The sequence below is a fragment of the Dermacentor andersoni genome, chromosome 2 (genome assembly GCF_023375885.2).
Source record: "Dermacentor andersoni chromosome 2, qqDerAnde1_hic_scaffold, whole genome shotgun sequence".
NCBI lineage: Eukaryota > Metazoa > Arthropoda > Arachnida > Ixodida > Ixodidae > Dermacentor > Dermacentor andersoni.
Window position 1 is genome coordinate 43,803,042 of NC_092815.1, and position 576,716 is coordinate 44,379,757.

The 576,716-nt window shown below is 46.1% G+C and overlaps 1 protein-coding gene across 1 annotated transcript; it reads left to right on the plus strand.

Moving 5' to 3' along the window:
* Positions 1-196,445: 196,445 nt before the first annotated feature.
* Positions 196,446-458,007, plus strand: LOC126542374 (roundabout homolog 3-like). Its single transcript, XM_050189427.3, has 12 exons — positions 196,446-197,034; positions 351,136-351,483; positions 397,363-397,473; positions 408,131-408,337; positions 436,066-436,217; positions 436,981-437,125; positions 437,847-438,140; positions 438,629-438,916; positions 446,813-447,124; positions 451,759-451,902; positions 452,959-452,986; positions 454,639-458,007. Exons 1-12 carry the CDS (start codon positions 196,938-196,940, stop codon positions 454,817-454,819), a joined length of 2,307 nt encoding a protein of 768 aa, XP_050045384.1. The 5' UTR covers positions 196,446-196,937; the 3' UTR covers positions 454,820-458,007.
* Positions 458,008-576,716: the final 118,709 nt, after the last annotated feature.

Below are 576,716 nucleotides of genomic sequence, written 5' to 3' on the forward strand. Positions count from 1 at the left end.
AACGTACATGCGGAGAGCGCTCCAGAACCTTAAGAACCTTTATTTGTTGTTTCATTCTGACTCTCTTTTAAATTGTGATACTCGCTTCTTTCAGTCGGCAACATGCATGTCTAGGATCAAGCAGCAATACGAGGTGTGTATCCTTATTCTAGACTCTTCACGAGTCTCACGCAGGTATTTATTGGTATATAGCCTGCTGCATAAGAGCAGGGATGAGAAATAATTCGCCAAATAAGTTTTAAAAAGAAAGGAAATAAACAAACAAACAAACAAACAAACAAATAGTCTGGCATGTATATCGTACAGTCTGAGCAAGCCGGCAGCGTTGCAGTTTACCAGATGCTGTGCACGTTTCACCACGATTGCAGATCAACCGAACCAAAATAATTCAACGACCTCTTCTGGATGGTTCAGTCATTATTTGCATGATGATTCCTTCAAAGTTCTGCGGGCAGGCACGGGTAATGAGGCTCTCTGTAGTATGCGATATGCTCGCTCAAAAGACGTACTCACTCTAACTACTTGTCTCACGCGTACTTGGAGGGAAGCTTGTTTCACCCTTACTTGCTCGCTATTTCACTCCCTGTAGGTAATTTGGCTCGAAAGCTCATCTTTCGTATATTGCAGGACTTCAGAAGAAGAGAGGTCAGAGCAGTCAATGCTGTGGGAGGAAGATGAACGAAAAGGACAATGTGTGAAATCGAACAAAGTTAGCCTTATGGAATGGCTGTTGTTTTACATATCAGAAGAACTGCGTTGAAATATTGCGAGTCAGCCATTTCGCCTGATTTATTTAATTGCTCATGCTATGGCGTTGAGCTGCTCAGCACGAGGTCATGGGTGCGATTTCCAGCGGCGGTCGCTGCCTTACGATGGCACCGAATTGCAAAACCGCTCGTGTACCGTGCTCTGAGTGCACGTTAAAGAACCACATTCGGTTCTTTTTAACCTTCTTCCGGCTAACCGACAATGAACATTAAAAAAAAAACACAGCTGCGTTTTTTAGTTTAAGTAGTTAGACAGTGAGATAACGAAAAATGGGTCATGTCACACATGAAAATTGATATGGCGCGGCCATCGATGCTGGTATTGTATTGGTGCAATTTTCTACCTTTAGGTTCAACGAATACAATTCACCGGACGTCAATTTGGCATGGATTGTTCAAGAAACGCACATCAGTTAACACTGATAGATAATATTTTTATCGCTGCTTTATTATATCTGGGACTATGTCTCCTATATAGACACAGCACGCAAACCCACAGGGCTGACAAAAAGGCAGGTCTTGTTTCCATGCAATTTATGGAAACAAGGTGGTGAAATAATCTGCACAATGCCAGAACCGTTCAATCAACCAAGGATTTTACTTTGAGATTTGCAGTGCCAGGAATCGCAGTGTTCACTGAGCCTTTCAGGTTTATACAGGCACGTGCACTGTAAGTTATCTCCTCGCTATGAATATTTCGTATAGTTTATGCCTGAAGAGTCATTTCCCTGGCGGCAAATTTCGCCTCAAATCGGCATCCAAGTAAGTGATCGCGCATAAATCGGCGAAATGCTCCTCTGCTGCCATCGTTTTATCGTGCTGGCCTCCATTTATTTGTATTAACGGTAGTTGGAACTCAGTTCAGCCACCATGATGCAAAGACAGACTCGCGTGGAATAAACTCATTATATTTCGCAATGAAATGAATGGTCGTTCCTTCCAGGTTCATGGTTATACTCATGGTGCACGTGCTGAATATTTCACTAGTTTCTTTTTTATTTTTTTTTTCTCATAAAGTAGACCTGGAAGTGTACTATAGCTATGGATGCGCAAGGCACCAGTAAACTGCGATGTTATTACCATCGTGACGCAAATAGTCGCGTAACGGCAACTGCTCTTTTCTGTCCACGACTTCGCGAACGCCAGCGTGTCTGGAGTAAATGCTTTAGCCGACTGGTCACCGGTTACGGCTCGTTCGCTATTACTGGCAAGCCAGGGAACTCTTCATGTGGCTTCGCCATTCGCCATTCCAAGGATCCTTTCATGTGCGAAAAGTGGTCATCATCGAATGATTCGTGCGCTGGCAGGCGGCCTCTGAACGCAGTGATGACAACATCCGGAGGCGATGATGTGCGTTTCCTTGCCCACCGGTTTCCAAATGCCGCATGCTAAAACATTGATTAGACAGGGTAATGTATGTAAGCTAGCGCAGCTTCGTTAGGTGCTTCGACGCATTAAAATCGAAAGAAAGTTGCCATCTCTCAATCTTAACTAGGCAAAATGTGCACCCGTCCATCACGGCCATGATGCTGATCCACGCTTCAACGACAACCAGGTAAGAAAAGCAATTGCGGCCCGCTTGCCTTTTGTTCTTGCCTTTCTCTGATCCTTGCACTTCTGAGATTTACCATGACTCCATTCTGAAGTGATCCTTCAATTACCTGTTGATCTCTTAGCAGAAGTATAAAAAAAAACGAGTTTTTTTTATTAATGTTTTGTTACAGATTCAAAAGATTGACACAGTAACAAATAATTTATCCTCTGTGTAGGTACGTTTTCTTCATAATTGTGAATGTTTCTGCTAGATGGGCGTTGGAAATAAAGCGGCAACCTAAATAAATCCAGTGTGCCTGAGGCAGGATCATTCATGAATATAAACAAAGTTATAGCAGTATTTATTACGAGCAACATCATCGCGACTGTTGGGACAAAGTAGTATACTAATGTGGCTCTTATTATGCATGCAGTCGTCACCGGGCGGCGGTCATGCGCTATCTCTCATCTGAAATATAATCCAAAAAGCACATTTGTTCTTCCTTCTAGGCAGCCGCAGGGCTAAAGAATTCAGCTTGCCAGTGGACCTTTGCTGTCTAAATACGCCTCGTTATTCCTAGCTTTCCACCCGATCCTCCTTTCCACCCATTCATCCTCTTTCTTGCGCAATCCAACGCCTACACTTTTTACGCATCCCTTGTTCGCTGAGGGAGGCCTAATTACGATGACGTGTTAGTCCTGCATAAATACAATCAAGGTGCTTGGGTTTCGGTGGTGTCTGAAGGCGTTGAGGAAGAGGAACAACATATTGAAGCCTGCAGTCCAGAAAGAACAGCCGCCGAGAGAAAGTTCGGCGGAACGCGTCAGCCGGGGGCATTGTGAAAGCGACACATCAAGGGGACGACGGAGAATATGCGGTGAGGGTGTTAATTGGTTTCAGGGGACCTTTAGGTGCGCGCGCGGACTGCATAGCACGAGAGCAAACATGCTAGACGACTGACACCGCGACACTCTCATTAGCAGAGGGAGGGCCTCTCGACTAAGAAAAGACGCATTGAAAGGGTGATTACAAACTTAACAGAGACGAATGCCAGCTTCCTGGCCCTTGTGCAAGGGCATGCTGTACCTGGGTGTCCGCGTCTTACGCAGCAAGATTCTTATGACGTTTGAATGAGGACTCCGACTGCGTGGGAGGTCATACAGAGCGCAGATTGGAAAGTCGCTGGTGTATTACGGGCGTCTTGCCTCGGCATGAATGGACTGCCATATTGAAGTAGTCGCGTAGATATTCCAACTTTGGTGGTAAAGGCATTCTGCAGAAAATTTAATTATGGCTCCATTGATTTTTCTTCGTCCTCGGTCCTGTCCTCGTTCTATCTTTCACTTTACCGTAACAAGATTTGACAGAGTGAAACCTTTATCTGACTCGCGTGAGAAGAATATTGAAGAAAGGGGGAGTTGGAAGGGACATGAAAAACTCGATAAGGGATTTTCATACATTGTTTTTGAGTTCCTGGATACTGTCGAACAGAAAAGTCGTTGCACAACTGTAATTCAACGGCGAAGATTTAGATATCTGTTACAGAAAGAGCTGCGCTTCAAGACGGGACACAAAGGAGGAACCACACACACACTACGCTGTGTGTGCGTGTGTAGTTCATCCTTTGGTGTCTTGTCTTGAAGTGGCTCTCTTTCTGTGATAATGAGCCAACTAGCCCGTCAGTGAATCCTTGCAAGTTAAATATCTAATGTGATACAGAAAAAAAGGAATATCTGGATGCTACAAAGTAATAATGTACGTTGAAAACATGGCTGTGCGTAAAAACGCAAACCAAGGGTGGAACGCGCACAACAAGGACTGACGCATACTCTCCGCTATATTTCAGAAAGTCAGACAAGAGCGATAAAATTGTACTTCTATGATATAGAGGGTGTCCCAGCTAACTTTAGCCAGAGTTTAAAGATATGCGAATGCCACGTAGCTGGACAGAACCAAGGTAATGTTTTTGCCGTCGCTTGGAGATGCTCAAATTATTTTGTTTTTAATGCCGCCTAATTAACTAATTAGTCTTAATCGAATTCTTAATTATTGTGATTAGCTTAAAAGTGTCAATGATAAAATTGTAAAGCGACATAAAAACTCCCGATACAGCTTTCTCTTGCTCAATATGGGCTACATAAATGTGTTTTTCCGAGCGTGAAAGAAGCTCGCAAATACACGCAAAATTGCCGCGCGACTGGCCGATCGAGGCACTTTGCGTGTATTCGCGGGCTTCTTTCACGCTCGGAAAAACACTTTTATGTAGCCCATATTGAGCAAGAGAAAGCTGTATCGGAAGTTTTTATGTCGCCTTACAATTTTATCATTGACACTTTTCAGCTAATTATAATAATTAAGAATTTGATAAATAAGACTGATTATCTAATTAGACGGAATAAAAAAAAATAATTTGAGCACCTCCAAGCGACGGCAAACAACGTTACTTTGGTTCTGTCCAGCTACGTGGCATTCGCATATTTTTAAGCTCTGGCTAAAATTAGCTGCGACACCCTGTTTAACTAATGCACTATTGCCACATGCAAGATATTCGTATATAATGTATGCATAATTGCATCGCTTTGTTGCTTTTCCCGTAGCACCATGACAATATTACATACGCAATACGCACTTTCGTATGTTTGAAGATTGCGAAGTCAGTCCCCAAATCCTGAAACAGCCAATGACTCTCGAATATAGTTGGAATGTAAAATGACTTCCTGACATAATATAATCAACGTTGCTTTGAATGGTCATAAGACCAAGAATAATTCAGATCGATTCTAAATTCTGACAAGGGTGCCAAGGTAAAAAGTTGTTTCGGAATCGAAAGAACATCGTCGTCATTTGCCCGTCTTTCAACATACCCTCGCTAGGGAGGAAAGAAAGGAAGGGTATCCGGTTCATTTGCCCGAAAGAGCGAATAAGCGCCTGTCGCCGTCGGAAGTGTGACAAGCGACATTCGCGTCGTCATTAGTCTCGTTTCGTTTCTGAGCGTCTGCCTCCTGGGCTCCCTTGGTTTAGCAAACGCGAACGAGGGCTCGAGCACTGCCGGAACAAACGGAGGTACCGGAAGGCCTCTTCCCATTCGACCGCCCGCGGAAAACAGGCCTTGAGGAGTCCCTCTTTGTCATCAAGTTTTCTGTTTGTTTCGCCATCTCGCTCTTCTCCAGCGCCAAGGCTAAAAGGATCAGCGTCGCGTAATGACCAGCAGCAGGAGAAAGAACGCCACAACAACAGTAGCAGTGAGAGCAACGGCAGCCATGCCGCTTTAATCGGCAGTCGCACTCGGGCTGATTGGGTACGGCACGGCATCCCGCCAGTCCCACTTCGACAGCGTCCCGCCTCTGTTTATATGAACGTGCGTGCATTCAGTCGCATTCATATTGCTTCTGGCTGGGACATGGCAGAAGATAGAATCGTGGGCGCAAAATAAGGAGAGAGTGCGCTGAATAAGTCATACTGCCGCAGCGTAGCGGCTCCCACGTAGCCGAGCAGTGCGTGGCCGAGTCACACCCCGAATGAAGAGAGACAGACGCGCCTTTCCGTTCCGGGCCGCGCGTGCTGCCATTGGGACGGACGCGCCACCTCGCCGGCGCCGTGCCCCAGTTACCATGGCGTGCGCCGGAGGCAGGCCCTTCCTATACGTCTCGGAACAGCGGATGGTGTCCGCAGCGGGTCAGCGTCCCGAACCTCTCCTGGTTAATTCAGTCGCGCATGCTCTACGACAGAGCGCCCGCGCTCTTATGCCTGGTGGCTGGCTGGATAGAAGACGGAGAAAGAGGGGCCAGTCGGGCAGACTGTGCCTGCCATTATGCGGATAGCATTGTTTACGCTTATATGAACGATGCATTCGTGCCAAGACTCGTGGGTCTGCTGCTGTCTCCTCGCTCATCACCCCCTGGCCAGTCTCAAATGATGAACTGCCGCCGTCTGTCAGCAGCGTCAGTGCTGCCTGTTTCGGTCAAGTTGTGGCGTCCACGCCATTTGGGGCATCGGTATACCTCGCAACTTGTCTCCTTCGATTTATCAGAGGCCAAGATGACGAGACTCTTCAAATAAACGAAGTCTCGGCTCCTGATAATACATTCTTAGTAGAGTATTCAGCCAAACAGTGCAAGCGAAAGCTCTGACAAATGAGTTGATGTGCTTTAAGGTGTTATAAATAGAAGAATAAGTTTGTCTTTCGGAAGGAGGGTCTCACATTAGAGCATTTTCGAAGATCTGTAACTTGTTCTGATACTCCGTCGGCGATTTTTGAACCTTCGCGAACTGCAACAGATGGCATTAATGACGATATGACCATCTACTTAGTGTTCAGGTGCTTTTTAGTTATAATAGTGTATGTCTCTATCAAACATGTTTTCTATGCAGTCACGTAACTTTACGAATTTTCTTTACTACGGCTACGGAATCGATAAATAATCCTAATAACTCTCTCAGGAATGGCATGGAAATTATATCAGAAGCAAAGAACTGCACACTGGAGTGCTTCCGTATACGAATGCGGCAACGCATAGTTCCTGACGTGACTTCAAAAGAAAGGTGAGATTTTTAGTGACCTTCAAAGAATCTTCGTTAACTCTGCTTAAATGCAGTTCATGGTTGAATGCTTGGCCCTTCTAAGCAGCTTGTTTTGAGCCGTTCAATTTTAGCTTGCCACCGTGCCACCCATTACTAAGCGTCACAAGATTATTACATGGCTGTTGAGTAGATTTCGCTGCTTTATAGGAAGGTACGGCATCTGCAAGAGAGGCAGAGGGCCCAGTTTAAGCCTGTAGTCATCTATTCAATAAGGTTCCTAAGGAACTGGCAAATCACTTTATGAAGCAGAATTCTATACTTATTGCCACGCAATTTGCCTCATCGCAGACGATCGGAGCACCAACATACTCAGAGGAAAGTAATTTCTGGCCAAATAATGCCATTATAAAAGGGCATGCGAGCAACAAGAAACGAGAACACAAGGCACAGGTAACAAACAAGCGGTGACTTGCCTTATGTACTCGTTTGTTGTGTGCGCGCTGGAGTTGCACATGGTGTCGCCCATTTTTTTTTCTACAAAGCTTGGCTTGAACACATGCCTTTTAAAAGATGCATACACAGGCAAGTAACGGTTATTTGCCTTTAGACGCCTAACACCAGCAGTTGTAAACGTGGAACGCCAGAGGCTGACAAGGCAACCGTTGTCTTTGAATCACAGTGGCTTTTTCAGGGAGGCTGTTGTTGCTGATTTCGCCTGCTTTGGGACCTTGTCAGTATAACCTTGCTTGAAGCGAATACGATAACCCTGCAACACTATAGCGCATGAGTGTAGTCACGTGGATTTTTTTTATATTTCGCGGGCTTTCTTTAAACGCCCAAGAAGATCACCATGCAGTGTGTACGCCAAAAAAAATTGATCAGCCGTTTCTGGATCCCCTCTATAACGCAACGAAAGGCACTTGTCCCTGAATTGAATATTAAAAATGGTTGATAATGCATCTTGGTTAATTAAATAAATTGGCGAAATATAAAAACATACTTTAAGGAGCGCCACATGATGGCAAACCATATGCCGTTGGTTTCATTCAGCAGCGGCTAGCCACTTTTCCTTAAGATCCGTGCTTAGAGTAACGTGAAACTCCCTCTATATGCATGAATGGAGAATTCATATAGCGCACTTAATGGTTTTGGAGTCGAAACATAAGATTGACCATCTAATCTGTTCAAATAATTTAGCCCTGTAATCACCGAAATGGCCTGCAGAGACAAAAATATCATTCGTGTTAAAGACACTTCAGAATGTGCTTATCCTTTGTTTTTCACAGTTTCAGAGAAGTTCAGGCTTGAATTCCTTCTAAAAGGAAAGTTAAGGTGGTCAGAAAGAAATGAAGAAGCTAGAATTTGAAAAGCAAGACATATTATCTCAATTTGATGCCTGTAGTTAGGCGTCATCATGAAATTCTTCAAAGTCTTGGCCATCGTCCAATTGTGTACCCGTAGTAAAATTCTTGGGGGCGATGACACTTCCAGTGACCCCATAAATTATTTCTGAGATGACGCCTTTTACGAGCGTTAAAAGCGCAGTAAACATTTACGAGAGTCTCGGTGTCATGGCTTCGGCTCCCTCGAGCTAAGCGCAAAAACAGCCTCTCCTCGGGATGGGCAGGGCAGAGCTATTACACAGGAGGAGATGAGGAATAAATACTCACCAAGATTAGTGATCTGCAGTCCCAGAGTTAATTCCCCACTGATCCTTCTCTTAATGAGAAAAGGAGGCTAACCTTCTCCAAGAGCAGTACTACTGTTTGCGCAGAATAGGGCCGATTAATGAACTGTAAGCATCAGCTTGCAGTTTATTATCACAGGTTAGATAATGCTAACAGGGTTAGAATAAGCTTGCTTGATATCCTACGATCTTTGGTTGTCTTATAGCAGCTTACTGATAACTATAACAACAGTTGGGATTATTCTGGAGTGAAAGCAGTGCCGTTTTGTTCTCAGCCGTTTGTTCTTTCTGGCATAGGTGCTAAGACGGCAAAACTAGTGCCACAGAAAACTGTTAATCAATTACGTACCAGGTATTAATGAGGTCAACGTTGAAAACCATGTGTTTTAAGTTTGGTTATAACCAGAGCTTCGTAGTATCAGCTACGCGCTAGAAACACTATCAGGGCCCGGCAGCAACTCCTGAGTAGTTGCTGCCACATTTTCGACAGATTCTACCTTAAATGCAACACTCGTATTTTGATAGCCTGTGCTCAGCATGCGTTGTCATTCGTGCCGCCAACATGTTGACAGTGATGACGCATTGCTTATCACTTTTCTTAAGCTACTTCCACTAACTACACTGTAAAAAATCCCGACAGCGCTACCTGTATCTACAAAAGGCGATAATTTGTTGTGGTTCTTCAGTCACGTGAGCCCGTCATAGTTCTCTGGGTCAGCGTCACACGCTTCTCAGCGTTTGACGGCACGCAGAGCGGCATGAGATCACCAGACTCCTTTAGGCACCGCAGCGATTGTGAAATGGTCGAGCGCCCGCCTCGTATGGTGGAGGTACTGGTTTGGAATCCTGCTGTGCGCGGAAACACACCGATTTTTTTTTTCTGAAGTGCAGAGATGTACCACGACTTTGCACTCGGTTGTTTATATGTGCTCTCATATTGAAAGGAGGCCCTGCAGAGATCTTCGAAGGTCTCAAGGAGCTCCTTGACCCACCATAGATTTGACGAAATAGTAGAGCAACCGCCGCTCTTGTGGTCAGCCGACGAGGACGGCCGCCGTGTATCTACCGGTAAAACAGGTGGAAACGCGCTCCCGATCTGGTGCTTGGCAACTACGGGAGTTGCAGGCGCGTTGAAGGAGACCCACCTACCGGGCAGTTGGCGGCATATGATCGCCAGACTCCTTAGCAATGATTTTAAGACACTATAGGTACAAGCAATAGGCATGTCCTCAGCATTGTTTTTAAAACAGACCTAAAGAACATAAAGAACCACCCCTCTCAAATCTTTCATTCATGGGAATAATTTCATTCTCAGCGAAGCGCTCCCTAAAAACACGCAAAGTGTGAAACGCCCAGATGGGGGACCCAAGACTTCGTCTATAGTTTAGGGGCAAGCGATCCGTGTAGTCCACTCATGACAACTGAACTACCAAAGCACCATATAGTTCAGCAGCCGAGTACGAAAACTTCCTTTTTTTTTGCTTTTTTTGAACGCAATATTTTGTTTGCTTATCCTGGTTTCAATGCACAAGTCGAAAAATTTACTCGTAAATTAATCAAACTGTGACCAAATTACGGTCCCACTAGTTAATAATATGTACGTGTGCTGTGCATCTCCAATCGATGTAGACATTGAAGAAGAAAAGTTGGGAAGCTTAACGTCCCGAATTTCACGGTGGGTTATGAAGGATGCCTTAACGTAGGGCTCCGTAATAATTTCGATTATCCGGGATTCTATAACGTACACACAAAGCCCGCTACACGAGCATTTTTACATTCCGCCCCTTGCCGAAATGCGGCCGCTGCGTACGGGAAGCAGCACTCTATCAAAGCCATACATATACACCGCGTTTGAGAGTGGCGAGAGAACGGGGAATTAAACTGTAAGTAAAGTTCGGTACCCATCATCTCATGTGACCATGCACGTAAACGTCAGCGGTAATATTTCCTGTGTGCTAATGCTTAATTCCCCTGTACCATATCTTGTGGCCATGCAGAATGACGTCCTTTATACCGGTAACCTGCTAGCAGGAACCTGCTAGAGCAAGACGTTTGTATCTGGTATAAGCGGCAGGAAAAATGAATGAGCGCATATTACGTGCATACCTATGTGCATAACCGTGGTCTGTACTCTTTTTTTTTTTCTGTCCTGTACGTGTGAGTTATTTTCACGTATAACGGTACGTTACGATTCTATTCAACAACAAGAAAAAAGGGGCGCTATAACGTAAAACTATTCCAAACTTTTCTATTCTAATTTTGCAATCAGCCCTCTACGATTGGTCAAAAGCTTTTTTGGTCTACCCCCATTTCACCTGTCTGTCACGCGACGTCAGGAAAACCACGATAGCTTCCTATCTGATATAACGTGTACACACGGATTATGCATGATTTGACCAAACAAAAGAAAATAAGTTATTTCTGATTCGACGCCTCTTCGCCATTAGCCCTCGGCTATTGGTCAAAACATTTCGGGCTGCGCCCACTTTACCTGCCTCTCACGCGACGTCACAAAACCGCAAGAACTCACTGCGTCAAAGTGACGTGTGCGTGTTAAAGATGCATTATTAATTCTAACAAAACTGAATTTTCTTCTGAATAGCCGCAGGCTGCCTTGTTCCGAAAGCAATAAAAGATGGCTGCCGCCGATCGCTCAGGCACTGGCTACTCACACCTGTCGGAGAGCATGGGTTTATTTGCGTGTAATAAATCTTTTTGCGTGGCCGTGTAACATTTTCGAGCACTTTCGGCACCTTTACGACCTCGTTCTGCCAACTCTTCTTTACTGAGGATCCGTTTTAGCGTCATTCTTAAGCTTCCGTTGCATGCCGCCGCGATTGTCGACGAGCCACAGCAAGCTAAGTAAGGGAAAGCGGATCAATCGCTGACGCCGGCACCATCCTCTTCATCCAGTTATCGATTTTCAGTGCAGTGGCTCGGCCGCATCGAATTCCTCTCCACTTGAGCATGCTCCTCGTCTCTTGTGAACCAATTAGGTAAGACAAGCCGCTCAGTGTAGACAATGTTATTTGTTTTTCAAGCAAACGAAAGTCGCCTCCAATGTACAAGGAGAGCGCTTTATTGGTCTGTTCAGACAACCCTGCGGGGAACCACCCGATGCTTACGTCGGCGGTTACGCAAGTTTGACATCAGGAGATTGGAATAAAAACATATTGGAATACTTTTACGTTATATGGCCCAAGGTGTGCAGAAATCATCAACAAGAATTATCAATGTAAGCGAAGAGCCGAATGCTCCTACAAATATATTCGCTGATTGAAACGAATGATGCCCTTGAAGGCATTTATTTGCTGCACAGAGGATATTTAGGTAGCGTTTGGTGTTTGTGTAATTCCACAGAGAACAATTGGCAACTTGTTTTTGATCAGAAAAGCATTGTATGTGCTCCGAGTGCTGCATTTTTTTCAAGAACTAATATGCAAAAGCTACACAGGGACGTGCCGGGGAGACGAGAATGTTAAGCTGGGCAGACCCATAATGAAAGAAGAGGGCTACGCGGTGAAACGAAACACCACCAAGAACATGGTTGTAGGTGCGGATGAGATAACGCGCTAATCCGCAACCTCAGTGGTGAAATGGTTACCAAATAAACCGAATCCATCAACAAACATTGGGAAGCAGAAACGGTCCCGCAGTAGTAGAAACATGCCAAAGTGTTTTGATACCTAAGCCAGGCAAGAAACTCCAAATAGAAAACATCAGCCCAATCTCGCTTACATCAGCCATATGAGCGAGCAGTAACCCAAAGGCTACAAAACTACATGGAAGACCATGAACTAGTCCCCCACACTATGTTCGGCTTCAGACCTAAGCTATCAACACAGGACGTACTCCTACAAATATATGAATAAGTACTCCAGAACGTTCCCAGATGCGGAGAAAACGTAATAATGGCCCTAGACATCAAAGGGGCATTCGACAATGTAAGCCACGAAGCAATCCTCACTGGTTTGGACGACCTGAACTGCGGACGAAGGATTCATGGATACGTCAAGGCTTTCCTGTCAAACAGAACAGCAACCATAGGTATGGGAGAACTTCGGTCGGAGAAGTTTCAAACACCTAACAAGGTAACACCGCTGGGGTCGGTCATCTCGCCCACGCTATTCAACGTGGGAATGATCGCACTAGCATAACGACTAGCGGAAATTGATGGCATACAACACGCAACCTATGCCACTGACATTACCATATGGACCAACACGAGCTCACTCAGCGAAAAAAAAAGGGAAGCGACAGAAAGCGGCCGCCTGTTTAGAAAACTACGTTAAAGAAAAAGGACTAGCGTTCTCCACCGAAAAATGAGAGCTCCTGCGAGTATGGAGACGAAAACAAAACCGAATGGTCCCGACCAGTGAAGAGCTACTGCTTAAAGTCTACCTGGAAGAAACACCGATACCCTAAAAGGCAATCATACGAATCATAGGAATGTGGCTACAATCAAACCAGCACTGTTCCCACACCCTTACGCTACCAAAGGCATCAACACTCCAAGTCCCACGCATGATCACGCGAATCTGGAACGGACTCCATGGCTACGAGAAGAAGACACACTCAAGCTAGTTAGAAACCTAGTGGTCAGCCGAATGACATACAACCACCCTTGCCAGAGCCACATAAAAAGCGAAATCTAATCGGCGGATACGATAAAGGTGCTCCTTGCGGGGCCAGTTGGTTCATGCTGACACTTGAGAAAAACCAGCGAAAAAATTGAGACGCAAGCACGACAGAAAGAAAAGACACCACAACGCTGGACTAGCAACTGACATATATTGGAAAACACGGATCAACCCTCGAACATCAAACCGCCAACGCAATGCGCAGTGTACTTAGCAAGGTACAAAATATTTAAATCGATGAGCAGACCATCTTGATCTAGCTAACTCATCTTTAAATTCAGCCTTTTAGAAAAGCTATCTCGTTATCGCTCAGAGCTATAAACCAAACACTGACACATTTTCCTTCCTCTTGTAAACTGATATAAAACGCCTCAATTATTTCTCTTTCGCTTTTCGTCTTGCCCCTGCTTAGAATCGTCACATTTTTCAAAAGTGGTGCACAGTCACGCTGGTGACAGTGACGAAAATGAAAAACTAGGTGACCAGCTCCTTGAGAGTTTGTCAGCGCACAATGCTCGCGCATCCGGTCGTTGACGCACCAGCCTGTTTGGCCAATGTAGACCTTCCCACACTTCAACGGGATTTTGTAGATAACATGCTTTATGCACATAACGTATTTTTTCACATGCTTGGTTTTGCAGGCTTCTTCCTTCTTCCCAGCATTTTCAATGCTCGTGCACAGCCATGACAGCTTATACGGACAGCTGCTTGTAAGCTGTCAGGACTGTGCATGCGCCTGATGGTCAACAAACTGACGTAGTCCCAATCATATCACACCCAAGTGCGGAGAAATGTGAGGAACTGCTAGCGACCGCTGCGAAGGCCAGCTAGGTCTAGTGCGGCGTGCACGCTGGACAGCAGAATCCAGCGGAGCCCTGGGCTGAGGGCAGCCGCCCATTGTGAGAGAGGACGGACGAAGGAACGGGTATAGACCTCGGGGTAAGACACGAGGAGGAAGGCTCCCCTGAAGAATCCGCCCCAGCAACAGAAGGACACAATTACTAGAGCTCAATAACTCACTCACTCACTCACTCACTCACTCACTCACTCACTCACTCACTCACTCACTCACTCACTCACTCACTCACTCACTCACTCACTCACTCACTCACTCACTCACTCACTCACTCACTCACTCACTCATTCACTCACTCACTCACTCAAAACCTGCATCGCGTGTTTACGGTTTTCATCTGGAATTCTTGGTGGGAAAGGACGAGCCGGACTAACCTTTTTAAATGAGTGCGAGATGGTAGCGCTGGCTTGGCTCATTTGTTTCTAAGGCAATTAGTCAATAGATTTTTGTTCTGCCGTGACTCAGCCAACCCTCTTTTTTGCGAGCAATGATGCAAATGACGTTGATGAGGGATCTACCGGACTTTACTGTTTCTTCAAGTTATATGTCCGATTGATTGCATGGATATATGAAAGGAAAGATAGACGCATGCAATTTTATAAAAGTCAGATTTACGTATCTAGTCACTGTAAAAAGAAAATGATTGTACAATGACTTCGTTAATCTGACCTTACCTTTGTCTTGTATAGGGCTTATGTATAAGGATGGGCTAGGGAAAGATATTTTACGTTGAGCTAAAAAAAATGTTTGCTTCATCCAGCTTCCAAACCTTTTCATTTCAACTGCACTGAAGTACACCGGTGGTCAAACACAAATGCAGGAAAAGGGGCTGTAGGTACCTTGGGGAGTTAACTGCTATGCATGCCGCAAGCCGGAGATCATTGAACACGTCTTCCTAGACTACAAGGAGGACGAGTTCTTTTGGGATGTATTGCATAGAACTAATAAAAGAGACTTGCCGCTCCATGCATATGGCTTTTGCCAGTACCTTGTGAAAATGACGTACGATTTGCTGCTGTTATGTTTATTGAGAGGTATAGCATTTGGAAGAAGCAATTGGCAGTGTTTAATGCAGATAGTGCCATTAAACTGATTCGTCTGTACTTCTGAGAATTTATCGCAAGATTTCTTGAAGTAAATTAACACCGAAACCCTCTACCAGACTGTCTCCAGCAATTGGACCACTTCAATGCTTAAAAGAATTTAAGAACTCCTGAATTGGCCAGTGGTTGGCCAGAATGTGCAAATATGTCTTAATATTGTAAGTATTCTAAACAAACGCAGGTAATAAAGAAAATAAATCATGACCTAGTGGTTAGAACACAACGCCGCTGTGCTTGAGGGCAGAAATTCGATTACACAATCGCATAGACATTGCTCTCTTTTTTATGAAAGCGAGACGGGACAAGAACCTACCTACCTACCTACTGCAATATGCCAGGAACGAGGCAAAGAATGCTTCGCATTCAAAGGAATATCCATCTCTACTGAAAACATGACCGAGTATATTTGCTTTATATTCGTATGTTTAGCTCCAGCCTCTTGGTAGGAGAGAACAACCAGAGCGAAACACGATAAACAGTGCGCTGAGGGCCAGGAAAGTGCTGATGTCTTCAAACTACACTCTATATAAACGTCGTGTGGAAAGCGACAACTGGAGCACTCAGCAATGGGGACGCGAGAAGCACGGCACATAATCAGATGTGACTGCTTTATTGACACTTCACTCGGGAACTCCTATTGACGCTTGAGGTGCTTTATTTGCGTGGCAATGGGATAAGTTGGCTTCACAGGTTTCAATGGACCATGAGTTTCTCTTGAACTGCTACATAACTATGCCGTGTCAGAAGCATTTAACGCTATAAAAGATTTCACAATTGAGATTACTACATTACTACATATATACACACCACATGAGGGGTGTATATATATGCCATGTGCGTGTGTATGTGTGAATGTATGTTTGTGTATGTATATGTATATAAATGTGCGTATATATGGGCGTATGCGCGCCCCTTCTAAGTGTGTTTGCGCGTGTACGTGTGAATGTAACATGTCAGTGTACAATATGGTTTTGTATTGGTGTATGTATGTGTAAATCTTCTTTTTTCTCGTTCTTCGCAGCTTGGTGCAAGCGGGACCTTTCTTTTTTTTTTTCTTTGTTTCTCGTGTTGCCTTCTTTTTTTTCTCGTACGGGTGTACGACATACACTGCTGTTTTGCCGCTGTTGCCGCTGCCTGTAGGGCCCCAGGCTTCGTCAAGCTGCTCAATGAGCAGCTTTTTGTCTGGGGTCCATTTTTCTTTGAGGAAAATAAAAACTGTTTCTGATTCGGATTCTGAGCAGCGATGCTCTTTGGTGCCTGGTGGATAAATTCACAAAGACGTTTTGCAGAGTTATTGCCCTTACGCCTTTGTCAAAAAAGTTATCCCGGGCCTGAGGTTCTGCTATTAGCGCTGAGTTCACCACCTGACTTTCTCGTGTTAGCGCGGTACTACTTTATTATTGCTATTAGCCTTATTTGGGGACTTACCCCAGTTTTCAGTATGTGTTTCTCGCCAACTTCGGTTACTGAGCCATGTGTAGTTCATAGTCAAATCGGTACAGCACCCGCCTGCTGTGCTGAGGGAACCGGGTTCCAAACCAACCATCGGACTGTCATGGGACAGTGTGGTTGTAACTATGAGTATGTGCTGCGCTTCAATGAAACTATTTGAAGCCAACTTTGTTCGCTGGGCATATTACACTCTGCATATGCTGCGATTTATTTACCTTTTATATGCCCACGTTGGTCACTGGGTATGTGCAGATATTAATAAAAATTGTGATATGAAACATAGCAACAACAATTACGAACTAACCATAAGATCGATTGCTAATTGTATTAAAGTTATCAATCATCTCGGCTGGCAGAATGGACTCACCGGGAATTTTCTTCTTAAGTTTTATGCATTTAGATAACAGAATGAAAGCTGGTGAAGGGATTGTTTGCATCCTATCGCATACTGTATATCTAGGTCATCTAGGTCTAGGCATGCGCTGTACTGCAGGTGTAAACCTGTCTTCGATAAATGCAAGCTGGTATATAGGAGCAAATCAAGCCTTACTAGGAAAGCTATCGAGGCTGTCGCGATTTCACGTGCGGAAAAAAAAACTGTGTCAGTTTTTCATCAATAGCCTCGTGTGAAAAAGAGCTGACCTTTCTATATTGAAATGCCAGAGTGCGACTGCGTTATGAGCAGGTTCTTGGCGCATGTGTTATCTTTTGCTTGTTTTTCTGACAAGTGTTAATTATAAATCTAGTGGCGCACCGCCAAAACAAACATTTTCGTTGAAAGTCAGCACTGCGTCTGTGTTCTTTGTGCACCTTCTTTGTCTCCGCCGGTTATCGCGCTGTAGCCTTCTACTAGTAATTTGCATGCGTGCTGCCGTAATAGACAAATAAAGGCATTTGTATTGGACAAAAGCCGCCTCCTAGATGATCTTTCTCGCGCTGCTTCGCAAAGCACGTCTTTCAGAAGGTGTGCCAGCCTATAAGCACCGCTATCGCACGCCGCTTCAAGACGAGAAACGGCAGAATGGAACGTGGTAACAAGGCTTCTGCGACTTAAAAGTTGCCTGGCAGCCTCGCTCCTCTTATTCTGCGACTCTAAATAAATCTGTGGAGAGGCAGGATGGGTTCAGCATTTGCATTATAGCACTTGCTTAATCCTATGAGCCCTCGCAGCGCATTGACGCTTGGGATTTGCCCGCTAAAGGCGACAAAATATCGTCCCTATTCCTATTCCCCTCCCGCTTCTGAGGGAAACGCTAGGCCTAAGGAAAAAATGAGCGAGGGAAAGAAGGAAAGAATATGAACGGGAGTGTTGCCATTGCTATGCCAGCGAACCTCTTTTGTGGATTTCCACGTGTTGTTTGCACACGACCATTGTAATTCCCGGCGCGACCGTGCCGTCCTCATCACACAATGTGGCCCGTCTGTGCATCGCTCAAATCTCGCACTGCGTTTCGGCCTGTGGTAGCATTTGCACCCGCCCCAGCCTTGTTTTCGTTTTTTGTTTTCATTTTCCCCAGCAAAGCCGTACATCTCCAAACCTTAGCCAGGGGCTTCCTCTGAGCGTCTTCTCATCCTTCTTCGATCTACTTCTACATTACCCCAACTTATTGAGTGGTTTTTTTTTTCTTCACCCTCAGGCGCCGGGCAATTATTTTGATAATACCCTCTTTTTTTCTCCTCTCCGTGCAACTGTTGACCGTGATGTGCGAGCGGCGGAACTCGTTGTTTGCATAAACTTGAAACCAGTCTTAATATATTTGTTTCTTCGCTGCACATGCCCGATGCTTTTCCTTGATTCAGTCGAATTACAGCTCGCTATCTTATCTCGGAAGGAATTTTTTGCTCGACAATTGAAAAAGACGTTTTATGCCGATTTTCTTCGCACCGCATTCATATTCTCATTTTTTCTTTTTTTTTTTTGTGGTGATGTAAACACTGCCTGGCGGCTTATATGTCTAGGCCCAGTTTTAGCTATCTTGTTTTTTTAACTAAATATATTTGCTCTTTCGGAAAAATCATTAGGGCCCGCTTTTAGTCGGAATAAAGCAACCTTCCTCCAGAAGCTGTTGCTGGCTCGTCAATTGTAAACATTTCGATGGCGATTTGCTTCCGGCCTCCTATGTTTTTTATTAATCTTGCCGTGATACTAGGACTATCTGCGTGCTTGACATCCTTAAGGTTGGCTTTCTAAAACGCAAACTATGTTTCAGAAAGATTTAGGGTCGGCATACATGAATATTTGCAGGGTTCGCTTCGCTATAGCGTTCGAAAGTGCGGAGTTAGTCGGGGTTCTTTCTGATAGGACTTTATACCAGACAAGTACCAAATATTCAACGAAAGCAAATAACATAAGATGCCTAATACTTGAAAAAAAAGCTACTCGGTGAAATAATAAATACCAAAGCTCCTGAGTGCAGTTCAAGATATTGCAAAAAAAAAAAATCGATACTTTCATGATACTTTCAAAATACAAAGCATTACACAAACAAAACAAAGTTCTGGATCACGGAACCACTCTATATTATCAAAACACAGAGTCCAATTGCCAAAACCTTTTATTTATCCTCGGTAAGCAAGGGCTCATAAAAATTTCTCTTAGGCGTAAAATACCAGTACACATGATTAGTTTGTGCATTTATGCACCTGCGACCAGTCAAGTCCTGTTGAAGTATCTTGCAAAGTGTGTTACGAGAGAGTAGAAAATACCATCAACAGGTATTAGCCCCTAACCGCTCAAATTTTTGCTGTTCTTGTGAAAAAGCTAGAGAAGCATTTGCTTAGATCAGATATTCCCTAAACAAAGCTCATTTTTCGAAGCAAATGCTTAGTTTTCAATTTATGAACCAAAGTTCTCGCACGTCCTGTATGACGCACAATGCAGTTACAGATATACTTGGTGGCCACGCAAACGGATTTTTTTTTTTTCAGGGAATACAAGCGAGAAGTATAGAAATAATACCTGAAAATGCAAACATTGCTTTAAAAAGTGGAGTGTGTTTTTCGCAGTTCCAGCTAATGCATTTTTATGACGTCATTTTGCATCGCTAATTGATAGCTTCAATATTTTGGGTTAATCATTTATAGACCTTGGTTTTACGTGCACTTTTTTATTTGTGTAGTCTTCAGGAACTCGACGCAAGCCGAATGGAAAAAAGAATATTTCTCTTGCTTCGAGAGTTATTTGTTGCTCATATTGCCATTAGCTCTCGCAACTTCATCGTAAATAATGCTGTCATCGTTTTATGACATATTCATAGCAACTAATGTTGCTATAGCCCGTAGAAACGTTGTATTTTGCCACAAAGTCTGTTCTTTGGGGAGGAAACAAATATCTGCTCTATTCCGTGAAAGAACCAATAACTGCAGGGTATATAGATGTGATACAGCAATCAATTCTTGCCTAACCTAAACAACCGACTGTATTTCAAGTCACAATACCACAGTAGGATACTAAACAATAAGCAAACTCGCTGGTATTCTTGTGCTCTACTTTCTAGTATATGAATTGTGAAAATAACCTTAACTTTTACAGACTGTGTGATCATCTCCTTCCATATAATAAAAGAATAATAATAAAGAATGATAAAGAATAATAAAAGCGCTGTGTATGTCGCCTATCGCTGTCCTTGTCCTTCGCGCTGTACGTTATTTTTGATCATGAATTACCAACTAGCCCAAGCAACCACCCTGGTTCAACTCGGAAAGATTTTACAGTCCTGCAACCACATTGTATTTCACTGTTGCGTTGTTTAGATAAGGATAGACTAAGGCGGGTCCCGGCTATATATAGCCTTAAGCGAAATGTTTGCATAAGGTAGGAAAATGTCTGTGTCGAAAGAAATCAACCTTTGTTTGGCGAAACGTAACATGGATCTCTTCAAAAATGTCTGCATTTTACTAAAGCTGGAAAAGAACGTTTGGGCGAGTTAAATATTTTACAAATTTGGAAGATGTATCGCTTTAGAATGAACGCCTTGTACCACTCCCAGTTGTTCTTTCTGTAAATCGCCTGTATTCATGTCTGAATACATGTAAAAGGAGAATTCGTTTTTCTCGGCAACCACTGCACCAAATTTGACGAGGTTTGTTGCATTTAAAAGAAAGAAATTTAATCTGGTTACTGTTGGTTTCGAATTTTCGATTTAGATTGTGAATATTTAATTTAAAATGGGCAAAAATTGAACATCTTCAGAAAACGAAACTATAAAGATTACAACTCTCTAATTCAGCAAGGAAGAATGATATCACAATTCTTATAATTGCTACATAGATATACAGCTGACGAAATTTATATGTTACACATGAATGTAATAAAATTCAGTATTATGGAAATACAGCTTTTGCAGAGCACTTGTACAGAACGTGACAAATTCACGTAAGATATAAATTGACATATCAACTTCGTCCGCTTTGAATGATCTAATGGAAGCCGTTTACAGAACCGCGATATCTATTTTTGATGCAGAGCTATTAATTTATAATCTTCGTGCGTCAATTTTTTATTAATTTCGAATTTTCGGAAAATCTTTTCACAAAATTTAGGCCCTAAATCGAAATTCCGCTTGCAGCAGTCGCTAGAATTTTGCTTTCTGTCTCAAGTTCAACAAATGTCATTAAAATTGGTGCCGGGGTTATCTTAGAAAAGCGTGTTTGCGTTTTACACGTATTTTAATAGGCCGCGTCAGACTTGGGCCCGAGCTAAAGCTTCCTTTTAAGAGTGGAACGCGATAGCATTCAAAGATCCCTGACTGCTTCTCACGTTTCTAGGCAACTGCAGGTTATGTAACCATAATGTTTACCAGGAAACGCTGGCGGCGAACGCATGCGCGAAGGCGAGATTTCTGATAGAACCACGAAGTGGCGAAGGGGAGCGCCATCTGTAGGTGTTGCAAAGCACCGGACGCGCCGCTTTATGGCCTTTGAGATTTGCGCGTACCGGAGCGTGCAAATCTCAGAGGCCATGGCCGCTCTATGAATGGTAGAAACGCTGGAAAAGGGGTTTATGTTTTGAGTTTCCGCATATCAGAATTACATTTTCTCGTATATTAAAATTTCAATCCGGCGCTATCATGTCTGTAGGTTGTAAGTCGTACTTAACAATTTTCTGGCGTATATTACCTTGAGAAACTTAATTAATTCAGTAACTTCCATGCGCTACATGGACGGCCTGCGTGGTTGGGTACGCGTGGTTCGAAATGTTCGTGGTTCGAACACGGGGACGCCGGCGCGGGATTTTATGCGACACGCGGCCCTTAACGCTTACGCGTTAGAAACGTTCTTAATCAGGACGTTACACACCTGCACCGATACGCCGCTTTTACCGTGCGTCTCATTGCAGTTCGTGTCCTGTCATTTCGCAGAAAAGGAAATCTGCAGTAACAGGTGTTCTTTCAATTCCAACTTTCATCACTGTTTAAATATGCAGCTGAATTATTTACTATGACCAATGAGAAAAAAGGTGAGAGGAAGCACTTGACATTTATTTCCTCTTTTAGACAGTCGAAACAACTTCTTTCTATTTAATGTTCTGTTCCGCCCGGTCACGCTAGGTGGTTAGGACAGGTGAACTTTCTTTTCGTTCTGAATTGCACGACGAAGCTCTTCGCTATGTATGCTGTTCCTACGTTCGCTCTTCATAAGCAATTTGTAACCCGCTGCAGTAGCTTAGGTTCGATGGCGCTGCTCTGCTGAGCTCGAGGTAGTGAATTCGCTCCGGGCCATGGCGACCGCATTTTGATGAGACCGAAATGCAAAAATGCCCGTGTACTTAAATTTAGGTTCAGGTTAAGGAAACCCAGGTGGCGAAACTTTTTACAGCAGTCCCTCACTGTGACGTGCCTCATAATAAGATCATAGTTTTGGCACGGAAAACCCAAGAATTTATATTTTATTTTAGCAACTTGTACAACACTTGTACAACTTGTACTTCGAGGTAAAGTAAAAAAAAAAAAAAAGAAGTCTTCTCATTGCGTATCTGGTTTCAAGTTTATACTGAAGTGGAAGAAAGCTTGGCAGGTGCACGAAACTAGGAGAAATATAAACGACGTAACTAAAGAAACAGAATAAGAATGCATGAGAAGAAAGCGATTTCCAGTATATAACATAGAGGACTTTGTGCGTTATGTGTGGTAAAAGATGTGGTTAGCAGCAGCCGCACATACACAAAAGTGCGAACAGACCTACAAAGAGATACTATTGCGCACAATTCGCTACAAAATTTATCTGAAGCCTACTCTCGGGCCCCAGCAGCTGCAGCGTCTACTTTTCCCCACTACTTATCTCCGCCATCTCCCGTGCTTTTTTCCAACGTTTTTTTCTTTTTCCGTCTACCACCGGCGGGCGACCTTCACAGAATTATTTTTTTTCACCTCCTTTTTCTGTTCTCTGCCACCTGCTTCACCGAATCCCGCCTCTCCGGATGGCAAATTCTAGACAGTCTCGCCGACTATGCAAATTAAGTGGCCAGCCATCTCCACGGCGCATGCCTAGCTCTTCCCGTGCTCTCGCCGAACTCCGGAGCGCAGTACTCAGCTTACGCGCCTGCGAACGAGGCTGTGCGGGAACGCTCCAGCTCCCTGCTTCTATTATGTCCCGCGCATATGCTCTCGCAGTGCGCGAGCGGAATGCGCCGAGGTAGTGCGGGAAGAGCATTCTTCTCCTGCGCGGGCTTCTCCTGTTGCCACCCGACGCGCCGCGAAATTCTGTGCGTGGGGCTGCCGCTTTGGGCCCAAGTTTCTCATTTCCCGACTCCGGAAGCATTATGCAAACTGTTTCCGTTTCTTCTGCGCTTCGAGCCTGAAAGAAAGAAGCGCGCACCGCCGATATAGGGACCTGGGTAAAGTTCCTCTCCAGGTCGATGGTTAAGTTTGTGTTCTGACGATGAGCGAGGATTCAAGCAAAGATGGAGAAAATGTGCTTGCGATTAGCTTTTCCCACATCTTTCGCTCACTATACAGAGGCGGCACCGCATGTAGAGGCGATGCATCAGCATTCTTATTGGGCAACCTGTCTCTGTGCCGTGCTTTCTTGGTCTTAACGTATGCGGTAACAGGCTCATAACACGTATCAATGTCAATTCGACCTGCCTTTCTAGTTTGCGTGTTGTACTGAGCACTGCTTGCATTCACTGTTTATTCTAATCATCGTCGCCATTATCTTCTGCGTCAACTGTTTTACTAAACGCTTTCTTCTCCGCAGAAAAACATGGCGTTAGTGTTGTCGTTTAAAACATGTTTTCTTGGTCACCGTGAAGCAACTAGCACGTTTCTAATACCGATCGCACCAACAATGAATACTCGGGTGTAGCAATACAAGAGAATGATTTTGTAGCTGCGCTCATTCTTCGAGAAAATCTGGAGAGACCAAGAGCAGTTATAGCAGCTTTAATGACGAGTGCACATAGTTTTATGCGCACTTCACCGTTTAATTGCAGTCACATTTAAAAACGTGCACTGCAGTCCGCTTGCAGGCACAATCTGGGCATGGTCGCTAATAGTCGACAATTCCCCTGTCACAATTATTTTTTCGCGTTGCGTGCCACTGTTGTCTATATGGTGTCAAGAGTATGCATTCTTTTCGCAATCGAATGCGAATGAGTTCCCCTAACTCATTCGATGGCAAATGTCATTCCATTCGAATGACATTAAGTTTTCACGTGTAAATCCCGATTAGTAGAATTATATGCGAATACCATTCGATTTGAAGGGCAATAAATCTTCCCGTGTGACAGGGGTATTAGACCTGGAACTCGAACGGACATTCATATTTCGCCGTGAACTTGGCTAGTATGCGTCGTTGCATCTTCGACTGTTCTCTTCTCATCCTTTTCTGTTTGTTTTCCTTACTCCTTTGCCAAGCAGCAACATAAATGACTAGTTAAGCATGCCTGTTCACGCATACTTCAGTGCCATGTTTATAAATGAATAGTCTTTTTCTGCCTCCAACAAAGGAATGCAGCATCGGTCTACTAATACCAACTGAAATCTCCATTAAATCGTGTTCTCCCAAGACCTTGTCGTAGAAGAAAAAAATTCGGCAGAGACACTTAAGACTGCTTGCGTGTGGGAATGCGGAAGCATTATAGTCGCTTTGGTGAAATGTTCTATTTTTTTTTTTTTTTGTCTGCGCGTTCCTTGTCCGCGCAGACTCTTGCCTGTGTTTTAACTGCGCCTCGGTAAGACCAAATGAAAACGCGCCAAGCGCCTCAACGTGCTCGCATGCCCGCGAGGAGTTCATAACTCGAAGGACCGCTCAGCGGCATTCAAGTGGACAGTAATGCTTTTTTATTTTACAGACTCGTTTCATAAACTGATGACGTGGCGCCACTTCCTACCCACTGGCTGCACCGTGTCGTTTCCAACGGCGCACGCGCTAGGCCACACGTTTAGTGAGTGAGATGGCTGCGACGTGATGTGCGCAGTGACGCAGGCACTAGGCACACATTTAGTCAGCCAGAACCATGAAGCCGCCGTGTCATCGGGGAAGCGTGACCGGGCTTGATTCATGCCTTCTTTTCGAAGGCATGAATTTACTTTGCTTGCAGGAATCTCCGTGAGAAATTTGACGATAATTCGTGTATTTTTTATGTGGTTTTGCTCATTGCAGTTGGCCTTTCTTGGTACCATCATTCGGTCACGCCACCGACTACAACGCCAGATTTTCGGGTAACGGGGCATATAGTGCTTTCGCATTAAAATCCTCGCACTCCTCTTGAAAGCATCCTTCTTACACAGGAGGCCTTAAATTCGCTGCTTCAAATTTTGGTGCATCATGAGTATGCACATTGGCTATCGAACATTATTGGCAGCAAAAACGCTATCGCTATGAAGTTCGTAGAAGAGTATGCACGTTCTCCTAGGTATGTGTTAGGTGCATGCCCAAAGTGAACAGCTGAAAGTTGTGTTAGAAATAGAGTAACTGCTATTACCTGCATGTTAAAGGCAACGGCGTCAACCTAACGTGTGAGACAAGTAATTCCGCCGGACCACGATCAAAGACAGCCTATAAGGAAGGAACAAGAGCCAATTGTAGGATGATACATGTAAGTGGGGAAATGGTCTACACACCACGCTCACTTGAAGCTCTCTTAAGCGCAGCTTTCCTTTATACGCCCATAAGTGCTTATCGAGAAATTCAGCAAAACTGGTCGATATGGAACAAACAGGCCAGGAACTGAAGGGAGTAAAATACAAACACTTCAGTCATGCGTATGCATGAGCACGGCTATCCGGACACGACCGACAATATTGTTCGAGAACAGAATATTCAACTCGCATAGATGGTTGCACAATACCGTGGCATATCCTACGGAAGATCATTTTCCGCCATACTTTATTTGATTCGAATACGAAATACGATACTCAGGCATGGGTGCGCCACTGCGAACAAGCGCTCTTTGAAGTCGAAGGAGGTGCTTTCTTTGCAGACAGCCTCACCTATACTGTGTCTCTTTGAGGCCGTGCCGCTCTACAGGGTGTACGGGCAGGCAGCTGCTGCAGAAATGCAAAGAGGCTCAGTTTTTTTTTCCATCCCCGCTGACTTTCCCAAATTCCGCTCCCGACTAGCTCGGTCATGCTCCCGTCGGTTCGCATTTACACGAATACGTGCGTTCAATTAAAATGCATAGGGTGACGTTCGCTACCTTTTGTAACGGTGGCCGTAAGCAATCCCAATTTCACAGTTACCTGCGCCAGTAATCTTTGCGCCGCCTTTGTTCGCAGGCGTGCGCTAGCATAGATGTAAAGAGCGCCGAGAGGGCGCGAGACGAAAATGTTACTGAAGAAAAAGTTGTAACTTGAATTCCGGGATGCGGGCGATAGAGTGTAGTCTGTTGAATGATTTATTATTGCGCCGAAGTGGAGGACGTACGCAGGAGCTCCATGACTGCTTCCACCGAGTTCGTGTGCCTCGAAAACTGAGGAGCCTTGTGAAGCTTACCTTGCAGCCATGATTACGCCGTACCAACGACCTGTATATATAATCGTGTTTTTAATCGACATTCTCATTCGTACAGTGCATACGTATTACAACTTTCACGATATTCTATCGCAGGACTACATCAGAATTATTACCACGCCGAGATGACGCGCACAGGGGCTAAAAAGGACCACTAAAGAAAAAGGCTGTGTTCGGCGAGGAATTATAGGATGTTGAAGTTGTGTCAATGAAGACAGTTTGCGATATACTTAGTGGCAGCGCCGGATGTAATGTATTTCACCTGAATGACAGTTAGCTTGACATTAGGTGGTGATATTTATGAGCAAAGATGTTGAAAGAGGGGACTAGTACTGTATGCTGTAGTGACTTAATCATTCATAAGGGTCATTCTGCTTGAGATCAAGCTTAAGTACTAGAGAAGGAGCTTTTAGGGCGCTGTTTCGCAAAGGCGACGTGTTGCGATGTTGTCCAAGGTTTCTTCGCTCAGGAGCTGGTTGATGGCACTGCCCACGCAGGCAAATGGTGGACAGTTTGAAAGAATCTGGCATAATCTTCTCATGGCAACGTGGGCCCGCTTATATCAGCGCAGAGTTGCTTAACGCATATGCATCGCAAGTCATGAGGATACCAGCTCTCTTTTCACGGACGTCCATTTAAGACAGAAATCGATTGCCGAACATAAGTCAGCACGCATAGATGCAGTGGCAAACACTGCATTAGAGAAGTCGTCGCAGTTAGCAAGAACGCCATTATATATAACAGTGGAAACAAGAAACGGGATGTGTCTTTCGGCCAAGTGATCTTATTGCACTATGGAGGAATATGAGATGGAAATGTGCAATTATATTCCGTGAAGTCATAAAACAATAGAACAAAGATACGCTTGAGGAAAATTGCCTGTGTAAATTCATAGGTGAGCATTCCTCCCCCCCCCCCCCCTCCCCTCCCCGGCCCGTCCACTTTTTTTGTCTTCATTGTCTGTTGCCTTCATGTTGATATTGCCAAAACGGGAACGAACCCCTCAGTTCATTTGGCTCTTGTTGCTCAATCGAACTCAAAGTACGACAATGTTTCTTAGAGCACGCATGCATGCAGCTTAGAAAACGATACGAGGTACTGGGTAAAGAAGCCCGTAATTACCGTTTTTGTTGCTGCCATTGGGTGGACCAACTCCATAACATCTCCGGACATTGCTTCGCGTAGCCAATGCTTCCTTCTGATGTGTGATGAGGGAGTGAACACGGGGGATTCATTTTGGTAATGATATAATCGTTTCTTGCGCTCGTGCGTTGATGCAGCAAACTAAGCGACCACCTCATCTAAGCGCCATGTCGACATCTAGTGCAAAAGCTTCAAAGGCTTAGCGGGATGCACGCGCCCTCGCGCATTGGCTGACTCAGCGTAATGCCACCCAAGTCCAACACGACTTTATGTAGGTGGGTGTTGACACAAACTGGTTTTCTAGAGGGGTGCAATCGACGTATTAATGGGTCGACACACAATTGTAGTAAAACGGCAGTAACGAAGCGCATCTGCTGCTTCGTTACTGCTGCTTCTGTTCGATGAGTGCCGGGTGAACCACTCAGCCGTCGCACGAGAAGTATCACGACGTGGTAATGTAGTCAGGGAGTCTCCGCGAAATTGAAAGGTACTTTTCAAACAGTTTATGAATAAAAATATGTGTACCTTAGTAGCAAATAAATCCATAAAGAACGCCGATATCTTTCACGTGAAGTACTTTAAAAGATGGGTCGTACTGCCCAATTGGCAAAGATATTTTCTACTTTCAAAAGAACACCTGGTGCCCTGTTCCCTGAAACCCAAAGTCTGTCATAAGACGACGCAAGTGAAAAACATCTTCGTAATTGCAACTGAATGGCCAGTATTGTTTTCCGTCTGAACGCAAGCCTTAACATATGCAGTGAGAAAATGTTTCTTTGGCTACATTTTATTTCATGAAGAGTTGATTGTGATTAGATTGTCTTGTGAAGCGCTTTTTGCTCTTCTACGCATTTGTGGCCACCGTGATTAAAACATGACATGTACAATAATGTTGAGAATCTAACGCAATGCTCTGAGGTAACGTAATAACGATTTTTTTGTTTGTGTGTAGCTTTTCTCGGAGTAAAGCTATTCTGTGCAGCCTTCAAGCTGTGAGAGAAGGCGTAGGAGGAGAAGAGATGTTAGAATGACCACGATATCAGCACTTAGAACGGGGTAGGTCGCTGTAAGCGTGCCGAATACAATCCTCTAAAAACTTGCAAAAATAAACTTCATGTGCTGTGCACAGCCCTAGATTACATTTTTGTCTTTGGACCTCGCAAGCTTCTGTCATCTCTATTTTATAATGGGAATAATTTAGCTGGCCTTTCATCAAAAAACTCAGGAAACCATTATTGCGAAGAGACAGCACATTATAACTGATTTCGAAACAATTGGAGATATTTACGGGCTTTACTTTCTTTTAGGTCATTTCACTGTTTGTGTCAGAATTACCGGCGTGTTTTAGTACTTGAAATATCAAATATTTAAAGAGCTATTGGGTGAGACTCTGCTATCTACGATCAGATGTCCCTTACACATAGTCCATTGGCCGTTAGCTATCTCACCAATATTTTCGGACAAAGCTTACGTGTATTCTTGACTAGTCGCACTCTGTGTAAGACCTGTGATTTCTGCAACCAATTCAGGCACCACTCATTGCGTCAAGTTTACTGAAGCATTATTCCAGGCTCACTAGCACATGCAATTTCCCGTTCTTGGGGTATTCTTTATTTTCTATATTTATATATTAAACAACAAACCTCTTGTCACGAATCATCAAGAGACCATCAGGGTGGGAGGAAATTACATTTAAGATGGCTTCATCGTGAATAGGCTGCCGATTTTCCCGAGTGCATGACCCTGTCTCTCCAGGAGCAAGCACGTGCACAGATTTGGTGACTGCGATCAGGTTTGGTTTGGCGTTGCCCACTAGACTGGTTAACATAGAGGACATTAGGTTTACTTGACATCAACAGCTTTCGTTTTCTCGTAATGCTTCGAAATTTCTGAAGGTTCGGCCCATGGAGTATTGCTTTAGAAATAGCGGCTGTATTCTGTTTATCCCGACAAAAAGGAACACGGATCAATGCAGTAGTGTCAGGAATATATTACTGCATTCTCAGTAAAATTGCTTGGAACATCCGAGGAGAGTGTTTACCGGGAGAACGAAAGAAAACAAGGCGAATAAATACAGGGAAAGAAAAACCGGGCGGGGGGGGGGTGAGGGGGGGGGGGTCGATGGAGCGAACAATGTATGTTGTGTTAGACGATGAAAAGTAGTAGTACTGAGAGCCTTTCGGGATAAAGCCAAGAATAGTTGCCAGCACGAGCGTACACGTTTTGTGTGTTTCCTAATGCACTCGCCCAGCGGTGAAGGGCAAGACAAGGTGAGGCATAGAACTTGTGTAGAAATCGGCGTAAACAATAAAGATCGCTTGAGTGGATTGGTAAAAGTGCTGGACCCGGAGCGCGCCTTTAAGGACACGGGGCACACAAGGCCGAGCTGAGTCCCGGGGAGCAGGAGCCCGCAGAAACGAGGTTAGGAGATTGGAAGGTTCCACGTACTCCGTAATGTGCAGTGTTAGCTCCAAGGTTTGGCTGTAGCTTTTGGGCTGGAGACGCAAGAGGGACAAGAGCCGGTGAAACTAGGCAGCCAACAAGATACGTCCATCTCATATGAGCGGTGCGATAGGGAAGAAGGTAAATGGAGTATGCAGATTGATCAGCGTGGCCAGTGGAGAAAGTGATGTAAAGCCCTTATGGCTATGCTCAGCGATTTTCTCAATAGTCTGCGTGAGGGCTTGGGGAGGGCGCGAGGAGATTTTTCAGTAGATCTGAGGAGGCAGAAGGAAAAAAATATCAGTGTTTGGTAACGGTGAACACCAGGGAAGGATAGCTGTTGTCTTGAACGTGGTTCTTAGCTTTCAACTTGGATACATGTACTCGTTAAAAGAGCCCTCTTATTTTTCGAGCACTCGCTTGTTATAACTTTATGCTTTTTCATAAAAGCCCTTAGCCTAATTTTTTTTACGTTTCCGCGCCCTGCTGTGCTCCTGCCAGAAAGGCAAATTGTACCTCTATGGTTAAGAGTAGAGCGCTGTTGTTGATGGCAGTTTGAGCGCTTTTCAAGCCACCTAGTAATGAGAGCATTTCGTTCGCTGTCGTGTGTTGTCCCTGCTAATCAGGAAAGTTTCTGTTGGATAAATTGTTTTCGTTCTTGCATCAGAAACACGGGATCACTTTTTGTAAATGAGTGCGAAGCTACTTGGATTGAACAGCGCAGTGTAATCAATTTTGTTTAGTCTGAGCAGTCTTTTTTTTTATGACCAACCATATAAAGGAGGCTTTTTAGAATTGTTTTAGTGTCCAAGTGGGAATCAAGGATGAAGCGAGTCATTTAAATTTATGCTATCTGCTCCTGCTACTATGGGTCGTGTCCCAGAGTGCCGGCGATAAGAAAAATATTGGAGAAAGTGGAACAGCAAGCAACAGCGTCTGATAATATTAAAAAGGCATGTATCGCATCAGATTTGCGCAATCTGCGCGCGATCTGAAAAGAGAAAGAAAGCAAAGTGTCTTTATTAGAAAACGCATCAGCGACTTGCCAAGGGTCGATAAGGCCAACTAGAATATCCCTACAAGAGCATCTACAACACAGCTACATTACGGTGGGTTCCGCTGACTGTACGAGACCTTATTTTCTCGGGGATATCACCCATGTACGGTGTTTTTAAAAGAGCTTGCTCGGCCTTTCACGATGCGATTGCTCTAGGAAAGCTTTCCTGCAGTGTCGCTGGGCAGGGAGGTAAAATGTCTCATACTTGGGCATTTTGTGCGGTCCCTGTAGTGCGCTGGAAGACGTAAAGTGACATAAATCGGCTCGAGTATGAGACGCCCAGTCACAAATGTGCGCTCGCTATTTGCAAAACCGGATCCAGCTGGGACAGTCTGCTCGCAGGTGCAATGTCCTGCACCGGTGTAGAACGCCTCTCTCTGCGGGCAACTTTACATTGACTGGACTCAAGATCATTCACCGAGTCAAAGATACGAAAAGCGATTCGTGCACTAGTGCAATACTGGAAGTGCACCTGCTTAAGAGAACATTTATAGTGTCCCAGTGTGTAGTGTCCCTCCCACACGCACTCAGTGCTCACTCTCTCCCTTTTTTCCTCATTCTATTCCCCTTCCCCCACCCCCAGTGTAGGGTAGCGAACCGAGTGCTCTTCTGGTTGAGCTCCCTGCCTTTCCTGTCCTTGCTTTCTCTGTTCTCTCTCCAGTGTAGCAGGAACTGCAGACAGCGGGAACGACACGCTAACCCAATTTATGAAGGAGCTTGATTATTGAAAACCATAGGAGCATCAATACCATGCGCACTCTCCAGCATCAGCATTAAAGTATCAAATAATTATTATTGTTATCCTTACTGCCTCTCTTTTCCAACTGCGTTTTTTCATCAGCAAGAGGACGGACGAGTTAATAACGAATTAAACACATCTACCCTTGCTCGATAGCTTTACTCAATTTGTTGTTGTGGATTTTCGCCAGTTTTGTAGATACAGACCGGGGCCGAATTCACAAATATTTTATAAGTGTTCTTCGTCCTGGGCCGGTCGCCTTCTTTCATGATGTGTCCAGCATCGCGATTGGTTGGCATTTTTTCTTACAAACAATTCTAGTATAAGAGCTTTTTATGACTACGGGCCATTTCTTTTATGACAAGTCCACAACATACAATCATCAACATCATGAGCAGCATAATCATCACGATTTATTTTCCCTTAACTGAGGTACCTTGTTAGCGCAGTACTAAAGGGGGCCGAATAATTATAAATCCGTACACTCTCTGCATAACAGTGGGGGTACTTCAGTAAGTAAAAAAATGTTGCCGCAACCGTACAGCCAAACAACGTCGTGACAGAAGAAGAAATCTGCATATAACACATATCCCATCATAGATTTGCTTTCATTTCTCAGAGCAATTATTGTTTATGAAATAGTGTTTAAGCATAATCGAAAAGAGACCACAGGAATTCGTGCACTTCGTGAATTGAGACGTAAATTGTCATTTTTTATATTATTTATCCTGCTTCGCTTTTTTTTTCTTTATAACTTAAGGGAGCTCATGGTGGTTACCCAGATTTATTCTACTGGTTTAGAATGACGTCATTTTCTTATATTTTCTTCTTCGAAAGAAGCAAAATTGCAGTAATAAGAAATACAGGTTAGCCCCAGAATACAAACAGCAAGGGCATTGTGGAAGGAAGGAGAAAGCAGAAGTAAATACAAAGCATGTAGTGTGGGGGGAACCCACTTCTGAATGCACCCACCCGGTTTAGCGGTTTGTTCGCAATTAGACAGGGGGTGCAGCCAAGCGCTACAAGCAGCAACGTTATCACGCGCTCATCAGTGAAACGAGCACTCTCCGCGACAGTGGCACCCGTCACGAGCCACTCACAGCTCCACCGTTTTCTCCCTTGCCGCTTATCCCATTCCGGCCTTTCCTTTTCTTTTCCCACTTTCGCCTTCGCCGTTCGCTTCTCGGCACTCCCTATATCGTCCGCGTTTCCTCCTGTCAGAGCGGGGAAACACCTGATTGCCTAAACGACGAACGACCCTGTGGACGGCCTTCGACGGAGACAACACGATTGAAGTACCAACAGTATCACCCGAAGGATTGGTAACCAATTTGCTGTAATTAAGGGTTGGCGTGAGTTCCACGAGCGGCATCGCCTTGACACTGAGACATTTTTGGACGCGCACTAGTTCCGCTTGCGTCGCGAAGTTTGAACAACAGGTGCCTTTCCTCAATGCCGCTATGCATAGTTACAACGTGCACTCTTTCGTATAAGCTGTCTTTTTCATATAGCTCAAGCGTTGAATTACTGCGGGCTTTAAGGAAGCCTCGTGAGCGGGTGGTTATTCTGTGAATGCGTGTGCCTAGAGTTGCATACCTAGAGTTGCCTACCAGGTCACTAGCAAGGCAAAGAGAGCATCTCTCTGCACTTGTTCCGTTCTCCTGAGCCGCTCCTGTTCCTTCCGTACGTGATGCCCTTAGCGTTTCTCGACGTCATTTAATCCCTTGGATGTTAGAGAAGGATGTCGCTTGTGAAGTAACACCGACATGTACTTTAGAGATTTCGATAATAAGGTTCGGCAAAGAGTGTAATTGCAATCGATTCATCTTGGACCGATGATACTGCAAGATACTCCGATAGTTCTTATTCTTAATTACGCTTCTTAGCCTATGTTTTTACTGAAGACGGCCGCGTTTGCAGATCTTATGTTAGGTTATGACGTCTGCACGGATACAACACAGCTGAGTATACCGGGTGTTTCTGCAAAGTCCTCAAGGAATTCTTTTTCTTTTTTTTCATTTGCCTGTGTCATGTAGCACAGTTCCAGTGCTTGAGCTGGCCCGCTCGAAGAGGCGGAGATTGCTTGCACGATAAAAAGGAATGCATAACCAACCAATTAAAAAATATCTAATTAAGTTGTTTATATGATACGTAATGACCCGTATTCCAACTCACAAACTGCAGCGGGTGAGACTACAAGTCACCTCCGCTTAAAGATAATTGTGTGGATGACACCATTTTCGAGACATGCTTCAACTAACTCGCCGCAACAAATTCACTGTCATCCCTCTCACTTTCTGAACAAAACGACTTTTTACGAATGGAAGCCCAAAAACAACTGGACCGCCAATCTATTTCTTCTCAATGACCAGGAATTAATATATCGCAACTGGTGTCACCGTGAGAATTCGTTACAAGCGTATCGACCTCGCGAATACCTCGGCTAGAATTTGTAAATCGCAATATGAGACCTAAGATAATTTATCGAAATACGGGTCCTGACGGAATCCCGTTTGCTGGTCGGGGAGAGGCATGATGAAAACCGCCAACTAAGAAAGAAAATATTTAAATTGACGGCAGCTTCCAACACGTGTACGCGCGACTCTTGCGTACACGCCTTATTAGCCGTTACCTCTTTAGGATCACCCTCATTCTGAACAAAGCTCCTGTGTGAGAGCCCGAATATATTTTTTTTTAATCTTTGACTAAGTATTTTTTACTTGGTCGGCGTTCTCTTTTTCTTCGTCGGAATAGTTAGTTAAAATCTTCATCATTGATTTCTTGTTAATTGAACGTATGTGCGTTTCGATTTCTCATGCATATAATATCCACCTCTTAGTATAAACCAACTCAAGGCCTAGAATTGTGCTCTCTGCCACAAGTGTTTTTGTTTTTTATTATTAATATCCTTAATCTCACTGGAGGAACTCCCGGTATATCTGCTTCTAGAGCCCTTCTATAAGGCCGGTATACACGGAGGCCAATGATGTCATCTCGGTTTTGTAGCATTCCTATTAATGTGACCATGTTTCTGTTTCGTTACTTCTGTGAAATAGAGTGGAAAATACGTTGAGTACATAACTTATAAATTTCAAAATAAATGTAAAGCCACGCCGTGCACAGTAGTCGTTTTCTTTTTTAAGCAAATATCCTTTATGATACAAAGTGTCTGGCTACACTGTACAAAGAGCGCAAAGTCAGGCGTTCAAATTCACCTTACCTTAATAAAGTCTTTGGCTCAAGGAAAAGAAGAAAAAAAAATGTTTGCAATACAGGGATTGAAGGAGCACTGACCTCTCAAACAGACACACAGCAATAATCGTAATAGGTTCGAATGACGAAAATGCATTTCGGTTCTCACACAAAAGTGTTCTCTTCTCATTCTGTTTTAAACTTAAGGCACCTTCAAATCATCTAGCAAAGGCGTGTATGGGTTTTCGACCGTTCCACATTTTTCTCGATGAATCTTCTATATAATTATTTAGTATCTCGTCGTCCCTAGCTTTTTCCTAAGCACTGCTGATCGCCCAAAGCCACTGCACATTTACACCACCCACCGATGTCCGTAGCCGTGGCTCTCATTTCGCAAGTGGCATCGTGTTTCTGCAAGGGCCTCGTCTTCCTCCGGTATTTGCGTTTCTTAATGCGCACTGTCCCGGCTCTTGCCTCCGTCGTGCAGGATCAGATGCGCAACTCACCGCTGGCTGGATCGTGTTCAGTCCGATGCCCCGGCTGGTATAGCGTTCGTGGGCAGCACCGTTAATGCGCAACGGTGGCTGCTCGAAGCTCCGAGCCTTGATTTTTTTTTTTTTTTTTTTTTTGTTTTTTGCAACCACAGCAGTCTGCCCTTCTGGCTCGACATGGAAAGTTTCCCCCGTTCTCTGCACGCTCCGCGAAGATGGCGGGCACTTCAAAATGTTCGTGGAAGCTCCCGGCACTCATAATTAGCGCAGCGCGTCCGAAGCATCGGCGCGAGCCCACCCACACGCATTGCGCACGCGTGGGCGCGATCAGAATTGTCGTAAGGTCGGCGTCGTAGCGGGTGTTGCGGAGGCCTGGGATGGAGTTACATATATATATATATATATATATATATATATATATAAATAATGTGCTGAGCTCCACCAGCTTCTTTGGGGTGAATCACATCAGCGAGTTCTCGAAAGCGTCCGACTGTCTTCAGACACGTTTGATAAGACGTTGCTGAACTTCAACCAGCGTGACTTGCGCGCGGACTTCTACGCGCGCATTGCGCCTGCAGCAAACAGCCCAGTGGGCTGTTTGCTGTAGGCATTTCGAAACTTGGGCATTTCTACTTAACATGACTACACCGTCTTGTTACATGCTGCGGACTTTGAGCACTTCTGCTCCTGCTACTTCGGTTTAGTGAGCGCTCGAACATCTTCGACCGAACGCGCACTTTCTATAATGACCTAATTTTTATTTCTTAACGTAGCTCCATGATTATACACGTTGTTTCCTGTTGTATACGGCATTCGTTTAAAAGTTGTCAAATGTATACAGAGAGCACTGTACGCCTAAACCAGACCATATGAAAAAAAAGAGATAAGTTTGTCTACACCGGTTACCTTTAAACACGTGGTTGTTCATTACCAAATAATAGGGTTAGGGAAGCGCTAAATCGTTCAGCTATTTCAAAACCTTCATATGAATAATCACAGCTGGAGCTCAGGTACAAACGCACCATCTTTTCTTATTAATTCTTAATTTCAAACGTTTCAAATAAATTTCAGAAAATATAGAAAGGTACGAATTTTCTCTGAACTGTCGGTTATTCCCGCAAATATTTTGGCCGACAACTTCTATGAACCGATAGTAACAACGTACTAATTTTATAACAGCAAAAGGAAGGATGTAGCCTGTGCACAAGGACCATCACAACCATGCTGTGGTCCCCAGATTATACAAGATGGCTGCTGCTTCGTATTTATTTCTTCGCCTGCTTAAGACCTTCGTTTGCTGGTTTCAGCTTGGTTCTGTCCTTCTTATATCATCGTGCAGTAGTTCTTGGTACGCTGCCTTGGTACGATTCCTGTATGTGCTTCGGGCAAAATGAACTTGAGACAACTTGCACATTTTGCCCTTGCTGCGTACATTGCATGATCATCAATTTGATGTATAGAATTATCAGCGCTAGACTTAAGTTTGTAAATTAATGGTATTTGCCGAGCTACACCTAAGCGTGAATTTGTATTTAACCGACAGAAGTTAGGGCTGTCCTGGCAGATGCCGAGTTCAGAAATTCGTTAGGAGCTGTGGCCTTATGTAGTGCTGAAGCTAGCCATCCGTAATAAATTTGTCATAAATGCAGCCGGGCAAGCGAAACTTCTGAATAAACAAATTACAAACAAAAAGGAAGAGAGAGAAATCAAGTAGAGGAAGGGCAAGTCAACCAGACGAGCGTCCGGTTTGCTACCCTACATTGCCGGTAAGGGAAAGCGGGAATGGAAAGAGGGAGAGAGGAAGAGAGTGGGCACTGAATGTCAAATCAGCAGTAGGGAAATTACCTGGCAGTTTCAACACCGAAGTAGCCACTCTCTTGCTCAGCAGCATATTTGCGAAGAGCTCACCAGTGGATTCATTCAACGCTTATCCGTATGTGTCCTAGCGTGTCACAATACAGAATTGTCGACCAGCAGTCTAAAATCCGATGATGTTTGTGAAGACTGGGAAATGGTCCTTTCGTTGCCCATCTGTTTGGGGCCGTGGTCGATTATACCAAAATGTCTGTAGAGTGTAACACGAGGTCTGTGTAACCCGAATTTTACGCAAAGGATAATCAGAAATGTGATGCATCGGGCTTAGGTAAAACGATCTGAAGCAATTTTTTCAGTTTCTTTAAATCATCTTGCCTTTCCACTTAGAAACTCATTTAGAGTGGCAGGTAGCTACGCTGAAATATTCTCGTCGCGAATTCTGATATTCCAACGATGTTTATCAGAAATCTTTCCACACGTATCGTTCTACACCCTAGAGCTTTGCCGTCTTGATTGAGATCCTCTAAGCATTCAGCCATTCACGCCTTTCATCGGGGCCTTTTCTGTGCTGGTATAAATAAAGCTCGGAAGGTGGAAAACGAAATACCCAGACTATCATTGGAATACTTAATTATGCAAGTAGGCCGAATCGAGCAAAATGCCGATGAGAGCAGGCCAGCGGACTGTTGAGCGTGTAATGGCTGCAACTAGAATTTGCCAAAGCTAAATATCCCAGAGAAAATTTTCAAAAAGGGAGGGAAACGCGGTTTTTCTGGTCTCCATTCGAGGGGGGGGGGGGGGATCATATAGTTTTGAAACAGACAAGCCAGAGCCTGCGTCGTGAGTTCAACTCATTCGACCCCACGTTGTAATTAGCTCTGAGGACGAAAGAAGCAGTGCTCACACTTTAGTTATCGAACTCGGCCGCATAATTCGGCTTTCAGCCCTCAGCAACCAGCCTATAAACCTAACTAAGAGGGCCCGTTGTCTTAGCTGTATAGGCATGGCTCGGACTGAATTGCTTCGCCGGTCTGAGTGTGCTCGGTCTGCGTGATGCAGGTGTGCGCAATTTTAGTTGTTGCTTTGTCGCGTTTCCTAGTTAAGGTTAGAAGTGACATACCTGGCTTTCCATACCGAGTGTTTGCAGTTAAAGGAAGGCTGCCTGCAGGGCAGTGCTTTGTCAGTGGTCCTGGGTCTGCGAAAACATGATTGTTCACATCCGCTCTTCTTCGCACTGCGCTTTTGCCCTGTGCGTCACCTAGCGCCGATATTTCCCAAAATTCATGTTCACGCTGTCACAAGCTTGCCTACGTAAGATGGACGACTCGCAACGCTCATTAACTACATACTGTAAAGTTGCGTAAAGAAACTTTGCGTTCAAAACTCGTGATAACCAGCTTTGAAGTTAAAATCTACATTGCCAACGTAAATCTAGCTAAAAGCCGAAGGCCAAGCGTTTCTCGAATAGATGGGACTATGAACACATGACTTCCAGCATTTTCAATCGCTACCCACACCGCGAAACGTGCCCGAAGCATGGTAAGAACAAAGAACAGCTATGTACTGCGCTATTTCCACTATACACGTGTTTGATTCTTCGTCCTGCAGAGATGGCGGACCTTATTTAGCTTTCGCTAATAGTTGAAGCAGGACATTCGTTCTCTTATATTTGTCCGTGGTGTCTGTTCCTACTCCTCTGAACATACTAAAAAGAATGTTTTTCACAAAATGCGAAACGACTAACGTTTATGATGTAGCCCAACTCACCCTTGTCGAGAGAGAGCGAGGAAAGGCAGGGAGGTTAACCAGAGGAGAGTTTCCGGTTTGCTATTTTGCACTGCGGTGGAGTATATAGGGGTTGTGAAGTTGACAAAGAGCGAGAAAAGAAACAAAAAGGAACAAGAAAAACAAACGAAGATAAAAAAGAAAAAAGAAAAAAAATTAAACAGGGAACAAGCGTTCCAATCACAGACGTTCGCGCAGGCCAGTCGATCTCAAGAAGGGCAATAGCGTTTGCACGGCCTTCTGATGCGATGTTAAGTCACGTCGATGTTTCAAAATTCTCTCTTCCGACAGAGGCTGGTCGTCCAACTGGTTCAGCACTACGGAAATCGATTGTCTCTGCACCCTGTACTGCGGGCACTGAAAAAGAACGTGACGAATCGCTTCCGCGTCGCCGCAGTTGCCTCATGCTGCAGTGTCGGCCTTTCCTATTCGGAAGGTGTAGGCATTGGCAGGCGCGACGCCCTACCATACCCTAGTCAAAGGGGTCGCGTATCTTCGGGGAAGTCTTGGTGGAAGTCTAAGACTTAAGGTTGGATCCCGGGTGTATGAATGGGCGTGCATAAAATGTGGTTCATTCCTCTCTGATGTAGTGCATTGACATGCAAGTAGGCGGAGAATCCTCGCAGCATCTACCCTAGACAGCGGGATCGATAGGCGATTGTCTTCTGCATGAGCTGAACGAGCAGCTTGATCGGCATGTTCGTTGCCGATGATTCCACTGTGACTTGGTAACCACTGAAAAGATATTTAATGTCCTTTCTAAGTCAAGTGGTGTATGGCCTTGGCGATTTCAAATACCAACTATTCATGCGTACCGTGCCATGAAACTGACAATAAACGATGTGGTGCCGTTTTCGAGTTGCAAAAAATAGACCATTTGGGTGTTGATTCGTCATTAATAAAGTGTAGTGCGACTCGAAGCTCTGCGAACTCTGCTGCCGTAGACGTTGTCAAGTACGATGTTTTCAACTTGACAGTGGTAGCTTTTGGTGGAATGGCGGCAGCTGCGGTAGAGCTATTCCATAGGATGGAGCCGTTGCTGTACATATGGGTGGAATACTGGTACTTCTCATATAATAGGAGTAAGGTAAGCTATTTAAGAGCCGACAACGACATATCTACTTTTTTCTGGACGCCAGGTATTGTCAGGTTGATCTTTGGTTGAATGAGGCACCAAGTAGGAGTCGAAGATCTCGCAGCAGGTGTGAAGCAACATATTATAGCCTCACAATGCGCGGATACCGTTCGGCAGAACGAGGCACGTGCTCTCTGCGCAGGTAGAGAGGCTAGATCGTGGCAAGGAGTTCGGGCCAGGTGGCCTTACGTGCACTCCTAGTGCTTCATCTGTGATGTGATTATTGGTACGGTGGCACCCGCCGTTGACGCACGTCGAGGAAGGCCTAGACAAATCCTGAGCGCCTCAGCGTGAACACTTTGAATAGTACGTAAGGTTGTTTTACATGGTTTAGTCAAAACAATATGTCGTCGTCAAGAGGCGAAGCACCGGCCCCGGCAGTTCTAGGGACGTTCTGGTCAAATTTTGGGAACACCTCTTTCGTCGTTTTCTGCTGGGTTCTTGCAGTTATTAAAATGCAATTATTTGGTAGAACGCATCTTCATAAGGCGGTTGTAGGACGAACCACCCTGTGAGGCGCACCCACCCTAAAGTTCACCTTGGCGAGACCTCCCCCAAAAGTGTCACCGTACACAAGAGCATGCATGGTCACGGCTGGTAGTCCTAATAAACAATCTAGGTCAAACAAAACATAATTAAATCGACCCTATTTTCAGTTACTTTGCGACTTATTGCGCCGCGTCTGGTCCTGCTTTCCTACACTGAAAATCGGTCCCTTTACTCTAACTATTCCAATTACTACGACCGAGAAGAAAGGTTATTCTTATGGTACATTCCGACCTGAATAGCGAAATATTTTACTTCTCTATACATTTGCTGGTTCTTCACTTGGTTCCCGCGTGGCGTCAATTACTATACATAATAGAAATGGTCATGAATATCATGTTCACTTCGCACGATCCACTTGTGGAAATTCTGGGGCAAATTGTTTGCAGGAGGCACTCCAATATATTAATATTGGAGCCGCTATCTTGCATGTATATTATAGATGATGAGAAAGATTGCACTTTTCTTGTTCTGTCTCAAATAAAAATACTTAAGTAACATGTTTTCACCAGAAAAGGCGCGCGAAGAGCAAAACTGGACAGGAAAAGAAAATAATATCAAGACTGCTTCAGTAAGGCGCCCTGAAGGGTTTCCACACGTCGACAGCGTTGGACATTAGACATATATTAGCACTGCCTCTCCATGGAGGGCAGGGCTTTCCGGAGACAAATCACGCAACCCTCCAACGGCTTCGCATCGCAAGTTCGCGAAGCACTTTTGAATCTTTTGTGCAAACTTTGGCGCTCCAGCGATGGCATAACTGTGGATGTTGACAGTCAAGAAGAAACTCACACAAGCAAGCACTACCGGGATATGGTAACGCGTGATCGTGGCAGCCTCGGTTGACTCGCACGGCCTACTCCAACAGCTGTGGCACGGTTGGGACACACAGCCCTACAAGTCGCCTCTTGAGACTCTCCGATGTATCTTTACAAAATACTTGGGTGGCGTGTGCGAAATTCGCAAAAACTCGCTTTCTAGACCTCTACATCTCTTATAGAACCGCAGAAGAGCTTCGCAACCACCCAGAAGCGACACACTGGATGCACAGGCAGGCGAAACTTTCCGGCTTTCTTTCAGCCATCTCTCTTTCCCAAGCACCCGAAATCTGGTGTATGTATATATATAATTCGGTTCTAGCTGTGACATCATTTCATCGGAGAAAAAGGAATTTGGCGTAATTTTCTATGTCTCATTTTGCTCACGTGCGTTTGGGTTGTGGGATGCTACTAAGGCTCCTTTCTCTTCCGAGCACACATGGAAACCTTTCTTCCACGTTTAGGGTACCCAAGCGGAAAAGTGAGCAACAATGGGTCCAACAATGCAAATGAGGACAGAAAGAGGGCGGCGAGAAAGGAAAGTTTTGGGCACATCTAGGTCTTTGCGCAGATGGGTTTGAATTAGTCAAGCCCCGTTAAGCTTTGTCCGTGCTCACTCGGCTTCTTTGCCTATCATCCTGCTATACTCTACATGGTCCCTTCACCACCACTGATGCATCTGTCTGCTTCTTTCTTGTTTCAGTTTTTGACTGTCTCTTCTTCCAAATGCTCGCATCGTCAAAGCAACGTTCTAGTGTTGCGGTCGCTTTGTTATGGAAGTGCTTCGGAAACATATGCATAAGTGAGGGACGTAAACCACCGCAGACCGCACTGCATCTACTGAGTCGAGGAGTAATTGTCACGTACGCACGTTATACTGCAGTAGCAGATAGCTAAGTGGGGCTCAGTGATTTCACATGACCACTCATCTACCCGTACCAGTACTTTCTTATTACTTATAAGGAAGGCTGCCACAAACAAATAGAAATTAAGAAGTCTTGCTAACGAATCCACGCAAATTATTTTTGACGGCTCGGTCAGTGCACAATTCATGAATGACACAGATAAAAAAAAAAAGGACCTCGTGCCACTTCCAAACTGCCTGAATAGCTTAGCGCCCCCACCCTCCTTTACCAGTAACACATGAGCATCGATTATCCGGTCCCCTGCTGCGGTCGTCGATTGACTAAGAGAAGGATCACATTGCCATTGAGCATGCTTGCATTCATGCAAGCATGCTTGCAACAAAAAACTACCGTACTCCCTTCTTCCAGCTCTCCTTTCACACCTCCTGCTCCACCCTCTCTCCTCTTATGTTTGTTCACATTTGCAGCCGCGTCAAGGAAGCAAAAGAAGAAGAAAAAGGACATGTATGTTGAGTGTAAATTCTTAAGGCTCTGGCGAATTGTTTCTGCAGCGCACTCGCACTCGCACCATAATGTGAGAACCGGGACACCGCCTGTAGCGCGTACGTATGCCACCACTAACCGCCATAGTAAATTTCTAATTAAAGAAGCTCCTCATCTGTCCTTTGTTATAAGCGCGAATTTAAAGCACCATAACTGTTGCTATAATTCATACCGCGACGCGCGTCCTAGAGCGTTTCTCGTATTGTAGTCTATCCTAGCTCGCAACAGCGCTTAGAAACGTCACTTTCTATTCTTAACTCATTACTAAAGCTCTCTCCTTCGCTTTCTTATTGTGCATTTTTTGCTGGCATGAGGAACGGCGAATTCATACACGTGTTCTTTAACTAATTTAGTAAGGTTGCTTCGCATCTATCACGCATGCGTGTGCGTGTGTGTGTGTGTGTGTGTGTGTGGAGGGGGGGGGGGGGTGTGTCTTCAGACAGCAGACAGAGAAACTGCTAGCTACCGACAGTATACCACATCGACAATTAAAAATGGAACTGACTACGTTGCAACTTTGCTGCTGAACGCGCCAACGCTAGACACGAAAACTGTCCACTGCCTTCTGGACTGACATCATAGAGTCCACTATTCTGACGCCTTGAGAGTTTAGTGAAAAATATTTCGTTATTCGTGAACAAGGACGACACTATTGTTCTGATGGACTTCACGGAAAACTACACATATTTTGCCAAAGGTGCGTCACAGTCGTATCACTCAATGAATACGCAGGCCACTGTGCATCCACTAGTTTTGTATTGCATGTCACAAGACAGCGGTAATTCATCTGTCAAATCGCCTTCTGTAATTTCAAACAGCTTAGAACATACCAATGTTGCTGTGTCTGCTTTTCAAAGCGAAGTACACAATATTTTGAAAGCTCATCATCCGGAAATTAAAAAGAAACACGTTTTCTGACGGCGCTTCAGCTTAGCTAAAAACAAGAAAACCTTGTTACACTTTCGCACGCCACACCGCATCTCATGGGACGAGGAGTAATAGTAGCGCATGCATTTCATACCGTAGCAGCGCATTTCGAATTGGGCTCAGCGGTTCCTCAGGACAATTGACTTGCCCGTGGCAATGCTTTGTGAACACTTATAACGAAGGCCGCCACAAACAGACACAAAATAAAGGAAATGAAGTTTTGCTAGCGAGTTTTTTTAGAAATAATTATGACGATTCGGTCAGTAGACAAATAATGAATGAGAGGCAAAAACAAATTAGGCTCGCCACCTCCCACCAACACATGAGCATCGATTACCCGGTACGCTCCTGCAATTGTCGATGTACTTAGAGAAGGAACAAATTACCATTCATGGCGCTTATGTTCATTCGTACAAACAAGGCGTTACAGTACTCCCTCCTTCCAGTTTCCTCTTCGCAGCCCTGCACCAACCTCTTCCCTCTTTGTGGGCACCTGCAGGCCCTTCAAATAAATAAAAGAAAAAGAAAGCAAACAGGTATGTTGAATGTAAATTTCCAAGGCTCTGGCGAATTGTTTTTGCAGCACACTCAAGGCATAATGTGATGAACAGGGACGCCGCTTGAAGCACGTACGTATGAGGCAACCAGCCACCACCGTAAATGTTTAATGAGAGAATACACGACGCGCGGTGTAAGTCACAAGCAGCTCTTTCTTATTTTCCTTGCTACGAGCTAGAATTTAAAGCATCGTGACTGTTGCTATCATTCGTACGTCGTCGGACTTCCCCCTAGAGCGTGTCTCATGTTGTACTCAATCTAACGCGTGACCGGGCCTGGAAATGTCACTTCCTATTGTTAACATTCTCTTTACTAAGGTACTCTCTCTCGGTTTCTTCTTGTGCAAGTGCATTTTTTTTTCTGACAGGGTGGGGAACGACGAATTCGGGCACGTATTCTTTTACTCGTTTAGTAAAGTTACTTCGCATCTATAATGAGCTGACTTCGACAAATGGCAGCTGGCGTCACATAAAATGCGAAATAAAATCAAGATGATTCAGTCCTGGACTGGCGCGAAGAATAAATCTAGTAAAGTTGCCGAATATTGGATTGTCGTCGCTCAACGATTCGCTGCCTCGCACAATATTTGTCCTCGCGAAACATCTGTGGCACACGTATTATCTGTCTGGCATGTCTGCTCGGGGAGAATGGACAGTTGCGTGAGCTAGCTCGTTGTGTACTCCGTTTTACGGAAAAAACGACAATTTCTCCAGCAAGAAATGCCAGAAAACCAATTCCCTACAGGTTTTAGGTCACCATCAAGGTAGAAACTGCGCTTTCATATGACCGCAATAATAGCAAAGAATGGAGTACCAGGATATAAAATCCCACGTGAGAAAATGTACGAATAGGATAATATAGCGTTGTGTAGGCGATTCTACCTTTCCTTTATCTTCTGTTATGCTATATCTATAGCTGTTTGTTTGTTTGTTTGTTTGTTTGTTTGTTTGTTTGTTTGTTTGTTTGTTTGTTTGTTTGTTTGTTTGTTTGTTTGTTTGTTTGTTTGTTTGTTTGTTTGTTTGTTTGTTTGTTTGTTTGTTTGTTTGTTTGTTTGTTTGTTCTACATGTCAAGAAAGTATCAGAAAAAGAAAGTGCAGGTTTCGCCAACCATGCTAGACGGCCCGACGGATACCGATTCTAATTTAATGTAAAAGAAAAACACAAGTGTGACGGTTAGACTGCACAGCTCAGATCCTTTTTTCAACAAAGATATTCCTTTCGGAAAATCGAGATAGAAAGTATAGAAAATTGTTATACGACATGGGTGCATGAAATGTAACAAAAATCCTAGGCGGTATTAATAAATGAACCCACCATTAAAATACGCTTAACAGCCATCAGACAGCAATCGTACTTCACGCATGACAAAGAAAAAGGAAAAAGAAGACTAAAACCATGCCTGATTCTCAGCACCTTGCGATGCAATTTTTATGCTTTTGTCTTTACCACGGATTGAAAAAAAACTTGACCTGGTTTTTATTTTAGTCTGTGTTTCAGGTACTGACTTCGTAAGCAGGTGTCAAGGGCTTTTTTTCTTTTTTCATACGTTGAGCGAGGCCTCTGATCATTGCCATCCTATGAGTGCCCGACAACACTCGACCAAGTTTAGCGCCTGCGCATTTTTATACCAAATCTTTTCCTATAATCATGCGCAGTCCTTGGCTGCAACATCTGCAGCTTTCGCAGCTGTTCTGATACTTCAGTAGGCCATCAGTTACTTCACAAAATGGATAACTCGACTAGTTGATTTACTCGCACCTTGAAATTGTAAAATCGCACAAGGACGAGAACGAAGAGAAAAGATGGGACGAGCCGCTTACTCACAACTGAATTTTTTTTTTTTAGAAAACGTCCTGTATTCCCTTTTCATTGACGTGTTCGTGTGCTTTTACAGTTTCAAGACGCATGAGTTACTCGTTATATGCCGTGCAACTGCCTTATGTGTAACGCCCAATGCCTCGGTCTCCGGATCGCTCTGAACTAGTTGCTTTCCAGGAAGTTTTCCGGGGCCATAGCCACAACCTTCACTTGCGCAGTAGTGAGTCATTCGTGCACTACAGCGGTTCTATAAGTGCACCAGTCTAAGCTAAAGCTTGTAATCATTTTGGGTATTCTTCTCTTCTATGTAAACTGCACACCTTCTCCTTAACTTATTTTTCGATTCCTTTTACACTGTGAAAAAAGTTACAAACTTGAATCTGGGTTCGCTGTGTCTTCTTTATTAATTGCGAAATGTAGAAAGTTTTACCAATCAACATAAAGTGCTTACTATTAGAAAATTTTAACAAGAAGAAATAGCAAGAACGAAATATGCAATGAAATTACAAAACGGCGTCATGACAAGTCTATATCGAAACAAAGGAGCACTTAAAAAGTGAGTCCGTGGATCACGCAAAAATAGAAAAAGAAAAAAAGTTGTGCTAGTACAATAACATGTAGCACAAGCTTGAACACGTCGGTGGAACATATACAAAATATATTAATGCAAATATACTACAGTTCAAAGCAAATTGATGAGGAAAGTGTTCACGGGAAAATCTCGTAATGCCTTGCAAACTTATCTCCATTCACAACTCCAAAAACAGTCCAAGCACTTTATTGCACAGACAGGGGACCCTTATCTCAGTTGTTCAGATGACTACGAAGGATTTCTTGCTGATGATCATGTTGCGGGAACTTATTGAGATTATTCTCGGCAGAAGCTTCTGTTTTGCTACAGGCTGTGCACTCAGATGGTGGCCTATTGCTCACACGACGCAATCAGCAGGGCGTATGCGCTACGTCGAGGCGTAAGTGGTGTAAGAAAGTGTGTAGCGTGCAGTCGATCTCTAGATATCCGAAGAGGCGATGCAGGGGGTTGTATATTTAGAATGAGGACGACATCTCGTGAATATATTTAACTTTTCATCTGGCGTAACTCGTAATGCAGACCAGAAAGGAGACCCTGAGCACCCGACGGTGAGAAGGAAACAGGCGTCAGTGTGCCTAAAGTGTGCGCTTCTGCAGCCAATGTATTTTCTAGTTTTCTGTACCTTACCGTAGCGTACGTTCGTTCACACTTTCCGTTCTGCCGTCGTCACGATCGTCAAGTCGCCATTGCTAATGTGTTGTAATCTTCAAGTCACCTCTTCGTCATCAGCTCTACCGTTGCCATTTGAAAAAGAAAAAGTAATCAAAATACTTTTTTCATCATTAAACCCGTCCCTCGCTCAGCCCCACTTAGACTCTAGCTATTATATTACATTGATCACGTCCCCATCTGAATAATATCACTATTGTGTTTTAATAGCTGTCACAGCCGCTCTCGGAGACAGTCCTTCGTGACGGTGTTGGCACGCCTTATCAATCGGCCACTTTCTGGGCAGGCGATATTGGAGTATCGGCTGATGCGGTCTTCCCACTAGAAGGCAACAAAGGCATTACTGAAGCTGCTCCGGTGAAGCGACCTGTTTCAACAGCTGTGAAACTCCCGCGTTTCAGTGTGTGTGTGTGTTGGTTTTCCTTGTTTCTTTTTTCATCTCCCTCTCTTTCTTGTTGTGCGATTTTTTTGTTTCTGTCTACCCTTATTCCTTCCTTAGTGCAGGGTAGCAAACTGGATATCTATCTCCCGGTTAACCTCCCTTCATTTCACATCTTACTTATCTCTCTCTACAACCGGCATTCTAATGTCAAACATATTTCCCATAACACATGCTTCCTAATACTACTTACACTCGTTTTGCTACGATGACGACTTACTTTTACTTGGAATTTATAGTATTCGCGGAAGACCAAGTCTGTCTTTCTCTGCTGTTTTTTCTTTTTCTTTTGTAGTGCACTAAAACACCAGGTATTAACGCAATAGCTTCTTTGAAAATTGGAAGAATATTGACATTAATTTTTTTTAGTTAAAGAAAATCTCACTTTGGATTTCTTCTTTGTTCACTTAACCTGTTATATTGTGTTCTATTATTCGCCCTTAACGTTTTTACTTTCCCGTACATAACTTTCCCAGGAAGTTCCACCCATGACCTCAAGACTTCCTTCCGTATGTACATGTATCAGTGTTCAACATGTATATTCTCCTAACAAATTTCAATTTAAACTATGCTCACGACTAACATATGGTATCGGGCGTTTGCTCATGCGGCAGTGAGCTGTTCGCAGGCGGACAAGATACTACCCTGACGCGTTGTAGTTCTAACGTTTCATTTCAATTTCTTTGCTAGCCTGACGCTTTTTGAAACCCTTTAAGAAAGACAACTAGCGAAAAGCTGAAAATTGAGAAGGTGTCAGGATCAGAACACTGAACATATAGTATCTCAAAAAAGAAAAAGCATAAAAAAATGGCGAGACACATTACGGTGATCTCACACACATGTTGTAATGTAGGTACGTCGGGCGAAGTTCTAGTGAAGCGATTAAATCATACACACGTAAACGTGATTCGCGCATTCCATGCGACGCGTAAGGTCGCGGGACGTTTATGCTTATGTACTACAACGCACACAAGGTATGCCGAACTGCAAACACCAAATCAGGAAGTGCCGACGGCGAGACGTGTACGTAGCTAGATTGACGACCACAAAGGCGGTGTATTCTTCTTGTCGAAGGTGGACTTATGATGCGAGGTGTATGCGCGAATAAGTGTGACTGATATGTAAACACATTGAAGTCTTCGAAACTTTTTGGGTCACAGTGGCACATTCGCATTTTTGGCGATTGGCGGATAATGGGCATATGCCCATTATGCCCAGTGTCCCTTACCGGTAGCCCAAGGATGGACCAAAAATAAATAACCTTGCAAAATTGAATGAGCTGTAAAGCTGCAAAAGAAATCTTCGCTTTGAAAATGGGAGCATATAAGAAAATTCGCCCGGAACAAACTCACGCCCCGCAGTAAAATAGCGACACACGCAACAAAAGAAAGAAAAAGACGAACCAAATAATCTACTGTTCGACTATGTGAAGGCTTCTGCGGTATTCGAATGCTTCAAGTGGCTTTGTTAAAGGTATTGTTCACGTCGCGCCAGGCTGTAACAATGAGAAGCAGGACTGTTCAACGTCTGCAGTTATCGAGAGTTCTTTTTGTTGTTATGTTCCTCTTAAGGCTATTCCATACGACACAAGCAGCGCGAAAACACAATCGAAACCACAAACCATATATGTCACACGAGTTATACCGCCCTTATTCTTACGCCACATCCTTCGTAGCGTAAATTTAAAGAGTTTGTAGAAACACTGAGGCTCTCCCCTTATTCTACCCTACTATTTCTCTGTTTTCTCTTTCTGTTTCTTTTTGACTCAACCCCTATTTTACCAATTTATATTTAAGAATTTTTGCCTCTTCGCCTAGGTTTCTTTCTTCAAGGCTGCACAACACTGGCGTTAATTGAAGGAAGGAGCAATTAGGACCCCTACCCACGCAAAGGAACAGCCGACAGTGTTGCTGTGCACCATTATAATTTCTTTGTTTTGGAAAGTTGGGAGAAGTCCGCGCAGTTTGTGACATGCTCTGGTTATTTGCTGGAAAGCAATTATAGCATGTCTCGACCCGCTCTTAATGACTGCGGGCCTTGAGCCCGTGGTAATGTTGTGTAATTTTTTAATATTCAACGTTACTGAAACTTTGCATATGTGGTGCACGTGCGTGTCCCCGTCAAATCCAGTGGTATCGGGTTAGCAATCTAGTTTTTTTCATGCATGTATGTGGCTTCCAAGACAGCGCTCCGAAGACATTGGTGAGTGACGACGGTCAATTCTGCTTCATGCCACGCCACACCCATTGACATCGAGCTCGACCATCTCCAGTTTTTCTCTATAGCGGCGTCATTGATCTCGCTATATTGACATGGGCTTCCGCAGTGTACTTCCGCGGAAAAAAAAAGAATTGTAAAAAAAATAATTCGTCTTTAATTGCTGTCGATATATCTGGGAGTATGATAAATCATGGTTGGTTGAGACGACAGTTGGTGCATGTGAACCTTCTTCTTCAATTTTTCATTTGCGTACACCAGCTAGAAGAAGCGAAAAATAAAGAGTTTGAAATTTTTTACAACATTTTCTGCTGCCTAGAAAGTCGATGCCGAAAAACTTTCTGTTAGATAGAATACAAACAAGCGGTCAGAAAAGCCGCAATTTCACTAAAAAGGCGAAACATGGATTGCGATAGCAAATTACTAGACAACTATACGAAGTAAGGATATAGTCTTATCGGCCGTATAAACATGTAAACATTCACTTACTAAGGAAATTAACAAGTGTAGCGTCTCTCTCGAACAATCAAACATAAACACATCTCTGGCCATGACCACGCAGACTCGCTGTCAGAACACTGGAGGGAGGAAGTGCTGTAGCAGCAGAGAGCGAAATGGCCTCGGGGCTATCTCCCGCATCAATGTGAATTAAACAGTGAGAATAGAGCGCACAACAAGCTATCAACACTAGGCGCACTCTGTCTCCATCACAGATCGCTTTCAGGATAGGGCCCACACGGCCGCGCCATACGCACCGCCTACCCCCCCCCCCCCCCCCCTCGTGTCTTGCGCATGACAGCAGACAGCGCGCTTCCTCGCCACTTTCCTCCCTTGCACGTGCAAGATTGAGCCACCATACTCGGCTCACCCTCCAGGCTATTACTCGCACATACAACATATGGCGCGTGGCGACGATTTTATCGCATTTGGACTTTATACTCAACGTCACGGCGACGCCTACGGCAATGACGACGGCAGGAATGCGCCTGGAGGGTCCATATATGATGGCCATCGCAATAAACACATATAAATATACATTTAGAACTCGATCTAACGAAACCCGATTTTACGAAGTTCCCGTTCTAACGAAGAAGTTTAAATTCCCCGGCAGGTGCTCATAGGGTTCAATGTTATAATCAACCCGAATTAACGAAACAAACTTGGTCAAACTCAACTAAGTTTTTCAAGAAATAAATGAGTAAGAAAAGTAGTGATTTTTTTTAAATATTTTTGACACATATACAGGTTCTTCTTCGAGAGTGTGCTCTAAAGCTATCCCGTTAAGACATCTAGGAGCCACGGTCACATCCCTAGCTTTATTTTGACGAGGCTGTACGCCATGTCCATGCACGGAACAGCCGAATCAACAGCGCCTCGGTAGGGGCGGCGGTAGTTGCTTTCGTAATTTCATGGTTTACACGACAGATGGCTGGATTAGCGGCAAATACTATGCCGCGGTAGCCTGTGCGTGTCGCTACGTGACAATTTTAAATTTCGAAGGACCGAAAAAATGCTTTCTCGATTTTGCAAACTTCCTGACTTGATGAAATAATTCGAGCGTGGTCATCACTTCGTTAAATCGAGTCTCAACTATGGTTCGTAACTGGAGGGCCAATGTAAGTGAACGAAAATAGCCCTTAAAGTCGTAAAATGTGGCAGACCCTCATAGTTTCGCCCCGAATTACATAGTGAGGTGATCCAATTAAAGGAACATAAAACCCCATGCATGTGTTCGTAAAAAAAAAAGTCAACATTTATTTTTGAAAGCTTAATCAGAACCCATTTCACGTCAGAACAGGTGCATCTACCGCGTGTCTTTCCACAATTATTTGGCTGCATGACACGCAGCAAGGAGGCGGGCTATGCGAAGTTGTGCGTGCGTGCGTGCGTGCGGTGTTGGGTAATCTTAATTATTTCAATGTGAACACTTGAAAGTCTCTACGTTGGGATTGGGGTTCTGTGTGTGCACTGGGGCTTGACCCTTTGGTCTCGCAGGACTCGCTTCGGCGGTTAAAGATTCACTCCGACTCGGTCACAGGGAGTGGTGCGACGCATTTGCGTGCAGCGCCTACGCGGGTGCACTTGCTACGCGCTGCACCGACCTCACGCGCGCACAGTCCCTCTTCCCAGTAATCATTTTTTCCAGGTTTGCGGCGTAAGTGCACGCCGAGGAACAAAGAACGCCGCGGTGGAGCCCGCCAATGCGCGCCAAGTGCCTCGAGCGGCCAGTCGCGCGGCAATTTTGCTCGTATTCTTCTTTCACGCTCTCAAAAACACTTTCATGTGCAGCACTTAGTGAGCAACAGAAAGCTGTATCGGAAGTTTCTCGTGTTGGTCTACAATTTTCTCACTGACACTTTTCATCTAACTATAACATTTTAGAAGTTCATTAATTAATTAAGAGTAATCGTGTAATTCGGCGGAATTAAAAATAATAATAATCTGAATATCTCCAAGCGACGGCAAATAATATTACTTTGGCTCTGTCCAGCTACGTTCCATTTGCACATTTTAAAGGGCGGCCTAAAAGTTACGTGGGGCACCCTGTATATCGCAACATGCGTGTTGGAGCAGCATAACTATATTCTTGCATTTTTATTTTTTGTAGTTTCTTTTTGTTCGAAGAGTTATTGCACTCTGCGGCGACTCACAGTGTTTGCACAAATATAGAGAGAGCTTTTTTTCCCCATAATTTCAGACCTTAGATCGCACCTCGCATAAAATTCGGGTTCGTGACACGAATATCAAGCCTTTTAATTTTCTTTACTCTTCTGCTGACGCTTTAAGCAGCAGTGAGCTATACGACTAAACAGCACCACGAACCCAACCAGGTGCGGAACCGGGTTCGAACATACACAACCGATTTCATTGTGTCGCGGGTACTTCTGAAGTGCTGCCTGTCCAATAACCTTGGTGGCATGGAGGACGACGCCTTTCTCACCAAAAGTGACAAAGACGTCAGCAGTGATAACGAGCAAGTTGCGCATGCCCTCATCGTTTCACTGTATTTTGCTGCAGCAGTTCGCAGTAACGATGAATAAAACATCCTGTGGTCATCCGCTATTAAGCGTCGCTTCGTGTTTCATTCCGCCATCACTCCACGTTATGAACGTAATATACCTGCATATTTCTGTTTTCGTTTTCTGGGAGGCTGGAAGTCGTCCATCGTGTTATATTCGTGGTCGCGTTATTTACGTGCAAGTAGGGTAGTTTTTTTTTTCTGTTCCTACTGCAGTGCCCTATTTGTCGTTTTATTTTATTTACTTGTTCGTTCTATCTATCGAAAGATCCCACCGTGCCCCTTCCGGTGGGATCTTTCTTCTCGCCTCTTTCTCATTCCCCCAGCCTAGGGTAGCGAACCAGGCCCATATCCCACTAACATTCCTACCTTAGCCCTTTCTTTCCTCCTCCTCCTCCTTCTCCTCTGGTGGCATCTGCCAGCCTGCCTCTTCCCTCCCATTCGTTTCTGCCAGTTCATTCATTTCTGTGCTTCTAAACCATCTAAGAATAATGACCGTAATAATAACACAGACTTTAAGTAGTGGGCTTTTTGAACTTCTTAAAGAAAACACAAAGGGTTTACGGCCGAAGTAGCACTTCCTAAAGACACGCTTAGCGCCCGCGGAGATTAAAAGTGTTGAAGGGAAAAGATGTGCAACAACAAATACAGAAAGAAATAACAAATAGCTTGAAGCAGTGGGTAAGAAGCGGGGGCGGCTCTTTTATTTACTTAAGCCGCGGGGTAGGCCAGAGGGAACTAAAGCTCAACGAAGCCGTGGCTTGCGTGCAGAGCGGTACTTATTATACCGGGCGTCCGAGGAGACTCGAAGAACACTCGAGGATCCAGCATGTGCAGCAAAGTAGCGTCGACTGCGAGAGCGCTGAGAACTTAAAGCACGCCAGACGGCTCCACCGGCCGGCCTCATCTCCGTTTTAATACACGCGCCCACTATACACAAACTCCGAGCCGAGCCGAGCCAAGCAGCCCTTGCTGCGCTCTTCTTCAACTCAAGAGACGGTGCGACGCGCTGCCGCCGCCTTGCGCGTACCTCGCGCGCCTGATACGAAGCTGCGGATGAGTAGCGCTGCCACGGGAGGAGCGTCATTAATCATCCCCTTGTCCTCGGGGCCGAGAAATGCCCACTGATGAAGAGGAATCTCGGAGAAAGCAGCGTGAAAAACGACTGCCACCGCTTCCACGACTCTCTTTCTCTCTTTCTCGGCGAGCTATATACGTATGTACGTGAAGCGCGGGCGTGCGATGCCTTGACACGAATAAACAAAGCGCAGGGCTGTCACGATGCGGTGGCGCGCATAGAGTGCTATACGCGAGACTACAAACAAAGCCGGCGGCCACCCAGCAGGAACAAAGCGAGTGCGAGCCCAACACCGATGCTCCCTCTGCACTGCCGCCGAACAAACACGCTGAAGAACAACTGCGAGTCAGCAAAAGCAGATATATTTTCACCGGGCCTTTCTTTTCCGACGGTACTATTGCACCATGTTGGCTCTTCGGCCTGTCCCCACTCACCGTAACCAACCATCAGAGTACACAAAACTACTAAATATTAAGCGGACATGTTCAAATCTATGCTAAATGTAACATTCTCGAGGCAGTTAACTAGATCGTATAAAGCTTTTCAACTTCCTCGACGCTTTGTTGTGGCATAGCGATTACATACCTGCTCAGGAAGTGAACAAGGCGGGGAAACTGCGCGAGACATGTGATTCACGCGATCGTGGATTACTCCGGGATTACTCCGAGATTGGCTGCTTTTTTTTTTTTTTTTTTGTCGTGCAATCTCTGCGGTCAGACCAGATTACTATTGCACTATTTCCGGGACGTACCCACTTTATGTATGCTGTATCGCACTTCAGAAACCAACTTACTCGGCAAGAAGCCTATCCGAGCTGACGCGCCAGACAGGGGGAAAGAAAGCCAGAAAGCTTCGCATTGTATTATGCGCTCCGAAGTGTATATTTGTTGAGCCGATGGCATTGACAGACATCGTTTGCTTTTTCAGTGCGTAATTCTGTAAAGAATACAGACAGCGAGAGCTACGTATGGCTGGGGTACTACTGACGGGACTACATATGAGCCGCATGTGTTGTATGTGAGCCGTAGGAACCGCATTGTTGAATGTGCATCTCGTTGTTGCATCTTGTTGCATCTCGGAGCACAGACACGCTAGAAGAATTCTTCCAAATGATACTGTGTAGAAACACGACTGCCTCAAACTTTTCAGTACAAATAAGCCCACTCACTGCAATCAACAAAAAGTTAATTATTCAATTTTATTTAATTGGACTGCTGACAGCGATAATTATCATCTCACTTTGTTTCTTCGCGTGCCTCTCAGTGCCTAAATTTAAGAAAACAATAAAGCTTAATCTTGAGCGCCCTATATATTGAAAAGACAAGATGAATAAATGCACTAAAATAGGAAACGTGCCTTGTTGATTTCGGCCCAACACGGAAGAAAGAATCCGTAAGAACGGGCGCACCCCTTCAGCAAGAGGTACAAATAGAAGTTGTGGAAGAGGGCCCCATAAGCACAAGCCTTGCACGGTGTAGCGATGCTTGTGCCTCTGGTTTTTTGCAACCAACGTATAATCCTGTCTCTTCCTACACCCTCTTGGAGCCGTCTCCGTAGACGAAACGCCTCCGACGAGACGCAAGATACGGCTCGTTTCTGTTTCCCGAGGCGAGCGGGCTATTTGCGAATGGTCACATGGAGGGCGCCATTTCGGGCCCATATGGTCTTACGACAGCCTGCACCGCAAACGCCGCAGAAATGAAGTTTGGGAAGTGCGTCTTAATAGCCTCTCCGCCTCACACTCCGGAGACCCTGGTTCGATTCCCACGCAGCCCATGTTGCAAGTTGTTTTTATTTATGAATTGCCTGCCGGGTATTTTTCGCTCACGGCCAACGCCGCGGACGCCGACACCGACGACACCGGCTTTTCTGCGACACGAGCTCCTTAACGCTCTCGCGTTAATACCGTAACGTATCAGCACTTTGTTCTATGTGGGGCGAGTGTCGGAGACGCCAGTCGAGTAAAGAGCCCGGTGCAGGCATACTGGTTGTAAAACTTGTTGCTTTGAAGGTTCTTTCGGAAGAAAATGGAGCCCTTGGCTTGTTGGGTGGGAAGTGCGAGTTTCTTCGGCTGCGTGGAATATGAAATACAACGCGATCTTCCAGGAACAATAGCAAAACGCTGCACTTATGGGAAATATTCCCGTATGGATTAAATATTAAATTATGGGGTTTTACGTGCCAAAACCACTTTCTGATTATGAGGCACGCCGTAGTGGAAGACACTGGAAATTTCGGCCACCTGGGGATCTTTAACGTGCACCTAAATCTAAGTACATAGGTGTTTTCGCATTTCGCCCTCATCGAAATGCGGCCGCCATGGCCGGGATTCGATCCCGCGACCTCGTGCTCAGCAGCCCAACACCATAGCCACTGAGCAACCACGGCGGGTCCCGTATGAATGCTGGTAAACATTGTGCATATGTGCTTTCTTTGCAGGCACTATTACCCGATTGAATGAATGATGCAACCTAACGTTTTCTTGCTCGCACATGAAATATGTTTCAGATTCAGATTTCAGATTAAGATTTATTGGTTCCAAAATTTCTGCGATTCTACAGTAGTAATCGTTTCTTTAGAACATTCCCTTATGTTAGTGCTGGGGCTGTTCAATATTTTCTTAGCGTCCCTAGCAGGCGCTGTAACAGCAGGTTTAGCTCGGTAATTTGTATATGCAGCAGTGCAGCAGGCATAGGCTGGTAATTCACCCGCAGCGCGTCATGGTGGTACCCTTGCGTGCGGTGGCAACTCGGATTCCCCTTTTGCCGCCATGGAAGCTGGCTGCAGTAAACAGAGGGTCACAAGGCGAGCACGAAAAGTCAGCAGCCGCAGATTCTCGCGCAGCCTTCGGATATGGTACGTGATCAGTAATTAGGGCCGCCACCTCACGTGCCCACGCTCTCACGGATCCGAACTATCTGCATGCTTTACGCGGCAAGCCAAGCACTAATCATAACCGCATATAATAACAAAAAGAAGCAATAATCTCATGGAGTTCGATCGTCTCGAAGGAAAGAGAGCATGTTACGGTAGTAAAAAAAAAAAAAAAAACTTTTCCGGTGTTTCAGCAACCAGCTTGGAAGAGAGAAAGTATTGCGATGGAAAGGAGGGGAGGGTAAAATGTGGGACCTTTATTCAAATAAATAAATAAATAGGCCAAAATAAAATTTGATGACCGACCCATTCCTACTGAAACACGATGCAAAAATGGATAGATGTGTGAAAGAAAAGCGAGTGAAAAAAGGAGAAAGTTACAGTAACGCATTACTTCGTGAACACGGGTTACACGCAAGTGTATGGGTGTTATTCCCTTCTTGTGCATTGCACGTAAAATGTTTTTTGTAATTGTTTTGATTGTGTGTAAGTGTGGCGGTTTTTTCAGTGCTCAATTTTTTATTTTGTATGTTCTATGTCCGTTCTTCGATCTTTATAAAGTGTAAAGTGTCGTTAGGATAGATGGTAAGGCACTGTAAGGAAATGCATAGTCTTCATTATTTCAACCAATTTGGTAAAGTACTACTCCCGCTATTCATTTTCCCTACTTCTCCTTCTTCATCTTCTGGAGTCTTCTGGGCACGCCAAGCCCGCGCCTTTTGCCGGACTTGTTCAGTCCGTCCCCGGCGCTTGGCGACAACTTCGGGGTCGGTCGACTCACGCTCGGTCTGCTGGCACTTGCGTCGCTGCTCCGTCCTGCTCACTCGGTACTCGGACTCGATCACGAGATGAACCCGGTATGTCCATAGCGCACACAGAACCCGTAGCAACTGCCAGAGGAGGTCAACCCAGCGCGCCTCCGCGTACCCTCCTCCTCCGCGACGCTTCGCCTCCGTTTTCCTTCCCCGCTTCTCTTTACGCCACCTAGGCTTTCCTCTAGGTGACGTTGTCTTGCCGCGCGCTCAGCGCTCTCCTCCACACTTTCCCCGGTGCGCTGCTCTCTTTTCCACCTCCAGGCGCCTCTCTCCTCCGGCTCTCGCTTCCCTCGCGGCGACACACATAATCTCGCCGATTTTGCAGACGGGGCATGTACGCTTGCTCGTGTAAATGTGCACTCAAAGCGGGAGTTAGTGCTGAACAATTCGCTACTTTTCACTAACTTCGCATGTCCTCAGGAAACGGAAGATTGTTTTTCAAGCCATCTATGTCGTTGATCTCTCGAGCTCCTGAACTGAGAATAGAACCATAAACATAAGCGCAATTTTGACGCTATTCCTCCCCGTATAGTTATTTTTATGCTAACAATCAACGCAGGGATGTTAGACGTGCGGGCCCGATGCGAGTGATACGACTTGTCAAAGCTATTTGCTTCTAAATTTTTCACGGGCACTGTTAAGCATAGTTAATAAAATTTCTTGAAGACTAACAAAAATCAAATGTGCTTTACGTAAGCAGAAATTGTATTGCCAGGAAAGAAAAAAAATTCTGCAGAAACATTTTAAGCGAGATCACTGAAGGTAGATACATGAGAGCGTAATGGTTTTTTTTTTATTTTTTACTAATGCGTTCTTGTACAAAATTTTTAAAACAGTGCAATCACCCCTAACGAACAGGAACATAGAATCCTGAAGAAAAAGCAGCCTCGGCTTCAAAGCACTTGCTATGGGAAAATGCTTTCTAAATGCAAATTTCAGCTTCATTCTCGTGAGTGTTGCTTTCTTCTGTTTTACTCTCCCTTCGCCCGGCATTTCATCACTCCAATGGCTTCCGGTCACTCGCTGTACTCAAATGCCGCAAGTTTTCTCCTTATTTTGCGTATTCACAAAATGAAGGCAGTGTACGCCGCGTATGGAGCGCGTTTCGTGAATACCGTACGAAATTCGCTCGACGAATGAAACGGACTTCCATCGATCAAGTGAGCATAGTCCGCTGGAAAGCATGCAGTATTACTGCCGCTCGTCGCAGCGAGCAGAAGAATCCTTTGATGTGCTTCACTTGTAGGTTCTCTTAAATGTATCGCTACCTAATAGAGCTAAATTTGATGCATCAAGTTTACCTCTTGCCTTCAGAAATCTGCCTTAGCACAGTACTTGAGGGCACGTTGATTTCGTGCGATATTAATGTCGCACTTACAATAAACCAACAATTTTTGGCGTGTAAATGTTGACGTACTCATGAATGTTCTTTAGTATAGATTTTTCACCATCTGTATTGAAGAGTGAAACGTTTATCCAGAGAATAGTGGCACGCGAGCTTTGATGCCGCGAAGTTCAAACTCTTTTTTTTTCATCGTCAGCCTCCACACTAACTGCATTATGCTACCATCTTGGGCGTCTTTCGACATCAATGTCGCTAACAGCTACAGGAGATAAATGTACATTAAAGCGCACATCCGGCTCACTTGATTGTCAGGCTTTTCCAAAACCTTCAACTCGTATGGATGTGTAAATCAAAGTATGTACAATAATGTTTCTCCGTATTGTGTAATTTTTTGTAATGACATCCTTTTCTTATCAGAGGAAGCGTTTTTCCACCACTGAGTGCATTCTTGTGTAAAATGAATTCGTTATTTCTTTTTTTTTTTGCTCCATGCTTAAGAAGAGACTGGTCGAAATGTATTCGCACATCATTTGTTCATTGTGAGGGCTGAAGACGTCTTCTCACTAAACGGTAACAAGATGAGAGGTGCTTCTGTGTGGCCTCGGAAGTCTGGCACGCTGGTTGAGATGGTCCTAGAAAGCATTTCCCCCAGTGTGTGCCTTAACACGATCTCGTAACGGCGGAAACCATAGAACGCCTTTTTCAGAAACAAGAGGGTCCAATTATTGAAAGGATAGAGATGTTTCCCTGGCTGATGGCCTCGCATTTTACTCCCGGTGTTGGGCGAAAGATATGGTATACGCTGTGATTGCACAAGCATACGCACGGCATATGTACCCGCATACACGCACACAAACTCAAACTTCGCATAAGGTATAATTCCGACCTATGACTTTCGGAAATCAGAAGTGCCCGCAATACGCAAGTACAGCGTATATTCATTGGTCTATAAATGACGCGCAATTTCAAGCTTGAGTCGGGGCACAAATTCAGCGTACCCTGCAGGGATTATATGTTTCAATAATTTGAGGCAATGCTCATGCTGGGCGTCTTGCCGGAGCCGCACACGGCAGTTTGACGCAGACAATTTTAATATATATACCAGAAAGGAGACTGGAACACTGGTGCGTACCATCACGTGGGGTAAACGACGTTTTGTGGAGTGTTGTGCGAATCCTTCTTTTTTCATGACCGAAAGTCACAGTTTCTCTACCAGAATCGCGACAACTGGAGCTCCTTGTCCATGTTGACCAGTTGGGATTGCTTAACGAGGAGGAGGAACAGAAAGATGTTGGCTGCATCCGGTTGTTTAACATGCAGTGAAAGTTTGACGCACGAGTGTTCTAGGATACCGCCCTCGTGTGAATGCGGCCACCACAGCCGATAATTGAATCCTCCAATTCATGCTCTGGAGCAGAATGGCATAGCCACTGAGCTACCGCGATGACGTTCCGTCGACCTTTTGTCACGAAATAGAGCGTTAATTTGGAATGCCATAATTAATTGTGATCTATCATGAAGTGCTGAAGTCATTTCGAGCTTTCAGAATCTCGCACAGCAGTGTGTGCGGAGAGGAACTAGGCTAACATTTCTCTCCATAAAATAGGTATGCTGCTACTGCGCCGAAAAGGGTTTACAGAATTGTCTATTCCTAGAGCAGAATTCCTACGGAAGAGTAGGTCTTCTATACTGAAATTTCATTATTGTGGCCACAGCAGTCAAAAACACTAAATGGTCTTGAAGCGTCGCCGTGCCGACTTCGTCAGCTCATGTCCTCATAGTTTTCTTCACCTAGCAATAAGGCCAAAAGAAAAAGAAAGAAAACATTATTATGTGCACTATCCTCACTTAGGATCGAGCGCATGCTCCTACTCGAATCCATTTCTAAGCCGGGGGAGCAAAATGCCTTCCAATTCGTAAATATGGTGTAGCGCAGGCTGCCGTAATTGTGCATGTAAGGGTTATTCGAAAGGATAGAAAAATTATCGCTTCAGCGTATTTCCGCGTCTGTTTACACCATTCACAAGGTTCTGGGACAATAAAGTAACATTTATGCAACTTGATACTCATAGCCACGAAGAAATGTTGGTGGCCCATCATTTAAAACGGTCAAGTAGCATTTCTCGATGGCGTACTCAGCAACGTTCCCACATTCGAATCAAATATGCGAACATGCGAATCTTGAAGTTTTAACTGAATATTTATACAAAAAAAATCTAACATGTGCACAAAAAAAGGTTTCATTTTAGATTATGCTGTAGCTGTTGGACAGTATTAACACCTCAGAACCATCAGACGTTGGTCTGAAAGGGCGTACCAATGGAGCAAAAGTTTAGCAGCATACACAAGCGCTCGAAAAATCCGCTAAATCCCGTGCAGACGCATATAACGATTAGATAAGCGGCACTGGCGTGAATTCTGTGGCACGTTGTCTCCTAACACATCTGTCCGAAGAATTTGGCAAGCGCTTCGCGCATTAAGCGGCACTGTAACACAGAGATGGCTCTTGCAGCAGCCTGAGACACCCGGATATAGTGGTTGCAGATGAATTTTGCCAACTTATTTTTCGACCTAGATTCACGCTACAATCTGTGAAAGTTCAGTAATCAGTCGCGCTAGCTGAGCAGAAAGTTGATGCGTGCTACTATGCGCAACATTGTCAAATAGACCCTGCATTCTCCTTAAGCGAGCTGTAGTGTGCGATTGCGTCATGTCACCAGAGACGTGCTGCAGCGCCGAACGCCATTACAGGCAGTATGCTAAGGAACTTCGGGCCAACTGGTACAGCTGTTTGTCTAGACATATTTATTGAACCATGGATAGGAGAAACTTCAATCGTGGGAAATTGCTTGTATAAACCAAATACTGAAACCGGGCGAGACCCCCTTGTGCTTTGACTCTTTCCACCGTGTTAGCTTGACAAGCTGCATATGTAACATAATGCAGAAGATGATTCATACCCAACAACATGTACACGGGTGTGTTGTCTGAATACTTGGCAGGTTTTATAAAAGAGCACAACGGAATGAATATCGCAAAGTATGGTCAGCATGAGTATGCCTGCGAAAACTTGATGACAGAGATAATCTTAGACATATATAGGGCATTGCACACCATCAGCCACGCCCACGTTCTGCTTAGTCTGTTAGAGCTCGGCGTGTCGTGAAGATCTTTGCGATGAATTTATAAGTTATGAACAGAGTGCAAAACATTCATTCAAACAAGCGAAATGAAAGAATGCTGAACACAATGTGAAGCAGAAAGTACCACAGGGCAGCATACTCAGCCATTTCTTTTTTAACTGCGTCATGGCGGGTTTGGAAATAACATGGCCGTCTGGGTTACGATTTTCATTTTATGCTGATGATGCTGACATTTGGGCATCTGGGTTTGGACATTACAAGGGGGCGTAAATATTACGAAGTATCTTTTTAAGTGAAGTATAGGATAGCTCTATAACGCGCAAGAACAGTTGAGGGTATTATGACAATTTCCAGGGAAAGAAGCACTAAGGAAGGAAGCAAGTGGGCAGAAATACGTTATTTATTTACGCTGAAGCGTAACTGGCCAGGTAGCGCAATCGGCGAATGTTTGCTCGAAGCCTTGAAGGAAGCGGAAGAGGAAGCTGCCTGGGGGTGAAGTGAATCGCACGCCGACGAAAGTACGAAGGAGCGCGCTGAGCGCACGGCGAAGAAACGCCACCTACAGGAATGCCTAGGTGACGTTGAGCGAAGGGGGAAGGATAAACGAGGTGAAGCATCGCGGAGGAGGAAGGTAGGCGGAAGCGCGCTGGGTTCACCTCCTTTGACAGTTGCTACAGGTTTTGCTTGGGATACAGACGCACCGCGTTCGTCTCGTGATAACATCGTCGTCTCGCACCGTACGCTGTGTGTGCGAGTGAAACCGTGCGACGATGATGGCGACTCGCTTGCGCAAGGCAGGAAAGCGGGGGGGAAGCGCGCCTTCTTCCCTCTGGGGGGGGGGGGGGGGGAAGGGGGGTCTACTCTGGTGGTTGATGCGTATGATGCGGCCGCGCGTGCCCTGTTTTGTAGGCGTCCAGGTGCACCGAGGGCCGACCGCTTCGTGTGCGCTGTAGCACTCATATGGTCGCGTGTCACCCGCGTTCAAGTGAAACGTCACTGTAACTTTTTTTCTTGAAGATGACGGACTTGTCGCCAAAGTTATGAACGGGCAACTTTCAGAATCCTTGTGGCGTGCCACTATGATCGACGGCACGAATTGAAAAGGACCAAAATTTCGGGCAGGACGAGTCGATGGTTCAGGGCGAAAGTGTACACGCGAGCACGGCAGGTAGTCAGGGCAATGAGACTGACAAGGTTGGCCGAATAATAAAGAGAAAAAAGAATACGGTAGAAAGGGGCCCAATGTACTAGAAAGTGCTACATCTCGAGCTGAGAGTTAGGCTAGTTGGTTGTGTGTTAAGTTTATTATATGAATTTCCAGCAAATTTCCAGGTTCATGCTTTAGAGAACAGTTGAATTGCCTTGACTTCATAACCATTAAATAGTTTCCGTCTAAATCTGGAAGGATAGTATTTAATAAATATTACGCAACATCGATTTTAGGAGTATTACTCAATCTCTAGCTATCCTGGGCTCCACACAAAAGGACGCTCTAAGGGCGGGGAATGTGATAGTGAATGTACATTGCAGGATTGCTGGTACATCACGGGGTGGATCAGTCTAATTGATGTTCTGCATTCGCAATGTCTTCATTCGAAAAAAAAAATTGCGTACCCTATGCCCAACTTACACGGCAGTTCTCGCACTTCAGAAGAGCGACTCCGAAGACTCTTACCGAGAGGTACTTATATATGCATGTAACTTCCACGAGCGACTTTTAGCTGTGCTCTTATTACTGAGGCTCACCAATCACCATTTCCAGTTCTTTGAATTTCGTTAACATTTTGGAATTTCTGCCGGCTTCAAACCCAGCTTGAAAACCAGCCATTGGCTTCAGACATATCCAAAAAGGACAAAAGTCATGTCCATAAATAAATTCAAACACATCTCTACAGCCTGATAAGTCATGAGTTTTGGCTAAGTCATGAGTCATGTTAGGTATTCCGTACCTACCATGACTGCTTAGGCTCTACAAAATTGAGTTGGAAGTACAGGTTTTCATTAGAAAACAAGACATCTTCATTAAAGCTGCTCAAGAACTAGCACTATGCTAAATATATATGTGGATTATCTAGGACACATAGTAGATGTTTATAGGGAGGGCTCCAATTGACAAACTCACCAACTTCAGCCTTTGTTATATCAGATTTCAGTAAACAGGTCAAGTAATCACGTGCAACATGATCGCACAGGCTGAACTATTTGCTATCCTTTTGTGCGACAAAATCTATAACTTCCGTACAAGAGGTGCAAAACAGGGTAGTTTCCAGTGACTCCCAGGCGGCATTCGCACCGCTTTTCAGAGCAAGCATGAAAACAATAATTGCTGTTACAGTTTATGAGATCCTCAAAGAGCTCACAAAGGCAAATCAAGCGTAGCACGAAGTAGTATTTCAGTGGATACCGGGACATTGTAATATTCCTCCTGGCGACGCAGCAGTCGATGTAGCACCACGACAGCGAAGAGAGTATGATTTCCCATTCACTCTCAAGACGTTAGCTGTGCTGTATCACCACCATTAAACATATGTTAGAAGAGTTTGCTAGTTCCATCGAAATTCCAAGAGATCCAATCTATTTCACATCAGCTATTATGCCAAAAAAAAAATTAAAAAGGCAATTACGCTATCCACCAGGCTATCTTTTGCTTTTCTTTTTATTTCGTTGAACTTATTCGAGGGCATAAACTTGGTGATTTTCCGGGTAGCATAAACAGACGAACGAACCAGTGACAGTCTCTCGCGCTCGCAAGGTGACGAAAACACATACATATTTAAGAAAGTTTCAGGCGGCGTAGTTATTAAATATTCTTACATGTGAATGCACGCCAATTTGTTCAGCATTTGGTAATATTGAAAAAGAGATGCCCCAAAGGATTTTATTCAATCTTGGACATGCTCCTGCGGCAGCCGTCGAGCCTTACAGAAACATTAAAATGGCGGGACTAATAAACACTACACCAAGATATAAACAACTCATGACTCAGTTCAATTTGATCATATACATCCTTCATTCAGCTGGACACTCATTGCTGTACGACTACGGGCGCAGGGATTTTGGGCACTGCGCAGACTCTGAAAGTGGTGGCTTCTTTATGTCTATTTCGGAGGCCAGAACAGAGGCGATAATGTAGCGGATGAAGACGATCTTGTGCCCAATGCGGAGAAGTTGTTTGTTGGCATGGTGGTTGTTTGCACCCGCCATGATTGCTTAGTGGCGATGGTGTAGGGCTGGTAAGCACGAGGTGGCGGGATCGAATCACGGCCACATAAGCCGAATTTCGATGGGGGCGAAATGTGAAAACACCAGTGTACTCAGACTTAGGTAGCAGGAGCTTGATGTGGGCTAGTTGGCGTAACATACTTGAAGAAAAAAATAGCGGCTACAAGGACGCCGACTAAGAGAAGACCATGTATGACGTCTCGGTGGTACTATTCGTGTTTCCATCTATATAAACCCTGTTTCTTCAGATAAAATTTGTTTGGAAGTTAGCGCCTGTCCGTGGTACATGTTCTTCTTTTAGTCCGCGTCTTCGTAGCGCTGTGTTTTTCTTCAAGTAGACTTAGGTGCATGTTAAAGTCGCCCGCTACGGCTTGCTTCATAATCATATCGTGGTTTCGGCACGTATGACCCCATAATTTTTTATGGCTGTTTGTGAATAAAATTTAGCTTATGTTATCATTTTCCTATGTCAATGCGTTTCTCGGCCAATCCCATATGGCGCGCATGAGCGACGGAATGAAAGGACGGCGACGATGACAAGAACATGGCCGTGCCCACTGGGAGAAGCTGCTATCTCAGTAAATGACATTGGAGCCAGAGGAATCCCTGAAAGCAGCTAATTTTCTTGTCGCCATTATTTGCTGATAATGGAGTTATAGAAGTGTGGAACTAACAAACAGGCAAAATAGGAGGAAGGAAATCAGCTTGCACCTTCTGTCCGAATTTATTGCTAATTCCCATTGTGTCCTTGTTTCGCGGATGAAAGCATCTGCGCCAGTGAAACAATACTCCGAGTTGTGAAAGAGAAAGCGAGCACGTCATTCGCAGAACAAATATAAAATGGTCGGGCACAACGGATGTGTTGCTTCAAATTACACGGCTCTTTCGGCCCCTCTTTCAAACATAACGCCCGCGCTACAGACCTTGCTAACAGTAATAGCAGATAAGCTGACGGTAAACACAAAAGAACGGGAGCATGGCCGTCTCGGGAAGAGAATGGAAACATGGGCGCTCTGAAGTTGGAACCACGCGCAAGTTTCGTGTTTCTTTTTCAATGAATTTTGTTTTAGTGGGCGTGTCGCACATCCTCTTGCATTTGTTTCATTGCCGCGGTATACGTGGCCACGTTCAAAAGTAGGAAGTCCAGTTCTATGGCGCTTGCCTTTTATCATTGCAAGTATGTGACAGTAAAACTTGTCAAATTTCTTTTCTCTTACACTCGAGTCTTGTTTCTCCACAATACATACTTCATGTGCTGTGAAGTTTCCGGAACGGCTGACTTTCTTACGTTTTCCTTCCGCAGCACGGCTGTATTACTGCGAACGAAGAACAAAAAAAAAAAAAAAAGAGAGGACACGTGGCATCGCTTGCTGCACGTTTTGTTTGGTGGAACGGGGCGAATGAATGAATGGAAGATGCGTCGCCGGGAATTGTTTCTGAAAACGGCGCAAACGGCATTTCACCCGGCATTCTGCGCAACCTTTCCTGCAGCCTCGAATGCAGTCGTGTTTGTTGGTGCATGGGGAAGAAGGGAGAAACCGTTGCATTCGCGCGCCGGATCTTTTTTCTACCAAGAAACATTCATCAGCTGGGTAAGCGTCGTGCGAACCATGGAGACGTGTGAAAAAAAATGTAATTGTTTCTTCTGCAATTAATTTCTGACAGGGAACTTCCTCCGAGCCTGGTTAATTTTGTTGTGTCGTTGTTTTATAACCAATACTCTATCTGTCTGGACATTTCTATTTTCTGGTATTAAGGAGAAACACGCAGAAGGGAATATTGCGTGTAATCAGGGCACTTCTTTCTTTCTTTTCCTTATCCTAAAGGCAGCCTGCGTGGTAATAGCGGTGCCACTCGTTCATGCGATAAATGACTCGCTACTCTGCGTACCCGCCGTTTATGCGTAGACTGAGAAAAATGAATGATTCGCACATGAAAACGAGGCATACGTCTTCAGACCAGTTAAAGAGAAAATGAACCGCTCATGTTGTCACCTCTGTGTTTCCCGAGTGGAAGTTGTCCTTCATGATAAATTTGAATCGTGGCTTTCACCGATCATTAAGTCCGTGAGTACGGTCGAGGTCTAGCTTCTGTGCTTTGCTAGCCTGTTTTGTTGCTTTATAGAAGAGAAACAAAACGTTAGAACAAGTTTGTGAGTGTGGAAAACTTAACTGCGTGCTTCCCCCTTTATTGTTCCTCTCGCCGGCTAGTTTTCGCTCTCATTTGCGAGCTCGAGTGCTAGTTCTTCCTCCGCTGCTCCTCTTTGTGCTGGTGGTAGACAAGTCCGCCAAATGGGTAATTTGGTCCAGTGAATTAGGACCATATTATAATGTACGCGTGGACCACGCCTGTCCCTGAGCTCGCTGCTGAGCGTTACATGCTTTGTGTATGCATTTAAGTCTGCGATGTTGCTGCCGTTGCCGTTGCGATATATGTGCTCATTTTGTGCGTGTTATAGTGACCACTGTTGCATTGTAGTCACCGTTTTGCAGAAATTATTTAGAATGCAATCATCACAGCGAATAAGCGCAACGAGCCAGCGAAGGACTGCTGAGAAAGGTCTATATAGATGTGTTAAAAAAGAACCTGTACCCTTGAACGTAAATTAAAACACGTAGAGATGTTGTTTCAGCCGCTATTCATGGTTCCTCGATCATGCAAAAGAAATGTACAGCTATTGTGATTATACGCGCAATGATTGACATAACATCTGTAATGATATATATTGATTCTAAAAAGATGACACGCCAAACATATATATATTTTTTTTTTCGTCGGGATGGATACAGAACTCTTGATCTGTGCAGTCTCTACGTTTATACTGTTCGCTAAGCTCTTTGAAGAACAGGGTCTTTGGTCATGACATTCTAATGTTGTCGTAATCTTCTTCTAAGGACTTACGTTTTTGCCAATATAGCTTGCCTGGAAAGTATGACACCAGATACTGTTGACGCACGGCATCATCTTTAGCTCTGCTGTGGTGTATTAGCTTCACGTTGCTTGAAGAGACGTGACAGGCTTGGACAGCATAATTTTTTATGGTTCTGGATAGTAATCTACATGCGCTTGAAGCGTATTGAGAATCCAAGGGATGTTGCATTAGCAGCGGCACGAACTGCCGCACCTGTTATATGGGCGCCGAGTGCAAGTCCCAACTAACGGGCATATATAACCCTTGTACGCTGATCAAAAATGTTGTACCAGTAAGCGCACCTCGGTTCAGCGTCACAAAAAATGAATTACTTCATAAAACCTAGACATACGATTTGTGCTTACAGATACCTCTAAGACTCACCGACCTGTTAATGGAATAGTGATTTATATTCATAGGATTCCTTAATTTACTGTATCTTCCTTGACTTCGTCATTCGGTATGTGCCACTTGGTGCGTTCTCATTCTTGGTCAGTCATCCAGAATGGATAAGTGCCACTGGGACAGAAGAGACACAGAGAGGACTCTGTAACTCTTCTGTAGCTAGGTACGTGTCACACTTCCCTGTGCATGTGCCTTTCATCGACATTCTTGCGTCGACAGGCTTCATACACTGTCTTTGTCCTTGTGACATCGCTGCGTATAAGTTTCACACTGTGCATCCTCATAAATAGCCGTTTGAACTTCGGAATGTGAGCGGTGTAGCGCATAAACATAAAAATTGTATGAGAATAAAATTGTGCCTTTATGGTGGAGAAGCGCGCCCATAGAGGGAAAGAACACAACATGGTACGCACCGTCATTTGTTGTAAAGCATTTATTTGACCGCTTGACTAAAGCTTCGCGTCACATAGATGCCAACATGTGCGTTGTATTTGAATATTGTTACTGTTATTATTTTTATTTTGATATAGGAAGCAGGGGAATCTGGCCTCCTATTTCTCTTTCTTATTTTGGATTCAAAAGAAATATACAACTGAAAGAGGGAAAAGCAAGCAAGGAGCAGGCTAGCAACTGTCATAGCAAAGGGCACAGAGTCTGCCTACTCTTTAGGGTAGAGCGGACAGAAACAACGAAATGAAAGATTGAAAGAAGGAAAGAAGAAAGGAAAGGAAGAACAAGAGGACCGCGATCACAAAGACTAAAGTAAGAGACATCAAAAGAATGTAATATGGCAGCTGGAACTGGAAAAATGTCGCTGCAGGTCGAGCAAATAAAAAACATGTTAACAAATAAAATAATTAGTGTACAAGTTCTTATCATTCGCAAAAAAAACAAACAAACAGAAACAAATAAAAGACAATTCTACAGAGAGGAAGCCAAGGAATTCAGATAATTTTTGAGAAAAGTAAGGAAAGCCTGACAGCGTCAAGACACGCAGCCCCTGCTGTACAGGCATTCGATGAAAGTCGTACACCTGCAATCAAGAAGATGTTATTCCCTCAGTTGGCGAAGTGCGTTGTGCGAGAAAGCCATGGACCCTCCGAAATGAAGTCACCAAGCGTCTCGTGGGAAGCACTTAACGCACATGAGATATGAAGATATCTATCAAGAGATCTAGAGAGCACGCTTTTTCTTTGCTCCTCCGTGAGGACGTAACATAAAATTGGAGTGAATGGCAGGCGACATTTCGTGCACTTGGAACACTTTCAATGCTGACGTATAAGTCGAGGCGCTTCCAAAGGGCGTCGGAAGTCCAGTAGGCCACCGTTGCAAGCTCTTCCATTTAGAGGGAGACATGAAGGTCCTTCGTCCAATGTCCTGAGAATGCCCCAATGACATTGGATGCAGTAATGACTATGCGATACTGCACCTTTTATATGAGTACGTAGTAGCTGTAGGTTGCAGAAATTTGCCGGCATTTGTATTGCTTCTCTACGCGAGACCTCGCAAATATGCGGCCAGAAAACATGTTTCTTTACTTCAAAGGTGTATATTTATTGTCCTTAAGTATGTGTAGTTAGCTTGAATTCGTGGCTTCTAAGTGCACGGCTCCTTGCTCCTGTTTTACACACAACTTCATAAGAATTTCTGCAACCTTTAGCTGAGTGCACGACTGCAATACTTCGACTTTAGTGGAGCAGATATTCCTATGACGTCACGATTGCTTAACTTGCTGTGAAAGACCCTCATAAATATGAATTTAGGTAGCTGCGGCCACGCGTGCACGCAGTAACAGGGAAAAATTGACGTTGGATGGCGAAAGGTGAGAGGTGGTGACGAAACAGGTAATTTGAGGATCAGAGGGAAGGAATCCTTGGCACGAAATGTGGCCGTAATATTTTTTTATGTGTCACGTTCACATTAACATGATGATTTATGTATGTCAACAATAAAAAAAGGAAGAAGACATCGCTATCACGCAAAGCCAGCAAGCAGCAACGGTATGTAGACCATGTGTTCGAATATTCACCAAAGACGACTAAGTTGACAGATAAGCGGAGAGTGGCAATCCTCCTCCGAATTTTTAAACAGTCGGCAACAGATATAGCTTCGTGAAGACAGTATTGAAGTAAATAAAAACGATGCAGGCTAATTTGTTGTCTAAACATGGCGGCCGAGCAGAATGCTTCAATACCCGACGAGAAGGTCACCTGCGCGCAACAAAACGTAGTGACGCTATCTTATGCGTTCAATGTATAGGCGCACAACACAGCATACACTAAACCCTTCACTGCAACTCAGACCTCCGGCCAGACTGCACCGATGCGAAGCGTCTCTTCTGTGTCGGTTGTGGCTTGCAGTTGCCTTCACAAATGCCTACTCAGCACTAATTAGAATGGCTTATAGCCCTGCATGTGATGTTCGCGGATGCGAGGAGAACGTTGACCACTTATTGTGCCACTCTCCTCAATTTCAAGCACAAAGTAAATCTTTGCCCAACATATTGAGGAAATCAGATGATCGTCCTCTGAGTGAACAGACAGTACTAGAGCACCGTCTCCACCGATCACCGGATCAGAAGGCAGTGAAGACACTTTTATGCTTTCCCAGAATGTCTAGTTTGCGCCAGCGGCTTTAACTCAAGTACTGTCCGTGCACGTCTCTATACCTTCTCTCTCCCTTCTCTCTCTTCCCCTTTTCCCTTCCCCCAGCGTAGGGTAGCCAACCAGACTCTTGACGGATTAACATCCCGGCCTTCCTCATATTCCTCTCCCTCTCTCTGTCTCAATGCGTGCGTGTGTTGGCTGATCCACTATGCACTGCAATAACTTCGGTTTGGCTGTAATTCTGCATCGCAGACAATCTACTTAGATTGCACAGAAGGCACCTTCGAGCCGAAGCAATGGAACATGCTTGGAAGTCATCTCTGCTACTTGACGCCCCCTCACGTCAACAAGAAGACTTTAAAAAGAGCACATATTATTTCTTTATTTCAGCTCTTTGTGCTTGTTAAGCTATGTAAACACAAGAGAGCGTATACGTATTCCACTCTGCTAAGGAGATCGTGGGTGCTAGAATGCCATTGAGACAGAATCCCCAGAGTTGTCATGGGCTAGCATCTCAGAAGTAAGATCGGCTAAGAAGAAACGAAGCCGTTTTCAGAGTACCTACTTGGGTGGACTGCATTTCATAAGCAGAGGGTGTACTAACTATATCAAGAAAAGACCATTACACTTGCATTCACGGGGAATTCCTATGGCCTCATTCAACGCACTTGAAATTATTAACAGCCAACCGGCTAATCGGCGGGCAATATGCTGTGAGTCGAAGGCGGCCTTACAAAGTCTTCTGTCTGCTCTTCGTCGCGGGTCCTGTGAACAACTCGTGTCGGAGATACGAGAAATGCAACATCCTGCAACTACAACTTCGTGCGTCCGAAACCAAACTCGAGGTGTGCCACCGAGATAAAAGACTACGTTGGCGAGCATAATAGTAGGGTCCCACCGGTTATTGCGGCTGACGTGTTCGTACAGGCTGATCCAGTCATCAACGACTTCCCCATCTTTGCCCAAGAATACGCCAGGATCACGGGGAGCGGGGAGAGTGATGTAGGTAGTCGAAGTGGCAGCAGGTGTCGGAGCCGGCGGAGTCGAGTTCTCGTCGCCGGGAGCCATGAAGGAAGGCTCGACGTACCGTCCACTGCGAAGCTCTGTGACGAGGTACAGGGAACGTCCACCTCTACCAGATATGTTACGTAGGAAGACGCAGACGAAAACCTATATACAAGTATATTTACAAGAGGATACACCGCACTTGGACAAAAGGCAAGAGCCCGCGCTAGCCCCTAATCGTCGTCGTCGTCTTCACACTGCTCGCCTCTTCGTGATCGCAAATACTGTTCCGTAGCAATATGATCGCGGAAGGACACGACGTCGTGCTTCAGAGGCTGCCGGGCCATTGCGGTATCTCCGGCAACGACCTCGCTGACGAAGCGGCTAGGAAAGCACACGAAGGAGCAACTCTTGTTTCTGTACCTATACCGTGGACTGACGTAGCCCAACACTTAAGCAAGCTAGCACGCCGTATGACGTTGGAGTAGTGGCACACACTTGAATTCCCGCAACATCGATTGCATTCCCTCGACCCATCTATGCAACTGCGGCTGTTACCTGGGCTTCCGTGAAATTAGGAAACAATGCTGTGCCGCTTATGCTTGGGTGTAGCATTCACCAATGCATATACGTGTTTGGTTGGAGTGGCCGATAGCGCCGAGTGCAATGCCTGCGGTGTCGAGGCGACTATAGGACACCTATTGTGCTACTGCCCATCTTTTGAAAATGAAAGACGTGACCTCTGCACAGCTCTCAATCAGTTAGATAGAAAACCGTTCACCTTCAGCAAGATCTGGTGTCATGGCCTCAGATATCGCAGCTACAAAAGGTCACAAAAGCGCTGCTGCGATATTTGAAAGCTACTGGATTGAGTCACCGTCTGTGATCCGGACTGAGTGACCGATCGATATCCCCAGTGGACTTTCTCTTCTTCTTTTAATATTTCCCTCCTCTTTTCCCTTGCCCCAGTGTAGGATAGCCAACCGAGCTCAGTTCAAACCTCCCTGCCTTTCATTTATCATTTACTCTCTCTCTCTCTTGAAAGAATGGCTAGAGAAGTGTAACCTGAAAGATTAAAGTTACGTAAACGTCGACGGCGAGGTGCTTCCGAGCTTCTTTAACTAAACCATTACCGCTCTAGTCACCATGCAGTAATGTGAGTGCTGGTCCTAAATATTTCGCAAGCGTGTCTCGCATGCCGTCGGAACATCGCGCGCCAAGCCTCCTCGTAACCTGGCCTCTTGTAACGATTCGTCAGGGCTCGTCTCAAGACACGGCGTAAATAATTGCTGGCTTAAGAAGTACACGTGTCACTGGGATCGCAAAAAAAGGTATGTCTCAGCATCTATCATGTACAAGCGCAAGTCGTAAGAACGAATTACATGAGTGGCTGCAAGCTTGAAACAACGGCGTGCAATGTTGAGGTGTCTTCTCCAAGCTCAAAGCATCAATGTTTCAGGACGGCATTCGAGTTTGAAAGTTTTTTATACGTCAATGTTGCAATGTTCGCAAAGTTGCCGCTTAATGCTTTATTGCTCAGAAGCGTGAAGGCTTTCAAGTTGAAGATTCACGCCCTGAAGATTCAAAGTTTGGAGCCTCACGCTTCAGTTATTTGCTATCTCGATGTCGACGCCATGCAAGCACCATGTCTCTCGCTATTTCCCTTTTTATTTCAGTTTACTTGTATGACAAGGAAAATTGCCCCACCAACGAGATAAGCGCCCCTGGAAGCAAAACCGCTATTTCATCATACATTCACGCTAAGCTAAACTGAGACGTTTCTCAAGCTCGTTGTATTTCTACCATTAGTCATGACTTTGAGCGTGGTGCTATTCTCATCGATGTCTTTTCCCTGACGTGTCTAGGTTTTCTTATCTTTTAGAACTGTTTTATGTTCTTGTCGTTGGCGTTACATATAGCTTGCTTGGAACTTCCCAATAAATTAGGCTAAAATTTAAATCCTATAGCCATTACTATAAATAATGTGATGACGCATATAATATAACCTGCCCCGTAACAGTAGCTGCACTAGTGAGTTTAATTGTTCTGCCAAGAAATTTCAAGGCTTGTATTATGCCCAACGTATGGCTTAGTACTTTGACGTTGGCAGGTACAGAAGCAGTGGCGTAACTACGTAGAGAGAAGCGCGTTCCCAAATAAACAAGATCTCTTATTGGATCCAAGAGACTAATACGGCGCAACTAGATGAGTGCTCCTTTTGGGGAATGCTGTGCTGTATCTCTGAACATTCAATAAATCGTAACATAACTTTAAGCTGTGATTAAGGTTAGCAACTTAAGACGTGACAGAATCGATTAAAGTTTCGCGTTGGTGCAATCTATAACGTGTTCTGAAGTCAGAAAGCAAACAAGTGCGCTTTGTTTCTAATGAGAGTTGGTTTGCAATAACCGATGGCGCTGTAAGTATTCCGTAAAAAAAAAACATATTGCACTGTGAAGTTCATTTTAGAAGTGCTTGTAAACGCTCTCCTTTAATTAATTAATTCATTCATTCATTACTCTTTACAGAGAGTTATATCACAGTACATACAAATCAGTACGACAACAACGAAGTGTCCTTCACGCAGCGTATTATGAGCAGCAATCACACAGTTTCTTTATTCCGGATGTTAGCAGGACTCCGTTCAAAGAGGCTGGTTCACAGCTATCACAAGCATCAAGCACAAGTGTTAACAATAGCTTAAAACGACACGCAACTGTTTGGAGGATTGAGTGTTTACCCGACTTTGGTGCATTACTCACTAGGAAAGCAGCGTTGCAATTGTTATTTATTAGAGATGAGAGTCTAGGTTGTGGTGTTTAAACTCCCTAAACAACACGGTGAATTAGGAGGGATGAAGTAGTGGAGCGCCTGGAATCAATTTTGACCACTTGAGGTTCTTTAACGAGCACACAATGCACGGCACCCAAGCTTCTATGCAATCCACCTTTATCAGAACACGGTCGGCATGGCCCGGTTTGAACGCGCAACCTCGTGCTAAGCAACGCAGTGCTATAATCCTGTGAGCTACCGCAGCGGTATAATCCTCATTAAAGTGCTTGCTTTTTTTTATCTGTTCAAGCTACTGGTAAGACCGTCAGAAGCAGGCAAAACTGATGCGCCATATGGGATATAAAAGAAATACTATGTTGTAATTATGACTTACATCAAACTTGCGAAACAAGGTAAATTGCTTACATATTCAACAAATTAAGATATTGGTTATGTGGCGACTTATTTCTAATAGGAGTAAACTGCGTACCAATTTGTTCTGCTTTTTTTTTCCAAGGAGCGTTACTATAGAAATGAGCTTAAAGCATAAAATTTGACTGTATTCACTATATACGTGCGACAGATTCTTATGTAATGACATAATAGTATACTATCTTTGTGGATAGTGCCGAGTGAGGTGATGTGCACAGTCATTGCAAGACCGGCCAATTGTCAACTACAAGAACAGAAAGCTTTAGGCCAGTACGCCCAATCTAAGTACGCGCACAAAGCAATTTCTGCGCTGATAATATTCCTAAGTTCCAATGCGTGCATAATAGACTCTCAAAATGCAGCGAGCTGCCGCTGCATAGCTCATTACTTCATTCTGGCTGCTCTCTCTTTCACTTTCTATTTTCTTACTTCCTTCCGACCATGCAGAGCAGCCAACAATATCTACCGCTGGTTAATCTCCCCGACTTTCTATGCATCATTCCTTTCTCTTGAACCGTGACAGGCCGACAAGTTTAACTGCGATCAGTTTAAGACTTTGTCCGCACCTTCACGTGTACACGCAGTTAGCGGTCTTTCTCTCCCTTTTTTTCTTTTTTTTTTTCCGACCCCTTATCCCCTTCCCTCAGTGAAGGGCAGCAAAATGGACGTGCTCCTTTGCTATTCTTCAAATATCGCTCTCTCTCTCTTGCAGTCCACTTTGATTTCTGATAAATTTGACCTTCGCCCTTAAACCAAACTCTGTAGCGTACCTCTCGACAAAGATTACAAGTGTTGACACGTCTGGTTTATTGCGGTACCTCATTTCAGAATATGCTGCTTGCAGAAAGCCTGTAGAGAGCCCGCAAGGTGTGCAAAGCCACCTTGCGGGCATCTATTCACGGGCATTCCGCTGAAATTCCGTCCCACTTCAAGGAGAGACGCATAAATTTTCTAACGAGTGCCAACACAAGGATTTTGCGGACGTTATAAGTTTCCCTTGAATAGAGATTGATACAGTATAAGTTTCCTCTTAAGTAACATTCTCAGAGGCCATAGCCAGCAAGGCGATGGCGCCGCCACAGCGCTTTGTACGCCTCGAACGAACACGATTCCGCCCACTGGAACTCTCGTCGAGTCGCGAACACACGCGGCACTTGGACGCGTTGAGCGTCGGAGATAGGCTCCTGTGCGCGCGCCCGCGGAAAGCGCGTTCATTTGTCATTGAGCGCGAAGCGTGCTTGTCTCTCGCTGCTGGCTCGCTCAGATAGCCATCTCTCTAAAGCGCCGCTCCTACTCGAGGGAGGGCTCAAGCAACGAGAACCCCCGTCAGGATAGCGATCTCTGCTGTCCGGCCGAGTGCTCACGCGTGGACGTGGTCTCTGCGCATGGCCAGCGTTAGGCTAGTTGGACGCGCTTCCTTCGCCAACAGTGCGGCGTGTGAGCTGTCCTCTAGGCTTTCGAAGCGTGCTTGCGTGTGTATGTTTAGTGAGGGACTGTTTTCCCCGCCTTGGTATATATACAGGCGGAGCTGGGCGTGCCGTGGGAAATGGGTCCTTGTCACTAAATCGTAGGCCGCCTTTTAAAAGAGTCGTAGCGTTAATTTAAGAAGTGCGGTGCGTTTGCCGTTGACGTTAATGCATCGCCGCTACGTGCCTAATATTGCTCGTTTTCGCCTAACACTATAGACTTGCGGCGTTGAAGAATGTTGTAAGAGCAGCCTAAAAATGAGATGATGCATCAGAGGACTCGCGTAATTCGTACTGACGTTCAAACGGTTGAAGCTACTGATGCGTGTAGAGTCGGTTAAATTCGTTCTCAACTTCGGCATGTCGGACCAAATATGTCGAAGGTCAGTAACATTGCGACGCTAATAAAGGAGTTATGTGGGCTTACAGCACTAGACAGAGAGAGAGAAAGAGACGAAGGAAGGGAGAAAGGCAGGGGATCTAACCAGAGTTTAAATTATCGTCCTGTGTGCATTATCACGCTCTTGCTGACATCAACAATAATTTGTTGGAGTAACCTGAATGGACGGAAGCATATGATGGATGGCTCCAGGCTCAAGCGCAAGGAACAGTTGCTTCCTGCGAGAACACTGAATGTTTAGGAGAGGGGTGCTTCGGCTCCTACTAAAAGTTCGTCCGTGATACGGGGTAAAGGGTAAGTTGCGCTGCTCGACCTGGAATGGATGGCGCACAGCCCTATGCACTCCGTGTCAATCTCCTTGTGTTACCGGATGCTTTTACAGTACCAGAAGAATATTATGCTACCTAGAGCTTCCATTCATATATGCGTTGCAGGAAGGGTGAGGAGGGAGGGAGGGAGGGAGGAATACCACTAGTAGGTTTTTTTTTTTTTTTTAGAATTAATGACTTTCTGACCGTGTGATGTCTTAAGTAGAGGTCCTGCTCAGTCTATTATATTTGAACAGCATTTTTCATACAGAAACCAACAATCGCCAGGTTTTCCATTTCCATGCATGCGCAACCAACAATTGTCTGAAGGCTTCTTGCTTATTTTTTTTTTGTCCACGACAAACACAAGCTGCGTGGCAGTCATATAACTCCATCATCCATTACCAAACGTATACTGCAAATGCTTCAGTAATTGTGTACTGCAGTAATTACTGCTATGCTACAGTAAAAACTTGAAGGACGCTTAAGCCTGGCTTTTAAGAGTGAAACACCATAGCGTTATCGGGCCCCGTTCGCCATTAATTTCCAAAATTACTTCATTCATAATTATGATATTCATAATTACTAATGTACGCCATCAGCACATGTCTCTAACAAACTTCATCAAGTTAAAGACAACAACCCACTCACTAGGTCCCCTTCGTATCGACACCTTGCGTCCGCGGCCACTGATAAAGACCTCAACTGGCAGCTGGAAAAGAGATTTAGTTTTGATTTTTCACGCAAACGAATTATGTTTTATCATACATACAAATTACAATCCGACGCTATCATGTCTGTAGGTTGTGTGTAAGTTGTACGTTACGAATTTTCTCGCGTATTTTATTTTGAGAAATTCAATTAGCTCAACGACACCTATGCACTACACAGAGGTCCTCCGCGCCTTAAGTTCGGGATGATTTTTTTCTCTCACTGACAACGCCGCCGACGCCGACACCGGATTCTTTGCGACAAGGAGCTCTTAATGTTATCGCGTTAATACTTCACATCCACAAATCGATAGCCTGTGCCGTGGCTCTAGAAAGCGTGAGTTTCACAATGAAAGTTGCTCGAAATAGTGCTGTGTCGGTGCAAAAGCAGGACGCTACGCGACTTTTTCAACTTAGTTGGCTTTCTTTTAAGAGCAGGAAAGCGACAGCACCCCGCAAACAGCTGAAGCTGAGGTTTTCTAATGCGCTCTGAAAAACTATTTTATAAGCATGTTTGTGACAAATTCATCAATTAATCGCTCATTCAGTTATTCACTATAGATTGATTAATTCATAGGTAGAGTAAAACTACGGGATTATTTTTTCTTTGGCTCTAGATTAGATCAGAAAGTCAATTCTGGGATTTTACGTACCAGAACCACGATTTGATTACGAGACATGCCATAGTGGGAGGACTCCGTATTAATCGATCAGAGAGAGAGAGAGAGAGAAGAAACTTTATTAATGAATGGCCGGCAGTTTCGTTGTGGTGGCCTCAGGTGGCGGCTCCAAGTCCTTGGACTCGGGCGGCATCTTTGGCTTGCCGGACGGCCCAGAGCTGGTCTGCCAACTCTGAACTTTTCAGAGCCGCCTCCCAGCGGTGGCGACGCCGATGGAGAAGGTCCCCGGCGGGCCCCGCAGCTGGGGCGGCGTCGGGGAGAAGCGAGCTCGAGGCTTCCCGTACTGTGGTAACGGCCGCGATTACGGACGCGTCGCGAACGGATGTGGTCCCATTACCGTGGTTGCCGGCACATTCCCACAGCATATGTCGCAGCGTTGCTCGCTGTCCGCAAGCTTTACAGGCATCTGTTGGATATAAACCTGGGTAGATGTGATGTAGGACCGCGGGGCTAGGGTAGCTGCCTGTCTGGAGCAAGCGTAATGTTACGGCCTCATTCCTATTTAACCTGTCGTGTGGTGGCGGGAATGTGCGTCTTTGGAGTCTGTAGTGTTGGGTGAGATCTCTGAACGTGGTCAGGCGATCGCCCCACGCCCATTGTGATTCTTGTTAACGAATATTTTACCTCTAGTAGTGAACCAACTGAATCGAATACAAATGGTATAGCAAAGCCTTATTCAACTTTCACTCAAAATTCTCATTATTCGCACACCCCTCTAACAAAACACACTACTCTTTATCGAACTCCTGCTGAAATCAAGAAAACGTACACTGCAAAGTTTCTAGGGTTACTACGGCGGTATAGAACGCTTATCTCGCGCACTGCCACGCTATCAAAATGAAAGATGCCTCCAGTGCGAGGGAGTAAGTTCCAAACGCTACTGTTCCTACTGTCGAGCCCAGTCCCTACACGTACCGTACACGCATAATTGGATCCCAACGCCGCGTGAATCACACTTAATATTTTCAAAGATAATTCATAAAAGCATAAAGTCGTTCGATTGAATCAAGTCAGGCTATGTAAATCTCACATGGAAACACACATCCAACAGTACGCACCTATCCTTTTGAAACACGGATACATAGAGCTTATCTAAAGCCAGTGGCGCGTGCGAATTAACTTTCATTTTTATAGTCAACCTCTTCGTAAACCCGACGTGGCTAATATTTCCCGACCGGAGGAATTGTTTCCTAGCAGTATTTTATTGGAACGACTTTCATTACGTATGCCTATTCAGCTTGCATCGAATATCAACATACGAATCATTAATCAGTCACATCTATGGAAATGAAAATCAAACAAATGCATCTGGGGCGAGCTGAGAGCTCCCAACATCATTTATGTGCTTACGCAATCTTGAGCCATAAGCAACGATCCTCCGAAAGAGATGTCTCTAAAGGTCGAACTGCTGCTGTCAGAGAGAGGGAGAGAATACTGAGAAAGGCAGAGAGGTTAACTAGAGGTAGTCCCGGTTGGCTACCCTGCACGGGGGGAAGGGGTTAATGGAGATAAAAAGAGAAACAGAGTGGAAACGGGCGATAGAGAGAAAGCGAGACAACCACTAACAAAGCGCGTACACAATAGAGCGGTAGGGGGCGGCGTTCTTAAAGTCTACCGTGAAGCCCCGTAGACAGCAGGAACCTTAATAACGCGAGTAAGGCCTTCAACGCGGATGTTCTTTCAGACCACTGACCTAAAGCTTTCAGTTCTGATAGTGGACGATTGTCCAACTGGTCCAGTACCATGCACATCACTTGTCTCTGGGCGCTATCGCGGGCAGACACAAATAATATGGGTGAGCGTGTCTTCACCTTTGTATGTATCGCACGTGGGGCTGTTGGCCATTCCAATAAGGAAAGCATATGAGTTCCTAAAGGCAACGCCTAGCCACAGATGGCATACAGCATGGTTTGTTCACGTCGTGGTAACCCAGGCGGGAGGTGCATCCGTATGTCCGGAGACAACGAACGCAAACCTGAAAAAAAATATTATATGGGGTTTTACATGCCAAAACCGCGTTATAATTATGAGGCGCGCCGTAGTGAGGAACACCGGAATAATTCTTGACTACCTGGGGTTCTTCAATGTACACATAATGTATTGTACCCAGGCGTATTTGCATTTCCCCTCCACTGAAATGCGGTCGCCGCGGCCGGGATTCGAGCTCGCACCTTACGGCTTAGCAGCAGAAAGCCAAAGCTACTACACTGCCGTGGTGGGTTGTCTAACCAAAAGGGTGAACTTCTTTTGCATTTGTTGAGCGTAGAAAAGAGAAAAATCTATATGCAGTATAAGCTGTTTACTTTTGCAAACAACTGTTCACTTTTCCTAGAAAATCTGCTTGATGATATGGAATACGTAAAGGCGTTTAGAACAGGCGAGAAACCATGGTGAAACAGTGTAAAGAACGCTACCCCAAAAGCATTGACAACTGCGGCGCACTCGTAATACCACAAAATAAACATAGTTGACAAGAAATGTGAACCCCGTCAAATATATATTTAAAAAATAAGAGCGGGAAAAAACTCCCTTAGGAAGCGTAAGCACAGGCGGCGTCCGGTCAGTGAAAAAGGAACTTCTTCCTCTCACGCGGCGCATTGGGTTTGTCTGTCTGTCTGCCTGTCCTGTCTTCCAAGACAATTTCTGGTTCAGCGGAGCCAACGTAATCCTCGGTGGACTGAGAAGAAAGCTCTTTTTCTGAGAATGCCGCTGGCCGCGCCGTTCCGGCATGACAGGCCGAGTTCTACTCGCCTTCGAGCCGCCGCCTGACCGCCTTTTATTGATTCATTAGCGCCGATAATGAAATACGGACCCGGCGCCCAACCGAGGTGCGGGTGATGACGGCAGCCCGACTCTCCTGCCTCCGTACGCTGTGGTGGCGAGCCTCGGCTGCAGTCTGGATGGATTCCGGCGCCGGAGACGGTCGACCCGCACTGGGACTAGGCTCGGGGAAGATTGGAACCCGGCCTGGAACTCGCTTCCTTCTTATTCGTCTTCGCCGGCTGCCTCGAGTGTTTGTCGCGAAAGCCAGACTCTGCTGTGAGCCCAGGGGCATCGGTGGTTACCACGGGTGACTGATCTGCTTGGGCCGCCGTGATGGGCAGTGCGCACCAATGCAATTAGCCGCTCCGATTGACTGCAGTCTTGCATCGGGACTGGGCTCTATTATTATACATGATTGAGCTGGCTAGCTCTGTGTGTTATATCTCTTTCTTCATAGAGAATGAAGGACGGTTGGGAGTTTCCTACGTATTTCACCGCGTCCTATGTTATCGACGTCTGCAATGATATCGCTCGGCTCTGCAACGACTGGCGCTCATTCCGGTTACGCTAACATGATACAGATGAGAGGCCAAATTCCTTTGCACCAAACGTGACGCTTCCGGTATTGAGTTCTTGTCACCATGCGATCATGAAGCAGCGGTATTTGAAGGAGCGATGTTTATTCTGCGGCAAGTTGATCGGATAGCCCTTCTATTAAGGCATTTTCTGTACCTATATTTTTGACAATACCTGGTCATAAAGGACGCTAAAGTCGTGAACAAAATTATTAACGCGAAAGCCTCTTTACTCAGCGGACCTTGAGCGAAAACGCGTCGAGGGCACAAAATGTACTAAAAGGCTACGCACCCTCAAAATTTCGTAGCAGTCGAACCCACGACCTCTGGTGTTAAGGCGACGAGCTCTTGGCTTCTGATGGAAGTCAAACCCACCACCTTTGGTGGTAATTAAAGCGATGTTAATTAAGGCACATCTAATTAAGATATACTTAAGTAAAGCACTCGGACCCACGACCTTTGGCGGGAGTTGAATCCACGACATTTGGTGTTAATGAAAGCAAAGTTAATTAAGGCACTGGATCCTGCGACTTTGGGTGGGAGTCGAATCCTCAGGCTTTGGAATGAAGAGGAATGCCTAAGCGAAGTACACTAAGCCAATTAAGGGAGATGACAAAGGGAATTAAGAGGATGAGTAACGCATTAAGAGGGATGTCTAAGCGAAGTAGACTAACCGAATTAAGGGGGATGTGCACGTCATGCGTTCGTTTCTAATGCATTGGCACTTGAGATTTCGCCTTCAAGTCGTCTTAGGGATAACATAAGAGATCCTGTGAATTTTCATGCCGTAAATAATGTGCGGAGCAATCATTCAGATTACTAACTTTAATGGTACATGATGTGTAAATAAGATGCCGAAGTGAGACCATTCTTGCTGCTCGAGGCAACAAAGAGAAATCTCTGTCGTTGCATAGATGTCTCCGTTTTAGAGCGTCAGTTCTGTATTCTGTATGCAGTGCTTTTACTGCTATGTACTCTAGGCAACCAACCGGTTATTCCTTGGAGTACTGGTTGCACCGGTTGCGTGGATTTATGTGGGACAAACGCTTTGAAATGCATTCGTAAAGCTATGACAACGCTTAAAAGAGTGAATTTTGTGATTGCAAAGTGCACTATCAGATCTGTGATACCATATGAACTCATACTTCGTGGGTTTAACTAGAAATTTGCCACAACTCTTTTATACAAAAGCACAATAACCGGCGAGGTTTAGTACTATCTTTTATTGCTTTAGCGACCAGCGGTGCCAAACGCTACGCATTTACATTATCACATGTGCGCTAATGCTTGGACTATAGGTGGCACTTTCCTGCTCACATAGGTGGGTGTCACACCCGCTATAATTTCTTTCACGCAAAAAAGAGTTTGCAAAGAATCCTTGTGCACCTCTGTTTCATAGTGAATGCAGTTCTAAAGATTTCTGCCCAGAGTATACTAAAAAGATTTCCAGGACATCGACCTTCCCTTTTACTTTAGGCAGGGGTCGTCATTGTTTGCAATCCAAAGCATGGCGCGCGCTGCACCACGTCTCGTCTGAGTCAAGTCTCGGGTACAGATAAATTACCTCAGTATCTTTGCGCAACCACTCGCTTAGCACCATGTATTGTGAACGCTGGAGGAGGCGCACCGACACGGTTTCTCGTTTTATCCTTCTCACACATATGCGATGCATCATTGCCTTGCCGCGCTATTGCTTTGTTTTCTGGCCAAGCAAGCTCATTACGCTTTAAGCGAGCCCTTCGACTCCGCGACGGTCTCGAGGAAGTGTTCAGGACAAAGAGAGAGAGAGAGCGTCACGCGCATGCAAAGCAAGAATGCCTCGGAGCGGCAAGAGAGAGACGCCCCGCGCTACCGGACAATGTCCCCTTTGTTGGGCAGCTACCGACCCTGCGCTGGCGCTAGGAAAGGCTGTACGAAGCACGCGCGACGCTTCATTAATTGAGGCACGAGTTGCGAATGCATGCCGTACAGTAACAATCGAAGCAGGGGAACGCCCAGACGATACTGCAAGAGGCGAAGTTGGCCGCGGGCAGTAGCGAGAACAAGAAAACACGTGCCGAGAAATAAGGAAGAAAGCGGAAAGGATTCACTGTATACGTTTTCAAAGGTATTTCTTTCTTTTTTTTTTCGAGGAAGGGGGGTGTGAGGAGGACACACGAAGGGGAGACACGTAAGAATCGCGAGAGCCAGGGAGCGCTTTAGAAATCTGCTTAATTAGTAAATTCAGCCTGCTGAACAAATCGGATTATGTGGACACAGGAAGAAAGAGAGGCCGCGAGTCCATAGAAGCGGCGCTGTAAATATTTGAGTAGGGCACGCATATTTAAGCACGGTGCAACTAGCCGACGGGATTTTTCCCGCCACGGACGAACGCTCTCTCGATGCTAGCCCTCGCTACAATCTTTAAAAAAAAAAAAGGAAAGGATCATACTTCTTAGATGCCTACTACGACCCTTGCCCTCGTGGCATTTAGCCCCTTTGTCCAGCCTCTTTCTCTGGCTAAATAAGAGCAGGCCAACATTGATTAGAAACTAGAAACGTCGAAGCTCCGTTAAGTTTGCTCTGATTGGCTGGTCAACACGTGTTGTCCTTTGGTATAGACTGGCCGCGTGGGCGCTTAGATCCTGGTTTCCTGGAGTTTTACATGTATTATATCCTTGTCTTCAGTGGCTAGTTTACGGCGATTTCACATCGTTATGTAGCATGTTCCAAGCGAATAAATCTGTAGGGAAAAGGAAATAAAAGGAAGACATAGGTTATACGACCGTTACTACTAACGGTCCTAACTCTGCACTCACTGAAGTTCAATCAGGTGTACCACAAGGGTCTGCGCTGGGACCACTCTTATTTCTTATCTATATTAATGATCTGAGTTTTACAGTATCCTCTAACATATATTTGTTCGCATATGTTATCGTCCGGGAAGTATAACAACACTGATGACAGTGTAAGACTCCGACCTGATCTGGATAATATTGTTGACTGGTGCGGGAAGGGGCTAATGTAATTTAACATTGACAAATGTAAAATATTACGCTTATCCAGATCTAATTCTACTTCAACCACCTACAATCTTAACAACGTTCCGTTAGGTTTCATCGTGTCAGAGAGAGACAAACCTGACAAAGAAAGGTTATTATTACATAAATATCTTGGTGTACACATTAAAATTAACTTGAATTTGACCCTTCATATAGAGTACGTCATCAACAACTCTGGATAGAACATGGTTATAACAGCACGTTTTGAGGACAGGACAGAGAAAGAATGCGCACAGTAGAGTCGCCGAACAGGACAGTCGCACACAGGACAGTCGACTTTGGCGACTGTCCAGTGTACATTCTTTGTCCTGTTCTCAAAACGTGCCTTTATAATCATGTTCTATCAAGCCAGCAACCACCTAGCTTCTCTAAGTCTGTAAATCAACAAAACTGGTCTCATGCTCGGGTATACGGTGCAACTTTTCTAACGAACAGCCTACTTTAAACCTACAGCTTTAAGCGGCTATAATACGCTCACAACTTGAATACGCACCTGTAATATGGGATCCAAGTCACGTTAATCTCATTACTTCATTTGAACTAGTACAAAATTACTCTACCCATTTCATTCTTTATAGTTATAACCGTACCACGACTACAACCTCGATGAAAACTAACCTAGCACCTATTCCACTATGTAACCACTGCAAATTAGCCCGTCCCCCCCTTTCGCTATTTCATAAAGCTTCCATCACACAATACTTCCCGACGACTTCATACTGCGGCCTCAGTTCATTTAAAACAGCGTCGATCATCGCAGTAAGGTAGGCATTGATTTATGTCACACGAAGTCTTTCTTTCAATCCTTCATCCCCCGTGCATCTCAGGAATGAAACCGCCTTCTCTCAAGTATCGTAGCCCTCACGTATAAGAAACTTTTTCGCGAAACATCAGCTGACATCGTATAATCATGGGAATCATTGCATTGCCAGAACTCACTGCATTTATTTGTTTCTTTGCTCTACTCTGCTACTCTGTAACCGCTCCCCTCTTTAAAGCTTTATGGTCCTGAAGTCATTTTAAGTAAAAAAAATAAATAAACTAGGTGTCCTGGGATTCTTCAATCTTTTCTTTTTAGTTTTCAGCACACTGTTCACATTTATTCCTTGAAATATTCGCGTGTGCTTAAAATGTACGCAACTAATCCTTCTATGAAGCGGTCATTCAGTCGGCATCGTGCGGAGGGAGATTAGAAGTGTACAGAGGAGCAGCCTTTTCCTATTGTGTTCATGCGGCCCGTTGTTTTCACATTGTACTGCATAGAACAGGTGGGAGTACGCGGCGAGGCGTAGAGAGCTTCTGTGGAGAGGGTATAGTAGAGGCGAGCCAGAAAGCGCGACAGTCGCGCTGTCGTTCATCAAACGTCTGTATTTTCCTATGACGGCTTCACTTCAAAAAGTATTTGCGGCTGTATTTTCTTTGTACATTGGCACATAGCTGCCTCTATATATAAGTACACATGTCGAGCTTAGAGTGTTTTGGAGGCTCTCTAAGCAAATTGTCAAGCAAATCAGCGTACTTCTTGAAATGATCCGCGGAGCGCTAAACGTTCCCTTATACCAAATAAAACTTGCACAGAAGAGCCCTATATATATATACATCCATATATATATATATATATATATATATATATATATATATATATATATAACTTGGGGCACTAGGTATGTGTCGGCAGCTGTCTTACTGAGTAGGCAATTTGGCCCATACAAGTATGTGTGACTGGGTAAGTACCACAGGTTATGAGCCCGTTCTTGGCTAAGCAACCAGGGGCGCTATAACGTACAATTATTCCAAAATTTTCTATTCCAATTCTGCTATCAGCCCTCCGCGATTGGTCAGAAACTTATTTGGATCACCCCCACTTCACCTGTCTGTCACGCGACGTCACGAAAACCGCGATACCTCCCCATTTGATAAGGCGTGTACAGATTGATTATGCATGATTTGACCGAAAAAAGAAAAAAAATTGTTTTTGATTCGACGCCTTTTCGGCATTAGCCCCCGGCTATCGCTCAAAAGGTTTCGGGCTGCACTCATTTTACCTGTCTCTCACGCGACGTCACAAAACTGCGAAAACTCACCACGTCAAAGTGACGTGTACGCATTAAAGATGCAATAATATGCCGAACAAAACTGAATTTTCCTATGAATAGCCACAGGCTGCCCCGTTCCGAAAGCAATAAAAGATGGCTGCCGCCGATTGTTCAGGCGCTGGCTACTCGCACCTGCTGGAGAGAATGGGTTTATTTACGTATAAAACTTCTTGCGCAGCCGTGCAACGATTTCGAGCACTTTCGGCACGTTTACGACCTCACTCTGCCAACTCTTCTTTGCTGTGGATCCGTTTTAGCGTCATTCTTAAGCTTCCGTTGCATGCCGCCGCGATTGTCAACGTGCCACCGCAAGCTATGTAGAGGAAAGCGGACCAATCGTAGACGCCGGCACCACCCTCTTCATCCGGTTATCGATATTCAGTGCAGTGGCTCGGCCCCATCGAATCCCTCTCCACTTGAGCGCGCTCCTCGCTTCTTGTCAGCCAATTATATAAGACGAGCCACTCACTGTAGGCAATGTTATTCGCCTTTAAAGCAAGCAAAAGTGACCTCCTATAAACGAGGAGAGCGTTTGATTGGTCTGCTCAGACAACCCTGCGGGTGATAGCCCGGTGCTTGCGTCTGCGGTTACGCAAATTTGACGTCAGGAGATTGGAATAAAAGCATATTGGAATAGTTTTACGTTATAGGGCCCTAGAATATATGTGTAACAGCAGCACAAGAGAGAGAGAGGGAAGGACAAACAAGCTGGGGAGGTGGTGAGTTGCCATGGGCCGATAGTGTGCTGCATAGTGACAAGCTAAAGTTCCGTTGAAGGTGCAGTGACGCCTTCAGAGACCACCTCTCTCCCTCTCTGACGCGTAACGATATTAGTCACACAGAAAATGTCGCAAGTGTTCAGGAACGTTACATTCAGAGCACATTGGGGAGTTCGTGAGTTGAATCTTGCACCTGAAATAGTCTGTGGAGGCAACGTTGAGTCTGATGCGGTGAAGACATGTCTGGTAGTGTCTGTTGAAGCCTCGCGACACGTGAAAGTCGCAAGATGGATCTATTTTGCATAGGGGTCCATACTGGTAGCTGGGATCTGTCCAGAAGGACCGCTGGAGACGCCAAGCCTGAACAGATACCAGCGTCACCGCGCCTTTTCTCGAGAAAGGTATCTCGATCATTTCTTTCGAAGCGTCGTATCCAGATTAGACAGCATGGTCAGCCTGGCCGTTGCCTTGTATTCCGCAGTGGGCTGGTAACCACTGCAGCACAAAGCGGTGATGCAGTTCGCAGGCTTTATTGCATAGGCGTCTGATGTCCATTACGAGTTGTTCCTGCACGCGTGGTGTCTTCAGGGACTACAGGGCCGCTCTTGAGTCGGTGAAGATGACCGAAGATTGAGCTGTCTGCTCTACGATGCAAATAAAAGCTGCGCCCAGGGCAGCTAGTTCAGCGAACTGCGGTGAGTGAAAGTGGCTAGAATGGTTACACTCGCAGACGGAATCCACACATCAATGGCAGATGATGTAGGCGTGACGTAGCCATCAGTGTAAATGTGACGGGGAGCCCTGTGGCAGTGTTCGCAGCCACAGCACAAGGAACATGAAGCTCCAACGACAACTTTGACGCTGAGTATGTGCCACTGAGTATGTGCCTATACTTGGGCAATTGATAAGAACGGATGTGACACATTAACAAATGGGGCGGGAATACTTAAATGGATTTAAGCAATCCTTTCTTTGTGTCCTGCCTGGGGTACCACACTCGTTGTCGTTTCCCCGCCTAGAAGGTATCTGCGTCGCATCGCTTTGAAGTACATACCACGCCATGCAATGTGTCATGTTTTGAAAAAAGGAAAAAAAAAAACGGCGGTGTTCACCATCAGCGCCAAGTTGTAAAACAAAGATCAATGTAATGCCTCATCAATGAGGAAGAAACAAATGGCCCAGACAACTTGTCCATTCATTTCATTATAATGTGCACCAATGTAAAATTTACTCTCGATAAACATTGTAGAAAGGTTGGTCTTGCACAGATGCCAACACTTACGCTGGATCTGCAAAGTATTATTATTATTATTATTATTATTATTATTATTATTATTATTATTATTATTAGTTCTTTGTGATTTTGCACCGGAGCGGGCACTTTATTTATTGACGTGGTAAGCGGAGATTGCACACGGAACCAATGCCAGCTACTCCTTGTTTCATGAACATTTACCGTTTTCACATGTGTTGCTATACACTCTCATATTCTTGTACATGTAACGTGTACATGAAACTCGCTGTACATATGTAACATACACGTGTAACATACGTATATTATGTATAATCTTCCTGGCGAGGCTCTTGCGCTTCACGCCGATAAGCCGAACAGCAGAAAGCTGTGGGATGCACTGTGGCATATACACAGCAAAAGAATGTCATGGACGAAATTGAATCTGCCTCCACTACGGTTCGTGGTCGCCTACGTGGCGAGAATTCTCTCGGTTCCGCTCGGGAGGCGCCGCGTTTTATCAAGGGATTACGGTTCACTCGACCAGAGGCGTTCTTGCAGCAAGGGCAGAGAACGGGAAGGCTAGGCGAAGAGTTAAAGAATGGGCCAGAAAACCGGTACGTTAGAGGATCACTTTGGATTAGAGCGTCTAAAGCGAATCGCCCCTCTGGACACAGGCGGAGAGTGCCTAGCCAACGGTAGCTATCATTCTGGTAAAAAAAAAGGCAACAAAAATTCTCTTTTCACTTAGGATGCGCTTTTTTTAAGCAAAGCCAGCGAGCTGCTGTGCCCTAAAGCATCTAAGCATTGCCTCCAGAACCTTGAAAGTGTTTATAATTTGAGCTGGATTGAAACGTGTACGATGCTGCCGATATTTAACCTTACATTCAGCGATGAGATTAGCGAGTAGCTCAGTAAACAGTTGCGCTTTAGAAGCGAATATAATTGTTGGCGTAGTTTGTTTCATCGTTTATTTGCAAGGGCTTTCGTAAGAAGTATAAACAATCCACGGTGTGTAAATTAATGGCATCCGGTCTTTTTTGTATGTTTCGTTATAAAGAAAGAAAAAGGCAGACTGTGATTTTGGCCTGTTCAATTAGCGACGAAAGCGTAATAATGAAAATTCGACGAAATTACGTGAAAATTCGTCAAAGGTAGTCGAAAAGCATAACGTAATTAGCGCCGGAGTTAATTTTACACATTCAGAAAAAAAATTTATTGCATTATAGGGTTTTACGTGCCAAAACTACGATCTGATTATGAGGCACGCCGTAGTGGGGAACTCGGGATTACTTTTTACCACCTGGGGGTCTTTAACACGCACCTAAATGTAGGCAAACGGGCGGTATGGCATTTCACCCCCATCGAAACGCGGTCGCCGTGGCCGGGATTTGATACCTCGACCTAGTGCTTAGCAGCGCAACACCGTAGTCACTAAGCAACCACGGCGGGTCCTTACACACTGAGGCGTTTCTTATAAGGGATAAACCTCTTTTTTACCTGCAGAAGTCCCAATAAAACCGCTGTCCCGTTAGCTAGGCACAGCTGATTATCCGAGCTGTACAATAATGATCGTTCACCCCAGACGTGCACATCCAAAAATAAAGCTTGATGGAATGTCTGCGTCGCATTAAGAAAGAATATGAAACTACACACAATAAAACTATACCTGCCATATGATACTATCAAAATAAAGATAAATACAAAATAAATTATAAAGTTATGAATCAAATAAATTATATACATATAATAATAAATAAAGTATGATAAATTGCATTATCAAAAGTATCAAATCAGTCCAAAAGGCGCTACCACTCAGGACTGAGAAGAACCGGGAAACCCAAGAGGTTTTTTTTTTTTTGTTACGATTAGCAATATGTATTAGAATACGTCTCACCCTTTCCGTTGTCTATGTTGGTCTGTTTGTGTGTTCTAACCATCTTCCCTCCAACTTGGGACACTGGCTATGTGCCACTCTTCAACGAGAAAAAAATGACTTGTTTAAAAATTATCTGGTGCAGGCGGTAATCAAATCCATGGCGTGATACATATTTACACAACGTTGTCCTAACTGCTCAACAGCACCGTTAGATGCCGGAGCATCTCCAGAATACCACCACCACCAGAATAATTCACGATAGAGGAACGTGGCTGCACACACTTCTCATACACGACGCGTTTTGACGGTGGCAGTATAGGGGTATGTCGTTACATTGCTCCTACTAATCGCATAAACACCGAAATTCATTGTGAGAAGGGTTATGCGAGAATTAATTTTTTTAAATATATAATAACCACTAAATGAAGCCAGTGGCCAATAATATTGATGAAAGCATAAGGGAAACTAACTGTGTTATAAGCACTCAAGACGTGACACGAATGCACCAGCTTTCAAAGCTAAGAACGGAGTTTTTAGGGAAATCAAAATTTTAACAAGGTCTTTCGAAAAAGACCCGAAATTGTTTATCTGGCTCTAGTGATCATAGCATATTGTTTCACTCAGGAGGGTGCTAACGCCACAGCGATGCGAGGGATCCATACCGCGCAGCCTTATGTGCTACTCTCATCACTAGGGTGCCTTTTGTGCCAAGAGCGTCATTCTGGCGCGTCAAGGGCATTGATGACGCACGGGGTGTGTGTGTCAGTCGAGTGTACAAGGGCGGCCCGAACTACACGGCAGCTTCGGCGTTCGGGAATTTGAAGAAAACACGGCGAGCCTGGATGGCCATTGGGAGTTGCTTGCAAGCGCTAACACAGCAAGGAACTAGTCGTCAGCTTGGTGGTATTTGAACGGACATTGTTATCCAGAGCCACTGTAGTGTTTATCTTAACTGAGTCTGTTAGATCCAGAGAGTGTTGATAGTCCTTGAGTGTGTAGGTTGGAATTTGGTGTATTAGTTCTAGAATGGTGCTCCGTGCTAAGTGATGTTTCCTTGGGAAAGTGTTTCTCGTATTATAGGCAAAAGAGTGCTTTCTAGTGAAGTGAGTGCTTTAACGACTTTATTCCGGCATTGCCGCAGTAGTTATTCGTACCTATGTTAAATGCGCAAAGCTTGTTACTGTTTGCAATCCCAGACGCCTGTCTCATTCTGTGTGCGGCGACTGCCCATCGCTGGGCATCAAGTAGCCTAAGTTTCATAGCGTGGCGTTCAGCAAAAGCTTCAGCTCGACTGCGCGCAGGGAGGTATGACGGTTCACTTCAGAAACACCAACTGCAGCAACCCCTGATAAGGCGTGCGACGCTGTTGGCAGACCCTAACTTGTCTATGTGGATATAATTACCAATGTGTTATTACTGAAGCCTGTCTGCAGTAAGTTGCACAGATCTCTCCCAGTTTTTAAAGATGTTCCCAGAAGCGGAAGAAACAAGTTTCTCGCTCTCGGCGGATCTGACGCGGAGCTCGGAGAAGCAGACATCCGTCCATGATAGAAATGCGATCGTGCGAATGGTTGCGCTCAATTCAGTGGAGTTCCTTAAAAGCTTACATCGAATTCGAAAGTATAGAAGCAATGTCACTTCAAGGAAAGTTATTTCTTATTAGGCCCCTAGTTTTGGCATTTGAACACCTAACTCTAACATACATAGTGCCTATAGAAAGCCAACAATGGCACTGAGATGACAATTCGGACTGATATGTTCATTGGTGAAGGTGCCAAAGTGAAATAAAGATTTGAGGTAGTTTTCTTTTACTTTCTTTTGCCCTTCCTCTAGAGCTTTCCTCTCCGCTCTCCTCTACCACTGAATATTTTTACGCCTGCAGACCTCTCTGATTTTAACTAAACAGCTCTCTCTCTTATGTGGTTCCCTTGAGTCCCGGCTTGGCTTGGCACGCCTAAGTGACCACAGTAAGGAAGTTATAAGCTATTTTGCCATGCACATCTCAATTCACAGAGATAGACATGTTTATGAGCTACAGCGTCAGCGTGGGTTAAGAAAGCATACATCGGGAGGTCTCATTACGTAGAAGTGGCATACGAATTTTACTGGTTGTGTTGAATTAAAAAAGCGTTTTATGCTTGTTTATAAGCAAGCGTCTTATAGGCTTTGAAAGGCAATTATTTGCTCATTTATGACATTTACAGTCGCCAACGTTATCTCGCCGGAAAGAAATTATAGAAGCGCGCTTTTACTCAAAGAATATCCATTCGTGGAATGGCCACCTTTGAGAATGTTTTTTATCGAGTGAGCAACAAGTCAATTTCCAAGACTAGCCACATGAGCAGTGCACATTATCACCGACATTTGCAACTGCCTCGAACCATTTGAATAGCGAAAAATAACTCGAATTATATATTTTTTTAAATCTTGTCGCTGATGTAACAACAGTTTCACCGCAGCTACATAAACAATGCATCCTAATGATCTGTTATGTTGCGGTGCGCTAACCACGCCTTGTCATTTTTATGGCTTCTCAAACGCCTACTTCCTTTAAGCACCTATTTGAGACACCACTGGAGCAGTAATAATGAAGTAAACGTTGGTGTTGCGAAGTATGAAGAGTCTTTATACTTTCTTCTATGTATCTTCGAATTTAAAATAATCTCTGAGCACCATGTGATAAAAAAGCAATAAAAATACCGTTCCCGCTGTTGCTCGATATTATGGTGAAAAGTGCAACAACAACGAAAGCTATATGGTACAGGAACACTCTTTTCTATGCCACATAAGAAAATAATTTGCGAGCGAATTCAAAAAGCTCCTCGATTGTAAGTGTTCTTTGCCATAGGGCAATGGCATTCGCTAATAATATGTGAAGCATCAGCAGTGGCTAGAATTTTCTGTTACGAACAATTATAACGCAAGATGTTTTTCTGAATGTGGGCTCTGGGGTCCAATTCACAAAACCTATATTTCGCAAGTGCTCCTTTCCATTGGCTGGCCGCCGAGGATTGGCTCCACTTCCCTCTTACGAACAATTCTACGATTAAGAGGCCTCATCATAAATGATTTCGCATGACGTCAGAATTCAGTATGCGTAACCCGGCACGCGAAAGAGAAACCGCAGGAGCAAGAAAAAAAGAATACGAGAAAAAAAGATATAGGGTTACCAACTGGATTCAAACTTCGCCCAAAAGTGCAACCAAAAGCCGGCACGCGGCACGAGACTAAAGCCCCGAAGCGCGTCCCTTAATTCGCGAGCCAAATATCGCCCGCCGTCGTGTGGGCGACGTGGGAAGCGTGCGGGCGTGTTTGCGTTTCCGCGCTGCTGCGCTCTCCTACACCCCCTGCTCCCTCCCCCCCCTCCCCCCCCCCTGCCCACCCCGCCGCGCGAGTGGCGGGTACGTGCTTCCCTGCGGAGCACGCAAGCGGGTGCCTTGGGGCAAAGCGGCTCAGCGAGTGCAAATCCTCCTCCGTAAGGCGGTGATCGCTCTGCAGCGTCTCCACGTGCGAGCCTGTAGCCGGACGCAATGCGACAGCGCGGCGAGGCGAGGGTGACGACAGCGGCGCAAGGAGAGCCCAGTGCGAGTGCTCGCCAACGGCCGGAAAGCGTGGCCGCGTATTCCCACAGAGACAGCTTACGGCTTTGCACCACCTCGAGCCTCATTAGCGCTACGCTGACGTTCGGCCATCGTCCGGCCAAACCCGGATGTTGACAAAAGGCGCTCATCCTGCCCCAGCCTCCCTTAACGTCTATTCGCTCTTTAGATGTGGGCATCTCGTCCCTCGGACAGGACAAATGTGAATCGTTAAATGGAGGAACTGCACGTATACGCTTCGCTCCTTCATACAGCTATGCTTTCTTAACTTCCTCCTGCACTTTGGAGGCATAATCTCACCGCTTTCGACTGCGTAGGCCTACGCTGACGTCAGGAGCCGGGCTCCACTCGTGGAAATCATTCCGCGAGGTATAGCGGGTATTTCACGAAATGTGCTCGAAATTCATTAAATATCGGGTAAATGAGTTAATTAAACGGTTAACTTTCAATTTATTTTCTCACAGGGGCATACATTTGAATATCGCTCGACCTAGTAATTGGATGAGTAATTTGAATATTATACTAATCAACTTCTTAGCCAAAAGAGCCATGCGATTGATCGCAATGGAAGACTTGGAGCGCGCAATCTGAGGAGCATATAACCATTTACAGAAATGAAAAAAAAAAAAGAACAAGAAGGTGACAGTGCAATTCTTTGCATCGTAATCAATTTCAACCAATTTCCCATAGGAAAGCGCAAGTGCACAGCCAGAGAGTGCAACTGTCACACCCTTGTGAAAGTGCTTTTAACGTCACGCTGGAATCCTCGGAAACGAAAAATGATTCTGGGGCTTCTGCAGGGCAGTACAACGATATGAATATGAGGCACGCCGTAGTTGGGGACACCGGATTAATTCTGACTACCTGTGGTTCTTTATCGTGCACCTGAATCTAAGAACACGAGCGTTATTGCATTTCTTCCCTATTGAAATGTGGCTGCCACGGCTGATATCTATCGGGCGACGTTGAACTCAGTGGCGCAACGCCATAACCACTGGGCGACCACTGTGGGTATCTCGGAAGCAAGAACAAAGTTAGAAAAAGAAAGCTCACGAATTTACGTGGGGTTTGAACCCAAATCCCAACGCTTTAGAATCTCGTCATCTCTTATTGCAGTGGAACTCGGGCTGCCGAGTCTGTGCCTTCTTTTCGATGTATTTCTCGTTCTCCACGCCGCACGCGAAATAGACATCCATGGGAGCGTCAAGTAAAATGGAACTTGTCTTTCCCAGAACTGCAAAACGCCAAATTATAGGGGTGGAATGGCGGTCGCTGGCGTTAGTCTCCAATCCATCAGGGAGGCATGTCGAGTGAATACGCAGAGAAGCGTAATTATACATTCACAGCATAACGTAACTATGTAAAACATTAACGTAACAATGCATTCTAACAATTCTAACATTCTAACAATTCATTTTGCATTCAAGAATTCCCCTTGGGGCACGTGAGATGGCATCATTTTCGCTGTTATCGTTACGAATGGCTCTAAAGTTCGATTACCAGCTCTCCAACCGGAATTCAGTTTCGAATTACAAGAGGTTAGCCGCTATTCGCTCTTAACATCGGTGGCTACTTCCTAATTGTCAATTGTGATTTCACTGATGAATGCACCTACAAGCCCGACTTGCTTGCACCATTTGAACTATAGGTATAATGTTTTTTTAGTCCATACGTGAGACTATATGAGTAGATATATGCGTTTACCTGTCTCCAAGATGATCACTCGGCTTAACTCTGCAATGGTTTTCTGACGAGATATACAAGGCATCATATTCACTATTTATGCAGTATGAATGAAGTGGCGAGTGTCCAGATAGATGCCTGAACCTCGCCGCTTGTGGCGTCCTGGCAGGATTGAGCGCGGTGTATCCTCTCATCTCTGGTACAGCGTGTTTTTACTCCAATGTGCTCAATGCTCTAGAAAATCGCACTCTGCAATATTTTTTTCCACCGGTAGCCTGCGTGCTTCTGTAGCGAAAGCAGATGGCAGTTCCTCTGCTCTGCTCATAGTTCAGCAATACGCGATCAAACGTCTCTGTGAACCGCTATAACGAGATAGATCCGCATAACTAGGGGCAGGAAATATAGTGGTAAAAGAGGGCGCTAGTCTTTCTAGTTTCAGGTATCACTCCGAGAGAGAGAGAGAGGAAAGGGGAAAGGCAGGGAGGCTAAACAGAGGGGAAGATCCGGTTTGCTATCCTACGCCGGGGAGAGAGGGGCGGGGTGTCGCAGCAGAGGGCGACGAGGGCACTGTTGCAGTTTTTAAAGGGAACAGAATTGGACAAGCGGCTGCAGCCTGAACAGATGTTTATAGTGCTGCAAGTGCTACTGCGCTGTGCGGTGAGAGTATGCGGCGACAGTGACCGACTGTGATTGTATGTCTATGCTCCTTTCTTTCTTTCTCTATCACTCTGAAATTCACGTCGCGAGTATGCACAGGCGCCAGTGTTGCAGGCGGTCGGTCGGCGACATCTGCGCAGAAACTAGGGTGGATAAGTCCTTTCGGGTCGTCTTTCTTACGCATTGATCACGTGCACAGCCTGAAAGAAACTAGAAGGGGTTGCCATGCCCAGTACAGCAGGCGGCCTCGGCCCGCTCTCCATCTCGGGCAAAGGACGGCGTAGCGAGTCGCACTGTACGGAAACATTGATGTCGAGGAGGAGGGCGAGGGGAGAAAATGAACGGCACATGCAAATAACGCCGGGCCAGCTGCCAGACCCCGAGGCTGGCATCCCCAACGTGCACACTTGCGTTCGTCCGTGCGTGCATGCGTGCGTCATTGAAGCATCGAGCCCCGCCGTCTTTATTAGCGTAGCGGCGATGGACGGCATCCTCCGATGACAGCGGTCATGCCGCCGCGTGCTCCTTGCCTCACTTCTGCCTTATTACATAACGCGCCCGCTCAGCCCCCCCCCCCCCCCCCCCTTTCCCTTTTCTTTTTATAGTGAATGTGTTTTTGCTCTCCTGCAATGTTTCTCTGCACCAGAGTTCTTCTTTCCTATCTCCTGCATCCACGTGCCCTGTTTTCCCGTTTCCGATGGGCGTGTTTCTTATGTGTACTGAGTAAATTCTGCGAGGTATGTGCGCATCGAGAATGACGTGTACATATGTGCGTGCGTATAGGCGCGCACGCTTCGCCGATTCGTTACCGGCTCCGTCCCTGCCTCCGCCGCAGGCTACAATGTCCTGATATTTATTTTTGCCAAGGGCGCCGCAAGAGACCCGGATGAATTGCCAGAGCGAAACATCTGCGCGTTTTCGCGCGCAGATTAATCGCGTTATAGACGGCGGCGCAGGCGCGACATTCGGAAAAGGTGCCGAAGCGAAAGCGATGCTGTTTGCATAGAGTCGTCGAATTTTCCCCGCTGTTTCGAGTCTCTTGCTAAAGTGTAGCCAGTGCTGCCCCAGGTGCTATCAGCGCGAAATGCTTTGCCGATCGTGCTTGCGTGTCAGGTATCTGCGACGTTTTGACAAGTTTAGGCTTTCTACCACGATATTTTTGGTCTCCGTGCCTTCTGATAGCCTACTGGCTTACACGTTTGTCTTGCGTGTAAAGCAGACACGGGTGTTCTTGCAAGGCTTTTTTTTTATTACTATTCGATGCATTTAGCGAAGAATGAGTGGAACGAATATCAGGTTGATAAATATGGAAGCCGTTGATTTATCAGAATATAATCCCTGGAAAGAACAGATGCAACAAGGCCTCTGAATCAAAGAACAAATAAAGGCAGAACATACTGCGAGTATGTTGCAGAAATGAACATTTATACCGAAGCAACTAAGCACCGTCTGTGTTACAATTGTATCGTTGGTCAGTTATATACTTCACACTTAAGTAGCGGCTATAAAAGTTAATTTGACACTGAACCAAGATAAAGGCAGCCAAAAAAAATGAACTTGTTTCCTGTGCTTTGTATTTGTCTGGGAGCATTAGAATTTCCTTTCTGTTCACAATGTTGAGATCGAGTAACGGCGCAGCATTGTTATCTAGTACTTTTACAATTTGTAGATGTCGACCCATTATTGCGGTATGGCGCTCTTATTTCCCAAGAATCCAACTAATTGTTAGTTACGTCACTTATTTTGCGCATTTGTATGCAAGTACAGACGCACGCGAAATACAGCGCGGCTCGGGCTTGAATCTTGAGTGTACAGCGGGAAGGTTAAACAGGGACGCAGTAGGACAAGGGCTCACTGCCAACAGAATTGGTATTACCAACGCGCCTTACTTATACAAGAGAGCGAAAGAACAATGGTGAAAAAAAAACATGAAATACTGATGACAGAACCAAAAAAAGAAAACAGGCCAGTGACAGGCCGAAAAATAAATGCATAAAGCAAAAAAAATTAAAACAGGCACAGAAAATGTAAAGTTGCATCACAACCACCGGCCGTGCGTGCGACTTCCCAAAAAACTTGACCTATTCATCTGATGGAGCAATGGACAGCTTGCTGACGAGTGGGCTCTCTTCCGGCGCCACCTGTGCCGCTTTGTGTGCGATGCGGGTGCGATCGCCCACGCGCTTGTAGATAACTGGCGTTCTTTCGAGCCAAGGCGTGAAGCCACACGTGCTGATATGTTGTGCCAAAAAAAAATCCTCCATTGCCATTGCGCGTATTGCAAGCAAGTTCCGGCAAACGCTGATTAAGGCATCTGCCAGTGTGCCCCACGTAACAAGCGCCACACGAAAGAGAAATTCTCCTCGCAACCTCCTGCGAGAGGTGAACATGCCGGGCCCTGTGTCTGTACTTGCAGAAGCCCTTAGGCTTTTCTTTAGAGCAGGTCTTCTTTCAAAGTGATGTGAGCTTGTGTGGGGCTGAAAAAAATTACCTGCACGTCCATACATGGGCCGACCTTCTTTAAGCAATGAGACACCTGAGGCAGATATGGGATCACTTCGACAATGTCGCACTATCAGGAGTCTGTTTCATTCGCTTCGCTGCCATCACTGCCTCAAGCATTTCTTCTCCTGCGAATAAAAATGCGTCTAGCAGTTCAACCTTCGTTTAACCTTGTACACTGAGAATAATGGATCACCAAGTCGCTCAATTTGTTACTCGGTCTTGAAGCGAGCATCGTCGTTACGTCACGTAAGTTGGCGATAATGAGTACGTGATATCAAAAAGCACTTACTTGGTGTGCCTAGTGCGGTGGTCGCAGACCAAACTGTGAACGTGTTACCGAAAAATTGAGCATCAGGTTCTCGGCGGGCTGTTTGGGAAGAGTATGTAAAGGTGTATCTGCGCATTCTCGAGGCAAGCGACCGTAGGGGATAAGGCTCATATCGAGTTGAATGTGGAAATGTGTAAAGCATTTTTGTAGACTTCAGCATCGGGCCATAGACCAGATGCGCCCCTCAGCCACTTACACCTCGAGGTACAGTTTACAAGCGCTTCTTCTTAAATCATGGGAGGAAAATGGCGTCATCTGAGTGCACGCACTATTTTACAACGGAAGGTTCTGTTGAGCATTGAGTACCCGCGACATGGCCGACCGCAGAAGATTTTTCGCAGTCGTCTGAACACTTTAGATAGGCGCCCTCTTTTATGAGCAAGTACTTGGACGCTGGTCGTACCCCAACAAACGGAAGAATAGCGCTCAAATCTCGCGGGATCTTCAAGTGGATAGTGACTTGGTACATTCCTTGTCAACAGTGGGATATAGGCATTTTTAGTTCTTTCTACGTTCCTTTGGCCTGTTCATGCTTGTCATGTCCTTATACTCTTATAACCTTCTTCTCTCTCATCTTTTTTTATTTTATTTTCTCAGTGACCCACGAATATGCTTTGTTAGTCTTTCGTTGTTGTTCTTTATAGAATTTTCACACCACTTTCGTATTTCACTACCTTTTGTTCTTCTTTTGTCTTTCATAGCTAAGACTTTGGAATGTCCGGCCCTTCCTGCGGTTAAATATTAAATTGAAATCGAAATCAAACACAAGTAAAATATAATTAAGGGGACCAAACGGATGGCGGGACGAACACGCTCTGTAGGTGTAATGGTGTTCTGGCAGCCTAGAGAACAAGGCACGGCCTTGCCAAGTTAAACGGCTTGCGGAACAGTGACGAAGCGAACGCCGCTTCGATTCAGAAGGTCCATCTTATCCGTTTATCACCATTGTACGCCTTCCCCTCCACACTGTATCTCGCGATCACATGGCATATCTTGAACTTGGAGGCTAGATATGAAAACAAAAATAAGAAGAAAGGAAAGGGAGCTACCCAGCAGGTCACGACATAGCAGAGCTCCCAAGAGAGAAGCGAAACGCCTCGGTCTCTATAGCATAGCGATCCAAGAAGCTGACTCCTTTCTGTCCACCCCATCTCTCCACAAGTTCGATGACCATTTCTGCTTCCTCTTTGTTGCCTCTCTTTTGTGTATCTGGCTTAATCCTATCCGAAGCGAAATTCCGCCCGTTTTCTCAATTTTGAAATCCCATTTCGAGCACGCCGGAAGCCTATCCTCGCAGCGGCGCGATGCCAGAAGCGCCGCCGACTCCGTTTTTCCCGTTCTTTTGTCTATTGGATAGATCGATAACGCTGGCGAGTGCGTCTTGAACTCATCTTGGTTTTTGTTTGTTTTTGTGCAGCCTTGAGTTAGAGACGTCATGGTGACTCCGCCACCGTACACGTACCCGCATCCGGTGTGTGTGTTCGTGTATGAGAACGTGCTTGTTGTTTGTTGTCCGGCCCAGCACACTACCGATGTCGTTGCGAGAGCCTTACAGGGTGTTTTCATTACGGCTCAGGTTTTCAACTGACGCGTCTCCGATGTGTAATTTTGTTTCTATCCTCGTAAATTTTATACCACGCAATTTGCTTTTGTTTTCGTGTCACTTAATTCCTGCAGCAAGCGCAATCGCATTCTTATGTGGTTGCAGTAGCGAGGGCTTAAAGAAAGAAAATAAAACGTGACACAGACGTCGATAAGCTCTTCTCGTGGAGCTGCGACGCACTTTCTTTATTTTCTGTTCTCTATTTTTTTCCTTTGAAATTCTTGCATCAAACAATGGCCAGTGTCACTGGAGAAACAGAAAATTCGTGAGTTCTGGTCGCCTTGCAGATGGGGATCGGTGGCTTCATCCTCGTTTCAAATTCAGGAGCCCATGTTTTATGCAACCTGCGGGCGGCATACGAAGAAAAGCTGTAACTACCTCAATAACGTTTCTTTATTTCAAGAGAGCATCTTGGGATGGACTGTTTTAATGTTTTAAGATGGTTTCTTTGTTTCGCTTATATTCCTAGACGAAAGACTTTAAGGCATAAAATATGGATTTACAATGGCTCTGGCTACATATGTGCAAATATATAAGAATAAAGAATGTCTGTACGAGCTGGTTATTGCTCGTAGCGTTGCGCCGCGAGGCACAAGGTAGCGTGATCAAATCTTGGCGAAGGCGGCCACATTTTGAGGATCGCTAAAACACCCCTATTACGTGCGCTGGATGCATGGTAAAGATGCCCAATTGGTCCGAATTTATCTGAAGTCCCCAGCTACGACGTGCCTGATAATCAGAGCATGGTTTTGGCACGTAAACCCGCAGAATTTAATTTTGATTTAAATATGACGTAATCTGTTCGGTGACTATCGCTATGTCTAGGTTATGGTGGTTGGTACTTTTTCAATATTTTCTTCAAACAAACTACCTGCTCATGGTGGTGTCATAATCTTAAAGAAAACCAGATATTGAGACCCTGAATAATGGTATCAATCTCAAAGCAACAGGCAAATGATTGATCAAAAGGATAACGTGCTACTGATTAAAACAAATTCAAATATCGAGTTTCGCGTCTCAGACCCACAATGTGGGTTTAAGGGAAGCCATCACCGGGTTTAATTGGACAAATATTGGCCATGGGGTATTCCCTAGCATCCAACGCACAATGCTCGGCGCACAGCGGATATTTACATTCCGCCTCCATCGCAATGCGGCCGCTGAAGCCAGAAATTGAACCTGTTACCTAGCGTTCAGAAATATGCCATAGCTTCTTAGGGTCCGCGGCCGGTGCTACCAACCTACTAACATCATATGGTACACACGCCAGGGCAAGTAAATATTATCAAGTTCAGCCCTATTTCACTTTCGAGCGTCTTGATCGACGTATTCAAATATAAAACTAAATTCAGAAACGAAGCTTCATACACCATCATCTTATTTAAGTATATGAAATGACTTAAACTTTTGTAGAGGTATGCTAAATTCTATACACTCAAATTAAGAACAACCGAGTCAGCGGCTGTCCAATGAATCGAGAAACGCGAGAAATTCAAAATATGAGTTTCACCCTTGTGTGTACCGTTATGCAGAGAAGCGCGCTCTCCGTTAGGCAAGAACTGGCCGGAACACGTTTCATACAAACGGATCAAAGCAAACAAAGAACGCTACTTGCATACTCTGATCGACGACACGCAGGTAGTCGGATCATTATGCAGGCCACCATGCATCGTTCTAGTCTTTGGGTGGTCGTGAAAAATAAGAAGAAAATGTGCGATAAATTGAGATGCAATTCCAAATCACCGAGTAGATTGGAAGTGCGCGATTGAAAATTCGCGTTGCTTCGTTGTCGCGAAAAACTTTTCTCTGTACTGCGTTTGTGGGCCTTCAACTACCTTCACTGTATAATGAACTCTTTTCCCAGATTGTAGGGCAGACAACAGCACGTTGTTTCGGTTAAGCTGAGTAAGTTATTTTGTTCATACTTTCTCTCTCTCTTTTCCCAGACTTCGGAGTGGCTGTTCTAATTTTTACTTTCTGCTCTTGGCGATACCCCCCCCCCCCCCCTCCTGCCACGCGCACAATACCTGTATGGCAGTCATGTTCCTTTAAAATTGGTTTGCCAGGAAGTGGTCGACTGAATGACTTGTGCCTCTCACGGAAGCAACACCGCCTGTGGGTTATCGCCATGCTTCTTATACGTTGGTGGGAAAACGATAACTTGCTGTTCGGCGCTGCCCCACTATATTGGATCGGTGGAAAATGATTCCACTACTACGCGCTCACATAAACGAATGCACTTCAGCGTTTCCGCAGTTAAAAAAAAAACGTATATGTTTATATTATTTGCAGCCTTCGCGACGAAACCACAACAGGAATTCAAAGAGTGAAGCAGGTAGTTTCCGCACGGTATTCGCCGACGTGGTAGAGTATGTGCTCAAAATTGAAACATGGAATGAAATTTGACGTCCAAGGACATGGAATATTAAAGAAAAATCAGGTAGCTGATTCTTTGTGAAATTATGTGCTTGTTTCTGAGTATTTTTTTTTTTTGTGCTTTATACGGTTATTTCCTTACTCGGAAGGGACCGTGGCGTTCGGGTAAAATGTTTTTCACGTGCTATGTCAAAGTCTTAACAGCCTGTCATCCTGTGTACTCTTACTTTCCTTTGTTTAACGTTAGCCAAGATTCTAGGTATTTGCTCTGAGAAAGGTAGAAAGCACTTCAATCACAGTCAATCATATTGACCCTTTTTGAGGTGATACCGTGGGGGTTGCCATTTTTCATCACGTGGTGGCGCATCCACTGATTGCCTCAACTGCCTCCGTAGCCTCCATGTTTACAAGGGATGAGTATGACTACGGTGCGGCTAAGCAAACTCTGCTTCGGGAAATATCGTAGACTGTGAAAGGGTGGAAGACACGAAGCATTGACCACAGCTTCAGAGAACATGCAAAAGCCTTTCAGAGCTGATTAAGCTATGTCCAAACGGCGCGAGCAGCATATGTGGCGCTTGTTCTAAAGCGGGGCTAAATATGTGTTCCAAGCTATATACAAACCTTCCAGTGATTAATCAGGATTAGTGTGTTTTGCTTTTCGTTCTTTATTTGGCAGTATGTTAAAGCAGCTGCATGGCACGTTTGTGGTTCAGTAAAGTTCCTCGGTGCGGTCATTATCTGATCATTTTCTGCCTAATTGCTCGCGGGTGTGCTCAGTTCCAATTTATTCTTGCTGCGCACAAAGCTTGAAACGTGGCTGTTTTGACTACTGTAATACCTTGTAGCAAAAATGTTTTGTTGATAGTAACTCGTTTACTTTTGTGGACCATCACGAAACATTCAGCTTCAACAGTTCGCGTTGTAATTATCGGTGTACTCCTTCATTCATTGTGCGTATATTGTGCGCATATATTTAACTGTGTGCGCATTCACTTATTGACACGTTGGCGAAAGAGTGGGTGTAAGTTTCCGTGCCAATTGGGGTAGACGTGTGTAGATACCGTGTGCAAAACGTACTATGACAGGAAGCGGCGCTATTCCCTTTGTCATTGTTTAACGAGCGGTACCCACTCTTGCCGACGTTCCGGGGGTGAAGCCCTTTCTTTGAAGGTTAGCGATACAACGCTGGTGGATGAGCAAATGTCTGTATCCTGTAGGAAAGCCGTACATGTCGAAGTGCGGGTAACACGTACGGACAGTTGCAGCAGCGGTCAGCGAACTTACTCACACCGACTTAAAAATTGTAACAGTGCAAACACATGCAACCACAAAGTAACAAGGACGAGACACAAACGCAATGTTGGACACACCGATTCGTTCCATTCCTTATTATGCCATTCACTATTTTTAAGCCAACTAATTAAAGCACACGTCTTCAATCCACATGATTCTGTCCAGCATGATTGAAGCAGAGTGCGTTAGTGAAAACTCGGTTGAATTTGTGGCAGCTGATCGCACAGAAGCAAGCGCTGTCGCTAAGGCCACGTATAGGGTGTGCCACCGAAAGCACCATCTCGTTTCTCTAGAACAAACTGCTCCGTGAAAACGGTCAATAAAGCCGCGCCCCTGTGTTATTTTGTTGCTTCTTTTTTTTTATTGAATTGCACCTATTCCAAGGCATCGGCGGAGAATTGTTTGGTATAATGAATCAAAGTAAATATTTTGTAAGAAATAAAATCCATGGCAGCCAGGGGGGCATAAAAAAACAAAGATTGCAGAATACACTACTCATTTCATCCACGTGAATACATGTAGGAGCCTTTCGCCAAGGTTAAATATTGTAAATCGTATTCCCCATTTGCGTAACAGTGTCGCAAACAATTTGATGTTGATGTTGACTGAATGCTTCTTCGCTGTCGTTATATGCATTATTTTCTTTATTTATTGTTTAGTTGTAGAAAAGAGGGAGATACGGAGTAGCCAATATATGTTCTACCTCAATATCAGCGTAACAATCAATTTTAACAAAACAGAAAAGAGAACACTGAATTAGACATGGTATACAGGGTTACCAAGAAGCCTCAGCGCTAACACAAAGTACAAAGTAGGGCACGACACGAGCACTGTCTCACTACTGAACTTTTTAACGAGATCTAATTGTTGAGACATTATTGTTATTATTATTATTATTATTGTTATTATTATTATTATTATTATTATTATTATTATTATTATTATTATTATTATTATTATTATTATTATTATTATTATTATTATTATTATTATTATTATTATTATTATTATTATTATTCCATGGCAACTCGCAGCATCCCTCAAGGATAAGTATTAGGAACACTCCCTTTTGAAATTTTCATTAATGATGTTCTTTCCGCTATTCTGAATTCTTCGTTCCTTCTAAATGCCGATGAAATCATGATTTTTAAGCACATTCATACTTTTGATGACTGTGACATCCTGCAGTCTGACCCGTTTTGTTGTTCTGAATGGTTCAAAGATAATAACCTCACCTTGGATGCTGCTAAAACCAAACTCATGACCTTCACACGCAAAAGTGCAAGCATTTCATTTTTTGTTCTGTAGATTCTGTACCGTTATGTAAGCTCTGTGAGATAACGATCTCGGTGTACTTTTTTATACAAACATGCACTTTTCTGCTCGCACTAAAGGCGTTCCGATGCGGCGTATGCTCTCTTTTGGCTTTTGCTTGCAGACTATATAGGATGTTTCACATGGCGCGATTTTCAGTCCGCGACACAGCGAATTCCGTCGCTCAGCGACCGCCGCGACGTCGTGGGCTCTCCGCGACTGGATTCCAACAAGTTGATCGCGCCGTCGCTGAGTCGCAGCGATCGGCGCGATGTGGGAGGGACAATGTGTGGCGAAACAAAGCACCGTCAAAATAGGCGATTTCCTGTTTTACCGCTCGTTGGTAGCTCTGTGGAGCAATGTCGCGCGCCAGTTTTAGTTATGTTTTAATAGGGCGTACCCACAAGCGCCTGCGGCTTAGGAACTTCATAAACATCTTTCTTTTCTTCCGTTTACACAATTCGTTTGAAAGGAGTAGCTGCATGCTATCCAGGTCGGGAGAATGACGCCGCTTCAACATAAGGCACGTACCCACTCGATCGCGACCGTCGTCAACCTCTTCATCACTACAAATTGCGCCAGCTGCTTATACATGCACACTCAATAGTAGCTTGTTCTTCTGCAAAAGCAAAATACTCATCCAGGAAAAAAAAATTGTGGCTTCCATAGTAACAACGAAACTAGAGTGTACTAAACGGAACCACCCCACCGACGCCGTACAAGCCGCATTTTCATACTTGTGGTGTTGTGCAGCGCCTCATTCACCGTATCTTAAAGCTGTCGTAAAGTCTCAACGCTTTCGAGCGTTAAAAATGGTGTACCTATTCTGTTATCGAATAAAAATACAAATATTACAATATTTGACTAGTTTCTGTGTTGTTATTATTTAACGATGCAGGCATGGATACTTCGTGAGCAGGAGGCAACCTTGCGTATCGCTGCGACGGATATCGCGCTGCCGCAAACGCACCTGAAAGCTGTCAGAGAAAATCGCTCTGCGACGTGCGGGGCAGAACGATTTCTTCCGCCCCAATCGTGCCATGTGAATCAGCCTTATCAAGGAAATTCAGTTCTCCTGCACCGTACTGTAAGTTTTACACAACTGTCTGTCTTCCTCAACTCGAATGCACGTCGGCGATCCGGAATACCATTTCTAGATCCAACAGTGACATTATCAATCGGGCTCAGAAGTGGTTTCTAAGCATATATTGTCAGCGCTTTGCTAACACGGACACTGGATATTGTTCTAGAAATGTTGGATTATTGTCATTGCACTTACTTTGCTGTCGACGTAATCGTACTTACCTTTTGTTTCTTTTCAAACTCTTTCATGATATACTCACTTGCCCGGAACTCCACAGTTTTCTCATGTTTCTCTAACTTTCTGTTTTACTGTTTATCTGTCCCCCTTTCACTTTCCCCAAGTGCAAGGTAGTCAACTGGCACGACTGTCGTCAAGAGCCTTGCTTTTCCTTCATCTTCGGTTGTATTTCAATATCTGAGTATGGTTCTCAAATATACTCCATCGCAGCTACAAGTTTTCCACCTGCGTATAGGAAATCGATGGGCAAACCAACAAGCCAATTAAATAATTCGCCCTTGTACACATTTATAACATCGTTCACCGTTTCTAGAGTTATCCGGTCTTTATGCAGACGAAGGTGCCGAATCACTTGTGCGTTTATACCCGTGTTTCCTTTCCCTGATGAGGCAGCCTTGCTTGAAGCTACTCTACGCATCGGGTTAATTTTAACGCTCTTCCGGACGAACGTTGATCGTACGCCTCAAAAGCGTGGAGGTGAAATTTTTGCAGTATTTCTAAGCAGCGTTTACTATCATGGTCTTCACGTACAGTCTACCCCACCGATGTAGGCAACATGGGACACCAGATGTCTTGACGACCAGCGAAACCTGCAGTGAAGAAATGTCTCAACTGCGTTCAGGCGTTCCGTTGTGTAAAGTTCTGCTCTCTAAATGATGGTGAAATACATTGCCTGCTATTATTACTTTTATTTCTCGAACTACACTAATCTAAATTTTGTTGTGAGTGCAAAGCTTCTAAGCGTTGCATTACCAACGGTTCACGTAAAGAGAAGTATTTCTCACAAAAAATTTATGACAGACAACATTTATCTGTCTTTTTTTTTCCTGAGAGCGCAACTTTTTTTGAAAAGTAGGCTCTGAAGCATAGAACACTACTAACGTCTGCTTTCGCTTTTATATTAAGAAATTTCAGCGCAAGAGCAAGTTTACCCTGAGATTTCCGTTTCACGCGAAGCATGTACCTTTCTTAGAGACATTCTACTTCGCCCCTTTGAATAATTCGCAAATGTTACTGGGAAAAGTATGCAGCAAGAGGGCAGTTGCGCAACGTCATCATGCAAGACAATCCCCGCGTCTTCAACACCTTTGACCTTGGAGACGTATGCACTCAAAAGAAAAGCATGTAGGTGAAAACCGAGGAGGAAACTGTAGAAGCTTTAGATGGCGCGATATCACCAGACCGAGAGCCCGCTCCTCCTCGTTAAAACTTCTGCTTTTATTTCTTCTCTTGCACTGTCTGCCTGCGCACGAGTATCCTTTTTTTTTTTTTTTACAATATCTCCCCCTCCCCAGTCAGTAGCGCTGATCAGTTTGACGTTGCAGCAGGCTGGTACTCCATGACTTCTTTTAGGTGGCAAATGCATCTAGAGGTACTGGACTCGTCGACTATAATCACATTTTGCACTTGTAAACTGCTGGCAACACTCGATGGAAAAAGGTGGAATAACTGCCGTACGAGGAGCTGTTCCATTTTTCAATCAAATCCACAGGTGGTTCATAAGCTTCTCTTCCTACCGCAACTTCTTACTGAGGTCACGTCGAGTATTCTGAGTACTCCGCGATTCACAGTCTTTGCCGCCTGGATCTGGTGGGTCTGCACCAGAGAAAGGGCGGATAAAACGCATACCTAAGCGCTTAATGACGGTAGCTTTAAGCAAAAGACACTCAGTGTCTTCTGAAGAAAACTCACGCTGTAAATGACGAATACCGAACGTTTCAGCCTTGTGTAGCTTCTCTAGCAAAATCATTCTTATTGAGTGACGTTTGCGTCCGACGGTATCGATCTTCAACTTATTATGCCCAGGTGGTGACGCGCAGGTGCTTCTGCAGGTTGCTGCACTTCATTCAGCCTATCGTGTCAATTTCACCTGGCACTTGAAGAAGGAGACGCGGCATGTCACACTATGACTTCTACTTATAGGCGCACAGCTGGAATAACTAAGGTTGGGATTAGTTGGTCGCCCATTCCCAGTGATTGCAGCACGCTACTGTTAGGTAAAATGCTTGGACACAAAGAAAGGACGTAGGCGACACTGGACATGTGCGAACTGTGTGAATCAATCGAGTGTGGTCAATGCCTTTAACGCGTAATGCGGAGATTGTGGGTTCAGCTCCCACAGACGACAAGTAATCTTTTCGTCCACTTTCATTTCCCTTTTCTTCATTATTTTCTACATTTCAATTTCAACTACAGCTTATTTTTCCGATGCCTTCCTTCGCTTCATTGCCTGTTGCCTTTATGTACAACCGTGAGCAAAAGTACGCGGACAAGGGATCGCGCGATAAAACTGATTTCCTCCTCTGTCTGTGAATGCAACTTGAAATTAAAGACTGCAGTCCAAATTTGACATTACGAATTTTCGAGTGGACTCGTCAGTTTCCGTTTATGCGTTTCAATTACGAAGAAATTCTGTATTTCCGGCCACCGTGTGGTCCGTATACTTTTGCTCACGAGTGTACGTCAGGATAGTAGCGTAAAGACAAAAATCTGAAACGGGATATGGCAGGATGCTATAAAATCAAGGTAACGCGTCGTCATCTGTGACGTTGGGAAATGCCCTTAACCTCCGACCTCAATGACATCAAACCCATATAATCTCAGCTCATCTCATAGCTTTAAAGTGAGGGGAAGAAGAAATAAGCAATTTTGCAATAAGAACAGCGCAGTTTTGCAATCTTTAGTTCCGATAGCCAAAAAAAATCTTTTTTCCAAAAATACGCTTTATTATTCCTGAAATTGCCACAAGAAAAAGAAAGGAGATGGACGGGCTTGTTCAAATGGGAAGCCGGAGGCAAATACAAACAAAATAAAGCATAATCCAGATGCGATATTACAAGACACATTGACCGAAACAAAGGAAAAGCAGGTGTAAACGACCTCTACCACTTTTCCCGACTCCCTCTAAATCCGATCGTGTCTAGACGAAGTCCCATTCAACCGGACACTCAACTGTCCAAGTGACCTCTTCAGTGGCAGTTCCAAATTGCTTTCACGGAACAACGATTTTGGCCTAGCAGTTTTTATCTTGCTCTAAACTTACGCAAATCGCGTATGTGATGCATGCATCAATTACGCTTTATTTACACTCTTTGCGTGGCTTGTATAGAGTCTCTACGCTTCGTGCTCTTTATTTTGTAGTAGTTAAATCACCTCGTCATTTTACTTACCTTAGCAAATGTTCAAAATAGGCGGGCAGGAGTTCACGAAAGGTTAACTACAAGAGAACAGCGAGCCTGAAATTTCACAGCTATGGCTTCACGCAGCTCGGTCAGAGGTCTGCTGTCTAATATGTTTATTTTGGGCAAATTGCATGAGCAATCGCTACTTTACTAGACATATTGCTGTAGTGCTACAACCAATGCTGGATTCACTGAGTATCACTGCGGCCGCCAATGATAGGGCAACAACGGAGGACTTTAGCAAATTCTTGAAGCCTCCTTACGATATATATATATATATATATATATATATATATATATTCTACGCAAAGCCTCGCATACTCTTCGCAGATGTTTTTCCTTGTAGTTTGCGCTGCTTTTTTAACAAAACGGAACGTTACTTTGTTCGGCAAACATTGCCGGAGCATGTTAACGTCCACATTATGCATTTTATTGATTGTTACGCAGAACAATAATTGCTTAAAATATCAAGGGTGCTTATAATTGCTGTCCGACTGTAATCAGTTTTATCCGCACACATATACTTAATTGTCATGGTTGTTTTCAGTGTCTAGAAAACCGGAGTAAAAATATGTAGCTCTAAGCATAAAATGCTCAGCTATTCTAAAACTTGTCTGGAAGCACTAAAGCAGCCCTTTTTGCGCCCAGATACGATGAATTCAAGTGCTTACGCGTAATGATGAAGAAAAAAAAAACACGATTACCACAGAATCCCTACGATGATAGTGCTGCAGTTCCTGATAGTGCTGCAGTTCCTGATAGTGCTGCAGTTCCTTTTAGTGACATACTTATGAAACTGTGAATTCACAAATAATTTGTTTTAACAGGGAGCAGCCCTCCAGCTTGGTTAGAGCATGTAGAAGCGCCTTCAACACCACGGTAAAACGTACGAGGCCAGGTTTTCTGTTATCCGCTATACCTGCTCAGGTACACTTGACCAACCTTCTCCGGATCTAATCGTTTGATAGACATCAGCGACAGCCCTGATCAAACAGCTCACAGACCGTTTATTTCTCCCTTTCTCCACATGCCTCAAAGTACCTGGTCCTTTTATACCGTCCTCAGTTTGCGTGCAAAAACTCTCAATCGCAGTTCAAAGAGATTTCGCCGCAAAACGTTCCTCCTGTAAATGCTCGTGATATGACCATGGGCGTTGACGTCACTTCCTGGGTACTGCACTGGCGCACGGCAGAAGCATAACGAAGTGACGCCCGCAGTATCTTGCGCGGGTAAACCAAGCATGCGTTCAGTGAAGTCTATTGTGTACATATAAGCATTAAAACCCAGGAAATTCATTCTTTACAAGGCTGTTCGAATTCGACGCAAACTGGCAGAGAGCACTACACAATCAATTTTCTATCTTCTTTTTTTTTTTCTAAACTCCTGCCACTTTCCTTTAGGTCCAAATTCCAACAACCCTTAGGCATTAGATGAAACTAGAGAGAGTGGACAATGAGTTCACCATACTGGTCGAAGAGCTCACCATAGTGCTCAAAAAGCGAGCGCGTATTGTCCTTCCAGGCACGCGGCACCTCGGAGCTGCTCGTGGATGAGGACTCCGTCTCCAGGAGCTCGGTTCTTTGGGCTTTTTGTTTTCGTGCCCGCTCAGAACGCAAACGTGCGAGGCGATGCTCCTTCTTTCTGGCGTTGTTTTATTGCGTCGTCGTGGAAGAGCTTCGCACGGGAGCGAGTGAGAACCACAGCGGCGCATCAGCCACGCTTAGGTATACATGAGCCGAAAAAAAAAAATATGTAGAGGCCCAGACAGGGCCACGAGGACTGGCCAGTCGCCTCCAGCAATATCAACGTTTCCGCCGCGTCTGGAGATTTTAAAAAAGAAATATTGAAAAACGAGTCTGAACAGGAATACAAACGTTGACGACGGGGGGACATACATTCTTGTAAAAACAGTTGAGAACTGCGGCTGCCAGTATGATTGGTAAAGCAGAGGGGAACGGCAAAGTGCGCCTACAGACGTACGAAAACTAAAGAATAAAAACATCTTAAGGTGATGTTGAAGAGAGAAGCGAGAGGCAAAAAAAAAAAAAGAATAGTTTACGCGATGGCGAATGAAAACAGCAAAATGGGTCTCGTACTCACTGAGTGGGCGACCCGCTGGTGTCGGTGGCAGGAACACACCGCGAATTTGCGCGGCGGCAAATTCATCTTCGTCCCTCCCGCCGTAAAGAAAGCATCAGCGTGCAGGAGACACCGTCGTCGCAGCGCGGTCGAGACCGGCGCGCGAGTCCTGGCAGCCGGAAAACGCTGTAGGCGCTCGAGGGCTTTTTTTTTTTTTTTTTTTTTTTCGCAGAGCGAAAACGAAATATACGGCGGTGGAGCCGGCTGTGAATTGCGAACCCGGGTCACGCCCCGTCAGCGCGTGCGCCGCGCGGATCTCGGAGCGCTGTTTTGCCGCTACTGCGGTGAAGCCGCGCCAGCAGCGGCGGTGCTGCGCAGTGCCCCCATGATCGGGCCCAAGGACCCGGCACCTCTTTTGCCTCGGCTTGCCAACCGTTCCTGAAGGTTCGCACGTATATACGCACGTGGATTCCAACACGAAGCTTGAGTAAGAGGCAGTCTGTGCCAAGCCCGTAAGATAGTTTCAAGCCGCACACGGCACCGACCCTTGAACACGTTCTACGAAGCCAGTTTGTGTGCACAGGACGGTTATATTCGCGGTGCTTTATTTTTTGTTTCGGGCCGGATGTAATAAAATTAAAAATATTGCCGGTGACACGTGGCCCAGATTTAGTGCTTGCGCTGTATTACTATGCATTATTACTCTATATTGTTACTCTATACTATTACTCTATATTACTGTCAATGTTAACGTGTAGCGACGGCAATGTAAAAAAGAAACAGTAAAAAACTGTAAAGAAAACATGAACAAAATAAGAAACAGTTACACACACGGAGCGCAAACGTGTGTTCTTCGCGCTCCGTGTGTGTAACCGCGTTCCTTCTTTTGTACCTGTTTTTTTACGCGTAATGCTAAACGTTCATAATGGAAAGTAGAGATACCAGCACTCATGGAGGCATTGCTAAATTAAGGAGTACAGGAGCCATATTGAATATCTTGGGAAATATCTACAAAGACTCCACAGCTTACTTGATTCTCCGCAATAAGAGGGGAAAAATACCTACCAAGAAAGAGCCCAGGCAACCAGACGCAATCTCTCCGATGTTATTGACTGTATGCTTAGAAGAAGTATTCAAGCTATTGTACTGGGAAGGATTAGGAGTGAGGATAAACGGCAAATATTTCACCAACCTTTGGTTTGCATGTGACATTGTCCTTTTCAGCAACCTTTGTGAGGAATTGCAACAAGTTACCCTAATTACCCTTCGACCCTAACCAATAAAGTATTAAGGTCGAAGATTAATATGCAGAAGATAAAGCTAAGGTTCAATAGCCTGGCAAGGGCACAGTAATTCATGATCGCCACCTAGCCGCTTCAGTCTGTGCAAGTTTACGTTTATCTAGGTCTTTTATTTAAGGGGGATCCTCATCATGTAAAGGAAATTTACAGAATAATAAAATTAGGTTGGAGTGCATACCGTAGGCATTGCCAAATCCTGTCTACGAGCTTACCATTGTCGCTTAAAGAAAAGTGTGCAATCATTGCATTCTACCAATGCTAACATATGAAGCAGAAACGTGATTGGACGATAAAGAATAAGCTCGAGACGAAGGTAAACACCGCGCAAAAATCGATGGAACAACACATTTTAGGCGCAACGTTAACAGGTAGAGACCAGTGCTGATCAGAGGGCAAACGGGGCAGCCGATTTTCTAGTTGACACTAAGAGTAAAGAAATGGAGCGGGGCAGCAGGCCATGTAATGCCTAGGGCTGGCATTATCTCCCCCTAAGCTGGGGTAGATAAAGTGATAGAAAAATATAGAGAGTGAGAGGGAAAGAGAGAGAGAGAGAAAGGGAGCACAGGTACACAATCACGGTCCGCAACTATCACCGCATACAATATTCCCACAGCACAGTAGCACTTAAAGCACTATGAACATCAGTTCAGGCTACATCCGCTAGTCTGCTGCCCTTAAAAACTGCAACAGGGCCCTCGTCGCCCCCTGCTGCGATGGCTTGTGGTTGTTAAGAAAACATCTTTGTATATGCATTGAAGCATAAAATTAAATGGGACCCCAATGTATTTCTGCGTTCACATTAGGAATGAATACATCGGAACTGGTGGGCCATGGCCATTAGTGGCGCTGGTTAAGACGGATCAGATCTTCTACACATATACTTAAAGAACAAAGAATGGGGACGTGGGAACGGCCAGTGCCGTACCTCAAAAGTAGATCTTCGCATCCGTAATGCCGAGGATGTTGGTGTGGCTCCCGCCAGCCGGAAGTTGCATTTTCGGCTACTTTCATTTCACTTTTCCTCATGATTTCTACATTGCAATTAAAACAGCCAATTATTTCCCCTAGGCTTTCCATGGCTTCGTATGGTTGCGACTAACAAAACTTGGGCCTGCCGGTTGTATACAAAAATAAACATGATGCACCAAAATAATCTTAATCAAATGTATTTAAATAGTAAAATGTTGAACCGCTGCGGACAAGAAACTCTTTGGCCAAAAAACTGCGAATGAAATTTTCTCTATCGAGTTGCATTATAGCTAAATAAGTATAGCCTACTTATAGTCATGTTCAGCCTCAGGGTGCTAATGTCTGCCCATGGGCGTAGTTTTAATTCCACTGCATCCGTTGCTATGTGATACAAAAAGAAAGTTGCATGCGTTGCTGGTAACAAAAGGTCAGAACATATAAATAATGTATTCTGTTCTTTCTGTTTTATAGCACAGTTACAGTGACCTTTCAAGAATTATGATAATTATTTGTTATTTCATCCTTTAAATACTTATGTAACTGCATCCTTCTCCCCAGTAAGACCTCCTAACCCCCCCCCCCCCCCTATAAACCCTGGGTTCTTGCCTAGCTTCACTGCAGTGGGTGATCGCAATTATTTGACAAAGGAGCGACAACCAAAACAAACAAATAAGATGCTGTTCTTGCTTGCACTGGAGCAGAATGATGTCGGCGCAGTGAATGAGATCAGATCCAGAGGAATTCAAAGCCTGCTGTCTTATTTTGAAAAACTTTTGAAACGTTCATCACATAATAATGTGCTCGTTTTCAAGCGAAAACACATGCCAGTAACACTGGTCAAACATTTTTCGTGCACCTGCGATGAGTATGATAGAAGTGCCGTTGGCGGCGTCATTGTTATGTCATGCTCTGAATCGTGTCTATTGCTCGCTATCCATGCGTTCAATGCGAACGCTGTTAATAAAATGAAAGGCCCAACTATGCTATGTCAGCATTCGGTTCTAAAGAGCACTGAGTTTGGATCGTTACGAAGCCACATGCCTGTAAGTTCTTCCAGCCTTGTGTTCATTTCTTTATTCATCATTCTCAAAAACATTGGCGCGTTAGGAAGACTAGAATTCGATGAATTTCTTACTTTTTCTTTTCAGCATGCGCAAGAGCACCGTATTAAGTAGGGAGTAAAGGCCGCCGGAAAGTATTACGGCATGTTCTAGAGAAACTGTCGTGAGGAATATATATTACATCACTAAGGTATAACATGCAGAGAAAGAAACCAAAGTAAGTCCCGAGTAAGTCGCGATCCACGCGTGGACAACGCTAGACGAGTCTTCTGCCTCGTACGGCAGACGGGAGCCATCCGATGGCTTTGCGAATCGCTGGGCACGCAAGGGCCCTAGGGATTTTGGTGGGGATTAGTTTATTTTCTTATATTATTAATATTCTTCTCCCTTTAGATAAGTTCCATCTCATGGGGGGCTCTGACCTAAATGCGAAATGAATAGGTGACTCGAGGAGAAGCTCCTTATTTTCTGATCCCGACCCGGTGTGGCTCTAAAGAAATTGCGTAGTGCGGTTCCAGACTTTGACTCCACGACATGGCTGCGCGAAAGGCTGACCGGCTGGCAAATCTGCACGGATACGCGATAATTGAATGACTTGCCGGCGCATTCACTTCCGTCTACGCTTTTCTCGAAAGGCCTACATTCCCCTTTGCGTTCCTTTGTTACTATTTTATCATTTATTCAGGCCATCTATAGTCATGAAGAGGTCTCAAGGTAGTCCTCCTGAAGAAACTATGCCAAGAGCAGCGTTCATCCAGGCAACATGCCTAGTCGGTAGCACATTCTTATTCGAAAACATTCGTGGTCACTGGGTGCGTTGTTCAATACAAAAAAGGGTACCTTTTGTAGACGGTATGGTTCACTCTTAAAGTAACGCCTAAATGCATAACTGCCAACCTGTGAACTTCAATGTTATTTTTAAGTTACTGCTAACATGACCAAATATGGGTATAGTATGCATTTCTTATTGTTTGCCCTGAGCACACATATTTTGTGCGATGCACACGCAGTTTAATAAAGATCATTTGCATTTAGACCCGCACACAAGCAGACACAAATGTAGAAAACTATATACTGGCAAGCAACGTATCTTGCCATTGCCGATTTCGCCTTAGGAAATATTTCCTCTTAAAGAACCGTGCTTGAAGCATGTACTGTCTGGTTTATGTGGCACCCTGCATTTCCACAAGAGATTGGCACAGGTATCATAACAATATATTTTTTTCTCGTGTCTATTTTTGCGACATCACGCTTTCACATCGTTCAAAAGCTTTGAAATAATTTCGCGAGCAGAATTTAATTTTCCTAAAACCTAATGCAACTGCCGTAATATCGTAGAATGAGTGCTAATTCGTAAACATTGCGAAATATTCGGGAGAGTTAGCAGGTATGCCTAAATGGCAGTACGTGTGTTATAACTGCCATATTTCAACGACCATGTCGCGAAAACGTGACTGCCGAGGCACATTGGAAAGACATCTATGCATAAAAAATTAATCTATGGGCCTTCCCCGCATACCTCAACTGTTCGAGATGGAGCAATACCCATTATGCTTCCTTCTTAAGATTGGAACATAACTACATAAAGTAGTCGGCGCTTGCGTTTGAGAGAATTCTTTTACCAACATTCGCTTCAGGAGGCTCTTTAGTAGGATTTAGTAGGCTTCCACTTGTCCAATTACAAACATTCAAACAACAAGTGAAGGAATAAATGTAGTGAGGTTCACCAGAAAGGCGTCCCAATTGATATCCCGCAAAGATGGAAAAAGCTGTATACATGTAAAGAGAAAGGACATAGGAAGAATATATGACAAGGAACGAATTATTGCTCAGAGAACTCGCCGAGTAACAATAAACAGCTCTTGACGTAGCCATTTTGATCATTTAATTAGTCCGTGCCTGCATAAATGTCATCTAATTTTGTTTAACTGTTTGTTATCGACAGCATACGCTCTTATGCTGTGAAAAGCATCTAAGGACACCGGTGCCGCTTATTCCGGTGCTTTCAGCTCTACTTGCCCCGACTGTGGGGCTGTTAGCAATCTCGCACACATGCTCTGGCGATGCCCCTCGTTACAGGGACCCAATCGCATCACAGAACAAGAATGGAGCTCTGCCATCCGGAGCTCAGAATATGCACGTCAAACTTGGGCTGTCCAGAGAGCCCACGATGCGGCGGTTAGGCTCGGCCTACCAGTCCCTACGTGGGAGCGGCCCGCAGCTCTGGTCTAGGGCAAAGCTTCTCAGGACCTTGTCATTAAAGTTCTCTGTCTGTCTGTTTGTCTGTCTGTCTGTCTGTCTGTCTGTCTGTTCCAAATTTTCTCCGTCCTTTATTATGGGTACGAAACAGACAACATATTGCTCAACGTGGCAGGTGTCTGTCTCTGCACTTCGCGCAACGTTGCTATAGCTTCCTGTGAAGTTGTTTGACAACATTATTGCTTGTGGAGTTTAAGCGTCCCTAAGCCGAACGACGGGTCACGTAATGTCAATAACCACACCATCAAGCATGGTACCTCAGAACACATGAGGTGACAGGAAATAATTGTTTTCCTATTGCAAAAGCATCGCATTTTTTTTTTTTGCTGTTATAATTCGGCACAGGCGGTACTATTCTCAAATCTGGATTTTGATTTGCTTTTTTCGTTCTCAGCACTGCGGGTACCAGTTCACATCTATTCCCCCCCCCCCCCCTCTCTTTCTTTTATGATCTCGGGCTCCTACATTAACTGCAGCGTTTTCGGCTTACATATACAAAAAGAAGTTCTCAGTTCTCAAGAACAAGCGTTCTCCCATTTAAGACCCTAATACTTTCAGACGCAGATTTCTGCTTATCATAGTGATAGGCTATAGTTTTCATGCTGCCGCATTGGCGTGAATGCCATATATTTGTGCTGTTTTAAGGCTCAGTTCGCTCCAGTCTCCTGTTTACTGACAGTCCACTATACAAGGTGCTTCAACTGTCATGCACCTATATCTAAAAATATACAAAATACAAATACCATGTAGCTGGACAGAACCAAGGTAATGCTGTTTGCCGTCGCTTGGAGATACTCAAATTAATTTTTGCATTCAGCCTAAATACATTATTATTCGCAATTTGTTATTCATCTTCTCAAACGTTATAATTAGACCAAATGTATCAATGAGAAAATTGTAGTGCAGCATGAAAAACTCCCGATACAGCTTTCTGTTGCATAATACGCGCTACAAAAAAGTGTTTTTTCCGAGCATTACAGAAGCCCGCGAGTGCTCCAAAAGTTCCGCGGGCTGCCAGTCACGCGGCAATCGTGCGTGTCTTATTTCGCGGCCTACTTTATCGTTTAAAGATACACTTTTATGTCGCATGTCTTGAGCAACAGAAAGCTGTATCGGGAGTTTTCACGTTATTCTACAATTTTCTCATTGACACTTTTCGCTGTGACACTTTTCGCTGTCATTGACACATATCGCTGTGGCGCTGCTGCACTATTTGCAACAACGAAACTCGAAATTTTCGATGACCTTCATTTCGAAGGTCGAATTGCGATGTGTCCTGCAGGTAACATAATTCTAAAGAGTCAAATTGTAATGAGTAGAACTGCATGACGTAGACAACGTACAGGAACCCATTGTGAGTTGCTTGCGCAGCGGTCGCCTTCTCGGATTTACTATGTTTTATGAACGTTTTCCCTTTCTTCTGACAGCAACCTTCTGTGAAACCTCTCTAGCACCACTGGATATTCCATCTCCGACTCGGTGTCCAGTTTACCAAGTGACATGTTTTTTCCGAGTCATCGGTCACAATTGTACATAGAGTGAACAGACTCGAGAAGCGTGGACCGACTCTACGACCGTAAATCGCGCTTGCACGTATACTTCAGACACTACAGCGTTGCTTTGCTTTTTGAGGCCAGTTTTCTCCCATAAAGTGCACTCGCAGTCACGAAGCCTCTCTATCGTAAGCGCTGTCCGCGACTGGCCATCGACATGCAACCTTATTGTCATTGTGACGACCGCTATCGTTATTGGCCGGCACCCAAACGGCAACCCAATTAGAAATCATTCGAAATACGCGTCCATATTCTGCCCGTTAAGCATTCTTCCAAGTGCTCTTGCACGTAAACCGTGCCGAGCCAGTGAAAATGTGCATTAGCTCTTCCTCGTACCAATCACAGTGCTAAATACGCCTCTCCGGCTAGTCATTTCAGCTCTGCATGGAAGTAAAAGAGAGATGCAAAGAACCAAACATAACGGAACATAATAAAGGTGGTGGAGGACCATTATCTACTGTCGCGGCACGCAGGGATGACCTGTTACTTGACGCCCAACAGACATCCCACCCCTTACCCACTTTCAACACGTTTTTTGTAGACTGACGCACGCTGCCCCATTTGTCTCGTAATGGCGACCATAATAGCTCCCACTATGGACGCTTTCCGCCATCGAAGAGAACCCGCGAGGCCCAAGCTCGACGCCCTCACCGTAAAAAGTAGGCACCTTGCGGCCACAGCCCCACCGTCTCGATTCGGTTCCCCCTCTCGAGATGGTTCTCTCGTGTTGCAGTCCCCCCTCAGAGAGGCGTAAAGACATCCTTATCGTTCTGACAGGCGTGCCTTTCTGCGCGTCCTTCAGCAGATGCCACCGTGGGTCCACCTGCTTTCAAAAGCCTGGCTCCCCTTCCCCTTCCACTGGTCGTCTTCTGCTCACGGAAGCACGCTCTGCGCAGAACGACAAACCCAGAGCAGGCGAGACGTGTGCGTGCCCATTAGAGCGCGAGAACGCACACCGCGAAGCACCGCACGCCGCTTTTGGCTGAAAGAGGAAGCCATTGTTCAACAACTTCCCCCCGATCCTCCTCTTTTCGACCATTGCGCGCGCGTCCGTCTTCTAAGCACGCAGTCTATACAGAGGGCTTCAGCCGCTTCAGCTCCCCTTTTCATGCCCTCCCGGCCCCCTATATACCGTCTGCCTCCGGGCGGATGGTAGAAAAAGGCCGGAAAAGCAAAACGCGCCATCACGGGACTGAGCTCGGGGTGCATTAAATCGCAATTGGGACCCCTCCTTCCACTCCCTCACCATCTCTCCCGTAGAGCACGTCCTTTATTCGGAAGCCCCGTCACCGACCTACGTACACTGCCAGCGCCCCCCCCCCCCCCCCCCCCTCCTCTTCAGACTCATCTCAAAGCGGCTTCTCTTCAGCTCCCAAGCTGGGTCTCAATCCTCGGCATGCCGGACTGCTTTTAACTTGCCCGTTTCAGCACTGCGCTGCGGTAGCAGCAACAGAGGGCCGCCACCCCCATCTCCCCCTTCGGCGCGGCGATCAGTTGCCAACTGGCGACGCGAGCAGTTGTGCCTGTCTGCTAAGCCGGCCATTGTCCGCCCATCCCCGGTCTCGTTTGCGAGATGGATATCCAGTCCCGGACAGAGATGCGTTGCCTCTCTTCTCATGCCCGTCCGTTCTGCCGCGTCTTCTTTCATATCCTTTTCCTTTCTAGTTCACCTTTCTTTCTTTTTTTCATTTTGATTATATCTAAGCACACGGCAGGCCCTCTTCTGCAATGGGCCTGTGTACAGAACCATCCGATTCCTGTAGTGGATAAGAGATGCAGCAATCTCACGACGAGACAACAAATTCGCTTCCTCTGCACTGCACCCCCAGCCTCTCTATTGCGCCTCCACTGCGGAAGCCACGGCAGTCTGCTGACATGTAGTTATAAATGCGAAATGAACGTCTTTCTGTGGATTTGGGTTGGTGAGTGCGCGGAGTACGTTTCAATAAAATCGATGGTCATGTTATCCGCCGTGGTTGCTTAGTGATTGTGGTGTTGCGCTGCTAGGCATGAGGTCGCGGGATCGCATCCCAGCCATGGCGGCCGCATTACCATGGGGGCCAAATGCAGCAACACCCATGTACTTAAATTAAGGGGCACGTTCAAGAACCCCAGATGGTCCAAATTTCCTGAATCCCCCACTACGGCATGCCTCATAATCATATCGTGGTTTTGGCACGTAAAACCCCGTACTTCATATTTAATAATGGTCGATGGGGGCGAAATGGGAAAACACCCGTGTACTTAGATTTGGGTGCACGTTAAAGAACCCCAAGTGGTCAAAATTTCCGGAGTCCTCCACTACGACGCGCCTCATAATCAGAAAGTGGTTTTGGCACGTAAAACCCCATAATTTAATATTAATTTAATTTAATAATGGGTCGTATTGCGGCGCTTATACAGATAGATGAAGTACTGCAGATGCACTGTACACATTCAGTTCCTAAATGAAACATGACAAAACACAGAATGGAGTGTGCCGATTGGTGAACTACTTCCAAGATGTGAGAGATTGATACTAGAACGAGTTATGAGCCCGAAAAATAAAAGAAACAGGCTATGAAAGGTACATCCTGGATTATAAATACACCGGAACTCAGGAACCAGCAACGCATTCTCTCTGGTGTTATACAGGGATACATACTCGTACACACGAGACACACGAGCTGTTTCCGTGGGCACTGTCACGCAGCCCGCAAAGGTCTTCCTAGTGTTACGCAGTGTCACCGTACAATCCTACGTCACATAGTGTACCAATTTGTCAGAAAGTCCCGTGTCTTTTAAGTACCGCAGCAGCGCCTTCAATTTTTTTCTTGTTCTTTCTCTTTTTCCATTTTTTTTCTTTTCTCTCTCTCTCACCTAAAGCATCCCTTTGCCCCTCCCCCAGTACAGGGTAGCCAACCGGAGATAATCTCTGGTTAACCTCCGTGTATTTCCTTTGCCTTTCTCTCTCTCTCTCTGTCTCTCTCTTTACACAGGGATAGAAAGACATGCTTGAGGTTCATTGCAATTAGCTCTTTTCTGTCAAGTCTAGCAGCAGTATGCCAAGACAGTTCTACATAAAACAAAATGAACATTGATAACTTTTACGAGGAGCGGATATGACTTCAGCGCTCATCACAAAATATTAACAATTAGTTCTAAACTGGTAGCGACACAGAGGTCTTTTAACGAAAGGCAGGGCGGATTAACTAAACCACATTAGCAGTCATAAGGCTACCAATGAGTTGCTCAAACAACGCACTTATTTGAGTGTGCGCGCAGCTGAACTACATACCAAAGTTTGCACTATTTGAAGTGAACACCACATTTGGCTACCCCCCTTCCTTCCCCCGGTTGCTGAGTTTGTTTGTCAATTCCTAAACTGGAATTATCACTCGGGGTCCTGAGGCGCTATTCAGCCAAGGCTGGCTATACCAGCAAAGTATTTAAATAAACAGGCACAACGCTTGATTAAATCAATGCCAGTCCGTTTTTGTTTGTTTGTTTGTTTGTTTGTTTGTTTGTTTGTTTGTTTGTTTGTTTGTTTGCTTGCTTGCTTGCTTGCTTGCTTGCTTGCTTGTTTGTTTGTTTGTTTGTTTTGTCTCTGTAAGCACGACGCAGTTTTTCTGTTTCTGTTGTTATGTTCCTCGGCAACGGACGCATGTCACTGTTTTGCACACTCCGCTTAATACTAATGTCTCGCTACCAAAGCAGCCAAAGTCCTCATCACGAAGAAAACCGCCTTGTGATGCAGCATTTTTTTTTTTCTTTTGGCTGATACAACTCAGTGGAAGCGTTCCTTTATTTTTACATTAGGAAGGTCAAAGTGAAAAATAAGAGTATGTTTGTGAAGTGGGGGAAGCCGGTGACGTGGTACATGTAGATAGGAGATGGTAGAGTTTAGAACAGCAAGTGCGCGTATATATATGTATAGATCAACTGACGTGGTCTGCCCTGGACCACAGTCGCATTTCGCTCCTTTGAAGAGGCAGGACGTGGGTCGAGTAAGCTCCTGAAAAATACTTTGCAGTGTGTTCAGCACGGTTTACATCACCGATCTGGGACCTCAAAAAGGTGCCACGTAATGCCAACACATTTCACTCGGATTTACCGCTGGATCGCCACTGTATGTTTATTTTTCTTCTATTACAGCGAAGCTGTTAGGCTCTAGTTGGTCGGGATTCTTTGTGCCCGTCCATAAAAAAAAAAAAAAAAAAAAAAAACAAGAAGGAACAGTAAAAGATAGCATCTCTCTTTTGGAATCAGGCATACAATACACAGCTCAGTATTCATTTCAATAAAGAGAAGCATAAAACAAGAGTCAAAACCGCATGATGGACGATAAGGCACCTGTGAACAATGCGAGGCACGTTCCTTCTCCCCTTGTGTGTTTCCCGGGAAAGATTACGGTTGTATAAGCTCTTCCGGTTGAAAAGGGGTAACAGCAGCATACGAATCAGTGAGTGACGTCACCAAACTTCATATAGAAAAGGGAGAGCTGCCTAGCGACACATTCACTTGATTGCAAGACGGCCATGGGGAGACCACGCAAACTTAAGACTTCCGAATAGCAGCGTGAATACGATAAGCTTCGAAGAGTGCAAAATCGTAATGCTCGACAATGGTGTCGTGCTAAGACTAGGCAGAAGAAGAAAACATTTCATATCCCCATCGACGGCATTTCAGTGGTTTTCTAACAGCTTCGCTGGCCATCACCTTTCGCGGCGTCGGGATGGCGAGACACATTTATTTATTTATTTATTTTTGCAAAGGAAAAAAGGAATACTAAAAGGGAGCGCCATGGAACAATATTGAAGCCTCTTTACAAAAAAATATAAAGGAAAAGCTCATAGGAAATAAACACTTACCACGTGATACGCAGGCGGTGATTTCTAACCACAGAGCACGCGGAGAGTATGGGATAGAGTAGAGTACAGTGCACAAGAAAGGGGTAGTGTGTTCAGGGAGGGCCCGTGGCTGAGGCTCCTTTTGTAGACGTCACCAGGTGGCGCCACTTCAGCACAGGCTGTGGAAAAGTGAACATATCCGGAATAGAGATTAGTAGCATGTGATTTGAAGATTGGTGGAAGAAAAGTAGGGAAACGACAAAAAACGGAGACGTACAAAAGCATAGTTTCCAATAGGGGATCAGAAAATTTGCTTGTGGGAGTTCGTAGTCTTTTTTTTTTTTTCTTTTTTTCTTCTTTAACTTGGGTAGGACATTAGGCAGTAAAATAGGAAGAGCTTGGTGGCGCAACCCACCGCCCCGTTCCAAAGGGGACGCTCACAACATCCATCCATCCCCCCATCCTGTATGGAACCCACCGTGTTTCCCTCGACACCTCTGCAACGACGACTCGTTGCGCCGGTTGCGCTTGTGAATGTTTGTAGCTTGCGTTTTCTTTTTTTTTTTTTATTGAAGGTCCTCAGATGCTCAGAGGGGAAAGACTGCGTGAGGGCGATATAAGAAAGGCTAAACGTATTGAAAAGGAGACGGAGCCAACTCGTTACGTAAATTTTGGCAGTATGAATTCAAGTGTTATACAATAGTTAGTAGAAGTCACAATTGTAGCTTGTATATTCTTAGGCTGCAGAAAATCAACAACTGTGGAAATGCGCGTGTAATTCTTACAATTACATGCCGCACATGAAAAAATTTATCGATGAGAACCTGCTCCTTAGTATAGATATCACTCAAGCAATATAGGGGCATGCTGTAAAGAGACTTGCTACTTAATTTCTGAAAGTCTCAGGATCAACACGCTACTGGGGATAGCAAAAGCAATTATTAACTTAATGATTATTTATCTAACTGCTCAATTATTATGTAATATGTGTAATGCGAACCAACAGCATACTTAACTTTAATTGATTAGGAAGTAATTACGTAACTACATAATTAATCGGGTGACTAATTATTCAATGAAATAATGTATCTTTATTTAAGTGAATAATAATTAATGTATAATCAATTATTTAATTACTTTTCGATTACATGAGTTATTTTAAAGTGGGGTAATTAAAAGTGATTCAGCACTTTATATTGCATTCAAATCTTTATGTTACGGCGACAACCGCTGCGTATAATTGAAAGCTTAACACCTCAGGGAAAAGCAAGCCTATTTTAAACGAATGCGTCGATTGAGCTCCATAAACTACAAAATAAGTAACTAACAACATAATGTTCGACGCACACGCTAGCGGCGCACAACGAACACAACTGACAACAGCATGAATGAGCGACGTGAAACCCTATGCGACGTATGTTGGCGGCGGCGCTGCTGTCGCATGGGCTGGCATCCATATGCTGGAACTTTCCCCAATTTGCGCCTCACGTAAATGCATGCATGGCGCGTTCCGCTCCTGAACACACTGCACCCTTCTAATAGACATAGTTGAGTGAAGAGCGGCTGGCAAGGATCGATTGTTATAAAGGCGCCCCACTAAGGACTACCGGGAACTAAGTCATGTCTTGAGAGCTCCCGCAACCGTTAAGGGCCTAGTTCCCAAAAGTCAACGCGCAAATAGGCCCTGGAGAGAAGTAATGGTGGTGTAGAGAAGGTTGGCTTGCCGGGGCTAGCTGCTTGGTGGCCTACTATAGTTTGTTTTTCACAGCGAAGCTGTTAGCTTCTATAGTTGGTAGAGATTTGTTGTCGGCTCCCGCTCACACAAAAACAGCACCATCACCTAGCGTTGGCGCTCTGCCCGTTGCATCTGTCGCATGGCGTGTGCTGCGACCGTAATCGACATTATGCCAAACATTGTCCAAAAACAGTACCACCACCTAGCGGCCGTGGCCAATCGCACAGACCTCAAACGGCTAGTCCCTCCTTGGCTGCAAACGTGTCCAAGGTGGTCGCCGAACCCACCGCCGTGTATCACAGCGACTTTAAGGCCATCGTTATAACTATAACGAAATAAAAATACTACATCAGCAGTTGGTGGTTGTATAATGCCGCTTGTGGCGATGTACATGTGGTACATGTCTAACGTGGGTTGTGCTTCTCTAACGTCGGCAACAGCTTTGCTGTGCATCCACTTTCACTGGGCGGAATGAAGGCGGATAGTTATTCCTTCCTTCTTGGTTTTGTTCCGTTTGCCAGGAATACTAGCGCAGTTTTCTCATTCCTGACGTCACCGCGTAGCACGAGTACTTGACACGCTCGAGAATGTCGCATAACCACACATAACCAGGTTTTTCCTCGTGTTCCCTGAGCTTGATGGCGAAGCTACAGTTGCAAGCGCTGTTGGGTGTTACCAGGTTCTTTGGGTACGGATGTCGCTGCTTAGGCAAAGCCTGAGTGCGACGTCAGAATATGAAGCCGTTTTGGCACGAACAAGTAAAAAAAATATATTAAACCAAAAAGCACGCAGGTAGTAGAAACAAGAATAAGTCTAGCCTGCAGGCACATGGTAATGACTCATAACAAGAAAGTGATTATGAGATCTCGCAAGGTCCCGATAAAGTATAACGCAAAGCGTGGCGGGAAAGGAATCAGGAAGATTGACCACTATTGGCACAGAAGGTGATAAGCTGACGATTAGCGATGGTTGGAATCGCAAGTAGTTTCGCGGCCCACGCAGCGGATCGTGGCGATAGAGCTCGTAGTTTTTCCTGGTCGCCCCTAGGCGAACGCCAGGAAGTCACGTCACGCGTACCACTTCTAGAAGACTGTGGTATAAAGTTTGTAAACAGGGATGAAGTGCCTCAGACAGGCTGGCCAACGTTTCGATAAGAGGACCTATCTTCGTTGAACCTAACTTCGTCGACCTATCTTTGACGAAGATAGGTCCTCCTATCGAAACGTTGGCTAGCCTGTCTGAGGCACTTCATCCCTGTTTACAAACTTTATACCACAGTGTGCTATTCCATCTGTCAGCCCCTTTCTTGTTTTTGCACTTCTAGAAGAGGAAGCGAAGGGGAGGTACGTTGCTGCTCCCACAGAGAGAATCGGCTCGGCTCGGTTGTAGACGCGAAGCTTGGGCCTGGAGCCCGGCAGATTCCTCCAGCACTTGCTGCAGCGGCAGCGTGTTCTTTCCGTCCTGGTTCGTCTCGCACTCCTCCTGTTCGAACCCTTCTTTCTTTTATTGCGATAGCAATTATGTGAGCTCTCCAGGCCCATTTCTACCGTCGCCGTCACCGTCGCAGTGAAGTTCCTTATAAAGTCCAAGGGCGATAATATCGTCGCCGCGTGCCGTATCGTGCATGCGCGAGTGAAAGCGTGCGAAGGTGATCCGGCAAACGCCGCTCAACCTCGCGCGTGCGAGTGAGGGAAGCGGTAAAGCCCCTTAGAAGGTGGGCTCTGCTGTCGCGCGCGAGGTACGAGGGTGAAAGAAGGGAGGGAGGGACGGCGTTCCCCTCCGGCGGCTGCTGCTTACAGCGCGGCCGTGCGGGCACCGTATCTTCAAAGCGATCTTGGACGTGGCCAAAGTGCGCTCCCGCGCTGGCCTCATCTTCAAACCGATCTACGATGTTTTCAGAGTTCGCGTAGTGCCGGTAGCTTAGTATGCGCTGTGCTTTCAACGTTTCGCTCGCGTTGAAGCGAGATATGCGCGAAGGTCAATTAGATAGCTGCTGCTGCCGCGATTCCTCACTCCAGCATTTTAACAGCGAGTTTCCGCACTTATCGAGCGAGATGTGTTCATGTTTACCTGTGCGCGTGTGACACCGTGTTTGTAAAGTTAGTTAAAACATGCTGGCTGGCTAATTGGTTTGAATCCATGATAGAATGTGTAAGCGCGACTGAACGAGGACGTAGAAAGAAATAGACACATAGAGACAGCGCTGTCGCTCTGTGTCTGTTTCTGTCTACGACCTCGTTCAGTCGCTCTTACACATTATATTATTGTTAGTTTAGTTAGTAAGCGAATGTTTTCAAGTGTATCTATCCTTGCTTTACTATGCTAAAATCCTATCTTTATTTCGTATAGCTATCTACTAATTTGCTATATCAATCGGTGCTTCGCCTTTCGGGCGAAGCTGCGACTTTTTCTTCCTTTGTCTAAGAGTGTGTCAATTTCTGATTGGCTGCATTGTTGTTACTTTGCGGCTCCGCTCAATCGTGCCGCATTAGAACGTCGCCATCATACTTTTCTTCAATGAGCTGATCACTCGTGCCCATAAGTTGGGGTAAATCGTCATCCTTTTCGTTTTTATATCGGCTGGCATCTCGCACAACATTCGCGCACTTCACTCGTGACATCGGCACATCGCACAGGGCACTGCTCCTACTTGGCTTGGTTGACTGAAGGGTCAATCGATCGATGAAATCAATCTATCAATGCAACAGAAGGGCTATGAGAGACAACACAGTGGCTTCTCGGGATCATTTTTTACTGTTTGAGGTCCATGGACGTGCCCCCAAATCGCAGAATACAGGCGCTTTTACAATCTAAGCTCATCGAAATGCTGTCGCACCGCCAGGGAATTCCAACCGCGGCTTTGTTGCCCGCAGCAAAACGTCAAAGCTACGGAGCCCATGCTGCGGTGCTTCCACTCGCGCTGCTTAAATTTAGAAGCGTCAAGTTAGTCGTTCTTAAACTTATGCGGTTGATTGGATGCACGCGGTGACCATCCCCATAGGACAGTAGCAGAATTTCTTCTGCGCTACGTTAGGCGTAGCGCCAGAGGAGCTGTTAAAGCCCACAAGGTGACATCCCGCGGGCGGATGGTTTGATGAAAATGACGCAACGCGTATTGAAGAAGCTACCTTAGTCGGGCAGAGTTAGTCAATGATATTCTGGAGTTGGGCGAACAGGAACAACATAACGCAAGACGGCGCGTAATCAGACAAGCCACTTCGCATGGCCAGCGATACAGATAATAACAAGCACAACCCGTGCGCGTGTAGCATGAGTACAACTCTTGGCAAGGTTTAACCAGTCCAACATGTCTGATCTGGTGCACTAGTGATCCCTATATTGTGTAAAGAATTCATACTTGTAGTACGCCACACGTTATTGTTGATTAAGTTGGAAAGCCACCACGAGTGCAAAGGCAGATAGGACTCCAACGTGGGCTGTGCAAGAATGTGCGTTGCGTTTGCGCGTGCGTGCGTGCTTGCGCATCTCCTGCATTATCTGCGAGTGAAAAGGTTGGCGTGTGTGTTTGCGAGTGACAGGCAGAGCTGCCTGCGGAACCATTCCCTGCTTGGTCCCTCCTCCCCAGTTAGCGGCGAGTGAACCAGAGACTTGCGCCATGCCAACCTTATATGTGCACCGGCTGCGCCAGATCAGCAACACTGAGCGACTGGAAGCTTGTACAACGCATTTTCATTTCTTCTCATATAGCCTTCTCGGTCCCGAAAACCAAGTTCCGCGTGTGCCGTGGCAGCCCGACATTGTACGACCTTTTCGCCGGGCTCTGTGGCGACAAAAGCTATGCGACCCCCTCGCGCAGCTGAACCGCGACAGCCATTTTTCTCGGCGTGGCAGGCGCGATCGTAGATGAAAAGCGCGAGGCCATTGTGCGAATGTTTGGCCTGCAGCAAGAATGGCTCGGTATAGAGAGAGAACACGCGCTCGGGCGCTTGTTCCACGCCGCGGGCGGGCGCAGCGCGTTATTGGAAATGGCGCGACAACTACCGGGGCCACCTTTTCGACCCGCGCTTAACGATCCTGACGTCAGCTTTATAAGGTGATCATAATTTGTCTTCATTAGCTAGGCCGCCCCACCGTGTAACTGAAATTAGTTCCGCCGCTGCCGCACCGCGCTCGCTCTTCTCGTAGGCGTGCTGCCTGTTAATACGCCGCCTTGTCGCGTTTCCTCGCCCCTAATTAAAGACGTGTTGGCCACGGGGGCCCTCGCACGCGCTTTCAATCAGCGGGAGGCTTCGCCAGCCATTTTCTAGTTTTGTTTCGTTTTCGCGCTGCCACCATTGTCACACTCCACCCTTACTCAATCGTCGCCCCCTCTGCGCGGGCTTTCACGACGTTTCCTTCGCGGCACGAAACGTGCCGGGTGAAAACAAGCGGAGGAACGAGTCGCTCCCGCACATTTTGCGGGCGCAACAAATGAAAGTGCCGCTGTGCAGACTGCTACTGTTGACATGTGCTGGCACTATGATGTCAGGGTGAGCGACGTAATTAAGTTGCGAAAGTTGTGATACGCCTTGAACGAAGAAAATGTGTACTTAATGTCAATTGCCTTTGTTAAAGCATATTGCCACGCGCGCGTTGTTTTATTTTTTTGCCATTGATCGCTTTGATAGAGTGTGAAAGTGAGAGAAAGCAAGGAGGAGAAACACATGGAGGTTGACCCAGACGGTGTCCGCTTTGATACCCTACATCAGGGGGTAAGAGAAAGTGAGAATAGAAAGAGGAAAATGGGTGTAAGTGGAATACTGAGTGCACGCGGGAGGGTGTTCAGCGGCATTATAAACGGTCACTCAAGCCAGTGAACTCCAAATATTGCAATAGTGCACGAATATCTCTAAAGCGCCACTCCTAGGCACCCGTTCTTGCGGCGAGCGTCGGCGTCCCTCGTAAACGAGCGAATGAGCACAGCGAAGGATAAAGAGCGAACGCCGAGTGCAACGGTTGATGAATGAGGACGGTAGCGAAGAGAGGATGAGGAGGAAAGTGTAGAAGGAGGGCGCAACGGCACCATGAGGCAGAAACGGATGAGGAAAGTATGGCGAAAGCGTCAGAAGAAAAGCGTAGTGCCACGCAAAACTTCTTCTGCGACGACGATGGCTACGAGATGGTGCCAGAGAAGCGCACGTCGTCTGTTCACCGATGACACCACTGATGCCATATATGGAAACAAAGCACTGCATGAACGGATGTTTGTCTGCGCTGGCTGCTGTGAATCGCGCCCACGCGTCACCCACGCGTTGCTTCTTGCGAAGTCACGATTAGCGAGGCAGTCGGGCCACACTTCGTTCCGTTTGCAACCTGCCGCACAAGATAGATTGTCCGCGCCAGCCAATATATCGCAAAGTGAAAACACGTATAGACCTGCGCTCAATTTACGTATTAGAAAGTATCGTAATCGTCAGTGAATTTTTTATGCGTCAGCGACGTATGTGGCCACGGTCCGAACACCTTTGGCTCAGAGAACTGCCTCGTGTCGAATCGGTTTGAAGTTATCATGAGAGAGAAGCGTTGTACGTCGCAGTGAGGACAGATACAGAACAGGCGCTCGATGAAGTTATCACTATTATGTCGCTCTCACGCTTAATGTGAGTCATCTATCGCGAACTTCCCGCACGTTGTCATCCAATCCACCTTTTTCATTTTCCTGTGCTGCCCTCTGCCGCGCGCCGCTAGAAACGTTTTGGAAGGGTGTCGGGGCTTGCGCCGGTTCACTTGTGTAGCGGCGCCCATGTTGTGTGCGCATTGATTGTGCGTTTCGCGGATCGCGAACAATTATTAATAGCTTCTCCGGGGCAATATGTCATTCCTGGAAGCCATGTAGCACTCACCGACTACTGGGTAAGCAGGCCTGAGTGCGCTGTTGTGCAAACTGTGTGGCCGATAAAGGCACGCTGAGTTCCGTTTGCGACGCAGCTGATTTGAAGTTTGTGGTCGCTGATTTCTGAACTCGCACATCACTTTTTGCATTCCTTTTAGGCAATCTTTAGACGTTTCGCATATTCAAAAAAGTCTTCGAGCGCAGTTTTCTACGTCCGATTTACCAAAGTGGTGCATGCTTGTTTACATCGACGTCTACAGCCACAGATCGTTGTTAGCGTCAAATACTAGGTGTAGAGATGCATCGCTGGTAAGAAATAATGACAAAACGCAGCAAAAGATACACATCTGCGCATATGAGTTGGGGTGTTCCACCCTCAGAGGTCCCAATACGAGCGGCCGAACCACTTAAACAACGGCAACTGTGATCCAGAAACATATATTATTTACTGTTAGTTTATTACAGATCCTCGCTTTTCTTTAACTTCATGATGCTTACAGTTTGCACGTGCCAAATCAAGCATTATTAGAATAAAAGCTGAAGGACTCATTCATATAGGCTGTGTTATTCCCTCGCGAGAACGCGGATTACATCGCTGACACCGTTGGTATAACTGAGCGAGACGGTTGTTAAGGCTGCTGTGCCAAATGCACTGTCATTTGTTTCCCGTTCGAAGTAAAGGTAATCAGTGCAACTCGTGAATCAAGAAATATGACAGCATAACAACATGTAACGACCCACACATCTACGTAGCGAATGGCACCGGCAGCCTACGGGAACGGTGACGTACAGATATATGTTGGCAGAACTCTATGTCGCCGCTTGCCGCTTACTGTGTGCGCACCGTGCGAAGTGAAGAGTAGTTGATTTCAAATCCCTAAGGCCAGAACTGAATTATAAAAGCAGTTTACTTCGTCTTAATTGCTTACATTTCAATTCATATCTGCCGGTAGTGGGTGCACGAATTCGACGGCGCCAGGCCTATAGCCTTCGCAGACCAGAATCAACATTGGCGCAAACTCCATGTGCATGGCCTGACAAGTTTGAAGCTTGTGCATTTCAACTTCTTAAGCACGTTTGACTAATTTTGAGAGTGATTAATTATATACGCAATCGAAGGCGCTGCTGCTATCGCGTTGTCGGTTTGACGGCCGATCGCGCAGGGTTCGGTGGAGCGATTGTCGCCACGCTGATTTTGTCGGTGCCGTCGACCAGAAAGCCCGTCACAATAGGACAACTCATGCTGGGCGGTTGCGTCGTTGTCGGCCTGGTATGATAAATTGGTCTCAGCGGCACACTATGTTGAATAGTCGGCCAGTATTTGGCGCGAGCGTCTTGTCGGTCTCGTATCGACCCAGTGCTATCACGTCTTAATCGAGTACGAGAAGTTAGGCACACGGGGGTTACAACCACCAGCAGGTGAAGGCTAATGCTGAAAGAGAACTTCGTCAGCAACGTGATGTGTTTAAATTCCGCCCAAGTGTAACCCAAGGGTTTTTCGTTATATTTGCTAGCCATCAATGAAAGGCGGCAACTATGCGTGGCTCATGGTGCAGTCTGGACCACGCCCTCGTCGCTTTCTGCTTTAAATTTGAGTTGCAGTCTTACGCTACGCACGTTTTCGGCACCACACCGACGTAGAGCTACCAGCGAAGTTTCAACGTGGGACACGGCACGAGTGTTTGCAGCAGCGCACGTCCGAGTTGCATTCTCCTTTTCTCGGGGGCTTTCCGCTAAGATCGGGCCGCGTGACCACGCGCGCACGTCTTCCAAAACGTTTCGTGAATAATCCGCCAGGGCAGGGCAGGACAGGGCCGTCACGCCGTGAAAAGGTGGATTCTATACCGAAGAAGGCGTGTTTATATCCGTATTTGAAACAGTGCAAGCAGGACCGAGAACACGGAGAAGAGTACACAGCACGGGAGCCGACTGACAACTCAGGCGTGTCTAATCAGATTGGACTCGCGAAGCGCATAGTTTGTAGCATCAATGATCTACAGGATAATCACCAGTTACGCTGGAGTGTTCAGTATCGCATATAAGGTAGCTGTAGTAGCAGTAAAAACCATCGTTATTGAAGGGATGGTCTCAAGCTCCGCGACGGGAGGGAGGAAGACATCGCCACGCTCGTCTATTCACTTCACTTAACTTTATTTCCAACGCAAAATTGGGGGTCCTCCAGGCAAAAAAGCTGACATAGACAAATTGAGGGGACCTGGGGACCATACGAATGCGACCCGCCAATACACGTACAACCTGCCAATACAACCCGAGAATATTTGTGAAGTGCCTCGAGCGGCCAGGCGCGCGGCATTTTCTGTGCATTTACGGGCTCCTTTCACGCTCGTAAAAACCCTTTCACGTAACACGTATTGAGCGACAGAAAGCTGTATCGGGAGTTTTCATGTTGGTCTACAATTTTCTCACTTTTCATCTAATTATAATATTTGAAAAGTTGGTTAAATAGTTAAGAATAATTATCTAATTATGCGAAATGAGAAAAATTGTCTAAGTATCTCTAAGCGACGGCAAGTAACATGACGTTGGTTCTGTTCCGATACGTGGCATTTTCATATTTTTAAACTCTGGCTAAAGTTAGCTGGGACACCCTGTATATATGTCTTTGTGGAGCTCATAACGACTCGGTCTTTATAAGCGCAAGTTTTGTAACTTGTGTGACCCATTTTCTTTTCTCTAACAGAGAAGAAAGAATGGTGCTACGCAGCTGGCTGTCATGAACGTAACGACATGCTTATAACAAAGCTTTCACGAAACTTTATGGATATACGAAGGCTATTAGGAGCCTCCGCTGTGGAAGCTCGAACTTCTCAGCGCCAAGTGGATTCATTGAGAGGATTAATTGTGTATATGTGTTCAAAACAAATAATAATAATAGGTCAAAGCTAAGCATAATTTATTTATCTTAAAACCACCTTTTCTCTCATCATTATGCGTAGTTCCTTGTAAGCAGATTTGAGTGCATCTTGTGAAGTGCGATGCTCATGTTAGTGTCAGCAGCAGAAAAGCACTATAAGCTTCAAATAATGAAAAACTATATATGTGAAGGAATGAGACACCGAAATTCCTTTAAGCAGCGCCAGTGTTTCGAGCTTCGTGCTATTGGATTCATGCAGCGAACCGGCAGGGAAGCGGCGCGAAGATCATTACGTGTCCGCAATTCATCAATATGGCCAAGTCAGGAAATTGACGGTGGTCGTGCAGAGCTCTTACGATAAAGTATTGAACCTATACAGATGTGACTCCCAGCGGGCAGGATGCAATTAGGAGACAGCCAATGGACACGCCAGTTTGTCCGGACACAGCCAGCAGCTTGACGAGCTAAAAAGGCGCAAAAGGCGCCGGCGGTGTCAAAAAGGCAATCATTTCTCGGGAGCCTCGACAGGACAAGTGGCTCAGAGGTGATGAGTGTAGTGGCGGAAACAGACAACACAGGTTCCTTTGCCGACAGCCGGCAGCAAATACAAAGGCGCCGCTACACCGTCACTGCCGCCGTAGCAGAAGGCATCCAACAACGCGCATTCGTGGCAGTTGTTTCGCAATCTATTTATTTGCTTTGAAATATTAAGGAAGTTGCTTTACGGCGACCCCCTTTCTTCACCCGTTGCTGATTGCCTCTATAATGATAGTTCGGTGAGGGAGGATAAAAAAAAACTGTATCAAAGTGGTTCGAGCTCGAAGAGTTCGACAAACTCGAGAAGGGCGGCGTTGTATGGTGGCGGTGATTGGCCCTGCTGCTTGTCGCCGTTCTTCTGGCGACTCTTGCAAAGGAAGTAGTTCGCCTAGCTGGGATTGTTTGAGGCGCCTCCTGCGAAACTCTCTCGGCCGCCGCCTCGGGCAATATTGGGATTGACAATGACTGTCGGAGCCGGCGGGGCTGAAGAAAAGGCGGTCGTGTGCAAACACGTAGAGTCTGTCGATAGGTCTATAGGGTGACCCCGCATATAAAAGCACCTATATATGTTTGAACCTATAGCGTGGACATTGTTATTATTGTACTAGTGTTAGCTTCTCTCCGAGCTCGTCGATATGACTGCGGGCGTAGTGGGGCTAATTAGATGTTGGTCAATAAACAGTAATTATTAACTGCTAGTTTGTCGACATAACAAGCAGAACGTTTGTTTCGATGTTTCAACGAAGCACCTCGCATTTATATCCTAGGCACAGCACGTATTTACCATTCCTCTTCCAGACTTCTGGTGACTCAAGAAAAACATCTACGTCTCAGAAGCTACTTGCCCAGAGCACCACGAGCAAACGTCAAAGTTTCACTTGAGTCTTCTTTTGTCCATATGGGAAAGCAGCTATCGGCCAGTCAGGTTTTTCTGACTCTGCAAAGCTAAAGCGCACAAAGATGCTTCAATGAATATTTGTGATATTCATTTGAGAGAGAGAGAGAGAGAGATAAAAGTTCCATGCTGTCTGCGAAGACACTTGTTCGTGCGATTGTGCACCACTACCTTGAATTTAGCATGTCCAGAGGTGGCGCGATGCTATTTAAATACTGTAATTGTGCCACTAATTGTCTCATTGAGCAGTATACACAGCAGATCCTCGTGAACGGCTCAGTCGAAGCGCGAACTTTCATCTGCGAAGTAACTATGAAGAGAGCGGTTCCCAGACGTATATTTCATCTAAATTGCAAGTGCACTAGCAACTAGTAAGACGGCACCACTTATACGACTCTTTCTCTTTCTGTTTATTTCTTATTTTCTTCATTTCCTTTTCTTTTGTGGTGGACTTGCTTCAAGGTATATGTAAAAAGATAGCAAGAGGGGCCGAATAAATGTATGCAGCCCCGTTTGCTGCAGGTACTGCAGCAATGAATTTTGCAACGAGTAAAATCTTCCTGGACATTCGACTTTAACGTGGCCTTCCTAAGGACCTTTTGCCTAATGTCCTTAGTACCAGGGCACAGCCGCACGAGATGAGGACTGTCCACTGTAGATACAAATGCCAGGTATTTAGGACACGTTGTAGTGTTGTCAACTGTAGATCCCCAGGCTCAGATAACAGCACCTGTCCGGGTCAACCGTGCTCAAAGCCTCTGAAGACAAACTTCCTCAGCCGGGAAAAGGTCCCTGGGAAGCAGGCACGAGGGGGTATTATCGCGCATGTGTCCATTAAGAGAACGGACATCTACAGGCTTGTAAGAGAGATCGGGGGGGGGGGGGGGGGGGTCAGAAGGAACCGACGATGGTGAATTGCCAGGTAAAAATATGGTGAGTGAACCATTCAGTCAGCCAGGTTGTTGAGCGGACTCTAGTTGTGTCGAAATACAGATATGAGGCTACAGTTGTAGGCCCTAAAGTCTTTGTTAAGATTCCTTGAGGGACATTAAGCCTTTTAATATTTCATTCTAGATAATTTGATGATTTAAGCTTACAACAGTTTCTTGATTCAATGACCACAATGTCTAATAGTTGACGAATTCAATTACATCGCGAAATCATTCTGAGAGATCTGTGGCGAGTTTCTTGCGCGCATCTTTCTTTTTACTTGTTTCGCTTGCTCAGTTTATCGAGTCATCATAAAATATTTCACGATATATAAGCGGTATATCTTTCAAGTAATCCGCACTGAATAATCGATGAATCATCATGTTCCAACCATGTGTTAAGGCTGTATTCTCGCAAGCAATTCTTAATGCACATAATAAATTGTTAATTTATAACTAAGCCACCTTCAGCTCCAATCAAATCTTTTAAGCGATATTAAGCGCTTAATCCGTAAACATAGGTAACAACTTATGGCTAACGATCGTCGTTTTCCGCTTGGTAACGATATTTTGAGCGTGAAGTTGGCGTGCGCCCCCAACGTAGCTATTTTCTCTTGCGCCTAGCTTATGCAGGTTGTCGTAATCCGCCCTGATCCTTTAAAATTAATCAGTGCACTTTGGTTGTTTGTTGCTCACTGCGTCATTAAATAAACAATCACGCAGAGGATAACACACAAAACGCCTTCCAAATGACACACTGAATCACAAAGGCAGAACCAAGGAATAACGGTTGCCTTTCCAAACTGACCAAAACTAGAAAACATCTTTTTTTACTTGATTATAGCTCTCATTTGACAGTTTCCTAATAACGATATTCTCCAATTCAAACAATTATCTTTTATGTCTCGTAGTCAGTCCGGAAAGCAGCTATTTGCTAGAAATCCCCAAGCATTGCGTTTTGGACGTATATTGTTTAATAAAGGTGGTGTCTTCTTTATCAAACAGAAGATGCACTAAATCGATTTATCCTTCAAGTCCCGAAGAAAAGAAAAAGAAAGATTAAAAATATATTTTATTTATTTTCACTTGCACGTATTTTTCGCGTACTTCTAAAAGCCACTCGGGAAATTATCGTAAGTTTCGCTGCACAAGTAGTTTTCTTAGTACACTCCAGGCCAGAGCCATACATTATTAGTCGCCACAACTGCAAAGAGAACTGCAAGCTTGAAATGAAGCTCATATAGCGTTTCGCGACCTTTTTATTCACAATTTGGGTGTGCGAATCTTGGCACATTGCAGGTGCACACACCAAGATAAACACCGCTTCGGTAAATTTTCCTTTATATTGTCTTTATTATCATCTATGTCGATTCTAAAGGTGTGTAATCACAGAACACGTAAATTGTGCATCTTCGTTTCTGAGTGTACCGGTAAGGCTGCCGCGATAAGTTGGAAAATCTTGTTTTGTGGACTGCGATCCTTCTCCTTCTCATGGCGAAATTCTCTATTCCGGCCCCAGTGCAAAGTGATTGAGTTGATAGGTGTACTTGTGTTGAATACTATTACTGATTATTCGTCACATTTAAAATCAATGCCTCAACCCGGACTTGAAAGTTGTTTTGCACATATGCTTGCGTTTGCAGACCAAGATCATTATAGTACTTCTTGTGTAGCGCTTGAGCACCGCTGGATTGTCACGCAGTGAAGAACAAAATCTATAGGTTGGTCCTTTTTGTCATAGCAGTGCAGTGGGCGTCACCACACGGTTATCGCTATATCTTTATTCTAAATTAGGTTTTAAAATTTCACTGCCGCAATGATAACTTCATTCCTCAGTTTCATATAAAACGAGAGATTCCTAGGGGACCAAAAGGAGGCAATACTTCAACTGCTGATTTTTTTTAAGACGCATAAAGTCTTTGAGGATATCGACGCTAAACGTAGTAATTAAAGCTAAGTTTTCTTTGCTTACCCTCAGGGTTTCGCGTGACTGCACCTGCAGCTGACTGCTGCTGGGATGGTAGGTATCTCAATAAGGATACCCACGTATACCCATTTATACCCATTTGTGGGTATACGTTGTCTTCGGGGTTAACTTATGGTTATTTTTAATATGAACGCGATGCTAGCTTTGCAAAACATGCTTGCAGAGGCGGTTTATTCACTTTGACGGACACAAATTTCTCGGACAATTAAAAAAAAGTAATCAGATTCTCTAATCCAAACAACTCTGTTTTATGTCTCACACTTTTCTTGCTATTACGCTTACGTTACAAGCTTACATTTCAATGTAATCATGTTCAAAAACAACTTCACTATGTTTCATTCTCCTGAAGCGCTTCCGTTCCGAAGTATTCATCCTCAAGTTTGACACTCGGTGAGCTAATTTCGCATTCGTGGGCGTGGATCTTCACCCAGTGGCAAGCCTGACGATTACGCTCAGCGCGTGTAAGGGAGAGGGAAAACATCAGCTGCGTGGCTTGTTTTCGCCAGCTGAAAGCAAGGGTGCAGCTGTTATCGGCTTAGCCCACCTTGCAAACGATGTGCCTCACGCATTAAGCTATGTCACAATGGGAGCTTCCCGTTGTGTCGAGATCCATACCCCTGAATGCGAAATTAGATGAATGAGTATCAAATCTGACGATGACTATCTCGGAATAGAAGCGCTCCAGGAGAATCAAATAGGTAGAATTTGCCCTGAAATATGTCTTTTCTTCACGTTTCAGATATAAACATAAACCATAATCGTAACAGCAAAAAGTTTATTAACAAGGTTTGTTTATTATTCGCTTAGTGTCTCCAAGTAGTTGCGAAACTTATGTGCACCCAAACATAGTGCTAGAAGCTTTTGCCCCGTAGAACAGCATATTTATTAAAAGTAACAATATTATAATTTCGAAGGCCCTTCAAAACCGCCGACTAATAACATTGTTATCACATTTTCAGGCGCTTTATCATAGTAGATCCCCGTTCCGCGAAACTTACATCAATGCAGCTCATAGTATTTTTCTGCGTTTTGATCACCCATTTATATAGTGCAACCCCTTTTTGCTCGCACTAATCTGTACCTTCATTCACCATTACTTCTGGCAATATATCATTGGAATAAACTACCGAGGGACATTGTATCTGCCATTAACCATGATGTTTTTGTTAACAAGTTGAAGGTTTTTCTAAATGTGTGATTATTTCTGTGTTGAGTGCTTACTTGCGTATGTTATTCTTTCTGTATATAATTATGTCACTGTATCTTACAAATGTTCTCTTTTTACACGTTTGTAATTGTAACTGCCCCCCACCCCCCTATGTAATGCCGGAATGGGCTTTTAGGGTATATGAATAAATAAATAAAATATACGAAGCTTATATGTACGCCGAATGCAAGTACCTCTACAAGAGCTTATATAACCCGTGTATATGCTGACTGATAAAGTAGTGTCGGTTGAGTTCCGTGTAATAGAAGAAAAAATGTTAACGAAGTAACATGGGGAGGAAATAGTGGAGATTACAGAGAGATAGGAGGAAGCCGTTTACACCGATGTACAATATAACGACTCTTTCAGGGTGTATACATAGCTCGCTTGTAAGGACACTTTCGTGAGAGTGTTTTTAACCTGTCGCACGCACCGGCACTGTTTAGTTCACGTAGAGCAACCGAGCTGCAAGGCCAGACTACTCAAGGAAGTCGCCGCACAGTGACTTGCTTCGCGAAAACGGGGGGCCCGGAGTGGCTGATTTCTCAGGGTAAAAAAAAAAAAAAATATGCGGCAGCCGGCAGCAAGCGCAAGCTCGCCAGAGAGGCGTACAAAAAAAAAAAAGAAAGAAAGGCGAGGAGGTTAACTATGTTGCACGTAGTTCACTACCCTACACTAGGGGGACTAAAAGCGGGAAGAAAAGAAAATCGGAAAGACATAAGATAAAGAAGTCATTCGCGCGCACGCATAACAATGCTCGCTCCATTCAAAGGTGGCCGCGGCGCACAGCGGCCGCAGCAATGCTAGGTGGTCATTCGCCATTTCTCGGGGTTCACTGCCAACTTTTCTTCTGGAAAAAGCCTACGTCCCATAAGCGTCATATTCTGCATAAAAAATGCTCACCAATAACTTCACAAACTAGCACGAATTGTAACAAGTAATCATGAGAGTTTCATAACCTAACCATGGCTGCCTCAAACGTGCCTCAAATGACGTCACGTCACTGGCTTAGAGAAAACAAGTTATGTAAAAGTCTTCCGCGCCAATAATTGATGGCTCGTAGGCCAGAACCTGCTCGCGCAGAAAACGGCCCAAAACATCAAAGAAATTGAAATATGAAGACGTAGAAGAAGGGGATGAGGAGGTTGGGCAAAGAGGACTTCCCGAAAACAGCGAGAGACCATAAGCGTGCTCCTGTGCCCCTCTTGAAAGAGCAAGTGGCAGGGGCGGGAGAGCAAGCAACCCTCGCACTTCCGCTCGAGGCATTGCTTCGGGGCAGATGTTGTCTGGCGGCAAAGAACGGAGAGGTGTCACCGCCGAGTTGGCCGATTAATTTCCATTCGCCCTCCACAGTGCAGAATCCCATTTCCCTCCCTTTGACGAAAGGAACCGAAGCAAAAAGTTAGCGCCGTCCGACACTTTCCTCTGCTCTTTTCGGGTGCTTTCGACACGCATACTGTACGTAGAGACTTTGTAAGCAACGTACCAGGGATCCCTTTGTTCTTGTCGTGGGTCCGCGGGCTCTGTACATGCCATGCTGCGTGAGAGCAGTGCATTTGTCCGCGAAGGATATGCAGTTGCTTGTTTGTATCTTTTTATGAGGGAGTAAGTGAATTAGTTAGTTAGTTAGTTAGTTAGTTAGTTAGTTAGTTAGTTAGTTAGTTAGTTAGTTAGTTAGTTAGTTAGTTAGTTAGTTAGTTAGTTAGTTAGTTAGTTAGTTAGTTAGTTAGTTAGTTAGTTAGTTAGTTAGTTAGTTAGTTAGTTAGTTAGTTAGTTAGTTAGTTAGTTCGGGGTCCTTGAATGAAATTTGCGTGGGTCTTGTTGGCTGGGTTGCAAGTAACTTGCGCAGCAAGTGAAAGGCAAGTCATCTGTGCTCCATAATGTAAATAACGAATGTCGGTTGGCGTGGCCATTCACATATATGGCTACAACTGCATATCTCCGTACTGCTTGTGCACGCTCAGACGAATATTTGTACGTGCGTATGCATGCAGGCGCCCACATCCGGACGCGCCGCTTTTAAGAAATTGACTGTTGACCGCCGTTGAGACAAGTTGAAACTAGACCACAGTGAGTTTAACAATGGGGCTGCGGAAGATCTAGGTGATGCTTTAGGTGCACTGTACTCTCTTCGATGCCAATCTTGCTCGCTTTTTTGCGGTAGGGCTTGTTTCATGCGTGAGTTTTAAACACGGTGTACAAATAACCGTTATGCTTCCATAGAATAGTGCATTCGCCAGAAAGAGCTTGAAATAGCATTGACGACTTTCGCGTTTCACGCTACGGGAATATATGAGAATATTATTTTTTTTTCATATATCACTCCATCCAAGTTGCTCGTATTTACAAAGCCATGACTTCTTTAAAGGAGTACTGGCACAAAATTCCAAGTCGAGTTAAAATGTGAGATCAATTTATGTGGGCACATACACATCGTCTGCAAAATATAAACGGCGAATATAGCTTAGAGCATAATTAAAATCAATCTTAAAGTACCCGTGCGCGCAGCCAACAGCAAAACGTAGCACCTGGAGACATCGACATCAAGGAATGAGTGTAAACAACCGAGAGAACGCTGCGTCACTAGTTTGCGCTGCCGTCGAGGCGGGCCCTGCAAGCAAGTTTCTCGCCGCTCCGATAGCCCCGGTGTTTTTTTTTTTTTTTCTTCTTTTTTTTGCCGCTGACGACAGCACGAAAAATCAGCTAAAATTTGTTTCCTACACGAAAGACGTCAGAGTAAACTGACCTCGAAAGTGCGCATGTCTTAAAACGTTGCACGGAATAATAAATCATTGGCGTGATTTCGACTCGCAAGCGGTCAGCGCAGCCGCCGCTGCAATAGTCTCTGAGAAGCGGCTCACCTGGCTAACATGTTTTGTCTTCGCTACCAACGGCGTCGGGAAAACTAATTGTACTATCATTTATAAGCGACATAAATGTGCAGACGTATATTGTGTTGACGAATATAGGTGCTTCCTATATATATATATATATATATATATATATATATATATATATAGGTGTTTCCTACACGAAAGACGTCAGAGTAAACTGACCTCGAAAGTGCGCATGTCTTAAAACGTTGCACGGAATAATAAATCATTGGCGTGATTTCGACTCGCAAGCGGTCAGCGCAGCCGCCGCTGCAATAGTCTCTGAGAAGCGGCTCACCTGGCTAACATGTTTTGTCTTCGCTACCAACGGCGTCGGGAAAACTAATTGTACTATCATTTATAAGCGACATAAATGTGCAGACGTATATTGTGTTGACGAATATAGGTGCTTCATTACGAGCTGCGGACGGGTCGAAAGGGCCGTCAGCCTCGGATCCGACGGTCTAAAGCGATTCCCAGCGATCACCAGCTCGAATGGCTTGCTCGTTCACTACCGCCGGCGTCGATGAGCGACAAGAGTGGTCCGAGTTCGTGCGTGCCACTGGACGCTTAGAATGGACCCCGTTGAAGAGCAGCCAGATTTGCTGGTTTCATTTGGAGCGTGCATGGTATGAACAAAACCCGCCGAGCTTAGAACAGTCCGATGATCTTCCACCAGGACTACGTGCCCCCAAGCCTGATGCTGTGCCGACTTTTACACCGCCTTGTGTCCTGCTCCGGAATATGCTTCATTCCCAAAGCGCCCTAGACGAATTGTTTGTACTACTTGTAGCAGTGCTTACGCATATTGATAGCTGTCGCTGGCCGCACTTCCAGAGTCGCTGCTTTGTCGTGGATCCAAGAAAAAGTGGTTGGCCACGTCTAATACGGCGGCGACTCCCGCCTGCAGGAAATAGTCGCCGCTGGAGGACGAGAACGAGGACGACGATGATGGCGAGAACATCGCAAAGCACGCGCAGGCGTAGCAGACAATTTAGCAAGACGAAGCTCGCGCGCCGGCAAGCGCGATGGATGCGTACGTCACAATTTTGTGCCATCACGTGCCCAGCTGTGTTTACATTCCTTCTTTGGCCCATGTCGTTGCTCTCTGAAACTGAAACTTGCACTGGCCGCTGCAAACAAGACTCCAAATAATTACATGCCGTGCTCTGAAGCAAATGAAGTTTCGTGCCCTGGTTACTGGGCCATTAGCTATACTTATTGGAGCGGAAAAAACAAGAACGAAAATTTTTGTGTCGGTACTCCTTTGATGTTATTTATTAATATTGGACTGAAAATTTCGGTACATGGCTGATGCTGCTATCTCATTCCTTTGTACTCCCTGCCTCAATATTCCATATACTTGTTAGCTACAATTTATTTCGTGTTACCTTTTGTTTTCTTGTTCTTTTAGCTTTTTGTGAAAGCGTCACGAGGCAGTAACGATGCGCAGTAGCGTCATTTTTTTTTTTAAGAAACCATGATTACAAAAACGTACTAATTACTTTGTATCCTAGGTTGCGCCTTTGTACGAGTCGCGTATGACACAGCGGACTTGTAAACGATGCTACGAAACTGTGTCAGTGGGCTTATAGCACAATCACCCTCTCTTTCAAAAGAACGTTACCCCAAGATGACCATAACCGAACCTAATGCAAGGCAATGTGGTACGCCTGAGGTTTGTGGCACTACCCTTGCCAGCAAGTACGAGCGCCTGTCCAATAGCATCTGGACTGACCCTCGTATTCTAGCACATTTCTCGACTCGGAAATTCACCTTCATTCAAGAAAGTGGATCGCCGTGCCTTCTCTCGACGTAACCAGTCACTGCGATTATTGAAAAAAAAAAGTTTGTCGTCAGATGCTCGTGGACAACTACAGCAATACGTCAGGCTACGTTTCTCAAGCAACTAGTGGTCGTGTAAATGACCAAGGACCATTTTTTGACGCGTCTTCTTCAATTATAGTTATACTCTGGTTTTACGCGCCCAAACTACGATCTGATATGAGGCACGCCCTAGTGGGAGACACCAGATTAAATTTGACCACATAGAGTTCTTTAGCGGGCACCTATATTTAAGTAGAGTGAGTGTTCTTTTTTTTTGCATTTTGCTCTCATCGAAATGTGGCCGCCGTTACCTGGATCAAACCCGCCACCTTGAGCTCAGCAGCGCAATGCCATAGCCACGAAGCTACCGAGGTGGTTAGGGCTTAAGCTGCCTTCAGCGAGGATGAGAAAGAGGTTTGGCTAGAGGCTTGTTAGATAACACATGGCTAATTCATTGCTCTCCCGGCAAAGGGCATTAAATCCGTTCACGATGGCAACAGATGCACACACTTCCATGAAACAACGCAAAAACTTAGGCGTTAAGAGTATAAGTAAACTTCACTACGATACAGTCGTGTACTGCAGTGGGATTATTTAGCATGCGAAAATAACATTGCTGTGTCAATCTTTCTTGATGTAAGAAAGGCGTTCAATACGATCTGTCACTCCATACTGTTAGTAAAACTGGAATCTTATGGTATGGTTGGAAACGCGCTTCAATTCATCAACAGCTACTTTAAGGCACGAAGGCAACAACTGGCAATTAACAAACATCCTTCTGCTTTCACAGATATCGTATGCGGTGTACCGCAAGGCTCGGTTTTAGGCCCTATTCTGTTTTCATTATATATGAATGATTTATCGGGCGCACTTAACCTGTCAAAATTTTTGATGTACGCTGACGATACCGCCTTAGTTTACTCAGGGGACTCCCTTTCATCATTACAAGACACTATATCTGGTGAACTGCTAAAAGTAGATAAATGGTTTTCAGAAAATAGACTAGCCCTAAATACTGATAAAACTAAGTATATCATATTTCACTCTAACAGGAAAATACTAGACTACAGTGAGTTCACTTTGACTCTAGCGAACCGAACTCTGGATTGTGTTGATTCATTTAAATATTTAGGTGTTACTTTAGACAGTCACTTGCACTGGAGAGAACAAATTAGCGTTGTCTGTAAATAACTCGCTTTCAGCTGTTACACACTGGCCCGTGCCCGGCAATATTTTCCTCGTTCTTTGCATATACTTTGCATATACTTTTCTTTGTTTCGTACCCACATGAGCTATGGTTGTGAAATATGGGGCCTAACATATAAAACTTACTTAACACCTATAGTGCAGTTGCAAAAACGCGCCCTAAGAATAATAACATTTTCCTCTGTTCATCACCCGAGTAGCGTTCTGTTTACTGACCTTCATATTCTTTCTTTCCCAGCGTTAAGAAACTATAAGATCACTTGTTTAGTTCACAAAATACTGAACACCAACATTCCCTTACCCAACACCATATTTAACTTCCCACGTGCAAACACCAGGCAAGCAACTAACTTTAACTTAAACCTTCCTTATTGCAGCAATGTATACGGTGAACGATTAATAGAGTTCTTTGGCGCTATAACTTGGAACACTGTGCCTGTGGAAATGAAAGTAACCAGAAATTTTGATCTTGTATGTAAACGCTTGTTCTTGTCTAGCCAAACGTAATAGCTCTTTCTTAAAAAAAAGGACTTGTTCATGTAAAAAATTTTCTTACTCATTGAGCAGATATGTATTTGGTTGACCTGCATATGTACTTTTGTGTATTGGACCAGCTACTAGCCACATAGGCTATTGGTCCAACTATTTTTGTACACATTACTTGACTTGCTTAAATAAAGCTCACGTTTTGATTGATTGATTGATTGATTGATTGATTGATTGATTGATTGATTGATTGATTGATTGATTGATTCATTCATTCATTCATTCATTCATTCATTCATTCATTCATTCATTCATTGGTTGATTGATTGATTGATTGAACACTAGCGAATGAAGGTCGCAGGAGGCAACTATAAAGTTATGATAAAGGTTATGATATAAAGGTATGATATAAGGTTATGATAAAGCGAGTGGTGCAGGACCTTCAGAGTGCCCAAGGGGCAGCGGGCGTGTCAAAACACCAACCAGAGCAGTCTGTGTTTCAGCCTTGGTGTCTCCCTTGCCCCATTCATGCCATGGATACGCCGCCAGGCAATACTAAACAATGACACGTTGTTTACGTATATCACTCGCGAAAAATTTCACTTCCTTTCAGCGCAATAATTTTTGTATGTTTCACCGCATAACAAAGTTGTATTGCTGTGACGACAGTATGCAGCGCATATACGAACTTTCTTAACGTACGTATACGTAACATCGAATATGTCAGTAAGCATTTCACACCAGATAAAGTGTCCACAAAGCTCCGTGGCCCGAACAAGAGGAGTTCATCTCAGTAGAATGCCTTCAGTGGGCTTTAGGAGCACTTAACTGTTCGGGGTAACCATTCTTTCCGACAGTGAAGATGCACGTATGCGATTTGCAGCAGAATTTCACGTCATTATACTCCCTATCTTCTTGAGCGGATGAGGCTACTGTATGTGGATGACACAGGTGAAACATAACATCGGGATATGGTCCATTAAAAGTAAATGTGCGTTTTAGTAACGGGTATATTAAAGCCGCTACACCCCTTCGATTTGGCATGAAGATTATGTTATCACTAGAGAAATTTGTTCACGTGCCTTATCTCTTCGACGATTTAACTAAAGAAATTATAAGTTTCATTGAAGAAATATTGATAACTTGGTTGCGTACACAAAGCCCAGGAAGTTAGCGTACACCTAACAAGACGCGCGGGTGAAATGCTTTCGTACGCTCTGTTTTATTTCGTTTTTGCTTGCTTTCCCAGCAAAAGTGATTTGACGCTGCAAGAATGGAACTTCCCTAAAGCATAACTTCGCATTTACAATTATTTTTTGCAATTTGGTGTACCGGCAATGTTTTCAAAAAGAGATACGCTACGTTGCTTCCCGTCATCAAGAGCCTCATATAAGTGGTGTAATATCACAAGGGTGGAGGTTCAGGCGAGCTTGTATTCCGTGATGTTTTCGTAAATTAACGCAGCTCAGAATAAGGGAAGGAAACAAGACAAACAAGAAAAACACAAAAGAAAAACAAACAGAACACAAGAGGGCGCTACCATTCCATTTGGTTTATTTCGTGATTACTGTGACACCCTTTACACTGAGTGAAAGAATAACAAAGTATCAAAGGTAACTTATTCTACATGTGCGGGTCGACCAAGAAACAATCGGCACGTGTATACAATCAATTGCGTCTTTGTTGATTTGCTGTTTCTTCATCTTTTTTTTTTATTTAGTATCAAAGCGGCCGCCGATTTCACGAAATAAACCAGTTGGAAGTTTAGCGCCCCGTTGTGTCCTGTTGCTTCTCATGTGTCTTTCGTGTCTTGTTTCCTTCCCTTATTCTAAGTTACGCTAAGTTACGAGATTGTCAAGGTGTAATATCCACTGCGCGTCTGAATTGTCGCGATCTTCTTTAAGTAAACAAAAACCCGGTGTTGCCTTATAGTACGTTTTTTCTTTTCTCCGTCTATCCTTTGTACACTTTAGACGCGGCCTCTCCAAGCATTCGCTCTCCGACCTTTACTTCTTTCTTTATTTTCATTTTTATACGCCCTTCAGTGTGCGTTATTGAAAATACATCGAGTCTGCAGGCTTTGCCTGTGTACGATCCTGAATGTCCTGGTGTGGCCTCAATCCATACGAAGATGAAGAGGGAAACAGGTGCAAAGTGTGCACTCAGTGCCGATATCCTACGGCAACAAAGCATTTTCATGTTGTTCACACATCCTTCTTTGCACATCCACTATCACGAAACCCCTTTTTCTCCAATAGCATATTCGTGCTGATACGTCGAATGACTACGATTGTGCACATTCCTTTCTCCGTGTTGAATGCTTCCCTCGCATGACTTGGCTTCGTCTAGGACGTAGTCGGTTCGTTCCATTCCCTGCTGCGTGTTTGTTCAACTGGTGCATTGCACTTCATTTTTATTTTCTCCAAGACCACTCACTCGCTTCCATGCCTGAATGTTCTGTCAATAACGTCGAAATCTGAGCGAAGGTGCCCCAGTTACTAGCGTAGGACATCGTACCCGCACTTTCGGTAGCTTCAACGTGTTTGCCTTCCTACAATCAGGCAAACTGCACGGAAAGAACAATTTGGAGCATGAACGAGAAGGTTTGCACAACAAAGGAAGTTTGACTCCTATCGTCAAAGTTCTGCACTTCGGTCCAGTTGCGCCTGTTTTTTTGCTGAAATCTCCACGCGCTTTTTCTCCAGTTTGCTGTCCTATTGGTGAAAGAAATAGGCTAACGTTTTCCACGTGCCAGAGGTGACACATATCGTTGACGTTTCTGCGCATCTGATGCCGACGTGAGCTATACTTACCTTTTGTTTATGAAACGAAGTTTATTCGCCCACCTTCCCAGGTTTGGCGTGACTGCTGCTGCTGTCTGCTGTTGTGTCGGGCGGTTGTGTTGTTTCGGGGGATACATTTGTGGATATATATAATGTGGTTATGCATGCGCCGAATTCATATACTGCCAGCAAGCAGGCTTATATGACTCCTGTAGGCTGTCGAATAGGAGCCAGTACCCACCCTTGTTCAGAATACTGAAAATTTCTGAAGTTTCTGAAAATTTGAATACATAATGTCAGCTCATCGGCATCTCTAAAAAACAACCTATCGCTTACTGGAATACGACTATATACTCAGCGCATTGTCTGAATTACCGGAGCTTTGATATAGCCATTCGGTATGTTTGACTGGGTGCGTAACCATACTTTGCCAGTCCTGCGTAATGGGCATATGCCATTGTGACACAGCAGGCAGAGAATGATTAAGTTTATATATCTAGACATGCTTGTCTGTGCGTTACACCTGGCATTGTCCTCTTTCCCTCGACAAGCATCGTAAGTCGCCTTCGTGACATCGCTGCGTAGAAGTTTTGCACTCTGCATCCACCTGATTCAGTGTTAGCATTACCGCTTAGCTTGTGAGTTGCATAAAGCATAACTATTGCACGAGATTGCGGCCTTTGGGTGGATAAATGAAGTGCAACGGTATCTGGGGAGGGGAGGGAGGGGGGGGACCTTTTGACATGTATGGCTTTACTGTAGGAAGATAGCACGGATATCTTAATGGACTGAGAAAGATGACACGGGAAGGCATACACATAAAATACCGCCGTGAGCCTATGTGGCTGCACGCTACACAACTCTCTAGCAAACGAATTATTTCATATCTTCAAATTAAGGTACAACTTATACACGGGCATAATGGGAACGTGAATAACGTGAAGACATCGCAATACCGTAGCTATGCATGAGCGTGGCTATTATGTAACACGAGTCCTAAGGCTACATGCTCTCCACAACACGACTTACCGGTGATCAGCTGAAAATTGGGGCCCAATTTGGCACGGTTGAACGAAACTAGAACATATTCACTCTATACCCCAAAGTGAAGTGCCTCTCACTTCACGATCTTTTCAAGAAATGTCATGGAGAGCATCTTTCTGCTCCGCTCTCTGCTTATGATACATGGGGGACGTAAATAAATTTGTATAGTCAAGATATTGCATATGACTCCCGTGTAACAGTGAAGAAACTAAGCTTTGTAACGAAACACCGAGGAAGGCTGCACAAGACAAACCATCTGGGATGTGCTCACGTCTGAAAGGACGAACCTTGTACAATAGGTACACCAACAATGGGCATCGCAACCGATATCATGTTCTAGCGAAAACAACCTGCTCAATGACGGCCGCGCTGCTTTCAGCTAGCCTATCCAGTGAGAGGCGCAGCTCTGGTGACGGTGAAAGCGGATAGCATGGCGCACACAGTCAGGAGAACGCGGGACAGCGAAAACTCGGAAACAAGAAAACATTTTCTGTGTGTATTTCTTTGATTCTCAAACCGCCCAGCTGTTGCTAAGCTTGCTTCTTCGGCTGTCGAACCCTTCACTCGTTCACTCATTTTTCTTTTGTATCCTAAATCCCTCGTCAACGCGTCGGCCGCTAACAGGAGACACCAAAATGAACAGGTTAACAAGTTTGATTCAGTTATCCTCCTTTTATGATGCGCGATTAACATGTGCGGTTTTTCACCCTCACTAAATGAAGTAGCGCTCGTACAGCCTCTGCTAGCCAATCTGCACGGGAGAGAGATGCTGCTACGACAAACTTTATTGTTTGGCATCTTCGCAATTAGTCCCAAATTTGCTCTTTATCTGCACTGTAAACTGCGCCAGCCTTGCTTGCTTCCAGTCATCATTCTCTCTTTTTTGCTGCCTATACCGTCACAGTTGGCGTTTTTCGTCCTCACCGAAGGTTTATTTATCTTGCGCGAATTTATTCTGTTTCCCGAATAACGTAACTTACCGCTCATTAAGCGGGGTTTTCTGGCAGGTATTTTGGGTTTGATGTTGCTCGGTTTATTTTGCTTCATAAACGAGAAAACGAATTTAGCCCTTCGTTGCTTCATAGCGTAACTTTCTTCACCTGTGCCCACTTTCTCTCTGTCTCTTTCTCTCGTTCTGCCTCCCGTCGCAGACAAACTGTGATACGAAAACCAGCACCAACTCTAGTTCCAGACGAGTCGATCAAACAAACATTCACTCAGTGCAGGTGGGCAAACTTCTGCCACGTGCCTATAATCAAGGAAGCCTAACGTTTGGTGGCTCTGTATGCTAGCTACGTGTTAGTTTTCTTGCATATTCGCCTCCTCTCTCGAGCATAAAATGGCAACCAGGCCTTCCCGGCCCAGCTTGTTCGGTTCATTAGGGGCAAACATGTTTCCTCCTTGCAGGCCGCTAACTGGCTGAAAGCACGTGCCGCAACGTTAGCGAACATCCTGCCATGGCCCATTCAATAAGCAGATGAAACAGCTCTTCAAATAATCAGCTTCCAAGGAAATGACCGCACATATACTCTATCTCGCCAGTCGTTTGTAGCACTGCCGAAGCCTAGGAGGCGTACACAGGTAATATCGTTGCGCAGCGTAATATAGTTGCGGAATATAGGAATATGGAATATCGAATACGGAATACAGGAATAAGGAATATAGTTGCGGGCGTAATGGTCTGATTATTGTCAAGATTGGAGTTTTACTGCTGCTTGGTACATGATAGGTTACAGCGACACGTGGCCTGTTGGGACCTTTGCCCGTCGTATAATGCGACGTACTAAAGGGGTGAGCAGACGACGCGGTGAGCATAAATATATCCTGAGGAGCCTTCGGCCTTCGTGTTGGCTAGATAATCCTGCAGGGTGCGCAGGATTTTTTAGCTAATATAAAGGTCGATGGCATATGACTTGTGAGATGTACTTTAAGTCACGTCATTTCGCACTCGTCGAGCCCGCTTGGAGCTCACAAGAAAATAATCCGAATTCAATGCGTAACGCGTTATTGATCGCCGTTCAAATTTTAAGCCTGGAAGAAACAAGTTGAGAGAGAGAGAGAGAACTTTTTAATGAATACTGAAGAGGTTTGCTTGCTGACATGCTACTTTAGCTGGGAATGATGGGAAATGAAGTGATACGCATGGCGCACATCACAGTACGCACAAAATACGCAAGACACACCCCAGCACGCAACATATACACACACATACTAATGTATCTCACTGAAGCCATGTTCTCTGAGGAATGTTAAAGGTATCTTCATTGCGTGGGACGCACTTCCATCGCTCGTCCATGAGCCAATTACGTGTCCTGACTCGAGGTGTTATATCGCGGATGCTGTTGCTATTAAGGAGTATACTAACAGTTAAATTGCAGATCACTCACTCAGTACTGTCGATATTTCCTAAATCCTACAGCTATTTGCGCGCCTGTGTCGATATTTCTTTACAACTAGGTTTTGCCTGCTTTTCTAGCTTATCAGTACGGAAACGTTCTTATATCTAGTCATGCAAGTAAATAATCGGCTTCTGTATACACCCACAGCGTCATAATTACGCATTGCTGATTGTACTGGCAATAAGCCTGTGCTCATGTTTTCTCACGGCTTTGCGTACATTTAATGCACAGGCGTCCTCCAGTACCTGTAAAAAATTTGCGTAGTTCTAGGTATGAAGAATTTGAGTTTCTTTTTTCCTCTCTCTCTCTCTTTGACTCAAATCGCAGTTACGTTGTTACCAGTGTATTTGTGAAGGCGCTAGGAATCGCCCGATACCCAACTTTAAACGTAAGGCAAGTATTTCGCCGTTTTCTGGAACTAGTTCGCCGGCGTCGGTGCGGTGGTGAGCTAAGCCTAGGATTGCTTCGTGGCCGCCGGGATTGGGCCTGACCCCGGCGTGGAACCATACGACATGGCGTCCGAGATGGAGACGGCCACGTCTCCGACGGCATCGAGCCCTGGCTCCGGCCAGATGTGCGTCGAGGTGCAAGGGGAAGAGATTTCTCCTGAGGAGTTCCACACTGGGATCGGCTGGTGGCAAGTGGGCCAGCGCATAACAGCCCCGGCGAGCGAGGGCTCCGCCGCTCGCCAGCCGAGGCCTAAAACAAGAGACCAAGTCAACAGAAAAGTGATCGCAACGACACCAAGGGCAGCGAGAATGCCAGACGTGCTGTCGAGAGAGGACACCAAAGTGATCGTGAGGCCGCGGGGAGGCCTAAACATCGCAAGAACGCAGACTGGGATCGTTGCTCGGCCAACATGGCGGCGGCGAGGTTTTCGAGAGAAGACGGTGCGGCGGATACCTTCTGCCCCAACCTACACCAGAATATCATGGTGGTGAGTACCCCCGATAAGGGGCGTGCTTTGTCCTATGCCAAGATTCAGGCCATCCGCATCGGGGACAAGATACACGAGGTAGGCGCGTACCAAACCGCACCATATGGTACGGTCAAGGGGATCATTCGAGGCATTCCCATCGAAGATACTCCGGCGGAGATTGACCGGAACGTTGTTAACTCAAGAAATCCATTAGCAAGAGGGCCGCAAAGAATTGGCAATACGGCTACCGTAATTGTAGTTTTTGAAGGCCAAAAGGTTCCAAATTATGTATGTTATGGTCCTGTGTTAACGAGGTGCAGTCTGTACCGCAAGCATTTCGATGTCTGCAAACAGTGCGGCAAAATAGGCCACAGAAGAGACGTTTGTCCTAACCCCAATATGAAAGTGTGCTTCGATTGTGGGGCCAATAACCCTGTCGATGGCCACGAGTGTAACCCTAAATGCAAGCTATGTGGGGGACAACACCTAACGGCCGATAGAGAATGCAAGAACAAATAGAAACTCCCTACGTAGTAACGAAAAGGCAGTGGGAGCGCAAGATGGCGGAACAGCGCGTACAGCAACAACTAGCATCCGGAGAGTTTCCACCGTTGATGAAGTCAGCAGGAGAGAGCGGCACAGCTGGTCGCCATGAGTCACGCTCACGCGGGAACAACAGCGAAAGTCGAAACAGAAGCATGAGCCGCCACCGCCAATCCGAATCCAAAGACAGAGTAGCCTGGGCAGACGCACTAAAGTCGGGGGTAGCCAAGGAAGAGCAGCAGCAACAGCAGCAGCAGTCACCGCCATTTCAATGTGGTGGAGGGAAATTTAAAGACGAAAGTGAGGCAATGAAGGCGCTAAGAGAAGCAAACGAGGCGTTGCGGAAGAAGAACACTGAACTTGAGGCGACAGTCAATAAGATCAGTAAGGAAATGGCAGAGATCAAGAGAATGATGACGGTCCAGCTACAGCGGCAGCAGGCACAGCATTTATCGCCACCGCCACAGCAGATGGCAATGACCGAGGATGAACCAGAAGTAGCGGTGAACCCGAGGACAGAGAACGCGGCCTCGGCAGGTCCGGCACCCAAGAGAAGAGCAATAGAAAATCTTAAAGAGCGGAGACTCAGCGATAGGGTAGACAACCTTGAAGATAGGCTCAACCACTTCCAAGAGTATATTCGCACGACATTCACCAAGACAATCACCGACCATTTCATAGCAATTGAAGAGACGTGCCAGCAATTAACTACGACAGTACAGAATTTGGCGATGCAAATGGCTAACTTTCAGCAAACATGGATAGGACATCAACCACCGCAACCACAACAGCAGTGAAAGGCCTCCTAGTCTGGCATTGGAATTGCAACGGTTTTGCTGGGAAAAAGGCTGTACTTCAGCAACACTTAGAACAAGTATCAAGAAAGCCAGATATTATCATGTTGCAAGAGACCCTCATTGAGGAAGTCAAGCTCTCAGGTTACCGGTCCCACGCCAGCCCACCAGGCCTCTGGGCCGCGGTCGGCAGTAACGGCAGGGGAGTTTGCACCTTGGTGAGAAAACGCATCACGTACGTCGAACACGAGTTGATGAGCAAAAGCCCATTGGAACACTTGGAACACACCATGGTAGAGGTGGTTACCGGTAAAAAGCAGAAGGAAAGCCCTTTTCTGGTAAACGTGTACAGTAGCCCGTCACACGGAAATCAGAAATTCAAAGCACTGTTACACAAAGCGTGCAACATCGCGGGGCCCGACAACAGGCTGGTAATCTGCGGGGACTTTAACGCGCCGAATCAAGCCTGGGGTTACCCCAAAACATTGGCAAAGGGCAGGGACTTTATGCAAGATGCTACCGACTGGGGACTAAATCTAATCACCGACCCAGCATATCCTACAAGAATCGGCAACTCGATCACCCGAGACACAACGCCCGATCTCACTTTCGTCAGGGATAACGATGGCGGTATGGCGGACTTTGAATGGCGAAACACGGGCCACGAATTGGGAAGTGACGATTACAATGTGGAAGTCGCTGTCCCGCTCGGTGGTAACGACGAAGTCGGCGGTAGCTTTCGGAAGCATAGATTAACTGACTGGGACGCGTTTCGAGGATTGTTACCCGAGGAGCAGGCCGAAATTACAGACATTGAGGATTGGTCCACCGACATTGTAAACAAGGTAGAAAAGGCCACCAAGGAAGTCGAGATGGACGAGCGTGTCCACAGGGTCGACAGCCGCCTCGCCCACCTCATCGCAGCCAAGCAGTCCATCCTGTCTTGGTGGAAGACGCAGAGGACAAACAGAAAGCTACTCAAGAAGGTCGCCGAACTCAACCGCGAGATCGAGTCCCACAGCAGAGTGCTATGCACTCAGCAATGGAATGAGGTTTGTAACGTAGTGGACGGCCAGATGCACTGCGGCAAGACCTGAAGTATGCTGAGGCATTTTTTAGATCCGACCACGACCAAGTCTCACCAGCACCACAACCTGGCCAAGATCATCCACAGGGCGCTGACCGAGCACGGGAAGATGACGTGAAGAAACGCCTCGACGACAAGTACCTCCCGGTCACTCCCACAGAAACGCACCCGAACTACCTAGGCGAAGCAAACGAGTGGCTAGATCGAGACATTGAAGTATGGGAAGTAAGGGTTGCCCTGCACGATCTCAACAGCAACTCCGCCGCTGGTCCCGACCGCGTTACGAACAGAGCGCTAAAACATCTTAACGAAGCGGCCATCGAGAACCTCAGGGCATACTTCAACACTTGCTGGCGTGCCGGTTCATTACCCCGGCAGTGGAAAGCAGCCAAGACCATCTTGATTCCCCAAGCCGGGCAAGCCACCCAACATTGAGAACCTCCGGCCGATCTCGCTTACGTCCTGTGTGGGCAAAGCGTTGGAGCATGTACTCATGAACAGTTGGCAGAGGTACCTGGAAGATTCGGGGCTCTACCCAAACACCGTCATCGGGTTTCGAAACAAGCTCGGAACTCAGGACGCCATGATACAAATGAAAAATGAAATCCTCGATGACACTACCAACACGAAAGACAAGCGAGCCATCTTGGGTTTGGACCTGCAGAGCGCTTTTGGCAAAGTGAGACACTCTGCGATTCTGGCCCATGTGTCACGGCTAAACATGGGCAAGAGAACATATGCGTACATCAAGGATTTTTTGACGGAGCGGACTACCGAAATCATCGCCGGTGACCTGCGGCTCCAAAAGAAGAAGCTCGGCAGTGTCGGGACCCCCCAGGGCTCAGTCATCTCGCCATTACTTTTCAACCTTGTAATGATAGGGGTGGCCGAGCGCCTCTCACGAGTCGCTCGGGTCCGACACACCATCTATGCCGACGACATAATGTTCTGGGTCCCAGGAGGAAGCGACGGACACATCGAAAGTACATTGCAAGAGCCGGTTGACGCTATCGAGGAGCAGCTGGACGGGTCTGGGCTCGTCTGCTCCCCAAGCAAGTCTGAGCTGTTGGTGATTCCTCCGAAAATAGCAGCTAGGAAGATGAAAGGCAACGAACCTGCGATAGAGCAAGACACAATAAAGATCAAGACAAGCAGTGGTCGCATGTTCCCGATTGTCGAGAAGATGCGAGTGCTGGGGATGCTGATTGAGCGCAAACGAGTCAACGGTGAGACGGTCAACCGTCTGACGGCCAAAGTCACCACGGCCATCCGCCTCATTAAGAGGGTGTCACACAGAACAGCAGGCATGAAGGAAGAAAGCCTCACCCGGCTGGTGGAATCCTTCGCTCTAAGCCACATTACATACGTTGCTGCTTTCCACAACTGGAGGCAGTGCGAACGAAATAAGATCAATGCGCTCATACGCAAAGCGTATAAGGCTGCACTCGGACTTCTCGACTGCACAAGCACCGACAAGTTCCTGACACTGGGAGTGCATAACACCCTGGAGGAAATCGCCGAGGCGCAGAGGACCGCTCAGTTCGCGCGGCTATCGGAAACAAGAACGGGCAGACAAGTGCTGCGTGACCTAGGCTCGGGACCAAAGGAAAGGGGACCCGAAAATACAGAAGTGCCTGTACCGGACGCAATTAGTAGACGGCTACGGGTATGTCCGGTGCCAAGAAACATAAACCCTGAGTTCCACAAAGAACAGCGGGCGGCGAGGGCCAAGGTGCTCATCGATCTCCATGCCAAAGACAGGGGTGCCGTGTTTGTGGATGCGGCAGAGTATCCACATGACAGAAAGGCATTCGCCGCTGCAGTCGTCGGGGCATCGACCGGTGCAACAAGAACAGCGGCGAGTGTGCGAACTCGAGGGGGGCATCTAGCCGAGGAGGTGGCCATTGCCCTGGCCATCGCCGACCCCGAGTGCACGACTGTGCTCTGTGATTCTAGGACGGCAGCGAAAAATTACTCCAGAGCAAGGGTGTGTGGTGAAGCCGCGCGTGTGTTGCGTGTGGTCGATCTCGCTAGTGAAAGTTGGTGTGTGGTGATAAAGTGGTTTCCGACCCACATGGGCAGTGATGTGTCGGATCGCGGCAACGCAAACCACAAAGAGACGGCGAACGCGGCGGCGCGAGGACTAACTAACCGTGCCGCTGCTACTATGGTGGACCCGTCGTGGTGGTGGGAAACCAAGGACAAAATGACTTCTTACAACGAAATTGTGAAATGGTACGGACTAGAGCGAAGGACTATGCCGCCACCTCATCCGGGCTTGACCCGTAAGGAGGCTATTTTATATCGACAACTTCAAACGGGGTCGTTATTCACCCCGGTGCTTATGAGGCACGTGTGTCCAAGTGTTTATGAAAGTGATCTGTGTTGTGTGTGCCGAAAGGAAAGAGCCACTGCAGCTCACATCCTTTGGGACTGTGCTAAGAATCCGCACGAAGTTGCAACAATAACAACGATACCGCTTCAGCTCGAGGCCGCAACGAGGTGCTATGACCAAGATGTCCAAGCCCAGGCCGTCCAGCAGATCTTGGCGGCCCTCGAAAGGCAACGACCGAGCGAAACCGGAGGGAGGCTGCCACCCCAAAAAAGGGGCAGGCGCGGTCGACCAAAAGGAGTAGTGCGGCCGCGGCCGAAGTAGAGGCGCCACACACCGCGAAGACGTCATGGCCGCGTCACGGTAACGCCTCCCTAACAGGGGAGGCCTAACCGTTCTGCAGGCATTCATAACAAAGTTTCTTCACTCACTCACTCACTCTCTGGGAAACCTGCGAAACTCGTTGTAGAGGTTTTTTTCTTTTCAGTTTCATCTTACCTGTCCAGAAAACTTACACATTTTTTTTTCTTTTTCTTTTACAATATACATTGGCGACGCTGGTTCTGCACCAAAAGAGGTGCAGCATCTTGCATCACCAAACTACACACGCACCGACCGACTCCTGCAGTTCGGTATTCATAATACCCTGGAAGAAATTGTCGAAGCACAAGAAAGGGCACAGATTCTCAGACTCTCCGCAACCAGGGCGGGCAGACGACTCCTAACAGAGATGGGCGCCGCCCCCCCCCCACTTCCGGCCACTGTCGAAGACGCGTACCAGGGCCTTCCGAAAGAGCAGGAAGACAACATCATCATATCGCCCGACCGCGCAGTATGCATCCCCAGCGCAACGTAGAAAGAAGGAAGGCCAGGTCGGTGGCGCTCCTACGCCGCGCGACAGAACTCCCTGGCCGCAGCTGCTTCATTGACACGGCCCAGTATGGTAACAGCAACAATTTCACGGTAGTGTCGATCAACCACAGGGGTTCGACCGTTGACGCCGCTTCGGTACGAAGCACGTCGTCGCGTGCGGCCGAGCAAGTGGCCATTGCCTTGGCCCTCCTGGACGACAAACATGCCAATACCTTAAGTGACTCCAGGGCAGCCATCCGTACCTTCAGCGTTGGCGCAGTGTGTAAGGAACCCTGTAGCATCCTTGATGGCAAAAGCATCGCCACCCACACTCTCACGTGGTTCCCCGCTCACATGGGATCCATCATGGGAGGCCGCACAAACCTCAACGAGCTGGCCCACTCCAAGACGCGAGCTCTCGCTTTCCGCGACCATGGAGAACTCCAATGCCGGCCCGCAGTGGTGGGGAACAGAAATCAACCGACCACATACAATGAAATTACGCAGCACTTTTATCTCGGCAGGAGAGTCTTTCCCCTTCCACACAAGAAGTCAAATAAAGCGCAGGCATTGACCCTCAGATTATTGCAAACAAGCTCGTATTCCAGCCTGGCTTTATTCCACAAGCTTTATCCCGACCCTTATGCCACTAGTTCTTGCAGGCACTGCAATGACTTCGCTAGCCTAGACCATAGGCTCTGGCGTTGCCCCTCGTTACGAGGCACAGAACAAATCAATGAGGACAAGTGGCTCTCCGCTATCAAGAGACCCGATGCCGGGGCGCAACTATGGGCTGTCCAGAGGGCCCACGATGCGGTGGTCGGGCATGGCCTGACTGTCCCAACGTGGGAGCGGCCCGCAGTGCGCTGAGTCGCGTACATCAGGACCTTCTTTAAAGTTTTGCATTCATATTGCATCAAGCTATGCTCCCAAGGGCACGTGTACAGTATTGCAAGTCTTAAAGTAACACATTGCACTGGACGAGTGATAAGAAGAGAGGTAACATCTTCATGTAAAATTACGTACGCCGCTTAGAGTTTACAGCGCTGTGCACTGGAGAAGGACAATCGTATAAGGTCGAGTTTCTTTTTCCCGCCGCGTGTACCTTGTTCACTGCGCCGATCTTCCATTATGTTGTAAAGCTGCAATAAAGATACATTAACAAGTAAAACAGTTATCCTTCGCAACTGTATTTTCGTTAATTTGACGGAAAATGGCTGACCGCTAGCGGACCAGTACTGATCAACTAGGAGGGGTGTCCATGAAGGCCAAAATAAACCGTCTTGAATTTCCCGCCAGAACGTCTGCGCTGGCACATCACTGTGAGGTCCCAACTTTCACCGCATTTTCTCTATCTGGGCCGGTGGGATCGGGAACTATTCTCAAAACTTGCCAGAATGGAGTCTATACTCAGGTTGCTTTATAATGCCGCATAGTTCAGTTTTTCTTTGATGGTAGACGGGCAAATAGACCCGCTGGCAAACTTCGTGACGTCACGGCGAGCTAGTGAGAGAACTTTAAGGTGGCGTCGCCACCCGTCTTTTGTCTTTGCGTCTCTTCTGGCTTGACAGGTGTCCTCTCGCGATAAGAGTGGCCGCTTTGCAATTACATAAGCACGGCGTAGCAATACAGCTCAACACAATACTCATAATTAGTGTCCATTTAAAGGTAATAAATTGTATATTACACAAAGCTGAGACACCTACTGAGCTCGTGTGAACGTGAACAGCAATAGCAGTTAAAGAAATTTGTGAATGAGTTAATTAATAATATTAATAATAATGTAAAACTTGTAAACACTACAAAGAGCGATCAGAACGCGGGCTCGCCATTGTCTCCTAAGAGGGACACCAGGCAGGCTGCTTGAAGAGCAGAGAAAATTAAAGCGAAGAGGAAGACGATATGGAAAGAAAAAAGAAAAAGAAAATGGCATGAGGCCACACCACAACACATGATATTCCCCGCAGACTACGAGACAAGTTCCAACAACTTCATCTTGCTCGAAATGATCTTAATGATTTCTTGTTCCCGAAAGGTCATATTTTAACTAGATATGAGGCTCACAAGGCTGTGCTGGAATTCTTGACAACCACGGGACGAGACTCTCGTCTGTAAACGTAATCAATAAATCTGAACTAAATAATTAAATCATACATACATACATACATACATACATACATACATACATGCATATCGCGTGTGCATGCATGCGTGTGTGTGTGTCAATGCACACACACACACACATACACACATACACACATACATACATACATACATACATACATACATACATACATACATACATACATACATACATACATACATACATACATACGCACGTACATACACACATACGTACGTACATACACACATACATACATACATACATACATACATACATACATACATACATACATACATACATACGTACGTACGTACGTACGTACATACATACATACATACACACATACAAACATACGTACATACAAACATACATACATACCTACATACATACATACATACATACATACATACATACATACATACATACATACACCTCTTCCTTTTTAAAGCCTGTATACTCGTCACACTATTATGCTATCCCGCGACTTCAACCAACTGGATTAGCAACATATTCTACTGAGATACATACATAGCTCGGTATTCTGAGTTTTCAAAGCAGCGCTCGAAATATGGTGATGAGCCACTGCTAAGTGTGTTGAATGGACCTGAGGTGGTACACTGTGTGCATGCCGTGTATCTTTCAGAGAACGATAATTTAAGTGTACAGTGGCACCCCCACGAATTTAGGCGCCTTACAATTGCCGAAAGGGGCCTACGCCAGAACACGCACAGTTGTCGCCTGTAACACTACGCAAGGAAGTACAAAAAGGATTTTCCTTTCTGTTTTCTTGCAGTCGGTGCGGTAGTATGCTCCAACACAATTATATCGCCGCATTTTCGTTCTTTGGGAGCGCGGGTCTCCTCCTCTATTCCGGCCGTGGCTGCGCATCGCGGCCCGCGCACTGTATCTTGGAGGTAATCTGCAGCGGCTGCAAAGTCTAAGGGCGTGCCGGGATGGCTCATGGCTTTATGCTCGGTGTGTGTTGTTTCGTGTTGTGTTAGAGGTCGCGTAATCTTAAATTTCCGATACGCGGCGAAGCGGGAGGTAGCAGGAAGCTTGCGCGCCCCGCTGCCGGCGCTCCTCACCATGCCAGCGATGCCTGTTGGAAGTGAGATGTATTCGTGTTTTTTTGTGCGTGCGTGACGCCATGCTTGTTAATTTAATTAGCAAGCGACTGTTTACTGCAGCTTATATGACCCATAAAACTGTGAACCTTACTTCGAGTAGTTGTGTGATAATTTGCTACCGCTATCAAATAATGCTTCTCCTTCTTTCGGACGAAAGTGCGATTTTTTTCTCTCAGGGCATTCATCATCATCATCATCAGCCTGATTACGCCCACTGCAGGGCAAAGGCCTCTCCCATACTTCTCCAACTACCCCGGTCATGTACTAATTGTGGCCATGTTGACCCTCCAAACTTCCTAATCTCATCTGCCCACCTAACTTTCTGTCGCCCCCTGCTACGCTTTCCTTCCCTCGGAATCCAGTCCGTAACCCTTAATGACCATCGGTTATCTTCCCTCCTCATTACATGTCCTGCCCATGCCCATTTCTTTTTCTTGATTTCAACTAAGATGTCATTAACGCGCGTTTGTTCCCTCACCCAATCTGCTCTTTTCTTATCCCTTAACGTTACACCTATCATTTTTCTTTCCATAGCTCGTTGCGTCGTCCTCAATTTAAGTAGAACCCTTTTCGTAAGCCTCCAGGTTTCTGCCCCGTACGTGAGCACTGGTAAGACACAGCTGTTATACACTTTTCTCTTGAGGGATAATGGCAACCTGCTGTTCATGATCTGCGAATGCCTGCCAAACGCACCCCAGCCCATTCTTATTCTTCTGATTATTTCACTCTCATGATCTGGATCAGCAGTCACTACCTGTCCTAAGTAGATGTATTCTCTTACCACTTCCAGTGCCTCGCTACCTATCGTAAACTGCTGTTCCCTTCCGAGACTGTTAAACATTACTTTAGTTTTCTGCAGATTCATTTTTAGTCCCACCCTTCTGCTCTGCCTCTCCAGATCAGTGAGCATGCATTGCAGTTGGTCCCCTGAGTTACTAAGCAAGGCAATATCATCAGCATTACAACCACGTTATAATCGAGTGCGAAACCAAAACTTCAGTTGGGGATACCCAAATCCTATCTCGAAGGCTGTGCTCTTTCGCAGTGCGGGCACCGGAACTTCGTCATGGCAGCAAAATATTGCTGCCATCTAATCTAATCCAAACGTCGCTGCAGCTGTAAAAGCAGATTTTTGGAGCATAAAAATTGGCGTGCGCGTTACAATCGAAGGCATTGCAATTTCCATGCTTTCCCCTAAAAATAGGCTGCGTGTTCATTGAGGGCGCGTTGGACTTGAGTAAGTAAGAGTGAGGCATATTGCAAACCACTGAACTATTCTAACGTCTCCGTTCTATATCACGCACGGCCACGATTTTGCGCGTGCAAACACATCCATGTGCTTGCAAATTGCATGTCGATGACGGGACAAGAGGCATCGGTTGTGCTCCACTCCGTGTAGCCTCTTACTTTGAGCCGAGTGCCTCTTCACTTGCGTTCTCCCATGGAAGCGCTGTCCGCATCATAGAGGCGGCGAGAGCAATCTGACTGTCGCTGATGGCCCTTTCGTTCAGGCCTGCCGCTTCCAGTGGCTTTGGTACACTTGTGTCGCCTAGAGAGGGTTGGCCGCTCATCTTTCGCTACTGGTGAGATGTGGCGAAGGCCTGGCTTAGGGCCTCCGCTCGTTGCCCATGGCAACGAATCCGACGCGCAACAACGAAGACACTGTTGTTTCATTTCCTTGCCCCTTTCCGAAATAATAACGATGCTTCGAGTTCTCCCGTTTTCCGGGTATATGGATGTCTTTCCTTCTCTCCGTATCTCGCCCTCTCCCTCTTCTTCTTAAGAAGCTTAGTTTCATAACGACAATTTCGAGTTGGTGTTAAGCCCTTCGGCGAGTAGTTTTCTGTGTACAGCGATGAGTTCATGAACTGCGTCGAAAAGGCGAATATTTTTGTCTTCTATTTATCTCTATTCGCACACGTTCAATAGATAAAAGGCGTGCGTGGCAAAACGATCACCGCTTGTTCATTTTCCATCTCCATAAACGCGCGGCTGTCGATGTTATAATATGCGTTTCTGTCACGGTTTTTATACAGCCGACAGCGAGATGCCAATGCAAAGGGCGTGTGTGCTCTCGCGCAACCGAGTTGCGGGGCCGAATGCCAACGATTGTAGCTCTTTGAGGCGCACGTGTTGTCCATCATACTGTTTCTACAGATGTGCTGGGCAACGGCTCTGTTCTCTACAGAATTACACGATGAAACAACAAACGCTACCTAAACATCCTCATTACAGCAGATATGCGCGTTCTAGGGCATCATTCTCTTAGTAAAGGAACTAGCTTTCTAGAAGGGCTCGTCTATTCGCTTAGATTGACAATAATCTTCGATGATTTCTGCACGTTCTTTTTGTTGTTGTTGTTGTTGTTGTTGTTAACCTAAGTTGGCGTCCACGTGGTTTAACAAAGAGCGGCACATATCCAGTGTCACATGCTCGGTGACCTAAGTTGGCGTGAAAGAGGCTCATTGGAGAGTGGCCCATACCTATCGTCCCGCACCCAATACATAGATAGATAGATAGATAGATAGATAGATAGATAGATAGATAGATAGATAGATAGATAGATAGATAGATAGATAGATAGATAGATAGATAGATAGATAGATAGATAGATAGATAGATAGATAGATAGATAGATAGATAGATAGATAGATAGATAGATAGATAGATAGATAGATAGATAGATAGATAGATAGATAGATAGATAGATAGATAGATAGATAGATAGATAGATAGATAGATAGATAGATAGATAGATAGATAGATAGATAGATAGATAGATAGATAGATTCATTAAACGCATAACGTACGTCGGAGTGTATTAAATAAAGTATTGAAAAAACTAAATACTTTGCAAGAAATGCAATTAGCGATTATTGCCTGCCTAAACAGGCATCACCCAACACGCCATTCCTTTTCGCAAATCGCAGATTTCGTCCCTGGGGTAGGAACGTTACCTCGCGAATTCCACGACCCTAGGAAGAAAATATATCCACGTCCAGCACTTCTATAACGAGCAGTTCCCAAATGCGCCCTGAGCACGAGCCCAGCACTTGATAGTGCAGCAATTCCTCTGACGTCTTGTTCTTTTTCTCTTCCTGTATGTATACGCTGCGTACGTTAAAGCCCAGTATCTCGCCACTTGCGGGCAAGGCAGTTCTTCGCGCTAAGCTCCGAGAAAAACGGTGTGCTAACGACGAATAAATCAAGGCCTCGCGCGCTTGTGATGACTCTTCCAACCGGCAAGCAGATCCGCGGGGATCTTCCTCATTACAGCCGTAACTCAAGAAAGAGCGGAAATCTGGCAGGGCTCACAGGAGAGCGGCATGTGTACAGAGTATTATGCCTACCACGGTACCGTGGCTTCACTGACGGTTTACTGTATTACAGTAGAGCCTGGTGCGGCGTAGCAACTTTTGCGCCACTCTAGCGCATTCGTTTCGCTCGCTCCCACAGCGTGCTGCCGCGAGCTTACTTTTTTTTTTTTTTGTCTTCACTCGGCAACACCGCCGAGTACAGGAGGCGGGTAGTTCCGTCGCTCTATATATCCAGCAACGAGTTTTCTCCGCGATGCCGGCACGCAAGGTGAGACACGGACTCGAGGTGGAGCGCTGGATTCGCACAGAACTCGGAGTGCCGTAACTGCCTCTTTCTCTCTCGTTCAAACCACTTCGTCCAACGAACCTCTCTCTCCTCGGTCCCCGCCAGACAGCCAGCCAGCCAGCCACCTGCCACGGCCGCGGAAATTTGCTACGCCATAATTCTGCAGAGGCACCACTCCCTGTACGTAACGCTGCGCTCGCGGGAGACGAGGTGCGCCGGAGGGCTCGCTGCAACAGCGCGCAACGAGAGGCATTGTATATAGCTCGCGGAGGCCACTCCCTCCAGCGTAATATAAAAGAAAGGAACGAGAGGGAACAAAATAAAATACAAACTCGGCGCGCGGTCTGTGTTTCTGCAACTATACGGCGGCCTGGTAAGGGCCAAGTGAGCTAGGGACGGCAGCGGCGGTCCCTGTAGCTCGAGACACGGGAGTGGTACTACTGCGAGCGCAGGAAGGAGATGCCGGTGGAGCCACCACATTGCAGCGAGCAGCAGCGCCCCGCGGCTCAAGAAAAAGGCGCCGGACACTCATCAAAGCGCGCCCGGCCAGCTTCCTCCCGCGTTCGTAGCCCGCTTTGCTGGGCAGCTTCGAGGCAAAGCCTTTGCTGCACGCTCTCTCTCTTTCTTTCGCTGCCTCACTCGCTCTCTAGCTGCTGTCAGCCTCGCTCTCCAGCTGCAAGTTCCTGTATTTGTTTCTTTTCGTTTCCACTTCGTTGTGTGTTTTGATTGCTTTCTGTCCCAGGTTTGGTTTGATTTTCCTCTGTGTCGGTTGCTGGCACCGTCGTTCCTCAGGCCACCCCCCCCCCCCCCCCACCTCCCTCCACAATTTTCTCGGCATGTCTCTCACTCTCCAGCCCCATCTTGGCGGCACTCTTTCGGGCGTCGCTCGTTATGGTCGTTCACAATGGCGACTTGATTCGTTCACTGTCTGTTTTCCTTTATCATTTTATGCATTGCTTTCCTTTCCTTGCTCTCCTACTGTCGTCAGTCGATTTGCTATTTTCTTCGCACGCGGATGTGTCTATCGGGGGTTCTGCGAACTATTACATTCTCCTGTCGCCATCTTTACTTTTGGCGTTGGTAAACAGGACCTCGCTTGTTTGTTTGTACTTATGTTTCTTTTTTCATTTGTTTGTTTGCCTTTAGTACCATTGTTCCCATTTTTTGTTGGAGAAAGCGAACGAGCGACAGACGAAACTGCTCGATGTACGGGCTTCCGAGAATTCGTCTCCTTGCAAAGGCAGGCCACGTTTCAGATAAATGAACGCAGTTTATGTCTTCAGAACTCAGCTACGTGTAGGAACGGAGGCGGCGGACGGTCCACGCACACTGAACACTGCAGTGGCCCTCCTCGCGCGATTACGGTACTGGCGACGCCGAGTGCAGAAGTCTGCCCTGCCCACTTCCTCCCCCCCCCCCTTCCTCTTCAACATAAATGCACTTCTTGCTCGGCTGCCTGCTCTTCCGTTTGTTTCTTTGTTCTCATTTTGCGTTTCAGCTCGTCTCTGCTCTTGTTCCATGCCGAGACTAGAAGCCCGCGGGAGTGACGACGCTCGTTTGAGTTCATTCCTCCCCCTTCCAACTCCTTACGGATGTCCTTTCTTCCTTTCTTTTTCTTTCTTTCTTTCTTGTTCCCGCTGTATTTTCTTACCGCAGTGTTCTTATACATTTCTTTTTTTTTCTTTGATGGACGGCAATAAGGCGCGAGAGCGCGTTCTTTTTGGAGATATAGACCGCCCGAAAATAGAGTCCTGGGGATTTGGGGGTGGCTTGATCTGGGAGTGGCGGAGGCTTTTTACGTGCGCGGCGGGGCCACCTAGAGGGCAGATCATATTGTGTTGCGCCACCACAGCGCGCGGAATCAACTGGTGCCAGAGTGCTTTCTATCGTTCACCGGGACAGTGGTTCCCGTCGTCGCAGCTCCTTCACTGTCGAGACCCTGCATATACAGGCTATATCGTCGCTGGGCGTGCCGCAGTAAATATGACCCTGCGTGGAGGAGAACCTCGCTGATAGAACGATTGGGCAAATGCGTTTGGGAAACGTGGGCACAGAGAAAGCACTTTCAGGAGATGATGTTGTACACGGATGTTTTCTCATTCGAGATCGTGTACAGGCCATTGGACGCGCCATACAGGTGTCGCAAAGTGTCGGCGGGACATGATGCGCTGAGCAGCAGGTCAATGAACCATTTTGTTAGGATCCGAAGCATATACTACATGCAGACGCACTGATAAAAATCTCTTATGGAGCCTGCACCTGACCTACTCGAAACATCGCCTCGCAGGAATTTCCCAGATTTTCAAGTTTCTGGGCGGAATATACATGAACAATTTCAGCCCATGCACTATTGGAATCGTACAAGGCACTCTCTCTGGGTTTCTTGAGATACGGTTTGCCCCTGCTGACAAACCCCTGCAGGACAAATATTCTTGCTTTGCAGACTATTCGAGCTCGGGATCTGAGAGTCTGTCTTGGTTTGCCAAAATGCGCGTCAACAGCGGCGACTATTGTAATCACCCTGGACTGGCCAATACAAATGTACATTGCGGTGGGGGTGCTGAGAGTGCGCATTAGGCACTTTGCCCGAGCCAGTTCCCACCGTCTTGCAATGATACGATTTCTAATTATTACACTAGCCTTCCATGACACTTCACCTCCACAACTCGGCCATCAACTCCACCTTGGAGATTGATTCGACCTTCAGTGCTCTTCACCATACCAGGAATCAGAAAAATCTGAGCTGTCATCTCCTACTCTTAAGAGGAAGCTTTAGCTCGGGCCCAACTCCGACGCGGCCTATTCAAATACATGTAAAAACGCAAAAACGTTTTTATGAGATAACCCCTGGACCGATTTTGATGAAATTTGTTGCATTTGAAAGAGAAAGTTAAATTCTAGTGACTGTTGGAAGCGGAATTTCGATTTAGGGCTTGAATTTTCTTAAAACGATTTTCAAATATTCGACCGTTTGAAAAAAAATAGAAGCACGAAGTTTACACATTCATAGCTCTGCATCAAGAACTGATATCGCGGTTCTGTAAACGGCATCCATTAGATCATTCAAAGCGGACAAATTCAATATGTCATTTTACATCTTACGTGAATTTGTTACGTTGGTTACAACGGTTTTGCAAAAGTTGTATTTCTCTATGATTAAATTTTTTTATATTCATGTGTAACAAATCAATTTTGTCCGCTTTAGATGTACTATTAGATGCAATTCACAGAATTGTATTATCATTTTTAGTGGTTGAGTTACAGAGTTGTAAACTTCATAGTTTCGTTTTCTGAAAATTTTCAATTTTTGCCAATTTTTAATAAAAAATTTACGACCTAACTCAAAAATTCGAAACCAACAGTCACTAGATTTTAAGTTTTTCTTTTAAATGCAGCAAACCCCGTCAAATTTGGTGCAGTGGTTGCCGAGAAAAACGAATTCTCCTTTTACATGTATTTAGATAGGAGCACCCGAGCTAAAGCTTCCTCTTAAGCAACTATCTCTGCTCCTTTTGCTGGAGAGATATGCCCACCAAATGCATTAACTTAAAATTAAACTATGGAGTTTGGCGTGTCATAGTGGGGAACTCCGGAAATTCGAACCACGCGGGTTTCATTAACGTGCGTCTAAATCTAAGTACACGGGTATTTTCGCATTTCACCCCCATCGAAATCCGGCCGCCGTGGCCGGGACTCGATCTCGCGATCCCGCGTTTGCAGTGCTACGGTGATGTTTTAAGCTCTGGTGATAGTGACCGGTTGTTATTGAGTGTCTGTGCTTGCTGTCTCTCTATCTCTCTACTTTCTTATCTCCTTACCTCCCTCCCTGCCTTTCCATTTTCTTCTCTATCTCATATCCCTTATATTGTCGTTGCATATAAAAGGATATTTTCTAACTCATCAGTATTACATTGTTTTCTTCGTTGTTTATTGTTCTTTTTTGCAGAAAAAGGACAAGGAGATATGACAGCAGATAGGATAAAGTAAAATAAGGAAACTATTTACATATATAGAGCGAAGCGACTAGGTATATAGAAGTTTATCCATATTTCGTTTTTGGCTAGAGACTGCTCAACTTGGAGCAGTCGGGCCTCACCTTTCGGCTGCTCAACGAGAACTAACAGTGCTGGTGCGCGGGGCGGAGTGACAAAGTCACCCGGGGAAAGTCCACTTGGCAAACGTACTAGGAACAAACTTTACCACGCCCTCCGTTGCTAATAAGTTTGATCATGCCTTCGCGTGCTAAATAGCAGCTTCGCGCGCGCAGACAAAAAGAAAAAAAGAACGAAGCGAGTCGTGGCCTGCTCATTTTACGCCGTCGGGGGCACTTAGGCGGGCTCAAACAGACGTAAACAAAGCGATCGAAGGGCCTACCTCTCGCAGCTGCTTTACGGGCGCTGTTCTCGCCCTCATTCCAATTTTCTTTCTTTATTTCTTTATTTCTTTTTTTCGGTTTCTTCTACTTTCCCTTACGGTGGCGTGCCCTCGGTGGCACTTCATTTGATTCATTCTACTACAACCTCACGCGAGGGCGCCGACCCGTCGCATGCTGCTGGAACAAGAGAAGTGAATCAGCCGCAATTTTGGGTCGCCAGTGCAAGCCGCCAGTGAAATACGCAGCACAGCCTCTGACACGAGAGGTATGGTGAGCGGCGCGACACGGATGTGAACAGCGTCAAGAGGGAGAAGCGGGGCGTGATAAAGACAGAAAAAGAGAGGAAGCCGAAACAAAAATCTTCATAATCTAGGGGCCCGGCGCCCCAGGGTGTCATGGTGGGTTGTTATTCCCGTGCTGCTTGCCCACTCGGCAAACATGCCTCTGAGAAGTGCATATAAACGGGAGTCCGCTCACTTCCCCGGTCATCGCGCGAAGGCGAGGAGGGGTCTCCGGGCGCTGTGTTTTATTAGGGACAAATTTTACGGCCGCTTACGGGCGGCGTCGTAAAAGCGGATTTGTGGCCATCCGTTACGGTATTCAATATTGGCAGAGGCACGCCACGCCGCCCTCCCCTTCCCCGCCAACAACGGTGGCCAGAAGCAGCTGCTTTATCGGTCTCGGCTGTGTTCCTTCCTCGCTTCTTTCTTCCGACATGATTTGCAGATTGGTATTTTATTCAGTTCAGTTAACTTTCTTTCTTTTTATAACTCGTTGGGGTTTCAGTATACCTTTGCGTTTGCGTGTATATACGGGAAAGATTACGCTCGCCAAATTGATCGTCGACTTGCCATGGGCGCCCCGAAACGCCGGCCAAATGTAAATTTTCCAGTGCCCCTACTTCGCTTTCGGCAAACCGAATGCAGAAGAGAACGGAAACTAAAATACAGTGTTCCGTACTTCTTTGAAAGGAATGTTGTGTTTTAAGGAGAGTTCGTTCAAGCGCGATTCATTGATGGCGCTGCGCGTTTTTTCTTCTTCGAATTCGCCCGCATTTAACGTTTACCTCTTGTGCGTTCGCAAGTGCTTCACAACTTATAGGACACGTTGTTTGTATCGCAAAATTATCTCCCCGTCGTTTTTTTCATTGTATGAAAGTTTCGCTTTGCAAGAACACGAAGCATCCCGATGCTCTTTCGGCCGATTGTTCTTGTCACCAACTGAAGTCAAGGCAAAATTAAAGCGAAAGACGCACATTTTCCTCACGTGAGTGTCATTGGGCCAAGATTGGCTGTATTATAAGGAAACTAGATTCCAACGTACGCCAAACGACCTAGAACGAAAGGATATGCCCTAATTGTCTGGGTCTATAGCCACTTGTAGGAGGAAGCGCCACCGAGGATGGAGCACATGGCTTCAAGAAGCCCACAGAGTTCATAAGTGGCAAATGCCATAAATAACAGCCGCGAAGTTTTAGACATCGTCGAAAAAATAGCTTACGAGTTCAGAGAACCACGAACGTGGGCTCACAGTGTGTGCCCCTCCTGCTTAGGATGTTCACCGAAATGTTCATACCATACGAAGATAAGTTTGAGAATGTTCAAGATACCACAGCGAAATCAGGGAAGCAAGGAGCATATAGTAATGAATGCACCCGTACCTAGCTCTCTTCGATGTTCCTGACAGATGTTATGAATCGCGCATTTGCAATACCCACATCTAATCGGCTGGGCCTAAACATTCATCGAGCTGGCGTTCATTAGAGAGAGGGGGGAAAAAAGAACGAGGTGCGGCGACCCCACCCGCTCTGTTTTTCGTTTTCCTTTTTTTCAAGCTTCCCTCCTCTGGTTCCAGCACATCATCAGGGGCTCGATGGGGGCAACAACTGCCGCTCCAGCGGCCATCGCTCTTCTTCCTCGTGTTGGCATCGGTTCTCTCTCATTCGCGCTAGTGCTGCAGGCCGCTCGGCATTTGGGCGTACGTTGTTACTGGCTTCCTCATCTTCACTCCACCTTCGCCAAGCAGCGCAGCAGCATTTAACGCGGTGCACCCGCCTCCCCCAACCCCCACCACCATCGATCTGGGCCGGCGAACACACGCGGCACGTAAACCAACCAACAAGCATGGCACCAAAAAGCCTCGAAGCAGGCCTTGCGAGAAGCACGACGCCACGCCAGGCTGGATGAGAGGAGATCAAGGGGGCGAGAAAGGCAGACATGCGACGAGAAAGCAGATATGGGGAGCAGTGAGCGGCGTATCGGGCGGCGACGCAGGAGTGCCTCTTGGGTGAAGATAAAGAAAAAAAAAGCAAAACTAATAAATCAAAGAAAGGTAAGATCACTGCGGTGTTACGCGATGTAGTGTACCCAGCGTGTTCGTTCTCATCACTGCGTACGCGCGTGTAGATATGTATAAATGCACGCGCCCAAGGCTTTCACGAGCAGGGCGGGGACGGCAGCCAGCGAGCCACTCAATACCGGACAGTTCCCGAGTAGCAGCGGTGGTACCACAGCGGTCTGACCGCGCTCGTCTTCTTAAGCGGCACAGCGCCGGCCGTCTTGGCTTACTCGCCTTCTTCGCCGAAAGAGGCACCTGATCGGAATGCCGGAGCTGCCATAACTCACGCTGTGTGTGTCTAGGCTGCGCCTTGCCTTCGCTGCCCGCCCTCGAGACGGCCGCCTCGCCTTTCCCCTGCCGCACCCAGCAATCTAGCGGGCCCGGTCCGCGATGCCACACGCACGCACACACACACACGCACACGCTCTGGACCGCTGCACGGCGATGGTAGTGAGAGGGGGGGAGAATGGGGGGTGGAAGGGAAGGGAGCGGCAGCCGGCCGACAGCAACGGTGGTCCGAAGGGCGAAACGAGAGCAAAAGACCTTCACCGCACGGGGCATCAGAGTAGAAACAGCCTCCCGCTTCACTCTCCCGCCGAAGCCACTCCTCTGTTTTGCTCTAGTTGTGCCAGCGAGCGCGGTGTGCCGAAATTGTGCCCATTTAGCCTGTTCGGCAAGCCGAAGCCAGGCTCGCGCACGCTTCCTACCATTTCGGAAACGTAAGGCATTGCGTTTTCAGATTTCAACAGCAAGGGCCTATGTCTTTTCGAGCTCAATTGCCGTCATAAAGCACAGCGTGCTCTACGGCAATAGAAATGAAGACTTGTGCGCCGCCTTCAGTTGTCTCAACAGTACCCTGCGTAACTGCGATATGGACAACGCGACGGCCGAAGACAACTTATTGTACTAGTGCCGACACGTACATTGATTCCTGTCTTATATTGAACGAAATTTGCATTCGGTCGCCCGTGGTCTGACGACGTAACACCGTAGGTTTTATCATTGTATCGCACCGTGTTTGTTTCTTTTTTTTAACCTTTTATTATTATTTTTTAGTTGAACAGCTTGGTTAAAGTTTTCTGGGACACCCTTCATGTGTGGCGCTGCGTCTTTCCTTCCGTATAAACACTTTACTGAAACGTTTGGGGTTTTATGTGCCAAAACCACTACCTGATTGCAAGGTACGCCATACTCAGGGGACTCGGGAATAATTTTCGCTACCTGCGGTTCTTTAATGTGCCCACAATGCATGGTACGCGAGTGTTTTTTACGTTCCGTTGTCCACCAGAATGAGGCGGCCGTGGTCGAAATCGAACCCGGTACCTCCCTCTCGCTCAGCAGCGCAACACCAAGCCACTTAGCTATCGGGGTGAGTTTCCACGTAATGAACCGATTAGCCTAGCAGTAAGTTTTATTCGTGTCTGTCGACGAAAGAGGCGTATATATACGAACGTGAAGTTATATGATTACGTGCGCACAGCTCCGCTGTAGGTAATAAACAGGTCGAATTCCGTATCTAGTGCAAGGCAGGAATCGTTTTGTTTGCTAGCTCTGTATTCTCGCCTTTATGAAACTTCTTTTGAAAAAATTAACTATAGTGTGAAATTAAACACTGAGCAGCATGTCTATAAAAAGACCATCTTTACTTGACTCATTGTCCAAAAACGGGATACGCGTTGTATTTCTATTCAGACAGGCTATTATTTTGTGAACATGTACAATATTTCGTGCATAACGAGGTATAATTGGAAAGAAAGCTACACAGCAATTAATAAGTGTTAATGAAGCCATTACATTGACTCTGAAAGGTGACTTATTATAATGGCAATACTGATTTGTTGCTTAACACTCGTTCTTAAACCTCTGTTGGTTACCCATATCGTAAAGTTTACGACATTCATAACTTTTCGGAGCTGAACTGGCTGAACAGTCCGTGCATGCAACGGGAAGAATCCGGTGATTTGAGGCGCGACACATTGGTCACGAAGTCCGAAGCCGGCTTGCCGCCGTTGCCGCTTCTGAACAGGTAAAGAATCAACATGTGCACACGAATAACTTCCGCGCTTTGGGTGGTAGACGTCGCAACAGGTTCAGACATCACTCAGGGCAAACTCATTACGGAGGGAATGGGACCACAGACTTGATCATGTTGATGCATTAGTCACCATGTATATTATAAACATAATATCCAAATTACAATGTCTTGATTGTCGCGTATTTATTTCTGCGTGCTCGGACGTTTTCCTAGCCCCTCTGCTCTGCAATGTTTTTGTCCTGAGAGTTGAAACCAAAAGGTTAACGTGACATTTCGTCGTCAAGAGCCTTAACAGCGAACAGCTGACGCCAGTATTCAGATCTTTGCCAGAGCAGCACAAGAACGAATCAAGAGGCCTCCTAACGAGCGCACATTACCAGAACATCGAACACCAGCTTCTATCCTGCGGCCAGCTATACGTGGGAATACGCGGTACCTCTCCAGCTGCGCGCTTCCACTCAAGGAGGGCTCGGCCCTTTCAGAGCCGCACGCGGTTTGGAACTTAGAAACGAGCACTGAACACCTGAGCACCGGATATATCCAGGTGAACGAAACGGGAACAAAATGATGGGAAAAAAAGAAATAAAGAAAATGCCGATAGAAACGAAGAAATGTAACTTTCCTGGCGTGAGGCTCACGCAACGGGATAAGCGATACCCGCCAGCGGACGCGGTGTGCCTTCGTTGTGAACACCGAACAAAGGAGAAAGCAGAGAGCAGACAAGACAAGGCTCGGTTTTCCCGAAGGCCCGCGAACACAACCGCAGCAAGCCGCGGGATACGACGAAGGAAGCAACTCCCGGTCTTAGTTGGTGCGTGCGTGTCGGCTGTGGACCGCCGAGCTCAGGAGCGGGGCAGAATTAATGGCGCCTTCATTATCACACGACGCTTCGCGATACACGCCCCTCCCGCCCACGCCGACGACGCACGTGCAAAGGCGAGCGGCGGAGCGTACGACGCGCGCAAACGCCGCTCGCTTCCGCGCCGGGAGCGTGGTCGACGCGCCCCGCATTTCTTCCGTTTCGGCGAGAGCGTGCTAAGCGAGCGTGCCGCAGAGGACACCATACCCGCCTGGGGGATGCGTGCAGATCGCGCACACCTGCAGGGCGGTCAGTAAGCAGAGGCTTCGGAGAAACCACGCCGGTTAGCCGCGCACGTAACGCTGGCGCTTGGCTACCGCTGCTACCGTTGGTTGCTCGGAAGATGCCGGTGCGTCTCCGCAGCTGAAGTTCTTTACTGTGCTGTGTTCGTACCTGAAGCTCGACATGTGCAGCTCGGGGACGGGTATCAACGCTCGTGGCTTTTGGAAGACGGTCGTAGCTTCTCTAGCCAAACTAATGCAACAAAAACAATTTAAAAGAAAAAGATGAATAAGCAGGAGAAGAACACGATGATGAAGCAGAGAAATGCATTTCTGGAAGCGATGCTCTTTCTGTAACGCGTACCATGATAGTGCACAAACACTCGTGTCCCACGTATCGCAGGCACCCAAACTTTTCAAATGTTCTGCCACCTTCTTAGAGAACCCTCTACCGTAAAGATACCGATCTTCACTGATCTTTCGTGAAATCCATTCCACCTGTGTTAGATCAAACAAACTGCCTTTTCAAGTGAGCGCTTTTTCTTTTCTGCACACGATTCAGTTCGCGTATGCTTTCTATTTGCAAGTTCTTCTCCATATCGGTCTGTGCTGGTCGTCGTACCAGCAGCATTCGATCGGTAGCCGCCGGCCTTTGCAGTCCTCCTCTTATGTTTATCGTTTACGCTTGTGTGGAGATGCGACTCTTTTTATCCGGTTCCATCACAGCTGACTTTTTTTTTCACAAGTGTCCGATTATGTGCTTCCATCACAGCTGCTTTTCTTCGCGGCAGTTCAATCTTCTCAACTATTGGTAGACTCGACAAGCTGGTGTTTACTTGATAGCAACAGGCAAATCAAGCAAGCTGAATTTATATATAAACTTTTTGCGCGCTCATGCAAACTTCCTGCGAGATAAAAGAAACAATGTCAGTTTCGTCCAAAGTGCGAAGCACTGACAGCAATGACAATGTTTATACGTTACGCTTGAACTCTTCGAACGGTGCTCTAGCTACAGGCGGGTCCAACTAACATGGAGGCGACATACGGGGGTGCGCCAAAATTCCTGGCACACTTAAAAGTTTTTACACTCCGTGTAGTACAGGTGTCACTGGCATCGTATAGGTATCAATGGCATCGGGCAGGTGTCACTGCACTGCCCATAAAGAGCCACACCAGTAGAATCAGATCACTTTACGGCTTGAGCACTGACATCGTTTTGCGCTTTTAATATTTAATAGCCTGAGGAGATTTAAGATAAATGCCATGCGATGTTGTCCTTATATTTCGCGACGTTTGTTTTGCGGGCTGCCATGTTCGAATTCTGGAGAATAACTTAGTCAAGAGCGAAAGGCCAAATTTGGGCATATATATATATATATATATATATATATATATATATATATATATATATATATATATATATATATATATATATATATATATATATACGCCGAAGCTCACAAAAACGCCGACGCGGGTGTGACCATATAATAGCTAGAGTGCCTCGATGTCCTGCTCACCTGGCGAGGAGGACATCTAGGCACCCTAATAATAGCTAATGCATGGTCGTGCAAGGTCGCGCAATATGGACGAATGAGAAAGCACTGCTACGTCTTCCTGATGACGATTCGTTTTACGAAACTTGATCTTACTGCTCTCACACGTTGCCTTCTATCATTCCTCGCATCACATACCTCGGCTTCGTTCTCATACTTGCGTGGACGTCCGAAAAGGCTGGGCGCAGCTACTGACTCAGAAGTCGAAGTCGAAGGTTCGTCTTTCGGAGCGCACGAGAAACTCGCCGAGGTCTCCGCATAGACTGGCAGCGCCGCGACGCGCGGCGATGTACAGGGTGCTTCAGCCAACACTTTCAACTTTTTTTTTTTAAAGTTGCCTGAGGCATGTGGAGCAATGCTAGCCCATGAGCTAGTGTACTCGAAGAGGCGCACATGTAGAAAATTTTTAAATGCGTAATCAACTTCTTAACACAAACTCACTTAAGATTTTTAACTAATTGCCTTATGCGCATATTGCAATTTACAAATTCTAGCAGGTGAGACTGCAAGGAATGTTCACTTGAATATAATTCCGTGAACGCGCCATTTACGAGATATGCACCGTGAGACTTGCGGTAAAAATGCACTTTCGTTGCACTTACTTTCTTAACAAAATGTCGTTTCATGCATTGAAGCACATAACTAATTGGAACGCCAATGCATTTCTCCACAAAGTTCTGGTATTAATACCTCGAAACTGGTGTCATCCTGAGAATTGAATGAATCCGACTCCGAAAAGTGAATCCGACTTGGAAACTCCACGGCTAGAATTTGTAACTTGCAATATTTGCCATAAGGTAATGAGTTAAACACTTATTAGCAAGCTTTTGTTGATTAGCCAATTACGCATGTGTGTTTTTTTTTTTTTTTGTGCTTGGGATGTCCTCCTCTCCAAGTATACCAGCTCATGGACTAGAACTGTGGTATCTGCCACAGGAATTTTTTTTTTTTTTTTTTTTTGAAGTGTTCGCTGAAACACCCGGTACAGACCGGCCACCGGCGCGGTCTGTATGCGTGACTCCGTGACTTTTTGTACCATCTCTGTCAATGGTTCGTCCATCGCAGAGCGCGACAGAACTCAACGAAATCACCGCACCGACTGGCAGCAGGCCAGTGCCGTCAGCGCCTTCGCAGAGGGAGGGCAGTATGGGAACGCTGGCACGATGAATAGCATCGGAGCCAAATGTGGAAGAAGATGACGCCGAACGCGCGAGCATTGGCATGAGCGCGTCACTGTGACCACGTAACTTTTTTGTACATTCTTCGACTACGCCACCGCATTTTCCGCTTCATGAGCCATACAATTCTTTCTCATTAAAAAAAAGCTAGATAGAGAGAGCAAGGACAGGGAAGGCAGGGAGGTCAACCAGACGAGCACCCGGTTTGCTTCCCTTAACTGGGCGTGGGGGAAAGGGGAATAGAAAGAGTAAGAGAGGTAGAGAGGGAGCACTGAGTGCGTGTGCAAGGATGCACAGGGACACTATATATATAAACGGTCCCTTACGCCGGTGCACTTCAAGTAGTGTACTAGTGCACGAATCGCTTTTCGTGCCATTGACGGGTGTGGCCACGGTGCGAGTATCTTGGAGAACGGTCTTGAGTCCAATCTGTTTAGAGTTGTCCTCTGAGAGAGGCGTTGTACGTAGTAGCGAGGGCAGGTAAATAATAGGTGCTCGATGGTTTCCTCGTACCTGCAGGAGTCACACATTGGGCTCTCGGCCATTCCGATACGATAGTATACACTGTAAATGAAAATATACCCAGCTGGGAGGTTTTGCAGATATATGTTCCCGTTAAACTCTGATGCCTAACCATATACGCCGACACATCGGAGTGCATGAGGCATTAACCTTCATTATACTCCGTACGGTGAAGGACGGAATGTAACAGCATCCATTCTCCGCTTATACTATGATAGTCGATTATACTCCGACGATAGTTTTTAACTCCGTGCTCTTGATGGAAATACTCCGCACCATGGCTGTGTTTGGCTGTCTGAGGAGTGACGTCAGCGGCCTCTCTGACACCTAAAATCCAACATGGCGCTACTGAGTTACGCTGGGATGAAGCGAGAAAAATTAGAAATAAGCAGTCAAACCCAGATGAAAAAATGTCACGGAATGTGCAGGTGTTGACTGGCGTAAACATGAGAGTCGAGCCTTTGTGGTTCGAAATGCGTGCCAGCGCACAAGATCATCACTCGTCTGTATCTTCACTCCTATATAAAATCTAGTCCTTGCTGCTAACTGCGCGGCGGGGTATAGCGGCGGCAGTGACACAGTATGTGTTCAGAATTACCAGGTATATATTGTGCTCGCAGCACAGCGGTGAGCTGCGATGCAAACAACAAACAAACAAAAGAAAAGAACACGAAATACTGGTGCATGCTACGTGAACTCTCAACCGATGAATGACGCTCTGAAACGCTCTGTGAGGCGGAACATGAATTTTGATGCTCTAGTGTGCAGAATTGACATTAAGAGTAAGACGCGATTCGTGATGACTTTATCCGACGCGAACATTTCGCTGAGAGAGAGAGGCAGAAGAGTATCGCCGGTGTGTATATGAGCGCGTTTGGTGGTAATGTAGCTAAATTTATGCAGCCTCGAACGGCGCGCTGCTCGAAATGACCGCGTATATAGCGCTCTTGCATATACGTGGACATGGCGTAGAAAGAGATAATACAAAGTAAACAGCGGTAAGTCGGGGCCGACCGAAGAACAGCGTTGTCGACAAGGCCTGTATCAGTATAATGGAGTAATCAACGTGAGGCATCCACTTTTTGTAATGGCTTATTACACGAGCGTGTGGGTTAAGCTTAGCCAGACAACTCACACTGTCACTTACAAGGCACAAAAGAAAGAATGAGAAGAAAAAAAAGAAAGAAAACCCTCGGGAAGATCCATTGAAACCCGGAAAGGCACAGAGATAACGCTTAATTAGAACCGTCCTTTCTCCCCAAACAACATCACTGGCTGCCGATAAAAAGTGAAATATGATAACAAAAGCGAAGTACAAAAGCGGCTGCGTGCACATTACGGTGTGATGCGAGAATCGAGGTCAATAAAGGCCTGAGTCTTACTCACGGCACCAGAAAAAACGTATCCAGCAAAGGAATAAAAGAAATTAACGGCGACGTCCCCTTTTATAGAAAAAAAATGAAAAGACGGAGAGAGGGGGCCAGAAAGAAATCATTAAAGAATGGTGCCGTGATTTAACTGTGTTGTGTCGATGCCAAACCCCTACGCATCGTAGTGATATTTGTTTTCATAACGTGTAGTACAATATTTAAAGAGGTCTGTAAAATTCTATACACGATCAAATAAGTGTACACTCACATGCACCCCGTTTTGAAAGACGATCAGTTCAACAAACCCACAGCTGCTATAAGATTAGAAAAGTGACGCAAATAAATATGAGAAAGTATCTTATCCGTGTCGAGTGGTATATTACTGTCATACTAGCTCCGATCTGACTCGTGTGGAACGCGCTCAGCTGGTGTTTTTGTCGTTGTGAAAGTTACGAATTACGAATTTTAAGTATTGCGGATTTCGGTGCTGTGATGGACTAGGTCAGACATTTTGTCGGCGCCTTACCATTGCATTTGCTTTCGCGTAAACTGCTTGTTATCGCGTAGCACACTCAAATAACTGTTCATTTGGCTAGAATATAACCGCGCGCCGGCACAGCTGTCTACCGAACTTGGCTAAACAATCCATAAGCTTGCATTCTGAGGTCCCTAGATGATCGGGATCCTTCGCAGGTCTGTTCAACTGACGTTGGTCTGCTCCAGAACCCCGCAAGTTGCACCTCGCTCCTCGAGGAGGCGTGACGTGTGCCGAGTGGGCTCCTAAACAACATCTTGCACTGCAATGAACCCGCTTTAAATCATATATCCGGGACCTCAAAGAGGTGCAACGTAATGCTAACCCATTTCTTTTCCAATTACCGCTAAATCGTCACTGAATTTTTATCATTATTATTCATTCCTCGTTAGTTGCCACGCAGCATAATGTGGCAACAAAATAATATGTAAGCATGGATGCCTATCTTCAGTATGTACGGCAACACTAAGCTACAAAATGCACTATCCATGGGCCATCGCTCACAGTCACGAGGGTTGTCAGTTTCTCACTTCACTTCCGTAAGTACATTTTCACAGAGAATCATGGCAGGGCGTGTGAAAAGTAGTTGACGGGTTGAATTTTAATTCTAGGGTGAAATTTTTGTTGTGAAGTTTCGTTTATTGTAGAAGATGGGCATAAGCAAAAAAAAAAGGGGGGGGGGGGAATGTTAGGTGAATGTGGCGCCATCTGGTGTCTAAACCAGCAGTTCACACCTTTCTTTTCAGTGCCAAAATTTCCCAAGCGAGTACCATCCATTGCCAGCATACGTGCCGTGTCTATGCTGAGACGTCTTTTACGATCTTCAGACGCAGAAAAATCAGCGAATGATCGCGTGTTCGTTGTTCAGTTGCCCAACGATGTGACCTGTTGATCTGTTTTTAACACTTCTGTGTTGTCTATTTCTATGCTGCCCATGTTATTTGTTTTTACTAATGTATGTGCCCACTCCTGCTATGTCTCCCCTACGAGACAGCAGTATTTGTAAATAAATAAGATTGGACGGGCTAACCATACTGCTGCCGCACAGCTTGCGCTTCCACTTAGTTGATAGGAACCCAAATTTAATAAGCAATGTAACGGCGATGAACTGCAGCGATAGAGCAGCCATCAGGACAACTGAAATCGAAGCCACAGAAGCTAACGTGTGTGGGAACGCTATTTATAGAGCGCAACCAAACGCTGCGTACGTTACACTCCGTTGTGCATGGCGCACGCCGGCCGCAGAAGCCTGATAACGCATTTGCGGTGAAGAGAACTCGATTTATTTAAGGCTTAAAACCTCAACGGTTGCTTTCAGGCATCATTTTGAAACAGCGGAGATAAATTATTTTAATAGTACTTCCGCGCAATACGTAACGGTAGCTCACGCTCTCCTCATCGCTAATCTATTAGCTTCGCAGTGGTCGAAACAGCGGGGCCACCCTTTATGCTGGCAATTTCGTGTGTGCACAAGTCATTATCCGGTAACTATTTTTTGTTGCAGTAAAAATGAACAGAGCGGTCGTTGCCGCCGTTTTCTGGCAATAGTTATCCCGCTAGACATTGGGGCTATGCGTTGAAAGTGCAATTGTTTGGAACTGCGACCGGGTACGTCGGTGGCACGTTGTTTGAAGTATTGAAAGCAGTGACCTGCACATAGCTAGTTCTGTATTCTGCGTCGCACTGCTTTCTATGTTACAATTTATTACCTTGATTGTACAGCTTTATGGCTACCGCATGTTTTCATTGTTCAGGCTTCCGAAGCAACTGGATCGTAAATTATGCCGAGAAAAACAGTAGCGCTGCATGCGCGGTGCAGTACTAAGCACATGGACTGTTATATAGCCTAAATTCCAATTAGTTGCCTTTATGAAGGGATATATGCGTGAAAAGCAGCCTTTCAACGTTTGTTTATAGCTTGTGCTTGCTGCAGGTGGCGGTAGTTCATGTCCAGAATATCCATGAGGCCTCTGCTAAATCTCTGCGAAAAGAAAAGTTTAGAAAAAAAAAGGGCAGCGACAGATGTGACGATACAACCATTCAAGCTGACGATTGATAAAATAAAGGTAGAGACAATGAAGTTCTAGGCATGGGGAAAGAATTCACAACCGTAAACAATAAATATTTAGGGTACATGACCTGAAAGCTTCCAAAAAAAAAGTTTGTCTACACCGAATGTCCTTCGTATTATGGTGGGAGTCCATGGACGCAATACATTTTCAGCGTGCGAGCAGACTGAAAGGGCAAACATTTCAGTTCAGCTCTTCACTACGGTGTCCAATATTGCAGGACAGACTCCCAACAGATACCCGCCGTGGTTGCTCAGTAGCTATGGTGTTGGGCTGCTGAGCATGGGGTAGCGGGATCGAATCCCGGCCACGGCGGCCGCATTTCGATGAGGGCGAAATGCAAAAACACCCGTGTACTTAGATTTAGGTGCCCGTTAAAGAACCCCAGGTGGTCGAAATTTCCAGAGTCCTCTACTACGGCGTGCCTCATAATCAGAAAGTGATTTTGGCACGTAAAAACCCATAATTTAATGTTACTCCCAACATATCCTCATAATTCGTGAGAATTTGCGTCTGTATCATTGAACTATTTGACCAGCGTTCAGTGGTTTGCGATATACTGTGCATAACAGGAAAGTTGGAAGTAGAGGCCTCTGCAACGACTTTGGTATACATTGTCGCCAGATATTCAAATGTGTTTCTAATTTGGCACCTGTGATGCTTCAGGGCACTTTCATCAGCGCAGAAAGCCATTCGAGCGCTTCTTCAGTACCTGAAGACAGTACTAGAGCACCGTCCCATCGATCATCGGCTCAGAAGGCAGTCAAGGCACTTTTGTCATTTCTGAGCAGGTCTAGTTTGTACAAGCAGCTTTGAATCTAGTACTATCCGTGCAGGTCTCAATACCCTCTCTCCCTTCTTTCTCCTCCCCTTCTCCCTTCTTCCGACGTTGGGCAGCCAACCGGACTCTTGACTGGTTAACATCTTTGCCTTCCTTATCTATCTCTCTCTCTTCATTACCTGAAGGCAACAGACTTCAGTGCTCCTAGACATGCTGCACTTAGCTTAGTGCATGTGAAAGTGCGATATAGACGCATGTCTTCTCGCTGTCTTTCTTTCACTCCCCCAACCCCCTCCCCACATGTAGGGAGCAAACTAGACTCAGTCCGGTTAAACTCCCGGCCTTTCCTTTCACCCTTCTCTCTCTCGCTCTTCAAGGCATTTTCAGGTTGGGCTTTCCGCGCGAGTGCAAAGACAATGGCTCGGTCATCATAAGAAAATGACCTGATAGTTATTTAAAATCAGCTGATAAAGGGGGGGGGGGGGAGATACACAAAGACATTTATATAGCAGGTGAGGCTGGCAAGCTTTAAACAGATATTAAACGGCATGGCGCGGTTTCCCATATTCTTTTCGTACCCAGCATACGTGGTAGCTGCTTGTCCTTGCGTTTCATGTACGTAGACTGAGGTATGTGTTTGGTGCTTTTTTGGAGCGCAGCTGTTAGGCGCCCGTTCCTGTGGTGAGCGTCGGCGCCGGCCTAACCGAGCGAACGAGCACAGTGAAGGATTAAAGAGTGAACACCGAGCACAGTAGGGATGAACGACGCGAGGAGGAACGCGGATGAAGAGGGTATGGCGAAAGCGTGACAAGAAAAGGGCTGCGGGCCGACGGGTGGCTCCGAGATGGCGCCAGAGTAGCGCGCGTCGTCTGCGAGGTCTGTCTGCGGCGGCTGCTGTGAATCGCCCTCACGCGCAACCCACGCGCAGCCTCTCGCCATCTCTCGATTAGCGAAACAGTCGCTCCACATTTCGCTCTGTTTGTAACGTGCCGCACGAGGCATATTCTCGCCAGCCAACATATCGGGAAATGAAAACATGTATAGAGCTACGCTCAAATTCCGTGTTAGGGAATGTCGAAACAGTCGGTGAACGTTTTAGAGAGAAGCTGTTTATGCGGACCCTGTGCAATCGTTGTCGAAGTTGGCTAAAACTATCATCATCAGCCATGGCCCAAGCGTCGTCTTCTTCTTCCACAGCTGGCTCCGTTGCCGCTCGTCATTCCAGCAAAGAGAGAGAGGGGAGGGGGGGTAGCAAGGAAAGGCAGGGAGATTAACCAGACTGAGTCGAGTTTCTACCCTACATGTGGGGAGAGGATGGGAAGTGAAAGAGGAAGAGAGAAAACGTTAGTCTCTATCGCACTTTCACATGCACTAAGGGGCAGGATGTCTACAGTCGGGCACTCAAGTCTGTTGCTTTCAGGTAGTGAAGTAAGTGCTCGAATGGCTTTCTCGGCTAATGAACTGTGAGGCCAGGCTCCCAAGATCTTTGCTTCTGTTAATGGCCTATCGTCCAGTCTATTCAAGGCACACTGCAGAGGCTGATGAGAGACTGATGGCCTCTTCACACTTGCACTTAGCACACATTGGTGAGTCCGTCATTCCAATACGATAGTTGTAGTAGTTAGTGAATGCTACTCCAACCCACAGCCGACACAGCAGTGCTGCTTCACCTCGTAAAAGGTTTGCTCGTAATTTCAGTTTCAGTGATGGGTTGAGGCTGTATAAACAACAGTCTCGCTTGTACCATGACGTTCAATTACTGGCATACACCACATTCCAGCGTAGAATTTCAGTTCTGTCATGGTAATGGGGAGGCCGCGTTTACCGGGGTATGAGCCATTCATTGTCTTTCGTGACGGACAGATTTAGTTTTGAAGCAATTTAATTTTGAAGAATCGCAAGCGCAATGCCGGGCGGATGCTGTTAACCACACCACCGAGCAAACTCGAGATATCGAACGCAAGCGACAACGGCGAACTGCGGGCATACCGTTACTGGCGTCGTTCGCAACCGAGCGTGTGCGTAACCTCACTGAGAAACGCAAATACGTCAGTCGTCAAACCAATCCAACCAATCGTCAGAACGATAGCAGCGCCCGTATCTCCAATGGTGGGCCTTGCGCCCAATATACGGAGCTTTGGATTAGTGGAGGGCGAAATGCGAACACACCCGTGTACTTAGATTTAGGTGCCCGTTAAAGAACCCCAGGTGGTCAAAATTTCCGAAGCCCTCCACTACGGCGTGCCTCATAATCAGAAAGTGGTTTTGGCGCGTAAAACCCCATAATTTAATTAATTTTTTTTGATTAGTGGATCCGCACATTCCATCCCAGCTAAAAATATGGGAACACCACGAGTAGTGCGTACTCCCGAGGAAGAAGCCGCCTGCCGCATGCTTCAGCGAGAGTTGGCTCGTGAACAGGCTCGGCGTCGTAGGGCCTGCCCTCACGCGCAAAAAGAAAAAAAGAAAGAAAAACAGGAAGAACCGCAAAAAAAGGCAGTCATAAAGCATGCTCACCACGTGAAGCACGCAAAAGCGAAAATGAGGTAAAAGAATGGTGAAACAAAAGATTTACGATATAGACTGCTTGCCAAGTTTGACTTGCACGATGTAACACTGGGTATAACTAACACAGCTTCGCTGTTCGGCCATCTTCGCGGACTGGAAGGGGCGGTGATTCTTTTTTTTTTTTTTTTCGTGCTCGTACAAAAGAAAAACACCGCCGCAGAACATGTCACTTGTACACCGAGTCTAGTGCGGAACCTGTGCACAAGTGCATCCTAATACCACCAATAAGCAATTGTTCGCCCACTGCTTCCCGACCATATTCCACCTCAGCATTCCTTGCGAAGACGTACGCTGTCATTAGACAGAACTCCTCCCTGTTTTTTTCTGTCAGGACCCACGCAAGCCGGTAAATTATATACGTAAGCAAAATTCCGGCTGCAAATTTGCCTTTTTCCAGCAAGCACAGAGTACAGGAAGAACGCGGCACGCGAGTCCATCGATTACTCGTATTATAGTCTACGCTGAGAAAACCGTGGTTGCATCAGACTTTTTCATCGCGTCTTCGAATCCAGTCGTCGTAGTTTCTGCGCGCTTCTGCCCTGCTGCAGAATGCTTCTGCCTGCGTGCGGCACTTTCCACTCGTGTATGGCAACACGCTGAGGACGCGAAACCCGTGGTCACCTTGGCGTGCCACGACGTCGTAAAGTCCAGCTAGGCCGCTGTCGGCCCCGCCACTTCAGGGGGGACGGCTAAACGAGCAATAAGAGCACGCAAGAAACACAACCTTAGACTGGTTAGAGAGAAACAGAGCAAAACATCATAAAGTGGGGTGATATTAGAAAGAGGTATAATCGAAGACACTCTATGCCCAGTGATAACGACGCACGGGCGCTGCGCTGCTGAAGTCGTGGCCGCGGGTTCGATGCCGGTCGCGGCGGCTGCAAGGCAAGAATGCTCCTGCAACGTGCGTTGGGTGCCCGATAAAAAACCCCAGGCGGGGAAACCAATTCGTAGCCCCCAACTACTGCGTGCCTCATAATCATAACGTGGTTATCACGCTTAAAATCCCAGACTTTCTTTTTCGATGCACGGTGGAGTCACCAAAGGTGCCTTGCTGGGGCTGCGCGAGATTGCTTCGAGAAACTGCCACAGGGGAACGCCAGGCTGGCGCCTGTGACGCGAGTACAAGATGCGGAAAGTGGGAAATGTTACCAACAGTTTAAATGGGCATTGCTGATGTTCCAAATAATGTAGCGCTTTTTCTTGCCCTTCAGTGTCGTCCCATGTGCTCCAAATTTGCATCTTTGAAAGGCTCGCGTGCAGGATACCCGGCCGAGATAATGATTCACGACAGTTTGCAAAAAATCGTCGGAAGCTCAGCGACTTGTCGCCTCAAGCGAAGAAGAACGTAAAGCACGAGACATAGCGTTGGCTGTCTGCTGTATTTAATTCTTGCAGGAATGTCTACACATATAAAAGTATGAGAGGTGTAGGTAGAGCTCCGTCGCTCTTGAGTATTCTACTGTTATCATAGGGAGTAATTTAGGAGGTATTTTGACACAGGAACAAATCCCCTCTCAACGGACGTAGAGGTGGGAGGGAAATACGGATTAGGAAAGAGTTATCAGTATTATCGCTAGCTTTATCCAACATATTCTGCACTATGCAGGAATTGAATACAATCGCATTCTCGGTTGGCTATAGCTATTTCATGCAGCGTGTGGTTGTTTCGATTACAGAGAAAAACTAAGGTGTTCAAGGATCAAAGATGAGTGTGTGGACCTGTCTCGTGGTCGTTATTTGCAAACCTCTTACATATAGTGCTCAGAATTTTTTTATGTATGTCTTCCCACTTCTTAGTTTCACATACTGATTGGTTCGACAATGCAACTTACAGTTGGGACATATTTGAACCTGGAGGTAGCAAATTAAGAGACGCCTATGTCTGATCGCAGTTTATGCGTATAACAATAATTAGCAATAATTTTGAAGATGGCGAGTGCAGCGCGTCCAGACCTATCATTGAACAATCGTGAATCGGTACTGCTATTCCTAATGAAATGGATATAGTAGCGCTAAATCATTCGCAATTATTATTTAATGAGCTGGAAATGCGTTGTCCGCGCAACCTTGAGCGATCGGAAAGCACGTTTCCCCCTCTTGGCCGGCGGAGAAGGGATGCTTCGTTCCGGCCGCGAAGCTCTCCACATCTCTGTAAGGTGCCTTGTGGATGTCTCGCGCTGAAGATGCCCTCTCGGTGAGCGCATATTTCACCCCTCATCTTTTAAGAGGTCCAATACATACGAGCATTTGTCTAGCAAACCAGATTTTTTTCAAGGGAATTTTCCACGTCTCAGTAATTTCTCTCGTCGTATTCGAGTGCTGATTGCCGTGTTATAGTTTGTTAACGAAGCTTTCCCTCAAGTCTAAATATTTTAAGGCAGTTTTCCTAGCCTCTAAAGCCGCTCGAGTTCGCTCTTCTCCTTGAGCGGCCATTTTTCCTAGAAAGTATGCCTTCCAACTACTCTGCCCTTAAACTGGCTCTCTCAACTACTACACGCAGAGACAAAGCAACAGCGCGCGCATTAGATCCCATAGATGAGATGAATATTTACAATTAGTATTAGGGTTAAAATTATATTCGAGTGCTGATTGCCGTGCTATCGTTTGCTAACGAAGCTTTCCCTCAAGTCTAAATATTTTAAGGCAGTTTGTCGTGTGCGTATCGTGGCTACGCACGCTTATATCGCATTCCGTTTCTCTACCACGGCTGCGCTTTAAAACCACGGCGCTGCAGTTTTTGCTTTTCTTTTCTTTCTTCTTCTCCGCCCTTAAACTGGCTCTCTCAACTACTACACGCAGAGACAAAGAAACAGCGCGCGCATTAGATCCCATAGATGAGATGAATATTTACAATTAGTATTAGGGTTATAATTATATTCGAGTGCTGATTGCCGTGCTATCGTTTGCTAACGAAGCTTTCCCTCAAGTCTAAATATTTTAAGGCAGTTTGTCGTGTGCGTATCATGGCTACGCACGCTTATATCGCATTCCGTTTCTCTACCACGGGTGCGCTTTAAAACCACGGCGCTGCAGTTTTTGCTTTTCTCTTCTTTCTTCTTCTCCGCCCTTAAACTGGCTCTCTTAACTGTACTACACGCAGAGACAAAGAAACAGCGCGCGAATGCGATCCCATAGATGAGATGAATATATATATATATATATATATATATATATAGAAAACTATCAGTCATAGCTCTCGTAGTATAGCCCTCTGGGCCGTTTCCTTTTTTTTTTTTTTTTTTTTTTTTTTTCGAAAGTAGTCCTATTAGGGTTATTATAATTACACGAAGGTACTTCGCCCTCATCAGCAGCAGTCCTTGGTATAGTTATTCTGGCGGCTAGCTTCCCACGCTATGCGTGCCGCCATCGCACCTGGTTAAGCTCTTCCTAGACGCTAGAGCTATGCGTTGTCCGCGCAACCTTGAGCGATCGGAAAGCACGTTTCCCCCTCTTGGCCGGCGGAGAAGGGATGCTTCGTTCCGGCCGCGAAGCTCTCCACATCTCTGTAAGGTGCCTTGTGGATGTCTCGCGCTGAAGATGCCCTCTCGGTGAGCGCATATTTCACCCCTCATCTTTTAAGAGGTCCAATACATACGAGCATTTGTCTAGCAAACCAGATTTTTTTCAAGGGAATTTTCCACGTCTCAGTAATTTCTCTCGTCGTATTCGAGTGCTGATTGCCGTGTTATAGTTTGTTAACGAAGCTTTCCCTCAAGTCTAAATATTTTAAGGCAGTTTTCCTAGCCTCTAAAGCCGCTCGAGTTCGCTCTTCTCCTTGAGCGGCCATTTTTCCTAGAAAGTATGCCTTCCAACTACTCCAACTAACCGACTATCGCGGACAACATGAGTCTCTTTCCACGTAAGTGTGAGGCTCAGAGGAGGAGCTGTGGCGCTTGAAAGTAGCCTGGGGCCTGACGAACCAACCGACTGAGCTATCTTTCCGGGCAACATCGAAGGGTCACGAGTTCAAATCACCTGTTATGTTCCGTTTTTTTTTTTTTCCGCCCCTTTTTCTTTCTTTTTTTTTCTTTCTTTTAATGTCTTTTCCTTTATTTTATCACTGTACGGGAACCCTCCTAAAAAAAAAAAAATAGATATATATCTTCAAATATGTAAGGCCTCACATGTGCAGGTCATAAATACGAGGTTCTCTAGCCGAGTGCCATCCATGCGGTATAACCGAGCTCAGATTGGTCCACCTTGACTGACCAAGTAGGGCACCACTGTAGGTTAAATGAGGCGTACAACTCCTGCGGGACCCGCCGTGGTTGCTCAGTGGTTATGGTGTTAGACTGCTGAGCACGAGGTCGCGGGATCGGACCCCGACCACGGCGGCCGCATTTCGATGGGGGCGAAATGCGAAAACACCCGTGTACTTAGAATTAAGTGCACGTTAAAGAACCCCAGGCGGTCGAAATTTTCGGAGTCCTCCACTACGGCGTGCATAATCAGAAAGTGGTTTTGTCACGTAAAACCCCATAAATTAATTTTTAATTTAACTCCTACGGGGACGGTAGAGTATCCGTCTCCAGTGCAAGAGGACCGTGATTCAAATCCCGGTGCCGCGCTATTCTCCACCGGAAAATACAAAAAAAAAAAAACCGTGTGTTGAGAAAATTGCACAAACAGGCCTGGAGTGCGGCCTGATCCCGGTGACCAGAACCGGTAACGCACTCTCTCACCAGAGCAGGATTGGCCACCCTGGTGCAGTACTTGGCCACAACCTCCTATATGAATACAACAATCGAACCCCGGCCCTCAGTCCCCAGCAGCCGCGAAGCAACTGACCACGGCGGCGGTCAGATCTGTGACGCTGCAGAGGGTGCTAAGAATACCTGGCTCCGGACAGGCCGCCATTGGAATCTGAACCTGGCAACGTTTAACGTTAGAACGCTATCTAGTGAGGCGAGTCTAGCAGTGTTATTGGAGGAATTAGAGGGTAGTAAATGGGATATAATAGGACTCAGTGAGGTTAGGAGGACAAAAGAAGCATATACAGTGCTAAAAAGCGGGCATGTACTGTGTTACCGGGGCTTAGCGGAGAGACGAGAACTAGGAGTCGGATTCCTGATTAATAAGGAAATAGCTGGTAACATACAGGAATTCTATAGCATTAACGAGAGGGTGGCATGTCTTGTTGTGAAACTTAATAAGAGGTGCAAAATGAAGGTTGTACAGGTCTACGCTCCTACATCTAGTCATGATGACCAGGAAGTCGAAAGCTTTTATGAAGACGTAGAATCGGCGATGGGTAAAGTCAAAACAAAATACACTATACTGATGGGCGACTTCAATGCCAGGGTAGGCAAGAAGCAGGCTGGAGACAAGTCAGTGGGGGAATATGGCATAGGCTCTAGGAATAGCAGAGGAGAATTATTAGTAGAGTTTGCAGAACAGAATAATATGCGTATAATGAATACCTTTTTCCGCAAGCGGGTTAGCCGAAAGTGGACGTGGAGGAGCCCGAATGGTGAGACTAGAAATGAAATCGACTTCATACTCTGCGCGAACCCTGGCATCATTCAAGATGTAGACGTGCTCGGCAAGGTACGCTGCAGTGACCACAGGATGGTAAGAACTCGAATTAGCCTAGACTTGAGGAGGGAACGAAAGAAACTGGTACACAAGAAGCCAATCAATGAGTTAGCGGTAAGAGGGAAACTAGAGGAATTCCGGATCAAACTACAGAACAGGTATTCGGCTTTAACTCAGGAAGAGGACCTTAGTGTTGAAGCAATGAACGACAATCTCATGGGCATCATCAAGGAGTGCGCAATAGAAGTCGGTGGTAACGCCGTTAGGCAGGAAACCAGTAAGCTATCGCAGGAGACGAAAGATCTGATCAAGAAACGCCAATGTATGAAAGCCTCTAATCCTACAGCTAGAATAGAACTGGCAGAACTTTCTAAGTTAATCAACAAGCGTAAGACAGCGGACATCAGGAACTATAATATGGATAGAATTGAACAGGCTCTCAGGAAAGGAGGAAGCCTAAAAACAGTGAAGAAGAAACTAGGAATAGGCAAGAATCAGATGTGTGCGTTAAGAGACAAAGCCGGCAATATCGTTACTAATATGGACGAGATAGTTCAAGTGGCTGAGGAGTTCTATAGAGATTTATACAGTACCAGTGGCACCCACGACGATAGTGGAAGAGAGAATAGCCTAGAGGAATTCGAAATCCCACAGGTAACGCCAGAAGAAGTAAAGAAAGCCTTAGGAGCTATGCAAAGGGGGAAGGCAGCGGGGGAGGATCAGGTAACAGCAGATTTGTTGAAGGATGGTGGTCAGATTGTTCTAGAGAAACTGGCCACCCTGTATACGCAATGCCTCATAACCTCGAGCGTACCGGAATCTTGGAAGAACGCTAACATAATCCTAATCCATAAGAAAGGGGACGCCAAAGACTTGAAAAATTATAGACCGATCAGCTTACTGTCCGTTGCCTACAAAGTATTTACTAAGGTAATCGCAAATAGAATCAGGAACACCTTAGACTTCTGTCAACCAAAGGACCAGGCAGGATTCCGTAAAGGCTACTCAACAATAGACCATATTCACACTATCAATCAAGTGATAGAGAAATGTGCAGAATATAACCAACCCTTATATATAGCTTTCATTGATTACGAGAAAGCGTTTGATTCAGTCGAAACCTCAGCAGTCATGGAGGCATTACGGAATCAGGGTGTAGATGAGCCATATGTAAAAATACTGGAAGATATCTATAGCGGCTCCACAGCCACCGTAGTCCTCCACAAAGAAAGCAACAAAATCCCTATAAGGAAAGGCGTCAGACAGGGAGATACGATATCTCCAATGCTATTCACAGCATGTTTACAGGAGGTATTCAGAGGCCTGGAGTGGGAAGAATTGGGGATAAAAGTTGATGGAGAATACCTTAGCAACTTGCGATTCGCTGATGATATTGCCTTGCTTAGTAACTCAGGAGACCAATTGCAATGCATGCTCACTGACCTGGAGAGACAAAGCAGAAGGGTGGGTCTGAAAATTAATCTGCAGAAAACTAAAGTACTGTTTAACAGTCTCGGAAGAGAACAGCAGTTTACGATAGGTAGCGAAACACTGGAAGTGGTAAGGGAATACATCTACTTAGGGCAGGTAGTGACCACGGATCCGGATCATGAGACTGAAATAACCAGAAGAATAAGAATGGGTTGGGGTGCGTTTGGCAGGCATTCTCAAATCATGAACAGTAGGTTGCCACTATCCCTCAAAAGGAAAGTGTACAACAGCTGTGTGTTACCAGTACTCACATATGGGGCAGAAACCTGGAGGCTTACGAAAAGGGTTCTGCTGAAATTGAGAACGACGCAACGAGCTATGGAAAGAAGAATGATGGGTGTAACGTTAAGGGATAAGAAAAGAGCAGATTGGGTGAGGCAACAAACGCGGGTAAACGACATCTTAGTTGAAATCAAGAAAAAGAAATGGGCATGGGCCGGACATGTAATGAGGAGGGAAGATAACCGATGGTCACTAAGAGCTACGGACTGGATTCCAAGAGAAGGGAAGCGTAGCAGGGGGCGGCAGAAAGTTAGGTGGGCAGATGACATTAAGACGTTTGCAGGGACAACATGGCCACAATTAGTACATGACCGGGGCAGTTGGAGAAGTATGGGAGAGGCCTTTGCCCTGCAGTGGGCGTAACTAGGCTGATGATGATGATGAGCTGGAATCATCCTGCTAGCGTCAAACACCTCTTAGTTCTACATCCTTAAGGTCTGTTTGGTACAGGCGGAAAACTAAAGTAAGGATGAAGGAAAGGAAGTAGAAATAGAGCGAGAGACATCGCTTTACCTAAAACTGGTGAGATTAAGTGTAGTAGCAGATTTAACATGCTACCGCAGGTTTCCAAAAACATTGACTAAAGAGCACAAGAACTCACGGAAGGCGAAAGGAGGCGTGCGTATTGAAAATTTAGCCACTAATTGGGTCCTGTTTCTTATCCCATTGAGACACAAGTGCTCACTAAATGAAGGCTCCTCGACTATTGTCAGGTAGAATTCGCTTATTTCATGCCTGAGTTTGTCGCTGAATTCAAGCAGCCCGCTGTCACCAACCCCCCTCCCCACACACACCCACGACTTCCAATAGTACTTGCATAAAAAGTACGAAATCCGCCGTTTTCCTCGTTTCAGGAGCGGCGAATCAGCAGTGCCGGCTTCGGCGAACAGCACGCGCTTGTGCGGTGGCGTCCCCTGGCGGCCGAAGTCGACCGTTCTAGCGGGCGAGAGAGAGAAAGAAGCAGAGACGCGAGGGTGAGTGCGAAGCCGGTCGAAGACGCGCTTTGCAGGGCAGGGCTTCGCTTCCACTTGTTGACGGGTGGCCGCCGGTGCGAGATGTGGCCCTTCCCGAATCTCGCCGCTTCGACCTCGCCGCCGCCGTCCCCTTCGACGACGCTCATCGGCACCGGAGCGACGCCGTCGCCTCAGCTGCTCCAAACTTCCTCGCCACTCCAAACTGCGCTCCCTTCATACTGAGAGAGAAGAAAGATAAACACAGCGCTGCGCTCCCTTCCCTTCGACTAGCTTTCCCACCGCTGTGCGCGTCCCTGGGTGCGTGTTCGTGCGGATCTCACTTTTGGGAGTTTCGCTTTCGGGTTCTCGCCCTGTCGCGAGAAACAGTGCGTGCGTGGTCGACGTTCTCAACTGTGTGTGCAACTCCCGGAGCGGACGTTTCTTTCCCATTTGCTCTTCTTTTCTTTCGGCAAAAGGGCGCTCTGTTACTGCGTGATAGGTTTTATTATTTTTTTTTATCGTGCTCCCGACCAACACACTGGATACCGCTGCAATGAGTGATACGAGAAACCGCTGGCGGGCCTGGATTCTGGGCTCCGCGCTCTGTGTCCTCCTGCTGCGCGGACCTCGGCCCGGGATAGCCTACGAAGGTGAGCGCCGTCTAATTCTTCCACTCTCTATAGTTGCGCGTCTTTTATAAGCGGCCGCTTTCGTAAGCTTCTTCGAGACCGAAACGTTCTCCAAGTTTGTTTCTTTAGGCGCGCTTAAACTCTTCGCCGAATAAGTGATGCAGAGAAGTCATCTGCAATAACAGTTGCGCTGTCACGGATCGTATAGAGTCGTACACAGAAACTCTTTTCCTTTCCTCCAAACTAGTGACATGGAGACTGCTGGGGAAAAAGGAATACATCAGCACGGCCCTTGTCTCAAATTATTCATTCTTTTTTTAAAATGAAGAATGGGGCTGACAGATCGAGTAGCACACTGTGGTACAAAGGTTATAAAGCAACGTCTGGGAAAATATAGACATAAGGTGCGTTGACTGAACTCAGGCTCGCGGGGAAAATTAAGCAGATTAGATAAACTTCCTTGGGTTGAAGTAAAAATTGGCTAATGTCATTACTAGCATATTTAACTGGCGAATTGGGAACGCTCTGGCAATGCATAGAAAGTCAGGAAACTCAGCATTAAGGCTGTATTACAAGTATAAGTGGGGTAAAACACTCATAAACTGGCTTTGCCACGGCCGCCGAAGCGGTGTTGCTACACATATTAAAAAAATGTAGTACATTTTCCTAAAAATATAGTAAAAAAATCAGTTGATTGTTTATGCTTTATAACAAATATATCAAACGAAATTTCTGCCGGCACGGGTCCGGTGCCGGTTGCAGATTTCGCAGAAGACAGTAGAAAATTATAAAGAAGTTGTAGATCTTGTTACAGTTTCCCGGTAAGACGTCGAAAAATAAGTTGAATGGGAATCTAATTATCACTTAATCCCTAAAAAAAATGAAAGAAGTCGTAGAGAGAGAAAAGAATGAGAGGTAAGGCATGGAGGCCAACCAGACGATCGTCCGATTTGCTACCCTACACTGTCGCTAAGGGAAAAGGGGAATAGAAAAAGGAAGAGAGTGAACACTCAGTGCACGTGGGAGGACGCACTGGGACACCAGCATAAGCGGTCTCTAAATCTGATACATTTCAATAGAAAAAGGACACAGCGCAAGAACGACAGCGACACGAGAGAGCGACACGCGCACGCCGCTGACTTAGAACAGTTTATTCATGAAGCCATGAAAGAATAAATATATAGGCTGCTACCATGTGCAATGTTGAATGGCCGGCAGGAAACCTCGAGCATCATTTGCAATGCTGATAATGATAGCCGCACGCCTACAGAGCACGTGGAACGCTTGCCATTCAAACCCTGTCAAGATACGCCATTTCCCGAGATAAAAGTGCAATCGAAGGAGATCTAACGCATGCTTAAATGATCTTCTCAGGGAGCACCCTAATAATATGTACAACACGGTACAGGGCCATCAGGGTATTCATTGCCGCGAACACGGGTGTAAGCCTTACTTGGAAGAAATCGAAGGGCTGGCTAAACATAGTTTGCAGCTGACACGTGAAATCATTGAGGCAGACTTCATTAGAAAGTTTGATAGCTGGTACGTCAGTTCTCCTTCGATTGCACTTTCACCTCGAGAAATGGCGTATCTTGACAGGGTTCGAATGGCAAACATTCCGTGGGTTCTGTAGGCACGTGGCTATCATTATCAGCATTGCAAATGATGCTCCAGGTTTTCCGCCGATCATTCACACATTGGACATGGTAGCAGCCTATATATTTGTGCCTTCATTGCTTCATGAATAAGCTGTTCTAAGTCAGCGCTTTACGCTTGTCGTTCTCTCGTGTCCCTGTCTTATTTGCGCTGTGTCCTTTCTCCAATGAATCGTCAACAAGCCCAAGCTTCCACGCTAAGGTACATTTCAAGTACCGCACTGGCGCACGAATCGAAAGAAATCAGTAGAAATACTGATAAATGAGTAGCTGTGGCAAGACTGAAATGCAGCTTGCACTAAAGCTTAGTCGATGTCTTACGTGTCATCAGTAGTGCTACAAATTTAATATTTCTTGATGAATAGCTGTGCCTGAAGTTGTTTAATAAGACTGCCTACGAGTTTGGGTCAGTACTTCACGCTTAATAGCTATTTCCAGCAGAACTCTCATGTAGAGTAAGTAGTTGTTACGAGAACGGTCATCGAGCCAAATATTTCTCATAGATTTCATTTTTTTTTGTAACGCTTTCTACTCAGCAGTTCTTTACATTTGCCAATTATATCAACATCTTTCTCTGTCTACTACACATCGATGTATGCAGCAGCTTAATTGATCCGCAGTTCGTATTAACAAATACTGAATATTAGAACAGCATAAGAAAAATTTGGGAGGGAGTTTCGCGCGAGTGCTAAGAATTCCGCTTGATTTAAGGAACCAGTGCGATTATAGATGCAGTTATATATTTTTGGGTTACTCTACAGGCTTCGTGTAGATTATTCAACAGAATATGAACCGAAACGAGTATCCGATGTGTTTGCTAGGTTCCGTCACGCCAAAAATCAGCACTATGGCGAAAGCAAGGCTAAATTCACCAAACTGTACGGTAATGAAAAGAAATAAATAACGGAGTCCAAGGTATTAAAGCAGCGTTGTCTTCTAACGCGTTGCTTTATCTACCTACTTCAATTCATCTATTTCGCTTTTCTTTTAACTGTTTCTGTCAGCAATGATTTCATACATCGAGTTTCACATGGGATGCTTCGCTCTAACATTGCACAGCAGTTGAGATGATGTGTACATGTATATCCGGATCTGACATTCTTGCTTTAGAATTCTCTGCAAAGAAAGAAAATGTTTTTTTTTTTTTTTTCTGTACACTTTCTGGAAGAGGAGTCAACAGAAGCAATATTCGTTTCGTAAACTTCATTTCAAGCTCTTCAAACTTAAAGTACGTTGATCCTAAATGCGCGTAGAAATTGCACGCAATGAAGTGAACTATTTCTTTCATGAATACCTCATCACCCTCTTTTGGCGCTAACGGTACTCGATCATGCCAAGACATGCCAAGTTGCAATCACTTGGATGTGGTGCCCCTAGCAAAATCGTGGGCGCAGAGCTTCGTGTTAAACGTGTTCTGAAAGAAGCGCTTTGCTGGCGATAGGCCCCGATACGTTGTTTCTTACATTTCTGTGATCCCTGTCTATCAGTCTGTATCATCGCCCACTGACAGCGACGAGCAGTGAGGCGAAGCTCAAACCCTAGCAGGGCTTTTCACATAGCATTTTGTTCAGTTTTGTTTATTGTGTGGTAAGGCACCATTCAGAGTCTTCTTTTTACATTATTGCTGTAACTTTGCCGTTCATTCTTGTGTTTTAAAGTACGACACTGCAAATTTACGTGCAAAAAAAAAAAAAGAACTGCTATACCTCACGTAACGTTAACGGCCAACGACTCCGGCCCCTTAAGATTTGTCATAGGATGTGTGCTAGCTCAGGCTAAATGAACGCTGACCACAATCTAGAGTGGCGCTCAGTTCCCCATAATTCAAATAAGGATCAATTTCCGCATAAATCGGGCATAGATTACGTACAACTCTACATTTCCCATCATTGTTTTAAGCGTATGGAATGGTTATCACCAACTTTAACCATTGTATCATATTATAAACGGATTCTTTTGAAACGAGTGAAATATAAAGTGTCTCGGCTACTTCATCTCGGTCTCTTCTAAATTGAAAAAAAAATTATCAGTGATAAACTAAATAAATAAAATTAGGCTATTAGTTAAGGTAACCATAACAAAGATGATAATGTATCCACGTAGGGTTTGATCACCATGTGGACAAACGCGAGTACTAAATTTCAACAAATGGATTTAGCGCTTCAGTATATTGGCTTGCTATTAAGGCCGAATCTCTGCGCTCATCTCGAATACTACTGCATGCGCTAGGCGAATCAAAGTTGCTAAATGGGCCACGAACGTGCTCGCTTACTTTCAACTGGTTTACGAGTGCAGCACGCCATAGCGTTTTCAAAACGCTGTACGCAGTCAGCGACGGCAGGTCGCTGCGAGGTGGTGCATTCACACATAACCATCGCGATCGGAGTTACGCACGCGGCACGAGAAGAAGCGGAAACAGACGATGAACAGAGACCGACCGACGGGCGAAGCTCGCAGAGCCATGCCCTTCCGGCACGCACGCTCGTCTTAATGCACCCTGTATACATATCTATCGCGGCCAATTGGCCAAACGACCGCCAGACAGGGCCGCAAAAGCCGCACAGGAAACCGTCTCGCGACGCGCCATACCACATAAACCGCGCCGCGTCGATCGGAGGCCTCAAACAAAGGGGGGCCTTCCTCGAGCGCTCGCCATTCGCGTTCGGGAAACGGGCTCCTTCCAGTGTCGAAGCCGCCGTCACTGCCACCAGTCACGTCAGGGGCAACCCATTACAAGGCGCGGACGTGCGTGGCGCATTTCCCACACGAGCCGCGTGTACGCTTCGCTGGGCTTCCCGAGAAGTATGGGGGGGGGGGGGGGGGGGCTCCACTGTAATGCTTGTCTCCCCGTGTTTTATTTTATTCCAATACGTATGTAGCACCTATTGCTTTTCTTTTTCTTTTTCCCTCTTCTTTTCTTTGACTTGCTTCGCCATTTGTTCTTTCGTATGCACCGCGCCGCTATATAGCTTCAAGGGCGGTGGTTTTACTACTCGTTGCAACCGGCGATGCTCGCGGACAACGCACGACCGCTCAGATTACTCGACGCGACTCCGCCGCGCGCCGATACACTGCTCGTATAAACGGGCGCGTCAGATAAGAGGATCGTCGGAATACGTTTGTTGGCACGCCCGCGAGTCATGCGCAGCGTGAAATGCATTATATAAGCTGGTGGCGGTTGAAGGATTAATTGCACTTCGCGAACGTCTTATCTGGCGGCGCGGTTCACCTGGGGAATTAAAATGTGTCGCGCGGCTGGGCCACGTAACATTCACGTTGCGTAACTTCATCAGTGGAGCTGCGACGCATGACAGATTAATAGTTCTAACAGCGAAAGAGGGTGCATCATTGTTATATTCTTTGTTTCTTTTGGCTGAGGAGGAGGGGAGAAGGAGTGGCTCGAAGTCTGCGCTCCTAAGCATGCAAAGTTCGATGTGTCTGGGATCTCCTGAACGACTTGTCTCAGGGATAAGACAGCTGTACCACACAAGAACACAACAGGGATTCGATGTACTTTATTAGAGGCTGCTGGAACACTGTGATGTCAGTGGAAGTGATCGCGCCGACGAATCCGCCTAGTCTGCGCCCGACAGTGACAGATGCGTTTAAATTCCGCGCGCAAGAACAGACGCAGCAGCTGTACTTCGCACGGGATTGCACGCCGGCCTTGAAAAACTGAAGAAGTTTGCAAGAATAGTCACTTACATTCACTAGGTCCTGTCTAATAATCCATCTACTACCGAGGCTATACCAAAGTGTGAAGAAACTGTGCTGCACAGGGCTTGGTGTCGCGTTTACGTAGTCATACTGCCTTATAACCGGATGGGCCGACAGCTCTACTCGTGATACCCGCGGCTGCGATGAGACAATCGCACATCATCTGTGTGATTGTCATGTCTGTTGCATATTTTTGTGCCCCACGTTTTAGTAGGAAGGAATATGCAACGCACCGCGTTAGAGACACTGGACAGCCGGCCCTGTCGGAGCTCAATATACCCAGTAGTAGCGGAGTGGTCGCAGAGGACGTGTGCGCTAAATGCCGCCGAATTACCAGTTCACTCCATGTTATATATATATATATATATATATATATATATATATATATATATATATATATATATATATATGTGGTGTACGGGCCTGCAGCATGGGCTGTGATAGGGAAGTGGGCCTCATGAGAATTTTGTGCACAGTTTGGCATCTCATCGTGACGGCTTCCTATCTCTTTATATGCACTTTTTCCTGTGCTGGGTGGGAAAGCGTACTTTTTTTTCTGGTTGCCCTTTCTGCCTTTGTTTCGTTTCGCATCATCTCTATTCCTTTCTTTTTCTCTTCTTTCTTTCTGTGCAATGAAAGCGCGTCGAAATACGTTAAAGCAACATATGAATTTTTACATTCGCTCCTTGTTAAGTCCCCTGCTTTACAGCCTTTTCAGGCCGGAGATAAGACGTGAAGCTCGTCACGCTTCACACACCAGATATCCGTGCGCAACTTGATTACGCCTCTACTTTCGAAACAGTCAGCTGAAAAAATGGCGCCAAGGATATTGTATTTGTTTTCGTTAAAATACGTACTGAGGTCGTCCGTCCTTACTGTAGCCCAGAAAGCTTATAGGTTTTATGCGACAGCTTGTGACGAGAGATTAGTCAGGACTTGCGCATAGTGCCACAGGGAAATCTCCGTCAGAACCGCTACGTACTTAGGCGGCTTGCGCTAATTTGGAACGTGTATTGCGAGTGGGTGTGCATTCCATTTAACTTTAATGTTACTGTTATGTAGGCGACCAGTAAGGCACCGGCATTAGCACCGGTAGTTAGGCTCACTATTTGCAACAACCCGCGCATTTCAAGTTCCGGCAAATGTTTGCCGGCCAGGTCCAGGTAGTGGATACACCCCTCAGATCTTCATGGCTTCGACCTGTTCTGCCTGCTTTGCCGAATGTTTCCATAACAACGTTGTGCACTGCAATATATTCAGGATAGCGTCAGAGACGAGACAATTCCCAGTGAACATTAATGCCGATGTCCTGCAAACGTCGATACATCATTTTCCCGCCAGCATTCGCCTTCCGCATGTGGTCAAGATTTTTGGATGAACAACAGCCTTGCAGTGCAACCGCGTGCATAATTGTTTTCTAAATCATTGACTTCCTAAGAAGCCAACTCAAGAAGCATATACTACAAGTTACAGCCAAAACTCGTATTCGTAAGGACCATTACAAGTTTCCTTCAAACAACCCACTCTGTGTGTTTAACTTGACCCAAGTTTGTTCTATTCTGTGCTTGACTCGATGTGTGTTCCTGTGAACTTATTCCGCGTTTTCTTCTGCGCTTTGATTTTAGTGATGTTACTTTGCTTTACGATTGGGTGAACTTCACTTGACTTTAGGAGTAAGTGTCTCTTTGACTGACTTCTTCCTGCCTGCGGCGGTCATTAATTCCAATTTTATTTATTGACGAGTAGCAGGTGCAAATTAAAGGTCCAGACATCTTTCAAATACCACATAATAAAAGAAAACACCTATACCTCCTCTAGCCATTGTAAGGTGCAGCCTCCGCTGAAGAAAACGGTTTCAGGGCCCATCGCGGCTGTTCTCTTGCGGGCAGCTCCCGCGGAATTCCAGATGCAGAGAGTGCGGAGAAAAAGGGAGCGCGGGGAGTGTGAGGTTCGAATTCAAGGCGAGAAGCTCGCCTGAAGGCGCTATGAATGACGCCCGAAAAGAGCGACGCTTGGCGCGCCGCTCCTTCTGTGTGGTTTGTCTGGGAGCAGTGTCACGCGCAGCTGTGTTTGGAATGCGTCGGCTCAGATGTTTGTGGATGGCAGCAGAGCAGTCTTCGCTCTCCAGTCGCGGCAGGCGTGAAGAAGAGCGCAGGATGGAAAGGTTGTGGCGTGCGGGAGAGGGCTGCCTCCAGACAGGGCTTTCGTGCGTCTCTTTTCCTTTACACGAAGCTCTTGTGGCGCCCGAGTTGCCAGGCACTCTGGAGCTCGAACTGAGGTTCGCGGTGCGACTACAGACCTTGCAAGACTAACCGGAATTCTGAGTCGCATTAAGGGGAGTCCTGAGGCGGAAACCTTTCTGCCACCTCTGATTACGTGCGTTGATAGCCCTGCAGCATCCCGAGTTGTAACGCATAACTGTGGAACAGGACTGTTGGGGGGCAGGGGGGGAGGGTGAGGGGGGTTGAGGAAAGGTAATTTGCCCTTTGGAATGCGCTTCGTTGGGGATTGTGCACTAGCTTTCTCAACACCCCTTACGTATTTTTTTGTCCCTCTCCTTCACTACACCCCCTCCTTCCTCCCCACGTGTACGCTAGCAAAGTGAACTGTCTCGTTAACCTTCTTGTCTTTCTCCTTTCCTTCTCGCTCTCTTTCTTTTTCGCTCTCGATGATGTGAGGTAGAATCAGCAGGATTAAATCACTGCATGCACAGATTTTACCGTGTTTCGTGCAGTGTTTTGTGCAGGTGCAGAACAATACGCTTTGTTTAATGCCACCCCAAAAGCCAAAAGGGCTGATAACATACGCTGACTGACGCGAGACACTAGGAGCTATATGAGCTATAGCTTCGTAATTTCTCTCCTAATACAGCGCGGACCTTAACACAATTTCACACCTATTATCGCAGCCCTTTAGAAAATCCGGGTTTCTCGGGGTGCCTGCGGATAACCTTGTCTTACATAATCTTGCATTACTGTCTACGACACTGCGCTGTTGATCATCCCGAATAGCGATGTGTTACACGATTCGATTTGCTTAGTAGTGATAACTCGTCAAGGACGTAAATATACACTGACGGAGATTAGGATACTGGGTTCATGCGCCGTTGTTCCTGCAGTGTAAATCCGCATTCAAAGTTGCTAAAGCTAAGTAATATCTACAACATCAGCTTGTTTTACCAAGACAGACCTAAAATAAACATGAGACTAACGTATTCACCTGTCCGTGTATATTGAGATGCAATGTCGCTCTTACTCAGCCAGAACTAATGGGTAACTGCTACTGCGAAACAACTGCTATGTAAACCTTAACTGCAATACATATATGTCGGACTGTTCTCAGCGTACACCTCACCACACCATTTTCCCCTTGAAATCACCTTCGTCCACCTGCCATCGCTGCGTGAACGTCTTATTGTCTGCAGTCCCATGATTTGCAGCGTGCATTTCAGCGTAGCTTGTGAACGGCGTATGTATAAACATTAAATCTGCATGAAATTAAAGTTATGACCCGTGCGGTGCATAAACGTAAACGTTGTGTGATATTACACATTGTGTTCGATTAAAGTAAGAACTATTGCGCACAATGTATTTGGAATTATAGCATTTTATTCACCGTTTCGCGAAAACTTTGTTCAGACAGATTCAAGCGTGTGCGTTGGATCCGCATAACTTATCCATCTATTTTTTATCCAAGGAGTCTGCATATATCATATTATAGTTAACCTTGATTATTCCTAACATGTAATTACATACCAGTTAAAGGAACTTCCTGTGGTGTGGAATATACAAAAAGACGGATACCGGAACATCAGGAAAGTCGAGCAGTGGTAACTGAAGTCATCTGGCATGCATGCAACTAAGCGCGTCATAGCATCCCTGCGAAGCCAAAGACTGGAAAGCATCAACCAAACCAAAACAAAACTACGGGCAACGACCTGCAAAGAATTGAAGGAGCACCGAGACGAAATAGCATTAGCTATGCAAATGAGGCTCTTGACTCGAGCTACACTACTTGGGAAAAAAAAGAAAGAAAGCAAACGTCGCACTCGAAATAAAATCCAGCGCTGCACTCTTAGTTTAGCGGATTCTTTTTTGCGTGTCATTACCCTATATTACATATTCAGCTCCTCAAATGTGTACCGGAACCTTTCTTTCTTTTTCTCTCTATCACACTAACCAAACTCTTTTGTCACTTTGAAGTTCGTGCCGCCCAGAGCACGGTAAAGGACGCGAAGAAAAGTTTACATTATCGAAAATTTTGCGCTCAACTTAATTAAAGATTAAGCCATGTTCTGCGCGAGGAACCAGGTTGTGAGCACCGCTGTGCTTTTGTTAGCGGTCCACGCACGAGCGGTTTGAATGTTGATACAAGCAGTTTTGAAAACACTCGCTAACTTTGTTTTCCGTTACTGTTTGCACGTTAAAGCACCTGGAATGAACGCATGAGTGCCTGTTAAATTTGCGATAAGCATACCATGCGTCATTCGTTAAAAAAGTAAGTGCTTTCTATATGCCACTATGTTAGGAGTTAAGAATGACAATGCAGATGAAAAGGGCCGACATTTAAAGGAAGTGTAAGGGTGTTCAGGTTGCAAAAAAATACATAGCGTGAGACAATGAACAAAAACATAGTAATGGATCACATGAACAGTCATGTCAGTTCGTTTTTGAATTGCTTTATTTTATTATACCGGGATCCTCAAGAATAAAAAAATGGGTAACCTTTAATAGCTTTTCATGCAAAATAAGCGAATATAACTTCAAAGTCATACTGTCTTTAGTGAGGTTACTAGGATTGCTTCAACACCGCTACATCGTTAAAACTGAGTTTATTCTGGTCTTATTCTTTTTTGCTACTGAGCAGTTTCTTGGCAAGGAAATTGGTTACTACTAGAGAATGCCACATCTGCGACGTTATGAGTCCACCTCAACTATCCAATAAATTAAGTGTAAGTGGTTGAACAGATCTATTCGTTTCGTCGTGACATGCTGCCGATTAAACACCTTTAGGTAAGTGTGCGTGCATTGCATTGCCGAACCACTAGGCTCTCATGCATTTTCCGGTTTATATATATATATATATATATATATATATATATATATATATATATATATATATATATATATATATATATATATATATATATATATATATGTATATATATATATATATATATATATATATATATATATATATATACATAGAAAGGGTGTTTCAGCGAACCAGTGCCCAATATTAATGACAGAAACACACGTGCAACGCCTGTCGAATTGCCGCAGTATTGTTCTGAGCTATATGGAGCACATCATGATATTTGTTTCAATCCGCCAATGTATCTAATTAACAAAGATTGCTTAAGTAACTTTTTGAATATTAACTCTGACGAAAGACCCACAAAACTTGTAGCGCTTATTCAGAGACACCGGATGATTTCATCTATGCTAAGATAACTTCCCTGTGTAATGTTCTTCCGGCGTTAATTTAAAGAGTGCAAAAATAAAATTCATGTACCTAATGACTGCCGGCTAACGCGCCGTGCTTTTAGTGCCCCCACATCTAAGCTGAACAATTTAGCAAAGGCTGCTCCTCGTACAGAGATCCATTAAACACTCGTAGCACCTATGTTGATTTTTTTAATATTTTGGCCAAGTTAGCTGAGATACCCTTTATATATATATATATATACAATTTGTCCCCGCTCTTCTTTCCGTCTTTACTTGCCCCTTCCCCTTCCCCTAATGCAGGGTAGCAAACCGGAGGCTTTAACTCTGGTTAACCTCCTCCCTTTCTCTCTCTCTTTCTCTCTCTCTCTCTCTCTCTCTCTCTCTATATATATATATATATATATATATATATATATATATATATATATATATATGCACACACGCACACAATTGATCACTGCGTCCCACCGAACAGAACGATATTAGAACACATTCTCTGCCTTTCTAGTGTCGTATATTGTAACGTACTAACAGTGTCGTTGTTGGTTTCTCTCTGTTTCTATATGTAGCTATTTGGTGCTTGTCATATTTTATGCTTATAATCTCTAGCTGTTATGAATTTACCTGCCATTTATTGTCTCTCAGTTCACTCGTAAACATTTTTCGTGTCGGGGTTTCATTTGTTTATGCATGCTGGAAGTTTATTCTTTTCGCGTCATTACCTTTTAGTTCACAACTATTGCGCCATTTCTGAGTAAATATATTATGAACCATGTCTGATTTGAGCTGATTTCAATAGCTTAGGCGCTGGCTGATAAAGTTGGCTTCGCCGCAAATAGACTTCTTTTGCGGCGAAGCCAGATGTGCGGAATAAGTGTCCAAATTGTGTTTCGTACGTGACGATTCTTTTTTCAATTTGAATAAAGATTCCCATTCACAAAGTAAAATTTTAAAAAACAGCAGAAGAAAGAATTGCGATATTCAAGTGCAAAAGAGCGACATTTCGTAGGTTCTATCAATCACTACGGATACTGTTTCATGCAGATGAATCGGAGCAACCACGTGAGCATTATTTGTGGACGAGCAGCGTCGAGTGCGATTTCATGCGTAAGGTGTGCGCAGTTTGCACTTAAACACAGTGTACAGGATGCACTTCAATCAAATTAATGATCAAGAACATGAAATTCATGAATGGCAGTTTACACATCTTCATGATGCCATCTCTCCCAGTATCTGACGAAAGGATTGCACAGAATGTAGATTTCAGCCTTTCCTGTACTGCCCGATTTAAGTGGACTTATGCACAATGCAGGTATGCGACGAAGGCTGTCCTTTTCTTTCATTCGCCTACTTATTTTACAGGTGCGCTGCCCAATTTTAGGCTTATCTAGCGAAGCACTATAACCGAGCATATTGCCCAGGTATAGTGACGTACGTCGAGGGTTTATTCTAGTGCCTCCCATACCAAGATATACAAGATGAACAGAAAAAAAACAGAAGCTTTTCGAAAACGGCGCTGACGCAGCTTATCTTTCATGACAGGAATATTGCAAAAATAGCGAGCACAACAAATAAGTTGATTCGTAAGAAATGAAATGAAATGAGGCGTAACCCGAAAGAAGTGGTAGCTAGCGCTGAAACGCGCCAACGTCGCATGCTACATCGACTATATCGACATGCATAATGTAGAAGATCGATGCCTAGGTGACAGCAAAACAATACGTAGCAATGATAGTTGATTCTGTATGTACCTGTACATGCCTTTGAGCGCAAAAGTAAAAAAAAAATGAATAAATCAAGTTCCTGAGATTTGTGATTTGTATAGGTACCAACAACCCCTGTTTTCATCGCTATAGCTTCCTTTATTTTTTGTTTACTCTTGCTGAAAACAAAAATTCTCGTTTTTGTTGTTTCTTTCTTTACGTGGAGGAATACAAAACAGGAATACGGTAGCACGAGTGCCACATTCTAGTCCTCTCAAACAGGGCTGCGTTTTCCGAGATTTGTCGCGGAGGACACCGCTGCGTGGATAAGTAGGATTCAACGAGTAAAATTGGTTGTATGAACCCTGAACACTATGTTCAGTGAAGTGTACATACACGCTTCCTCGGGTGGAAAACTTACTAGATCAGCACGTTCACTCAGCGACCCCTTATGCTTTATAGTTAACAGCCACGCTAAAATAAACAGTCGGCCTAATCTACGCTGTCGACGTTTTCCCTTATCGCAATAACTGCCAGCCGTCCTCACTTTACCTCACTTTACCCTATCCCCTATCAGAATTCGTAGGTATATGAATTCGTAAGAATTCGTTGCTTCGAATGGCTTCGTGAATATGCGCGAATGCTCGCGGACGATCAAAGTACTGCAAAGAAACCTCGAACTTGTGCATGTTACCAGAGCCAGTCACTGACCAATACTAGAATATAAATAAAAAATTCCAATAAATAAATGTATTTTCTTGATAAGCTGTTGAATATGCATGCCACGTTCCTCGCCACCAAACACAAGAGCGGTGTGTGTGCGAGAGAGGACAGGCTGCGTCTCATAATGTGCAAGTGAGTCAGCGCGCGGGCAAGAGCGAGCAAATGAGTATGGTGCTGGCGCTGCCTTGTAAAGCATCGCACCGTTGCAGCGCAGTCACCAGCTTAACTGTTGCGAAGTGCTATATAAAAAAGAAAAACGAAAGCACGTACGATTTCTTTTTCTCTCTCTTTTTTTTTTTTTTTTGCTGCAGCAAGCTTTTGAAGCTGCCACGTGTCTTCGCAGTTAGGTACGCGAAAGTACCGCACATTTTTAGCAGAGCCTCTCTGTTTACTGTACGTGTGCGGAAATTGACAAAACGGCGCAGCTCGGCTGTCAAAAACCTATCAAGTGTCCCCAGATGGCTAGTTTATTATTGGTGTTCCTGGGCCTAATGCGCGGAATTTTCCGCGCTTCGTTTTTCTATTTTTGCTTGCGGCTCGATGGAAACGCTGCGACACAATATTTCTGATATGCATATTTCATGTTGAATATTTAGAGTGCGTGCCTTTCTCTCTTTCTTCCTTTATTGCGGTAGCATTTACATGGAGACTCTAAGCGAATTTTTGCCGTCGTTGTCACCATCGCCGTCGCCGTGAGGTTGTATATATATGCTGTGCCATGCTATTTGACATGCGGTGTATGCGGGTTATTTGCCACATCATTCTATCACTAAAGTGGCAGCCCACAGACAAATGTCTTGGAACAAAACAACGACAACGCATGCCTTTTATCTTAAGACTTCTCAGTCTTAAATATTCAAATTGCGAAACAATAACAGAGCTCAAACCTGAAAAATGGTGTAATTTTATTGGCGCGGCTATGCACAACCTCCGGGGTCGGCCTAGCAATGAGGTTTGAATATCCGCGATACGAAAAAATGGTGGTAAAGTCGCCAAGAAACACGTTGGCTTTAATTAATAAACGTAAATGAAGTTGTCCGATGGCAGGATTCAAAAATAGGGCAACCCCTAACACAACAGCTCGTTTTTACTTAGCTTACCTTTACATCAAATCATACTGCCACTACAGCTACGAGTCTTATACTTCGTACAATATTATAACGTGTCGCTATCGCATACTCTCATGTTCATTAGATGACTGCAGCGAAATCGTTTTCCCTTTTTTGTGAGACAAAATATTTTCTAAAGTAATAAGATAAAGATGTCGAAGTGCATAGCTTTCTGAGCACGTTTGCCCTTTATGTGACACGTTTTTGGCCACCGCAAATGTTTGAGTCTTCCATAAATTTTCGAAATAAATCTGAGAAAGTCCCCTCAAATCGCAAACTTGTCTTCCGGAATCAAATTTATTACTCATTTCGGCGAAAGGAGTCAGGGCTGAAAGCAGTCCAAGTTTTAGTCCCTTGCAGCGCGCGCTCTGAACTTCGCTTCAGTAACAACCTACGTCCTTGTTGTAATACGGTAAGGACGTCGCGCAATTCGATGAGTTTGCCTTGGTGAATGCAGCGCAGCGCAGGCAAAGGATGCTGCAGTCCAGGCGCGGCGGTTATTCAAGCGATTATGCGCTCGCCTGCAGGAAAACTGGAGTGGTAACGAGGCGGCGAGCATAGATTACCGAATCGGGCGTCCACGGTAAGGACGAAAGAGGCCGAATTAGTCGGAAATTATTTTTTTTTTTCTCATGTTTCGGCCAGCACTCCAATTTACTCTCACGCTCGTCGCCATTACCTGTCGGCACCAGAGCAGACGCAACAGGGCAAATAACTGGAGAGGGAAAGTTAAGGGGCGGCGAAGCGACACGCTTGGCGAGCCGTGGTATGAGCTCGTAAATGGCGGCGGCGGGTACTCGAACGTGGCTGGCGGCGGCAGCTGGCGCAGCGATAAAGTGCGGGACATGAAAGAAATGCGACTCCGTGTTACCGAGAGTGGACACAACAGTGCGTTTCATAGATGTTCGCTAAACCCAAACGACACCCGGAGGTTTCACAGCAGCGAGGAGTAGCTAGTTGCAGCGCATGTGGTCAGGCTCGGTCCAATCTGTATGCGCATGCGCATACGCACCAATGCAACCCGCGAGAAAAAGTTCCCAACGTCAACTATCTTGCGTGGTCGTTAGCTGTAATAGCTGCGACGTGAGCGGGTATCACGCGCTTTCTCGAAGAAAGTTAAGGAGAACAAAAAAAAAAAAAAAGAACGGAAAGGGGGTAGGGGAAGCAAAGACAAGAATGAAGGAAATGAATTAAGTAGTACGTTTGGAGAAACTACTGTTGGCTCGCCTTCAGATGAGAGCCGCACCGGGTTTTTCGGATATATCTAATTCTGTCTTCATTTTTTTTTTCTTTTATCCGTTCGTTAACATTTTGGGAACGGTTCTTTTAATTCGTTTTCCAACCGTACCATCTCGGGCCAAACGAGATCTTCGCACTCACACGAGCTTGTAGAGCGACCGCCTACAACTATTTCAGATAGCGAAGAAAAGCAATCCGAATTTGTTAGGTTATTTTTCTGCTCTCGCTGTTTTCTCTTTTTCCCCGGGGCAGTAGTTACACAAGGGAAGAACAGCTGGGAGCACGGTTCCACCACTGTGCATAGTAGGCACTCCGGGCTCTGCGCCTGTAAATATTCACATTCCTGGGAACGAGGTATTCCTGCTCGTGCGCTCTTCAATAAAGTCTTTCACCGAACGCTTGAGGGAACAAGCTGCAAAGTGTATGGCACATGGCGGTAAAACATGCAAAGCACGAAGCCAATAATAGAAACCAATATACATCAGGCAGTAGGTCGCCTTTGGCTATACGGAGGTAATAAAGCTTTCTCGTTCCTGCCGAGAGGCTGTCTTTTAAACAGCGCGATTTTGCTCCTGTTTGCGAGTGAAAGCATATGCCAATTTAGTTTTTGTTCTTTTAATATCTCTTTCTGTGCAAGGTATTGACTAGCGAAATATGAGATATGTTTTCTGCCGCCGACACTCTCATTTTTTTTTACTTCGTTCTATTTTCAGAATTGGTGTTCTATTTCTTCACAAAAAAGTATAGCTGGTGTTTGTTTTCTTTGTTTTTTCTATTGTTATTATCACACTCGCTTAACGGATAAACACTGCGTAAATGGAACAGCTCACACATTTTCATATTGTTTATACCTTAGAAACTTCGTGATCCTTAGTACCAGTTATACAAGCTATAGTGACAGCAAGCGCACATATTAATTTTTTCACACTTCTAGGTGGTTCACATGCACAAATACAGCACTATCATCGGTGCCAGGAGACACGAAGAATGAACCTACGACAAATCTGAAAGCTGTCAAGAGAGCACACATTTTTTTTCAGTATCTAGTGCCTGGCTCTCTAAAAAATTGGTGATGAACTACACCACAGTAATCGTCAATTTCGTAGATGAAATTTGCCTTAAGAGAAAGCTTTAACTAGGGTGCTCCTATCTAAATACATGTAAAAGGAGAATTCCTTTCTCTCGGCAGCCACTGCACCAAACGTGGCGATGTGTGTTGTATTAAAAAGATAAACTTAAAATCTAGTGACTGCTGGTTCCGAATTTTTTATTTAGGTCGCCAATGTTTTATAAATAAGTGGCAAAAATACAAGTTTTTCAGAAAAGACACTATCAAGATTACAACGCTGTAACTCAGCAATGAAAAATGATATTACAATTATGTGAATTCCATCTAATAGTATATCTAAAGCGAAGGAAATTGAAATGTACACATGAACCGCCAGAAATCTAGTAATATCGTATACAGCTTTTGTGGAACCCTTGTACACAACGTAACGAATTCACGTAAGATATTAAATGACACACCAAATTTGTCCGCTTTCAATGATCTAGCGGATGCTTTTTTACAGAACTGCGATATCTGTTTTTGGTGCAGAGCTACTAATTTAAAAATTCGTGCTTCTATATTTTTCAAACTTCCGAATTGTCGAAAATCTTTTTAACAGAATTCAGGCCATAAGTCGAAATTCCACTATCAAAAGTCTCTAGAACTTAACGTTCTCTCTCAAATGCAACAAATGTCATTAGAATCGGTCCATGGGTTATCTCAGAAAAGCGTTTCTTTTTTTCGTTTTACATGTATTTGAATAGGCCGCGTCGGAGTTGGGCCCGAGGTAAAGCTTCCTCTCAAGTCCGCTTAGGCGCTGTGTGGGCATTCCCGAAAAACACTTATATCCCGGACAACGTTGCCATTACTTAACGGCAACTCAGAAAAGCACATAATCCGGACTTACTGCGTTACGTGGCCATGTTCCCCGTGAATTAAGCTAGAGCGTAGCCAGCTGACGAGTGTTTACACAGCTCAGCTTACCTCTACTGAGCGTGCAGTGGAACAAAGCGCAGTAAGGGAGCATCCAGGCAAGTGTACGCTTGAATGTAGGCTCAGTAAGCGGAGGGCACTGGTGGGAGCCTCTAGGGAGCACACAGCGAACCACTTGGTGGGTCGCGAAGGTGGCTTCCGGTGACGACGGGGGGAGTAAAACACACACACACACACACATACATACATTGTGCTCCCCGCAGATGGATTTATTTTTTCGGCGCTACGATAAGTTCAATTTGCCTCGTTAATGCTGCGTTTCGGCGCACCCACAAGGTTCCGCTCGCGCTGTGGCCCTACCTAGAGCATGGGCAGAGACCATAGCGCAATGTCCTTCATTTTGTGCAAACGATACCTTAAGCCCCAGGATCATACTAGGATGCAGTACTCATTCTGCGCCCGATAGTCCTTATGGAAGCATTCAAAACCATCAATGTTCTTTAAGACAGACAATAATTCGTAAAAGGTGCTTTTGCAAAAACATGTGGAACATCGCACGCCATTTATTGCGCAAGTTAAAGAAAAAAAAAAACTTGAGTTGTTCTTGAACCAAACAGAGCATCGCCACGTCTATTTTGTGCCTCAGAATGTTCGAGCTGTAATTTATACATGGCATGTAGGTCGGCTGCTATTGTTGTTAATAAGAAACTGCTGCTATACCACTACCCAAAAGAATTATTGGGATGAAATAAATTTCAGCTGTTATTCCGGACTTACCACCACGGAGTTGAAATAAGCACGTCGAAACATGGCAACTAAGTCGAGCGTCCATCTCATGTTGTTGCTCTTTTGAGAATAGCGCACTTGTGCGACCCCGGCTGCAAGTGTCTTAAAATCATTTTTTTGTTTCAGAAAAAATTGGCGCCTTTAAAATAATGAAAAATCTCGCTTGCTCTTGGAAGGCCAACTATTTGCCATCTTGCCATATGCTGCCTTTTATTTCTATTCTCTTAAGTAGAAATTCATATATATCATCAATAAAAAAAAACATTACCGTTCTGTTGTCTGTATGAATGACCAGAAGTGCATGTATGCGCTGCTCACGATTCTTCTTGAGGCTGCATTCTTTAATCACGTATTTCTCTCTGTTGCTCCGGAATCAATCAGATACCACCGCCAACGAGAGAGCTAGTGCATACGTATATTCGTCTCGATAAAATTTACGTTCCTCTAATGTGCCGGTGTTTTATGCGGCACATATGCTTATTAACAAGCCACGCACTGCGGTAAGTAGCCTCGTATAGCAAAGAAAACCGATATGCTCAGCCATCTGGTGCCATAAATGGGCTTCAGTTAGAGAAAAAAATTGACCGCCCTTCCACTACTCTGAAGAGGGGTGCAAGCGAAGCTCGGGATCCGCGACTCTTCGTTGTCGCAACGTCTCGGCTTCGTGCTCCTTCCCGACGAGGTCGGTGCGTCGACGACCAGCCCTTTCTCGAGCGAGTTCCCGGCGACGTTCATCAAACACCGCCTGTTCTCCGGCCGAACGCACGACGCGCAGCTAACCCATCGCAGCTTCGATAGTGTTCCGACGCGAGAAACACTCGTTACTCTCCCGTTACCTAGATGCGTGACTCCTATTGGCAGAGAGAATGACGTCAGTAGCGCGGCGGCGCAACAGGATTCTCCGTTCAAAGGATATATTGCTTTTCTTTTTTAATAGCAATCCGTGCACGTGTGCAGCTCGGAGAGCAGCTGTTTCTTTCTGTAGCGTTAAATCGCCGGCGCAGTCTAGCGTATACAACTTCGCCTGAAAAAGTTTGCGTGCAGCCGCGTCATGAAGAAATGAACACAATGTCACAGCGCTTACATCAAGCTCAGATACAACCAGTGGACGCAGTCTGTTTAACGCGGGCTGAGTTTAGACGCTGGTGCACTTGCGGATGGCGCAGGCGGTTTGCTTCTACGTTGTGCAAGAGGCCTGTGCTTTAAATGTCTAGCCATCTTGTAACAGCTGGGATAGCTAGTGTGTCGGCCGGCCGATTCGGAGAACATCGTGTAGCGTTTTACGATTAATGTTGCATCTTTCCAAGTACAACAGTTGGCTGAGTGCGCCGTCGAGGCGTAGTATTGCGCGAGTCTGCCATAAGAAGCCAACAAACAAAGACACCAAGGTCAACACAGCGGAAATTACCTTTACTTACTAATTGAAATAAATAAATTATAAATTATAAATTGAAAGTGAATCAATAAACAACTTGCCGCAGGTGGGGCACGATCCCACGTCTTCGCATTATGCGTGCGATGCTCTACCTATTGAGCGACTGTCATGTTACTATACTTCAGGAGATTTGTTTCTTGTGCTTTCTCTCAACTATGCACAAATGACGATGAAAATAAAGTTTGGTGAGCGTTGCTCGAAAGCATAGTAAAGAGAGTGGGATAACGGTCGAGTACTTCCACAGCTTGCGTATATGTGCGTCCTAGGTGAAAGCTCAACATGAGTTCAGGATGACCGTGTCTTAATACACCACTGCGGTAACATTTAAAAAAGCGAAGGCTCACCAGTAATAGCTGGCGAAGCTCTCATCCCGGATGCACTGCAAAAACAAGATAGGTTGCACATATAGGTCGACGAGAAAGTATACGTATGGAACAAATGGTGAATAATATTATTCACATAATTGCCAAGCACATTTTGAAAGCCAGCAAAGCTTTGCGACGTTGTTGCTGAAGCGGTTCCAAATTAAAAATACGTGCTTGTGAAAAGAGAAAAAAAACTTTCATATCTAATTGTGCACTCGCACAGTGTTTGATTCTTCTTTTCAAGTATAGGAAAGAACAAAATTTAATCTTCTAGATGCCCCTCCGAAAGACACATTCGAGGTAAATTGTGCGAACGTTCAATTGGAAACTGAAACTACGCTATAAACGAAACATGGCGCAGTTAGAATCCTTAGTGCTAGACAGAGGAAGCTGTCACAAAATTCGCAGACTCACATCCATGGGGTGCATACTAAACAAGGGGGGAAGACAAAAGATCATAGAGTTACGTCCCAGGATCCCGGCTTGACTTTGACGCTTTTCTTCATTAATGATTCCCCAACCGCTAGCTGCATAACAAGCTAACATGCACTGCAAGATGCCTGCGCTTCCCTCAAGCTTACCAAATTGATTTACTTACCGTGTTTTTATTGCTTGATTTTTTTATTTCGAATGAAGGCCAAGGAGACCCGCCACTCTGTCGTGTATAGTGGCATAGCGGCAAGAGTTAACTTTAAAAGAGCAAAGGAGGGCTGTAAGTTTCATAATGACGCCTGTCCCTGACGAATCATGAGGAGAAAGAGGAAGAAGGAACAATGAGCACGAGATGAGAAAGTGAAACGGGAACTACACAAGGGCCAGGTCGGTTGGAGGGGGGGCGGGTTTCGTTCGCGGTGGCTCGAATGAACGTGATTTATGCCGCAGACCAGAGAAACCCAATTAGAGAGCACCGCGTAGTAAAATGCAGAGTCATCTCCCTCACCCGCCCTCGCACCCCACCCAACGACGACGAAGGTCTTTTTCTCTTCCGACTTACCCCGGCCCCTTATATTCACGCAGTCTCGTTTGTCACCGGCGACTACATACGCGGTGTCAGGGAACGTCGCGTGATGTCGAGGCCACGGAGCAGAGGGGGCTGCGACCCCTTCCCGGTTGGGGCCCTGTAATTCGGCCCTAATTGCGTGCGCCGAGGCCTCGCCCGCCGCATGTGTGGGCAGGCGGGCGGGCGGGCGGGCGGGCGGGCGGGCGCGTAGCCGACGCAGACGTCCAATGTCCCTCGGGTCGGGAAAATTTCTTCCGTAAGGCTTCACGGCGTGCCCGCGTGACCCAGAAAGGTGGAAGTGAAAAAAGCTTGCATAAACCCCGCGCGACGGTACGCGTCGTTAAATTTTAATAAACGTGACATGCGGCGGAGTACGTGATCCGAATGGAAATGCGATTGTCTCCTAGCCTTAGCAAAGCGCGCGCTGCTACGTTGAGTCACGTAGTCGGCATGTTGCAGCGGTATAAATCTCGCTTTTAAAATGTTCGCATTGCTTTCTTTCTGGAGAACCAAGGTAAGACTAATGCGTAAATTTGGGCGATAAGATCAAGGGAAGAAATAGAGGGAAAAGAGGATAGGCGAACCTTGATAGGCGCCTTTCATTTATGGTCGGGCAAAGGACAGAACTGGAAAGGCGAAAAGCTCTGGAAGAGAACAAAAGACAGTGCGTGTGTGCACACAAACGAGATACCACTCGCGACGGAGTTCGGTGATCAAATGATGTAGTTGTTGGGAAGAACCGCAGCAGATTTGTAGTAGCTCTGATAGCTTTCCAAGCCCGAAGCCCTAAGACATGAAGTGCAGTGCGGAACTGAGCATTCGCGGTCTCGTATTCGCTATGCTGTGTGTTGTCTCGTGTGCCTTCTGGCGTCCATTCTGTTACGCCTGCGCTACAACAAACTAGACGATGTCCTACCAGCAACCACATATACACAACCTCGTCGACCTACCCACAGGTTCGCCACGATAGACCTACGCTGGAGGACAATGTCTTAACCCCCGTGGTGGCGTAGTGGCTTCGGCATTGAGCTGCAAAGCCCGAAGTCGCGGGATAAGATGCCGGCCACGTCGGCCGCATTTCGATGAAGGCGACATGCAAAAACACCCGTGTACCATGCATTGGGGCACGATAAAGATCCCAGGTGGTCAAAATTATTCCGAGTCCTCCACTACTCCGTACCTCATAATCAAATCTTGGAGTTGGCACGTAAAACCCCAGAACTAAATTTTTAATTGTCTTCCCCACTGGCCGTGCGTCTAGACCCTATCAATCTCTGAGAACCCTTTCTTCGATGTTTATGGGAAACTACTAATCTGGACTCCCTGTTTTGGTCCAAACCTTCTATCCACTGGTGTAATTTTGAGTGCAATTAGTACTATCCGCTACGCGTTGAGGGCTGCACTGTTTTTATTATCATTATTAATACTTGTATGAAAATAAAGGTAAGATATGCACTCACCCTATAGTTGTGACTGCTGGGCCTTTTCACCCATAGTAGTAGCAATAATAATAAAACATATTGTAAGAGAAAACAACGTCATATGGCCACAAACTCCAGAGCGTAGCCTTATAGACACTGAACATATAGAGATAAATGTTGAGGACAAGTTGCCCCAAAATGAGTCCCTAAATATACGCGTATGTAGAGTTCCATGCACACCCATCAGGCCTCGCTGGTATACTTCTTTGTATTTATCTCTCCCTCTTTAGCTGAACATGCGTGCCGTTCCCGTTTGCGTGCAGTGTGTAGCAGTCTGTCTATTGTGGTTCCATTTCAGTTATGTTACCCTTAATTCTTTTTCAATTTCTCTACAACTTTGTAGTTTGTATCACTCCTTCACTTGCTATCATTACTGTATTGCACTTATTACTACACTTATCATTACACTTATTGAAGAAGAGCTCGAGATCTTTTGCCCTTCCTGGTGTGAGTTGACGATCACTGATGCTCGTTTCTGTGCCCTTGCTTTTTTCTATGTTTCAGTATAGAAATAAAGAAAATGCAGACCAAACGCAATCTCGTACTTTATATAATGCGAAGCTTCTTCAAGTTAACGATGTAGCAGCAGTAGCGCATGACAGGAGCACAGCCTCGTCGCCTCTGGCTGTCGCAGGGGACGAGCTTCGTCTCCTGTGGGCGATGACGGAGGTGGTGTACTATGTTTGTTCAGGGTGAAATGTTGATGAGAGATGTAATCACAGTGAAGTACGACAGATATATAAAGATATTTAGGGCTTCATACCCTTTGTGTCACATGTCACATTCTAGTTCTTTTTCTTCTATATTAGCACGAACTAAATCCACAAGAACTGTACACGCGCGTAACCAGTGGTATAGCAAATGAGAATCGGAAAAGTCTCGCCAGAACACATCTCACGACGACTGTCCACGGTAATTGCGAATAACAATCGAGCAATGTAGTGACAGATCATACCCCTGATGTCACGTTTGTTTAACACGTGTAGTGGTGATTCTGATACTTCCGTTGCGTCGGCTATATGCCACATACTCCATATCGTCCCACATTGTTATGGAACTCATTTGACAAGGTCGCCCATCAGCATGAAGGAACGACGACTGCATGACGTCAACGCAGTGACGATAAAATGACGAGGGAATGATATCATCGATCGAACGACAAAGGCGCATAACGACGACAGCGTGGCGACAATGATATGCCGATTAAATTATGACGATGACATAACGACGATAACGTGGCGACGCCGACACGAGGACAATACGATTGCGACCGTATGGCGACGGTGGTGTGACGACGACCGTGTGACGCCAACCGGAAGAAGGTGGAATGAAGACGATGGCACGACAAAGACGGCATGACGGCGACCTTATGACAACGGATGAGTGACAGCGTTGTGTGAAGACGACGCAACGACGATGATGTTATAAAAATCGCGGCATAATCACGATTGGATGACGACATTATGATTACGATAGAATGACGAACACGGAATGACGTTGATGAATCGACGAAGGTGGTATGACGACGACGACGCGACGACAATGGGATGGCCATACTGAAGCGATGACGATGGTAAACGGACAACGTGACGACAACGATGTGACGACGGCACGACGAGATTGGGATGTCGCAGTTACAATGATGACGATGGAACGACCGAAACGGCATCGTAATGGCCGTATGACAACAAATGCTTGACCGCTGTATGACCACACTGTGGTGAAGACGATGACATGACAACGGCATGAGGACGATGGGATGACGACGAGTGTATGATGAAGATGGCGAGACGATTACTGTATAACGAAAGCTGTACAACGACAATGCCATGTCAATGACGGCATGATGAGAGTAGGATGACAATGGTGAAAATACGCCGTAGGAACGATAACGACGGCATTACGACCCCAAACACATAACTAGGGACCCAAGCTATTAGAGAACTTGAACCATTGGGTCGGAGTAGTAAAGCATGACGACGGCAGCTTGACGAAGGTCAGATCCCGAAGCTGAAATGACGACTATTGAACGGCCACGAAGGCACTATGACGGTGGAACAACGAACGCATGCTGACTGTATGACGAGGATAGCGCGACGACGAAGGAATAACGAGTGTCGGATGACAAAGCTCAAATGATGCTGATGCAAACATACGACGGCATCACAACAACGAGGCCATACCTAGTGGCCCAAGCTATTAGACAATTTGTGTCACTGGGTCAGCATAGAAAGCGTGATGACGACGGCATGACGAGAGTAAGATATCGAGAAGCTGGAATGACGACAATGGACCGACCACGACGGCATCATGACCACGAGCACAGAGCTGGTCGCGCCAGCAGGTAGGCAACTTGGGAGACTCGGTCGACGTAAGAGGTTAGTTAGTTAGATAGATAGATAGATAGATAGATAGATAGATAGATAGATAGATAGATAGATAGATAGATAGATAGATAGATAGATAGATAGATAGATAGATAGATAGATAGATAGATAGATAGATGGATAGATGGATAGATGGATAGATAGATAGATAGATAGATAGATAGATAGATAGATAGATAGATAGATAGATAGATAGATAGATAGATAGATAGATAGATAGATAGATAGATAGATAGATAGATAGGCAAGCAGGCAGGCAGGCAGGCTCAAGACGGCTGACGTAGGCAAAGAAGGCTATTCGCATTAAAAGACGAAAGACTAGTCGCATAATTTTACTTCGAAGTGTTTATGAATATGACCATGTGAATAGCACGAGTCTCCACAAATCATAAACACCATAAACATCAATAACCGATCATCGTATCAAGATAGACCATCGGTAACAGTACGTCAAGCACATCAATTCAAGCACAGATGCCCCCCATAGGGGTGCACCTTTGTCTGCACTGCAACCTTCACGGATAGCTTAATTTAGACGACAGTATGGCGCTCTTACAAAAGGTACCATACACTAGCCACGCCAATGGGCCATCCGTGCGGTACGTCACGCAGGTCGTTGAAGAACGCCTCTCACACTAGCTTGCACGGGGTGTTTGCTTTTATATAAGACGCGTGCTGCCCAAATAAATTGAGGCACCAGATAAAAAAGGAAAAAGAGCGTGATAGAGAGAGGCAGAAATACGAGCGCAGGCCATCATCATACAACGTAGGACCATTAGGTCTGCCACATCGGCAAAAACAGAAAAACAACAATGCCGCTCATTAACTGCATGCAGCATTCATGCAGAGGTGCATCTCATGGCACGATCATACGGCAGCGGTGAGTAATGGTGAAGACCATTGGAAACGCAGGCGCAAGACGGTGAGAAAAATACACAAGAGAAAGTGTATGGAACCATGGATCAAATATATGAGCGGAATCGCGTAGGTGCGAGGCCATTTCATTAGGCCTCGCTTCTTTATTTTTTTTGCTTGCGGCCTCAAACAGTGTCATTTGCCTCTGCGCGTGCCTAGGATTAAGCCGTCGTCCGCGCCATTCCGGTTGGTGCATGACAGCGGACCACAATTCTGATGCAAGCTCTGAGCGCGCACCCGAGGTCGTGTCTCTCGGGGTACATTACAACGACCATAGTCGCAACAGCTTTGTTGGCGACGAGAGTCAGCGTAGAAGAAGCGTAAAACAACAACTAAGGTTGAAGCACACATACGCACACATAGAGAAAGCGTGTCTTCTCTGCATTCAAGTGCACTGTAGAAGAACGAAATAGCTAACTGAAAAAATGAACAAAAAAAATCAAATAAAGCTAGAGTAGGCGAATCTGCGTGCCGAATAAATAATTAGCAACAGAACCGCGGCTGACGCGACAGTCTGTTTCGCTACATTAAGCGTGTAGGCTTTCTCTCCTCGCGCTGCTCCACTATGCGAGTCGACTTACGTTTGTTAGGCGCAGCTTGACGCCACTGCTCAAAACCTTTGCAGATTTGGCTGTAGTTTGGTTGAGAGCTTCGTGTACACAATCATTTGCACGAATATTTGTCGCTTGTTGTGACAAACACGTAAAGAGCCATGCAGCACCGTATACCAGAATAGACACTGGTACTTCAGGGAAGAGGAGACCCTTTATTCCCATGCCTTTCAAGTTTGTCGAGCTGCATGACAGATACGGCTTCGCGCGTGGGATAACAGCAGCGAGCGTGTCGCCCCAAGAAATTTCCGCTCGCATGTTTTATGAGACTATTACGCCGAAACAAAGAGCATGCTTTTCAGTTGTTTTGATATACGGAGCGTTTCTTATTTACATATTCAGATAAAAGAGGAGGAGGGGGAGGGAATAAAGAGAGAAGGTAAGGCTGTTAACCAGAAATGCGTCCGCTTGGCTACACTACTCTGGGCCAGGGGAAAGAAGGAATAGAAAGATACGATAGAGAGAGCGAGGGGAGGGGGAGGAAAGCCGCGGTGAGCTCGCGCGCGCACGCGGAGGGCCTGAGCGAGTCAAAGACATTCACATAGGCCAGTCGCCCTCAAGAAAGACAAAAGTACCTGCATAGCTTTGTGGGCCGACTAGCGATGGGGACGGTCTTCAAGTAGCACCGGCACAGACAACAGCCGATGGTCCATTCGTCGCAATGCGATAGATCATGTTTGTCTTTCCGAATGAAATCAATGACAATGGCACAATAAATGTTCGATGTTCTCTTCTACGCCACAGACGTCGCATGCAGCACTGTCGGTCATTCCAATCAAAGTAGTGTACGCCTTCGTGAAAGCCACTCCCAACCACAGTCGGTATAGAAGCAATGTCTCACGTTGGTGAAGCCCGAGTGGAGGTCGGAGTTGGAGCGAAGGATTCAGTTCGTACAACCTGGCGCGCCTTATATTAGGGGTGTTCCACTCTCTTAAATAAAGCTTGCACGCCAGGTGACGAAGCTGCCTTGCAGTGTCTGTCCTGGAAAAGGAAATGGCAACGCTGTGTTGTTCTTGATGTGACTCTCGGGCAGATAAAAGAATGGTACATAATGGCTTAAATCTAACATTATTACGCCCACCCGACTGATTTGGCAGGGGCGATTCAAACTGAAGAGCACCAGCGAGCCCTTCGGTGACAATCGTCTACATAACAACGCTATACATTGGCATTCAGAAATCAATTATAGACTTCTCGACGAATACGCTATGGCTCTAACGCGGCTCATATTTATCCCCTTAGCCTCCCTTTACAATAAAGGGCCGCACCTAACAAATTAGATAAATACGTCCTCGCTGCTACTCCCAAAAGCGCAAGCAATAAAAATATTGTCAATATCCCACAACGTGTGTAATTACAACGGAGACTTCTTAGGCGTGGACATCTTGCAATTTATGAGTGGACATCTTGCACTGCGTGCGTGCGGTCCCCAGAACAGCTTCGGTATTTTCTCCTCGCTATAAAAATAAACGTGCAGAAGTGAATCTACCATAGGAACAAAAGCGTGTCAACTGGCGGTCGCAGAAAAAAAGATAAAGTTCCAGCGATTCTTGTGCTTCTCAAGATAAGCCTGCGAGTGAAAGGGATCCGTATTCCGCCAGCATAAACCGACAGAATGTTCAGTTAATCAAACGACTCGCCGCTCTCACTCTTGACCATATTATCGTTCTCATTTGTTCTGCTCGTTTCCGTTTGCCTCCTCATTTTTTTTTTCGAGCAGTCTTCCGGTTCTCCCGAACAGATCTACACTTTGATGGTTTGATGCATTGTAGGAGAGAGAGAATAAAGAACAGGAAAGGGAAGGCACAGAGGTTAACCGGTTTGCAGCTTCTTTTTGATGCAACGTAAAGCGAGCACTGCGACACATCGACCCGTCTTACGGAGCTGCTTCTTCGTTACCGTAAGAGAAGGCGATCCGTGCTTTACGAGATTAAATATTCAGTCCGATTGTACGCACTGGTGTCACCACGACTACCGCGAGGCCCGAGTTTGTTTACCCGCGATAGTTCGGGCGAGAAGAAAAAAGAAGGCTTACGGAGGAATAAGGAGGAGGGGGAGGATAGAAGCCGGAAGAAACTACAAAAGAGGGCTCAGGTTACGCGCACGCACACGGTTGTGAGCGCGCTCGCTTAAAGCCGCGCGTCATAAATATTTGAAGCGCGTTCACTGGAGGCAATACGCTCGGGGGCCGACGCGCGGCCATGTATAATGCATTTCGCGCAGGTCAGGACGATGCTTAGGGGACTCGGCGGCGGGAGCGGGCCAAATAAGCCCAAGAGCTCGGATATAGCTTTCTTAGACCCGGATCCATTATGGAGACCCCGCGTGCCGACGCTCATCGGGGCGCGCCGCCGACAAAGGAAGGCATCTGCCCGAGTCTCCATTTTCTCTCTCTCGCTAAACACAAAACCCCGAAAGAAAAAGAGATAAACGAATGAACAAACAAAATAAGGAAATAGACACAGAAAATATAAAGCGAGCGTTCAGATTCGAGAAGGAAAGCATGGCAACGACTCCAAGCTGGCCGCCGCATCGTCGCCTGCGCCAAGATTGAATAAAATGTCCAGTGGCATCGCCAAGTCTACTTCCACTCTTCTCTCTGTTTCTCGTTTGCGTGTTTCTCTCGCACTTTTTCACGATGGAGCTGTCCCTTGCCGTCCCTCCCCTTGCTGGATTCTTCGTGAAACGACTTGCATTGTACTTTCTTACACGGTGCACAACGAGACGTCTAGACAACCTTTACCATAGTAGCCATGCAAGCGTTAAACCACGTTGCCTTCCTCCGGTTCAATAACCAGCTTGACCTGTCATTGTTCAGACGGAAGCGAGCAGCGGGAACACATGTACCTCGTCGCGAACGCTCTGCTTGTTTTTTCCCCTAAAATAGCGAGTTCGGAGGAGTCCTTATTTTTTTATAATTATTTGATATTTTGTTTTGTTTTGTTTTTACGGATCATGTTCAGATTCTTGCCGCATAAACCGTGCTTCAGCCACTTTTCTTAAGTGCGTTATTCCTTTTATAACCTTGTAAACGTTTCTTCTCAGCTTTTATTCGTTTGTGTTTCCCGAACTGCGCCTCGTTCGTGTGGTATCAAAGCTATATATAAGTGCTTCGTATATTCCTATGCGGGCCGCCCAGGCTCCGCTCATTTAATTTTTTTTTTTCTCCCGCGCCCCGCTCATGTTCAAAGCGTATGCACGTGAGAACCAGTCTCCTTCGTCGCTGCTGCCAATATGTTTCCTAGCTCCTTGAACTGCCTTCCTTTTCGCCATGGTTGTTTCGATAGAGAAAGAAGAGAAAGTGGATGGGTCTACATATATTGCAGCACGTTCGCCTCTCAGGCGACACTACCGTCGGTAAGCATTTCAACGTGTTCCCAATGACTGACCTGCTTGCGAAACACGCTGTAGCAGCGGCAGGCTATAGATCCATGCACATCGTCGCGCTTCTCTGCCTCTCTACGAAACACGTGGCGCATCTCGCCTTTATTGCGTGCCTCTTCGTTTCGGTTCTGTGTCTTCCTGTGGACGTGTTCACACGGATGTTGCAGTAGCGCACTGCATTAGTTAAGGCGTCACCGCAGTGCTATGCCGCCGCATGTACACGTGGTGTAACCTCCTTCGTTGGAATCAAGTCCAAGCCTGTGTCCGGCGAGTGCGTTATGCCGCTTATTGGGGGAGAGCACGAGCCGGCAGCTCTTTCACGTTTATTCTCTGACGTCTGCCGTTCGATGTACCATCTCTACCACATTACCGCCATTTAAACGGACGCGATGAGTTGTTAGCAAGGCGTTGCGACGCGCCACTGTGACATTCGTGTAAACTCGGCTTTTGAACGGGACAAGTGTGCGTCGTCTTCAAGAAGTCCTTTGCTATTATTTTTCGTAGCTTCTGCTCTGGATGACGTCACTGTCTTCTGAGCTCTTGCCTTTCCGAAAGTCGCCTCGAACTTTCCTCTTGCTTCCGCTCTCTCACCGACCAGTCCCCAGGAACGCAATTTGATTATGTTTTGCAGGAAGCGTGACCATTTCGAACGTTTGCACAGCACGTGTTTACGTTTACCGAAAATCGTACTTTCTGTGGGATACGGCGCTTTCGTTGCTTGCTTGCGCCTCCTGATACCTTGACGGCGTGCTTTGTTGCGAAGTCTGTGGGGCAACAACAAGTTTTCCTTTTCTTGCGTGTGAAAGGCTGAGGAAAGACGAGAACTCCTCGAAGTAACATCAAGGCATGCATACAAAACTTTCAAAGTTTGCCACAAGGCTGATAATCTAATTTCGGGGAACAGAACTCTTCCTTCCTAAGCTCCGTGCTACCAAATCTCAGTGAAAGTAAAACGGGAAACACACGCAAGTCGATGCATTAAGAGCTCGTTGAAGCTAACAAACCACTCACTGAAACTCTTATACGATAAAAATAATTCCACTGGCAGTACCACGTTAGTGTTCTTTCAAGTATGGGGTTCTCGTTCCTTGTTGGACGCTATAGCTTCTCATAAGATGCGTTTTTAGCTTACAAAAATGTTATTCGAGGGCACAACCTTATTTGATGCCACGCGCAAATTGTTATGAAATGTGTATTGCGCCAGTTTTCTGGAGTTCCAACCCTTTAAAGGTTCGTTTCTTCGTCCTCTAGTTTGTGCGCAAATGTCTTCCGGCATTGAATAATGCCAACTCACCCAAACGAGAACTCGACTCATGTAAAGAAAGCTAATATACTGAGCACGAGAAACTTTAACACTGCATCTCTTCTTGACAGGGAGATGGGTTCCTGGACGCAATCTTCGGGAGCTCTTAACACCTTCATTGGCATGTTCATTACCCATGATGCCGCAGGGGCCTGGAAGCCCCTAAAGAGGGGTGTTATGTACTTTCTCTGCTAGTTCTTGATATAACTGTATTATTTCTAGCATTAGCTGGTCTTGTGGTCCACGTCGCTGAGCGGATAGCGGGCATTGCAGGGCTGCCTTAGAATCGGTAAAGACGCTCCGTTTTAGTGCTGGTTCTTTATGAATCATATGCGTAATGTAACAGGATCTAAGCGCAACACGTCGGGTTTCCAGCGTACCAGCCTATGTAAACCTATCCTTCCGACACCACATTCCATCTGGGCTGTCTCAAACCTAGACAAATGTCTGCGGACTGTGGCCTGGAGTATATTTCAGGAGGAAAGCATCGAACACGTCCTAGCTGTCATTGTCCTCGCTGCCTAGCTTCCCGGGACATTTGCTCTCTACACACCTAAACGACTGGCCGCTTTCTTGATCATACGATCTTGGAGCATCGGCTTACACGTTCTTCACGCCAGAAGGTGACTAAGGCATCCCTCAAGTTCCTCCGGTCAGGTGACCTATAGTCGAATGACTCTGACACTCCCGTGTTCTTCTATGCGTATGTGTGTGTGTGTGTTTTATGCTTCTCTCTATCGCTGCCCGTGCTTTTCTTTTTCTTTTCTTTAATGTTTCTATCTCACGCACTTCTTCCCCTGTGCAGAGAAAACTGGATGCTTATGGTTCGGTTTTGCGAGATTTATAACCGCAAATTTCGTTCAAGAGCAACGCGCTGCTGTTACATTTCCACCTCTAGCATAATAGCCTCGGTGAAAGCCGCAGCCTCAGTAATAGAAGTGCCACGCGGCGATATCGGTAGAGCATCAGCGCCATATTATATTTGATTGTTGGTCTAGCACCAAGTAACAATGTCGTCTGTTCAATCTTTGTTCCTAATGGTTCCAGAAAACAGTAAAAAAGTGCAATTTTAGTACGCCTGCCTCAATAAAATGTTCGCGGATGCGCGGGGGATCGCAGTAAGCGTTTGTTGCTCGAATATCAATAAGACACTCTGAGACACAACAGGAATGATGAAGAGCTAAGGGGGATTCTGCATTTGAGGTCCGCAAATTATATAACTGCTGCTGCACCAAACAAGCGTACGAGTGCGCCACTGCTCGATACACGCTCGTTACTGGACACCCGGTGCCAGGGAGGCCGCAGAATTAACGGTCCATTCAGCAGCCACTGCTGTTACGACACTGCGCAACTAAGCAAAAATGCGACGAAGAATGAACACGAACTCTACCAGCTGGACGCGCTTAGGGACGCAGCCGAGCGTAAAGCATGACCACCGCGGCCGTCCGGCTGCTCAACATCTGGATAACGGTGGGGGCGGGGGGAAGGTCTGCCCTGTTTATGAAAACATGAGGGCCACTGCCGCCGCTTGCTACAAACGAGCTGCGGAGCAAGCAGAAGCAGCAACAGTAGACAGCAGCATGGAGTCCCGTGCCTTTCCCTCGTCCTCACGTGCCTCGCCCCACACGGCTGCCTGCTTCCCACAGCGTGAAGCGTCCGGTCGGTCCGGCCCACTCTTTTGCTCGGCGCGCGTGCCGTTCTGCTTTATTTTCCCGTCAGACTCTAGCCTCCTTTCTCTTCCCCGGGCCGCCAGCGCAGCCTCCCCGTCTACCGGCCGGTAGCTCCCCAATCTGGTTATGGACACCCGACCCGCTGTTCCCCAACAGCGGGTCTGTGTGCGCGGCTGCGTAAGCCCCCCCCCCCCCCCCCCTGTGTGCCACACGCTGACCGCCCCTTCTACCTCGCCCGTAATTGCCGAACGGTGCCTGGGAAACTCGCAGGCTTCAGGCCGGGACGCGGTCGTCGACTGCACTACAGAGAAGAGCTGCAAAGCGAAGGCGAGAAGGGTCGCTGTGGGTCGGGGAAGGAATGTTGTGCCGAGCACCGGCTAGCTGGCCCCCGAGCGACCAATTCGTTTAGCCGCTCGTCAGAAGAGAGGAAGGGATGTCGGCGATGTCTAGAAGCTGGGCCCGTGGCGGTGGCGGCGCCCCTGTCAGCTCCCTTTTTCCCGCTTGCCGCTGCAGAAACTACTCCTAGCAGTTCGCAAGTGTATGAGGGGGGGGGGGGGGGGGGGGGGCTACGAAGCCGAGTATGTGCGCTGCGGGCCGGTGGGGGATACGGGAGCTCTGATTACGTGTCTTCGGCCCAGGCGGAGCCTGGCGGCAGGAGGGAATCATCGGCCACACCGCAACCCATACACCTCCCCTGTAGGGAGGCCGAATTCCTCTGTCGATGACCGGCGAGGAGCGAGTTGCAAGGGAAGCATGCATGGCGCAGCACCGCTTGTCGTGGAGTGGCGTTGGACCGGGGCTTCGCATCAGCGCTGTCTATTTGTGCTTAAATCTGATACTTCTTCGACGGCACTAAAGCAGATGACAGTGCAGCAGCAAATTCGCATATGCAACAAATGAAAAAGAGAGTGTGCTCGGTTTTCGCATTCTTCCCATTGCATATCTCTTTTCGGTTTCGCACAGCTATACGGATTCCGGCTTTCGATCGAGGACAGGGACCGTATAACTTAAAACTATTCCGATATGTTTTTATTATAATCTCCTGACGTGAAATTTGCGTAACCGCTGACGCAAGCAACGGCGGTCACCTGCAGGGTTGTTATCAAACCAATCAAATTCTCCCCTCGTTCATAGGAGGTCACTTTTGTTTGCTTGAAAAACGAATAACATTGCCTGGACTGAGTGGCTTGTCTTATCTAATTCTCTAATTGACTAACAAGAGGCAAGGAGCATGCTCCAGTGGAGAGGGATTCGATGGCGCAGAGCCACTGCAGTGAATATCGATAAGCTAATGAAGAGAGTGGCGCCGGCGTCTGCGACTGGACCGCTTTCCCTTACTTAGCTTGCGGTGGCTGGCCGAAAATCGCGGCGGCATGCAATGGAAGCTGAGGAATGATGCTAAAACTGATCCTGAACTAGGAATGGTTGGCAGAACGAGGTCTTAAACGTTCCGGAAGTTCTCGAAAACGTTACACCGCCATGCAAAAAGTTTTATTACACGCAAATAAACCCATGCTCTCCGGCAGAGGCGAGTAGCTAGTTCCGGAGCGATCAGCGGCAGCCATCTTTTATTCCTTTCGGAACGGGGCAGCCTGCGGCTATTCAGAAGAAAATTCAGTTTTGTTCGGCATATTAATGCATCTTTAACGCGTGCGTGTCACTTTGACGCGGGGAGTTTTTGCGGTTTTGTGACGTCGCGTGAGAGGCAGGTGAAGCGGGGGCAGCCCGAAAACTTTTGACCAATAGCCGAGCGCCAATGACAAAAAGGCGTCGAATCAGAAATAACTATTTTTGTTTTGTTCGGTCTAATTATGCATGATCAGGGTGTACACGTCAATTCAGATGGGGAGCTATCGCGGTTTTCATGACGTCGCGTGACAGACAGGTGTAGTGGGGGTGGTCCAAAAAAGTTTTTGACCAATCGCGGTGGGCTGATTGCAGAATTGGAATAGAAAAGTTTGGAGTAGATTTACGTTATAGCGCCCCAAGTCTTGTTGATTTCATTTGTCTTCCAGTTCAGCGGACTTTGATTTGATATATCGGAGTCTATTTGCGCAGAGCACATACACATTGACGCGTGCTTGTATTATATAGTCTGAGCTTGAGGACTCGCAATAAACTGCCCTAAAGTAAATTTCAGCTGACTGGCAAGTACGCTAGAAAATTTCTTAAATAACAAACCGTCGCCAGATGAAGCCTTCTAATTCTTGTTTACTTGAAGTATAAGCACTCCAAAGGCTAAAGCACTCAGTGTAAATGAATGCTGTGTGAGCACACAGAAACGGTTGAAAGTGTGGATTCAACCGTGTGATCGACCAGATTGATCACTTAATAAGTTTTCACACCAAGTTAATAGCATGAGTTGGAACATGTGTTATGAGTACACAGAGCTGCTAAATACGTGTAATAGAGGGAATAAAAACAAAAAAAAACCTTTAGCACAGTTGAAAGTAATATGTTTACTGTGCTGTTGTAACATTGGAGGGTACGCATTGCTACAAGTATGTCAAACAGGAAGATACCGAGCATAAAAGCAGTCGTCCAAGAATTCAGTTCAGAAAAAGGACATTTGCCGGCGCGCTTTTTGCACAGCGTTGTTTTGATAAAGACTACAGACATCACGATACGTGTGGCAACATTTCTATAAACTCGACGAACATCGCTATAAACTGTAACCTCAGTATATGCATAGTTATTTGTATAGGGGAAACATTGATCTACACGTTTGAATATGTCTTAAGTAATGTCAGCATAGCAATTATCCGAGATCCCTGTTTGTACAAGAAATCATTTTATTGCACTTACAGCTCTATTCTTTAATTTTATGCAATCTTTGGAACAAAACGGAAAGAAATATAGCTACTCAGTTCAGGCAAATAGCTACATCTTGGCAAATTTGTACGTCTAACGCCCAGACGCTGCGTGTCACTTCACCATTTCATAAATAAGAAAGATCCTGCCAGCTTGTCGCAACGTTTCTTCAGTACCTCGCTTGGGGAATCTTGGCTCTTACGGGCAGGTGTTCGCTAAGTTCATCGAGAAAAGCAACCTTGATCTCGCTCGGCTATGGAGCACACGATGGGAACCGGTAATAGAGAGTTAGTAAAAGCCTGCTCTTAGGCTATTCTGCGCTTACGAAACAATTCTCGCGTGGGTGTTGCCATATGGATATGAATACCATTCGATTACGAACATAACCATACAGAGAACGTTTCAAGCGGTCAGCAATTAAATCGCCCCACAGGGAAAAAATTCCGAGGTGTTACAATCTAACCTTCTGGCATACTATCTTTTTCTTTTTTAATTGCAGCGTAAGCTCCTCACTAGCCTGCTTCCGCTTTAATTTCGTAACAGCATGACCGTCTGCGGCGACGTTGTTGCCCTAAAGAAGAAAGCCTCCTTTTTTAATTATTTCGTAAGTGCAGTATCAATGTTCTAATGAAGGAGTAGTTAGTTTGAAATTGCGTAAGACACGCCTTAGTTGCTTAGTGGCTATGGTGTTGCGCTGCTAAGCAGGATCGAATCCCGGCCACGGCGGCCGCATTTCGATGGAGGTGAAATGCGAAAACACTCGTGTGCTTATATTTATGTGCACATTACAGAACCCCAGGTGGCCCAGATTTCCGTTGTCCCCCACTACGGAGTGCATGATAATCAGATCATGGTTCTGGCTCGTAAAACCTCATAATTTAATTTATCATGCAAACAAGGATAACGTCCCTGCAGGATGATGTCGGCCGACATGAGCAAATCTGACATATTATAAAGGCGCACGATTTGCAATTTCAATGTTTCTGATACCACGTGATTGATTGACTGCTGAATTGTGACGTCCGAAAAAAACACATGGGCGTTGAGACACGCTGTTGTGACGGGCTGGTCGGTAATTTAGACAACTACGAATTTCTAAGCGTACGTCCAAAGCTTCGTAAACCTGCATTATTGCATTCGTCTGCATTGTAAATCCGTCGCAGTGACCGGGACTCCTAGCCACGACCTCGTGCGCATACCCGAGCCAATGAGTCACTGCGAATGCAAAGTCACAGTATAGTAAGCAATTATTTTGATGAACGTGCCGCATAACTAGCTTAACTTATAGCCCAATACCTCTAATAATGTTTATACTTAGACGTCTTTGTGTCTGAATTTTATTTACGTTTTGGTGATATATGCGAGGTGCTTTTTCCAGTCTACTAACGTTTTAAACTTTTCTATCAATCAATTGATATTCTAGAAGCGTACGGTGAGGGGCTAGTTGGTATGACATTATGAGAACAAAGAAAAACTGCGCAAAAAAGAACAAAACAGAGAAAGAACTGCGCCTGTGTCGTGTGGTTCTTTCTCTGTCTTGTTCTTTTTTGTGCCGTTTTTCTTTGTTCTCACAATTGATATTGCAGCTTTTTGTATTGGTGCTCACTATGACCCTCCTATTATTTACTGATTATATGTATGATATTTATTTACTGGCATTTTATACTCGTTCCCTTAACTGTATCTTTATCTTCTATACTATACGCTACTTTTGCGCCATAACATTGTACTAAGTTTTTGCAATAGGTGACAGGCGGTTGCCTTACAGCCTTCTTCTGTGAGACATCCTCCCATATAATCACCTAACCATACATTTGTATTGCATGAAGTGTACTGATTTGAATAGCATTAAAGTGTTCAGCCTCCTCCCCGAATTCATCCGCGATAGGGGAGAATGGAGTGGCCATTGGAGTCTGAACGGTAGGTGAGTCGTTTGCGCATGACAACGAGGGTTGAGGTGAAATGAATGGCATGCCTCCTGCTGACAACCCCATGCAAGTTTGTCCGCGACATTAATGTTCCCTATATGTGTTGTGACGCGCTTCAGATTATAACACGTTGGATAAGTTAAGCGGCACTCTAGCGGAGCAATCGCTGGCAGCTGTTGCAAGGCTAGGTCCTCCTGGAGCAAGCAACATTCCTCCCTCCCCTCCTCTTAATGACATTATTGCTTAACGGCACATATCACAATCTAGACGTGGTGTGCGCGTTGTCGTAAACTGTACTTGCAACGGTACTTTCTTCATACGCTGCACCGCTGTGATGGGCGTGTGGTCGTGCTTTAACAGAAAATAATAATAATAAAGGTCTGTAGATTTTTGCGTCGCATAACTATCATTGGTGTCCCTGGATCCTATACTGACAGATGCGCTACTGTGCGAGAGAACGTGCCCAATCACATTGAACGCTCAGGCATGTGTCAGCAATGTCGCACCTAGGCTATCTGTTGCGACACGCACGGCGCGTACAGAGCGAAGCAGCAATGTAATCCCTCGAGATGCGATGACCGTGAAATGGTCCTTACATCTTCAATCCACGAAAAAAAAAACGAGAAAAAACAGCCCCGTGTGGTCTTGGACTACGCCGACAGCGAGAGAGGCCATGCTGTCTCCTGAAGTTGCTTATACCCGGCCTCGATAAGATGTTATGCTCTGTCCTTTTTGGTCTGCAGTGAAATGTGAAATCCTTTTCTGTTGCTCATTTGTTTTGTGGCTCACCAAAAAAAAGCAAAGAGAGAAAGTTAAATATGGATAAAAAAAGAATGGACACCGATGGAGCTTGGATGTGGAGTGCACCTGCTTATACAAAGGAAGCGCTTTTTTTTTTTTTGTCTTCTCTATCGCGTTAACCCGCCTACCTTTATTACTGTCGAGCAAGAAGCGGAAGGCATTACTTCGGCTCCCGATATATCATGTCATATATCATGTCATATAACATATATCATGTCTTAACTCCGTTAAATATCCCTTTCAGCCATGAATTATAACTCGAGGCCTCAAAATTTATCTATTTTTCTGTAATTGCAGCGCAATAATTTCAAGAAAAGAAATTGTTTCTATAACAATTATATTAAGCTTACATCAGGACAGTGGCTATAATCACAATTAATTGCATATTGATATTAACCCGTTTGTATGCGTTCTGTCAATAAAAGTCAAATGTCGTTTGCAAGTACGAGGGCGAATCAGAAATTCTTTGCCCCTATTTTTTATTAGCCAAGAAAGGTACATACAGGTAATTACAAATATGCGTACTATTCTACGTACCTTACTCTATTTTTCCACATAGTCCCCACACCAGTTCAAACATTTCTCCCATCGCAGCACCAAATTTTAGAGGCCTCTGTCGTGAGTCAGCGACACGCGCGGCCTCCCTGAACTCATTAGAGAGTTTTAGAATAGGGTCCCCAATAGTTTTGGGTCCCAAAGAGCTTTGCGGGTGTTAGCGTTGGGGTGTACAGGAGTGAAGAGTTTTAGAATAGGGCTTCGCGTTTGCGAATAGCGTCTTGCGCTGACAGCGCCACTACGGCGTCAAAGAAAAACTATTAGAAATAATTAAATAAAATATACCATTTTATGATAGGAATAGTAATTTTGACTTGCGTGTATTCGCGTTTAAGTACAATTTAGAGGTTATTCTGTAAGCAGCAAACAATTCGTTGTGTTTAGTTTTGAGCAAACCAACTTTACCTGCCTTCACCAGTCAAGCTTAGCCGTAGTAGGCCTATACGAGCCATAACATCCACAATCGAATTCGGAATCAGCGGCATCTAATAAGTCAATATTCATAACACACGCTAGTTGAGAGAAAGCGATAACGGTAGTCACTTCTCATAGCTTGTGAACTTCACGCGTTAACACAATTCGAAGCCAGTTTGGTGCTAGATTAGAGCCGTCGCTTCGATGGGTGCCGCCATGTTTGCTGACGCGAAACTTTTGGGGCCGCTATTTGGGCTCCCGCGAAATCGGCGAAATAGCGTTCCCAACGCAAAACCCAAACGCAGTTTGCGTCTCGCGCATGCGCAGTGGCTTCGACGCTATTTCTTTGGTGCCCCAAAACATTTGGGGCCCCTATTCTAAAGCTCTCTATTGTCATACATGTCTCCATGGCCCCTTTTGCGAACTCACTACACCATTACTTCACACTTCTCAAAGGCAGACACCTTTCCCCATACGTGGACTGCATTTCCCTGTGGATCTTGATGGGTGTTCGTCCCTTGCTCCATAGAAAACGAATCACACTTTGGTGCTCGTACGCCGTGGACGTATATACGTCGAGCTTCCCGTCAAAGCTAGTTGCGCACGTCCTAAGATACTTTTATTTTTTTTTCATTACGATCCGCACTAGTGATTGGGAGATTGTTTTGGGGTAAACAGTGGGTTACATTTAAGTTCTGTGTTTAGTCAGAATATTCAACACTAAGTTGCGTCTTCATGTGAGGACACCGTGACTTAAAAGGGGTGTGTACAGATTTCGTAGCGCCATACCACACTTGCGGCTTTTATGTTGTTTACCAATCTCAGCCTGCATACGTATATAAGATTACTGTCGCTAGCGTGAACAGCACATTTTGACAAGATGGTGTCCTTTCTCTTGCAGCTGCACAAAGCTGCGAAGTCCTCGCCTATTTGCATTGGCTGAACAGTGTTCAGCAAGGCATCCATAGAATGGGAGCTCAATGCCTTTGAAGCAACAATAGAGACGCCGCATTGTTACGCTATTCCAGTGAGGTGAAAATCTTTGCTACAAAATAACCAACTTTGCAATAAAACAGAAGTCATAGAGATCGTTCAAATATTGCAGAAACTCGCGGTTTGAGCAGCGGACCTCGACCTGTTTATTCAATCAAACTAATTCCCCGTGTTAAATTATTTCAGGGGCTTAAACTCGGCAAAAAAGGTAGTAAGAAACAGCGCATGGTAGGCCCTATGCGCCCGTCGGCTGCCGTAGGCGCTTCTCTTGATGCCTAGGTCACGCTATCACTCACGAAACCGTGCAAGCTTAATTAAATTTAAAGCAAAACACAATCACAGATTGACTCGCAAGAGCGAGAGTGAAGTAGCACACAATGCTAGACAAAATCGAGACGTCGACTCCAAATGTGCTCTCGTCGTGAGCCTGAATGGAGTGAAGAACGGTGGAGACATGCACACTTGCAAGAACCGGTATACTCCCAATACTTCCTTCTGAACTCGACCGCCATCCGCGCACAGGGGCACGAAAGCACTGCTTCACTTTTTGAAGACGACAGGGTTCTGCTACCTCATCTGATTGCGCGTTGAACGCTGTTGTGTATGCGCGAGCATCACTTGTTATCTCTGTCATTCTCCCTTTTCCTAATGATCAGCTTCGGAGTTACGATCACTTTCGCAAGATTTCGCATGAGTCGGCACCGGACACGTCGGAGCGTACGGGAAGCGGCGTTCCTTATACAGTGCGAAATACGCTTCCTTGGCACATCGCTGAGAAGGCGGCTGACTTTACACTCCGAGGTGTTCAGCACCCAGTCACGCGAAGTCTCGTGCAAATGAACGTATCCCCGAAGATCCTCTCTCGACAATACCGCTCGCCCCAGCTACCTCAGCAGAATTTCGCTAATCAAGGTCAGCCTGGTTAACCTCCCTGACTTTCTCTTATGAATTCTCGCTCTCTCTCTCTCTCTCAATGATCAAGGTAATCGCTATCGCGTGCCTGAAATGACACCAGAAGAAGGTTGAAAATAATAACAAGTGAACTGAGTCGTAACAAATACTCACCAGAATGCTAGGCCCTGCACCCGCAATCACAAGATTTGCTTATTGGCCAGTTTTAGAGAATAACCTCTCCTGATACGAACTGGCGTGATAATCAGGTGATCGCAACAACGACAGACCACAATGGTCGGCACTTAAGAGAAATTTGTAGGATAGTGGCATATACTATAACACCCCACAGTGTTATGCGTGCGCAAGAACGCTTCTCAGCAGCACAGGGATGCATTCATATCCTTTGTAAGGTTCTGCCTGCTATGTAAAGGTTTGAACACTTCATAATAAATGTTAATTGGGAGTGGGTACTTAGCGGTGACAAGCGCGCAAGAGTCGGAAAAAGTGTTTTCTTCGTTCCAACGTTTCCTCCGTTTCGCCCATATTTGCTCTCGATAGGAGAGTTCTCAAGACGCCCGATAAGTTATTTAGGCGAAAGCCGTAAGTGGCTCGTTGCAATGGCTCATACCCCCTTAAGTCGGCGTCTAGTCGAGTGGTACAAAAATTATCATCAGCAGCAATGGCTTATACCCTCGTAAGCAAGCAAAAAAGCGAATGGTTCATGCATTCACTGAAATCCCCCATGTAACACACAGAACAGAATACGTTTCAATAAGGAACAAGCTCAAAAGGAGCATCCGAACCATCAACGATGCATTGCATAACCCCCTCGGAAGTACGCTACGGCCGAGGATGCTCGCCAAGCGGAAAACGAGTTGCGACGTGCGAAACGGCGCGAGTAAGGCGTTCGACCGCGAGTGCGGCTTTCCCATTGCTTACAGGACGCAACGTAAAGTCGAAGAGAAACGTCGTTGGCGCGAGCCTGACCCCGCTATACGCTCGCCCGAAGCAGCAGCTAAGCGTCGAAAACGAGCCGAAGAAGCCGAACTGCGAAAGCAGCAACGCGACGATGCGAGACGGCAACGTAGAGACATAGCAGCAACGTAGAGACATAACGGCAACGCTCGTTATGTCTAGCAAGAAGTCTGACTCCTCCGATCGTATAACTTAATGCATTACCAAGTACACAGCAGGCTTTCATCGCCTTCGCGTGTTACAGGAGTGTAACATGCTGCCGAAGTTATTCCTTATTCCCGCATTTACAGTTACACCATTAGCTCGCAATACGTGCCCAGTTTTGTATCTTGAGGTGATAGCTAGTCCGCAAAACTCGCCCTTGTCAATGCACGGGTAAAAGCTTGCAAGCACAAAAAGATGCCGATGCCATTGGGGTACAAAATGCACACAAACATTTTGTGCGTGGCCTGCGCTGCTTCGCTCCATTTCACGGGTGAAGTGGTTAGTGGTGAATTGACATGGAGTCAGCATAGTGGGTGAGTGGCGCAAGTGAAACCCGCTTAAAAAAAAGAAAAAAAGAAAGAAACTTAATGTCAGTAGGACAAATAGTCCCACTTTTAAAAATTAACGACTTGACATATAGAAGTGAAATTAGTTGTAAACTACTCATGCTGATACTACACAAAAGTATTTCAATAATAATGCTTCACATAGGAAGAGTAAGAAATAATTTTGAACTGAGACCCTAGAGGGTCAGTGGGGCAAATACGTCTCAATCTACAGAATGCGACTCAGTCTACAGAAGTAAAATTTGTTGTAAACTATTTCGAAGCACCTCATACCACGCAAAAAAATAAATTCAGTACCTTTGTAAGAAAAGTTTACGCCGTTAGGGTTGATACATGTTTTGCGACTGCAAGACCGTTTTTTGGTGATGATGGGCTTTGTACAGTAGACAGCCATCGGGATGTGCATATGTGCATTCCGATGATAATGGTGCAGTGCTCTTTTTCTCCCCCCCCCTTTTTTTTTTTTTTGCTGACATGTATACCTGAGCAGCCAACGAATGCGTCACCATTCCCAGAATGTTAGTCAAATATGCGTTTTACGTACACATCGATGTTCTTGAAGGAAGTACGTATTAATCCATATATCATTTTATATGAGAATCTGTATTATTTATTGCTGGGTTGCGCATTCACTCTCCGACGTCGTTTACAACGGTGTAAGAAAGCATTTCATGCTGCACGATATTTTGTTCAGTACATGCAGAGGTCGCTTTCTTTTCTCAATAGATTTCTCTCTTTCTTATATACCTAGGAATTTTGTCCGTCTATCAAGCTTCTTAGCAATGCACTAGCCCAACTCAACCGGCAGCTTTTCTTTTTTTTTTCGCTTCTTTTTTTAAAGTCATTTGAAAAGATTGGCCACATTTCAACAAATTTCAGTTACCCAAGTCGAGAGAGTACTCCATTCTAACTACATACGATTTTACGAGACATAGTCGCTACTTCCCTGCTGCGTTACATGGGAGTTTTAATCTTGACAAAAACACTGCTACAACACAACAGTGAATTAAGAGCAATGTGCCATAAGTGCGCGTGTCATTAGAAAGGAGTAACTTCTCGATGTTGATAACTGGATGTTGTTAAAATTCAACCGATGCTTTGAAATCTCATTTTATTTGTAACACTGCCTATTGAGGTACGCCAGCGCATAGCAGTGAAATTCGACAAATCGTTGAAGGGCCAATGTGCCAAAAAATTTGTAAGTGGGCATCGCACGACCTTTACTTGAACAATTAGCAAATGTTTAAGGCAAATAAGTTACCACTGAGCAGATCAACTGTGCAACTTCAGGGAAGAGCTTACGGAAAAGACAACTCCACGCCAAAGCGACACACTAATTTTTATATTTTCTGCCGAGTTTATGGTGGCGTTCCACTGAGGGAAGTTAAGCAAGTCTCTCGTGCTCGCATTTACGCATGCACACGCATTCGCACAGGCAAAACGGCGTACTCATACTGGCTCAATTAGTTACAATTCATTATCGTTAGAGCTAATAGGAGTGGGAGTACCCCAGCGTGACTTCCAATGCTGGGCTGCTCCTGTTACCAGTGTGTCGTGCACTTTACGCTGTGATTCGTGATCACTTTTTTTTAGCTTCAAAATGAATAGCATCGATAATATTGGGCTCCAAAGCGAGGCTGTGTAACTTGGTGTGGCAAGTGAGTTCCACCCTTGTAAATCACTTGTTTTCGTTTTGCAAAAAAAAAAAAAAGAAGAAAGGGATTGTTTCTACGTGTAGCAAGACTCAAATAAGCAAGCTACCTGCGGGCACGCTCTTCCTCCCCTTTCAACGTTGCCAAAAGAGGAATGTTTTACACACAGGTGTCATTTCGCTCGGGAGCATATATTGAATGCTCGCACGCACGCAGAAACGCAGCAAGTGCCGCATTATTTATGAAGTGAACGCCGCGCACGCATATATAAATATAAATATATATATATATATATATATATATAATGTGGCGGCCGTCAACACTTTCGCTTAGTTTCACCTATATACGTTGCGGCTCGCGCGTGTTTATAGAATTGGATCGATTGGTCGTAAAATGTAAACGCATGACAAATGGGGCTCTCCCCACGGTGCTCCGTACTGCAACACGCGCTCTCTCCGTATGCACAAGCTAACCGCGATCAGGACAGAGCGTGCGCCAAGAAAGTAAAATCGTTAAGCGCCGTGGCATGCAGCGGGAAGCGCGCGCGCGCGCCCGACTAGCAAGAAAGATTGTGCGTGCGCAACGAACCAGCAGACGACTGAACACCTCCGCGTAATCGGTCAATTAGGCTAGCAGCTTGCGCCGAGCAGAGATATGCATGCGTCGCTGTCGGGTCTGTTTATTTTGTTGCCGTGCATGCAAAACACGGAGACTCATGGGCATATATGTATACATAGCAACGCGTAGAGCCAAGCTTGGTCCTGCTGGCTTTGCGGTATATTAAGCGCGGTCAACCAGGACGCCGTTCTTCGGGAATTACCTTTTTTTCTTTTCCCTCCCCCTCTCTCTCTCTCTCCAGCACTTGTGTACGCGGATCAGTCGCGTAGTTGTTCTCTACGAACTAAGCGTTTCATTTTCTCCGTTCCTCTGCCTGCTGATTCCTACGGATATCCCTTTCGTCGCTTCTTATGTTTTAAGCATGAAATGCTTCTTGCTCCCGTTGTCGGCGACCTTCAAGTGACCTTGAACAAAAAAGCCAGAGCGGTTATCCGAGCACTCGAACGAGAACATCCGGGCAAGTTGCGAGAACAAAACGAGATCCCCGGCCCTTTGTACAGGATCGTATTGTACACGCTATAGCTACTCCCGACCAAGTTACAAAAAATATTGCTTCGGAGTTCTTCGTAATGTTTGTTCACAATAACACCCAAGCGGTAACTTCTAGTACGCTGAAGTTTTGTCATTTGCAATATTGACGTTCAAAACACAGATATACGACACCATACACTTCAATTCTGGGAAATGAAATTTGCGGTGGGTCTACTGTTCTCGCTGAGCTGCTGTGTGGCGTGGCGCCGGTCGCGTCTGGAAGCGCTGCTTTGCCTTCTTCCAGGAAGGAAAAAGTTAGGAGAGAGCATAACGTCACGCAGGCAGCCTTGGCAAGCGAACGCTCCGTGAAGTCAGCGTTTTGCTTAGTGGCGGCCCACCTCGTGGCCTCTTGCGTCGAGACCACGGAGCAAGAAAAAAGGTTTGCCGAGGCGTTTGGCCGCGCCTCCTTCAGGCGCTTTTCTTCTTCTAGCTGGGCAGTGCGCTCGGTCTCCCTGGCGTCTTTCGCTGCCTGTCGTGCCGCCTTCGGCCGGTTCTCTTCTTCTAGCCGGGCAGCGTTCATGTGGACCAGTACCCAGTATGGCTGGTGCAGTGTGGCGGGGTGTGCCGTTGCGAACATGCGGTACACCCATTTTAAGATGGTGGCTAGTATCATCTCCAATCAATGTCCTCTGCCGGTAGCCACTTCATGCTTATATCTACTCTCGATTACGGGAGAGCCAGTAATTTTTTTTTTCCATATAAACACGTCCTCCCTTCGTTTCATGGTTGCGCTTATCGATTTAATGCGGTGTTTTGCCACGGTACTCAGACCGTTCGCTAACTTTCGCGCGCCCAAAGCAGTAGGCGCATACATCTTTCGAGCGAGCGTCGGTGTATGATTAGTGACCTTCGTAGGCTAATACAGTGCGCGTGTCGAACAGTTTCGTCCCTCCTTGGCCCAACTACCCATACGCCATGTAGCGGCTTCGTTCCTGATCGCCAGTCAAGTTCCCAAGGCAACCCACACTCGTGCACTTCTGCAATCCTCTTTCGTGTCGGGCATAGCGCGATTGGGAGCCAATAGCACGGAACCATGCAACGTCGCAGTGGGCTGGCTTTGTCCAGTCTTCAGCAGCGACGCTTGTGGGAACGCAGAGTTATGATAAGAAGGATGACAAAGAAGAATAAAGCTTCCTTTGGAAAAGAAGCAAAGAGGGAAACGCACGTTGATTTTGTGTGCAGGGGGATAGCTTGAACATTTGTTTCTCTGCACTTGCTTTCTTATCTTCTCTTCTGTTTTTTTCTCACAAGGCTTTCGCGTTATCTTCAAGGTAAATAAACAAGTCGTTCAGTGGTCGCGCGAAAGGTAACTGAGCATTTCTTTGTAAATAGTGGAGGTGCAATTTCATTTTTCTTTCTAACCGTTAATCCGGTGCGTCAAGAAGACAGGAGCAAATCAAGGACAAGAATCACGCTTTCAGTTGTGTTTAGGTGTGGGTCAGCTACCGTGACAGCGCGCGTTTATAATCCCCGTGTACCGTGAGCATTCACAACAAGTTCAGGTATCCTTCCGCGGAATTGACGTACAATCACAAAGATGACATGGGTCTCATTAGTGACGTACGTAATTCACGAAGGCTCACGCATGTCTTCTGCAGAATCGCAGATGGCGGTTATGGCTGAAATAGGTAAAAAAAAGAAACTCGTTCGATATAATTTGAGTCGATCAGTATGCGCCCAACAGCGCACGTTCGTTGCCATACCAGCTACTGCAGGGCGCGGGTAACAGCAAGTCATTAAGGGATTCATATTGATGGATTAATATTAAGGGATTATTAAAACTTATAATGAGTACGGTATGTATAAAACCTTTCATTTAAGAGATAACAAACGCCTCTCCCCTAAAGGAAACAAAGAAAATAAAGGAAAAAGGCTATATGCGTTAGAGTATCGCAGGCTTTGTTATGTTCGCATATCTATATATGGCACATTCTAAGCGATTGCCGCGCGCAGTGCTACGAGTGGGTTTCGATATTAACTAATTGCTTATGGATCAGAACAGCAGCTTCTACAATCCGTACCCTCCGATGTCGGGCTCTGCAGCGACCCCGGGCTGCGTCAGAGACCGAAAAAAGGGATGCCTCGTGTCGGAAGTGTTGCAACATCTAGCTCTCTTCCCTTTCGTCTACACGGGCTTTTGCTGTATGGCGATAAGCCACGCTTGCTCTCCACGCAAGCGTGCTCTCGTGACAAAGCGTTCTCGTTACGCCCACGTGACACCAACATCGTTGCTCTCCCGCTTGTCCCCGCTGTTTTCACGCTGCTTTGCTTGGACTCGGCGATCATGGCCTGCACGCACGCTTACGTCTCGCTGTGGTCGATTTCTTTTTTTTTTTTTTCCTGCTCTTATTACTTTCACATGTCGGGGTGTCTGTTTGTCTGTGGTCGCGTGCACGATGACACGCCATTTCCTTTCTCTTCTTACGTGTGTTCGTAAATTAACCGGGCTTCCCGGGGAAAAAGAAAATGGAAGTGGTTCGTTTATTTATGATTTAACGTTCACTACACACACTCCAACCCTCGAATCGCCGCGTATAGAGGCGGGCCGGGCGCACTGTAACGCGGACGCTTTTTGGGGATAGGCCTCCGGGGAGCTCCTGCCTTTGATGAAAAGAACTCGCGCCACGGTTAGTTCGAGAACGCGCTTACATTTGCGAACTAGAGAAACAAAAACAAGTAAGAAGGTATCAAATTAAGAAAATACTTTTTTTTTTTCAACGGACGTGTGTTGACTGTGTGGGGCACACACGCTTTTAGCTAGCAAAAGTACACTAACCGTTGGGGTTCTGTTTAGCATCACGAGTGGTTACAGTGACTTCATGGCTACACTATCATGACCAGCGCTTAACTAGAAACGAAGCGCACAAAAAGACGAGCACAGGTGTTGAACTTCCAGCTACCCATAATAATAGTAAAACGCATGTTTTAGGCATAGTTCGTATGTTGACGTCAGGCATAAAGAACAAGTAAGCAAGCATAAGGAAGTAATAAAAGAACAAGTCAGCATAACTAACAGTCCCAGTCGAATTCTCCGCAACGTCGCCGTAGCACGAGGCTCCAGTTGTCATTGCAAGAGAACTCATCGAAGAAACGGTGGCACCTCGGCCGGTTTCAGACTACATTGACTACGACCTCGCGCTCCATGGTATTGCGCTTTCAGGCTATTGCTTATGTTAATGGACTGAAGTCATGTTAACGGCTCTACGCCGCACTTATGGGGGTGTCTACATTGCGCTGTGATAGAAATAAGTGCGTACCGAAAACGAGGCTCTCAAGCTGATGCTTGATGTCACAGTCGCGACAAGGAATAGGCACGTGATGTGGCTTTTTAGTGTGGGAACAAGCGTGCAGGATGGCTTCAGAGAAGCGTAATGACATCCCGCATGAACTTCAATTAAAGCGCCACCGCGCGGAGACCACACAGGTGAGTACGAGTACCAGACTGGTACGCGTACCGTCTGGGGATTTACACGGACAAGCACGTTACGACATAAGGAACAGTGCACCCCCCGTTAATTAGGCAGGCGTAGTGTCTCTTCTATTGTCACTTTTTGCCTACTATGCATTGATTGGGAAGTATTTCTTTATTTCCCTGCTTTGTACAACTTACATTTTATGGTATGATTGTACGGGTAAATGAATCATATACGCGCAATCAATCAACGAATTAGTCAAGCAAAGAAATGTAGGTCTTACGGGTGAGTTGAAAATAAAAACAAACAAACGAACATTATTTATCTGTCTGTCTGTCTGTCTGTCTGTCTGTGTTTGTTTGTTTGTTTGTTTGTTTGTTTGTTTGTTTGTTTGTTTGTTTGTTTGTTTGTTTATTTGTTTGTCTCAACTCACCCGCAAAGTGAGTCTGACTGCCTTTAGGGCAAAACTCTGAGTAGCAAGGTTAAACGCCTGGAAACGTTTACTCGAAGTCAGACGCGGCTTAGGACGGCTGACTTATTTGCAACTGTTATTAGGGTTAATGTCATCCACGCAAAGGACTATACGTTGTCATTGTTACACCGAAAGAGAAAGAAATAGAAAGAAAACCGCCGAGTTGAATATTTCTTTTTTTAGTTCCCTACTTGTTCGCCCAAATGACTGGTCATACCACCCGTTCCGTGGCTGCAGTAAGCATCAATAAATCAGTATCATGCTGCAGTACTGCAACGGCGCATTGCCGTGTTTTGCCAACAGCTTGCTAGTGAAACGGTAGAACAGTACGTGTAGGGGACAAAGCAATGCTTAAGGCACAGCTTGGACAAAGAAATTAACCGATTGCGGCTAACTTGTGGGCTGTTATGGCGCGCTTAATTATCTTTCCTAATTAAGAAAAAAAAAACAGCATGTTATAAGAAAGGTGTTTCTAAGTGCGGGGGCAAGATGCACTTCAATACGCACTGACGACACTGAATCAATCATGCAGTTGGTGCTGGTTTAACAGATCAAGTGTTTAAAAAAATAAAATATAATCAAATGAGAAAACGGGAATAGGTCGTGTGTAAGAGGCGCACTCAGTGTTTCCTATCGATTGCTTCTTGTCTTGCTTTCAGGTTGCCTATTTTGCGGGATATACAGAAACGTACCCGCTGATGTCGAGAGTATAGTCAGCGAGAGAAAGGACGCGCAGTGTGCTCATTATGCCAACTGGCGTCAGTGATGCAAAGCATAAGCACGTGCACACACGATATATTGTCATTTCGGTTTCATATGCACACTCACAAATTCTGCGAAAATAGGGAAAGCTTGTATGGCTACCCATCCCCCCCCCCTTTTTTTTTTGTGACAGCATTCATGGTACAATTACAACATTTAGCGCAAAACTGCGTTATTAGTACGCATCTTTTCGTACAAATGCAGTGGAAAGGCATCGTTATTTTTATTTCGAGAGCTTGATAACCGACATTCGGTAAACAAACATTTTCCTTTCCAGATCGCGCAACAACGCAGGCAATTATGCTTTTTTAGTAAGGCTCTTAGTTCATTTTGATATGGCAAATCTCATTAAGACGTGTTGTTGTTGTATTTTTGTTTCTTCCCATTCTGAAATTAACAAGTTGAACGCCTGGAGCAGGATCTGAAGATATATACGGTCACCTTAAGGTTTAAGGCTACATAGTTTATCACAACAGTGTTATAGCGTACGTCCTGCAACTTTTAAAGTATCGTAGGCTGCAGATCTTAAATGAATTGGCCCGATATAACAAAGATGGGCGCATTTTTCAATGCCTCGCGCTATTCTACGGAACAAAGAGGGATGTCATGGTCTCAGAATACTCCGGACGATCGCCAATTCGAGTCATCGATATGGCTTTCAAAAGTTCGAGTAGAGGTCAGCCTCTCGCCGAAGCTATTCCCATTGATCCTTTCGTGAGAGAAATTCGTAATTTGGAAATTCGAATCGAAGCGCGTGCTTATAGAAACGCGCACCGCACATCTGGAACCGGCATTCATTCGCAAGCTCTATTCGATGCCGGTCATCGTTAGCTCTCCGAGAGCTGCGCTTGATCCTTCGATTAGCGAGACCTACGTAGCAGACGCGGACGCTACAGTAAGTCAGAACTAAACCTCCCTAAGAAAAAAGAAAGTATAATTAGAACAGGCTTTCTGGGCGATTGTGAAAACGTAGTGAGAACGTAGTTATTCCTCAATGCAGTTCTTTTACTTGCTCTATGCAATATCTGAGTGGCTTGGGGGGGGGGGGGGGGGGGGGGGCAACGGGCGTAGAAGGCCGGGGCTGCTGAAGCTAGACGAACAAGATTTGCGCATAGGTTGTGGCCGTGGCAAAGGCGAGCTTTCATCGGTCTTGCTGAGTGAAGCAGACGTACCGAGCCCCTACGGTCTGACAGATGGGGCTCTGTGGCCGATGCCAGCCAGAAATTAGCCGCGAGGCCCGTCAGTGCATTCGTGGGCGGCATATGGCTGCCCTTTGGCGGCCACGGACGGCGCTCGGGGCTTCGCGCATGCGCACTGCGCTAACGCGGCTTCCTCCATCCATCAGAGCAGAAGGGACCGAGGAGACGGCGCTGGCAGACAATCATGATGTATATTATCGACGCTGAGCGCAGTGGAGGCTCTGCTGGCTTCCGTCAATGAAGCCCAGCCGGCGTTCCCTTCAACCCTTTGGCTTCTTCTCCGAGCTCCTGGTTAGGTTTACGTAACGTTAGCCATTATGGGGTAGAGAAAGGACGCGACGAAACTGTTGGGCTAGGTTTGTTAATGGTACATACTGTGTAAAATGAGGCGGAAGGCAAACTTTTTTATGACGCAAAGAGACGAAAAGTGCCAAAAAATTCAATGCGAAAAGACATTACGATTGCATAATAGAATCGCAAACAGCGAATTTGATTTGTTTTTGCTGTGTACCTGGTCGGAGTTCAACCAATTTTCCAAGCTAGTTCTTATGCCTTCCAGCGGGGAAAGTACCATCGTCTATTGCTTTTCTAACCTGCTGAAATCATTAAGGAGTTTTCCCTTGTACGTGTATTTCAGGAAAAGAAATTCTATAACAATCTTTTTGACTTATTGCATTCCTGTCCGCTGACCAAGGCAACAAGTTCTCCCTCAAATAATATTACGCGAGGCGCTGTTACTTGCTGAATTGCTTCACTTCGCTTTCTTTTTAGTCCACTCGACGATGACCCGCAAAAAATGCAGTGTGCTCTATGAGATTCAGTGTCGCACGCTACCATCTGTCGGCCTGGCCTTCTTATATTGGGGCATGGCAGCGGGCATGGCGTCGGGGCGTAATTGATAGAGCCTCGACGGCGGACTGGGAGATTAATAAGCGGCAGTCCCTCCATCTCGCGAGCAAGGGGCTGCCGGCGAGGGGCGGGCAGAGCTGACAGACGGGCAACAAGAAAGGGAAGATTTCAGATGGTTGTGCTCAGAAGCGCCGCACACACAAAAGCACTCAGATGAATGTATAGTACGCAGATGAATGCATATGCGCACACCCAAAGTGAGAGAAAAATGCAAAAAAAAGGGCTGTGATAAACGGTAATCACACAATCGCGCACGACCACCTCAAGGGCGCCCACATTGGTGCACGTATAAACGCACGCATCAAAAACACTCGCTGAAGGAGACGCGCGGACACACGCACGCAGAGACACGCTTATACACACGCACGCAGCAAAGAAACTCGTCGTTTCAATGGTGGGTGTTGCCGCTGTCATGGTCATATCTTTGGAAACTTGCACCGAGGATATCCGGTGACTTCGGGGCGCGGAAGAGCTGTGCCTAGAGATTCACGCGTCGAGGTTGGCGGGGAGCAGAAGGAGGAGGTGGGGAAGGGAGGAAGGGGGGGGGGGGGGGGGTGAGATGCAAGGGGCGGTGCTTTTCCAAGCGCCAATCCAAGACAGATTGCTTAACAGGTGGATGTAGAAGGAGCAGTATGGTTCGTCGGAATGCATGGCCTGTCGACTCGCATGGCTTCCCTTTCCGCGCAGCAATTGCGGGTTGCCTGCGTTGTAGCACTCAACATGGTCGATAGATATTGGCGAATGTCTCAGGCGTTCAGTAGAGCGGTGGTTACTACATAAGAACACGGTTGAGCCCAAGCGAACGTTTTTTTTTTTAATTATTTCTTTTTCTATTTCGGTTGCGCCTGAAGCTGATATTTAGGAACGCGGGCAGGCCGCGGACAAGTTAGCAATTGTGACAGCTCACAGGTTTCTGTTGCCTATCCCGCTGCTTGCTGAATATGTTCATCATATGGAATTAAAATAAGGGCCAACTGGTCACTGTCGGTGATGGCGTGCTGGGTTTTACGTTTGTGCTGCATAGTGCACTGATCTTTCAACATATACAAAAAGAAGCTTTCTTTTTTACTTTTAGAAAACTCTGAGCGTGCAAAAGGGTGATTTGACGACATTACAAGTTGAGTAGTTAAAAGAAAACAATACAAAAAGGAGGGGGGGGAGCAGCAAGTGCTGTGATGCCAATACCTTTCCATATCACCGTGAAAGAAAGTAAGAAAAATTTGTGCAGCATGACAAATATTTAGCGCCTTAAACGAAGCCTATAGGATCATCAGTACCTCTGACAACTCGCTTGTTTGTATCCATCCGTAGGGATGACAGTGATTCAACAAATCAGCAGATTGCTTCTAAGCTACCTACGTTGCCCACATGACTTTGCAAATGCCAAGCATAAGCAAAGGGTGCAAATGAAAACAAGACATGAAATTCCCCTAGCGCCGTTTACAATGCATCGTGACAGTTAGTGTTCTCTTTATTGATATTATTTTCTTCGGGTAGAACGCTCAGCAATGCTGGAAAAGGTAATCTTTGGACAGGGCAGGTAATGCCATTTGTTGATGAACACGGAAGTGTCGAAGCACTGCGATATTTCCTGCCTTCATTTAAAGAAACTAGCCTCGAGTGGAAGAGCGGCTTGCGTACCGGACGTTCACTTGATGCATTCGCAGTCGCGCGCCATTAGCGGATAGACGCGACCCAAGGCTCCGCCCAGGACCTTCCGCTCTCCGACCTGCAGGATCCTGTGTCCAGTGAAACGCCATAGCCAAGATGCATGTTTGACCTTAATTTGCGGGAGAAGCGAACATTTCGCTCTAATGAGTCGGTAATCAGCGCTCAGTACACGATGCAGGCCAGTGCCCTGCACGGGCGATAATGTGCGCGCCCTCACCTCCGTAACATCACCGGGTGAGTGCATGCGTAAACGCTGCACTGACGCCCGCTCAGAATCAGGGGTACGTCTGCGTAGTGTATACTGTGTTTTAAAGGAGAACGCGCTAAACTCTGCGGGAAAACACATGACCACCGGCTGGCTGCTAGGCATGCGTAAATTAACCCTGGAGGGTTAATTACACGCGCAGGTGCGCCTCTTCCCTGCGTCTGATGTTGTTAACCGACGATGCGCCCATAGGCAGCTTGACCTCAGCTTTTCGCGCATGTCAGCATTTTAATTCGGGGCACTCCTGTAAAATAATTTGCAAAAAAAAGGAAAACAACAGGGTGTCAGGGCAAACTTGCGCGAGGATGTTTTAAACGCATTAAAACGGGGCCCGGGAAAAGCGCCCAATACTTGGCTGTTTACCGCGCTAGCTGTTATGGGCTCCCTGCCCTGTTTTGATGTCCGCCGTTGGCGGCGCTGTCCGCCTGCGGCCGTCGCAGGAATACCAAAATGCGTTCCGAGAATTTCATGAATGAGCGAAGAAAGAAAGCGAAGAATGCTTCGCTTTCTTTCCACGCTGCTCCGCGTGGATGTTAACTCCGGTCATACAGAGTCGCCGTCGGACGTTTTATCTGTCAGCCAGTAGTAGGTATAGGAGGACTAATATGTACGCTGAACAACAATGCCATGGTGTGACCACACCGATGTTATAGCAACGAAAAATACTACACTGAGTGAGCGCAGTCGTGCCGCTGTGTAGCTGTTATGATTGACGGATGCCGCCCTCTGCAGCTTGCCTATAAACCAGCAGCTAAGTGATTTTAAAAAAATAAACGAAGCCAGCCGCAAAATGCAAAATGCAGGATAGGAGGGAGAAGGAAGAATTAGCCTTGTCTCCATACTTCATCAACAGGGTGTGCCACCTCCATAATAAGCAAGTCTTCTTCTTCTCGACAAGATATTTGTCCGCGCGCATCTGTGAACGTTTACTCCAGCCCCCCCCCCCCCCCTCCCCCCCACCTCCCTCCCCTAAATAGTGCACAACTTACTGCTTCAATATATTGCGCCTTTGATGATGCTACGCGCAGAAAACAATATGGAACACGGAGAGCTACGGTTGGCTGACGTGCTATGCGCCGAGAGAACTGAAATTGATTTAGCTCATGGTAGCAATCGAAAGGCATGATATGAAAAAGAAAGAAGACCAAGTCGTGTCCTTGCCTTGTTCTGCCATCAGGGAGCGCCACCTCCACAAAGATGGGATGGACTAGAGTCGACATTGAAAGAGTTTTTCTTTCTTGAAAGCAGATTGCTCATGTGTACCTACAGGAATGTTTACCGCAACCGATGGTTACTCCAAATTTTTTGCTCACCTTTGCATTTTCTTGCCTAAACCGGCAAACGTTCAAGACAGCGCTGCGTTTTTCGTGCCTGTTAAAAACAAAAAGAAGCTACGATGCTATTCACGCTTGGGCGTAAGCAAGGCATGCAGTGGTGACTACCTATGGTGCGTTCACGAGTTATAGAAATTCATTGCAGTAATTTCGGGAAAGAAAAAGCTCTTTAATGGATGCTGGAAATGATAAGCCGCATAGCGCGTGCAGATGCGTGAGACATGAGTTAAATCACATCGCGCATTTGCACGCATCGCGCTTTGGCAAGCGCATCGATTGCACAATCTTCTCAAGTATGTATTCACGTTGTGAGATTAATCATAGTGGCAATAAGTGTACTCGAGACTTTCTCGCACGAATGAAACGCGTTTATTCGAAGGCGACCGTGAGCATAATGCCGTAGTCAGTGACGTATAGGCTGAGCAACTTAGACAGGCGTTGCCTTCTTCTTGGTTGTACCGTTGTAGCCTTCGTCTCTTTCCTTGATAAACATGAAGCAAGCAACTTTCTGAGCAGCGAGGCACTGACGTAGCACTTGCTGCGCGACTTCAGCCTCCCATTTATCCAATGTCGGCTGCGATGAACAGTGTAGAAAATTAATTTAATGTAATTATTGGATTTGACGTGCTAAACCCACGATCTCATTATGAGGCACGCCGTAGTGGACTAAATCTAGGTACACCGGTGCTTCCACATTTCGCCCCCATCAAAATGCGGCCGCCGTGGCCGGGATTCAATCTCGCGAGTTTCGTGTTGAGCAGTCCGACACCATAGCCACTAAGCAACCACGGCGGGTAACATTGTAAGTAGAGCCACGGATCAATTTTCTCCTGCTCTGGTTATTTACCGTGCGCCTAATCTGAACGCAGGCACAGTTTTGCATTCCACGCCGGTATGGAAATGAAGCCACCCCTACATCCTTTTCGATCTCGCGAGCTCATACTCAACACATCCGTGCGATTCTGATTCAGCCCCCACGTGTATATAGTACTACCCAGTAACCTGACCCACATGCTGCGCAATATATGCAGCTGCTGGTTGTTTAGCCGCTCAACTAATAACTCGTCGAGGGCATCTAAACGCTAAGAGACCCGCGAGGCTGAGCTCGCGCAGCGTCTGCTACCTGAAGGCTGCAGGTGCATCTGCGAAGCGCTATCTCTTACTTTCCACAGGGCCACACAGACCTTCTCCGCCTCGTTTCTTCTTTAGCCCCACGGGGATCTCTGCGCCATGGATCATCTCCGCTTCCGGCACTGCGCGCATAACGGAAACGTTGGACGGGAAAGCAGTCTCGGGAGAAAGGAACACGCCGACCTTTGCGTTATGCAAATTAAGGCCTCCCTGTTTTTGTTTCAAAGATGGCTGTGCGATTGCTATGCACAAAGTGTGCCGAGGCTATATATATGTTGTTTTCTTCTCGCGTCCTTTTATTTTACCGCCTTTCTATTCACGAGACGCCGTTCTTGGCTGTTGCCTGAGATTAGGTCGAAGAGAAAGAGAAAGTTTCGTTGAGAACAGGGAAACTGTAACCGTCAGCAAATACAAAATGCATCTAGACCGACAAGCACAGCATCACGTAGGCGACGGAGAACATCCCTGTAGTACTCTTTGGTGATTGTTTGACGCTGTGGTGCATATACTCGTGGTGTACCACACCGCGGGGGTCAAAGAAAGCAGTCAGCATCGCTCTGACGTTACTGCGCACTTGGCGGGCCTTCTTTGGTCTTGGTGACGTGGAATGCCTCCACTGTGACGACTGGGATTTGGTTTCCGGGTCGTACCCGTACACCCAGGACTCGTCACCAGTGATTATGGCGTTCATGAAGTCGGGGTTACTGTTTGTGGTATCCAGCATGTCCTGTGAGACTTCAACACGAAGTTGCTTTTGCTCCACCGTGAGTAGTGTCGGCACGAATTTCGCCGCAACTCTCTTCATGGCCAAATCTTCGGTCATAATAGAATGTGCAGAAAAAGTGTTGATGCCCACCTCTTCCGCAATTTCTCGGTTAGTCACGCGACAGTCCCGCATCACCACAGCGTTCACTTCGGCAATGACCTGGTCATTTCAGCATGTTGGTGGCCGACCGGAGCGTGGCTCGCTCTCCACCAATGTGCGGCCGTCTTTAAACCGGTTGTACCACTCCTTAATCTGTGTGCTGCTCATAGCATCGTCACCGAAAGCCGTCTGAATGTTCCGAATGGTTTCCACTTGGCTGTCGCCCAGTTTCTGGCAAAATTTGATGCAGTATCGCTGCTCCAGTCGCATCGCCATTTTTCTTGAAATGAAAAACGAAAGAGAACATCTGCCACGGGCACCATCACTCTGTTTTTCAAGGCAGACATGTCAACTATTTCGTGACAGCAGATCCGTCATTACTAGGTGTTGATGGTAGGAGATCCATCAATCAGCTTATGGATGACCTCGATCCCAAGTGCTGATAAAGCGAAATGCTGCTTAGCTTCGGTTATCTGAGAAGAAATGGCATATTCAGCGTGAAATGAGTGATATACTTGAACATTCCGCTAATAACCTGGATTATATTCAATATCATCACCTTGAGCCTTCTTCTCGTTACATTATGCTTACAGTAACTAGCGGTGAGGACATAATAAGACGCCCGAATGAAATTCCAACTAAAAAGCGAAAATCCATACACGTAGCAAAGGTGCTACGCCAGCGCGACAGCTTGCTTAAGCTCCATTCCTTAACTGCTTAAAAAAAAAAGAAAATATCGAGGACACCTAAGCGCTTCTTATGAGTTGTCTGTTGGAAACTTGTAACAAAAACCGAAATCGCGGCGGTTATTTAACGTATATCGACCATCTTAAAAACGCGGTGCTGCCACAATGGTGCAACAACGCTGGAAAGACAATGAAAAAGAGAGGGGAGAGAAGAGAACGCGGAATTCTGGGAGTACAAGGTTGCTTGGCTAGAAAGAGAAACGGAAAATTGTAACAGAAGCCGAAATTGCCGCAGTTATTTAATGTATATCGACCGTCTTAAAAACGCGGTGCTGCCACAATGCTGCAACAGCGGTGGACAGACAATGAAAAAGAGAGGGGAGAGAAGAGAACGCGTAATTCTGGGAGTACAAGGTTGCCTGGCTAGAAAGAGAAACCGAAACTTGTAACAGAAAGCGAAATTGCAGCGGTTTCAATGCATGGTTCTAACACAAGTTGTGAATACGGAAGCATTAATGTTGAATTGAACGCCACTGAGTAGTCTTTCGAGTTATAAACCCCTCGCGGGAAAGCGAGCGCTTTGAAACGCTCGGCCAACGCCACCTAGAAAGCACAAGGCCGGTGCACTTCAATCCGTGCCGTCAAGCTACCTTGCCCGATTGCCTTCGCCTAGCCCGATGGGTAAGACACTCGGCTTCTCAGCGTGAGGTCGTAGGTGAAACTGACTACCGCCAACGTTTTCCTTTTCGCATTTATTATGCTTTTTATGCATTCATTTCTTTATAGCGATTACCGAGGCGAAGTTAGAACGCAGGCGAGAGCTTGCGCGGACGAGGAACGTGTGGATAACACATCCTTCCGAGAGAGGGGGTGACGTGGCGTCGCGCCGATGCCCTGTCCCCTCACGCAACACCTGGTGTGCCAGGGCCGCAGCAAGTGTCCCCTGTCGCCCGCGCTGCTCCAACGAGGCGCGCACATAACGTGGCTTCGCATCCAATGGGAATTCAGGCGCCATTTGTCTGCTATAGGCGCCGGCCCTTTTCGCCCAATGGGCCATTCGATGTTTCGCATCAAAAGAAAAACGAGAAAATGCTAGTGCATTTAGTTCCACAGCAGCGGCACGAGGAGGCACGAAAATGCGTTGCCGAAGGTTGACGAGCTTGGGGCCGGGGTTCGGGTTCTAAATGAGTGTCTCGTTCCGAGTGTGCTTCAATGGCCATTCATGCCCGTGCCTAATTTTCAGTGGACCACCGTTTCGGGCTTTGAATAGTTCAGTGAGTGTCTACACAGAAATCGCGCTGCTTTGAAGAAATTAGCCCTGCACAATGCTCCCAAATGATACGGCAGCCCCGAATTCACCCGGCAAGTTCGCTCCATGCGCTTTCAATACGCGGACCTTGAAACCTAGGCTTCGTAGGTTGACTGGTGGCCATTCGGAGCCCTGTTTTTATTTTTCAGACAACTTTTATAGGATCTGATACCAGCAACTTTCTTCGACTATATACTGGTTTTCATGGAGATAAGGCGGGAGAAGAGAGCGTGTTGAAAGAACCCCGACAGCTTCTGCCTTACTAATAAGAAAAATTGCTGGAAGATCCTCTATATTACTGGTTACAAATGGATTTATTTCCCTCGTAGGAACCAAACAAAAATTTGTATATTTGCTTTAATGTGTCAGCTTCTGTGAAGTAATTGTAAAGTAATTCACAACCCTTTGAAGTAGAAGGACAGCCAAATATTGTGGGTAATTTATAGACTCATACGTTGTGTTGGTCCAGTAAGCGAAAACAAATAAGCAAACAAAAAGAGAATAACGGGAGAAAGCTAAAGAGACAAAGATACTGTTGCACAAAAACGTGTTAAATACCCATTTTGGCTCACACATTCTTTTTTTTAAGCTTTATCATTATTTGGCATTGTTACTCGAGCTCCTTATCCTGTGATCTAGGTGAAGCGCCGAATAAGACAAACAATCGCACACGCCCATAAGAAATTTGGCAAGGCAGCACTGTGGCGTCTTCTCACTCTTCGACCAATGTAGCCTGAAGTGGGCGTTCCCCCAAGGCTGATGCAACGCTGAGTTCATATTCACAAGTAAATACTTCCGCGTTTACCACGCTGTGGCGTGCGTAACCGGCGTTGAGATGCGAACGCCGGAAACAGATGCAAATTTAGATAACATGAGATGACTGAATGATTGAGTGGGAATAAATTTGAGATTCATCGGCGAGGAAGCTTTGTACGAGCCCTCTTCTTCTGCTTGTTATTCTGAAGGTGAGAGGAATTGTGCGGGAGTGGGTAGGCAAGAAGCGATTGCACCTGTTTACCAAAGAACGCAACTATCTCTTGGGTATTAGAGAGTTGGAGAAGTGATTGTTTCCTGATCCCTTGCCGATTCTTTCATTTCAATACAATTTATGTGTGAAGGCATGCGCCCGCTTTCAATTTCTTTTTCTACACTGAAGGCATTGACAATAATTATTAAACACGTGGTGCATACGTGTCAGAGTTGTTCCGTTGAAAGATCTCACATGCGTCAGCACCGAGTGCATCTGTACGAGCTACACACGCAGCGCACAATCCAAAAGAATATAGCTATTTCGTTTTTACTGCTTCATGTTTAAGCCGATCGAGATCAGGTAGCTTTAGCACGCAGTTGCACGTGTAGACGCCACAAGATTTGCATGGAGTCCGTAAGCAGAATTTACATATGGCTGCTCAAGAAGCCTGTACTGCCAAAATATATGTCGATAGCAAAAAAAATTATATGAATCAATCATAAAAATAAGATCAGAAAAATTTGGTGGACGCTCAAGCTTCGCCTTTAAGAGTGGAATGCGATAGCATTCAAAGATCCCTGACTGCTTCTCACGCTTCCCGGCAACTGCAGCTTATGTAACGTTTACCGGGAAACGCTCGCAGCGAACTCTATGCACGAATGCGAGCTTTCTGATAGAAACGCGGCGTCTTGCTTGGGCTACGCATGCGTGAAGACGAGCGCCATCTGGATGGTGTTGCAAGGAAGTGGGCGCACCACTCTATGAATGGTGTAGAAACACCGGAAAAGGGATTTGTATTTGAGCTTCCGTGTAACAGAAGTATGTTTTCACCTATATTCAAATTGCAATGTGACGCTGTTATGTCTGTATGTTATGGAAGTCGTACTTTACGATTTTCATAGCGCATTTTACTTTGAGAAATTCAATTAGTTCAGTAATTTTCCGCTACGCTTAGGGCCTGCGTGATTGGGTATGCGTGGTTCGGTATGATTTTTCGTGAAAAGATGGTCGACGCAGGACGCGGAACTCCACTGCTGGATTTTCGGCCACACGGGGTCCTTAACGCTATCGCGTTACAACTGAATACAGTTATTGCACCAGTCTGCCCTCAAGAAACAGTGGTCTGAAAGTTAAAAACGCAGAATGAAACTTGGAGAACGCTTTAGCTTGGGGGTGGAAAGCGATAGCATTCAAAGATCCCTGACAGCTTCTCATGCTTCCCGGCAACTGAAGCTTATTTAACCGTAATGTTTGCCTAAAAAAGCTAGCGTTGAACGCTATGCGCGAAGGTAAACTTTCTGGTTGTTTTTCTTTCTTTCCCCTGCACGGCGCGCACAGCCGCTGCTGCAGATGCGCAGAGGCGAGCGCCATCTGGATGGACCGAGCGAGACGCATCGTTCCTATTAAAACAGGCCTCAAATGGCAGCTGGAAAAGGGGTTTGTGTTTGATCTTCCGCGTAACAGAAGTATGTTTTCTCGTATACTCAAATTACACTCCGACGCCATCATGCCGGTAGGTTGTGTGTAAGTCGTACTTCACGAATTATCTGACGCATTTCACCTCGAGAAATTAAATTATTTCAGTAATGCCTGTGCTCTACACCGAGGGCCTCTAGTTCTGGTTGATTTTCCTCATATGGACAACGCCGCCGACGCCGGACGCCTACACCGACACCGGATGTTTTGCGACACGGGGCCCTCAACGCTATCGCGTTAAACAGTAACCATGCTGCTAGTACAGCGGCAACGCAGGAAGGACAAAGGTTACAAGAACGTAAGATTGGTAGCGCTGGGGCGCTATAACGTAAAACATTTCTATTCCAATTCTGCTATCAGCCCTCCGTGATTGGTCAAAAACTTTTTTCGACCACCCCCCACTTCAACTGTCTGTCACGCGACGTCACGAAAACCGCAATACCTCCCCATCTGTTATGATGTGTGCACACTGATTATGTGTGATTTGACAGAAAAAAGAAAAACAGTTATTTCTGATTCGACCCCTTTTCGCCATTAGCCCTCGGCTATTGGTACAAAGTTTTCGGGCTGCACCCACTTCACCTGCCTGTCACGCGACGTCACAAAACCGCACGAACTCACCGCGTCAAAGTGACGTGTGCGAGATAAACATGCATTAATATGCATGAATTCTTTTCGGAATAGCCGCAGGCTGCCCCGTTCCGAAAGGAATGAAAGATGGCTGCCGCCGATCGCTGAGACGCTGGCTACTCGCACCTGCCGGAGAGCATGAGTCTATTTGCGTATAATAAAACTTCTTGCGTGACCGTGTAACGTTTTCAAGCACTTTGGGCGCGTTTACTACCTCATTCTGCCAACTCTTCTTTGCTGAGGGTCAGTTTTAGCGTCATTCTTAAGCTTCCGTTGCATGCCGCTGCGATTTTCGACCAGCCACCACAAGCTAAGTAAGGGAAACCGACCAATCGCAGACGCCGGCACCACCCTCTTTATCCGGTTATCGATTTTCAGTGCACTGACTCTGCCCCAGTGAATCCCTCTGCACTTGAGCGTTCTCCTCGCCTCTTGTCAGCCACTTAGATACGACAAGCCGCTCAGTGTAGGCAATGTTATTCGTTTTTCAAGCAAACAAAAGTGACCTCCTATGAACGAGGAGAGCGTTTGATTGGTCTGTTCAGACAACCCTGTGGGTGACCGCCCGGTACTTGCGTCGGTGGTTACGCAAATTTGACGTCAGGCAATTGGAATAGAAACATATTGGAATAGTTTTACGTTATAGGGCCCCTGTGCTCCTACGTTCCCACTCTGCTGCCTTGACGTCTCGAAACAGCTAGCCTAACAACTCGTGCTGATCAACGGTCCTGATTTGTTATTCTGAAAGCATTGTATGTCCTATGAAAAACGAACGTTGTAGGCAATGAGTGGTAACAAAAATCATCATCGTCAGTGACGTCATCAGCGACTCGCATGACGTCTGTAGTAATACAGAATGATAGTTAGATCAAGTTAGAGCAAGGTGATTTAATGTGGAGTAAAGGAAGTTAAGATGAAGTAAAGTGTATGAAGGTGAGATAAAGTGGATTAAGGGAGATTAGGGTAGTTCAAGAAGGATTAAAGTTTATACAAATTACAGCACGGTGGGGTAGACTGGATTAAAGCGGATTAATCTCGATTAAGGTTTGTACAAATTAGAGCATGGTAGATTAAGGTGGGTTAAGGTTGGTACAAATTACAGCAACGTGGATTAAGGTGGACTAAGGTAGAATTATGAAGTACACTGGACAATGTATGGCGTCTCGTATCACGGACATAATCATTTAATAAGAGAAGTCACAATGTTTCGGGATTGAAATCACGTAAAGATACTTAAGTGACTGTCAATTTTTCAGTACGAGACCTTAATGTTATCTTGTATTGTTGCACCTTGCTAGATAATACAATACTATTCGAAAACTGCTGCACAATAGCGTTACGCTTAGATAGAAAGCGCAACCTGTTCAAAAAAGAGAAAAGTGCTTGTAGCACGAATAAAGGCATTTCTGGATCAGTTGCTATGCAGTAATGCACCACCATGATAGAGCTACGTGCAAAAATACAGTGATGGAAAAGCGACAAGAAATACCTGTATAGGAAAAGTTCTTGCCTACGGGCACACAGATGTTCTTCAGCAGAAAAGCGAGGGTCTAGTTAGGAAAAGGAAAGCACCAAAAGTTCTGTCTATCTAGTGTCGTACACTGCTTTCGTCTACCGAAGCTTCTAACGTCGCAGCAGAAAGCAACTTTAGCGGCAAGAAAGAACCATGATCAGAGATTGGCACACTCGAGCATTTCGCTGAAAGCCAGAATGCCCGTTACAGCCTATACGGTTGAGAAAACAAAACGTGCGAGTGGAACCGGGCAACACTGCCTGAGGGTCATGCTAGGTAAATGCACCGAAGCGGGCACTGTGAAGTTCTGTAACTATGGCAGCGAGTACTCGAGAGCAGTACTAGCTAGCTGCCTGCGTCATAACTCTGGCATCACTCGGAGTTAGCGGCGCATGTCTGACGTCTTCAGATCATTGGTTTACTTTAGCTTTGATGCTTCTGTTATTTTTGCTGTCTGTATACATTTTATTACGGCTTTCCCGAGGTGGCGGCCACAGTTGTGAAGCCATAGCTTGCCTGCAGACAGCTGTGTGGGCACTGCTGTACAGGGGGTGTGGCATTTGGAAAGACTCATTTATGTTGAGTTTGTTTATTTTTTTATATTGAAGGCTTCAACTATCTACGTCACCAAACTGTTGAAGCTAAGTTGTGAGTCTTTTGCGAGAGCAGATGAAAACCTTCCGTTAATGATAGACTAAAAGGGGGGAAAAGACAGAAGAGCTCAATCGTCAAAATCGCTCCCTTGTTGGTACGTTTACTACATACAGCAAAATATTAATCGCAAACTCACATTCCGCAACTACGCTCCCCCCCCCCCCCCCCCCCCCTTCCCATCTCCGCCCTGCAATCCATCGCTCTCGCTTTTGTATCGTGGCGAGAGCCTGGGCGATTCGCAGGGACACGTTCGTCGGCACCTTCAATGAAGCAGTAGAAAGCGGCCACGCACACAAACGAAACTATTACGCTGCTAACAACGAATGCAAAGAAGTCGGTTGTGTGTCGCCGCCACTTTTACGTGATTATGCTTTTCACTAACCGCACCTTCCACACCGGCTCTTCACTGCCATTACACTAAGCTTACACTAAGCTTCCCACTACACTAGAACGTGTATTAGCCGTAACACAAAATGCACGAAGAGTACTTAGTGTTTGTTCAATTCTATTGCCTGATTTCCTCAATGTAGGTGCACTACAAGGAGGCTTTTTTTTTTTTTCAATCAGCGGTTGGTCCGATAAAGAAATGAAAACAAGAACACGCGTCGTATCCGGGCATTTAGAGGATAACGACAGAAACGCGGTCCACATATACGCCACGCTACGTAACGCCTCGGTCGCTGTCCGTGCAACGTCGCGGTCGTCTCGATGGCCTGGGGGTCGTAGCGGTGGCAGCCGGTGACAGCGCGGGGTCCAGGGGTTATTAATCGGGAGAGCGATGCACAAACTCCCCGCCACAGGGCGCGGCAGATGCAAGCGAGGCTGAATACGCGGTAAACAAAATAATAATAGTATAAAGGGGGAAAAAAAAAAGCGAGTGCAGAAGCGTCCGCCGCATACTTCTCCACTCGCGTGTTTTCCCCTCGCTCTGCGCCCTCTTTCCGGAAGGAGGGAGACTGGATGGATGGGAAGGCGGCGGAGAGGGGCGTGTTGAAGAAGCCTGCATTGTTTCCGCCATGGCGACGCCGGCATCTCCGCTCATCGCTCTCACTTTAGCGGCGCCCGTCCCCGGCCCACCGCTTATGTCCGCTGTCAGCTCATTACCATATTAAGGAGCCGCCGTGCACCGCCGACGCCTCGCCGTGGGCTTGCATGACGGCTGCCGGCGGAGTCGCCGCGCGCTGTCGCATCGGGCTGGGCGCGCGCGTTGAGGTGTGATGAACAGGAGGCGAAAATAAAGACCGGAGAAATTCCTACCTGCTGCGCGCTGTTCTCTCTGCAGCTTACTTGTCGCCACCTTCCCCGCTGCTACGAACGTTCAATTGTTGGCTAACCGCTCAGTTTGCCATTCGCAATATTAAGTTTCCTTGCACTGCGTATACAATGCTTTTGTCTACAGGGAGTATTTATAAGACGTCATGTACACCATGTTGTAGCCCCATTCAGAGCTTCCACTGCACTGCTCGTGTTGAACGGGTCTAGGTGACGCGCAAATTTTCGCAGTGTTAGCTTCTCGCGGCGACTGCGATTACGTCGGTGCATACCCCCCTACAGGTGTCGAAAAAAAATTTATAAAACTAATTTCTTCGGGGAATGGGAAAGAGACGCCGAGTCCATTTACCAGGCTGCATTGCGATAACTTATTTCGTCGTTTTCTCTACACCAACTCAAAGAGGAAAATAAACCCGGGCTGAAGTTGCAAAATAGATGAACAGAAAGGAAACGACCGCGCACATTAGGGCGCAGCACTCGTCGACGAGCTGTCTGTATACGTGGACCGGCTGCTGCGAACCTCTTACATGTCGAATGGAATTACTCTGTCAAGTTCTCCAAGATAGCGAACATCTTACACGCCGCTCTCCCGCCCTCTTCCACAGTATAACACTCGTTTAAAATCGCATTTTCCTCGAATGAAACGGAAAGTTACATTAAAAAAGTATATATATATATATATATATATATATATATATATATATATATATATATATATATATATATATATATATATATATATATATGCCGGAGGAAACGTGTTGCGAAGCAGAAGCAAACGAACAGGCAAAGGCAGTAGCAATATACATTCCTGTCTGAGACAGAGCGTTGGCGCTCCTTCGATCGGAATTTCCATCCCGACTAAGCCTCAGACGGTGACAAGGGGACAATTTCGATTCTATTTGACGGCCGCGCCGCACCGTCTCATACACTCTTCGCCTCTCTTGATTATTTCGTTATTACGCATTGCTTCTCGTCAAAATGTCTGGTCGTGAACAAAGTGGCAGAGGGATGGAAGTCTAAATTCCCGAGCTCTCTCTCACTCTCTCTTCCTTCCTGGGCGACTATCTGCGGCGACGAATATCTTCAAAAACCCTCTTCGGCGCCCTCTTTCTCTCCTTCCTTTCTTTGCTGGGCAGCTTCGGTTCCGCGGTGTTGTATCGATCTCGTTGCATTTCGCTTCCAGCCGGATGCCTTTTGATCCAGAACGTTGCCGGCACCGCCGTTCCTTTGTGCCGTGCTTTCCGCTCGAAACGCTTTTGTTGTAAAACACCGCTGACATTTTTCTTTCCTTATTCCTCTCTTTCCCTCACTTTTTGCGCACGTTTGTTCGAAGCTGAATCGTTTTTAGACCAGAAGAAAGAAAGAACATGTAGGAAAGCAAAAAAAATAATCTGTTACGATGGCAACGGGTTTCCGGTAACAGCAGCAACGGTAAATAGCGGGAGAAGAAGAAAACGTCACGCTGTATATACGAGAAACACGACAAAGATCTCTGCTTAGAATCTTGGATTGCAGCGATTCGTCCTTGGTCGTCCTGCTTAGGGAAAATTATATCGAACGCCACAGATACGCCGTCTGAGCGTCGCACTTCTTGTACGCCCTCGAACAGGCCGAACTTGCAGCGCAGTCGTCCTTTCGGAACGTTTTTGAATACGATAAGTGCTACCAACCGTAACTTTTTAAGCAGGTAAGCATCGAACATGGAAAGGAGGAGGGAGGAAATGACTTTATTGTGTGCTCTGCGAGTTGGTGGGGAGGGCCAAAGGCCCCGCCTAGGTGACGGCCAGGAGTTCTTGGGTCCTGGCGGCATCCTCGGCCCGCTGGTCGGCCCACAGTTGATTCTCGAGGGTGGGGTTGAGCAGCGCACCTCCCAGCTTGTGCGAAGGCTGTTGCTGGAGGCCGCGTTGTCGTTATTATTACTTATCCCTCGGCATTCTCATAATATATGCTCCAGAGTGGCTCTGGATTCACATTTGTTGCATTTATCCGTTTGATATATGTCCGGATATATGATATGTGAGAGCGCAGGATTATGATACGTCCTAGTTTGTAACTGCCGCCATGCGACAGACTGTCTTCTTTTTCTTTTTGTCAATTTTGGGTGACGTCGCTGGAATATTCCCCTCTGTAGCCTATAGTGTTTTGTGATGTCATTATATCTGCTCATTCTGTGCTCCCACTACCACTCCTCTACCTCGCCGTCCCGTCCGGAGGGTGCCGGGGCGTCACTTGCGACCGCGGTTCGGTCCGTGAGCCCTCGAGTCGCGTCGTGTGCCGCCTCGTTGTTGCCGTCCTCCGCGAGGGCGTGAGTGGGTGTCCATGTCACGTATGGCACGTATGGCACTCTTGATCTCGTGCAAGAAGAATGCGTAGTGCCTCCGGGAAGATTCGGCCGTTGGCAAAGTTTCTTACTGCCGTCTGAGAGTCGCTGACTATCACAGTTGCGTTGGTCTGAGCTACTGCGAGCGCTATGGCTACTTCTTCCGGTGTCTCGCTATACTTGTGGTGCGTATCGTCGCGCACGCATTACAGTGTTTCTCGCTATCATAAACCCCCGATTGTATCAAGCCGCGTCTACAAATACTGCGCCCCTTGTCGCTGCCGAATTTCTTCTGTATTTATATCGCTCTGTTCTCTCCTCTGTCCTTACTGTGTTCTCGGTGCATGTTCTTTGGTATGGGGGTATTACCATTGTTTCCCTCGTCTCTCCTGGTATGTCCACCTTGACACCGTGCTGGGTGTCACTATGTCACTATGTCACTATGCCTAGTCTCTCTAGGATTGTGTGCCTGCTCTAGTCTTAGAACGACTGAAATCTGAGCTAGTTGGTAAGGATTCATTATGCCAAAAAGAGGTGAGGCGTGCAGACAGGACACAAGAGTAGAGAAGTGGACAACACGAACGCCGACTATCAACTGAAGGTAGCACTGAGGCGAAAAAAGAAAGAAGACACAAAACCCATCTGCGCAAGCTCAGGAATGGTATCACCACGTGTCAGTCGCGTACATGTGCCGGTCTACGTGAGAGATAACTGTTAAGGCACTTAATCTTTTCCTTATGTAATGTAATCGAAGGCTGACTTACGCACGCACTTCCACCATTATAGATATGCCATGCCTCTACCATAAGACGCGTATCTTCATTCTTATGCCTGTACAATACCGCGCATTCATCTAACTGACAGCATGTAGACAGCATGAGGCATGGCGAGAATTAATAAGCTAATACAGGCCAACAAGTTTCTCTGCGAGGTCACTGATACTCCTGGCGAGACGTGTTTGAGTTCCTAAGTTTCTCAGTGACGGTGAGTTGGTTACTTCGCGACGACGCTCATAATCGTTCGATGCCATCGTGTAAAATAGTGGTTTAATTTTAATCACATGACCCAGTTTGTCCGCCCATGTGTACACTTCTAAGTACATTTTTTTTTTTAGACGAAGGAGGGCGTTCTGTCGTTTCTGGAACAGATATGAGCCTGATACCGAATGCTTAAGTTTTCTCTCAGAAAGGCTCTTTGCCATTGGTCATAATATAAGTTGAACATCAGGATTAGATAAAGTGTTCACTTCCGAACGATTCCGCAAAAAGTGGTCAAAACGCAAGCACGCACGCACGTACGCACATACATACACAAAGATGCGTACTCGCTCCCTGGACATGTCCGGAAATGTATGGGACTAGGTTTTGTTACGTACTCATGACAAGTGCTCGATAGAGCGCCGGAAAGTGAGCAGCATTAAGTTATCATTAAATGACATCGGCAAAGGTACACATCTGCAACTATTGCTCCGTTTGCTTAAACATTTGCGTGAAGCCATGTATGCAGTCGCGCTGCATTCAAAACGCAGCAAGGAAGAAAAGAAAAATGACGGAACTAGGAACAGTTACTCTCAATCCTTCTTCTTTTGTGTATCGTTGGTTGCTTCTTTACTCCTTATCCTCAGGCTTCCAGGTAGAAAGAGCACACTGCGAATAACTTCATACAGCTGGACATTCTTCCTAGCGCTTTGTCTTCGAAACAGCCAAATGTGATTGCGTAACTAAACGAATTTTTAGAAACGAACGGGCAATCTGCAGAGGCCAATCCTGGCCTCATGAGGGAGAAACGACCCGAAGATTGGATTCTTGATAAAGGTGCCGCCGGAAATAAATGACAGAATATTGTTCGATTGATTTTTTTGCTGTAAAACAACTAGCTCGAAATCGAAGGGAAAAAGAAAATTTAATGAATGCAGTTCGATGGCGTTCACTCAGGGTGGTCCCGGCGGCGTAATGCTTTTAACTTACGGAATACCTTTTATTTATTTTTTCCATATATTTTGTACACAGGAAAATAAAAGTAAGGAAACGTTTGCACGAGCACGTGGGCGCAAAAAAACTGAGACCGAAAAGGAAAGTACCTGGAATACGGACTGGATTAATAAACTGGAAAAATACCCGAGAATCAGACTTTGCCCGAAAAAGGCAGCATTTTCAATTCAGTGCGCGGCGGGGGGCACTACAGAAGACACCGGTGTGTCGCCGCCGATGGGGACTGGCTAATGACCTATCAGTCTCCCAGGGCTCCCCTGCTGAGGCCTTAGTTTTGAACGCGCGCAGTGCTCTTATCCTTCCTAATCCATCTCCATAGAGTGCGATGCTCGCCCCTTACGCTGTATTTTACGCGTTGCACATTTATCTTGCGTTGACTCAGCGCGCACCAGAACTGTAGTCTCGCCCCGTGCGCCGCACCGCTGGGCACAGCCCCCGCACGCGCACGGGAGCAATTCAATCGAGGCTTTACGGTGAACAATTCATTCTCGGGCGAATTAAAGGAAATAAATAAAGCGAGCACAAAGCGTCGCAGCTATCCCTGCGCGTTGGGGTATGCTTCCTTTGCCGTCACGAGAAAGCGGTACAATATACCGAGAAAGACGAACGTGTTGTTTTCCTTTATTTTTTGTAAGGGCTTTATTTCTTCTTCTCGCTCTTCGAGCGCCAGCCACCTGGGTGTGCTTGACTGAAAACTATCGGACTGGGATTGGGCTGCACCTCGTCAATGCCACGCCTTCCCCGTGAGCGCCGTAACGATCGCACAAACGAGGCTTCCGCTTTGTTCGAACTGCTGACACATCCCCAAAGTAGGAGGTGTCCGTGTTTCTTAGTAAGGGGCGTCGTCGGCGATGAGCTCAGGCCATATCTTGTTTTGTTAATCATGACCATGTAAAGCCAACAGAAAAGGAAGCCAAAGAAAGCATCGGGGAAATTAGCTGTAGTTGAAATTGAAATATAGAAAATAATAAAGGGAAAGGCATCTAGGGCTAGATCTAGTAAACATAAATGCCCAAGTTAGTGGACGGTTGGATACCGGTCGCCGTATAACATAATGGGAAGTGGAACGCACGCGTAAAGCGGAGATTGTGGGTTCGGCTCCTACCGGCGACATGCCATCTTTTCGTTCATTTTCATTTGCCTATCCACTCCCCCCCCCCCCCCCCCCCCTTTATTATTTTCTACATTTCAGTTTCAACTACAGCTAATTTCCCCGATGCGTACCTTGCTTGCATTGCCTGTTGGCTTATACGTTTATGATTAACAAAATCGAGCCTCCGGTACCCCTTCTTCTGTCGCTTATATATATATATATATATATATATATATATATATATATATATTGTCTACTACTGTGCTCTTTTGATACTTGTGCGCTGTAATCAACATAAATTTTAACCAACTCGCCCAGCTGTCCGCCAGCCGTTGGAGTGTATACTATAACCAGATACTGTGATTGCTTTCGACTGGACATTTTTCTGCGGTACATGAATCGTGCTACTTGCTCAGAGAATGAATGCAGCAACGCAAACAAATGTGTTCGATTGCAACGGTATACTCCAGAGGCATCACGCATGATTCTTACTTATACTGAGCAAGTGTTAATGCATTCTTTCTAAAAAACGTAGCGAACTTTCTCACAATGGTCCTCGTGTCCCCTTATACCTGTGCAGATTATAGCAGGCCAAACGAGTTTTTACCCGAGGTCCACCCTTTTTCTTTGGATAAGTTCCATACGTTGTATGTCGCTCGAAGCTGAACACTGTGTGTCCCCACTTTAATTCTCGGTGCTTAGTTATAGCTAAACGTTCAGTAATAATGACCGCAAGAAAATTGTCTTCGATTGCTACGTCTGCGGTTCCTCATCAACGACAGAGAGAGAAAGTTCAAAGCAACGTTCCGCAGCGCCCCGTAGTCACACAGCTCTAAGCTAAACAGCTTGATGGATTTTAGTGTTTCATAGGTTTTTATTGGATGACAAATCGAAAAGAGAAGAAAAAAAAAGACCACCTGCCTGTGTCTCCCTTGCTTACCTTCTCTGGCACGTTTTGCTGCGGTTCCACAAAGAAACCCTGCGACGGCGTCTTTCACAAAGGCCACTCTCTGTCGCAGTTACTTTCGCTGGTGCAGCAGGGACCATTAAAGCGCAGCGTAGCTGTTCAGCGTCTGTCGGAGCCGCCAGTTAAAATAAAATAAGATGAAGTAAACAACAAGATACAGCAGCTATCAGCTCTTTAAAAAGATCGCTCTGGAAAAAAGTGGCGTCATGTGGCCAGCCCAGATTTTTTTTTGTGCGCGTGTGTGGAGAGTCTGCTTTACCTGGGCGGCGTCTCGTTTCATTGCGCAATTCCTGAATGTATGTGTGCAGAAAGTAGTGGAGGTCCCTCGGCAGCGATGCAATCTCGGCGATCCCTGCGGGGCCAGATATTGTTGCAGACGACGCAAATACTCTTTGAAACATGAGGACCTATTTCTGGTACAGCTAGGATTGACATATTGAGGTTGAAGTTACCGCAGGCTTTCCACTTTACCCTCACGACGTAGCCGTGCAGTCATTGACCAGAATACTGACTTTTTTTCCATTCTTCTCTTTCAATAAAAGAACGAAACATCCCTGTGGTAGTGAGATGGAGGATAAGATTGTACCGTGTAGGAGGCGGTTTCTTTCAGCTATTTCTTTTTTTATTATTATTATAAACTCACTTTTAGTTGCGAAAGGCTACTCTACGCCATGCACTTTAATTTATTTAGCCAGCTATAGAAAGTGTCAAGGTGTTTTCCCGTCATCTAAAACAGCGTGTGGACATATTGTCGACCGATTATCTCCAGAATTTCTATAAACATCTCTAAGAAATAAAATTTTGATCGGAAGTCAATGCGTTATCTTTAAACCATTAAAATTGGTTTCTGTAACGAGTGTTCGATGAATGGCGAACTGAACGATGAACTCCTCATATTGCTTGTGCCATAAGCCTCATAGTGCAGGGTAGCCACAAGTGCTCAGCCTAGTTAATCTCTCTTGCATTTTCTTGATCACTTCTCTTTCTCTCTCTCTCTCTTACTCAGAATATTACAATTACGTTTTGTTTAACCCGTGTAAACCGGCTTCTTATGAAACCCTCTCATTGGAAGAACGTTCCACGGCACGTGCATGCAACAGAGTCGCCCAGTATTAACAAAAAGAACTCATCAGTGCTCAAATGCTCCTATAGCCTGATGGCAGCCACTTTCGCCCTTAAAGTATCTAGGAGAAACGCTCAAGTATTATCGGTTTGCCTACTAATACGGTGCTTTAGAGCTCACGACCCAGTACAGACGGTTCTCGACGACTACATCGCTTTTCTAATAATATAGTTGTTCTTTGTTTCCTTATTACTATCCGGCTGCGGGTTTACATATAGCGCTGATCAAGGCCGAATCGGTACCGTTCCACACGGTCCTTAAAATCATTTTCTCGAAATTGTTACAACTGTGCGCCTGATCCCATTAGAATCCGCGTCATTATACCACACGACTGCGGCAGTAAACGTCGCCCTCTCGCTTCGACCGTTTGCCTCCTTTATTTGCGTTGCTTGGTGCCTGGGAGAGCAGAAAGGGCAGCGATTAAAGCACCGACTCCAGAGCGCGCAAGCACGGCGAAAGGAGTCCCCGAAGATTGCCTCCGTCTTGCCATTCTTTTTTCGTTCTCGCTTGGTGGATCTTCTTTCTTATTTTTCGAACTGGCGCTGGAGTGCCTAGTCTTCTGCGATAACGGTATTAGTATAGCGAGGCACAGAGCGTGGCACCGAAAAAGGGCTTTTGCATAGAAAAGAAAGCCGTAGGCCACGAGGGCGGGTGAAAGGAAGGAAGAGCGATGCCGCGGTGCTTTCGGGTTCGCCGCACATTTGCGCCTCGGGTTTCAGGCCGGTCTCTGGGCTCGCTTCGACTGAATTGGCTCTCCACGCTCACCCGCCACGCTCGCATCTTCTCAAGGCAACCCCTCCTCCCTTTTTCTTTGCCCCGTACGTCGCATCGCACTTCGCGGCAGGAGACGCGCTGTGAAATTCAGAAAAGTCTCTCGATCGCACCCGGCGCGAGCGGCTGCATCTCGGACGCGCGCACGCTCCGAATGGGAGAGGATAAAAAAAAGAAAGCGAGAGAGTCCCCCGAGGAATGGGACAACAAAAGAATGCGCCAGACGCCGGCGCTAAAGGACAGAAATGGTCTGGATGGAAGCAGCAATAAATAAGCAAAATAAAATACAACCTCTGCGGTTAAGACGGCGAACGCGCCTGTGTCGAGGAGGAATAGGTTGATCGGGAAAGAAAGAGCGTTCCTTCCCTGCACGCGCATATAGCTGATGGCGGGGGTGGGTGTAGACCCCCCTGGGGAAGTTCCGCTGACGTCGCAGGCGCTCATGCAGCGTATATGTACGAAGCGGTGTACGGTGCACGGCACGCTTATGTGCGGGGCGAGTGCGCACCCGGAAATGGGCACATGTGGCTCCGGAAATCTATTCCGGGACCGCCGGGCGAACAAGACCGACGCATATTTGGTCAGATCGATTCCTGCTGTAGGTATGCGAAGATGGCGCAGGAGGAAAGGGGTGTCCGCACACCGTGCATGGAACTCGGTGCGGCGGTACACGGCTGGTCGGTCCCTCGGTGCTGCACATGCAGGGCAAGCGGAGGCGAGGGCCCGTTCATCGTGGCTGCCGGCGGGCAAACAGGGCAGGCGGGCTGTCGGCACCACCGCGAAATCAAAACAACGCGCCGAGCCGGGCACACGGGGACGCCTTGTTTGTTTTCTCGAGCCGACCGACCGACCTTCCCACGGACCGATCGACCGGCGGCGAGCAACGCGACAGGCATCCAGCACACGCTCCAGGAATGGAGATACAATGGTGGAAGGGGAGGAGAAGGTGAAAGCCTGGAAGAGGCAGGCAGACTAAAAAAAAAACAGATCAAGCCCTCGTGCGCAAACGGAGAAAATATTGAGAAAGAGACGTCGCGTGTAAGGGTGAAAGGGTCAACAAAGAGTGCAAGTGTAAAAAACAAATATGTAACGATTGAAAGAGAAAACTACGTTTAATTTGTCCCGAGAACGGGACAGCACCCTGAAATGTTGTGACGGAAAGTGTTTTACGAGGCAAAAAAAAAAAAAAAAAAATCTTCGCTCTCAGTGCAGCACGTTGTCTGGGGAGTTGAGAAAACGGCCGCGTCTTTCGGAAGCCCCTGTGACAGCGCGAGCCCTCCCGGCACGGCGCCCTCGTCGGGAACGTGCCTCCCAGTTTATGTTCCCAGCGGACTCCACTTATTCTCCGATCAGAAAGATAAAAAGCGGCTCGCATAGCGTTTCACGCGATATGGCAGCGCCCTTTCGCCGCCGTGCCCGCGTGCGTGGTCGCCGTGTTTGTTTGCGAGACGTGTGCTGCTGCGAGCGGCCTATCGGCGCGGCATGCGAACTTCGTGGCGCGCGCGTCTGTGATGAGAGTTTGGCGAGGTGCTTGGCGTACATCGTGAAAAAAAAATTGCGTGAATAAAAGAAAGCAAAATACGCACCTCGGGTCCCTCCTCCGACATTCGCCGAGGAAAAAACATTACTCAAGAACCAAGAGTATGACCTCCGTCTCATCTATATGGTCTAAAAAAGCCCGTTTATTTATTTATTTATTTATTTATTTATTTATTTATTTATTTATTTATTTATTTACGCATACTGTTGCTTTTATTTCAGGGCATAGCAGGGGCATGTAGGTACAAAAATGAAAAACGAAATATCAAGTACAAGGTTACATAACCCAAAGGAAAAGTACAACAAAGGAGCAACTCAGCAATACTCACACAGAAACGTGGCTAGCTAACTCCTTCAACGAATGTTTAATCTACCTCTTAAGACATCCTGTACATCAGGAACAGTCGCGCCCTCGCCAGGACTGGGCCGACACGATTTATGGCCCAGGCGCAGACACTAACGTCATCGGAACATTGACAGCACTCGTGAGCTTATTTTCGTCACTCATTTGCATAGCGAGAGCCTCGACTTGGGCAGCCTCGATGCTACGAGTCAGCACACGAGGGATGTAACTAGGCCAGTTGTAGTGCACGCAGCACGTGACTCCAGCGGTCGAAATGATCTCTCACATCTGCCGCCATAGCTGTGAGTGACACTGGCTAGCGCTCGCAGGGCTCGTCTTGCATGCAAGTACACAAGTACAATTCAAGTTCACGGTGAGACGGAGCGACGCGCGCATAATGTGGAAGATGTCGATTGGACTCCCGAATACGACCAGTGGTCCTTTAGTTTGCTTTCATTTCTCGTTTTGCCATCAATTATACATTTCATTTATAGATAAAAGTAAACTTCAACTATGTGTCGTCTGGCTCAGTCTTCCCGAACGTTGCGCGGGGCCTCTTCAAGTGAAACAATAGGATTTACGCAAAAAAGGTATCAAATCTTATATGACATCTCCTGTATAACTTGCTTTATTGTATGCGAGCTGACCTTCCGTTCTATTGTGTTGTGAACTGTCTCATCCACATTTACGCGAGATGTCTTTATGTTCAAATTCGTTTTTGATGCCACTTGTGAGGTGAACTGTTTCAGTGCAGTTACGTCATTCGACTGTCTGGATTTTTGTTGTTACCTACCCTTGTTAAGTGCCGGCTTTTATGTTGTATTTGGTATATATTTGTTTCTTTTATCTTTTTTTTTGGTGGGGGTGGGGGGGGGGAGAGGAGCCGGTGCCGCCTCATGGCACTATAACATCGTCTAAATAGCCAGCATTAAATAGAAGAACGGTTACATATCACGTAGTCTCGCTCGAAACGTGTTAGGATTTCCCGGAGAACCACTACTGATGATGATCATTGCACGTTTTCGTATGTCTTTGGGAGAGTCAGATAATATTGTTTTCAAATGATGGCTCGTGGCTTTTTCGGGAAGTGGGTAATGGGTAGAGAAATCAGGCTAAGCACGGCTCACCGTGAAAGCTTCACACGGAAAGCTCCTACGGCGAGTTAAGCGTCTCTCTCTAATTAGACCGTGGTGGGATCTAATCCCACCGGAGCGCCACCGGCTTGGGCCGGTGCTTCTCCCGAAATGCATTTAGTGCGGCGCATTCCCACACGAGGTGATAAACATTTGGAATTACCTTACGGGTCGTTCATATTGATTAACTCCGTGCTAATTAGAGTCTGTTTCTAGGGGTGTTTAGAAACCAACTGATACATAGGACGCCCAGACAGTTTCCCATAAGTACAGAAACAAATGTCTCGTTTTAGTCTAGTATATAGTTTCAAGACTCCTACTATAGACAAGCTTGCAAGCCAGCTTCGATTCCCGAGTTTCAACATGAGGCCGTCGTGTAAATAACAAAAGCATTTGGTAACTAATCGTTTTTATCACACATCTGCTTTCATTCGGCACCGAACCGGTTTCCGAGAAAGAATGTTATCTGCGCTTAAACCCATTTCAGTAAAATTTGTCTCTTTGTTAAACCAATCCGCGTGTCGACGCACGTACGCGTAGCGTGGCGACAGCGTGACACAGGGCCACGCACAGACGCGTCTGAGCACGTGGCACTGTAAAAATGGAAGGGGTTCGACACTGAAGTGAGAAAAAGAAAGGACTCGACGGGAGAGAAAAGGAGAACGAGAACAACGAACCCGGGCGAAGCTCGGCCACGCAGTGGAGGCAGGCGAGGCGAAGGCTCGTAATAGGGTAGCGGACGAGGACGGGGAGGAGCCGGAGCGGGAGAACCTCGGGATGGCAGATAGTTGGGGAGGAAAGGAAGAACCCGCTGGACGCCGCGCCAGTGGCAGCCAACTAATCCCGCTCGGGCAACTTGAGACTTCCTGGCAGCCCGAACCCCCGGCGGAATAATGCTGTCGGCAGCGGCGGCGGGACGGGAGGGCTTCGCACGCTGCCGCCGTTCCGGATATTACGGGGACGGACTCGCATGCCTGTGTTCACTCTCCCTCTTGCGCACTGGGGCCCCTCTTCAAGGTGGGCAAAGAGGGACCCCGAGCTGCCTCGCTATGCCGTCCACGAGCGCCCTTGATTGGGGACGGGGCGCTGCGCCGGAGAAATCCCATGCTTGGCATCGAAATGAGCTGGCTATAGAAGCAGGCAGCGGGAACGGGAAGGTTCGGCAGATGCAGCGAGGAAGGAAAGAAGAAAGGTGTCGTCGGCCGGTGAGCGTCTTCCAAAGAGATATAACTTGTACGTGTGATACGCGCGTATTTTTGATAGCCTTCTGTGAAAGGCATGTGGACACTACAACCAAACACTTGAGTTTTTTTTTTGCTTTTTAGAATGCCCAAATTTCAGCAGTTGTCGCTCTGTACTATTTATTGAGCAAGTTCCAGCATAGCTTGATCTTTCTCAAACGGTCGAAAGAGCATTTTTTATTCTTTCTTTTATTTCAGAAAGAACGAGCTTCGACTCGATACGAGGCCCACAATGCTGCGCTGTAATTTTTGCTAACTATTGGAATCGGCCCTCGTCGTTAGGGATCATACTATGTGTGAGATAGTGTGTTGTAGAGTGCATTCCTCTTCTCTTGCCTTTCCCTATTACTTTCTCTCCTTTTCAAGTGAGTGGGCGTGGTGTCTCTTTCAGAAGACAATTGGCGACATGACATGACAAGAACTTTATTTGAGTCCTGAGGGACTGAGACCTCGGGGAGCCAAAACCGAAGGCTCCCGAAGATCAAGTCGGAGGCTCCGCCCACGATGGAACCGGGAGATCAAGTCCCGACGCAATGTCGTGGGCCCTCTGGACAGCCTGAAGTTGAATGTGGAGATTGCTGCTCTTGAGAGATTCCTGCCATTGTTCTTTCGTGATGGGTGGAGAGGCGTTAAGGGCTGGGCACAGCCAGAGTATGTGGTCAAAGGAGCATGAGTCATGACCACATTTGGGGCACGACTGTGAGTGTTCAGGATCTATCTTATTAAGGGACCGAGGAGTGGGATACGAACGGGTTTGCAGGAGTCTTAGTTTGGTAGCCTGAGGTTTGTTCAATTTGAGGTTAGGGGGTGGAAATGTCCTCCTGCCTAGTCGACAATGGGAAACAATTTCGTGGAATGTACATAATGGGTATTTGTGGATGTTGACCTCGTTCCAAGCCTGGCTATCCGCGACCGCGCGGTGCGTGAAATCGCGCGCCCTCCGGAGGGCCTGCTCGTTAGGATTAAATCCAAGCGGGTTAATTGAGCTATCTAGATGGGCTGGGAACCACGAGATTTGGCATCCTCCTTCGGTACTCTCCCTAGTCCTTTGAAGTGCTTTGATCACAATACTGTACGCCTGTTCAGATATGAGGGCGGACGAAAAGGATCTAACCGCTGTGCGCGAGTCCGAGAAGACGATAGCGGGAACTTTTGAGCTGTGAAAAGCCAGAGCGATCGCCGCTTCCTCCGCCACATGGGCAAACTTAGTATACACAGAGGCTGCATTGACCAGGTTGCCCCCCGCGTCTACCACCGAGACAGCGAACTTATCCCCACTGTCATATCTAGCAGCATCGACAAAGAGGGCATCTAGTTTCTGCTGATTGATCTTTTCAAGGATGGACTTGGCTCTCGCGAATCTTCTACCCTGGTTATGCACTGGATGGATGTTTCGCGGGACGGGGTCAACCATGATGCGAGCTCTGGTTTCCCGTGTCAAGCTAACTTTGGTCGCCGGTTCATGTCTGGGTTAGATTCCTGCTTCTTCTAAAATCTTAATCCCTGGCTTAGTGGATAAAAGTCTCATTATCTGAGCCGCTGTGTGAGCTTCTATTAACTCATCGATGGTGTTATGGAATCCTAGCTCCAGCAGCTTCTCAATGCTTGTGGACAATTGGCGACGTCTATTTATTTCTACGCACGATTAACAATAAAGGCAGCTGCCGGCAGCCTGCTGGCTGACTGCTTTGCACACTCTTTGTACAGCATTACACCTTTATTTTTTAATTAGCAAATACATTCGTTAATAAATTGCACTGAATAATCTATTTCCAAAGTTTTCATTAACTTGAATTGCTTCCTTAGCAGAAAAGGCTCAACTAAACATAGTATATGAATTGAACAACCCGCTAGGTATTGTAAATATTCAAGCTTCCATTAACACTCCAAATAGAGGCTCGAGTTCTCTTTTTCTTTTCGGCAACATAATAGGAACGAAACAAAAAGAAGCTGAATTTTTAGGATATTTACAAGTAGCACACGAAATTTTTCACGAACACGAACGCAAGAGCACGTTAAAGAAAGAGAAGAAAAGTGGTGCATGGGTAACAATTGCACTGAAGCCGTAAATGATGACGATAGAGTTTTGATAAGAAAATTATTTAAGAAAGTTAGTTTTGAGAGGTGCAAACAAAAACAACAACAAAAAAAAAATACTCATTTTCTGGAACCTCAACCTGAGAGGTAGAGAGACTCGAAGAGACTCGAAGGGAGCACTGAAACTGTGTGCGCTGTTAAAACGAATGGCCTGCGGGAGCACTGACCACTTGCACGCCCTTTTGCGTCCCGGTGCACAGTCGACCAGAGCTGGCGGCCATAGGTTCGTTTTAGCGTTCCCAATTACTGGCATGAACCCACTGCACCAGCGCTCAACACTGTCTTTTCTGTAGCAGTTGCATGACCAAGTGATCGCTTTGCGATTCGGCAATACAAACAAAAAGAAAGTGTTTTGTGCACTTCTATCCCGATCGAAGCATTGCAGGCTGGTGCAAATGAGCCATAACTTTTAATATGTTGACTTTCATAGCAGCGCGATCCGTGTATATTATTCAGCGGTGCTTTACTTTTCTTCTTCTCTCTGTCGCTATATCTTTCGCTTAAGCTAAAGTGTCTGAGAGCTGCAATTTATAATGGCGTTTCTATCGCCTACTGCCTTTCGCACGTGCGACCAAGGCATAGGATGGTCCAAGACCACAGAGGAGGGGAAGACTATTCAGGCGCAGCTCTCCTGCACGTGATTGGACAGAGAAGTGGTTCTAGTGCCTGCGCGGTGCCTCCCCCAGTGTTCTGTTTCATTAAGTTGCGTTCATCTACATTATTCTTTCTTTCAGTCTTTTCCCTGGTTGCAGTGAATGGCACTGTCAAATATTAGATGAAGTGGGCGAACGCTCGTGTCACTTGATTGATTCTAACGGTCAGTATTATGCTTTTCGACTGGTCTCGTGGCAATAAACTCGCTGTTTCCGCCCTTCTATGACGAAGACTCCTTTCGTCTACATTTTTTGGTGCCGAAACGAATGCGTAGATTGCTTTAGGGTGGTTGAAAGGGTTCCCTTAGATGAGCATCCCAAGTCAGAAATCCTGTTACTTTCTAAGCAGTCCGTTAGGTTTGCTTAAATATTCAACTGTATTTACACCGTCGGTGCCACCTCAGGAGAACACGCTTGCAGCTAGAAAGGCTGTGGTGAAGAGATGGTGCGTTGCGCAATAAAAAAAGTCTGCCAGTGAAATCGAAAGTCAGACTTCGCTCTCAACCCACTAGTCTTTCGTGGTCTCCTTGACTGGGTATCTCGAGGGATGGTATAATGTCTTGCCGAATGTCTTTCTCCGTCGGCGCCAAGTGTACCGACTGCTGTTTATATTATTTCTCCTTTTATAGAGTTTTTTGCTGCTTAGACGACATGTAGACAAACACTGCTTAGATTACGGTCATTTTCGTTTCTTACATTTCCTGATTGCTTTAACTTGCAATCAGGAAATCAAGTCAAAGCAATCATGATTGCTTTGACTTGAGGAATTGCAAGATTAGTCTCACTTCCCCATTAATAATGTCTTCCTCGTATTCAAATATTCTCTCCATTTATTGTTAAAACCTTTCCAACTCAGTTTTGCTCTCAACTTCTCTTTCATAGTTCATTAAGCCGTGGGATCTGAGCAGCAAGCTTCTCTGGCATGCAATAAGCTTACCGAGTGACGGTGCTTCCTGTGACATAGGCTGCTCATAGTTCGCTTCATAGTTCGTTCGTGACATAGTTCGCTTTATTGGCAAACTATTTCAGAGCCTCATTTTCTGTCTTTCCCGTTAACTTGAGTGAGCTGGTCGAGAATACAAAACCGGAAGGCTACGGAGGCTTATAAATGTGTCAAGTTGCTGTTGGCTAGAACAGCACGGGAAACAACGGGGAACACGCAAGGGGGTGGCGACAAAAACGAGCGCAACAATCCTTACACTATGTTTCTCTAACTTGTGTAAAGTTAAGCATATGCTCACTCGGCTATCACCGCTTGCGTTTGTAAAGAGCCACAATAACTTCCGCAATCGGCAGCAATACACCCGGCGGCAGTAGAAAATTTTCTTTTCTATTTCTTTGTTGGCCTGTACTTTGCCCATTTTGTCGTAATGAAAGACGGGTTTTTATTTCTGCATTCAATGTGAGGGAATTGTGTCCTTGTTTGTTTGCTGTTATTTCATCGTTGCTTTTAAAATACAAGCACGCTTTTTTTATGCGTGATATTTGTGTACGTGCAGTTTCCTTCTATTTTATTGCAAAGTGATATTTAAGAGAGCTATAAACAACAAGTAACATGTATGTGAACCTCTCTAGAGTGGCGTGCTATTGTGGCCTATCGTTTTGTTATGATGTATTAAATTGGTGCGTATTATAGGCCCACGCGAATGGATGCATCGTTGATTGAATCCGAATTTTCAGCCAGCACAGGTCCTACATAGTAGCGAAATGACTGCGACCTCTTATCAAAAACTAAACTATGGTTTTTTGGCTGCCACAACTACGATATGATTATGACGCACGCCGCGGTGGCTCAATCCCGATTAATTTCGACCACCCAGGTTTCTTTCGTTGCATTGGGTGCGCGATAACAAGCACCAGTGGGTCTAAATTAGTCCTAAGTCCCTGACTCTGGCTTGCCTCAAAATGATATCGTGCTTCTGGCACGTAAAACACCAGAATTTTATGATTATGAATAAGAGGGTGCAGCCATTTCGATATTCAGGGATTTGAGAAGGATGGTGCATTGTTAGAGTAATCTTGAAAAAAGCAAATGTACAACTGCATACTTATTAGTTCCCACGCAAAAACTAGCTTTCGATAACTCGTAATATACCCTATAGTGTACGGTCCATTGCACCATATTGCCACGCATTTGCAGCAGAATATCATGGAATGCCAGCCTACACGGCCGTCACATCGAAAGTAGGTCAAAGCGCTATTGGACATTATACGTTTGAGTGACCTGTTTGATACTGGCAAGTCTTTGATGCTCCCAAGCGTCCGCCTTTTTTTGTTCTTTATTTTCGTGCGTTTTCTCTCTACTCTGCGATTCCTTCCATGTTCATCTCCCCCTTACTCCTCCCCCAAGGTAAAGTAACGAACCAGAAGTTCACGTTCCGCTTACCCTCCCGGCCTTTCCCATCTCCATTTCTCTCTCTCTTTCTCTCTCGGACATACTGCGGGCACACTATAGATGACCGTTCTGTGAGTTCATTTGCATGAATCACTGCCTTCAGTCCTGCGGAAATTGTGACTTGCCGAGTATTTTGTCTTGGATAGTAAAACCTTTTGCTGGCAATACTGGGCAGGAAAAGAAAAAGAAGACGCATATCGACTAGTTTCTTCCACGCGCGAGTGTGGAAACCGCCCGAACAGGACCATTGCGAGTTATTTCTTGCTGTCGCCACGAAGCGTTGTTTATCTCGCTACTCCAGGCCACCGTCGCTTAAGCTGTGCTTCGGAACTGGTGGCGCAGCTTCCATACAGAACGGACGGCATTAGGCCCAATCCCTTTCACGGAATCAAAACCCTCCTTTCGATTTATGGCTCTGCGCCCACCGACACTGTCGGCCGCCTAATTTTTTGGGCCGTCCTCCGATTCGCACAAAGCACGCTGGAATCGCGATAAGTGCTGCCATTTTAATTTACCCTGTGACACAAGACGCACATGGTAAAGCTTCCCCGTCGTGTGTTGCAAAAAAGCTATAGCGCTGTAGAAATCGGTGTCATATATTCGATGCAATTTTTTTTCATGTCTGGACAATGCGCGAAGAGCACATTAGGTGTGGTAGCCGCCGAAAAAGATAAGGATGCATGAAATGTGCACAATATGTAGCAGTATGAAAATCTTCTTTCCAGGCAAACCAATATACAGAATGTTTAACGTAACTTGAAGCGACGATCAAAAAAAGAAAACTGGTTAACCGCAGCTGGGTGAAACCAACATCTGTTGTGACATGATGTGGTGCTCCTCAAATATCTTTATATACCGCTTAATTAGTTAATTAACTGAGACCAATTATTCAAAATGTTTAATATCCACTTGCGGGCCAAGTGCGTTTCGTTACGTTCTGGACGGGGTTCAGAAACGGCCGATCCATATTTTTTTTTGGCGACGTGTGCATGCTGCGTGGCGATTTTTTCAGTGCTTACAGAAAGTCCGCGAAATATGAAATAAAACCACGTGACTACTATCATGCGCTATCGTATAGAAGCGCTCTCAACCGTGCGCCACGCTCCCCAACGTAACGTCATAAATTGATTAGCCGAAAAGTCATTCGCCAACATTATTGGTGTGCGTGTGCGTGCGTGTGTGTGTGTGTGTGTGTGTGCGTGCGTGCGTGTGTGCGTGTGTGTGCGTGTGCGTGCGTGTGCGTGCGTGTGCGTGCGTGTGCGTGCGTGTGCGTGTGTGTGCGTGTGCGTGCGTGTGCGTGCGTGTGCGTGCGTGCGCGTGTGTGCGCGTGTGTGTGTGTGTGTGTGTGTGTGTGTGTGTGCGTGTGTGTGCGTGTGTGTGTGAGAGAGAGAGAGAGAGAGAGAGAGAGAGAGAGAAGCAATAAGGGAAAAGCAGGAAAGTTAACCAGGCTGAGCCCGGTAGGCCACCTTGCACTGGGGAAGTGGGAAGGGGAACTAAAAGAGAAATGTGGGAATTTAATATAAAACCAATATCAGGAAGGGGCAGATCCTTTTTTGATTACTTCGCCATTCCCTGGAAGGTTGGTTTTTATAGCGTCACTGATATGTGGTCAATCTAAGAGCATATAGGTGGCGTATGAAATGTTTTGTTGCAGTAGTTAAGTTGCGTGTTCCTTTCTTTCTCCTTTCCAGGTAAGCCAATTTCCTGTCCTTGGATTCATTCTGACATTTCTCATTGTTTCCGAGATCAACGTCATTGGTAAGTTACCATTCATTTACCTACGCTGACAATGAGAAAGTTAAGCCGGGTGAAGGTGGCATACTTGACGACGATGTTGTAGATGTTGCCGCTCTTAAATCTGGCACAAGCATTCTCAGGACTGCTTGTGACAAGAACTATATACAGAAGGTTCAAACAACTGCTGATGTTTCGCATGAACTGCTGGAAAGCACCGCTGAATTGACAGCGCTAGTCTCTGCTTCTCCTTATTAAAGCAAATCTCATCTACTTACGGAATGCAGAACTTAAACAGGACATGTAATTTTCATCAATTTCTTTGCATCTATTGGTCTGTGTTCAGAAGCACGCGAGACGTATGGTTAACTTAACCTCTCGACAACGCGATGAGCTGCTACCTTCCTGAGCTTTGATTTTGTTGATATGCATAATCACGATCTAGCGCAGACTACAAACTTGGATCTATGGATATGCGTACGTTTAATTAAGAGTACTTGTTCATTATACGCATAAAATATAGTCTTATTTATATATGCGTAATTTTGTATGAGCGAGAATTAGTATCGATAAATGAGAGTGGCGTAATCCATGCTGTTCACTGCGTCTGCGAGCTGCAATGATTACTGCTGGTTTCCAGCAGTAATCAGGAGGCGGGAGCCAGCAGCCAGCAGTAATCGGGAGGCGGTAGTTAAAGAAACTGCTGATGTTAGCATGTAATCGTTGCGTCTAAGAAGCGAATTCTAATAGAATAACACTAGCAAGCGATAAAATGAGCCTTTCAATGGGTATTTGTGGCCACTTCCTGGCACCTTCTGTTTCAATCTCAAATAATGCGCTTTTACACGTTTAACTATAACTTAATGTTCAAGTTCTAGACACACCTTTTTTTTTGAGCTTTCCTGTTCCTTGCAAAAAATTAAAGTACAAAGTTCCAACTTATATTTTAGCTGTGATAGCTTCTTAGCTTCTGTACATGATAGCTTCGAAGCTATTTTGGAAGTGTGTGAATGTTATGAGCTCTATGGAAGGCCTTTTTGAATCTGCTTCCGTTCGTATTGGCAGCACACAATTTGGAAAAGCGCGCGCACACATAAAGACACAAAAGAGGCAGGACGAACATCGTCCTGTCTATATCATGTCTTTTTTTTGCCTGTTTATTTTCTTAAATTGTGCACTGCCAATATGAACGCAAGCTGTAGCAACCAGCATGTAAGGCACCTTTCCACCTTGATAACACCTATTCTAAATTTTGCTACTACATAGAAAGCGTACTTTTGAACAGAGGTATACTTCTTTAATACAGTCATCTTACTTGCAGGGTTGCCGACCATTCGCAATTACGCGGGGCTGTACAGGAACTCATTAAATTGTCCCGAATAGAGCGTGCCTTTGGGAACATAGTAGCACCGCGCAAGAGACGGAAGTCGGGGGAAGACACAGCGCGAGCTCTTGCACCACAAGTCGTCTCGTGTGCGCTGTTACTATGTTCCCATGCGATTTCTGTACTCGGAACAACTCAAATGAGCTCATGTACAGTCCCACATAATCAGGAATGGTTGGCAGCTCTTCTACCGTCGTTCACGTGATGTTACTAAACACCCAAAATGTGCCCACTCGCCCGTGGCTCACGATTATTCTGGAGAGATGACCTTCTCGGGGCAGTGGATTTTTTGTTCTGGATTGTGGTCTGGTAAGGTTCTTAGCCGGACGTTATTTCGCAGTGCACTCCTAGTGTGCGCAGGTCAGTCGTTATTCGGGTCGTTAGTTCCGTGTACCTTGACGTTCCATCCTCTGTACGAGCAGCTGTCCTCCGTTGTGAGAGTGCCACTTGTTTACACGACGATCAACAAGCGCTTCGAACCACCCGCAGTGTCTGTTCCAAAGTTGTCAAAAAAGAGAAGAATCGAAAGAATAAAAGAACGTAAATGCAGGCGTACGCTCTTCGACATGTTCTCACTCAATGTGGGTGATCTGCTCTTATACGGATAATTGCACGGGTAGCTTCCTGCGCCTAGGAGTCAGAATTATAATTACTGCTACCCTTCAGCCCCCCCCCCCCTTTTTCTTTTTCTACGCACCACGTTCTATACAAAAGCGGCCAGCACCGGAAATATTCGACAATCGTGCACAATGGTTTCGTGGATTCCTTATGCAGGGAGGACGCGCCACGTGCATAATTAGGTTTCAGCTACATCCGCAGGTGCACGGTACACCGCCACCGTGATTATCCTTTTAACAGCCATCATTGCCGGGGAATCTTAAAGTCGCAGAACGACAGCTCGCTTATAAGACACGCCTTGTATAGGGGAGGGCTGTCTCTAAATTTGAGTCACCGAGTGCTATTCAACTTGCGCAGGAATCTAATTACACGGGCGCTTTTAACTGACCGGCACCTCTAGCGGACGTCGGCCGCCGTTGCGGAGAACGCAAACAGTGACATCATCTTCTGCAGCAGAACACCAGTGCCTTTCAGCCACCATGGCGGTTATTTGCGCACTAGCGAGAAGTTGTTGTCTCCAAGCATGAAACCGCGCCCATTCGACATGATCGTTTCCGGCCGAGACAAACGCGAATGCGGAAAGTGTTTCGATTTGTGCGTCGAACTGCTTGCTTGCGATTGATATGTTTCGGTGGGGATACGATTTTTGATGGCAAAACAACCACAAAGATTTTTGCAGAGAACTAGTCTTTTTAGGTTACCCTGCTATGCTGGCATTTTATTTGTGTTTGTATGCGTTGCTAAATATCTTGGAGGAATAAATACAAATAAAACATTATTTTTAATGCAAAATTGCGAGCTAGAAATTGGAATGGGTCAATGCTTATGCCGAACACACGTCTGAAATGCACGCAGCGGGAAACTTTCTGAAACCTGTGAACTCTCCCCTGCATCGTGCGTTCTTCCCAGTAGTCTTAAGAACACTGCGAAAATATTCATAGCTCTAAACGAAGCGCGGGGCTGTTACAGCTTCGTTCAACAATGACTTTATACTAGTACTACATCATGATTGTCAGAATAAGGTATGTTGAAACGCCTCTGCGAGAGCTTTATTTTAAAATCCAGTTTTCCATCAAGTAACCTGCTGATAATGCTAAGAGCAGCACAGCAAAAAATAATAACGAAGAATAGAATAGGTAGGAGCGTAATTGCCGAGGTTTTCAAACTGCATGTAACTCGAAGCCTCGTACAAGCTCTCTGACGTTATGGTTATAACGTTATAAACAAGAGTTATAGGAGTTATAAACATGACTAAAAGCAGCAAAACTATGTGAATTGCATTTGAAACAAAGTGACGGCTTCCCCCCGTAATTCAATTTTTTTTGCTAGCTTTGTAACCGTCTTAGCTCACTACACAGGTCAGCGTTTCCGCTTCGATCGGCGGGCCGCCACAAGCGAGACAGAAGGAAGTGTCTTCGATTGGCTTCCACATTACGGTATCCGTGAAGCCGGAACCAAGAAGAACACCTGCAGAGAAGGGACAATTGCCTTCGATTGACCTCATCATTACGGTGTCCGATCAGGCAGAAACACGACAAAAAAAAAAAAAAGCGGGGCCAGAAGACATTGCCTTTGCTGACAGAAACCCAGTTGAGGATGTCAGTCCTGAATGCTGATTCCTTTCCGCCTGCTTCTTTCGTCCCTTGGGCGTTCCGAGCTTCGGTTCTGAATCATGCCTCCGTGGATCCCGCGAGGGATACTGCTCGCCTTCCTTTTCTTGTTTCTTTTTTTCTTGTCCGCTGCTTTTTTGCTTTTGTCCGCTGTTCTTCATCTCGTACAATTCTAAATGCCGCGCTTTTCCCGCCCATTTTCTGCTGCGATTTTCCCCGCAGCAAGTTGGGGACCAGCTGCTGCCCACAATTTATAAAGAAAGGGCGAAAAAAAAAAAGAATTTATTCCGATACACAGCGTTACGTAAATGAACACCAAAGAGCAGCAGATGAAGGGAGGAGATGGCGACAGATATGTCGAAGGGACATTGTTTTTATGTGGCAGACATTCCTTTTTTGTTTATGTTGTATCATTTATAACGACGACATGTTTTATTTATTTTAGCCTGAACCCTGAACACGAAAACGAGGTTAGCTCCATCAAGCACCCGAAGCCACATTTCCTTGCTGTCCGAATAAACCGGTTCCTTCAAATTCGGTTTTCTTCTCTCGCTTTGTTTTCTGGCACGGACATTGTGCTTTGAATCGATCTCTTCTTTCTACTCCTCCCTCCATTTCAAACTCTAAAAGAAGACCAGGTACATATAGCAGAGAACATCCTGCGTCTTCCGCTAACGCAAGACTGGTAGAAGGACCGCGGATAGGAACGTCATTGAAATACTGAAAGAACAACCTTAACATTTCCACACAACAGAGCATGAAGAAGACGTGGAATGTTACGTTTGCGAAGAGAAAAGAGAGCGAACCAAAAGGAAACTAGAAGAAAAAGAAAGAAGAAAATAGGAAAGATGTAAGCGAGTTAAGCCTTGGCCACGAACTCGCCGGCCAAGACAACCGAGCACAGTGGAGGGACGAAACTTCTGGTAATTCGGCGCCCAAGGTTTCGGGATGAAGCATCCCGGATGCCCCTCACGTCTGGCAACCGCTCTTGCGCTGCCTCCCTCCGCTTGGAGCACGCTTCATCCGCTATATTTCTGGCACAAGGGAAGAAGTTCAAAACATGGCCCCTGTCGCGCGAGACCCCTCCCTCCCCCAACCCCCCCACTTCTTTCTCTCTCGCACTGAAGAAATGCTCTTGTCTTAGAGCGTTTCTCGACGAATCGCGTTATGGCACAACTGTCGTTCGTGGTTTGCTTTGCTTTCTTGACCCGCGTCCTTAAAGAAAGTACGAGCAAACGTGGGCATAGCGAGAACGCATAACACACGCAAGTGTTCAAGCGCTAGCGATAAAAAAAAAAAAAAAAAAAAAGAGAGCGAGCTGTAAGGCGAGCAGGAAGCTTGCGCGGTTCTGAGTCAACATTTTCTTTTGCCCCCCTCTTCGCGAAGACAAAGCTCGTGTGGAAATTGCTTGTATAAATAGCGAGGATTGCACAACAAGAAAAATGAGAGCACACGCAAGTAGCGAATGTCCAGCGCGCTTTCGGTAAACCACGCGACGTTCTGGTGTAGCGGTGGTTTTAAGCGCACCCTGTTTAAACGAGAATGCAGTGTCGACAATACCTTCAACTCAGGATTCTCTCTCTAAACTGCAAGATCGATACAGTGAATCGCAGTGAAAACGTAATTCTTCTGTTGTCGAGGCAGCCATGTTAGCGGTTCTTTAGCGCTTCGCAAGATTAGAATTGGAAAAGGGAGAAAATCCAGGGGTACTTGACCTCTCCATTGAATTCAACATTGGTTTCAAATGCTTACAGTTTAAATAAGCTTGCCGACTATATTGTTCTCTAACAAAGGTCTTTTGGATTTCCAGCCCCGTCTTAATTTGAAACTCGGGTCAGCAATGAACCAAGCACAGTGAAATCGTTTCGCCTCCTATAGGATTGAATAGCTTTTGTGCACATCATCTAAAGCTGTACACGGTGATAGACAAAGAAATTGAAGTGCCTGGATTAAGGAGCATCGTTGGTATTCTTACTTTATGTGTTCATGCGTAGGAAGAAGCCCGCTAAAATAGTCGAACCGGTCATTAAGATAAATGAAGACAAAGACAAGTATAAAAGAACTCACGAAGCGCTGAATCCATGGGACAACCAATGCAAGCTAACGGTCAGAGAGAGAGAGAGAGAGAGAGAGAGAAGGGAAGACAGAAAGGCAGGGAGGTTAACTAGACTGAGTCCAGTTTGCTACCCTACACGTGGGGAGGGGAATGGGGAGTGAAAGAGGGAGAGAGAGAACTTAGGTATAGGATGTCTACAGTCTGGCACTCAAGTCTGTTTCCCTCAGGTAGCGAAAAAGCGCTCGAACTGCTTTCTGGGCCATTGAACTATGAGGCCAGGCCCCCAAGATCTTCGCTTCCGTAAATGGCCTGTCATCCAGTCTATTTAAGGCACACTGGAGAGTCTCGCGTTGATTATCGAAGCGAGAACAGTGGCACAGAAGGTGACTGATAGTCTCTTCACACTTGCACTTCGCGCACATTGGTGAATCCGCCATTCCAATACGATAGCTGTAGGAGTTGGTGAATGCTACTCCTACCCACAGCCGACACAGCAGTGTTGCGTCACGTCGTGGAAGGTTCGCTGGTAATGTAAGTTTCAGTGATGGGTCGAGGCTGTGTAAACGACACTTAGAGTTCTGAGGTGTATGCCAGCAACCTAACGTGATTGTACGAGCGAGACTGCGAAGCTCTCTTGCAGCGTCGACTCTGGATAAAGGTATAAGGAGTGTCGGTGAGCCAGCCTGGGCACGTCGGGCAGCGTCATCGGCGAGGTGATTACCAACGATGCCACAATGTCCCGGCAGCCACTGAAATATGATATTATGTCCTCTTTCAGAAGCGCAATGGCAGGTTTCGTGGATTTGTGACACCAGCTGTTCATAATTGCCACGTCGTAAACTTCTCAAGCTCTGGAGGGCTGCTTTCGAGTCACAAAATATTGCCCATTTGTTGGGCGGTTCTTTTTCAATGTATTCGACAGCAGCGCGAAGAGCGGCCAGTTCAGAGCCTGTAGATGTCGTTACGTGTGATGTCGTAAACTTGATGACGACCGATTGAGATGGTAGAACAACGGCGCCCGTAGAATTTACCGAGACGGAACCATCCGTGTAAACATGAATTCGGTTAGAGTATGAACAATGCAGAAGTTCCAGTGTGATCTGCTTGAGAGCCGCGGTGGTCAGGCTAGCTTTCTTCACTATTCCTGGAACAGCAAGGTACACAGGAGGCTTCTTCAAGCACCACATAGGGGATGGCGTTCTTGTTGCGGGTGAGTGCCTCAAAGACAAAGAGTGCCGGTTAGCCGCAATTGATCTGGAGAACGCTGCCCTGGGTCTTTTCTCAGGCAATCGAGCGAGATGGTGGTCAGGGACTCGGGATATATGGCGAACATGCACCCGGAGCGCGTCGATATCTATATAGGTCCTTATTGGGTGGTCTCTAGCGGTGGCAATTGTTGCCACGGTTGAAGCACTTCGAGGTAGCCCCAGACATGTTCGAAGGGCTTGGCCTTGAATGCTCTGTAGGACATGGATGTTAGTTTTGTTAGCATTGGACAGCACTGGTGTGCTGTATCGCAAGTATCCCAGGAAGAGCGTCCTGTATAGTTGAAGCATAGATGCCACGGATGTGCCCCACGTTTTACCGGCGAGAAACCTTAGTATGTGGGAGATAGAAGTAAGCCTCTTCTTCAAATATGTGATGTGGGGGCTCCATGAAAGGTCTCTGTCTATAATAACGCCTAGGAATCGGTGAGTTTTTGCGTAGGAAATTGGTTGGTGGTCAATAGAAATGGGGTACCAGATCATGGGCTTGTGGGTAAAGGCGACTAAGGCGCACTTCTCGGTCGAAATGCTGAGGCCCTGCGCACGCAGGTACGATGATGTTAGGGTCACTGCTTTTTGGAGCCGTGCACGCACCTGGAGACGTGTAACTGCCGAGGCCCATATGCATATGTCGTCAGCATATATAGAAAGGTTTACTGTATGTGGTAGAACGTCGGCAAGGCCAAGGATTGCAAGGTTGAACAAAGTGGGGCTAAGAACCCCACCCTGAGGGACGCCACGGTAAGTGTAATGGTCAGCAGTTCGGCCATCTGCACTGTGCACAAAGAAGGATCTTTTGAATAGATAGCTCCGAATCCACCGAAACATGAGTCCACCTATTCCATTATTTTCCAGGGCATCAAGGATGGCTTCATGCGTTACATTATCATAGGCGCTTTTCACGTCGAGGAATAGTGCAACCGATATACGCTTGTGGTGTTTTTCCTGTTGTACAGACGAGACTAGGTCGATGACGTTGTCAATAGAGGAACGGCCTCTTCTAAAACCAGCCATGGCATCGGGGTATACGTTGTGGCGCTCAAGATACCATTCTAGGCGGGTGAGAATCATTCTTTCCATGACCTTCCCAACACAGCTGGACAGCGCAATGGGTCGGTAGGACGCTAGGTCAAGTGGCGACTTTCCAGGCTTCAGGAGTGGTATCAAGCGGCTGGACTTCCACCGCTCAGGAACGACGCCATCATTCCATGACTGGTTATAACATTCCAGCAGTCTGCTTCGGCCATCTTCACCTAGGTGGCATAAAGCAGCGTAGGTGATGCCATCTGGTCCTGGCGACGATGAGCGCCTGCATGAGGCCAGAGCAGCGTCCAATTCCTCAAGTGAGAAGGAGACATTCAATTCTGGGAAGCGTGTCGCAGGAACTTCACCCAGAATTTCACTATTGATGGTGACCACACTGCCCGCAATCTTCACACAGAAATCTTCGGCTATATCGACCTGTGAGCGACCTTGATGGAGGGCTAGGGCTGAGAATGGGTGTCGTTGCTGTGGAGACGAGCCAAGGCCGCGCACCGTCCTCCATATGATAGACAGAGGCTTGCGGGGGTCAAGTGATTCGCAGAACGTCTTCCACCGTTGTTCCTCCAACCTGTCCATACGACGTTGGATTTTCTTCTGTATACGTCGAGCGACTCTAAGGTCATTAATTGACTTCGTGCGCCTGTATCGCCTCTCGGCTCTTCTGCGAATCGTTCGAAGTCGCTCAAGTTCCATGTCAAAATCCGTACGTTTTTTCGCAGATGTAAATGTGTACTTAGACGATTCCAGTACACTTGTAATAAGGTTTTCAATGGTGCCGGTAAATCCTTCTTTGCATGCCTCTTCCACCTTTGTCTTATACGTTGACCACCTTATATATGCTTGTCGGAAACCAATACGTGTGTCTCCGCATTACAAAGAATAAAGTGGCCTTCACCCTTATCGGCGCCTACATATCCCCATATAGTCGGTTCGACGGCGACCGATTGCGAGACATCCTGACGGCAACTACTGGACCCTGGATTATCACAGGAGATTTTAATGCTCATCACTTGGCTTGGGGAAGCTCCAGAATAGATTCCAGGGGCCGGAAACTTGTGGAATTTGCTTCCGACCATGAACTTTGCATTATGAACGATGGCAGTCCGACGTACTTGCGTGGTGCGAACTATAGCAGTTGCCTAGACTTGACCTTGGTGTCACGGCAACTTGGTCAAAATGTTCGATGGTTCTCTGACATCGAGACTCATGATAGTGACCATATTCCCACCTACTTAATTATCAATGGATTTGGAAGCTTCTCCTCTTGTACTTCCCGAACGGTCAGATTTATAGCAGTACGTAAGCGCTGACAAGCTTACTCGCCGTGGTTGCTCAGTGGCTATGGTGCTGGCCTGCTGAGCACGAGGTCTAAGGATCGAATCCCGGCCACGGCGGCCGCATTTCGATGGGGGCGAAATGCGACAACACCCGTGTACTTAGATTCAGGTGCACGTTAAAGAACCCAACGTGGTCGCGATTTCCGGAGTTCTCGACTACGGCGTGCCTCATGATCAGAAAGTGGTTTTGGCGCGTAAAACCCCATAATTAAAAGCGCTGACAAGCAGAGAAGATATCTGTCGCGGAGACAATACGTATTTCGCAAACACAGTACACAATAAGCAAGTAGATTTTCAATAAAAAAAAAGAGGTTAAATTATTTAAATGCTCCGAGAATAAGCTGGATGATGAATTTTCGAGTGGCCATGCCAATAGTTATGCCTTGCAGACATAAAATTCCCTGACGCTTTGCAGTGGCCGAACAGGAGTGTTCTCGGGAGGCCGCCGTTTACAGCGGCGTCACTGAGGTCGAAACGAACGTTCGCATGAGTGCGTTCGCTTCGCTGAGACACATTCTTTCTGGCCTACTGGGAAGCGCCATCGAGTCTATTTCGCGCGCATATGGGGCGAAATACGAAAATGCGAGAAAACTAGGGAAGGTCAGAGGAGCGGTCGCCAGCTGAGGCTGAAGCCTGGAACGGGTGCTCTCGCCGGTACGTTCTTTCCTCCGTGCACACACACACACACACACACACACACACACACACACACACACAAAAAAAACATATATATATATATATATATATCGCAAATTTGAGCTTGACGCCTATATGCTTGCGTCGAATAGAGAGAACCTTCACTAAAGTAACCGCACTTCAGCGTTCCATTCTATCAGTGCAGTTTCAGCGCACTCCGAGTGTTCTGTCAATGCGTGAGTCTAATTTTAGACGCCAGTCTCTCGGAAGTCTTTGTTTGTGTTTCACTTCTACAGAGCTTCATAAGGCTACGCGCTAACAACGTTAGTGTTATCAAAGTAAATAATGAAAGACGATGCTGCTATTTAAGAAGTAAGATATTGACCATTCGAAATTCAGTGGCGTACTCTAACTGCAGTAATGTCGAAAGCTGGGCGAGTCGGCATTGATGCACTCTTCGTATGAGCGCGGAAGACGATGGCAGCAATAAAGAAAAAGAAAAGCTAGGAAACGGACGAGTGCTGACTAACAACTGAACTTTATTAAGAAAAAAACGCGCGAAAAGAAGACGCCAACTGTGTGCGCACGCCATTAAGTCACACGAAACAGATCACCAAGCATTTCCGTCTCACAAGCTAACAAAGAGACAGATAGTTCCGATACGCAATCATCATGCATATTTTGTACGCTAAAGGCTTCTGCAAGTTCACGAGCATTGTTTGTCTTTGTGCTTGACGGTGATCATTGTTCAATCGAAGAAAGGCTTGCAACCACATGTTTTGCAATGCGTTGAAAGATGGAATGTATAGGCATTCCCTTTAGAGTACCATTGTGCTGACGCAGGCGGTCGTTCACGCGGTTGCCCTCTGTCCAACGCAGGCTTTTTCCGCGATGATACAAAGAATACTCCGACTGATTTGTTCGCCATTCGGCCCCTAATTTATTATATTGATGCACGGTTGGTAAACACCCATCGCGACACCTTAAGAGTACTGTTACCAGAACGCTTTCGTGTCGTCCAATCCGGTTGCTGTGAGCGGACAGTGGCCCTTACATTGAAAGCATGAAAAACTTCAGACATCCTTTGCTATTTGCACAGATATTCGCTGCGTGTTCTGCGAATGTGCTCCGCCGTTTCACGTTCCCAGGCAAACAATGTGGGAAGCGTATGAGACAACCAAAAAGAATAGCAAGCAAAGAGGGGTGTGAGTGGGACGGTGGAGGGAAGGGATAAAGGTATTAGTTTACTGAATCCAAGGAAGGCAAAGAGACAGATAATTCCGATACGCAATCATCATGCATATTTTGTACGCTAAAGGCTTCTGCAAGTTCACGAGCATTGTTTGTCTTTGTGCTTGACGGTGATCATTGTTCAATCGAAGAAAGGCTTGCAACCACATGTTTTGCAATGCGTTGAAAGATGGAATGTATAGGCATTCCCTTTAGAGTACCATTGTGCTGACGCAGGCGGTCGTTCACGCGGTTGCCCTCTGTCCAACGCAGGCTTTTTCCGCGATGATACAAAGAATACTCCGACTGATTTGTTCGCCATTCGGCCCCTAATTTATTATATTGATGCACGGTTGGTAAACACCCATCGCGACACCTTAAGAGTACTGTTACCAGAACACTTTCTTGTCGTCCAATCCGGTTGCTGTGAGCGGACAGTGGCCCTTACATTGAAAGCATGAAAAACTTCAGACATCTTTTGCTATTTGCACAGATATTCGCTGCGTGTTCTGCGAATGTGCTCGGCCGTTTCACGTTCCCAGGCAAACAATGTGGGAAGCGTATGAGACAACCAAAAAGAATAGCAAGCAAAGAGCGGTGGAGGGAAGGGATAAAGGTATCAGTTTACTGAATCCAAGGAAGGCAACCGAGAGCGTTGCACGGACATTGTAACTCAGAACAGAGTCCGCGCTCACCGAAGACAGCTACAGGACCCCGCGTGCGTTTTCTTTGTCGTTGTGCGCGTGCGCCATCACCACCACTATGTTCCGCGCAATACGATGCTTTTTTTTTTTTTTGCACTTCCGGGTTTTTCGAGCTCCTCGTTGCAAGCCTGAGTGCCGCCTGCGTGCCTGGCCACATTATCTTCGGACGGGTCGCCGAGCGCCTCGTGGCTTCTTCCTAACACTTACTTTTGTTCCGTTATTCTTCCCGTCTTGCTGCACTCTTCTTCGCTCATTTCTAGCCCGTGTACGCGTTGTTAGGAACAGTCTCGCGCTCCTGCGACTCTCTCTCTCTCTCTCTCTATGCGTCTCTTCGTATCAGGTCGCCTCGGTAAGGCTTGCTTCCATCCAGCCAGCCATTTCTGGATTCTGTTGTGAGAAAGGACGCCTGGTGGCGGCCATTTTCTTTATTCCATCTATATTCTTCTTCGTATATACAGGAACACGTGCGCTTCATTCTCAGACACGAGGCCTTTAACGCGGCAGCTCAAGTCGAAAAACAGAAAACGATAATGATAAAAAAAAAGAAACTGCTCTGCGCCGTCTTCGTCTTTTCCCAACAATAGCTTCACGCACGTATCGCGCGGCTGCGTCACGTGGGACGCCGTGCTCTCTTTTTCTCCGACGAAGTGGAAAACGCGAAGTGACGTCCCGACGAGCGCAGAGGCGGCGGCGTCGCTATTTATGAGGGCTGCAGCGCTGCGCGGAACGCCGAGCTCCCTAGTCTGCCGCTTCGACGACTGACAGTGTTGCAGCGTTTAGACTTGTACGGTTGCCCGGCTACGCATCGCGAGCTACATGAGACGGAAAGTTCGCTGGCAGCAGCTGCGGGCCCGGACTATTGTGCGGGCGAACGTGTGTCTTTGTTCTATAGCCTATCATTTCCATTCTAATATATTTGCTCTGGTGAAGTGAATGGCGCATTGCATAAGAACCAATTCTGAACCTTCCTTTCTGCTGCAAAAGCGCCAAATGGCCCATTGAGCGAAAAAGCCGGCGGCGTCTGCACGTTACGAGCGCGCGAGGCGAGCTCGTAGCGCTGGCTCGCGCTTTCTGGCTCGGACAGCACGTACCGCTATGCACGAGTCTGAAGCATCTGCATCGTCGGCGGGCACAGCCTAAACGCAGTAGCGAAAGGTGGTCGCCCGCGCCAGTACACCGCAGGCGAAAGGAGGAAATGGAAGAACGCAGCAAAAGCGAGCGAGGAGACAGGCAGCGATATCCACCATAGTCGCCAACTCTCCCAATAAGCGGTGCGGGAGCAACGAGCATTAACTCAAACATTACTCGCAGCTCGAAGGACCGCTCGGGGGCGTTTAAGTTCACATTTGCGCTTTCGCATTCGCAACTCATAAGAAGTGCTTAGGTGTCCTCGAATTTATTTTTCAAGTGAATATTTCTTTGATTACCCACCCAGGGTTCGGTGTGGCGGCTGCTGCTAGTAGGCCTGCCCTATAGTTCTATGTGATCAGACGACAAATCATGAACAAAACCTGCACGTTGAACGTCGACTCATAGATACATCTAAAAAACATAGGCCCCTTAATTAAACATAGCATGATATTAAATGGCGTCCTTGATTTTCCCAAACTTCTTACGGCCTACTCCATTATAGGACTATTGCGCACGTGGCACTTGGCGTGTGCCTTTTCTTGGCCAATCTGCCAGAACTGGCATGTACGTGCCACTGTGACACAGTGGGTATAGAATCCTCAAAGCTATTTACATATGTGTCGTACACTTCTCTGTGAATACGCATTTTGTCAACGTTCTTTCCTACAGAAACATCAACAATCACCTTCGGCCTTGTGACATCGGTGCGTCGACGTCTCACGCTGCGGGTGCGCCTGCAGCTTTCGTGTTTCCATTCCGGAATAGCTCGTGAATGGTGTAGTGCGTAAGCATAAGCATTGTGTGAGAATAAACTTGTTACTGGTGCATAAGTATAAACGTTCCGTGGCATTACACCTTGCATACCATGAAGATAAACAGGGGCCAATTGAATGCACAAAGCTTCGCGTTAGTATAAGTGCTTTTTTTGCCATTTTAAAGCGGCCATCGCTAATTATATGTCTAGTCTAGTGCGTGAGCACAAGCCCCTCGAAACTAAGCAGAAAGAAACGCTGAGACTCAGTTATAAATTTACATTGAGCTTTCTTAGAATTTTTAGATTAGGGAACGCAAGCCGCGCCTAGGCGTTGAGGGACTCGTACCGCCGGGCTTGCAATGGGACCCTAGGCAAGCACAAAAGAGCGCGAAAGGCCAACGGTGGAGTTTGCGTTCCCCAACGCTTGGGTGCGGCTTGCGTTCATTAATCTAAAGCTCTCTAATATGTCGCAGAATCGCAAGAAGTACAATGCGTCGAACATTCGCAACGGCTAACGCGTTACGAAATATACACGCAGAAACTCCTCTGGGTGGCAAACCTACAGTTTCTGCGTGCCAAATCTACAGGTTACCGCTCCTCTCCATGCAGCCTGGTGTCATTATCAATACTATGAAACTTGATTCGACCAGTACAATCCCTTATCAGCCCTTATCTGTGGTTATCAACGTAATTGGACTCTATTCGAGCCTTATAAACCCTTATCGGTTTGTATCAAGCTTATCGCAATTGATTAGATAATTATCAATCCTTATCTGTCCTTATCTACGTTATCGGACATTATCCGATCCTTAACAACTCTTATCGGTCCTCATAAACCTTATCGGATTTGATCTGACCCTTATCAACCCTTATAGGTGCTTATTAACCTTATCAGAATTGCTCCAGTCATTATAAGCTCTTATTGCTCTTTAGCACCTTATCCATCCGCGTCGAGCCATTATCAACCGCGATGCGACCCGTATAGCCTCTCATCACTCCTTATCAACTCATCGATTGCATATATGTCTGTGTTGCGTGGCGCTAAGCGCATGAGCCTTCATAGATCGGTGGCATTTCCGTCGTTCAAGGTACGCCCCAACGCAAGGCGCATCTTGCGACCAATGAAACGCTTCGGGGTGTGGCGTGTTTGGCAGCAAATTTTTCCAAGACCGCATTTTTCCTGATGTCTCCAAGGCCCTAAGTCGGCTCTGCATGTCGTCCTTCGGATGGGCTTTATTCCACCATCAGCAAATCTTTCAACAAATCATTTATAGAAACTATTCGCTTTCGGCATTTGTTTTGTACCACCGGTACAACGCATTCATGTACATATGATTCCGATATATTCACCCTTCTGCAAGCGGGGGTATTTATATTTAGACAACCGCCAATGTTTTTCCTTTCGAATTTATTTTGTTTTATACGCTACTTTCGTTACAGCGATTCGTCTTACATGACGCACGGACGGACCGGTTTCCTCGTTGGGCAGGCTTTGCATATGCCGTACTGTTGCAATTAAAGAATGCAGGAGAGAGAGAGAGAGATGAAGGAAAGAGTAAGCACGCTATCTTTAAGATAATGCAGGTGACCAGCAAAAGACAACAACACCTGGCAGGCTGATTGAGGAAGGTTTCAGTGCAGAATTATATATGTATATATATATATATATAGTAACAGTAGAGGACGAGAAAGAGAGGTAGGTATGTCAGCTTACTGGCAAGAAACGACATATAAGTATAGGGGCGCCTGCAGCCGCGACTCTGAGGCTGTAAGCCTTTCAGTAGCTCCGAAGAGCTCATATTCATTTGCGGCTCCGCAGGCTCGCAATTCGAATAAGAAGCGCAAAAAAAGCATAGATACAAAATATCGCGCAAGAAAGTACAGAGAAAACTAAATTTAAAGTAAACGAAGAAAGAAAACGTAAAAAAAAAAGAAAACTAATGAGGCGAAAAAATGAAGTAGGCTGCACCGTTTCCCAAGAGTTGTGGAAGATAAATGCGCCGCCGAAATTCCGCCCGTTTACGTGTAGAACTTTAGGAAAATGCTGCGCGCGCCATTCAACCGAATCAAAAACGAAGAAAAAGACCGCGTAAAGGAAATAAAAAAAAGAGGAAAGAGAGAATAGAGGCTGGTGCACGCTATACCAAGCCGCAGAGATAGATTGTCGTGGAACCATTTATTGCGTGTGTGCGTGGGCGTCTGTACGTGCGTGCTCCGCGCGGAGGCCGCATTGTGCATTTGATTATTTCCCGGCGACGTTATTTGCTCGGGCGACACAAAAGCGGCGTTTTCGTGGCCGAGAAGGGCTCTTCCCGAAGGCAGATTCCGCCCTCTCCTTCCCTCCAACCCGGCTTCCTGCTTTTCTGCTACGGCGAAAGCTTTTGCCCGCGCTCCCCCTTCCCCCTTTATTCTTCTCCTCTTCCTCCCTTTACGAGATTGAACCCCGGGAATAAATCTGCAGAAATGTCGCTCCGTGCGAAATGGAAAGCTTTCCCGGATTTACCCCCCGCGCCAACGCCTGAAACCTGCGCCACCGCCGTGGTTATCAAAACTGCTCGCGCCGTCTCAGGTTCGCAAGAAAGTAGAAGTGTGCATATGCAAACCGAACCAGTGAGGAAGGCAGACGGCAAATAAAAAAGATCGAAATAGGGGGGGGGGAGGGGGGGGAATAAAGCAACCCTGTTCGCAACAATGAAAATGAATGTCGAGAAATACGGCAAAAAAGACATGTTTGGTGTGTAAATGTGCTCTTATGAAGATAATTTTCTTCTTGTCATTGCGAGAAAACTAACCTCGCTCGTAAAAGCGAGAAATCTGCCTGACGGCAGTTGCGCACTGCGATTTAGAAATATATATATATATATATATATATATATATATATATATATATATATATATATATATATATATATATATATATATATATATATATATATATATATATATATATATATATGCTTTCCTAAGTTCATGTGCTACCTGACGTAATCGGGCAAAAAAAGTGTGTTCCACATCCGCCCAACATGACTGAGTGGCGCTGGCTAACACCCCTAGGGCTAGATATAGTAAACATAAACACCGAAGTTAATGGACAGATTGATAGCCTCCGCCGTAGCACAATGGGAAGTGCAACGCGCGCGTAATGCGGAGGCTGTGGGTTCGGCTCCCATCGACGACAAGCTATCTTTTCGTCCACTTTTATTACCATTTTCTTCATTATTTCCTACATCCCAATTTCAAACACAATTAGTTTCCCCGATGCTTGCTTACCTTCAGTGTCTGTTGGCTTTATGTGGTCGTCGTAATTACGAAAATCGAGTCGCTCAGTCCCTTTCACTCATGTATATATATATATATATACATACATATATATATATATATATATATATATATATATATATATATATATATATATATATATATATATATATATATATATATATATATATATATAACATCTCAATGGAACTCGTAACTTGTGCACCCTTGAGGTCGTGTAACATACGTTACACGACCTCAAGGATCCACAAATTCTATGGAAAACTTGATATGCGTGTTTCTGCTGACAGAAATGTCGACTTTCTTTGTCGTAATTCTCTGTTATGTAAGGGATCCACGTTGGGCTGTTGGTGTGTCGTTTGGAAGGGGGGCAAAGGAGCGCATGCGTTGTGGATCTTTGTTAGTCCTCGTCTTACGCGCTTTTTCGCCTTCCCTCGCAGTTATAACTTGATGAGGAGACTTTGCGTAAGGGAGGCATTGCCGAAAAAGTAATCGCTCGTGCTTGTTGGAGAAAAAAAGCATAATGAGAAAAAAAAGTGGTACACGTGCTGGGCAGGTGAAACAACCTTCTTCGCCAGCGTTGGCGAAAACATTTTATCATTATATCTGTCCGCGTTATGTAACTGGTCGTAGGTGGAATGCAGCAGGGCTTGACAAATGTAGCAGTGCAGCCTGCTTGAAAAAGCATATAAGAGGTGAGCAGTCGCTAATTTTCAATCGGCCCAAGATAATTTTGCACCATCGCAATTTGTTTTCGTTTGCATGCTCGTACACGTACGGAGGCTTACAAATAGTTTTGAAGCTCTGCGCACCAATTGGAAGACGTCAAGCAGCCAATTTAGTTCTGTCACGTACCGTGTCGGAGCGCATTACATGACACTTGGGGCTTATTTCGCCCCGTAAGAGTAATCGTCATCAATCTTGCGTGCGCTCTCTTTAACACTGCGTTCGCTGCTGTCGTATCAGAAAAGTCTTGTCATCCTGTTAAGCGCACGCATTACCTGGGAGTGCAGATAGCACTGCGTTAAATAAAGCAAATGCGTGCGGCATAGATACCAATCCTAATTTGTTTCCCAAGAAAATATATCAAAGTAAAAAAAAGAAGAAGAAAATATCACAAAGCACGATATATACGCGAACACGAGTACACAAATATTTACTTACCTACAGGCACCCACGCTGAAAGGAGTCCTGTAACAATAGGATGACCGCTTATTGCACAATAGTGTACGTGCTCATTACATAGGTGCGCGAGAAGAAGTAGGAAAGCCTAGTAGCTCGACTTTTGTGAGCTGCCCTGCAGCACACACACACACACACACACACGCACGCACGCACGCACACACACACGCCAACAGAAAATAACTCCTGCGCCTGAAACGATTTTGTACATCCTCCGCCATGGACGCGTGAGTGGCGCGGTTCTAGTACGCGTGAGGGCCAGTTCTATAACGCAGGCGTAAATGCCGAAGAAAATGTACGGTAAGATGGCCGCCGGGGCGCCTCGTTGATAAAGCGTCGCCCGCGTAATGTGGAAGATACGGGTGGCTCTCACTGGCGGCAGGTTGTCTTTTCATCCGCTTTGCCGCACGCATCCACACGCGAGCTGTGTGAGGTCGCCGTAGATAAACCTTTATGCAACGTCTTGGCAGCAGTGAGCATGCGCAGTAAACAACTTCCAGTCGCATGTCCTACGAGTCCGATGTGTGCTTTAAAAAAAAGCGATATAAATGAATGGGAAAAAAAATTCACTGTCCAAGCACTCCGTACAGATGGTTAACCAGCGAAGCTGAAATATGCGGCCCCGCTTTATATCCCTGGGTTAATCCCAACGGTTCATTAAACGACGGCTTCGTAGGCTGCCGGATCCTCGGTACGGAGTTGCTGCTTGCGCTCGGCTACACGAGCCTATTTTTCTGCCCAGTATACAGCATCCGCACGGTGTAGACGAGCTCGTTCCCGGTTCTACTCGCGGCGTTGCTGATCGAAAGCTGCCTGCTCCTAAGGAGTACGTATAAAGCATGGCATGCCCATTTTGGAGCCGGAGAGAAACTACTGCGTGCGCGCTCGACTGCGAAGGAGAGCAACGACGTCACTACTGACGCAGCTAATCCAGCGCTATCTAGCACAAGGCCTTTTGACTCCCATCGATGACGTCATGTTACCTGGCCCGACTGCATTAGGCTCTAATGGGGATGCTACCGGATAGGGAACACTGATTTTGACGTAACCGCTTTCATCATGCCAGCCTTGGCAATGGAAATTTTTGGGCCCAGTAGCATGACGTCATGGACCGGAGTAAACAGGCCTTGTGTTATCTAGGTGGTGTTGGCTAATCCCGGGCCTCTCTTTCTTTCTTTTCCTGTTTTTTTCTCGCGCATGCGCATGGGGTTGCGCCGGAGTTTTCGGCGTACAGGTGACCGACAGACTGACGGACGGATGAATCGGCCAGCCATATATAGCGTCGCTGTGAAAAGCTTGCGCAACGTAGAAATAATCCTTCCTTACGTTTTCAAATAAAACTAATAGATTAATGCTTCAAATGCAGGTATGTATAGATTTTCGTGTAGATAGCGTTAACTCACGGGTTATGTTCTGACACACTACGACAGCTCGCTATTGTATTATTTGTCAGAGTTATATTGCTTCGGACCAAGCCGGAGGCTTTCTGGGGTCTCTGTCGTACACAATACCAAACTCACATTATCGTCACCATATCACCGCGATACCAAGGGTGTGTATAGAAGCGCTGTTGACAATAACTTCAATAATGCGGAAAGTTGGGCGAGTTGCTGACTAATCACCACACCGCGTGGGTGAAGTACTGCTCTGGCCAGGACAAAGCGGAGAGAAAAAATAATACACGACACTCGCTGCACTTGTAATTACTTTGTTTCGGAAAAAGCACTTCATGTTTAAATACCTGCTCACCCTGGCACGTCAAAGATGCGCAAAACAAGATTAAACGCAGTTTTAAAGTCATGTACCGGCGCACACTCCGGCGTCAAAGATGACAACATATTTAGCACGGTGTGCTCTAACCGTTGCAAACATAACACATTTATGTTGATTATTAACAAAGTTATTCGTAGTGCCCTTCCAAAAAGCTGACCTCATGGTGGCTTAGTAGAAAAGGAGGTTGACTGATACAACCCTCTTTTCTTTTGTAAATGTGGAAGGCTTCTGCTATATCCCTTGGTCAGCTGATCTTACGGCGAGAAAGAACTGTAGTGTCACTTAAAAGCGGCAGGCACGCACACTATGAACAGTGCCCTTTAATGTTGGAATGAATGTTTCCCCCCAGTGACCTTTTTGTTCCAAAAGCCTTGTGTTCACGCACCGACCCATTCGGCCGATGTATACTTTACCGCAAGGGCAAACAGTATACAACGGGCGTTCTACAATTGATAGACGCTAGCGTATGCTTTACCGTGCTCTTATATCTATTTACTTTTATTGTTGATGAAGCTCTACGATCTAGTAAAGTAAATAGAAGGTTTGTTAAAAAGAGCGAGAGGGACTCAGTGAAGAGGGCAGTGGCCAGGAACTATACGGCGTCGATGTGACTCAGCTCATTCGGTGCCGGCTCGCGTTAGCTATTTATTGCTTCTCCCTTGATCCTTTCACTGTGCTGCAGGGGTGAACGAGAACAGGCACGCGGGGTCATTTAATTGAGGAGTGGGGTGTAGGAAACGCCCGCGCTTAACGGCTTTGCCGACGACCGCACAAACACCGGCCGCTGTTCCTGCGTAATCGTCGGCCATCGGGCCCTGGCAGCAGCCTACGCTCGCTGACGCAGCACCATCGCCCACTGCAAGCGATCGCCGTCCCGTATTAGGGTACCTCGATAATGCGCGCATCGAAACACTCTAGGCCGTATACCGCAGTAGCGCCGTCACGTGGTCGGTAGGACGCTCGCACTCACAAACATACTCCCCCGCCGAGCATTGTCCGTCTCCCTGCCAGGCGTCACTGTAGTTCGGGCACTGGACGCAATATTTCCCTCAGGAGGGCAATTATGATAGACACGGAGAGAGGAAGCTGATATAGCACTGTGAACGGCGGCATGGTTGAGTGCGGACAACTTTCGAGGGGATGTTGTTGGGGAGCTTAGCGTGAAAAAGGAAAAAATATATATATTTAGAAGATAGGCGAACTGTTCTTGCTTTTTTTTCCTTGGTTCTTTCTTTACTTTCTTTTTGAGAGCTTGTGCTTGCGTGATCGGGCCTACGGCTTGTGCGACATCTAGTTAGTGAGCATAGGAAGAACGGAATTTTCTACGCTGACGTCCACCTCCTGATAGCGTCCCCACACTGTAGATTTTAATGAAGAACTACCGGGACTCTACGCATATTTACACTGATGGATCTGTCCTTCCAAGCAGCTCCGCGGCGGCAATCGTCATACCAGCGAAAGCTACAACAATCAAATTTAAGACGACCCACGCGACAACATCGACGGCAGCAGAGCTCGCAGCGCTCTTTACTGCCCTTCATCACATTGGTGATGAACCGCCACACAAATGGACAATATTCTGCGATTCAAAGGCGGCACTGCAGTCTCTACTGTCACCTTTACGACGCGGACCGCACGAACAACTAATATTCCATATTACAGAGACGTTACACCATATAAGTCATGCAGGCCATGAAATAACCTTCCAGTGGCTTCCAAGTCACTGCGGGATTATCGGCAATGAACGGGCGGATCACGCTGCCCGCTCAGCCCATACTGAGGAGCGCCACGTCCCAATTCCTCTTTCTAGAACTGACGCGGCACGGAAGCTCCGCCTACTTGCTCGGCAGTGCACCGCGTCGCAATGGAATGAGCCACATTTAAGAAATACGTGACTGTACACACTTGATCCAACATTAAGTCTTCGAGCGCCATCACAGCTTCACCACGCTTTTATATCGACTTTGGTTGGGTGTTGCCTTTACTAAAGCCTATGCCTTCCGCATAGGGATGACCGACACCCCAACCTGCGACCACTGCGGCCATGAAGAATCAATTGGCCATATTTCGTGCGCCTGCCCGCAGTACAGTCCACAGAGGGCATGCCTTAGCCACGAACATGACCAACTGGACGACCAACCGCTATCCGAAAAAAGAATTCTACAACATCGAAAGGACCTACCGTCACAGAAGAAGGCCGTAGCAAGCGCTTTTGCGCTTCTTGCGATCTACCGGCCTGTGTGAACGACTTTAACTGGAACGCCTTTTGTGTGTGTGTCTCGATGTGTGCGCGTTCCTTTTTTTTTTGTTTGTTTTTTTTGCGTTTTCCTCTCTGTCATCTTTCTAACCCCTATCCCCCATCCCCAGTGTAGGGTAGCAAACCGGAGACTCATATCTGGTTAACCTCCCTGCCTTTCCTCTTCATTCTCTCTCTCTCTTAATGAAGCCTGTGCGTGCATTACTGTGGATGAAATCCCTCTCTGCTCACACTATTTTTTTTTTCTATGCACCTTTACTCTAAGTAGAGCCGACAAGCGTTGCCCTCCTGGTAGCATTTGCCAGTTGGCATTCTTTCTCTTCTCTGCGGTTGTTCTTATGTGTGCCGACTAAATAAAAGAAATGATACTAATAACAACCACTGAACCAGTGACGAGTGGGTCGCGTTTATGTTCGGTTTTCATGTTTCCTTTCTGACTGCCGCTAGTTTCCCTCCCTTTGTTACTCGCTGGGTAATGACGCCTTGTGAGTGCACTGGGTGTGTCGAGTCTACCTTCACCTTGCGCAATTTCATCACGTGCTCGGCCCTTGCAGATGCATGTACTGTGAATCGCGCGCGCACGCGTTCCACAGAAATGGTACACTGCGCAGCTCTCATCTTCAACTTCATCATACTAACCTCCTTTCTCTCCCCGTCCTATCTCTGTTGCTCCATCGATCCTCTTCTACGGCGTGAAATAGCAGGTCAGAGGCACTTCACTCAAGTAAACCTCTCTACCTTTCTGTCAATCTATCTATCTATCTATCTATCTATCTATCTATCTATCTATCTATCTATCTATCTATCTATCTATCTATCTATCTATCTATCTATCTATCTATCTATCTATCTATCTATCTATCTGTCTGTCTGTCTGTCTGTCTGTCTGTCTGTCTGTCTGTCTGTCTGTCTGTCTGTCTGTCTGTCTGTCTGTCTGTCTGTCTGTCTGTCTGTCTGTCTGTCTGTCTGTCTGTCTGTCTGTCTGTCTGTCTGTCTGTCTGTCTGTCTGTCTGTCTGTCTATCTATCTATCTATCTATCTATCTATCTATCTATCTATCTATCTATCTATCTATCTATCTATCTATCTATCTATCTATCTATCTATCTATCTATCTATCTATCTATCTATCTATCTATCTATCTATCTATCTATCTATCTATCTATCTATCTATCTATCTATCTATCTATCTATCTATCTATCTATCTATCTATCTATCTATCTATCTATCTATCTATCTATCTATCTATCTATCTATCTATCTATCTATCTATCTATCTATCTATCTATCTATCTATCTATCTATCTATCTATCTATCTATCTATCTATCACTAACGTGTACCACCATCGATATTGCTCTGCAGGAGTCAGCGCTAGATGCAGGCGAGTAATGAAGGGTCTGAAGATCCCGTGCTCAGGTTGGAACGAGGTTACAGAAACTGAGCTTTCAGGAAATGAACCACGAAAAAGAGCGGATAAGTTAGCGCAGCCACCAGTGCTGACGAGAGAAAAGGTTTAGCAGAGATGCCTTGCATTTGTTGTATTGTCAACGTAAGGCGATTTATTGCCCCAGGCAGCGCCATTTGTGAATCCGATAATGACAGCGCTTCTTATAACAGCCATAGCATGACGCGAACCGTATGGGAACACGAGGCGAATTACTTGAATCTCCATGCTTCAGTCAGTTGGGTTGTTTCCTGCGAAATAAAAGAAATATCCAGACACACGAAGATGACTTCTTGCGAGTCCTTCGGTTCGAAAGAATAACGTATAGACAGCATACGTACTTATAGGAAGTATTTTCTTACCAAATCTGGCTGTTGCAGACATCTCTTGTTGTGATAATAATGGCTTGAGACAGTGAACATAAGCTCTGGTTTGTCGCTCCGGTGCTGTTAATCAGGGATAGCGTTTGTACTTTCTTCGTACGTGACCGATCCCCTTTTATAATTCCACATGGTGCCATGCTTTCAGCGATGACTAAATATTAGCCAAGCACATCTTTCATAAGCAAAACTGCATTTTGCCTCTCGACGGCGTCCTTCGTTGCAAGAACAATTTCTGCAATTCAGGAAACATGCTCAGAATCGTCAAACCTCCAAGAAAGCATCATATGCGAAACATTTGCTTTTGTTAACACCAGCGTAGTTAACGAGCACACGTTGCTCGTGAAGGGCACAGAGCCATCCATACCACCAACACTGATACGAACAAAAAGCGGAAGCGAAACAGCCTCATAACACAAAGTTCACGATAAAGGATGGTAACTGAATTGCACTTCTTCATGTTAACTGCTGCCTTTTATTACAGTGTGCTTGCTTAGCAGTTTTTCTCAAGAATAAAATAAGCCGCTTTAATATTAAGGAAGGCCTTACTGCAGCGTCAGCAAAAGTAGCCGAGATCACTCGATGTCCTTCAATCAACGAAACTCGAACACGGACGTCCTCTTTCTTAAAGTCGGAGAATGTATTGTAAGACGAAATAAAGTTGATCAACTCAAGGAATGCATGCCCGAATGAAAAGGGGACAAAATACCTCTCGCAAGTACGCCCGCTTTGTGTAATATTCCGCTGCGACCCGTATGCCGCTTCGGCCGCATGTCAGACATTTAATACACTTGTTCTCCAAAGCAGGGCTCACGCAGCGTCATCAATCACATTCCAAGGCTTCGTCTCACGGTTCGACGCCCTCTTCCTTGCACTCCTTTTGTCCCAACATGCCGAAAATTTTACGCATTTATTTGCTCCACCCGCCAGTTCCTTTTCCTGCCTTCGACGCTCGCATTTTTTTTTTTTTTTTTTGCCCGTTCCCTACCGCTTGGAGAGACCGCGCTTCAATCACTTTTGAAAAGCGTTTCTGAGAGCATTCCATCCGAGCTAGCGCGTATACTGCAGTGCGAGCCGCCCCCTCGCAGTGGCGAGCAGGCCTGTCACTTTCGGGCAATGTTTCTTTTTTCGAGCATCCGAAAGGCGAGTCGCAAACGTTCGCCGGCCTCGCAAATACAAGACCATGCGCGACATGCAGCCGGCGAGAGAAGCAGGAATAAAAAGAGACCAAAAGAAAAAGAGAGAAAGAAAAGAAGGAAATGGCAAACCCAGTAGACGGGCGAATGCTGAAGACAGAGAGCAGTGAAAAACGTCGCTGTACGGTTATCGCGTATCTTGCTGCATCGTAGATGCCGCGTTGTTCTCGGCCTTGCCGCTGGTGGTGCTACACTATACTGCGCTTGTCGCATTACACGCCGTGACATCTCCTTGCGACGGCCGCGTTCCGAGCAGCGTGCTTCGCTGGAGCGGGCTGGAATGCCTTGTCGGAGTGTCTTATGCCGTTCGCTTTACAAACGAATGCCGCTCCTCCTTCTCTCGATTCCCCCCCCCCTCCCCCCTTTCTTTTTTAAAGTGATTTCGGGCATCTTGTTTCTTTGCGTGTTCCTTCGTTTGTTCGTACGAATCGACACTAAAGCATGCATTCGAGCGAAAGCATGTAGCTGACCCGGAAAATAAAAAAAAAAAAAATGTAGCGAGGGTTTTGTAGCTGACCTGTCAAAATGGATGTTTATTAAAACCTCCCGCGAAGTGTGCCTGAACATAAAGATGCTGCGGGATGCCTGACGCCGGCATGACCTCTATGCACAGCGCTGTTGAGAAAAATGAAAACAAAAGGAAAAGTAGACGCAGGAAAGTGCTTGTGTTTTGAGAGGAAGCGGACGGAAAGAAATTGTGCAGTTTGAGTAAACGTCAGTGTCAGTCGCAGGTCGGCGATACAAACAGCGTTCTTTTACGGCTTGCGCCGAGATGCAAACATTTTAATGCTCGAACTTAACTGCATTTTTCTTCTTTTTTTTTCTCTTGGCACGACCTAAGTGAAAATATTTTCCTACTGTTGTCATATTAAACAAAGAAATAACGCCGGCTACATAGTCCTCAGACTGTGCGACACGCGCTAGGATAGAATCAGTAGAGCAAACGAACGAATAGCATTGCGTTTCCATAATACTGTCGTCTTAAATAAACATTGTGTGGTCGATTTAATCGATCTTGAGCTTCATCCTGCGGCTATGTGAAAAATTTTCACGCCCTGTCACCTCTGCTTAATCATATACGGGAGCAGGTTTTTACCGTTATCTGTCAGACCATGCAGTTGTTCGAGCAAATATAAGACAGATAGCGAAATACTGGTACAAACAGAGAACAGGGACTTTATTGTCCAGCATGTATTACTTGACATCAAAGAAAAACATGTTAATCGATATTATGTCTGAATTGCTTTCTCCTTAGCGATGTCCATCGTTTGGCTACAGTCGCTTTTGCTAGCAGTAGACTGCGTTCTAATGGTACACCTGTGACGCATAATGCCAACACCAATAAGGACGTTAACACGCTAGGTTCTTTCAAGCGATTCTATAAGGAATCGTTTCGGAAAAGCGATTTGCCCTGGAGAACGAAGGATCAGAGCTATATAGCAAGAGGTTGGACTTGAGGGGGCGGAGGGTGAACAGGTAGAGAACTAACTACTAATGTCGGTGAATGGGTGACCTAAGGAATGACACAGATTGGCGTGAAACATTGTCCCTCCACGCGAATAGTTACGTTGTCTTTTCTCCTTATGAAAGCAAAGCTGTGCGTCATAACGTCTATTTAGTGCTCAGAAACACAGCTTCCTACAACCAATTCGTCTCCAACACGTAGAGAGAAGGAGACGTTTGTAAGCTGCCGTGTTATAAGACCCTCTCCATCGCTAGACACGGAGCCAGCTTACACGTACTGTCTATTAGCCATGATCGTATACTTTAGGCTGCTGCCATCTCAGGCATTCGACACTGGCGCGCATGCTCTGACTCACCAAGGCGCCGAGTTGGGCCACTTCACACATGTGTGGTCAAGTAAATAGCGCGCCAACATTGGAACCAGGGCTGCGCTGCACGCAAGCGCTAGGTGTGCGGAAGACTTAAGAGCGGTCGATGGCGACGCAGCGACATTGGCGCTGGTGCTACAGAAACGGGAAACAGTGGTATTAGGTAAGAGCGACCAGAAATAGACGCGCGGGCGTAGCGCAAGCAACAGCAGCGGCAAGAGGAGGCAACAGGCTCTAGAACTGCTTCCTGTCTTGATAAAGGAGGCGAAAGAGAAGCGGCAGTCTTCCAGTTTTTCCCGATTTCGGCGCTGCCCGATGTAATTCCCTTTTGTGCTCTCCTTCAAGATTTTGCTTTCTTCTCGCACCTCGGTTTCGCCTGCGGTCCTGCCAAATGCGTACAGCAAACATGCGCGATTGGTCGTCTGAGCCGCACGCCATTGCTCTGCGGTGCTGCTGCGACCGCCAGGGTGACCTGCGAAACGTTCGTTGCAACCAAGGAAAGGGAGGCGCTTGAAGTTATTGCCAACCTTTCTCTCTTTATCGCCAACAGGGAGGCGTGAAGTTACACTAACCAATGTAGCACTCAGCAGGAACCAGAGATGCCACGTTAAGTGTTTCGTTCTTCCCGACTGGACTGGAACCGGCTGCAGGCACTTTCCGCTCCACTGCACGGAACTGTCGACGCAATAGGTTATGTAGTCTATGGGGCTCACCTCGACCACCCTTTTGTGTATGTGTGTATCTGGGCAACCAAAACCAGGACATGCTTCGGTTCTCGCCCTTGTTTCTTTGGTGTTCCCGATTAGGCTGGATGGTGAGTATACGGCTGCTCGGGCGTTTTTGGCGGCCCGCGTGTGCTTCGCAATACGCCTCTTATATATCGAGGCCCCCCGAACAGCGGAGTCATGGCCCACTCGGCCGTTTCCTTCTACGGCACTTCTTTTCTTCCGGCAGCCGTGTGAGGGCGATGCATGATTCGTCGTCGTAATAAAGACCAGGAGTGACTGCGGCCCAACGCCGCTCGCTTCCCAGTTTTCTATTGTTCTTTCCTGCTCTCTTCCTCACTTCTTCTCTTCTCTTCTTCGCGTATGTTGCTCTCTTTTGTTTCATCACTTGCTTCTTTTTTCGTTCCCACTGCACGCTTCTCTCGTTTTTTGACTGTGCCAAAAAAGCACGAGATGGTTGTACATTAGCTCGTGAATTGTTTTTCTTTGTCTCTGAGGCTGCGAGGCTGCTAATAATTCTTTTTCTTCGTTTTTTTTTCTCCCTAGCAATGTTGAGACGTTGTGAAGCCCTTACGCGGCTTTACCGTTCAGTTTGCGAAAGAGATAAGCCAAACTGAATGGAATTCAATTCAAGTTATGCGACGTGGGAGGGTGCGCCTGTAGCCACTTTCATTTCCTTTGCTTTGCTTGCTTTGGGTTTTGCTGACTGAGCAATCACTGTTGCCATTTTTTGCGGCTTCGAGTGCAACTCCTGATAAATGAGGCACATAGCAGGAGCGTATAGATCCTTGTCGCTAGTTCTGAAGAGGTGACGTTATTTTTTCTTTCTTTCTTTCTTCTTCGTCTTTTTTTTTTATTGCAACGTGGTGTATGCTGCACGGCACGATGCAGTACGGTGTAGTGCAGTGTATCACTGCGGGGTTTGCGAAATGACGTTTCATTTCTGCTACACACCTTAAAGTATACCTCTGGATGGTTGCCTGAATATCTGAGATGATTTGAAACATGAAAGCTCTGCGCAGCATACATTTATAAAGATGTCTAAGCTCAATGAAGCACCTGGAGCAGCGTAATGTAAAGGGCACCATTTAAATTAAGCTGGGACAGATTTCTACTCACTCAAACGCTTACAATTCAATTGTCTCTACTGCTGTGTCAGCGCTCTAATTCAAGCCCACTTTACGGGGTTATTCCTAGATTGTGATTGCACGCATCAGAAGAATCACGGGGTTGGGCGTGACACGGGAATTATCGGTATTGAGTGACTTTACCGTAGGCACGTCTTGTACACACTGTACACATTTCTATACATGCCTACGTCCTTACTCCTTCTGTCTTTCTTTTTTCCATCTCTTCTCTCAATTTCTATCTCCTCCTCCTGTTGACTGGTTGGTCACTTTCAAGATTAGACAGTTATACGTTGCTGTCACGACCCCTTTCAGAAACACCCACTCGGCAGAGGGAAAACATGGACTTACCACGTTGGTTATTGTTACCATTACCATTTGATTCAATATTATGGTCCCGGTAATGGCACCGTTGCTCATATACTTGACGCCCTTTAACTAGGCGTAACCACGCTTTTTAATTAGACCAGCGTTAAACCGCACGGAAGTTGAGTGGCAATCTCCGTTGCTGCGCAAAACGTCACAACTTCGATTCCCCGTTGCAGCGCACGTATTCTAATGGAGGCGGAATGCAAGCGCGGTCCTGCTCCAAGCATTGGGGGTACGTTTAAGAAACTCAGAAACGATTGGGACGGCTACACCTCCTGGTTAGCCAAATAAAATAGACTTGTTAGAGAGAGAGATTAACTTTATCGTCCAAAACGCTCATTGCCTGAGCCATCGTCACTTGAAACATATGGGGCGTTGCCTCGAGGTGCGGGTAAACGCCGAATCTGCTGGATGTGCTGCACGACGACATTTTTTTCTTTACAGAATATAGATTTTATAACTAAAATTTTGAGGGATAGGAGGCACTTTATCTACACAAAGGCAGAGAGGTTGGCCTCAGCTATAGCTTGTTCTTGTCTGCTACTGGGCAAGGGGAGGCATGCAAGAAAAGGAGTAAGGAGCGATGATGATTAATAGGAGATACAACCGTAGCTGCTTAGTGGCTTCGGCGTTGCGCTCATAAGCACGAGGCCGTATTGGCCACAATTCGATGGGGGGCGAAATGCCAAAGAAGCCCGTGTACCGTGCCTTGGGTGCTTGTCAAACAAGGCCAGATGGTCGAAATTACTGCGGAGTGCCCTACTACGGTGTGTCTAACCATGATCGCATCATGGTTTTGGCAAGTGAAACCGCAGAATTTAATTAATTATTTTGAGGACATACATGATGAAGAGGTGCCCATATACACGGCCACCACGTTGACGCATCTCTACTGCCGTATGGATAGCCGTATGGATAGGCTTGTAAAAAAGACTCGAGCTGCCCTTACTAGTAAACTTGAAAGCGGGTGCTACGAACGCGATAGGACGCAAGAAAACAGGTACAACAAACACGGTACCGCCCTTATAATCATGTCTCTTCTGCATGTCTTAGGCCAAAGGACTCAAAACGAGCAGCTGACATGTATACACGGGCAGGTAAGGTGGTCTACAGGAAGCCCAATTCACAGTCCATTTAAATACATTCTTCTAAGGACTACAGGTCTAACCGATGTTACAACTCCACATTTCAGCTCCGTCTGCGGTCGAGCTCTTCATCTCAGCGTCGCCTCCGTGTGTCGCGGGTGTGTAGCCGCCACTCTCTCTGCGCACTCCGTCTTTCAGCCTCTATCTCCGCGTATCTCCTCAGGACAGCGTACGGCGTCTTGTTTCCCCTTGGGCTGTGCCTTCGGGGCACGCTTCCCGCGCCAGGGCGGTTCTTCTGCGATGCTCGTCCTGCCGCTAGCAAATGCCTGGCGCTCTACGAAATGGTCTCCGCACTTACGAGTCTGTATTCCCAGAGTGGCCGTGCTAGTAGCCTGTCGCTATCTGTCTCTATTCGGCCGCTTCGGAGCCGTGTCGTCCTATCCTTTGGGATTGCTTCTTTTCCCGCCTCCTGGCTCGTCGCTGTGTGTTTTCCTCGTGCGCGCTTGCGATTGAGTTGCGCTACTTGTTTAGAATGCGTCGAATGCGTTTTGTTTACTTTAATTTCCGCTATATGGTTAAAAATGACGGCCATATCTACTTTTATGGAATAGCTCCTAACGATTTTTTCAAGAATTAAAGCGCTTGTTTCGAGTACATTCATCACCGTTGTTCACGAACAATCCGTGAGCAGATTTTCCCTCTCTGCCCGCCTTTATCGTTCTGGGGGTAGAGAGAACATCAGAGCAAGTATCTCACACTACTTTGTGTTGTTATTCTTGAGCTGCGACGCGGATGATTTGGTATATGTGCACCGCTCAGGTCGTAAATGCCTATTCGCTTTACGATCGCTTGCAACTACAGCGCCGTCACGTCCTATCGTCATTTTTCTGCATTCACGATAGCGCATCGGTTAACCCTCAGGTTATATAAATGTGGGCAGCGTACAAAGACTGCGTCCCTATTTATTCGAATGAAAATGTGGACATCCAACGCAAAAGGCGCGATGTATTGGAATTTTCGCGATTGTGATTTATGAAGTTCAGTTTACTAGGCCGTCGCTCGTTTTCTTTTTCTTATTGCGTTATCTTTTTCCGTCGTCTCAGTTTTCTTCGTATCACTCGAAAGATTTTGAATAGATTGATTCTGCTGCGTAAAGGCAATGCTCAAAGCTTCCGCATGCCCCCCTTCGCCCATATTATTTACTTAAACTCCCGCAGTGCAGTGTTCTAATTAGAGAATACCCGCAGCTCATGAGCTATTTTCTATATATCCGAGAATCAATGAACCGTTAATTTTGTCCGAGAATGCAGTGGGTTCAGACGGAAAAAGTTGCTAGGGGTCCACGTCGTAATACCGGAATAGAATTCGAGGTGTCAGGTGTCACACTCACACGCGCACTTGCTTCTTTCTAAACCCAGGAAAAATGACCAATGGAAAAAAGAAGTGAGAGTGATGGGCAACCAAAACCGGAAATGAATAGGAACGTACAGATAGGCACCCAGTCCACGCGTGTGTCATGTATGTGCGTACGGTATGTGTCGCTTTTATCATGACTGGGTCTGCGACCCGCGAGTAATGCGTTCTGTGCGGACGCGGATAAGAAGGAAGCGCAGAGAAGGGCAAAAAGAGAACGGCAGCAGGTTCGGCGTGATGGAGACGGCCAGAGATATCAGAACGAGGGGGAGAGTGAACGAGAGAGGGAGAGATAAAGTTTAAGGTGACAGAAAAGAGGGATAAGTGTAAAAACATACAAACGTTCGGGTGAAAAGGAGTCGAGGTGGTCGCGAGAGTCCGTGCAAGAGCGGAAGGGCCACCGCACGGCCCCGCGCAGAGCACGGAAAAATGCCTCGACCGTGCGATGCCGCTCGTCCAGAGCGGAGCGCGCTATGCCGGCTGCGAAGATGCATCGTCACGTCGTCCATTTCGACTCGGGTCAGCGAATTCCCTTCAGATAGCCTCGCAGTTCCTTTTTCACAAAATGTTCTTTTTTCTTCTTCTTCTTCTATTTCTTCTGCGTCCTCCGCACCCGCCAGTTCAAATATGTTTTTCATTCCTTTTCTCCGGGAAGAAAGAAGGTCGAATACATTAGGGAAAAAAAAAGAAGCCTGCTCCCTCTGCTCCCGACCGCAAAATTGCTGCGACTTTGCGTGGTGGCACGTTTCTTCCTCTTCTTCTGCGTGGCATTTTCTCCCCAATTCGTCTCTCCCCCTCCCCCCTTCATCCGATCCCCGAAGCAATCTCCATTCCCCCCACCCCTTAACCCGCCTCAGATTTGATATGGGGCGGTTTTACTTTAGGGACGATGAACAAATTGGCTGCTCGCGAAACATGGAGCCCCGAAACGAAGCGAGCCGAAGGGAAGGGTGGAGAAGCGTGGTTTCGTAAAGGCAGTTACGATGCGATACCCTTCGACGTAGGTAGGACCGCAGTCGCCGCCGCCATTATGCCCACAGTAAAGTAAACTCAAACATTACAAGCGAAGGAAGCCGCACCGAGAGTCATCGACGGGCATGTCTGATGTACTTTAGCAAGAATGGCTGTCGTATGGGCACGCGTAAGAGAAACGGCGAAGAGGCGGAAGTACGAAGCGGCCATGATGTTACGGAAGCGCGGTGTTCGCGAGCAATTGATGGCTTGATCGGCAAATCGCTTCTTCCCGCGACTGCTTGCCGAGGTCAGATAGGAGCAGCTGCGGTGCCACGAGCGCGGGGGCCTACGATGAGAACTGTTTTTAATGAACCTATCTGAAATGGGTATTAAAGGAAAGGAGGGGTGAAATGTGACGTGGAGTCATCAATAGGCTTTCCTTCTTTTTCCTTTCTTTTTTTTTCTCCATTGCGTGCATGAAGGGCTGCGAAATGGGATCGGCGAGAAATCGAGGGAGGAAAAGAATTCCGGAGCCAGCGGAAAGAGCACCTGTTTCTCCGCCCAACTCAACTGCGTCGCAGAGACACAGTCAGCGTAGGAAAAAGACGACGATAAAAAGAGAAGCGGCTTACTCTTGTGTCGCGAGTTCACATAAAATGTGAAGTTGGTCGTTTAAAAAAATAAACATAAAAAAACGTGTGGCAAGCGATGGGACAAGAACAAAACGACCACACGCCGGCTTACGCCGGTCCGGAAATAGTATGCGAGGGAAATTGTTTCCGGTTGATGGAAATTGACGCGTGGGCGCGCTTTTCTGTCCTCCGTGAGACCTACTCACCCCATTTTTTTTTCTTCCTTGCACGTCCACTTATTCATTGCGACGTTCAAACCGAACGTATTAGGGTGTAAAGTAGAATGAAACATGTCACACTCAGAAGGAAACAACGTTGCTCGTTCACGTTCGTCAGGTATTTTCTGCTACAGCAAAGTCCACACGTACCAGGTTACGTGTTTAGTTTCCAGTCTTTCCAGATGGGAGTAAAAATGCAGGAAGGAGTATATGAAATTATAACTGTAGGAGCAGTGTCGTGTATACGAGGTTGTCCCCACACGCCACTCGCCAACGACGGGATATTACGGTTGCTTTCAGTATTTACGTGCAGAATTTATCCATACGTACAAATTAAACCGCATAACCTATATATAAGCGGTTCATATATATATATATATATATATATATATATATATATATATATATATATATATTTGAAAGAAAAGAGTTCCTGTCTACAATTTAGGTATTCGAAGAACTACATGTTGAAAAACGCAACAAGGTTATTTTCGATGCTTCGTCTAGGGACGGGCTTCTGTCATGTCGATAAGCATCAAAACAGGTTCCTATCGGAAACATCGAAAACAAACGTGTTGTGTTTTCAACGTAGATATCCAGCAAGATAAAAAGAATATACAGAAACGTATGTGTGCTCCTTATTCCAAATATATATAGGTCTGCCAAGGGCACAGACCCACTTCGTCGTCGTTCTCGCGGCGGCTCGTCCCTTGAGCTTCGCTCGATGATATCGTAATACTACCCCCCGGCGGCAAAAGCGCCGTCAGGGTGCTGTTAAATATCCAAGGCGCGTGGAGAGTTGTAGGGTTTCAGTCGGGCGACGTGGACAATGTCACTGGTTGTCACAGCGGAGGACGTAGTGGGCGTAGCTAGAACGATTTCGTAGGTGACATCGGTCACTTTGCGTATCACGCGATATGGGCCTGTGTAGCAGAAAAGCAGTTTTTCACAAAGGCCAACTTTACGCGATGATGACCAAAGCAACACGAGGGTGCCGGGCACAAAATGGACATCACGGTGACGGAGGTTGTAGCGTTGCTTTTGTTTGCCTTGAGAGACTTGTAGACGAGCGCGCGCAAGTTGGCGAGCATGGTCAGCATGGGCGATAGCATCACGGGCATAAGCGCTAGTTGAAGCTGTGGAGGACGGAAGCACAGTGTGCAGTGGTAGCGTCGGTTCACGGCCATACAAGAGGTAAAAAGGGGAAAACCGAGCAGTTTCGAGACGGGAAGAGCTGTACGCAATAATGTAAGGTAGAGCCTGGTCCCAGTCACGGTCGTCGTCTGAAACGTATTTGGATAGCATGTCTGTAAGGGTGCGCTTCAAAAGCTCAGTGAGGCCAGTCGTTTGAGGGTGGTAGGAGGTGGTAAATTTATGCTGTATTGAGCAGGCACGCATGATGTCGTCAATGACTTTGGCCAAAAAGGTGCGGCCGCGGTCTGTAAGCAATTGACGCGGAGCACCATGCATCAAAATGATATCATGTAGGGTGAAGTCCGCAGCATGAGTTGTACAACTGGCCGGAAGAGCATGGGTTACGGTGTAGCGGGTCGCATAGTCCGCCGCGACTGCAACCCACTTGTTTCCTGATGTAGATTCCGGAAATGGGCCGAGAAGGTCCAAGCCGACACGATGAAAAGGCTCGGTAGGGAGGTCGAGTGGCTGCAGGTAACCAGCGGGGAGCTGGGAAGGCTCCTTGCGTCGTTGGCAAAGTTCACAAGTGGCGACGTAACGTCGTACGGAACTAGCAAGGCCCGGCCAGAAAAAACGGCGACGTACACGGTCATAGGTTCGAGATACGCCGAGGTGTCCTGCCGTTGGTGCGTCGTGAAGCTCTTCTAGAACGGTGGAGCGGAGGTGTTTAGGCACTACAAGCAGAAACTCAGAGCCGTCCGGATGAAGGTTACGACGGTACAGAGTACCGTCGCTAGGACGAAGAGGCGTAGAACAGCATCGGCCGGAGAGTGTTCAAAGCGGTCGATGAGTGCTCTGATGTAGGCGTCACGGCGTTGCTCGTCGGCGAAATGAAGCAGCTGGGATACAGAGAATACGCAAGAAGCACTGGCAATATTGGAGGAGTCAGAGTCGTCAACAGGGTAACGCGACAAGCTGTCAGCGTCTTGGTGCAGGAACCCAGACTTGTAGACCACGGAATATGAAAATTCTTGTAGCGTCAAAGCCGGCCTGTAGGATCTTTTAGCGACGAGAGCCAGCAGAGAGCATGATGGTCAGTGACTACAGAAAAAAGGGCGACAGTAAAGGTAAGGACGCAACTTCGCAACCGCCCAGACTACAGCAAGGTATTCTCGTTCCGTAATGGAATAGTTGCGCTCCGGTGGTGTGAAGAGGTGGCTCGCATAAGCAATAACGCGATCCTGGCCACGCTGACGCTGGGCTAAGACGGCACTTACACCATGACCGCTGGCATCTGTACGCAATTCTGTAGGGGCATCAGGGTCGAAGTGGGCGAGGATGGGTGGTGAGGAGAGAAGAGTGACGAGACGAGAGAAGGCGGCGGCTTCTGCAGTACCCCACGAGAATTGTACTCCTTTCTTCAAAAGATTAGTGAGGGGTCTAGCAATTGTCTGGCAATACATATATATATATATATATATATATATATATATATATATATATATATATGTATGGGGGGGGGGATACGGAGCACATGCGTTTCGACGGTACCATGGCCACAACATAAGCAAATAAACATGAATTTTTTTGTATGCATGCTCCTTTTTTTCTAAACTACGTGCATACTTGATCTACGGAAGATTCTGTTTGAATATACGAGTATATGTGTTCCTCACGTGCATCCCACTGTATGTAGGTGCCGTTAACCTTTCATCCTGACGCAGGTCTCGCCCAGATATTTTAATTCTACAGGGTCTCCCAGCTAGCGTTAGCCAAGGTCTTGGAGGTGAAAAAGAAAGCATTTAAAAAAAACGCGATAAAATATACAATTTTGGGGACGACGGTATTCGTTCGTCAGACCTCTGACAACCAAAGACCGTAGGTTTTTTAATTGTGTGTTGCACCGTGTTTCCTAAATGCATTTTTTTTTTCTTTGAACAGCTCGGCTAACTTAAGCTTGGGACAGACGTTATACGAGTACGTTATGCATTTTGCGCATTCTACGTGACCGACGTACGTCTCGCGTGTATGATTTCATTTATCATCGGATTCACCTCCATGAGCATGCTATGCGTGCTGTCATACACAACTTCTCCAGTTTCCATCAAAAAGTGTCTGTATGTACAGAAAGGAACGGCCAAATGTGTTGGGAAAGGGGGATAAGGAGAGGATACTATATGGCGGCGGCTACTTGACGGGCCCGCACAAAAGCGAAAGAGTGCGGAAATGGTCCCTCGCGGCCTCTCCCCTGGCGACGGCGATTCCCGCTGGCTCCATTGCTGCGGGCTCCTCGGCTTCGCGTTTCACGCTCCACCGGCAACGTATACGACAGGCTGTTCTGGGCCGGCATAGATCGGATGATGCCCGCCGTGTTCTTGCCAGTCTCCAACTCGTCAAGAGAATCACCGAAAATACAATGTGTAGCCGTCACGCGTCGTTTTGCTGTTGCGCAGTGCGTGCGTGTGTCCGTGCGTTGCATTGTGCGCTGGCACGAGCGTGCGCGAAGGCGTTCGTATATAAAAGCGTCCGCATACGCACGCGTGCTCGTGCTGGGTCGTTTCGCATTGTGCCTCCGCAGCAGCGGACGTTGCTCCCGCGTTTTGCTTAAATATTTCAAAAATGAAGTTGATCATCTTGAAGTCCGTAAACGCGGAGACAACCGAAGGTTGACTGTGTCCACGTGCTGCTTCATGCTGACACCAGTGTACCGATAAAGCTACCTAGCAATTTATTGCGCGCGTTGTTTATTGACCCACGGTCATAATTATGGTCATCATAATAGTAATGATACTAAAGATAATATCGTCCAGTGCTGCGTAAAAAGGATACTTTCTCAACTCACGCTCTTAAAGGCCTACAGCACTATATAGATGAACCCGCCACCTCTAGAAAAATAACTTTGCCGCGCCCACAACATCCCCCTCATCAGCGCCAGTATTGCATGCTGTGTAAGGCAGAAACCAAACAATGAAGAGCCTTTTAGAAATACTGTAATGATCCCATTCCGTCCTTTCTTTCTTTTTTTTACGCTTTTGTTTTCGTCGCCGCTCTTCTTTCCGTCTTTACGTCCCCTTTCCCTTCCGCAAGTGCAGGGTAGCAAACCGGAGGTTTTAACTCTGGTTAACCTCCCTGCCTTTCTCTCATTTGCATCTCTCTCTCTCTCTCTCGCGCGCGCGCGGGCGCGCGCATGCTGTGTGCTCCGAAATAAATGTACGTACGGTGTCACAATGGGAACTCGTCGTATCGGAGAAAAACCCGCGCAAATTGCCAGGCATAAACGTTGCGCGATAGCTTAGTGATTAGCGCGTCCAGCACGCAACTACACATTGCTGCATTGGCATGCAGCAATGTGTAGTTGTTTCTTTTAGTATATATGGCGTGAACGACGCTGTGGTTAGAAGTATCCTGACTATGACGCAGCTTTGATGATATTGTAGCAGGTAGAACGCCGCAGTGAACCCATTTGCGAGCTTTTAACTGCTGTTGCACTAAAGCTTCTCCAGGAAGACAAACGAAACACACTCCGTTTATAGGAATGGCTCACGCCGCCGCATGAGTGCCGGAAAAGCCGCAATTGCTCGTCTCTTGAGGCCGCACGGACGTGACAACGCACAACAAAGGAACTTGCTCTGGCAGTGGCTTAAGGAACTCAGGCGCATCCACTAAAGAAACAAAGAAAGAAGAAAAAAACGTAAGGCGGAAGGCCAGGGAATAGGCGGGATGGGAATGGGCTGAGGAGAATCGCAATAAAGTAGCCGAAAAGGAGTTGTTGCGGACACCGGAGGACACGGCTGCGCACACACAAAAGGTTTTCGTGTGTCCTCCGGGCCGTAAACTCGCAGCTCGTGGACGTTCTCGCCATTAATCCCGGCGCGCCAAGCTCCCACGGGGCACTCAAAAAGTCTTTTCCGCAAACCTCTCTCATTACTTCAAGCCGTGTCGCCCTTCTCAACTTTCCGGCGAGGTCGGTGGCCTTGCTGTCTCGTCTCTTTTCTTCACCGGCTAATATACGTGTATGGCTGCGGCCAACTTTGCTTTTTATCTCCGACGAGCCCCCCTTTTTTTTTTCGGCCGTGCTTTTCCGAGAAAACGGAATCGTACCAACCAGGGGTGCTATGCAGGATGCGCCGAGTTTCTCGTTCACCCGTGTTTTACCCGAGTTTGCTCGACGGCAGTCAGTGAACGGAGATAGCGCGGCACGCGCAAAGGCTGCAGGCAAAAAAATACGTAGACAAAAAGCCGCGTATGACAACATGAGCGCACCCTGCGCGGGACGCTGCTTCCACGTTTCAAGCGGAGACGGCTGCACAACGAAACGCGCCAGCGCCGCGTATTGTTATCAACGGATTATCGCAACTTAGCAATACCGTGACTGTCCCGCTGTCTGTCTGCACACTTGCCGTGAGCCGCTTGCCACGCCTTTCGCGGGCGCGTCAAGGGCGTGCCTCCTCTTTCGCGGACTATCTTTCTATCCTCCATCGAATGCGAACAGGGTACATGGGGCGCATTCTTGCACCTACGCTTTCGCTCAAACGAATACGTTAAAATACAACAAATAGAGTAACGAACATTTTTGTTTCTTTAAGTGTCTGTTTTTCGTATTGAATGCTAGAAATTTCTGATGACAAACGGAGATCGAGCAAATTATTAAATTTTGCACTTCTTCCCGCGAGTGGCGACAGTGAGGCGAAAGCTTAGAAGCGGATACATTGAAGCGGGTCACACGCCCGAGGCAGTTCATACGGTGAGAAGTCACCTAGGGGCGCTAAAGTACTATTCTCAATAATGTCAGTGATCACCACTCTTTCTCTATTAGGGGAATAGAAACGCAGCGCCGCGGTACGGCTTTTCATCGCAGGCCCTTTAAGGCCCCTGCTTTACCAACTAAAAACGACACACTAGTCATAAATACGGGAACAACGGCTGTCGCTGCAGAATGGCGGTCCGTAGTGCCCGTAGTGACGCAGTTCAGTGAAAATGTACCAGTTTATCTTTGTGCGCGAAGCCTCGGCGATGCATTGCGAAGAAGTGCGTGCTTCCCAGCGACACAATTCATCGCTTGTCATCGCTTGCCCAGTGAAAGTGCCTCTGGGCGCATGTACGCAGTATTTGAGTGTTTTGTGCGCACCAAGGTGCTTGCGGATTACTTATGCTGGAGCCAGCAGCGATCGCAGAAGGATACCGTAACGACACCGCAGCAATTGCATTTTGGCAGGTGAGGGCTCTTGTGTGCGCGGTTATGAAATAAGACTTCGAACTGAGGAAGGTGTTGGAACTGCTGAGTGCGCAGTGCTTGTGATGAAGAAATGCCATTGCACTGGGTCTAGAAGAGCGAGCGATCCTCGGACGCTGATCGTGTTTACGACGTTGTGGCTCCGATACATCACCGATGACAGAGCAGCCATCTGAAACGACTGCTGCGATATGCACTCCTCAGCATCGTCGTCACCCTCGGTGCATCGACGCCTTGCAAGCAGCTACAGTGACGTGCCGATAATTATTTACTGTGCGCTAAGTCGCCACAATGCAGGCAATGAAACCGCGCTGTGGGGCCATCTCAGCCCGAGGAGATATATGCATAAGCCAGCGACAGTCAACGCTTTTTTTTTGATAGTAGTGCGCAGTACAACACCGATGACAGTGCGTTGTGCGTGTTTTATGTCGGTGGTGAATATTGTTGATGCCTGTCAGCTCGGCGCCGCGTCGCTGTTGCCGAAAGATAAGTTGGGCGTGGCCCAACCGTGGTGGGTGCGCGCACAAGAGTTACATGCCTCGCGCGGGGCGTGACCTATGGCTTTGATTGACAGGCGAACTCGTGCTAAACTCGTGCATCGCGAAACCTCTTCCGAGTTCAACTCGGGAACATGGCGGCGGCAGCAGCAGCCTGTGTTATTTCATCCAGCGGCAGCAAGCATCAGTATGACCGTCTGGACCCGTTCACGTACATGACCGCCGTGGAGTTTCAGCGTCATTTTCGCCTGTCGAAGACATCAGTGCGCTGGCTGTGTGACGAGCTAGGCGAAGGCTCTCGTATATGGAGACAGCGTGGCGGGCTTCATTCGCTCACCGTCGAAGAGCAAGTCCTCTGCGCCCTCAGTTTCTACGGGACTGGGAGTTTTCACGGAAGCGTCGGCGCCGAGCGTTACATTGGACGTCATCAAACTACTGTGAGCCTCTGTGGTAGAGATGTCTGATGCGCTTATTGATGCGGCAGTGCGGAAGCGGTGGCTGGCTTTCCCGAAGACTGCGGCTGAGCGGGAATTTATAAAAGAACGCTTCTTACTTCGCGGAAACATTACGAACGTAGTCGGGTGTGTCGACGGAACGTACGTAGGAATTAAGGCGCCTTCAAAGTCAGCGTTACTGTGATTAGCATTGAAGCAATGTCTAGAAGCACCATATTGCGAAATTTGTCACTTCTGTGTAGCCGACTTAAATTTTGTGTTACCGACATCACACATGCGAGAGCCTATGATAATGACTTTTTCGCTGGTTGCTGAATTTTTATAGATTGTTCTACTTATCTATCAGGGTGCCTTCCAAATGGCTCACTTTTTGGGGAAAGAGGTTAATGAAGTATGAATAGATAAATGGATATCACAAATTGTGTGAAGTACCCTGTGAATGCTAATCTCATAAAGAACTTGTTTTTTTTTTATGAGATTACTTAGTACTTAGTACAAGTTAGTATGCATAATGCTGAATTATGGTCATGTGTCATCTATCGGCCGCACTATGAAACAGCAAGGCATTGCAAAATTCGTTGCAGTGCGAGATGCGGATGTCGCACCAAGCCGGTTGTGCCTATGCATTTATGGTGAAATGAAAATGCATTGAGAACCTTAGTGTGCTGGCTTGCATGAAGAAAATACTTCAGAGTGTTTGCTTTGTTCACTGTTTGTGCATCTGCCAGTGGTTCAGTGTATTTATTTTTTTTGGGGGGGGGGGGCAGCGTTATTCTGTATGGACAAATCGTATATTTTCGGCTCATAATGGGGCTCTAATTCTTCAGCAGTAGAACAATGCAGATCCACTGCTCTGCAGAACTCGGTGTGCGTGAAGATGTTGTGAACCACCAAGGCAAAATTATATATAGGGAGAAATGTGGTGCAGATGCCAATGAAAAGTGGGTCTTTAACCCGCCATGATAAAAATAAAGATTGCAGAGGGAATAGACCTTTTGTACAGCTTTAGAGCAATGATTACACAAACTTTGAAATGCTCAAACGTGTAAAAGCTTGCCGCAATGCCAAAGTAGGATGAGCGATATGTAGCGTATTTTGGCATTGAACGTGTCTTGTAACTGCTTTTTTTATTATAAGCCTCGCTGTCACTCCTTTCCCCCCGGCACTCCCTTTACTGAAACGCAGCACTGTCTTTCTATTGTTGTCGTGATGATGATGGTAACGGCAGCAGTAAGGCTGGTTAATGCTTGCCCCTTCAATTCCTGCGAGTTTAGTGGTACAGAATATGGCACGTGCATACACCTGTGCAGCAAAATTTTACGCTTGTGGTGATTTGTTGGAGAGCTAATTCGTGTTGGGACATTTCAAAGATGTGCGCCATTGTGGCTTAATAACTAGAGCATTGGAGAGGTTGAAGACTGGTTGTATTGGTATAGAAGCTTGAAGTTGAATTGCACAACAATTCGACGGGACACAAAGAAGAGAAATACACACAGCAGAACGCTCTGCTGTGTGTGTTACTCTTCTTTGTGTGCCGTCGAATTGTTGCGTGATCCAACTTCAAATAGAGCATTGGGCTTCTTTGGTGCAGGACCGAGGAAGTGTGAGCTATTCGACACCATGCCAGTGCCTTGCCACACAATTATGGAAGTCTGAAGGTTTGCAAACAAAGCTTTGCTTTCAAATCCACCTGCTCATGTAATACAAGCACTGATTGAAAGAACCGTCATACAAAAATAATGGTGAAATGAATGGCCTTTGAAAATTTGTATGTTGACACTAATGACATAATAGGTGCCACACCAAACTCGACAATTGTCCTGGACAGAGCAGTTTGTTTCCTATGTGAAGCACAAGCTTCCATTACATGCTGTGCAGATAACCAAGCTCAGTTTGTTTTAACGTGGTTCACAACATTCACTGTAATCTGTTTTTGATTCTAAAGAAGTGCCAAACACCACCTCTTTTTCAAGGATGTCATGGCAATATTTGGCGAGACCTTTTTACAGCCCCTCATAATGGAAGTGTGGCCAGCCAGCTTTACTTGGGTGCCTTTATAGATTTCTGTTCCTGATCATTGTGTGCTATCAAGTTGCTAAAGTCTATGCAACCAGTGCAAGGCATTACGTGATTCTATAGTCGGATACAACTTTAGGAGGCCGCAGAATCTGCACTTCAATGGCAGGTGAACACAAGCCTGCACCGATGGGCACACACTACACTGACGTCGTGCCGCTGGACGCACTAATACCAGCTCATTGGAGAGGGACTATTTCTTTAGACGTGGAGGCAATGGGCAGCTGCGCCTTGGTCATCTGGGTGGGGCCTCTCCTGTCTTGTGAAGTTGTATCCGACTAGAGGATGCTGCTTTTCATACAACACAAAAGGATAAAGTGTACAATTATTTGGCCTATGAAATGGATACATCACAAGTGAGCTATGCATGGGCTTAAGCTGTGTGAAAATTAGTACATGCAAATATATGACATTGTTAAGGAATATGTGGTATCGAACATGCATGTAATGGCACGTTTAAATCGGGGAGTGTTGCATTCATATGCACAGTCTATACGTGATAGCATTATTAAGCTCATGCCGTTTCCTGTCATTTCATTGTGCAATACACACACCATTCATCTTGTGGCTAATCAACACCCACTGTATTCTTGCACATAGAAAGAACAAACAGCACAATGACGTATATGCTGCATTAGTGTCTTTTTCATTTACACGGTCCAAGAGTGGCACAAGTTGTCTTACGTTTTTGCCCATTTTGAAGAGACATCAAGTGCATGTTACAAGTCTCCCAATATGCACAGCACAATGTTTACTGCAATAACTTTATTCATGCTCTTGAATAATAAACAAAATAATAAACTGAAAGCTCCTTTATAAGGTGTGTTCTGGGGGCTCGACTGGAGAGCAGTGAGGGCACCGATACTACTGTTGCAGAGCAGCCCTCTGGACCTTGCCACACTCTCAAGAGCACATGCCTGGCGCTCGCCTACTGCGACCAGGCGGTTGAGTGCCTCCAGCAGCAGAATGTTTTGCTGCAAAAAAGGTGGATTGTTGGAATGAATCAACCGCATATAAACCATTATTTACAAATAAAAATGCTCATTGCACTATTGGTACTAAATGCCCTTAACTGTGGAAGCCTTTAGTGTATGCATAATAAAACAATTTGTCGGGACAATGTTGCTTTATTTTTCATAACGGGTTGTTTTTTTCAGAGCCAATTGTAATTTTTATTAGTGTGCCAACAGCTGAGGTGTCCTCGCACCTTCACGAGTCTCTACTGTCAGCACCACAAACCTATTTTTGTTCACTGCAAAACCAATGCCGCTCCCTACAATCCCGTCTTATGCGAGCTGATTGCATCCTATGCCTACAAACATCATATTTTTGTCCCATTACGCAATTTTCTACCATCCTCGGCTGCAGTTCTTGAGATCCATTCTGTCACGCTTATGTAATCACCTGTTATAAATTGGCAACAAGTGATTGAAGGCGTGCATGACCTGCCTGCCGATTGCATTTTTTTTTCTTAATCTCAGCTAGCATATCAGTTGCCACGGTTTACTACGCCACTGTCTTCCTGCCTTAATGCTATCTCCAACAATTTTTGTTACTTCGCTTTCTGCACAGTCCTCGACTTCTCAAATTTCTTTGTTAACCTCCAGGTTTATGTGCCATATTGCATAACCGGTAGAATGCAATGATTCTAAACATTTTTCAAGGATATCGGTAACGTGGCGATCACGATTCGGGAATGCCTCCCATGTGCTGTTCAAACCATGAAATTTTTGTATAAGTTTCCTGCTTTACATCAGCACCTGCTATTGATATTTCACCTGGATAAAGATACTCTTCCATGGATTCTGCGGGCTGAATGTCACTGATGAATTTCTGTTATCTCACCAAGTTAGTGAAGGTTACTTTTATCTTTTCCATATTTTCGCGGGCACATGTACATGTAAAAGCACGAACACTCATTGGTTCTCAATGCCTTTTTTAAACTGCTGGACATTCACTTCGTTACTACGAAAGTCACTTAATCCGTGCACTATTATTATGCTAAATATGAAACAGTAGAAATATACTTATCTGCAGTTTGTCGATGTCTCCTTCACTGTGTTGGTTGCGAGATCCATCATCGGCACCACCTCCTTGTCGCATCGTAGCTATATCGGCTGTCTTCCTTTAGCACACGCTATGCAATATTCGTGACGCTCGCAGTCACGCAGAGGGGAGGAACAACTCAGCGCACTCACAGAAGCAGCACCGGGTAAGTTGTTTGTTCAGGATTGTGCCGTGAACAGTAGGTGCGCGTTGCGATCTGTAAAATCGCCGAAGCTATTGGCAGTCTTTCGGGGTGCACGGAAATATTGCTCACGGAGGAAGAGAACTATCCAAGAAATAGTGGTCATCGTCGAGCCTGATCACTACGGCGCGCACTGCAAGCTCGTTGTACGAGTTTGTTTACACTGAGCTTCAATGTATAGCCGCCATGCTCGCCCGATGAATGTATGTGATGACGCCACCACAGCGTTCCCTCATGGTATAATGCGAAGCGTACTAAATAACAAATTAGTCGAATACACATTCAGTGTACATCTTGTAAGCTTTAAAATGCTTTTAAACCACGTTAAACTAACTAATAATATTGTACTAAATGCATTTGTTTTATAACTCGCTTGTGCGTGTAATGCACTCAGTGGAACGACAAACAAGTGAAAGAAGGCACGACCATGCACCGACGGTATGATCACGTGAGCCCCAGTTTGTCGAACGCCCAGAAGGCAACGCCCAAGGAATGATAGCCACCCAGAGTGAATCTAGATAAACCAATGAAACTGGAGGCTTGTGGAAAGATAAACTGTGTCTCGGTACCATTTGTGCTTTCATCTTGGGGTGTCGCCAGAGCTCGTGAAGATCCCGAGTTTCGCCAAACTCGGCGCATCCTGCATAGCACCCCAGGTACGGTGCGCGGTGGGGGCGCCTGTCGCACACGAGAGTACCCGCGGTTTCGAATTGCTCTTACTCTGCCCATTCTGTGCTCCGCAAGGCGCTTTCTTAGTAGACCCCGAACGCTAACCCGATCTCCGGAGACTCCTTCCTCGTTATTTATTTTCCTCGCTTTGCTCGCTCGCTGCACCCTTTCGGCGGCTGGCATGCTTGTCAAGAACCTTCCTCATCGCTCCTACCTAAACTTCCCGTCTTGTTTATTACTTTCCCACGTTCTCTTCCTGCTTCGCAGCCTCCCTTGCTTCCAACCATCGGATTTGTCTTCACTTCTGCGCCAGCCATTTTCTCCAGGCCGCGTTGTTCTCGTTTCCGAGTTGTGTGTGCGAAAGTACGTGTGTCTGTATGTCTATATATGTGTCTGTGTGTGCGTGCGTACACGCGCGCAGCCACGCTTATTGGTGGATGTGAAGCGGCACTAATTGGAGGTTTCCGGGCGTGATGGTTCCCGCAAGCATTGCGGCTTAGCAGGATAGAGATTACCGATGAGACAGATTATCAATGGGGTATTGCAGGCAGGCTGCAAACATGGCGAGACACTTCACAAGAAAGCGCGGTAATGACGCTTGACGTAGTTATAAGCAGATAAAAGGCCAGTCCTAGCGAAAAAACAAAACAAGAAACGCTGATTACTCTCGGCGCCACATTGTTGGCTGCGTAAAGGTGGTACCCTGATGTCCATGTAGCTGAGGGCAACACTGCGGCAGCTTCCTGAATCAGCCGTGTTCGGAAGTTTAATGCTTGTTTGCAGGTGAGACCGGTGGACCCCTTGCGCAACCACGCTATAAAATATTTCTTGGAGCCTTCGTTATTGTGGAAATTTTGAAAGTAGCTTTTGAAGGAAAAATTGAGCGTGTGAAACAAGCATACGCAAACGAGCGGCAATATTTTATTGCCTAACGTTTATTAGGTCTTGAACTTCCTTACACAAAACTGATATCTTGCTTTTACTACCAGAATAAAGTATGTCACGTGCTCTCTAGGTTATTGCAATACGTACTAATTGATTCTTTTACTAATTATCACTTTGTCGAACTACTTACAGGAATAACACTACCGATAATACCACTAAGGACACTTATACAGACTCAAATTAACGAAACCTTTATTTCCTTAAGGCATACTCAACTACAAGTACAGTGTCTCAATAACGCCACATTAACCTGTTCCACCAAGAGAGCTGAAACAAAAAAGACCACAGTTAAATACACGTAACGGAATCAAAGGTAAATTCTATGAAACACATTTAGCACGCCTCGCACATCCAGCACAAGGCTACACGCCAAACAGATCCGTCGCGGAAATTTGTGCTCGACGAGCAGAAACTTATATATTTTGCATACGCGTGCAGCGAACTGACGCCCTTTTGAACTGACGCATGCATGAACGAGTAGAAGCCCCCTATACGCGCCTCCATCCGCACTCTCCTCCAGCCTACTCGGTGACGTTTTCTTTTCACGTACCCTTCCGCGCGCCTAAGAGACCGGGAAAAATGTCGTACAAAGCGCCCCGCTCGACGTGCAGGAGAAGAATCGACATACGCTATACTCCGTCTCACCAAATTCGTGAATCCGTGCAGTGTAGCCGAAGCTACGGATCGTGTCAGTCACCGAGGAATGAAAATCAGGATGACGGCTCGTTGACTGTGCCATTGCGCGCATTCGTGCGCCGCTGATTCGTGCCTAGGCCCTTCCCTGCAACTGATTCCACGCACGGCAGCATCAACGGCGGTCATTGGACGAGCACCTTTTTATTTAGCCTATGTCCTGAATGACTGACGCGACCTGTAGCTCTGACTGCGCTGCACGCATTCATTGAGACGTAGTAAGAAGTGAGCAAGAAAAAAAAAGAAGAGGAACGTGTCCTGGAAATCGGCATTCACTGCAGCCGGTATTGAGGAGTCGGAAATATCGACCAAGACGAGGAACATAGACGAAAATATTGGCAATCTGGAAAAGGCAGAAAGGAGCGAGGAAAAAAAAAGGTGGACCATTCAGGGAAAGGCGGCTGCGTTCTTGCTGCGTACATGTGCGTATGCGAGTACCAGTCACGCTTGCTTCCCTTGACATCGACTCGAATTTCTCCCTGCGCGAGCATCGCCCCGGTAATTAGGAGAAGAATGTCTCTAGGATTTGCGCTCGCGCTGTTCCTCCTGAGAAATGTGCGGTGTACTCGCCCGCTCGGCAGCTGCGCATACATGGTGGTCGAACGTGGTTCTGCTGGGGATCCTCTGTAGCGGCGGTCGTACCTCGTTCTCTCTTCCCTGGGAGCTGTTGGTCGTGCTAACGCGGACGTAATCTATGCTGTACTACGTGATTCTTGTTGTTGTTGTTGTTGTTGTTGTTGTAGTAGTAGTAGTAGTAGTAGTAGTAGTAGTAGTAGTAGTAGTAGTAGTATAGTAGTAGTAGTAGTAGTAGTAGTAGTAGTAGTATAGTAGTAGTAGCAGTTGTTTTTGTTGTTGTTGTTTACGTGATGGCCTATGGTTCATGGCCATTCTGGATGACTGACCAAGAGAAAAGTGGTTAACCCAAAATAATTGAAATGAATTAGTGACAGAGGTGGTACTTAACTAAAGAAAAGAGGGAATGGTAACAAAATGTTTGGAATGTTGCGACCTATGAGACTCGTGTCTTCGTCCCCGGCCCCTTTTTTGTATTCTATTATTTTTTTTTCTTTATTGTTAAGTGTCGTTTGAGCAATAGAGAGTTTTAGAATAGGGGCCCCAAGCGTTTGGGGCCCCAAAGAAATGGCGTCTAAGCCGCTGCGCATGCGCGAGACCCAGACTGTGTTTGGGTTTTGCGTGGAGTACGCTATTTGCTTGCTGCTTACAGAATAAGCTCTAAATCGTAATTAAACGCGGAAACACGAATGACAATACTACTCTTCTTATCATAAAATGGTATATCTTATTTTAATATTTATAATAGCCTTACTTTCAAACCGTAGTGGCGCCGCCAAACGCAAGACGCTATCCGCAAACGCAAAGCCCTATTCTAAAGCTCTTCACTCCTGCGCGCTGCAATGCTAACACCCGCAAAGCTCTTTGAGGCCCCGCACTTCTGGAGCCCCTATTCCAAAGTTCGCTAATAACATCCCAACGTCAATACTGCATCGCACGTTTCTTTCATACGGAACACATCAACGATGTTGGTTGGTTGGCTTTCCTCTAAATACAGTTAATTCTCCTATTTGTCCACACCTTCTTTCCTTCTCGGTTACAATTTTACGTCTCATTATCATTTCTCCCCTAATCCCAGCTTTTTATTTATAGCTGTCTATAGTTACCGGCATGTTCGCGCCCCTTGGACGAGTGTGATAAAGCTGATCGTATTTCCTCGCAGAGCTTCTTTGTCTAGCACTTCCATTGATCCTGAGGTGACGGCACGGTTTTGTTTTCGTGCATAAAACATTATTTCTAAGATGAACGGTCTTTCGAAAGTAACCCGGTGGCAGAATCAAAGTGAGAATCCAGCCTGAAGGCACGGGAACGTGCGAAAATATACGAAAGGAGGACCTGGAAGTGAAAGCCACGCAAAAAAGAGAAACGGGGGGCAGGAAGTTGGCACAGAGGCCGAAGAAAAGAAACGCGACAGAAGAGCCCTAGGCCACGAATACTCTTCGTAATTAACGTGCGACGCTGAGGCATATTCTTTTAAGGACGTGCACGTACAGAACGTATGCGATGACACGACGTTGTGAGTACAGAAGGCACATGTATGCAGACCTTTAATGAGGAGTTACGTCTTCCTGATTGACTTTGTTTGAGTCACCATCGGCTGCATTTGGTTTCCTTTACTCTCGGCTTCCCTTTGAACTCATTAAATAAGCTTGGTAGCCGTTCAAACAAAGCGGGTTCATGTCATTATCAATTTATTTGCACATATACTACTGTCTCCAAAGGCAACATGGGAGTCGGGTTAGTGCATGTGATCCGGCCAGCCTGGTCAGTCTGGCCAGTCGATGCTCTTGCCGATTAGAAATCGAAGCTTAGCCAGCAGGAGGTGACAAAGGAGAGAATTCTTGCGAAGCTGGCATTTTAAGCATTAGTTGACAGGCTGCTACCTGGTATGATAATCATTACTATTAGATTCAACGCAGATAACCTATTAAGTTGTATTGAGGGAACCCATAAACAAACAAAGGAACAAATGTGTGAATACGTTTTTTTTTTTTTTTGCTGTCTCAATTGCTTCACTATTGGTGACATACAGAATAATATACTTATAACTGTGACGTTTATAATTTTCTTTGTAATTCATCACACAATCGCGAGTGCAATTGACCGAATGTGACAATGATAGCCGAAAAGCAAATTGATGAAAAAAGGAAGGCTGAATGCGGAAAGTGTAATAAATACAACAAAACCGAAAAAAATTCTACTATAGGCACGAAAGTGCAGAAGTCGTTCATTGAAACATACTTATGGGACAAGCGATTGTGATTTGGAAACAAATAGTGCTGTTACTTGATATCATTAAAGTAAAGGTTTCCATTACAGGCATAAGTTTCTGAATTATTAAGGGAAGCTTTGGTTTATTTGTTCTTCCATAAATCGTCAAAGTGGTATTCTCTGTATGCTACCTACTAAAAGGCACGAAGCACTGAACAGAGAGCTGCAACGCCATGCTTCACATTTCTACTTATTTTCCATGGTTGGACTTAATTATTAAGGCAGCTTTATACGCGCTATTTAGTTAAAGGCTTCATCGTAAACATAAAGCGCCGTTCAGCCAGCGCGTTTCTTTTTATAATATTATTTTGTCTTTATTGTGTCAATCTTGCTCTCTTCCATCACCGCTCTGGGCCTTGCCGTATATGTTGTCACTGGTTTGTTTATTTTCCTTCTTTTTTATTTAAACAGAAAAGGAGTGGGGTGGGGGAACTTATTGTACATGGCCTTGACGGCATGTTCGTCTTTTTTTAACCATCCTCAAAAAGCCAGCGAACAGTGCGGCGGCTTCCACTGCAGTCATGGCTGTGCCAACGCTAGGTATACCATCAGGCGAGCCAAACCAGAGACCACCAAAAAGAAAAGACGAAAAGGTAGCACAACAGAGAGATACGAAAAAAAATGCATAAAGCTAGTTGTGGCCGGCTTTTGCCTTTTTAACAGTGAACAAGCGTCAGCGGTCGTGACAAGAGCCTGACGACAAAGCAAGAAAAGTGAGATCCGGGGGAAAGAAGAAAGGGAGGAGGGTTTTCAGCGCAGAGAGAACACAACAGGGTAGGGTTCACTGTAGACGTGAACTTCTGGGAAAGCGGCAACTGATGAAGAGAAAAAGGAAGCCCCAGTTCCACCTCGCCATTAATCTCCATTCCTTCCGCTTCCCACGCGAGTAGCCTTTAGCGTCTTTTGTTTTCGTCTTTTTATTTTTATACAGCTATAAAGGAAGAGTTGCTCTCTCTTCCTTTTGCCCACCTCTCCTATGTGCCCCAATACCAGAAAAGCTTCAGTTCTTATGCGACATTTGCCACCCCTCTGCCTTGTATAGCTCGATCCAGTTGTCGCCGCCACTGTATGTCGACTGACAGCTTTGGTCTGGGATTTCCGGGATGGCGCGGCCTATCTAGGAGGTGCACATTGTACGACTATAACACCTTCGGTGGACGATTGTTCCACTCTGCGCGCCATTTGAAGGCATTTCTTTCGTTCGGGTACTTTCTGTCCCCCCAGCAAGTAAAGCAACCCAACTACTGTGTTTGCTTGTTTGTTTTTCTTCTCTCTCTGTCTTTTTTTTAGTTTTCATCTGCATCGTAATGTATCGGGGCCAATGCGTTAGCCACGCGCCCGCTATCGGTTCTTTCTCGAACAAACGTATATTTGCCACTGCTGCTGTTTTAACGCTTTAGAAAGGAATACATACGCTGACGGATTGAAAATGGCAGGTATTTGCGAAGGAACGGTCAAGGAAACCCGCTATGGGCTTCTCCATCCCGTGCTTGAAAACAGGGAGATTTATTGAACTCTGTAGGTTTAGGTGACCTAGTTTTCTGGACATATCTCGTTTTCATCTTTTCATCTGACAAGGCGTCGGCAGACGCCATGTCAGACGCACAGCTGGCCTACAACGCTGCCCTTACATCGCAGCAGTTCTTCTTGCCGCTGTATTCCAGTTTTTATTTTCTTTCAGTTTTCCGCAAAACTAATGGTAATGAATCATAAGTTCGACGGCGTGTGATCTATATCTTTTACCTGCCCGCTCTGCTCCTTGCTGCCGCTATTCGGCGGTTGTTGCGCTGTGGTCACATCATTACTGTTGGCGTTCGCCAGCCATCCTATGTGTCGCTTCTTTGTTTCTTTTGCAGCGCTCAGTCTTTCGATTCTTTTTCACCGATCGCTTCGTCCTTGGATCGGCCAAGGACATTCGCACGTCTACGCTGAAACAGTACCTTGTATTAGGGCCGGGCCAATATATGGTTGAGCCTATATGTTATCTCCGACCTTCCTTGTTTCCTTACTTTTATCTCTCTCTCCCTCTCTCTGTCTCTCTCTATTTGCCAGTGCTTAGAACGGCATTTTCATTCTGTGGTCCGCGACAATCGAAAGGGCCTGCAATTTGTTGCTGCAGTATTCGACGGCTGCAGTGCACGCCGTGCCTCCGAAAGAAACGCGGCCGCCACGTATCAGCGCTGGTGATTGCGAAAGATAGAGCACGTCGGCGACGTGACCCGAATAAAACAAACGGCCATAGGTCCGCTCATTACATATAGCAACATTTTCGCGGAAGTTCTGTGCTTGACCGATACCTCTCCCATTTTTCTGTTTGTCCCCCCCGAATGCCCGGAAGTTGCAGGCGCTGTCATAAAAGGACAGCGGCCATGTAATAGATGTGCATCTAATTGCTGCTTACATAAAGGACGCACATACGCTCATTCTGTCGCTTATCAGTGTTGTCCAGTGTATACGTGTCGTCCGCATAATGCCGTGACTCTTCCGACGGAAGTCGTGCATAAGCCTTCAATTGTTACCACGTTACTTAACTGCGCGAAACGTTAATATCCTAAATAATTGAGCTTCAGCGTTAGACTGTGTGCGTAACGCTGTTCACATGATCTTATTGTGTAACGCGGTACTGTATAATGTTCGAGAAATTTGCGTTACAGTACAGTCAATGACGCCTCGTCGTGATACCATTCGTCCGTCTTGGCATGCCTTTGCCATTGGACTACTGCTGCCTCCTCATCACCGTGGCAGCAGCGATGACGTCATGCTGCCGCAGTGATGTCGACGCCGTCGTCGTCATACCGCACTGAAGGGCGAAAACCATGATTCCTATGTCATTTTAGCTCTGCGAGACACGTGGTATATTAGGCCTACTGTGGATGTGTCACCTCGCCGCTCCCATACGACTGCCATGAGATAAATACTTCTGCGTGCCATCGTCGCGTACCGCACTTGAGCGGATAAGTAAATGATGATGTAGTGGAGAAAGACGCAACCTACTTTTGTGATGAAAAAAAATATACCATCAGTTTGAGTATTCGTATGTTGCTTCAAGTAACGACAAATTGATACCTGCATCCGTATTTTTACGCAACGTGTGAAGTAATGTTGTGGATTCTGTTCGCCCCCGCATATGTTTGTACTCACTAATCCAATCCAAGCTATATATCCAGCGGCCGTCGAAGTGTTCAGTCCCGCTTAACGGGTTGTGTTTTCTACTTACTTACGCATTTATTATCGCGGTGGTGTCAAATCCTCCCCCCCTCCCCGCCCAGCTGCCTATATGTTCAAATCATTTAGCCTTCTTTACAGTGAGGCCCCTATAACGTAAAACTATAGTCCTAACTCCTGACGTCAAATTTACGTAACTTCCGACGCAAGCATCGGGCTTTGACTCAGCAGTGCTGCTTGAGTCAACCGATCAAACACTCCCCTCGTTTATAGGAGGTCACTTTTGTTTGCTTTTAAAACGAATATCGTTGCCTATCTTGACAGGTTTTTCTTATCCAATTGGCTGACAAGAGGCGACGAGTACGCTGCAGCGGCGATGGTTTTGGTAGGACCGAGCTAGAGCAGGGAAAGTAGATAACCAGAAGAGGAGGGTGTTGGGCCGGTGTCTGTGACTGGCCCGCTTCCTCTTGCTTAGCTTTCGGTGACTGGTCAAAAATCACGCTGGTGTGCAACGGAAGGTCACTAAGACAGATTCTCTGCGAGGAAGAGTTGGCAGAGAAATGTTGTAAACGTGATTAAAGGGCTTTACAACGTTATGATACCATGGTAAAATGTTTGTTATACGGAAATAAATTCATGGCCCCCGGCAGCTCCGAATAGTCAGTATCCGAATAATTGGTAGGTAGGCACGTTCAATTTGGTTCGGAACGGAGCACTCTCAGGCTGTTCCTAAAAAAAAAAATCAGTTTTGGTCGGCATATTAATACACCATTAATGCGTACACGCCACTTTGACGTGGTGAGTTTTCGCAGTTTTGTCCCAGACAGGTGAAGTGGCTGCAGCCCGAAAACTTTTGAGTAATAGGGGAAGGCCAATGGCAAAAATGAAGTAGAATCGGAAATAATTATTTTTGTTTGTTTGGTCTAATCATGCATCATCAATGTGTGCAAATCATAGAAGATTGATGGTTTTCGCAGTTTTCGTGACGTCGCATGACAGACAGACGAAGTGGAGGTGGCCCGAAAGATCTTTGCCCAATCGCGGAGGGCTGATTACAGAAGCGGAATAAAAATCGTTTGGAATAGCTTTTCGTTATAGCGATCCATGTATCCATGTAAAGGCAGCTTTAGAATAATGGTCATGGCACGAATCTCACCCATCCGCGCCATCAGTGGAGGCTCAATCATGAGAAACCATACCAGAAACAACCTTGCGAAAAATCCCCTGCCACTGATACCACGAAAATGTTTGTACGGCGCCCGGAGAATAGCATACCGGAAAATACACCACGTTTAGCTATAAAACTAGAATAAGAACGTCATGGTAGAATATTATGATGCAGTTAACTTCACCTCGCAAATATAGAATCAAACTAACGCGGTGATGTCGGCTACGTACAGAGTTTACGCAAGTGCTGAGCCCAGGGTCAAGTGTCACAGTGACATTTGGTTTTTCGTTTTTCGCTTCAGCTAAGTCTGTGAAAAAATTGTTTGCGGGCCGTTAAATGTGTCAACCGGTGGACGTCAGCTACTCGTGTTACTCTCTCCAGAATTCCGTTTACACTCTCCATTTACTTCCATCTGTTGGAAATCAGACGCTGGGAAAAAAAAATGAAAAAAAATAAAAGTTGTCGTACCCCTACTTCCAGAGTTATAATTCAGCTACATTCCTCTCCGGCCCAGAAAACAACGTCAGAAGTGGACTTATTTGGAAGCAAACAAAGGGAAAAATTTTGCGGCGGGTAAACCGGACGAGTGAGGTCTGCTGGAAGGGACACTTTCCAACTTCCTCCATGCCGCCGCCAGCGAGCTTTCAACCATCCAACTACATACGCGCACCGTTATTTCCTTTCTTTTTTTCCATTTCGCTGCTTCTTCCCCGACTGCCGGCGCCTTATCCATAAGTCTCCCCTCTTAGGCCATTTTCTTGCAGTTCCTTTTCTCCCGTTTTCCCAAGTCCTCGCCTGTCCCGTTACAAGCGCTCAGCCTGGCTCAGCCCCCTGTATGACTGTGCGACGCGCGCTCGCTTGTAGAGAGGAGGCTACCGGCGAGTGAAGCGGCCGTTGAGCTGTGTTTGCGGCCCCACGATGCAGTGCGGCCATCCGTCTTCCTTCCGCGAGCCACTTCGCGGGCCGCGGTGCCGCCCGGCGAGGAGGCACCGCGGCGCTTTGCGCGTCGTTCACGTGGAACTCCTTAGGTACCTGCGTCGACAGCAGCCAACGTGAGCGATCTCATATATAAGCATAACGGCCCTTCTTTCTTTCTTTTTTCGCGGAAGTTGGGGCTCACCGGTATACGCGCGCGTCTCGGGTGATTCTTGGCAAAGGTGCCGGGGAAAGAAACTGCCGGGAGATTGCGATGTTACCGAGGAAATGGAAGATCGGCTATGTGTCTTACCCCACTATCGCAGCGGACCAAAAGTTCGACACGGGTATGTAACGTTACTTCAGTCAGCTTAGGGTGACGGAATTTCAATACTGTACATAGGAAAGACGCAACTAAAAAAACGCTTTTCGTTCCGTCGGCGTGGTGGCCCCATTCGAAAGGAGGGCGGATTGCAAAAGTGCTCGTACGCATAAATTTGAGTGCACGTTCAAAAACATCCCTGGAAGCCAAAATTAGTCGCGAGATCCCTAACTATGTGTTTCCGATATCCGCTGATCACTTGTCGTACTGCCAGTGAACGTGCTCTTTGAGTATGCTCATTACTGACGACGCTTCTTTATTTTTCATAGTCTTTCCTTTTCGTTATCTATTCTCCCTCTTTATCATTTCCCAAGTGTAGGCTGGCTAACCATGGCGCGGCCCTGGGAACTTCGCTTCCTTTCTGTTTTCTTCGTCGCTCTCTCTCTCTTTTCTCATAGCCGCGAGGGGCATAGCCGGCGGGGGGGAGGGTGCATAGGGCTTCACGCTCCCTACCCCACCCCTCGTAATTTTTTCGTGCTGTCATGCATCGCCGACCAAAACACCCCCCGGCACCGCAAATCATTCTGGCGTTTGTCTAGAATGTCTTTTTCACGCTCGGAAAGACATTTCGACGCGGACATTGCGAACTCGGGCTGAATTTTGTGGTAGCGCCCATGCACCTCGAGTCACATAATGCAAGGAGCCCCATCTGAGCACAAAGTTTCAAGGGCGTTTAGATGGCGAGCGGGCTCGTCGCGGCATCTCGCGCAGGCCGCGGAATCTACCGATCGCATGGATTTCAATTTCCGAACTTTATGGGTATAAAGATCTCAAAAACATTTGATGCTAAAGGTGCACTGACATTTCCAAAGTCGTGCTCTAGATTTTTAATTCCGCAACTTTTTGGGTTTAATGTTCTTATAAACATTTGACGCCAAAAGCGCATTAACTTTTCTAAAGTCGTACATCGGACCTTACAACTAGACAGCCAAATCAACACACTACGAGACAAGTTGACAAACCACGCAGCGAGGTCTGATGAGACGAAGCGTTGTGGTGGTTCATTTGTGCCGTCATGTCACAGAAAAAAAAAAAATATCAAAATTTTTTCACCTGCGCCAAAGCATTTATGTCAAGACACTAAAGCCAGCAAAGGTAATTACGTGCTTATTTATCTTTTTTTCTACTTTAGCTTTTATTCCCAAGGACACATTGGGCCTCTTCAATTTTCTTGATCTCGCTATCCGCGAGTCGCCAGAGCCAGCCAGAGCGCATGCGTTTTTCTCGTGTTGCTCCGACCACAAATCGGCGCACTTCGGTGTGCGTTCGTTTTTCTCTGGACGAGTGAATTTTGGCCTGGCAGAGTTTTGGACGCTTTCTGGCTAGCAAACGAGGAAAAGAAACAATGGTCGCTTGCCGCAATCACTGTGAGGACTCGATGGATTGCAACGCGTTCGCTTGAGGGCATCACTTTCATTTCGATGTTATCGCAACCTCTTCGGAGAGTCTTTTGTCTCGCCGGTGTAAGATACCGCGAGCAGTATGCATATGGTTCTCTGTCGACCAACGTCTACCGTTTTCTTCGATATTCCTTCAGTAGCCACATTAGGTGCCCAAGTAGGCATTCGACTGTGGCCAACAAACTTTCCATCGCTTTTTTTTTTTCATTTGGGTGCCCCCGCCCCACAAAAGAAAAAAATAAGACGTTGTTGCGGCGCAGCGAATTGTCGCATGGTAAAAGTTCGATTTTGTTAGTTTTTCTTTCGCGGAAAGCAATAAGCTACGGGGTTCTGCAGTTGCCGAATACTCCTATGTTACTGCGATAACAGTTATAGGGACAATACAGGCGCATTCCTGCCGTCGCCATCTCCGTCATGTTCCTATAAAGTCCAAGGGCGATAACATAGTCACCGCGCGCCGCATGCTGTATGTGCGAGTGAAAGTGTGTGTGGGGGGGGAGTATGAGCTGACGATGGTGGCTCAGTCTTGTGCGCGCATCGGAGAAAAGCGGGGAGGAAGCGCGTTGCCTCCCCGATGCATTGCACGCGATGCATCGGGGAGAGTGAAGGCAACGGAAGGGTGGGCCTTATGATTTTTTGATCTGTGAATGTGTGATTGCGCAAGATGTTTATTTGCCTTGTTTGACACATTACATACAGTGACTTTTACTTAGATACGTAGATTAATTGGAGACTTATACGTATATTTAGATATCTTGTTGCGAGGTCTTGTGTATACGTGCAGTGATCTTTGTATCCAGTGACAATTTTTTGCCCTTTATCAAGCTGTATTTGCGCATTTGTATGTTCCACTGTATCTTCGCATTTCTAATGTATATTTTCCGTGACTCCTGCTTTCTATATGTGCTCTCTGCTGCGGCTTCGGTGCAATTACTCACAATACACGGCCGGTGACAGCTACTGCTGCGCAATACATTGGAACGAAGGATCGCGTCATTGAGATTTTTCCCTGGCCATTGCATATCTACAAAAATGTAAACAAGGTTCTTGAATGACAAGAGAGAGAGAGAATGAAGAGGAAAGGCAGGGAGGTTAACCAGATATGAGTCTCCGGTTTGCTACCCTACACTGGGGATGGGGGATAGGGGTTAGAAAGATGACAGAGAGGAAAACGCAAAAAAAAAAGAAAAAAAAAACACGCACACATGGAGGCACACACACACAAAAGGCGTTCCAGTTTTGCGATCTACCGGCCTGTGTGAACGACTTGAATGACAAAGTTTCATTAAAATATTGCTCCTCAACTTATTCATTTCATGGCCTTTACGTTTTTCATTACAGCGGCATGCACTGCTTTGCTGGTTTCGAACTGATATATCGTAGTTCTAAAGTTCGCGTGATATGTTTCTTTACTTATTAAACAGGCAAAAACATGGAAGCATTCATCTCAGTTGTTTCCGGCACATTTTTTGGGGACATACCAATATATTATTTTATGAAAAAATACGTATTTTACTTGTATTGAAAGGGCGTAGCGTTCAAGAATTCGTTTGCAGCCTCTTTGCAATGGCGATGCAGTTATTATTAATGTATTTGATCCCTCGACAAATTCTGTAAGGAGGAGGCTGAGCTGCTACGTGAGCCCCCTCCACCCCCCCCCTCCCAACCCGAGCGAAATTTCTGTCTGCGCTACTTATAGCCGCTGTTTTGCTTTCGGACGTTAAACAGCGTGACGCAATAAGAAAAAATTAGAGACATCCGGGTGGCGTTATAACCACGCACAATCATTACATCGCGCTATTTTTTTTCTCGTAAGGCATTCGTATCGTCTGCTCGATTTCTTTACCCTAGGGTACTGAGTCTCCCGATGGTCGCCTGCATTCGACGAAATAAGAACAATTGCATACCATTCTATGCTATTTTAGATAGTGCCAAAGGTTAAAAACTACTCATTCTAAATGTTATTCAGAAGAGAGATGGCAAGAAAATAATGATGGCACAACGACGAAGAAAATAAGACATTTGGCTCTCTTTATGTGTCACGCACAAAAGCGTTCGGATCGTAGTTTCCTTTTTCCTTTAATATTTTTGTCCCATCGAGTACCTTACGTCTCCTCTGCCTTTGTGTCTACAGCGCGACGGCACAACGTGGCTGTACGTGTGCGTTTGTGTCTACATGGAGCACAACTGCTCTGTCTGCAATTGTTTTAAATACCGCGTTAAAAGCACGGGCGGAGTCCTCCCATTGTTAAGCGTGGTTCATTTGCATTCTAAATATATTCTACCCGGAAGCCGTCCAACTGTCCCCTGTTGTGCTGGGTTAATTAAATGTGCACTAGCGAATTTCTGGGAATAGTCACACACGCCCGCGGTGGCTGCGTGTCCCCCCCCCCCCCCCCCCCCCACCTCCCTCGGCCCGCACGCAACGCCGAGACATGAACGACGGTGACCTGCAGGGCAGCAGAAACAGCGGGACTCGTAAAAGCTGGGTGATAAATTATCTCTAATGTGGTGCATGACGGTCACTTCTTATGCGCTTCGCGTGGTACGGACGTTTTTGCGCCGCTTTTCACTCGCATGGAACGGCCGAGAGAGGCACCGCAGGACAGAATCTGGGAACGCTAGCCGCCAGGAACACAGATGGGGTCGAGCACGCTTTGCGTGATGCTGCGCGATGTTAATTCAAGGGCGGATAAAGAAAGACAGTTTGTAAGTGCTTAGCGCGCGTTACGGAAGACGTCCTCTTGCAAAGTAAGCAGGAAGTGATGTCTTATTTCTTCAGCTTAATTAAAAGACAACATCTTTCTTCATTTGTTGGTGAAAGCACTGTGCGTACCTGTGGGTTCGAATGCACAGCGACTATGTATAGACCCATGTCGGGCACACATTACGACGGTAATTATAAGGATTGAATGACTAGAAATATGAACAAAAGCTGCAGGGATTTACTTAAAGCAAAGTGTTAAATAGAAACTTAAAGCAAGAGTCAAGGTAACAACAACCTTCTTGAAGATGTCTGCAGCGATGGCCTCGTGGTAGTGCTTATGTCTCGTATATGCGAGTTTCTGGGCCCCGTTACCGGGGGAAAGCCGCTGGATTCCCTAATGGGTAGACATGTATCACGGCGCGGTTCTCAGCTGCATGTGGGCTTTGTCTTCCCGAAAGCGGGTCCTATAGATATATCTTGGTCCCTTTTCTGTCCGTGGAGGGACTTATTAGAGCATCCGCTGTGGCTCAGCGAGGCAGAACTGCACTGCTACCGGTAAGCTACTGGTAAAATAGGTACAAGGGCGCTTAGGTACTTTGCCATTACTGGGTCTGAACGCTTCGAAAAGGAAGCACATCCCCTTTCCCCCCTCTCATACCCGAGGACATCCCATATTTCGGGTGTTGTAGGAATACCTAATAACAAACTGCCGCAACTGGCCTTGCACTCCCGTTTTTATCGAGTTTTTGTTTATGCCTACAGGATTTCGACGGGATCTTTCATGGCACAGGTTCCTTCACTAGGTGGTTTAGCCGCCTCGTTGGCTCAACGCTTATGCCGATGTGCTGCGAAGGGCGAGATCGAGGGTTCCATTCCGGGCTGCCGTGGTGGCCCAACTTCAACGGGGACGAAAGCAAAACACTTAGATTTAGGTGCACTTAGATTTAGGTGCATTTTAAGACCCCAGGTGGTCAACGTTTTGTTCAGAGCACTCCACTACAGCATCCCACGAAACCCACCGTGCAATTTCGGAAATCTAAATCCCTCAACACTTATTGCCCTACAAAACGGTATGTCGGCAGCCCGGGGACGTTGACCCTATTTTTCACCTCTGGGCAACGGGTGGCCGCGCGTTTTTGACCTACGACCGTCTACGGCCGCCGTCGCTTTTTCGTTTGGCGGAATGGGGCGCAGTCGCTTTGGCGCACGCACAGGTAACGAAATGCAGCCGCCTTTAATCTCACGTGCTCGACGCAGCACACAGCGGCAGTATGACAGGGATGCCCATGCCTGAAGGAAAATTATTGTTGGCTCGGCCGACATACTTTTTTCTTGATATCCTCTCACCTACTCATTGACACCTTAATTCGCGCGCGTATTAAATTCCACAGATTTGTTACGATCATTTAGCGCTTGGCTAGTTCAAATGCGTGAGCCGTACACCGTGGCTGGTAACCGCATTTCTAAGAAATGTATATCAGGTTCTCCCTTACTGAGTTAGGGAAGAAGAAGAAGAAAAAGAAGAAGAAGGAGCACACGCTTTGGTCGGAGTGCCTGCGCATGGAGACAGGGCGTCCTGTTGAACGAACTGCACACAGAAAGACATTCATCCTTCGAAGCTTTTCACTTATGCTGAAAGTAAAGACGAGACTACTACATTTGCGGAACATAGAGGAAGAAAAGAGAGAAATTGAGACCGGCATGTCTTATGACGGCAAACCATTATTAGATTCTGGAGGCACAGAAACTTAAGAAAGCGAATAATTCATTTCTAATCATGATATGCAGCCGGTAATCAGCTATGCTGGCTGGCGCTTGCGGGTTATATATATAGGGACTGTACTTTTCCATTTCACTCTGTGGGACGTGGTCGAAAAACTTTCGATTCCTTTTTCTTATTTTGTTCTGTCTTTTTTTCCCCGAGCTTCATGCATGCTGTACTACCGCAAACAACATCAAGCATTGGTAAACCGCACGATAATGGAATATGAGAGCTTGCCGCCATAAAATTAGCTGTAATATGCCCGAAGCCCCTGACGAAAGCTATTGCGATCGACCATATTAATGTTAGCCTAATGTTAAGCGTGACACTTCATTTATAAGCGCATGATATAAGCGCATGAAACATAGCGAGCGGAGCCGCAATAAATCGGCGTTTTCTGCAAGCACTTAGCCATTGTGCTTGCCAGATACGCCATTTGCAATACTAGCGTGCATTGTATTTGCCCCGCTTCTACCAATGCCGTATCACGGCCGCCTGTAGCATGCAAGTGCATAGATGAAAGGTAAATTAAGCTGCTCTAAGGACATCACGAGGCTATGCCTACTGCTGCTAAACTCTTCCGTCCGCAGTGCAATGCGGCGGTACACACGCAAAGCGTATACTGCAAAGCGAAGGCAATTTCGCTCGCTTACGGAGACAGCCTTGCTGGAAAATGTAGTTTCGCGCATGGTTCGTGGCGCGCTCATTTCGGACGAAAGACGCAGAAGTCTGCACTGTGAGTGTAACTTGCGCCGCACGTGGACAATGCTATCAATACACGCATCGTGGAAACAGCACACTCAATTGCGCGCGTATTTGTTGTTAAGGCTCCTTGCGCATATAATTGTTGCTGTTTAACCCGTACGAATATTTCTGTGCATAATGAGTATCGCATTAATTGGGGGTGGAACTGTATTGCCTCTCAAACGCGAAAGAAAGAATATGCTGCGCAGAGTCACGGTGAAAGAAACAGGTGACACATTATAGTTAATGGCTAATGATATGCCGTCAACAAAGAAAGAACACAGCCCAAGGTATTTCTTCCTCTTTCTTTACCTTTTTATATAAAGCTGCACGTATAAACGGATATGAAAATTTTCAAAAAAGAATTTGTGCCTACTCTCATTATTAGTTCATATTTCTCTCATTGTGAGTGGCGCAAGCAACCGTAATGTCAAGCTACCTAAACATCTATGAAGTCAGTTCACATAGAGGAACATGAAGTTGTTTCACATGAAAGCATCGTACTTTTTATCACTTCAGAAGATACATTAACATAAACTGAATTTTTAAAATATTCTAGAGCATTTATAACGACCAGTTTCTCATATGCGGGATTGAACATTGATACTTTCGTGACGTCCTGCTGAGCGAGGGCAACAGACTTACAGTAAAAATGATGATCGCCGAACCATAGAGCGTCCTCAAACTCCTCATACGCATGCTCCGGCACTCACAAAGCGGGCGCGACGCGCGAAAAATTTGGGGGCCAAACAAATGGCGCGTGAATATTAAAGTAAACTCGCGACTTCGAGGCAGCAAATGCAGCAGACCCCACATCTCGACTCGCGTCGCTAGGGAAACTTAAAATTTACGAAAGCACGAGGAGACGCGTCGCTCGAAGCAAAACAGGAAATGGAACTCCGGCAGCGGCGAGGCAAAGGGGCGGTCATGTGGTATGCAAACCTCAACGCAGCTTCATGAAATTCAAATGGAAGCCATCGTGCCAGCCCGCTGCACGCGGAATACTTTTAGTGGCTGTGCGCGCGCACTGAGGAACGCGCACGAGCCAGGGAGAGCGAAGTGCATAGAGTGCAAACACGGTGTATCGCCCCCCGCATGAGCGCCCACTTCTTCGGTGCTTTTACTCTAAACAAATTCGTCGAGTAGACAGTGACAGAGTTCCAAGGCCACGCCGCGCGCCACGTAAGGCCTCTGTTTGCGCGGTGAGAAGTGGCGATGCATTCCTGCGTTGGTTCGACCCGATTGTTTGTTCCACGAAAGCGTAAACGCCGCTTCAGTGACCCTCGCAAATTATCAATTGCGACTCGTCGCATCTAAGAGAGCGGGGCAAGGGGTGGCGCGGCTATGCGTCCGCGTTTCTTTCGTCACCCGCCAGCGTGCGCATTTGCGCGTTTATTTTCTGCGGTGGTTCAATCTGTCGCTCGACGATGCCTGATGAAATAGAGTGACAAGGCTTACATTGAGCGTTACGAGAAAACCAAAAAAGTGCCGCACGAATTGTTATTCACGCGGCACTGCCGTTTTGTTTTACGTACTTCAAGGTTAGCCGCGTTTGTTGTGTTTGCGTGGAAAAACAACGACCAACATCGGAGGGCGTTCATAGCAGAAGACGGCACTGCGTCCGTATGTAGTGTGTATCGTGTATTGGCGGTCGACACAGTGCAGAGTAGAAGACTAGAGCTCGCAAGATCAGTTTGACCTCCCTGTGTTTCCTATCAATCAAATATATCTCTACACTTGTCGCGCTTTAATGAAGGTATACCCGCTGATGTGAAGTAGGTTACATCAACGCGTGAAACTGAATCAAGAGTAAAAATAATAATTACAGTCCCGAGGCATGATGAAATTGTAATTCATGATGAGAAAGTCCAGAAAATTTAAAGACGAATAGCAGTTGTTCGTAAATTCTGTCCCCGAAATTAAGTGCAGACAAGACATCTTACTTTATTTTCTTTTCATGGGCATCTGCATTAATTTTTCCCCTCGACTGTTTATACAAAATTAAAAAAACAAAGCGTTACAAGAGCATTAAGGCATGAAAAACAATTTGCAGATAATTAGCAGCCAGTAATGTATCATGAGGAGTGCATAATTTTCAATATATTGCTACATTTCTTTGTGCTCGTAAGAATTATCGCCTTTGATCTTCTTTGATCTTCTTTGATCTTCTTTGATCTTCTTTGACCTTGATCTTTTTGTCACTATAGAAATGCGCATGTTGTCATGCAAAATAAGGTCTAGATATACGAGTATATACGAGTATTATATTGAACTAGAGTGTCGCTGCTTCCTACTGTCCGATATCGTACAAGAGCAGAAACCACCGCTTTAGGCTTCAAATCGAGAATTGCGGGCCTCATAATCATATTGTGGTTCCAGTACGTAATACCCCAAATTGAAAAATAATTAATTGAAATATTACTTCTTTCCATATATGAATTCTTCTGTGCATTTGAATATATAGAATATTGCAGCAATGTTAATTTACAATGTGGCCATTGTCACCGTTTAGAATTTTACACTTTACCTAAATTTACATTGAGAAGCTAAAAAAATGATGTTTCCTTTTTTTCATGTTGATGTGCAACGAAAAATGATGTGCAACGCAGACCTCATTTGATTATATAAAGTCGTCGCTATTCAGAGCGTTAATGTCTTAAAGGTACAAATAACCCCGATTTTTTTTCTTTGAAAAGCTGCTAGTTGACAAACTCTTTTGCAGTACGCATAGATCAGTCTGTTGCCTTGTTCAGTATGGCTTGTAATAGTACTGAAAAAAAAATAAAAAGCTTCATGTCACAAAAGTAAGTGTGTATTTTAAAGCTTTTACAGGAAGAACGAACTGTAAAAAAGTACCCCTGTAGAAGAGAGTTTCTTTTATGCCAGAAAAACAATGGTGACCGATTCATACTAACAAAAACATATGATAGGTAGTTGTCGCTTGTGCGTTATTACAAGTCGTGTGTATGGTTTACGTTTTACGCAAGGACAAGCAGACCACGCCCTAGTATCTACTGACATGGCTGGCGCACGCTATTTTGGACATGCACACGTTTCCCACGTTTCTACTCGGAAGGCACGGTAATCGCGTAGTGAATGCACCACGTTCAAACTGAACACATCTCGCAAGAGCCATTGCGCAAGAACGCTGTCGAGAAACCGAAATAAACCAAACCCACTGGAAGAGAATAAAGCGATACCCGCCATGGTTGCTCAGTGGCTATGGTGTTGGGCTGCTGAGCACGAAGTTGCGGGATCGAAACCCGGCCATGGCAGCCGCATTTCGATGGAGGCGAAATGCCGAAACACCCGTGTACGTAGATTTAGGTGCACGTTAAAGATGCCCAGGTAGTCGATGTTTTCGGAGTCCTCCACTACGGCGCGCCTCATAATCAGAAAGTGGTTTTGGCACGTAAAACCCCATAATTCAAAGAATAAAGCGATGTCCGCCGTGGTAACTGAGCAGGTTTGACTCTGCTGCAGAGCATGAGGTCGCGGGTTCGTTTCAGGGACGCGGTGGCCGCATTCTCAACAAGATGGGATTGAAAAAAATTCTCGTGTACCTTATCTAGGGACCAGGCGAACGAAACCTAGGCGGTCGTGAAGGGTCTGAACCGCGAATTACGGTGGCTTTTGCAACACGATTTGAAACGTAACATCTCGACACTCGATGAGGCGATAAACCAAAAGATCAGAAAAGGACAAAAAGCTTGTCCTTGCATGCTTTTAGGCTCATATTCTCGGTCAAAAGTGTCTCTATTACATTTTGAATTGTGCAGAACAAAACTAGCTTAATCACTGTTTTCTTTTATGGCCCGCAAGTTGTTTTCGGGAGTTGAACCCCATAATTTAATTCGGCTCGAATAATGCGACTGATCAACTAGATAGAAGCCCCAACCAAGTCACCACTAGCTGACAGAAGCTCGTAACCTCGCCGCAGCTAGCAACGATGCCATCCTGCCCGGATATTGCAGCGTTCTATCGTTCCCTTTCATGGTTGGCGTCCGCCACCCCACAGTCTCCACTCCTACTCCTGTGAAGGCAGCTTCGCCTCAGCAGGCGTCAATGTGTGGAGAAGCACGTATCCGCGAATGCAGCCGTGCCATCGAGCGTCGCTGGCCGCATCGGAGCATTGGGAAATTGGACGACGGGCTGTGTGCGCTTCGTGGGTGTGTGTGTATAGGAAAGCGGGCGGACTCCCTGCCGGGCAGCTGTCACCACCTTTCGAGACGACGGCGGTCGCTGTCCGGTGCGCGATATACGTGGGTCAGAGGCTGCCATCGCGCTTCACCATCGCGGAACTCATTATCGATGATGTCTCACGCGCTTAATTAAGCCAGAGGAAACAAAACCACGTTGCCTCCACTCTACCATTGGATGCCACGTTCGTCTGATGCAATCTTGGCGGCGAATATTGGCAGCAGCGTGGCCACGGTGCAATGGCCCCGGTGCACTAGAAAGAAGCCCCGGAGATGCGACAGAAGGGCAAGAGCAATGTCGACGACATCATCTTAAATTTAGTGGCACTATCGGGTTCTACTTGGGAAAGAAAAACGTGGAAATTCGTTACGCGAAGGGAAATAAATATTCGTAAAATGTCACCGCGATAACGTAAAAATTAGAATCAATAATGAATACAAACGTTTAAGTGGAAAAAGACTGCACTCTAGTTGTTTATTCCGTCTGATAGAAAGATGGCTTGGTTAAATATTGTCAAGTTAATTTACCATTCTCCAAAAGCCGGTCGCTTGCGGGGGATACTTGGGCGTTTGTGTTACAGATGAATGAACTACAAATATCACTGCGTTGGCCACTTTTCACATCGGAGCGCGTGAAATCAGAAACATTTTTTATCTGTCTCACAAAACATCACCTTCGACTGCTAAATTATTTGGAATTGTGGGAAGATTCATGCGATAATGTACATGCAAGCACAACAGGGTGATCTACTGGACCTCCAAAGCAGCTCCGGAGACATTAAAGCGATGCTGTTCGCACAGTAAAAACTCTTAGTTTTATTGAAAAGATTCAAGAAAATATACAATAGCCCCTGCATAATATTTCGCCCATGACATACCCAGGAATTCTGAACATTGGCCCTTCGATCACCTGTCAAATTTCACCGCAATCCCCCAGAGTAACTCAATGAGCAGCGATTTTAAAGATGATACTTCAAGAGGCCACCCTAACTTCTGCAACTTTCTGTTAGCAACGTTGAGAGGGTATTCCCTTTTAATAGCACGCGTATTTACGGCACTCATTCGCAACCTTCCTGCTGCATTATAGTAGCGGTTTATTCCTAATGGAAACTTTGCTATAACACATTCAAGACCTTACGACTAAGTGCTGTAAAAACGTATGTTAATAAGAGGGCGTGCCCTCTTTACGTTGCTTACTAAAAGTTGTAGAGTTTAGGACGGCCTCTTGAAATATCACTTTTTTGAAAATGCTGCCAACTGAGTTACGCTTGTGCACTGCGGCGAAGTTCAAAAGATGGCCGAAGAGAATGTCTAAAATTCCTGGGCATGGATCCATTGGTAGTGAACCTCTGCCATCCCAGGCGCTGCAGATCAAACTGCACCAATTGAAACACTTTGCCAGTGCAACCCCAACGCGAGTAAAGATGAAGTAGCTTCGTGAGTTTGATTCTATCAAAAGCAGCCGAAACGCTTATCGACATACGAAGAGTGCACAAGGATCAGGTGGTCACAAAAGCTTGTCCGTCAGAACGGACGGACTGGCGGTCTCAAAGACCTCACATGCGCGCATAAAGGCCTACCGCGTGTAAAGCAAGAAATGTCGTGCCGATTCTCCAAGCAAATAGTTCAAATGTATGCGTTAACTCGCTAACGTCTCTGCATTTTTCTCTCCCTGCGCAGATGGTCCCGGCGTCCCGTCAGTGGTCACGAGCCGCGTGGGCGGTGACGCTGCACTGCCGTGCCACCTTCGGCACGCCACGCAGGACTCGTGGGCCGTGTCCGTATCGTGGTTCAAGCGCGGCCTCTCGGGACCCGTCTACACCGTCGACATGGGCTCGGGGAATTTCCTCCAGGCCAGGCACCGGCCAGCGCACCTATGGGCCGGACGCGCCTACTTCTCTTCGGCCGACGAACCGGCGCTACTCATGATCGGAGACGTTGCCGCGGCCGACGCCGGACTCTACGTCTGTTCGGCGTCGTTCGCCAGTGGTGCTCAGCGGAATTCCACGGTGCGATTCGTCGTAGTCGGTGAGTGTTTCCACTGAACACGCTAGCGTTTGTCCACAAAGAAGTGATTTCTTTTGGGCTGTTTCTGTTTACCTTAACGTTAACGTACGAGCATAACTCGCTGAGGACCCAACTAACTAGCCGATCGTCATCAATGCTCAATCTGCGGGGGAGGGGGAGGGGGGGACAGAACTAAAGAAAGAATCGATAGCACAGTATGAAAAAAGGAAAGGAAAAAGCAATAAAACATCACCTATAGTTCCTGCAGTAAGAGGTGACACTATGGTATCCTATAATTTCTTCTTCGAAGCGGGTATCGGTTACGTAAGTTCCCGCACCCTTTGGCCGTTTGATCGTACGGCCGAAGAGCGAGAATGCACTTTACAAGAGTGTGCAAGGCGAGCTGCACATTACTAAGTGTGCCTTGTGGACATTATAAATATCAGGACGCAGTCATTGGTTAGCACTCCGTGTTTGTGCATTGTACTTTTTTGCAAGCTTTCCTAGATAATGAGAAGAATTCTCGACCCAAAAAAAAAAAAAAAAATAATAAGCCCCCGAGAAGTCTAGCACTGACCTTATCTCCATAGCAATTAGCCATGGCAATTAGCAGTTCAGAACTATGAGCTCCGCAGTGACATTCAAATAATCTAAGAAGCAACCTGGGCGCATGTATAAGCGTACTCGAGACCGACATCTATTCGTATGCTAGCGAAAAGCGCTTTATGATTCTGTTGTTGGAATGCCCGATTATTAAACCGTTGCCTAGCTCCGGAGTTTCAAAACATTGTGCAAGAAAACGGTGCGCATCGGTCAGGTAACAATGACCAGCAACAGAAGAATGCGGAACAGCTAGTGACTGGCGCCAATGGAGGACCAACTTCTTCCCCACGCGTACACTAAAACTCTAAATATCAAACTGCTCGTGATAAAACACCAGTCATCCTTTCCTTTCCGCCCCCAACTGAAGAACCGGGCCCGCAATCACAAGAACGTTCTCACACTAAAAGCCTTCGTGCCAGCCAGTAGTGATGTGGAACATATTATTAGCGAAGGCGATCAGCCGACGATAAACAGCACTCACGAACAAAAAGGTTTTTGAATTCGGCCCCTGAACTTTAGCTAAACGAAACTTTCACCCACAGCAAGTTGGTTTGTTGGCGTGTTGGTTGAGCTTACCTACACGTATTATGGCGCAACTCACTACAGAACAGATGCCATGAATGGGACAGCAAAAAAAAAAAAAAAAAAAACATTAATATAAAGCAGAAGACGCTATAAACACCTGAATAGTGCATTGACGAAAGTTCGTTATGACAGGTCTTAATTCCCTGAACTCTAATGTTCTAAAGCCTAACGTATTGAGAACTGATGCTAATAATATTGTTAGAACTGAAACTTAGCATTGTAGCCCGTTGGCATTATTCGAAACTAAAGTTGACTCCACCGTTTCAGCGGGCTCTTCGTTCCTCGCCGTGTGCCCGCAGAGTTAGGTGTGGTGAGCGCGTAAGAAAAGACGCCTGTTATTCTCACCGGTCCGCCCCCTGGTAGTAATGCGAGGGTTTGCGCGAAACGCATCCTTATTTATTTTTTTTTCCCGGGAATATGGATGCGCCCAACTCTGGTCGTCCTTGCCTCGTCAGCCCCCCTATCAATGGCCGGACGGCTACGCCATGCAGCCGCAATGGCCTGGACAAGCGCGCCTTGCCCGAGGCAGAGCGCGAGTCCTGCGAACTAATGAAGCTTCCCCTCCTTTCCCCCGCCATTCCCGAGCTCGGAATGCGCGGCGCCTAATTAGGACCACCTTATTTCTCAGCCGGCGTGCCATTAGTCTCGTCGGCGCGGCGCGTCCCGCGGCAACGCACGTGCGTCCAGCGGGCGCGCTGTACGGTCTCGGCGCGAACGCTTTTTCGACGACCACCGGGGCGGCGCTCGGGGTCTCGCCACGGGTCTCGCCCAATTTGCAGCCTGCGAGACGCCATTTCCGGAGGCACCCGGAGAGCACCCCCCCCCCCCCCCCCCACACACACACACTCCGTCACCGTGCTCACAAAGACGCGGCTACGAATGAGAGACGCCGCAGGACTAGAGAGGGAGAGGTGTTCGACTGCCCTTCGCAGCCGTGCTATCTCTGCTAGAGCGGAGCGGACGTGCGCCGTATCCAGTCACGAGTAGCAGCGTGGTGAAAATGCGGGGCTCTGGCGCTAGTATCTATGAGAGGTGAGAACACGGTGGCTTAGTCAACATGGGAAAGTTTTGCAGTACACGGATTTGTTTAAACTGCTTCAAACGGCTTGTGTGTCTTTGCATATCGATCGTTACGAAGAAAGTATGGCGTTGTGGATGCAACAATTCGCCGTGATCATGCGTGTGCATGGAGTTACGTTTGCGTTGACAAAAATAAGAAAAACAGGACTGCTTCCAGACTCGGACCACTAAAGGCAGCTGAAGCGCTTTAAATAAAGCCACAAGATCGCCTGAAACTAGGAGCAGGAAGATTAAACATATCCCCGCACTAACCATAATTCACGTGTTGGCTGAAAGATCAAAGAGCAAGGGTTTCCTGTAGTAATTAAGTGGGAAACTGTATCATAGTCCTTAAAAAAAAGGACACGCCACTCAGATGTTTCGCCGTACAGTTAATAAATTGAAACTTTTTCCATGCTATTCTAAAAAATAATAATGCAGCATTCATTCAGAACTGATGTCAATTCAACATGCTGTGAAGGAGATAGGATGGTTGGTTAATCACGACGGTATGCGAAAAACAGCGGCACGAATGCAGACAGACGAAAAGAGAAAGAGAGCGAAAGAGAAAAAGCAAGAAATTGGCTGTGCCTTAGCTCAGCTAACCCTGGATATGCAAAGCGACAGCTTGGTTTAGCCTGATTAATAATAATAATAATAATAATAATTTGATTTATTTTTTGACGGCTAAGTCTTGGTTTCACTTGGTTAACCTTTCATTTACCTGTAATTATTATACTTAGGTATACAATTATCGTTAAGCCAGGTATGACGGCTGAGCCTAGGTCGGTGGCGAGGCATGACTGTGATTAGGCTTGGGTAGACACGCATCGTTCGACGGTGCGACGCCTGTTGCATCCCGGACCCTCTCAAGGGAAGCAGCTTGCCGGGCGATATCCGCGGGGTGGCCAGACGCCGCTTGGCGACGACGGCTCAAAGCCTCTCGCTCCCGCGCAACGCTCAGAGAAGACGACCCGCCCTCGCCCTCATCCATGGCCAAGCTCGCACTGACCGGGCGAGCGCGGCGCTCTTCTTAGCCAGGCGCGCGGCGAGTAATGTGGTCAGGCGGTGACCCAACTACGGAGAGCGCATGCGCCAAGCCCGCGGTGGTGGTGAAGCTCGGCGCGGCGAGTCACGTGATGGGCTGCCAAGGCAACGGCGCAGCTGCGGTCAAATGAAGGTCAAATTCGCGGCGACGGCGAAACTCTGCTCGACGAGGTTAGCGAAGCTTTCGTTTTAAAAGAAGAGAAAACGATACAACAAAGGCTGTTTCTGACAACTGACCGAGTCGGCTTTCATAATTTGACGCTGCTTTTAAAGCGAAGCTTTCTTTGCCTCTTCCATCGACTTTCCCACTGCTGCTGCTGTGCGGCACGTCGCTAACGCCGGCCACGTCAGGATGTAGTTGAGACGCACGCCACTAACGCCGGCCACGTATGTACGTGGCCGAGACATGGCCATGCCAAAAAAATATAAGAGGCATGCGCTGTCGGCGTTTTGTTTAATGACATTTGTTTATGAGCTGTCATTCTCAAAATTCCGAGGAATAGCTTTGCAAAGAATGCAAGACACAGTATGCGCCACGTTTGCGCGGTTGTGGTTCAGAGTGATTATTCGCCAAGCGAGGTCCGCGGTGTCGACACCGGAATATCTGTGACACGGGGCGCTTAACGCTATCCCGTTGGTACATGACAGGAGTGTGGCACAAAGACGACCAGAGAAGCCGTGTCACGATTTACGCCACGTCGCATCTGCACAATGCCCTCTGGACGACTAACTAGGCGTGACCCCTTACGAATGCTGTGCAGGAGCTGCCACGCTTGTCTCCGTGCCCACCCGCAACAGCAACGACTGTAGAGGGAGGAGGTGGGGAGAATGTTAGCGAGGGAATAGAAAGAGAGAGAGAGCAGGCAGCTTTAACGCGATAGCATCGGCGATAGGCCGTGTCGCTGAAAATCCGGCGTCGGCGCGGCATCCCAGGCTGGCGTCCAGCGCCGGACGTCGCCTCGCAAAAAGAATTTCGAACCCAATTCCGAACCAAGCATATTCAAACACTTCTCTACTACCAAAGTGGATCAGACTGTGTCTTTGATTCTTTACGAATTATTCATCGAAATTTTGAGAAAGGCTGCCCAAAAACAAATGTAATGTAAAAGAAGACACGGACAGCGCATGTCCTTTATGTTAGCTCTTCTCAGACTGAAATATTAAAAAGTGCGAAACAATAACAGGAGATCGACCCACGCAAGAGGCCGCGTTTCTACCACAAAGCTCACCTTCGTGCATTGCGTTCGCAGCCAGCGTTTCCCAGTAAACGTTACGGTTGCATAAGCTGCAGTTGCCGGGAAGCATGAAAAGTAGTAAGGGGTCTTTAAACTCTATCGCGTTCCACTCCTAAAGGCGAAGCTTAAGCGTCCTCCAAATTTTGTGAGCTACAGCGCTACCACCCAGAATGGCGCCGAAGCATGCACTTAGTGCCGAGGAGACGAAGGCTCGCATAAAGCACCGAGCGGAGCAAGAACAACAAACACAAGCGAAGCAGGCAAGGTAACATTTCACATTCCGTCACGACTGTCGTATGCCGTCAATACGTCACCACCAAATAACGTCAATGAACGCAAACAGCAAACAAAGCTTCGCTTACACTGATTCCCACAGTGCATGGGATCTGGGTATTTTTTCTTTTAGAGAACATCTCCTGCAAGGGGGCGGATGCGCGTTTCTAAGCACAGGAAAAAGGGCAGATAAATGTATCAACCGCCTTGCACGTTCCTTACCTGTGGACGCAAAAAGGCATGCACAGCCTGGTGGTCAAATCTGCGGACATTCATTGCTCGACCGAATTTGCCGCGGCCTGTGGCACGCGATTTGATATCCACCTGCGCATTCAAGTGAGCGAGAAGGAGAGATCATATTTCCTGTGTTATTCCTATACGTCTTATGTAACCAAATTTTCTCGATATAACCATTGCTTACGTCATAAAAGATGAGTATACGACCGCAATTCTATACCTTAGGACACATGTTCGTACGGTAATTAATCTATGCGCACGTACACAAATGCATGCCCTTTTCAATGTAGCCACCCCAGCCCTGGAAAATGGTTTACATCAAGGTTAGAGTTAAGGGTGATGGCTATCTCATGTGTCAGAAAAAATTCTCTGTTATCAGACCAGGCATGGCCCGGGAATAAAAAAATAAAACGTATTAATCGTCAACCGGCCGAATCCAGCCCCGTCCAGAGCTTCGATACGTGTTCCCCTATGCAGCAGATACGCTTCACGATAGAAATTGACAGGTGACTGTCTGATTATGGAATACCTTCAACCAAACAGTCAAATGTGACATTACCCCTGTGCTTAGGAAGTCAAGGAGATACGCTTGACATTCTTGCTGCACCGAAAAGGAAGGTCCTTTTTTTTTTTTTTACTCACGTAACGCGGCAAAACAGATAAACTTTCAGATCAATACATATATGTTCCAGATAGCAACCGAAGCTTAGCCACTCACAGCACACAGGGAATCAATTTCTTTTATTGCTCTGCATAATAAACGTAAAACAGCCGAGCTGATTGCATTTTCTTGTTTTTCGTTTCTCTTCGTTTGCGTAAGTTCGAGGATTACTGGTGCGATTGCCCGTACAAAATTTTATGAGGCAAAAACGCAGAGAGAAACGTGAAAGCAAAATTGAACTTTTACACGTAAGTTTCACTGAAGCATTTCATCCACTACAGCAGCATAGTCGATAGAAGACAGATTTTATTACTGCGAAGGCGTCACGAGGGTGCGAGTGTAATGATATCTAATGAGAATACCAGCAAGCCTAATTTAATACATCGTCCGTAAATCAGCGTGAAAACAAGTGGACGGCACCTCCTATACAATGGCAATCGCTCACAAAAAAGGGAATGGTGCCGCTCTTTTTCTCTTTCCTTCTGTCGCTTCATTAGTGTAGTGGCTTTGTTTCCTCGCGAGTCCGAGTCCTAGCCAAAGTCGATGCCTGTAAGGTTCCATCGCCAACCTCAGTTTGCTGTTACCTTTTTCTTCTTCCTTTCTGTCGGGACAGGATCTGTTCTTTTAGTAGATAAACAACAGTTCTCAGAGTCGTCCGTATACACTTCTGGTTCGATGCGAAACACTAATGATGAAACCAAGAAGAACGTCCATACATCACGCCTCCAGCGATTGGCCCTCCTTGTCTCGCTAGTACACAGAGACGTGACTCGGTGCGACGCCGTGCTTTCCTCTTGTTCGCACACATACGGCTTATGTTGCGTCTGTGTACGAGCAAGCCTCACTGGAGCCAGATTGCGCCAATGATTGCGTCTCCCTGAGGAAATGAACACGGGGTCGTTCTACAAGCGTGCCCGCCTGCTTACTTTCAGTGTGGGGAGAGCCATGGGATTCAAGAAAAAAAAAAGGACTGTTTGGTTGTGAACCATGACTGGGCTGTGGCATGTCACGATGAAACAGGTTGTTCAAGTTCGACTTTATTCGAGTGTTATACGTTTTTTTTCTTTTTTTTTTTGAAATTGTTGTAATGCAATAGGAGGTCCCGTAGCATACACTGTGAGGGGGACCTTTCATTAAGACACGTATAAAGTGAAGAACGTGCCGTTAACAACATTGCTTTAACACAGCGGAATAAATATACGTTAACATACTGGAAGTAAATAAACAAAAGAGCAAGTAGTTTAAAGTTACGCGAGAACGTGCAAAACTAAATTTTATCATTGATCAGACATTTAAGGTCATCAGCAACAGTAATAATTTAGTAAACGTAATAGGTCTGTGCAGTCAAGAATGGTCAATTAATGCAACGGGGTAAGAATAAATCTTAAAGGAAAATAATTATTCATGAACACTAATTGCTCAGAACAGTTAAGTAAACTTACACGTAATACGAAAAAAAAAACACTAGGTAGCCTTTAAAGGCAAGTGTTTGGCTCAGCGTTGATACACCGTTAAAAAACGTCGTAGCGTTGATTCCCCCATCAACAAAAGGTTTCCTCATTCCTTTTAACTGCTGAATGCTTACTGCTTGTATTGTTTGATTATGGTTCATGTTTTATGTTACTGACGGGTACATTATATTTCTTTTGACTCGTACTCTACCGTTACAAAAGCACCCTTCTCGCAAAGATCTCATTAAGCTTTTACTGCTCCGCCCCCTGCTTCCGGTTCCAGCTCTACTTAAAGAAGAACGATTATAAACAAAACAACGGCCCGTTCTGAGCTGATTACTCTCGTTAAAGCCGACACAGCGAGTTTGTTCGTGACACAAGCTTTCGCAACCCTTCATTCAGGAGCCTTTTTCCCGCTGTCCTGTGTAGATTGTATCACGCCCTCTTAAGAAATTACGAGCAGAAGGCTGCATAAGAGGTATTTCCTCTTTTTCGAAATCTTTTCTTTCCACCGTCGTGATGAGGCTGTCAAAGACCGAGCAATAATTAAAGCTACGGCAAGTTTGTTTTTTTCACACTGGCGTGTTTATAGCAAGAAAGGCCTCTTGGATACACTGAAAGATGGCGTGACTAGGTAAAAAAGTTGCAGTTACACTTGCTTATTTTTTTTAAACTTATGTTACACCAAATCGCTTTTCCGAAGCCTACGCATGCTTTCCGGAAACGAAGAACTAAATAGAAACGTGCAACAAAATTGAAAACAGAACAATCAATATCTATTTCGTATTCCAGTCACGTTCGTAACGATGTTTCTTTCTTTTTTTTTTACTTGAGATCGATCACTCAATCGGACCTAGTTTCGTTAGCATGTTCGCTGTCCGGTGAACGTACGTATCGTGTACCCTGTTACCACGAGCAACGCACCACAATTGCCGTGAGGCCTCAATACATGAGGTAATGTCGTCTAGTATCATATGATGCGTAATGCCTCTGTTGCTATGTTGGGGTCCACTCGTTACTCCTATGTACAGCATAGCATCTTATGTGGCACTTTCCCCCTCGAATACGTTAGACTCGCGTAAATAGCTTGCACGGCATATGCTGTGCACGAAAGCTTCTCGTTATCACCGCTCATTAATTATTTATTCAATGTTCACAGGTCGGTATTTACGGCGTACTCCATATTCTATTTATTTATTTATTTATTTATTTATTTATTCATTTATTTATGATACCCTCAATGTAGACACAGCACAATATAGAGAAGAATTGATGATGGTACGAATAGTTTGCACATAACGCCGTAACAGCGGAGTACTTTATTATCAAGTATCAACATTCATTTCTTTTTATTTAGCTTTAGCTTAGCATTCTACCGAGATTTGCAACTCACTGTGTAACTGAGAGGCTTTCATATTACAGCAAATACGTGCTAAGAGTTTCTGAGACTAAAATGAGACACTTTTACGTTACTTAGTGGACCTAACTCTATAATTTCCCTACCGACATGACTGCACAGCGCAAAAAAAGACGAGGACAGAAGAAAGGACACAACACAGGCGCTTGATCGCGTTATAATTTCCACGTTTTGTGGCCGATGTGAGCTGACTTTGTCGGGCAGTCCTCGATGCAGTAAAAAATTACGATATGTACACCTTGTGGTCGGCCAAAGAGAGAGAAATACAAGAAAGGGGAAAGGCAGGGAGGTTAACCAGATCGGAAGATCCGGTTGGCTACCCTACGCTGGGGAGAGAGGGGAGGTGAAGTGATAGCAAAGTAGAGATAAAGAAAGAAAGGAGCATAGGCATACAATCATAGTCGGTCACTGTCGTTACCGCATACCGTCACCTCACAGCACAGTAGCATTTGCAACACTATAAACGTCTGTTCAGGCTACAGCCGCTTGTCCGATTCTGTTGCCTTTAAAACCTGCAACAGTGCTCTCGTCGCCCTCTGCTGCAATGGCTTGTGATGTCCTTTACGCTCAGACGCTCTCAGAGCGGCGAGCCAACAACACATATATTGGTTCAACGTCAGATTTGCCGAAACAGCACGCGCCCCCTCACAATTCGGGAGGTGGTAAATGCCACTACGCCTAAAGTTTCACGAACCGCTAGCCGCACACACATCGAAATACATTTGCACAGGTGTTTTTCACATGCCACTGACTTTTCGCTGTAGCTTTGCCATTAAAGGCTCATTTCGGATATGGGATTGGGAATCGAACACCGGCTAGTCGGCATTTTCAAAGGAGGATGATTCTCTTACACTACGACTGGACCTTGCTGGACTAATTACAGCCGTAATTACCGCGCAGCCCGCCTTGCGATCCCAACCTTTGGGGAGATTGTTCTTCGCGGGCGAGAACAAATTGCATGCTCGATGGGCTGGTCCCCCTCGAGTCGTCCCGAGTCACCATTCTTCGACTCCACAGTGGAGTCTTGTGCGGCTGCGAAGTCATCTTGCCGCCTCCTCTTCCTGCACGTCCCCCGCCCCTTCCCTTTTCTGTTCCTGCTTAAATAATCCATTTTGACGTATTCGCCCGTCTATTTGAGCTAGGGATCTAGAGAAAACAAATGCAATGAAGCGCAGTCGTCTGACTTAACAAACCTGCTCTGCGCATCTTGAAGAGCCAACGCACTGCTTCCTCTAACCGCGTCGCTTCTTCTATGGGAGCTATTGTACACGTTGCTTATTCGACAATGTTTGACCATTCATCCAGTGTTCTTCCTGTTATATACATAATTGCGAAGGGAAAGTTCACATGCGATTCCAGGATGCCTCACGTCCTGGCTTTCACATAAATATGCATGTACTCCTTAAATATAGTGTTCTATTGTTTATTTACACATGCAAGGTACTAAGGCTAATGTGTGCTGATGAAAAAAGAAGGATACTGAAGAAAATACGTGAACTGTCATGTGAGCGATCTGCTTACCGGTGTCACCCGTGTTCGTAGTTGCATCAAACGTGGAGCTCCTCATTTGCGGAAGTCGCGTTGGAGTCATGACCTTCCGCTCGTTAGAAAGACGGTTCTTCCGGGTCGCAGTTGTGCTGCGAGATATTAGGGACCAAAAGTGGTCCCGACTACTGCTCCCATATTTCATGCTCGCGGTGTGGACGAACCCGCCAGACCCCAGCAATAAAGCGCCTGTTCGTTATTCCAGGTGCATGAAAAATGCGTCGAAAGACGCTAATGTGCGACCGACGTCAGGCTAATGAGTTCCGTGTAGCTCGTCTTTCGTTGCATCTGGAAGGTTACGGCGAGTTTATGGAGGAGAGTGAGAATCGGGGCACGCGATCGAAACCTCGAGAGAAAACGCTTCGCGTCAGGTTAAGCACCCGGGTCCGCCACGGCCTTCTGAGTTGTGGCGCTAATCAACCCGAAGTGCAGCCTGCTCTCTTCCCTGCCCGTCCTCCCTTTACCATTCACTCATCGTTGGTACTTCTTCCCACCTCCCTCAAGGCCGCTCACATACACTCTCGTTAATTGATTCGGATCACTGGAAGGAAAGCCTCCGTGCCAGAATTCTTGCACTGTCAACCCAATTCGGGGCATTCGAACCGCGGTTATGTACGACGTGGCACAAAATGCCAGAGCTTGCCGCGTACGTCTCGAGTCAACCGCAATAGTCATTATCTCTGGGTACGAGCGATTTAAGGGCGCTGAGTTTTAGCACGGGCGCATCCGATTGGTTCACTGAATAGCAATCACACCGGTGTGTCATGCAACTTTTTGCTGGCTTTCTTTTGTGGCACTAATTTTGGTTGCCGTTGTGAAAGGGCCACCGCGATCACTGAGCGTGTGCTCGGGTCGCGCTAAAATTTCACAAAAGGTAAATATTTGAGCAGCAATGAAATTGCTTCGAAACAGATTACAGCAGAAGTTGTCACGCTGCCGGTGTTGGATTATTGTCATGTCTGTTAAGCATAATTTCCCCTTGCGTCCGTGCCTCATGAATAGCAACACAGGCAAAAATAAAAATCAAGTAAGGACGAAATGTAAAAAAAAAAGTACACGACACTGTACGACCAGAAACACACACACAAAAACAAAAAGTCTCGACAAACAAAATAAGCCGGCAATGTTCTTTTTTTTTTCTAGAACTGGCAGTTGTATCGGAAAACGAGAACTCGAAAGCACATTAAATATTTAATGCTGCTGGCGAAGTATTTATTTAATTTAGTTTAGATTTGAGCGAGGTGAAATGCGGTAGAATAAATCATAGCCCGTGATGGGTTCGTGCATTGCTCTCGCGATAAGATAATCCGTTTTCTCGCCTCAAATTTTTCTCCTTACATTCTTTTTTTCTACTGACGTAATGTATATATCGTCGTTCCTCCACCCCCGCTCAATGCAAGATGAATCTTTAGGGTAGCGTTGGATCATTCACTCGTTGATAATGACGTTCACCTCGAATACGTGCGAGCCGGCCTTGATAGTACTTCGTGCAATGCTGCACAATTCGTTTCCATATTGTTCTCCTATTATAGGCTTGAGATCCAAGACCCCATTTAACCTTCGCAATTCGCATCTTTGAAGAAGATTGCCGTTGCTTGCGTTAAACGAACACAGCGTTACTTTAACAAATTCTTCTTTTTTTTTTCCTTGAGTACCAGGAGTCAAATTAATGATTGGGAGAGATGTTGCCCTTTCGGTGCCGCATAGTGCAAGAATACAGCGCAACAAAAGCCCGAACTGCGTCCTGTCTTTCCGCAGTGCGTGTTTTATTTGTGTTGTCTTCTTGCAGCAGAAATAAAAGATTAAACGAACACATGCCGCTAGATATGCGCGCTTGCATAAGTGCGGAGAGCGCGAACCCTGCCATTCGTGCGAAGATTTGGGCGTGCTATTCGGCGTCCATTCCTATATTTGGCGAGTAGACACACGCGCGCATCAATTCTTGCGTCAGCAGGTGCCTCTATTCGCAGACGAAAACAATATACACTTTGCCTGCACAATCACCATGCGGATGATGACCCCGCAAGCCAAGAATTATTGCACTCGTGTTTTACTATGTGTTTATTGGATTCTTGCATCTTGAAGCGCGAGCCCGCATCTACAAGCAGCAGCGGCCTGTCGGCTTCAGTAGACCGTCTTCGGCCGGCTTGTGGCACAACGCCAGCTTGCGACGCCGCCCGAGAGCTCCATTGCCGGCGGGCTTCTGCTGCTGTCTCGCCGGCACAACGGCAGTGACCGATGGAGGGTCCGTTGTCTCGTCCCACAAGAGGGAGCGGAAGCCAGGCGACGGAAGGGAAAACACGAGAAGCCAGTTTGGGACGCACTCCCGCGGACACAGCCTGCGAGCGGTTTCTCTCCCGGTCCCGACCACCCCAGTCGTCCCTGCGCGTATTGACGAAAGAGTCGGTCGCGACGAATGACCTGGCGGGACCGAATGTTGCCAGATAATGCGATTTAGTCGTTTCTTCCGCTCGCCGCCGTCGTCGTTGTCGCTGAATCTCTGGGCTTCCATTCCACCCCAACGGCGGCAGCAGCATCAAGAACGATGAATTAGCTACCCGTCGTGCCGTGGCCGTGTTTCCCTTTTGGGGAGCCGTGCTGTCGTCTGATACGATGTGCGCTTCCTTCAGCCGACCCCTTGCCCCGACATTGGAAGTGTTTTTCTTTCCTACTGGCGTCCCTGATGGAGTCCAGAGTGCCTCGATGCAGCTTGCGCCATGCATTCTCCATCAAGTCCGGGGGAGGAAGTTGCAGTCTTCGAGATGATAGGGCTGCGTGCACAGTAAACCGACGAATAGTTTCGTTGTCTTTGTTATTCCACATGACTTTGCAACAGCAATCACGTGAGTGCCTGGTATGGAGGGAAGGCGGTGGTGAGGGTACGTCCGTGTATATGACGCCCACACATTTTTTTCTCTTTCTTAGATACTGCGTGCACTCTTCCCATTGTCTCCGCCTCCACACCCTTCTGTGACGCTTGAAGAAATATTAGAGGGAACCAATCTGTAGAACTGAGCGAGAAAGGACGACTCGTCTGGGATATGGGCATGCCGGTTTTAGAGGGTATATTTCCTGATGGCGAATTAAGGATTGAGTTTATAAGCACTAGGCTTGATTAGCACGCCGCAAGAAGCGACAAAATACGTAGTGATCAATTTCGTACATTGAAATGTGAACCTAAATTTATGAATCCCGGGTGCCTATACAAAAAAAAAAAAAAAATCCGGAAGAAAAGCCGCTCAATTTTTGTAGTCCTGCAAGGACCACCAGCTTAATCCGAATTTCGAGGTCTGCCTAAGAACGTTGCGACCTTTCCCACTCGTGAAACAATTTGCATGATTTTATCCTTGCGGACAAGGCCATTCGTATGTTGAATTACTGCGATTCCGCCTTGTCTAACAAATGAAAAACATTCTCGGTGGAAGGCGTGCATATAAAGAAAGCCAACGTTGCGTGAAAAGCTTAATGAGAACAGTTTCCCAAAGCATATACAAAGAAACATACGAGACAATCTTTGACGCGTGTCAGTGTAGGACGAAGAAGTCCAACTTCTTTCCAGCGTAATCTAATGAGCAACATTCAAAAACACATACCTTGTATCATGTATAGCAGTTACGTATCTTCATATGACCTATAAAAAGGAAACTAAATATCAGCAGCTCTTCCCTGTATTGAATTTTCTAGTTCTCTTTCTGTGCCTCGTCACTTCTTTTGATTTGTGATCTTGTTTTCTAAAACCACTGCTGAGAAATGAGCGAATTATCAAAATTTGCTTGTTCTCTTTATTTAGTTTTTATACCGGCTGGAACATTATTTCATTCTTTTTCTGTGAGTAAGTCGAATGGAGTTATTTGCTGCGCCCCGTTCCGTCTCGAAGAGTGCTTCGCTTAAATCCGTGGGCACTATACATTCGCCTGCCCTTAGAAACCGAACGAAAGCCATCCGGTTAAGCTTCCACTCCACGAAGAATAGACATATGCAGGAAAAGCGAACCATATGCGAAAGCAGAAAAGATAGTTTAGTCGTTAACTTAGTGAAGCTCCAACGTGAAGATCGTGATGTGACCGAGCAAGTAGCGCATTAGTCTTGCGTAAGTCCATAGAAATGAAGAAGAGGTTGCTCCTCACCGGAGCCGATCTTGACAGCCACGCGGAGGAAGGACGTGAAGATACGATAATAAAGTCGAAAAGGAAGAAAGAAAAAGATCATCATCATCTGCAACAACAACAACAACAACAACAACTTCTACTACTACTACTACTACTACTACTACTACTACTTCTTCTACTACTACTGTTGCTACTACTACTACTACTACTACTACTACTACTACTACTACTACTACTACTACTACTACTACTACTACTACTACTACTACTAACTAACTAACTAACTAATGCTAAACAGAAATATTAGGAAATAATTACGTGCTACAATAACTTCGGCGACTGCTACTCCTACCGCAACAAGTAGCACGCACTAAGATTTTACCACGGTCATTTCTCCTTCTCTGCTGCCTCGACCAAGGTCCTTGGCAGGTGGATCCGCCGTGTTAGCTCATTGGCTATGGCGTTGCGCTAACGAGCACGGTGTCTCCGGTTCGATGCCGACCACCGCGGCCGCATTACGATGGTGGCGGAATGCTATAAAGCGCCTGCGTACCGTGCATTGGGTGCAAGGTAAAGAGCCCCAGGAGATCAAAATTAATCGGGACTCCCCCACTGCAACGGGCCTCATAATCTGAACCTGGCGCGTAAAATCTTCAGAGTTTAAATTAAATTAGCAGGTGGAAAGGGGAGGGGTTGCCGAAACTTCGCTCCACGTTTTCCACTATGTTCGGGTAGCAGAAAAGGACGCCTGCGAGCGCCAGTACGCGCAGGCATTTGAACGACGGAGTGTTCGGCGTGCTTCGCGCGATCGTCCGCCCGACACGCGTAGATTGAATCTTGTCGGGGACGTGCCGGCTTAGCTCGTCTCCTCCCGGCGGCGGTGGTGGCAGCAGAAATAAGCAGCGACGACGGCGCCCAATAACGTTGATCTCTTTCGCAACGGGCGCCCAGGTACACTCGGAAATCTCGTTATCGGCTGTTTGCAGACGGATAAGTTATTTCCACCACCGAGAACGACTCCACCTCGGCTGCTCTGCTCGTGACAGAGTCCTTGCACAACTTCCAACGCTTCCCTCCCCTCCCATCTCCCCCTCTTCTCCCGGCCTTCCGCTACCGGAGCTGCGACAGCCCTTCTGCCCGTGTTCTTTCCGGCTCCAATTCTTGTTTATTTTCTCTCTGGAATTCCACGTTTAGACCTGCCCCCTGAATCTCTCTAGTTTGTTGTGCTCTATGCACGTGCAATGAACGACGTATCTTTATCCGTACTGAAAGCTCAGTTTATTTCGTTTTTCTTTCCTTTTTTTTTTTTCGTTCACACCTCTCTTCATTATACTGCGTTTTGACAGATGTGTTTGCGCCGACTTCACTAGCTTTTATTTTTTTCCTATCATTTGTACGTGTACCAAAATATTACACTAGGATTAAGCTCGAGGAGCAGAAGATACCGGAAGATGAAATAAGTCCTGGCACATGGTCACTGCAACGGAACATACGTTTCGCAATCACTCTCGTAAAAAAAAAAGAACTAGATAAACGATGGTGGAGAAGCAGCCCAGGTCTCGGAATTCAGCGGTGGTTCAAATTTGAAGAGCCCGTCGCTGTTCCGCGACAGGAATTACGTTGCTCTGCGAGTCTGCATAGAAATTATACTGCGAGCCCAAATCAGGAAAGCGGGGAAGGAAATGGAGACGGAAAGTACTCCTCTAATGAAAGGCGCCACATAACCGCTGAAATCTGCTTCTTTGCTTTAGGCAACGCTCCGAGGAAAACAGCTCAAGGCCTTCGCCTACGACGCGCGCGTACCTGAAGGGCAAGCGGCAAACGACCGCAGTGGGCATAACGAGATTACCGGACCCAGTGCGGTCGGCAACGACCTTCTCTTTCGGCAGTGGTGGCAGCGAAACCAGCGTAGTGGACTAGAAGAAGAGGAAATGCGCCATTGTTTGCGGGTACGCTAAACTAAGTGTTGAATCTGTATACACTATAACGTCCTTATAGAATCCTTGCAGCACTTGTTTTTATTTCAAGAGATGACGGGCAGAAAACACTTAGGTGTGATTGTCAAAGTGAAGCGATAGCTTCCTGCTAAATATACCGATATATTAAGCTGGAGACGCTTATTGTTGTTTAGTGATATCGGTTAACGCTATACGTGCCGTCGATGCTATGGAGTTCCGCAAATGCTAAGATTTGAGAAGCATGCTGACCATTTTCGTGGGATTACTTTGAACCCTCTGCGCCAGATGACGTGATGGTCTTTGGCGGTATAGTGCTATATGCCCGTCATAATGCTCCACTCATGGTCCCTCCATGCAGATGTGGTTAGAGAGCCGGAGCAGCACTGCGTGCTGCCACGCAATGGAGCAAAGCGCTGAAAGTGCATTGGGGAAGAGGCGGAGGGAAGGCAAGCGGGGGAGGCCCATGTGACATTCACTCAAGCAGGCCCCCGCACGCCGCCTTTCAGTTTGTTGCGTCTTTACCACAGCACTTCGCACTTTACATTTACTGGCCTTTACGAGGATACCCTTATATGTATTGACCAAATGGTAATTATTCCTATTTCTTTATTAAAATTACTGTGAAATAACGAAAGAGAGAAAGAAAGAAACAACGAATGTAAGAAAGACAAAAAGAACGAAATAAACAAAGCTGTTCAAGAAAAGGATTGGGTGCACTGTTGTCACTTGTTATCGGCCAAGCTCATGAGGACCGAGAATTATCTGCGGATGTGGGAGCTTCTGGATGCCTGTGTTGAACATGAATGTTCTGCTGCGTAACACCTGAATACTTCCTTTGGAAATAAGGACAGTAACACCGCCTAAATGAGTCGTTTCACAGAATGGACGCCGCCGCACGGCAAATACAGACAGGGCGGTAGATAACAAAGGTTTCCGTTTAATATGTGCTGCTACTGTAACCATCTACAGGACGCCCCAGCTAACTTTAGCCAGAGTTTAAAAATGTGCGAATACAGCGTAGCTGGACAGTGCCAAGGTAATGTTGTTTGCTGTCGCTTAGAGATACTCAGTTTATTTTTTTTTCATTCTACCTAATTACATGATTAGTCCTAATTTATCAACTTCTCAAATATTATAAATACATGAAAAGTGTCCATGAGAGAATTGTAGGGAAACGGGAAAAACTCCAGATACAGCTTTCTGTTGCTCAATACGTGCTACATAAAAGTGTTTTTCCGAGCGTGAAATAAGCCCGCAGATACATGCAAAGTGCCTCGAGCAGCCAGTCGTGCAGCAATTTTGCGCGCATGTGCGGCTTCTTTCACGCTCCGAATAACACCTTTATGTAGCACGTATTGAGCAAAGGAAAGCTGTATCAGGAGTTCTTAATGTCGCTCTACAATTTTCTCATTGAGACTTTTAATCTAACTATAATAATTGAGGAGATAATTAGTAAATATGACTATCTAATTAGGTGGAATGAAAGAAATAGTTCGAGTATCTCCAAGCGACGGCAAACTACATTACCTTTGTTCTGTCCAGCTACATAACATCCGCAAAACTTAAAGCTCTGCCTAAAGTTGGCTGAGACACTGTATATAACCAACTAAAATTTGCGTAGATAGTGTGCGGAGATAACAGGGTGGTCCCAGAAAAAGGCAAACACCAACATATCGTTTTTTGTGAGCCTGGAAAGCCTGGAAACCCTAAATTTCGCTTCGCTATCAAGGAACGCACGACAAGAAGGGGGCCAGAACTAGGCTAACTGCTGCCTACGTATGCGATGGAATACATTGACCGTGACGGATCAACAGCTTCGCGCGCGCGTTCTCGTTAATTAAAACCAACGCACCTATACCCCGTATCTCTCAGAAACTTGTGATTCCTTGCACACTGCGACGCCAACGCTCAATACACCTGCAGTTTTCTCTTAGGTACATTCGAAGTCGGAGAAGCACGCCCACATTGCTAAAAGCAATGCGTGACCGATGGTGAGATCGAACGTGCCTTCGAACCCAGCAGTGCAATAGGCACCGTTAGGCGACGATCACACACGTGCTTCATATCGCGCCAAAGTCGCTCTTTGGAACGCCTGGCGCACGTCCGTCACGTGCCAGTGTCTCGCATTGTTGCCTTGTGGAAGCTAGGGCTTTGAGACGCTGTGTCAGACTGCACTGCCTTCGGTATTGTCCCATCTCTTGTTGGATAGCAGTTATATGGACACTCCGAGCGAAATTTTGCCGCCATCGCCGTGAGGTTCCGTATAAGTTTAGGTATATCTGTGCTATACGCCGTGGAGAGCTATATATATATATATATATATATATATGACATGCTCTATATGCGGGTTCTATTGCCACATCATTCTATCACTAAAGTTGATCATACCAGGTCTTACAATCTTGACACAATTATTCCCCAGTATTTTGAGAATTGAAGCCCACAAACAGATGTCATGAAGCAAAACGCTGATAGCGCGTGCCTTTTATCTTAAGTCATGTGACAAAATTGTCATGTCAAGTCATGTGAAACAATTGAGCTCGAACATGAAAATGATGTAAGCTTATTGTCGCGGCTGTGCACTACCTCCAGGATTGGCCGAAGAAAAAGGTTTGAAACATACCCGACACGGAAAAGTGGTGGTAAAGTCGCTAAGAAAGACGTTCGCTTTAATGAATAAACATAAATGAAATTGTCCGATGAGAGTATTCAAACAAAGGACCTCTAGCACAACAGCGCGTTTTTACTTAATCAGCTTACGTTTACTTAACTTCACACTGTCATTGCAGCTAGAACTCTTACACTTCGTGTAATATTCCAACGTGTTGCTATCGCAATTATTACTTGCGAAAATATTTTTTCGTCCGGCTAATACCTACGAAGTGGAATATTTATTCTACAAAGTGGGTGCAGCAGGCTGCCTATGAGGATATATATATATATATGTATATATATATATATATATATATATATATATATATATATATATATATATATATATATATATATATATATATATAGACGAAAAAAATATCAAATAATGACCACGCGCGTCATACCCCTTGCATTACACTCGAAGCCCTCTGTTAGGCTAAGGGGCTAGGCTGCGCGCTAGAAGGCGTTCGGTGGGCCTCGTCCCGTCGATAAACGCGTGGCACAATACGTATCGAAGCAAACAAAGAACGCGTCGGTCCCCTTTCCTAACGACGCTGGCTCGAAGCAAAGGCAGCGCTCGAAGAGCATATAATGATCTCAGCGCTTGGCGCTGGCGCGTACACGATGAACGGGACAGAACCGACTCGTCCGTAGGAGCGAAAGAAATGCGGTAAGAAAAAAAAAGCGTTGCGGGTGTCGAGGCAAAATGGGCAGAGACGAGAGAACAGATTGTGCCGGCGGAGAGCCATCAACCCGAGCTTGCCACCCCTGTTCAATAATTCATACCGAGGAGAGGAGGTAGCAGAAGCAGCTGGTTACGTCACCGTACAAGGTGTGCCCCTAGCATACCAATAAACGACGGAGTTGCAGCGCATGTAGTAAACGCGTGCGGGGCGCCGCGTCGGCTGTGCTGCTTGTACAACCAAACTGCCGCTGCCATGGCAGCCGCGCTGGGAACGGGACTCTCAACAACGCGCACGCCAGGTTCCCTGCGAACTCCGGGAGTCATATACTGCGTATACTGAGCGTTTCTCCTTCTCGTGAGACACGTGCGTGGTGCCCCCTTCCAAGCAAACCAGCAGTTAAGCAAAATAATAAAAAAGGAACAATGTAGAGCACACAAAGCGAACTAAGAAGCACCTCGCCTTTCTCTGTGCCGGGCGGTACGCGAGTTGTGTGGTGCATGACAAGGTCGTTCTATCGAAACGAGCCACTGCATAAAGGAGAAAACGGCTCGCGGCGAGATTGGTGTGTACGTTGCGTTCGTTTGAGCTCGTGCACGGGAAGCAAAAAGGTGTGCGCGGTGTTTCCATTTGTTTCCCTTGTTCCTTCGATGCGGGTTTCCGTCTTTGCCACCGCATATTGAAGAGCGGCAGAAGCAACGACTGCTCGCAGTGTCTGGGAGGTATGTGTCTCCTTCTCCCCATCTCCCGTGACAAACTGTAGAAGGAGAGGAGCAGGGCTGCTTATGACTTTCGCGGGAGGGCAGTGAGCCCTGCTTGTGATCTGGCTTTCCTCTGTTTTGTTGATGTTATCTTTTTTATTATGGCCTCCCCCTTCATTCTCCGCGATTCCCAGCAGTCTCGGTCTCGCAATTCAGACCCCCGCCTCCTCCGCCAAATGGCCCTCAGAATTCGTAAAACATGTGAGATGTTCGAGTGAGTCTGTGGTAGGGTGGGGGAAACGGTACGAGAGAGGGTAAAGCGAGAAATAACGAGGTGCTGTATAAAGACAACCTGCAAAATAATTTGCAAAGTGCCTGCACTGCATCTGTCTTGCGTCTGCTTCTTCCCTCCCCCCCCCCCCTCCCTTCCTCAAACTCCGAACTCACCATGCAGAGCCCACTGATACGGAGGCGTGTTGGCGGGAAGGAACGTTACGAAGTTGCGAGGCAGTAAACTGCTTTAAGGGAAAAAAAAAATAATCAGGTGAGAAGATGGCGGTGGCAGGGCCATGCTGAAGGAGCTACGGCAAGGGGGGGAGGGGGGTGGGGGCTCACACTCCTCCTACTCGGGTCCCCTCTACCTTTGCATCTGCTTTCGCGGGGTGTGAGTGTGCGGGACCCACGAAACGAAGAGCGCATGGTAGAGCGTAATCTTGGCCTCGCCTCCTTTACAAGCGGCGCCCCCGAACGGCAGATGTTTACGAGGTATCCTCGGAGAGAGGCTCGCTGGAAATGAGATTCCAAGTTCCTCGAGGACGAGCCCGCACGTTCGTGAGCCGCGTGCTGCCGAAAGTAAAGAGCGGGCACCTCGGCAGCGCGTGCCTCGGGAGGCGTCCCTCTTCTCGGTTCGCAGTGAACATCGCGTATTGTCCCCACCACGCGCGCCATCAAAAGAGTCTCGCGTGTCGTGTGTCTCACTCAGTTGGCGGGGGGAGGGGAGCGCATTGGGGAGCGGGGGGACAGAGAGAGGCGGGGTCCCGCTCAGGCACGTAAGCGATCCACGTTTGCCAGCGCGAGTTCTGTTGTGGAAAGAAAACGGCGCGCTGCGCTGCTCAGCAGAGCGCAGACGGTGGAGAGCACGCGGATGGAATTCGGATACGCGTTTATAAAATATACGCAAATCAAACGCAAGCAGTCCTGAAAACAAAGTTCTACGTTCTCTTATGAAATGTATGTTGACAGCTGCCGTCTCACAAACGTCGTTTCTGTTTTTCGTGTCAGCGGTTCAATTTCTTTTCCCCATCCCCGCTACTCTGTCGTCCTTTCTTGTTTTCCTCTTTTTTTTTTTTCTCCGACGCTCTCACCACCTTCCCAGAGCGCAGTTTGAAGTTCTTCCTGTATTTTTGCGAGCTTACATCAGGGCTGCCATTAGGAGCTCCCTGCACCTGTTTCGGACAGGCGTGGTGATTCGATTCCAGCCTCATCTTTTTTCTTCCTCTATTACTTTCTATCTGCCATAAACGCCCGCTTTTTTCTTGTACTTTCATCTTTCTCCCATATCTCATTTCCGCGTCCGCCTCATTTCGCTTTCTGTTTACAACCATTGTACTTAATCAGGCTTCAATACGAAAGCTGTTTTAAAGCTTTGTTGCAAATGGACTGTGATTTTTAGGTAAGCTCCTTTTCTTTCTTCTTCTTGAAAAGGTTTCTGTGATTAACCGTTATAAAATAGGTGCAAATCCTTTTGAAACAAAACCGGATATGCCATCTTGTGAAGCTTTCCTTGCACCATGTAATCACAATACTCAAACATGATGATAGTTGCTGGTGTCTTTTTACTATGCCTTGGTAGCGACGGCCGTAAAGCTTAAGTAAGAATATAATTGAACTAAACTACGAAGCGAAATAGTTACACTAGCGTAGTAGTTCTTGCTATTATGCAAATTTAATATGCACCAATCAGCGGAACGTTAACCTATACACAGCGTTCCCACTTCGTTGCGTACCCTTCCTCCTGCACACTGTTTCAAACAAACGACCCACAAAGCAAGTCTCCACATGTAGATTTGCATGAGTTCGACCCGGGTGGTGTATGCGAGATTGGTTCGAATTTTGCGATGGTAAAATAGAGCTAAAGAGCCTGTATTTCCTTTTATACTTTTCAGTAAATTCTTATACAGGGTGTTTCACGTAGCTTGAACCAAACATTTAAAAAAGTAGTTAACCACAGCGGAATAAAACCAACGACATATGGTTTGACGCCATGTGGCACTCTTTAGAGCATTTTTCATATTCCGCGTAATTAGGTAATTAACTAAGATCAATTCTGCAAAGTAGTTAATATTCACTTTAGGGTCAAGTGCGTTTTGTTGCGTTGTAGAGGGGGTTTAGAAACGACCCATCCAATTCTTTGTGGCAATTTACATGCTGCGTGGCGATTTTTTTTTCGGCGTTTCAGGAAAGCCCGTGAAATAGGAAATAAATCCTTGGCTCAAATTACGTGAAACACCCTGCATAGAGGCGAATTGCATTAGCCCATATGGTTTTAAAGGCAATCGACTGTATCAATCATAGTTAGTTCACTTAACATCCCTGTCGACTCAGCAAAGTACATTTCCTGCCTCAGTGAAAGGCAATGGAAGCCATCATTCGGCACCCAGATTTGTCGACACCGACGTGAAACATGTCCATAGAGCAATCGGAATTAAAAACCTCGGTTTACTTTGAAACGCACAATAACACCTCGGAGCACCCCTGCAATTAAGGATGACCAGAACTGCTATACCTATTTTATATTAATGCATTGGCTGCGTTATAAATATCGCTGAGTACTTACTCAGTTGAGTCACTGACTGCTATAACGTGGCGTGTGTCCTGCATGTCCCTCAGTTTTAACCGAATTCAGTTACTTGCCACGTTCATTCAATATAAGGAAGTCGCAGTTTCGCCCGAAAGGCGAAGCGTCGATTGGAATAGCAAATTAGTACGCAGCTCTACGAAGTAAGGATAGTAGTTTCATCCGCCGTATAAACTTGGAAACATTCGCTTGCTAACTGAATTAACAAACGTGGTGTCAGCGCGCAATGAACACATCACACTCGATGAGCGCGACATTCGCGGTCAGAACGCTGGTGTGAGGAAACGCGGCAGTAGCAGCGAGCGAAGTCACCATCGTGCGGTCTATCGCTTCGACGCAAGAGCGCCGAGAACACAGCGCGCGCCAAAGTTATGAGCCGTCTGCAAATCCCTTTCACGATACGGCGCGTGGTCGTGCAAAGTACGCACTTGTTGGCAGAGTCAAAGCTGCCTCCCTCCCTGCCGCGCTGCCTCCCCGCTTTCCTCCATATATGGTGCGCATGATGGAGCTGCGCTCATCAGTACCCCTTGCAGCCGGTCGCGAAATACGCTGTTGCTGCCGGGGCACAACACCGCCCCCCTCCCGCCCTCCCTCCAATCTCACCATGGCCTTTCGCGCAACAGAATACGGCGCACTTACTCACTCTCCGCTTTCTTCCTTCGCGCTCGACAGATTGAGCCGTGATCGCCGACTCACCCTTGCGCGCTTTCACTCGCAGGTAGAGCATATGGCGCGCGGCGACGATTTTATCGCCCTCGGACTTTCTGCGGAACCTCACGGCGACGGCGACGCCAATTGCAGAAATCCGATTGGAATGTCCATAATTGCTATCACAATTATAATATTAAAGAAAGAATCGCTACCACACATAAGGTCATTTGGGCTCCGCCGGAAAGATGAAAGATGTACGTTCACGGATTGACAGTCGGTGCAATTCGTTCCTTTAATCTAATATTACATCAAACATACGATTAGATATTCCCCACGGACTGTTCACTCAAGTTGCAGAAATCAGAATAAGTCGGCGGGAAAAAGAAAAAAAAAAGGAACAGAAATAACAGTCCCTGCTCTTGAAGTAACGCGCAGACGTGTGCACCTATAGTCCGTTCTTGTTGTTCCTTGTCTGTTGGCTCCAATACTTGAGCGTTGAACGAATCAGTGCTATCGTCGTCTTAATACAAAACGTCTCGCACTGGCTCTGATTTTCGTTATTTCATCGCATTCATCCTGCTATTCTCTTCTATCGGTTGTGCCGTCCTAGTGTCGTCGACGAAAGAGGGCCGTTCACTGTTATCTGGCAAGGGAGAGCCGCGACCCTGGCTCTAGCCGCGCCGTGCACAGCAACGGAAACGTTGCTGTACACGGCGCGGCTAGAGCTGGGGTCTTCGCATCCATACTTGATTTCTATTTTTTTTTTTGCGCGGCATTGTGTGATCGATGCGTCATGCCTCGTAGTAGTCCGCAGCCGCATCAAACCACACCGCTGATGTCATAGAATACAGGCAAACGACGTCCATGCGACAGAAGCGGTGAACGCCCGCGGATGGAATCCATGTGTGCGGCTCATACGTACAGACACCCGACAAAACACGTACAATGACCATTAGCGACGTCCTTTTTTCGCAGCAGGCAGATAAAACTGTCGCGGCGCCTCTGTATCGCTAAAGTCGCGCTTAAACCTGAACAAGCAGTCCTTATTCTTTTTGTGTATGTGTTTGTGCACGCGTACGTGCTTGCGTTGCGTGCGCTTTTTCCACTGCGGTGCGCACTGCCGACGCTTATCATACTTAGCTGCACGCAGTGAGGAATGGTGTGTACAGAGACACTGAAGAAACGATGTAGGGTGAAGAAAAAAAAATGAAAAGAAAAATGAAAAGGGGTAAGGGCTGAAATTTACGCAGTCGTAGAGAAGGGCCAATGGTATCCGCCATTCGTTGTCTTACGTGAAGGACAAATTTTTCGTTGGGTAGGCATAAAAATGCTTACGCATTTAATAACAGAGGTGATAGGAGAATGCGTGTGCGTACCTATTATCACGATGACCACCGATCAGGGCAATATATGTGTTCGTACCTTTGTTCAAAATTCTGTGTCACCTATGTGTCGTGTGCTAAACAGGGGCCATGTTCTGAAACGATTACTTTCGGCCATACTATCGCCTTCGCCACGCTTTTGTGATCACTCACGCTGATTGGCTCTTTTAGTGAAATCGGATGAGCTGAGTGGCTGGTTGATCCCTGCGTCATACAATTTTACTCAACCCACCAATCAGCGCCTGACGGCGATACTATCGCCTCGAAGGGAATCGTTTCAGAATACGTGACCAGCTTCGTTGGCTATCGACTTTTACAGAGTGGAATGGCTCATGGTTTTTAAATTTCTTCTTTTTTTTTTGTTTCCGGCTTTCTCAGTATTTTTTTCACTGTTTCGATGTTACTGTATCTATTTGCTACCATCTTTATATTTGTTTAGTTTTTTTTTTTTAATTCTCCCATGCGTTGTGGGCACTTAGTTTCCGGTTCTCTGCCATTTAGTTGTTTACTGAGATTCCGAATTCGCCACTTTCTCTGACCTCTGTCCTCTCGTATTTGCGCAAGTATTAGTGGCAAGCTTCGTAGAGGTAGCTGAAATTTTTGTTTACACAATGAATGAAACTCAGAACAATACATTGTCAGTGTGTGTTCTCCCCATCATGGACTGCTTGAAGATAACAACATTAATAAAAAAAAGAACGTCTCTTCGTTTAACCAAACCGTGGTTCGTGCCGCAGGAGATTTTTTGCAGCGCTTTTTTTCTTTTTTTGTGTGTGTGTCCTCTACGGGACTGCGCAGTCAGGCACACGCGAAATTTGCAGAAGAAAAAAAAGCCGAAGAAAAGGAAAGAAAATAAGAATATAAACGCGAACAAACGATGCAAACAATAAGAATGCGCGACGTTAATCTTTAACAGAATTACTCTTTCACTCTTACTCTCGCATTGCCATTTTGGCAAATACATAAAATAAAACTAACTAACTAACTAACTAACTAACTAACTAACTAACCAACTAACTAACTAACTAACTAACTAACTAACTAACTAACTAACTAACTAACTAACTAACTAACTAACTAACTAGCTAACTAACTAACTAACTAACAAAATAGGTTAGAAACAACGCAAAGACAGGGTAGCAAAGGGCAACGCAGGAAACCAGGCGGAATGATCCGGTTTGTTAAGTTACATCGCTAAACGTGAAATGCCTGCTGCAGTAGTGGTTCAGTGTCTACGGTGTTCTCATGCTGCGCACGTGGTCACAGGTTCCCGGCCTCGGCGGCCGCGTACTGTTGGGGGCGGAATGCAAAATGCTGCTTATCGCAAACTTAAGTGCAGTTTGACTAACTCTACGTGATCAAAATTAATCCCGAGCCTTCCACAACAGTGGCTCCCACGTAAACCGCTAAGCAGTTTCGCATCGTTAAATGGGCCCGCAACTGTTTGTTTAAAGGAGGCAAAAAAGGACTGATATAGATGGTACGAGCAGGGAGCTTACAACAGCATTTTGGGATGCATAAGTTAACTCATGGATCTGGTGCTCGTTAGTGAAAAAAACAAACCAACAACAGCCAAGAAGCATGCCTCTATGGCTTACGTTAATGATTATTGCTACAAGCACATATTACACGCGGAAACTTACCCGTACTACTCAGAGTGCTTGTAGCTGGCGAGGGGCTTAAATTGCCAGAAACAGGCGAACAAGAAATCGTGTTGCGCTAAATGCTCGTCGTGGCCAAGGCGGAGCATGCTTGGCGCAATAGTATCACGTGGTACGTGAGCTCATGCGGCGGTGCGCGCGCTGCGTTGATTTCATTATGCGCCGTGGTAACTGCGTTTCGGTTATCACGAACGCCGCCGTTATATGCGCACTATATAAAGTTGGACTGTACGCCTAATGCATTTAGCATTATGTAACACAAGCAATGAGCGCTGTTTCGTTCTTCTTCGTATAACCACGGAGGCAGCATAGAGCGAATTTTTTTTTTCTCTCTCGTATTTCTTACGCACATGTTTGTCTTGTTTCCGTATCTTCTTTCGGATTGTTTATGATTCATGGCTAACATTTCCGTGGCACTTTAATGGATCTTGGGGATGCCTTGTCTGGCAGTACGCCTAGCATAATGCTCGGAAGGCTTATCATGAAAAATAATCTGGCATGCACATTGTCGGCACATGACGGCAAAACAACGCCCTTTCTGCACCCTTAGTTTTCCGATAATCTGCAGAATGGATGTATTTGTTAGCAGAATAGCCTTAGTGCACCCTTTTATTATTTTCGCAGTGATAAAAAGGCATTATGTAGGAAACATACACCTTACGGTATTTAAGATGCTCTGGCACTTCAACTTTTCAGGCAAGTTAAAAAAGCTGTACACGCTTCTTTCACAGCGGTTTGAACCAAGTCGTTGTTCGAGCATGTCATATGGTCATATTAGGTTAGAGATGTCATCCTAGAGCTTCCTGTGTATGGCGTCCCCGTTAGTGAAGCAGATAAACAGGTCTTTTTATTTTGTTTCCTAACCTACCGTTCGCATTTAGCCTCTGCCTTCGTTCAAGTTATTTCAGGTCCGTGTTGAATAGTGTAGATTAGCTGCCAAGCGGCAGTGGGTCATAGCGCATCAGCTAATCACAGTTGCTCAGGCGCATGTTTTTGCTGGTGTAGCATCGGCAGCACCGCAGTATTGTGCGCAGTAAGTTTTGCACTGTTTCATGCAGTATTTATTGCGGTAAGCATTTTCAGGAGCGTTAAGAACAATTTCCTGCCAATGAAGAAATGTAAAATCAAAGGAAAGATAGGAAAGTTAACAAGGGGATATCTCCGGTTGACTTCACTGTGCCGGAGAAGGGGGGAAATGAGTGCGAAAGATAAGATATATAAAAAAAAAAACTCCTGCCGGTAAGAACGCAGCATTTACGTGGAGGTCACGCGTCCCATTCGTAAAATGAGGAGACCTATATAACAATTTTTTTCCTCCTCTCTCCTATCCTGCCTTTCAGGTATTACTGTCAGCTTCACTTGAATTGTTTCAACTTGGTGTTGGTTTATACAGAAGCTGGAGGCCGTGGTGTCAGATTAACACAGTAGCTAGAGGCGCCACTGCACTCTCAAGAAAGAGAGAGAGAGAGAGAGAGAGAGAGGAATACAGCAAGGCAGGGATGTTAACCAGTCAATAGTCTGGTTGGCTACCCTACGCTGGGGAATGGGAAAAAGGGAAGAGAGAGAAGGGAGAGAGAAGGTGTAGATACGTGTACGGACAGCACTTGAGTTAAAGCCGCTTGCGCAAAGCAGAAAAAAAAAATTAAATTATGGGGTTTTACGTGCCAAAACCACTTTCTGATTATGAGGCACGCCGTAGTGGAGGACTCCGGAAATTTCGACCACCTGGGGTTCTTTAACGTGCACCTAAATCTAAGTACACGAGTGTTTTCGTATTTCGCCCCCATCGAAATGCGGCCGCCGTGGCCGGGATTCGATCCCGCGACCTCGTGCTCAGCAGCATAACACCATAGCCACTGAGCAACCACGGCGGGTACGCAAACCAGAAGTTCTGAGAAAACACAAAGGTATCTTTACTGCCTTCTGAGCTGATGATCGGTTGGCATGGTGCTCTCAATGTGCTTTATTATTTTATGAGGTAACATCTGCGTTGTCACTGAAAGGTAATACTCCCGACTACCGAGTTCGAATCCAGGCAGGGTATGCCACACGGATCTCTTTCATTTATTTTATTTTCTTCATTTTTCTTTTCTTTTTTTTTTGTCTCGCACGAGACTTTGGGATTCCTCCGCCGGACAATGGCTCCACTTGTAGACATCAAAAGGAATATTGGAAAGAAGAAAGCATAAATTGCCGAAAAAATAAAAACCATTGTGTTCACTTACGGCAAAGCATACTTCCATGTGCGTCTATTAGTTCACTCAAGCACCCTCTGTTTTGGGTGTAATGGGTATAGCTATAAGCACAAGAAAACAACCCTAAGGGTGCATATTTCTTAGTTTGTAACGACTTTATATCGATGCAATTTCGTTTCCTGCTTCTCTGGTCATTCGAACAGCGCTACGCTTACACTGCCACTGGCACTGTACCAACGCGAATGGTGAACTTGTGAAAAGGAACAGAATCAAGTGAAAGGAATCCTTACATCACACCGGCCATGATTCCTGCTAAGCAGTGCGCGAGAATTCTTCAGTATTGCAATTCTTTCCTATCTGTGCAGCTCGAACTCCGACCACGCTGCGGCCTCACATCATCTATTAGTGCTGTTTGCTCTTACTTTTACGACCTTGTTTCTTTCTATATTATTGTTCGAATTGCCACGTGAAAAGTGGGCTCTGACAGCGCTGTATGGTCACGAAATGAACTTGGTTAAAACACGTTGGCGGGCTGGTTGGTTAGAATCCATGGTAGAGTGTATAAGCGCGACTGGACGAGGACGTAGATAGGAAAAGATACACAGAAGCGCTGTGTCTTTGTATCTGTTTCTTTCTACGTCCTCGTCCAGTCACGCTTATACACTCTATCATGGATGGTCCCGAAGTTTCCTTCCTTCAATGTAATTTCAGTAAAAAATTCTCCTATTTATTGAGCCCCCCAATTACAGCCCTTTATTTCAACTTGCGCGGTGTACCCTGTAAATTGATTAATTAGTTCTTATTTATACATACATCACAGGCTCCAATCGAAGCATTGAGTAATGGGAGAAGAAATAGAACAAAATTACATAGAGTGTATACAGGAACAAAGAAAATTCATTAATGAGTGCGACAACATTTTATACACTACTTAACACAGAACTTTACAAGAACAGAGAGTGTAAATTCTCGCCATATGTTTCACGATTAGTGATGGAAACAAGGATGCCAGGAAGATCATTCCAGAGTACAATTCCAGAGTGCAATTGAGGAATTAAAAGCTTTGGTTCTGCCGAATATTCGCATGAGACTAAGATAATCAACAAGGCGCCTATAAGTACTTGGTGGAGTTACAAGGGGCAATTTGTATTGTGTTTTGTCAAGAACGTAGTTAAGTACTAGACATAATAGAGCGATTGTTCTGCGGCTGCCTAATTCTTGAAGGGATAAGTCTATTTTAATTCGAGTTGCACTGGAATGGTGGTCGTAGTTGGATGCAATGAATCTGGCGGCTTGCTGTTGTACTGCTTCTAGCAGTGGCATTAATTAGGTAACCTTGATGTGCTGACTAGATCTTATGAAGCGAATTCAAGCCGCGGATGGACGAAAATTACATCCTCTAATTTTCGTGTACCAGCAGGTGAGTGACGTAGGTTTTGACGTAAATAACTCATTGTTTGGGATGCTCTAGCGCATATACTCGTGATATAGGTTTTCCATGAAAGATTAGACGAGAGGTTTAGGCCCAAGTATATATATGACTACGCGTGAGCCTCTTGAAAGTTGTTTATTGAGCAGGAAAATACTGTTTGCGAGAAAATGAGAAAATGAGACTATTTTGCACTTTGACAAGTTGAGGTTCATCAGCCAATTACAACACCAGGAATAGATTAGGCTAAGATTGTTTTGAAGGCAGATGTGGTCATCAGGACCTTTAAGCTCTACACACAGTGCAGTCGTCTGCATATAGTCATATGCAGGAGTAAATGTTAGAGGGCAAGCCATTATTGTAAATTAGAAAAAAAGAGATCCTTCCAATGCTCTACCATGTGGCACTCCAGAAGTGAGATCAGAAAGAAAAAAAAGAAATATTTACTTCTGTTACCTGCCTGCGAAATGTAAAACAATATACGTAGCCAAGATAGCGTTTGCGAGTCAGGTCCGAAAATTGATAATATTGAAATGAGCCGAGAGTGAGCAACACGATCGAATGCTCCAGAGTAGCCTAGAAAGTTGCAATAATGTTGAATGTAATTGTCCATGTTAAGAGGTAGGTCGTATGCGAATTTAAATTGCCAAGTTGATTAGCGAATTTCAGGTGAGAGATTAGGCAACAAGTTACTACAGTCGACTTGCAGCGTTTGCAACAACCTGTAATGTGTGACTGAAGAAACAACCCCTTTTTTGTTCCACTGCACCTCGGCTTAGATTATTTTGAAATATTCGATGAAACACCCGGTATGCAGTTTCCACAACTGTCAACCTTAACCTCGAATCTTAGCTTGATGACATCATTACTGCTGCTGGAAGTTTTGATGTTGCTTTTGTTACGGGTGTCGATATCATACATCTATTTTGCACTCATGTCTCCGCACTCGCCACAGGTGTCCGTGTTGCGGCCCGGCTGCTACGATGCAGTATTTACCTTCGTTTCGCGTGGCAAGTTTCTTGAGATGGCCAGTACTCTTTTGCCGTTTCGTAAACCTACATCTCTTCTGAAGTTGATGGTTCGGCGTCAGCACTTGACGTTCTGCACTGGATTGCTTCTTTTTTCTTGCGCCAACTCTTTCGCTGATCCGGCACTCGTTACGCGGCGCCGCGCAAATCCTACACATTAAAGGGCGCTTATCGAAAGTTTACGCAGCCAGGCTTTTAACCCGCAAGCGTGCACTCTGGCTGCGTATTTCGATTTTCTTCTTCTCTACGTTCGAGATTCCTCCGCGGTGTACTTGTCCTTCAGATCTAAAGCGCCGCGTATTGCTAACGGCACAAAGAGTATGCGAAGTTTAAGTAGATGGCGCAACAGCGCGTTTGGCGTCGCTATCGGCAAGCAAGAGTGCCGAGCTGGTGAGGAATAATTAATGAGTGTCCTCGAGCGATTGGATTAATCGGAAGAACCAGGCGCCTGCCGTCCCTTTTTCGGGCCTCCGGGTGTGTCGACGACGGGCCGTTCGAGGGCCTCTTCAACGCTCCGGATATATCCAGCCGTACTTGGAAGGTTGCTTCGAAGGGAGCACAGGCACCTGCTGGCAGTGACGTGCGGCCCAAACAATGCTCCCCCCATTAGGCTCTGCTGAGAGGCTTCTTCGATCGCAGTGCGTGGCGGTACGGCTGCGCTTGAGTGTCGCTGGGCGAGTGCTCTATCAGCGCCCACAAGCCTCGTAGAATGCATTCAGTGTTGTAGGAGTCGTATGTAGCTGCTACCGTCCACAAATTTTGGTTGTAAACTACTTTACGCCCGATAAGGTAGAATGTCGCATACAAACCAACGTTAGCTTCGCGTCTTCGCATCTCCTATTCTTCTTTGATTTTTTGTATAGGGTGTAACGGTGACGAAAACACCATGCTAAGGCCTACAAATTATTAAATTATGAAGGCTGCGCGATAGATATAGTTTTACCGGTGATGCTTTATAAGGATGTAGGGGTCTCTATTTCAGTAATGCATAAAAATTAATTGAGGCGGGGGAATCTTAATTACATTTCCTGTATCATAATATATATATATATATATATATATATATATATATATATATATATATATACCAACGCCTGCGAAGACTGCGAAGATGGCTTACATTTCCGTGCACGTCCCACCATTCGGTCGGTGCCTCTCCAAAGCACGGCTGTTAGCACCAATTGCGTAGCTTTGTCGACATGTCGCGGATGCTGCAACTTGTTCCTTTCATGCGGTCTATGTACATAACTGCATGGTGCTGTTACTGTACTTTACCGTAGTGTAACCATATTTAAACAGCTGGTAGTTCGCAATATTACTGATACATTTTATGCTGCGACGTCTACGCATGTGTCAGTTTCCTTGCTGTTGATTCTGTTCCATCAGTGACTATAGAAGTAGAAGCTTTGAAGCTATGTCATTTCTGCAAGCGTAATCAATACATACCCGAAGGCGTAACCCCATACTTGTATCCATTAATACCTGTCGTTTCCAAGGGCCTAACATCGATAACTATGTCAATAATATTGCTATTCCTTCGTTAAAAAGACACCCATTTCCAAGGTTCTAATTGTGATCGACTAATACAATAACGATCTTGTCCGTTTCTTTTGATGAAGGTAACAAGGGTTTCTTGATCCCCAGATATATTCGGCATCGAACAACTGCACAGCGGTTTTCTGCTTGGAAGTGAAGGTTTCTTGAACGGCACTTCGTTTTATTTGAACCCTCGTCCTCTCTGCCACGAATCTCACGCCACTAGCTCACGTTATATCTCAGCACGCATAATGCGAAGTCCGCGGGAGGAAACTTCGAATACCCAATTGGTAATTGTTGCGTCGAGCATTTCCAGCAGCTAGCCGATAAAGAGCAAGAAAATGAAACGGAAGAAGAAAATCATCGACGTACGCAGATGAAGGAAAGGCAAGAAGGCATAGTAACGGGTGGCGGGCGACCGAAATCGACGACCATTGCCTCGCGGGCTCGCGCGGAATGCTCTACGACTGTATTCCCTATACAGGATAAAAAAAAAAAAGCATTTCGCGTCGGCGTCTGAGCTCCCTCGCGGTCCGGTCCCTTTTGACGGTGCTTAGATAGTGCTGACGCATGTGGAATGAACGGCCGCTGGCAGACTCGGTATGATGGTGTGGAGGTAATCGGGCTAAGGTGGGAGAATCGCCTTTTTTTCGAGGGGGAGTGGAGAGTGCCCACGAAAACTGGACCAAGTGGCCAAAGCCGACAACTGCGCAGTTGCACGCGTGGCGGTTGTGATTTGTTCTCTTTTCGGCAACTCTCCCTTTATTCATTCCTTAAGGACGCACCTGTCTTAATGTCTCTTGCACTGCAGGGCAGCCATCGCTTCACGCAGGCGAAAAAGATAATTCATGGAAAATCTTCCCATTGTTGGCGTACGCTCCCAAAAGCTCGACGTGTGGCGGATGTCTATCATCGGTCCTAGCTCCGGTACCACGCACCTCTGAAGCTTTTGCTACGTCAAAAGTTCATGTATCGCAGCTCAATGTATTTACATAATGGGTGAATAAATTTTGCGCCTCTGATTTCATTACACTTAGATTGGCTACCCAAGGCATTTGTGGAAAGGCAGGCGTTTCTTTTTTGAGAGTGGTACACGTTGGGGGAGCAGCCAGTGAATTAATCTGGGGGACCCTTCGGCTCCTGTAGATCTAAGTTCCTGAGGACTCAAATAATGTTCTTGTCATGGCATGTCATGATATATGTTTTATTTGCATTTCATACAATTTCTCTTTCTTATTTCACAGATGAAAAAAAAAGAAAGGTATTTAGTATGACTATGTACGTATATCGGTTCTTTGACTTAAATAGCGCATCCCACGAGGCAGTATTAAATACACGAAAGCCATAGTTCGCGCTTCCTGCATTGGCCCATGTTTAATGTAACTGAAGAAATTTCCACGCCACGTATTATCAACCAACCTTTAACTTTCTGTCATTGGATCAGGATTGGAGAGATTGAAAGCGACCCGCCAAAGCTGCTAGTTACTCTCTTTTTTTTTACTTTTTAGAATATATAGGAAGAGGCAATCAGAGAGAAGTTCATTTTGCAAACATTAGCACTTTTTTCAGTTTGCGCAATGTAATGAGCTTCAGAGCTTCGAATACTTTTGTTATTTTCTATCTCGCATTTTTATGGTGGATTACGCCAACTGGGAAATAGGCTTCTTGTGTTTTATTTGCGAACATTACGTAGTGACAAATTAAAGTTCTTTCTAGGCGGGCCTGGGTTCAATATCGACGTGACAACATACGCAACGTCTCTACTACTTAGGAAATTCGAAGGCGCGCTTTCATAGCCTTCTTTATGCATTTGCTTATTACTAACAGGCTTTTGTCATATGAAATATTTTTGAAGGCACTTCAGGAAGTAACATACGAAAGCGTTTTATTTTTTCTTCGTCGCTTATCAAAGGCGTGTGCTTTAGATACGTTTCTATTCATGCAAAACATGACAAACATACGACAGAATAACGAACCTCCAACGTTTGTTCTTTTTTTATGTGCGCTTGGTCCGCGGAACATCCTAGCGCGTGCTTTCAAAAAAGACAAAAAAAAAAAAAAGAAGGCAGTCTATTCGGGCTACGACGGTCATGTCTGTGCTAGCTTCTTGGAATCATTTTATTTTCGCTGAAGATTATGCGCAGATCGTTAGCGTATTAGCGATAATTCGGTACCGAAGAAATAGAGACAGGGGGAAAGAAAAAAAAGACTCGAGAAAGCGCGTGAAGCATGGGAGGCAAGGAAGCTATCCTGCTCACTTGAACTTTTGCGGAAGGCGTGAAAGATCGTACTGTTACGGAGACAACATTGCAGCGCCGCGTCTTGGCGTATTAATGGAACGAGACACAATGATCACTGGGAGAGTTGTGCGACTGCTCATTTGATTGTGCTCTGACTGAATGATCGTGTTCGGTGAGAAGTTGTGCTTGGTGCATAAGCTCACTACGGTTGCGATTCTCTGGGCGCTGAATACTCCTCGATCAAGATCAAGAACAATTCTGCAGCGTTTTGAGATGTTCTCGCGTTCCCTCCCCCCCCCCCCCCGCTTTTTTTTTTTTTGCTGTTTATCTATTCTAATTAGAGCATGACCTAATTTACTGCGTGCGACCGATTGCTGACCCCAGTCAGCGACGCGACGAAAATATTCCGCAAACAATGTCGGCAGCGAACCAGCGAACGCGTTATCACAAAACTGGATCTGCTAGCGAAAAATCGTTCGGTGACCTCCTTCGTGGGTGGTTCATGAGGATGACGAGTGCGTAGCTCGCTAGCGTTGCCGACGGTTTTATATCTGTCTATAACGCTGAATAGAAAAAAAAGTAATAAATAAAATGGACAGCAGAAAACACTAAGGCTGCTTGCGTGATTTGTGGCAATGAGTGTAGCATTTCCACAACTAAATTATTCTTTATGGTCACAGTAAAGATTTATGCAAAAAAGAAGAAAAAAGAAGCAATATGGCATTTCAGAGCCTCTTCGTTCAGAGCGCGGCCGTTTGGAGCGCTGGTTGCTGATATTGGGAATTTACATCCATGGTCAGTGAAACTCTAGATCTGGGCAGTGTAATTTTATAAGCTCGCACTGCATCCCAAATTTGGTTCTTGAAGCTACTTCATGAATGTTTTTATTTAGTTCCTTTACAAAGGGCAAGGGGGAAAGCGGAGGCGTGGGTGATTGTTACTGGCATCGCGATGACCTAAAGAAATAGAGAGAGAGAGAGAGAGAGAAAGAGAGAGAGAGGTAACGGAAGGATGTATATATTCTTAATGTATATTATGTAGAACCACAGACCTCAGAAACGTCCCCATCTTCACAAATAACAGACTAACCCTATAGAGAGTAATCAGCTATATAAATAACATGCCGGTATAATGTAAACTAGCTATCTACTATAGCGTCTGAAGTTACAGAGATGCTTGTTGAAACCAAAAGACAAAGCAAACATTGTAACTATTTCTACGTTACTTGCTTTATTCTTCTTGGACTCGGAGCTAAACATTCCTTACTAAAAGCGATAGGGAAACTTACGTATAGCTTGTCTTTCTCCACGAGAACAGATGGACCTTCTGTTCAGTAAACCGAGCGATTCAAACGGCGAGGGCCAGGGCTCGCACTATTCCCCGTGATTTATATTGCGCTCCAACCTGACTGATCGCCCCCAGAGTAAATGTGCCAAGGCGTACACATAGCCCCGAGATTTGCTGATATACGCAGAATATCTTTTCGACGTCGGAGTTCGCTAGTTCCGCCCCGGAAACCTCCTGAGCCCGTGTCTCAAATTTCGGATTGCTTGGAGTGCTATACTTCCTTCGGTCACTATACCGAGCTGTGCAAAGGGAACCGTATTTCTCGATGGGCCCTCGGAGCAAACCAGATATTCCGCAGCTGCGGCACTTGCGCCTCCCGACGACCATCGGTTTTGTCGAACGGTATAGCGGAGCACCTTTCGCAGAGAGAGAGAGAGAGAAAAAAAAGAAGAAAGAAGGGAAGGACTTTCTATTTCATTTCTTTGCTTTTGTTACATGCTCCAGCCTTCGGCCACGCGTTCCTCGTTTCTAAACGAATGGTTTCGAAAGCGTGCCAAATGACGCGGATATTTTAAATGATTTTCTCCTGCGCTGTCTAAGACACCCAGAGAAGAAGAAGCAGGGAAGGAGCCGTATAGAATCCGATGGTTCGTTCTCTGGAACACTCGTATTGCACAGCTTTCTCACCTCCGATGCAGCCGAGCAAGGGGTCCCATTAGCCTGAACGAGTCCGCGCAAGGAACAGGATGGCGAGAGGAAAGAATGCATTGAGAAACCATCGCGGAATATAGGAGCAAATGACGCATGAACACCGCCTTATTTCCTTTTTTTTGCGCGTGTGTGTGTATGTTCAGAGAACCAGACACAAGATGATGACGACAAAGAATATGTTAAAAGAAAGTTTGTAGGAACTATTTCGCTTGCCTTTCTTCCCACTTGGCGCACTACGCGCGGTTTGCATGTACTTTGTATCTGTTCCTTCTTTTTTTTTTTTACATAGGTTCGCATGAGCTCATGCAGCAATTAATGTATCATTTACATGTCATTTATCTGTATTGATGCCTGCATAAGCACATATCAGTTCAAGAAGTAAAAATAAAGCATTGTCGAGAGATTAGAGGCTAATATCAGAAACGATCTAAAAAATTAATTACATCAATAATATGTTGTATCTCGATACTTTCTGTAACCCCTGCATCTTAGTGAGGTTGGAGTAAACTGCACATAATGCAAAAGGATAGAAAGTTGGGCGAGTTGGTACGATTACATGATCTTGAATTGCAGCGCGAAGTGACATAGACAGAGACTAGAAGCTCAGCAGAACGTCGGGCTCAGCAGATCACTGCGCAGAGAGCAGGACAAGCCTCAGGTCGAAGCCGGGGGCACGGTTTAGTTCGTTGTCGAGAGAAGGACACAAAAAGAACTTGGCCGCGAAAGACCCTCAAGTACGTGCTGCCGAAAATCTGGCACGACAACTGCTACGCGAGCAACATCGCCATCGGTGAGCCGAAAATGTGGCCCGGCAGCTTCACCGCGAAGACCCTCACATGTCTAGCCTCTTCACTTTATGGCATTTACAGCGACAACGCTGAAGACGACTTCACGTTTTACCACGCCACCGCAAACCCAGATCGAGCACTGCTTGGCGAATCGCATAAACTCGAATAACATCGCCTTGATACAATCAAGAAAAGTTGCTTTGCACTGCTCCACCGGCATCGCCGATTTGCCACCTGCTCTCTCAACGTACGCTCTCTGGTTGCACACAGGCTTGACGTGACGCCCAACTTCATCTTAAAGAAAAAGAAAATTAAGATGTATAAAAAATACTAGAATGGAAAACCTGTGTGGCATAGCTGATTAAATCAAGCAGGCTAATTAACTTGGCCAACAACTGGTTCGCGCAAAAGACCCATTGAAGCACACGGACTACCGGGGAGTGATCTGCAAGATACCGTGCAAGGAGTGTGACGTGTTGCGCATCGGCGAGAGCGAAAATTTTAAACGGCGCCTGAAATACCACATGAATGACGTCGCTGAGGGTCATGCAGCTTCGAACACCCTAGAGGAACATCGCCATTTAACCGGACACAGCAGTGACTGGGACTCAGCAACCAACATCGCAACCCAGAAGCACTTATTCACCCGTTTGCTTTTAGAATCCTACTACATTCAATCAACTAGACGCACGAGAAACAGCACGCGGGATAATCTTCCCGAAATATACACCCGCACGCTGCGCCACCTCACCCGTAAATAACGCGCGCCCATGCTTATATCCTCATTGTGATCAAGGGAACCGTACGGGGCCCGAAACGTCATGTTCTTTATTTTTCTTTTATTCTTCGCTTGCGCATATTTTTTTTTTTTGTTTTGGCACCAGTATGCTTGCTCGCCGGACGAGTTTTCGTCGAACGCTTGACTAATTAACTGTTTATCACTATCAAAGGGGATGCCAATAAATAATCATCATCATTATCATCTTCATCATTTGGATCGCACCGCGCCATTTGTCACGCGATGTGAGATGCGCGCCACGAATCGTCAACATGTAGCCGTTGCACGTAGCTAGACCTGGCCAACTCAAGCAGTCTGGGCGACTGTCACTGCCTCGTTTCAAAGGGGATAGAAATAAATTATAATCGTCGACAGCATCGTATCGTGCCACGGGTCAAGGGATGCGACATGTGTGCCGCGTAATCTCCCAACCTTTGTTTGCTCTTCGTTACACGGTCGGCGCCTCCTCGCAAGGCACGAAACCTCTTGTGCGTGCTGCTGATAGTGGAACTCCTATGGAGGCACTCCTCCAGCTTGCACTGCGACAGTGCTGCGTCTGCCGCACAGGCCTGCGACTTTTGTCTTTCACCCGCACGGCCGGCGCCGCGGACGCGCGGAGGAGAGCGCCATCTGGTGGTGCTATAACGTAAAACTATTCCAAACTTTTCTATTCCAATTCTGTGATCAGCCCTCGGCGATTGGGCAAAAGCTTTTTTGGACCACCCCCCCTTCACCTGTCTGTCACGCGACGGGACGAAAACCGCGATGGCTCCCCATTTGATATGACGTGTACACACTTATTATGCATGATCTGACCAAAAAAAGAAAAAAATTGTTATTTCTGATTCGACACCTTTTCGCCATTAACCCCCGGTTATTGGTCAAAATTTTTCGGGCTGCACCCACTTCACCTGCCTGTCACGCGACATCACAAAACCGCAACAACTCACCGCGTCAAAGTGACGTGTACGCATTAAATATACATTAGTATGCCGAATAAAACTGAATTTTCTTCTGAATAGACGCAGGATGCCCCGTTCCGAAAGGAATAAAAGATGGCTGTCGTCGATCGCTCAGGCGCTGGGTACTCGCATCTTCCGGAGAGCATAGGTTTATTTGCGTATAATAAAACTTTTCGCGTGGCCGTGTAACGTTTTCGAGCACTTTCGGCACGTTTACGACCTCATTCTGCTAACTCTTCTTTGCTGAGGATCCGTTTTAGCGTCATTCTTAAGCTTGCGTTGCATGCCGCCGCGATTTGCGACCAGCCACCGCAAGCTAAGTAAGGGAAAGCGGACCAATCGCAGACGCCGGCACCATCCTCTTCATCCCATTATTCACTTTCACTGCACTGGGTCAGCCCCACTGAAGCTCTCTCCACTTGAGCGTGCTCCTCGACTCTTGTCAACCAATTAGATAAGATAAGCCGCGCAGTGTAGGCAATGTTATTCGTTTTTCAAGCAAACAAAAGTGACCTCCTATGAACGAGGAGGGCGTTTGATTGGTCTGTTCAGACAACCCTGCGGGTGACCGCCCGGTGCTTCCGTCAGCGGTTACGCAAATTTGACGTCAGGAGATTGGAATAAAAACATAGTGGAATCGTTTTACATTATACGGCCCCTGGTGGTGCTGCAACGAACCCAGTGGCGCGCGCGTCGTGCGTGCTGAGCTGTGATTGGTTGGTCTCATATGGAAAGGGACAAACAGCCCGGTCGCAGCTCCCGCGGTCACGAAACAAGACGAGCTTCGCAAAGAAAAGCTTTAAAAAAAACTAAGTTGACTGGGGCATGAATGTTTCGCATTAAAACGAGGCTGCACTAATACCGCCAACACTTTGAACGCCCTGCTAAAGTGGGTAAAGCGAGAGTTTCACCGCGAGATCGAGCTGTAGGTGGCAGCACCTTCACCACGTTATTGCCGATGTGCAGTCGGCGGAGCGCATAGAAATACGCACTGCGGCGCTTCGCTGCCGGCGATTTCAGCCGATTGTGCGCTAAGAAAACACACTGGCTGCAATGACCTGGTAGTGTAATGCCCTCCAGTTCAACATTTTCTTTTCCACGAAACGCGCCGCGCAGTCTTAGTTTGCATGAAAGAAGCGCAAACTGTCATTCGACGGAGGACTGACTCTCAGACACAGTCTGCTTCGACACTTCTTTGGTGCTTTTCTCTTTGTTATGATTGCGTTCCACTCTCTTGGCGTTCCTGTTGCGCAATGGAACTAAGGCAAGATTTTCTGCTAACTTTGCATTGTTTCTTTTTAAAGAAAGCCTGATAACGTCTTAACTTTTAATGAGCACTTTACTTTTTCAATTGTACGGAATTTTTTTTTTTCTTGTGAAGTCCTACGCGACTACTATGATCAGGAAACAAGCGATGTGACGGGGTGCTGTGCGTCGCTAGCACGATTTCTGCATTGCTTCACTGCAGTTATTTCTATCGCAGTGGCGGTAGAAACATCACACTTAAGCACAATTTCTGTGTTGCCATGGTCACGAGAACGACAGTGCCACAAAAAAGTTCGAAGTTCTTTGTGTTTTTTTTTATTTGAGGGCGAAAAGGGCGAGAAATTAAGGTCGAAAAAATTATTTTCTGTCCTTTATTTAGGTAAAGGGTCGCCGCTACTTTTCATCAAGCTAAGAACGTTACACCAAATGTGTACGCTCGTAATCACCGGCAAATCAGTGTAACGGGCATATCGCACATGTGCCTAATGTAATGCTCTAATTTCACTTTGTTTCTATAACAGAAGATTAAAGTAGCAAAGTGCCGCAATTCACTTCCAAAGTAATTTTTTTTTATTCGTACTGGGTTCATCGCCAGGAAATAAAACGGAGCCTCAGACGCAGATAAGTTTGTCGGTGAAACCACTAAGCGACAGTCACGTGAATATACGCCGAAGATCAAGTGTACCCCACGGGACAATTTGAGTACTTAGATACCTTAAGATACCTTTTTTTCTACCGTTAGGTGATACTCATGTCACTTCATGTTTTGTGCTGTCACAAAGATTGCGTAATTGCCAGCACGGAACACAAAGCCGTTAAGCCGCAGCACTCACCTCTCGCTGCGACCATTTCATTTCCTTGTAATGATTTGAATTCGTTTTCTGATGAGCTCCAAACGTTAAGCGGAGACAAAATTTAAATGGCATCGCCAAACGGAGGGTGCTAAGATCACACATCGGGCGCTCAACACGCGCAATCACCTGGCACGAATTCATCACAGCCCAACAACTACAGTGGAAGGGCAAATGCGTCTGTACATCGTCAGAAAAATGCGAACCAGCACTTACGACTGCGCTGCAACCGCCGGCCAAACAGTGTTTAGGGAATATGCACTTCGTAAGCGCGCACGGAAACACGTGATAGCTGGCAGATAATGCGGCACACCATCTGCACAATGAATGGTTGAAGCAGTGTCGGCCAGGCGGCGACTCCGCTTAGTCAAGCGGCCTATATTGCGACGGCTTCTTATCGCGGAGTCTTCGCCTCGCACGCGTTCTTCAGCCCACGCCGCTCACCGTATGGTTTTCAAGTGGTCTCCACGCTAATGTTTCTTTCTGCCGCCGTTGAATCCGGGGTACGTGTTCCCTTTGGGGACTCAATCAGAAAACAAAGACATCCGAAGAAATTGCGGGTCAATCATAAAAACGTACAGGACGCTGCCATGAAAGAAAGAAAGAAAGAAAGAAAGAAAGAAAGAAAGAAAGAAAGAAAGAAAGAAAGAAAGAAAGAAAGAAACTGACGTGACTTGGCCTGGTAATAGTCTAATGTGCCGCCGTGAAGCAACCGTCAGGGCGTGCTAGTTCGGACTGCCGATAAAAGGGTCTTAATGGGCATATATAGTGCAGTGCGAGATGGAATATCTCCGCGCAGTACTGCTGCCTATACCGGCGCATCTGGACTATTGTTAGCTCGTTTCCTGCGTCTTCTTTTGGCAAGCATATTTCTTTTTTTTTTTTTGCCCACATCCGGAAGGCCCGATGTGGTTTCCATCCACATCACAAACCAGATCCACAATTCCATCCACAAACCAGATCGATGATCGATCTGGTTTCGACAGTATATGCATAGGTAGGTATCACGAGCATTCGCTGCTGTCACGACGCAGTTCGCTCTACACGCCTACCCGCCAGCTTAAGGGGAGCGTTTTGGAACGAGTGCAAACATTTGGTAATTGTCCTGCGAGACAGCATGTGGTAGATGTTAGCGATTCCCGTCTGATGGCTCCTCTATAACGGACTCGCTCAACTTAGATTACCTCCTTTAAGTGTCTGCGGGGGCGCCATTAAAAGGAAATGCGAAACAAAAAACTGTGAATATTTTCTAGATATTCTACATTTAATTGCAGCTGGGCGACACGCCATGTACAGAGAGAGAAAGAGAGGTAAAAGAAAATGAAAGACACAGTGCCAGATGATATCTCCGATTGGCTACGCTGTACTGGGAAAGGAGAAAAAGAGTACGAAAGGTGAGCGAAGACGAAGGCGAAAAAGCAACAACTTAAATGTGTCCGTGCGGGCGCTGTCATACAGTCTGTGAAGGCGCCACGTATCCATACAGCGCCAAAGTCCCACTGAGACGTACGTTACACGGTGCACCGTGTCGCACTGCCACAATTTGTCGCGCCAATCCGACATCCTTTAGGAAACGACGCAGCACCTTTATAGCGGCTTGCGGAGATGTCAGTGTAGGCCCATGGCCAAGAATTTTAATTCTTGTTTTGTGTTTTGGTAGGTTCTTTAGAACGCGAAAAAAAAAAAAACGAGAGAGGAGAGATAGTGAAGTCATAAGAAATATAATTAAAGTCCTTCTTTCACGTTCTAAACATCGCGCCAAAAGAAGAGTGTACAGCAAGCCTAAACACATTCTTGCCCAAGAAGACGTTCTTTTACAAAAATTATAAGGTTCGTGTATGAATGGCACTTTCGCAACGAAGTGACTCAACTATTTTTGTTTATTTTCACGCGAAATGCCTAATCATGTTGTCAGCTTCCTCGTATTTATTCTGTTGTCTCGGTGTCCCCACGAAGCGTAAGTAAACGTTTAACATTTTTTAAAATCTTCGGGCAATTAGTACTCTTAATCTTGTTCTAGATCGTAAATGATACAGGTACAAAAACTGGTTGCGAGAAAAAATGTTGGTGTTTATTCAACTTGAACGTACTGAAATAACACTACGGTATATATATATATATATATATGCACATATTTTAAACAAATCATTGAAAAGGTTACAGTGGACTACGCAGATTTATGACCCCTTTCTACGTTTTAGGGACATCTCTGACCAGACAGATCCAATACGATTTTTGATAAAGTTTAGAAAGCGTTTCTAAAATGCTAGCTGTATCTATTCCTTCTCGAAGCCATCTCAAGAGCATGTTCCCACAGGAAAACTTCGCTTTTCTGTCGGCTCGCTAACGGCAGTGGAGCTCAATCTTGCTCAGTTTGCTCTGCAGCTTCTACAGGGCTAACAATATAGCTTCAACTTAGCTTAGTAAACGGGACATATTTGCAAAAAATTTTCGCCTCACTAAGTTGAGCCTATGTTGAACAGATGTCCTTGGACGTCCGGTTATCATTCTGTAAGACTTATTGCCACTGCTACTGCATAAAAATTCTATCTCGTTCTAGATAGGTTGCACTAAGTCGAACACATTTGCAAAACTGTAGCGCTTATTAGGTGGAATTGGTGCGGAATGATATTAACACTGAATAGTAAGTGTGTACAGAGCGAGAAAGCGAAGACACGCGAGAATGAGACGAGACGTGGCGTTCATCCTCGCCTGTGTCCTCGTATAGTAGCATTTTATGTATTTACAATGACCCATCAACTAGCCGAACGAAATGCGCTATTATCGTGTTGGCTGCTAGTTGTGGTGAAAGAGCAGTGACGCCTAAGAACTGATGCTTCCATAGCATTAGGTCAACCGACCAAACTAAGAACAAACGGTTTACCGTGATGTCCAATCTAACCTGGACGCATTAGATATTTGCTTCGCTGGTTCAACGGAATCGAAAGTATCGACACCCGGCTTATCTATACATACGTATCTTATACGCCAGCATTAGCAATTAGGATATCTCTAACGGATGCGCAAGGCGTGGTTTAAACAGGCCGTTATGATTGCAAGACGCCTTAACACCGGCAACCAATTTCTCTGCCTTTCTATATGTCAAAGTTCTATCTCCCGCCCTTCGTAAGTAATTTAATGTTTAGTGTTACTGTAAGCACAGCCGCAGTGATAGAAATCACGTCGAGGAACACTGGGTGATACCCCGTCCGCAACGTTGGGTACTCGGGACGAACGATCAATAAATCTGCGTTTAATAATCTTGATCGATTATTCTCAGTAATGCAAGCAGTAATGAAAGTTACTACGGTATTGTCTTATGCAGTCACTCGTAGAAAATGCGGCACATGCAAGCAATGCTGACCTAACGTGCAGCATAACGCGATAAGGCCGACTTTATCTACGCGAGTGGCCAATAGCCCTCTGAGGATCATGCACTTCCCATATGCACGACGTCGATATAGCGTGAGCTTTACCTCCGCCTCCCTCGATCTCTCTCGGCGGCAAACAAGCGATGAATGCTTCGCTGTTTGTAGCACATCTATTTCACCGACAAGGATGTGCGCCGAGCCCATCGTGACCGGCTTGTGGACATAAAACGCTTGAGCAATTTCCGTTAGAATGTCCGACTATCAACAGTTCTCGCTGTGTGCTGCCGAGCAAGTTACAGCAAACTGATCTTGCTCGAACTACGTTTAATAATCTGTTGTTTGCCGAAAGTTCGTGCTTTAACGCGATGTGAAATAGCACGTTTTACAGTAGCCGTATAGCTGTGTTGGCACTATTCTTGACCGTGTCAACTAGACTATCAGCTGTAATGATCATACTCTGCGATAGTATTCCTTTCTTTATCTCCTTGTACGTCTTTTTCTCCCTGTGTGGTGTCTACATCAAGTAAAATAATAATAATGATGATAATAATAATAATAATAATAATAATAATAATAATAATAATAATAATAATAATAATAATAATAATAATAATTTGTTTCTACATATTTGATCCTTTCCTTGCCTCTTATACTTTCTAACGTGCCATCTGCTACATCTGCTTTGCAGTTCCCCCGGAGACACCTGTCATCAGAGACAAATTTGGCAACAAAGTGAACAAGGTGGCCGGTCCTTATCGAGAAGGCGAATCGCTGACGCTCACATGTGAAGTTAACGGAGGTGAGTGTTTTCACATGTGCTCATAATGGGAGGTTGAAAGGGTAGCGTTGTGCATTGCAAACGGAAACAATTTTTGAGGATTTGCGCAAATTTGTGTTGTCGTATAGTGTAATTGTATGAGATGTGGTCACCATGTTGACATAACAATGAGACTGATTTAAGTTTATTTCGGTAAGTGTAGCTGTGATCTCGACGACAAAGGAAAAAATATCGCCACGCAATTGACGAAAAAATTGTTATAGGCAATGGAGTGAAAATATTGCGTGTCCGAACAACGGCACCATAACAGTATACTCATGGTTTCAGGGCAGTTGCCGAATAATGTGGAGTCTGTTAATAAAGAAATGAGAAGAAACTGCCTTACTTTAGCGAAGATAATAAACCGAGTATTTGGTCATCATTTCCTTCTCACCATCTGCAGGGCTCATTACAGCATATTATAGCCCCGCAGTGTTAATACCGAACTGTATAAATACTAGCAAACTGGCGCGGCCACATACTGCAGAGCGATTTACAGCCAGTATTTGTACGCGCAGCGCCGCGAAAGCAACGGGCCGAAAAATATGGTGTGCATACCACTCTATATCCGTTGTTTCACTTGCGATACAAAGAAAACTGATCGTGAGCACTTTTAGGCGAAGTGCCTTCACAGCTTACTCCATCTTACCAACTATGGGCTGCGCAGCGAAGGCTATGGCTTATGCCACCCAATCGCTAACGAAAGGCGGCTGCCCCTCTCATAGAAGGGAGTGGAGCTCGTCCATTGTGAGTTACTTATCCTTCCGTGAAGCTTCCAATCAGTCGGTGTCGCGCAAAGGGTGATCAGAGGCGCACGGCAGAGGGCACCTCGTTCTGTTTTTCTTTTCTAGCAGGCTGGCGCGGCCCATGGCTTTTGCTGCACCGTGCAGAGTTTGTGAGATGGAGTAGATAGCTTTTATACGCGTAGTAGTTTGGAGAGGAGTGCTTGCGTTTCGAGTCGGACTCTCCTCCGCGCGTTAGGATCATATGCTGACAAGTGTAGTCTTGGACTGCACTTGTCAAAAATTTCACCGAAATTTCACCGCTTCGTAATCAATGACGCCGGCGCAAACTCGCCAGTAACCGCCGTCAAGCCACTATTTGGCAGCCACCGAGCGCGTTCCGCGGAACGGTTCGAGGAGGACCAGCGGAAAGGATTTGGCGCCGTTCCAGGTGGAGCGAGAGGCGGAGCGAAATAAACGCGCCTGAGCAGTTTCCACGTGGCCGGAAGCGTCAAGGAGCTTTTCACACGTTCGCGCGACGCCTTCTCCGTTCCTGCTTTTCTTTCTCTCCCTCCTTTATTGATCGATTTTGGTGCGCGACTACTTTCTCTTTGATTCTTGTAAGGAAACGGCCGAGAATCAGAGGAGCCGCAGTTGTCAAACGTTGCGGAACTACTTTCGTCGTTTCACATCGGTTATTGCTGTTTTGCAACATGTTTGGGGACGGGAGAGTCGACAAGGTATTCTCGGCGCGGAGGCAGAGAGCGCGAAGAAACCTCGTTGGTTCGAAGCTTTCAGGGGTTACGAGCATAGGTATACGGGAAATGGGCAGAGATGTAGCTGGACGCTTGTATTACATTCGGCTGATGACTAGGATGTGTCGCAACATGGATAGAGTCTAACAAACAACGACAATAACAAAAGAAGCTAGGTGTTACGCCTGAGCGATGTACGTTTAGTTTCATCGATGTTTGTATTAAGGCAGCAGCAGGTCAGTTTCGAGACGCGGGGAACACTTTAGCTGATCTACGCATATATTATTGCTAGGTGACGTTCGCGTCTATGCGCGGCCGCCGCCTTTTTCTTTCCACGTATTATGAGCACATATTAATGAAAACGAAAAACAAGCGTAAATATACAACACAATTACCAAAGTAATACAAAAAAGCAAAAAAGAAAACTCGTACAGACACCTAAATAGGTCACATAAATGAAAACACCATTAAAATTTCCTATATTCCTTGCTTGGAAAGTATTTGTCCGACAGTTCAAATCTAAATAAAGTGCACGTGATTCCATTGCAGCTTAATGCGTTTGTGCTCCGTGTGAAAGATCACCAGCTCGCATTAACGTTAGATGTTTCTTCTTCACTTACTATTCTATACTGTGCTTCCAATGAACGTTTTTAAATAAATTCTTCCATGAGAAGCGACGACCGTGCTACATAAACGTGGCTTGCAGCCAGCAGCATCATGCATTAAACGTCTGCGTCACGTCACGACGTTATACCACGGTTGCTGAAAGGTAGATGTCGTGGTCGCAAAGGAGAGGGCCTTTTGTTTTTACTTACGTCCTGCTTATACGATTTATCAGGTTGCGAGAAAGTGCATAGAGAGAAAGGATAATGACACTATTTTCTAGCCTCGTTGTGCACCTCTGTCGCGCTATACCTTAACAGAGTAAAAGGTGCTCTTGCAGGCGAAAGCAAGAGCGTCCCACTCGCCACATTACAGAGGGTAGGGAGAGGAAGCCATACAAGAATTCGAAACTTGGCTGAATTGCAGGCTGCTTTGTTCACTCAGTGTTCTCAGACTTGAAATCGCCTCTCTTCTTGAAGACGACAAGCTTCGTAAGTGCTGCTTCTCGAGCGCTGTAAGCCACGAGACAGGCATTGAGTTTGAGACTAATATGCGTGGGCTCACAGTCGAGCACGCGTATTCTACACGAAGGGATCAAATTAAGTTATGTGAATCAACGTCCCTAAACTGAGCAGCGACTTATGAAGGACGCTGTAGTGGAAGGCTCTGGATTAATTTTATTCATCCGGGGCTCCTTAACTTGCATCGAAGGCTACACCAGCATGATTGCACTCAGCCCACATCGGAATGAGGGCTGGGAATTCAGCCGGGAATCGAACTAGCGACCTCTTGCTCCACAACACCACACCATATCCGCTGAGCTACATCAGCCCTTGTATGCTCTAAGTGATACCAAAAAATAAGAAAAAGAAATGAAGACAGATAGCGAAAACAACGACGACATATATCAGTACATTTTCTCATAAGGAATCACCCTTACACAGCAGCATATAGGGGGCTATCCGGTCGGAGTGATTAAACAGAAAGTGCTCATAAAACGACCCACAGCAACTGCAGAAGGACAACAAAAAAATAACGCATAAGTAAAAGCAAAAGGCGATACTTCGACGAAAGCATCGACGCAGAGGCTCTCACGAATGGAGTGCGATAAATACCGGAGAGTTGCCCAGTTAGCTGGGCAGGAAGCAGCCGCGCGCTCTGCCGCTGCTGTAACGCCAGGGTAGAATCAGGTTCTTCGGGCAGCGGCGCAAAGGCCCGCTCGCTATAGCATGGCGTCCTCTTAGCAGCCTCTCAATCATGTCCAACGGGTGTGCGAGCCTTTGGCCGCCAGATTAGTGCCTGGCTTTTTTCCTGACGCGTGATACATCACTTCCTGTACCGTCCCCTGTCCTTTCCTCGGGCCGTATCCGTCTTTCCTCCTTTCTTCATCTCTCTCTCTCTCTCCCTCCTATATCCTCGCGATTTGCAAGGGGCTTTCACTACTCGGAGGTTCGCTTGATCTGATTAGCATTCGGCATCTCTCGCCTACAAGGCTCTAACTCAAGTTTTTCTCCCTGCTGTTACTTGCAATACTGACATTCCACTGCTATGATATCCCTGTCCTGCCATATCTTATCAGCTTCGTGTTCATGTTATGCTCTTTGTCTGCCACTTCGTCCTGTTTTCTGGTGCTCTATATGTCGTTTCAATCTGCATAAGTGTCGGCAGTCGCCTATACTCGGAAAGTAAATTCCACCGCTGCTCTGTACTGCGACAATGCAGATCGGAAAGCGCGGTCGCACTTTTGCGTTCTATATAAATTTTGAAAAAAAAAATGAAAATTGGGGGTTTCGTGTCAAAACTACGATACGATTACGAGGCACGCCGCAGTGGTAGACTCGGGAATGATTTTGACCATTTGGTGTTCTCTAACGTGCATCCGATGCGCGGTACACGGCTGCGTTTGCATTTCGCCCCCATCGAAATGCGGCTGCCGCGACCGGGATTTGATTCCCACGCCCTCGGGCTTAGCGGCGCAGCGCCAGAACCATTACTCCGCCATGCCGGGTTTGTGCAGATTTCCAGAGGAATAACATACCCAACGCTATGTCCGCAAACTAGTTGGAAAAGAGTTAACGCGCGCAAAAGGCTCACAAATAAAAAATTTCCGTTTTATTTCTTTTCTCGAAAGAGCTGCCTAGCGGTACAGACATCTATAAATTATATTTTCATTCATCATTGTGCGCTCCAGTCGAATGCCTTTCCATCCAGAAAAGACCCGCATCGATCACGCGGCGCAACTTTGTTGCTTGTGCAGCCATCATGGCAGGAAGGTCTCGGAGAACTTATGAATGGTGCATCTGTACGGGGGTACCTGGACTCTAAGTTATGTTTTTCTTATTTTCTCACACTGCCTCAGATAATTCAAATATTTTGCAAAGTGTCTCATAGATTCATGGGAAGGTAGCGCGAAACTTCCTTACGCGTGCAAAAGTTCATAACATACTGCAGTTGCAGGTGGGCCTCCTCGGTTCTGTAAATAGCAAACGCTTAATAAAAGGAAAGAAACAGTGCTAATCTCTCTGTACATTTGAGATTGAGCTATAAATTTGATTATAGAAAGGCAGGAAAGACAAACGTTTGTTTGTGATTTCGCTTTCATCTTAATTGTACTCCGAGACGCAGGATCTTTGCTAATACAGCGAGCGATTATGGCGAGGCCACCTGACAAAATATACTCGCGTACGCCAAATAATAAATCAGGGTTGGGGATGGTGCCGGGACAAATGCGTCAATGTACGGAGGTAAAGAAAAACAAACTCTGAGAACAACGTCCTCTTTTTATCCCGTCCTGCTTATTTATGAACAATACTTATCGCATGAGGCCAGTTAGCCTGTCAGTCGGCTTTCTTCGGACACTCTGAAGATCTTGCTATTCTGCACATTAGGAAGAAAAATAATGTTTCAGTTTCTCTCGTAACGCGAAGCAGTAAGACGATAGCTGGCGCAATATCGTGCCCAGTAAGTCTTGCATTCTTGCTTGCGGTGCCGGTTGGAGTAAATATATTCGCAATGGCTCTTGAGGAATTTCTTTTCTAGAAGGAGAAAGCTTAAGTCCCATATTTATTTACCTTAATATTTAGTTTCTGTGAACCTGATAACTATATCAGTTAACTTTTCATTTCGCGATTTCCAGTTACTAATTTCGCGACAGATTATTTTCCTCCAAATTATTATTACTTTCCTGTTTAGCCCTTGCACTGGCCGATTCAAGGCCGATCCCCCAGAATAGGTTGCGCCATCTTACTGAGGAACAGAAAAAAAAAATAGACGCCTCTAGTCTGAGACGTCTTTCGTGTCGCGTGAGCCAAGCCGAGTACTTGCTATTGCACTCCAATGCCTGTTCTCGGCAAGGATTCTCTATCGAGGAGGAAGGCAAAGGTTTAAACAATGTCGCAGCGACGCTCTCAACAGCCTGCCCTTGCTTTCTATGAAGAGTAAGGCAGTTAATGGTTTGAAGCTTTGCATATCGTTCCGCCAGAGTGCGCGCACGCCTTTTTCTCTCCTGAATGGGAAGCGCAGTTTTGGGAAATATGCATAATTACTCTTTCTGTTCGTGCCCTCTCGCATTTTGTGCCACCTTGCTGCTTCCCCGCTGCTGGCAAACATTTCTCCTGTTGTTGTTGAGATTCAAGTCCTTATCCATCGTCTCCTAAACAGCATCTTCTGAAGCTCAGAAAGTGCGGGAGTTTCGCGCGCTGCCATACAGACACGTAATGCAACGTCATTTTTCTCACCAATCATCATCAAGTGGCATCATGATCACCTTTAACCTCGCCGAGGTTTAAGCCGCCGAGTTCAACATGCTTACACATAGCTGCTTGCTTGAGACGCCGCCGCGTTAACTTTTCGCATTCTCCAGTAATGTCCATAACGGGCTATCATACCAGTCATACTGAATAAGGACTTTCCGCTAAAGCTTTATAAATCGGTACCTAAGGTGACGGCCATCGTATTCCATAAAAAGAGTCAGCAACAGTGCACCAATAGCACGATAGTAAGAGATCTTTGAATCAGGTGGCAACTAAGCATCGCAGCTCTGTGATAGCCAGGGTGCGGGGTTCTTGCTAACAGCGCTGTTCATACCATGGTAAACTGTTCTGTGCGTTTGTTCTGGTTGCGATGCTATCGCACTGCATTTACTTTGGGCATGCTGTCGAAGAATCCGTCGCATTTCTTTTATGACGGTAGGACATGAAAGGCACATTACCCCCCGAAATGTGTCGAGGGCAGTCAACGCCTCGTGGTTTCATCACAAGCACTGGAGATCAGCTGTCTTCCTCATTGCCATTATCGTCATCATTACAGAGCACATGACATCAGTTGTCCTGCTTCTCGTGCCTTTGATGAAACCACACTGCTTTCTGAAACACCGAGCCAAGAATCCCGCTTGTCTTACAACCGTGTAACACATCCTAAGAGCGTGAGCTGAGGCGGTTAGATAGAAATATTGCTCGCTGGTTTCGCTTAGTGCGATGCACATAATTCTTGTATGGGCATTTGTTGTCAGCGAAGTTCTTAATTATTGAAATAAAATCACGTATAGGAGTATTTGCGCAGTCGTAAATGAATCAGTGAGTCGCACCGTATATTAGTTGGGAAACGGCACTGGAACGCCGGGCCACTGAGTAAATACCAAAAAAGCTCTGCATCTTATTGAGGAAAGCTTATTTATTCACAAGTGCGCCCATTTGACCCTGGAATAAATTTAAAAATGTCTGAGGCTGTCTTTTTTCTACAGCCAACCTGGTCACGTGTCATCAAAACGACAAGGCGCGAGTGATCCCCGAGCAGCTAACCAAGGAACACGGCTGTCTGCCTGTCACACGGTGCCTACGCGCCTGTGATAGTGTATGCGTGCTCAACTTGTCCCTGAGTAACTTTGGCAAACTCGGAAGTTCAGTTACTATAAAGACAATTATTTATTATTGTTTGGTTTGTAAACATATGCGGCTTTCAAAGAGAGAGAGAGAAAGAAGGAAAAGGAAGCCCTTAAACAATAGAAAAACATAGAAAGAAGAGTGTAATAAAAACCTTACAGTGTGCAATGGCAAAGCTATATGATAAGGACGTAACACAAATATCAACTCACAATACACATGAGACGCAATGTATAGAGCCAGCGCGCGACCTGTGACAAGCATGTATAACCGTCACACATGCTATGTAAGAGTTCAGTTCTCAATAGAGTGCGTAAGAAAGTCCGTCATTCTCAAATTGTTCACTGAAGATCGCCACCTTTGCAAAAACAACAAAACGTTGCGTGAATGTCGCCGCGGCTACAACATCTCTTGTAGGTATGTCAGATGGTTATATCAATTTAGCACTAAGCTAATCACCCTTGTTCGAAACCTGTCGTTGCTGCTTGCAATTGGAGTCGTGAGCTAAAACACACCCGGAAACGCTGAATCAAGCTTATGGGAGTGTACCCTTCATAACTTCACCCGAAAAAGGGGTCACACACACGCACAAAATAATACCTGAGCGAAATAACCCCTAATTCTAAAACTACATAATTACATCCATAGCTCGGACCTGTCAGTGATCCTCAATTAAACCACCGGCATATTGCGGTGTGCCGTGTCGTTTAGCGACATTCCATAGCGACGCGTATTCTAGGCATCAAGTCCGGTCTCCCAATCGCGCCGCCTTTTTTGACAGGTCGCGCGCTGCCATAAGCAGAGCCGGAAGCCGCCGTTCTCCCCATTATCTTCATTCTCCTGACTGGTGTCACGCCGGCCGGCGGCGCTATGCGACGACGTCCCTTGTCTCCGACGCAGCAGGAACTCTCGTTAATACCAATTACCCGGCACCCCGCCAGGCACGCTTCGGAGGAAAGACGTAAGGATATAGAGGAAGACCTCCTCCCTTCTTTCGCTCCTTCTGTCGCTGTCTGGGACTCCGTCCATCCAAACAGCGTGTGCCTACGCAGCGCCGCCGGCGACGGGCCGAGCGAGACCCTGCGTCAGCGTCGCCGCCGGCCTATTGCTATCCATCAAGCTCGGCGTCAGCGGGATTAGGCCTCTAATACTAAAAGATGGCTTATTTACCCTCCTCTATAAGTATTTCGTCGCCGCGTTATACGGAAAGCAAGGAAACGGGGAGCGGAAGCTCTGTGCCCCTTCGGCGACGCTATGTGCGTCCGGGCTGACGCTTCGAATGATGATCACGCCGCGCAAGCACACAAGCAACAGCTCCCACTGCTTTCTGATATTTGCCGCGGCTCCGCACCGCGTATCGTTACCCTAGTAGCACTACTACTGTCCCGAACTTCGGCTGCACTTGTGCTCGGCTTGGCTCGTGCTTGTCTGTGCGCGTGCGTATACCGCAGCCGCCGGGACCCATTGGATGGCTGTCGGTACACTCTGTCGGGACAGGTTGCGAGCTCTTTCGCCGTCATTGTGGCGCCTCTCACGCGTACACCCGTCCCGCTGACAGCATCGCTCACAACACGTATACCCCGTACCCTGCAGTCAGCAGTCGTTCAGTTAGGGAGAGGAAGAATTGTGGCGGGGAGTTTCGCCGTCGCGCCCTGTATGTGCAGTTTAGTGCTTTTCGCACCGAATTGATCCGAAGCGTGGAGGTAGCCTCAGGGAGAACGACGGTGGAGAGGAACAAGGGAGGGAGAAGGGGCCACTTTGACGTAGTGCTTCTCCTTCGATCAGCACCGACGTATATAGTTCCCGTACATCTCGTGGGTATACAGACAGGGAGACAAAAGGCGACGGGCTAGGACAAGTGTATATGTCGTTTACTCGATCGAAGCTGATTGTTTTGTCTCGGAGTTCTCCCACTGTACGCTGCCGCCTCGTAAGCAAGTCTTCCACCCTTTGTAGCGCAGCGCGCACTGTTACCACAGCGGACACGTTGTTGATCAGATCGCTGCGCCAAGCGCTTTTTTTTTCTTGTTGTCCTGACGTGTATTTTCCGTCTCGGCCTTTGCTTTAGACTGGGCCGCTTCGTCCTTGTATACTCGCCCAAACAGATGAAGAAAAATGGATGACTGCAATAAGTGTTTAGAAGCTAGAAAAGGGTACGCCAAAAGGATGCAAGCGAATCGTTTCCAAGTGCAGCGCTATTTTTCTCTAGGTACATTCTCTTTTGTCGGAATCCTGTGACCATATCTTTGTCTCCTTCATACCATGGCGCCTGCAGATTAGGTTCCTGGTGGCTCCACAAACAGCAGTTACAAAAGGGTCATAACTACTAACAGTCGCTTTATTTCCTTATATTTTGATACACTAGCATCTGCCTTTGAGCGGGCAGGCAACGATATGGATAAAAGCGCCAATCGAATCTCGTGCGTCGATTTTCTGCGATCGCTATGCTCCATTGAGGTGACGTCGCGACATCATGGTCGGTAGAGTGACGAAAAAAAAAAAAAAAACTAGCAAATAGCAGGTGCTTTAAGAGGCTTCAGAGGAATATCCTCCCACTATATACCCAATAAGCCTGGCATGCGGCACAAATCACGTGCTCAGAAATGTGTACATTTGTTGAATGAGCGCTTCCACTTTAGAATTCAGCTGTTTTATGTGCCACCACTACGACCTGATTAGGAAGCAACCCATAGTGACAGACTCCAGTTTAACCCCCTGGGGTTCATTCACGTGCACCCAATGCACATTACACGTGCATTTGTTTACACGAGCATTTTTTGCATTCCGACCTCATCGCAACGCAGCCGTCGTGGCCAGCATGAAACCCGTGGACTTGTGCTGAGTAGTGCAAAGGGATAGCCACTGAGCCACCACTGAGGATCTTCCGCTTATGTCTTCATGTTCAATATATTGCCCCCCCCCCCCCCCCCTATTATCAACTGTTGCTCTCTGTTTAAGTTTCTCGTTATCTCTTTGTCGCTTTTTCTAACGTTACCGAAATTGCCTTCTACGCCAAAATGTGCCCAAGATGGGCACACTATTTCTTTCATTTCGTTGTCTCTAACAAAAGCTCAAGCCAGCGTGCTTAATCAGTGTTCTCGTTATCACTGCTTTGCAGCGTGAAAGTAGCCAAACAAGTTTGGGCTTATCAAAAATGCCACAATAGACAGTTCAATTGGTTCTTGATTCTTTGGTGCTTCTCTGCCATTCGATGGGCAAGCTATAACTTTCGTATCTCGATAGTTGCCGCAGGGAAGCCAGGTGTTAGCTTCATTAAATTATTTCTTTCGTCTCTTCAACAGCAGCTATCACTTAGTAATCCGGACGGCCTTGGAGCATGAGTGTGCGGTCCTAATCTTAACTAGTTTCTTTCTCTTAAATCGTGTAGTCTCGGCCTGAATTCTATATTGTAATGAATGGTCACGAAACCAAGCCCGTCAGGTCCCTTCTGAATAAACACGTTTACACCGCCACCACCACTTCCATCTCAATTCAAGGGCGTATAGGGGCACGGGACGAAAGGCGCGAAACCTGCAGCATATGTTCGCTCTCGGCACACCAGTGTTCGTACATCGCGGCCAAACGCGAATGGATAACTCTAGACGTGGTGAACAAAGTGCGTGCTGGATAGCCAGCGGCTCCTTACAACTCGGCGCCACTCTCCCGTGTCTCGTCGCAGGCGTCCCGGAGCCGACGGTGACCTGGTGGCGTAACGGCACCGAGCAGCTCCACCACACGGCCGACAGCTCGTCGCACGGCGTCTCCCGGTCCACGCTGGAGCTGCCGCAGCTGCACCGGCACGACCTGAACGCGTCGCTCGTGTGCAAGGCCTCGAACCACAACGGAACCTACGTAGTCACCAGCGCCGTCTCACTCGACCTGTATCGTAAGTATGCTCCTAGGTGGCGCGTTATCGGCATATGTGCCGTCTTGCGCACAAAAAAATAGGGGGATACACGGCCCACTGTAACCGTGACAAGAAGAAGTATTTTAATGACTGGAAAATGTAGAGAGGTCGGCCGGATAATGGAACATCTGGCCTGCTACTCTACGTAAGGGAAGGGGAAGAGGGGAAGAAAAAGGGTCACAATGGGAGATGATGGCAGGAATGAGGTGAAATACACATTACACAACTGGTATCACAGGCGTGAGTCCTGGCCCGTGTCACCAAGGAAACGTGAAATAGCACCAGCAAACCGTGACAAGACTGGGCGTAAAGCCTTCTCTCGGGGCTCCAGTCTCCGAGGCTAGACTTATCTGGGGCCATGGACATGCTGAGTGAGTTTGAGTGCCTTTATGTAAGATGAAATAAGGCCAGCTCTATAGTGAATTAGTCACTACGACTTATTCCCCGTCCGAACACCACGAATAGATAGGTAGGCTTGTAAACAAATTAAAAGAAAAAGACGCCATCTGCGCAAAATGAAGCATGAGTTATAACGAACTAGAGCGGGTTATCTCAATTCCTCGTTTGCCATTTCGGCAAAATAACCCAAGTCAAGCAAGGAATGCGATTTTATAGTGGGAATAGGGCGTAAGAGTTGCTTATGCTGTGGTACTGCAAAGCATTCTTATGTAGTCACGTGGAAGGTTCAATGTCATACATTATTCTTCATTAACTTTCCTTCTTTTTTTTTTCTGGAGCGTGTGCCCTAGTAAACGACGCCCAATTTTGGGACTCGTTTTCTACGAGCCACCTGTACTATAGGACCCACATCTGACAAACTCCTGTTATGCTTGTACTTGTGCTCCGTCGGCGAGTGGGAAGGGAAGTGCAAGCATTCGCCAGATACAGTGGCTCAATCAGCTACATTCACAGAAGGTCAGTGCAAGCATGCATGCCAATAGGCCTGCAGAAACATTGCCCCTCAAACCACTTATTTCGTCTCTCAAACGTTTCTAATCATTGTAAAGACCTATACGCTTACGGCGACTTTCGCTTCTGTGATGGTGAAACACCTAGGTGATTTAAAGAAAACGAAACAAATTGCAAAGTTCTTTTACGTACGAAAGCAGCGCAGGGGACATTCAAATATGTTATAGTGATAGGTTCCGGTGTATATTGAAGTGAGGTGTGTGTGACCGTGCTAGTTGGTAATCCATTCTAAGCAGGGGCGCGTCAATAGGTGGATAACATAAAGAAGAGACGGGCACGATTTCACTGCGTGTGGTTCTTTCTCGCTTTCCTGAGTTCAAGCGTAAACGAGTGTCTTTGCACTCCATTCTCTAAAACTTGTGCTGCCGAAACTTTAAACCTTATCTTGCGACTTCGCGCTCAGTAGAAAAACGCATAGTAGGCAGCGAGGAGCCACGGTGGCTCAACAAAAAGTATATATATATATATATATATATATATATATATATATATATATATATATATATATATATATATATATATATATAAGCCCACACACTTACGTGAAGAAGCAGGAAGAGAAAGAAGCGGGGATGTTAACCAGGTTGGTATACCCCCCGTTGAGGGCCACAGCTAGATTACAGTAGGGGGGGATATAAAGACGGGAGAGGTGAGACCAATAGGAAGGGAACATGCGGTGAACGCGGCAGCACACACGTAGCGCCACCCAACAAGATTAAAAATTATACGACAAAAATCATAGAGTAGGGAGGGTGGTGAGCGTAGAAGACCATTTGCAGCGGAAAGCTTGCTTCCTTTTTTTTTCCTATTGTAACGTATACCTTTGTGCGTTAAACTTTGGCGTCTCTATTTCGCATACACGAGTCAACTAGGGCGGGTGGATCTTGCTATAATTCTCCGCAGCGTGCATAATTTAGTCTATTTTTTCTAAACGAATCTGCACGAGCAAGGGGCGCGCAGCTCTTCAGAGGCGCTCCTTCTGCGGTATACACTGAGGCAGGGGAACTCCTGCGCCAAATAAAGCGAACGAATCTTCTCCTCGTAGGCTGAAGGCTAGGGCGTATAATCTGATCTCGTTAAAACGAACATCTGATTACGGCGGTGTGTAGTACGTGCTCAACCAAAGACATGCGGCGTCCTTCGGAGGCTTACCGAAGAAATGTTCAAACCAGCACTGCCTGCATAATGCATGGCGAATTTCGCTTGGATAGCCAGTTTTTAAGCTGGTGTTCTTAACGAGAACAGCGAAGTTGTCGTGTCGACTTATCATACAAGCTCCGAGCCCATACTGATTCAGAATGCTTATAGAGATTATGAAGTCTCGAAAAAAAATATTTGCGAGATTTGGTTCTTGATCTTGTCACCGAAAGAGAGCTTAGTTCCAATTACATTATTTATTGAACTTTAATTGAGAAAAAAGTTGTGTTTATATAGTAGCAATGAGGGCCACTGCAATAATAATCCCAGAACGGTGAAGCACGCTGGCTTTGTTGTATGTGCGAAAGGACATTCAGCATTATTTAAAACAATTGCTGCCGCTTTTATTTTAAAAAAAGGTGGCCTTTGTTTCTTGCTTCGTAACTGTAGTGGCTCTCGCTGCCTCTTGATGATGTGGCAATGATGATCGCGAGGTGTAAGTAAGCTTACCATTGTCACTCTTTGGGGGATCAATATATAGTTGGCAACGAAAGATCTGCTACATGTAGGTTCGATTTACGGTCCCGACACTCCTTAGTGACATTTAGTACCGCCCCTTCTCACGTTGCTGAGTATTATGGGTTTTCATAGCTGCCATTATACTTTGGCTTCTGCTTATTGGCCTCCAGGTGTCTTCAGAAAAGAAATCCGCGGTCTATGTCTATGTGCCTGACAATGGGGATTGTTTCAAGATTGTTCCAAAACGGACGAGTTTTGAGAAAAGAATCGTTAAAGCTAGAAATCCGCTAATTTTTGAAGCTGTTTAAGATGTCTTAAGACTGAAAGAAGCAAGCACAAGCTTTATGTAAAGCTACAGTGGGCGTAATGGGTCTCGTGCGAAGGCTTCATCAGCGCACTGGCCAAAAGATGCTGTGACACTAATATACGGGGCCAGTATCGACGACGCCATCCACTAGAGCTTCGAAGAACACGAACCGATTTTCTTAACTCCAATTAAGAGACGCTTGTCTTAGTGTGCACAGGCCCACGCTTCGCCCAGTCCAGGATCAAAGTTCGGGAATGCTCGTGTTGCGGCATTCGAGGGCGACTGTTGCCTCGCGATAACCGTTCCGAAGCGTCATTGCAAATCTGAATCGCGTCCCTCCAATTTCGCTCATTCCGCTCGCTAGGCTGTGTGTTATGGCGCTGCTGTCAGCTGTGGAACGATTTAGGGCAACCTGCATGCAGACCTTGCCTACCTCACGTGTGCAAGAAAGTACCTCTGGCGTTGTTAGCGTGAAACAATTGGCTTGATGTCTCCGAGATGGCTCGGCAGTGTTAGTCAGCTGAAGATTTTTTTTCTGTTTTTAATCGATGCTGGTAACGGTATACGTATATAGTGTGTTGAATGTGGTCAGACGGGCGTAACCCGCATAGCGAAGCAGAGCGAAAACGAAAGGCAAGTAAACGGTGCGTGCCTTCTACTCAGTGCTCTCGTGCATGGCACGGCCTCCACGTTTGCTGGTAGCAAGACTTGCGGTCTCGCCTTTGTCGGTAAATTGCGTCAGACGCGCGTCACGGAAATCGTCGTTCATCCTTACCATCGCACGTAAGTTCGCGTACGTAAGGCACAGCGTCTAGCCACCTAACGTTAAGCAGGGAGTGAGCTCGCTCTGGTGTCCATTTCTCACCCACTACAACGCAGACTTGCATTCAGTGATCTCGTAGATGTCAGTATGGCGGCGCCAATAAATAACTCACTGGAATTTCTCAGATACCAGCTGCCTCATCCAAACATTACTTATGCAGCTGTCAAATGTTCAAACCTTTGAAAAAAAGTGCGGTAACGTAGTTATGTGTAATTTTGAGACTACATAGAGTAACGTAGGATAAACAGTTTACGTTGAACTTTTACGGTTTTTCAATTGTGCGCCGCTAAGTTACACTGAACGTCAAAAAAAAAAAAATGCACTACACTTGCCTAGTTAGTCGAAATCTATTACCTCAAGGATAGAACTCGTTACCATCGTTAATTCCCTGTCGACCTTTTGCCACGTGTAAATGCGGCTCATGCACTCGCTCCCGAAAGGACAGATGTAATGTTGGCAAAAGGAGGCGAGTACACAAATACCTAATAGTTAACTGGTTGAGATTCATGTTTAGAGCGTAAACTAAATGTTCGATAGAAGGGCGAGGCGATGCAAGCAATTTCTTCGGCAATCTACATACAAACTTCCATGCAACAACGTCCAGCAAACGCGGATAGCCCTATGCCAATTTAATTAATGCCTTTGTTGATTCACTGCATTTTGACTCCCCAACACGACGAAGGTATATTTGCAGACGAATTACAAAGCTCCGTTAAATCCATTGGCTGGTTCATTGTTCATCCGCCTGCATTTTGTTTTAAATGTCTTTCAGTCTTTCATCGCCTTTGCTTTATCGAATTGTCGCCGCCGTTATCCTACCATGTAAAGTAGACCAGGAAGCGCGTCTGCGTTTGCACATTTCTTCGTGTACATGTTCGGGCTTGCGTGAGTCGAACTGTAGGAGAAGTGTTAAGGCGCGACCCACGCGCAGCTAATTTATGCGTGCAATCTCCGAGATACTTACCCGTCTAGCGCGCCACTGTACCGGTGAAGTGTCCCGGCGGCACGCATGGCAGCGCTCGAACGGGATTAATCTAGGCGGAGTGTCGCGGCGCTCACAGCTCGCAATCGTTCGTTGTGTCTCCTCTTAGTTGCGCTTGTTGTACTCGTTTTTATTTGCTTTCCTAGGTTGGCTGAATCGTGCACCTAATTTAACCCAGCGTTTTCTTCCGGATCGTTCGTGATCCGCTATCGCGTCGGGCGAGCTATCCGCGACGGAGTTAGCACAGCGCACTTCAGCTAAGTCCCGGATGTCGACGCACAAAAGCTTTGCTGGGTGCCGTGGCTTTTTGCCGGGCCATGTATTGATTCACCACAACGCGCACAAAGGGGAGCGCGGCAGCTTCCCCGAATTCCACTGCGGCTGATGACTCTGCACAGACGTCCCCACCTGCTTTCGGAAGCACTGAGCTAGCGCGTTGAGGAAAATGGCGTTTCAAAGCGCCTGCCCAGTTTCGGAGGCGGCACGCGTGCGAAAGGGCAGAATAATAGGGCGAGTAAACCAAAGAGCTTTTTTCCAGTGCATAACGGATGCTTCCTAGTATTGCACGTTTGTCGTGCACCGCAGGAGCACTGTAGACAAAACCGTAGACGCGTACTCTAGCGATGTTTATGACTGCCACTTTCAAACGCGTTTATTTCGCACATTTATTAGAAAGCGAAAGGTCAAAGAAGAAATTTCAAGCAGCACGCAAAAAAAAAAGTATAACAATGCAAGAACTACGTGTTCCTGACAGAATAGAAATAGTAAAAACGTAAAAAAAACGCAGTAAGCTATCGTTTGGTATAAACTGCGACGCGCATGTCCCCTCTTATTGTTCTGCATGTGACACAAGATTGCAGCACAATTACTGTCCTCCATTAAAACAGGAAAATGTGTATTTCGTTTATGTAACTACGTATGTATATACGTTCATATTTTTCTCCATTTGAACGCAAAGTAAATATAGGTGTGCAAACCCTGAGAAGCGCTGCCCAACGTCGTGGAAGAAGAAGGAAGAAAAGAAAGGAAAGCTGCACATGAATTCTGCAGAATACGAAGTATGAGCCAAAGCATAGAGAAAAGGAAGTGAGCTATTAGATTTGTCATCGCGAACCCACGAAAACAGAAGCGTTCTCGCTTAAAAAGGACGGATAAGCGAGGGAAGACAAGGAGTGGAAAGATAGGCAGATCAAGTAGACGATCACCCGGTTTCCTATCCTACACTGGGGGTAAAAGAAAGCGAGAAATGGAGGAATAAGGGTAACATAAAACCGCCTACCTTGATCGAGGAGTGTGGCCGTCCTTACCCCTGAGAAGCGAACCTGAAACTGAACGGTGAAAAACAACGGTCGGTCAAAATGTGCTTCTCGCCAAAATGAAACGTAAGGAGGACCACTTCAGAAATGCCAATACACTGCACTGGAGAAAGCGATTCCTGTGTAGTTGGGAATTCGAAGCGATCAAATCAAGCAACGCTGGTTTAAGAAAATAAAATAAAGAATCGGTATCGCTTTAGTGTATAGGCGTGTAGTTTTGTTGGTTAATAAATGTCAATTCACCATTTCTAAAACTCTTACTTTTCCTCTCTACTTCTGGTGTCTGTGAGGGGAGCGGGGGCTTTGCTACGTGCCGCTTAACCCCGACGAGGGCCAATATGCACCTTCCGAACAAGGGATGCGCGGACAGCAAAAATTAACTAGAGGCCCGCTTTATAACCATCATAAATAAACGGAAGCGTTGTGATCTCAGCTCATCAATCATTTATCTCAAACCCTCTCCCGCTCTTTCATTCCTCTCCCTATACAAACAAATACGTGCATGTAAAGAAAAGAAGATGAAAACAGGACATAAATCTAACAAACAAACAAAAATCTTGCTCTCCATAGAGAGGAAGAACGAGAGCGTTATCGAATCTCTCCTCCTCCTTTCCTTTCCTCGTGCTGACGCTTTTGTCTTCCAACCTAACACTTTCCACCTCTCAGTCTTTCTGTTTTTTTTTTCTTTCTCTAACGCCCCATTGGTATCGGGACGCATATTATTTATAGCACATTTTCGTTCCCGTTCCCTAGCGCTGCTATCGCTCACTCATCAGCCTACAAGCCGCACAAGCCCTCGCTCTTCTTCCGTCCATTGTATTTTTTAATGGCGGATGCATTACGTGCTCAGCGAGTGTCAGGCGCTCTCGTTCGTGCGCGCGTGCGTTCGTTCGCGATCGGCGCTTCCGCCTATCAGCGGCAGCGCTCGAGGCGGCAATGGCAGAACAGCGGAGCGCGGCGTGCTCGGCGTGGCCCCGAGAAGAGCGAGCGGAAATGAAAACCGTTAACCCGCGGCGGGATCTCTCTCGCGTCTAGCGCTGCTTCAGTTTATCGCTCCCGTAGACACCCCACTCCTTTTAACCCCCTCCTCCCCTCCCCCTTCCGTAGCACTGGCGCTCTGTCGCAGTTGATCGAGCCCAACTTTGGCCCGCCAAACCTCGCCCCTTCGTGTTTTTTCTTCTTACCGCTTTTTTTTTCTGTCCTGCGCTGCCGTTTGGTGCTCCTTTCTGAAAAAATATTAGCCTTTAAATAAGTAAGCGCCCTTGCCGTGGCCTGTGCCGCTCAGTCCTATCAACGTTCAACCGCGCCGACCGATCCCTGATGGGCAATCGATCGTCGATGCTGCTACCGCTTCTGCCATTGTTGCCGATGGGGACGCTGCTGTACAGCTTTCGCTGCTGCTTGCGCGCAATGTACGAGCAAAAACAGGAGATGGGAGATAATGGAAAAATAGGGTGAAATGAAAATGTGTGAAAAGCGCCGCTTCCTTTCGGACTATAATGGTATCTCGGACGTGTTGCGGGCTCGCCTGCATATTTGAGACAGCTTATACATAGAGGCGTAGCAAAGATTGTATACTACAGAGTGAGGTACGCAGCCTAGAAGACGTCATCTCGAAAGAGAGAAAGGGAGAGAAAGCTCATATAAGAATATATATGGACAAGGCGACGACAACGTAGCTGCCATGGCGCTCGTGGTAATATCGGAAGACACGGGCTTGAAGCATTTATTTTATTCCCTGCCTCCCATCTTCGCAATATTGAATTTGTTTGCGACAAGAACCATGCTTGTCGTGGCTGGAAGTGCTTGCATTTATTTTTTTCTTTTAATTCTTTGTTGCTTGGATCGTAGCAGTTGCGTATTGTTCGCGCGTGCTTGCACACCGGCATACACATACGTCTATGCGCACGCATGCGCTCACGGGAAGGTTTTGTTTCTGTCGAAAGAAAAGGAAGCAAGGGATGTGGACGGGCTTGAGGGAGGAGGTAGAAGCGCTGGATCGCTTGCAAAGCAGCTACAATGGTAAATTCCATTGGGCAAAGTGGAGCACCTCGAGGTTCCCCAAATGTGCTCTGCAGAGGACGCGTGATGTCCTGCCGGTCTCTCCAATGCAGGCGCGAGCGCTCGCCGCACCAGTCACAGAACTTCGATGCAATTTTATACATCTTGAATACGCGCCGTATTGCCATATAATACGATAAGATATGTTATGCAATATGACACAACAGTAGTATGTTATGATATCGTCTGTTTGAGGCGGCTAATTTGAATCAATAACCTTTGTGAAGCGACTAGGCTAAGAGGTCTCGATAGAGACTCATAAAGTACTCTGCATTGTTAGGAGCAGTCTGCGGAACGCCAAGAGCCCTCCTTAGGCCCTTTCTGTGCAAAACTTCAAGCCATTCCAGCTGTGATAGTGAGGGGGAAATTAAAGGGAGCTGGTACATTATTCGACTCGTCACTAGTGCATCGTGCAGCCTGATCATTGAAGAAGGGTGCTTTCCCCATTGCTCACTAGCAACTCTACGGATCACATTGAGACGTGGAGATAGTGATGTCACAATAGAGTCCATAGCTCGTCGCCACTGTAGACGGTAGTCAATAATGCCCTTCTACAGAGCCTTCGAAAGAGATCTGAGTCCCGAGCGTACTTGGCCCTGAATACTCTTGGTTACCTGAGTCTTGACGCTAGAGGTCGAACTAAGAGGTTGAAACCACCTTGGTCTTTCACGAGCCTCGATTGTTCGTTGACAATTCCTCACGTTCGTGCTAAGCGGAGTTCTGCTTTGGCGGCAACGCGTTCGCTCGTACTGGAACATCTTGAGACTGAATATGCACGTCATCTTCAAATTTTTACTGATGGCTCTGTGGACAAGGTCAGAGCAGCTAGTGCAGCTGCTTTTCACATTCCCTCTTTGAAGTATCATGGTCGCTTCACTTCACTGCAGTCGTGTCCTCCATAACGGCCGAAAGCATTGCCATTGAGGCAGCTCTAAAGAAGCTACGGTTTTGTACGCCTCAACCTGTTGTCATTCTTACAGATCCAAAATCCGCCCTTCAAAGGTTAGAGCACGGGTTCACTACTGGTGCCTTATGTCTAAGGTCCCTACGCTCGGTGCACAATCTCCATATCAAGGGGTTCTCCATGCGATTCCAATGGGTGCCCTCGCACATAGGTATCATAGGCAACGAGATGGCGGACAGCCTCGCCCATAGAGCGCTGTCTGGGAAGCCATTGAGAAAAGTACCTCAAGAGGACAAGATACTCTTCAGAGAAGCGGTGTCGTGCCACTTCAGTTCTTTGTAGAGCTCACCTCACAAGCCATGTGTGACCAAGGGTCTCAAAAGAAACCAAGCCACTTTACTGGTCCGCATTCGCGCGGGCTCTGCTCGTACCCCTGCGTGGATGTGTAAGACTGGCCTTGCGTTGTCTCCATTATGTTCAACGTGTGGTGTGTGTGGTGACATGGAACATTACCTTATGTGCTGTACTCTGTATAACGCGGAAAGGAGTGTGCTATTCAGGTCCCTCAAGAAGACAGGAATTCCTCACAGTTCTCTTCAGGACATTGTTCTCCCGCGCAGGAACCAGTTAGATAGGAAGGAGGTTTCTCGCCTTCTTTTAAATTACCTGAAGGACACGGATTTGGCCTCCATATGGTGACCTTAGGAGTGACTATGTGTAGTTGTGAGGTCTGTGTCGGACTTAAATAATTTATGTATTTTAAGTGTCGCTACGGTGGAGCAATTGCCGGCAGCAACTGCAAGGCTAATTCCACCAGTAGCCTACAACCACTCAACTCAACTCAACTCTATGTTATGATATAATGATAGCAACAATTGCGGATTTTTTTCAGTTCTTTCCTGTACATTATACCTGCACATTTTTCTGTACATTTCTTCACACGACCATGATGTGTCGAGAAAGAGCCAGGGACAGAACTTGGCCACTTCCAAACTCCATGAAGAATGTAACAAAGAAGTTGCCATAAGCTAATACAGTTAACCGACAATATATTTCCCGGAGTTGTTCGTGTACATTGTTCTCCATTTAATAGGGGGACCAAGAAACATAGGGCAGACTTTACCGATCCCTCAGAAACCGCCCACGGATGACAACGATGCATAGAGAAGGGGAGTTATTGCAAACCGAACCCTCTAGAACTGCTCGCCCCAAAATGTCGGGCGTGAGAAATTAACTGTTTATGCAACAGAAGTAAATGCCTACAACCTAGACACGGGCTCAGCCGACCGCACGATAACGCAGTGCTAACTTCGGCGTGCGTCTTTCATTATCTTGAAAGCGGAGGGCCGAAGTGCCGCTTCGGGTGCCGCGTCATCGCAGCGTGAAGCCCGCGTGAGTAATGGCTGGCCTACCGCGAGAGGCGCGACGGGCACGCGAGCGTCAGGGTCCCATCAATACTATGCAAATTTGAGAGCGTTCGGCCGTCGTTGAAAGGCCAGCAACCAGGCGTAAGACGAATCGTCCCGGATGGGAACAAGCTGTTTCGCGCAAGCGATGCCTCCATTTGTCTTAGGCCTCAGCGCAGTAGCCCCCCCTGACGGGCCTCTACACAACCCTACCACTCAGGGCAGGACAAAGCCCCCTTTCTCTCTTTTTTTTCCCGATTCCATGCATCCAAGCTCGCCCTTTCTGTGCATTATTTTTCGGTAATATTTTGGCACTTTCACGTTGTCAGCACATGTTGTCTTGCTGTTAAAGGAGAAAAAGAAAAGAAAGAAAGAAAGAAAGAAAGAAGGAAAGAAAGAAAGAAAGAAAGAAAGAAAGAAAGAAAGAAAGAAAGAAAGAAAGAAGGAAAGAAAGAAAGAAAGAAACGGTAAATACGAGGCAAGTTTCTATGAACTATGTCGAGGGAACTTCCAAGTCTTCGCTTATCAAGGCATACAAAGCACTTGCGCCTGCAACTCACCCTGCAAGTTCTGTGCGTTCTAAACGCCATTGATGCACACCAGTGAGGCAGAAATCCATCCGTCTTGGCACTCTTCGGCGAGCTAACAGAGAACGGCACTTGCCACTCTCTACGGAAGATGAGCGGATGTCACAGTAGCTAAATCGTTGTCGACGTCACGCCACCGCGCTTGGTTGAGCGTCCACTCACAAATTACAAGAACGAGATGAAAGTCCCGTCAGATGCTGCGACGTTTAAAAAAGAAATGCGCAGACAACGGCGGCTAGGAATATTCGGTAGCCAGTCAGTCGCTGAGGTGTGTTTCCAGCGCTTTTGAGAAGGTGTACGCAGGCAACGACGACCACGGTAAGCGAGACAAGAGTTCGTTTAAGCTTAGAGCAAGAAAAGGTTAAATAAGCGATGGAGTTGTAAATTTAAGGTTGGTATTTCTTTAAAGCAATCTTCCCTTTTGTAGGTAAAAATAAGCGCGGGTCAGCCAGGCGGATTGGCAGCGTTTATTACGGGACCATTTCGTGCGCCTTGCAGGGTTAGGCTACTACAACGCGCTCGATCACTTCTGCCTGCCCTTACGCTGCAAATAAACATCTTTACATTTGGTAACGGTCCGGCTTAAATAAACAGCTGAGCAGCTTATTTATCTACTATTTTGTTTAATATTGAGTTGTTTTTTATTAGTTTCTTTGGTTGTTACATCCTCGCATGTTCAGGGGCCTGATGAACTCTTTACTTCGTTTTGAGCCTAAGTTAATTAAAGGCGGTGAAATGAGGGACTATTTCTGTTCCGTTAAATTAAAAAGATATTCCAAAACCACAGTATTATGTAAACAGTTTGTGTGACCTTAACATCGCCCGCTGTGAAGTACGGTTCAGTTAAGTTTGAAAACATTTGCCCATGTTGATTGACTAGTGCTTCGACACGGCACACGTTGTCGTCGTAAGCATTGTGCGCGTTCTTTAGGTGGGAAGCGCACACTAATAATAAAAACCACAGGTATTTTTGTTGCTGCAAGATAAATTATTGCTACTAAAAGGTAGATACGAAAACACGGACGCAAATAAGAGTGAGCAAAACAAAACAAACGGCCGCCCTCTTTTTGTACTTCTATGCGTCCGCGTCTGGAAGCCTCCATTTCAGTACCGCAAATTTCTAGCAATTTGATCAACTCGAAGTCCTTCTGAGATAAATCCATACATGTAGCGCTTCAAGCACTTCAGAAACATTGACTTGTCTGAATATATGCAGCTCCATTATCCCGCAACTTTTCTGGACTCTCCGTTAATCTATACAGCATAGTCATGATTGTCGACAACACTTCCAGATGACATGGACGAAGTATCCTTATCTAGCTTTCATTAAAAAAAAAGGACTCTCATCAAGCCTAAAGAAATAATTAGTGCGCTAACATGAAGCCTTGCATGTGCTGTCAACACACGTTGCGTGTCCATCAGTGCTTCGGGTTTATACAAAAAAAAAACTTGATTAAACGGAATGATATAACACTACATATCAGCGCGACGTACCAAATACCAACATACCAACAGCGCCCTATGGTTTTGAATGTTTGAAAATCACGAGATAACCACTGACCCCAACCAATTTAACATTATATCCACAGCATGAATCCGTCAAATGATGTGTGTGTCAGCACGGAGGCGAAAGGCCTGCCTCCTTTGGTGAGCGAACGATCTCTAACAATCAATAGTCCCTCTTTCCATGGCACTGAGCCGTTATCCATGGTCACTGCAGCGTATGCTCTCATGCTGTTGCCGCTGTTTCTTCTGCCGCTGCGTCAACAGCTGCTCCTGCTTCTCTTGTTTCCGTTTCAACGTCGCTGTTGGGAATGTACGTCTCGAAAAAAGAAATCGTGTCTCGAGCATTGCGGCTCAGTGTTGCGTTCCGAGCAACGAGACACCTCTGTTCCCGAAGGTTGCTCATCGATTCGGCTTTAGTTCCTCGCCCGGACCCGAAGCAATGCGCACAGTACTTCTCCTTTCTTGCACACCGCCTCCCGCTATGCTTTGACCTTCGATATTGCCGTGTGCGTGCGTGCGTGTGCGCGCGCGTGTCTGGGTGTGTGTGTTTGTTGTGTGTGTTCGTTGTGTGTGTTATGCGTGTTGTGGGTGTTGTGTGCGTGTGTGTGTTGTGTGTGTGAATTCACTTTTACAATGATGCTGTTTTAGAGCTTAAACTGCCTTGTATGTAAAAACTACACCTGCGTTCTGGATATACCTTTGGTAACGTTGGCCAGCTTCAATAGTGCAAAGGAACTGCATAGCGTTTGAGCCGAATATCGGCGTGATATTCTCTGAAGCGAGAAGCACGTATGAAAGCGCGTCGTTTCTGTAAGTGTCATTTGAAAAATCGTCCTCATCGTTTTGTTGAATCTTTAGTATTGTTTGGAGAGTAGCGGACGACGTAATCATATAATATAGAGTAGTGGAATACGCCCTGCATTTGTCTGCCCTCGTCGTTGTTATTCGTTGTAACGCTTCTTCGTTCTTCGTAGTGTTTCCAAGCCTGGAAATTGTGAAGCTGGAACTTGTAAGTGGTTGTTTTCTAGCGTAGACTTTATGCACGACGTCATCGGAAACTGCATAACTAGCTCCCTCACTTAACTAAACCAACTTCAATTTTCAACAAAGGTTCGCGGCAGTTATTGAGCACGAATTCTTTACCTCAGGTTGTTCAGCCGTCGACAAATTCACGCTTTCGCCGCGAGAAACATTACCGTCGTCCATTGTGACATCCCCTGCACGACTGCCACTATTCTGAGCATTCAAGGTAGTAGGGCCACATTCCTCTCCAGTCAAAATCGTGCTGCTATAAGCAAACCTTGCTCCAATGTTTTCGTCGTATACGCTCGCAATATCATGCTCAACATACGGTTATGAAAAAGCTTCCAGCAACCCTTTGAAGAACCTATATCACTTATCCTTCAACAAGAAATGTGCTTCCATTCAACCGCAGTGCCAGGAAAGCGCTGTGAATTAATTGCCTTGACCAGTTTGCCGCACAGAAAGGACTTGGGTAGTAAAGAAAAAAAAACCGGTGGGCTCTCAGAACTGCCAATACTGTGAAGTCGCCGGCGGAAGCCGCGGATCTGCCTGGGCGCGTTTCCTCTTTTGTGAGACAGACGCGCCGTCCTTGCACCCGCATAGAGCCGGTTAGGCCTTTTGTCCGAGTCAAACCAACGTCTAAGTCGCACGCCCGACTCGCGCCAGCAAACGTCACCGCGCTTGAATAAACATAACCGATGCAAAGTTTGTGTACGCAGACCTGTGTAGACAGCGGCAGACATTGAGAATCACTATGCCGGTATTACGGCCGCCGGCACGAAAGCATCTTCGTCCGCCCTTCCTCATAAAGTTTGCGACACCGGTGAGTGCGCGTGTCGGCGTTATTGGCAGTGCGGCTAAGTCGCAGCTCAATAAGACGCAAAAGCGAAACTTTGGCGCAGCCTTTTCAAGCACGCTCCCACGGGGGCGCTCAAGAGGAGGGAGCATGCTTCAAAGCCGTGCTACCGCTGTCTGCCGCCGCTTGTCCGACGCTGGCAGCAGTGGTCGCAGAAAAAAAAAAAAAAAGAGAAAGGAGCGCGTCGCCCGTCGTGCCTAGTCCCTCTCTCACCTTGTGCCCGACCGCCAACAGCGGAACACCTCGGCGCCATGAGGCCTTTTGTCTTCCCATTGTTGACTAGAGCAGAACGGACCCGAGACGCACGTTGTTGGCGTGTGCCGGAAGCGGTCGCGTTGGCTCGTGTCTCTCGTTTTATTTATATTTTTTTCTTGCAGGGCTGCATGAAGGGGAGCTTCACGTGGACGCACATGATGGCGCTAGATAATATAACAGCCGATGAGAAATGTACAAAAGAAAAGATGACGGAGGAAATTAAAGTGCATAGTTTTTACGTTGGTTTATGCGTGTGTGCCGCAGCAGGCTGTGAGGAAAAAGTCCTAGAGGCTTACATGCCAGCTGCAGTTAAAGCTTCATCGAACTGCTCCAGTTCAAACAGTTCTTATTTAGCTTGCTGCGGGAAACAAGCTTTAAGATAGCTTTGCAGTAAAGATCATTGCGGCACTTCTACATGCTGCGGTGATGAAAAAAATGATGTTTTCAATATCGCCTGTTCTGGTGGAAAGGGTAACCGGAATTGGCTACATAGAATATAACCAAGATAATATATATACATACATATATATATATATATATATATCTTATGATCTGGCACGAAGTCCACAAGCCTCTGAATGGTGTGAGCACATTTTAGCACAATGTTAGCCTGGCTGCCTCTTCTCTAACGTAGAGAAATATAAAGATTCCTCTAAGTGAAGACAGATCTGCTTAAGACTGCAAATTGATGAATCGTTCATTCTGCTTTTTTTTGGTCTGGGAAAAATACTACAAAGAAATTCGGGTTACCCTTAAACGTTTGTCTCAAATTACAGCTACCTGATGTACTGCCCGTAATCTTGGTTTTAGAAAGCTGCAAGCAAGCGACGTTGTCCATAGGAAAGCTCACGAAGCCAGACACGAACCGAATCCCCTTATTCATATTCTAAATACCCACCCTGATACTCCAGGTACAGACGCTTCTGACGACGAAAGATGTATATCACAAGCATTTATTCCTGAGATCTGCGACTGCGTTTTGGTATATTATCGAACAACATGCAAAATTCTCCCAAGCTCCGACAATGCCTCTCCCACATCAAGGACATCTTGCCAAGAAGCATTATGATAATAACCTCGAGCAAGCTGTAGGACGCAATATACGGCAGCCAAAACACAATTACTCAAATAAGTGATTTCAGCCTACCTCGGATACAGTCCGATGTAAAAGACATGAGCTGAGCATTCTTAAGTTCAAGTTAAACCAATACGTTTTTGTAAGAGATAAGTTTATCAGTTGCGCCCGCATTAAAAGGTACAGCCTGTCTTTAAATGTCTTCCATGGTGTGTGGCACCATAAAAGGATTCAGTCAGTTGAGGTGTCAACGGCGCGGCCAACATATCTGAGCGTGACGCCGTCTTGGTCGTTGCCATATCAACACACATTACGCGCGTTACAGCCGAGCGGGATACCGTGTAACATTTGGACCAGAAAGAAGTACACTGGTAATGCCCGAAGCAAGCGTGCGTCACTGCTTCTTTCTAGCGAACGGCTTTGGTCAACGCCATCCGCGCACCGCCTCGACAACTTGCGTTGACACGTTTGCACGACACAGTGTGGTGCACCCTCCTCTAACTCCGGTGACGACAACGACAGCCGTACGCGATCGATTCCGCAATTTCTTGCCCGCGCCGCCATGCCCCGCCGGTAGGTCCGGCAGCTTCGAGCACACCCACCGAAGGAAGCGAACGTAATCACCGCTTACGCGTCAGTCCAGAAAACAAAAGTACGAAAGAAAGAAAGAAAGAAACGCTGCAGGAAGGCTGAAGAAAAGGGGGCGCGCGTGCAGGGCACTTTTTGTTGTTAATGTTCACATTCACCCGTCTCCCTCACTCCTATTTTTTTTTCTTGCTTTCGCTGTCCTTTTCGTTCGTCGTATTTGCGTTTTTCTTGAATCCTTCGCGCCACTGCCATACGAGTGTGGAGGCGGACTGCCGGGCCGGGCCACAGTTTCATTATGCGTGAAAGCGCGCATGCCGTTATGCTTCCGGCCCCTCGCAATTTCGGGGAACGCGAGACGAAAGGAAGCCCACGCTTGGGGCTGTGTAGCCGGGCTGGGCAAGTGCCCGTGCATGGACGGGGATAAAAATACCGGTGACCCGGCAGTGGCATAGAGCGTGCGTGAGCGGAGGTGTGAAAACTGCACGCAGTGTTATGTAGCGAACGACCGGAGAGTATGACCGAGGGTCAGATTCGGTGGGAGGGAGCTAGCTGGGCCGAGACCCGAAGGGAAGGGAGAATGTGTTTGGGTGCGCTGGAGGTCGAAGAAGGAGTAGTTTGGGCGCGGTGGGGAGCGTATGCGAAAATGACGACGCGGAGGGCAGGGTAACGTACTTTCTTCTGTCCACGTGCCGAAATTTATACCCTATCTCAAGGGTCGAAGTTTGGCCGAAGGAGCACCTAGAATGGTCGCCGAGATATTGGGGACCATACCGGCTTCGAGTGCGCCAGGTAAAAAATACGACAAAGGACCGTACCCCGCAAGGTGCGTCACACAAATAAAAGGTGGAAAAGGTTCACTGAATAAAGGTAAAAAAGACAAACCGAAACGAGACGAAAAACGAAAAGCTAGTAAAGAGAGCGCAACGTTCAATAGATGCAGAACGATAGGCAAAATACCATGACAGGGTAAATACAAACCAAGTAGTAAGACGATCCATAGGAGGAGGAATAAACTTTAAAAAAAGATGAATATATACAGGCTTACTTAGTACAAACGTAATTAGTCCGGTGCTGTCGAAGGGCGAATATAGCACAAGCTGTATTGTAGCATGACTCGTATATTCTGCCAAATCACACCTTACCTCTTCAGGAGAACAAAATCAATGCAGTCAATAATTCCGCCCTGGTGCGCCTTCGTGTGTGTGTGAGAGAGAGAGAGAGCAAATGATAAATGAAAGGTAGGGAGGTTAACCAAGACTTAGCCTGGTTGGCTACCCTACACTGGGGAAAGAGAAAGGGGGACGGAAAGATTAAAAGAAGGAGAGAAAGTCCACTGGGGATATCATTCGTACACTCAGTCCGGATCACAGACGCTGACTCAATTCGGTAGCTTTCAAATATCGCAACAGCGCTTTTGTGGCCTTTTGGAGCTGCGATATGCGAGGCCATAGTCCGAAGATCTTGTTCAAGGTGAACGGCTTTCTATCTAGCTGACTGGGAGCTGTGCAGAGGTCATGCCTTTCATTTTCAAAAGATGGGAAGTAGCACAGTAGATGCTCTATAGTTTCTTATGTGTGTGTGTCAAAAGTTTCCAGGGAGTACCACGCAAACGTGGTGCTTTCTGCAAACTCAACCAGGTGTCAAACCCGGTGCCATAAAGGAATGTATACGACAAACGGGCGCTTACAAACACGCACATGCTGAGTGTACTGTATAGGTGCAAGAAAAATACAGGTAAATATAGGCACGTGCAAACATTTTCTGAATTCAGATGCGTGTTACTTGCGGACGTTTACATTAACCTAGCAGCCTTGCCCTCTTCCTCTCGTATGTTTGAATGGGCAGTGAATTGGCCTCCGGCATACGTGTTCGTGTGCATTGCAACCGTCGGTAGAGTTTCAAGCGCAACATATCGCGGAAGCATGATCATAGCGCGTATCAACCTCTTCGCGCTTTGGTTGCTATGCATGCGTTGCTTAAAGACGTTGGCTTTTCAAGCAGTTTTGTATGTGCGTGTGTGTGTATGTGTGTGTGCATCTAAGTGTGTTTGAGCAAACGATAAACGTTGTTTTGTGTTCTGTGCTCGGCTCAATGCGGAAAGGTAAATTTGAGAAACTAATCTGTAAAATGAAATTCTGGTACTTCGCGGGCCAAAAACGATGATCGGATTAGAAGGCACGCCGTAGAGCGGGACTTCCAGTTTTATTTATTTTATTTATTTAACTATACTGTAGGCCTTTGCGCAGGCCCAAACAGGAAGTGGATTGTAAAAATACACATGAGCGTGGAGAAAACAGGAAAAAAAGAAAAAAATAGGAAAGAAATATAGAAAACAAAAGAAAACTGCCATACAACAACACTGCTATTCAACACAAGACACACAACACAGTTAATTCTTACCAACTAGATTCTTTAACTGGCGCCTAAATCTAAGTTCACGAACGTTTTGATTGTATTTCGCTCCGTCGAAATGAGGCCGCCGTGACCAGGATCAAACCCGCGGCTTCAAGCTCAGCAGCGCAGTGTCATATCCAATGGGCTGCCACGGCAGGTCAGGCTAATGTTCTCAACCGACTTGCAGGAAGTCAAAGGTGTGCGGTCCACCGTCATGCTATGTACTCTGTAAGGTATAACCTTGCTTTCATCAGCGTGCTTTTTTTTTCCTTTGTTCTTATTCTCCGAGCCAGCTGTCTCGCGAGAAAGTGATTGAACTTTTCTTGTGCTTCTTTATATCTTGCTGAAATTGTGTGAACTAAGTATTGAAATCTCGGCTGAGATAACGAGTGTCGCAGTCGTCTTCTAGCGCCCCTTCGCTCCACTTACTTCGCGCAAGGGCCGCTCAACGTTGGCGCCGCCTATCCGCTCCTTTCCTAGCCTGCCTTGTCTGACACGACAGTGCGAGTTCAAGGCGTGGCCTGTAGTTGTCCGTTCGAACTAGGTCGCAACAGAGGCCATCGACACCAACAGTGGTGGCCTGTCCACTTTTAAGGTACCATAATTTGCAGTGCCACGCTATAGCTTTCTCATATATCCTCGTGCGTATAAGCACATGCCCGCGCGCGCTTACGTGCCTTTTATGTCTTATTCGAAAACATCTCTGGCGATATACTTTCGAAACATCTACGATATACTCTCTCGCTTTCTCGTTTTGCCTCCCCCCCTTTTCCCTGTACTATCAAGCCGCAACATGTCCTAGTTGAAGCCTGCGCTGTAAAGCTTGTTTCACCTGCCTTACACCATTACTGCCGTGAAGCCCACTCTAAAGGTCAGAGAGAAAAAGGAGGAGAAAACCAGAGAAAACGCAGGGGGGTCAGCCAGACTAGCGTCCGGTTTGCTACCCTGCTCGGGGGGTAACAGAAAGAAAAAAACAGACAGTGGGAAAGACTGAGCACGGTGTTCACGCGGGAGGATTAACAGGAGGGCTCTAAACAGTCGCTGAGGCTGGTGCACTTCGAGAACTACACAATGCATCAATAGCGTTTCGCCCTATCAATGGATGTAGCCACGGTAGGATTATCACTGAATCGGAAAATGGGGTCTCGAGTCCAACCGGTTTTGGAGTTATCCGGAGAGAGAGGCGTTGTACGTCGTAGCGAGGACAGACTATTGTTTCCTCACACCTACAGTAGTCCCGCGTCAAGCTATTGCTCATCCCAATACAGTAAAAGTAAGTGTTAGTAAACGCCACTCTAAGCCACAAGGGGTACAGCAACGTTACTTCGCAGCGGCAATGACTAAACGGCACTTTTAGCCGTAGCGAAGGGTCCATCTTACGCAGCCGGCAATTGGAGAGACTGCGTGAGCTCCAGAAAATTGGCGTCTTTTTGCTGGCAAACAGACGAAATCTCCTGGCAGCGTCCATCGTCGCCAAAAGTATTGGAAGCGTCTCGGTGTCTTTGTGGTGCAGTCCACACAGCCTTGTCAGTAAATTCGTTTCGCCACAGAGAGCTGCAAGTCACGGAAAGATGATGTGATGCCCTGTTTCCAGCGCATCTGGTAGAAAACGTTGTCGAGCTTCTATCATATCTACCAGATCTCTATCCAACCATTTGCTGCTAAGGAGCCAACTTTAAACATACGACAGCTATACTTCATACCAGATATTAGTATAACGCAATAACGAATGTTTATAGACAATTGATAAAAATGCCGTAAAAGACAACATAAACATATGTTCTCACTTACAACCCCAATATGTCAGATTCCTTGTAAAGCTCGAACGTGGTTGCGTTCCTTGTTTGACTGTACAATTTTGCTTGCGTAGGAAACAACAAATAGGCTTTGACCGAATGCCGTAAAATGTTGCCACATTTTCTTACCACATATTGTGATAATGTAAGCACGCCGCTTTGGCAAAGCGCTAGCTACTTATTATCAGCCCCGTTTTTCCAAACCAAGAGCGACAGGGCTTCAGCAAATCGACTACGGTACCCTTCCAATTAGCTAATTACTTCAGTTTCCCTGAAACCCAAACTTCTTGAAAGCGTGCTTCGCGGTGAGAAGAATAAGCCAAAAAGGAAAAAAAGAAAGAAATGGGGAAGTTAAGGAAACGCCGGAAGAGGTGCTCGGGATCACAGTGGCCTGTCAGTAGTCCAGTTTTCCCACTAACTTTGAGCACCGTCACTAACTGTACTCGTTGAAGCTCTCCAATCAGCGTTGCCAGTCTGCTCGCCTGCCATCTTGTTGAAGCGCGAAGTTTCTGCCATAAATTAAATCAAGTATGTGACGGCGGAAACCCCGTCCTTGCCGTTTTTTCCTCTCCTCGTCTTTCCACACTCCGCGCGACTGGCGTCGCGATAATTTGTTTGCGTGCTCCTTAGTCCGTGCATGGTATGTACGCGGCAACGAGTTGGGTTTCTGCTCTTGCTCGGATTCGCTTCCGCTTCCGCTAGCGGATTTCCCCGAGCGTTTCAAAGTTTTGCCGCTCGGGCGTTGTCTGACGAGATTTAACGGTCCATGAAGAGAGCAAACTTGGCCGCTTTGGCTCCTCCACACACTTTATCTCCTGCGGTCATCCGATAGTGAAACTCGATACAACTAATGTAAGAAAACTCGCCAAGGTGTTGTAGTAGGTGTATTATCACGCCGTACATCGCTCTGCACCGTATTGTCATTGATAACAAATAGTCGCTCAATGGAAGCTTGGTTATTTTACCGTCACAACTAAGTGGAAATGTGAAATTAACTATGTGGTTGAATATTGATAAGTTAATATTAAAGCACGCACGCGCACACACAAGCACACGGCCGACTTTCGATCAAGGTGAAAACTACCTCTCAGTGGAGGATTTTAGCGGTTTACTAGTTTTTTTTTTTTATGTTCAAGTCAGCGATACCGAGTCCGGGTAAAAGAGAGCTTCATTGTAGCGTTTGTTATTGCGAGGGCATCTGCAGCGCTTACTATTAATCATGCGCATGGCTAACGGCATTCATGGATTAGTTCGAAACAGCAGAAGGTGCTTACTAAATGCGAGTATAATTATTAAATTTGATGCACGAAACATATAGCCTCATTTTCGCAACAGCAATTCGTGATTGTTGAGTAATTTGTTGCAGTAGCCTTGTTTACTGAAGCAGAACAAGATGCGTACTCTCCATTGTTCCGAAGTTCTTTGTTCTTCGCTTTGTCGATTGCTTATTCAACAAAGTGGGAGGCCATAATGATCTGATTTTATGTGAGGCCTCCTGTTGTATTCATCAAAGGCTAGCGTTTTGTAATTTGTTGTTGATAATATCAATATTACTTCCATAAATCCCCGCATCAGGCAATGTTTCTTGTAAACAATTTTTTTTCCTGCCATGGCGTCGAAAGGATGCACGCACTCCACTTGAAAATTTGGGGTTGATATTTACCTCATTGTTACGAAGCAAGCTTTTCCTGCGTGATATAGGATTTCTCCAATGACGCCCGTGAGTTGACTCCTAATTTGAAATGCTGCATTTTGTCGAATACTCCTACATAACAAACATTGTCTTTCTGGTTGACAATTTACAGTCTTTAATCGTTCCATGTTTCAATAATGTCGCTTATGTTTACTGTTTTCATTTCGTTACGTGAAATAAACCACTGACCTTACGAGCTCCTCTATTCATTCACTAACTCCCTACCAATTTGTCTCCCGAATAATGACACCTATACCTATACTCATTTAGTTTACTACGAGTAAACCTTCTGCACATTCGAACTAACAGAGAAACAGCAAGGCTAAGTACACTAAAATGAACTGCTTAATTACTTTCCTTGGAGCTAGTTTTCATTTGTTGATGGCATAAAACATTGAACTGGACTTAACGGCCTAACTCGGTGTCCCAACTTTGACCCCGATTATTTCAGACCACACGTGGTCTTTGTACTGCAGGTCGTATTAAAGAGAGTAGTGCTACGTCACAGAGACGAAGTGCTTTTAGAATAGCACTATAACCGCCCCCACCGGTAATGTTGGTCGTAAACACCATGAAGCAAAAGTGCGTTTCTTTTCCCGATTTTTTTTTTCTTGAGAAATCACACATTTTTATATCTCGAAAAGCGACATGTTCATTACAAAATATTTATTATGATGCCGTTTTAAACAATACTTCGTGAGTTACCACTGGAGGTACGGTTCTTTCTTTTCTTTTTCTATTTTGCGAAGGGAGTTGGTAATCGCAAAGAAGGCGGCGACTGTTTCGGCTGAAGCCATTAAACAGATAAAGCGGTGAAGCCTAGAACTTCTTGCATTTCATGTCATTTCGTATGTGGCACCGACGGAATTACTTAGTACGTTCCAGAAGCTGCATTCGTTAGCTCCGTGGTTTTCTCACAATTATTAATTCAGAGATACATTTTTTCCCGATAGTCATTACATAAAAGAGTTTGCTATGCATAATCTAAAGGCGTTGCTTTTCAACGGTGCTTTTTAAAACTTTTTTGTTGTTTTAATTGGATTCCCCTCATCTTCAAGAAACGCTTGGGCCATAGGATCTAAATAAATAAATAAATGAATAAATAAATAAATAAATAAATAAATAATGCTGAATCTGCCCTTTCTTACCACGCATAGCCATGGCCGCACTAAGCGCTTTTCTCTGTTCTTTCTCTGGCGCTCAACTTAAGCTTATCATAGCGTGATGAGCTCGCATAATGAACCGAACATGGGTCTAGCATGCATATAACCGGCGTATAGTGGCCACTGCAGGAAATTTCAGTTTTTAAACATGTAGAGCTTGCCTACCCCCGTACCGCTAGATTCGACGTCTCTCTCGCAGTACAGATTTGGTGTTGTCATTAAAACTGACATCTCCGTGTGGAATCGAAATACGAGTGAGCGTACATCGTACTGACGGAGTCTACTTTGAGTTTCGGGACCAGACGCTTCGTCGGAAAAGCCATCTTATTTAACCTCGGAAGAGTTCGTAACAACGCGTGCACACTGTTGACATGGCCCCAGACTCATAAAGGCAGATTTATTTCGTAAGTGCTGTTTACCACTGGTGATCCGTCATTGCTACTGTTATGTCCAGCATCGGGACTGGCTACAATTTTCTCTTAAGAAACAATTCTAGCGCAAGAGTTTTTTGCCTATACACACCCTGAGGAGCAACAACAAATGAACGTGCAGGAAAGCGCGCTGCGCCTGTAGTGTTTTCTTTGCGCATAGCCGAGGTTCTTGCGTCACTGCTGTTGATGTTGCGTAGACTTTACTTGATCATTTTCACAACGTGCCGAAATGAATGGGCGCGACAGCTGCAATCGCTGTGTGCGACTGAACGTTGTCGCCCATGGCTTTACGTATTTAAAGCGGATAGACCCCCATTCCGTTTCTGTTGTGGGCGATCCCCTTTGTTCGTTGTTTACTCTGCATGGCACTTCTTTAGTTGCATGTTCTTATTTAATTTTTTTCTTCCCGGGAGCCATCCCGCCCCCTGGGCTGCACTACTGTGGACAGTGACATATAAAAAGAAAGAAACGAAAAAAAAACAAGAAATAGTAACGCACATTGTGTGGATTCGACTCTAGAGTAGTGGAGCGATCAGCTGTTAATTCGTGCCTCTGGAACAGTCGAATATGGGCGATGTCAAAAATTACCGTCAAGGTCTCCTACATATACATACCTACATGCGTAAGCACAAGCCACTCGTCACTGAGTTTCTCAATGCGCATTAGTGGAAGAGAGGCTAGGTCAGTAACGGATGCTGGTGCATCCCGCTACACAGTTCCTCAAGCTCACAAACTCCGTTATCATCTAACGCAAATGGAGCAACAAACTCTTGTTCTTATACTATTAAACGTACAGGTTTCGCCTTATTTGCTGTTTGTTTCGCCTTGGGCCTTGTAATACACTAGAGCTTACGCGTGGAGTTCGCCCAATTCATTGTTGTTTTTATTCCATTCTCGCGGCCTTTGTGACGCCTAAACTCAAGTCCTTGTCTATGATTTGTACACCACTTCAACTATCAAGCAAACTAACTTGCGGCACGAGGTCCCTGTGGCGATACGCGAAGAGGCAGGCGAAATCATTCTTATCATCTAGTGGCTGTAGGGGTACCACACCGCATAAGGGCTTCGTGTTATGGTACCGTGGCGATTTCGGTTGGCACAGCCCATCCCCTTTCCCATCTATCAACGAGCCTTCTTCAGTTTTTATCTTTGGCTTGTCTAGATGACGGACGCTTGTGTCAGGTAGTCGCGTTGCATCAGGGGAAGATGTGGCGTGATGTCCTGGCAGCACGACCGGTGCATGTGGCCGGGCGCATGGATTCGAGTGCCTCGTGATTAAGCACGCACCCGTATGACCTCCCATGCCTGGCGCGTGCCTGCGTTCGTGACCGCACGAGATGGTGAAGTCACATGGCGTCGAATTTGCAACGCAGCCGCCGTCAGTCCCTCGACAGGAGTTTCGGATCAGGAAGGGGAGGGCTGTGTGACTTGCGTGAGGCCACTGTTGTACGGAATGACTCAGACGTTTTGGTTTGTATACTGAGGGGACAAATGCGGGGTCTCCGGGGAGGGGGGCGTTAGGAGGGGCGTGGCAGAAAGCGGGCGAATTGAATGACTCGCAGGCGATGTTGCGGCGAACAAAAGGGAGACGGCGGTCATGTGTCATTGACTCAGTGATACATTGCGCGTCGTTTGCACAGGGAGTCAATTAGATTGAAGCGCAAGGGAAAAGTTGACTGCAGGCGCGCGTGAATAATTAAAGGAAGGGAAGCGTCGTCGTGCACAGACGGTGTGCTTTCGGAGGACCAGCTGGACCTCTCATTAGCTCAGCCGTAACTGAAGCGTACAGAGAAGTTGAATGAAGTCCTGGCACAAAAGTCTCATTACCGTGGCACCCGTACCTTTCGCCCAAGCGCAGCTTCTTTAACGATGGCCGAGCCGTTTCCTTTAGATACGGGCGCTTCAGAAGCGACTGCACGCTTAAATTTTATATTCTAGGCAGAAATTTACCACGTCGCTAGTACGTTTGTCGACGATACTGGGCGCAAGCATATATGTAGTTTTCATTCTTTTGTTTTCGGCAAACATAGACTGAGGGACATCGTCGCCGTCCTCAGGAAAATCTGATTTCGGCGACGCGCCCGCAGGGCTCCTCTGTCGGGGACGGCGAGATAACATGCATCTTCCTAGTGTTAGGCATGGCCACAGCTCAGCGGGTATGAACCGTGGCCATATTGGGTCCCTTGAAACATAACAGCAGACAAATTGAAAAGTGCTGGTTACGGTATCATTTGTGCAGGGCCTCACAAGAGCAGGTAAGGTGCAGCCCCGCATGACTGGAACCTATAAGCAGAACTGACGAATTCAGCCTCCATGAACCTTTGGTATAAATACGGACTGCCTTGACGCGCGTTCTCATGCCCTCGAGAGCAGCATGAACTGAGCTCTCGCTTTCCGCAGTATCTTTTGAAATGAGCCTTCAGCGTGCGCGGCGTGGAGGTGAACAAATTGTCCCACTGATGTGAGGTGTGCGCAGACAGACGCTAGGGTGGATATTATTGCCGAGAGAATGTTCGGTAGTATTCAATGCGGTTTAGGGTAATTTACGCGCTTTCCATCCGTCCGTCGCACTGTCGGACGTCGACGGCCTCGACGTCACAAGCACAAAGGCTGTGTGTGATGCGCCGCTCCTCCGTCAAGAATGCGACCGTTATTTGCTTTCATCTTCTTCTGTTCTTTGCTTTATTATTCGCGATGTTCAAATTGCCCGATGGACAACGACATTATTGTGGTCATCTCACTCGCTTCAATTTCTACACTAAGACAGGGTCGCGCTTTCATAGCGCCAGATTTCTTAGTACTAGACACAAAAATCTGGTCCTACACCTTGTCCTAGAGGCAAACATCTAGTCGGCGCTTTGGCGAAGACAACGCGAATGAAGTACAAGTAGATTACTCGCCCGCAGTGCTAGGCCCATGTTTCGTCGAATATGAGCATCCCATGGCAATTCACGAAAGTCCACGTTGGATGAAAAGCGGAGGGAAAATTTTTTACTGCGCGTCTTCGTGGAACCTGAGGAACCATCTGTGAGTGCCTCTTTTATCACTTTATCTACCGAAGATCATACGTCAGCGAACCACCCTCGCATACGGTACAAACGCATGACAACGATTTGGACATCTCAGGAAGTCACTGCAGGCTCTGCTCTGCGTTGGGCCGTGCTTCCAGCGCTGTTTGCGCACCCACTTCTCAAAAACAGATGGTGTTTTTAAAGTCGTGTAAATTGCATTTGTCTCGTGCGGCGTCCCTCTCGAATGCTACCATTGCAATGCTGGCTAACAACACCACTAACTTAAGAACATTCATTAATGAATATTTGGTAATTAGTGAACGGACTGCGACGGCTAGTCGACCATCTAGTGTCCACCGTGTTGAAAGAACAAACAGCGAAGAAAGCATAATTACATGGCTTAAATTCTATTATAAATAACTATTTTCGTTAAAATATATCACCCGATATAGTCTGTCTTCATGCCTACGCTCTTTTATTTTTATTGTTTGCCGCATTCCCATTCATTTTTTTCATTCGCTTCGTGCAATATTCAGTCGAAATCAGTGTCTCCCCTACCCTTTTATGGATTCCACGCTGTTATGAGAGGCGAATACACTATGTTCCCAAAATCCTCGCTTCAACAGATGTCGTGAAGCATGAGAAGTTATACTGGCAAATTAAAGGAGTACGACGAGACATTTTTTGATGTTGGAAGCAAGCACCAGGTTGGAAAACGGCGTACTTCTCTTCGAAAGAATACTCTTAGCGATACGTCAAGAGCACAGGTGGCCCGATACACTTCATTCTATCTGTACTTCGCCCTACTTTTGTTCACAATATTCACCAGGCTTTATCCGCAAACTTGTGTCCCATAAGTGCGGTTCTTCACTGTGCGCTTCCTCAATACTTCCCTTTTTTGACAGTGAAACCATCCATGGTGCGCATCCGGTCCAAGCAGCGTCCACTGGCGGCAGGACTCCCGGCGGAAATTGAGTGCGAGGCGGCAGGATCCCGACCACCACCCGTGATTACCTGGTGGCGCGGGAAGGCCAAGATATCCGCCGACCACGTGAAGGTCCGTTGAGGAGTTGTTTGCTTTCTCTGTATCACGTCATTCTCTTCTTTTTGACGTTACCACTGTCTATACCTTTTCAAAGGTAAAGGTTAGCCCACAGGCTCGAATAAATTACAAGTACGCGTAGGACTTACTCAAATTTAGCCCCGCCGTTAAATTAGGCCTAATATGGAGCTCGAATTGAGCCCGGTCACGTTGGCACAGACTGACAGATTGGCCCAAACTCGAGTTCACGTCAGTATTTTTGTTGTCGCAGAATAATAGACTTACACACTCATTATCGCTGAAAGTGACCGTGCAAGGCCAATAACTCACGTGGACAGAAAGTCAATCCATTCACTCACTATCAAGGGCTGGTGAATTCCTTTGGCTACTTCCATTGTGCACTAACAGGTTTATTTAGTCCTGGAATCACCGGATCAAGGTATACTTCAGTTTTGAAACTCACTTAGGCCCACAAACTAGCATCTTTTAAAACTCCCTTGTATAAGTCATCCCGAACTCAAGTTATTCGAGCTGAGATTCTTTCAAGCTAACAAATTCACGAATTCGCAGCTCCTGAATAATATTTTGGCACAGACTTCGACTAGGTTCAATGCAAGTTTTCATAGTGTTGCAGGAGCAATAACGAAAGAAAAATGATTAGAGCGTTCCTTTTACAATGTCTGGTATGTGATGTTGAAATCATGGTCCGTACGTGTTCTACCAATTGTGCATTGTACTCAGGGTTGTAACACTTGCTTTGTTCTTATGTAACACGCAGATGATGCCCATAGGAAATCGCGTCTTCTCAGTGGTCACCTACACCCCTACTAGAGAGGATAATGGCAAGCGACTTCGGTGCGTCGCCGAAAACCCGAACATTGTAGGAAGTTTCATCGAAGCGTCTTACAGCCTTGACGTTCACTGTGAGTACAAACTGCGTTACGTTTTGTTTAATCGTTTAATATAGCCCGCATTTCGCACCACTGCGCCCGAGCATTCTGGCTGGTCTGTTAGACTTACCTGCTGACCACTTACGGTGTCATTGCGGGTAGCCCGACATCGTATAGCGGCACGCACTTAGCAATGTGTCGGCTTCCATATTGATAAATTATGTGTTGAAAACGAAACCACACGCAGTGTTTTCTTTTTTTTTTTTCGGATGAACTTGCATGCATACTGGGTGGCCGTGTAAATTACCGTAGAACCACGGCAGTCATGCCCATTTTCTTGAGAAATAACTTCAGTATGCGTGTTTTTGTCACAAGAAAGAGCAAGAGTAAAAAAAAGGAAAACGCCAGGAAAGCAAACCAAATTAGGAAATCCAGTTTACTAGGCCAAAGGATGGGCTTAGAATAGTAGAGAAATAAGGAGAAAATATAGGGAAGAGAGACTAAAAACATACACGCACGCGCAGCTGTTGATACAAGTAAACACCAGTCACTAAGGAAATAAACTTTATTTACTTGCCACTGTTTCTCTGCCTCTGTATGTTATGTGCCTGTGTACAAGTATGAATACGTTATTGCATATGCCCCTTCCGTCATCTGAAGTAAGCCACTATAGACCGCATGGCCGGGCGAATATCACTGGCCTCCATCAAACAGTGTTTCTCTCCCTCAGTCTGTTTCTGTTTGGCCGTTTCAGACAAACCACTGGTGACGCTTCAGCTGGGCAAGCGACTGAGGCTGGAGGAGATCTTCGAAGGGCAGGACGTGTATCTGGAGTGCAGCATCGATGCCAATCCGCGCGTAAGCGAAGTGGTGTGGCGCTTCGAAGGCAGCCAGGATGTTCACTCGGACCCGGCGGCCAAGGTGATCACGAGCAACCAGTCCCTCGTGTTCCAGGCCATCCAGCGTCTGAACGCTGGTCGCTACACCTGCGTCGCCATTAACACCGAGGGCGAGTCGGTCAGCAACGAGCTCCACCTAAAAGTACAGTGTAAGTGCAGTCTCCCATTACCTTACTCGCGTTTTCTTTCCTATTTAGAAAAAAGAAACACAGCCAATGACCGATGAGATCGGATTAGTGAAACTGCAAATGTAGAAAGCCTACTAGAAGATCTCTCCAAAGGAGCTTTTTGGCGAGCAGTGACCACGAAGATGATTGCGGGATACGGCTAAGAAATACTGACCTATGCGCCTCATGCAAGCTGTCATGCCGCGCTTTTATCATTTCCTTCTTTCTTATTAAGCGCGAATTCCCACCAAACCTGCAATAGGACGCAACATTGATCCAAGGCACGCAATACGCTGCGCCCGTGCCCTTACGCACAAGGCCTGCGTGCCTCTGCATCGTCCGTCATACTACTACCGTGTACTCAATACGCCATCGATCTGTGCAATCCCTTTTATCGTCCATCACCAACGAGTGCACACATTTGCATCTCCCGTCCGCTTGTTCTCAGCGACGCGTTTCTTTCATCGCAGACTCTCCGGTGTGCTCCATTCGGCAGCGGGTCGTGTACCCGGCGGCAGCGCACGAGATGCTCCAGGTGTCGTGCGAGGTGGACGCGCACCCGTCGGCCGTCAGCTTCCAGTGGGCGTTCAACGGCAGCCTGCGCAACCACGAGCTTCAGACCTTCGTGTCCGAGGGCAGCCGTAGCGTGGCGTCGTACGTTCCACGCGACAAGGCCGACTACGGCACGCTCCTCTGCTGGGCCACCAACAAGATCGGTCGACAGAAGGAGCCCTGCCGCTTCCAGATCGTACCCATAGGTGAGTGCCTGGTTCGCTCCGAATGCCGATGTGCAGAATAAGCTTTCACTGAAACCGAGGCGCCAGTTTTCGCCGCACTGTAGAAACAAAATGCTATCTCGACCGGTTTTCGTTGCGATTAAGCGAGAATGCTTCAGTTCCGGTTCAACGACGGAGTGGCAGAAAAGTGATAGTTCGAACTAGTTTGAGTCGCTTGATGTTCGTTAGCACAGCCAATAAATAATTACATGAAACAGCACACACTTCTTTTGTACCAGAACGCAACGGCGCTCTTGAGCTTCACGGAAACACTAAAGAAGAAAGATACGCGTGTCGTCCTTCAGATCACTACCAGTTTTCAATATATCCCATGGTAGAATCGCACCTCAGAGGCAATGCGCCAGTGGCCAATACACTATTTCGACATCACCTAGTTCAATTTATATACCAATGGCATCAAAAGTGGCTGTCCAACCACATGAAGCGCTTCTTCACTTGAGCGATTTCTAGGTCTCCCACCACCAGATAACCAATTCGCGATCACGAACTTCAAACGCTCGTGAATGTATTAGCAACATCCCTGCGTCCCGACGCGACACGTTGAACATGGCACTAACGGTGCGATGTTCAACGCGATTTCTGTTCTGAAGAACGCATAGGCTTTTTCAAACTCATGGTCCAAGTTAGCCCCCCCCCCTCCCCCCCCCTCCCCCACCCAGCAACCATGTATCACTGCTGGCTTCGTATTCATTACATCGCAGTGGGCGAGCGCAGTTATGTGAGGAAAAAGAGGCCAGCAAAAACAACATGGTAATGGAGAAAAGAAAGAGAGGAAGAAGAAATGGTTGGAAGGTTAACTAGACTTCGTCTAGTTTGCTGTACCCTGCACTGGTGGTCTCCATTGCGGGACAATGCTGCTGTCGCAGTAAACGAGTTCAGGGCAGAATGAATTGCTGAAGTCTGCTGCCCTTTTCTGTTCACAATTGGCGAAGTGGTTACTCTGAACCACATAACCATGACCGCCGTTCTGGTAAGTAAAAAAGCAGCGAAAAATGAAGGGACGGCTTTTTCTTCAACATGAGCAGGCTAACTTCTTGAACCAATGTGGGGCCGAGCACACAATGCTTTTCGCTCTTGACAACTGCTTGTTATTCACAGGTCGTTTCCATTAGGAATGTGTTTGCTATCAGGATCGATCCGCACAAGTTTTGTTTTTATTCAAATCTGCATTAGCGTAGGAACTTCCCGACCAAGGGTTCCGTTTAATATTTGTGCCTTATTTGCTTACTGCTTACTTTATCGACAGCGACCGCCTTCTTCTTTCGTTTTATTTGTGAGGTAATGGATGAAGCATGGTTTTCCGCCTTAGCGCTTCCATCTGTGGCCTTGTTTGCTTACATGGGCATGTACGCGCGTCTGCGTTTGGATGATGGGATACGCGCAAAATGTGGGACAGCACGTAGCGTCGTCGACGGTGACACGGCGAAGCAGCGACTAAAAGTTCGAGCTCCGCGGATTTACACAGCCGCATTGGCTTGCCAGATCAAGCAGAAGGGCCTGGCGTATGGAGATAAGAAAGAGAGAGTGACAGAGCTGGCAGCGGAAGTACATCTATCTGTGCACATATGCGTGTCCTTGTACTCGCACGTGGATCGGCCCAGCGCCGAGACAGCATATAGTCTGACCTCGAACAGCGGACTGCTTTTAGCGGATCATCGACTTTTTTCCCCTCTGCTTTAGGCTTGGCGGTTCAACGAAGCCGTGTTGCGCGCACTTCGCTAATGTTCTTAGTGAACACTTTTGCTCGTCGTATTCGTCCCGATCAGTTAGGCCGCTCTTTACGTTGTGTATGAAAGTAGCTTCGAGAACTTTTTCTCCCTAGAAGAAGTGATTATATTTGCTTTAGACCAATGGACTAATATGTATGCGTGTGCTCTCATTACTGCTTTTATGGAGTTAGACGTACAGGTCGGTCCACTGTTAGGGCAACACGCCAGCGTTTGGCTCATACTCCGTATAAGCGCCATGTACGGGAAGCGAGGAAAGCCAAGCGCATGCGCGAAACGGCGCAGGGGCGGCACTCTCGGCTCGTCGTCTGCTACCAAACAGCCCCTTCGCTTTGCTTGCGCGTGGCTGCCCTGCCGTGCAAACCCACGTGAAGACGATTCGCTTCAAGGAGAAACATATAATTCCATGCACTGCTACCTGTGAGACGTAGAAAGCCCATAAGTACACTCACTTCTACTGAAGTGGCGCAGAATGCGAATAATCAGGGACAGAACTAGGTTTCGGAGAACGGTACATTTGGACATCGCCAAATAACGTCAGTGTGCTGCGTCTTGCGCGAGCATTCAAACACATTCGCAACACTGTCGGTAACTTTAAATTCTTCTGTATATATTTACTTATACACATTGGCGTCACTCCCACACTATCGTTTTGGAAAAGCGATACTTTCGAATGACTATATGCGTGATCACGTTTCCTCATTCTCCAATGGTAGCTTTGCACGGCGTTTCGTATCTTCCAGCAACTCGACAGACTGAGCACGCCGTAGCCAGACACCTCTGAAACAGGCCACGCACAACAGCGCCGCAAAAAAAAAAAAAAAAAAACTGCGTTGTCACTCGTTTCGTTGAGTCGATTGCCATGCTGCATCCACGAAGAGAACGGGTTTCGATCTGTCGTGCGATCATATCTGAACGCGAAGCTTCCTTCAGAAGAACAACGCTTCATGTCGGCTGCTCTGTTTCTTGTTTGGATAGCTCGATCATTTCCATGCTCTTACCCCCCCCCCCCCCCCCCCCCGTATTCAGAAATGCATCTTAATTTGAAGCCCTTGCTTGACTTGATTTAAATGACGCCTGTCGTGAACGCGCCGAAAGAAACGCAGTGAGTGTCTTGAGCGCGTTCGCAGCAGGCGTCATTTGTATCAAGTCAAGCATGAGCTTCACGTTAAGTGGCATTCCTGAATACGGGGGTTAGCATCCATATGGCTGGCAAGTGAAGCCCAACTGTACTCCTTTAGATCGCGTTCATCGCAACCGTGGCTCAAGACGTGTGGTCGTCCGGCCACGCGCCGCGCGCAGGCGAAGCGATGGAGAGGCAGCAGGCGACGCGAGCTGTGCGCCGCCCCTGCGCCGCTTCGCGCATGCGCTTGGTTTTCGCCTTTTACCGTACGTGGCATTGCGCGGAGCATGAGCCGTGCGCTCGCATGTTCCCTCTATTAGTGGACCGATCTGTGCACGTAAGGATTTCTTGAGCAGGTCTGCCGAAATGTGCGGGAGCAAGCGACTCACGCAAAAGAACGTTTATTCAAAAATTGGCAATGGCTTAGCTCGGCTATGCAAGGATATACGTAGCGAAAGCTGAGACATAGCATGGTTAGCTTGGGTTAATCTTGATGGCAAGTGCAGGTTAGTCTGGTTGTCTAGCTATGTTGCGGCGTTTAGCCAGTCGTCCGGCGCGCTGTTCGTCTGTTTCCTGGGCGATTCGTTTCCTCTTCATCTCGTTCCGACGTCGATTCCAGGCCTCCTCCTGCTTATCAGAATTGTCGCCGTCCATACTGCCGCCTCAACTGTGGTTCCGGCGTACGCGAGCTCTCCTTTTCAATCCTACGACATGTTATCAGGCATGCGACGCAGCTGGCGAAGCGAGCGGAGGCGAACGCAACGACGACGAACGCGATGTGACAAGGAACGCGGTATGACGTCGTGTGCCTCCTCGGAGCATGGTCACGGCGAAATCGCAAGTTCGCGGCCAGTAAAGCTTTCGCTTTAAAAACTTCCGCAATTGTGCATGCAGCTCTACAACCGGCGTCATCAGCTAACGGCTACGCTTTGCTCATGAAGTGTGCCATGCAAAACTCATCTGATATACAATGCACACTTGGCTGAAGCAGAATTACCTACTAGGGGTTCTTCTATGGCGGCAGCGCTGCTGAGACGTAGACAGAAGGCAGAAAGAAAAAGGCGTGCGCTGTTTCCTGCTTCCTGCCTTCTCTTCGTCAGTATGATGTCAGCAGGTTAGCAACGTCGCAGGCGCTTTGGCTTCGGGAAATTGAAGCTACCAGATTGGAGGAGAGTTGTTACCGGCGGGTATTAAAGGCTCAGCTGCGGACGACGAAGTGATGCAAGAATTACATCCAGAACTATCATAATCATCGCATCTACGCGAAGAAATTAATGTCATCAATGTGTGCCTGATAAGCGAGGGTACCCAGGTGCACGCCTGTTCACCTCCGAATGAAATCACGCGCGCACGCTAAGTGCTGAGGCTAGCTGGAGCGCCGACGTAAAGTAATCGAACCAGTACGAAACATCATCATAGAAATAATGACCATGACTTGGAGAGGACGAGAGAGGGAGAGGGAGAGAGAGAGGGAGAGAGAGAGCGATAAAGCTTGTTTCTTGAAAGTCCCTGCTGGGTTCGAAAGGGGGAACTGAGGGCCCGGGCGTTTAGTCCCGTAAAGCTCCCCTTTCCGTCAGACGCTTGGAACTCCTTGAAATGCTAGAATGATTGTTACGATAATATTGTCGACTACATTTGTTTATATATCTGTGTGCATGCACACGTTTGTCCGCGTTTTTCTTTCTTCATTTGTTTGTTCGCGTTTTATGACCTGCTTTTTTTTAAATTATCTGTCGAGGACGGGAAGCTCGGTCATAAAAACGGCTGGCTATCAGAAAATATTAGCCGAAAGAACGAGAAAGAAAAAAAGGGTATGTAAGCAACGAAACACTGTCGAAACGAGCCAATAATTAAACAATAAAACACTATCGAAAGAAGGCTATAGATCACAGAAAAAGGGAAACTGAAAAAAAAAGTAAACATATGTTGTCCGTTCCACTTTCCACCCGCAACATCCGTTCGTCTCTTTGTCTACGTTATTTACCTGGGCGCCTTCTACGCGCGTCCTTGCGTCTTTTCGTCCTTAGTTCTACTACACCTCAATTCGCGCATTTATGTTTCTCTGTATGCCCATCCAACGAAATTTATATCCACCCGAGGTCTTTGATGTCTTCTGGAATATAACTGTAAACATTAGTAGTTTATAAAAAGAAGTTGTAAAGAAAACAAAGACTCGAGCTAGAGCAAGAGACCCTCTGTAGTTTCATGTTGTGTAGGCACAGCTTGTGCGGAACGCTTGTTTGAATTTAGATGGGCTCACCAATAGCGTGACCTTCGTAACTTATTTTTTACCTCTTAATTGCTTGTCAGCAAATTTTGAGTAACACTCCAGCAAGCCTTTTTCGTGTAACTCCTGATCGTTGCCATCATCCCCATTTAATGGTGGTTTGATTGGGGTTGCTACCACTACTAATACTTGCGCAATGGCGGGGTAAGGGGGGGTTGGATACCCCCTGGAGGTAAGCTAGCCCACCCTTGCTTTCTCAGTGTAAGCAAAATTCTTCAAGAATGATATGCTGTTTTTTCGGCGATGCTCTCGCTGTCTTATCCCTTAAGCAATGGAAAACGCTGAGAAAGACAAGCTTGATTGGACCGCGCGTACTTGTCATACTCACCTCGATTTAACATAAAAACGCACTAACCTCCTCACAAAAGAAGACAAATTCCGAAATATTACTTTGTGCAAGAACAGCAATTCCCGCCTTTCCCGTTGAAATGCACCGAAAGGAGGGACCAAAAGCTGTGCCAATACACTTCCCCGCATTTATAGCGGACGCAGGTTAAGTCTAATGTTTTGTTCCTTTGAATGCTCAGTTTATAAATCACGGCTTCATTTCTAGTACTTTTGTTCCTGACGCTCGCCGCTCTATTATACAACGCTACGTATCCTATCTTTGTTTTTTTTTCTTTCGTCGACCACCAGAATAAACAGCAGAGCGACCCGCAACTATAGCTCGATACTGTGGTCGGAAAGAGTTGTAAATAAACTCGCCGCACCATCGCTCAACGTCACTCGACAAAAAGAACAAAGATAAATCAACTAGATGAATGACCGTGGTTTTTATTTCTATCATTACACGCCTCAATAACTCGTTGTCCGCGCAGGGAAAGCGAAGAATACAAGAGAAAAATCAAGCATTCCACTATTTCGCGCATCGCATTCATGTTCTTTATTGACCGATCGAGGCGTTGTTGGTTTTGTTTCATTGGTGCCTTTTTACGAAGTGAGCGTCCGTTGGTAACTAATGATATTACATTATTCGTACACGTCTGTCTTTCTCATTGGTTTTCTCGCTTCTTCTTAATTTAAGCTGCGTGCATGTCTCTGTTTGTAGTTGCGCCTGTAGAGGCTTTCCGTGTCCTTGCTTTGTTTGCGTAGTGTTCGTTTGCTTCTTTCCCGGAGGGAGCGGGGAGGGGGTGGGGGGGGGGGGGGCGGGGGGCTCGTTTATTCGATTGGGGTTTCGAGACGCGCGGAAGCCGAACCGCCGTTAAACGGCGCGTCCTCGAGGAAAAACCAGCCTTCTTCATCATTTTCCTAAACCAGACTGCTGTGCGGAATGCACGGTCGCCGCCTCCTCCGCGGACGCTCCGAGCGCAGCCATCAATTACTGGCGGTCCGTGTTCGCGATGCTCAGCTGCAGATTACGAGGTACCTTATCGGAGAGTGCGCGAAATTTAAAGGATAGAGCGCTTCCGTAATCGAACGCAACAGCTTTTCTGTCCTTTCTTTCCCTTTCCTTTATTTCTATCTTTCTTTCGTTCTTTCTTTCTTCTCCACTAAAGGCGACACGTATCGCTATAGGCATTACTTTATGTCCCTGGTCTCCTTCCGAGCGGAAGTGATATTTGTGGCACGTTACGGCAAATATATGCAACGCGAGAGGCTCTGAAACAAATTATGATCACCAAGTTTTGGACTAGCGTTTCTTTAAGGCCGCTGCGCCTCGCATCTCTATTTTGTATATACTAAAGTTCTGTGTGGCATTTGCTTCAGCGCGCCAACTTTCTTTCTAAATGGAGGGGCGTTAGGCATGAGATTGAACGGGATAAAAATTAAAAGGAAAAGCTTAAAAAGCAAAGCACATAGTACACATGAACCTTCCTTCCGAGCGTTCAGACTCGGTTGTGTATTACCCCTTTGCTAACCGATCTGGTAGATAATATTTTAGGCTAACTTTTACGTGTTTCTCGTTTTCCACCGAAGTGTCAGGAATGTCATATCCCCGTGAGGTTTCCTAGAACTGCTAATGGCCCCTCAGGATTTGCGAGAAAAACAAAATGTAGTGACGTTCCTTACGCGTAAGCGACTGGGTGCTGTTTCGGAGTTTCTAAGCTATACCATCTTGCCTGACACACTCGCATTGTCGTAAGCCGAATGGCACTTTCTTCGGGAGTATCGTGGGCAAGCGTAGCACGCGCCGGTCTTGTTCAGTTCGTGGTCGGCGCCTGCCGACGACTTCGGTATCGGCCGACTCGCACTCGGCGTGCCACCGCTTGCGCCATTGCTGCGCCGTCCTCCTCGCTCGACCTCACTATCGCCAGACGAGCCCGGCACGTCCATAGCGCAGACAGAATCCGTAGCAGCTGCCAGAGGCGTCTCCGCCTCCTTATTCCCCCCGCTCCGCCGCGCGCTCCTCATATCCACGTTCAGGCGCTTTCCTCCTCCGGGTGCTCACTTCCCTCTCCCAGCTCAGCGGCCTCCGACTTAATCTCGCCGATCTCATAGACGGAGCATGTACGCTTGCGCGTAGAAAGAAGAAAAAGAAGGGGGGGAGGTCGACGATGAGGCTCACATGCATGAAGGTTTTGCTGCCCGCACACCCTGTTCTTGTAACTTACTTCAGTTAGGTTCGCATCCTCCTTTTCCCCCGGGAAGTGACCTAGGTAGAGCAATGTGCACCTCGAGGCCTGCTCGTACAGTCATATAAGTGTTCCGTCTCTGCGCTTCAGTGTAACGCACACTTTCCTTATCTGGACCCATTTGCTTTTGTGACGCTGTCGTCGCAGGTCCTCCCAAAGCCCCGTACAACTGCACGCTGAGCAACCAGACGGAAGACGCGTTCCTGGCAGAGTGCCGAGAAGACCCGAGCGGTGGCGGCGGGATGCGCCAGGTCTACAGCCTCGAAGTGCACGACATCTCATGCCACCGGCTGCTGGCCAACCTGAGCGCAGAGAGACCCGCGTTCTGGGTCCAAGGCGTGCCTGCGGGGCTCAACTATGTGCTCGTGCTCTACGCCGTCAACGAGATGGGCCGTTCGCAGCCGGTGCTGCTACGCGCAGAGGCGGCAGACCGCTACTGGGACGGCACTTCGCGGCACGGTACGTATACACGCGAACACTATCGCTGCCTTCGCTTCGCTTTCGTATGTGCGATAACCTTATGAATAATTTTGGAGGAGCCACTGGTGTGCCGCTCTCTGGCGTCGTTATTGACAAGCGCGCTTGCTAACTGAAATAAGCAACATTGATAATTACAGCAAATTTATGGCAATATAAATGGCTACACGCATGCCTACGGCGTTCCAAAGTACGTTTGTTATTCTCTAGCTTATAACATGAAAGTGTAAAAAAAAATAATGTTAAAGTGCGTTGCACAGCCCAGGAGTAGACTATATTAGCAAAAATGATACGTTAGGCAATATAGGATCAGCCCTTTATTGCCTAAGGTATCTATTTTGCTATGCTCACTTTGCCGTGGATAGTTCAGGAACCTAATTTCTAAATATTTAATTGCTCTGCTAATGAAGTTCTTATAATATTTCATTGCTCGCTATACAAACGTACCCTCCATGCCCAGCAATTAAGGAGACCAAGTTGTTTTAGCTCTCGTTGATGTGGAACTTCGAGTATTACTGATATAAGATAGCCATGGATTTCAGAAATATTTCACAGATGGTCAATCATTCTTTGCTTATCCGGCCAGTCTGTGAGACGTAGCTGAAGACGTAAGTGATAGTGGAAGAGAGTGCACAGCAAAGCTCTTCGGAAACAGGGCCAATAAGTGAAGCCACAAAAGAACAGATCGAAAAGTGGTGTCGGAGCCATGAGGTTGGATATCACTACTTGACGCCATAGCAATAGCGGGTTCTAAGAAGTTCAGAAGGCGCTCCTGCGTGACGCCTGCAGAAAGCAATTTATGCTTCACACATGCAGTGGGGGGGAGCATTAGGGGATCATAGGTGATGCTTACACGCTTCCTTACGGCTGCAAGTCTCGCTTGTGTAGGACCATAGGAAGTAGCCGTGAGATTGAACAAGCAGATCCACAGCGCTGTTTTGTGTAAGCACCCCGGAGGCGTAAGAATGCGTGCTTTTAAGTACCGCTCTGGAGAGAGAGAGAGAGAGAGAGAAGGGAAGACAGAAAGGCAGGGAGGTTAACTAGACTGAGTCCAGTTTGCTACCCTACACGTGGGGAGGGGAATGGGGAGTGAAAGAGGGAGAGAGAGAACTTAGGTATAGGATGTCTACAGTCTGGCACTCAAGTCTGTTTCCCTCAGGTAGCGAAAAAGCGCTCGAACTGCTTTCTGGGCCATTGAACTATGAGGCCAGGCCCCCAAGATCTTCGCTTCCGTAAATGGCCTGTCATCCAGTCTATTTAAGGCACACTGGAGAGTCTCGCGTTGATTATCGAAGCGAGAACAGTGGCACAGAAGGTGACTGATGGTCTCTTCACACTTGCACGTCGCGCACATTGGTGAATCCGCCATTCCAATACGATAGCTGTAGGAGTTGGTGAATGCTACTCCTACCCACAGCCGACACAGCAGTGTTGCGTCACGTCGTGGAAGGTTCGCTGGTAATGTAAGTGAATATACTCGTATGGCGTATGTTGTGGACTTCACTTGGAAACAAACGGTGCCAACTTTTATCGAAGGTTATTTTCGTTCAACAAGGGCGTCCTACGGTGGTTATAGTGAATGATTGCAAGAGTCTGTTGTTCCAAAAAAGAAGACATCAAACATGCTGTCGCTAACTGTCAGTTATATTTCGTTGAAAAATAAAAGCACTAGTCATTAGTAACGAAAACAAGAGAGACCATCTATCTTAACCGGCATGCAAACGCGTGAGACTATACAGATAGAGGTGCTAACCGAGAAATTACGTAGCTGCCTTACAAAGGCAAAGTGACACCGTGATGAAACGAAATATAGCGGGTGTAATTTCAAGCAAAGCTTGTATTGCCTCACTCGCGTCGGCGTTGGCGTACGAAAAAACCTAAGCCATGAAACAATAAAGATTTCTTCTCGGGCTGCAGATTCGAATCACCGACCTCCGGCTTGCGAGACCACCACGCTGGCCGATTGAGCCACTGTCGGTTCGTCATACGCGACCTTTAAAGCGGGGTTTTACACGCATGAAGAAGTAGACACAGCGCAATGCGCGAGCCAATCACAGGCGCTGCTTCCCTCCGGATGAGGGAAAGGGTGTGTGATCGCGTGTTCGCTCGCATCGCGCACGCCATTTCCCGTCAGCTCAGGCCCGGCAGTCAGATCGGGAGGCCGCGTTTGGTTGGTTTTGCCGAAGAGCAGGCTGCTTTGAAGGAACGGCAGCGGGAGCGGGCCTCGCGTCGTACGTTCGGCCGAAGAACAGGTTGCTTTTGATGAACGCCGCTGGTAACTCGCTCGAGAAAGGGCTCGTCGTCGACATGCTGACCTCGCCGTGAGGGAGCGTGAAACCGAGGCGTTACGACAAGAGCCGCGGATCTCGAGCTTCGCTGGAACCCCTCTTCACTGCAGTGGAAGAGCGGTCAATTTTTCTAAAATTATGTTTACTCGGCAGTCAGTGCCAGCCTTCTTTGTGTTTGTTTTGTGTCCTAGTCCTATCGTATTGTTTCAATATGCCTTCGATATGAAGCGATTGGCCCAAATCAAGTTGTTGCTTTCACGGAAGTTCGGCTCTTCGGCCTCAAGCTTCCCCGTAACGCTCTTCATTTTGTCTTATGTTGCGATCGCCGAAGCGGCTGAATTAAAATTCAGCAGCAACAACAAAGAGTCAGACACAACTCATCATCACGCCGCTGTTCCCGAATAGCGATGCGTCTACAGTGCATAGCCCGTCAGCGGGCAAACGACATGTTTTTTTCATCCATCTCCTGACACCCGGGGTTTGTACAAGAAACAAGATGTAAAAAAATAAAAAAGAAAGTGATAGAGAGGAAAGCAATCTAGAGCACCGGCTTACACCTCTTTTATCGATCGCCGTTCAGTAGTCTCCGAGGTCCGTGCAAGAGGGAAAAAAAAAAGAAAGATTAGAGGCGCGGTGAGTGGAGGGATGCCTGTACTTTGTATCGACCGCACCGAACTTAGCAGCAATCATGGATGCGAGACGTGCAGCGCTTGTGTTTTTCAACTATCATTGCGCTCTTCTCGAGATTGATCAACTTAGTGTTGTCAACAAAATATTTCGCTCTTGGTGCGGTAATTAACGATACGCTCCACCTTGGCCAAATATTTAACAGTAGCGTGTCCTTCGAAACAAAAGGCAGCAGACCGTTGGATTTATTTTTATATTAATACTTTGCCTAAAGCTTTGATGCAGTCATGAAATAACATCAAAAAGCTTCTGTTCGTGCGCTTTTGCTTGTTTATGGGAATTCCCAGCACTCAAAAGTTTTTGACAACTGATATGAAAAGAGCTGGCAATATTATCTTGGCGCTGTGTAATATTTATACCGCTGAACAGCAAACACATTTTTTTCTTGTGAGTGCTTTTCCATATACTTAACTTACATTTCAATAAAGTCTTGCCATTTTCTTCATTCGCCTTTCTTTTCACTTATTTCTATTTAGGACACATCATGCTTCTGTAGCCTGAGAGTGGGTTTAGCTTAAAAGTAGATGGAATTGTCAGCATTTACTTACATAATACTCAACAAGACACGGGGATTTGGGAAAGAAAGGTGCTAAAAGCAGGAGCAAAGAAGAAACTAAGAATCCAGACACGAACAACATAGGTAGAAAGCCTACAACGTCGTTGCCATGTTGTTGCTGCTGTTAGGTGGTGATCCTTATTTACATATTTGACACACCTTACAGTACGACGTCAGCGACATGTGGTAAAGGTGGTGTCACGCGACTCTTTGCACAATTAGTGTGATATACATGATACACACACAATAAAATATGTCAAGAATATATGCAATATTTAAGAGCGTATGTCTAAGCAAAGTGGTTACTTGCTGGGCTAGTTGGTTCATTGCAACTTATGGAACAGCGCGAAACATAAGGAAGTGACGACGATAGATACCGAGTGAAAAGAGCGCTGACTTCTAACTGTTTATTCTACTGTGTATTATGTGCACATACATACATACATACATACATACATACATACATACATACATACATACATACATACATACATACATACATACATACATACATACATACATACATACATACATACATACACACACACACATACATACATACATACATACATACATACATACATACATACATACATACATACATACATACATACATACATACATACATACATACATACATACATGTATGTAGTTATGTATACACACGGTCTTTAGCGTCGTCCCTTGCTTATGTTTCGCGCTGTTACATAAGCCGCATATCTAAGGTTACGTATACCTATACAAGGAAAGACAATAAAGGGTAATAACAATAAAACAATCTAGTACAGTGAAGGAGAAAGCACGCGAATAAAAATACACATATCAGATAACCACTACAGCATTTGCAGAATGCAGCACCTTCTTTGCATTCCCGTTTGCTGAGACCCAGTTTTACCTACGTGACAGAAACGCTCATAGCTCACGGCGCCCTTAGCTCAACTGCCACGCACTGGTACCGGCGTCATGCTACTGCCGGCGTTTTTCGGTGTGTGCCCGTGTCCCATCTACGAAGTGCGCAGCCTTGAGTAAAATTCGACAGGCGAGCTAAGCGAGGGACACTGTTGTTTTGCGCACGCATATCGCAGGGAGCGAGTGGAGCGGATGCGAGCAGAGCAACTCTCTCGTCGTCATCCTCATCGCGGTCACCTTCGCTGCCGTCTTCTTCCTCTTCCTGCTCGTCATAGTGGCACGCTGCCGGACCAAGAGGCAGCGCGTGAAAGCCAACGCTGGTAAGCCGCCCCTCCTTCGCCCCCCTCCCCCCGCCTCTTCATGTCAGAATCAGGAGCCGATTTCACTAACCTTTTCCTTCCTAAGTGATCTTTCCCATTGGCTGGCCGTTTTCGTTAATAACAAGTCCGGCATCAGAATTGGCGAAAAATTTCTCTGAAAAACAATTCTAGCCCAAGGCCCTTTTTATGAATACGGGTCCACTTTATTTGTGTTAGTAGGGAAGTATGAATTAGGAGTCCCATAGTTCGAAACTCACCATATGCCACCCTATTTGCATATAGGGTGACATATCACCACTGAAGTTTTTATGGACACGCACCGACTGGCGCTTAAATGCATTCTGCAGTCAGACGATAAAAAATGGATGCATACACTTATTACAAGAGTTCGAAATACTAACAAATGTTACTGCGGCAGGCTTATGGAAAATTAGCGTAATCAAACCATTAACAGCCTTAAGGATAATGTTCGCAAAGGTTAACCCTGGAGGCTTTCGTGTTCAGTAACGTCTTCTGAACCCCTATTCATATAATCTGATGTTATATTCAGATGTAGGCTAGACTGCCAAAACAGAAACGGTGAATATGCTGAAAAAATATCGTAAGTGGTATCATTTCGGAGAGAACGACTAATGCAATGATATCAACCCTGTTTCTTAACATAAACTTCCTTTTTTAATAAGTCAGTAGCAGAACATTGCCTTCATATATGTGCATACGTGGTGTGGGCATTGGCACAGCTGCCACTTTCGAATATGAACGAACATTATTTGGTCATGTGCCTCGCATGCTATGTTTATTTTGTTTTGTTACTTGTTCTTCCATGCTTGATGCTTCTGATTTTCATTCATTCATTCATTCATTCATTCATTCATTCATTCATTCATTCATTCATTCATTCATTCATTCATTCATTCATTCATTCATTCATTCATTCTTTCTTTCCTCCCTTCTTTCCTTCTTTCTTTAATATATAACTGCTTCCCATGCCCACAGTGTTTATACATAGCGGAGATCTTCGTGTCCATTAACGCTTCCAATTTGGTTTTCTTTCAGGCGACAAAATTGTGCAAAACGGAAAAACGTGAGTATCCGAACATTTATATTTTATTAAATGCATTCAATAACCGTAGAATACAAAGTGGAACAAACCCTTAAAATTGTGAGGAGCTAGCAATGCTTTTCCTACATTGAACATATTCGTGTCCTGCGTAATCTTTCGAAATTTGTTTGTTACAGAAGATCACCGCGACGAGCTTTTGATGTTTTAAAAGACAGTGAAGTATTCATGCGAACAAGTGGTGAAAAATTGACACGAGATACTTTCGACGGGAAGGGGGGGGGGGGGGGGGGGGTCACATAATTGAAAATAAGGTTATTTGTTTATACAAGCGAAGTTCTTATATTTAATCTTTGAGTGCATCTGCAATATAATCTTGCAGGAATGGTCAAGACATTGTTTATATAACCTTCTGGAAAAAAAAATCGTTGGTGTTGTCTTATGAAGAGGAGCTATACAACTTTCCAATCATGCGCAGCTAATAGATTTCAGGTATACGCAAACGGACCCCATTGGAAAGGGTTGTATAATGACGGTTGCTTTGTGCATTTCTATATTGTGAATTATCGTCCTCATCACAAGCGAAACACCTTGAATCTAAAGCACGTGCTAGTGATGGACATGGTGCAGATAACTGCTGGTGCAATGTTGGACAAGTAAGAATCATGCGGGCTACGTGTTTATTTGTCTTCATACAAAATACATTGTACTCTGTGGCAGTTCTTCGCAGCTTTCAATACAGCATCAATGTACTGATTGCATAGACTGAAGGAGTTGTTGTTTGGTTGTATAAGCTTTCAATTGTCCGCAACTGCTATGCTTGGAGAGCTGGTTATTACCTATATGCCGTGTCGTTTTAATCCCTATTTGCTTTTGCTACAAGTCCCCAACAACATTCTCTGTAGTGTAGAACAACTGAAAGTTTAGCAAGTTGCTAAGCATTCCTCTTACTTCAATGCCGGCGTTCAAACACACAAGGAGTAAGGAAAAGGACAACAAAAACTTGATCTTGTGTTCTCTTTTTCGTTACCGTATTTGAAATCCTGCCTTTCAGTAACTTCGTTTGTTATTCGAACGTATTTTAACGTGTTAATCAAATCTAAAAAAATAATATGACTTAATGCTCGAATGCCTGGGCAAAGCACCACCCGCACAGTCCTTAAGTTGCAGGGTGAAAAAGGAAAAGGAGCAACAATAAAACCAATGACGCAACCAAATCATATGCATGACAGTATATCCTACTACCGGCATCGTGCCACGCATGTCGCTGCCATGTGCGCGACCTGTGTTGCGTCGCGCGAGGGATAATGTGTCTGTTCCCGTCGCTTTCTGTAGTTGTTCGTCCCCTTCTTTTACGTGTACGGACAACTAAACAAAGACCAGACTGCGTAGCACCAGCTCCGCTTCACTATCGCGCTGTGCGCTGCAAAACTTTTGTGTGTCCTATAAAACTCTATGATGAGGAGGAGCTTCTAGATTTAGAACGCTGCACTGCTAACTGCCTTCTCATAAGTGAATAGTAATTTTTATTTGAAGACGTCTCATCATCTCTAATTGTTCTTGTTGTCGCCGCTCCAATCTTTTAGCAGGTTGTGGTACGCTAACTTCGAGCACTTTCTTTTAGTCATCCTAAATAAAGATGGTCCCTTTCTCTCTCTCTGTTCTTGTCTTTGCAGGTCCCCTCGACCATGCGACGGACCAGTCAACATGACAACCTTCAACTGCGTCGAGGGTGACGACCTCCGTCCGACCGTGTTGGAGACGTCGCCGACAAAGCCGCCATTCCACGCCGACTACATAACCAACGTGAACAACCACACCCCGTATTTCTGCCGCCAGAAGATCGTGGACTTCTGATATCCGGACGTGCTCTCCGCGAGCAGCGGAAATGAGGTCCCACGCATGACTACCTTCGGCGGCGGTGCTACTTCGCAGGGAAACAGCGACACTTCGTGAAGGGATGCTCCGCTAGAGGACGCAAGCTGACCAGTGGAATCAAGGACTCAGGGTGGAGAAAGTGTTAATGATACCTAGTCATTCATGAGGGGTGGTACCGTGAGTGCACGAATGGACGTTCACCGTACGAAAGTACCCCTGCGTCCGAAGATAATGGTTCCGTGGCTACATTCGGGGTCTGCAATTCCTAAGGAGACGTGGTATATTGGGCGATGTTCGAAAACTGTCGACCCTGGTGCGCCGTCATTCCTTGGATGCCACAGTTCGTCGAAAAACAATGGGCACCGACGTGGTCAGCAGGAATTTGCTTCTGGAGCGCGTGACTACGCCGGGAGACACGAAGGAGTCTCTGAAAACTTTCACGATGCGCCAGGTGTGCCATGGTCCTTCTTACACTGGTGTGACAGTGGTGTGTGAACTGCAAGTTATTCATGCGCTAGCCATAATACTCTACTAAGGTGTTTGCTCGAGCCATGTACTGGGAAAGGACTGGGAACGAAGCGTACATTGCGCTGGTGTGCGCGGTTGACTGCCATGATGCCAAAAGAAAACATGGAAGTGAACATGAACAATAGGTGCTGTGTCGCGGCCGAGACGCATACATACCGACGTAAATACGGCGCGAGTGGAGAACAAAGAATATACTCACCTTACGATATACGTCCTAAAGACACTCACGTACTTGAGCTTCGCAGAGAGACGTTCCGTCGTGCTCATTCTATAGGCATTTAATGATCTCTTGTGATGTGTGCGGGCACAAACTCCCATTCTATCCATCCCTTCGTGTCTATTGAATACTCACAGTGTGGCCATTTTTTTTCCCGTAGTCCCCGCTGGCATGATTTCATCCGGTGCGCTAAGCAATTCAACTGCAAAGTGTCAGACAGCGCTAGCAGTCTCTTCTTACATTCAACGCACTCGTAGTGACCAAACTTGCGGAATGAACAACGTTTCGCAGAATTGTAAACACTCGTTCTGAATGAATCCCGGAAAGAAATTACGCTTATGAGCTCTTCGTCAGTGAGAACTGAAGAAATGGAGATTATAAGATGTGGTATTCGCAATCTTGCGCAACTGTGGGGTTTCTGACGGCGACGTTACCTTCAAAAGGTTGTGCGTAATGCATGGCTTATCCTCCATGGCATTCGCTAGATGTGCAGATAAAGGTACTGCGGAAACAGGCCTAGTCACTGTGACACGCATAACAGGAGCTTGTGTACATGGCCGCGCGAGGATGTTTTGAATCAACATTTAGAGTACAGTTCGTAAAGTGCCGCTTGATGGCACTCGCTCGGACGCGCAGTTCGAGCCTGAAGTCCTGGACGAGACAGGACACGATGGAGAATACAGGCCATGCGAGGCTACGTAGGATGCAGCACCGTGTTGTAACATGTGCGGCAAGCAGGCTTTCCGTCCTCATGGAACGTCTTGAAAGCGGCCTCAACACCGTTCATTCCAAACCCTTCCTCGTGGACGTCGTCTTAACGAGTGACCCTCGCGCGCCGTTGTCTCCAATCGCAGGCAGGATTTCGCGAAATTTGCAGGACCTCGCTCAAATGTCGTGTTTCCCTTTGATTTCTGTGATTGACTGAGAAGGCGCTATTTTGTCAGACCACTGTGGAGCTGGCGGATAGGCTTAGCTAGAAGTCAGTATGTACAGAGAGGCCCAAAAATGTGTACGGCCTCAACATGAAATATGTCTGTTGTAGTGTTGCTTACTCTTAATCTTCATGTGTAAACTTGGCTTCGGTTGTAACACGACATTAGGTAATCACAACGGGCATGGTTCACGTGCAGAACGTTCCAATGCTGCTGGTGTATTTGAAGACGGTAACTACATCGCCCGCGCAGAGTGTTCTTCGTGGTATTCATATTACATCTGCAGTACGATCCAACGAAGTTGATTTTCGGCACCATATTTCATAGGGCCTAATCCCAGTTCGTAATGGAAAAGTTCTAAAGCCAGGAAAACGAATAAAATTTAGCAGCTTCTGTTCATTGCAGCCAGGTCCTGGGGCAGATGCAATCGCGATTACGCTTTCCTGGCGGCTTAAATGGTTGTGGCGCTCTGAGCGCAAGTCAGAAAGAAACGAAACTACTGTAAAAATTGGGTTCAAGGTTACGCGTTTTCCCAGTGTCGCAGGGCGTACACATTTTTGGGTCCTTCTGCATGTCTGTTGCTCAGTGTCTCGAGTGACCGGCATTTCGGGAGCATATAATGGGCGCTATCTTTGTGAATGGTCATTCTTGACTGTTCGAGACTAAAAAGTAAAAGAAATATTAACCGGGGGAAGTAGAAACCTGAACTGCACTGCGGCTGCTGTGGTGACCGCTGTTACGTGCGTACGAGAGTTCTTACGCGCGCACGCTGTACTTCGTGCGCCCGTCTGTACATACTACAATCTATATTTTATACCACGCGCAACGCTCATCGCGGCTTCTTCATTGAAGTTATCTCATTTCATGACAATTACAGTCTCGTATTGATGGTGAGTACGATAAATTAAAGAGAAAAAAAAGAACAACGCGTCTATACATATATAAATACATATAGATATCTATATACATATAACTGTACACATTTCAGTGTGCGTGTCTCTGTGCTTCAAACTTCGAGCTTTCTATAACGTCCTCTCGTTGCCTTTCCCCTACGTTTTCTTTTCCGCAATGTGAAGCTGTGGTATTGCTTATATGTGAGATAAATTGTTTCTTAACTATCGAGCCGCTTCACCTACGCGTTCTCATAGTTTCACAACGGTTGACAAGCTTTCCATCTCACTCTAGGTGCATTGCTCACTTCGTGATAAAGAAAAAGAAAGAAAACGTAATTGTGCTTCTGTTCTGTTTCGTGTGCGATACTTATTTCGCAACGCATTGCGAGTGAGTCCGCGCTCTCACGAACACTACATCTACCGCGTTCGCTATGACTGTCGACGGGGCTGCATGCATTTTGCTGTGCTACTCAGCAAGGAGCTTGTGCACCGCAACAGTCCAGTGCACCCTCGCGAAAAGAAGGCGTGGAAAAAAAAAAAAGATGCATCGACACAATCAGGTTGAAGTGTTAATAAACATGCCAGTTAAAAGAGAGACTCTTTTCTTGTGTTTCCATCATTTGTTACGCTGACACTGCCCAAGGAGAATTTCGTCATACGTGCGTGTGTGTAGGAAAGTAACGTTTTTGAAAACATCTGTGCTAAGTTATTTTTTCTTAGTTATACTTCTCGCGTACTATGAAAGTAGCTTAGTCACCCGTACTTAGGTTCTATTTGTGAATACTGGCCCTACTGCACTCTGAAGGACCATAGGTACGGCGAGAGGAGATTTCGCCTCTTGTGCTCACGCTCTTTTTTTTTTTTACGCAACTGCGAAGGCACAGCAACTGCCGATACTGGCGGCTTGGATAACACCATCTGCAATCCACAGTGGCTTCTTAACGATTATGGTGTTGGGCTGCCATGCACGAGGTCGCGGGATCAAATCCCGGCCACTGCGGCCGCATTTCGATGGTACGAAATGCGAAAATACCCGTGCGCATAGATTCAAGTGCACGTTAAAGAACCCCATGTGGTCGAAATTTCCGGAGTCCTCCACTATGGCTTGCGTCATAACCAGATAGTGGTTCTGTCGCGTAAAACCCCATAATTTAATTTTATCGCGATAGCCATTACATGGACACTCCAGGTGCATTCCTGCCGTCGGCATCGCCGTGAGGTTCCGTATAAGTCCAAGGGTGATAAAGTTGTCGCCGCGCGCCGTATGCTATATGTGCGAGTGAAAGCATGCGAGGGCGAGCCGGCGAACGCGGCTCAATCTCGCGTGTGCCAGCAAGGAATGCGGGTTGGAGGCACGGCCCCTTCTTTCACGCGCGAGGCGCGGGGCTGAGGCGAGGGAGGGGGCTGCAGCGGCTGCTGCTTAAGAGGAAGCTTTAGCTCGGGTGCTCCTATCTAAATACATGTAAAAAGAGAATTCGTTTTTCTCGGCAACCACAGCACCAAATTTGACGGGGTTTGTTTCATTTAAAAGAAAAACTTAAAATCTAGTGACTATTGGTTTCGCATTTTCGATTTAGGTCGTCAATTTTTTATTAAAAATTGGCGAAAATCGCAAATTTTCAGAAAACGAAACTATCAAGTTTACAACGCTGTAACTCAGCAAGAATAGGTGATATCGCAATTCTGTGAATTGTACCTAATAGCACATCTAAAGCGGACAAATTTGACATATTATACATGAATCTCAAAAAATTGGTTAATATGTAATTACAACTTTTGCAGAACCCTCGTAAACAACGTAACAAACTCACGTAAGATGTAAAATGACATATGAAATTTGTCCGCTTTGAATGATCTAATGGATGCCGTTTACAGAACCGCGATATCTGTTCTTGATGCAGAGCTATTAGTTTGTAAACTTCGTGCTTCTATTTTTTTCAAACTTCTGAAATTTTGTAAATCTCTTTAACAAAATTCAAACCCTAAATCAAAATTCCGCTTCCAACAGTCACTAGAATTTAACTTTCTCTCTCAAAAGCAACAAATTTCATTAAAATCGGCCCAGGGGTTATCTCAGAAAAACGTTTTTGCGTTTTTACATGTATTTGAATAGGCCGCGTCGGAGTTGGGCCCGAGCTAAAGCTTCCTCTTAAGGCGCGGACATGTGGGCGCCGTATCTTGAGGTCGATCTGCAGCGTGGCCAAAGTGCGCGTCCGCGCGGGCCTAGTCTTCAAAGCGATCTGCGATGTTTGCAGAGTACGCATAGTGCTGGTAGCTTCGCACGCCCTGTGCTTTCGACGTTTCGTTCACGTTGAAGCTGGAGATGCACGAAGGTCAAATCACTCGCTGCTGCTGCCGCGATTCCTCACTCCAGCGTTTTCACAGCGAGTTTCCGCGGTTATCGAGCGAGATGTGGTCATGTTTACTTGTGCGCACGTGACGCCGTGCTAGTTAACTTGGTTAGTAAGCGAATATTACAATTTTACAGGGCCGATAAAACTACCATCCTTAGTTCATGTAGCTATCTACTAATTTGCTATCACAATCGATGCTTCGCCTTTCGGACGAAACGGCGGCTGCTTTTCTTTAACACCGCCTGCAGCAACAACGCAACCACCACCATAATATATTTTGTTATGTTAGAGGCGAACAAGGAAAGCCCGATCCACATCCCTACGCTCGCCCAATGTTAATCATGTCATATCTCCATCTTCCACCAACATTTGTTTGGTCATCTTAATCTCCCGAATTCTTCAGCGGGTTACTCGTCACAAAGTAAAATTGCAATTGCTTCACGTCTGTCGGGAAACCAATTTTTCTGGAAGCGCGCACCCAACAAAAGGACGACCAGCTCTCGTCCCACGCCTCCTCGAGCACACGGGGCTGTTCTGTTAAGCTGTGCTTCTGTACAATACCGTGGCCCAGAACCAACCGGCGAGATCGATTAGTGCCTTGTCGCAAACAGGCGACTTAGGACGGTGAGTAATATCTTGGCAAATACAAAGCCTTTCTGTTGAGCACTCTTATGTAACGAGAACGTTACGTAAGAAAGATCGCTACGCTCGTCTCAAGCAATCTCCGTCTTTGCTTCCAAAGCCTCGCTGTGCAGTGCGAAACTGCGTTACGGTGCCGTCGCTCCGGCGGGCGCCGCAGTATGGTCCGGCCTGTGCCCCACGCCGCTTCTTCTGCCGGCGATGGCGCACGGTAAAGCCATCGCTCATAACGACAGGAGGGGATGCCAGCGCGCACACAGAGCCCCCTCGTCGCTAACGCTGCAATGAGGCCCCGACGTTACTCCTTGAACGCTTTCCTGCAGTGCTAGACTGAGTGAAGCATTACGCAGGCGTCCATGCATGTACTTTAGGTCGCTCACTATAGCCTTTGTCACCGCTGCAAATCGCCCCTGCTGTCTTATTTCCACTACCTCCTACAGCAATTTTCGACACCGTTCATTATTCCTCATCATTGGCCACCCGAATTCGACGATTTAATGACTTTCTCGCTCGATTTTCGTCCACCCTGCATTTCTCCCAGTGCGTTGGTTCAGCGGAAATGGGAAGAAAGAGAAAAGACACGAAAGCCGCACGGCGTAATTTACGGCGATCATAATGTAAGCTTAGACAACGAGAAATCGAAACGGTGCCGAAGAAGCGCGCGAGCTGGCGATGCCATTAAAAAAAAAAGCAGAAAAGAAGAATGAGCGTTTTTTGTGCACGTCTGCATAGGCAACGCCTGTTATCTTCCCCCAATTCTCAGTTCCTTTCGTACTCCGTCCTCCGTCCGGTCCCCATTTTTTCCAGTCTTCCGCACCTGAAACTCAACCTCCGCCATACTGGCACAGACAGACAGACAGACAGACAGACAGACAGACAGACAGACAGACAGACAGACAGACAGACAGACAGACAGACAGACGGACGGACGGACGGACGGACGGACGGACGGACGGACGGACGGACGGACGGACGGATGGACGGACGGACGGACAGACAGACAGACAGACAGACAGACAGACAGACAGACAGACAGACAGACAGACAGACAGACAGACAGACAGACAGACAGACAGACAGACAGACAGACAGACAGACAGACAGACAGACAGACAGACAGACAGACAGACAGACAGACAGACAGACAGACAGATAGACAGACAGACAGACAGACAGACAGACAGACAGACAGACAGACAGACAGACAGCGAACTTTATTTGATCCTAAGGAACTGCTGTCAGCACCCCCTAACGGGAGGCCGTTGTAACCGCTGGCCGCGTTGTAACACAACCGCGTTGTAACACAACGCCGTGATGCTCCGTCCTTTCCTTGGCCCTCTGGATAACCTGGGCTTGCTTTCGGAGTACCGTACTTCTGATGGCCTCCTTCCATTCGGCTTCGCTGGAGAGAAGGTTATTAGGCAACTCGGGATATCACCAGAGCATGTGAGCCTTAGAGCAAACGGTTTGACTACAGGTGGGACAACCAGGGTCCACATCCGAGTATATCCTACCGAGGAAGCCCCGCGATGGGAAAGATACGTGTGCAACATTCTAAGAGTAGGTGACTGACCTCTACTGAGCTTCGGGTGACTCTCCTGCCAAGTTGGTAATGTTTATTAACTTCATTAAATATAAGAAGTGGATCGTTTCCCTGAGTCCCTTCCTGGCCCTCCTGAGCTCCCAGACCGTCGCGGTGCGTGAGTTCTCGTGCATGGTCATGAGCCAGCTCGCTCAGGTTTGGGAAACCCTAGAGAACGTTCGTCCCCATATGTGCGGGGAACCACATGATATAACGAGAACCGGCGCAAGCCCTCTTCTCTAGAATAGAGGCCGCCTATCGAGTGCGGTTACTCGATTCGAAAGCTCTGATTGCGTCTTCTCGAGTCGGTGTAAACGTGGAAACGCTCTGGGTCACACAAGGCCAACGCAACCGCGATTTGCTCTGCTACACCCGAGGTGGCCGCCCTTACCGAGGCGAAGGGGAGAAGCAACCCCCGCCCGTCTATAACCAACAGCGCGAAAATTATGTTCCCGTACTGCTGCGCATACACAAAGACCGCGGAGTTTATATGATCCCTAACTTTCCTCAATATGACTCGTGCATGGGCTTTACGTCTACCTTCGTTATGCTCTGGATGTACGCTTCGCGGGAAGGGCCTCACCAGGTAGGTCGCCCTCGTTTCCCGTGTCAGCCACTGGTCCTCCATTATCCTAGGATCCATGCCAACCTCCTCAAGAAGTCACCTGTCAGCCTTGGTCGACGATAGCCTTACCACCTGGGCAGTGACCTGCGCATCTATGATCTCGTCTATGTTATTGTGCATCTCGAGTTGATCTAGCCTGTCGGAGCTCGTGGCAATGAGCAAGCCTAGCTCTTTCTTGATGCTCTTGCGCACGAGGATGTTTAACTTCGTCTTTTCCGCTTTAGTCCATACTAGAGCTGATGCCACATAGTTAACATAGCTCATGAGAAAGGCGTTGTACATCCGAAGGAGGTTGTCCTCACCTAACCGCTTGTTTCGGTTGGGCACCCCAGCGATTAACCTCAGCATATTCCCCGTCTTGGCTGTGACATGGGCAATTGTTCTGGCATTACAGCCCCTCGCGTCTATGAGCTGGCCTAGGAACTTGACTGAGCCGGCTCTAGCAATGTTCTGCCCATTATTCGCGTCTAATACCACGGGTAGCTGGTCGAGGGGTGTCATACCTCTAACACCCTGCCTTTCGGGTCTGTAATGTAACAGGTCCGACTTACTCGGAGACAGCTTGAGACCCGTGTGCGCGAGGTGAGCCTCCGTCTCGTCCAAGACCGCTTGTAGAGCGTGCTCCATTTCCGCTAGGGAGCCACCCGGGCGCCAGATCGTGATGTCATCTGCGTAGAGTGCGTGATCTACGTCGCGGAGGCCGCCCAGCTTGTCTGACCTTCCTTTCTAACACCCGCTCGTATATTCTTTTCCCCTCGGCGATGGGCTCGCGTGTTTCTCTTTGTGCGCCCTAATTATTCCCTCTCGAGGAGTCCTTTATTGAAGCACGTCGCACGCACCCTGTGCAAGTGGCTCGTTTCCCGGCAGCCATCGCATCGTGGAAGCAGGGAAGAACGAGACGTAAGGAGACCGCCAAGTCGCGGCGGCAACGCTACAAGCGAGACGTCTTCGTTTCTGCGAGCACCGAAGTGCCGCCTTACGCGCAACTTTACGCTCGACTGCGCCTCCGAGCTGTGCCATGCGCATAAGCACGTACTGCTGCTCAAGGCTGGAAACACATTGTTACTACGCGCGCAGGCCGCAGCCAAAGCCGCACACGTCCTGGCCGTCATCTTGAGTGCGGGGCGGAGTCTATGTAGAAGGCTATAAACCCGTGCCCCGACATCTTTCCTTTCGTCGCGCGCGTGGGAGAAAATTAAAATAGACGCCAGACACGCTCGTTTTGTCGTATTTTCTGTTCTCGTCAGAACCACTACTGAGTTGCTTCTCTTCCGTTTTTTCCATTTTTCGAAGGTGTTGATCTTTTAGGGGCAACATCTTTCCTGTTGTTGTCAGGTTTTTCTGCCTATCTCAATAAAGCACGTTCGATTCCAATCTTAAAATTAGGTACTAGATTTTCCTTCACGTCGTGGACTTACGTAGAAGCTATGGGGGCGAGAGGGCACCGAAATAATTACAACTGCAAGATCACCTTTAACGGACGACGACGCCAGAGTGCACGGCCGTTGTCCGGTTTTAATTCGGAGCCGATTGCGACAATTGCGTGCAGCAGACGAGCGTGGGAGCTTGGGCTCGGCAAACGAAGTTTTGTTTCGAAGCTGTTGTTTACATTAAATTCCAGGTGCTTCACACGTAAAATTACATAATTTTTTGTTTGCAGGTGGTACAGAGAGGCACGAATATCGAGCGCCTCAGACAAAGATACATCCGATGGAGCCGCATGATTTTACTGGACCCGTTCATTGGAAAAGAGTACGAGAGGAATAGACAGGGAGGTTAGCCAGTGCATGGATTAGCTGATTACCCTTTGCTGGGGTAAAGAGCAAGAGAAAGGTGATAGAAGGGCACGAGCGAGAAAATAAAAAAAAGGACAGCCAAAAAAATAAAATTAAGCAGATTCTATACAGTGTGCACTTCGCAGGGACCTGGCTATCCAGCATTGTTTGGGGTTCCGCATGGTATTACCATGTGGAGCAACATGTTTGTGTAAATCGAGCGTTTGTTAATCGAGTAGTTGTTAAGTTTCGAAATGTACCAACAAGCTCAATTAGTAGTGCTTTGACGCAAGCCTACGTGCGTGTGGCGACAGCAGCGAGACGACGACCACGCCGAAGACGATGGTATGTGGTGGCAATGGCTTGGTTTCTACAGCAGCCGTTCGACGAAAAGTTATATATGCCGATTGTTCGGTTCTGTACAAGTACTCAACGGGCGTTAACGAGAGAAACACAGATTGTAACGCGATCACCGACTGAGTATTATAAATTCGCACATACGTATTACTATGTCATCTGATCTTCGTTAAGACGAAAATGGCATTTATACTCCGATGAAGAAATGTTGAAACATGATTAATTTAGACCGATTTTGAATTAGGCATTACTTCGCACCGTTTGTATATAGCGTTAACTGCTGCGAGAAAAGTACTGCGGCATTATTATTATTATTATTATTATTATTATTATTATTATTATTATTATTATTATTTACATGAAAACACACATACAATACACCGATGGGGGCATGCAACGTCCTACTCTTTAGAAAGGAGGGAACAGAAAAGTGAAGTTTAAGTTAAGGAGAAGGAAAGTAAGGAAGAAATAAAAATCAAGAAGACAGGCCAATGGTGAAAGTAATGCAAGGCATGCATTGAGCAAATGGGAACGGAACATAAACGCGGGATCAGGAAAAGCAACAAAGCACGCAGGTCACACTAAATACAAAGGAATATAAAAGATACAAGAACAAAGTTAGAAAAACCAAAATTTTTCGCCCCTTGCAAAGTCTCTCACAAACGGCAAGTCAAGCCAGTGTCTTGTAGAAAAGTAAGTAGGGCGCCATGAGGCTGATCGTGTCGAGAAGCACAACCACCCGGATATAGGCAATCATCCAGGGTGGTACACTGCAGGCCAAGTAGGCTATAGCCTCATAGCGGCGACTTGCGCTGGGCAAGTAAAACAGTACACTCTAACATACGCTGTTCAAGTGCTTCCCCAGGAACTACAAGAAACACATGACGGACTGTCTACACTTCCTTGCCGGTATAAGCGTTTGGATACCAGGACAGAACCAACCTTTACCTTCAGCTATAGAGCTCTAGAAAAACGAGGCAAGCCTCCACCAGTAATACGAGGAGGAAAGGATCCTGTTCTAACACGCTGGTCTGGGTGCTGCTTGGAGCTATCGACGAATCAATACGAGCATCGTCAAGCCTACACAAAATTTCCGGACAGCCACATTCGATGTGAGCACACGACAAAGAGAGTCGATCAGCCTCTTCGTTTCCGGCAATGCCTACGTGCGAAGGTATCCACTGGCCAATGAGCGGAATGTGGGCTGATCCTGGAGATAACTCAGACACAATGCCCCAAAGTGCGAGCTGTCACGGGGAAAGAAGACAAAATGCATGCATTAAATGTTTTCATGAACTGGCTGGCTTTAGAATGAGGTAAATATGCATTAGATTGAAAAAGAAGAGCGATCGTGGCCTAATGGTTAAAGCGCGAGGAAGCTGCGTACCACGGCAGGGCTTTTATTCCACATAGGGCACACGTTTATTTTCAATTTATTAAACCGAGGCGAGACAGGAACCTACCTGGGACTTAACGACCTACCTACTTGCCTACTGCAAAGTGCCTAGAATGAGGCAAAGAAGGCTTTACATTAAAAAAATAGTTCATGGGTGCGATGTAGCGTGCAACACCTGTCAAAATATGTCACTGAGTCCACGTGTGCTCAAGAAGCGCAATAGCGCGTCTGACGCCCTCTGCGCTGAGGAAGGTCTCGACCAGTGTCCGAGCATCATCGCCTCCGACAAAGGGCGACTGTCCAGCCAGCGTAATGTGCTATAGAGCTCTTTGCTAGGTGCACTGAAGCAAGGTCACTTACAAAAGAAATGCGCGATCCTCTCCTCGCAGTCACCGTTGTCGCGTGTAAGACTGTCGGCCATTCCTATACGAAAGGAATAAGCGTTCGTGAAGGCCACGCCAAGCCACAGGTGGCACAGAAGCGTTCCTTCAGCTCGCGATCTCCCTGGTGTAAGGTGGACCTGTAGGTGCGGATCAAAACTAGAGAGACATATACTTGTAATATACGTAGAGTGCCGTTGTACAAGTGACACTGATACGAAACAGCCGCCACAATGTGGCTTCACTGAAGAGGAGGAAGACGACGTACTCCCGGTTTATAAGGATCGCCATCTTACGTTTAAATATATTGTAAATAGCCTTGTGCATCAGCTACACGTAGCAATATCTCGCGTGTTAGCGAGAAATATTGCCATACGATAAATACCCTCATGCTGTTGGAGTAGTCTTATGTCAGAGAATAAATGTTCATTAGGGCCATGATGAAACAGCGACTTAAGACATGCAGTATACTTTGCCAAAGAGGAATACGTCCAGTGCATCTGGAAAAATCCCGGCAGGTCATTTTCTTGTGAGATAGGCCAGACATACCACGCACATTTTTTTTTAAGCCGCATATATGGAGAATCAGTGCTTTTTTCCCCTGGAGCACGACGCAAGAGTCCCCTTCATTTCCGAAAACAAATTGGTCATACGTATTTGGCTCACATTGTTGCTCTTTATACTGAGCCCTTTCTACTACATGCGACCGAAATAACAAGGTGCAGAGAATGCTTCAATTTGTCTTGACACCCATTTCTAGAAACATGATCTAAACCTTGGTGCTTGGAGAGCTATAAGATACTTGCTATACGACGCAGCTCGGCAGCCGTACATCGTGGGAAACCAGATGTTGAGTACTATAGATATCGCGGCCAAATGTTAGAGCCCAAAAGAAGTGTGACAGTCCATCGCGAGCACAAGCCTGTAAGTATGCTCAGTTCTTCCTATTGCTTCCAGCCTCTTGAACTTCACGCCCTCTTCATCCTAACGATGGATGGAATGCGGAAGGACTCAAGCAAAATGCCACGATTATACTATATTCAATTCTTGTTATGGCACTGATAGACTAAACGCAACGTGCGTGGCTACGTGTGTACGCGACCAAGCGACGTCAGAGAGGTAGCAGACGTTCCCGCGAGGAGGAGGAATAAAATTTATTTAGCAAACGGAAAAGAACACGAGCTAGAGTCGCCTCCTCTTCTCTTCTGGCTGCGCCAGCTTCAGCAGGCGGAATCCTTAGTAAAAGAACGCTACCGACTTAGGCCCCATTTACACAGCCGTCATCATGTCACCGTCCCGTTAAAAAAAAATTACAGCAGGCGCGATGGAGCAGTGTACGAATAGGCGACCCCAGTGGTCGTCAAAAGCAGCATACTTCACTCTTACCCTGGAGGAACCTCTGAGGCCTGACTAATTCAATTAACCATTCGGCGGTGTACATTTCACGGTGTACATCCGCACCGGTGTTTAAATAAACACAGTATAGCGAGGGCTCTGAAGCGCAATATCGGAACACAGTCAACCTCGTCTTCTTCCGTTCTCGCTCTACAGGCGCATGCCATTCTGTAACACAAGTCCCCGGGGGCAAAAGCGCCGTCCTGGTGCTGGCTTAGGTATATGGTGGTAGCCCGAGTAGTAAGGCTTGAGCCTTGATATGTGTACAGGTTCTGTAGCCGGGGCCGCCGCCAAAGTGAGTCGGTTACTTGGCGCACCAAGCGACAGAGTCCAAAGTAACGAGGCAGCAGCTTTTCGCAGAGGTCCAAGCGACGAGAAGGCCGCCAGAGAAGGACCGGTGAGCCAGGATCGCAGTGGGCATCTGGGTGGTGGCAACCGTAAAGCGTTTTTTGAGCGGTCTGAGATGCTACAATTGATTGCCGGCAGCAACTGCAAGGCTAATCCCACCAGTAGCCTACAACAACTCAACTCAAATCAAGACGGTCAATTGGGGCAATACGGCAAGCAGTTCCGGCGCGGGCAATGGCATCCAAGGCGTAGGAGCAAGTCGCAGATGAATCAGTTGGAAGAAAGGAATCAAATGGCAGGAGTGCGTTGCCGCTATACAAAATATATAGAGGTGAATAACCCGAAGTGTCACAGCGCGAATAGTTATAAGCGAAGGTGACAAAGGACAATGCACAGTCCCAATCCCGATTATCTTCCGACACATACATAGCGAGCATGTCGGTAAGCGTGCATTTAAGGCGCTGAGCCATCCATTTGTTTGGGGATGGTAAGCTGTCGTGAACTGATTATGAGTGGCGCAGGATTATAGAAGATCGTCAACGACTTTGACGAGGAAGCAACGGCCGCGATCTCTTAGGAGCTGACGAGGAGCACCGTGTTGTAGAACAACACATTGAAAGAGAAAATCGGCGACATCGATGGCGCAGCTCGTGCGGAGCGCTCGAGTAATATCGAAGTGAATCGCGTAATCCGTGGCGACCGCGATCCATCAGTTGCCAAGCTCTGAAACAGGGAAAGGTCCAAATAGGTCCAAGCCAACACGAAAACACGGCTCGCCGGGAATGTCGATCGGCTCGAATAGGCCAGCTGGTTGCGAGCAAGGTGTCTTGAGGCGTTGACAGCTCTCGCAGGTTGCAACGTATCGTCGAACGAAACGGTGAAGAGTAGGTCAGAAGAAGCGCCAACGGATTCGTTCATAAGTGCGAGTGACGCTTAAGTGGCCAGCGGTGGGGGCACCTTGAAGCTGCACGAGCACGTCCGAACGTAGGCGTTCCGGAACGACAAGTAGCTGCGCCGTTGGGATCAAAGTTGCGCCTGTACAACACAGTGTCTCTTAAAGCAAGGGGTTGTAGGGGGGCTCCGAGGGTTGTGCGATGAGGCGATCGGTGATAGAATTTAAGGAGGGGTCACGACGTTGCTCGATGGCAATGCGGAGAATGTCCGTCATAGATACCACACAGGCATCAGTGTCGTCGTCGGTTAGATCTGGTGGACAAGCCGAATGTCGATATAGGCAGTCGGCGTCCTGGTGCAGTCGACCTGGTTTACATGCCACAGAAAAGGAGTGTTCCTGTAACCGTAATGCCCAGCGGCCGAGGCATCCCGTACTGTCTTTCAGCAAAGATAGCCAACAGAGGGCATGGTGATCCGTAGCAACGGAGAGGTGTCATCCATAAAGGTAGGGGTGAAACTTAGCGTTGGCCGACACGAGAGCCTGGCATTCACGGTCGGTTATGGATTAATTCTGCTCAGAAGAAGAAAGGAGTCGGCAGGCGTAGGCAACAACGCGAGACAAGCAATTCTGTCGTTGGGCTAAAATAGCGCCAATGCCATGACCACTCGCACCTGTGCAAAGTTCGGTTTCCGTGACCGGGTCAAAATGAGCCAAAATGGGCTGATTCGTGAGTCTAGTAATAAGTTCGGAAAAGGCGGCGGCCTGATCAGGTCCCCACGAAAAATAATCGCCCTTCTTGAGAAGACCAGTCAAGGAGCGGGCGTTATCCGCGAAGTTCTTGATAAAGCGTCGAAAGTTGGAACATAGTCCTGTACATCTACGGATATCGTTCGATGAGCGTGGAAGCAGCAATTCTTTTACAGCACAGGACCCTGTCGGGATCAGGGTATATGGCCGCAGCATCGATGAGGAGGCGAAGTACTTTGATGTGACGGCGCCCGAAATGGCATTTAGCAGAGTTGAGCTGTAGACCGGCTTTTCGGAAACCGTAACCACAACAAAAATACTGTTATTTTACCAACTTTTCAGCTGGTTCAGGCCACTGGCTGAGCGTTTAGGAAATAATAGTATGTTCTTGGAACGGGTGAATAAGTGTGTGTATGTGTGTGTGTAGTTTTTCCCACACCTGAAAGAAGCCCGAAAAAGCACACGGAAAGTCCCGTGCGACTGGTTTCGCGTCCCTTCCTCGCCTTTAGCACGCTATCTTTAACGCTTGGAAAAATTTTTTTGTAGCACTTATTGAGCAACAGACAGATGGAGCGGAAATTTTTCACGGTGGCCTAAAATTTTCTGATTTACATTTTACTCTGATAATAATACTTGATAAGTTATTTAATTATGAATAACTAATTATGTAAGTAGGCAAAATGCAAAAAAAAATTGACTTGCTTCAAGTGATGGCAAACAACATGCCTTGATTCACTTCAGATAATTAGTACTCGCGTATATCTAAATTTCGGCGCACGTTACCTGAGTCGCCCGGTTATAATTGTCCGATGGCCAGATTTGAGGAAAGGACCTCTGCTACAAGAGCCTGTTACTGTTACTATTACGCCACAGGCGTTTTTTTTTTTGTCTTGATTACCATGTTGTCTGTTATTGCACAGTATGTCACACAGTATGCATCGACAGGCGAAATAGAATATCCTTAAGAATTTCTCGCGTGCAAGCCAGCATATTGAGATGCCTGCAATGCTTTTGGAATATGTGCATGCCAGCTACGATTTAGTCTGCCAATATTTTTGTAGGGCTATGACGTCGGGTGTGGAAGGCCCTGCTTAACTATACCTTTAGCCACGTCGAAAACATTAACTATCACATCTCGTTATGTATTTCAGAGGCTTCATTGAGTGGAGTCATATGTCGAAAGACACCTTTCACAATTGTAGCTTTGCAGTGACACATGATTCACTCGAGCGAGGGACTTTCGGCTCTAACAAAACGTGCATTTTGACAGAGTGTTTCCAAAGCTTCCGTCAGCGTAATTCTTCCCAAGGGCGGCATGCCATCGAGCTCCTGTACTTCTGTGAAGGTGGTGCAGAACAAGCACATGTACTCTGAGTCGTTATCTGAGTTCTTCAGTTGCACTATAAATAACATTAAAAAAAACGAGTCGTTTACACAGAGAATACAAAAATGAGATTTTGACGAACGTAAGACCGCTAATGAAGTACCGTCCTCGACGCATCTTCACTCTTAGCGGCTCACACGCCGGGAAGTGACAGTGCGCTTTGCAGTACGTTTACATGAGCTTCTGGGCGCGCACTCAGGAATGCCGACCACTGCATCACTCGGACGCTCCAAAAAAAAAAAAAAAAAAGAAATCCAGCACGCCGAAACAAGTTGAGTCCTCACCAAGAGTAGAATTAAAGGTAAGAGCTCCGTTCGGCCCCACCGTTCACAACCGCAAGGCTCGCTATGCCCAGCTCTGTTGGCTAACACTGTGCTCCCGCGGCGTGCTTGCAAGTAGTTCGTCTTCGTAGGCTCGGCGCCGCGCGCTAATTACCGAGAGGTGTTGAAAAAGCTCCTGCCCCGGTATAGCGGCAACCGTTGCGTCGCCCCGTGGGGTGTGAATGGCCGTTGGAGCGTCGTTTTTCTCTGTATACTGCGATCTCATTCCTTCTTCCGTCGAGTTTCCGCCAAAGAGGCAGCACAGTCGAATGCTCACTGCCGCCCTCTCCTTTTCCCTCTCTCTCTCTCTCTCTGTCTCTCTATTTCCATCTATTCACGCCGGGCCGGCCTCGCCCTGCTTGCATATTTATTTCTAGCAGCACACTGGGTAATGGGCAATCGACCTGTCTGACCTCTGCCGGCGCAGCGACGTGCGCAGAAGGGAAGTGTGGATGGACGGGTAGTGAACATGTTCGAAGAGGAAGGGAGAGGGAGGTTGGTCTAGCGGCATTATGCGCAGCCGAGTCATTCGTAATGGAGGCTACTACGCCTTCCGTTTCGTCATCTGGTGGCCTTGTTCTTTGCGATTTACCCTCTTTTGTAACAATAACGGTATCTAAGTTACGCTACTAACGAAACCATCATAAATCTGTTCATGTGGCGTTGGAAGACGGCCAAACTGTCGTCAGCGTATATATATATATATATATATATATATACGAAATACTTGTAGTGACACTGTCGAAAAAAAAAGGGGTTGCTGTGAGCTTTCGTCACCGCTCTTATACACGGCATGTCACAGAAGCATCGCGACTTCTCGAGGCTGGCTCAGTATAGTCACAGGAGCGAATCTGTTGAACAACTCCTCAAATTTGAACGGGATCTCCGCGTCACCCGCTTGCCGCGCCGCTTTTACACATTCCCTTTGTCTATCCACACGAGAGGGCGGACTGTGCGTCGCATTAATGCTTGCGAAGAAGCACCCATGATCTCAAAAATACGCTCGACTCCCTCATATAGTTCCCGTTAACAGTAAGTAGTAGGCGTTTGGCCGGGAAAATTAAAGCACCCGGCGTTTTCGCAAAATACGTGGGAAGTCCTGGAAACGCTTTGCTTGGTCGCACTAAAGTGCGGGCAGCAGTGATTTGGGAAAATTATAGCTCTGGAAAAGTGGCAGGCTTCGCGGTGCCTTAGCGCCGTTGACCAGTGCGTTCCCGATTGTTGGAGAAAGGCCTGCTGGACAGGCCACGGACTGGTGAGCGCAGCACCACTCACGGGGAAGTCGCCGCGAACCGTGAAGCTGGAATGCGAGAAGTCGTTCTAGAGAGTAAGGGACGAAGTGAATGAAGGCGGCGTTCGCGTGCAAATGCGACGCGATTTACCTAATTAGAGCCGCCGCCATTCATAGATACGGACGATTCTCGCGTTCAACCATTCAGTATAATCAACCATAATTGCGAATGAGCGATAGGAAAGGGCGCCCAAGATAGATGCGCTGATGCCCGAGATCCGCAAAGCGTGCAAAGACAGGCACTTAAGTGTGTAATAATAACGAATTGTGTAATAATAATGTCTTGTAAGACATGTGATCTATTATGTATTTACTAGAGACGTAGATGCATATTTAAAGATAAGGAGAAAGGTTTCATAACTGCACTGTGAGACAGTAACGTTAAACACAAAAGTTGAGGAATGTACGCATGGCGACCTAGCATAGGCTATAGGTCACCATAGATTGTAGGTCACCCCATGGAAAATTTGACCTCTATGAAAAATGAAAAGTAATTCGAACCCTTGAAAACTCGAAACTGCGAGTCAGAACAGCTGATTACACCACCCATTAAGAATTATGCATGAGCACATTTTTCAATAGACCATAATTTGTGAACTTATTCTTAGCTCTTACTATTCCTTTTACGTTTACGCCTTGTTAGCGGTTTCTACACATTCGATTGCAGCTGCCTGGATTCTTTTTTCGTAGTGGTTAGCGAACGCTATTCAAATGCCTTAATTTTGGTGCGTCGGATATACACGAGGCCACATCAAGAAACATTTATAAGATCGAATGGTGGAAAGTTGGTGTCATTGATGTCGTACGCAAGTATAATGAAATATATGCGAATAAAGCACTTGTTGAGTCGTTGTTAAACAAGCTTTAGGTAAAGGATGTGTCCCGAGTACAGTAGTAACGACGGTTGCCTCGTAATGCAGTGGAAAGGCAGCAGTAGCCATCTAATCCTCCACTCTTGATTGGCCATTTTTTCAATCGGCTCCTTGCGTGTACCCCTTCTCCAATGAAACATTCTTAGTCATCCTTTTAGCTCTGCATACATAAATATTTCTCCTACCTCAGCTTTAATAACAATCATTTCTTACCGATAACCAAAAATAAGAGATTATTATTAATTGATTTTGTAATAATAAAGGTCCCTTACTGGAACCATATGCTAAGAACCTTTCGCGTATTATTTCCTCATGTGTGTCGCCACTTTTTAATGTGAAAACTGGACATTAAAGTTCGCACTAAAAGGGGGGCGGGGGGGTATGGGAGACTAAAGATTGGCAAAGTAATTTTTCAAAATTTTATTATCTTTAAGTTTGCTTTAATAGGTTTGTTATTAGAAAAAAATTAAACGTCAAATTTTTTATTTTATAATTTTTCACCGAAACCCCAAGGCCGGTACGACGCTGTGATGCCACGAAATCAAAGTGCTTTGTCGCATGCGGGTTAGTTGAGGCTGAGTGAAATGCTCGTGAATCTTGCCAAGTTCAGTATCTTGCTTTTTTTATTCTATCGAATTTTGCTCTGGCAAATACATTGCCAATATTTGGACAAGCCTCATAAGGTTTGCTGGTGATCTAGTTGGAATGTCCGCCAAATAAATAGTCCTGGATACATTAAAATGCTTGAATGGGTTCTCGCTGTTGTATACCCAACAAGCACAAGCAAAAAATGTTCCGCGCCAACGTACAACCTGAGGAGTTTCCTGCCTCGTTCAATAAATCAAATAGATTCTAGAGTGGTAGCCAATGTGAACCGAGTACAGAATAAAACACGTTGACAAACCCTTTAAATACTTAGCTAGCGTTCAACTCGCTGTACCTTAAATTTGGTGTTTGTGCAAACAACAGTGATGTACTCGGAAACCTTCAATAACGGTGCATCTACAAGATCATATCTAAGAAAGACAATAATGAAACGATTCATTTGCTTTCATAAGCTCGTACATTTAGAACATTGCTGAAGATGGTCGTTTTCTTTTTTCCTTTTTTCTTTGTCGCAACGCCGAATAAGTGTAACAACCCATAATGCAGCCATGAAAAGTTACCGGGAACAAAGCTTAGTTCCTCACACTCTCCCATTTTCTTCGAGACCTGTTTTCCAGCGCTAAATATTTTAAACAATGGCGGCGACCTCAGAAGAACATAGTTCATCCTTCCGTAACAATATACCACACTAGCTGTCCGTTTAATACCCTCTGCGGATACAGCTCTACCTCTGGCTAGCACGGTTTTATATCGCTTACAAGCCGCACCAGGGGTAATTCAACCAATCGTAATATATAGTGATGAGGACTCGATATGCGTTGAGTAATGGTTAGCGAACAGTGTTTTACGACATTGATGGCTGCCTACGGCTATCTGCTGCCCGGCTTGTCTTTCTGTACACGTTTAGAAATTTCGTCTACCTGCTTCGCTTGCTGATAGCTGAATGCTTTTTGCTTCTTCAATCCTATTTATTATTAACTGCTGGTGTTCGTTGGGCTAGCTTCATCTATGGTGTTCAAACATTCTATCATTGCACACAAGAAAAAGGAAGAAAGAAGAAAAGAATGAAAGGAACAGAAATCATCGAGCAAAAAAAGTAGAAGCAATCAAGATTTTATCCGTGCCCGTACGCAAATGCTACCGCATCCTTTCAAGTCTCCGTCATTCGAAGTTCTTCCGTCAAAAATCATTCAAGAAATCCAGCCTGTTTCTGTACGCCAAATGTAATATATTTACAATACGTTTTTTGTATTGCTTGTGTAAGCAAACCTTGTTTGTTTACACGATGTACTTTTTTTTAGTACACCCACTTCCATTTTGTGGCGGAATGCTACCTTAGTCCGAAATTTGTACTGAGACCAGGTTTCCTTACGTCTTCTCTGCTCTGTTTCGTTCTGCTGTGTTCCTCTCTTGTGGTTCCTTATTTTGAATCCTGAAAAGCACAACGTTTGTACTATATTATTTGGAAAAGTATAGGGTAATGGAGTCACGGCTTTGTCGCTTCGTATATGCGTGCCTTCAAGCCTGATTCGGTTATCAGTGGACGGTCAGACGAATACACCGGAGACATCACTTGGGGTTGAATCACTTTCCGGTGCCAGATACATGTTTCATTGCGGTTAGTAATTTGCATGGGCACCCGCCGTGGTTGCTTATATTCAAGTTTATTCCCATTTAAGTTCAAGTTCATCCACATTTTCTTGCGTACACGATAACAGCATTAGTGATGTTATTATATTCGGTGGTCACATAGTTCTGAAACTGTCGTGGTTATGGCGTTGGGCTGCTGAGCACGAGGTCGCGGGATCAAATCCCGTCCACGGAGGCGGCATTTCGATGGGGGCGAAATGCGAAAAATCCAGTGTACTTAGATTTAGGTGCAAGTTATAGTACCGCAGGTGGTCCAAATTATTTTGAAGTCCCTTACTACGGCGTGTCCCTCACTCGTTCGTGTTCTTCTTCCTGAGTCCTGGTCTTCTGCGCCTTGCCTTTACTACTTCAAGCATGAACCAACTATCCCAAGCAAGAGTTTTACTTGCTCATAATAAGATCACAATTTCGGCACGTAAAACCCTGAAAAAAAAATTGCGCAGGCGTTCTTCTGGCTGCTCCATTCAAGTACTGCGTGCGTATTCGCAACTATAGCGTTTAAGAGTAGAATCTTCCCCAAAAGATGATCCCGCAGTCAAAGGACCGGACCATAGCGATTACAGCCGTGCACCGTATGCATGCCCATAGGTTGCTGTTGTTTCCATTGCTACCTATAAAGACGGCAAAGTCCCAGGACGCTATTTACTCAAACACATATTAAATTGTAACAGTTTCATAGAGAATCAGATAAAAAAAAAGATGTTTTTAGAGTATCGTATTCAACAACGCGCAACTATTCATAAAAGAGCGAGACTACCGCTTTTTGAACTGAACTGAAAACGGTGGAAGCTTCCGAAAACCTTTTTTTTATCCGTGGAAAGCGGGAAGTGAATGAAGCCCAGCTGAGGTGATCTCTAACAGCATTTAAGTATGCGAATGAGAGGTGTGCACGTCTGTCGATTTTACTTCCGCTTGCGCAGGGAGGTTCACAGAAGGGCGACGAGTAATGAACTGCAATTCACCTTCTTTCTCCGCCTTTCTCACCAGCTCTACACCGGAGGCAACATAAACCGTCGCGAAAATGGCGTCTATGAATCGGCTATCGTGTTGGGTAGAGCACGTATTCACTGCAGATACGCACTGGCCGTGACATCATAAAAGTAAAGCGCTAGAATCCTCGCGTGTGTTGAAAGTTATTCCAGATTGCTTTGTCACGGCCATCGGACTGTATGAGTGGTGCTTGAGTGGAGCAAATGCGGACAGCTTTTTTGAAGGTCAACCTGCAGCTAGCAACTCTCCTCGTCTTCCTCTTGCGAAGCGATCGGGCCTGATTTAATTGAACTGTGCAGCTCGACACGACTATTGCCTTGCTTGCTTTTTAGAGGCATAACGCTGACGCTGCAAAACGGCGTTTGGGCCCCTATTGTGAAAAATCAGGCAGGTCGGCTGAAGGCTTCACCCAAGTAGGTCCACGCCAAAGAACGCCGCAAGCTTGGAAGAGTGGCTCGGAAACTTGAGGTTTGGAAAGCTTATCTCTGTGCAGGTTACATTTGCAAATGAACAATTTAGGTTATAAGGGGTGAGTGACGCACGGCACTGTACAGGCACAGATGCATCCACATAATGGTCTGCGCTCGTGCGCTGATTGCACGTGGAATGTACATTGCGTTGTGACGAGACATTCTAACACAGATCTAAATAAATAAATAAATAAATAAATAAATAAATATGCTGGTAAGTTATTGTTCATAATCTCCCTCTCTCACTCTTTTTGTTTGTTTCTTTCGTGGCCACAACTATTGCAATTATTTAACTTAAGCAGTGGTAAAAAAATTAAATTATGGGGTTTGACGTGCCAGAACCACTTTGATTATGAGGCACACCGTAGTGGAGGTCTCCGGAAAGTTCGACCGCCCGGGGTTCTTTAACGTGCACCTAAATCTAAGTACGCAGGTGTTTTCGCATTTCGCCTCCGAAGAAACGCGGCCGCCGTAACCGGGATTCGATCCCACGACCTCGTGCTCAGCAGCCCAAAACCATAGCCGCTCAGCAACCACGGCGGGTTTAAGCAGTGTTCTTTCTACAGCAACAATCAACCATACTGTCTGTGTCGTGTGCCCCGTGCTAAGGCTTTGTGGAATCCCAATATCCATCGTGCATTCATGGTGCCATCCTGCTATAGGCACGGCTCTTCCTTTCGAAGATGGCTTTGTTATGTCTGTCTGGCCTGTTTGCATCTCTCTCTCTCTCTCTCTCCATCCCGGTTTTCTCTTTCTTCACCTTAATTCTAACCGCCGTCGCCTTCCCGACGTCCGCGGCGGTGAACCATTAGCGCACAGACGAACACGACATTCTTTTGATTTGATCGCTTCCGACGCGCCATTTATTTTCCGCGTAGGTTGTGCCGCCATAAGGAGATTGAACATCGTTTCGCTTTTGTTCGGTTCCACCACTGTCTCTCTGGATGCAGAGAGTGAAGAGGAGGAGGAGGGGGCATAGTGCGTGGGAAGGAAAGCAGCCGTAGGTGAAGTCTCTTGCTTTATCGGGCCTACGGCGCAGACCCTCCCGGTCGATCGCGCACCTCCGTGATAGCGCGGGAGTTCCTCGTTTTCCCTTCATTTTGCTCCATCTCTGTCGCTTCTAGAAAAAAGAAAATATGTAGAGAAGGGAGCTATAAAAATGAAACGCAAGAAAAACAATACGGGCCGTTCCACTCTGCGAAGGTGGATGGCCAGCGAAGCTGTTTAGCGCACAGCTTTCTTGCCTTCCCTCGTTCAATTGGTCTAGTGCTGGCTTGCGCGAGTCTGTTTATGAAATTTACTTTCCCCGTAGACATGTTCGTCTCCTCGTGTCAGAGCCAGCTCGAAACTCTGGAAATATTTTTCATTCACCTTCGCTGAGTGAAACGACGGTACTAAATGGCACGCATCCTGGCATGATGCCTCGAAAACGAAAATAAAGTGAGGAAAACGTTCACGAACTTACGCAGGCTCCAACCAAAGGCAAACGACACCGAAGAAAAACGACTCTGAAACGGGAGCGCTACAATACACATAAATAATCATTTGTTAATTATTTAACTATTAATTAATTAATTACTTAATTACTTAATTAATTAATTAATTGAGAAGCGACGTTACGCGTTTAATTTCCAAGTTCACGAAACTATATTACTGTGACACATTAAACACATCATGTGAAAATACTGAATTGTTTGTTTCGGGATTGAAATTATGCGTCAAAATGCTCGGGCGAACCGAGAAAGCAATACAGCTCCTCGTATTCTCTGCTCTCCCAAACAAAAAAAGAAAAGTCTAGAGAGAGAGAGAGAGAGAGAGTTACTGTGCTTGCCGCACAGTAAGGCGCAGACGCATAGAAATTAATTTCTTTAATAGGAACGACCAATGATTGCAACATCATGACTTTTTCGTGTAGCTGTATATCAGAGCCTCGCCTTCTTACAAGCATATTAATTAAAGTAATAATGTCTTCATTCTTGCATAATAGTAAGTAACTAGTTCGATAAAACTTTTTTTATAGTCCGTTTTATCCCTTTGTCTCTGAAGTGTAGTTTAAATGAAATCATTCTTTTTTTGTTCAAATGATTTGATTGCTGATGCAAATATATATTACATTGCTCCTCCACTCTAAAATGCGTACGTTTGTATGCCCTGAAGGCAATATATAAATAAATAAAAGAACTTAAATAAATAAATAAATAAATAGAAAAATGAATAAATAAATAAACGAATTTGGCAGCCGTCTAACGTTGTGAGGGTGGATGACCAGCCAAGTTGTATAGATGGTATATTGTACAACACAGAGATACATAAATACTTCGGTGTTTATTATTTCACGCAAGTTACTATAACTTTGTGGTCGCTACGGTAGACGGCCAAGAGTTCGGTGACAACGATGGACAGGTTCTTGGCGAAGGTTGAGTCCAAACACGAGTGCCTCGGGGTCATTGGCACCTTGGGATCGGTGTAGCACTGTAGCCCGAACCATTCCAGCATGAACAAGGGCGGCCAATTGCCATTTGGCTGCGGCCCGTCTACGTTGAAGTCGCCAACGACGAGGAATTGAGTTTGATCGACATCGGCCGGATCGAGCAGCTATCCGAAGTGGTCGTCAATTAAGTCCTCTACACGTCACACTTGGAAGATGCAGGTCGAACGTACACGGTGGCAATCACCGTCCCGTCGGCGGTCTTCACGGCACACACGTCGGCACCAAAACGCCGCGCTTTCCAGTTATTAGGCGGTGGACGAAACGTCGTATAGGGCCCGACGGCGGCGGCTACATCGTTCCTCGCGTATACGGCAACTCCGCCAGCTCGCGAGTCGACTCGACGTCGGTGTAGCCGTCGACTTCAACGAAGCATTTGGACCACGTCTCGGAGAGACACAAATGGATACTCATCAGAGTAGGGCATCGTGGACAACGTCCGCCGCGTGTGGACGCAGCGACCTAAGGTTGAGAGCCGCCAACGAGATGGTATATTCCGGGTCGACGAATCTAGGCGCACACGCTTTGGTGACGGTGGGAACGTGATGGTTTGATGGTTATCTCGAGTCGCCGAAACTCGTCCAGCGGGTCGCTGTTCAGGTTCTCTCGGGCGTGGTAGAAGGTGCGGTCAACCTTGGCGTTTGTGAGGTATAGCCGATTGACGACAGAAGACAAATGAAATTCTACGCAGGAATAATAAGCGGCAACGAAGCCAGCTGTGAAAGACGATGGTGCTCGTGCCACTGCTGATGATGATAGTTGTTGTTGATGATGATGATAGTTTCCTCTTGCCAATGAATGGCTTATACCCCTTTAAGCAATTAGCGGCAATGGAAGCCAGCTGTGGAAGGAGACGACGACGACAAACTCGTCAGCAGTGGCATGATCGCACTAGCGCGTTCGCGCGGTTGCGCCGAGGGGTGCCAACGAGCTAGTTGGCGGGTTGTTCGCGGATGACGGAAATGCCCTAGCCATATACAGCTTGGCTGTAAAAGGTCCGTAACGCAACAATGCGAAGTGCGGTAGGATAGCCTGTCGCTCCTGCCAACGATTTTTCGTTATCTCTGTGACGCTTAATACAAAAAGAAAACTTCGAAGACGAACTTTTAATTTTCTCGCCCAAAGAATTCCGAAGAAAGACGTCAAGAAAGACCAAAGAAAGACGGTCGAGCTTCATACACTTCGATTTTTTAAATATATATTTCTACACAACAAACAAATCACATCAGAGGATCATACTTGAGTGAGTGACTCATTGTGATAATAGTAAATTTCAAGAAGTTTTGAATTTGACTGTGTTTCACCATGGGGCCAGCGTAGTTCATTTCTCGGTCTTAGCTGTTAATGGTGTCGAGGTCTCCCCTTTATTTTTGTTGTAGGAGACGACGTGCGCCCTGGCGAATAAAAGAAGCCTCGAAGCTGTAAGAGGAAAGATAACTGGCAAGTCTTGTCCAAAGGAAGCAGGCGAGTTCACAAGAGTTTTTCAGGGCACACTGCGTATGCGTGCTACCTTAATTCACCGAACTTCAGAGATTCTTTGCAGCCCTTCTCTATTGCTTGCTATTACCTGCTTTCTCAGTTGCTTTCTTGAGGTTCAAACGTACCAAGGAAACAGCGCTAGCGCAGTATCTTCGGCCGCAGTCTCCTCATTACAAGTTACAACCACGCGTGGACGGTTTTAATTAACTTAACGGTGGGCCACGGGCCACATAGATGAGGCCGTGTGCAGTTGGGCGTTGATATTACACGAACCGGGGGCTCGCCCGCGCTTCACGTGGTTCGCCATCATGTGGTGGCGGCTAGCGGCTTTCGGCGGAATTCTTCATTGAATCGCTGCTCAAACTGGGTTGACTTGAGTTACCGCTGCCAGGAAACGTAGGAATGAACTTTCACGAATCTGCGGTGTGGGCTTCATCTGAAGTTTAGTTCACCGTGTGCGCCTGGCACTTCTACAGCTGCATCGAAGGAACGTTCATTGCACAACTGCTGACACATTCATCTGGTGCATGAATGGTCAACGTATACAGGCTTTTATCAAGTGGCTGATACGAGATTGAATTTAGTACCGGCTGGTGCTTATCTGCGCAAATCACGGTTGTTGTCGTCCTATTTAAGCGGTGTAAGAACTTTAATAAAGAAATGGTCAGTTTTACCCGAAGGCGAAGCAGTGAAAGCGATAGCACAGTTTATCGTTGCACCAAAGGCGTCTCAGGAGGCTGGCGTGATGAGAGTGCCAGTATAGCGTTGCAGGAGTCGCCCCTCGATGGCGTATGAGATAGGATAAACGTAAACCTTTAGATTAACGGAAAGACGCTGCTCGGCACCGTCGGCGCTCTTATCGTTCCAATTTGACCTTGGTTGAGCTTGAAGGTCAGACTTACGGAACCAAGCGTTTTCTTGGTTTGTACCAGGAGAAGTACAGCTATCGCTCTAATAATTACGGCAGAACCCATCTCGCCATGACTGTTGACGGTAATGCGTTAGCATTGAACCAATAGAGCCACACAACGTACTGCGACCGTCAAAACAATGTATGCATGAGGCGTGCACTGCAGAGGGGCTCCTTTTTCGCGCTTCCTTTAGAACACCAAGCGCCATCTAGTGCCGCGGCCGCCAAGCCTGCACGTTGCCTCCAAAATACATGGGGCCTGCGAAAGGCGTCGTGTAGCAACAGGGATCCTCTATTGCGTTTCTTTCTGGACACGCTGCGCCCTCTAGTGGCACTACCATGCAGTCCGCGCGTGGCCTCCGAGATTATATGTGTGGCGCACCGGTGCCTACTAACGCTGATAATTTTCCCCTCACTTGCTGCACACTCGGCAACCCAATTTGGCGAGAGAATTGAAGAGGGGCACATGCCTAGTGCATTTATAACGCAGCTCACTAAATATTTGGCTTGAAAGGCGTTCATTGATAAGTGACACATACCCTGTGCATTTGTGGCGCGGCCTGATAAAGCGTCGGGTTGCTGTCGTCGAGGAACCCAGGTGATGTGGGTTTCATTCAGGCTAGCATTGGAGCAATTTTAATGATCTTTCTTTTCATGTTAGACCGGCACATTCTGAGTGGGTCATACCCAGTGGTCCAAGTCATCGTGAAATGTTTCTTACAACAGCGGTGCCTTCCTTCTCAGTGCCGTATCTACCGTAACCCATGTCGGCATGAAAGATGTTCGTTGAAGAGCGGTACGTGTGTGCACACTGGAAAATACTTAGTGACCCAGGTTGGTGCGATGGTTGGTTTGGAACTTGGCGTAGCAGCGCGATGCTCTGCCTATTTGATCACTTACTACCCAGGGACCGAGGTATAGATAGATAGATAGATAGATAGATAGATAGATAGATAGATAGATAGATAGATAGATAGATAGATAGATAGATAGATAGATAGATAGATAGATAGATAGATAGATAGATAGATAGATAGATAGATAGATAGATAGATAGATAGATAGTCCCTGGAAGTGTGTGAAGTAGCCAAAGAAGGAACAGGACGACAAATTGCGAATTTGCGAATATTTGCAGACTTGAGTTGTTAACTTGCAGAATTTGTTTTCACTAGCGGCGCTTCTCTCACTGCTTGATGACCATTGTAATGATAATCTCCTGTTCGGCATGCACATTGTCTTTGTTTGTTTAATGATTTTTTTATTTGCTTGACTTTCTACGTGGTATAGAAATTAAATGTGCACATGGAGGCCCGCTTCATGAAAATGGAACAAAAGGTGCGTTTTCCTTCGTGGAACACCCTGACTAGGTTCCGCCTGGATTGCAGCTTCTGCGCAAGTCACTTTCCTCACCCAATCTTCGATTACTTCAATATTGGCATTTAATTACTCCAAATTATACCTTTCTCAAGTTCTCAATAATTTATTCCCCATATATTCAGATACACTTAGCTATCTTTTTCTTAAAAAGTTTTCTCTGCGACTTTCAGCTTCTCCCTTAAAAACCACTTTGCTTAACTTAACCACTTAACTTAATCCATTCAGGAGCTTAGGAGTAGACGTCACCTTAAATTGTGCGTGCACATCTCCTTATGTGATATCAACATTAGAAAAAATTTGCTGAATGAACGGTACACTTAATTACACCGAATAATATTGTCTCATGTCCTTGAAAACTTACAGTTCATATCGTCAGAGTTTTTATTCTAATTCAAATCTTTGCTCCCACTCCTTGCTCCATATTTGTTCACCCATCAAAGCTGGTTGAATTCGGCGAATTGAGTGCGACATCACATTAAGTTAGATATTCAGCTTACCCACCCACCCATTCTATTAGCATTTAGCTGCCTATGACTAAAATCATTCATTAGATAGTGTTGATCAACCAGCCCCTTTCAAGAATGATTCGCATCCAGTCCCGCCATGTTAGTTAAGGATGGTGCTCCATTAGGAGTACACGTAAAGTCCTTTGCAACCACTGTGTAAGAAGCATTGCCTACGTTTAATGTCAGAAAGTGCTTGCTGAGGGAAGTTGTCTCCTCACACTTTCGTCACAACTCTTCTGTGAAACTGTTTTAGCACGATGGCTCCTTGGGAGAATAGACCCGTTGCTTCTATTTATTTAAGAGAGCCAGATGAAGAAATGCCCGCGTCAAGGTATTTAATTTCTTTAAATAATTACACCATAGAAACTAAAAAGAAGAAGCATAGAAATTGTAAAGCAAAGGTGTACAATCATTGAAATCTACTTATGCTACGTACGGGCAGAAGTGTAGAAGTTAACAAAGAAGCTTTAGAACAAGGTAAGGGTGATGCAACGAGTGCTGGAACGAGAAATAATAGGTATAACACAGGATAGGAAGATAGGTAGACATCGGTGAGGATTAGAGAGCAAATGGGGTAGCCGATATTCCCTTTACAGTTGAGACGAATAAATGTATTAGAATAGCCTATGTAATGCGTAGGATAAATAACCGATGACTTATTCGAGTTACAAAATGAATTTCAATGGAAGGAAAGCGCAGTTGAGGACAGCAGAAAACTAGGTGGTGTGATGAAATTTGGAAAGTTACAAGCTCAAAATTGGGTTAGGTGGCGCAACTAAGGGGTAATTAGAGATAGCTGACAAGTGCGCGATTGGCTAGTGGACATAAGAGGATGATGATGATGATGACGATGATGACGGTGATGATGAAGATGATGATGATGATTAATTACAGGAGAGCCCGCGAAAAAGAAAAGATATGCCACTGGCACTGCATATCTCTGATGTCAAGGCACCGAAAGAGGCGTACACTAAATATGCTGGTGAAACGGCCCTACTACGTACATAACTTCTAATCGTAGTAACTAAGGCTACTCCAAGCTGTTACTACTTCTCCTGTTTCTAATACGGTAAAAGCAAGCCCGGCTTTTGCAAGGTTACATGCAAATTAGAACAGAACATCTAAGTACCTTTGACACTGACTAGTGAAAGATGCTTAGGAACAATAAAAGAAAAAAAAAAACGCTGAAGAATAAAATCAAAAAGAGCAAGTAAAAGGCAGGAAACAAATGTCTACAGACAGTAAGAGTATCAGGTATCGCGGTACTGTGGTGGAGTCTAACAGGCCTATTTTTAACGTGCGCCCACGCAAATTTTATAACGCTCGGCTTCAAAATGCGGCCATTGATCGCGGCCGGGGACCGAACCTGCTAGCTCATGTACCTCAGGAGAACGCTTTAGCCACTGAGCAGCAACGCGTGCAATGGGAACTGCCATCTTGCTACGTCAGGTTCCTACCAATTTTTATTCAGGCATTGACAGCTGGTAGAACCGAAATGTTGTTTCGGTTGTCCTTCTCGCGCACAATTTAACGAGTAATGCTGCTGTGCTCGAAGCTGCATCTTGAATCCTGTTTGTTTATGTATACAATTTATTGAGAATCGCACATTACCTGTCAAGTGTATATCTATATATATATATATATGTATATATGTCGTTGATATCTAACTGTCGTGTATATAAAGTATCTTGAGGAGTACAAGATGCTGAAGAATAAAAAAGGACGAGCGGAGGCAAAGGGGGCTGGTCGGAAAGGCGTGGCAGGCGCGAGCAACGCAAGTTAGGCGTTCACAAGAGAGAAGGAGGCAAAGAAACCACGCTTTGTTAAGGCATGCCTCAGAATTCTAGATGTTAGCAAAGGTCTAACTAAAATATATGAAAGTAGAGTTGCCTTGCCGCTATGGCTGAGTAGCCTAAATGTCAACTAGCCGCTTCGTGGCGCCAGTCTGGAGGGAAGGAAGAAAAGTAGATTCGGCGGATGGCCAAAAGCACCGCTACTGCGGAGGTGATTAATGAGCCGATTTTTCTTTGATGATTTTTTCACCCAGTTGACCAGAACGTCATCGGTACAAGCAGGCACGTGTATAAAGCGGGTGCGGTTTGGAGAAAGAAAAACAAAAGTGCTGCGAATACACTGTCATGTGGTTCATGGGAGGCCAGTTACTACATTGCAAAAGAAGTCACAGATCTACCACTCTGCCTGCCTGGTCCTCGATATATAACCTGCAACGCATCTAAGCCAGCCGGGCTTCCTTTTTTCAGATTTTTACTTTGTCTACATACGTCACTGTGACAATCCCCCATTTTTGCCGAGGGAGGGGAGATGTACTGGGCGTATCGTCATCCCGTGCTTCAAACAGTAGAAGCGTGAGGGGAAAATAGACCCGTTGCTTCTTTTTGTTTAAGTGAGCCAAATGAAGAAGTGCACGCGCCATGGTATCTTCTTTTTAAACACTCGTTTCATAACTTACTCACCCAGAGTGTCTCTACTTTTGCATTTTTCATCGGCTTGTCACTGGCTTCCCCCTCCCGCTCCCTCCTGGTATCCTGACCGAACTCTGAATGAACCCATCTGTCTGCATACTGACGCTCCATAATGCACAGTAGGCCTCGCGCGGACTGTCCTCACGTGCATCCGTTTCAGCCAGTGTCAGCCCGCTTTGACTGAGATGTAGACCCCGGAGCAATCGATCCCGGAAGCTTTTTCTTGCTTTCTTTCTCTCCCCTACCGCCCCTTTCTTTTCTTTTTTTCTTTTCCTGGCACTTCTAGTGGTTTTCGCGCGAAGCCGAGGCAGCAGACTTTGGAAGCGAATACGCACGGCATGCACACGTCACGAAGGTGTGTGCATGTGCGCGCCTGCACGTGCGTGAAAACGCAAGGACAATGACCCAGACGAAAGTTCCGGGCGATAGGCAAGACCGCCGGAAGAATAGGGAGGATGCACGTAGAGCGACTTTGTCCCTGATAGGGAGAAAGATAGCGATGAAGCCCAGCAGGGGGCGGGTGAAAAATGGCCAGCGGTGCAGGCAAAAAAGCTGTGCCGCACGCACCGTGTGAGCTGCGGCGCAGGCCACATATTCCCCCGCCGAGGCGCACCTCACTTTTCGGACTCTATATGCGCGCCGAACGCGATGAGACTCAGCGTCGATCGAACCATACCCAGTGCCGCTGCTTGGCTCGCAGTGGGCGCCCACAAACCGCGAATTCTAGGCACCGGCGCGCAGATGGGAGGAACAGCGATTGTTCGGCAAGATTGCAGCCGTTAGTGGGAAAGAGCGAACAGAAACGTATTTTTGCCCCTTTGTGTCACACGTGGCGATATGGCCGAAGCGTATAGCGACCGTTGTTCGACATACCACCGTAAAACAAGCAATTCTCTCTCTTTTTTTTTTTAGAAATCTTGAAGGGAGAGGTGTTTTAGAAAAGGAAGCAGATAGAAACAGCTAAATTACATTGACTTTCCTAACGTGGCTTTCTGCCTTGCCAACCTTCAATATTCAACGCGAGCGCTCTGCATCTTGAGTCACCTAGAGATACGGGAGGTGCAACATTGCATACGGCATGATTTCGTATTACTTTCTATTTCTTCCTGATCAGCAGTCCTCCTTTTGATCGCTCCTCAAAAAAAATAAAGAACCCATTCCAGCTTCAGCGCTGCCTGTGTTTCCTTTTAGCCAGTTTAATTTCCCTCGCGTGCAGCCAAGTGTGAAATATGCAGCAGCGATTAGCTCATACAAATTGCCCTTCCGATAAAGGGACCAACGTCGCCACAATGAAACCTCAACTATCATATCTGGTCATCATGCCTACGACATTGCTCAAATAGGGGCGGCGGAGAGTCACAGATGTGGCGTCATACTGAGGCGAATTATATTTAATGAACAATCGTTCCATGGAACTCATTTTTTAGCCACTACAATCCAGTCCTCTAGCCTCCGCCATTTTGCCAGTACCCCTTGGCATAAGACGAGACGACATGTAAAGGGCAGGAAGCCCACTGGGCTCGCGTGAGACAGAACCATTCGTTTCTTCAACGACTGCGCGTTATTCAGAAATTCGTTGTACGCCTCTTGGCGTGCGCGCGCTAGCGCAAACATCTTTTGCGCTCGACTCATTATCTGCACTCATTGTCCTCTGACAAATCATGCGGTAACTTGCGCGCGCTACAATGGGCCGTGTGCCCGCAACAAGGAATTGTGGAACCTGTGGTCACCAACATGCACCAGTGAAGCGGCGTGTGTACCGCTTTCAGGCCGCAATTCTTCGATAAGAGAAGAAGTTTGGTGATAAGGCGCCTTGTGACGTGCCAACGGATCATTTATCATCACTGGCACGCAAACCAAGTGTTCATGGTGAAGTGGTGAACAGACGGCCACTGAATCCATGTACCGGCCTTCCAGCGAACGAGCTACACTGTAAACGGAAATGAGCCGAAAAAGGCATTTTAAGGGATGTGACCTCCCTTGAGACTACGTGCCTGAAAACCGTGCTCCCTTAGAGTGGTGTAGAAATGCTCAGCGTCCTCCATTTCTCTCCCTCGCAAAATGCGGATGAAAGAAGGAGACAGAACCTCAATTCTACATCCTTTTTAAGAGGGAGTTTAGAAGATACAGGCCTCCCTTTAGCGTAAACGGAGTTCTGTTTCTTATTTTATGCGTTATTTTCTTTTCTTTTACACATCTGTGAGAAGGAAACGAGAAAGGAGAGATATATTGTCCAAGTGGTTCTTTTTCTTTTTTTTTTTTCTTTCTGCAAATTTATACGTTTCCGGAGTGCAAGCCAACTTATTTAGGGCGATATAATAGACGCTTTGTTCGCCTCGTCGACCACAATGTCCTGTCGCGCTGCCAGAACCCCCGGTCGGCATCTGACGAGCTGTCTTCGGAAGCGAGACCATGCAAAACTTCGACGGCTTAGGCCGCAGAATGTCCTCGCTTCTGTTCGTCTTCCCATCAACTAAACGTGAAACTGAAGGCAAAGCCCGCAAAGCGCCACTGTCGTCGGCGCCGGTGACGGCACCTGTTTTGTTCATCGTAGTTCTGCGTGTGTGTCTATATGCGTGCTTACGAGGTAATTTTGGCGGCCGTCGGAGAGTGTTTCGTGTAGTGTGGAACCTCACAAGAAAGCTACCTGCCCCACTGCGCAGCACGGCGGTGATCGGCCACCGCGTAGTCATCGCTTTGACGTGATCTGTGTACTACAATACACTTTTGTGGTTCGCGCGGCCGTGCTCGGGTATTCCCTCCTGCGCCACGATATGACAGCGGCTAGTGAAACCTCACCCACAGTCCTCACAAAATCGGACCGCGTACGGTGTCGACTGCTTTGGAAACGGCGCGTTTCGGATTACCGCTTGCCCAGTTGCCTCATGTTTGACGCGGCCTTTTCAAGCTGCGGTGGTGAGTACGGCGCGGAAGCATTGCGCTATGCGCATAATGCTCACACGTTTTATGTCGCGGTGTTGAGACTTACCGGTCCTTTCAATAAAACTCAAGAAGCCAGTGCCGCGCAAAAAAGAGACGTTTCAACTTTTTTCTTTCTGTTTTTCAATTTAATTGTCGTGTTTTACGTGTCAGAACCATGATCTGTTCCTGTGACCTCGTGCTTAATACTAAGCACAACTTCAAGGACGCTTATAGCAACCACGGCGGGTCAAAGAGTATTGGAGTTTCGTCATCAGGTGTGTTTGATAACCACTTCGCCTTAAGTGTCGATATAGGTTGTGACAGCCCACTTCAAAAACACAACAGGAAATTTTAGTCTGTCGGTCTGCTGTCCGTAGTGTGACGTCCTGTAGTTCTCGATCAATATTAAATTAAAAATTGACAGAGACCTCTTTAAGGCTATATAAATTTGTTTGTAGAGAAAAAAAAAAGTGAAAAAAAAAAAAAAAAAAATCTCCCCGCAGGGGATTTGAACTCCGGATTGAGGGATCCCAAGCCCAGCATCTTACCACTACGCCACGCCGAATATGCCCTTTGCTGCATATTTCAGCTATACAAACACTTTGCGTTTATGTTTATATTTGCATTTTAAGAGTCAACATGCGCTTTCATTCCACCGCGTCAACTGCCGCATCTCTAGAAAAGTAAAAGTGTTCTTACCATCGACAGGTACATTGTGTAGTGCTAGAACATCGATTTTGCTCTAGGATATCCATATTAAATGAGAAATACAGAAATAGACAACGGTGACCGGGGACACTGTTAGGTTGTTACTGCTAATTTCGACAGTTGTCTCTCGCTCTGCACTTTTGAGCGCGCATATAATTCTGTGTTCAATGCAAGATAGCTACATAAACATTCGTGGGTGATTGTTCATTCTGACAGCATACTGGCATCTCTCGGCAGCGCTGTACCAGAATAATGAGACCCGAGCGAGACAGCTTTTCACGCAACTTTGTGGAACAACCCAAAACTTCTTTTTCGCTTTGTAAAAGCTTATGCAATATTTCTGGGAAGTTAACTGTGTCAGTGTAACGGCACATGTAAGTCCACAGGCCTGTGTGCCACATCTTACCAAATAACACAAAACGGATACGCAGCCATTCCCGCAGATGATATGATTTTCATCAGCGGCCGATTTTGAGGAGGCCGGTAGGGCATTTATGGTGCTTCGTCGTCACGGCACAATTATAACAATTGGCCACGTCGACTTTAATACCGGTGTCTGTGCTATCAGCATTGCCGGCTTCAGAGAAGCACGATTGAATACCGCGCAAGAGAAAAGTACAGGGCACACCACCGATGCGAAATTGACATACAATTTTAAAGCGTCACGACTGAAAGCGCTTCTGTCGCGGCGTCAGAAATTATGTCGCTGCGACAGAAAGTGGCACATTTCTAACGCCACGACCGAAAATGTGTAGTCCCGACAGAGAGTTCCTGTTGCGACGTCAGAATCGCTGTTGCGATAGAAAGTTGTTGTTGCGACTTCAGAACTCTTGGTCTTCACGACAGGATGATTCAGTTGGGACATCAGAATTTCTGTCGTAATGTCAGAAATGTCTGTCGCAACTACAGAAACATCAGGAACTTCTGCCGTACAACAGAAATTTCCGTAGTTGCGACAAGAATTCCTGTTGTCTTTTTCAACTGGGAGCGATTTGCGTCACAGCAACATTATTTTTAAGGCGGCAAATTACTGTTATGCAGCATGAACAATGCGAACAGCCAGCCTGTTTCTGTGTTAAATGGAGGCACGCAGTGTGTGCACACAATTATGTTCATTTTGTCAGTTTTGTGAAATAAGCTTCAAACTGCATGCATTTTCACTGGGAAATCTGTACCAGCAATTCCTTGTATCAAGTTGTCTATGCACAAAGGTTTGTGCATTAGAAATCACAGTTTCAGGCAGTTACAGCCTACAATTTCTTTTTTTTGTATACAGACACTGTGTTTTCATAGTCATGTATTGCACGTTTGACCAGTGCTGAAAAGGACAAATGGAATAAATTCAAATAGGCCTGCGAATTTGTTTGCTTGGTCAGGCTTTGATGTATTTTAGTAACGTGTTCATGTGCAGATGTCGTGTGAATGCATACGTGGACTTTAGTTACGTTTCACTGCATCAAAAGAAACCACCCAGCCAATCTCAATTTCCTTCCTTGTTTCTTGCCCTTGGTGTCCACATACCTGAATGTATTCTGAGTTTTTGTACCAAGACAACAGCAGGGCATCACACATGCTAGAAACATTAAGACAAAGAACAAGGAATGTGGCACAAATGATCCACAGAGTCACAAAACAAAAAAGAGGCTTCAAAGAAGCGGAGGCAGTCAGACTTGTGCGAGCATTAATTATTAGCAGGGTGACCTATAGCCTCCCCTTTCAAAAACTAAATAAGGCTGAAATGTCTAAAGTGAGCTCCATCATCAGGGCAGCTAGGGCTCCCAAAAACACATGTGCCAAAAAGCTGGAGGCTCTTGGTATTCACAACACATATGAAGAACATGACACGGCATGTGGTCATGCCTCAGAGAGAACATCTTAATTCTACAAAACAAGGAAAGGCTCTGTTACAAAAGGCAGGATATCCCCTGATAGCGCAGTATGGCTGAGAAAAAACAGTTTTGCTACCCAGACAAACAAGAGAGGAAATTCTAGTTTCACGAATCCCAAAGAATATGAGCACGGAACACCACCAAAGCAGAAGAAAAGCACAATCAAAGGCTTTACAAAAGAAATGTGAAAGAAATCCAGACGTATACTACACAGATGCATGTAGAGTGGCAACAGACAAATTCAAAATAGTGGCCTTCAATTGGTTCACAGGGATAACAACTTCCATTCGGAACCCTTTAACCTGCACCGTGGAGGCAGCAGCCATAGCGCTGGCCTTTCGAGATGCAGAAGCAAAAGAAACAATCTGCATTGGCCATGATGGACTCTAAGGCAGCATGCTGTTCGTGCATGACGGGTACCGTCCCATACAAAATTCACAGAATTGCACCAGGTGGTAATTTGGTGCCCGGCGCACTCTGGACTCGAGGAAAATGAGGGTGGACCGAACTGCTCGAGCAATAAGCATCCGAGCACTAGTCAGTCCTTTCAAGGAACTCCCATTGACCCACACGACACCTTCGAAAACCAGGAAAAAGAGAGACAAAAATACAGCCGCCCACACTCCAACCTTATGGAAGAACAGGCCAGGGATTCGCGCTGTGTACAGACTAACACGTATCTACACCTACAAATACTCACTAAGGTACACCCTGCATTCTATGAAAGTATGTGTTCTTGGTGCGAGGAGCTGCCAACTCTTGCCCACTGTAACATGAACGTATAAACTACAGCCTCCAAATTCCAATTCGCCCCTTACAGCGTAAGTGCCAAGTAACAGGCACTGGGATGTTTGGCTTGCTAGTGAAGATGTAGAGAGCCAGAGAGCTCTTCTCGATCAAGCCCAGCAAACCACAGAGATCAGTGGAGCCCTGGACTGAGGGACGCACCGACCGCCCAAACCACTAAGAGAAATAAACTTTATACTACTATTACTTGCCCTTAGTGCTATCAGCCATCAAGTTTACGTACAACTACAAATGAGCCACATGTCACTTGATTCACTCAGTTTCCATTTCACTCTTTGTAGGAGGGCATGCATGACTGATTGCGTACGTGCAGCATTTTGTTGCCACAGAGGGGCATGTAATATGGAAACCGACATAAACATTAATACACTCTGTAGTAACTTGTTCTGAATTGAACTTTTAAAAATAAAGAGCAATTTCAATAAATGACAACATGTGTTTGTTTTTTTAACTGGGTGAGTAGTGTGCTACCGTCTGGGATTTTTTTTATTCCACGTGGTAGAGGTGTGTGGCTGTCACTGTACTGCTTTCATGCTTCTGCATTAAGTGTGCTTGTGGCACCTGGGACTAATTCTCAAAGCAAATATGCTTCAGGTAATTGTGAATTCTCATCAAACATGACACGCATATTGCTGTATTTGTCTTGGAAAATTTATTCAGAAAAGCAGCTTTTATAGCTTCAGTAAATTATTCATTGTGGCCAATTCAGCTGACCCTTTCCGAGATTGACCATTAATTTTACAGCAGTGGCTTTCTACCATTCAAGTATTCAGTGTGTATCCTGCTTCTTTTCAGATATGTTAACATCATACAAGTCTGCATTCCTAAGAACATAAACAGCCAGAGGCCACATTGCAAAGACAGGGATCTGAGTATCAAGAAAAGAAATCAGTAATAAAGGTAGCAAGAAGTACTCACAAGCAAATGTTTGTTGTCAGAGGGATGCAAGAATAATACAGCCCATCCAGGGGGTGCGCTAAAGCCAGATAATGGCCACAAAAAACAAAGCCTACTCATATGTCACAGCCATTTTAATCAAAAATGACATTTAACTCCAGGGTATGCATATTGAAGCCTTCAGTTCAGTTCAGTTCAGTTTTATTTCCTTAAAGACCCCTGTGCTAGGGGTATTACATAAGGGGTGGGTACAGTTGATAATGCAAATATAAACACAGGTATACAGAAAAAATTGTACATGGAAGCTACATTTTCGCAAGTGCATAAAAACAAATAATAACACGTGAAAAAAGCAGGTTATTGATTAGCCAACAAGGACACATTTTCGAGAAACGATGTCGGGCAAGTGATAGCAGCTACGTGGTGGAGGCTGCAATAGGTGCAGCCTTGCTAATTATGTAAATTTACTAGCACTACTGTCCAGTACTGCTGTGCTCCTGAATGGTGGCTCACATTTGCAGGAAGCAATAGGTGCAGCGACATCCATCATTCGTGCATCACTCATTTTGGACAATACACACCTTGCTGCAAGGAAAAGTAGCCACAATATAGCTTTCTAACAATTATTGGCAATTAGTTTGAGAAAGGCGTTTCCAACCACACCAGGCTGGACCGGCTTTGCTTTGCAGCATGCTCTACACCGGGAACGTAACTCCTTGCCCCCAAACCCAACAAGTCTGTTTACCTGGCATAGGACGATGTGCAGACAATGCTCACCCCCCCCCCCCCCCCCAACACATGCACCAAAATATTCCTGGCTACTGGCACTGGTCCTTGTTACAAGAAATAGAAGTATGGATCCTTGGTCTCGATGTTCGCCAATCCGGAACAAGATCAAATTGGCTAGGCAAAATAAAGAAGACACCAATGTCAACCTTCCACCTGATATGAAGGATTGCATCTAAATGTGGAGAAGATTGTAGTGAAATAGCCAGTAATGCTGTTTGGTCTGTACTCCAGCCACATATTATTTATCAGGCTCAGTTTTACTGGCCCTCACTGAAGCAGAGGGACCAGATTGAGATCATTATTCAGAACGTGATGAGGGCAATAGCTGCTCTCCCTCTGTTCACTCAAGAACATGCCCAGGTGAACACCACGGCAGCATTGCTAATTGAATGTGAATGAGCATTTGAATTAAAGAGGTTGCATGTTGCAGTCACTTCTGATTGCTTGGGTGCAAGAACAGACTTAAGGCCATGGCACGGCTGTACACTGATGTTCCTTTGGACCAGTGTATTTTGTACAGACACTGCTATTACAAGAGATGGAAGCATAGTATCAGTCAGCCTTAAGTACTTCCCTCTTTATAAAAATAAGGAATCTACAGTGGATGTCTGCAACTCTACTTGAGCTTCATACCATACATGACAAGAGTCTGCAGAACGGGGCTGGTACACGGTAAAGTCACACATGACACCAATGAGGCAGCCTCATTTTTATCAAACTTCACCCAAATACAGACACACCAATTCCTTGAGTGCCATTTAGCAGCTGAAGCAAGACAGTAAAGCCACATAGCTTTGTCAGAAGATACACAAGCTTCACAACTACTCACTTTTAATGCTTTGCTTACACTAGGTACAGGGACACATCTCTGGCCTTTTCAATGCCATGGCAGATAACAAAGAACACAACAACATCAAGAACATGTATCTACCCGCACCTCTTGTGCCAGGCTCACTTACCGTCTTTCTACCCCGAAAAGTTTGCTCTGATGCGACACATGCTTTTACGCTCAAGTTTGACAGCCATTGCTGCATCAATTTTGCAAGCACTGTCAAGGACGCAGTATTCTTAACTGCAATTTATTATCAGGAAATACGTAATTTTAATAATGTGAGCACAGGCATCTTGACTCACTTATTATGAATGGAAAGAAATGTCACTGCTGCCTGAATGAAAAGAGTAATCTTCTGCAGTTGTAGAGAGTCAGTGTAGCTTCATGCAATACTGTTTCACAGCAAGTTTGTACAAAGTATCATTACAGGCAGGGGATTATAGGCCTAATTGTGCTTTTCACTTGCTCTGAATGTGACCTTAAACAAAGCATTGTGTGTAAAAAGGGCAAATGTTCTTTGATATGAAGCATCTATCAGCGATTAGCATTTTGCCTTTTGAGACTTTTTAGCATCCATGGGGGAGAGATTAAATTGCCAGTATATCTCTATAAGTCATGCCTCTAAAGATGCACATGGCGTTTAGGAAGGTAAATTTTTTTGAACCAGGGAGGTATGGAAATAATTTGAATGAGAAAAGGATCTGCAAGGTTTCTAGCCCAGGCTCAGGCCACCCGGGCATTATGTGCGGTGAGGCATAGCCTTTCCACTGCTGCCCGGGCCCACTGGATAGCCCATAGTTGGTCGTGTAGTTCCGAGCTAGTCAGAGCGCTTAGCTATCGCTCCTCGAGAAGGTCCTGTTCTATCTTGTCCTCTAGATATATCGATCTGATCTGTGTGCACTTCCATGAGATCTGTGCATTGTCTGCGGGTTCGTGCTTGCAGAGCTTGCAGCTCGCGTCTGGGTATTGTGTTGAATTTACTCTGTCTAAATGTACTGGGTTTCGGAATGTTCTGGTTTGCAACCTCCTCCAATCTGTTTCTTGAAACCTGTCGAGTTGTTTGCGGGGTTGTGGGTATGTTTCTCCTCGTTTTGTATAGTGTGTCAGTATGTCGTGGTACGTCACCAGTCTGTCCCTGTTGTCTCGTATCGCTACTTCGTTGTCGTTGCCTCCCCGCAGTCCTTCCCCTATCCCCAGGGGTTGCGGGGTGTTGTGCCGTCACTGTCCGAAACGCGGTGGGTTACTTCTCGCACGGCTCGGTCGGCCTTCTCATTGAGGTTGGGAGGGCCATTCATGGTTACTTCTCCCATATGTACTGGGATCCATTTGAGGTATTTGGGTCATGTCAGAGAAACACAAATGTATTGTTCCAAAATGGTACAGTGTTACTCCGCTGCTAGAAAGGTGATTTAGAAGAGCTCTCTAACTCCATTGACTAAATTTTCAGAGGTGATTGCAATGGGTGATTCCCCTGTTACTCTGGTATTGCTAGTCTGGTGCTTACTGTCAGTGATATGCACAGCATGCCAGTCTTGAAGCTCAACTTTCAAGAGCCAATTAAGAGGCATGTCATGGGTGATTTGATAAGCTTATTAGGCTTCTTTTTAAACAAACAATTAATTTATTCTTTATTTTTGCTGTCACTTTGATGGCCTGTCTATGCTTTTTGTTTTCAAAGGCCATATTATTTTCATAATTATGGCCTTCAATGTTTAATTGTAATATCCCTTATAATCCACAGTGATTACTCGTAAAAGAGAAATCAATATAGAACAAACAGTAGATGTGGGTAAATGTATGTGCATTGACTTGAACAGTCACCTGCAAAAGTTTAAAGTCAGGTTGCTCAATGGATTGAATAATCTCAGTTGGAAAGCAGCACTAAGTGTGTTCATATGCCCCTCACTCATCCAGTATATGTAAATGTAACCAAATGTAGTATATGTAACCAACACACTCTCAGACTTTAGTGCAATAAGTTAATATGTTGTGTTATGTTGTTGAGTTGAGACTGTGAATGGAACTATTATTAAAATGAGCAAGCCAGAGACAACTATTGCAGTGTTTATAATTTGTGGTAATTGCAGCATGATATTGCAAAAGAACATAAATAATGCTCCTCTCAATGTTTCTATCTATGCCTTTCGTTCATCTCTTAGTCTCCCTGAAATTAAGCAGCAGGGCATGGCACAAGCACTGCTGCTTACGTTTATAATGAAGTCGTCAGTGGGTTTCAGACAGAGGCAACTCCTGTCCCTTATGCACATATGTTTTGGTATTTTCAAGACTGTTCCTGTCATACCAAAGCCAAGGCTCACTGGCCCCTCATGGTATTGAAGCTTGCTCACCAATTACTCAGAGTGGATGATACATTTTCTGGATTTTGTCAGGTGCCATCTGTCTTGCCCTAATCATGGTATGAAAGGTAGGTCCTGCTGGTCCAATGCAGCTATCTTAATAAAAAAATATTATAATTTGCATATTTCTTCTCTTGGCCACCGAAGTGCATCATCCAAACCAAACACAAACACTTTTCTTCCTAGGCGCACTCTTGAAAACAAAGGCTTGCAGCCACATGCAGAAGAAAGTACAAAACAGATTATGCAAATTAATGCTCTGCAGTGTGCAGATTATGCAATGTGTACAGTAACTAAGGCTGCACCTCTAATGCATTAACTGTATTCAAGATTATGAAAGCTTTTTGCTAATTAAGCCATGTTCTAAAATTGGATTGCATACCCTAGCTGCATATGTGACTAAAAATGTGGTAGCTCAGTTGAAAAAGTTACAAGTGGCATTCCTGTGGGGTATGTTTGTTCACTTGAAAAGTAGATTTTACTCAGTTGGTCATATGACAAGTAATTTTGTTGTTGTGTTCTTAATACTTCATTCCTACATTGCATATTACACTACACCCTAAAGGTCCACACAGTCCACATATATCATCATTAAATTAATAAAATGTGAATACCATGTGCACATTTGTAATGTTCCTCTTCAGGCGAATATGTACGGTACTGTACCTATATGCCGCCCTCATCATTCGTCTACACGCTAATAGGAAGTTCGCTTACATAGTTGTGTGCGAGAAAAATACTAAACAGCACTTCATCGGCATGTCATAGGCGAGCATATCTCATGAGAGCCTCTCAACTGTACGTGCCAATTCGACCGAGTCATACATACATACATACGGTGCGATTCGGCAAACATGAACCTATCTTCAGGGCCAGTATGTCAATGGATTCCTTTCTCGGGGTTATCGTTATTATTACCACCTACCGTCCATATAAACGACCTATCGGTGATAGTGTACGCGCAGCACGGCAAGGAAAGGCCCTAGCGAGTACGGCACCTCGATCCGGCCTGCCTGCTCTATCATAACATAGCGTAACCGTCGGAATAATGTGATCGCAATCGCACCTATTGTGTAACACAATAAGAAAAAAAAGCTAATGCCAACAGAGCTGCGATACGGAAGCGATCGACGTTTCACGTACCGTCAACACGCTAACTTAATTGTTGACAAAACACGATTTTACTACTAGCGCTGGCCAGACAGAAAGCGTTGTCGGCCGCATATGCCAAACTCGGTCCAAGGATGCTCGGGGCGGCCAAGCAATTGCTGACTCGGGCCCGGGCCGGGCTTGGACCTAGGAGCGTCTGGCCGGGGAACATTCAGTGGCGACAGACGGGAAGTCAGCGAGTCGTGGAAAGTTCTTGCGCGAGCGAAACGCAAGCGAAATTAAAATATGTTACAATGTCCACCGTCTACAATCGGGCAGCGCGAAGCATCGGGCCGCGCAACAGCTACGCAGTTAATCTGAACCCTCGGGCTAATCACAGGTCACATACCGAACCCCGCGTCGTAAGAATGGGCTATTTTCCCGTGCCCTTCACCTGCGGGGTGCCCTCACGCAGCGAGCGTACTACCATCCAAAAGTCAATCTATTATTGCCCGGCCGGCACCGCGTACGGCGGACGTGAGGTGGCACACAACGACGGGAGCTTTGCCCAAGCCGGATTAGCAAACGTTAAGAAACTGCCGTATTGTAATAAGTCGTGGTTATCAGCGCGTGAAATGACAAGGAAGAGCTCAATCATAACCTACGCTTATCCATGCCGGCCTGGTCGCTGTGGACGCGGATATAACACATAGCGTTACAGAAAAGTGTTCACAAACCATTAACAGCCCTGCTCGTGTATTTAATAACGTTTTCTACTCATCGTACCTTTGCGCTAGCTGTTATCAAAACTAAGATAAATCCTAACCAATTTGCCCACCTTGCTGTCTTGCTGACATAATATGACTGGTGAAAGTTATTCTAGTGCATGCACATATATCGTATTCACATGTGCATGTATTGATTGTTTACTTCAGCATAAAAGAAAAAGGATGCTCCATCTGTATAATTTCACATAATTACATTTTCCTTCCTTTCTTTCCTTTTTTTTTACTGTTGCAGTGGGTTGAGTACAATATGCATGTACAAATAAAATATGTCACTTTCGCACTACTCCATCACTTAGGAACAGCAAATCAGCAATCAGGATGACAGATATATTTATTTTCTTATTAATTTTTTAAAATTTGTAGTCAGTATGAGACAGCTCACACTAAGCTTGCTTGGTTTTTAACAAGCTCTTGGTCAACAATGACCCATATGTTTGGACTCGGAAATAAACTGTGCAGTGCGTCTGTCTCAGCATGCTTTGGAATGACAAGCCAAACCTTCATCTTATGCAAGTGTGGAAACTGACAGCTTATGCAACCACACACCCATAACACGTCTACAAACCTGTCATTCTTATGCACTAGAGGTTGAAGTGTGATGTCAAAATATATGTCACTTTCATCACTCATTGATTCATGCGTGACATCTTTTCTTGTACTAATCAAGACGTGGCTAAACGATACCATCTCCTATCAAATTTTTCTTTTCACATCTGCATGCAACACTTTTTGTTGTGAATGATGCAACTGCATAGAAGGTGGCATGCTCATAGCTTTAAAAAAATTAATTCTTGCAGTTCCAACTGGCATTCGTTCATTCCTAGAGCACATTTTCATTTCACTTCAATGCTCAAGCAGAATGTTCTCATAAGTGCATACTACTGCCCTCCGTATGTAAATTGTGCATTTTCAAGCGAGTTTCAAAACATTCTAAATGAAGTGCATATGCTATTTTGGCATTCTACTGTGATCATTTATGGCAATTTTAATTTCTCCATTATTAACTGGACAACAGAATCTGTCACAGCTGCTCACGCTCAATGGCATATTTTCCTTCATTCCTGTCTACACTTCATGTTACCTCAACTCATATTACTCTGCCAACCTGTTCATCATGTACACTGGCCAATATTCTAGATCTCATCAGAGGTAGAAAAAAATTAACATTCAAATATGCAAAGCCATCAAAACTGCCCTGGGCCTACCATCTACGGCTTTGACTACGAGACTTCTCAAGACGGGCATACACAACACCTGGCAAGAATTAGCCGAAGCTCATAAAGCCAGTCAGTTGGAATGACTTAAGCTCATGCCCACCGGGAGATCAGTGCTGCAACGGCTGAGCTACAGTGAAACCTTTATAGGCCACCACAGACCGAAAAGAAAGAATTCCTCCAAACATCTGCAAATCCCTGTGCATAGCACCAATTGTACCACAAGGAAAGAAGACAAGCCCAAGTGGATGCCCTACGGCAAAGACACAGGCAACGTCCAGATGCCAGATACACCGACACAGTCAAATACCCGCCAAGAAATGCTTACGCCCTGAACGTCACAGATTCTAAGGGCAGAGAGCTAGCGTCTGCCACAGTCCGTGCACAAAACTCTGAGACTGCAGAAGAGACGGCGATCGCCCTAGCAACTACCACGTGCAGACGCAGCTGTAGTTTTTTCCGATTCTGAAGCAGCTGTCAGGAACTATGCTAAGGGTCTAGTGTCGACAGAAGCACTAAAGATATTGAAGCACGACAGCGCTTCGATCCGCTACACCTGCGTGACCTGGGTTCCAGGGCATGACGGGCTGGAGGGGAACGAATCAGCACACGTCGTGGCCCGAGGCCACACCTGCCGGGCCAACCCTTCCTACTCTCAAGATGCCGGTCTGCGTCAGCAGGGGCAGAGACCATCCCCATCACCTACTCAGCGATCCTTCAATATCACAGGCTGGAACGCAGGGTGCACCCACCACCTCACCCAAAGCTCACCGAAGAAGAAAGTACCACACTCAGAAGACTACAGAGTAACACTTACACCCACGGAATACTCATGCACAGACTATACCAAATGCTACAAGGAAATACTCATGCACAGACTATGCCCAATGCTACAAGGATACCACTGCCCAATGTGCGGCTTACCATACACCTTGGCGCACCTGATCCTCGAGTGTCCGTGGCATCTAGATACAGACGCATCGCCTTCACCGAAAGAATATAACGCCAGACAAGAAAGCGAAGACCTCATTGAAACGTGAGAGGCCAAGCTCGTCTCCGAGGGCCTGGAGCAACAATGACACCTCGTCGCCAGGGCCAAGGAGGCAGCGAAGGCCAGAGGGTTCCTGGAATGAGGAGACCTCCCACCTAGAGTGGAACTGGGGCTTAACCCGGGATACTGTTTCAAAAATAAATGTTTATTCCTCCACCTCCTCATCTCGACCAGCGATCCTCTAATCTGTTCCGGCATTACTCACCTGGACGGGCTGTCTGATCATGCAGTTATAGTAGGTCTGCTTAACTTCTCTTTAACAAAAAAGAAAACACTACTAAACACATTAGGTGCTACAATAGGGCCAACATTACTCGGCATAATCGTTAATTAGCCACCTTTGCAGACACAGTCGAGCTATTGAAGAGAACCAGGTTATGTTTAGAGCCACCTTTGCAAATCTTATCAAAATGTTCGTCCTTTTTCTCAGCATTAGATGCAACAAAACATTCAATAAACGCCTGCAGCACCTCATAAATAAAATGAAGCGCTCTATAGAATGGCAAATAAAAAAAAAAATCCAAGACATGGCAAATATACATATTATCTGACAAAGAATGCCAGATGCTACTAAAATCCACACGTCAACAGGTTTACAGCTATGATTTATTATGAATAACAGTGATTATGGCACGTAATAAACCCCTATTCACAGCCTGACATAATCCTAATTCTGGTGGTGATGTAGTTCCTGAGTTATAGTGTGTGCAGTTACTAAATGACATGTTTTGTTGAGTGTCCAAATGTGAAGACATCACTGCATGCCCTGACTTCCCCATGCAATCTGACATGTCTGAAATTCTTATTAGTGGGTCGGGCATTTTTACCTTACTAAACAGATTAAAACCTTTATCTACAACAGGTCACAGCAAATTTAATAACAAGCTACTCAAGAATGTGTCCCAGCTAGTGTCGCAACATACCCCCTGGGTTCATTCTTAAGACTGGTGAGTGGCTAAAGTCATCCCATTCTACAAATCCAGCGAGTGTTTCTCCCCCCTTAACTACCAATGAATATCATTAACCAGTACAATTCGCAAACTTATGGAACACATTATTAATTCACAAGTCATCGACTATTTCGAAGATCTCAGTTTAACATTCAACTACCAGCACAGGTTTTCATTTACATTACGACTTAGCATGAAACCACCACATTTACTCCATCTTTGCAGCAGCTCACCACTCTCTTGGCATCATCAAATTAAACCTAAAGCATGCTTTTGTCAACATACATAAACTTGCTTACACTACACTAATCCACACAAAGCTCGAATACGCATCGCTAATATAGCACTCTGGCAGGTAAACATTGTTGACGAGATTGCATTTGTTCAAAACTGGGCTGCTCACCTTCATATTTTCCGACTATTCATCTTACACTTCCATGTCATCATTAAAAGCACGTACTGATTTACAAGCACTATCCCTTCGCCACAAATCAGTGCGTCTTTGCCTGCTTGACAAACTTTATAATCGTACTTCTCTTCACGATGATTTCTTTCAATCACCACCTGTCGTATTTTCATGCCGGGATCACCACCTCATATTCAAGCGTACACCATCTCGCACGTTACAATATGCATGCTCCTTTATACCCTGCACCATAACTGAAGGGAACTGCTTTCCCTCTGATATTGCCACAGAATCTGACATTAAAATTTTACGACGTGCTACGCACTGTTAATTAGTTGCCTTTTTTATTACATTCTTGTTTAGTTGCTTTTGTGAGTTACTAATAAATACCTGTATTAATACCGTAGTTTATGTGTGCATGCATATTTTCAACATTTGATTTTGCTGTGTGCATAACTTTTGTTTTGCAATTCTTATGATTTCTTACATTCTGTTTCTTAATACCTAAACAATGTTAGCATACCTTTGTTCTGTACTTTGTCCTATTATTTGTTGTAACTATTTCTTTGTAATCTCATTTATGTTTGTACTCCCCCTGCCCCTGTTATGTGATGGGCGCAACTGATGCCTTTAAGGGCACCGTTGAGCGCTGCAACACTGCTACTTTGATGTAGCAGTGTTGTGAGGCATTTTGCCACCCTAGGTAAAGTCAAACTACTGCACTCCTCTCCACTCTAGCACCAAATTTAGGTGCACCATGTGAAGAATTTTAAGACACATTGTAAGGCATTATAGTAACTAATATGGGAAAAAAGTTGGTACACAGGTTTCCAGGCATCACTTCATTGTTCTTTCAAAAGTCAGTCATCCATAGTGCATTTGAAATTGGATATTTTACGGAATCCAACATTGTCCTTTGCCATTGGTGAAATGTAAATGTTAAAGTGGGGTGAGGAACGACTAGATGCGATGTGCCCATCTAGAGCTGCCAAATCTAAGTGGCCACTTGTTTTGCCTACAGCACAATATACCTCTGCTTGGTTGTGTTGCTGGTCAGAAATATACATACAAAATAACAGAAGGTGCTGCTGTGCCAATATATTCACAAAAGTCTTACATGATTATACAGGTGCCATCCATTAGCATCAAAACATGGCCTGCACAACAAGCACAGTATCTTCAGCGGAAATTGTAGTGTTATATCTTGCATACACAAATGCAGAAAAGTGTAAACAAGGTGCACTGTGCTAAAATTTGCCTTGTGAATTCCTACTGTGCCAACTGTGCAGATTGATGACATATAGTTTGATCTGGGAGCTAGCCCAATGCACATGTACACAAAGGAAAATGATTCACCTCTTAAATATGTGAAATGATGCCCAGGTAGGCACAGTAAATTTTCAACTTTGTATGCTTCAGTGTTATGCTAGAAGAAAACGTTTTTTTAGTGTGTTGCTGATTCACAATTATATACCAACTATGCATATAGGAGAAGAATCTGCAATCTTTTAGGCTGCGTGTTAAAATACCATGTATACAAACCCAGGGAAAACATGGGGAAGGCAGGAAATGGAAATTCAAGACGATGAGCAAACCGAGAACAAGATGAAAGCAGGAGCCAACGTTTCAACAAGTGGACTTGCCTTCTTCAAGGCGACATATGCTTTCCTCGCCACAGTTACAGATATTAAGAATCAGTTTGGTTGATGCCCAGCCTGATACTCCGTGATTATACTGATAGATATGCATACAATTGTTTATCCTTTTTCTGTGGATTGCATTTCACCTACTAACAATTGAAAGATATCAGTCAACGCGAGATGCAAATAGTGTTGTACTTTGCGAAAGGTATGTATATATATATATATATATATATATATATAGCACCAGCAATTATGTTACGACCTTTGACGAGTCATGTGACGCGCTTGACACACCATGCTCGCCGCTGGGTTGTTGTGCTTTGAGTGCCACATGTTTTTCTGAGCACAGGTTTGACCGATAAAGATTTAATGCTGTGAAGTGATGTTTCCAGTGCCTTATTCTACACTGTCACGACAACGCAACAATGCTCTGAAGTATATATTTATTGATTTGACAGCAAGAATTCCACAGACATTTTCTGTAGCATGAAGGAAGGAGATGCAGATATGGTAGCAGATCTGAATCATTATTATTATTATTATTATTATTATTATTATTATTATTATTATATACATATTATTACTGTATTAATCATTAATATACATCACTGTACTGTGTGGTAGTACAATATATAGTATACCGCTCAACACAGTCAGTGCTCAAAGTTAGCCAGGGCTCGAGAGAGTTCGGCCTCTCTTCCATTTTCTAAGCAGTGGTTCGGCCCCGTCTTTGCAGGTCAACTGTAGCACTGCGGCACCCATTCGACAAGCACTGTAGGTGATTTTATTGCCAATAGTGCCTTGTGAGGGGAAATTCCAACTCTCCAATTTTTGGAATAATGACTTAAATAAACAACAAATCGGTTTACTACCTCTGTCCAAGCGGCGTGATTATGAATGCCTTAAATTGTTGCATAATTCAAATAACACCCCACACTACTCATTAAAGAACAACTATCTGTCTGCTGATAATTTGAAACCTACTAGGAATAGCCACAAACTTAACCTTGCACCATTTCAACTGCATACTAACCTGTTTAAGTATAGCTTTCCTCATACAATTGAAAAATGGAACTTACTCCCAGGTGAAACTAGGTAAATTAGAAAGATCTTTGTATTTACTTGATTCATGCTGCGTTTATTATACTGATTGTATCTTTTATATTGAAGTTATCATGTTTTTTAAGGCATTGAAGTTGATTTGTGAAGAAAAATATTTTGTTATATGCAATGTACAAACCCACTCCTGCGATAGCCCAACTGGACTACAGTATGTGAAAATAAAAATAAATAAATAAAGAAGTGATTAATCAGTTGATAGGGCATGAGCAAAGACAGAGCAACAGCTATTGTCCTACTTCTGCATGCATTTCCCCAAGGCATTGCACATGACAGTCACCACCCTTAATTGCTCGACTAATTAAGATTCTTGGCACAGCTAGCATACTGTTTCATGAGTCAGTTGAGTGTGAACCTACCTGTTCGTGAATTATTGAAGGTTCACCTTGGTTTCTTAGTTTACAAATTAATTTTAATTCGCTTAATTATTTTTGCATTACGAGTACGTACAGTGCTATACCATGCATGTACTTTGTACACTTTTTTGCAGTAAGCAGGTGTGAAACCATGAAATATATTCTTGTATTGCCCTGAGGTTCTAGGTCCTTTCGGCTCCCCTTATTACCACCGGTACCACTATAGCCGTTATCACCAGTGGTGCGGCCGGTATGTCGATCGATACCGCCGGAATGCTTTATTGAGCGATATATGTGTGAACGTGACACGCGCGGCTTGCTCGTAAATCCGTTTCACTTGCGCGTGCCGCGTCAACAGAAACACGCCGCTTTTCTTTCTTTCTTTTTCTGGTGGATATGGGGCACAACATCGAATAAACGAAGCTGTGCACAACACGTTTACAAACGGACAAACACGAAATAACAACCACTCTGACTCATCATTAACATGTCTAATTGACCAACGATTTGGCGGCTGTCCATTGTATTTGTTAGGTTGTTAATTAAGCTGTTTCTCACTGGTCAACCAAGCGAGACTGTACTAGTAATCATGCAAGCCGTTCGTTTTCTTGCATTTCGTGACTTGCTCGACCGGCTCCTTTTGCCGACGAGAAGCAGCCTATTTCTCGCTTTATCCCCAGCAGCAATACTCTACAAAACGAAATATTGTCCCTCCATTTAAACCCCATTCAACCAGGTTTAATGTCCTCGACATTGAGCCACAATATGTAAGGAATATCGTTTAAAGGCCGCAGGCCAGCTGACAATGGACATAAATCGGAGGGGCCGAGGGGCCAAAGAAACTAAACTAAAACATTGTTTGCCGTGAGTATTTTCTAAACAGCATGTGCCTTATATCTTAAATAAATAAATATAAAATAATCTAGACGGACATATGTTAGAACTTTGTTTCGTTTTGTCCATATTCAAACTCTTCTAGGTGGCGCCCCAACAGCTCATCGAAATGCACGCAGCGCGAATTCGAATCCACAGCGAGATTTGAGAGCGGGAAGCATGGAGAAGCTGTTATGTGCCAGTATGCTGGGGTAGGCTTGACAACTCAAAATTTTCTATTTGTACTTACGAAGCAGCAGTATTTGACAGAAAAGAATAATACTTTGATGCTCTTCTCACGCCTACAAGCGAGGGCGGCGTGATTAACAACACAGCGTAATGCGCAACGGTGAACGCCAACGAACTGCGTGCCGCCACCAACCCCTGGACGAAGCATTTTGGTAAGCTCGTATTTTATTTCTTGTTTGCAAAGCTTGTCGCAGGCAAACAATTTCTTTATTTCTAGAAGGATCGCATTTGACTTCGCTATCGTGAGTCTCACGCCGTGAACAACGGCTTCTGCGATATCCTGAACGTATTGATGTGCTCAGTGCGCATGCATGATGTAAGACGATAGAATAAGCAGAACTGTGTAACCTCTATATCGTACAAGGGGAGAGAAGGCGCGAAGATAATATGTCAGTTGAATAAAAAGGACACATCTCGTTTATACGCGTCCTTTTGTTTTAGTTACTGTATATTTTGGTAATGTATCGTCATATGGGTTTACCAGCCATGGCCGGACTTGGTGCTCTCGTTCTCGCGTGCAAACGTCCCAGTTGGCTGAGGTGGCACTGTGAACAGCGCCAGACAGGGCGCGATTCCCCCGGTTCTTGAGCCCCTGGCCAAAAACTTATTTCTGGTATAGGAAAAATTTTCACAGCTGTGCACTGTACCCACCGTGGTTGCTTAGGGGTTATGGTGTTGGGCTGCTAAGCACGAGGTCGTGGGATCGATTCCCGGCCACTGCGGCCGCATTTTGATGGGGGCAGAATGCGGAAACACCCGTGTACTTTGATTTAGGTGCACGTTAAAGAACCTCAGGTGGTCAAAATTATTTCGGAGTCCCCCCACTATGGCGTGCCTCATAATCAGATTGTAGTTTTGGCAAGTAAAACTCCATGATCTATTTTTTTACCTCCGCACTATGTGTTTTGAAATGTTCTCCCTTGTTTAAGCGTATTGGTACAAGCCTTTACCGTAGTTTTAGCTTTAAGATTTGACCATATTCTCTCGGTGCGTAATGCCTTTATATACAACAACCGCGGATAGAAGTTGCGACTGTTTGAGATCGTAGCGCCTTTCCTCTAAGTTGTAGTGATTAGATGTCACTGGAAATGTGTAAGGTTGGAAATGCTTGTTTTCATCCTTCACATTCTAGAATACAAATTTATACTAGGGTAATTAAAACTTGCAAAATGCATTGTGAAACTTCATGCTAAACTTTATTTATTCAAAGAAAATAAACAATATTTTCAATGTCCCTTTATAATAGCATCATTGTGCACTGTGGAGGTGAACTGGTTCGAAGGCACAAACTGACTGAATGGATTCTTGTCTTGCTTTAGCATAACTCAGTTTGAGTATGGAAGAAAAAGTACAGGTGACAGGATGAGTACCAACTTCTAACTGGTCTTATTCCACGACCCTACTGCACATTATATGCGCCGCTCATAGCACACATGAGAAAAACAACTGAAACAACCACCTTACAAGAAGCAGACGGCTGCAGTTCACTGAAAACGTGCCGACCAACTTAGAAAGTAAAGTTCCTTGCCTGACAAAGATAAGGAGGGTGTACTCACGCACACCCTAACGTATTTGGCAATGGCATTAGCCTGATCAGTAATCTCGCGCATCAGTTGAATGTTACTGCATCCTATGATGACACATTCTTTAAAAAAACTAGTTTGCATCCACAAGTCTTGCAATGCATGGCAAGGGGCCTACTTCGTTAACTTTTATGAAGGTTGTAACTATGCTCGCCCAAGCAATCGTTGATACTGCATCAGAACGGCAAGTTGGGCCAGTTGGTTGGGATTCATACTAAGGTTTGTTACAGCGCAACCTAAGACAAGGACAACAGATGGTACAAAACAGCGCCGTGTCGTCATTTTGTACCTTCTGTTGTCCTTGTCTTAGGTTGCGCTGTAACGAACCTTATTATGAATCATTGATACCCCTTCCCGTCTGTCAAATGTAGACGCCCTTGCACAACAAGGGAAACTTGTATACCATAGCTCAAGTGCAATTAACATGCCCGTTCATGTCTTTTTTCCAACCAGTGTGTCAAAACAGATATAAAATACTCGCAAACATGCAATTACCACTACGTCACTTCACATTTATTCTGCGATATTCTGCTATCTCAACTGCAGGTTGCCAAGAATGAAAAATTACCAGAGTGCACTACTCGAATGGTGTTCACTATATCTGATGAGTGTCTTGATTTACCTAATCGATGAGATGTCAGTGAAAAGCTTTGTATGATGGTTACAAATGGCCCGTAACAGCATTTAAGACAGCCTAGGATTTGTGAAGGCACGAGAACGAAAGCCCGTGAAATAAATAAAAGGTGAAAATAAACTGCCCTTACCATGACAATGCTTCTGTGCACTATTGCATCAATCTTTAGAAAAACTTTGTCAAATAGGGGCACTGGGAACGAGCAGCTGCAGTTTTTTCTCGACATGTCAGCAGTTTTTGGCATGCAAGTACAGTCCCTACCAAATGCGAAGTAGCGCGATCTTGGTAACAGTTCGCTTTGCGAACCTTTACAAGACTGTGCCCCAGGTTTGCACATTCATAATATATGCAGTGCACTGATGACACTGTTTCCGTCTGAGACCACTTATATTACTGATATGGAGCGCATTGTCACGTGAATTTCTAAAGAAAAATTCGCTTATTTGTTTGTTTGTTTTTTTTTTTGTCGGAAAAAAAAAAAAGACCACACATGAACTAGGTCGTTGTAACGCTGTTATCGGTCATTTCTCGGCGTATTCCACAACCTTTGCATTGGCACCATATTCGATAAGTAAGGAAATAAACATTCATTACAAGTGCATATTAATTGCTTGTTCACAATGGAAAAAAAAAACTTGAGTAGCACAAACATAAACTTATCAACATAGAGTGGGTGATGTTCACGGAAAGCACTCATTAATTTTTTTCTTGGCCACAGTTAGTTGTCACATCCAGTATGTAATTTAATGGTGGTTTCCGAGAAACCTGTACAGGTCTCCTTCGTAGCTTCATGCTAAAGTAGGGTGGGTGAAAATTTTTCCTGTCATGAATTTTACTTGCCTTGCAGGCTTCCACAGAACTGATCTGCCATAATCAAATAGTGCTCTGTAAAGTAAAATAAGGAACACCTTTTCTTCATATACCTGTATTTCACTCATTGACCTTTACCAAGCTACTCATGTAAACATGTATTTACTGCTCGAAAACGGGCAATTCATGCTCCAGTGTGTCAAATTTGCCACCTCCCAGAGCTGCTCCAAAACTTCTTTGACTGCTTCCATCCCTGTATGAGTGGCCCATATAATGTTTAATGAAATTATCACTGGCATCCCAGAAACTTCAACATTTAACATCCGCCTGCCAAAGTGCCTACATCTCAACATTTTGGTTAGAGCTGATCACTTTATTTGCTGCAGGACTGAAGCTGTCTTGATATCTACAATACATTGGACACTACATGCAGGATTATGAATGGATACCTGAACACTACTTGAAGGAGCAAGCTCTACAGCATCACTTATGCTCCTTTCCATGGGTTGGCAAGAGGAACCGTGGCACGCAACTCTACAGGCACCTGTGCTCTTCGCTACCTTCGGAGGAGAGATGCATTGGTATGCTGTACATATATTTGACTGTGGGTTCCAGCTGCATCTCTTGCATTGTCATTCGATGTGCAGGTAGAGGAGTTACCTATTGGGCGCACATGTTGGTTAACGATACAAAAAGGAAGGTGCTTCTTTGAACACCGATGACCCTGTCCTCCACTTATTTATTTTAATTTTCTTGTAACCTTATTTTTGTTGATTATATAAAGGTCGCAGGCAATTAAGCCAAGAAAAGCGTTGGTGTAATTAGCTGTGGTTGAAATTGAAATGTAGAAAATATTGAAAGAAAGTCATGAAAGCAGACGAAAGGACCTTGTCTCTGGTGGTGACTGAACCCACAACCTTTGCAGTACACACGCGATGCACTACCAATTGTGCTAACTTGGGTATTTATGGTATTTATGCCCTGGGAGTGTTAGCCAGCGCCATTTAGAGCCATGGTGGGCAGATGTGGAACATCTTTTTTTGCACGATGGTGTCGACATAACACCTGAACTGAAGAGAGCAGGCATGTGGCTAATAAACCCATGCATGCTACCTAAAGGCATCAAAGCTATGAGGTTTCAAACCCTCGCATCAATGAATGAGAAGGAAAACGGGCTTCATTTTTTTAAAATCACGACCATATAAAGCCAGCAGGCGATGAAGCCAAGAAAAGCATAGGGGTAACTAGCTGTGGTTGAAATTGAAATGTTGAATTGGCTCTGCGGCCATCTATCAAATTTCACCGCAATGCATTATCATAACTCAATGGGCAGCACGTTTAAAAATTATAATTCAGAAGACTGCCAGAATTTCAACAAATGAGCAGTTAGCAAGAATGATAGTGTATGCCCTTCTAATATTCTTCGTATTTATGGCACTTATTCGTAACTTTTCCGCTGTGTTATATCAGTGTTTTAATTCGAACCAAAACTGTGCTATAATGTAGCAAAGAGGTTATGGTCTAGTGGCGTAAATGTGCATGTTAATAAGAAGGCAAATCGCCTTAGCGTTAACTGAGAGTTGTTTAAACTTGGGCAGCCTTCCGAAATATACTTTTTTTGAAGTTGCTGTCCATTGAGTTACACTGGTGCACCGTGTCATGCGAGCTACCGCAACGAGCTGGCGCTATGTACACGGTCATGTAAGATGCGGAACAACGCCTCTGGGAGAGCGGACCAGACCGTGTAAGCCGAGCCGGCATGTAGCCGTGCTTGTTTTGCATACACAACCTAGTAAACAGTTCCAGTTAACACTTACGTTTTGTCGATCACGTATGCTCGTCACCCGACCATGACATGGAGGCAACGGTGGGATACTCGACAACCCTGTGAGAAATGCACCACGCAAGTAGAAGTCTACACCTACAGCACACTGCGGTGAATACGAAACTTTGCTACCCATGGTTTCACCTACAGTGTCCACAGCCCAGCACGCAGCTCCACTAAACTCGTTCGTCGTCAAACTGCCGAAAAAACTTGATTTTCGGCAGCCCGAGGAGTAGAAACGGTGGCTCACGAGAAGGGAGTGCTATAGAGCTATCTCCAGACTAAAGACGACGACGAGACGCAGGTGAACACACTCATTTATGCCATGGGTCGTGAAGCCAAAGACGTCCTAGCCTTGCTCAGGCTCTGTGATGCTGAGAAACTCGACTACAACACAGTAATGCAACTGTTCATAAAAAATTTCCTGACACGGATGAACATGATATACGAGTGTGCAAAGTTCAACAGCCAGAAGCAAGACGTGCATGAGACAGCCGATATGTTCATCACCGAACTCTTCAGGCTAGCTGAAGCCTCTGAGTACAGCGCCCTGAAAGAGGAACTGATCTGTGATAGACTCGTGGTCGGTCCCACAGACACGTAGGTAAGTGAGAAGCTGCAACTTAATGCTGAGCTTACTCTGGAAGCCGCTGTCAACGCTGCTCGCAACATGGCAACAATCAAACAGCAGCAAAAGGACCTACGGCCACAGCTACAATCACTTGAAGCTGTAGACACCATGCACAGCTTCTCGAAGAGCAAAGGAAAGTCAAATAATTCTCGTAAAAACCAGCGGGACCAAACTGCGCTGACATGCAAGTGGTATGGCTCAACAAGACACCTATGGTTCACCATCACACACTATGTGCACAGCGAATGGCAAAACATGCAGTGCCTGCAGTAAAAAGGAACACAGCTGCCATATGCTTTTCCGCTTCCAAAAAGCAAAACAAAATGCACATACCAAGCTGTTTTGGAAGAGGTTTACTTGGACAATTAACTGACCAACAGGATCCTGGGCCATGAAAAATCAATGTGATGGTCAATGGCTTCAAGGTAGACACTGGTGCAGATGTGACTGCCATGCCAACAAGCCTCTACGACGAACAAGTCACGGGAAACCTGAAGCAAGCAAAAGAACAGCTGCTCGGACCCGGCAGGACCAAAAAAAGCAACGGTTAGACTGCTACCATGTGCTGAAATGGCTGGTTGTGTCAAGAACAAATTTATGTAATAGACAAGCTGCATGACGCACTTTTTGACGTCCCCCCGCAATCAAATCCTTCAGTGTCCAACCAAGTCTCCTAGAAGTAGCAGAGTCAAAAGGCAAGGTCAGCGACCCAGCCAACAACTACCTTTACCTGGCTACAGACCTGGGCCTACCTTCTCGGGACCGATTACAATATATCGCTACTCCCTGATGCCAAGCGGTGTGCTATTATGTACTCGGGGCGAGTACCTCTGCCCATGTTGCCAAGTGTCCAAATGTGAGTTGGAGAGAACGGAGAGCGTGGGTGTCATCATAAAGGTCGAAGAAACCACAGAGTGGCATGCACCTATGGTAGTGGCTAAAAATAAAGGAGGCGAGCTTCAAATCTGCAGTGACTTTGGAGGGTTAAAATAGAACATTCTGTGAGAATGAGTCTTAGTGCCCACCATCAATGATTGCCTGGCCAAACTCACCGGAGCTGCCTGGTTTAGCAAACTTGATGCTATAGCCGGATATTGGTTACTGGTTACCCGAGTCCCAGAGGTACAACACTTTCCTGACGCCAATTGGCCATTTTAAGTTCCTCCGATTGTCCTTCAGAATTTCCACAGCAACTGAATTTTTCCACAGGGAAATGCTAAGACTGCTAGAAGGCCTGGACGGCCAAGCATGTCTGCAAGACGACATAATAGTGTTTGGCCGCACGAAGGCAGAACATGATGCACGACTGCACAAAGTACTTCAGCACCTGCAAGAAGCTGGTATCACCCTAAACGCAGTAAAGTGTGTACTACACCAGCAGTAAAAAATTGGGCCCCTTGGTTAACCCCCTTCTCGTTCATTACATAACGAGGGTCTCGTCTCTGGCAACATTGGTGCCTTCAGGTACTACGTGTGGGTTTATTGACCAGTTGCCTTCACCCAAAAAGATCACATACTCGTGATGCCTGCGACAGAAAGGATGCTCTACATATCACCAAGGTTTGTGAGTGGTGGCACTGGCTAACAATTTCAGGGTTAGTTCTAGTAGTAACATAAATACCCCAGAAAATAGATGGGAAGACGGTGCTGTGTTAGCTCGATCGGTAGAGCATCACACACGTAATGCGTAGATGTGGAATCGTTCCCCACCTGTGGGAAGTTGTTTCTTCATCCACTTTCAGTTCCATTAAGTTATAATTTCTTTATTTCAATTAGTAAGTACAAGTAATTTTCCCTGTGTTGTCCTTGGTGCCTTTGTTTGTTGGCGTCTTATGATTAATAAAAATCGGGCCCCTCGGTTAACCTGCTTTCTTCTCGTTCATTACATAACAAGGGTCTCGATTCTGGCAACATTGATGCCTTCAGTTGGCATGTGGGGCTTTATTGACCAGTTGCCTTCACCCAAAAAGATCACGTACTTGTGATGCCTGCAGCAGAAAGGATGTTCCACATCCACCGCGTGTGTGCCATGTTTTCTAAGAAAGCAGGAACTATTCACATAATCTCTCTGGAAGTTCATAAAAGAGGGGGAGGGAGGAAAGATTGCAAAGAAGGGAACAGGGTCAAACAAATTGAGGTGTAGCAACCTGTGTAAACCGAAAGCAAAAAACATCCATTCACATACTTGTGAGAAATACAAAAAAAAAGATTAATTACACAGTCATTCTTTGATATTAAAAGAGCTTCTGATATCAGTTGTGAATTCATGTTTCTACTTCTGCCAAGAATATATTTCAAGTTGTGGATGACAAGTGCATGTGTTACAATGCTCACCTACATTGGTCTTACTTTGTTTTTATATTCTGCAAATATTCTCTTGCCCTTTCATCAGTGCAGCGTCCAATTTGGCTTGTGTAGAGCTTACCAGAAGTAAGAGGTTATTTGGTAAACCATTCCAATGGCACAATTCATGAACGGTGTTGCATGCCTTTTGTTAAAAGCAGCTGTATTTTTACACTCAAGCGTGGGAAAAAAGCTTAGATGGCTTCTTCGGAACCAGCAGCACGAATGGGGCCCCATATTTGTCATTAACCTTCTTCAGTGAGTGCAACTGCTGTGCTCATGAGGCAGTGCCTCTGGCTGCTTCAAACTGCGCACTGTTAACTTTGCTGCTTTCCACTCCTGAAGTTTTCGCTGTAGGGATTCTGAGATTCCGATGATGAGAGTGAGGGAGGCCAGCTGTTATGAACATTCCAACGTGAGCACAAAATCTATTGTGCCTTGTGTTAATACACATTTTTAGAGCCTATTCAAGGCACATTGGGCAATTGTGGGCTTAACATGGATTTAGGCTGGTTCATACAGTAGCTAACCTTTCTTTGCTTTTAGTTGGTAACTTCAGGAAACATGCGTTAGGGTGAGCATCAAATGTTTACCTAAGATATGCAGCATATTGTCAATGGGTTAATGAAGTTGAGTCTGACGAAGTCTTGTCCGGTTAGGAAGAGTCAAGGGAAAAAACAGAACTGACACCGGCCAAAGTGAAAAATTATTTAAAGACACGTGGGAGCCTTGCTTACAATACTTTCACCATGCGTGTCTCATGTGTAAAGGTTAGTCCTTTTCCGTGCCCATTAAAGACATTTCAAATGTTATCTACCGTATTCTCATGTGTCATATTAGAGTTAGGTTGTAAAAAAATCAAGATATTGATGTATGTAAAAACACTTAGAACCACGGCGTTGTCAAATATCTAGTGATGTAATGTCACAAAGCACAGGAGCATTGCGATTATCACATCTCAAAACCCCTACTGCAAAAGCTTAAATTCCAAATGCAATGAAATTTCACTTTGGCTATATTGGTAATAAATTAGTAGTAAATACTACTGTAGTGATCTTGGCAAAGCTGCGGGGCTGGTATCTAATTTTCTTTTTGATATTCTTTTAATACTGTATTAGCAGACGACACATGAACCTGGTGGTTAGTGGCTATGACGAGAGTCCACATCGCCTCCAGGTTTTTATCACTGCAGGAAGCTGCAGGTGGTCCCTTATCTCGTAGGCCACACTAAGGTGCCCTGCAATCTGAGTCATGCCTCACTGCCAGTTACTGGTAATTGTGGCATTCATTTCAGTCTCGGTATCAAGATTGCTAGAATGCTGTTTTGTATTTACACTGTTTGAATCATTTTTTTATGCAGCCCTAACTTTTGTTGTAGTTGGGCTTTAAGGGCTGTAAAACAGCAAAAGCCAGCAGTGCGCACACTTTAAAGCAGCTGAAGCAGCTGGAAGTACTGCCTCATGAGCACCAAGTGATGCACTCACTGCAGAAGGTTGCTGACAAGCATGGGCTCCGAGTTGAGCTGTTTGGTGTTGCGCTGCCAAGCCTGATGGTGGATAATCAAATTGTAGCTGTGGCAGCTGCATTTTGATAGGTGTGAAATGAAAAAATGCATGTGTTTTTTGCACTGTATGCACAGTAGAGTAACCAAGGGGGTCAAAATTATTCCAGAATCCCTCGTACTTCATGCCTCATAATCATATTGTGGTTTTGGCAAATAAAACTACAGAATTTGGTTCAATATATTAGTTGGTGCCCTTTGATATTCCAGTTCTCTAATTTTCTTGCTTATAAAAGCTCTGTTCTTCGAATAAATGATAAATTTGTTATTACAAAAGGCTAACCTTTAATCTAACTTAACTCATTAATTTCCTTTAGTGTCCCTTTTCCATGCATTAAAAGCATGGAACACTAATACATTTGCATTAATTTTTATTTGACTCGTGCTCAACAGCTAGATGCCATAGAAGAGAACTACTACCGTGGGCTTCAAGTTGATAGGTTGCCGTATAAAAGCTTGTCTTTTCTTTTAGAGATAAAAACACCTGAGCCTAGTTTTCTGTCTTTATATAGACTATTTAGATAGGCAAACACCACTTGCATGATAGATCAGTGATTAGTTATGGGTTCAGTTTTTGCCCCCACCCCAAAAAAAGAAAGTGAACTTGTGGGATCGTTCTCCACCTGTGGCAAGTTGTTTTTTCATCCACTTTCATTTCGATTAATTTATCATTTCGTTATTTCATTTATTAAGCTCAAGTAATTTCCCCTATGTTGTCCTTGGTGTTTGTTGGCTTATGATATTACTAGTAAAAATTGGGCCCTCGGTAAACCCTCTTTCTTCTCATTTATTACATAACGAGTGTGTCGAATCAGGCAACATTGATGCCTTCAGGTAGCATGTGTGGGTTTATTGACCGGTTGCCTTCACTAAAAAAAGAACACGTTCTCGTGACGCCTGCGGCAGAAAGGATGTTCCATGTCCGCCGCCAAGGTCTGTGAGTGGTAACGCTGGCTAACACTCCCAGGGTTCTACAAGGAAACATAAATACCCAAGAAAGTGGATCGGTAAATGGCGCCGCGGTGCTCAATTGGTAGAGCATCGCATGCGAAATGCGAAGGTTGTGGGATCGTTCCCCACCTGTGGCAGGTTGTTTTTTCATCCACTTTCATTTCCATTAATTTATCGTTTCATTATTTCATTTATTAAGCTCAAGTAATTTCCCCTATGTTGTCCTTGGTGTCAGTGTTTGTCGGCTTCTTATGATATGACTAATAAAAATAGGGGCCCTCGGTTAACCACCTTTCTTCCTGCAATAACATGTTTCATGGAGGATAACAAAAGCACGCTTGACTTTCTTTAAAAAAATATGCTTCATGTAGACAGTTTCTGCGTCCTTGTCTGTTTGCAACCTAAAAACATGAAAAACAGCTAGTAAAAGGCAGCAGAAAATTTTAAACGAACTGCTGATATTGCAGTAATAAAAACTCTTCACAAAGAATAGCTAATAAAAATATTTTAGAAATTTCAGTGGTTTTCTGAAAATAAAATTGGCATGGAAAAGGTTAATCTTGTATGGGGCACTAAGAACAGTAGTAAAACAAATTAGTCACCTAACGCAATCTGTGTAATGAATTGAGGATAAGCGCTCTATAAAAAATTACATGTTTTCGATGAGAGATGGTGATTATTTTCCGACGCATGTCGATGTTTATTTGCTAATGTGGAAAACCACAATCGCTTCCCTCTCAGCTCTCTCAGGGCTCTGCAACTAACCTCATGTGCTGGAAGATAGGGAAACACCCACGGCTCATATGTTCAGCCATGTGGCTACTGTAGTTATTTGTGCAAGTTCTGGGTTCACCCACTCCCTCATTGAAACATTGATAATGATTACGGTTACTAATACTCGTTTCCATCCAGGAGCCAAATCAGCTTGTAGTTGATGCTAGTCCTGTTGACAGGTCTTTATCCTTGTTTCTTCCTGCTATCATACTTCTAAGAATAAATAATCTTGCATACTATTGCTGAAAGCTGGGAGAGTTGGTTACTGGTATTAGGAAACATAGTTACTACACTATAAGATGAAACACATGAAATGCACAGGATGAGCACTACACATGAACTTGTTTTAGTACATGAGTGCGATTATATGCATGCATGAAATGCTCAAATTTGCAGCAAAATTTGACTAAACGTGACATATAACATACATCACTCATTCTATTTTGCATGTACCATACATCTTTTTCAAGTAATCAATTTTTATATTCGAGATTTCAATAGAAGGTGTGCTATTGCATTTATTGGTTTGTCTGGGAAGGCCCTTATATATCAGTGTGCAATTTTAGCCTTACATTTTCTGAGTATGTTGTGCTGTTGTATTTTGCCATGTATTGATATCTTTTACAATGTCCTGCAAGTGTTTCAGGTCTTGCTAACACGCTAACCTGCGCAGAATGCTCAGCCTGTCTTTGAGGCACCTTTGAGTGCCTTTAATGCCTTCAGCAGCAAGTGTTATACCCGTCACACGAGCATGCCAAAGGTCCTTTGAAGTTAAGGAGCATTGAGCTTTCAAAGACATTAGTTCAACGGATATATGTCGGTGCTACATGGTCTCCAGGTAGTCTCCGTTGAAACTTTTAACAGAAACCGCAATGTATCCTTAGCGCTACCATCACCTTGAAAGTAATAAAAAAATATGGCCCAATGCATCTTATAATAAATTTGTCACATTTTTCAGCAACATTTATTTTTCCTAATACATAGAAACATCAAAACAAAATGCACACGTAGTAAAGGCATTACTTTATCACAAACAGATGTATTTATTGTAATGATGGCCACCATGTGTACCGCTTCGTACACCGCACATTGGCGTCGATTATTCATTGTTGCCTTTGCTTCAGCTGCTTTGTTTCGTTCGTTGTGGCTAGGTAGCGGTAGGTACACGTAAACGCTGTAAAAACTAAAAAACAAAAGTGACAAGGAAAGATGTGCAGAAAAAAGCCAAGGAGACTGGGATGCCTAGCAGCCACTAACCAAAGAACCAAATCGCACATGGCAACCGTGTTGTGTCGAGGTTGCTGCTGACGACAGGCCGTGCCGGTGTTGCTGTACCGGCGCTTTCATGATGGAGATTGCGGGTGTCCCGAAAGTGTTTAGTACTTTAGTAACAGTATTCAGTACTATAAGCTCGTTCTGACGAGGTAAAAATTGAACTTCCATATCTTTAGATTATTTTTTCTACTGTCAGACGCCCTCTAGGCTTGGGAGTATTCCCTTGAGGTTTCAAAGGACGAACGCGCACTCCTTTGACTCAAAGCCCCCTTCCAGTAGGGCTCCTTTGCTGTGCCTGTGTGACAGTGCACGTTCTCCCTTGAAGTAAAGGATCTTTGGTTCAAAGGACTTTGAAAGTGCCCGTGTGACTGGGTTATTATGTAGGATAGACCAGGATTTGTGGTAATGGCAGGCTGCAGGAGCATTGTGCACAGATGTAGGTGGTAACAGCATCTGGATATCTCACAAAACATTGCAAAACATGCCAAACTGTGCCAAACTGTGACTGTACACATGCAGTTTGCAAATATAAGGCAGGGAAGTGCAGATTTGTATACTAGGTCTTTTCCATCCAAGAAACCAATAACTGCATTAACAAACCTTCTACAGGGGTCTTGAATAAAGAAGTTGGTTACTTGAACAATATGATGTATGACATGGGTGCATCATGAATCACATAGTTTATATGTCGTGTATTGTGAAATTTCCTGCGAATGTGTCGTTTTTATGTATGTAATCATTGTTTAGTGAGGTTGCTTGATGTCCAGCACCCATTCTCTGCATATCATGTTGGTATTTTGTTTTGTCTTGGAACTGTAATTATGTTTCATAAAACCTTACATTGCTAAAATTAGACTTTGGGGCAGTTTGGTCTTTCCATCCACATTCTTGTTTTTGTCATTTCCCTTACCATGCAAGCACTTGCAGTATTTCGTCATGCTCTTGCGTTTACAAGCCAGATGTCTGTCTCTGAACAGCTCAAACCACTTGTAGCATGCAAATCTGATGCATTCTCAATAGAACTCCATAGTGAATGTATTGCTAAAAATATTTTTCAGGGGATGAAGCACTTCTATAACTACAGAGTTTTGCAGCAATAAAGAAGCAGAATGCTTGCATCTGTGTAATCTATATATATTTTCTTTGTATCATCTTTTATCTGACTGTCTGTCAGCATGGTAACATTGCATATTATCGTCTTAACATTCATGAGTTCCAAATAGCTACTATAATCTTTTTGTCCTCACATTTTCTGCAATATCCTTCACCGGAAGGACAACTAGCAGTTCACTTGATTTACCACTTACAGGCAACAAATTAACCATAATAGTAGTGTCATGCCTATTGCTTAAAAGCTCCTAAACGATTTTGCACATCTGAAAGTTCCTTGAATTCATGCAAGCAGGTGCTGCTTATATGATGGCTGAATGCTCATGTGATTGGTTTTTAGGCCAATGTGAAAGAAAAACGCCAGTACCTATGTGTTGCTTTATGATGTTGACCTGTATTTATTATTACGTTGGTGAACTGTGTGTGCACTCTGGTGTTTTGTATAATCTGTGTATAATACAACAACATATATTATCAAGAACACATTCATTTTATTCGTTTTTGTAATATGTTGTCATGATTTCCTTTCATTGTCAGTGCTGCAAGGCGTCCTAATACCTAATTTATAAAGAGTTGATTCAAAATTTCAGAAACTTTTAATCACTGCAGCTATAGGTTTCTTTAATATAAGCTTTCTTCACTACAAAATGGGGGTTCCTAAATTGGTTATTTGTGCCTATAAACCACCCGAGCTGGATGAAAATACTTTTCAGAAATTGCTCGAAGGTCTATTATACTTAAGTCAGAATAAGAAGATACTCTTTGCAGATAAAAAACATTAATGGTCTATCTCACATAATGAAACATTCTGGAAGGCCTTGTGGTCATTCGTAGAAACACTTGTTTGTAGCTTTGTCAGTGCCATGACGTTTCAACCTTAGCCTACAAGATAACGATACTCACACCATCTGAAATTTTCGCGAAGTATTCTGTTTGTGCATTCTGCGACTTAAGAGGTCCAGACACTGACCAAAATGGTTTAAAGTACTTATTTGAATTTTTGAAGTTATTTGAATTTATTTGAATTTGAAAACGTAAATAACTATTTTAAACATTTTGGTCGGTGCCTGGACCTCTTCCTTTTAGTATGCATCATCCCGACCAGACGGGCTTTCGTCATACTCCACTTCATCCAGTCTGCAACTGTACAATGGGCTGTAATTTTTCCTAAAATCTGAGGTGGCCAAGATGCACTTGGAGTGGTAGCATTGAATGGCCCAGCACTGTTGAATAATTGGTGATGCTATGTTTAAATATTCATGTGGTGTCTGTTTGCAATACAATTGTACATAATCTATTTACGTTTGGTTTTCCAGAATGCTCCCTATCATGGACTGCCATCTCAACAGTACCATGGCTTTTTGTGTGGATTCCTTCCCTTTTGAAGGCCACCACTGTTTGCACAGCATCACAGCCTGCCTGCCTTGATCTTGCGGAAGAAGAAAATACAAAATGCCTATTTTTTGAAATGCATGCATGGCTCCATGCAACACCACCTGTCGTCGGGGTGTTAAGGTTTTTTGCAGAGAAAATGTAATGACGCCTTATGTGTGCCCTGGTGGCAAAGTGTTTGCCTCTTTGCCTGTGTAAAAATTTCACACTTATGGATACTGTTAAGGGTTCCTGTATCATATTTTCTTCCACTTCCTAAGAAATTTGTGTCTCATTATAAAACTAAAAATTATAGTTGAATTGCTGCTTTGTGTGATATGTAATATTCAGCTGAAGGTGATCAGCAGAGGTCGAACAAGTGTTATATCAGGTGGAGAAATTTTTTTGAGAAGTGGACTTCTTCGTTAGGGTAACAACCGTTTTCCTTGGCAGTATTTATATAGTTCACTTTTCTCCGCTCCATGGATATCCAGCAAAATGAGTGAGTGCATAGAGAAGGTGAGTTAAGTTTAAATGCTCACCATGGGGGTTTAGTTGGGGTAGCAAGGTGTGTAGAAGTATGGGAGTTTGGCAGGTTGCTGGCACCAATTTCTATGAGTGATCTCGTTTGTGTCTATGTCAGTTATATAATGCGAGGCGTCTTCTGAGGCCAGAAATTTTGAAAAAAAAAAAACTCCTTATATTTGTGAAAATTCAGTATGTGCCCCTGGGGCTACTACGAGCACTTGGGGCCACTGGGTAGATGCAGCTCTCCAATGAACTTTTTTGACACAAACTTGTGTATGTACACTGGGTGTGTGCCACTGCATATGTGCCACTCTTTAATGAACCTCTTTGATGCTGACTTAGGTCATGGGGCATCACAACACAAACCTATGTAGCGACATCTGTGTATGCAAGTGTGAGCTGGAATTGTCTGCTTGGATTTTCTTACCCTGACGACGACTAGTCCCCTTGTTGAATTAACTTCAGCCTGAGATATCACCTGTTTGTCTACTGTTATCACATTATGCCCATTTTGCTGTGAACTTGTCATGTTCTCTAGCTGGCAAGCTTGAATTTCAGGTACTGCACGCTAAGGAAATTGATTTAGAGTGGGTGGTACCACCTCTGCTTTTTCTTTGCAGCTGTGTGTTACATGAGAGAATAAGTTGTACGTAGATGTCTATTAGAAATAGCATAGGTATTCAAAGGTACTTTCATTATGTTCTAGGTCATTGGTGCTGTCTGGCCTCCTCTGGATCATTTTTTGTAGCATGCTTTTTACATGCAAAAACAAACGTGGCCTGTTCTAATGCATGCAAGGACTGCCCAATAGCTCATGATGTTTTGAGCCGCTGAATTTGTCTTGGCTGCACTTGTGGATTTTCAACTGTACTGAAGCTTGCAATATGCTTGAATTTCCTGTCAAACTGGTTTGCTTGTTTGTATCCAATTTATTGAATTATTTCACTTTCATTATGCTAATAGTCATTGATTGTACTATCATGCTGGCACATATGATTCTGGAACTGCAATAAATTTCCAGACATTTTATTGCTTTGTCATGGTTTTTGCACTCGTCAGACACAATCTACTAAACACACACACAAAAAGAACTCCCTTCAACCTCGTAAAATTCCCAAAAAGTGCATAATAAACTCCCAGACCTACCTGTAAAAGCTCTAATAAGGAGCTAAAATGCACTCCCAAAACATCTGTTTAAAACTCCCTTAGTAAAACAGCTCCCTAAAGCTGTAAAAATTCACTCCCAAGCATGCTCCTATATGTTCCCATAAAAAGCAAAATCGAACTCTCAAAACTATCCATAAGTGCTCCCTTAAGCAGAGCTCCCAAAATATGGGAACGGTTGCTCCCAGGTTTACACCTAAGCACTCCTACAAGGAGGTAAAATAATTTCCCAAAGGTATCCTTCAAAACACCCTTAAGAAGCCAAACGTTTCCGAAAATATGTACGTAAGAACTCCCATCGCTTCTCCTATAAATTCCCATAAGAAGCAAAATAAAATACCCATGTCAACTTGTAAAAGCTCCCAAAGCTCCTCATAAGAACTTCCATAGTTCTGGTGTTCAAAAGAGGAATGAAAAACTCCCAACGTTCCCCATATAGACTCCTGCAACCACTCGGGGGTTGGTGTTCAAAGGAGAATTAAAAACCTCCCATAATTCTCCATATAGACTCCTGCAACCACTCAGGGGTTGGTGTTCAAAGGAGAATTAAAAAACTCCCATAATTCCCCATATAGACTCCTGCAACCACTCAGGGGTTGGTGTTCAAAGGAGAATTTAAAAACTCCCATAATTCCCCATAACACCACCAAACACAAGGGTGTGAAAAAAAACTCCGTTCGAATGGAGGATATTGTCCTCCCTTAAGGGCTGAAGTTATGCAACGAGGCCAAAACTCCCTAAAAGGGTCAAACCTGTTTACAGTGTACTTGTTTATAGGGTGTGCAGCGGCGACAATGGTATCTTCTTCTTGGGAAATACAATCGCTGGCCAGAAACGGCGGCTCTCAATCGGCGCTTGGCGAAATCTTTAGCCATCAATCATGGTGCTACCGCACGACAACGTCGCCGTTAGGAGTGGGTCGGTGTACAGGGATCAATCTTACCGCGCGCTTGTATTCCTGCCTGCCTATCTCAGCGCCCAACTGAACTTAAGTACCAGACTGTAAGTTACGCCTTTGTGCGCGCCAGCCCGCTTCTTTTATAACTGTTTTAAATCGACCTCCTAAGAGTTTTCTGTCCACATCGTCGTCCATGCCGCGTACATACTTATGTGCATAAGTAAGCCCGGATTAATTGGAAGTACGTTATAGACATTATCCTAAGTTGCGAAACACCGTGAATGGTTCACGGAAAGCTGGAACTAGGTAAAGCGATCGCCAGTGGCCGAAAAGCGAAAGCCTCGCGCTTAAGCCAACGTTTCTACAACGAGAGTTGTGTTCGACAAGGTGACTTTGCACAGACGATTACTTTGTAAAGAAAAGAAGAAAAATCAACGCGAATGGTAAACACGAACACTGCGTTTTTGCTTAAGGGGAACATTTCACAACCATTAAACCACATTGGCGGGACTGCCGCACGGTGAAATGGCGAGGCGCGCTGACGTAGGTATACCGCCGCATACTACGCTCTCAATATTTGCAATTTGTGTATGATAACCGGATGTCATTAATGTGTGCGGAGCGTTACCATAAGGATAACAAGATGTACATTTAGGACAACAAAAGCGGTGATTGCATGGATAAGGAGCAACGTCAGATGATGTCCCAGGATGAAATAATATTCGAATTACGTTCTTATTGTGCAGGCAGTCATGACGAGGTGATTGATCCTTCATTACCTTTCATCGCAAGAATAATGCATACAAAGCCGCACAGATATTTCCTTCGGTCAACAAAGACGAACTTCAATAAAGCGCAGCGCTAATATATGCGTTTACTGCGAAAATACATATACACATCTTCACCCGCCTTTTTACACCTCCGTGTTCTTGCTCGAAGTCAGCTCATCGATGCACGACCCGCTGGACAGTCTTGCTCTTTTTTTTTTTTTTTGAGCACTTGACTATTGATGGAAGCCTAATTGAACAGTCTCTCGGTTGAACCAAAGAAGGGCTGAGGGGATTATGGAGCCTTAGGCTAGCGGAGTGGTTCTATGTCTTTAGAGAAGGAGGGAAAAGAAAACACAATGTAAGTGGTGACGGTAGTACACACTGTCCAAACAGAAAACTGGAGCACCGGCTACGGCTAAAGTGAAACGCATGCACAATAGCCGGATATACATACGCGGGAGACGTTAATTGGTTTGCCCTAGGCTTTTAGCCGCGTGTTGTCGCTGTTTAGCACGAGGGCGAACAATGTACACATTTAATACGAGACACTCTCATTGACATCAGCTTCGATGAGCGTGATGGTCCCTAGTGAGAGAAGCAAAATTGTATCGGTAATTAACTTCAGTTTTACCTAAGACTACCGTCAACTTTGGTATGCAGTCGGTAAGCGCCCGCCTAACAGCTTACGAAACACATGCTTCATGCATGGGCGTGTAATTGCAACAGTGTGTGTAGTTGGGAAATGTCGTTGGGTGCTTATAAAGGTTGCTTCGGATTGAAAGCCACTGCTTGTCGAAGTAATAGATTTAGCGCGTAAGAGTACTTGTAGCAAGACTGGATTGAATTGAATTAGTTGTTGTGCAAGCCTAATGAGGAAATGTGATGGATTACACTTACTATATGCAACAAAAGGAAGTAGTTCGCTGGGTGCATATATTAAGTAAAGCACTAGAGCTGAAATTTCAACAAGATGCGTTCGCAACAGCATGTACAGATGGACCATGATATTTAGTAATTTTTTTTAGACTTCACGTTTCTGGACACAGATGTATGCCTCACAGGCCACGGGAACTGCGGTTATTTGTAATTAAGGCTGGCTTTTGGGAAGGGTTTCGCAGTAGCTTTCAAGCCACTTCATATTGCTACACAACAGCTTTCGCAATGTTTAACTTTCTTCGATAAGTGTGTAAATCAGTATAAGCGAATATTTTTTTTTCTTACACATTGTGAACCATGAACGCTCGCTTTCATAGAAGTTACTCGAAAACACCTGCTATGCATCCACGCTTGGAAGGTCAGCAAGCAGCGCGGGTCCGTCTCCAGACTCTATTCTTCGCTTCACCCTGCAACGCACCTCCACCGTCAAAATGAGAAATTGTTCGCGCCATGTACAATGACAAACAAATAAGGAACAGCAGTAAATAGCGGGGGGCTTCCAGGCTGCTTAATCGACAGGGGCACTCCTAGAGATTGGGTACTACCTCGCTGAGGAGAGGCTAGCTTCGACAGCTTCCGCCGGTGTCCGCGCGTGTGTTTGTTCTCATTCATTTTGCCTCCCAACCAGATGGAGCGGGACTTAGTCATGTACGAAAGTGAGGGTAGGGTTTAGGTGCGGAGCGGGCTCCCTGAATAAGTCATACGACCGACGCGCAACCGTTCGCCTGTCCTGCCGCCGCAGCGTCACCTCCTCCGAATGAAGGGTGACAGAGGTGCCGCCTTTATATCCGACTCGCGCGTGCGAACATAGGGACGGGTGTGCCACATAGCAGTAGATGCTTCTGGCAAAATTGGTGCCCCCTCCACTTCCAAATAAGCGCGGCGCACGCTCGCGCGTGGGTCCACCCCTGATCCGGCCGAAACGTCCCGTGCTGCTCGATCCGAGCGTCCTTCCGCGAAACGCTTAGGCTTAATTCAATACCGATCCCACCGCAGCCACTCCCGCAAGTCACTCGTCGCTCTGGCATGCCCTCTGAGGAGCTTTCATTGATCAGTGGGAGACGGGGGACTGACGACAAAAAGGACAGGGGGAAAAAGGGCGCTTGGGACAGTGCGCAGAATTCCGTGTCACAGTGAGCGTTGCATTGTTTACCGTGAGTGGAGGTAGATTCCCGCCGAAACACTTTGGCCGCAGACTGCACTGCGGTAACTTTCACAAGGAAGGCTGATTACGTGCCTGCCGTGCTGGCTTCTTACGCCCATAAGGGTTGTTCCAACATCTTGGTCTGCGTTAGGTGTCGCTGCCCGGATTTTAATAGTATTAATACTTGTTGGGGAACGAGCCGAAAGAATGGAGGTCCCTTTCAGGCACGATAGATGCGCATGTGACTAATAAGTGTGCACTCGAACTGTACTCGAAATGTGGGGAGGAAACTGGGATCAATGTCACCAACTGTTGACATACACAGGAATTAGATTTGCTGTCCCAGTCCGTGCAATCTGACAAAATGATCCCTATCCAAAAATAAAATAATATCCTTAATAACAATAGCTCGAAAAAATAATCAGAACTCACTCAGATTCACCCAGAAGTTATAACTTTCACTTAGGGCTCACTTGCACTCAGGCTAAGCATAAATTTACTCAGCAGGGCTCACCCAGGCTCACACTCGCGGGACAGGCCGAGTCTGACTGAGCGTGACAGAGTCAACTCATGAATGGAGTGGTCGACCTATGCCCATAAATCACTTATCCAATAATCTCTTATAATTTATGCATACGGTGCAGTGTGGCGTTTATATTGGAAGACCATATGTTTATATAGAAATATCGGATATGGAGGGTACCGACCATACTTGACTATTTTTATTTTAGTAGGGCACGCTTTGTAAAGCACTCTCAATTTTGCCAGATATCTGTTTGCGCGTAACTAAGAAGCTAATTGTAACGGCGAGATTTGTTTGTTGTTGTTCATGAAAACAAGGCTCACTGATTAGATTATGTTAAGCTAATTGCAAACCCATTGGAAAGAGCATGCCGGAACATATTGCATAATGCTACCGTAACACAAGGCGTTTTAGTATTTTCCGCCAACGTGAATCAATTGCATGTGATCATTGGACACTGTTTTCTCAGAGAGGTGCAGTCATTACAACTTTCTAAGTACCTCCCCTGTCATGAATGCAGCAATCTGCACCAGAGTAATCATCACAGCTGCTCATTTTGCGTGGCAGGCAACAATAGTCATCGAGGGGAAATAGGACACCTACACCGGTAGGGCACGCCACTGAGGCAGCAATTCGAGCCACCGCTACGTTCGTACTCACATTTCCAAACCAACACAGGAACTACGGCATGCAAACGCCAGTCGCTTTCATATTGTCTTACAACTGCAGCGGATGCGCTTAAAAAAAACTTAAGCTCGGTGCCAACTCTAATTTCCCTATTCAAAAACATGTAAACTGCAGAAATGATTTTACGAGACAAACGCTATCCATAAACGTTTCTATATCGAAGAGAAAAACAATTTATAGCAACTTTATGGAGAGGAGAATATTGATTTAGTATCTCAAAGGTTATTTTTAAGGTAGCTTAAAATTTGTCGGATAAAAAGAAAGGAAAGCATGAGGTTCACAAATCTGTAACTCTACACCGAAAATAGATATCGCAGTTCTGTAAACTGCACCTCTTAGACCACCTCAAGACGACAATAGCGATATGTGAATTTAGAGTCTACGTTAAATTTATTTACAACGTTTACAGTGCTTGTTCAAAAGTCATACTCACTAAATATTGGTATATTTTGAAGCCGTGTATAATAAGCTAAGCTAATTTTATCTAATTTAGGCGTATGACTAGTTCAAGTTTACAAAACTGTGATATCGTTATTTATTGCTGAGATATGCAACATTTCAGATTGATTAGATAATGCAATTTTCAAGGATTTGTTACAATAATAATTTAAATTGAAATTCTCTTCTTTCAGTTACCAGACATTAACTTGTCTTAAGATATTGTGTTAAGCGCAATTAATTTAATCAAACACGGTGCAATCGTTGCGGAGAAAAACATTTCTCTGTTCGCAAGTATTCAGATCAAAACTTGCAAACCTAACCTTTGTTTAAAGCTGGCTTCCTTACATAAACACTCACTTTGAGAAGAAGCGCACTTTTGTTACCATTTTGTCTCTAATAAAAAAGAAAAAAAACACGAAAAGAAAGAAAACGCCTCACAGACAACAAATATGTGGAACCGTGTATGTTAACATGGCAACAGGAAGCCTCCTTATACGTTAATCTATTAAGGTAAGGAATACATTCACGCTGTCACTAAACTACCTGGCTTCACTTTTGCGAACAGGACCTGAGCAGAGAGGAGTCGAAGGGCGGTATTCTGTGAAACGAGTCGGGGCGCCGAACAGTATCCAAGGCACAAAAAGCAAGAAGAAGTGGTTGACCAAGTGGTATCAGCAGATTGTATCAAGAAGGCGGCACACTCGCTTTCGCTAAATGAACCTTGACGCCGGCCACGAATCCATGGCGGGACCGACTGTTGAGTTGAAGTTCGCTGCTGTGGCACTCTATGCTAGCGGTGTCACACACGATGGCCCGGCGAGGACAAACGGGCTCATTCCGTCGAGATACTGGTGCTTCAAGCATGGAAGTTGGAAGCAAGTGATCTGAAAAGCGGTCGTCTGTTCATTTACTTTTACTTTTTATTATTCATCCAGAAGTTCCTTCCTGGTGCACGATGGCATAAGCTTAAATCTCCAGCGGGATGGCTAGAGAAAAATACGATGAAAAAACTGCATCTTTCATTTAGTTTCTTAGCGCACGCAGTCGAAAGAAAAGTAAGGCTAGGCACGTGATTTAGCGCATGCGCTGTGCGTGGCGCAGCTTCTCTGCCGGGTGGAGTTTTTGATGCAACAAGCGCTCCTGCTCAAATTGAAGGTATGGTTTCGTTCTCACGCTCTGTATTGAAGAACGGGTGAAATGCGAGAATACTCTTGCAACGTAAAATACAAACAAACTTGAATGAAAGTAGTTGTGTAAAGGGGAAAAAACGTGTTCTAATGATTAGTGAGAGCAGGGCATTTAGACTTTCTTATATTCTCCTAACTATAATAATAACATATATATGAAAATCTTTCAGGAAGTTTAACCGTCGTGGTGGCAACTCAGCATGTGTTAGATATGATTAAATGCAAGAAAGGACAATGGCCAAGAAGAAACAAGCTTGACAGACTGACAACTTCAACAGGCTTTTACGGAAGACACCGAAGTCTAGTTTGTACAATTATGAAGTCATCGATCGGCAAGTTTCACCGTAGGAACACACTTTTCTATGCTAGAGTACGACCAATTACCCATTCAAAGAAACCACATTCTCTCTCAAAATGGTTTCCCTAAACTAGTCTTTCTGTGGCTTAGCGGTGCACACGACATCATACATTTGAACAGAAGCAAGGCGAATATGCTAAAGGGGATTCCAGGCACAAGAATTTGATAGCTCCACGCCTTGTACACATAATAAACGCGTAATCGAGCGAACCAGACAGGTCATATACAATGCGATGATGCTGCAACATCTAAAATTAGTGCAATTCTTTCCATTTTAGTTTAGCCCATCAGCAATCACGAGTTCACGTCAACTTTGCAGTGCGAAATAAATTTGTCTGAGTTACTAATATTTCTTTTTTGTCATCAAAGGCAGGAGATATAAACAAACCTTAGGAACACATAGATATGGCAAATGGATTTCCTGTGTGTATGTATTTTTACATCGGGAGGAAAAATTTACAAGAACTGTAAGCATGACGGCTCATTAGTATTCACACAGAGTCACATACGTGATATTCTCTTATTCACAACTTCCACTGTTTTGCTGGAGGTAAGCGAGTCGAGATAACGCGTATCATTTTCCCGTTTGACTGTACTTTAATATGGCAGCCTCGATGACGTCACAGTATACCCTATATGTGGTAAACCCTGGTTAATCGAATAAGAGTTAGGCCGTCTTTCGTTATCAGAAAAATGTTACTCATTTTCTTACATGAACCTCCGCTGTGTTTAACACTATGCACATTTGTTTATTTAAGAAAAAGAGGAGTCGATGTCGCAAATTAGATGTTCGATCACTTATTGCGTAAGAGTACACACATTCCCATGCATAAATGTGGTAGACCGAATCAAAGACCGACCGAAAACTCAGTGCACTAAATATTGTTCGAATACGGCGCAATCTCTGCTTTCATCGGATTTCCTATCTGTTGTTAGTAGATCTTCCATGCAGCAGTTTACTCGCTAGAGGAAGTGGTGATATACAATGGCTTGCTTTCTTACTGGCTACGCTTCTACCATTGCGTGTGTTAAAGTAGTGATTGAGGGTTGCCACAAAAATTAATCATTTCGATGCAGCTGAATTTAACTATTGCGAACGCGGAGAGAAGACCACATTAACTGCACTATTTGAGGGCTGAAGCATAGCCAGCACTCGCATGGTACCTTGCAACGCGTTTTTTTTTTTTCGTTAAGTGAAACCGGGTGTTCGAAGGTGTGTTGCTTTTAACATACTTATCTAACACCCTCAGGTACACAAATGCACCTATCACGCATTCCGCCAAGCATGCAAGGCATGCACTGTGGCAGGACAACAACGGCAGCAATCGTTCCTTCAAGTTAACAAAACGTTTCTTAGAAACAACTATATCACCTTAAACTCTAACCTTAGCGAATAAATGTACCGCAGGTAGATGCATGGAGGCTCTCTCTCGTGGTACCCGTGTTTCCATTTTGGTGAAAAATAAGCGGCGTCTCTTCTTTCTGCAGAACGGCAGCTGGCGACCGCCGACTCGAAATTACCCCGAGACCTGAGACAGCGGAGTGGCGTGGCGGCAAAATAATCCGTTTCGATTTTAAAGTCGCTATGCACCCCGTCTCGCCTCTTTCCTTCCTTTTTCTTTCCCTTCCATTCCGCCATTCTAAATGAGCACGAGCAGCATATTTGCATAGGAACGCGCGGATCTGTTGAGCATTCGCGAAACTCTCGCGATAAATTTATCCACATAGCGCCCCAAAACCGAGCTTCCGCCTCCTTTGTGCCGTTCTCTGCTGCCGCCTCCGACAACAACGTGCAAAGCAGGCGGAGGAGGAGGAGGAGAGGATCGAAAAGAAAGAGGATAAGAGCGCGGTGTTGGGGCTGGTTGTTTTGCCCTTGGGGATTTCCAAGCATGGGAGCGCGACTATTGTAATTCCACCAGGCGCTCATGGGGCTCTAACGCGGACAATGCGAGGAAGCGTTGCCGGCGCCATTTCCCCCGCGTGTGGGCCTCCTGCACTGCGCGTTGCGCCGCACTGGGGCCTTTTCCTGCTCATTGCGCCAGTAGAGTGAGCCATTCCAAAAAAAAAAAAAAAAAAAAAACCCCTATTATTTGCCCAAACACCTACGCGCCCCTTCACCTTCACGTCCGCAACGCCCACAATTCAGAGTTACAAAACCTGATTTTCTTTTTCTCGCCTCCCGACCTATTCATTTCGTGCGTCCGGAATGCTTTTTTTTTTCATTTTTGTCTTTCTCGCCCCTTTGTCGTTTGAGGCGGCATTCGGAACGTGTTAGCATAATTCGGAAACTGTCCTAAATAATTCCTTGTCGGAACTGCACGTTTGTCACTCCTCCATTTCTTTTATTTTCTTTCTTTCTTTTGTGTGTGTGTTCTTGTTCTTCGCCTCGAAGCAGCAGCTTTGATATCAAAAGACACTTGCCTATGGAGCAATCTGATTGCTTTTCCTCGGTGATAATCTCCCTCTATCCGAATGTTTACTGTCAGGCTAGTTGGTATGCGTGGTGTTTAGAACAATAAAGGTGTAAACTAACGGTGCGAATGTGCGACAATTCCTTTAAGGCAAACATGGACTGCTTTGCACTCGATCAATATCTCCGCATTACACGATGAAATTCTTGGTATTTTCGTTATTCAAGAAAGACATCGTTATCTATGAAGTTACATATGTCGCGTATAGAAACGTGAATGAGTGAATGAATTGTGGGGTTTTGCGCTGCCAAAAGCACAATTTTCTTATGAGGGACGCCGTAGTGGAGGGGGGGGGAAGGGGGGGGGGCTCCGGATTAATTTTGACCACCAGCGGATCTTTAACATGCCCTCAATGGATGCGGCACACGTTTTCATTTCTTTTTCTGATTTTCTTCACCGCCCTTTTTTTTTCTTTTTTTTTTCATTTTGCCTCCATCGAAAACGCGGCCGCTGTGGCCGGGATTTGATACTGCGACCTCGTGCTTCTCAGCCCAACACCATATCCGCAAGCCACCAGGACGGGCAATATAGAAATGTCTTCGTTCTTATTATGACAAAAGAAGTCAATATCATGAAATGCGTGCCCCTTTAATATTCATACGAGTATGTTCGATATAAGTTGTGTTTTTGAACTTACTCTTGTTTTGTTTATTTCTTCAAATTCAAAGATTTCGATTGTATGTCTAAAACTTGACCTGAGAAACGACTGCTGGCTTTGCTTCCAAAATACAGCTTGCAGTCAGACTGTGAGTTATTGACTCACTTAGTAGCAACTATTGATGTTTAGAATGTCACACACGAGTGATAGGAGGCACCGATCCGCAGAGCCTAGGAGGACGCAACCTCTTCCGAGGACATGCCGCAGCGCGGTGAGTAATTTGCTGGCCACTAAGATCCCACCAAGAAAATTATATGTTCTGTCCCTTGACCACTTGTTAAAATTATGATAACATCTGTGTTGTATCACTGGTTGAGAGGACTGCCTTTTTGAAAATGTTGGCTCTCAGGGCATTGCTTGTTCTCCCACTATCCATCAGTTAAAATGGGCCAACCATGCTCAACCCTATGGATAAACATTTCTCGTGCTTTTCAGCATGTAATGTCATTACACCTCGAATAAAATAAAAAATAGGTATCGTGAAACGAGGATGAAACACCCGTTTATAAAATTTCGGCTTGCTTTGTTATCATAGCAACAAGTGTATTCCCAAAGCGATTACAATAGCTTCAGCCATCAATTTCTTTTCCCACCTTGTCAATTTCTATCAACCTTTCACACGGACGAGGGCAGTCATTATGCATCCCACCGTATTTTTTTTCTTTTTGTATGGTTTAGCAGCATCACTCGTAAACTCATTTAGGAGCCACCATATTTAGGAGCGATCTAGGAGTCATCTATAAACGTCTTTAGTAATGCTGCGCAAATATTCAATAGTTCGAATATGGATCGTACAGCCCTTGCTGTATGACTCCAATTCGATTCGCAAATTCCCAATTACAACTTGTCGAATATTGAATTCTTTCGAATGTGCAATGAATCACAACACTTATTGGAGTCTAAAAAGGCAGAGGACCACGGAAGTGAAAGCCGTTTCCGAATGATTCTGCTACAGGGGAGCTGCGATTACTGCGCCGTGCCACTATAGTTCATGAGCGGGCGCACGCGGCATGTAACGTCTGTTTGATAATTTTCAGTCATACATTATGATTTCCTTGCTCTTAGGCAGCCTGTATGACAGTTAGCTTTCTCGAGTTATGAGCCAGTTTACTATATGGCCATTCGCACCATGTTTCCATCCCCTTAAAACTATGTGCGGTGCCGTAGTAACACCCTTCTCTCGTTTGAATAAACTCGAAACTCTGCGTGCATATGGTGACGTACCGTTCCTTTTTTTTTCACTATCATTGTGCTACTGAACTGAATAACCGAAAGTACTTGTTTGTCATATACAGGATTCTCAGTAGACTGGATGTCCATTTGAGAAACGTCATTATGTGCACTTAAATATGCATGTACTTGAGCAGGCTAAATAACAACAACAAGCCTGTTGTTTCTACGACGAATGCTCCACGCAAACTATACGTTTAATTGCTATGGGGAGGTCAATTTTCTCAAATGTAGTGTACGATTCGATTCGGAAATTTCAATGTTCAAACATCCGTACTTCTCAGCAGTGAGTCCGGTAAGGCGCAGTGAAAGGAGGCAAACAGCGACACGTTGTGGGTAGACATTCCTCGCCGTGAAAGCAGCGCAGACGCATCGAAACTCGGAAAGCACGAATCTATATATTAGTTGGAAATAATTTCTGATGTCACGCCTGGTAATTATTCAAATTTCGGAGTTTAATCTCCCCGCAGCTGCACACGGGGCCGTGAGGTACGCCACATTGGAGGTATCCTAGATTAATTTTGAGCACTTTTGGTTCTTTATCGGGAACCGAAATCCCAGTAGACGTCCGCATTTGCAGTCCGCCCCATCCGGTAGCGGCCTCGTGCTCAGCGGCGCAACTGCGTAGCCAATAGAAACTTGTTCAATTTGCTCTAACGGAATTGTGCTCGATAAATATAAATGAGAAAATGAGTGGAGAACACATAAAGGAAGAAGATTAGCCGGCATACTTACTGTTATATAAAATTTCGGGTAAAGAAATGAAATTAGGTTATAAAATACCCCATAATATTGGAACGCATTGCAAACACACATTCCTGTTCTCCATTGGACTACTGCAGGCATTTGCTCATTCACTTACAGGCATAAGAATTTTATTGACAGAAAAAGAAAGGAATATCTTTTTTTTTTCCCTCTTCAAGCCCCTGGTGACATCTACTGAGCTTACAATTCTACAATATTAAGCTCCCGCAGCGGTCGGAGGGCTTCTTCCGTGCAACAGTGAAAAGGAAAACAAAATTATAACTCGCGAAATGCTTGTTGTTTCGCACGGACATCTTGAAATCCCCACACGGTCGCACAGGCTTTCGGCTTTCGAAATAAGTCAGTCTGATACCCCAGTCTGTGACGTCCACGCGAAGTGAACGCAGAGTTCGCATGCCCAACGAGAACAAATACTACTAAATCAAAGTAGCCAAGGCTGTATTAGAGATGCCGGCGAAATCGGCAGGCATGGCCTTGGTGAATCTAGGAGATTGAATAAGAAGGCAATGACTGCATTCGTGAGCGGTTGCTCAAGGTAGAGATGCGAGATGGAAACATCCACACGGTATGGAGGAGAAAATGCTACATGTCTTCGAAAGACCAGATTTGTTATTGGCCGCGCGGGAGTGCTGGAAAAGAGAGAAAAAACAGGAGTGGTATGAAGGAGGTCGTCTTTTTCTCCGCTATTGCTGTCCTTATAGGGAGGCAGAATTCATCCAATTATTGGACGCTAACCCCAAGTTAGCCAACGCTTTTTTTTTCATTTTTTCGGCTGCAGAGACGATGTCCAAACAAAGCTAATCCATTTCCCGTTATGAAATATACGTGCCTTGCTCCCAAATTTTTCTTTTCGAGCTTGTTCGGCACTTCTTCCGAACCACGCTGATGCAGAACACAGCATGGCGTGGAGAATTTTGCAATACACGTGTGCTTTTTATGGTGTCTGACTGGGTTTGGTCATAGCGCCTCTTGTGGCTTATTTCCTCTGACGCAAGGATGCCTCTAGAGCTATGCTGGTACATTGCCTTCTTTCGAAGGGCCCCGATCGTGTACGATGTACTGTATGTTTCTTCTGGTTGCTTCCAAGACTTCCAGCATATTTCGATAAAATTGGCATGCACGCTTGGGAAAAAGCTAGATGTGATTGTCCCCTAGCTTGATTGCTTTATATCCTTTCACCAATGCATACACTCGTTTGATTGGTATTGCTGGTAGCGCCGATTGCAACGTCTGCGCTGTCTAGATGACTGTAGAACATCTACTGTGCTTCAGCCCATCTTTTGAAGATGAGAAATATGACCTCTGCACTGCTCTAAATCAGTTAGATAGAAAACTATTCGGCTTGAATATGATCTTGGGACCATGGCCTCGCATACCGCATCGAGAAAAGGTCACAAAGCCGCTGCTGCGATTTCTGAAAGCTACTGGGCTGAGTGACCATCTGTGATCCGGATTGAGTGACCGTCAGAGATATAGAGCAGAAAACTGTTACCATGTCGGCGGTATCCACAGTGGCCTTTTTCTTCTTCTCTTAATGTATCCCCCCCCCCCCTATTTCCTTTCCCTAGTGCGGGCCAGCCAACCGGGCTCAGTCCTGGTTAACCTCCCTACTTTTCATTTATCATTTTGTTTCTCTCTCTCCTATATAAATGCAGTTTAGATTTCTTCACATTCATGTACCTTTTAACCTGTTGGTTAATATATTTTCTGATGTTACGGCGTTCGCTATTGAGAAGAAGATTTCTTCGGAACTTGCGTCAGAAATTGCCGCAGTATGCAGTGAACGAAGCAAGCATGAATAAGAATGAATAAAGCGAAATAAAAGGTCACTACGAAGTGGTTCCACTGGCAGAGCTACAAGTTCTAACAGCACAGCCGACATTGCGGGCCCTACGTAACGACAAAGGTGTGAATTATTAGTACTAGAGCTCTTAATGTAGTTTCAGATGTTTCCTCCACGATCGCAGAGCATGCCAATTGATATTTTTCGTCATATCCGACACTATATACGTCTCGAGAAAATGGCCGTTATCAAAACTTAATTCCCACGCATGAACGCTGCTTTCGAAATATTCCGCGCTCACACCAGGCACACTACAGTAGAAGCGCAGCCGACCCTTTTACTGAGCGCGTCAACATTGTTGATGAAATAGGCGATCTTGAAAACATGGTCTGAATGACGTGTCTTCGGCTCCGCAATTGCTTCCGGCGAATGCAGTTAGCAAAAGCGTAGCCTTCGAGAGCTGCAGCTGTTACCCGAAGAGAGCCGTCGCTGGGGCGTGGATATTGACAAAAGCTATTACTAAAGGGAACGCGGACGTACCACTGTTGAATGCATTAGTGGCAGCAAGTGCGCGCATTGCCGAACGCAAAGCTTGGTACAGGTGCAGTCGAACTCTGAAAAACAGCCCGTTCTCTAGGTTTCTTACAGCCAATGGTAGCTACATCGTGTAGTAAATGCATGGCGGACTGCAGCACTGTAGGTGGCTCGGCAGACGAATGCAACCTAACATATGGCCTGCGGATATTTGGTTCCCATCTGGCGCCACCAAATCTTGCGCGAAAGTGTAGCCGGCTGCTTACCTCTCCATATACACTGCAAGTTCTTCCAGTGGTACCTGGTTCGATTGGATACGAACTGATCATGACCCTGCAGGGACAAAGAAATAGTAAATAAGCAATTTAGTCAGACCATACAGTAAATGCTTCCGAGTCATCACTCTAATAATAAATAATCAGTTAATTCGTTAATTTGCCGTTGTTTTATCAAATCTACAGGAATTCTGACACATGTCTAAGGCTAAACATTGGAGCAGCATAAACCGTCTGTAGGTAGTTTTGACAGCCTCGTTAAAACAACAAGAACGAAAAGAAATTTATGCCAAAATCTTAAAACGACCCTTACCTGGAACTTCGAATGAGCTACCCAGCACCACACTCGAGGCACGACAACATAGGATGCAGTTTTTCAGCTTTTGAACCATGTTTGTAATCCAGACTGGTGAGTGCACTACTCACTAAAGCTTAATTATTCGTGATTACGTGCGCTTTTACCACTGAAGTAGACTATAGCTGATCTCGCGCCACGTGGATGAAAATTTCTCTTCTTTCTTTTCTGCATAGAAAAACAAAAAACTGCAAAGTTCTGTTTCTTTTTGTTGGTATTCTCGCACGGTAACAATTTGCCGATGCCTCCGTATCGTTCCCCACTGTAATTTTCACCGCGTCAATGTCTCTTGTTAATTCACCGAGCGGATAGTGGAACTCGACGAGTGGAACCCAACAATTTTTTTTTCTAGGAGGCTCACGATTTCGCATAATAGCGCGCAATGTTTAAACGTCGTGAGCAGATTTTGAGTAAAAAATTGCGCACTGAGGAAGAACTAAATGCGAGCCGTGAAATCGTAATCATAGGGCGCAAAAAAAAATTGAAAGGGCGAAAGACCCACAAAAAAAGTAGAAGGGAATCCTGCATTCACTCAAGCATTATACTGTATAATGCCATATTTCAATTTTCTCATCGATCTCAAAATAACACAGCAGGAAGAGAGAAAGATGAAGAGGGAAGGCAGGAAGGTTAACCAGATATAAGTCTCCGGTTTGCTACCCTACAGTGGGATTGCGAAATAAAGCTTAGAAACAGGAAAGAGAGGAAACGGTTAAAAAAAGCACCTCTTCTCGTGGGTGCTGAATATTTTTATGCGTGCTCACTTCAGGCACCAATGGCTGTGCGTGTGCGGACGTTTGTGTCTGTACGCCACAGTTGCATAATGCGAGATTGCAGCGTCGCTTCCAAGCAGTTGGGCTCTAGATTAACAGGCACGTAATGCGCAGAGAATAAGGTCCAACAAGAAAGCAAGAGAGAGCGAAAGACAGACAGACAGAGAGAGAGAGAGAGAGAATGGAATGGAAATGATAAAAATAGGGAAAGATAACGAGGACGTAGATGACGGTGAGGAGGTGACGACGAGGAGGAATAAACGTTTATTTTCGAAACAGTATCTCGGGGCAAGCCCTGGTTCTGCTCAGGTCGGAGGTCTCTTCATTCCAGGAACCCTCTGACGATCATAAAAAAAAAATGCAAGCTGACCTATCTTGCACATATTCGCACGCATGCGTCACCGTTTTCTGCCGGCAATGGCTCGTGCTATTGGACCGTTTTCAGATGTGGCTACTACGTCTATTATGTGCTCTGATTTTCTCGCCAGAGGCGTTTTCACACCAGCAAGAAACTGCTGCAAGACTATAATAATTTCCTTTATTATAATGCTACTACCTTCCTAATGGTAAGCTCTCATGCTACACTTTTGACTCGACAGAAGTTCCAAGCTGTTAGTGCACGAAGGTGATGATGTAGCCACGTGTATAGCCCGTTTTATCGGCGAGGAGGAACGTAGCTTTGAACCGGCGTGCCACGCCGCTCTCCTCCTCGCACTGGTATGTGCGGATTCCGTTTTCTCCCAGCGACAGCTTTGGAAAGGTAATGGTTTAACTGCGAATAGATCGACCCCACCGGCCAGTTTCACGACGCCACAGATGCCGCGGTGCATGCTGGTACTTGTAGTCATCCGGCTGCTCCAGCCGCCCGGAGGGCGTGTGCGTCCTGTTTCCGAAGGATTTTTGTAAATTTTTGGTTCGTATGGAGCCATCCTGCGATGGGAGGATTCACCTACTGTGTTCCCGTAGTACCAGCCAATCTGTGTCCCATAGTCCACACACGAGGCAGGCTAATGGACCAGCTGCATGTATCGAAAGCGTTAAACACCTTCACTGAATTATACTTACACCCTATCAGAATCTATTCATTCTGGTGTCACGCTGTACTGCTAATCTGCTTACAGTAACTATACTTTACTATAGCTGACATCAGCTTGGCTGTATAGTCATTCTCATTTTCATTATTATTTGTTATCCAAACATCTTCAAAGGCCCAGAGTTGGGTATTATAATGGGAGGGAGGGCGCACATAAAGTACACAGAGAAAACTGTAACAAGGGAAAAAAACAATTAGTAAGGTAGCAATTAGCAATTACAAGACCATAAAAAACAAGTAAGGTTAAAGAAATAGCAAGTAAGGACGTGATATAACAGCAGTGCAAAAAAATATGCTTGCAAGGAAATAGGACGGGAACAGCACAAGAATCACAAAGAAAAATCAATCCAACGCAATTAAAAGTAATCACAAGGCAAACATTGACCATTTTGAAATGTAGCCATTTCATGAGTGCACTGCAAAGATAATGCAGTGTTTCAGAAGATAGATTTAAAAACTGATCTGCGACCACATCAGCTGCTATGGAAAGGAAAAATAGGCCGCCCTGAGGTAACTTTTGCGCTTGCGACACGAACGCTATCGCGGCCCTTGATGGCTCTTGGTCCTTACATGCAGCTTAATCGACCAGTACGAATCACTCATGGAGAGCGGCGCGTATTCAGGTGCGCAAAAGACGGGACGCTCGTCTCACGTCACACAGTCGTAGTTTCCGAAGCAGCAACCATACCATTCGCTTGAATGCAAATAAAAAAAAACGCCACCTAGCTTTCCTAAGAACTTCTAAATATTGATGTCACCGAAGTCTGCAAGTCGTACCCGAAACCCATTCAGTATGCAGTGAAGCATCATTAGGGCACGGAAGTTTCAGCGGCACATTTCAAATTTGTCTCCAGCAGGTTACAAATCGCATTATGACCGTCGCTAAGCAAACATAACGTTGCGGTCACCAAGATGCAAATCAGTGGGTAGCAACCGAAATGAAAAAAAAAAAGCAGGCACTTTTGAACGTTCGCCTCGCTTGCTGCAATGAACAACCGATGTAGAGAGAGAGAATGAAGAGGAAAGGCAGGGAGGTTAACCAGATATGAGTCTCCGGTTTGCTACCATACACTGGGGATGGGGGATAGGGGTTAGAAAGATGACAGAGAGGAAAACGAAAAAAATAAAATAAAAAAAATAATAAGAAAAAAGGAACGGGCACACATGGAGACACACACACAAAAGGCGTTCCAGTTGAAATCGTTCACACAGGCCGGTAGATCGCAAGAAGCGCAAAAGCGCTTGCACGGCCTTCTTCTGTGAAGGTAGGTCCTTTCGATGTTGTAGAATTCTTTTTTCGGATAGCGGTTCGTCGTCCAGTTGGTCAAGTTCGTGGCTAAGGCATGCCCTCTGTGGACTGTACTGCGGGCAGGAGCACAAAATATGGCCAATTGATTCTTCATGGCCGCAGTGGTCACAGGTTGGTGTGTCGGTCATCCCTATGCGGAAGGCATAGGCTTTAGTAAAGGCAACGCCCAACCAAAGTCGATATAAAAGCGTGGCGTCTCTACGGCGAAGCTGTGATGGCGCCCGAAGACTTAATGTTGGATCAAGTGAGTACAGTCGCGTATTTCTTAAATGTAGCTCATTCCATTGCGACGCAGTGCACTGCCGAGCAAGTAGGCGGAGCTTCCGTGCCACGTCAGTTCTAGAAAGAGGAATTGGGACGTGGCGCTCCTCAGTATGGGCTGAGCGGGCAGCGTGATCCGCCCGTTCATTGCCGATAATCCCGCATTGACTTGGAAGCCACTGGAAGGTTATTTCATGGCCTGCATCACTCATATGGTGTAACGTCTCGGTAATATGGAATATTAGCTGTTCGTGCGGTCCGCGTCGTAAAGGTGACAGTAGAGACTGCAGTGCCGCCTTCGAATCGCAGAATATTGTCCATTTGTGTGGCGGTTCATCACCAATGTGATGAAGGGCAGTAAAGAGCGCTGCGAGCTCTGTTGCCGTCGATGTTGTCGCGTGGGTCGTCTTAACCGATGTAATTTCTTAAAATACTCACAGGGTGAATTTTTCTCGGTGGTGGAGTCGCAGAGATGTCTGGGAGGCTCGTGCGCAGTACTCAACGAATGGAGACTGCGGTGGTGTGGTTGATCAATTGACTCCAACCAACATGGTGACAGTGCTACTTCCGGAAAATCGGCGCATGCGCAGACTGGTTGGTGGGATCGGTCTATTAGTGCGATTCTAACGTGTTCTGTCTGGTATTTCTGCGATGTCAGATGACTCAAGGTCAACGGGCTACCACTCTGCTGTATTCGGCTGCAAAAATAACTCTAGGAAGCAAGCGTGAAGTGCATCTTCAGCTGTGATGACCTCGTGGACACCGCCACTGCGATAGCAGAGAAGGGTACGCTTTGTATTGCCAGCATAAACAGAAAGGACTTGATGTCATTGCGTGTATTTTGGGAAGCTTTTGTTCCCAGTGAGCGCTCAGCGACGAACTGGGAACTGGGCATCCATGATCAAACTAGGACATGAAAGAAAGGTGCATATTCGAGTCGGTCAACTATTGCGAATGGATCAAGCCTAACTATATCTTCGTACACGCTCACTAAACTTATTCTGTTCAAACGCGTTCTAAAATTATCATGCTTGGCAACGAACGTTCTAGCCGAAGTTGACCGAGGACGTATTATGAAAACAGTACATGATGACTAAAAGAAATGAAGGTGTGTTCTTTTCCATTCTGTAACCAAAGCCATGCGTACCGTGTGCTGGCCGGCCCGAATTTGGCGGATCTTCCGTGCTTCCGAATCTCGCCGGCAAGCTCTCGAGGGCGCTCATCGCGCGCTGTATTACCGCAGAAAATAATGTTGCTGTTGCAAAGAGTAGTTGTTCGTTTTTCAACTCTCTCGAGTAGGCGAGGTGCCCTTGCACGCACAGCACCGTTGGAGACCTAAAGGTGCGCATAATCTTTCAACGCATCGCGTGCGCCACGATCACCATATTCGCAGCTATTACCATCAGCTCATTTTATCCACGTTAACAGCCCTTTCGATCGAGTTATTTTACGGTTCATCATTTTGTAAAGTTTGATGCCCGGGTGTCAGATAAATGAAGTTTAGAAACTCGTACCGCAAAAATTTTAGGAGCACGAAAGGTAGCAAAACGCGTTTCCTCAGAGCTTCGCAGTTACCTGGACTGGGATGTACACTGGTGCGGCATACCGCATGAGACATGGAGACACCTCTGGTTGTTGTCGCCTGAGTGATACCTTATTAGAGTTCAAGGCTAGAAATACCATATTAACACGTTACATGTATATCTTACGTGTGGACGATGTTCACACTTGACGCCTCCTATTTCGATCGTGGGAGAGCTGAGGGAGCGCCTCTGGGCCCGTCGCCGTTCGATATAGCGGCTATATCGATGCTAAAAGCTTAGTGATGACACGCTAAGAACTTTTCCAATCCAAACACCTTGTTGACAACTCTCGGGAAAGCGCGAAAACTTGCCAATCTTCATCAACAGTACGTTCACCGTGCACCTTCCAGCGCGATCCTACATACCAGCATGGCGCCGCACGATAGACGGCGCTGCGATCGCAAAATGGCGGCGCCCTCAATAAAACGGTCTATATGTCTAGACAGGTACTCCTTATATGTAGATGAATTTTCAGAAAACAGTCTTCGCCATATTTCGCATCCTGCCCTCATTGGCGTCTCGAACTCCTGTTTTGAAAGTAGACAGTATTCCTCTGGGTGGGCAAGATAGTTCATTTCCTTAAATACTGTGGCATCTTTCAGCTTTGCACATTGCTTTGAAGGCGCGTCGTTTGCTCTTTGCAGTGCGAACACTTCTGTTTCAGCTAGAGTGCATAAATTTGGCTGATGCTACTAGCCCAGTAAGGGTGTGCGGTCTTGTCTCTGCGGATCATGCTAATGTGACTCACCTTCGAAACCTCCTGATAGAAAAATAGAAAGCAGGGCTTACTATTCTTAGAGGTACATGTAGTTGGTGTCGATAATATGTTATAACACGTTTTGAAAGCACATGTAGCCCATGCACGGGGTTGTTTTAAAGACTTACTAGCTTGCGAATTTGTCATGCTGCTGATTAATCAATTTACGAGTTACGCCGTTGGACATGAAGAACGGCCGCGCGTTCCGCCCGAACAGCCTACTGAGGTAGAGAACGTGGTGCACTGTGTAATAGCCATGGAAGTAAGTCTGACAAAGAAGAATGCTTTGCGCATAATATACATTTTTTTTCGTCATCTAGCCTTCTTTGCACTCCGTGCCTTTGCGCTGCTTTGTATAAATTGTCAGTGGCTCGTGCGTGCGAACGTAAGCGGCAGAAATAAAAAGGAAGATCCCCAAAATGAAAGCATCGACATAGATTCACTTGCCCTTCATGGTGAAAGGCAGACAAAATTTTTATTTTGACAAACAGCTAAAATCAAATGAGGCACAATACTGCTTTCCAGAATGGGAACAAAAAGAAAGTCACGAAAAATCTCAAACTATAGGAAAGCTGGCTCTCCTTGCGGGCGTAGATATAAGCTGCACACAATTTGATTTTCAGATAAAAATCATCCGGAGACTTCTCGATAACTGTGACTGACGATGAACGAATTCCATACACTTAAGGAGTCACTGACACGTCACTGATAAGAAAGAAGACAGGCTTGAAGCGATGAGCAGTCGTCGAATAAGGAGTGTCGCTGGAGTCAATGTATGGACCACGCCCAGTCCCGTTGCGGAAACGCTGACTGCAGCGACATCACTTGTTAGACTACTGCTCATAAATGTCAGCGAGCCCTACTGACATTACACGAATGTGAAGAAAATCATTGTGCAAGGCACGCAGGCGAAACAGCCAGTAACCCTTCTCAGCTATCAGATTTGCCTCGCCGTGCACGATGGTACAATAAAGGTACGGAAAGCTTGCTTGTTCGGCCAACAAAGGTCCCTCTTGCAGCGGATTCCAGGTCGATGAGTTTTCATGTCCTCTGGCGGCAATATACAGATCACGGACTCCACACGGTATAAGGACGGCGTATACAACTTTGCAGTCGTGTGTGCGATGCGCCGGGTACGGGTGTGGGCGACCGTATTTGCTCAGTGACGTCCGGCCTGATATTACCACGCGCTCGCCCACAGGCTGTTGTCTGAGTGGAAGGCCGTCATTGGTTATTGCGGGGACAGTGCATCGAACATCCTGCGGCGGCTACCGGGAAACCACAAGAGCCTCTACAACCCACGTTTCACTGTTAGGGTAAGCAAAGCGGATCGAGGTCGAGGATCACCGGCTATTTGAGCCAAAGTTCCCCAAAAACGAGAGTTCTAGGAACCATCTAAGTTGGGGCGGTGACGCAAGGTAACACTCGTGCTGCTCTAGTCAACGTCTACCTTAGGAAAACGAAAACGAGCGATTGGGAGTTTGTTTGCTGTCCAACATTCTATAGGTTGACTTTGTTTTCTTGTGCCCAAATAGGGGGTTCTGAAACGCAAAGAGTGCAACTGCTTCGGTGCCCAATTTCCCCCCTCCTCTGCATGCATCCGTTCGTACATGCATGTATGTGTGCGGGAGGGGGGCTGTGGGTGTGTGAGTGCGCTTTCACTTGCGCTACGCTTGCGCTCTTATAGCAAGCGCACGTCAACAGCCGGGCGCCTTTCCACTCCCGGTTGCGATGTATCGGCGTCGACCACGTGTCCGAAAAGGGACATGCGCAGTCGTCTTCGGTGCATACCAATATATCTGGCACAGTCAGAGTTGCAGCCAGCGCCTAACGGGAAATTCCTGGCTCCCGGTGAATGGGATAGCACACCTCAGATTCCTCTTCCACGAACAGTCGCGATAGCCGAATCTTTATTGAGAACGCGGTCATTGGTATGGGATGTACTCTTAGATGCTTCAGGTCACTTGGGAAACAGACGACCCTTTCAAGACACTTTTAACGAAAAGCTTTATTTGCCTTCTCCCCACTTTGCGGGCTCTGGCTGAGGTCAGGTCAGTTTATTTGCTTAAAGGCCCCTTTATCAGGGCTGTTACATAAGGGGTGGGGTAGTACACCATGCAACGACAATTCAACGTTATAACCAACGGGATATTTGAAGAGTGGCGGATACCCTGTATAAACACATGCATACATGCGATAAATTGTGAATTAGAATAAAAAGCAGTAAATATTTTGGCAGAACAGAAGAAACATCGGCAATGGACAATTCACTTTAATACCTGGTGGAACATTTGAAATAAGGAATATATATTGCATACAATCCAAAAAGCAAGTTAGATGATAAATTTGTACAAGAAAGGGTAATTATATTGGCAAAATAGAAGCAACATCAGCAGTAAACATACGGTGATTATTTGTAGATACAACGTGGTAGGAAAGGGCATTTCAATCTGTCGCTGTTCGAGAAGAAAATGAAGCAGAGAAGGTAGTTGGGTGTGTGCGCTTCGTTTTAAAGCTTGGAGCGGGTGACCAGGGCGTTGTGCTATTCTTGTGGGTGGAATCATGTATGACATACGATTAAGTGAACTGCAGAAAAACTTATTGAAAATACCAACGCTGGCTATCTAACGGCGGTGCGAGAGCAACTGTAACTCCGATTTCTCCTTTAAGGATGATATGCTTGCGTCATATGAGTAGGATGAATGAATGTATCCTGCTACGCGTTTTTGGAAGGACTCAGGTGTGTTAACGAGATATTTATGATATGGGTTCCAGATTGGTGACGCATATTTGATTTTCGGCCTAATAAGTGATTTGTGCGCCACAAATCTGAGATGCTCAGGGATTGACGCAAGTGGCGTCTCATAAAGCCAAGTGTTTTGTTTGCTTATGATACTATGCTGTTGATATGCGTGCCCCAGTTAAGATCACATGAAGTTAGGACGCCTAAGTACTTGAATGATTTTACTGTTTCAATGAGGTTGTTGGGTATTGTGTAAGAAGACAAGGGGGGTTTACGACTACGGGTAAATGACATATGGTTACATTTCTTGGATTTAGAGTCATTAGCCAACGGGCATACCAAGACTGCACATGGTTGAGGTTTTGCTGCAAAGTATCTCCATCAGTGTCATTGTTAATGATATGATAAATAACGCAGTCATCAGTGAACATCCGAATTTTGCAAGTTACATGAAGGGGCAAGTCATTGATGTATATTAAAAAGAAGAGTGGGCCAAAACAGACCCCTGAAGGACACCTGGAAATACCAAAATAGGGACGTAAGACTGGTCGTTGATAGTAACGAATTGCTCGCTGTTAGTGAGGAATGCTTCAAAGCATTTTAATATATGCATGTTTAAATTAAAAGAAATAAAGTGTATGCAATAAGTGACGGTGAGAGACTTTGTCAAAAGATTTTTCATAGTCGAGAACCATAGCGCCAGCTTGTTGATTATAGTCGAGATTCGCATGAAGGTCGTGAATGAAAAGAGCTAGTTGGGTCTCGCAAGAAAGGCCCTTACGAAATCCATGCTGTGCAGGTGCAAAAAATGGTTGAGGTCTAAATGGTTCATGATGATTGAGTAAATGACGTGCTCCGTTATCTTACATGGAATACTCGTTAAGCAGGTGCGGCGATAATTTAGTGGGTTATTCCTGTTGCCTGATTTGTAGATAGGAATGACCTTTCCCACTTTCTAGTCATAAGGGATGCAGCCTGCCTAGAGTGACTGAGCAAACAAAAGACACAAAAGTGCAGCTGAGATATATTTAGTACTTTTTAACAGATTCAAGTTAATCGATACCAGTAGAGGACGAGGGTTTGAGGTTATCACATTGGAGATACCATCTACTCAGAACGTGATGGCCGGCATTACAAATACTATGCCACTAGAGAATAACGGTAGAGGAGCACTAGTACCTTTAGTAAAAACTGAGGCGGAAGCATTGCTGAAAGAAGTGGCACAGTCGGTATCAGTCATAATATCTCCCGAATCGTCAGCAAGAGTTATGGCGCGAGCTTGAGTGGGGTTTATTACTTCCCGGAATTTCTTGGGGTTTTCTCCGAGTATTTCCGGTAAGTCGATGTTAAAAAAGTATGCTTGGCACTGCGAACAGCAGATAAGTACTGTTAATAATACTTTCCCTATGAGTTAAGATTTGTACTTTGCTTGGAAGCACGAAATTTGTTTTTTCTTATTTTCTAGTCGCTTTACATGGTTAGTGAACTATGGGCTCTGACGAAGGTAACTTTCGCTATATGTTTGTTTGCTAATTCAGTAATTTTACTTTTAAATAGCGTCCAATTATTGTGAATGGATCATTCGTAAAATCTAGATTGAAAGTTTCGTAGAAAGGCAGTCAGTTCGTCATTAATGGCTTCGAAGTTTCCTTTATCGTACAGGCTGATAGTTTTCCTATATGTTTCACGTTGGGGCGCGAAAAGAAAAAGGCAACATGAAGAACTTTGTGGTCATTGATAGCAGGAAGGAAGGTTAAAGATGAAAAGCTCGCGAGGCAATTAGTTAGTATAAGGTCTAAGATGTTTGCACAGTCACATGAGACACGTGTTGGTTCAGAAACAAGCTGTGATAGATTAAAGTACAAACAGACATCGGTGAAGTCTCTAGCCTCAGCATTAGTTGATGCCGCTGAATATATGTCTCACCAGTCAATACCAGGAAAGTGAAAGTAAGGGAATAAAAGAATATGAGCGTTAGGATGTGCTGCAGTAACCTGGCATAAAATGCTGTTTAATTTTGTGCTGTTTAATGCCTCATGTTTAAATGCTGTTTAATACCTCATGGTGGCCGGCACCACCATGAGGTATAACGGGCTTAGACGCCAATCAAAATATAAAGAATTGAGGGATCATCATAAAAGATGATCCAAAAGAAATTTAGATACAAAAGCCAATAATTAAAAAAAAATTGGTTGGAGCTAAAGCCAGTAATATAATTAAATATGTATAAAGAGGAGAGAGAAAGCCATCGGGATTAGCAGCGCAAGTCTACCAGGCGTCGTGCTCCTTTATGTTATAATGAGCCTTAGGCTCCGGCAGTGATGCGCTGTCATTTTGATTCTGCAACTTTATTGCATAACGATGCGAAGTTGTGAATAGGCGAGTGGTCTTCCGGTGGTTGTGTGTCTTCTGGCGGTTGTGCCAGGGGACACCCGTCCTGCTGCTGGGGTCCTGGTACATCGTAGCTCGGCCTGACAGAAGGTTGGGTCTGGGGCAGGCCGAGAGCAGCAAGACCTGGTGGTAACCTGGAGTCTCTATATCAGACATGCCCGGGATGGGCAGCGAGCAGGTAAAGGTACATGATGCGTGCTAGTATTGGTCAGAAAGTAGGGTAATACACAGCACTAGAATGATAGGAAAAGATGTGTAGAGGTGGATATGAAGGGAGGCAGTGGAGATGAAACATGCAGTTAGTACCATAGGCAACGGGGTATAGACCCCACCACGGTAGGCATGTACAGTGCTAATGGCACGAACAGACATGCGAAAGTAACATGAAGGCGTGACATAGCGAGAAGAGACAGAAGCCATTAGAGAGGAAGGGGAGTCATGAGGCATCCGGAAAGGTAATAGTGGCGGATTGTGCCGGCACAGAGCGGACAATGGTTTGAGTTAACTGTATTAACAAAGCGCGTTGTCGTTTATTATGTAGCAATGCAGAGTATACTGCTGGCGTCACACGTTCAATCCGGGAGTGAGCGCTCATTTGTGCCACTATCGGCGCAGTACGTGGACACGCTGTAAAATAGTGTTCCGCTCTCTCGCACACCGCTCCACAGGTACACAGATTTGAGGCACTTAGATGGAAGCGGTGCAAGTAATAGGGAAAGTGCCCATGTCCCGTGAAGAGGTGTACGAGTAAGCGGTTTGGAGGGAACCACTTAGGAATCGAATGAACACTGGGAACCCAAGCGTAGAGGCAAGTGCCTCGCCCCTCCCGTTGCCAGTATTCGTGCCACTGGTTCGCAGCTATCCCAAAAAATCGCTTTCGGATGGAGCGGATGGAGTGAGCGCTCGTGCGGACTACACCAGTAGTGCACGCAGATGAAGCGGCAGTGTCGGCAAGCTCGTTGCCCAGTACTCCCCGGTGCCCTGGAACGTGAAATAACAGGACACCAGGTCCGTTTCTTGCTAGGAAACGCAACACGTTTCTGACTCGCCTCATCTGCTCCCCCTCACTGCGCAACCTTGACAGGGACACCAAAAGCGAAAGGCAGTCAGTGTACAAGTAGACCGTGTGGCGCAGGGTTGCTATATACGTCAGCGCCTCCTCAAATACACACAGCTCCATGCCGAATGCACTAGAAGCGCCAACCACCCGGTATTTGCCTACGCGGATGACATCACCACCCCGATCGAAGGCTACAAACGCGGCGCCTGCCGCAGTAGTGGTGAAGGCACCGTCCGTATAAACATGATAGACCGGAGTCCGAGAAAGCTTGTTTGCCTGTATAGTGGTGAGCCGCGTGAAGGGGAACCGAATGCGCTCACTAGGGTGTTCCTTCCAGGGGTCACAGGGGAAATCAAGTAAGTGTGGATGAAAAGTTTCAACCCCATAATGAGTCAACTGTCGGAGCGTGAAAAAGGAGAACTCTGCCGCCAAGCGATCCAACTCCACAGTGAGGGCGGGACAGTTAGCTACCACATGAAGTGCCGACGTGCGCGTTCGTGTGGTAAGCGCCCGTCATGGCTACAAGAAGGGACCGCTGGGCAGAGAGCACACGCGCGGTAAGGTGGGTGGAGGGAAAGGGAGGCCACCAAACTGGGGACGCATATGCAACTGCAGGCAGCAGGACCTGTCGGTGGAGGCGGCGAATAATTGCCGGGGGAAGCGCGCGATGTAAACGGATAAAGTTTAGTAATCGAACAGCCAATACGTCTGATTTAGATTTAATATAGTCGACGTGGGCAAAGAAGTTAAGTTTGTCGTCAAAGACCACACCAAGGAGCTTGATGCGGTCTTTGCACTGCAAGAAAGCGCCCTCCAAGCGGATGGACGGTCGTCGCTTTGATGTGCCAATGTGGCCATTGTTAAAAAATACAAAGAATGATTTTGAATGACTGATTTGGACCTTGTTCTGCCGAGACCAATTACAGACCAAGGTAAGGACAGATTCCGCCAACGCCTGCAGTTGCAAACGCGACGTGCCAGTTATAAGGAGAATGGTGTCGTCCGCATAGGCCTGTACATGTACTCCTTCGGGGAGGTCGAGGTCTAGAAGCGAATAGATGATGACGTTCCATAAGAGAAGGCTTACTGGAGATCCCTGAGGGGTGCCAATCGATGTGCGTGCAGTCCCCTCGCCCGCGTTCGAACGAAAGACAACCGTTCGCCCCGTCAAAAAGGACTCGAGCAGGTTGTAGAGGTTGACTGGGCAGCGGTGCTTTCGGAAAAAGAAAAGAACTGCGTCGTGCCACACGCTGCCGAAGGCTCCAGTAAAATCTATTGAGATGAGGACGGCTGGAGTTTCGGTGGATTTCAGGGCGGACAGCCTCTGACGTAACGCGTAGAGTGCCTGAAGGGCACCACGAGCATGCGTAAATCCGAATTGGTGGGGGTGAAGAAGATTGTTAGAGTGCAGGAAATGGTACAGCCGGGAATTTAGTAGGCGTTCGAGGACCTTACCGAACAGCGAGTTCATGACAAGGGGCCTGTATGCAGATGGAAGGTGCGGGAGACGACCAGGCTTCAGGGTGAAAATTATCCTGCCGATTTTCCAACAGGAGGGGAAATGTCCCAGTTTAAGGGCACTATTAAATACTGCCATAAAGAAGTGAGGGTGCAATTGAGAAAGCTGGCGGACAAACATGCCTGTGAGGCATGCCTGCGAGGCATGCTGAACGGTCAGTCCTTACAGTACCAAGGATAGGGGGAAGTCGTGAGCCGTCGAAGGCGCTGGTGGAACTCGCCGTCAGAGGTCGGATCGTCAGTTGCCACATGCTCAAGCAAGAGCAACGCAGCGGAGTCAAGAATGGAGACCGTTGATCCTTCCGGAGAGACAGCGAGCGGGGGAAGGGGCGTCGGTGCGATGTGTTTTCCAAAAGCCAGTTTAAACGGTTTGCCAAATAGGTGTTTTGCGGTGAGATCTCGACAGACTGTCTTTTCGAAACTGTCTTTCGCTATTCGGATGTGATGTTTATAGACCGCAAATGCGTTGGCATGTTGCTGCCTGAAAACCGTACGTAGCGCAGGGTCCCGTGTCCGCTGAGCCCGGCGTCGCATCGCGCGTACCCTTGCCCGCTCCTCCCCCAACTGCGGGGTCCACCACGCGTTGGGCCGCTCACCCCGTTGTCGAATTATTCGCATGTGCTTGCGGGAGAGCGCGTCGTATATACGATAGAATTGCGCTAGCACCATGTCCAACGAAAGGGACGTGGAAAAGGCGCAGCGAATCACTCGTGCGAACCAATTGGAGCTCTGCAGGACGTTCAGCATTTCACATTGCGCGTAGGTGGTCAGACGCTTTACGGTAATACCTGGAATCGCACAAAGAGAGAATTCAATATACCTGTGGCCCGAAAGCGTGTCCGCGTCCGATACTGTCCAGGTGTACCCCTTGCGGGCTAAAGGTACGGGCAGCATCGTAACATCGATCCACGAACTGGCATAAGGTGTGTCGCAGGTAGGGGCAGAAGTGGGGTCGTTCAGAATGTGCAGACCATTGCCGCTGGCAAAGCTTGCCAGCTGGACGCCCCGCATGTCACCAGCTGCAGGACCCCAAAGTTCGTGCTTGGCATTAAAGTCACCGGCCAGAACAAAGTTCTGAGCGCAATGCCGTGAGAAACATTGCCATAGCTCGTCTAGGATAGGATCTAGAGGGCGATGTGGTGGGGCGTATGTCGCTACCAGGATGAAATCCTGCCCCGGGCATGCACAGCTGACCGCAACTACGTGCTGCGATATATATACCGGAAACAAATCAAACCCAGGAGCTCGTGTCAGCAGCACTACACGCGGATTCTCCGGGGCGTTGAAAGCAGTTAAGGTAGATGGTACATTGGCAATTTTGCCATCTCGGATGTGCGGCTCCGAGACCCACCCCGATCCATGTGGTCAACCAGCAGCTTCATGGCGTCCCTGGTGTGGTCAATGTTGGCTTGCACGAACTTAAGGGTATGCGTCCTAGCCCTAATCGATTAAAACCCATTGATGCCGGGACGGAAAGTCTGGCCGCCAGTATATCGGTCGGAAGCACGTGCCCGAGAGCCAGCGGGTCACGTTAAACAACCATGTGCGTGTTGCCTCGCACACATACACCTCATGGAGGAGGTCGCATAAATGCCGGTAGAATGTCAAGGAAGGATAGGCGGGTAGGAGGCACGAAGAGGCGTTGAGCACAGTTGTAAGCATAGAAGAGGAAGGAGAAATGAATGAGTAGAAGCTATTGGGGAGAGAGCAATCACCACACAAGACCGTAAATGAAAAATCGTGGAGAAAAAACAAATGAAAAAACAAATGAACTCGCAGAAGAGAGAGGACGGCGCGCGGTAGCCCCAGTTGCACGCTCGAGCACAGTGGACACGTCCACCACTGTGTGTGAGCGCGGGACCTACCATCCGCTTCACTGAGGCCATCGCGCGCCGCTCCAGGAGCAGGGCGGGGGGCGCTATCCATAATCTGTTCTAGCCCTCAAACGGGCCACCCGGTTGGCTAAAAGAGGGCAGAGGCGGTCGCCAGTGGGGTGTGTGCCTGCTAATCCAGCCTTGCGGCATTCGTTACAGCATACTGCCGCGTCTTCCAAGCGGACAGTGCACTGTGTGCAGAGATGCGGGCCCACGCAGCGTGTGCAGACGGCCATAGCCTCCTGCTGTCGCACAGGGCAAGTGCGGCGAGGGTGGCCATAGGTCGCACAAAACGTACAGGTGGGAACGTGGAGGTCTTCTACCACTGCTGCCGATGTCCAACCCACTATAACCCGCCCGCGGCTCAGGAGGGAGCGGAACGCTGAAGGATTAACTTCTAACACGTGGGAAAAGTTGCCCGAGCGCTCCTTAATGGATACGCGTACCGAGCACAGAGAGATATCTAGGTCTAGGCCCGGATTGCGAGTGTTCAGTTGCGCAATTAGGTTAGTGGCAGGGATGTCAGGATCAACCCCCGTTAACTTAATATGAGGCTTCCGTTTTTGTGGTGAGCGGATTGACATGGTGGTGTTGGTCACATGGTTTCTTTCGAGGGCAGCCTTAAGCCTGTCCATTGATATCTTTTCATTTGAAAGGATTGTCAGCCCATGTGAAGTCTTTCGTACAGTAATGTCTCCTATTTGTGCTTTGACAGGATCGATGTTCGCTTTGAGTACAGAATGAAGATCCTGAGCGGCAGAGGATGTAGGAACTAGAGGTGTTAAGAACATAATGTGTGCATGGTCTCGCCTGAAAGGGGTGTCGGTGGCTCCCTCGGTCAAGGTGGACGCCGAGGTTGTCGCAGCAGCAGCGGGTCCAACAGGCGCCCTTAGGACTGGAGGCGCACCGTCTCGGACTACGGCAGCGTAGGACGGCATAGCCCCGGCCCGGACGTCTGCCCCGGCATACACCGCGGGACTTATCCGTGCCTGGGCCAGCTGCTCACGTAGTTCATCCGCACGGCCGCACTGCCGCGCCACCACCACTCGCATATCAGCGCACTTCTGCAGGATTTGCCTCAAATGCCCAAGGATTTGTGAGCGATGAACGTTCGTCACTTTACATTGAGAATCGAATAGGATGTCCGTAATTTGCTTCTGGAGCGCGACGGCGCGATGAAATGACGCCGTCAGTGCGCCATCCACTCGGCTTTGGGAAGAGGATGCCGGGTCGGCCTCGCCTGGTAGCACGCCACGACCAGCGTTGGCAGCAGTGGGGCCTCCTTCGCGAGACTCCAGGTTCACCTCACGAATCGCGCCATCCCCGCCTGCCGAAAAGACAGAGTTGCCCGATCGTGGAGAAGAACCGGCTGAAGGGGGGTTGGCCCCGGTGGAAGGGCCAGCGGCGGAAGGCTGAATAGCAGCCATATCCCACTAGTGGGTATGAGCCATCAGCCCGGCTGCCGTCCGAAGGCACACCAGCAAACGCCGAATACGTCAAAAGTATCTCCTCACGGCACAACAAACCACCTCGGTCGGGTGCAGGAGACACTAATGAAGGTCCTCCGACGAGAGAGAGGGCGGCGAGGAAGGGAAAAACCGACCTTTCGCCGAAACTGTGACGAGCGAAGCGAGCAGCAAACAGGCTGAGGCGATGGCGATGGACAGTCTGCAGGACGTTATAGCTGACGGACTTGACAGTGTCCATTTCGATGCGCGATCCCACGCTTGTTGGAGCATCCAGTATCGAGTGGTGGTCTACGTTCCTCCGGCAAAGCCAAGGTAGACGAGACGCCAATCTGGTTTGAGTATTGGCATGGTGATGGCGCATGTTCTGTTGGTGCCACGATGCAAGCCATCTGCAGTGGAGGCAGCAGCACGTGGCAAACAACGGCGGTGATCATCTGCATGGTGAAAGCCAGCATGTTAGGTGACAGCGTTGTGGCGCAGCCGCGAAGCCCATCTGCTTTTGCTGTCTTGCCGATTATGTAACAATTTGAACCGCTTTATTTCTTTTTGCACTGAGTATGTGCCCTAATCGGCAACTTGTACAGGATATGTGTACTAGGTAGGTCTACGAATAGACAACTTAGACCACTGCGGGTTTGAACATTCTTGGACAGCCTGCTAGAATGGATGCGTGGAACTAGATAGGTGCCTGAATACACAACCAGTACAGAGGCAAGAAGTGAAGTCGGTAAAGGAAAATTGAAGAAGCTGCCAACACAGAAGGAAACAAATGGGAACCGAAGCAGCCAAGCGTGGGGAAAGAAGCCGACAAATTGGATTCAGTGCGTGCATTGAGCGTTGAGCGCTGAGCTACATAGGAGGGAATAAACAGACGTGAACAAGTTTGGGTAAACGTCAAAGAAAAGCTCGTTTATAACCGGTTCCCGCTACGCTCGGGATCAGCCAATGCTGTGTGGAGAACATGGGAATTGCCTCATCACCTCAAACACAGTGCCTGACTCCGCAGACCCGCGTACACTTCGTGAATGTTACAAAGGACAGTACTTGTTCCATGTCCGTCTGTCTTTCGCCCTTGTAAAAAGTATGCAACTGTTGATATCTAGAAGTATAAACCAACATGTAGTGCAAAACGTTCTCTTAAGCTTCGTGAATGCGATGTTTTGTAGCAGCTCTTACAAATGCAGTCATATAGTGATGATGCCGGCACAAGCGGCCGGCTAGAACTTCATTCTTAACATATGCACAAGACAAATAAGGAGGACGAGGAAAAATAGAGGGAAAAACAGTGAAGTTAGCCCGAGTAAATACCAGCTCGATACTGTGTGCTACAGAAAGGGGTAAAGCAAATAAAAGGTGATAGAGGGAGAGAAGAGATTAAAAAAATCACCGCCCAAGCACTCCGTACAGATGGTTAACCAGCGAAGCTGAAACGTGCGGCCCCGGTGCTTATCACTGGGCTAATCCCGACGGTTCAATAAACGACGGCTTGGTAGGCTATCGGATGCTCTGTACGCAGTTGCTGCTTACGCTAGGCGGCTCTTGTTCTGTTCTGCCCGTTCTTGTGCCTGTTCTTGTGCCCGGGTTGCAGCATCGGCACGGCGTAGACGAGCTTGTTCCCGGTTGTGCTCGCTGTGTCAATCGCGTGCCTCTCCTTGTCTCTTTATTTTTGTTTTTGCGCATGCGCAGGGGGTAGCACCGCAGGAGCTTTCCGCGTACAGGCGAACGACAAAGGGACGGACGGACGGACGGACGGACGGACGAAGCGGCTAGCCATACACAGCTTCGCTGTAAAAAGAGCAATAAAAAACGGTGCGGACAGAAACGCGGTGTAACGCACTACAACTGTTAGAGTCCTCCATGAAGTCCGCATGCCTTCAAGGAGAGAGTCAATGTGTTTCAAACCATCAGGATTGGTCAAGATCAGTGAATGTCCTAAAACTTCCTTTCCCTTCAAGGGCAAAGCGTGTTCTTTGTCAAGCGCAGTTGCGAGGGGTTTTCAAGCTACACATACGAAGTCCATTACGAAGGAGGTGCTTGACTGCACCTACACGGGCGCAGTTGTCGCAAGCATAGCTGTCACCAATTCCAGTGCAAATGAGTATCCATTCATGAATACCACGCCGTGCCACTGGCAGCGCATAAACGTTTCTTCAGCTCGTGTTATCTGTGGTAAAGGAAGGAACGAAGAGCCCTTTATTGTATGACGACTCTAGTTCTAATCGTCCTTGCTAGAGGGGATGGCGCTAAATGGTGGCGGATTGGCGATGGGTAGAAGACAAAGTTGTAAACATGGAACCAAACTGCGGAGACATGTATTCATAAGTTTGTTTGAGCTACACCATACTAGACCTGGATTGGGAAGAATTGGGGATAAGAGTAAATGGAGAATACCTTAGTAACTTGCGCTTCGCTGATGATATTGCCTTGCTTAGTAACTCAGGGGACCAACTGCAATGCATGCTCACTGATCTGGAGAGGCAGAGCAGAAGGGTGGGACTAAAAATGAATCTGCAGAAAACTAAAGTAATGTTTAACAGTCTCGGAAGGGAACAGCAGTTTACGATAGGTAGCGAGGCACTGGAAGTGGTAAGAGAATACATCTACTTAGGACAGGTAGTGACTGCTGATCCAGATCATGAGAGTGAAATAATCAGAAGAATAAGAATGGGCTGGGGTGCGTTTGGCAGGCATTCGCAGATCATGAACAGCAGGTTGCCATTATCCATCAAGAGAAAAGTGTATAACAGCTGTGTCTTACCAGTACTCACGTACGGGGCAGAAACCTGGAGGCTTACGAAAAGGGTTCTACTTAAATTGAGGACGACGCAACGAGCTATGGAAAGAAGAATGATAGGTGTAACGTTAAGGGATAAGAAAAGAGCAGATTGGGTGAGGAAACAAACGCGCGTTAATGACATCTTAGTTGAAATCAAGAAAAAGAAATGGGCATGGGCAGGACATGTAATGAGGAGGGAAGATAACCGATGGTCATTAAGGGTTACGGACTGGATTCCGAGGGAAGGGAAGCGTAGCAGGGGGCGACAGAAAGTTAGGTGGGCAGATGAGATTAGGAAGTTTGGAGGGTCAACATGGCCACAATTAGTACATGACCGGGGTAGTTGGAGAAGTATGGGAGAGGCCTTTGCCCTGCAGTGGGCGTAATCAGGCTGATGATGGTGATGATGATGATACTAGTGTAAGCTCGCGCTCAAGCGAACAAAACCATCTGGCTGCATCTATGCGTCCCATACAGTGGACAACATCGTGGGCTGATGGGGAGGCCTCATCAGCATGGCCGCCCCCAGAGATGCCGTAGTCACTCAATATGAATGATAGATAATAATGTGTCCCTTGTCGGTTACGTATTGTTGAAATAGTCTGTTCTTGGCTGCTAACCGTTCATGAGGTTCCGTCATAGAAGGGTGACAGAAGACAATGGAGCTGGCTTCGGGACTAAATGTGCAAGCAGTTTACGCGGCTCTTTTTCTTCTTTAAGGAGAGGGGAGAGCGTGAAAATTGGTAGTTGCTGCATGGACCCACAGGGGTCATGCCTCGCACTATGCCAAATAAAACACGGGAGCGCTTTCGCGCAGAGTTCGTGAATGCGTATGCATACATTTCTCTAAATCACTCCAGCTATCTTACATGCAAACTGGCACTAAAGAATAAATCGGTGAATTCTGAACATAGCTTAGGACAAAAAAATCCCGAATTTGCCCCCACCACCTATTTGTGACGTACGCGGAAGTCCAAGTCACATCGCAGATCCGTGTTAAGGCAACCATACTGCAGATTTTACCTGTAGAATTAATGCACTAGGGCAGCAACTGCCAGCTTCGGCTACGTCAACGAAGTAAAAATTCGCACTGTTCCAGCATACGGGCTTCCGGTGTCACCCCTGCACGCACACACGCAAGAACGCACTCGAATCAATGTCCGAGCCCCACGCGCATGCACTTTCTTTCCCAGAATTCAGTGGACAGTTATTCTCGCAACAAGGAAGGAAATATATTTCTTCTCACCTCGCGTAGCAGGAGTAATTATAAAATAGGCGCTTGATCAATATGTAAACTCTGGCAGCGGTCCTCTCTCCACTGTGAGTAAGTGCCGGAGACAGGCAAAGGAAAGAAAGAAATAAATGCAGATAATTCTGGGCAAAAGTGGAACACTAAATACTGATATCTTCGATCATAACGCGGTTTTCCTTTCTTTTTTTTCTTTTTTTTTTCTTCGTGAACCACCACACAAGCGGTGATTACGTTCTCCCACCGTTGTAGAAGCACTCGAAGCTGTTGGACCTACCGGTACATGGCAGCGCGTGCAAAAAGTTTGGAATCGATTACCTGCGTCTGCCGTTGTCGTCGGCGTCTAGGAAGTGCGGGCGTGTGAGAAAGGAGAGAGCAAGAACTGCATTGCTCTGATGTAGCAAGGGGCGATGCAAATGTGTCGTTGACCGAAGGCGTTGGCACTCGGTACCCGCGAGCGTTTTGATTGCCGCTTCCTCGCGCGAATGTAACCCGAAGGATCAATACGTTGCGACTCGTTCATCAGCGCATCTGTATGCAGCGGGAATGTGTCCGCCAGCCTAAGGAGTGCTGGCCGTGTCACTGATGTTGCACTTGCATTACTCGTTCAGGCACAGTTCTTTTCATGGAGTACATCACAGAAGGCAGTATGGCCGACTGATCGTATTGATAATAACACACCGTAATAGCCGTAAAAGGCACATGAGAGGTGTATTTGAGAGGCACATGAGAGGTGTATAATCAGAAAGTGGTTTTGGCACGTAAAACCCCATAATTATTTATGTATTTGCTTTGTTGTTGTCGGCGCCGTGTTGTCCGAGAGACTCGGTGACGTCATCCTATAACTTCAGAATTAAAAAAAAACAATCTCAAACTGACAGGACGGTTGCGAGTGCGTAACGCAAATTTTTAAGCGTTAGCTATGGTATGAACGATCTCGAGCTTACCGAATCACTTAGGGGTTTGAAGGTCCCGCATCACCCGTCATTGTGGCTTAGCGGCTATGGTGTTGCTGTGCTCAGCACGCCGTCGTGGGATGAAATCCCGGCCTCGGCAGCCGCATTTCCGTGCCGGCCGAGATAGAAAAACGCACGTGTACGGAGCATTGGGGGCACGTTGAAGGCCCCCCACTACGAGGTGCCTCATAATCAAATCATGGTTTGGCAGCCAAAACCTCAGAATTCAATTCAGGGTCCCGCATCTTCTACGACATTTCAATGTAAGGATGTCTTTCCGCGTTCTCGGTTTTTTAGACTACTGTGCTTCCCTCCGATGCTCGAGCGCTCGCCGGTTTTGTAAGCATACAAGGGCGCATACAAAGACGCTATGACGGCAACCGCACGACCGTGAGATAGCGAGTATGAAATGTTGAGGTATATATAGTACAACAATAGTATAGTATGGTACAACAACGACGGCATCAGTACAATGGGATGACGACGTGTGTATGACGACGATCGCGGGACGATGACTGTGCAACAACGACCGTGACGTGAATGGAGTGATAACGACGGCTTGGCGACCATGCACTCACCCAGTGAAATGACGATATACCCAGTGGAACAACCCCAGCGGCACATGCCCATAGGAACTCTAGACTGCACTATCCCGGCATCGGCGCACCTCGCGCAAAGACGAGCCTAATACGCTAAAAAAACAACTTTAAAATTGTTGGCCTTTCTCAACGTCTACAGCAGCACAATGAGTGTATTCCGGCTGTTACGCCTTAGTTTTCAGAGCAGAGACAGAGAGAGAGAAAGAGACAAAATGAATAGAGGTAGGGAAGTTGAACACGGATGTGAGAATCTAGTTCGCTACCCTGCAGGGGGCAAACATTAAAGGAGAAAAATGGATGACAGGAAAAGATGAGAAATGAATGGATTGGCGCACACGATACGGACAAAAAGAAAAGGAAACTAACGCACGTATTGTCATGGGCGCACGAACAAGCATGTTTATCATAAAGTCGACTGTAATATTTTCAAGGTATTGTGATACGATAATGGGTCGCGCCGATTATCTACCATCCCTGGCTCAAACGGTCGGCCATCAACGCACACGTTCATGTTCCCGAATACTATAGATGACCACATACGTGGACCTTTATTGGAGGTTTCTGCATTACTGTGTCTTCGTCGTCTTTCATCTGTGGCACCCCTTTCCCATTCCGCTGACAAAATAGCCAACCGCAGATATCCCTGCTTAACCTCTCTCAGTTTACGTCGGTATATATATATATATATATATATATATATATATATATATATATATATATATATATATATATATATATATATATATATATATTAGTATGCGTATATATTATATAATTAGTATGCGTATCTACTGATATCCATGTGCGCCAATTTGGAAGAGCCAAATATATCACGACATTGCCATGGGGCTTACGTCTATCCTTTTTCAGCTACGCGTTAGTTCTGGGATCTCGCGTGATAAATGCCCTATATACTCAGTATAACTGTACAATTTACCAAGGTTTGCTAACAATTAGTTTAATAAATGCTTCAACAGAGATTGTTCAAATGCTGCCTTTTAGCCTGTAATTTCCATCCCTGCCTTTTAGCTTGTAATAATTTTCGCCTGTAATAACTTTAGCCTCTAATAATTGCCTTTTAGCCTTTACTGATTTCCATCCCTCCCCCAAATTAGATTAAAGAGAAATGAAATCGACCTCTGGTTATATAAAGAAAAATTTAAATTCGAGGATTTACGTGCCAAACCAACGATATCATCATTAGGCATGCCGTAAAGGGGGACTCCAAATTAATGGTTATGTTTCCCCAAAAATATCCCTCTCACAATGATAAACCGACGTCAATTGCGTCATTTGCGCGATAGCTTGAGGACGAGTAACCTGAATGTGTTGCGTTTCGAAATTCTTGCTAAGTGTATGCTAACATTCAGCACTGACCGGAAAATTTTCCACGCTTTCAATAAGCACTAAGAACTGAATTTTGCACATCTGGGTAAATAATTAGTTGAAGAAGTAATTATCCCACATTTACCTATATCCACGGCCGCTATGAAGTAATACGTTGTGGAAAAAAAAAAGAAGGCGCTACTGTCTAAATTGTGTCATCATCAAATGTATTCGGCTCTTACAACTAGAAAATGTTATAATGTTACATGTAACTCGGGTACAAATCTATTTAGAAGATATATTTACAACCTGAGTCCAAACGCAACCAAGGAAGCGATCTGCTAGCAATCGGCACCACTCTGTCATTCTCTTCCTCTCCACTGCAGCAACGCTGAGGCGTATGTTTACCAGCTGCCGTTCCGCACCAACATATTAGCGTCACGTGACGTCCACAACAGGGCTCTTCTTGACGCTGCCAATATTATGAATGTCCCAACATTATCAGCGCTGCTGGCGCTTCGTCACATGCGACATGCGACAAGGCGATTGCCGATAGTATAGGAGTAAACGTGCCTCGGTGTCCCGCTGGTCAGTTCCTGTCGGAGCGAGCGGCTCGGAAGGCTGCTACTGCGACCTCATCGGCGTGTTTGCTCCTACATGTCATGTCAGCCCCGAGACGCCAACGCCTACGGCGCGTGGGTCCAGGAAGGCAAACAGACGACCACCCGAGTTGCGGTACTTTATGGCTGCAGTACGACCGGTGTAGCAGTCGCCCCACTCCCGAGTCGCGGCAATGTCTCAGCTCGCTGGTTGTCAGAATGCGTGCGTGCGTGCGTGCGTGCCTGCGTGCCTCCGTGCGTGTGTTCCCACACTTTGTCTCTCGTCTCGACGTTACGCTGGCGGGCCTTGGGCTTCGCGGCACGCTATAGCTTCGTACGTCTATATCGGCTCGTTTCTGCGATGATGCTACTGCATGACGTTGGATGAATGGCTCGTCTGCGTGTCTCTCCATCTCTAACGTTTTAAACAGAAAGGCGACTGGGCTTTAGTACAGCGCTATTTCATAGTTAATAGTCAAAGCATATTTTAAAACACTAGCCGTTGAAGAAAGCGCCTATTCTGAACTTCAATGTGAATTATGAGAGATGAGGACACAGCAGAAATGACATATCAGAATAACTGATCCGGGCCCATATTTCCGAAAGCGCTCTTACGCAAGTGACGCCTGCGATTGTATAGCCCCGTGGCTACTGTCTCGTTAATATGCCTGTCCCTAACGCGAATGACTGGCAACCAAGCTCCTGCGATGACGAAACGTTCTTACGCAAGACGCGTTCGTTTTGCGAACATGACCCCAGATGATTGTGAAAGATATATATATATATATATATATATATCAGCATTTTATTTATTAGTAACACTGTGTATGTATACTTATCTTTTCAGCCCACCATTAATTTTGTTGTTTTTCTTCAGGGCTATTGCGCATTACGAACTCTCCGCAGCAAATAAAAAGGCCCTCTCAGTTTCACTTTCAACGAATCCTATGGCATAAAACCTTGCGGGAGGCATAACGTAAGTGGGTGATATGCAAATGTCTGCTCGCTGCACCCTATCTCCGCGTACCATGGATGGTGGCAGCCTATTTCAGCAGCCATATATATATATATATATATATATATATATATATATATATATATATATATATATATATATATATACACGCGTGGCTCACCCAGTCATTTCGTGGCGGGCTAAGTTTAAACACAACCCGGTGGTTTCGCAAATTGTGAAGAGAGCTTAAGTTTTCGCGTAATCGAGATTATGCTCCATGGAGCATTTCCAGCTCCAACTAGAGACTTCAAAGTAGAGGGATGTGCTTAAAGTAGGATTCTCCGGCAATGACGCAAGTGGCCCGAAATTATGCTCGGTGAGAGGACGTGCGATACAGCTCCTTTTTTTCTAAAAGGATTGAAAAACGAACGCTTTAATTAAGCAGTGGAAGCCAAGAATTCGCTTCCTTTATTTGAAAAGAAAGATGTGCTGCTGCTCTCCTTTTATTTTCGATGCACGAAGCACTCTCTGGTACAATGGGCAACGAGCAACAACTACAAAAGTTTTTCCAAATGCACGTTTTTTTACGTAAACATTGCAGAGCGGCTGTTTTCTCCGTCTCACCTCTCGTAATCACTCAGCGCCTGTCCTGTCGTTTAGTTGGAAAATGAATATCACCGCCCGCTGTCACCGCATTCCCATGAAATTACCCCCTCCCCCCTTCTTTTTTCCGTGGACTCATAGCTGTCGCAGAAAGACAAGTCAAATATTATTTTGTTGAAAACGAAAATAAACCGAGACGAGGACAGCGTGCTGAAGAATACTCTCTCGAACACGAACATTTTCCTGACTGCGGGGCCGGAGCCAACTTCTTCGACAAGGACGCAAGTGCTTCGCTGCCAATCTCACCAATTCAGTGATTTATTTTTGCCTTTGCAGCACGTAAACGTTTATTTCGTTTAAAAAAAAACAGAATCATGAGATTTCAATTTTTTGTGCACTAGAACGGCTAGTCTATCACTCTTGTTCGTAGGCGCTTGCAAGCTCAAAAAACGCACAACAGGCCGTTCTAAATATATTCTAAGAAAGAAAAATAAATATAATATATGGTGAGTTTGGTTTGTTTAAAATTTACAGAATTTTACTTTACTCATCGCCTGAAAAAAAAAGGAAAACGTACTGTACTAATGAACCCTATAACGTAAACCTATTTCAATCTTTTTCCATTCCACTCTCCTGAAGTGAAATTTACGTAATCGCCGATGCAAGCATCTGTTGGTGATCAGCAGTTTTTTTTGAACAGCCCAATAAAATGCTCTCCTTGTTTACAGGAGGTCAGTTTCGTTTGTTTCTGACACGAACAGCATCGCCTACATTGAGCGGTTTTTATTATCTAATTGGCTGACAAGAGCCGAGGAGCACTCTCAAGTGGAGAGGGTGTTCGATGGGGCCGAGCCATCGTTGTGAAAATAGTCAACCGGATAAGGAGGTTGCTGCCGGCGTCTGTGGTTGATCCGCTTCTCCTTACTTAGCTTGCAGCGGCTGCTCGAAAATTGCGGCAGCTTGCAATGGAAGACTGATGATACCTTTGACAGGTCATTTCCATCCCCCGAAGCAGAGTCGGGCAGATCCGGCGTTACACGAACTCGGAGAGGACATGCGTGCGAGCCGAATGTGTGACTCGCTCTCGGAGGAGGAAATGGCAGATCCATAACCTCGCTTCTGCGTAGGCCCGCTCTGGACAAGAAAATCCTGGCGGTCCGGCGTGCCCGCGACCGGGCCGGTAGGCTAGACCTGCCGGTCTCGACGTGGGACTAGCCGGGTGCGCGACGAGTTCGCGTCCTCGCCGGCCCTGCAATAAAGTTTCTTTACTCACTCACTCACTCACTCACTCACTCACTCACTCACTCACTCACTCACTCACTCACTCACTCACTCACTCACTCACTCACTCACTCACTCACTCACTCACTCACTCACTCACTCACTCACTCACTCACTCACTCACTCACTCATAACCACGGGTCTATCCAAAGCTCCCGGCGCTGCTGGGAAAACCGGCGAACGCACCTGTGGGACGAGCGTTCGTCGAGACGCCGGCATGCAGTGACCTAGGTTGCCTATGTTACGGTGAACCGTCGCCAAAAGTGGCGACGCTGTGCTGTGATGACGTTGCGGGAAACGTTCCGCTGTCGACGACTGCTCCGACGACAGGGCTCGGAGCGCCTCGGAGCGCTCGAAGATGGAGGAGAGCGATCGAAAAGGACAAGCCACACGCAAGGCGCGCACCCTCTTTAAAACAGCCGAAGGCAACGCCGCTCGCGAGAGCGGCCTATATAGAGCGCTCCGAAACGTCCCAGCCGAAGATGACATAATGCCGCCGGAACGGATCCTCAGCCAAGAAGACTTGTCAGAGCAATGTCGTATACGTTCCGAAGGGTCACGATAGCTAAAGCCCTCGATATTTCTTGCTTTTTTTAAAAGTAGCGACAAGGTTTGAAGTACCGCCGAGGAACCTGATTGGGCGGCGCTCATTCTGGCAGCCGTGTTCTTCCTGACGCTGTTCTCCGCGCAGTCACTTGCACGCTGCTGCAAGCAAACTTCAGGGCATGCAGGCTGAACGCTCACTATATTGAGCATGCAGTGTTTGTGTGCGCGTTCATCTGTTTGTCTTTTTCTTGCGCAAAGGATTTTCTGGCGGTCGGCGCAACCTCAGAAACGCTTCAGGCGTCGCATAGCGCTACCGCAACAAAAACGCGGCAGGCGTTGCCGTAAAGATAAGTTGAAAATGGACACCATCGGTAAGTACGGTGCACATTTACGGCAATAAATTTCGCGTTTGGCCTCAACAGTGCACTGCTAAGCCGCTTTTGGGTACGTATTTTATTGTATGTCCCCATGTGTGAAACTTATATTTGAACCATGGGGTGCAGCAAGCGGCCATTGACGGCCGGATGCTGATGCTATACGTGGATACACCGCTTCAGGAGGTTAGGAAGAATATAGCGGCCGACGGAGGTGGTTGTCGCGACTAAAAGAAGAGAAGAAAATTTAGGAACTTCAAGGATAATGTTAAGCTAATAAGCTAATAAGTAAGAAGATTTATTATACGCAAGTAAAACCATGCTCCCCTGCAGCTGCGAGAAGCCAGTACCTGAGCGATCGGTGGCCAGCCATTTTTTTACTCCTTTCGGAACGAGGCATTGTCCATATATATATATATATATATATATATATATATATATATATATATATATATATATATATATATATATATATACCAAAGTAAAGTTTTTCGGCATGCTAATGAGTCTAACGCGGTGAGTTTTCGCGGTTTTGTGATATCGCGCCACAGACAGGCGAAGTGAGCGGAACCCGAGAACTTTTGATCAATAGCAGAGGGCTAATGGCAAAAAGGCGTCGAATAAGAAAGTATTATTTTCTTTTGTTCAGTCTAGTCAAGCATAAACAGCGTGCGCACGTCCTATCAGATGGGGAGCTAATGCGCTTTTCGTGATGTCTTTTTGAAAGACAGGCAAAGTGGGGTCAGCCCGAAACTTTATGACAAATCGCCGGAACATCGACGCTCAATCGCTCACCGATTTCACGCGACCCCCGCACGGACAGTCTTTTCTCCATGGACGAACTCGAAGCTACACTTGCCTTGTGCAAGTGTTCGTTATCACCAAGACACGACGGTATAACCTAGAGTGCCCTATGTAAGCTTGGCGAAGAGGCTCGGAAAGGACTTCTTCACTTGTTTAATAGCTCCTGGTAGGCAGGCACGGCTCCACAGGAATGGAAAACCAGTCACCTAATTCCATTCCTCAAGCCCGGCAAGTCGCCTGCAGACATTGCATCATGCCGGCCGATTGCGCTTGCCAGCTGCATAGGAAACCTAATGGAGAGAATGGTTCTAGCACGATTAGAATGGTACCTCGAACATTACGAGGTATATTCAGACGCAATGGCAGGTTTCAGGCATGGCTGTTCTTCCATAGACAATGTTATCGACTTGGTGAGGTACGTCAAGTACCAGAAATCCTGCAAAATGTTATCTGCTGTCCTGTTTGTGGACGTTAATGGAGCATACGATAACGTAACGCACTAAGGGATCTTCAACGCGTTAAATGCAGTAGGGTTTAGCAGCAAGATTTGCTTCTGGATTAGTAGTTGCCTACAAAGATCATTTTTCATATACTTACCGAGGATGGCTCAACCTCCCAGCATTACAGTAACCGTGGGGTCCCTCAGGGTGGAGTACTGAGCCCAACGCTCTTCAATTTAACACTCATTGGACTCGCTGGCATCCTTCCATGCACCGAGCGGCTCTCTAGCTATGCCGACGACATTTGTATTTGGACGCCGGGTGGGACTACTTCAGCTTCGCGCGTGGCTTCAGAAGGCAGGCCCTTTAGCATCGTCGTACCGTCGGGAACCAGGACTTCAAATATCATGGGAAAAGTGTGCAGTGGTGGCATTTGCCAGGAAACCAATGTTTATATACTTGATATCCGTCGACGGACAGCTGATCTCGAACAGCACAAATCACAGATTTTTGGGGGTGGTTATTGACAGAAATCATTCCTGGACCCCTCATGTCAACTGTGGGAAAAAACGACTGACGGGAATTTCCCATATGTTTAGGTTCCTAACAGGAAAGACCTGGGGAGTGTAAACACAATCTATGCTGCAATAGTACAGGGTCCTCTTTATTGGATTCCTGCGGTATAGCCTACCGGTCATTTTCAACACCTGGTGAAATAACATAAATGCAATCCAACGTATCCAAGCCCAAGCCCTCAGGATATGCTTTGGTCTACCACGGAGCGCGTCAACGGCACAAGTTATTGCAATCACTCAAGATTACACTATCAGTACGCACAATGCGGGTGCACATAAGACACTTCGCTCGGACCCCCACCTGTCACCTCGCAAGTCTCTCTGTAGAAAGGCCCCACACGACATTCAGTACAACTGTCTTACTCTCTCTTACTTCTCTCTTACCTCTCTCTTACCATACCTCTCTTACTTCAGGGTACGCACCTGCTGCAAGAGCTTCGATTGCTCCAGGGTGTGTGAGCCATACTCAAGTAAACCTCACAATTTCAGGACTTCAGAAAAAGTCATATTTGCCGCCATCAGCCCTCAATCAACTTACTTTGCTCTTTTTGTACGAGAAATACAGCGACTGCATGCACGTCTATACTGATGGCTCAACTACATAAACCAGTTCGGGTGGCGCTGTAGTTATACCAACAAAGGGAATAACCCAGCGGTTAAAAACTTCCTATATCACTACGTCTACAGCTGCAGAGCTCGCGGCTCTCCGCGATGCGCTTCATGTGATCAAAACTGAGAGTCCTGAAAAATGGACAGTCTTCTGCGATTCAAGGCCGGCCTTACAGTGTCTACAGTCCTTTCTCCGACATGAAACTCAAGATCAAAAAACTTGCCGAATCGTGGAACTCATCCATCACATGAGAGGAAAAGGCCAGGATATCACTTTTTCAATGGATACCAGGCCCATTACGGCATAATTTATTGATCTATTTATTTGTTTGTTTGTTTGTTTGTTTGTTTGTTTGTTTGTTTGTTTGTGATACCCTCAAGGTACATAGTTCTACATTACGTGATGGCAGCTCACCATCAAAGGGCGCTCACCATCAGTGCCTCTCTCATTGCAAATGATGATGCAGATAAGGCAGCTCGGACGTCAAACCAAGAAGTCCACTGCGTCCCCGTTCCCCTCTCAAGGACCGACGTTGCGAGACAGCTTTGCGCTCTAGCACACACACTCTCGTTAACTGAGTGGAACACCGCACATGCGAGGTGCACCAGACTGCACAGACTCAATCCTTCGCTGCAACTCAGATCTCCGGCAGGACTGCACCGACGCGAAGCGTCTCTTCTGTGTCGATTGTGGTTGGGAATAGCCTTCACGAAAGCTTATTCAGCACTCATTGGAATGGCTGACAGTCCTGCATGTGATGTCTGCGGCTGCGAGGAGAGCATTGACCACCCGTTGTGTCACTGTCCTCAGTTTGAAGCACAAAGACATTCTATGACCAACGCATTCAGGAATCAAGAAGATCGTCTGCTGAGTGAACAGACAATATTAGAATACCGTCCCCACTGGTCATCGGCTCAGAAGGCACTAAAGGCACTTCTGTGCTTTGTGAGAACGTCTGGCTTGTGCGAGCGCTTTTGACTCTGTAGTGATGTTCGTGCACGTCCCTCTACCCCCCCCTCTCTCTTTCTGTCCCTTGTTCCTATTCCCCTACTCCCTTCCCCCAGCGTAGGGAAGCCAACCAGGCTCTTGATCGGTTAACATCCCTGCCTTTAATTTATCTCTATCTCTCTTTCTCGTAGAGGTCAGATTGCAGAATTGGAACAGAAAAGTGTGGAATAGCTTTACACTTTAGCAAAATTCCAAAAATTCTTCCAAAATTTCTGCCACTGATTTCTCTATGCTAAATTGTATGACAGGATCAATGAATGGGGGTTTAAATAATAAATTGTACTTTACAAAAATTCCCCGACGATCACGATACTCCCGAATTCAAAATTTGAGCGCAGCTCTATATGTCTTTTTATTTCGCAATTTATTGGCTGGCGTGGAAAATCTAGTTTGTGTGGCACGTAGCAAATGGAGCGAAGTGTGGCGCGACTGCCTCGCTAATCGGGAGATCACGAGAGGCAGCTCATAGGTGACGCGTGGGCGCGATTCACAGCAGCCGCCGCAGAAAGACCTCCGCTCATGCAGCGGTTTGTTTCCACACAGACAAGGCGCGCTACTTTGCTGCCATCTCGTAGCCATCGTCGCCGCAGAGCCCGTCTTGCGCGGCACTACGTTTTTCTTCTCACGATCCCGCCGTACCCTCCTCCTCCGCTCTCCGTCCCATAGTTCCACTGCACCCACCTCCTCCACTTTCCTCCTCGCGCTGTCTTCGCTATCGCCATCTTTCATCTCCCGCTGCGCTTCGCGCTCATTCTTTCACCCTTCGCTGTGCTTGTTCGCTCGGTTTCGAGGACGCTGCCACTCGCGGCAGGAATGGGTGCCTGAGAGCTACGCTCTAAAGATATGTACAGGTAAGCGGAATATGTATAACGGTAATATGTGCGTCGTTGACCTGCTTACAGTTATTACCAGAATTGACGGTCGCCTTTCACCCACCCACCCCCACAAGTACACACAGAAAAAAAAAAACTTCACCCTGTCGTTCTACCAGAGCCATACGTTCCGAAAAACGGTGGTGCTGTTGATTACTAAGGTGAACCTTGTGTATACTAGCAACATAACGAGCGGAAGATTTTACAGCGCAAGACGGACGCAGAGCACGCAAAATGAGTATCTTCTTGTTTGGACGACGAATTTTTCACACGAAAGACGGACGTGAACGAATGCAAGATGTTGGAGCCTCTTAGATACGCCAGCTGCGCCTCTGTTCCAACGTGTGATAAAAAAAAATACTCAGAGATGAATAAAAGAACAGCAGCGCACAAAAAGGAATTAGGAATTAGTTAATGCAAGCACGGCACAGATGCTCGGTTTCGAAAAACGGGTTGTCATGACACAAGTTCAGTTCAGCCACTGTGGGGCAGAGCTTGCCTCGTTTAAACTGGGTGCTGTTCACCATATTTTATTTTTCATTAGGCTTGTTGGATAACAAGGAGTTGCGTAAAAAAAAAAAAAACTTTTTATTGCTTTGAAACGCAGTCAACGCTACCCGTTCCGTTTAGTTCTTATGCTTTGCGTTGTCTTGCATGCATTATCAATCTATACACTGGAGAAGTCACCGTGCACGCGGCAACTTTCACGCTGGAGCTTCTGCGTGCAGTGCCGCAATTAATTACAGCTCAGTAAGAACGAGGACACCAAAGCTGGCACCTGGCAGCCAGAAAAAAATTAAAATAATAATTGCACAAAATAAATAAAAAGAAGAACACGAAGCCGTTAAACCTCGCGTTACGGGATAGGCAATCACAACACCGGGAAACAGAGAGCCAATTAGGAGCGATTCGCGGAGCCCGGGAATGGAGGGAAAGAAAGAGATAAGAGCTCGACAACCCAAGAAGAATCACAGGGAGGGAGATCGCGCCAACGATTGCCGAAGCACGCAGCCGCGATACCTTGCCGAGATTAATCCCTTTCGAGCGCCGGCAGGCGCGTGCCACGATTGCAAGTTGTTTGCAGCTGCGTGTTCAACTTGTGAGCGGCTCAAAATGCAGAGTGCATAAATTAGCTACCCGTGGCAAACACTCACGCCCTTCGTCCAACACTATGTTCAAAGGCACGTGTACACAGGAGCGTGAGGGTGTGTGCGCGTGTACACTATGGTGTCGTCCCTTAGTATGAAACAGTGCTACTGATAAGAGCGTTCGATAATGCAAAATAGATAAGTCTAGTTAGTACGATGGAAATTATGTCGAACGAAACTGCAGCCAATAGAGGAAGCCTGTTTTTAAATGAAGAAGAACAAACAGGGGAAATGGCGGAGGGTTCTACAGTGGAAGTGCAGTAAATGTACGACTGGGGAGTTTATCGCATACTGGGCACTGCGTAACAAGGCGCAAGCATGCGGCCGAATTCAAGCAGCTAATGTGTTTTGAGAAACTTAGACAGTCCTATATTTAAAATATAGCCACGAGGAAGATGATGACAATGATTCACTGAAATCCCGTTTTAAACGAGACGGTGGCAAATAATCACCTAACCTGCTTGAGCTAATCAGGTGGGCTATACATTCTTTTGATTGTGTCATTTTGCAATGCCTCTGCAAATAACATTTAACCGGTGCCATAGTGTGAAATCCAACTGATTGTCAATAGCTACGCTCAAAACATGATTCAGAACACCTTTTCTTTTTTCATTTCCTTGGTGAAAGATTTGTTTCGAGAACTTTGCTGCGAAAAAGACTACAGTTTGTCTTTTCTTAGATGAAGTTGCGTGTAAACGACTAAAACCTTATAGACCCGTTAGCCACAGTTCTTTTGTCTCGGTAACATGGCTGGTGCACCTGACTGATTCTCCATGCAGCCAACTGCAATCAAATCATTAATATATGATTCCGTTTCCTTATTTTACTGTTCCACCCTTATTGTAGTTTCTTAATTAATGAGATGCTTCGGTATACGTGCTTCACTTAAACGAACCTTTTAGTGCCACAGAAATTAAAGGCTCGTCACTGTGCTCATCTTCTGTTCGTCCTCCCTATCCGGTACGTGGTCAGCCTTATGTCGTTAAAGCACTTCTTTATCCTCAGGCGCACTCACCGTATAGCGAAGAAACACAAAATTGTGGCCAGCACCGCCGCAGCATGGGATCGAACTCATGTCCTCATCGAAGGGGTGCATTTCGCAGCGGGAATTGCCAGCTGCTATGGTAATTCGTGCCGTGTCTTGTGCGCCAACCGCGTGTGTGGCGGAAGGTGCAGCAAAGAACACCGTATATCGGTCAAAGACGACGTTTCGAGCATCACTAAGAAGTTGGTTTTGAGCGCATCGCGCCATTATTAGGGGAGCGAGCAAACAAGCAAGAGTGTTAATAATAATCCTGTAACATTTACAAACGCCACTAAGAGAAAGAAAAGCGGTTTGATATTTTTCTCCTAGAAGGGACACCACGGCCACCCACTTCAAGCGAAGAGTAAAAAAGGGAGATAGAGAAGCAGTAGATAACGGAAAAAAAAATGGAGGACCCTTAAGCTTCGCCTTCAAGAGTAGAACGCGACAGCGTTCCCGTCGACCCGCCAAGGGGTGTAAGACAATGCGCTAAGGACAGCCGGGCGGCGACGCGCCTCGCACCGGTCCCCGCACAGCCCCAATGCGCGCGTGGCGCGCCCCCTGTCGGGGCAGCGCCATACATTGCGAGGAGGGGGTCTTCTGTGTTTGCCGCAAGATGGCTCTGCGTGTTCGGAAAGCGCAGAAGAAATGTAGCGGAAACATACTTCGCTACGCGTTTAACTGCGCCTTCTGTAATTTACATGCTCATAATTACCGATATACACAGCCGTATAACTTTCTACGGCACGTTTGTAAGGCAACACCGCATTCACTAGAGGCGTTTTTGTCCCTCCTTGAACGATTGAACTCATGGCTGAGTGGTAGTGTCTCTGTCTCCCAATCCGGAGACCCTAGTTCGATTCCCACCCAGCCCATCTTGCAAGTTGTTTTTATTTAAGAATTTCCTTCTGGGATTTTTCGCTCACGGCCAACGCCGCCAACGCCGACACCGACGACACCGGCTTTTCTGCGACACGAGCTCCTTAACGCTTTCGCGTTAAAAAGAAAGGTAGGACGGAAGAACACATCACAGAGGCTCTAAAGTTGAGAACAATTTGAAGAGAACAGACTGGTGGGCTATGTGGTACTGCATAACTCATACTCCTAACTCATACTGAATAACTGGAGGTAACGCGCGAAAGAGCACACAGGGCGACAGAAGCACACGAAGGCACAGCGCGGTGTCTTCGTCTCCTCCGGTCTTCCTGCGTGCTCTTTCCCGCTTTACGTCGAGTTACGAATTCCAACGCCGCACTTTCTGAGCCTCATGTCGGGTCATAGCACGACCGTTCGGAAACAATATATTAGGCGCAGTTCTAGCAAGATTAGGTTGGTGAAACAGCACACAGTGACAACTGTGCAAAGTTGAACATTCTCCCACCAAGTGTTCAATCGTTTCGTTGTCTCCACAAGCCAGGCACGAAAGACTCAGAGAACTTCCTTGTCTGGAAAGACGATGGGCTACATTAACACGCCCGATGCTTTACTTCAGCAATATAAACATACCATGGCGAGTTAAAGCGCAGTAAGAGACTGCATAGGGTACGATCCCTTAGAGAGAAGTTCAACTAGATGTGCGTGCTGTAGGTGGTGGCGTATAAGCAGTTTGGCGTCGTCGAATTTGCGTGCGTTATCTTTTCTGAAGTCTAGGTTGTTCGCTGAAGCCACCAGAGCATCAGCGGCCTTGTTTCCTGAGGTAGCAATGAGTCGTGGTTGAGTTGAGTATAGTGGTTGTAGGCTACCGGTGGGATTAGCCTTGCAGTAGCTGCCGGCAATTGCTCCACCGTAGCGATATCTAAAATACATAAATCATATAAATCAGACACGGACCTCACAACTACACATAGACACTCCTAAGGTCACCATGTGGAGGCCAAATCCGTGTCCTGCAGGTAATTTAAAAGAAGGCGAGAAACCTCCTTCCTATCTAACTGTTTCCCGCGCGGGAATGAGGCGTGGTATACACTGAAACATCACTCAGTGTCCGGTATGACAGCGTCCTGCTATCTGGTTTATTTATTTATTTATTTATTTATTTATTTATTTATTTATTTATTTATTTATTTATTTCCACTTAAGGAGAAATATCCCGAGTATGGTGATACATATTATGCTTTTGATATGAACTCCCATTTTTTAATATATATTATGTTCAGGAGATTGATTGATTGATTGATTGATTGATTGATTGATTGATTGATTGATTGATTGATTATTGATTGAGTGACTTTTATTTTACAGTCCTGCAGAACGCGTATTAGCACGTCGTGGGCCGTTCCCACGTCGGGACCGACAGGCCTAGCCTGCCAGCCGCATCGTGGGCCTGCTGGACAGCCCAACGTTGCTCAGCCAGGAGTGGGTTGCGGAGGGCCGCCTCCCACCTAGCTGAGCTGAGGTCAGGGCTTGCTGTGCGAAAGTGTTGATCTATCCCCACAAGCAGGGCACGCGTCATCAGTGTAAATCTCCGGATATATCGCATGTAACGTGAACAGGTTGGGATAGGTTTCTGTCTGCAACAGTCTGAATGTCAGTGCCTGAGGCCTAGTGAGCTTGGGGTGAGGAGGAGGGTATTGTCGCCGCGAGAGATAGAAGTGTTTAAGAAGTTCATTATAAGTGGCAGGCGCGTCCCTACCATGCGTAACTCTCTCTTCGGCCGTTACAGCGCCAGCGTGGTCAGTCAGTGCGCGCGCGGCAGCGTGGGCCGTCTCATTGAGGTTCGTGGGGACACCCGGCTTGTGCCCAACGTGGGCTGGGAACCAAGTAAGCAAGTGATACTTTATTCTATCCGGACCTGCCTTACGAAGCAGCCCAAAAGCCTGTTCTGAGATCACTCCACACTGAAATGCCCTAATGGCCAAGCGTGAGTCACTGTAGATGACGTCGCTGCTGTCATCAAG

Excerpts from the sequence above, each read along its gene's own strand:
- LOC126542374 (XM_050189427.3), top strand. The coding sequence starts at position 196,938 with ATGAGTGATACGAGAAACCGCTGGCGGGCCTGGATTCTGGGCTCCGCG. Across the intron at positions 408,338-436,065 it reads CGTCTCACTCGACCTGTATC|TGAAACCATCCATGGTGCGC; the intron begins GTAAGTATGCTC and ends CTTTTTTGACAG. Across the intron at positions 438,917-446,812 it reads CTTCCAGATCGTACCCATAG|GTCCTCCCAAAGCCCCGTAC; the intron begins GTGAGTGCCTGG and ends CTGTCGTCGCAG.